The sequence below is a fragment of the Camarhynchus parvulus genome, chromosome 1A (genome assembly GCF_901933205.1).
Source record: "Camarhynchus parvulus chromosome 1A, STF_HiC, whole genome shotgun sequence".
Lineage (NCBI taxonomy): Eukaryota > Metazoa > Chordata > Aves > Passeriformes > Thraupidae > Camarhynchus > Camarhynchus parvulus.
The window spans coordinates 14,810,525-15,282,125 of record NC_044586.1 but is presented as its reverse complement, the minus strand read 5'-3'; the positions used below and the strand labels follow the sequence as shown (position 1 = coordinate 15,282,125).

The following is a 471,601-nucleotide window of genomic DNA, read 5'->3' as shown; positions in this document are numbered from 1 at the left end:
CTGACTGGAACTGGAACTGCCACGTCTTGTGATGCAACTCAGAACACCACACTTCAGTCACAGGGCACAGTCTGGCTCTGGTGCCACAGAATGGGGCTGAAGTGACAAGCTGTCCCTCTTGGTATCTCATGGATTGATGGTCAGTTGCAGGAGAGTCAAAACCTGTGGTTCCAGGGCCTGTAGATGAATGTATGGAGCCAATATGGCCAGTAAGAGGATGGATTACAAGGAAATGAGAGAACTCTCAGTGGGGCTGTGAAGAAGCACTTCTGGAACCATGAAAGGTTTGTGCAGAAAAGACTGGTGTGAGCTTAGACCATGAGCTTTGTGGTCATGCTCCATTGCTGACATGAATGATCCAGCTGTACCTTAGAGGAGCTGCATGGAAGTGAGGAGATTTTGGTGAGGGAAGAGATCAGAGCAATGGTCAGAGATAACCTGAGAAAACCACAGGTCCAAGGATCAAAGAGTCTCAAGAGCAGGGCTGCTGTTTCCATGGTGGAAGATGCAAGTGATCGCTGGAAAGAACTTGGAAGGTTTTTCTAACCCAAAGTTAAGCTAATCCAAGGTTAGGGAAGCGCTGCAAATCCTTTAGGGCTCAAAAAATCTTAATCAGCTCTCCCCTCCTAAACTTTCACAAAATTCACAGAACCATGAGTCTGGAAAAAAACCTAGTTGATGGTGATGAAATCCCAGGGTTTAGGCAAGTGCTTTAGTTACTTAATCTTTCCTGTCCTGTTCCCCCACTTCTCTCAATTTCAATGGAATAATTGAAAGCCTGAAAAACTCCATCCTAAGTACTCCCACAGATATGCAACCCCTTCTCTGCTGCATTCTTGATTTACACTTCCAGTCCTTTCACTCTCTGTCTTCCAGCTCCATTGCCTAGAGCCTTCCCTAAGCGCACTTAGCAGTACCTGACTGTTCCTACTACATTTCCCCAGCCACTGACAGCCTGGCAGAGGTTCTCCTCTGTTTCCAGGGTGTGTGAACATGTTCTTGTCATGCCTTTCATCACTGGTTCTTCTTACTGAACAGCATAGGGGATGTTCTCCATGTTGTTTGCTGTTTGTTAACAACAGAAGTCTGTTCTGGATTTTTAATGCTAATCTGATCTTCAGTGACAAAGTAGCAGAAAGGACATTTCTCCAACCTAGACAGCAAGCAGTAAACTTTGGTTCTGTTACACAAAGAGAGAAAGAAAACTTTTTGCAGAACTAGAGTTGTCAGGCTTGATGTCTGGGTATTTCTCACACATCAATGAAATGCAGGAAAAGTCTTCAGGGTTAAAAAAATGATAGCTCTCAGTTTGGCAAAGGTCAGCTCTGAAATCAGCTGGCTTTGCAAATTGGCTTAGCTACCTTTAGCACCTAATGTGAAGCAGGAGATTCTAGGCAAAACATTTCAAAACCAAAGTGTAATTCTCATTTGAAATGAGGGTTTAAGAGCCAGTTTTTCTATGTGTCACACAATCACTATGAAAATACACAAAATTAACCAATTTTTTAGGAGAAGATTAATTATTTTGCTGGTGAAGTCTTAATAAGCTATCAAGAATCAGTTCTCAGTTGACCAAAATATGATGGGATCCCTGTCCATTTATCTGTCCTAGTTACAAACACATCCACACACAGTCTGTAACTGAATCTGGCACATGTAGATGTGAGTGTACTGGCCTAGGCAGCAAAATCTCTGGCATTCTGAAGCTTTAATGTCAGTAAGGAATATGTACCCTCTCCCATTCATCCCAAAAGTGGCCCTCTGAAGGTTTCCAGATGAAGCACTAACTGCTCTGACAGCTTCCCAACAGCTCTGGCATTCCAGCAAGGGTTTTCAAAGGTTACTTAGGAGATGGACTGGTCAACCATTGCATCTGTAGGTCAAGCCCATGTGAAATTGAGACAATTACCCTGTGAAGACCAACCTGCTAAACGGGATGACATTTTGGAGGCTCACCTGTGTTGCAGGCAGAGTTTGCAGTGATACCAACATCTGCCCAACTTAGCCTAGAGATTTGTTCAGTTTTATGCCACTTTTCACAGTAGGAAAAAAAAAAGAAAAGTAAACATGCTGTAATTTCCTTTTTTCTCCTTTTCTTTGTGAAACTTACTTTTGTTGCCGTCCTTTTCCACTACCAAGGTAATTGCAAGCATAAATTCTGTAAGTAGCCTTTTCACTTTTAATATACCACAACTGCATCCTGGATTATAATGATCTAAGCACAGTCTCCATCTGCAGAAGAGAAGAAAGTGATTTCAAGCTAACAAAATAGCTACAAACTTAATGCAGCCTCACACTTGTTTAGACTACTAATGAGGGAGAGCAGGGAAAGGAAAACAATTCTGTTCCATTCCACTTATCCTGTGGGCTTGGATCTTTAAATGAAAATAATCCAATTAATTGTCACAGCATGAAGAAAATAGTTGGGTCTGCTAAAAACCAAGGCAGAACCTTAAAGAAAAAAAAAATGTATGTTCAAGGTCCTAATTTAAGCCAACAAAAGATCTGGTTCCCATGGACCGATTCCAGAGCTTTCTGTGCATTGTCCCTGAATGAGCCCAATGTCACAGAGGTGGAGCAGCCAGCTTGGGCTCGTTACACAGGACCAGCAGGACCAGTTGTGTAATGCTGGATCTCTCACTGTCCTGTTGGATGGAATTCTTGTGGAGCCTCGGGAGCACAGAGCTCTGCGCACCCATGGAAGCAGAGCAGGTAATTAAGCCTGCAGTGCTTGAGCCTGCTGTGGAGAAAGGCCACGGGGGTGGGGGGGCAGGGAAAAAAAGCTCTTTAAAACTGCATCAAACATCAAATCCCCAGAACGCTGTTCTTACCCTCCCAGTTCCCAGTCAAGGATCTGCCACGTTTTTCAGGAATTACTGGGATTCAGAAGCACAGACAATGAGCTGCCGGCAGGGTGGCAGTGGAGCTGGAGCTGCCAAAGCCGTTTCTGGGTCTCTCCAAAGGAACAGAATGTTAATGAATGTACTCATTTTTCTCCTTCCACTGTAATTAGCCATGCATGACCACAGCTTGACCACCTGAGTTAACTCAAAACTGTGGAAAAAAAAATCAATGTACTTGGAAGGATTACTGACCAAAGAGAGTAGCTATGGAAGGACAAGAAACAATCAAATATCTGGCCTGGTTTGGTGGGGGTCAAAGCAAACAGTCAAATGATAGGGAGTGCAGACAAAAAGGTGTAAGCATGGACAAAAACTCTCTCAGGTTTCTATGGTTTAACTAGTCTCCTGTCTCCCTGGGACAGCAGCACTCCTTAGTAAAAAACATAGCTCCAAGGCTATTTCCAAAGAGATTGCATATATTAGAGTTTTTCCACTAGCTGGAAATTTTTCATCAGCTGAACAAACTAGGAAACCCTGCTCTTTAATGAGGCTTCTGTCCTCCTTCCAGAGCAGCTGTGGCTGCCCCATCTCTGGCAGTGTCCAAGGCGAGGCTGGATGGGGCTCTGAGCAACCTGGGATAATGGAAGGTGTCCCTGCCCATGACAGGGGGTTGGAATGAAATGGTTTTTAAGGTCCCTTTCAACCCAAACCATTCTGTGATTCTTTTCCACATAGAGGAGGGGGACTGACCCACAGAGCAACTGCAAAATCACAACTGAAACCTTTATTTCTGCACCTTAAGTACTGGCTACTAAGAAAACATCATGGCAATGAATATGGAGAGGAAAAATGTGTTGAAAACAAACAGCAACCAAATTCTTCAGAGAAGCTGGAGAAATTTCTCATCAGAAGAAAATATTTCAGAAGTGAGCAACTGGTCAAATAGTTGAATGGACAAAAGAATATCTAAACTCTCTTTTCATAAACATTTGTTGAAATAATTAAGATCTGGAAGTGTACAACAACATGATAACATGAAAATGGCAGAAAAACCACCACATCATGTTTACCTCCTAGCATAAATGGAATTACTCTCTAAATTCCCTTCTAGATCTGTCTATGTCTGTGAACCTGGAGCACAGCAACACTGGCTGGCAGGGACTCTGCAAATCATTATGTCCAAACACCCACTTGAACTGGAACTGTCACCAACTCCTGGGTTGTCTTGTCTAGCAAGGTCCTGGAAACCTCCAAGGCTATCTATTGCAGTGTTTTTCTATCCTCCCATCAAAAACATATCCTAATGTTCAATCTGGACTACCCAGAACAGTTTGTGTCCTCCAGATCTTCATAGACTATCTTACAGTGCTTAGAATTTGGCTCTTCTTTGGCTTGACATTTTTGTAGCTCCTATCCAAGCAGTTTTGTTTTCTTTTTAATTCATGGTTTTTAAATGATTATGCTACTTTACAGGATGCCAAAAGTGCTATGTGATCCTCTTTGTAACTGGCAGTGGGGAATGGGTCTCTATACAAGGAATATTTGCTTATCCTGTGGCTGTTTGCAGGAGGAGCACAGCCAGTGAGGTCCAAGGGCATCAGTCAGAGAGAGGAGAGTAGGATAAGGAGACCCAGAGATATTTGTTTTTCTTTAGGATGAAATGTCTTATTTTCATTTTGAGGCATTTGTATTTTATATTACAAACTTATTAATCAACTGGTAAACATTTCAGCCTCATGGCTGGGACTGTGAGTTACTTCTTCAGCTGATAATCTTCAACCAGCAGTGGCCATCAAGAGGTATTGATGTTGTCTTCTTTACTATTTTTGTTGTCTTCTTTACTATTCCCTGAAAGGTGCATTGGCTGTAATCTCTAATAGCCCTGAGCATATCTGAAAACTCACTTTTCTATACATATGCCAATGGATATTGTAAGAACCACACTGCTCTCAGCTTCTGGGATCACCTGGAATCTTTGTGGAGAGCTCTAGGACTAGTGCAATGTATTCCTGTTGAACCATCTGGCTGTGAGATTTTTTTTCCCCTAGAAGTTGTACTGGAGCCCGAGTTTAGAGCTCTTGATGGCACACAGAATGTTGCATGGATTTAGTCAGGCCTTTTATTGCCTTTTATTGCCCATTAGAGGTTTTCTGGCAGTGCATGCTGGCACTGAACTGCTGTCAGTGTGTTTCTTAGGCTGCTCCTGAGGGTGGTTTTGCTCTCATCTAGTCTCATCTATTTTACTTTTTAGATGATTTTTTGTTAGACAACATCAGTTGCTGCCAAAACAGGCACAAAACATACAATGCAGTAAGCAGGTATTTAGGTGAAACATTTTGTGAAAGTGGACTTCACTGGACACTTCTGTACCCTGAGGTTTGGGGTGCTGTGGGCAAAATCCAAAGCTGTGGCTCTCCAAGCTAAGTTCAGGTGTAGTAATAGAAGTTTTATCACAAGAGATGCTGATCAGAGTGTTCTGCTTGTTCCTCCCTTCTCTTTAAGGACCTATTTTACTGAAATAATGTTAAAGTAATTCCTTACAGTCCTCTACAGAATATTGGTGAAGCTGAACACTGCAAGCACTCTACTTTCCCCTCGTTCAAGAAAAAATCTATTACAAGCAGGGTTTTTTATGCTTCTGCTCTTCTGGTTTGTCATACTGAGTCATACCATTAATTTTAGCTAAGTGATCACTACATTTGTGCTTTTTGGAGCTTGCTCTTTTATATCCATTCTTGATTTGATTTCAAGCTCACATGCTGTATTTTGCATGTAATTCATAGTCCACCAGCTACATGAACAGAGCTAATCCTGTCAAAGTACAAACTATCACTACAATTTAAGTAATTGTCTGCAGCCTGGTCCAGGATTTCTTTACTATTCTTGATTAGGTAAAAAGATGAAAAGCTACTTCTCTTGCCAGTAAAAATCACATTTCAGTAGATGGACTTTTAAAAAGATCATGATGTAGCACAACTAAACCCAAGAAGGCAGAGCTTATGCCATTGTGTTATTACCCTGTCCAATTGGGCCATTCACCTGTCCAAGAACTATTTTGAATTTAGTAGAATTGCAAAAAAAAGTCACTTAAGAATTCTTGAAAAATAGAACATTCACCAAGGAATAATTAATAAGTAACCTACTGATAAAGCTGTTTCATGCTTCAAGTGTTATCACATCTGGTCCAGCAATTTTGACTTATCTAATGGTAAAACTTCCTGGTTTTGTTTTAAATTGCTGCAATTTCTTCCCCTTATGTCTAAAGCACCAGGCAATCCCTTCTGTAAGCCAGAGCAAGTGTCCAAATGTCCCAGTTCTTTGTGGAGCAGTGGCAAGTCACTTCTAGTACAGTAACTCTGGAGCTGCCACATCTTCTCCAGGCACACACTCACCTCATGGAGCAGATAGATACAAGCACTGATAAAACAGGGCAAACAGCTGGAGATCTGCAAGATTAACCTGTTATTTGTAAAACTACATCAGCTGTAAGCAGGAGAGGTTCCCAGAGACTGGATGGCTGCAATGGCATGAAGCAGGTGACAGATTTCTGCTGCTCTTGCCTGTAATGCTGCTCTGAGGTGTGTAGTAACACCAATCAGGCATAAAAAACAACACATGCATCTCAATTAAAAGGTTCAGCCAAGACTACAACCCCTTTGCTTGTGAAAATTTCATCCCACCCTTCTTCAAGTGACACCTCTGAAGAAGTTTGGGGATCTGCCAGGAAAGGGAGTCCCCAGAGAGACAGCTCCCAAATGTGAGCGATTGACCAAAGTTCAAGCAATATTTAAATCAGGCACTGAAACTCTCAACCCAGTTTCTTAATCTCTCTTAAAAACACTGTCTTCAGCAAGACTCCTGATGAGTGCCAAAATAAGATATTTTCAGGTAAAGTGTTCAGAGAAGCAGGCACCATCCACATCACTGTCAATGACAGAACATGGCAGCACTTACCGAGTTCCAGTTCCCAGCTGAATTTCAGTCCTACACTGTTGAGCTCAGGGGATGCTGCTCTTCTCATCCATTGTCACCTCTGCCTTCTTATTCCTTCCTATTGCAGCAAGGTTGTCCCCTTGTGGCACCACTCGTGGGATGAAGCCTCCCTGACTTCTGTGCTCGTGTGAGGTTTTGGCTTTAGTGGCAGAGCTGAGGGCAGCAACCACATCACTCACACCTTGCCTCTTCTCTCTCATTAATGGCTTTTCTCACCACAGCATCTCTTCCTCCAGGTATTCTTCAGAGGGGAAAGGACCCTGTTAATTTCACCTGTCTTCTCCTGAATGCATTCTAATGATGAGATTTTAATTAAAAATACAGAGAAGGACTATATAGTAAGGAAAGTTGACTACTAGAATGACTAGAGAAGTAAGAGCAAGCCAAATTGCAGGTCCTGTTGAGTTAAGGTGCTTGAAATAAATGGGATTAGAAATGCAATAAGTTCTTGGTGATTTCTATAAATATCTATCTTGCCAACAGAAGGCAATTTATCTTATATTCAATGCCAATCCTATAAACACATAACAAAAGCAACTTTTTAAACTTTACCTGAGTGTGGGAAGAAACATGACCAGCATCAAGGAAATTAGAAAGAAATTAGTAGGAAATTTCTCAGGAGCTGTGCTAAGGGACAGCTTTTTAAAATGTCTGTGTGTGCGTGTGTGCGTGTTCATGTGTATTTGAAGGAATCAGGTTTACAAAAAAAGTATCTATCAAAATCCCAATGCTGGTGGAAGTTTGACTCACACTCCTTAAGAAGGGTAGAGTGTGTGGATTCAGACCTGGCCCTTTGCTTTATGTATTTCTCCATTTGGTTTTACTGCATGAGTCACAAAGTACCTAAAAATTCACAGATGGAAAAGGATGAGAAATAGCACATCTTTTTTTTATGATCAACTGGACCAATTTACCATCCCAGACAGGAAGGACAATAAAATGAAATTAAAAATCTAACCTTTTACTGAAACTATTTTATGTATTCCCTCATTCAGTTAGGAAATACGAACTGTTCTAGGAACCACCAACAAATATGAAGTCATTTGTAAAGAAACATTAAGTCATTTGTAGAAAGCTCAGATTATTACATCATCTGTCTGAACAGAGATTTATTGCTACTAAAATTCTGTGCTGCAGAAACACAGCATCAATAAATCATCATTTACCTTGCCAATAGCTTTAATAGGAGAGGGAACAGGCTGGAAATTTTTGTGAATGCAGTGATACTCCAAAAGAAGATCTGACACTGTAGTGTTATTGCCATTAGGAATAACAATATTTACTTGTTTCTCAAAGGGAAGGTCAGGATCACACCTGCATTAAAAAAAAAAAGAAAAAAAGGCAAAAAGGACTTGAGAATTCTGCTTTGTGTCATTCCTTGTGGATGTTGCCGCCCCTCTGGCTGCCAGAATTGCTCATGAGGGTACAGGTGAGTGTTCCTCACTCACACCAATGGAAGTGACTGATAACCTCCAACTTGTGTTAAAAAGCAGCAGACTGGGAGGATCATTTATGCCCAAATATTTGTGAGGCCTTTGCAACTGGAAGTACATTATAAATTCTGAATGCTGTTGGTTAAGCGTGCTGAGCTCTTTGCACAGTTGAGGAACAGCAGTTTACAATGTGTCCTGTCTTTATGGGGAGAGATTTTAAATGATTTGCTGTTCCCCAGCAAATCATTTGTTACTGTGTTTAAGGTAGTTACTGTGTAATTCTGCAAAACAATAAGACTGTAATTTTAAGGTTGGTAGGATGGGAGTTTGTAGGACCAAGTCATTACTAGCTCATCTATGGTCTCATATGTACTTTCCATTTCTTGCTTTTATACTATCCCTTGATATTTTGTCATCTTTTTGGGTATTTCCTTACTGATTGGGGATTTTGGTCCAGAAATGTATTCCTTTCTCTAATTTTAAAGAAGACTGGATAGGCATTAGGTTTTTTTCCCTATGTGATACTTCTGCTTTTCATTATACTCATTAGAAAGTACACCCTACGTTTAACTTTCCTTAAATTGTATTCCTAGGACTCTTAATTCTGCACTCCCTTCAATAGAGTTTACATTTCTGATATCTTTTAATTGTCTGAGTGTTTAACAACCACAGTCAAATACCCCTCAGTTTCCTCCCAAGAAGACTTAAAAAGAAGTAGAATTTGTTCCAAAAGAAATCTCCAGTAAGGAACTGAAAACAAGCCTTGCTATTCCTAATGTCAAACTATTTCACATCTGCTTTTACATCAGAAGAGAAACTAAAGTGAAGACACTCAGCATCTTTCCTGTTTGCAGGTTGTCTTTAGAAGGGAGCTCAAGGCTGGAATGGGTAGAGTGGCCCTGTATTTATTGATCTCACCTCAGTTGTCACCTGTCAGCTATAAAAGCTCTTAATGTATCAGAGGGAAATGCTTCAAATGCAACATGGGGATTTTACAGCAAGAAAATTGCTTTAACTGAACCTTGGGAATTGCATCATTAAGCAGCAGTCTCAATGCAGAGGTCACAGTAATAAACTCATAATTCCTTATATTTTTCACTGCATCAGAGCTGAAGGATGGAAGCTGCATGACTAAGGATTTATGAAACCAATCTTGTGGTGACTGCAGTCTTTAAGCTAGAGAAGGAGTTTATGCTGCCTGCTCATATTCACAGGCTCTCAGTTTCTCTATTACTGTTTCAGATGTTAGAAAAAGTGAAGCTGTGGACATGGGATTTGTAAAATTTTTCTGCCTGCTTTACAAATTGTGGGACAGTGACCCATAAATGCGTTTATGCGCTGCAGTACATGGACATTGGAAAATGAGATCCTGAGAAAGCAGCCAGTTAAGCAAGAAACTCCCCAAACCAGCCAGAAGGAAATGCAAAGAAGTATGCCCAAGGTGAGTGCCCATAGACAGTGCAGAGATTAAGTAGGTGATTCTCTGTGTGCTTCTCCCTCTGCATAAACTCCCTTGTTGAGTCTGGTGCCTAATCCAGGTGAGCTCCTGGCATGTTAAAGAAAAGGAAAAAGCCCAAACCCAAAGATAAATTGCATCCTATTTCAGCTGCATGTTAAGGCAATTGTTAAGGCAGACAGACACTTAAAAACCCACAAATTTAGTGGTTTGCAGTGGGGCTGTAAAAATAAGTCTCCTAATGCCAGTCTTGTTTGCGTTTTGGCCTGAGCCCCTATTGGTTTCCATTGTGGGGATTGCTTTCATTTGTATCCCTCATGAAAAGTATTGGGGCAAGGAACTGTCCTTTTCCTGAGGAAAGGGAGAACAGCAGGGCAAAAGGCACAGAAGGCTGCAACTTAGAATGTATGTTCCCCCCTGTGACAGGTTTTTTGTAACCAAATATTTATCAAAGGCAGGTAAAGCACATCTGTTTTCATCCTGTGTATGGTTCAGGGTTTGATTTAATTGTTTTCCTGGAACCAGAGCTGAACAAGCCAGAGCCAGTTTTGCCTTGCAGATGCCTCAGGGCTAAAGTGCAGATTGAGCACTCCTGTATTTCTTTACAGGTAAATACAGGTGTGCCAGGAATTCATGGGTGCAGAAGGAAGTACCCATAGCCCCTACAAGCAAGGGGGGGAAGCTCTCTTAGGAAACTTTGCTCTTGTCTGGGTTCTCTGTTCAAGGCATTTCATGGGAGGTGTTCCATGGTGAGCACTCACTCCAGTCTGATCCCAGCAGATCAGCAAATCCCACGTGGAGCAGTGCAAACCTATGGCATGTGATCGGTCCCAGGATAAAACCAGCTGTGTTTGAAACCTGCACTTTTCAGACTTGGAGGCTGAAGAGCATTTCCACCAAACACAAAATTCAAGTAGACAGAGGAGATCCTTCAGGGACCAGGAAGACCTCAGGAGGTAACAAAATTGGACTGGGCTAATCAGCCCCCCCAAAACATGGTGCTTCCACTGTTTGAAAGCTGATTCTTGACAAAAAAAGTCTGTATCGGGGAAAAACCAAAAGACTAGATGAACCTTATGGACCTTTATGAGTGTTATAAAAAATTTATATCTTCTTGTGGATTGCTGGCTCATGGTTTGGGATGAAATCTTTAAAGGGAGGATGCATGTTCATTAAGATACACTGACACTGGGAAGACAATGCTTTTTATGCAAGGCATGAACTCTCAGCCAAGCTTGCTCTTTACTTTGTTCTGGATTTTGGAGTGCTATGGTTTACTAGCACAGGACCTCCATGCACTTTATTCTTCTTGACAGGATTTTTGGGGTTACTGAGTATTCCACATGGGATCAGGCATTCCTATGACCTCAAAAAATCAGCTGAATCAACTGAAAATGTAGCCTTGAGCATGACAAGAAGCACTGGTGTATGATGAACTTGTGAGAGCTGAATCCATATGTGAGAGCTTGATCTCTTGGCAGTCTGTGTTGCCAGGGACCAGAAGAAAACACCCAGCCTAAGATGTGTGTGCAGAGCGTGATTAAACATCTCAGTAGCTCTCCACAGGTCCTCTATGCTTAGAGTTGAATCACACTCTTCCCCTATGTGCCTTATGAATGGGAGCAGTTTTTACAGCAGTAGAATGATGGAAAGAGGGGCACCTTGTGGGCTGTTTGAACCTCACCACTGGAGAGCAAGTCCAAGAAAAGCAGACAAAAGGCAAAGACTTCCCTGTGGTTGAAAGGTTCAGCTTTGTGAATGCTGATGCAGACCTATTTTGTTTACACACTTGCTAATTAATGGTGTTTGTCTAGTTGTCTCACTAGACTAATGGTTAATTTTACTCTGTAAATAAGACAATCTGTGGTTATGGCAGAACAGAATCCCTCACTGTGAGTTTGTCAAATAAATGCAGATTGCAAAATACAAATATCTACTCTGTCCTGCGAGCAAAAGTCTGCATTGTAATTGTGCAAAGAGTTGTCTGGTTGAGCAAGAAACCTCCTGTGAAACACACAGGGTCGAGAAAATACAGGTGGTGAATTTGAAATCCATGAGTAATTTCAGACTTGGTTACATCCAGTTGGTTTGTGTTGCTGAAAGCATCATTGCTTCCCCAGAGTTGGAAGGAAGGACAGAGTTTTGGGGTAGATCACCCAGCATTTTGTTGGGTGCACAGCCCTCAGAGCCTGCTGCAGACCAAGAGGTTTCATGGGATAGGGACCATAGGAAGCAAATATGGCTTTGCAGAGGGGATAAGGATGGTAATCCTGGAGTAAGAGTAAGGCAATACCATAAAATTGTGCTTGCTTATATGTTATGATGATGCTAATTTATATTTTATGATGACACACTGCCTCTTCTGACTGCTTAATCCTTAGGAGAACTTAGTACCTGCAAGCTCCTGTGGCTCTTGCAAGTGGTTGTGAGTAGATGTGAGCTGAGGACCTCTCCCCCATCACCTTGAAGGGCAGCTCACAGAATTAGTCCAGACACAGGGTGCTTTAGGTGAGAGAAATTCCATCTTCACGTGGCAGCAGCCAAAGATGCAGTGCAGAGGTGTAAAAGGGCTGATCACTTCCAGTGGCTGGGAGTTCAGAAGGTGCCTCAGAAAGCTCCTGAGCAGCTTTATGTTCACTCCAGGCTTTTCCTGCTCTGCTCCTCTGTGCTGGCTGTGTGGCACAGAGCAGAGCACTGCCCATATCTCTCTGCTGCCTGCTTCCCTGGCCTATCATACACAACATCCTTAATTAGCAGAAGCACGAGAATGAGACAACACATGAAATTGCTGATGTGGATGAATATTTCACAGACATTTCTCTTTTAGTCAGTGAGAAGAGCAAACTGAAGATGTGTCAGTGTATTCACCACAGCATCACTCAGGATGACCATGCACATGATTAAGCAAACTGCTTTCAGGGAAGCGACTCACTGCTTTGGGTTTGCTTTCTTATTTTTTTCTTGCATTATACATAATAAGCACATAAATGTGTTTTTGTTTATGGATGGCTCTGGGACAAAAATACACACTGTGTGCATCATCAGTTAAGTAATCCATGTCTGCCTTTATCCAAGGGTGCAGGCATCAGGAAACTGAAACAACTGAAAGATGACCATCATGTAATAATTATGTTTCAGTGTCTCCTCATGTTGACCCAGATCATTTTGATGGAGGAAAGTTTCTGGGAGATTGTTCTCCTTGAGCATCTCTTAGAAGTTGTAAGAGTCAGCATGTCTTGCCTTGTTGTGTTTATTCTGAAGTACTCAGATCTCTCTTGTCCTGTTGTTCTGGTTAATTTGTTAATGGATAATTGATTTCAAGGGAGAGGAAAGTTTCCTGTTCATAGTCAACTTTACAATCCTGCCTGCCTGGATATGTAGGATGGCAAGATAGTGGCTCCCAGATCCTATTTCTGATCTTCCACCTCCTCCCAGTAGGTATCTGATGTCCTGATTTACCATGTGCCCCAGCCAACAATTATGCCTGAGCAAGTCAATACTGAACAGGTGTCCCAGGGTGCAGCTTATCAGGTGCAGATTAACATCTCAATTCTGCTGGATTCAGGGACTTGTGTGCTCTTCAGAAACACACAGCCAGTCACTGTAGGAGAAGAAAGTTGTGTTAGTGGCTTTTTGTTTATTTCCCCCACTAACCAGGAATAGAGAGCTGCAAATTTAACATTGTGCTTTATGTAAAACTTCCCATGTGGTCTGCAACATGTCATTAGTTGAATTTGCTGTTGTCTGTAAAGAAATCGTGTTTCACTGCCATTTGTGCCCTTGAAAGTCAGCCTTCAGTTCACTGGGCCTCTGTAGCCATTTGCAAGTTGTTTCAATTTAGGACCATGGGACAAGTGTTAGAAATCCTCTCTGCTTAAGAATTCTCTGCTTAAGAACATTAAGAAGCATTTCAGTACTCATAAAAGTGAATGCTGAGCAAAGGTAATTTGAAAATTATTGCTGTGATTATCAAACTGCAGTACCAGTAAATAATGTGGTATCATAAATGTAGTAAATAATTTGCATCCAATTTCCACATTTTATTACAGCGTCTGTCTGGAATTCGAAGTGCTTCATCCCAGCCAGTTTCTGTAGCTCAGCCCTGGGGGAAGATCAGGGTTTGCTGGTTTTGTTAACTCTTGAAAGCAAAAATCAAATTGCACCAACTTCCTACAACCAGGGGTGGAGGAGGCTCCCCTCTCAATAGCTTCAGTGCCAAATTCAAATTCTCCTTTAACCCCAGAAGTTTAGCTCTGGTTTTATCGCTGATAACCCTGCTAAGACTTCAGAGAAAATGCTCTGTGCCGAAGAAAAGAGCCCAGGGCTGTATCCAGCTCTGGCAAGGCAGCTCAGACAAGCCAAGCTGGCAGGACCTTGCTGTGCCAAGTGCATCCTGCTGGTGACTCACCTGTGTGGCTGGGTCAGTGGCACCATGAACTATTTCCCTACTTACCTGAACTGCACATGCAAGTGGGATGTGTGTGCAGGTTTTGCTTTAGCTGGAGAGAAGTGTGGTGAGCGCTGCCATGGCCCCATGCTTGCATTATGCAGAGATGTTTATTGTGGGAATGCAGATGAATGGTTCTGTGCCTCAGCGCCCATATGGCTGACACTCGGCAAGGCCCGGCTCTCCAGCTGTCACACGCGGTGGCACAGCTGACAGCAGCGTGTGCCTCGCTCTCCCCTTGCCCCCACTCACCGTGTTTTGGGGCTGAACTGGATCTGTGTCACTACGTGCCATCAATTCACCACTTGGCTTGCCTAAAAAGCTGTCACAGCTGCTTGTGGCTGACATCTTCCAGTTCCCAATGTGAAACAGCCTCTGAGGGCCCACCACTGAGCTGGTGTCTGCCTCTGGCTGCTTTCATGGGAATGAGCAGATAAGATTGCTTTTTTCTCCCATTGTGCCCATTGTGGTTATTCCTCAAAAGGCTGGGGCTGCTCTTCTGGGTTTTTAAGAATGTGAGTGTAAGAGATGGCTCTGCAGGCCACCAGTGTGTGCTCCCTCAGTGTCATCTCACAGGACAGGTGGTTACACTGGAGCAGCGGGATTGCATTCGGATGCCTGTGCACCTCTGTTGTTCAGCATTTCCCCCTAATCATGAGTGACCCCCCTGCTTCACCATCTGATGCTGTTTCTGTCCCAGGTGGAAGAGGACATGCCCCTCCCCATCAGTGCCAGCATATCCAGTGCACTGTCACATGGTTTCTCTCTCAATCTCCTGCAGCTGATGAGGCTGCCATTGTAGGACAGCTGCGGCAGAAGAGCTGCATCCATTCCCACAACTTCCTTCTACTGGGTTCTGCTCACACAGTGCTTTTCAGAGTCACCTGTTCCAAGGGAATGTGTAACCAGCTGTTGTCAGGATGGACCCACATTATGGACCCACATTATGGACCCATACAGGTCCCATGTATGGCCAAACCAAGTTCAGGAGTAGCAGCTGATACACTGCACACACCTTCCAAACCATCACTACAGGTCAAATCTTCAGCATCCTTTAGTCTGGCCATCATAATGAGAATTCCCCTGGGAGGGCAGACACAGAGATGCTTCTGCTGATCAGAATTTCTTATAGATTAAATAATCTATAGACTCATAGAATGTCAGAATGGCCTGGGTTGGAAGGGACCTTAAAGATCATCTTGCTCCAACCCCCCTGCCAGACCAACCCTGCCTGGGTTGGTCATGGCCTGTGTTGGTCACCTTGAAAGATCATCTTGTTCCACTCCTCCTGCCATGGGCAGGGACAGCTTCCACTGCCCCAGCTTGCTCAGAGTCCCATCCAGCCTGGCTTTGGACACTGCCAGGGATCCAGGGGCAGCCACAGCTGCTCTGGGCAACCTGTGCCAGGGCCTCAGCACCCTCACAGGGAACAATATTTTCCTGATATCCAATCTAAACCTGCTCTCTGTCAATGTGAACCCATTGTCCCTTGTCCTGTCACTCCAGGCCCTTGTCAAGAGTCTCTCTCCATCTTTCCTGTGGGCTCCCTTCAGGCACTGCAAGGGCACAATGAGGTCACCCTGGAGCCTTCTCTTCTCCAGGCTGAACAATCCCAATTCCCTCAGCCTTTCCTCCCAGCTCAGAGTACAGTGCATTTGTGTCCTTAGGTGGTTCTCCTAAAAGGGGCCACTGAAGTTTTTGGTGAGTTGCTGGGTGTATCAGGAGAACACAAGGATCTGTTGGCTGACAGGCAGCCAATTCATCAGATCCATGGAGTAATGGTTTGCTCAGGGCAGCTTAGTGGATTTAACTGGCTGCCATAATGCACGGGCATGAGTCCTTTAGCCTGGATTCAGCCTCACAAAAGTTCAAAGGAGGCAGACCATATCCACACCATGGCTGCTTTGCTATGCTCTGGAGCTAATTTTGGGACCAGAACATAGTTGTAGCAGATAAGGAGCTGCATTTGTGACTTGATACCAGCAACATCACCTCACAGCGAGATGACTGCACCGTGAGTGTCCCAGAGCAGTGTCCTCAGCACAATGGCCCATTCCCAGCAGGTGTGGGTCAGTGGGGATGCCAGGGTGTGGGTGAGGAGTTTGTTTTCTCCTCACCAGCCTGTGGCTGCTCCTCCATGCTGAGCTGCACAGCCTCTCTGGGCACCCAGCAGATGCAGCCCTGTACAGCAGTGACATCTCCTTTTGCCTGTGTCCCTCACACTCAACACAGGGAGCCCCTATGGCTGCCCAGGCTGTTTTGGCTTTCCAAGTTCAGTTTAGACACAAACCTAGGCTGGGTCCAATTAGTTTTTTCAAAGGGATCTAGGTGAGCCTGAATCCCTCTTTTGTCAGTCTTGTACTCACAAACTTTATAAGATCCCAAACAGAAATTCATCTTTTCTAACACATTGCTTATGCTTTTCCTCATGTTTTCCTCTTCTAATCTGAAAATTCACATTTTCCTTTCTCTATGTGCTATTTTTTACCTTTCTTTACTTGGGTCTTGGGCATGCTATGCAGGCAGGCTCTTAATGCTGGCCTTGCTTCACCCATCGGCAGTGCTCAAGCAATCCTTCCATGCTGGGCAGCAAGATCTATTTCCAGGCCCCTTCTAGGATCTGGCCCCACCTTTTGTAACACTTTTTGCCCACAGAAAGATTCCATGCAGCCTGGGCAAGGATTTCATGCCTGAGAGCTGAAGTCTGTCAGCTCTTTGTTCCAGCTGTGGAGACAATCTCTTTCAGCATCAAATGTAGGTGTGTCTCATGCTCTGGTTTCCAGCTTCTAACAACAAAAGGACAAAACAAAAGGGCTTCTGTTCTCAGATGGTTTCAGAATAAGGTGAAACATTTCTTGCAGTCATATCATTTCAAGTGATTTTGCCCTTGAGGACAGCATTACCTCACACACAACAGGAGAATGTCTGTGTGCTGAAATGTCAGGCCTCATGAGACAAAGATTTCTCTTTCTAAGTGCTGTAGCTTTCCACAGTTCTTCCTCCTGGTTGATATTTTATGGGTTCTTGTACACAGCTGTGCACAAGCTTCCTTAACACAGTGGACAGTTTTTATTTGACACAAGGGAGGGATCAGTCACAGCAAGTGGAGCAGCCAGGTCAAACTGCTTTAACACCAGTGCTCTCCTGCACAGCAGCATGTTTGCAGAGCCCTGCTTCCCCCTTGCCACCTTCTTGTTTAACAAATATCTCAATCTCCATGTCTCTGCTTTAGCTCTGCCTTGTTTGTCTTGTCTTTCCCTGGTGCAAGTTCAGAAGGGCAGCTCCTGCCTTCCTGTTTGTACACCAGTGCCTTCACCTCAGCCAGGGGCTCCTGGCACTGTGAGCTGCAGAAGCAGCATCTCCTCAGGCCACTGCTGGAGAATGGGAACACAGCTGACATCTGATTCCCCAGTTAATCCATAGGCCCCATGCTAATTGCCTTTACACACTAGGCTGCACAGCCTAAGTGCAGGAAAACAGCTTGTGTCAATCCAGAGAACAGCTAATGAGAATAACCAGCCATTAACACATCAAATCAGATAATAAATGCTGGGAAGAACATCTGATGGCTCAGAGCCTCTCATAATTTGTGAGGGTTGTTGGTTTTTTACTTCCCAGTAAAAGAGCAGCCACTCCTACACAACCTGGCTTCATAGGAAGCGGCTTTTCTTAGGATTATAGATCAAATAAAAATGTGTGGTGAATTACAGCAGCTGGGGTCAAAATCCTAGACTTACCCATTACAACTGTAGTCCACCTAGGCCATGTTTCACTCTGCAGGTCAAGGGCTTCAGAGCCAGCTGGGGAGCCTGGAGCTCTGCCAGTCCAAACACTTTTACCAACAGGCTCAGGTGTGGGGACTGGGAGAGAAGGGGCAGAAACTCCCAGTGAAATGTGCCAGAATTCCCTCATGTGCTGCTTTACCCTGGCCTAGCTCACATAGGGTTTCTGTATGTGAAGATTGCTTAACATCAGTCCTTATTATAACCACAGAGAAACTAAGGAAACACATCTGGAAATAAACTAGCCGGAGCTAAAACTTTGGGAATAGCAATTGGAGGAGTTTTCTAAACATTGGTTAGATATTTTGCTTGCCAGTCTCAAAGCTCTCCCCAATCAATTAATGTATTTGTGTGGCACCTCTTCACAGTAGAAATTGGCAGTTGCTGGAAAGCCCTTCTCTTTGGTGTGGGACATAGCTGAAAATCAGTAGTCTGGAGAGTATAAATGCAGAAGATGAAGACTGCTGAGTGCTTTCTAAGCTGGACAGTGGTGAGAAGGGAACTTGTATAGGCAATGCCATCACTAGGTGGGATTTGCTGTTCCTCTTCCAGATGAAGCTGCTGTAGGATCTTTCATGACCTGCTCCCATCACTAGTAGTGTTACTGGAGTGGGTAAGAGCCTTTCAGCTTCTAACTTCATCCAAGGAAGGAGTCTTGCAGTGGCACAGAGCTGCTGAAAACATTTCTTAGGTATTTGCCCTAGCAGATGGACATTTGGAAGGGACTGGAGCTGGCTGCTGCCTCAAACAGCTGCTTTGCAGAGCACAGAGCTTTTTTGTCTTGCAAGTGTCTCCTGAACACAGCTGCTTCCCTCTGCACCACATTTTCCTCTGGTAAACCACTGAGACTCTGGCCTTTTTCCTGCCTCAGGGCTTTTTTAGGATGGATTTCTTCCCTCCTGGTACAGCACTGTGGAGTGAGACACTGCTCATTTTGTCGTGTTTTTTGTGTGCATCCACTATGGGATAGAAGACCACAGTTCCCACCTAGGAGCAGAGCACCATAGCAGAATCTGCAGCTGGAACATTTTCCATGCAAAGCCATCTTCTAAAGCATTATTCTTCTTTTCAATGTACTCATGCAGCTGTAGAGTTGGAAATAATTTTGGTATGGTTTGGTATTGAGGCAGATTAATTGTATTCCAGCCATGCATTGTGCCAGGATGCTCTTTCTGCCAGTTTTTAATGTCACTCAGAAGAAGCACATGCCCACAGCTCAATTTCCTCACCTGTCCCATGGGCATTACTAGTTTGGCATAATCAAGCAGTTGACAGCAGCTGCCTGGGTGAGTTTCACTGGCAGAAATATTTCCTCTTCCACCAGAGGACATATTTGAAATACTGGTGGATTTATAAAGCCTGCTTCATTGCATGGAAAGACAGGGAGGATCCTTTCTTGGAGAGCTATTGAGAGCTCCACAGATGAAAATCCTGCTGACAAGTTTCAGTTATCACTAAAGTGAAAATATATGATGTTTTCCAGTTATTTCTCTTTTTGCCAAGATCTGATCCCAAAATGAAAAATACTGGAGCAAAAGAGCTCTTTATGAAAATTACAGGAAAATTGTCCCATGAAATTTGAGACCTTCAATTAGTCCACATCAGGTCTTCAAGGGGCAGAGAGTATCAATGAACAAGGAGAACATTTCTATGTCTGTGGCTCTAACTTGTTTTCAAATTGCTTTGAGCCATTTCCAGCCAGCCTGAATTCCAGCTAAATGTCTGTGCCTGTAGTGGGCTTAGTGCCTCTGGAGAGCAATTCAGAAAGCCTGAGGGAGGTGCAGAGTGAGTGTTTTGAATCAGACAGCAGGAAACAGGAGGCAAAGATGACACTTTAAGCCATTAGCATTTAAGCCAGCTGAATATGCCCATTTTCTTCTGTTTGTTTTTTCTAATGGTGATACCAGCTGGTGTGTTTAAACATTTATTTCTGTCCTCTCTTTTTTAGGAGATGGGCTGTGTAGGTGGATGAGAGAATTCTTTTCTTCTAAGGGGCATAAGGTACAAACTCAGCCTCTGTCCAGTGGATGCTGTAGGATCTTCCAGAAGGAGGATCTTGTCCATGCTTCACACTGCATCTCACAAAGAAGTGAGACTTCTTCTGAGTGACTACGAGACCAGCAATCGAGAAACAATCATCCATTTGGGCTGCACAGGTTAAAAGGTAATAAATATTTGTACAGTAATTAGAATATCAAATAAAAGGATGTACGAAGTTCTAGTCAGGAGGGAAGCAGGTGGTGCTCTGTCAGAGTAACCCTTTCGGGGGCTGGATCCTCCTTTATGCAGTAGCAGGGGCTATAGGTGCTCTGGAACACTCCATGGTTTCCTGGATTTTCATAGGCATGATGCTGTTGACCACGGGGACATTATGCCTGTTGTCCTACCAGCTCTTCTCAGGAGGGAAATTGTGGAAATATGGGTGTGAGCCATATTCATTGTAGGACCAGTGCCAATCCTCCATCAAAAATATTTCATTTTAGACCATAAAAAATTTCTGTCAGAGTTGCTGTGTGGTTCTGGAGACCTAAGAGCCTTAGTATTTTAGGCAGGTCCTTTTTCAGTCATCAGACAGCAACAGCCACTTTCAGTTCTTCAGGGAATTCGAACCAAAACCCCAGTGATGTCAAACTATGACATCTCTGCTGTCTGGGGACTGCAGCCTTCCAGAACACTGCTGGGAATAGGGAAGGAAAGGCAGAAAAAAGTAAAGTAATTTGTGCAGTAGAATCCAGGCTGCCTTTTTCTAACCCCTGCTCCTGGAGTCTAACACCAGAGGCACTACTGGCATGTCCAGCTTGTGGCCCCAGGGTGCTCAGCTCCAGCCAGAGGTGTTGGACAAACCCATAAAACCCTCTTCTTCCACAGGGACAAGCATTTGGCTTCTGCTGAGGCTTTTGGGAGGATTTTGTCTTGCTCCCAGAACAGACCCAGCCTTCTCCTTTGTGAAAGGCACTGATTTGCTGTCATCTTTCAAACTGAGAACCCCTTAGTGCCCTGCAGGGAAGTGTGCCATGAGGATGGACAGGTCTCTGACATCCCATTTCCTTCTCCCTTGATTCCAGCCCCTGCACCCTCTCCACACTCATGGCTCTGGGAAGGCATTAAAACCTGTGGCTCGTTTCTTTCTATCTTTGCTACTTGCACGGCCCTTTACCCTGCAGTATTCAAATGCTTTTAATGTATTTATCTTCCCAGTAGCACACTAAAATAGGGAAGGACCATTATCCAGAATTTACAGATGAGTAATTAAGACATAGGAGCCTTAATTCCTAGATTCTGGGATGCATCAAAAGCAGTGTGGCCAGGACAAGGAAGAGATTCTGCCCCTCTACAGCTGATGTGCTGCATCCAGCTCTGTCCTCAGCACAGGAGAGACATGGAGCTGTTGGAGTGAGTCCAGAGGAGGGCCATGAATCAGAGGAATGGAGCAGCTCTCCTGTGAGGAAAAGCTGAGACAGCTGGGCTTTTTCAGCCTGGAGAAGAGAAGGCTCCAGGCAGACACCACTGTAGCCCTGCAGCACCTCAAAGGGGTTTATAAGAAATATGGGGACAAACATTTTGTGAGGGCCTGATGTGAAAGGGCAAGGAGTAATTGGCTTTAAATTGTAAGGGGGTTGATTCAGACTACATGTAAGGAAGAAATGGCTTTACAATGAGGGTGATGAAACACTGGCACATGTTGCCCAGAGATGTGGTGGATGCCCAGTTCCTGGAAACATTCAGGTTTCTGGGCCGTGAGTAATGTGATCTGGTGGAAGATGTCCTCGCCCACAGAAGTTCAAAGAGCAGGGTTTTCCCTGGTTTTATGATTACATGATTATGATTATAAACACGGCATGGATTATAAACACAACACTTACACAGAAAGACTATTACAACATATAATCATATAGAAGTGAAAAAAAGGATAAAGCTTTGCTACTTCACAGATTATTTGCTGTTGCTTTTATATTTCCCAGCCTTGTAAAGAGCCTTTGTGAATTTTCTCACCTAATGCTCCAGCTCTACTTTGAGCTTCTTATCTGTCAGCTAAAGCATTTTAGATAACACTTTTTCCATACACCCGACTTTTCAAGCACCCTGTGCATGCAAAGCTGTGAATGAAAGTGGCAACTACAATGTGTCTCACCTGCAGCCACCTGAGCACCTTTTTCATTCTGTTTTCTGTATGAATACAGGATCATTTCCACCTTGTGCACCCTCAGAAACTCGGGGGTAGGTAGAATGGTACTTCCAGTGTATTTTTGCCAATGAATCTTGATCTACACAACAGTCTTTGGCAGGATTAGAGATTCCAACAACTGGAATGCACCTACACAGATCCCTGCGAGAAAAAGAACCCTCTATCTTTTGAATGAGGCAAGAAAATCATCGCATCACAGAGTGGTTTGGTTGGAAGGGATTTTGAAAATCTGCCAGTTCCAAACCCCTGCCATGGGCAGGGACACGTTCCATTATACCAGGGGGCTCAGAGCCTGGCCTTGGACACTGCCAGGGATCCAGGGGCAGCCACAGCTGCTCTGGGCAACCTGTGCCAGGGCCTCAGCACCCTCACAGAGAAGAATTTCTTCCCAACATCCAATTAAAACTATCCTCCTTCAGCTTAAGGCCACTGAATATATGCATTTAATATCTGCCAAACATATGTTTTGGCTGAGCAGACCATGACTGGTTTGCAGGCAGAGAAATGCAGTTACTTGTGTGCTCTTGAGGCACATTTCAGAGCATGTCTCCTTCAGTCCCCACAGTCCAGTGCATCACAAGCTTTTTGCTTATTTTCTTCTGGAGCATCCAGCTGCAGTGCTTTGAGGTGAGGACACCAGTCAGTGATGTCTGTTTGGAGCAATGGGCACTTGGCTGAGGAAGACCTGAATCCCTGCTCAGATTCCAGAGGGGAATCTTGGAGTTTTGTAAAGCAGTGTCACCATCAAGAGTTCTGATTTTTATTCCTTCCATTTTAGTTCAAATTTAAAAACTAAAGCAGGGAATGTAGGGAACTCTTCACCTCATAAATGCATCTGTTAGGGACACATCTATTTTAAAAGGCTATTTTTTGGAGAAAGTACCTGCAGCATGACAGGTAGCTTCAGTAACTATCCCCTAACATTTATGTAGGGCATTGTAAATCAATGAAGCATAAACCAAGGTGGTTGTCCAGCGAGAAGGTCGATTTCCCTTTGCCCTTCACCAGTGTTTCAACTACAGACCTGTGAGGAGCATTTCTGGTTTGGAGATAAGGTTACCCAGGTGAACACCATCTGAAAGGGAAAAAGAAGGAGAGCAACTAGTCTGAGTTATTAAAACATGAGAGTAGCTTAATTTCATCCTCTGCTCTCTGCTGACTCACTTTGACCTTGAACAAGGCCTCTTTATGTTCTCCTGACTGTAAGAAAGAACTAATAATATTTTCTGCTTCCTGGAAAAGGATGTAAATATAGCTCACCATTTCTAATGTGCTCATATGGAATGCAGGGGGTGGGGGGACACAAAGTTCTTTTTCCATGTGGCACATGCAGGAAGACTTATAACCACAATATCCATAGCATTGCAGACTTCCATTCAGGTTGTGTTGTCCCACCCAGAACATTGCCTTTTTTACCCCTCTATAATTGCATATTTTTTCCCCCTCAAAGAGTCAATCAAAACAACTCTTCAATTCCAAGATTTGAGCTTGGAAAGAAAAAGCATAAACTTTTGGCCTCCTACAAATAGTTTGGTGATTTTTCTCAGAGAGATTCTGGCATCACGATCTGATTAGGGGCAGTGTCTACTGATTTGGGGTAAAATCCCTTTTAGACCTTCTGTCACAAAACATCTGGCAATGAGCACTCAGCAATGGAAAACCCTGGAAATGTCACTCCTGCCATGCTTGAGCCTCTGATGAGGTTATAGTTTGATGGTGGAAAAAGTTCTGAGCTAACAGTAGCAGCATTTCAGGTAGGAAAGGAGACCTGTATTCTGAAACTGGATTTTGGACACTCTGTGGACACGTGCGCAGCCTGTATTTTTATGCAAGAGAAGGTATTGCTTCTTTGGACCTGTCAGTGTGACTTTGATTCCTGAGGAGGTCCTGAAACAGCCACTAAAACATGACTTTGTAAGTACCTCAATGATAGAAACTGATAAAGGAAATAGCCAACAAGGATTGTTGAGAATGGACCATGCCAAGCCTGTGGAGTTTCTGCCTTTGGCTGCTTAAGTGGCCTAGTGGAGGAAAAAAGGAGGCTACAACTCATGTGGTATAATCTCAACCCCAGTGACATTTCTGCCACTTCTTAGTGACATTCCCAAGAGCAAACTAAGGAAATAGTGTTGGTGTGGTTGTGAGAAGAAAGGTGTGCCGTGGTTGGAAACTTGCTCCCAAAGAGTGCTAACAGCTCTTTAAAGATGCTCTGTTCTGGCCCTGCCTCTGTACAGCACTGCTCAGTTTGGAGGACAATGAGACAACGTGGTCATAGTCTTAGGGACTGGGAAAATAAATCCAGTTGCATGTACTGTGGACACAAGCATCAGAATTCAACACATGCTTGAAAATTTAGGGGGAATCTGAAATGAAAGCAGCTAAAATTCAGCAAAGACAAAGTCTTTCTCCTTTCAGATGAGAAATTCAGTAAACAAGCAGAAAAATGGAAGTTATCAGCTAGGAAGCATCACAGCAGATTTTTCTGACTGCACCCTACTGATTTAAGGTAGCGTTTTGTCTCTTAGCACCTGAATGTGAGGACAGTGAAGCACTGGAATAGATTGCCTATAATGACAACGAAATCTCCTGTTGGACATTTTTTTAAGAACAAGGGAGACAAACATCTTTTGAAGATTTCTAGGTATCATTCATTGGAGAGTCTCTTTTTATCCCCTCACATTGCTGGTGTTCTCTGATCCACACTACAGAGCTCCAGTCAGGTACATGTCAATAATCAGATACTGCTGAGGAAGAGAAGAGCTTTGTTCTGACAATAAAACTCTCTTTCTGTAGGCAGCAGTAACAATTGTTCCACTTTCTGAAGCAGCAGTGAACTGCCAGCTGGAGTCCTTTGTCTCAACTGGAAGCTGTAAGTAGAAACAGGCAAGGGAAAAGCACAGGAAAGTGATCAGCATAAGAGGGGTAGAAAAGAAAAGGTTGAGAAATGCTGCAGCAGCTTGGAAGGGATTGATGCAGGTGGGGCAACAACTTTGCATGTCCATTTCAGGATGAGCAAAAAAGAATCAGTTTCCCTTTTACTTAAAGGATTTCAGCAGGATATCAGGATATCTGTCTGAAATTGTGGCAAAGCATTACTACCCAGGGATATCGATTTCTTAAGGCGAAGATAAAAACGTCAGGGTGGTGTCCAGATACTTTTAGCCTGCCTCAGTGCAGGATGTTGGGCAAAATGATCTCCTGAGACTCCTCCCAGCCTGCCAGATTTGTGAATTTATCTCTGGCAAGCATTTCTTTTGGCATGGTGGGAAAGAACAGGGAAATGGAGCCAAATGAATGTATCCGGGAAAATCACTGACTCTGGTAATGAGCGTGAACCTTTCTGAAGGAAAGAAAACAACATCTCTGTTGCAACATCCCACTGCCAGGATGCTTTATAAATATCATTATTTTTATGTTGTTTTTGCAACTCAGACCCTTCCATACTCCTATTAAGGCCCAAAATTTCTTACAGGGGCCAGACCATCCTGTAATTTGTAGTGTTTGTGTCCTGCTCTCATTTATGCTCTGATAAGTCTCCTGAATTTTGGAGGATGTCTCTTGTGAAGATCTCCATGGGTCAAAATGTACTCTCAGAAACAGAACATGATGCACACAAGAGTTGCTTTTGGTCTGCCAATATGGTGAAAAGTCCATTGAAAGGTCATTCCATTGAGAGTTAAATACATTTCTGGAAATTCTCGTCCTGCACATTTATTTCCAATTTGCTAAAATCAACTGGTGAGGACTAGGACTGCTGCCAGGACATGCCTTAACATCAAAAGTCTTCTCATCTTCCATCAGCATCTGCTTAATTGAGGCTGTAGAAAAAAGCATCTGCTGCTTTCCCTCTGTTCAGTGGTGAAAAGAAACTGCCTTGGCATTTGACAAGCTGGAAAAAGTTGAAATATTTGACTGTTAGATGGAAAATCATCCAGTGAATGTGAACCCAAAAAATGACACTGTTTCATGTGTTTCAACATAGAAATCCAAGTGCAGATGATACATGCTGTGCTCTTTCAAAAGCCAAAGAAATTCTCTGCTTTTCCAGTTAGCTGGATTACTGCTCATTTTTGAGAGGCAAACCTTTTAGGGACTTCTCCTTTTACCTACAATAATTTTTCTGGAGGAAAAATGATTTCATGGTGTATTACTGAGCCTGTCAGCAGGAAGAAATAATGAGCCTCACTTTGCCATTCTTTAGCAGAGAATTTGTTGAGAAAACAGCCCTCACCGCTCTGCAGTTGCATTGTGTGAAAACAGCCGTAAGAACTCTGGGACGTGCATTATTGGTGCTGTTACCTGGGGACTTCAGCAGCAAAAAGATGAAAAACATAGTAACAAACACTTTAGCCAGAATATCTGCTTTTTGTAAGGTAAAGAAGAGAGCTTAGAGGCAGGAACTCTTCCATGAACTGGCATTAGAACTGTATATCTCCAAGTGGCCATCCAGCAGCTGCTAGATCAGTCTGCCCCCCTGCAGACACTGAAATGGTTCCTGTGCCACACATTTACCCCTGGCATGCCCCTCCATGTCCCTGGGCAAGGCTGTCCTGAGCTCTCCTGACCCAGCAAGCTGGAACAGCTGCCTCAGCCACATGGACAGCTCCTGAGCCATGTCCTGCTGCCTCCTGCCCACCTGGGGCTCACACACAGAATTTCCCATCCAGGTAGAGGAGCTGAAGCTGCTGGGGAGGAGCTCAGCAGCACTATGGTTGGATGGGCCAGAAATGTCAGGGAACTTCCACTCTTTGGGAAAAAAACTGTGTGCTCCCAGCCCCCCCGTGGGTCTGCCCTGCAAGAAGAGCAGGAGGGATTTGCAGTGTTAGTTGGTGCATGGTTTTATCTGAGAGCCTGGGATCATAGCACTAGATTTGCCCATCACTCAGACTTAAATGTATAGGGGATTAAGGCTTTGATTCAGGAAAACATTTCAACAAGAAGTAGTGTCTTTAGCAGAAGAACACTTCAAGGGCTGTGTTGAATCTGTAATAACTCCTTTTCTTTGATACTGTAAAATCTCTGTCAAGAAAGGCAGATTTCTCAATGTCTTTAACTGCACTAGATAACTTATGCAGTTACAACAATGGAATAAGAAAAAAATGCTCTTAGAAGTGAAATTAAAAGTATTTGGCACTTATCATAAATTTAAATCTATTTAAAATACATTTAAATATGGACAGCATTGCCATAAACCTGTATCAGTCACAACAAATCTGAAATTCCCATTAAATGCTGATGAACATTTTGCCTTAGTGAAGACTGCAGAACTCTTCCCTCCTGATGGCATGGTGTGATCCACAGTCACAGTGCTTTTACGCTAGACACTTCTAGAACAGCTTTACCAGTGGTTGTTTTTTCCCACTTCACTTTCTTCTGAAGCTTGGTCTGTAGTTCTGAAACTTTGGTTCTCCCCACTTTTATAGTCAAATCTCATTAGACACAACTATCTATGACTGAGGAATGAGCTCATCCTTCCCTTTGACAGAGGAAGGCAAAAACCAGACCAGGCTGGTACATAAGGTCAGGAAAAATAAAATACATGTCTTTTGAGTATCATTAGGCATTGGAACAGATTAATATGGAACACAACAAATTTTCTTCCAGAAGTTTTTAAATCAAGACTCGATCCTTTTCTCAAACCAGGCTTTGACCAAAAAATGCATTACTGAAGGAAATTGGATGAAGTTTAGTTGCTTCTGTTATGGAAAGGGTCAGATAAGATGATACTAATGGCCTTTTCCAGCTTTAGAATTTCTGAGTACTTCATTGAATGAGCAGGAGAGTGAATTTAAGTACTTTATTATTTTAAATTAAACCTCTCTTGCATAATATGGCACTATATTTTCTCCTGCATTACCTGATGAAATTTTTCCTTGCCGAAAATAAATAAGGAAGTATGTCAGCTTCCCATAGTCTCTCTAAAATGAATAATGTACCACTCAAAGAGATCTGTTTTCTGTTTATTTTTGGCCCAAAAATGATTAGGACCTCTTAAAGAATTTTTAGAAATATCCCATTTCTGCAAAGTAGGCATTATTTTCTGACAGCAGAATTTGAGGGCAGATAGTAATTTCTCTGAATGTGTGTCACTGACATTTTGAATGTCTGTCCCTTGCTATAGGAGATGAGATAAGCAGCATAATATTAATTTCATATTTCAGTGAGGAAGTAAACATTTAAAAGCCTGTGAAGGATGGATGACACCATCGCAGAGCTGTAACACAACTCAGAGGGTTGTTTCATATTTCCAGCTACTCCTCTGAAGCAACCTGAGGAGGTATTTCATGCAGGTTTGGGGGTGGGCAGACTCCAAGAGGGGCATTGAAATGTTACAGCATTCAACATGAAAAGTGCTGCAGGGCCCTGACTGCTGCCCAAGGAGGGAATCTTCACACTCCTCACTGTCCCTGTGGCTGGGCTCTCACCAGCATTATAAAAGGTTCAGGTTGGACACCAGGAAGAATTTTTTCATTGAAAAGGTGGTCAGGCATTGGAAGGAGCTGTCCAAGGAGGTGGTGGAGTCTCCATCCCTGGAGGTGTTCAAGAAATGACTGGATGTGGCACTCAGTGCTCTGGTTTAGTTGGCAGTTGGGGATGGGTCAGAGGTTGGACTCAGATCTCAGAGGTCTTTTCCAACATGAATGATTCTGTGATTCTATTAAAAAAAAAATCATCATTAGTTTGGATAATTTCTGTGCTTTGGTCTTCAAAGTCCTTCTTTTTGGTCACCTTTATTATATTTTTACATTTAATCTGTCAGAGGTTACGATCCTTTCTATTTCCTCCCTTTGCACATGCCTTCAGCTTCTTCCTTCTGCCCTTCCTTGCTGTGCTGCTGAACAAAGTTGGCTGTCTTCTGCCCTTTCCTCAAGCCTTTCTGCAAAGACACTAAACTACTGGCCTGGCACCCCTCAGCAACCTCCACCCAGCTTGCAGGAACTTAATTCTCAGAGTTGCCCCTTTTAAATCCTTTTAAAATGGTTTTTAATTCTTGTGTGGTTCCTCTTTCTGGAGCTGAGCACATCTGTAATGGATATTTGCCCTCTGCAAACACTGTACACTGCTCAGGTCTGAGCCAAGGGCTGGGTCTTCTCTTTTGAGCTCCTTGAAATGGAAGTATTTAAAAATTCATTCCCAGGAAGGGAATGTAACCAGTGTGCATTGAGTGAAAAGTACTGAGCCATTGCCTCTGAAATTGCAGATGACAAACCAGTCTGTTTGTCCTGGCACATGTGAGGTCACTTTTTGTGCGCGGCAGCTTGTCTTGTAATCACACTGAGATGTTCTAGGCTGGAAAAGCTTCCTTGAGGGGACAAGTTGGTTAAGTGGCTGATATTCTCCAGAAAATCAGGCACAAACTCTTCTCTCAAGCTGCAATTCACAGGCTGGCAGGAATAACACACATGTAAGGAAGTCAGTTCAGTGTGTTATCAGCCCAATAAAGTAAGAGGAAATAAATGACTTTTGTTGTATCCTCATAATTTCCCTGAAACACAGGAGTAGATTCTGGAATGATGGGAAAGGGTGGCTCTTATCAGAAAGAATGACTGTGCATTTATCAGTAAAATAAACATGTGGCCATGTTTATTATACTGATAATATACGCCAAACCCACATCTGTTCCTGCCTCCTTTACCTAAGGACAGAAGGAAGGCTGAGGATGCAGTTTTACCTTCAGACCCACACAGGAAAATATCATCCAATTTCAACATTCCCTCTAAAAATTCAGATCCTGAAGGATCAAGATCAAAAACCCAAGCGCTCAGAGTGCCTGTCATGAATGTGCCAAGTTTGTCTGGAAACATGCCAGGAGACCTTGTGTCAAACAAGTCTGGACCTTCTTTACATAAAATTCCTGTCTAATCCAGAAAAGCTTTTGTGTAGTGATGGCTTTGGGTGTGTTTGCATACATCCAGGGAAGGGAGCAAACCTTAAGTGAAGCCCAGTGTAGTGTTAACTTGGGCAAGGAAATTTTGAGGGCAACTGATCAGGTGGGGAAATGGTGCAAAAATAGAAACTGAAAGTACAGACAGCAGTTGCTTAAGGATCTGTTGCAGCAGCAAAACTGTCCCAGTTACTAACATTTCCAGGTCTGTGTGAGGGAATGTCAGCTTCAGTATTCTTACCTGGCCCTATGGGGCTGCCACTGCCAGGGGAATTGTCAGGTGCTCACTCCATAGGGGTGGTTGCACAGGGGTTCTTTCGCTCAGTAAATATGAAATCTCAATTTCATAGCTTCAAACAGAAGGAAAAACCATTCAAGTCAAGCTGAATGTTCCCTTTGACTTCTAAACATTCTTGGAAGCCTCATAAGTTTCCATGTTAAACTCAGAAGGATTCCTTGTGGTGATGGGAACAGATGCTCCAGGTTTTTTGGCTCCAATTTCAGATGAACAAATCTAGCAAAGAGTAAGCTAAAAGAGAAACTACCTGAACTGCAGCAAGCCAGAATTTGTTGTGGCAACATCTGGCTGAGGTAACTGCTGCCATTTAACTTATTCCTATGCACTATCTTCCTCCTCACTTGAAGAAGGAAGCTCTTTAATGACAAGATCCAGGCAGCTTCATCAGGAACTGGCAAAGGGGGAAAGCTGCACAGGGAAATTCCATCTGCTGAGCATTGTCCCACAGTCCTACAAAACCTACACAAAGTTACATTTACCTTTCTGATGCTGCTCTTCTGACTTTAACAGAGCTGCCTCAATAACAGCAGCTCTGTTAAATAATTGTTAAATAATTCTTTCCAAGGCTGGAATATGCAGAGCACCAAGAGAACCAGCTAAGGAAGACTCAGGGCTGGGTGGAAATGATTGGCTAATGGATGCTTGTTCAGGGTATATCAGTAACTCTTGTGACAGCCTGATACTGACTTTAAAAGCAAAGAATGAAAATGAATTTATAACTGGTAAGCAGAGAAAGGGTTGAAAAACCTGTCTGGGTTTTACCCACGTGGCTGCTCTTAGTCAAGGATTCCTAGGAGGAAAAGCATGAGGTCAAGTGGTGGCTGAACCCCACTTATCTCCAGGAGAGTGACAAATGAAGGGCTGGATGGAAAATCACTTGTGACATGTGCAGACTTTTCCACAGCTAGTCTGAAACTTTACATTTAACTGGTTTGGAGCATATGGAGTGAAGATGGAGCAGTGAATAATAATGTATGCTTCAGTGACTTTCCCATAACACTGCAATAACAAATAGGTAATAAAAATGTCACAGACACTGACAAAATACAGACTATCCTGTTCCATTGTTGTGTTTTTGTCCCTAAATATAACTCAATATTGTGGCCATGATCTTTGCTTAATGGTGACCTTCAAGCTTAAAAACAAATTGGCTTTGTGGCTATATAAACACACACAGAGAGACACACACAGACACACACAAAGGCACTCTGCTTTCTGACAGCAGAAATGAAAATCCATTTCCCCCATAGGCTTTCTTGCTCAGAAATAATAAGAATGAAGTATGAAATGTTTTGGCTTTCCTGAGACATTTATGGGAACTGTCAGAGACACTGTTTTCCTAGCTTCTTACTGAAGCAGCTAGGGAATCACATCTTTAGTATATCTTCAATCCTACACGTTTCCCCAAGTTGTTACATTGTTTATTCCCAGTTATTGCCTTTTTTTTTTTCCCAGTGTAAACCATAGTGTACAGCCTGAATTAGCCAGCCTTTTCTCTAGTCCTATTGTTTACCTCATTAACTTGTGGCAGACAGAATTAATAGAATTCAGGAATTTTTTGATCCTCAAAGTGCCCCATCTCTGTCTGGTCCTTTGGTCCTTTTAATTCTCTTTCCTGCCCCTTCTTTGTCTTTTCCAGCCTCCTTCTCTGGTATCTTAAAACTATTTCAGGATAAAAATCGATGTGTGTGTTGTGGAGGAAAAAAAATTCTTTAGTGCTTTGACTATGAATAATATTGAAGAGTTTTTTATTTCAAAGGCTCGAAACACAGCAAAAGCTAAGGCAAAGAAAAAATGTTTTTAGGTGGGAAAAAACAATCAGAGTTTGCCAATGGAGTGGCTCTCCTTCCTCCCACAGGAAAGGAAAAAAAATCCTGCAATGGTTTTTCCAAGATTTTTGGTTTTAGTATGATTTTATACCAGGAAAAGAACTAGTATGATTAATGTCTAAAAAAAGGAAGATAAAAAGATTGGTTAAGGAGCCTCCAAGGCAAACTGGTCATCACTGTAGGTCCCCGGCAAGATATTCTTGGGGAGGGCCGATGGGAAAGGCAATTTAGCCTTTGACTTCCTCAAGGCTGGGATTTAACCCCGAAGGGAAGGAAAAAGATGTGAAAATCTTCTACTGCGCTGCACTGCAAGTACTTCTTAGCTCTTCCTTTGGGCAGGAGCAGCCAAAGGTTAGAGCCAGCTCTGGCAGAGATTTCTGGGAGCCTGACAGTACTCCCAAAAAGCAGGTGCTGTCCTGAAGGCAAAGAACTCTGAGCTGCACCATTGAGCAAGTGAAGAGAGCAGGAAAAGGAGCATTGGCATGGGAGGCTCCATAAAGAGACTTTGCTCCTTTGACAGAAATCACTCCTGATGAGAGCAGCATTTTCAGGATTACTCTTAGGTGTCAGTGAACCCCCAGAAGGCTCCTTGGTATCTCTGCTGGAACTGGGATGTGACCTGTGGGCACGGCTTTTCTGTAGTTTTTTTTCCAGAAGGCTTAATTAACTCCAGCTGGATTTGCAGGAATCCTGAGGATTTTCTCTAGGAGCACAACCTCTTGGAGCACAAAAGCTCTGACAAACACCTGGAGCTTCTGACAGCTGTATCATTATCTCACCTTCTTTGTGAAGTCAGGAATAAAAGAGAAATCTTTTGTGCTGTATGTGTTACTTCCCTACACTGCACTTTTAAGCCACTCAGGCTGAAAATTTAAATTTCTTTTCTATGCTCTTATTCTGAAAATTGCAGGTATTGGTGTTCACCTCTGGCTTCAACTCTTATGGATACAGGTCTTCTGTGCATGGTTAATCACGTGTACTTCTGTGAAATAGATTTTGTAGTGCTGCTTCTTTCCCCCAGTGATACCAAGAGTGGGTATTTTCCAGAATTGTTGCGCCACCATTTCTCCATGATGCTGTCTAGATTAGTTTTGAAAACACAACCACAGGTGCTGCTACAGATTTCAGACTTTTATCATGTGCAGGGTCAGCCAAACGGGAGATTTCCATGTAATGAAACCCTCTTGAGAGGTTGTCTTTCCCAACTCTAGTTTGGAATCCAAATCCTAGAGATAAAAGAGTTTTTGAAGTCCCACCACAAGTACATGTAAGTACGAGGCAGCTTTTCCTCCAAACAACTCCTCTCTTGATCATCATCAGCCAGATTTCCAGGCTGCTCCCTGGGGATACAGCAGGACCATCAGGAAGCCCTTGCTGTTGTTTGGTGTAAGCTCCACAGCATATTTCAGGAGGGCTTCTGAGGCCGTGGTTCTGAGAGCTCTGTCCCTCCAGAGGAAGTGTGAGTAAATATTTAAAGATGCAGTCAGTCTGCTTGAAGGGCAGAGTTCACTCCAGATGGGCTCCTAGAGCAGAAGAAAGAGATTCAAGCACTTGAGAAGGTTTCTAACAAGCTCCAGCCATGGATGACTGCAACAATTCAGTTTGATCATATTTCTAGCTCTGATAAGACATGTTTTGTAAATACAAAACATCGTGCCCATTGAGCTCCAGCTTAATTTTAGAAAGTGACTGAACAATTTCCTGGACAAAGAGATATAGAACTGAAAAAATAAAACAAGCACTTGACAAAACCAAGAAGTGATGAAAAGCCCTCAAAGTAAATACAAGATTATGGCCCTTTTTCCATGAAGCATCATTTATATAACATTTATCACATCTATACAACAACAGTGTTTAAACTAGGACTGTTCATTCTGTATGACTACATGAAACAGCATTTCAGAGGTTTTTTTCCCCAGCAGATTCAAGCCATGAAATGCTAGGAACCTTTCAAGCTGGTTCTCTCAGAGCCTGTTCCCACTGCAGAGCAGGCATTCAGTGCTGGTGTGATCCCGCAGTGGGCACTGCAGGGATCTGAGCTCCCTGCTGCAGGAAGTGAGTAACTCACTTTGACTTCAGTGGTGCTTACTCATATCCTGTGAGAAGATGAGTGGGAAGGGGGGAAACACACTAGGACAGAAGAATCCAAGAAAAGAGAGAGACTGTGGTGGGAGGGAGATGCACTGACAAACAGTGAAGCCTCAGTCATTAGTGGTCCTCACTTTGTGGCACAACCGAGAGAAATTTCTCATAATGGGGGAAACACAAGTGGTAAGACACTAAGAGGATCCCTAACAATTATAATTTCCTAGTGTTTATTTTTACAGTTTATCTTTCAGTCACACATAGAAGAAAATGAAAATGTTAAATGCGGGTGCAAGTTTGTGTTCAAAGACAAACACTGTACGTGTGTGGGGTGGCTATGCACATATTTATATGCACAAGATATTGGACTGGGTTTGGATATTTGGAGTAAAGCTGGAAAACATGCTTAGGAGTTAAAGCCTTACTGCATGCACTACTCCAACTGTCAACCCTGATTTGCCTTTGCTTTATGGATCAGATCCAGGAATAATTGTGTGTAATACTTGACAGAAGAGCCCTTACTGTGTGCAGAGAGAACTTGACAGATAGATTCAGGCTTGCCCAGTGCCCAGTTCAGGTACAGAAATGCTGGATTATAGAAATGGCCACCAGCCTTGGACCAGTGGTGACAGGAGCACAGCAGCTGCCTTTGAGGGGGCAGGAACCATATGTGTTTCTATAACATTCATTCTCCCCTCCAGCACAGCCACAAAGAGGTGCAGCCAAAGCTGAGGGAAAGCTGGCTGCATAAAGGCAGGCTTGGATTCACTTTCCCCTGTCATTGGGAGATGCTAGGGTCTGGCATTTGGGTTCAAGCTGGTGTTTTACTGCACAGGCTGCCCAGGCCAATAAACAGAGCTGGCTACAGCCACCCCAGCTGACACTGGCATTCTCCAGTGTATATAGCTGGGATTGGATTGATTTAATCCCTTGCTTGGATCATTAATTTCTGCACTAAGTCTGAGGGCAGACAGGGAGCATGATGAGAAGCTGATCCATTGCTTCCCAGCAGAGGCAGCTCAGGATGTGCACTGCTCAGAGCGAGTGGTATAGTACCAACGGGCCAGGCTGTGCACACGTTAAGTGCTGAATCAGGCTCAGAAAGAAGGTCAAGTCTAATGCACTGTACTTAAAATGCTTCCTGAAAGATTTTGGAACCCTCCAACATCAGTGGAGATCGTGTTCCAAAGAAATGGGTTCAAAAGAGGTCAGGACAGGTTTATTTTTATATTGTGAAAAAGCCAGAGGCACTTAAAAAGGTTCAGCAAACTGCTTGTCTGCCATTAAGGAGACCTGCAGTGCCACTGGGAAATACTGTGCTTAAAATCACAGGGGGACAGAGCTTCCAAGGGGAACAGTGCTGCTGGTTTAAATCGCTGTGACCCCACAGCCCACTGCACACAGTATCCATCCTGGCTGGCAGGGAACTATAAGCTCACAGAAACATCGACCTTCACAAGTAAAAGTATTTATAAGGGAGAAGAAAAATTAGGAAGGATGGGAAGAAATGGGTGAAGACATAAGTTTCTCCTCTCCTCTCCTCTCCTCTCCTCTCCTCTCCTCTCCTCTCCTCTCCTCTCCTCTCCTCTCCTCTCCTCTCCTCTCCTCTCCTCTCCTCTCCTCTCCTCTCCTCTCCTCTCCTCTCCTCTCCTCTCCTCTCCTCTCTCCTCCTCTCCTCTCCTCTCCTCTCCTCTCCTCTCCTCTCCTCTCCTCTCCTCTCCTCTCCTCTCCTCTCTCCTCCTCTCCTCTCCTCTCCTCTCCTCTCCTCTCCTCTCCCCTCCCCCTTTGGCAAAGATTTCCCTTCTCCAGACCCTGACAACAGGCATGACAAAGCCCATGGCTAAGATGTTTCTGATCTCCTCTATTCCTGATAACAGCTTCTCTCTCCTGAGACAGCAGCTCAGTTTTTCTGGAGGAAGCACTGCTCCCACAGCAGCATGAAGGATTTTTGGGCAGCAGAGCCAGCTGTGAGGCTGCTGGGTTTTGGGAGGACAGCTGTGCCAGGTCCTTGAGGGCAGAGAGCCTTTGAGGGAGCCCAGGGAAGCGAATGGAGTGAGGTGCCACAGGAATTTGGCAGACACAGACAGCACCTGCCAGGCAAAAATGGGATGTGAGAAGCTTTGCAGAGTGGATATGGAAATGCTGGGTTGAGGGGCAGCATCCTTGGGATCAAGCTGGTGAATCCAGCTGCATTGGCTCCAGTTCAGTGTAAAGGCAGAACGGGTGATGGGTCAAGGAGACCAGATGCAGAAATAGTAGGTTAACAATTGTGTGATGCCTGCAGTATGTTATGTTTATCATCTATTAGTGAATTACTGTCCTCCCTCTTTCTGTCTCCCATTTTCTGACACTTGGAATAATTTTGCTGTACTGACATACCTCAGTTTGGAATAATCATCTGTATTTCTCATGAGTCTGGCCCCAGGGACAGTGGGACAAGCACATAACTCACTGGCCAGAAGCAGAGGTACCAAAGAATCCTCCATACTGACACCCACTCTGGTTCTCAGGTGGCACATGACCAGCCCTAGGGGAGGAGAAATAGTTGAAGTCTGATATGGTGACCTCAGTACTCAATAACAAAACATTGTGCCCATGTTCACCTTTTGCTTTCTGTTGCCTGTCCTATATTTATTTTAATTAGCCACTAAATCTGGCTAGCTGTGTCTGGGGGCTTCCTGGTTAAAGTCTGTTCCAAGAGTACGTAGGTCAAGCCAGCTTACCCTTAAGAGAGGCATGAATTGCATCCCTCTGAATGCTGTGCCTGTGGAGTGAATCTGAGAACTCCCTGAAGTCTCTCAAATGGGATTATTCTTCTCCCTGCTCAGCACCTGAAGCTGTTTTTAACATTGATATGCCAAAGCAGGTATCCCCAAACATGTGATAAGTAAACACAGCAGACTTGGGAATGAGGTACGTCTGCAAAACCCCTGTGCCACGGCCTCTCCAAAAGGACATCAAAGGAAATGTGATCAGTGAGAAATGTCTGGTCACCTTAACCATTAACACAGACTGAACTATTCAACCTTCTTTATAAAGGCAAACTTGTGGACAGCTCTGGTGGTATGACATTTTCCTTGAGTGACATCACTCTACAGTAATTTCTTAAAAATACTGTGATGAAACATGCAAGGAGAAAAGTATTCTGGCCTTTCCAGACACCTGTGAGTCATCCTAGACTGCTTTTTCTACCTCCAAATAGAGACAGTTAGAAAAGCTGTAGCATTGACAGAGGCATTAATACAAAGAGTAACTAAAGCACATTATTGATATATTCTGGATTTCTAAACCTTTCAGGCAATCAGGCTATTCCCCCCAACCCCCAACTTATACCCATTTCACAAAGTTTATTTATTGTAAATCCCCATCCTTTGCAATATTAAGGCATGCAAGCTTAAAACACCTGATTAAATGGTTTCCTGGGTTTGGAGCATTATTGTTCTCCAAAATGTGGCACCTCACTGGCTGTGTGGGGGAGAAAATCAGCCTCAGACAGGAAACCCTAGAAATACAGCTTTCATGTTGTAGTGTCATGTCCAGAGGACACTGTGGCTTTGGTCACTGTTGTGCATGTGGCCCTGGTGACAAAGGGAGACACCTCCCCTTTAAACTGCTGTTGAATTACAGCAGGCCCTAGTCCTTCCCTGGTCCTTTTATCCTGTCAGACTGCAGGCACAGCTGGAGTGTGGTGGGCACACAGATCTGTCTGCACTGGGGATCCTGACTGATTTGTCTTTTGAGTAACTTGCCCCATCCTTGCCCCTCACACACACATTTGCCGCCCTCCCAGGTAACAAAGGCCAGCTTTGTCCCCAGCTGATGCCACTTCATCTGGTGGCCAGCACGGAATGGAGCAGTTCTGTGGTTCTTTGGGTAGATCTCCTTAAAGCTGCTGCAATGAGGGACACAAAGGAAATCCTTTCCTACTGCTCCCAGGCAAAATGCTGGGTTTGGATGGACAAACAGTAACACCTGTCCCTCCAGATGGGGTATCACTGCAATTTATTACTGCAATAATAAAAACTTGTGCACAATGTTCACCTTTTGTTTTCTAATAACTCTTTGTTTGTTCCGTTTAATTAGCCACCAAATCTAGCTATTCTAGGGTCTCCCTGTCTCAAGTGTCTGTTCCAGGAGTATGTAGGTCAAGCCAGCCTTCCCTTAAGAGAGGCATGAATTGTATCCCTCTGAAACCTGTGTCCATGGAGTGAATCTGAGAACTCACTCAAGTCTCTCAAGTGGGATTTTTTTCATCTCCATGCTCATCACCTGAAACTATTCAACCTGGGGTTACATACTGTTCTGGAATGGTGAATCTTTGCATCCCTTTTCCAATTTTACTCTCTGTCTGTGTGCAAAGACTGGAGGCTGTGACCCCCCCCCCCCCCACCCCCCTCCCACTAGAACATGGACCACATCCACGCATTCTCAATCCATCTGTCTGGATAAGTGACAATGTGAGTGATTCCAGGCAAGGTGGAACAGTTTTGAGAGAAAAGCCTGGCATTTAATCTGGTGCTTGACAGAGTGGTGTGTGGGTATCCCTTGAAAACTGTGAGCAAACATGATCACAGACAGTTCAAACAGAGACTCTGTTCTCTACAACTGTGCTCTTCTAGATTGAAGATGTGCTCTCAAAGGATTGAGCTGAAGATTTTGAAAGAAAGGAATCCATCCAGCTGGTCACAAGGAAGAGTGCCTCCTTGTAACCAATTTTGGACACTTCTCTCCTCAGCACAAGGTTAAGGAGGGTTAAAACACCAGAACAATGCATTTCTGGCAAGTGCAGCAGCTGCCTTTATTGTGTCTGGTCGAGAGTTCCTGAGTACATCAGGATTATGAATCATAAGCAAAAAGAGAATTCAAAGTTGTGCAGTGCAATGTCTCCTCACAAGCATTCCAGTGCAGCCCTGCAGTCTCATTTCTGGGAAATTCCATCCCCTTTGACCTCAGTGGGGCAGAGTAATAAATCTCTGCTAACACCAGAGATCAGGTTTTGTGCGTACTCTGGTCAGAATTCACATAACAAGGGCTAAACACAGGATAAAAGAGGAAGGGGCTGCCAGAGGGGGCAAAACCAGTTGCACAGCACCACGTGGTGTTTAATTCCAAGAATCCAGTGACACAACCCAAACACAGTAACCACACCACCATGGCCCAGGAGCCACCAATACTGGAAAACCACAGGAAGTGAGCACAGATGATCAAGGGCACAGTTAAGGTGCCCATTCCCTGCAGGAGTACAATGAAGTGCTTGGATAATCTAAGAAATAATCCAATTCTACGCCATGAAGAGGTAACAAAGAATTTTAACAATCTCTAAGGCTGGGGCTGATGTCTTTTTGAAAAGCAGTGAGTCACAATGGCTTGGACTGAACACAGGTGACTGGAAAATGTACAGTTAATTGCCAAAGTTCTGCAGTCCCTCACTGTCAGATGGGACGGACAGAAAGGAACAACAAGTTCCCTTTAGGAGGGGAACAACAACTCCTTTGCACTTTAACTTTGTTATTTCAGGAGTTACATTGTTACAGCTTTATTCTGGCAACCACCAAGCATAAAGAGCTGTGCAGGACATAGGCACAATCTTGCTTATTGTGGTAAATATTATCACTTCATTACTCTAATGATGAGATTCATTTCTGACTCTACTCCATAGGATTCTTCCTGATAGATTTTCTCTGAAATGAATGGCTTTTTGCATTTTAGCCTACAATTTACTGTGTATTCCGCAGCCCATCAAAGTCAGGTCTTCAGATGAGGTTAATATCCACTGTTACAAAACAGACAATTAAATATGACTTAGTCATAAAGAACAAGTCACACAGTTCAGGATCACTGGCATCTACAGATGCTGAGACATTTTGTTAAGACATACAAGCTCATGACAACTTTTGTGAAGAGAAAATTGATCCCTCACTACCCAGCTACACCTGAGATTAATACCACTGCCTTTTATCATGCCCCACCTCCTGAATTCCTTCTCCTGTTAGACAGGTTGGCAGGGATTTATTAGTCAATTACTTTTAATTGGTCAATTAAGGACCAGGTGGAAGGAACCACTCAGGTGCAAGTGGATCCCAACTCATTCACCTGCAGCTGCTTCAAAATACCTGCAGAGGAAGCAGCCAAACACAATTGTTCTCTGCTGAAAAATACTAATGCCAGAGCAGAATTGTCCTTTGCACGCTTGAGCACACCAGAACAAGTCAGAGCTGCTCCTTCTGCCTCACTGGAGGATTTCACTCCCTCTCAGCACATAAGCTGGCCTGTTGGAACCACAGGAAGGATTTCTCTTGCTGTTGACCAACACCAGCAAGGGCAGATCCCACCCTGTGCTCCCCATGGATCTGTGCGGCACACTGAAAGCCTCGGGCCTTATAGAGTGCCTGGGAATGTGAGTTCTCCTTTGCTGAAGCACTCAGGTTGGGGTTCTTGGATGCCAAAAGCAAGCTAGAACACTCCACCCAGATCCACTTCAGGTACCTTTCCATAGCTGGCTTCCACAGCACAAATTAAAACCATGTAATTTGAACCAGTTCCACCATTGTATGTTCCAACTCAGTGCCTTTTGGGGAAGGAGGACGACATCATGCACCCTTTAGTAATCAAATTTAGGTGTGACTTGGCTTCTCCATTGCTGAGGGTGAATGCACATCCATGCTGCAGCCCTAGCCCTGACTGATGCTGTGAGGAGTGAGGAGGGACACCAGGACATCTGCTGAGAGTTGGCAGTAGACACTCACTCACTGCCCTTGAATCAATCTAAGATGTTTTTTCTTCTTCTCTGCAGTGTTTCCCTTCCACAATTTTACACTGTGCCTCTGTAAATCCCACAGGAGCTGCACAGAGAGGCACATGCTCTGCTTTGTGGTGCTGAGGACAGTCAGGATGCCTCCTTAGCTTCACACACACATACCTGGGACCAGGGAGATAGAGGATCTGCTTCCACTCCATCAATCACCATTTGACAACAGCTGGACGATTCTGGTGGCTTTTCTGATAGCTGGACAAATTACTGCACTCTCACTGCACTGCCACACAGGGAAAGCTTCCTGGCAGCAGCCTACTGCTGTTTTTAGACCACCACCAAGAGAAAACCTCCATTGCCAAAGCTATGCCTTCAATTCCAAGTCCAGTAAACACCCAGGGTGCTCACTGGCACATCTGAACACTGCCCAGTTTTCAGAATGAATCCTTGCTTATATTGTTTGCTGACATGAGCATTCAAAATAAAATGGCAGGCTGACTGTTAGGAGAACCCACACTTTTTCTGATACCTCTGGAGAGAAAACAGAGAGAGGGAACAAGATTTTTTTTTCTTTTCAGCAAGGTTTGTTAGATTGGGAACAATTGTATCCGGACTGCCCTGACATTCTTCCTTCTATATCAACCTTCTTCAGTGTTGAAATAAAATCTGCCTTCCCCTGTCTTTCCCAGTGGAAGTCACCAAGCACATATACTGTTACTTCTGCCTATTCATCATTCTGCAATACCTGGAGAAAGCACCAGAGAAACTCCTGCAGAAACTCTACCTCCACAATCTCAAGTGTAAGGGCCCTCTTCTTCTGAGCTCTTAGCTTCAAAGGTGTTGTGCTTTCTTTTAATGAATGCGGCTTCTCTCTCTTTCTCAGGTCATGGCTTGAGAAAACAATTGGGATTTTTTTGTAGCACTTGTGGAAAGTTAATGTGCATTTAATTGCTTTCCCACACAGCCATAGAACAGAGTACATTTTTTCCTGAAAGAAGGCTTTTATTCCAATCTTCTCTTTTTAAGTGGGCAGGGTGGAGGAAGGATGTCTCAGAGCAAAATTACACAGTCCCTACTCAGCTACAAATTTCTACTTCACAAAATTATTCATTTAGGCCATCAGTGAAGCGTGTAAGAGGCTAAACCCAGGACCCAAGAAATATTTACAATAAGCAAATATCAAGTTAAAATGGTCAGTGGAAAACCCTTTGCACTGTTGTGTTATGCTTTTTGAGTGTTAGGTACAAACAGAAAGTCAAAAGAAACATGGTTCTGGTGTAAACAGCTGTAAAATAGACAATCCTTTGTGCTCAGAGCATGAGGCGAATGTGTTCAGCTGCTTGTCCATGCCGAGTGAGTAAGCAGCAGCAGCAAGAATATAATATTCCTGGTCTAGCTACAGTGAACAAGCCTACAAGGCTTTCCAGGAAACAAAAACAAACATAAAACCTGCATCTAAGTGTACACAAACAGCATGCAGTCATTGTCAAGCTGCACTCCTTCAAAGCATGTTACACTAAAAACATTGAAACAGACAGAAGCTTCCTGAAGATCAGTTCCACTGTGGATGCCACTTAAGGCAAGCACCTAAAACTTGCTGACATACCTGAAATGTGAACATAAGCTGGCAAACTTTGTTTTCTGTGCTCTTTGTTGCTCAAACATGGGTTACAGGTAAAAAGTTACTGTCAGTCAATCAATAAAATGGTTTTAAGTCAATAAAAGTTATTCAGGCTTTCTTCCACAGATCTAAAAGAAAAAGCTAGAATAAAACTTTTTCTCTAGCCTCAGGTTTGATGCCTGAAAATTGCACTTTTGTTGTTTCTTATGTAAGACTATATAACAAATGATGTAAAACACAAATACAATTTTTTTCTGTAGAGGAGTCTGCCTTTGTCTAACAGTGAGTCAGCATCATCTGACAGATCAATTTTCTCTAAGTGTAGGATGTGGATTTTGCATATCACACTCTCCAAGGGCACCTGTTGGAAACTTGGGTCACTACAGCGTGGAATTTCACACCACACATAAGGTCAACTCAGTGGCCTCCCAGCACATCACAAAGTCTCATCAATAGGAATGAGGCTGATACGAGATACCTCAAGTTTTCTGCCCTCCAGATCTGCCTTTCTATAATGGGGACACAACATTCCTTAACACGTGGTTGGTTCTTTCTGAAGCTGTGTGTGTCTCACATCCACAGGATCAAGAGGAGGGACCTCAGGAGGAGTCTAATTCCACCTCCTGAGCAGAGGTCAGTCAGCTGTGAGGTCAGATGAGGCTGGCCAGAGCTTTAAGCAGCCAAGTCTTGAAAAACCTCCCAGGATTTTCAGCTTCTCTGGGCACTGTGTTGCAAAATTTATTTGTCCCAATGTGGAAAACGCTTTTCCTTGTGATCAGTCTGAACCTGTGTTGTTCCAATCTCTGTCTACCATCATCCTCCTTCTGCCAAGCACGACTGTGAACAGCCTGGTCCTGTCTTTTCCTAAGCCCCCATAGGTGTGGGCAGGCTGCTGTTAGGTGTCCCCAAAGCCATCCCACAGGCAGGCTGCTCTTAGGTGTCCCAAAGCCATTTCTGTTCCCAGCCTAGCTCCCTCAGCCTCTCCTCACAGGGGATGTGCTCCAGCCCATGCTGACCCTGGGGGCCCACACTGTTGGGAGTGTTCCAGGTGCACTCCAACATGTGCTGAACACAGGGAAGTGATCACTTTCCTTGATCTCCAGGCTGTGCTCCCCCTAACACAGCCCGGGATGCTGCTGGCCTGTTGTATTCCTGGGCTAGCTGCTGGGTCACGCTCAGCTGGCTGTGTACCAAGGTCTGAGCTCCATCTGAGCAGAGCAGCTCTCCAGTCTGCCAGTCTCTCGCCTGTATTGTTGAAAACTCCCAGAATCTTTTGGTATCAAGTCTGTGGAGATGGCCAAGACACTTTCCCCATGCCACACACAGCAGAAGCTCCCAGATCTTCCAAGATCATCTGCATTAGAAGCCAAGATTATACAGACATTAAGCTAAAATAATGTTAATGCACTTTCCCCAGTACCTTTAAAAACAAGTGTACAAATTCCTCTGTATTCTTGTCTCTGAAAAAGAGAACAGCTGCTGTGAGGTGTTCCTTTCCTCCAAGCATGGCTGTTTATAGTAAAGAATACTAGGCTTTGATCAGTAGCTTATGTTTACTAAATTGATTCCAACATCTTTGCCAGTGGGCTGTATGGATTCCCAGCGTGAGATGCTCCTGCTCATTTGAAGTGGCTGAGATTATTTTTCAATGGAATTTTCCATCATGCTCTGTACTATCTTTCTTCAAAGCACAATTTGTTCACTGGACAGTACTCCTTGTCCAACATAACGTGCAGAACCATTGCTCAACACTTTTGTTTTCTTCCCACATGCTCTACCTCCATCTATTCTCTTGTCTCAACCTAAGTTTCCTTTCACAACTCTCTTGCAGGTAATACATTTGTTACCAGCTGCTATGTCCGCCTTGTTTTGCCCCCCTTCGTCCCCCTCTCTCTGGTATTAAAATTTGGGAAGCAGTAAAGGCTTCTCAAGGAAGACACAATGTCACACAGGCTGGGGGTGAGCAGAGGGAGCAGCCCTGGCAGAAGGACCTGGGGGCTGTGGATGAGAGCTGACCCTGCCCCAATCCAGAGCCCCAGGGCAGCAGGGCAGGGGGGATTCTGCCCCTCTGCCCCTCTCTGCTGAGCCCCCCTGCAGGGCTGCATCCAGCCCTGGGCCCAGCACAGGAAGGACAGGGAGCTGCTGGAGCCAGGCCAGAGCAGGGACACCAAGGGGATCAGAGGGATGGAGCAGCTCTGCTGGGAGGAAAGGCTGAGGGAATTGGGATTGTTCAGCCTGGAGAAGAGAAGGCTCCAGGGTGACCTCATTGAGGCCTTACAGGGCCTGAAGGGAGCCCACAGGAAAGATGGAGACTCTTGACAAGGGCCTGGAGTGACAGAACAAGGGCTAATGGCTTCACACTGACAGAGAGCAGGTTTAGATTGGGTATTAGGAAGAAATTCTTCCCTATGAGGGTGCTGAAGCCTTGGCACAGGTTGCCCAGAGAAGCTGTGGCTGCCCCATCCCTGAAAGTGTCCAAGCCAAGGTTGAATGGTGCTCTGAGCAAGCTGGGACAGTGGAAGGTGTCCAGCAGGGGGTTGGAACAAGACAAGTTTTAAGGTCCCATTCCATTCTATAACTCTCTGACTCCCACACTTTTTCTAATGCACTAAAAGTAGGAGTGCTATAAATGACCCAGACCCTGTAGTCCTGCATGCCCTACAATTCTTGCCTGAGTACAAGCAGATCACTACCATCACACAGTGTGTTCTGAACAGAGATGTTCAAACCCCAATAGCAGCAGCTGGACAAATCAGCACATGATAAAGGGCAAAGGAATCCACATCTCCAGCCCCTATCTAATGCTATGTCCATTAAACAGCTGTAGCAAATCAATGTTTTCCCTATTTTCTTGTGTCAGACCCAACAGAAGATACACACTTTGCTGACCAAGCTGCAGACTGTGAAAGAGCAGGTGAAAATCTACAACAGCTCAAGTGTTGAAACACTGAACATACTTATGATAAAACTGATTTATACTCTGGTTAAGGTCTACTTCCAAGTGTGACCACTTATTTGGTGCTTAAACAGCAACTAGAAGCAAGAGCTACCACAGTTAGGCAGTATCAGGCTGCAGAAATGGAGCACATTTCAGAAATAAAAGAATAGAAGGCTACAAAATGGAAAGAACTGTGGTTCCTGAAGATGTACTGTCTCCCACAGCTTCCAAGTTAACAAGTGTGAGGTGATGCACATGTTAAGCTGTAAAAGGGAATCTACTATGAAGATCAAATCCCTTTTCCAGCAACGTATCTCAATTTAAGACATCTCAAAAAAAATCCACAAAGCCCAAACTTTTCCCTCTTTTCAAGTCCACTAATTCAAAAAGCAAGCAAACAACAAAAATTCACCCCACCCTAATCCAAACCATTTTGAGAAGCACTGGATGTAGTTTTTCCAGAAAAAACCAAAAACCAGGCCCCAGGACTGACTTGAAATGAAAATCTGGCCTCTCAAGCCTCCCCAGGACATGGGCAAAATAAATCAAGGACAAGCTACCGTAGGCCTAGGGCTGTACTGTAGTCTGTTCACCCTCCAATCTTTTTTTCCTTCTGCAGAATCTGATAGTACAAGAGTTCCAGAACAGCAGATTGAATTTATGACTACAGATATGCACATAAGCAATTAAATACTAGTCTCATTAAGCACTTACAGTTTTAGTATTTGTTGGAGGTATGAACACTTTTGTCATTTTTAATCCTCAAAACACTGTGCTGTGCTACACTTGTTGAATGCTAAAGGCATTTTTGAATTGCTCTGATTTGTCTGGGTGCATTAGCATTACGTGTAACTTTCAAGTCAATGACAGTGTAGTCAATATATAGAAACAGGTGATTTTGATGAGGAAACAAGCAGATGTTATGTGGCAACAAACAACATCCTGCAATAACAAGGCTAGTAACTCAAAACAACAGAAAATGAGCAAGTTTAAGCCCAAGTTCATGCTTTGAACCCTACATTAGCTGCTGGTTTGGTGTTGGGGTTTTATTTCAAATATCATAAGAGACACTAGTATTTCTCTAGTCCTACAACAAAGAGCAGAAACTGACTCTGTGATCGAGTGTGTGAAGATAAATACAACTCTGTAGAGCACCTTGGGGACAATGGGAATCTTGCTGCTTATGATCACAGCACTCATACAGCAGCCACTGCTTACACTGAAAAGCAGCTTTATGTAATAAGCTATTTTCAGTTTTCTCACTGCTGATTTTTATCCAGTCATCCAATGCTTCCTCATCACTGCCTGCTTTAGAGGCACTCATCAGTTGCCAAGAAAATACAGAATATCAGTAAAAGCAGAGAAATAGCACAAGCAAGAGCAAGTGTGTCAGCGGCAACAATGGACTCAAAGGCTCATTTGTGAATTACAAACAATAATAAATGTCAATATCAGACACCTGCAGGTTTATTTCATTGTAAATGCGATGCCAATGACAAGAACAATAAGTCTGTAAACATCAGAGTTCACTTATCCTTTCATATGCTCTGTAAAGGGTGGTAAAGCAGCCAATCAACATTACCAGTACTGGTAATTAAAACATGACCATCACTGCATTCACAGCACTGTCTCCAGGGAACTCTGGCCAATCCTAGGTGTCTAAGGCTTACAAAAAAAAACATACCACGACCATAGTGGGATCAACTTATACAAATACTTGTAATAGGTAACAGATTCGATTGAAGTCATATTTGCGAACAGAAAGCTCGTTTTAGGTCAAAGAAACATCCACGCCGCTCCGGAACAGAGCCCCTGTAGAAGCGTTTCTCACACAAAACCCGCAGCCGAGCGGTGCCCAAGCCGCCGCTCCCGACGCGGAGCAGAGCGGGGCAGCCCCGTGGGAGGGCCGGGCCAGCCCAGCCATTCCCGGCGTATCCAGAGGCGTTCCCGAGGCTCTCGGGCAGGGCCGCGCTGCCCCCTGGCGCTACGAGTCGGGCAGGGGCTGGCTGTGGGTGCCGCTCCGCGTCTTCAGCTGCGACTGGGCGATGTCGGCCAGGGCGCTCTGGATCTTCTCGAGCAGCACATCCCCGCGGTACACCACCTCCTCCAGCCGCGCCGCCGCCTCGTGGTTCTCCTCCTCCAGCCGGTGCAGGCTCGCAGCCTTCAAAGCAAAACCGGGATCATGCCCAAAGATTTTTGGCTGTTTATGTATTTTTCATATATTCGTGTCTCTGGATACTACTATCACATAGTCCTAGAATTCTTCCTACCGTTTCCCTTTAGAACAATAAGCTAAACCTTCTAATGTATACTTGGAACTCTGTTCAGTCTTATTCTTATGAAGAAGAAGCCTGACTGAGATGTTTTGTTTTCCAACCAGAATCGGAGAACTCACAAGAAATGGGGCAAAGAAGCACCTGGAACAATTCCAATGGGGTAGAATGCAAGGAAAACTACCAAACCAACTACTCTTCTAACTGGCAATATTTATTAGATGTGCTAATTTGTTAAACTTATAAAATTGTAGAAATCTGATGCCGGGTGTGCCCATGACCATTGGGACACCTGGAAGCTTCCAATAAAGGCCTGCTTTTTATTTTACTATTTTAACACTCTTGCAAGCGTTTCCTTTTTTGATATTAGGCAACAGGGAAAAGCAAGGATCTTCAACAGAACCCTGAAGTGACTTTGCTACTCAAGGATACTGAGGAAACAGCTGGTGCTCCCTAAAAAGAAAAAGATTCTCTTGTTTAATAGTTGACTGCAACTAATTCACAGATTAAAGCAGAATTTGTACTGTCAACTTCACCAAAAGGGAAGTCACAAGGGGCAGGTAAATTGTGCTAAGCATTCATCTAGCAGCTCCTTTTATCACTTAAGACAAGACTCAGATCTGAAACATACACCAAGACAACTTTAGTACAAACAACTTTTTTCTATTTTCTAATTAACCAAGTATTATCTACCACTTCTCAACTAAACCTATAGTGCATATTTGAGAATGTTTCAAGCATCTTCAAAACCATTTCTTTGAAGACTATCAGAATATTTAATACTGCACCAAATTAAGAAACAGAAAATAAAAATCAAAACTGGAATCCAAGTGATGGAATCCAAGCTAATTTATCTTAAAATCACACCAGACAGAAAGTATCAGAAATTTTTGTGACATGAAGTTCTTCATTAAGACAGTAAGAAACTGTTGAAGTATCACCTCTAAGGAAAGCATGTCCCTACTGGATCACCAGCTCCTCCTTCTGGAGCACCCTGCTCTGCCCACACCAGCTGCCACTTTGATCAGACCCTGCTCAGTCACGGAATAAACTGGAATCTGTCTGCAGCAGGCATTCTATCTTCAGCTATTAAAAATGCACTTAGAGGAAATTATGCTAGTGTTAACGAGGCCAATTAGGATGATCAGCAATTACTGTGAGTAGAAAAGTTCCCAAATTTAACCTCCTCTGTTTAAAACCAAACGTGATGCCACTGCCAAATCATTTCTCTTTGGCCCATTCGCTGTCAATCTGTAAAACACTTCTGAATGGTTACAGAGTATCAATGCAGGTTTAAAACTTCTAGGCGATCTTAAAGGAGCTCATCAGGTTTGTCAGGTTTGTATTCTACATCCTTTGTGCATTCCAAAAAGGAAATACTTTATGGAAAATCCAGCCATTAAGAGTCAAAAAAAAAAAAAGAAGATGGTTTTAATAGGTAAAATCTGTGAAACAATAGGAAAAAAAAATAAAAACCAAGTTTGACTGGTTCAAAGGAAGACTCCTTGTTATTAAAAAGTGATGGAATTATTTTGTGACGGAGCTGAAGAACTTAAAGGACACCCTGCAAACTCTTTAACCAGAAACAAAGTGGAAGAACAAAAGACTTCTGTAGTGCTGGTTTTGCAGCTACAAAATGAAATGTGAGAAAATAAGAATTATTACACAAAGGGAAAAAAAAAGAATAAAACAATGCACAAAGCATCAGTACAGTAGTTATATTTGTTCTGTTGTTCTGTTAATATCTGAAAAAGAAAAAAAGATGAGCAGTTTCCAGTATAGTGGTGGCATAATAAATTCACCTTTTTTTTTTACATTTTAACACAAAACCAAGCCAAAAATATTGTCACTGATTATAATCTTATTTGGAACTAGATGCAAGTTCAGTATTTCACACTAAGCCTACAAAGTACTCACTCATAAAAAATTCAGGTTTGTACTAAAATAATTTTTCAATGACGCCATGGCTTAGAGATGAAAAAATGTGTTTTAAAAAAAAGGAGGAAGTTTGCCTTCAGGAGCCTTCTGATACTGGAATTAGGAAAACTCCTACCTGCAAAGCTGCTGTGGATTCTTCACTGGGCAGGGAATCTATGAGAACATCGATATCCTTGGCAGTGCGAGCGATCAGAGCTGCGAACAGCTGGGCATACTCTGCACAAAACACAGCACAACTCAGGCAATCACTCAGGGAATTACGAGAAACAAGCACAACTCTGCTGTCACAATGCTATGCAGAAAAGTGCAGCCGGCATCCACTGACGACTTACCTCCACCACTCCACCAGGTAAGGGGGAATTATTTGCCGAGGCCGGATTTTGCATTCGCGAGCGCACTGCCCCGCAGCACGTTCGCGTGGAGGGGACGCAGGGAGCCAGACTCACCTTCCGTGGGGTTCACGGGCTGATCCTTGTTTATGGCCGTCTGGATGTTGCTGAAGGAGGCCGGCGGGCCGCACTGCTGCAGCACTCCGATGGCGTTACAGAACTGGTCCGCGAGCTGCCGGCACCAATTAACACGGCGTTAATCACTCTGCCCCACCGCTACAGCCACCCCCGGCTCCCGGCGCGCCCCCGCCCGCCCAGCATCCCGGCCGTGTGGAGGGTGCGCACCCACAGCCGCGGCCATTCCCCGGCCGGGGGGCTGCGGGCGGGGGATCGCATCACCACATCCCCGCACAGGCGGCGCAGCCCGTGCCGTGCCCCGCGGCCCCAGGCGAGCGGAGGCAGCGGCCGCCTCACCGAGTTGACGGCGTCCTGCAGCTGGGTCAGCCGGTCCGCCATGGCCTCGCCTCAGTCGTCGCCGCCGCCGCTGAGGCGCGGGCCCGCGGGGCGCGCACGCCCCCTGGCGGCCGGGAGGAACGGTTTGGGGGCAGCGGGGAGAACCCATCCGCAGCGGGGGTGGGCCGGCCTCGGCACGGCTGCCCGGGGCGGCGCTGCAGTCGCCGGCCCTCAGGGTGTTTAAGGGAAGGCTGAACTTGGCATTCAGTGCCATGGTCGGCTTGGCACGGCGGTGTTCGGTCACAGGTTGAACTTGATGATCTTAGACGTCTTTTCCAACCCAAGTGATTCTGTTACTGCCACGGCCTGGACAGCTTTTGCTGTGCAGCAGTCGCTCTGATCCCAGCTGAGGGCCGCAGCAGTGCTCAGGTGCTCCACTCCAGCCCCGACCTGAGCGGGGAAAAGCCAGAATGTAGTGTTCCCAACAAGCCAAATCAGAGATAGCATCTGGCCTCCGAGTCACTGGTTGCAGAATAAATGTCATTTGTGCCAGTCGGTTTGTGCCCATCTTTCTTATCTCTGACAGCTGGGTACAATGCCAGCCTTCTCCCAGGTGGACCTTAGAGATCATCTCTTTCCAAACTCCCGCCACTGGCAGGGACACTTTCCACTATCCTAGGTTGCTCAGAGCAACCATCCAACCTGGCCTTGGACACTTCCAGGGATGAGGCAGTCACAGCTTTCCTGTGCCAGGGCCTTGCCACCCTCACAGGGAAGAATTTCTTCTAATATCCAATCTAAACCTCAATTTGAAGCCATTTCTGTTATCCTGTCACAACACGCCTTTAGAAATAACCACTCTGAAGCCTTGTCACAGATGCGGGTGCAGCAATGATACAAATAATCCGACCAAAGTGTTTTCCCGACGGCGCGGTTGGGTGAGGATTTTGTCTGCTGGGAGGTGGGTTCTCTTCACGCTCCAAAGTTAAACCCCAAGTCCGAAACTACCGGTCCGAACCCCACCGTGCAATTTTAGGAGTTCGCAGCTGTTGCCGCGGCCAAGCGCTTCCCCTCCGCATTCCCACCGCCCTTCCCGGCAGGGCCGTCCCGCAGGTGCCGGAGGGGGCGGGAGCGGCTCCATCCAGCCGGGCGGGCGGGCCCCGCCTGCGGGCCGCCCCCAGCGCCCGCCCCGCCCCAGCTGTCCGGCCTTCCCCGGCCTCAGCGCCCCTGTCCCGCTCCCTCCGCGGCGCCATGTGGGTTTCGCCTCGCCCTGCGCTGCTCCTGCTGCTCATGGGGGTCCTGCGCCATGGCGGAGCCTCAGGTGAGGGCGGTGTGAGCCGGAGCGGGGGGCGCGTGGGGCTGTGGCCGCCATTAAGCGGCCGGAGGAGCCCGGCTCGTACCGGGAACCGCGGGGCTGTGCCTGGGGTTGTGTCCAGCGGCGGGGGCTTGCTGGCACTGTGGAGCCTTTTGGGGCTTGCTGGCACTGCGGAGCCTTTTGGGGTGTCCCCGGTGCTGGCCGCTCTCCGGAGGGCGACCTGCCGCTGTCCGGAGGGATGAGCAGGAATGCGGAGCAAAGCTGCCTGCGGCGCTGCAGAATCGATTCGTAGTTGTCTTAATCTTTCATGAAGACAAGGAGAACCACCCTTTTCCCCCCTTTCCCTCCCTATCCACTTTTTTTTTTTAATACCTTAATTGCTATGGAGGCCGTAATTTTAACTGTTTCATGGATAATTCGGAATCGTTTTAGGCGCGTCGTTGCGGGGCTGCGGTACAGCTGATGCGGCTGGTGTAGGGCTGGATTCCCCGAACAGAAACAAGGTGGTATTCGCTACCTATGATCATGAGCTTACATGACAAAGGGAACATGGCTAAAAGGAGGTTTGGTTGGTTTTCCCTCCCGCGACTGTGTTCAGGTGTGCATGGGTTCCCACCACCCTAGTGGATGGTGGGTTGAAAACCACTGTCGCTATAAAACTAGGCAAAGGAGCAAATCCTAGAATTTGCAGCTTGATTCCTAAACTTACTTACTTGATTCCTAAACTTACTTACTGTCCGTACTGATGTAATCTGACTCTATTTGGCACGGGCTTTTTTTTTTGTAATTTCCCTGTGCTCCTGCATGTGACTAAAATAGGAGTCCAGAGTTAAGTGTGCTGTAATAAGTATAGTTTGGGAAGATTTACAGTCACTTTTTTTTTCTGGTTAAATTCTTATCTGTTCAAATAAAGGAAAAAATAAACAGTTTCCTCTCAGAGATAACTCAGAGATAAGCAATCAGTCCTTTGTATCAGGGCTGATGTAAGCCTCCTCCTCTTAGTTTTGCTTTATTTTTATACTTGCTTCTAACCATAGACTCATAGAATGGTTTGGGACCTTAAAGCTCATCTCATTTCAATCCCCCTGCCATGGTCTAGTGGACACCTTCCACTAGGCCAGGTTGCTTAATGCCCCACCCAACCTGGCTTTGAATGAATGAAGCTTAATTGTCCCAAAGGAGACTCTTGGGATACTTTGAAGGGCTGCAGGACAGCATTTGGAACCAGTTCCAGGTGTAGAAGGCCTCTCTCTGCCCAGGTTTCATGCCCAAGATCCTAATGGAGAGCCAAGTATTCCCTGTTTCTTGCAGGACCTAAAAGCTGCTGGGCACCTGATGGTCACAAGCAGATGTGAGAATGAAAGCTCTGCCTTCTTAGACCTTGATGTCCTTAAGATAACTTAAAGGATGCTAACTAGCAGCTTGTCTCCTGGACTTGATGAAAATGGGTCATGTGTTGAGTAATTTTTTTACAACATGTAAAAAGGCAAAGCAACTATGAAACCAAGCAAACTGCTTTGTCTTGAAGGAACCTGTTGCTGTTTTTCCTTGCACGATTGAGGGTGGAGGGGAAAAGTGTTTGCCTCGTGAAAATCTAATAAGCTGTGTAATTTGTGTGCCAGAGTCTAGCTGATCATTAGGGCCTTTAAACAAGGCCACTTGCTTAATGGTTCACTGATTTGAAATTGTCTTGTGCTTATTCATTTGTGGACACCCACTTTGCAGGGATGGGCTCTGCTAACTCCTAATCTTTGAAGATCCTGCTTCATTTAAAAAGTGGTGATTAGTAAAATCTTTGCATGATGGCCTGTGATACCTCTCTGGGTTTCTGGTGGGCTGCAGCTCCTCAAGCTTGGTCTTTGTGCAGAAGTGCTTTATACATTGTGTTTGTTGCCTTCCAGGGAGTTCTGTCCTCCTGAGGAGGAGTTCAGCTGGCTGTGTTTGCTACATCCCAACCAGGCTGTTTAGTTTTGGAAAAACTAAAGTGAATTTATAGTGTAATCAGGACTGAGTGGTGCTTTTGTAAAGGGAGCTTATCTGGGTGAAACTTGTTTGTGCCAGCTGTTTAGTCTATGCAGAGATGATACTTTAGAAGTTGATACAAAACTCTTCCCTCACTTTTGAGGCTGTAAAGACCTCTAGCCCGGTGAGCAGAACAGTCCTCTAGAATGGGAATGGTGCAGATGGTGACAAGCCACATTCTGTGGTGTCATCTGCTTTAAGCATCAAGTTGTTCTAAGCATGAGTCTCAGTACACACACAGTCAAAGTTCAGAAGCTTTCAGAAGTGTTCCTGCTTCTTTTGGGAGCTGGGTAGGTGCTGTATTTTTAGGGGGTTCAGTAGTGTGGGAAGACAGACCCTGTAGCCAGACTCCCATGATCTGGGTCTGTATGGCCTTACAGGTCTGATAGGCTATGGCTCCAGGCTTTATTCTGTTAAGTAACTGTATGCTAATGTTTTTCTTGCTCAAACTGGTTGTTGGTCTGAGCTTGCACTTCATCTTCATTAAATGTTTTCATGTGACTACTTGTTGTTGTACTCCCTGCACTGGAAAGTTCTCCTTAGCTCCTGGAGTTTGCTTACATCAGGTTGTTTTGCATATCCACTGCAAGGTGCTCTGCACCCAGTAGAAATGTGTTTTCTCTGACTGCACAGAACCTCTCTGAGGGAAGCATAGTGTTTGAGCACGGCTCTGCAGGTGAAGACTGTTCTGTATAGGCAGCAGGGGCATTTCTTCAGTTGTTTCTTACCGGAAATTGGACTGCTAGGTGTCATCAAGACCCCTGTGTGGTTAACTGCTCCGTGGTGGTGGGGAGTGACACTTGGCTGTTGGAGCTGGAAATGTGGTTTATTCAAAGCATCAGAGCAGCCAAGAGCTTGGCACTGAATCAGCACAATGGAAACAGTTAAAACTGGGTGTAGCCTGTTGGGGAAACTGTGTGTCACAGGGAAGGGATAGCAAGTGCCGAGACTCTGGAATTGTTAGTCTTGTGGTTTAGTTAGGAATAAGGACTTTTGATCTCAGAAGGGTTCCAGGAGGTTCTATTTCTTTGCTGTCTTTACTGGCTGTGCCCTTCATATGAGAGAAGAGGTAGTGTGAGGTGACAGTGTGGGCTGTTTGCTCTGTTCGTCAGTGCTGTGTGCAGGACTATCTGTGCTCCAGTTCTGGTGCTCTTTATGCAGTAATACATGCTCAGTGCTCCATGCTCTGCTGCTGCACAGTTTCAGCAATGCTGACTTCCTTTCACCATCTGTGCAGTTGATAAGCTCTGTAATAGTTTGGGTTCCTCTCATGTATCTAACCCAAAATTACTCTGATGTGCAGTGACTGTTACAGTCCTTCCCACAGGGCAAGGAAGAGAGCATAGCCTGGCATCTTAGAGTGCTTCCAGACCTTCACTGTTGGAAGCAATAAAACAAGTTGGGATGCCTGGTTTTTGCTCCTGTCTCTGTTTCTGACTTGCTGGATCAGCTCTCTCACTTGTGAGGTGGTGTTAACTGTGCTGCTGGTCCTGTCTGGTGGGCCACCTCTGGGCAGATCAAGCTTGCCCAAAGGAGAAGGTTGTACGCTGTGACCAGCACTATGTGGTCATTGAGGTCTCTGTGTCCACTTTCAAAGGACGTTTGACAAGACTGAGCTCTCTGTGCTCAGGGAGTCTAATGCCTGTCTGGTATTAGAACCAGAGAACTGGTGATAGCAATAGGCCTGGTGAATTGTGAGTTGATTAATTTAAGCAATTAGTCTTGCTCACCACCTTCCCTTTCTGTCTCAGTGCACCAGTAGTGACAAATGACAGAGATGGAGAAGGCTGGAAGGATGCTGTGGTGTGTGGCTGTGGAACAATTCCTCTTCCAAAAACTCCTTAGAAGGGTCTGTTGCTCTGCAGTGTTCATCCTCTTTTAGGCCTGGCTGGAAGTGTGGTTCAAGGAGCCTGTGAACAGCAAGCTGAACAAGACTTGTCTGGTGGGTGTAGATGTTCTTCACCCTGAGTCTCTGCTCTTGTGCCCAGACTTTGGGATAATGTGTGTCACATGTGCTGTTCTCGGAGCAGTTATGCAAACAGAAAGCAATATAGAACACCATACCTTAATTCACCACACTAATTAAACTTGAGAGAGTGCCTCTGACATTTAGAGTCTCATGATCACGCTGAAGTAGTGGCTGTGTGTCCTGCTGACGAATCTGTCCTTATTTATGCAGAGGCCCCTGGGTATGGGTACAGAGTGGAGGTGAGAAACAAGGTGGAGCAATGCAGCTTTTTCCCCTTGATGTAGATCACACAGAGAATGTGTATGGTCTCAGCTTTTTTCTTAAAGAACAAAAGTGTGAATGTCTTGCGGTTCAGGAAGCTCTGCTAAAGTTTTTAAAGAGCAAAGAAAAATATTTTTCATGAATTGTAAGCATTCACTGTAAATTTCTGAATGTATAGTTTTATAGTCTGTGCCTTCTGAATGCTTTTTAGCATTCATACTGCTACTTGCATTCGTGGTAGAACTTGAGCTAGTGAGGAAGGATCAGAGGATATCTGAATGCTGCTCAAGGGACTCTGAAGAATCAGAAGCCGAAGGATGCACAAAGTTTTTTTTTGCAGCTTTAATTTTACATTACTGTGTGAAAATTTGGTGTAGAAGCTTCTACCTTAACACAAACTGCAGATGATGGAGCAGAAAAATAGAGTATCTTTCTTTCCTCACAAGTGGTTTATGAACGCCCATATTTTAGCTGAGGCTTTATTTGTGATGCAGTACCGGTATTAATTGAATTTTGGGAATGAGCATGTACGGGTTGAAGTTCCTTCCCTCACTGTGTATGGAGTGGAGGAGGCATAACAGCTTCCCTCTGTTAACATATCAGGAGGCAAAAAAACTGGCCAATGATGCCAGTTCTTGGCAGGAGAGAGAGAAAAATAACAAGAAAGCAGTCAGAGAGTACTGGGTATAGTTTCAGGTAAGTAAACTGTCCCCTCCCTTGTGAAAGGGAGCCCCTCAGTGTCATCAGCAAGTGTCCTTCGGATGGTGCTGCTGGTGACTCTGTGTTAAGGAACTCGGCAGTACCAACCCTTTCCACCAGAGGCAACTTCATTGAGGAAGTGTGTGTGTGTGTGTGTGTGTTCAGGCTTGATACGTTTTAGGTCTGTTTGGATACAGAGGCAGGCAGAAGAATTCAGGGAAAAGCCTGGAAGGCATTGTGCAGCCTGGCTGCAACCACCAACCAAAGAGCATCTTGTGGCTGCTTCACTTTCCTCCCTTGGCATCCCCTGTCCCTGCAGCACAGGGAGAAGCCAGGCTTGCTTGCAGGACTTGAATGACAAGCCAAAGCTGATTCTCAAAGATCTTGTATCCTAGCTCATGTGGTTCTCTTTCAATTAAAATGACAGTGGATCATGGGGTTATGCTCATTGTAAGAAGAAATGGTCTGAGTTGTGTCTAGGAAAAATTAGTCAGATTTTTAGGTCTAGAGATGGGGATGCAGCAATCCTAATGATTAAAAACCGTTTGGCAGCAAAAAAATGTGGACTAGCTGAAAGTGGGTAAATGTATGTATGCAAACTACTGTCTTCTGGAACTTGACTTCAATTCCCATGGTTTGTAGGAATTCACCTGCAAAGTCTGATGGATATCGTGCAAGTTGGCGGGCTGGTACAAACATACCTGCCTGTATTTGCCAAAGACCAGGCAGTCCTCAGTATCTTCTCTTACTGACTTTTTGGAGTGTAGCTGGCTGGTTGGGTAAGCTGTATCAAATCCTTACTCCTGGCAGGAAGCTCTGTCCCTGTGCTCAGGTGAGTGCCAGGCTGCAGAGCAGGTAGCCTGGCTGTACCTGTGTCTGCAGGTACAGCTCTGTGTGCAGCAGTCTCTGAAAGCTTGGTACAGCTCACAGGATGAGAGCAGCACAAAGCAACATCCTGCTCTGCTCCCAGCTGATTAATACTGAGCTACTGGAAACTTCCAGGCTTCTCTGGTAATTGCTTCCCTCTGGACCAAAAAAACCCTGTATCTTCCTTTTTTTTTTTTATAATGCAGGTCTTCTTGAGCTCTCCTTGGGAAAATTCAGAAATGTCCTACTTAACCAGACCAGTCCAGTGGAGGCTGTAATCAGGAACATCGCCAGCAATGTGACTGTGGTTATTTTTCAAGTGCATGCCCAGCAGAGTGATGTGGTGATATCCTTTGATAAGGTAAGAGTGTCACTTCTGTTAAGTGCTGCCTGTCTTTCAACAAAGACTTGGCTCTGGTACATGTAGGACTAATGGACTGAAGCTGTATAAATAAAGTGTCTTTTACCTGCTTGGCTTTTAGACAGTGTTACTGTAGCTTCGGAAATTCTTTCTTGTACTTATATGTCATAGCTGCTATTTTGAAAGACTGAATGCCAAAGGAATGTCAGAGCTGGCTTGAAAATGTTTCAAGGCTCTTTATTTGGTGGAAGTGGTGCTTTTTGTCATGTGGCTCTACTGACTGTTGTCCATCAGCTTGTCACATTAAAACCAGATCTGTGTGTTTGCCAGATGCTCCATGCATGATCACTTTGGGATGTTGGGTTGTCTGCTGTTTCCATGGCTTGTATTTAACCACTGTAGATAGAATGTGTTGTTATCCCAGCTCCTTGTCCTGAATCTAATCCTCCTTCGGTAACACATGGAGAAATTCCTCTACATACTCCAGTAAAAGCTGCTACTTCTAGACAGCAATAAAAACATTCCTGCTGCTGTACCTTACATCCCAATAATGATAGGACAAAATGAGGCTAATATAAATACTGATTTTTGTTGTGGTGCTGGGAGGCTCTCGCTGGTATTTGAACAGAACATGGACTAAGCTGAAGGTGGTAGATGGAGATCTGACAGCTGCAATCCAGTTCCCCTCTCTCTACCAGCATCTTTGAAATCAGAATATACTGCGTGCCAAGAAGTATCCTGGGAAGCTTAGGAGATGAATGACCTGTAACACAAGTCACCCAGCTCAGCCATCCTTGTACTGGTGAAACAGCCAGGATTACAGGCCTGAAACATTACTGTTACACCTGTTCAGTCTTTGCTTGCCATTGGCAGAATCCTCTGCTGCCAGTTCAGATCCTCTTTGCATTCATGGGCCTTACCAGGCCCAGGGCAGTGATGCATAAATGCAGCTGTACTGCTTTTAGGGCTGGCCTGCCTCTAGAAATACGGAATTGAGCCAGATCTTTGTCTGCCAGGTCCAATGTGCTTCCTTGCAGCATTGCCTTGGGTAACTGTGGCTGCCTTGGCCAAAGGCACTTTCCATGCTGGAAATGTGGCTGCAGATCAACTGGTTGTTCCAGCTGTGAGATTGTGATACTGTCATTGCTGCTTATCTTTCCCTAAGAGCTCTGGTTATGGAAGGGATGGTGGTGCTGGGGATTGGGTCAGTGGTTGGCCTGGCCCCAAAACCATCTGGCATTGCTAGTGTTAAGGCAGCTGTCATACAGTCATGGCCATTCTGGTGGAGATAGGAAGGTGCTTCTGTATGCTGTTGCCAGAACACTTCCTTGCTGCCATCTCACAACATTTTGTGAGGGATACTCCAGTCCTTTTACATTTTTACTAGTCAATCTATTGCCAGACCTACTAGCTGGATTTCGCTGCAACTTGCTTGTGATTATCAGCTCTGTAGTAGTCCCACACTTGTCATTTGGGTTTTTGAGCCTGAGCCAGGCAGTGTGTGGTGTCAGAGCTCCCTTTTTTCACCAGCTAGGGATGCCATCCAGAGGGACCTTGACAGGTTGAGAGGTGGGCAGACCTCATATAATTCAGCAAGGCCCTACATGTGGAGCTGGACAATTACAAGCACAAATACATTTTGGGCAGAGCCTGATCTGTTGTAACTGGCACTGATGTGTGTGCCTGGCAGGTTTGTGGCAGGAATAGCCTCCTGTGATATTATCAAAATACAGGAATGTTATCAAACTGTGATAGGAATCTTCTCAAGAAGAACTGTTTGTTTCTGTAACTTGTTTCTGTGCAGACCCCGTCAGTGAACAGCTCAGGAGTCGGGGTGGACAGAGGGCTGGTGTCCGTCCTTCGGCCGGAACAGACGGTGTGCACGTGGTACCTGCGCGCCCTGGCTGCTGGCCAGGTGCTCAGCACCGCCATCTCCATCCCCTGCATGGAGAGAGGTACGTGCTCAGGGCATGCCAGCTCTGCTCAGGCAAGTCATCTGGGGAATGAAGTGTTGGCCTTTCAGTCTTACATGGTGGAAGTCTGATGGAGATACCAGAAATTCTTTTGAAATGGGCTGAAAAGGTTTTTATTGTCACTGCTGAATTGTGAGTTGTGTATTGGAGGTACTCTATGGTCTTGCCATGACTTAAGCCTTAGAATAGAAAACTGCTGTGCATGTGATTAGGGAATCACACATCTGTTTGGATTGGAAGGGGACCATAAAGATCATCCAGTTCCACCTCCCTCTGCCATGGGCAGGGACACCTTCCACTATCCCAGGTTGCTCAGGACCCCATCCAGCCTGGCCTTGGACACTGCCAGGGATGGAGCGTCCACAGCTTCTCTGGACAACCTGTGCCAGGGGCTCACCACCCTCACAGGGAAGAGTTTCTTCCTCATATTGATGCCTTGAGAGGCTGAACCTGGAACAGAGACTAGACAGAGCTAAAGGAATAAAGTAGGTATTTATTGAAAGGCCTTAATAGATATATCTTGGGCAATACAAGAGCCTGGCCAGGGCTACAGCCAAAATGGACCCAAAATGGTCACAAAATGGATGACTGGTCATGAGGTCTCACTCTTTTATAAGTTTTAGTCCACTTGCATATTGGACTTAATTGTCCAATTATAGCTTCAGGTTATGAAGTCACATCCTTCTTGTTGCTCTTTTCAGTTCTCCATTGTTTATACTTTCTGGAAACTTCTAACGGCTGTCCTTGGTCTCAGGCTAGAAAGGGATTGTTTTGTCTACCTACCCTGCAAAGAGAATTTACTGACACCTAATATTAAACTTAGAGCTACTCACCTAGGCAGCAGAGAATCTGAAAAATATGAAATCTAAAACCCAAGCCATCAATATCCAATCTAAATCTACCCTCCTTCAGCTTAAAACCATTACTCCTTGTCCTGTCATCCCTAGGCCCTTGTAAAAATTCCCTCTCCAGCTTTCTTGTAGGGTCCCTTCAGGTATAGGAAGGCTGCTGGAAAGGTCTCCCCAAAGCCTTTTCCAGGCTGAGCAACCCCTACTCTGAACCTTGATCATAGGAGAGATGCTCCGTCCCTCTGGTCATCTTCATGGTCCTCCTTTGGACTAACTCCAGCAGGTCCACATCCTTCTTGTGTTGGGGTGGGGTCTTGCCAGAGCAGAGTAGAGGGGCAGGTCCCCCCTGGCCCTGCTGCCCACTCCTCTTTGCATGCAGGATATTGGTGTGTGTCTGGGCTGTGAGCACACATTGCTGGGTCATGTCAAGCTTCTCATCAGCCAACACTCCCAAGTGCTTCTCCTCAGGGCTGCCCTCAATCCCTTCCCCACCCAGCCTGTGTTTGTGCTTGGAATTGCCCTGAGCCATGTGCAGGACCTGGCAGGAGCTTGAATCCTTCCATTCCAACACTCCAGTCACTGGAGTCACCCATGTGTGGGCACCTGTTACAGGCTGCAGTGAAACCCATTTGCTGCCTGCAGGGCCAGAACCTGATGGTTTTCTGTGCTCAGCAAGTGGATTGTGCCTGCAAGTGTGTAACTGCAGTTATTTTCTCTGTGTTCTAGATCCTATTCCTGGGGGCTGCAATCTAGAATTTGACTTGGAAGTGGATCCAAATATTTACCTGGACTACACGTTGGTTGATATACACATCAAGTTTGCCCCTGCAAACTTGGGATATACCAGGTGTGTGGAGAATTTTAGTGCACTGAGCAAGACCTTCTGTCCAGTGTTTGGCCAAAAGGCTAAAGTAAGACCCTGCTGTAACAGCTGAACCATCCAGCTGCTGGCAGAAATCTTGTTCGCTGCAACAAATGTAAATAGGGAAAAGGAGGAGGGGAAGACGTACTGCATGAGGGAGATAAAGGTTGAGAGTTACATCTTGTGGGGGAGGTTATGCAACTTCAGAAATGTAAGCAGTCAGTAAATACTGGATATTTCCATTCCCTGTAACAGCTTAATTTGTTTGAGAAGCAATTGTATGTTACAGCCAGTTTTATTTCTTGCCTAGTACTAAAGCATGATAATGATCCAGAGTTTTGTTTAACTTGAGACTTCAAGTTAAAAGGTGTTATTTCCTGAATGGTGCCTGGTGTCACAAGTGATAGGCAGGGAATGGGGAAGACTCTTCAGAACTGTATGGAAAGACAAACAGTAATGCTGTGGTCTTTGGCTGTTGTGGCCTCCTGGAATTCTTGTTATGGCAATTCACAGGAAGCCTCTGTAAGTGTAAAGGCAGGTACCAGCACAGCCACCACCTGTGCCAAGGTGGTTCTGTGTGATGATGCTGTGCCCTGTGCTCACAAACACAGTCCAGCTTTGAGTTAGCTGTTGGTGTGCACCTCTGAAGAGTAGAGGCAAACCCTGTGGACAGGTAGGTAACTGCTGAAAACTGATGTTAAATCTGGGGCCTTGTGGCTGATGTGCTTTTCATTGCAGAGGAGCAAGCCCCCCACCCTGTGATTCAGGGACTGGCCAGAGCTCCCGCTGGCGGCTGCGCTACGATGTGTACCAGTACTTCCTGCCCGAGAATGACCTGTCTGAGATGGTGCTCATGAGCCACATACGGAAAATGTCCGGGGTGCAGAGTGTCAAAGCCAATGGCATTAAGGTGAGCCCCAAGCAGTGGGTGCCAGCTATGTGGCAGTTGGGGCTCTCTTGTTTTCTCCTCCCCTGTGCTTATCTTCCTGGAGGTGAGATGTGAGCAAGCTCCCTGGTCCTGCTGGGGAATGGAATGGCAGCCTTGCCTGCCTCAGAGGCCAGACCTGGGTCAGTAGGCTGGTGGGGAACCTGAACTGTGCCCTCAGGCAGGGAGGAGCAAAACAGGAGTGGGAGAATCTTCTCCCCTGTCAGAAAACACAGTAGTGCTGGAGGGAAGGGTTCCATCCTGTGAGCCTTTAACACAGATATTTACTTTTCCAGATGCTTACGCTGACAGCTGATGACAAGACCAATGTCTACTTCTCTTCACTTCCTGGGCAAGGTGTGATCTACAATGTCATAGTGTGGGATCCTCTTTGGAACACTTCTGCTGCATACATACCTGTGCATACATATGCCTGCAGTTTTACTGACCTGGTAGATAACTGCTCTTCCCTCAGTAAGTTGAGATTTGTATGTCCTTGCCAACTCCTCTGCAGCTTCTTGTGCTCCAACGTGCCAAATTTGCTTTAAGATTCTTTTTCCAATGTGTGCAGGAGATATTTGTTTTACACTGTGTATATTTTATTACTTTATTGTGAAGTCTACTTCTTGATTAGGGAGAAAGTCTAGAATGATGAAGTAAGACTAAGGAGAACCATTGGCAATTAAAGGTTTAACTTAATGGAGTTTTTTAATATGTGGCTTGCAAATGTAACTCTGAACTCTGTAGTGCCACCCCAGCTTTTTCCATTTCAACTGGATACCTAATTTAAAATAATTTGTAGGACTACAGATGCTGGATGTGAAGCTGAGCTAATAAAACACAGACTAGATTAGGCTCCAGCTAGATCTTTTTAACTGTGCTGATGCTAACAGGAATCCTGCAGGTATTTTGAAAGGAGGCAGTCCTCTAAAATAAGAGTGAAGATAATGTCAGCAATAGTGGAGTGACTACCAAGTCATGCTGCTTGGTACAAAACTATATAATGATGGAATTTGTGCAGACACAGCAAAGCTGCCACTCCCATTATGAATACAGAAGGGACACAAGTAATTGGTAGAATTTGGTTCATAAAGTAAGATTTGTTCTCATTATTTTCTTATATACTGTAACACAAGTGACTGTTGTCAAAATCAGTTGTCCTATGACAAGATGAGAAATTATCTAAGCCAAACTTCTCTAATTCAGAGCACATGGAAAATATAGTTTACTTCTGCAAATAGCTTAAATATAGGAAAGAAATTTAAGAGAAGATGGAGGTGAGCTATAATGGGATGCTGATGATCATTTTCGTTGCATGGCAAATGTATGAGAGAGAGACAAATGGTGAAGCCTGCAGTGATTAGGCCTATAGCTGCTACCTGGGTCACTAATCCCATAGTATTGATTTTTATAGATGACTGGATGTCCCTTTTTTAAACCTGAGCAGAGACTTTTCTGGCAAATTTATATCTGTATTATAAACAAGTTACAGAAACTTCTCTTGAATAAGGAGGAAGCTCTTGATTTCGTAATCAGTCTGGGACTATTTCAATGGTCTGTTGGAGATCTTACCAAGCCAACTGTTAGTTCAGGCATTGCAGATCTGAGAGAGTGGCAGCTCTCAAGTTGTCAGTAAAGTTTGTGACAGCAGCCTGACCATACCTTAATCTCTTTGTTGGGTGTACTAGGTGGAATGCTCTACTAAACCTACCTTTCTTCTTGTAGGTAAACTCTCTACCAAAGTATTCTTCACTGCTTTTGCTGTTCTTGGTCTTTTCACCTGCTTTTTTGGACACAGATTCTGGAAAACAGGTACTGAATATTTAATCTCATAAATCTGGTTGGAACTTCATAAATGTTACTCTGTGTAACTTAGAATGATGGTGTTATTAGCAAGATTCACTTGATAGTGATGCTGTGCCAGTTAGGTCCACTGCTTTGCTTTTATGGGCTCTGAGCCTTTAAGCTCAGAGCAGGAAGTTTTTGGGATGCAAAGAATAGAAACCTAGAGCCAGGGTGCATGCTGGGCAATACAGCTATAAATATGTAGTGTTGGACTATCTGTAGTGCTTGAGGATACCCCTGTCGAGAACAAAATGTTGTCTGGCTCTCCTTTTGTGAGCTGCTATATTCCTTCCTTGTTGTAATATGAAGATGTGTGAAGATCCACTGAAGTGAGCTTGGTATGAAGCTTGCTAAATATTTTTTCCTTCTTCTCTAGACTTATTCTTCATGGGCTTCATTGTTGCAGCATTTGTCTTCTTTGTGTTCATTACCAGGGTAACTGGCCTTAGCTATGATGGTGAGTAGATGTGTCAGGATATCATGTGATCTTCCCAAACTCTTGTTAGGAACCCTTCAGGTACAATCTCAAACCTTCAGGTTGTGCTGTTGGCCAGCCACAGGAAGGGTAGCAGGGTGATGCCTGATTGAGCTCTGATTGCCATAATAGCTGAAAATGCAATGGAGTAAGTGTTCATTCCAGCATCACAATGCTGCAGAATTAATAGCTGGATTTAATTTCAGTATCTATCCAAGGAAGTATAAGAGGTATTTGGAAACTATGGAAGTTTTCAACATACTTTCTTCCTACTTTCACAATGCATGGACCTCTGTTTCAGATCAAATGTAGGTTTCATCTGTAAAGTGGAAGTAGGTGGTCTGCACCCAGCTTGTCAGACCAGACAGATTTAGTTCTTTCTGTCTGTGCCACCTCATAGAGTTCCTTTTTTTGACACATGTGCAGTAGCTTGTAGCCACCTGAACTCCCTGGGAACTCAGGGAATTGATGTACATGGTGCCAAAGCCTCCATTCCAGCCCCCCTGCCACTCTTTCAGCAGCACATCCCCAGCTGCACGCTGACATCTAAGTGAAGTGCATGAAGCACATTCTGATACTTTTTTTACTTCATGCAAACCCACTGAAAAAAGCCAAACATGCATGTAAATAAAGCTGCTGAACATGTTACTGCAGGAACTGAAGTTTCCAGGGTGCTGGAATTTTCTCTTCTCTCTTTCAGTGCGTCTTATTTTGACGGCAGTGGCCGGAATCATTGGAGGCCTGCTCTTGGTTGTGAGCTGGTGGAGATTTGGCTCTGTCCTGCTCAGCATGCTTGTTATTGGACTTGTGTTGGGATTTCTCTTCTCATCAACACTCTTCTTTACTCCCCTAGGTAAGCACTGTAATCCTCTGCTTGGTGAGTGCTGTGTTCCTGCAGGGCTGCAGGCACACTGCAAGGCTCAAGAGTGAATGGCACTCTGGTTTATCTTACTGGGATGTTTAATGTTCCCTTTCCAGCGCTGGGAGGAATAGAGACATACCTGAAAGCTTCTTTCAGCTGTGCTGTAATTAAAAGTACCTGGGGAAAAGGGAACTGATTGTTTTGCCGAGAACTTGGTGACTCTTCCTACTGAAACTGTGTGCCATGTCTGTAGCACCAGCTCTGCTCCAGGCATGCACTTGCTATCTTGTTCTCTGTCCAGAACAAATGCCAGTAGAAAATCTACAGTCTAATTTGAAGGCTTCAGGCATAAAGGCCTTAGACAAATTGCTTAAAAGCCAGTAAGCCTGCTGAGCTGGAGCCCCTCTGGAACATCAGAGCATCAGCTATTGTAATTTTCAGTCTCAGAACTTCTCCTTTTGAGGTCCTTTGGTGGGACAGGTTTTTGTTCTCCAGTCATCTATCTATATTTGACTCAAGCCATGATTCTGTGGTAATCCATGCAGTCCCTGGTTGCCCTTCATTAAAGTGGAACAGTGACTGAGCTAGAGTTCAGCTTATCCCCTCTGGTGAATCCACAGGCCTTAGAAGGCAGGGAGAGCAAAGAAGGGTTTAAGTGATTTAATTTTCCTAAACCCCAGAAGAATTTGTTGCCTGGTGGTGTGGTGATGGCTACATTTGCACCATACTCTGGAGCCTGATGCAGATTTTTAGTTTGGAAACCCACAGAGGCAACAAAACAGCTTTTTATTGGGCATCAGTACTCTGGTGCTTTTAATTCTTACAAGGTGAGGAATGTGTATCTTGTTAAAAATTGTTCCGTGGACAAGATCTGCTGTTCCAGAAGGGTACAGGACCTGTGCTCAACTAGGACAGTTTTTCTGTTCTTGATTAACTGTTCCAATACATCTTAAACAGTCAGGATTTGAGCTCAAAAGCTGGGTTTTCAACAATATACTCCAGGTATTTTTGAATGTACAGAATTTTGGGGGGAAAAAGCTGACTCTCAAACACTTGTGGAAAAAGAAATGTTTCCCTCACTGCTGAATGTGGTGTCTTGGCAGGAGACTACAGGGTCTTCCGTGATGATGTGGTGTTCTGGGTGACCTTTACTTGTGTAGCCTTGATGATTCCAGTGCTTTTTGTTGGCTGCCCAAGAATTGTAAGTAACTCTGCTGTCACCTCAGAAGGAGGGAGGGAGAAGGGGGGATCAGATTTCTTAATGGAAAATGTTGTCCCATTGAATATGTACAGAAAACTTAGCACAGCTTTGTGAAGCTCTGCACAGGGCTGGTTGCAGGCAGTTCCTGTTTAGCCCCACTTGTGCTGAATGGTCCAGAAGCGAAGGTATTACTTATTTTGCACACAGCATCCACTAAAACCAGCATTAAATTGACTTGTGCTATCTTATCAGCTTGGCTGGATAACAGATATGTGCAGCTGATTTATCACAGAAGAACTGATAAAAATTACAAAATACTTGTCCAGAGAAGCTGTGGCTGCCCCATCCCATGCAGTGTCCAAGGCCAGGGTGGGCAGGGCTAGGAGCAGCCTGGGGCAGTGGAAGGTGTCCCTGCCCATGACAGGGGGTTGGAACTGGGTAGGCTTTATGTCCTTTTCAATCCAGGCCATTCCATGATTCTATAATTGTACTGTCTTAGGGAGGTGGGGAATAAAGAGTGTTCATCAGTCTCCTAAAGCTGTGGTTTTTCTCCCTGTCCAGCTGAACATCTTGGCTTCTGGAATAGTGGGCTCTTACACGGTGGTCCTGGCCATTGCTTGTTATGTCTACACAAGCCTTGCTTACATCACCTTAGACCTGCTCAGAAGGGTCCTCAACAATTACTTCAGCAGAGCTTACACCAATGTGCCTTTTCAAAGGAATGGTGAGTCCTCTGAGACTTTATTCTCCTTTTAAGGACGTATCACTGCCTCTTTGGTACTGTTGTAAACAGTAGAGTGAGGGCAGGAAGGGGATGGAAGGAGAACACAGTACAGTGTGAGATTTAACATCCACATGAGAAATTTTAGGCTTTCAAAAGCAGTACTGAATAGACTCATAGGCAGGAACCTTCCTGCAGGTGTTGTGACAAAGGACCTTGTGAAAGGTGGTGCTCAGACTTGTGCTGGCAGCTTGCTGAGGAGTGAGCAGTCCAAGGCCTAATACAGTGGAGAGACTCTTCCCAGCTCCTTGTGTGTTCTGGCCTCTGTGTGGAGTCACTCTGGGCATCTGAGGATGTGGGGATGGTACTTCATTCCTGTCTGTCACAAAACTAGTTCAGTGTTTGTGCTTGGGAAGGCAAGGAATATTCTGCTTTGCTACAGGAATCTGTTTCTGTTTTTCCAGACTTCATCATCCTGTCAGTGTGGGCAATGCTGGCCCTCAGCGGGGTCACTGTGCAGCTCCGCCGGGAGAGGAGTGAGGTGCCCTTCCCACCACATCCCTATCTCATCTGGAAGAGGGAAAGGGAACGTAGAAGCACCAATGTCTTAGACCCCAGCCATCATATCCCTCCCCTGAGAGAGAGGATCCACAACAAGCTGCTGCATATCAAAGAGTTCTTCCAGAAGGACCAGCCAGCCGGGGAGAGAACTCCATTGCTTCTGTAACTTGCCAAATAACTGATGGGAATGGAGAGGGAGAACTGGCAAAGGTGAGATGATTACCAGTAACCAGTCAGTGGTGCAGGATTTACCACTGCCAATTTGTCCTGCTGAATAAGAGATTGCTGCTTGGCCAGCTTGGCAGAGCAGTTCACTGTCCAGTACACTACATGCTGTTTGTGACTCTGTGTCACACTCTGCCTGCTGCAACCTGCTTGAGTCCAGCTGCAGAATCCTGTACTCGTTGCCAAGGACAGTCATTGATCCTGTGGAGTCTACTTTGCTGTTTGGGTATGTGGAATATCAAACAGGCCTTGGAAAGCAACCTGCTGATTGTTCCTTGCGTGTGGAAATGTCTGCTGAGGCGGTGCACAACTTGCTCCCAAGGGTGGGCAGCCTGTCCAGTTGTGAGGGGAGGGACAGGGACTGGACATACAGGGAGTTCTTCCAGCAGGAACTGAGCATCTCCTTCTAACAGGTACAAAACATGTGGCTGCAGACATGCTGGTTTCCAAGAAGTGTTACTGAACCTTGCAAGCTGAACTGAGTGACTTGAATTGAAACTGCACTGAGTTAACTGTTGTATGTGTGCACTGTAGGGCTCGGGAATGGGGACTGATCTGAGACAAGAAGACTTTTTCCTTTGCTTTTGGCTGGTTTTGTAGCAAGTCAGTCATCTGGTCTCTGTGCAGAGATGGCTGCTAGGAGAACACAAGAGGTTTGTCTCCCTGTTTGCTTTCTGAACAGCCTGTGTCTTGTTTCTGCTCTGGTATAGTATCTTTTTTGATGGTGCTGTCATAAAAGAAAAAAGGAAATAAGCTCCTTGTACCCAATTGCAATTTTTTCCCCCTGGAGTTGGCTGAAACACTAATTATTTATTTTCAATCATCTTTTAATTTTGCCTTTAAGGGGTGAAAACAGCATTCAGCTAGCAAGATACTGACCAGGAACCTTGCTGACTGAATGTGTTCCTTACCTATTTGAATTGCATCTGCCCAAAGCAGAATGTAGTATAAAAACAGATGAGGGACCAATCTCCTGTGGTGGCTTTATGCTCTTCCTCAAAAAAAAACCAAACAACCCAAGAGCCATTTTCAAAATGTCAGCTGGAGCAATGTGGTTTTGGCTCATCCCAAAGACACCTGGGCGTGTTTTACCTGTGCTTGTCCCTTGTGCCCTGTCCTGGTCTCCAGTGGGGGTCTGTCATGCACTGCAGGATGGCTCAAGTCTCACATGCTGTACTGTGACACAGGGTATGGTGACTCTTCCTCCTTCTCCCTGTGTCTGAACCTTCAGTGAGAGCAGCTGAGTGCACAGTCCTGCCTGTGTGAGGCGAGTGGCTGCTCAGGTGCCTGCATGGAGCCTCCATGAGGGAATTCCCCAGGGATGGAAGCTTAAGCTCTCAGCCACCCCTTTAAATTCTTGGTAGGAAATCTGTAAGAAACAGCTCTTTCTGAGGAAGCTGGCAAAATAACTCTTTCTGGGAACTTTGTTGGAAGTTAAAGCACCCTGGCATAGACAGGAATGAATGACTTTTAAATGGCTTTTCTTTAAGGAGTGAGAGCTCAAAGAGAGTGTCCGAGGTGACTGAATCCTTCTGATGTTTAGAGACAAACCCCATCCTTGCTTGGAGCTGGATCATCTGCCTCAAACAGCAAAGCAAGGCTGCAATCCTGTGGTTTGGCTCTGGTTTCCCTGTGCTGTTGTGTGGCACATGGGGTAAACAAGGAGCTCTTCCCTGGGTCTCTGCCCATCCTCCCAGTACTCATCCTGAGCATGTCTCTGCCATGTGCCATGGCAGGCAGCAAACCCTTCTGTGGTATAGAAATGCTCTTAAACATGTTTACCTTGGTGGGTTTTTATAACTGCTGTGATTAACATTGTGCAAGAAACAAGTTTAACTTTAATTTTCTATATCTTTTATAATAAAGATGTCTTTTCAAAGAATATTGAAACGAAAGGTGCCTCTTTGAATTCAATGATGCTTTTACAGTTTAGCCTCTGCCTTTGATCTTGTATGGAGAGTTTGCTTTGAAAAATTTTCTTCTGGCCAAGGGCTGAGGTGGGGGAGGTTGCTGGCATTGCAGTGACACCCAGAGGCTGAGAGTGTTCTCTGTGCAGCCACTGAGGGAAGCGCGTGGTCCAGAGAGGCTTTTTGTTTTGAGAGCATTGTCAGATGAGGCTCTGGAAAACAAAGAAATGGTTGTCATCCCCTTCTTCCCTGAAATCTCGTCTGCAAGATCACATAGGAATCTTCTAGCAGAATTGGGCTTTGAACTCTTTTTTTCTGAGATCCTGACTTGGAGATTGTATTTCCTTTTTTTGGTTCTGCCAAGAAATGGTTCAGGAATTTTCTTACATAGTCCGTCCCTAAGCCACAGTGATTAACAGTGGTCATGATCAAAATACATTAACTGATCCACTGCAGTGTTGAAGGGGTATTTTCAAGTCTTTTTTTGTGTAATCCTTGAAATCCAGGGTCTGTTTAAGGTCTCTTTAAGGTCCCATCCCATACCACAAATCCTTCTATGAGTCTGTGATTCCCTTCTGTCCTTGCCTAGAGCTGTCCTTGATCTGGAAAGGCTTCCAAAAAAGACGGAGCCCCTCTAGAGGAATCAGTAGGCTCCATCTCAAAATGTGCATGTTTCACTGAGCCTTGGAGCTTTTCATCTCTCTGCCTTCTGACCTGTCAGCAGCTGTAGGTCTGCAGTGATCTTGGCAGTGTTTTTTGGGGAGCTTTAGTGGAACTTTGGTTCCTGGTTGGTTTATCCAGTGAAGAGTCAGCATAAGAAACACTGAGCCTTTGGGTATGCAAGGTGAGTATTGTGTTAGGTTATTGTGTCCTTACTCAGAGGTAGGAATGCATTGATATATTGATATATCCAGATTTATTTGGATTTTGCCAATGTCCATCTGGTTGCCTTCCCCTCCCATATCCTGGATTAGTAGGCTCTGGTGTCCAAGTTTTCTCTGGAAACAACAGCTCCCATAACACTTGTGTGTTCAACAGATGCTTGTTGTTTATTGTATTTATTTTATTTCTCTCAGAGCCTGTCTGCTCCAGCCCCCAGCTCCAGGCAGCCAGCTGACTCCTGCTGAGCATGAAGGGCTTTGTGCTTCCTTGAACACTGGGAGAAGTCAACTTCAAACCAGAGCAATAAACAAGCTCACTTTGGGGGTGAGAGGGAGTGGCAGGAGAAGAGGGTTGTGTAAAACTTCCCTGCCTGCTTCAGAACTAGATCTTCACAAGGCTGCCTCATCAGAAAAAGCATCAGATATCTAATGTGCTCAAAATGAGCTGGATTAAATTTTTTTTTTATCCTGAATGCTGAGGGTGAAAGCCATATGCAGGAAGCAAAGAAGCACAGGTGGAGAATTGTAGGAGGCAGCTGCTGTTTGCTTAGCCAGGAATGTACTGAGTTGCAGATGATGAGTCATTTAAAAATGTGTTTGCCATGTTCCTGAATGTAGTATTGGAAAAGAGAAGGTGCTGATCACTCTGCATCCATTGGTGTGCTGTGCTGAGCTTCCAAGAACTGACTTCTCAAAACCAGCTCTACTGCTGCTCACTGCTGGAAGAGCCACCTCAGGTGTATGGATTGGGGGATTTCTGGTGCTGAGAACTCTGCAGAGAAGTCATTGTCTGCCATTCTTCAAAAAAGTAAACCTTCATCTTGGGAAATGGAGAGACTGCAGCTGGAGTTGGTGGGTTTCCCCTGTGCCTGTTCTCTGCTGGTGCCTGAGGAGTGCTGCCAACACGTGCTTCTTCCAAGACTGCAGTGACAAAGTGTTTCCCTCCTTGCTGAGCAGTTGGTTAAGGCAGTTGTCAGGTGAGTGTTTTCTGAACATGGGAAATAGATATTCCCTGATACAAGGGCCACACTGGCTCCCAATGTCTGGGGACAGGAAAGTGGTTGCAGGCAGCAGGAACTCAGTCTCTCCCATACAGTTCTGGTTCAGTCCCACTTATGCTAAATGGTCCAGAAGGAAAGGAATGACTTGATGTAGTTTTGCACACAGCATCTACTACAACCTTCATTTAGCTGACTTGTGCTCTCTTATCAGCTTGGCTGGATAACAGGTGTGTGCAGCTAATTTGTCACAGAAGAGCTGATAAAAATTACAAAATACTTGTCCAGAGCAGCTGTGGCTGCCCCATCCCAGGCAGTGTTCAAGGCCAGGTTGGACAGAGCTTGGAGCAGCCTGAGATAGTGGAAGGTGTCCCTGCCCATGACAGGAGATAGCACAGGAGGAGCTTTAAGGTCTCACCTTCCCTCTGCCCTCATGCTGTGAGCAGCACCACAGTGCTCTCCTGGCCAAAGTGAAGCCGGTCATGCCCCGGACACTCAATACTCCAGGCTCTCAAAAAAAACAAGTTCAAGTTTTACATTCCAACACAAGACTTGAAATTTCCTCTTTTAACCAGAAAAGGAGCTTAAGGAAACTCCCTAAGCCTTTGGGCATTTACACAGGGATTCCAGTACATGTAATTCTCCAGTGTCATTAGTTCTGTATTTTAACAATCTTCTAATCCCATGTGCTTGTTAAAAAGTCAAAGCTGTTCAAAGCTTTTAGTTGTACAAACCAGCCAAATTTAGTTTCAATCTGCCCTCAGCTGAACAGCTGCCCCATAGAACAGTTTTGGTTACTTTCTTATCTTGTGCTGCCAACGAGGCTCATCTCGGAGCCAGTACTTTGCTTCAGTCATGGAGACATCCATGTTTTCAGTCAACTTTATTGATAAAATAAGTTTACTGTACAGTACACAATTCTAGCCATAAATCCTTTCCAAGCCATCTGCATTACAAAAATAACAGGTATGCAATGAAAAATAGTCACTCCACACACTGTGAAGGCTCTTTAAAATCCTAAAGTGATCAGGGCAGGGGACTGAAAGGGGAGACGTATCAAATGTGAAGACTAAGAGTAGATAAATTAAGTCATTTTTTTCTTTTTAATTTACAAAAATAAACACTACTCAAGCATTATTTCCTAATAGAGCAACCTCAAAGTACTGCCACAGACCAACAACTCTCTTCTGTATTCGGAAGCCAAACCAGAAGTCAGCCATGAGGCTGAATTCAGCATCAAATGGATAAAAATGCCTCTTGACATCAGTGCATGGTTGAAAAGATGCTTCTAGAAACAAGAACTTCAACAACTGAACCCAAAATTCCTTCTAAGTTTGTAACAACAGAACACTCCAGTGAAAAAAGATGTTGCTTCTAGTAAATCAGCAGCTTGCAAGCCATGGCAGAAATGCAAAATCTAAATTAGAGAAGCACCGGCAAAGCTTTACAGATAATATAAAAGCAGACAAGAATATTTTGTGCATGAGCTAAAATATTGCCCCAGAATTTCCGCACGGCTGTTTCACAAGTCTGGAAATGGCCATAACTTTTTTCCATGCATGTGACTGTCCTCAGTGTGCTCCTAAGCCTAGCAAGAAGCCAAGGTGCTCTGCAGAGAAGCAGCAGCTTTTCCATTTCTAAAGCAGGCTGTGAGAATGTTGAGGCCTGATTTACCTGTCCTGTCAGCACATGTATTAGTTCACTGAAAACCAGCATTTACTGCCTGCTAATGCTCCTTTCTCACTTATTTCCTCTTGAAAGCACCACGGGAAGGAGCAGCAACAGAAAGAACAGAACAAAGGTACTGAGCTGCTCCTAAGTCAGTTCGGTGCCACGGAAAGCTCCCCCTTAGGCCTGTGAAACATTTAACTCGAGCTCAGGGAAGCTGTGCTGGGGCACAGGAAGCTGCATTGAAGCTGGCACGCTAGGAAGTGTTGGATGCTTAGTTCCTTCTGTGTTGCTGTGACTGAAAATCAAACTTGACTAAGTGGTGGTTGATTTCAGGATAGCTCAGCTCATGTTGCTTGGTGGGTTATTGAACAGCCAGAATGTGAAACTGTGGGTGGCAGCTGTAGCTCCACAGTTTTCTGTAGCTGACAGCTTTCACTCTGCTTAACTCACTTTAAAACCTTCTTGATGACTAGTTAGTGCTGGAGAAAGGAAAATTAAGACTATTAATTGCAGGCTGCCAACTCTGCCATGAAGCTGCTTCCTCCTTCCTCCACCCCCCATTTCTGCTGTCACTGCTTTTGTGCTTTCCAGTTGCCATTCCTCACTCAGGAAGTTTGGGCAGGCAACTGGAGAAGAAAGACATGGGACTCATGTGGCTTCTTACTGACAGAGAACTGAGCTGGATTTCCCTTCTGAAAGGTAAAAGCTGAGGCAGAATTGTATTGCTACCTGTGTTCCTGAGAACAACAAAGCGGGAACAGCTCTTTCCATATTCTCACAATACAATTCAGTGCACATATTTGAAAGAATCTTGTCTCATTTAAAAACTCCAAACTATTGATTGACAGCATTCCTGATGTTTAAAAACTGGCCTTGTATTTTAAAGCAATACCTCAAGGCTAAATGACAGAAATCCTGAAATTTTATGCTGCCTGTGTCCCCCTCCCGTCAAAGAGGTTTGTTGCAAAATGAGAAGTTATTAAAACCAAAACAAAAGGAAAAAATGCTATGTGGATCATGCACAGAGCATATTCATAAGTTACTACTTTCTAAGGCAGAGATCAGACTTGAAATCTTACCTTTATTATCTAAGAGTTGCACTGAACTTTGCATGAGCAATAATTTATATAAATTACTTGAAATCTCACCTTTTATCTGTAAAACAAGTTCATATAAAAAGAATTTGCAATTCAGCAAGTGCATTAATCCATTTCCTACTGAGGTTAGATCTATGGCAATTAATCTGTCACTGAGGGTATTGCAGAACACCAGCTGAATTTATGTTACACGGTATAAAAGCCACTGAGCTGGAGTTGGATGTATCCTCTTGCTGGTGCCCTATTCAATTACAAGTGCTTGACCAGTGCCCCCTGATGCTCCATTGGTTTAACTGTGCAACTGAAGCTTGCTGATTCCCAGAGTCCTTAGCTTTTCCTCAGGCTCAGATCACTGCTTGTCACTAATCCTGAGAGGGACGTGCTCTCTGATGCATCGTCTTTCTTGAGGTTCAGAAACGATTCTCTAGTGATTTGAAGAATTTCTCTCAAGCCTTTGTTTTCTTGCTAAAACCAGAGAGTGAAAAATACATTAATAGAACTCCAGAAAGAAATCAGGTAAAGCCTCCCCTCTACTCCAAACTAATGCATAAGGAGTAAAACATGACTTGAAATCAGTGCTGTGTCATCTTCTCCAAGGGAGCACATGAGGTTTCTGACCCTCCTGCTGTCTTGGATGGGCTTTAAGCACCCCCTCCTTGAGATTAAGCTGCAGTGGTGCTTCCCCTGCTCCAGCAAGGCAAGGGTAACACAACAGCAGTGAGTGACTGGGACAGTAACTCCATAAAACACCTGGAAGGATCTTTACTCCCTTTAATATCTGTGCCTCTGCAGCTTTCTCCTCACCTCGAGCTGGCTGATGCGCTCCTGCTCTTTGCAGCCGTGCCTTTCATCCACCTCAATGGCTTTTCTCATCACTGCTGCCATCTCTGTAATTTGGTCCACGTGCACTTGCAGCTCCTGAGATACAATATTTAGTAATACCTTAGTGATACATTTTCTGCATTATTAAAAAAGCAAAGCATTAAATGTGGTTTAGCTGCTGTGACATTTTTTATCACAGACCTCAATTTTGTAAAACAAATTCTCTCTAACTTTATAGTGTGGGCAGCCACAGTGGTCCTGTTTATTTAAATAAACCTGGTTTGCCTCACAGTGGAATCTGATAGAAGCTTAACCAGCTGTGATCCCTGGCCTCAAAACAGCTACAAGACAGTGCAGTGCTTGCCCTGACCAGGCCCTCCTGTGCAGCAGGAACTGATGTGTGTTATTTTGGATATGCAAAACAGCTCCTGTGAGAACAGCAGGGAAAGCCACATTCTTTCCAGGTGTTTGAAACTGGATCTCCAGTACCAGTCCATGGACAGGCATTTTTCTCTAAAAAAGAGCAGGTGCATAGCAAGGTGCATCCTTACTATGTCATATACTACAAAACTCAAACCTGTCCTCCACTCTCTATTTTAGATACTTTTGCTTGACTCCACCTCCAATTCCAGCTTATTTGGGCTCTGGACTTCAGAGGTTCAGGATAAGGGTCACTGCTGCCTTTCCCTGCAATGCTATGTGAGAAGCCTGTGCCCCTGTGGCATTCACTGCTCAGTTAAGCCAAACAGTTTAAAGGTATTTCCAACAGCTTTCCTTTTTTCAACTTGTCTTTTATTCCAACTCTGCTGTGATGCCAGTCTAGTTGTGCCTGACCTGGCCTTTGGACAAAATCCACAATATTTATTGGCCAGTATCAAGAAAAGCAGGACAGGAGGGCTGAAATGAAGGACAGTAGAGACTAAAGCTAAATCCCACCTTTAAATGATGAATTTGATGGGAGATCTATACAGCTGGCAGATGATCAGCTTGCCTTTAAACTACCACAAAGAACTGCCTCAGCTGGAATCATAATGAATCATCTGACCAAAACAAGTACCCTGAACTGAAATAAACATCAGCCCTTTCCCTTCTGCCATTCCAATTGCCCAAGCTATAATTTAGCAGTTGTTAAATGCCCACTCTCAATGTGAGGGGGCGGGGAAGAACTTGCTGTAAATCTTTATTTTCTTCTCAGTTTCTAGTACAGGTGATGACATGAAATACATTTTTTTAAGAACTCCCAAATTTAGCTTGACAGGAAGCTGTGGTCAGGCAAGGATGCACCCTTGAGAAGGACTGGGTAGGAGCTGTGGGTTTCAGATATACTGCTGTCCTCCCTGCTTCCTGCTTTCACAGCTCATGCGGGCTCTGGATCAATACAACTTCGGGCCTGTTCCAAGATCACTGATGTTAGGTCAGACCCTAACACCAAATTGGAAGGCTCTGCTCTGGAAGGCACGTGTGGAAAACTTAGATGGGTGAAAACCAAAGACTGCAGTGACAGTGAAAGCCTCTGTGTATCTCTCTTTTGTACACATGGGTTTTTTTCTCTCTAATGAGATAAAACCAAAAGGGGCCACACCCATTTTTAGGGCCTTGTTTCCGCTGAGCAAATTCAAACAGCACGCTTAGATCAGGGTCACTGCTACCAACACACACTTTTCTCTTGCATACAACACCAACAGAAGACACTGACATTCTATTTAAAGGAGGTGCTTCTTCATCTGCAGCAATCAATGCTCTTGTAATAATCTGTAAACAGGCACTAAAATAACAGCTGGCACTCGGGAAAATAGCATTACTGGGAAAAGGGAGCTTAACTCCTTGGGTATAATGGATTTTTTACTTAACAAGAGAGAGGTATTTAAAAAGGGTTTCAACATTGTTCAATCTTCTGAATATGAAGCTTGAGAATGAATAATGAAATTCCAGATATCCTACATGTCAGGGTAAGGGTGATAAATCTTTTTCATCAGGCATTCATGAAGGAAGAGGTTTAAGGAAAATGTTGAAGCCTAAATCTCCTGTTTCAATTACATTGTGAGATGTTCTTTTTTCCTTTTTGTTTCTTTTTCCTGCCTTTCCATTGAAGTGCTCCTAAATGAACTATCACAGTCCATTTCAGGATGGATTTCATTTTACCCTCTTGTGTTAGCTCTCTTGAAGCTGGAGCAGGTGCTATATCATATTCTCAGGTAACTTCTGTTGAAAACGATCTTTATCTGCCATTTTTCAAGATTATATGTTAAAGATACAGTTCTAATCCAGTAATATTTTTTCATACCAATGACAATAATTACACACATAGGATGCTGTAAGCAGGCAAGAAAGAATCAAATTCTTAAATTCTGTTTTCCCAGTAAGCGGACCCTAAGTTTGCTTTGCAAACTTAAATTAGATGAGGAGAAAGATTATTAAACACTTAGAACATGTTTGTCCACACAGCTGCATTGCTCTAATGATTATGTTACATTTTTAATGAAACGTAATATTTTGCTAAAAAGCTCCTGTTTAGATGTTAGTGACCCAGATTAATGAATTCCCCCAAAATTTAAAAGTCCTTTTGACTATTAAATAACTGAACATATACTTGTGTTTCCTGCTTCATCCAGTTAATCAATAGTCAAAAGGACTTTTAATTTTAAAAATTTATTTACAATATTTAGGGGGAAAAATTTAAATATTGAATTTAAAAAGCTTGTTCCTCCTACTCTCCCTAAGCAGAGGTTTATTAATGATTTGTTGGAGCCACAAGCATAAATTAAAGCTAGTCTAAAAGTCTGACTATTACTAACCTCTGGCAGTGTAACAGGCCAGTTGCCTTAAAGACTGAAGCGAAACAAAAGAAAATTAAGCAAATGCAGTAATGAAATGCTACCTGTTTAAAGTTTTAATAAATGAGAAGCTGGTAAGGTTGACACACTCAATTGATAGTTTCCTGATCGTGTTGCACGGGGTGGATTATAAAAATTAGGGCTCATTAGTAGTACAATAGCATAAAAACTGACATGAAGTGAGCTTTGAATTGATTCACTACAAACTAAGGTTAACTAAAAAACAAAGCAAAAACCCTCAATTAAGTTATTACCTTGGAATGTTGCTCTTTTAACTTCATTATTATACTTGGATCATCCTTTTTGCTTGCCATAAGCAACCTAAACATCTGTTCTCTGTACTTGCTCATGATGAGTTCCAGAGCTGACTGGTGCTCTTCCAGAGACGTGCGCAGTTCTGCCAACAGAATTCAAAATGCAGTTAAGAATTTAACACAGAGAACCAAATCAAAATGCACAAGGATTTCAGCTTGAGAAAACTGAAATGAGCCTGTAATTGAGTGTCCCCACTCCCTGCACCATGAAATCTACACAGGCTCTGCAAATAGCTTTGATGGTGATCAGCCTGGGCGAAATCCTGGTCAGTAACAAAGAGTCTTTTGTTAGTGTGACTTCATGTTTAGTCCCTGTGGCTGACAAAAGCCAGCTGGAGTGTGGCTGAGCAGCTTTACCCCAGCCACTACAACCTACACGGTACAAAAGGCACGAAGGAGTTCACAGATCTGTTTTAATCTGCAGCTTGGTAAAACCAGAGTTGAAAAATGCTTCTGTTCAAAATCTACTGAGTCAAAGGATAAATAACGCCCGAAATAAGGCAAGACTCATCTGAATTGAGATCACTGAATCCTTTGCTGAGTGGAACTGTTAGAATATCTAAGACTTTCTTGGAGGAACAGTGCATTCCTAGCGTACAGAATTCCAGAAGGAATTATACTTCTCTACTTACACTCTAACTTGTCCTGACTGTTCCTATTATTTTCAGCAGTTGTTAAACATTTCTCCAAACAGATCCCTATACTGCAGAATGAAGTTCTACTTATCTCCTTACTTGTGCTGAACATTAGGTAAGGACCAAAAAAAGTAACTTTTCCCAAATCTCTCTTCAGAAGTCCCAGAGGTTGAGACTTTAGGACTCTTGAATTGAATTTTCATCAGTTGAACCGACAAATTGAAATTAGAAGAAAAAATTTCTTCTACAGCTCTGTTTCAAAAAAAGATCAGTGGTAGAAGTCTCACTATTTCCAGTGATACAGGCTGGAGCTTGAAAAGGATAGAATATTCATAATTTACCTTTGTTTTCCTGTTGCAATTCCCTAATCTGTCTGTTTTCCTGCTGGATACCCATCACTAGAGTAGACCGAGGGCGATGTCTTGCCACTTCATTGAGCTCTTGGATTTCTTCCTGGTACTGGTTATTACAAAAACAAACCAACAAGGTACAGCATATTTGAATAACCAAAGGCAGGTATTACTCAGCAGGTCCCAAAGCACCAGTTCTACTGTCACTCACAGTCTGTAACCAGGAAGACAATGCTTGTTTTTAAATAATAATATCAAACACACACACCAGAAGGTGTTGCAGACATCCTGTCCCTTAGAGAGACAAAAGCATCACCTTAGATGTGTGTAGTGGATGCTATTTAACCATCAGTTAATGCAGGCCAAGTTCACCATCAGGCAATTTAAAACTCATAGAGATGTGGTAAAGACAAACCATGAGGTATTAACCTCCTGACATTTTCTGCGGCATCCCAAAACCTTAAACCACAAGGCTGTGTGGGTACAAGTCACTTGGGCCAGAGTCAATGGATCCTGACTCCTAACACATGGGGATATGTAATGCTCTTGATCTGAAGCCATGAGACCTCTGCATGCCTAGTTTTACAGCGCTGATTTGCATGCAGGGTGTTATAATTTTATAGGCCCATGAACATATCTTGGGTTCATTAAAGTGACAGGATGCACTCCCATATGGAAAATCCCAAGACACCTTTACGTTTTCCCGGGAGTTGTCTTGTGAAATTCACACTCAATCTAGCAACATGCCTTGAGCAGCTCAACGTCAGAACAGAAGTGAGCACAAAAAAGCCCAAGAGGCTATTTTGGAAACAAAAGGAGACAGTGCAAAGACAAAGTATTCTGTACAGAAGAAAACATGTCAGAGCCTCTGTATGATTAAATGGGCACGCTGAAATTAATAAAATTGTGTAGTATTGCATTGGAGAGCAAACCAAGAGACGCCACAGAGTGGTTTGTAAGATACCAAGCCCATTTCCACCAGCATTCTTCAAATAAATGCTTGTTTTCAATATTTAAACTGGAGTAACTGTGAAAATGTTTCCAGTCTCAAACTATATAAACAAGCTATTTTTAGATGAGAGCCACACCTCTACTGAAAACACCGAGCCTGCATCAGAGGATTAACCCAGCACCCCGCTCATTCCGTGCTGCACAGAAGCCCCCAGAGCTGGAAGTGCTGCACTGGCAGGATAGGCAGGGCTGGAGAGCAGACCTGTTTCATGGCTTCCACCCGCTTGTTGAGCGCCGTGGTCTGTTCGATGAGCGCCTCGGCCGCGCTGTCGTGCTCCCTCAGCCGCTCCACCAGCGCCTTCGCGTCCGCCAGCGCCTTCTCGATGGTGCAGCTCATTTCTGAACAGGACAAACGCAGCGCTGGCACTCAGCACAGCACAGCTGCCAGAGGCAGGGCACCCAGCACAGCAAAGCTGGGCAGTGCCCCTGCTTCTGGCAGAGCGATACAGAAAGTAAAAGAATGTTACATGAACTCATTCATTAGTGCTACTTTTTTTTTTTAACGTGCTCTCCCAACAGATATACTTCAGGGTAACTGAGGTACAAATCCAGCACAAAAGAGAATGCTGAAGGATTACAGTGGCCTGGAAGATTCTGATGACTGAAATCGGCAGAGAAGGAGCAACTCAAACTGATGGAGTAGAGAAAATTGCTCAGGGAAAGTTCAGAAGACAAAAGGCTCGTGTTTTGTTCATGTCTGTAACTGAACACAAACATCGCTGCAGGGAATGGAACTGTGACATTTTCAAAGCATAGAGAAAGACAGCAACTCAGCTAATGAAAAGAAGCAACTGCACCCTTAAAACATCGCCCTTCCACCTGCAGCACTTGTTCACAGGAATTGCAGATTGCCAGAACTGCCAAACTTGCAAAATGCTTGTGTCTATTGCAAACAGTACTGGCCTTTATGCTGCAATTTTCATATTCATGCTTGGCAGGTTAAGTTTCAAGACCAAGATTTTCAGTCTGTTTTTATTTTCTTTTAAGGAACCTTGGACTTAGTCTACTGAAAATGAAATCTAAACTCCTTGAACAGTCTTCAGCAATCAAGCAGCAGCAACAGAAGTTTATAAGATTTATGGGCCTTGTTGATATCAGGCTTAATATTTGCTTTAGGAAATGTTCTAAGGTACTGAAAGAATCTATTAAATCCATTTCTTAGCCAGGATATTTGCAAAAGGATTTTTGTACATTAAAGATTATTGAGTCTTTCCTCATCTACATGAGAAAAAAATCACTTCAGGTTGATTTTCTAACTTTCTCAGGCACCTTTACAAATCATGCCCAGGATCTTAAGCCAAACGTTAAGAAATCCTCAAATTTGCCTCAGCTGACCTTTTGCTCCTGTCCCAGGTAAGCAGCAGAAGGAAGGATATTTCAAACACTAGACATTTTATCTGTGTTTTCTGGGATTCATGTGCTATCAAAAGCATCAGCACTTTGGCATGTGCAGGTTTCCTGTTAATCAGATAACGCTGGCATTTAACTTTCCATAGGATGTATCTGAGACAGCCAGGCCCCCAGCAGAGTGCTGGGCTATCACAGGTGGTTAATTTATTCGCCCTGACTTAGCACTTGGAGCTCTTTCATATACGACATGGAAAGGAAGCACACTGCACTGTTTTTAGAGATCTGCTTTTCTTGCTCCTCCCTCCGATCAGATCTCCTACAGAAACATCCCAGACAAAAGATGACCTTCCCCACTAACTGGCTGAACTGCTGCAGAAATTGATTTAGTGAGATCCATGTTGCTGCTGAAGAGCAGCCTTTAATTCAGCTCACTCTCCAGGAATTCTCTGACCAGTATAAACAAAGCCTCTGAGGCCTCTACATGAGCTGGGAATACATTTGGCATTCAGACTACAATGCACTTAACACCTCTGATAATTTGTCTGCATCCACATAAATTTTTAAACATCATCTGTTTAATAGATGCACTTTCTTGTTTTTACCCCAGCCCAACCATGTCAGACAAAAGGAAGTTTGCTTGTGGCAAAGGCACTGAAGTTTCTTTTCACAGGGAATGTGCTGGGAAAGATGTGTAGAATACAGCCCCAAAAATTCTGCAGTCACTGTCCCCTGTCAGGCCAGGGCCCAGCTCCAGTTTTCAGGCAGCATTTGTACCTCAAAAAGCAGAATCACTGTTTGTATCATGGTGATTCACAGTGGCTCCAAATCATGGCTAGGACACCTTTCGGTATCCAAGACACTGGTCCTAATCCTTGAATCTCAAAATGTTCTCTGGCTGCCAGTGGAAAACAAAACCTTTGCCTGATCCTGAGACTGAGCTAAATCTGTGAGTTAGGCTGGACATTTAGGAGGTGGAAAAAACTCCAATTAATCATTAATATAATTGATTTAAGCAAATTCTTATCATGTATTATTTTTTATGAGCATGACTACGGAAGCTGAGGTTAATGATTCCTGAGCCCTGCCCTAGCAGAGCTGCCCAGTTGCACAGATGCTCCTTACTGCAACCTTGTCAACAGGGAGCAGAGCCCCAAGTCACCCCAGCAACACTCCTACTGCACACTGTCACTTCCTGCTATTTGCTAATGGCTTTCATCACCAAATTAAACACCAAAAAACAACACCAAAGAGTAAAGATCTCTGTGCGACCACCGCCTTCTCCTAACTTTCTGCCTCTTTCTTTTTTTATCCTTACTGGAAGCCACCTTTTCCCACAGCTTGCGGGTTCTGTTACCACGGAGACCAGTTTGGCAGCGCTAAGCCAGAAGGCAATTTCCAAAGAATTCCAAGGAATTTAGGCTGGTGCAAAGGTCCCGGCGTGACAGGAGCATCCCGGGGGTGTCACCGCCGCACTCCCGCCGTGACAGATCTCGGGGTGTCCCCTCCTGGTGTGACAGCGGCGTCCCGGGGGTGTCACCGCGGGGAGCGTCGCCTTCTGCTCCCAAAACGCGGCGCCACCGCGACGCTGAGGGGCGACACCGGCGCCTGTCGTGACACCGGCGCGAGCCGAGACACGTGAGGTGTCCCGGGCCGGCCCCGGCCCGCGGGTCTGAGGGGGTGCAAGGGGTGTCCTGCTCCTTCACGCCCCTCAGGGCGCCCCGGCCGTGCGGCGTCCTAATGCAAGTCTGCCCGCGCTACCGATCGCCCGGCGGCGGCCACAGCGGCAACCCCCCGCCGTGTCCCCGAACCCCTCCACGGAACTCACTCATGCCCGGGGCTCCGGCCGCGCCGGGGGTGCGCCCGGACCGGCCCCGACCGATGTCAAATGGCGGCGCGAGGGGAGGCCGGCGCGTCCCGTCCCCGCCAGGGGGCGCCGTGCGGCTGGGGCGGTACCGGCCGTGCGCCGCTCTCGCGAGAACACGCCCCTCCGCGGCCGCCGGCTCCAAATCTCGCGAGAGAACGCCCCGCCCTCCTCCAGGTGCCGGGTCCTGCTGGTGTGAGGAGGGTGCTGAGCCAAACCTCGGGGTCTGTGTTCATTTGTGCGTCAGCAGCTCTAGCGGCACACGCAGGATTAAGCAGTTGCACCGTGAATAGGTTTAGGTTGGACATTGGGAAGAAATTCTTCCCTGTGAGGGTACTGAGGCCCTGGCGCAGGGTCCCCAGAGAAGCTGTGGCTGCCCCATCCCTGACAATGTCCAAGGCCAGGCTGGATGGGGCTCTGACCAAGCTGGGATATTGGAAGATGTCCCTGCCATGGCAGGGGGAACGGACCCGGATAGGCTAATAGGGTCCCTCCCAGGCCAGGGCGTTGTATGATTCTATGATCGTATTCTTGTCCCATCTTTTAAGAAAAAAAGGAAGACTGTCCCCAAATGACTGGGCTGTGTGGCTGAGAGCCATCAAGAGTGAAGTCAGCATTAACTGGGGCAAAGTTAATGCCGGCGATCGCAACCACCGACCCCGTCCTAAAAACAGACCCCAGACTCAAATGGGGAGAACTTCGGCTGCGGACTGATGAGCGTGAGAAGCCAGAGACACACCCAGCAAACGGGTTTGAGTACTAATTAACAAACAAATTACGTAACTTGCTGCCCGTGATAGCTGATGCTTCTGTTTCTTAAAATGTATAGCTAGTGTGCAGTTTCGGTGTTCGGGGAGCCTTTTGCTGGCACGCTCCGACTCCCTCCACGCTGCAACACAGAATTCCCTCGGAAACTGGAACAGCTCACGGAGCTACCGCCCCTCGGTGCGCGCGCTGCGCCCGGAGATCTCGCGAGAACACGGCGGCCTCGGCGGGGCCCGCCCACAGGGCGTCCCCGTGCTCTCGCGAGATCGGGGGCTCCTCCCCCGAGCCGTGCGGGCAGCGCAGGGACGGGCGGGGCGTCCGCGCCCAGGCGGGATCGGGCTGGAGAACCGGAGCGGGAACGGGAGCGGGGCCGGCGTCGGCCTCGGCATGTCGGGCGAGTGATCCCGCCCGGGCGCTGTGGCCCGGGGAAGTGCGGACAGGGGCCGGGCGCTCCCCGGGGAGCCGCGGTGCCGGCGGCGCCCGTGGCCGCGCGGGGCCCCCGCGGGCTCAGGGGTGGGCGGAGCGGGGGGGCTCCGGCCGCCTCTCCCACCCCGCGGGCGCCGGGCGCGCAGGCCGGACCCGGGCCCCGCGCTCCCCGCCGAGCCGCCCGAGGGAGGGGGAGCAGAGCGCCGCGGGGACATGGAGGGCGCCCGGCCGGAGGCGCCCGCGCCTGGCCCCGTCTAGGGCGCCCCGCGGGCCTCGTCCCTCCTCCTCCTCGGAGCGGGGCCGCGGCCGCGGCCGGGCGCGGCGAGGAGCGGGACCGGGCCTGCTGCACCACAGGAGGAGCCGGCCCAGGTGAGGAACGCTCGCCGTCGCCGTAACGCTTCCAGCGGCGATGCCCCGGCCCCTCGGGCTCCCTGCCCCGCCCAGGGCGGGCTGCGAGCGCTCGGGCCGGGCAGGCAGCGGCCGGGCTCAGGCCAAGAGGCCGCGGTGAGCCCCGGCTGTGCAGCCGAGCGCGGGGCCCAAACCTGCCCCGCTGCCTCCCCCCGAGGAAGCCGCTGTTTCACTTCCGTGATCCTCCTTGCTTTGGGATTTTAGATTTTTTTTTTTAATGAGCTTATATGTATTTTTTGTTTTGCGTATTCTGTAATTCAGCAGAAATGCATAGAAAAAATAAATTCTTTCGCTAGAAATTGGCGGTTTCGGTGGTGCCCAGCGATAGGAGAGGAGCAGTGGCCATAAACGAAAACACAGGAAGTTCCACCTCAACATGAGGAAGAACTTCTGTACTAAAAGGTGGCAGAGCCCTGGAGCAGCTGCCTGGGAAGGGAGTCCCCCTCTGGAGACATTCCAAACCCAGTGAAGGCATTACCCGCTCTAGGTCACCCTGCCTTGGCAAGGACCCGATGATCTCTGGGGGTTCCTCCCTGCCCTACCTCTTCTGTGATTTTTATAATTTTGCATTTGGTATATTTGTCAGTGAGATGTTGAAGTACAGCTGCAACTATTTGTTTAAAAATAAGATGTATTTAGCAAAGCCAAGACTGAAAACTGGCTTAAAATTCTGATTATGTTACTTAAAGGTCTTTAAAGTTTAATAATAATTTTTTTCTTTTACGTGTTACTTATTCTAGGAAATAAGCTTTAAATAGGAAGCAGTTTGTGTACTTCTTTACAGTTGGTTTTAAATACAGAAGTGGGGAGAGTAATACTGTGCGTTTTTGTTGCCTTTTCAGCAATATAATTCCACTTTTCTCTATTTTTTCTCCTGAGAAAAAGTAATTTCTTCTGATAAAAAAATGTAGTCTACTAAATATGGACTCTAAAACTTGTATATTTCTAGGATGTATGTGTAATTTTCACAGTCAACTTAGGATGCAGTTTTTTTGGTTTTTTTTCACCGTGTACCGTTTCTTTCCACTTTCGATGTCTGTTTCTTTCAGGAAGAAAATGAAAATATTTTCTGAGTCTCACAAAACTGTTTTCGTTGTGGATCACTGCCCCTACATGGCAGAATCATGCAGGCAGCACGTGGAATTCGATATGTTAGTGAAGAACCGCACCCAGGGCATTATTCCTCTGGCACCCATCTCCAAGTCCCTGTGGACCTGCTCAGTGGAGTCATCCATGGAGTACTGTAGAATAATGTATGATATTTTCCCTTTCAAGAAACTGGTAGGTTCTGCCAGCCCATGCTGCATATCATGCTTGATACAATAAGGGATGTTTTCATCTTTTATTTAAGTCTTTTAATAGCTTTGTGTTATTTAGACTAAAATATCAAATTGTAATTTATAACTTAAAATTTGTTTTTGCTGTTTATCTACTTTATAGTCCTCAAATTGGTTTTAGTAGTATATAAATCTCATTGCATATTTAATTTTGGAATCTTTAATTGTCCTAATGTCATTTTACAAGCTGGTGCAAAACATGGAGAGGTGCTTTAGGGCAACTTAGAGCTTTATTATTGTGCTCTCCTGAACAATGACTTTACAAAAGCTTCAGTGAGGTATTGTAGTAAGTTGAATTTTGTTGCTGGATACATATGGTAGCTCTCTGTAAGAGTTTTGGTGTCAGCATTGAAGGAATTCTGGGCTTTAGGAAGAGAGTAGGATTGCCCTGGAGCTAACAGTTTGGAAAAGTGGGAGGAGAGCTTCCTGGCACACAGCTCCTTGTTTAGAAAACCATATTTTCTTTGTGATGTTTGTTAAATCTCGGTCGGTATTTGCACCATGATTACTGTGACAGACTTTGGAGAATGATGTGCAGTTTACAGTATTAGAATTGACTTTATTTTGTGGTTATCCTACTGAAAATATAATCTAATTCTTAAAATACTAATATTTTGAAAATCTTACTTGGTGTAGAGAATTATTTTCTGGTGTACAAATATAAGTAGAAGTTGTTAATCATATTACTAAGGGGAAGACTGAATATAGCAGGAGTGTGTTATTTTCGTGGGTTTGTTATTTTGGCTTTGGCTTGTCATTGCACATTATTTCCAGACAAAAGAAGTGCAATTCATGTTGGTTTAAGTTTGGGGAAGTAACAATATAATGGCTGTTACCTTAATGTGTTTTTTTGATCCTTGTAGGTGAATTTCATTGTGAGTGATTCTGGGGCTCATGTGTTGAATTCTTGGACTCAGGAAGATCAGAACCTGCAGGAGGTATGATTTGTAACTGTTCTTTTGTTTTGTAGTTCAGATTTCATTGTGAAATAAACATTGTGTTCAATATGAAGTAACTGGTTAATTACAGTATTGGTGGATCTAGTCTGAAATTGTTGTGTAACAGAATTTCAGATAGCTGCCTGTAAGCCTGGATTATTCTATAGACAAAATTTAAAAAGAATCCATATCGTTAAGTAGAGACTTAAATATTTAAACATTATGAATAAATTAGTTACATATTTCTTCTGTAATTTAATGCTACTTAAACTTACTTTGAACTTAAATTCTTTTAAAAAATATTCGCATGAGAGGCAAATAACTTGTATTAAATACATTATTGTTAATATCCTCTTTATGGTTGTGTTTCATCCTCTGGAAAATTTACTTTAACCAAATTCTCAGAAAATAAAAGCAGAACGCAACCAACAATATTAGAATGTCTTTCGGGTGTTGGATATAAGTTATTATTACAGTCAGGTATTTTTCTGTAATAAATGAGAATATTTCATCACAATTAATAAATTAAATTGCAAAGGATAATTTAGGGCCAAATGTTTTCCAGAAGGCTGCCAGTAGGGTTCGTTAGTGTTTCCGTTTGCCCTTCTCCGGCAATGTTACTCTGCATGTCAGATGTGTTAGGAAAGGCGGGCGGTGCCCCTGGGGGGTAACAGCTCTGTGTCCCGCCCAGCTGATGGCGGCGCTGGCGGCCGTGGGGCCGCCGAACCCGCGGGCAGACCCCGAGTGCTGCAGCATCCTGCACGGGCTGGTGGCCGCCGTGGAGGCGCTCTGCAAGATCACCGAGTACCAGCACGAGGCCCGCACCACGCTCATGGAGAACGCTGAGCGCGTCGGCAACCGGGGCAGGATCATCTGCATCACCAACGCCAAGAGGTGGGCACCGGGGGCCTCTGCTGGTTCCTGACATTCCCGCAAGGGCTGCAGGCGGCTCCTTTGCACAGATCCTTCTCAGAGCACTTCTCACCTTATCAAAGGTTTTGTTTGTGGGGTTCTGAGGGAGGATTGATGGTGCAGCCTTAATGCAATCCACCTTTCTTCGTAGTGACAGCCATGTCCGGATGCTGGAGGATTGTGTTCAGGAGACCATTCATGAGCACAACAAGCTTGCAGCTAACTCTGACCAGTGAGTATGCTTTTTACAGTTTCTTGTATCCTCTAGGAAATATGGATGTATTTCTGTCACAAAGCTCACTATAATGAACTATTTGAATGAATGTGAGGTAGAAGGTGGTAAATCATGATATTGTTAGCTAAGAGCTGGTGCATGATCATTTTCTTTCCAGTATCATCCTTCATAGAACAGGATTTCTTTAGCTTGTTACCTTCTACATATTCTCCAAAATGAGATACATAACTGTGCCTTGTTACACATTGTGTTTTTAATCACTGATTTATCTGGAGCAGTTTTTCTTGATAATACTGTGTTACTTTCATGTTCATCTTCCTTTGACTAAAACAGCTAACTTCTTTGAAACTAGTTTTAGTTTCTAAATGACTGTATTGCCTGGAACTTCCCTTGATATAAAGGAATCTTGAAATGCAGAGTGCATCTCCTCCGAGAAGTCTTTCTCCACGTATGTTTTGTCTAATGAAACTCTGAAGTGTTTGTCTACAGCACTGTGTTATCTTGTAAAGTTGTTGTGTGTTGAGATCCTATTCCTGGTTACTCCTCAGGCACTTCAAGAGCAGAAGCAGCACTCTCCTGATTTTTTCCTGCTGCAATTGCAGTTTCATGCATGTATAAAGGATCCTGCGCAAGGAATTAGGTGTTAAATCCATTGTAAAGACAGGGATGTCTCATTTCTGTAGGTAGAGATGTGGTACAATGTTTGTATCACTCCAAACTTCCAGCCACATCCGGATTAGCATATATGCCATTACATGTCCCATCTCTCTGTGTTGTTTGGGTAGTTGTTCTCATGTTCCCTGGAATCCCCTCATTCTTACCTACACTTGGAGGCACAAATCCTCTGTAGTGTCAATATTCATCTGAATAAAGCTGAACAGATTGCACCAGTTAAGCGCTTACTCCATTGATGTGTCCAAAAAAGAAGCACAGTGCTGTAGCATCTGAGGAGCAAGAAGTGTTAGGCTTTTGTTTTTATTTTGATCAGAACTTTTTTTGAAGTCTGTGCTTTTGAAATCCTTATCTGTAACCTAGTTCCTGCAGTGCACTTTCATAAACTGCATGTTACTAACATATGTTTTGATTCTGTGTTCTAGATGCCAGAATTAATTTAATTTTAGGAGATAATCTGCCACGCTGTAAGCTAAGCAAAATGATTTTTTTTTAAAGTCTAATGCAGATTCAGAAATGTGAACTGGTGTTAATCCACACATACCCAGTTGGTGAAGACAGCCTTGTCTCAGATCGTCCTAAAAAAGAGGTGAGGAGCTTAAAATGAGAAAGCTTATCCCAAATTGGGAAGCACGTCAGACTGAAAATAGTGCAAATTATTCTCAGTTGTTCAGTAGCAAAAGCATTTGTGGTGGTTGTTTGAAACCAAGTATAATAAAAAATCTGTAATATATTCTGCTGTTCAACAGTCTGCTCTGCATTAATGTGCTGTCTGTAAGAAAAGACCCCAGAAAAATTACTTTAACATGAAAAGCATGTAGTACTGTGTAGTGTTTAATATATGAAAAGGACTATCAGGGGCTACCTTCCTGTGATTAATTTCTGCAGAACTCTGCTGTAGTTATGCTAAAAATTGTGACTAGAAGATAGCAAATTGACTACTTCCCTCTCTAAGGCAGTCACTGGGTTTAGGTCTTGGGATTTTTTTTTTGGTTGTTGTTGTTTGGGGTTGTTGTTTTGGGGTTCTTGGGGATTGTTGTTGTAGTTTTTGTTGTGTGGTTTTTAAAATTTATTTTGTTATGGTTGTGAGCCCAACCCAGTGTTCTTTTTGGCTAAGGGAAAATCAAATACATCTTCTAGCTTGTGTTTATTTGCCTTGTGTATGTATGATGCACTTACAGGTAGACATCTAAAAATTACTTTGCTACTGTTACTCAGCAGGTAAAAGAATGTAAAACCAGGCCCAGAGCTGCTGTTAAGATTTATTCCCCATGTTGTGATGCTAATTTTTCCTATTAACAGTTAGTGACTCAAAATTTTTAGCACACTTCTAATTTTGTTTTTTTTGCCGTTTTTAAGAACCGCATCTATAGCGGTTGGCATGAGCTCAAGCTTCAGAATGAAAATAGTTTTTTGCTTCTTGCTCAGTAGTTTCCCCTGGTGTGGATTTTTGAGTGGTAGTTTTAGCAGTATAAATGCTTGTTTGAGAGTTGAACAAACTGTACTGTTGAATGATATCACAACCTAAACTATGAATTCCATGTCTCAATTTATTTCAGCTCTCCCCTGTTCTAACCAGTGAAGTGCACAGTGTCCGTGCAGGGAGGCACCTGGCTACCAAACTGAATCTTTTAGTACAGCAACACTTTGATCTGGCTTCAACCACAATAACTAACATCCCTATGAAGGTAATATTGTGTCTACAGGTCTGTGTTAACCAGGTGCCTCACTTCTAAATTTGTTTGAAAACTTTTGATGTTTATTTTAATTGAATTTTTACATTGTTTTTCTCTCCATATCATATTTTCTGTTTTGTTTTTTTTCTTTTATTAGCCCACATTCAATGTCTGTGATCAGGTTAGTAAAAATGAAGTAGGGGAAAAAAAGTAAAGAAGGATCACAGAACAAAATATTGTATTGCCAAATCTCAATTTTTGATGTAGCAATACAAGTGTTATTTCAGTTCTGTTTGTATTACTTTATATAAATACAGTCTTGTTTACCTCAGGTCAATTTGTCTGTGATTCTTTTGTCTTTTTCTAGTTGTGTTTAGATATTCTTGACCCTTGTGCATTATAGTGGCATAGTGAGTCTCTTTTTCCTCTGTTTCATTATCATGCCCACCCAACATAAAGGTGTTTGTAACTAAAAGCTGCTTTTTTACCAAGGGTTTTCCAGTGGGTTTTCTATTCTGAAAATCCATAAGCATGAAATGGGGACAGGATATACCTAGTTAAGAAAGATACTCAATTAGGCATCTTGTGGTAGAAGTTATGTCCATATTTTAAATTTTTTTGCTACTTGGAGGGAAATTAGTGCAGTTTAGAGTGTCAGGCATTAAATTGACAGTAATTTTCTGATCAGGCAGCAAGAGACAATTGAGATAGAAGTGTCAGTATTCAAACAGAAAAAGAGCCATAGGCTCTTTGATTTAAAAAATTAATTAACTTGTAACACAGTCAATCACTTGAAAACTAGCAATATTGTGTGGATTTTATAAATTAAAGCATGATATCAAAATAATTTTCAGTTTTTATGAGAGTTTGACATGGGTCATGACATAAATGTGACTTCAGTTTGCAAATACCTTGTCTGTAACTTTCTGACCTGTGTGCTGCTGATGTACCTCTCCCTTCTGCCTTTGTCCTTATAGTAATAGACTATGTTGGGTTCTCTGTGGTTTTTTCTTTTTTTTTTAAATTGTTTTTCTTTTTAAACTTGGAGTAAATTAGCAGAGTTGCTCTTCTGTTTTTGCTGATCCTCTGCAGCTGTTTGAAGATGCAGTGTCCTCTTTACAAAAATCAATTTTTTTAGTTATAAACTTGCAGTTGCAAGTGCACTTCTTCTCATAAGCTTAAGAAATAATAAGTTCAAAGTGTGGGGTTTTGTTTGGATTCTTTATTTTTGGTTTTGAAAAGTAATTGTCACTCTACCCTGCAGTGAGTCTTTGTTGCTGTTCAGTAAGTTGTAACTGCTGGTGGTTATGTAACATTTTGTAGGCTTCCTTAACTTCACTAATTTAGTGAAGTAGTCAAGCCTAGTTTTTACCTGTATGTGATGCTCTGCACCCTGACATGAGGCCTGTGTAAAGAGGATTAAGGTTTCAAAAAAGTAAATAAGAGGAAAAGCAGTTGGCTGCATCTTTAAACTGCTCAGAGAGCAAAGTTTCCTCAGCATTGCAGTCCTGTTGTTGTCTGAGGCACTTGGAGATTTTTTTGTTTTCTTCCAGATTGAAAGACAAATGTAGAATCATTCATTTATGAAAATGGTGGCCTCTAGCTAAAGTAATTCTATTTATGTCTACCTTTCTCTTTTGAAGGAGGAGCAACATGCTAACACATCTGCCAACTATGATGTGGAGCTGCTTCATCACAAAGAGGCACACGTGGATTTTTTAAAGAGTGGTAAGTAGTAATAGCCCTCTGAAGGTGGCTTTTGATCAACCTCTTTGGGAATATTCACAAAGAAAGATGGAGACCTTCATATCCATGCTCAAATAGTAAATATTTCAGTTATTCCTTGTAACTCAGGAAACTTAATTTGTAACATTGGCATTAGAGTTTTACTTGTTATTGACATATTTTAATACAGCAATGAGAAAACAGGCAAAATTCACATATGTTCAGGATATTGCTGTGAGATTTGAAGGGCATGTCAGTTCCTTACTGAAATACAAAAAGTAGGTGGGAGACCTGATATGCAGGGAGATTTTACAAAATGAAGTCCCTCTTGTGGATATTTGTGCAAAATTATGCCTTGCACAATTGAAGTGTGTTAAGTAATAATAATTAGCACCACTTATATCCCACAGGCCTGTTTATGACAATAATTGATTTGGAAAAAACAAGACTTGTTTGGCTGTTGAGCTTTTTTGTTGTATTTGAAATACCTACTATCTTTTTTTTTTTGTTAATTTGGAATTACTACCTAATATTCTTCTGAGGTGAATTTTTAATAGCTCAACCAAAGTTAGAAAAGCACAACACTCAGCCTTTTGCAGAATTATTTTGTTGAGGAAACTGCCTGATGTAAAACTTGGTTAAAAATGAGCTTATACCTTCTGTATTAGTAGAATTAAATGTCATGTGATCCATAAGTAGCCATTTTGGGGAGTTTGTGCTTTTTGTCCCATTACTTTGAGAAGAGGAGGTAAGTCCTTTATCATCTCCAAGTGCTGTGCTCTGAATTTTAGGGGAGTGGATGACTAAAGATTGATGAAAAGCATGGGGTGTCACAGTAATGACCTCAGCCTCACCTGAACTGTGTTATGATGTTGAAATCTTAAAGCTTTTATTGCCAGGGCTCAGAAGCAGTTTTGTAAGACCTGTAGGCTCAAGGAATTAGGTCTCCTAGGAAAATACAAAAGCGCTCTGACTGCATTTCCTCTTCACATTTTTCCCATCAGGACTTTGAGAGGAAAAAGTCTGTTCTTAGATCCTGTAAATTTTGGGTTCTTTCATTTGAAATATGTAAATACATATTTCAGCTGTAATAGCTCTGATGCTAGGAAAGTGGGAGTTTAGTTACACTGGTCTTATTTCTCTGAAATGTTGCCAAGAAATTTTCAGGTTAAATAAGTTTGGCCTTCAGATATTCTGAGAGATGATTTCTAAAATTGCTGCAGTTTATTTTAATAATAAAGTATTTCCAGTATTTTAATAGTAAAGTGTCTGTAGTCAGTAGAACACATTGAGAGAATTCAGGCTGAATCTGATAGCAATGAGTCCAAATATTTCTTTCCCCAAAAAATTAAACTTGTCAAATGTACCTTTAGATTGGTTTAATTGACTTTGGGAATACAATATGTATTGTATTAATGTATTGTATTAATACATAAATACAGTCAGCTCTAGTATTTAAGAGTTCTGATTTCTGTGTGGAAAATTTTAATAAAGATATTGTCTTAAAGTCCTGAGCATTTTAGCAGGAAAAAATTGCCTGCTACTGACGGAACTAAACTTACGTAGAACTTTCTGATTGTCAAATCAAAAGGTTAGGTATCTAAGTTTTAAATTTAGATTGCATTGTGTGTATGTTCATGTTACATTTTGTACCTTAAGTTTAGAGTTGTTTTTCTGTAAAAAACTCTGGTTGATCCCCCCTCTTTCTGCCTTTCTCTGCAGGTGATAACCATGTGGGTGGCAATAGCAGAGAAGGCACATTTAAAGAAACTGTGACACTGAAATGGTGCACTCCTCGAACCAACAGTGTGGGTAGGTGCCATGGAACCTTCCAGACCTTGTTGGTAACTTGTACAAATCAGAGTACAGGAGAGAAAGCCAGGGCAGATCTGAGGTGGCTGTGCAGCTCATGCACCCTGTTAACTATTAGCAATTTATGTTGACTCGTTGAGCCAGCAGGCCAGAAATACAGGTAAGAGAAATAAGAGCAGACTGACTGATCAGTGAAGTGATTCAGAAGATAAAGAACTGAGGTTTCTGCTGCAAACAGGGCTTGGGAATATATGAGATTCTCAGAGCTGTGGATTCTTGGGAATCCTCCCAGTGAGGACTTTCAGACTGAGAGGCATCTAGGCTTTTTAGTTCTGCTCATTGCAGACTAGCTTCCTCCTCGTCCATTCTTTTATTTTGTGGAATTTTTTTTTCTGTCTCTGGAATTACACTGCACTTTTCTACTCCTTTATTTTTCAGAACTGCACTATTGCACTGGAGCATACAGAATTTCACCAGTAGATGTAAATAGCAGACCTTCTTCATGCCTTACAAACTTTCTCCTTAATGGTAAATTTGTGTCCTTGACTAATTATTCAATGTTATAATTTTTAATTCTGTAAATGGAGCATGTAGCACATTTTGATTGGTATAGCAGTAATGTATATATACTGTAAAAATACTAAATTTATTTTAAAATGTCCTATAAATAAGAGAAGAAAGTTGTTAAATGTCCTCAAGGGCAAATGTATTTTGAATCTTAAAGATGGGAGGAAATATGTAAAGAAGCAACAAGTATTGAAATGGAGGTTTGTGTGTTTGCAAACAAAATGGCATTACAAACATCCTTTTAACAGAATGTTTCCTTCAGTCAAGTCATTTGATTGTCTAAACATGCAGTGGTTTTATTAAACATTATATCTTAGTGTATTTTTCTCTAGAGATTGTGTAGTGAAAATGTCCTTTGGTTAATAATAATAGTTAGAACCAAAATTAATAGCATATTTCAGATAAGCTCACTCTTCTGATTTTTGCTTCCTGACAAAAAGAAACTTATTTGGAGAATGCACCCTTTAATGCTTGGTGTATTTTACTGAAAATAAGACAAATGCAGTTTTATTTCTCTGTCTGAAGAACAGTATCCATTTTAAGCATTAGCAAGTGGTATCAGCTGATACCTTTATACTCAAGAGGTTATTTTATTACTTTTTGAAAGTTGCTTTTAATGAGAGTGGTTCTGCAGGAGGGCCGTTTGAATGCCTTAGGAATATGTATTTTTTCCTAAGAATAATATCCTAGAGAAAAAATGATTGGTTGGTCTAGGAGAGGCCTTTTGGCATTGCTTTGTAAAATTTCAAGGTGCATATACCCTTGTTCTGTGTCAAGAAATGAGGAGATGGCAGTTCCACCTTGGTGGGTTCAGATTCTTCTTGGCTGAGCACAAACCTGTATTTATGCAGCTCAAAATTTAAAATTGCAGCACCCAGGAATGAGTGAATGAAACTGATCTCCCTTCCACCAGGTCGTTCGGTGTTGTTGGAGCAGCCACGCAAGTCTGGCTCAAAAGTCATCAGCCACATGCTCAGCAGCCACGGGGGAGAGATTTTCTTGCACGTGTTGAGCAGCTCCCGCTCAATTCTGGAAGATCCGCCCTCAATTAGCGAGGGCTGCGGTGGGAGGGTCACTGACTACAGGATCACAGTAAGGGTCTTTCTGTCCTACACTGCTGCTTCTCTCACATGACAACAGATGCAGGGCAGTAGATGGGGGAAGGAAATGTTGGAGTGGATTGCATGGTCAAGCTTCCTTTATAATAAATACCTTGATAGATATTTAGTAGAAAATACAGCATTTGTTGATTGTTATGCCTGCTTTATAAAATACTTCGTGTGTCAAGGAATGCCTTCTTAATGCACTGGGAGTGTTCAGAGTTTGTTCTGGTTCTAGAGAAACATTTTTCTTGGCAAGTTTCTTCTGTGGGTTGGATACATATAGGACTATATCGTGCTTATTGACAAAGGATAGATTGCACATGAGTGTACAATAAATAAAAAATATGAAGTTGACAGCTTTGAACCCTGATATCAGACAATCAGCTGACATGCCTTTTGTTTATCCTTTATTTTTTTCAACACATCCTTGATATCTTTTGTAAATAAGCAGAAGTTCCTTCTGGAAAGATATAACTCTTCCCATACATGAAATACCTTGCAAATCTGGAAGTTCTTCTTGTCAAAACCTGTACATTGATTTTTACCCCATATTTCTGTGCCCCTGTTTTTGTGTTCCCCCTGGTTAATGCATGAGAGTTAGAGACAGGGCTGTGGTTGGTAGGGTCGGATGTGGCAGTGGGATGGTACAAAGTGATAAGCAAGGCTAAGCTGTTTAGCCCCTTCACTGAAAGTTACTGTGTTAGAGAAATGCCTAATTGTATCTTGTTTGGTTATCATTAGGATTTTGGTGAATTTATGAGGGAAAACCGATTAACTCCTTTTCTAGAGCCCAGATATAAGATGGATGGAAGTCTTGAAATTCCATTGGAACGTGCAAAAGATCAGTTAGAGAAACATACTCGTTACTGGCCTATGATTATTTCTCAGACCACCATCTTCAACATGCAAGCTGTAAGTAACCTGGGCTGTGTACATTTTTGTTCTGTTCCTAGATTAAGTTTCCCCTTGTCACTTGGTGAAATACCAACTCTATGGGGTGATAAATCCCTTGCTGTATAATCAGTTTATTTTCAGCTTTATTTTTCCTGAACTAATTCTGTATTTAATGCAGTAGATGATTGGAATGCTATTTAAATAGTGATTTGAATCTGACAGCTCTAGTTCTGCTGGGTAAAGAAAGCATCCACTTACATTTAGAATTAGTACTAAACTGAGGATAAGAGGGTGGGGTTTTGTTGTGTGTTGTTTCATTGCCTTTAATTTTTTAATCCCTGTTGCTCTCCTGTGACACACACACACACACACACATTTCCTTGTTGTTTATTTCTGTTTTGTCTCGCAGGTAGTGCCATTAGCCAGTGTGATTGTGAAGGAAACAATGACTGATGAGGATGTGCTGAATTGTCAAAAAACAATATACAATTTGGTGGACATGGAGAGGAAGAACGATCCACTGCCCATTTCAACAGTTGGTACCAGAGGAAAGGGGCCAAAAAGGTTACATGCATATCTCTCTTTGTTGATTCTGGACTATTTCTCAGAAATACTCTGTTGACAATGTTTTCATATCAAATTTTTAAAATATAGCTAAAAGTAATACATAGTGAACTAAAAACTGTATTGCACGCACCAAATGCTGTGAGTGCTTCACCTGTATCATTTAGGGGTTATAACAGTACTGATACTGCTGTATATTAGGGAAAAAACCTCTACCATTTTATTATCTAAGAATTAAAATATGTTAAAAAATATGAAATCAAAGATAATTATTTGCAAAGTTAAGACATTGATACAGTATGGACAGATAAAGTGGAATAAATTCAAATTAACAAAAAGGAAAACTTAAGTATATTATAAATGAACAGTGCATTAAAATTGGGATATATTAGAATCCTTATGGAACAGTTATGTAAAATATGGGATACATCTTTAAAATAAGCATGGAATATTCTGATCCCTCAATCACTAGGATGTGTTCCTTGTATTTCCAAGAATGGATTGAAAAGAAATTCAGCTCCTGATTTGCCTTCATGACTGGGATTTATTGACAACAGTGTGGTGCAATTCTTTCTTATTTTTTTAAACCCAAATAATGTAATAATTAATTTGCATGTCAATACATGAGTGGCCCTCTGACATTGCATTGTTAGCAAACACCTGAGAGGTTTCACAAGTGCCAACAATATGATTTCAATGGACATAATCTATTTCAATTTAAATTTTACTCTGGGCATTAACTGGGAAATATTAATGTGGTTCAAGCATGGAGTAATCCCAGGTGGAGAAACCTGCAGTACAGGAGGACAGATAATCTCTTGGGAGTTATTTTTGGTTTGGGGATTCTGTGTTGTTTTTTAAGGCCTGCATTCATCCAGTCAGTGGTGTAATGGTGGTGGTGATCCTCAATGTGGTGTGTTTTTCCTGGCCCTTCAGGGATGAGCAGTACCGCATCATGTGGAACGAGCTGGAGACCCTGGTGCGAACGCACATCAACAACTCTGACAAACACCAGCGCGTCCTCGAGTGCCTCATGGCCTGCAGGAGCAAACCCCCCGAGGAGGAGGAGCGCAAGAAACGGGGCAGAAAGAGAGAAGACAAAGAGGACAAGTCGGAGAAGTTGGGCAAAGACTATGAATCAGATAAGCCATGGCAGGAGTCAGAGAGGTACATTTTCTAAGGTGAAATCAAACTGTAGCATAACTGTTGTTCTTAGCTGACCTCTTAGCCAAGTGTTTTAGCTTGAGGAGTTCCTGCTGTTGGATTCTATCATAACTGCACCACCTATTCGATATTAAACTGCTTTATGGAAACCTAAAGCATGGCTGAAAATGTGGGACAGGCAGTTGTTTACTTTTACCAAGCTGTAGATAGTTCAGTCTTCAGGTTGATTAAACAACCCAGCTTGATTTGGCTCTTCCCCTCAGCTGAGCATCAGGATTATTGTCCATTTACCTCCTGTCTGTAATTCATGTTTTTATTGTAGCTTGTCTTAGCGGCAAGCACCTGTCAGTCTGTTATGTATTCCTTCTTTGAAACTACTTTCTACAGAGATCCAAAAACCTCATGGTAATAAGCTTAATTTGCATATGTTCTGTGCATGCAGGGGTCATTTAGGATGGGAGGGCCTTTTCATCTACCCTGCTGTCACCATGCTGATGGCATTCCATGCCTTCCTGTGAATGATGATTCCTACAACTTAGCTTTCACACGTGGAACAGAAATGGGGTCTGAGATAAAAGGAGTTTGGTGTGAATGGGTCTGAATTCACCTAGAAAAGAAAATAGGAAATTGTATCATATTTCTCTGTGTATTTGTTTTAATTTAGTCTTTCCTTCAAAATTCAGACATAATTGTCTCAGCAACTAAAGTGAAACTGTGTATTAAGAACCCTTTCTATATGTAATGCTTATGCAGAGGATTATTTGGCTACAATTCCCTATTGTTTGTCACCTACTCCAAGGGGTCAAAAAAAATGTTCTTATGGTACGGGTCCTGTATACTTTTGAGTAGTACAGAAAGCTGTCAAGACTTGTGTCCTGCTCAAGCATATTTTTCCTCACCCTTTTCCTTCTCTCTGAAAAAGGTTAAAAGGTCTTTTGGATCGGGAGAAAGAAGAACTGGCAGAAGCTGAAGTTATCAAAGACTCCCCTGATTCTCCTGAGCCCCCCAACAAAAAGCCTCTCATTACAATGGATGAAATGCCCACAGTTGAAAAGGCAAAAGGTAAACCAGAACAATTGCAACAGATTATTTCTTTTCAAGGTAGATGTTGTTGCATCAGTCTGTGTTTTCTAAAGTAATGAAGTGAATCATTTTGGAGTTAAAGCTAAGTCAGTGAAGATCATGTTTAATTGAATGCTAAATGTTGAGAAATTCTTGGAAAACATGTTAACCTCACCAGGTTTGTGAAAAAAGGGAGATACCAAGACACTGCGGGTCTGCTGATTGATTCTTGGGTTGACAGGGGGTTGGCCAAGTTCCTGCTGGTGCTGTTTGGCCTCCTGTATGTGAGAAATGCTGTTTGAGGGCAGGTACCAGAAATCACTGTCTCCTGCTAATAATCAATTTGCCTAAGCAGTGCAGTTGTCAGAATGGACAATTTTCACTCTTCCTTAGTGTTAATTATTTTCTGTCACACTGGCTGAGCTGATGCTGAGATTCTGCATTTAAAGCAGAGTTCATCTCATGTGCAGCAACTCCTCAGCCATTATCACTTTGCATATTTTCTATTTATTTAGCACCTGTTGTAAGTTTGTTTAATATTAGCTGTTTTAATGTGTTGTATTACCATAATCTGTAATCTCCTTTAAGGTGTTATAATGATGTAATGTTAATTCAAAATTTTCATCACTTAGACTCTTTTCTTACAATTTTAGGGCCAATGTCCTTGCTGTCTTTATGGAGCAACAGGATTAATACTGCCAACTCCAGGAAACATCAGGAATTTATTGGTCGGTTGAACTCTGTCAACAACAAAGCTGAACTCTATCAACATCTGAAAGAAGAAAATGGGTTCGTATCAGGAAATGCATCACTACCCATATCTTGGTAGCAGTCAGTGTGGAGTTTACAGCATTAGATACTCCTTTGATTAAAATATCTGAATACTTTCCTTTGCTTCTCAGCATTGATGGAGAACCACAGCAGTGTTTGATTTTCTGTTTGCATCTGTGCTGAGTGAGACTGACTGCTGAGAGCTTGGCTTCCCTGAGCCTCAGGGATTGCCCTTGCAGCAAAACTCTTACTAAACTGCAGGGGTTTAAACAGTAGCTGAGACTTGCTGCTTGCTTTAGCTTCCAAAGGAATGGCTGATACAGAAATATTGTTGGTAATAAAGTGGTTGACTCTTAGGCTGTGCTGTAATGAAGTAGTCCATGTTCTAGAAAAAATACTGGAAAACCAAACCAGCCTCCTCTGAAGGAAATCAGATGATGGTAGACAATGATCAGTGTAAGGGGTAAAGATGAAGTCCTTGGAAAAAATGGCCAAAGCTTGAGTTTTCAAAATGTATTCTCCAGTCACATGAATGTTCTCCAGTCACATGAATATTTTCTGTTTTGGTGAGGTTGATAGTGGATGGTTTTTCACATCTGAAATGTATCTCTGCAGAAACCTTTCCTTTTTGTACTGACTGCTGCTTAAAGAAGTATTAAGAGGACATAAGATTGCATATGTTGGGGTAGGGAGAGACAGGACAGTTAGTGAAGTAAAAAATATTTATGAAAGCATTTAAATCTGATTTTTTTTAAACTATCAATTGTTCTTCCAGTAACAAGCTTTACCACTTGTCTTGCCTTTCAGAATGGAAACAACAGAAAATGGAAAAGCAGGCCGGCAGTGAGGATTAATTCTGTTTCTTGGGACAAAACCTGGCCAAAATGCAAAAATATTTAATGCTGGAATTGCTCTTGGTACTGTTTCAACACAATTGTATAGCTGTGGTTTGATTGGTTTTTACATTTTTCTAGTCCTGTTTTTGCTATGAAGTATATGAAACCTGCATATCACGTTAAACCAGCTGTGTGCAAATAGGAGCTGTCCTGAAGCGTTTTCCAGTCATGCTTTAGGATGAAGAAAACCTCTGCTGCCATGGAGTAAATCAAGTAATGAAAAATGTCAGTCACCTTAAAGTCCTTGCCCAAATGTATTGGATAATATTTCAAAATCAGTGATGACTGTCTTAAAAAAAAAAATTGAAGTAATTTACAGTAAGCTGATAACATCCTTAATTTTGGTCCATGAACACCTTTTATTTATATGAGGATTCCTCAGGAGTTCAGAATTATGGAAAAGACCGCACACTGAGTACCCAGACACTGAGCTGAGAGAGTGCCAGTCTTGGTTTTCATCTGAGGGGTGGGAGGGTGAGGGGTTTTACAGATAGAAATTGTTGGTTTAAAGACTTTTAAGAAATGGAATGGAAATGGTCTTTGGAAAGCAAAGCCTTTCAAGTTGTTGTGTTGGAGTTAAGGCTTTGTAAGCAAAAGTACAATAAAATTTTTTTGCTAATAATTATATTAATTGATGAAGTGTGTTCTGTAAGATACTTGTGGTTGTATGTCTGAGAGACTGAGTTGGAATGGCTGTGAATGAAAGGGTAGGTGATCTGTCTTCAGTTTCTTTGAGTAGAGCCTCTTTAACTGGGGACTGGAATTCTCAGCTGGGAAAATTCAGTCAGTGTCTGTAGTCTGATCCCTTGCCAGGTTTTGGGTTGTCTTCCACATGGGCTAAGGAAAAATGAGTTCCTGAGCTCTCCAAGTGTGTCAGCCTTTCTTTGGTCTGCATCTGGCTCTGTAAGCAACTGAAGGGCTCACAGATTGGATATCTTATAGTTGGTTTGAGACACATCTTTGAGATTTTCTAAAACTAAATCAGTATTTTTATATTCACCTGCAGCTTTAAATACCATCGTTTGTGATGTATAGATCTGAACACAAATATTCTTCACTGAACATTTGTGACTGAATCCTTTTTTCAGCTTTGCTGAAGTACCATGAATAATTTCAAAGTGATTATTTAGCCACTCTGATGCAGATGTTTTCTGTTAAATGATTTTAGAACTGTTTTTACAGTGATTAAATAGTACTTGCATGATAATATTTTGTATCATATTGTAAAATATTTGTAGCTTTTACAGAAGCAACATGTAACTCTTGGAGATCCTAGTGTGAAGACTTTCTGCTTTTATTTTTATTACTTCATTGAAAACAGAATGTCCTGCATTACCACATCTCTTGATATCCTAGCTGAAATGTTCTGATGGAGAAAACTGCCACAGAATTATTGCTTCTCATAACTTTCTGGGTTATTTTAATGAGATTTTACTGCATATCACTCTGGATGTTTCTCTTGTTTCCTAGAGGAATGTTGAAGTCTGGAAGCTGGGGAGCATGTAAATGTCAGCTCTGCAATTTGCTAGGTTGGAGAGATAGAGCTGAAAAGCTCATCCTGTGCCTTGGGAATTGTGTGTTGCATCTCCTAATGTACCATTAATATTCAGCTGCACTCCTTGAATATATGCACAGGAATTAAATACTTCATTAGAGAAAGAGAAATGCGATAGCACCTCCTATTAAAATGTGTATTTGTTTAGCTTTTCTAACTCCATTCTCCACATTTGGAGCATCTGCCAGGTCAGACTGCTTGGTGATTAAATGAGCAGGGCTGGTGACTGTGGGTCTGTATTTCATGTACCTGAAGAGTCTCACAGGGACTCAAGAGATGGCAAGGGCTGATCTTTGCACTTCTGGAAAGGGCATTCCATACTCCTCTCCTGCCCTGCATAGTGGCACTGCTGCTGCTTTGCTCCTATTTCACTCACTTTCAGGTTTAGGGAAGGTTTTGTCAGTTCTAAAAAGAGTTTACAGATTAAAATTGGAAGTTACAGATTAAGTAGCTTGATCTCCAATTATGTGATTGCAAAATGCAGTTAATAATTAAATTATGGATTGCATTTTGTATATGATAATCTGTTAAACTGGAAGGATTTCAAAATGTTTAAAAAGTCCTTATAAATTCTTTTGCAGAACTTAAGGAGTTCTCTGCTAGAACTGTCCCAGGTCGAAGCAGACAAGAATCAGTTTTACTGTAAAGAAGGCAAGGCTGGAACTTTAAAATACATCTTTAAAGATACATTGCACCAAATTACCTAACAGGAGGCGTTCAGTAGCTACTATTGCCTTAGAAATGCTACATATGATGTATTTATAGAAGCACTTTTAAAAGTTTTGAAAGATTGAAAGGAGAGAGACAATGTCAGGCATTTTTTAAAACTCTAAAATTCCAAGATGGCTTAGACTCCAGGGCTGTAGCACCTCTGAATTTCAATGGAACCATAATGTTTTTTGGGGATCCTTCTGTGACAGTTCCGCCTCTTCTATATAAAATGTATATTTATGAGTCAGGGAGACATAATGGAGTGAGATTTGCCCAGCACTGACTGTGACCCCTCATTCCCACCAGCATCAGCTTGATGTGTATTTTCTTGTTCTGACTTTTGCAGGGTTGTAATTCTATCTCTTCATCAGGAGATCCCTTTGCCTGCTTCACTTGGGTTCTTCTTTTGCCACTGCCTCTTTGTCAGGTGTGGGTCAAATATATTCTATTCTAAATTGAAACATGGTGAAAATCACTAACTGCCTGTTGTTTTTTTCTAGGTGTTAAGGATAGCACCTTGTAATGCACTTTGTCCTTTTGTCGATTTGGTCTTAATGCCATTTAAAAGTTTTTAAAACTTAAGCCTCTGGATGTTGCCCTGGCCATGGCGGGTGATCAGAGCCTCTGGATAGTGAGGAGGGAGTTGGTATTTTGGTGGCTGGAAGGGTGGTGTGATGTGAGGGATGGGCCTGGGATGCTGCCTGTGGGAGGGAAGTGTTCCTGAAGGTGGGATCCACAACGGAGGTGGAAGTGAAGCACTGCACTCATGTACAGGGGCCTTGTGAGGTCTCAGGGTGTCCAGTTCCACATCAGTATGGCTTAGCTGGGAGTTTGTCTGACCCATCACAGGCTGTGCTCCAGGAATCCTCCTGGGACACCTGCAAAGCCAGCAGACCACTAATGCCAGCACCATGCCAGCAGTGGCACAAACACTGCTCAGCAGGGCATGGGGGCTCCTCACCGTGGAATCGTTCTTGGCATGGAGTGCCGGCCTGGTGCTGCAAGGCCCAGGGAACGGCTTGGTGCTGGCTGGGCAGTTCTCACTGTAGGAAATGCTGAAGGTCACATCGATTGTGTACTCTGGCAGCATTGCTTGAACAAACTGTGGGCTCACAGAGCCAGCTGGCACCCTCAGTTTCTCCAGTGCCTGCTGGATTTCGTCTTTCCCGCACCACCTGGAAGAGGTGGTGGTGCTTGCACACAGCAAGCTGTTGTACCAGGAGATGAGTGTGGAGCCGGGCTGGAGAGTTGTCAGCGCCATGTCTTTGGGGCTGCTGGAGTTCAGGAAGGAGGAGAGCTTCTCCAGAAACAAACCCACCCTTTTCCTCTCCCTCAGGAAAGAAGAGAAGCTGTTCTTGGTCCGCACGGTGAAATGGTGGCAGGGTGGCTGGGGGGGCTTCAGGAGCTCGATGGTGAAGGATTGCCAGGCTGTCAGAGCGCCAGAATCCGTGGCAGACAGCACAAACTCCTGTGGGGAATGCTGGAAGTCCATCTCTAGGGGATAGCCGTGCATGGCCTGCTGGGAGGTGTTAAACTGCAGCCAGCTCTCAGATCCCCATGGAGAGCCATCAGCTGGGAGGATCTGTAGCGATAACTGAGTGGAGTTGCCGTCTTCCTTGTCATGAAATGTGTTGGGAGGTATAGGGACAAAGAACAGGCAGCCGATGGTTGCTGTTAGGAATTTAATGGAATGAACAACCTTTGGAGACGTGTTTGCTTGTCCTTTAGAGAGGAGGGAGAAAAGGGAGGGAAAGAATTAGGAGGAAAGAACTATCTCTTGCTGAGTGATGGCAAAAAAAATCTTGTCAGCCTCAGAATTGTGGAGTGTGCTGAAACAGAAACTTTTAACAGTAAAGTCTTGTCCTTGATCACATCTTAACCTTATTTGTTAAGCATATTTAGATAACTGTTTATTTAAAGAGCCGTAAATATCCTCAACACTGTTTTGTCTAGTCCAAAGTATTAGTCAAGTCTTGTATAGTCCTTTCCCAAACAATTACATCTGATTCTGGTAACTTTTACACAAAAAATACCACAACATGGTATTGTTTTGTCTTCTATTTCCAACATTAATCATGGATTTTTTGGGGAGGATTTTTTGAGAGTAATGATTCCTGGGATGGGATTGCTATGAGTGCTTCACTCTTCAAAGTCTGCCTGCTTTGAAGAGTTCCAGAGAATTTGGGAGCAAACACCAGGTCAGCTGGAGGATGATAAAGTGTGGGGACAAATTTGAAAGGAAATCTCTCTGTGACTGTCAGGTGAAGTTTGCTACCAGGCTCAAAGAGTGAAGGATCACGACATGCAGTTCCTGCAGCTTGTGACAAAAATGGTTCTCTGTTCCTGCCATTTCTGGGTCGTGTGTACTTGTGCTTTCTACGCTTTATGGTGAGGACTAGTAAAGTCATGTCATTATTATCCTCTCCTTGTATATTACCTCATGTAAATATTAGGGAGGGCTGAATTCAAGACAGGAATATTTCTATTGTGATAGTCTAAGGACTGCATGGGTTCTAGTATAGGAAGCCAGAGACACCTTGCAGGGTGTATGAAAAGGTTGATGGCACCTGTGTTCAGAAGCAAGAACAGAAAAGTAAACTTGTTTTTACCTTGGGTAGCAGTCTGCAGCTCTTGTGAAGCAGAAAATGAAGGAAGAATCCATTCACTTTCCCTAAACTGTAGTCTGTCAGATGAGGGAAACAGCTGGGTGCTTGGCTCCAGGTGTGATGGCAGCAGTGTCTCACCCACCTCTGTGACAGTGAGATCATTACAGTTTAAGGTGAAAGACCATTTAGATCTATGTAAATAATCAATAATGTGTTACAGGGTTGGGAATAGTATTTGAATGCTTTTATGGCATGTGGTTGAACACCTTTGCCAGATTCTGTCAGCGCAGGAAGGACCATGGGAAGCAGGCTGGTTCAACCTTCCCTTTAAAAAATAAGGGAATGGAAGTGGCTTCTATTTCTGGAGAATAAAGTTGTTTGGGTTTTTTTAATATTTTTACATGGCATGTGCTTGGAAGAGTGCTAATAACAGAAATGTGCTAGGGCTATATTGTCCATCTGAGGGCTTTGACAGATCACAGAATGGCCTGGGTTGGAAGGGACCTCAAAGATCATCCAGGTCCAGCCCCCTACCATGGGCAGGGACACCTTCCACTAGGCCAGGTTGCTCAGAGCCCCATGCAGCCTGTGCCAGGGCCTCCCCACCTTTGCAGGGAAGAATTTCTTTGTAATATCCAATCTACACCTGCTCTCTGTCAGTGTGAAGCCATTCCCCCTTGTCTTGTCATACCCCACATGTTTTATCCCAATGATGCTTGCTGGGGCACCTGATTGCAAACCTAAATACCTCAGACTGCACTCTATGTACAGGCTTTGGGTACAGACTTAATGTAGGTCTAATAAAGTTTTACAAAGATAGCTCTGAAAGACATTAACAAGGCTCTGAATCCTGCACTTTGTAACAGTTTAAAATATACCATGTGTACATTTTTACAGATTTAATGTAAATTTACAAATTTACCCAACTAGCACTACAAACAAACCATCTCTATTGTTAGTATACACTTAAGCCTGAGTCACAGATTCAGGCAGTTGGAAGAGAAGGCAGACTAAAAAGTGTGTCTGGCCTAATTCTTTACTCCAAAGGATACTCAGCTACCTCTGTGTCACTTCTGATAAATATTTATTGTTCAGTTCTTAAAAACCCTCCACAATGTTCTTCAAGCATCTTTTCTAATGTTTTATTATCCTTACTGTGAGAAAGTTTATCTAATGTCTAACTTAAATCATAACTGCTTTTGAAGGTCATTAGTGCTGTGTTAGTTCCCAGGGGATTCTGAGAATGTATCTTTCATCTTTTAAGCAAAATATTATACAAACCCATGTATTTTCGGAGTCTTCTAGACTAATTATTTTAGTTTGACATGTTTTCTAGACCTCTGAGCACCTTTGTATTCTTTTGGAGCTTTTTTAAGGGTACACATCTTTCCTTAGATAGGATGGTCAAAGCTGGGCCTGATCATTCAGCTGAACCCTTATCTGTTCCCAGCTAAGCAAAAAAAAATTGCATTCCCTTATTGGGAAGACTGCTGCTGGCACATGCGTAATGCAGGGAACTTGTGCTTTTGCACAAGAAACTGCATAGAACTATTCTGGCAGGAAAGAGGACAAAAGGAAAGTCAAACTTTAAACATACCTGGTATACTGGTGCCCAGGTGAGAAGTGGCACTAAATAAAGTCACCAGAGGTGCTTCTACAGCATCTGGCTTGATGCCTGAAATGTTGTGTGACTCCAGAGTAGGCTCAGTGACACTTGGCAAAATCCCACTTGTTCCCACATCTTTGTGTGTAAGCAATTCCTCTGTGCCACTGGGTAAAATCCTCATGGGCTGTGGCTCTGTTCTGAGCATGCTGCTGCTGTAAGGAGGAGGGAATGTTGGTCTGGATAACCTGGACATGTGAAAGGCAGAAAAGTCTTCTGGTGCAGTAAGAACTGGAGTGGTGTCAGGGTGGGACAGAGTGATGAGACTTGGCTCGAGAGGTGCTTCAGCTTTACCAGGCACAGTGCTGGTTGATGTGTGAGGAAAGCTGGCTTCAGCACTGAAAATCAGTTTGGAACAGAGGGTCTGTGCTTCTCTCTGGGTCACAGAAGAAGCTGTGCTTTTCCCTCCAGCAAATGAAAGGCCACTGGGCTGTGGGATAGTCATAGAAAGTTTAGACTGAAGTTCACAGCCATTAGTGAACACTTGGCTCAGGATGCTGCTCGCTAGCACAGCTGGGAATGTGTCCTTGATGGGGGATGTGAAGCCAGACAAAGCTGTGGCCCTTACTGAAGCTTCTTGGACTACTGAAGGGAGTATGTCCAGTACTGATGCTTCTGGACAGAGGGATGCGTCAGAAAGCTTTTCAGGTTCTAGAAAGTGGCTTTTTACCTCATTGCTGTAATCTGGCACTTTGGATACTGACATTGCTCCAAGCAAAAATGAGTGTAATTCTGTCTTGGGAGAAAATGCCACTGCTGAGCTGTGAGGCCACTCCTGAGGAGTGTTTATCACCCATGGCCTGGAAAGCTGCTCTGTGCCTGAAGTGATGTCCTGTAGGAGATGGTATGTGGATATCTCTGATTTACTGGAATGGAAATAGGAGTCTGCCTCAGGCACGTGAGGCTCTGACAGCAAGGATGTACCAGAAACTCCAGCAGGCAGCACTCCCAGTTCAGAGAAGAGAAGCCTTGTTTCAGTCATCAGTGAAGGTGAAAGATCTGGGAAATGAGGGTCTGCAAACATAATGGATACTGTGGGCTTAGTTGGCATGTCCTGTGCTGAGTCCATTCCTAAGGTGACCAAGCTTTCTTGACTTTCAAGGTGGATATTATTCTGCATCTTGTAACTTGCCATGGTTATACTTTCTACACAGAAAGTTGACAAGCTCTGAGTAGCTCTGAGTAGCTCTGAGTGATAGCACAAGTGGTGTAACTGGCTTGGTATAGGAAAGAAGAAAGGCCTAGAAGCCTCTCCTGCAGCTGGTCTCTGGATAATTCTAGTTGGTTTTAATGCAGGTGTTGGAGTGATCATTAACTGCCTGCGGTGTAGTCTTGGAGACTTTCTTTCATACTCCCCTCTCCTGAGTATTCTCCAGCCTGCAATTTCATACCCCAGCAGCTGTGAGAGGTGATGTGAGTTCATGTTGCGCTGCAGGACCTGGCTGAACTCACGGGGCAGGGCAAAGGCTCCGCAGGTGAGGGGCCAGGAGAGCCCCAGGTAGCTGCTGGTGGCGGGGTGGATGCGCGCGGTGTGCTCCGCCAGGACGAGCGAGCCCCCGGCTGCCGGGCCGGGGTGCTCCAGCAGCGACTGCGCGGAGCTGTCCAGGCGCAGGTACTCGGCCATCCTCTGCACCACCGACAGGCGCTGCCGAGCTCCCAGCGCTGCTGCTCCAGCACAGAGAATGATTTCTGCACGAGTGATGGCAGCATCCTTCCCACACCTGATATTGAAAGGCCAGAATTAGAGTGGTTAACAGTAGTTCTTCTTACATTTTTGTAAGAATCTCTCCATTTTTGTGAAGATTCCTGTTTGAATTTAGTCAATAATTGCTCAAAAATTTAGCTCTTAATCCAAAACTTCCTTCTCCTTGAATATATGTGTTGCAGACGTCTTTTCATGAAAAATCCTTTCCTTAGGATTTTTCCTCCTGAGAAGCTGAGAGGCCTCAGGAACAAAATGTAAACAATGATTGTCTGCTGCTGTGGAATGCAACAGATGGGTCTGTGATTGGTCTCATGCAGTTGTTTCTAATTAATGGCCAATCACAGTGAACTAGCTCAGACAGAGGGTCCGAGCCACAAACCTTTGTTATCATTCTTTTTTTTTTTCTATTCTTAGCTAGCCTTCTGATAAAATCCTTTCTTCTATTATTTTAGTATAGTTTTAATATAATATAATATATATCATAAAATAATAAATCAGCCTTCTAAAACATGGAGTCAGATCCTCGTCTCTTCCCTCATCCTAAGATCCCTGTGAACACAGTCACATATATGAATGTTTCCCATCTCACTAACTTCACTGATTGCTAAGTTTGATCCTACTGCTTGTGCAGAACACAGCAGCACGGGCTGAATTTCCAAACACTGTCCTCATTATGGAAGTAATTCACTTCAGAGATATTCCCAGTCTCTTACACATCGAATGCAGATACTTACACTAAGAAAGTACCATCAGCAGTAACAGTGTCTTGTGGAGGAAATTTGGAACCTGCCTGTCTCCCTGCTCACAGAAGAGTTAGGAACTGGAGCAGGGAGGCTGGATGCCCCCTGCACAATGGAGAATCGTGTCCCTGTGCTGCTGGGCTTGCAGCCTTCATGCCTGTGTTTACTGTGCACTGTTGCTCTGGCACCACAAAGCCTCCTGCTTTGATATTCAACATGTGCTTGTTCAATATTTTGTGGGGTTTTGTTTTGGTTTTGGTTCCTTGATGTCACATTTCCACAGCAGGAAAAAGCCCACCCTGTGTCAATTAAGGAGCACCCATCTCTTTTTCTTAAAAGTTGTTTTTCCCTCCCCTCACTGACTAGAGCAGAAGCCACGGAGGCCAGCAGTACTCACTGGTAGCTGTTTGGCATTTGCTTCAAGTTCTGCATTTCCAAGGGTAAACTGCTGTCCTGCACGTGGATAGTGAAATTTCCAGCAGCCCTCAGTGTTTCCTGGGCAGGCAGCCCCCCAGAGGCAGCAAGGTTGAGCAGGTACACTCCTTCCTCCCCTGCCATTGGCAGCCCTTGCAGTGTCTTTGCTTCAGCGTTGAATTCCAACCACTTTGGCAAATCTGCACCACTAGCTAAAGAGACCTTCTCCATAAGAGGATGGCAGAGAAACAGAATTAGTGATAGGAAATGGTGTTACTACTCCAATTTTACATACTGTAAACTCTAGCTGGACAGAAGTTCAGAAACAGCAACAATTGATCCATTAAAAAAATCTTAGAAACCATAGTACCTTGGCTTTTCAAGTAGTGCTTGTTTGGGGTGTTTTTTAGCATAGTGGTAACATTTTTTGTCCATTTCCAAGACCCTGCATTCTTTAGACTACTGGTAGATAAACCACAGGTGTATGTAGGTTGTTTATTTGCTTAGTAGGGAACTGCTGCATTGGCAGAATCATGGTGAGATTTTTGCAACCAGTCCTACCTGTTTCTAATACCTCTGAGACACTTTCTGGAAGGAGATTTTTAGTGAGTTCATTTTAAACATAAAGTGAATGTCTTTGCTGCAGGATTGCACCAGGAAAGGTATTGAATAGCATTACCTTGTACTGAGTTATCATTCCCTGAAAGGCAAACGCTGGCACTGGATAATAGAATATTTTTCCCATGAGGGCAGTTGCATCTGGGATTATTCCTTGCAGGCTCTTTGTTTCTTCCCATCTGTGATTCAATCCCTTGGCATCCTCAGCAGGGGAGCTCACACAGACAGACAGAAGAGCAAAGAGAAGAGGGAGCAGGGGCAGGACCCTGAGCCATGGGAGCACAGGGGACGCTGAGGCAGGAGGGCTGTGCTGAGTCTGCCCTGGGTCCCTGCAGGCATCTTCCATCCTCCTCCAGCACTGCTGCCAGCCAGGTGCTGCTACTGGAGCTGTAGGGGAGAGAAAAACCCAAACCCACGGGCACATGCTCGTCAGAGCAGCCAGCTCCATCTCCCAGCAAGCAGAACACTGCCAAATGTCTGAGGCTTCTCATTGCATTGGTTAAAGCCCTGCAGGTCTCCTTGGGTCACAGCGACATTTGGGGAGGGCTCTGGGCTTTCGGAAGCCTTGGTACTCACCATTGCTTCTCTGTTCAGATGAAGGATTTCCACAGGCAAACAACAGGTAGCACAAAGCTGGCTCACGATGTTTTTGACACAGTTGCCTTCAGTCACACTGTTGCTCCCATCTCTGTTTCTGTTGTGATAAAAGCCCACTCAGAGGTGAAATGCTACACCAGGGCCTCATCAGGGGAGCCTCCAACATATGGCTTAGGGCAGAGGCAGGTGAGCAGCGCAGTAACCTGAGCTGCTGGGATTTTGTGGTGTAGTGGTACCAAAGGGAAAGGTGACTATGGCAAATGGGATTGATCATGGGGACAAAGGCAGGCTGAGACTCACTGTCCTTTCCTCTGTAGCATCAAGGGCTGGAATTCGATTTGCTACATTAGATGCTGCTTCATCAAGTGAGGATAAAAGCAGAAATAAGGGCTCTCATACACCTGTGAGTGGCTTCCAGCTTTTAGATGAGCAGTGCATACAATATGCTTGGTCTGTCCTGCTTAGGACAGCTTTATTTAAAAGTGTACAAGAAGAAAATAACATATACTAGATCAAATGATAGAACTGAGAAAGCATGGATGATTTGGAGCCAGATGACTGAAGCAGCAGAGCAGGGCAAGGAGTGCTCCTTTCTTGGTACAGCCCTGATGGCAGGATGGCTTGAAAACCACAGCTTGCTTTGCTTTGGCCCTACAAATTCAGTGGCTGTTTATCAAGGAACCAGGTTGTGCTCTACCGGTTTTTAACAAGTATTTTCTTCCTTCTGTTTGTGGATGTGTTTGCAGTAGTTGACAAGCTTTCTGTCATGCTCCATTGCACCGATATCTTCCATTTTAGCCACAAGTGGAGCATGCTTTGGATAGAGCAAGAAGTGGTGATGCAAATTTTATATAAAGACAGAAATTGTGTAATATCTGCCAAAAGACCATGGTTTGCTAGAGCCTGCAGTGTGTTCCTATACTCTGGAAAAACAGAAACCCACTTGTCCTGCTGCTAGGTGTGCAGTGCTTGATGTCATTGTATGCTTTTGGCCAGAGATGAACCTTTCTCCAGCAAGTCTGTTTCCCTTGCAATCATGATTGGCTGTGAATAAATCAAAAGTTTCTGCTCCTTTGATTATGCTCAGCTGTGCTGAGAAACAAGCTGCTACATTCACCTCTCCATTTTTCACCGTCAACGTCTCCCGCGTTCCTTTCTCCTGCAATCCATGAAAACAATGACAAGTCCTCATTCACCCCTTATTAAATAAGAGGGAATAGGTGGTGGGGCAGAAGTTCAAGTTGGAGATGAGGACTTTTATTTAGGGAATATCATTCTTATGCAAGGGAATGGGTGCTTGACAGCTGACTAATCCCTCCTAATGAATCTGCCTCCTGAGAGCTGAGTAAATATTGCCATGTAACCACGCATGAATCATCAGTGCGCTCTGAAATGACGGGAATACTTTGCGATCCCTTGGTTGCTCTGAGCTGACAGTAATCCAAACCACCTCTGGAAGGGCAACATCTGCCCAGTTCAAGGATCCAAAGCCTATGGACACACCTTTGCTTCAGGTGAGGGAATGTCTGTGAGTGTTTCAGCTGTTTGGGTCCTGTCCCACCTTAGTAACATTTGTCCATTTGCTTTGACAGCAGCAGACATTGTGTATTTACTCTGTAGTGTTGGGTGAGGCAGAATATTTTCACACTGCTTGCTGTTGTGATGTTCTGAGTATAAACTTACTGAAATCTCACATGAATGTGCAAGGGTTTAAAATAATTAGATTTTTAAAATTTCTCTGGAGTCTCCCTGTAATCCTCACTGTTGTATAATTACTGAGCTCATAATGAATTGTTCTTGCTAAATTGCAACAAGGGCATGTGGCAGTTTGTTGGGTAAATGCCTTTTGATAAAAACAAAAATGAGAGAGTGGGAGAGAGACTTCATAGAGGAGCACATAGTAACAGGACTGAGGGAATGGCTTCAAGCTTCAAAAGGGTGGGTTTAGACTGGATATGAGGAAGAAATTGCTCCCTGTGAGGGTGGTGAGGCCCTGGCACAGGTTGCCCAGACAAGCTGTGGCTGTCCAACCCTGGCAGTGTCCAAGGCCAGGCTGGATGGGGCTCTGAGCAACCTGGGGCAGTGGAAGCTGTCCCTGCTCATGGCAGGGGATTGGAACTGGGTGAACTTTAAGGTCCCTTCCAAGCCAGGCCATTTTATGATTCTCTGAAACTATCTCAAATGTCACTCTCTGACTAAACACAGGGAAACTTGGGAACAAATGTAGCTAATCTTTCCCACACAGAACCAAGAAATATCAAAAGTTTTATGTCATAACTTCATTCTCATGTGATTTCATTACCAGGGTGCATAGATAAAGGTGGGCAACTGAATCAAAGAGGATCTTTTTGGGGCACCTGTAAGTACTTGTAAAAACAAAAATAACTTGCTTATTTTGCTTCACTTCTAGCTTTAGACACTTTTTCCTACAAGTGTGTGCTGCATTTACACAAATAAGATTCTGAAACCAGGGGAAGAAACACCCCTTAATCCTTATCTGAAACACCAAAGGACACAGCTGAAGGATACCCTATCTTCTGCTTTCTTTTTGGGTGATCTTGTAAAATGGAAATTGTGACTGTCTTGTTTCCCTGTGCTGCCCTAAGGCACCCTTGTCACTCCTTCCTAGAGGAAAAGGGGAACAAATGTCCAATACTTCTCTGTCCATGTTTAGCAAGCCTGCTTGGCAGAATTTGGGGTCTCCTGCAACATCCCAAATAGCCTAGAATGGTTCTGCTTTACAGCCTGTAACACAAAAGGAATGTTTTTTGATGATGTAATTGCTTGGCAGTTTTAACTTCCTTTCAAGTGTCTTTGATATTCCAGACCCCTTGTCTGCTGCAAAGGAAGCCTAGATCCTCTCCCAGTAGCCCCAGCAAACTCAGCAAGCAGAAGGTGATTTCAGAGCAGTGTTTAGGTGGCCTGATTCATTACTTTTGCAATGCCTGAAGCTGGCAGTGCTGGCAGCCCTGGAAGCCATGCGTTGGTAACTTGCCAGGCAGTTTCAGAATGGCTTGTGTGGACATAACAGGAAGCCTGGTAGTAGCACATGTTCAGCTGAATTGTCCAGTATGAGTTTTTCACCTTTGACTTCCATTAAATTCCAGGAAAAGCCTCCTGTGTTGGAGCTGCCTAGAAACCTGTGGAGATATGCCTGCAAATTGGCTGTTGGTGCATTGAGTCTCGTGCAAAATGTGGGAGATGTTTTTGCTTGGGCTGTTGCAATTAACACATTGCCTGTTTCTGGAAGGCAGAATCCTGGAAACTGGGTATTGGGAAAGGCAGAAATTAGTATGGTGGGAGAATGGAGCCTGAATGTTACAACCTGTGTGTCACAACCATGGCACTCCTGTGTTTCCAAATGTGAATTAATTAGAAAGTCAGGGTTTTGGTATCTGGGATAAGTGTCAGAAAAAGCGTTGAGTTTTTCAAAATAATAATGCACCCCCTCCCCACCCCCAAATTTATTAATTTTAATCATGGTAGTGTTTTATCTTCAAGTGGCTGCCTCAGGTTTAATTTCTTTTTCTCTTATTTTAAAACAAATGGGAGAAAGAGTGGAAAAGACAAAGGAACAACATCTGAGGGAAAGCTGCTTCTTAAACCTTGTCTTTACTTGCTTCTATTTCTCATTCTGCTTAGCAGTGGGAAAGTATTTTCACTTCCCACTCCACTTGCCTCCCAAACCCTCATGTTTCCTCTGAGAAATTGTCTGTGTGGGAAAGTTTTAAACATGAAAGTCAAGGGATGATTTTATACCAAGGTTAAATTTTGTTTTAACTACCCATGTGAACACTCTTGTTTTGCTACAAGCTTTTTGCCGCCCCCCAAATGATGGTTTTTCTTTTCCTCTTTTAAGCTCAGTTTACAACACTGGAAACTGATTAAACTGAGCTGGAAAAGGTTGTACTTAAAGGAGTCAGGGACTTACAGAGTTACAGCTACATATCTAGCAGATAAAGCTTTCCTGCTCAGACAAGCCCTCACTATTTCATCTTAGCTGTTTGTTCGGTTTTTTCCCTGGGGAGGTCTAAAAAGTGAAAATAAATAATTTACTCCAATGATTTCACTTTCCAAAGCACCATCTTTTTGTCTTCCATTTCAGCTTCTTTGAAAATGAGGAAAATAGGTTAAATTCAAAACGTCCTTTTTCGCTTTCCTAATGAAAGATCATCTTTCCACAAACTTTGAAGTAATGTTAAATTTTGGCCTTTTCAAAGTTATTAGTTATTTAATCCCCTTAAAGGAAAGATCATTAGGTTGACCAGAATAAAGATGCTCTGTTGTAGGAAGGCTTTGTTTGTAACACTGTGCTCTGTGGGAAGGGAGATGGCAGAAGATGCTAGAGCTGCTCACAAAGCAGGACTTTTGCCTGTACATCTGTTAAATTCATTGTGAGACCTGCAAACCTTCAAAACCTCATTAAAACTGCATCTCTCTCCAGCTGTTAATACGAACATGGGCTGTCACTTCAAAAGGGATTCTAGAAATCCTGTCAGCTGATACCACTCTATGCTGTCCTTGATGGCAAAAAGAGCTAGTGGCTGAAGTTTTCTGGCAAAGTCGTCACTGTTGTTTTGGTTTTTTCTTTCCTTCTGCCATCTTCTTGGTCAAATGGAGAAGTCTGAGCAGGGCTGAGGTTTGCACAAACCCCAGGGCAGGACAGAGGCTGGTGTGCCAAGTTCCAGCCTGGTGTGATTTTTCCAAAGGGGGTGGGATATGTACCAAACAAGGATCACAAGGCTTATAATGGCCAGGTTGACTGACAGGACCTTATTTATGGAGCCTGCTGCTGCTCCCAGGCCCAGCCTTTGCATTCAGCCAGCCTTGCTGCCTTCCCACAGCAGGCTCTCAAACCAGTTGCTGTAATAACCCTAAAATGGTTTGAGTTTTACTCAATGGGCTTGGTTTCACCTGGCTGTCAGGTATGTGACACCTTGGGACAGAGATCTCTTCCCCTGGCACCAGCCCCAAATGTGGCTCACAGCTCTCAGCTAAACCCAGCTCTGTCCCTCCACTAACACAGATGCTGCTGCCATTGCTCTGTCTTTGTGTGAGATGGTTTCTGAATTCTCTGCTGGAAAGAAGGAAAAAAAATCACATTTCCATGTGATCAGCTGTGGATCTTCTCCTAAGGAAAGTGAACTCAGTCACGCCTAGAAGTGATGGGGAAGCTGCAGCATTGCCCAGCAGATGGGAGCTGGCTGGGTCCGGGTGTGCAGAGCAGCTCCTTCCCCCTTAGGCACCTCCAGAAGTGATGAAAACCGAGCAACTGAGCTGTTCTCCCTCCTTCACCTCTGCTTTTTTGTACAGCCAGTCCTAAAGCTCTCTCCAAAAAGCAAATAACAGCAGAACCCCGGTGCCTTTCTGTGTGGCAGAAGCCGAGAGGCTGTTGACTGATGGGGGAAGGAAGGAAATTTACAGCCAGAGCCCTCTCACCAATTTCTCCTCCCAGATGTTTTTCTCTTGATGTCTGTTTTACTTTGGCAATTGACTAAACAAATTGTTGTCTGAGTAGTGCAGCTGATGGAGTCTGGTTTCCTTCAGGTTTTTCTGCAGTTGCCCTTCTTCTGACTTAATGATGTCAGCTTCATTCTCTGCTATATTTTCCATGGGGAAGGGCAGCCAGGAGCTGAGCAGGGCTGCTTTTGGCTTTTCCCTCCCTCAGTGGGGGCATGGTTCTGAATTTCTGTCCTTTAGCCAACTTCTAGTTTTCAAAAAAATCTTAACATAATTTTCAAGGCATCCATAAGATCCCTCCCTCTGCAAATGCTCTAACCTGGCTAATAATGGTATCAGGCATTTCTGGCTGGGGAGAGGACCAGGTTCTTGGAGGGGACAGGCTGCAATTGCACAAGCTTTGTTTCCTCACGGCACCGAGGTGGAAGTCAGTCCCTGGAAGCCTGTTTTGTAAAAAGGCCCCTTGTTTTCTGCATCCCTTGGAGCTGTCTGGATGAGCTGCCCCTGCTATTGCTAAAAGCACTTGAGCAGAATAAAATTCCATATCCTCAGCAAAGCACTTGAGGCTGGGCTGCCTCAATTGCAAAGGAGTAACAAAAAGAGGGGAAGAAAGCATGGTATCACTTTAAAATAAAGGACTTTCTATGATAGCTAAAGTAGTGTTTATGTTCACTCTTGACAATGTTTACAGCTTCCTTTCCAATGGATTGCCCTGAATTATGAGTGGGATTCAGTTTCTGCCTCTATTTTTTTTCAGTTTCTGCCAATTGTCCTTTTGTAGGTGAAGTTAAGTGTTGCCCAGAAAATCACAGCTCAGGGCAAGTGTTGTCCTGTGTGTGAAAGCAACGACTGAGACCTCTACAGAGAGGCAGCTGCGACTGTGCTTTCATCTCTTTCAGGAATTATATGATTTATCAGTGATGAAGACAGATAGGGGATTGAAAGTAATCCCTAAATATTTAATATGTGAGCATTAAAGACAACCAATTTGTCAGATTTTAGAGTGGGTTGAGACTTGCTCCAAGGCCCTGGTAAATGTGTGCATGACTCATGTTGAGGTGCTCCAGGGTTTTTATGGAAGCTTATCAGTATAATAGGGAGAAAAAAAGAGGGGTGGAAAGGCAACTCCTGAGGTTTTGAGTGAGTTTAACAGAGGGAAAGTGCAGGAGCTATAAATTGTGTTGAACTTGGGGGATGGAGAAAACTAAACCCATTTAGTTTGTATAGATGCCCTGTGCCTGAAGTGAAATTATACATTAAACAATGCAAAAAGCTTTGAGCTGAGCTTTGTAGCTGCTCTTATAAAACACAGCAGAGGTTTTTGTGTTTTCACAGCCAGGTCTCAACAGCAGGTTTTGGTGCTGTAATAAGGCATTTGATAAACTAGCTAAGATTTTAGAAAAAGTTCAAGCTCCTTCCTTGCAGTCCTTCAGAGCTTCTGCAAACTAAAATATCTATTTAAAGTCCTAGCTCTGGATCTAGAAGCCTTACTTCAGTCACTTATTTCTGCAAATATTAGTCTGGCTATTTGGTGTTTTTTTCTTTTTTTTTTCCTTTTTCCAGGCTGTTGTGCCTGGATGCTTTTATTTGCATACATAATGCCTGTTCTTGCAACAGCCCCTGCTCTGGAAGTTGCCAGGGTAACACTTTGTCTGTTTCCCTTTGAAAGCAGGATGAGAGTGGCACCTCGACCTCCTGGCTGGGTGCTGGACTGGGAGCCAGCAGAGCTGGGCTCCATCCTGCCTTGGCTGCTGGCTCTGCCTTTGCCTGAGGTGCCCTGGGCAGGAACCAGCAAAGCCTTTCGGTGGTTTCATTTATTTATTTATTATTTGTTTGTTTGTGTGCCTGTTGTTGGGCAGCCACCCAGTCCCTGCCTAGCAACCTCTGGCATCCACAACATTTACTTAAAGGACTCTTCCCACATCCAAGGGCTTTCCTCACACCTCGCTGTCCACCCCTGACCCCAACTCCCCTTCCCACATCCCAGAGGGACCCCGGGCCTCCCTGCTTCCCCCAAACTCCTCTGTAGCTCCTGCCATTTGCCTCTTGGTGTCTCCATTTCCCTTCTGACCCCAGGTTTGCCCTGCTGACTTCAGGAGTGGCTGTCACTGTGGCTTCACTTCTGTTGATCTGTAATTGCCACCAAGCTGTTGGGCAAATGTTGACATTTTTCAGGACCAGCTGCTTGGAGAAAGGAATCTCAGGATGGTTCTTCTGTTACTGAAACTCACAAATGTTTTCTCTTTTTGTTTCTACCTACTTTCCTATTTCTCAAATATGCCTGTGCATGTCAAAGCAGCGATGATCAGCTTGCATGAAATAAATTAGCCTAATACTGCTTGACATCACTATCTTTAGCACATCCACCAAAAACACCTAAAGAGAAGGGCTGGTCTTGGTTTTGCTAGGATTTTCATTTTTCGTTGGTTTGTTTCTGGAGTTTTTGGTTGGGGTTTTTATTTGGTGGTTGGTTGATTATTTGTTGTTTTTTAGAGAAATGTTTTAAGCTCACCCTGCAGACCAGCGGCAGAGCAGGACTGTAGGCAGGTGTCCTGGGCTCCCTCTGATCTCACTCCTCAATGGATCTTTCACTGCTCTGGCTTTGGGTCTGAGAGAAGTTGAGGCTGTTTATCTACAAAAAAGAAGGTTGTGTGGAGACCTCACAGCATCTTCCAGGATCTGAAGGGACCCACAAGGAAGATGGAGAGGGACTCTGCATCAGGAGCTGGAATGACAGGACAAGGAGTGATGAGTTAAAATGGAAAGAGGGGGAATTTGGGCCAGATGTATGGAAGAAATTGTTCCCTGTGAGGGTGGTGAGGCTCTGGCACAGATTGCCCAGAGAAGCTTCCTATCCCTGGAAGTGTCCAAGGCCAGGTTGGACAGGGCTCTGAGCAAGCTGGGATAGTGGAAGGTGTCCCTGCCCATGACAGGGTGGGGTGGAATGAGATGATTTTTGAAGTCCCTTCCAACCCAGGCCATCCTGATGTCCTAAGCTGAGTCTGTGGGAGCAGGCCACTGAAAAAAGCCGTTTATCTCCCAGCTCCGTTTCTGTGTGTGTGCCAAGTGATAACTGGGGGGAAGAGGAGCCCAGCCCTCCCGATGCCCGTTTGGTCCATGACTGACAGATTTATGATAGGCTGCAGTTTCCTCCGTTTGTCCGGCAGCGAGTGGCAGGGCTGCGCGATTGCGAGCCGGCCTTCCCCACGGAGAGCGCTTCCAGCTGGATCCAGGGCACAGGAAATGATCTAGCCAAGGCCTTTTGGTGACAATTAACAGAATTCCTGCTGATAACTTATTTTTCTTTGTCCTCTCCCTCAGAACGTTTTTATAGCAAGCCCTAAGTGGCTGTGGAGAGGCACTGGAGGTGGGTGGTTACAAATATTTGATGAGTGTGTCATGGATAAGGTTTATTTCTGCTGAAAGTATGATTATTTTTTTAATTTACACCTCCTTAGTATTTTACTCGATGACCAAAGCAACCTAGAAATTTATTTTTCTTCTGAGATGGTCAAGTCCTAAAACCCAGCCCAGTTTGGCCTCAGGCAAGGAAGAGTTATTGTAAGTGCTTGTTTTGCCAAGAAGAGCAAGGGGCTCGAGTCCTGGGGTTACCAAGGTAGTATCAACTTGGGAGAAAATGCTTCAACCCCCTCCTCCCCCCAGTTTCTGTAATGCATTCCTGTGTGTGGCACCTCTCTTGAAAAGAGGGAAAATAAATATTTATTTGTGGTTGCATGGGATTATCTGTCAAAAGAATGAAAATACTGGTGTGAGGTATTCTCCCTCAGAAAGCTTTTAAGAGTTGCCTTAGATAGAATGTTTGAAACCAAATACCTTTCCTTAAAGCTTCATGGTCTTCAGATCTGAGGTTTTGTTTTTTACCATGGGTGAAAAAACAGAACCTGAAATCCTTGGTATTCGTTGTTCTTGTAGAAAAGGAGGAGAAAAATAATTTTTTTTGAAGAGTTGATACACATAGGGATTAACCAACTCTGTTTTCAGTAGATAAATTACAGCTCAGAAAATTAAAGTGAGATGAATATTTGTCTTTGGGAATTTGACACCTGTAAACAAAAAACCCTTTGTTTTGAGAGCTTAAGGTGCTGCTGTAGGATTTGTGCTGGATTTATGCTTGAAGACTTTTCTCCAGCAGCTTTTATTGCACTGGAGTCTCCAAATTGGGGTTTACTAGAGAAGGGTAAACGAGGGTGAAGCTGGTGTCTTAAAAGGGGTCAGGATTTTTTGCTGGGTTGTTCATGTTGTCAGGGGCTCTTGCAATGAAGTGCAATGTGGGAAAAGGGCCTTTCCTTGCCTGAGCAGCGAGCAGAGCACAGGCAAACTGCTTTTATCTGCTGTGCAGCTGGTTTGAATACTGACAGCTCGGACCTTTTGATCTGCCACAGCCTGGCTGCTGGTTTTGCCTGTGCAGGAGCAAGCCCAGGAGCGGAGAGTGGAGAAGGAAAACTGCAGTGGTCAGAGGATGGAAAACAGGCAAGTGATGAGACCATGGAAAATACAGTAAGAAAGTGTAGGAAAAATGGACAGTCTGGAAGAGTCAAACATTGCAGTGGTACAGGAGAGGCTGTGTCCTCATCTGTACTTTTGTGACTTCTGTCCAGAGGCAGCTTGGGCTTCAGCTAGAAAAGAGTGTTTTCTTTGTAAGTATGCAGAGATTTCAATAATATTGGGGAGCAAAACCCCTTCTAAGAGGAAGTTATTTTTTGAGCTTCAGAAATCATCTTGTAAGAATCCCCTCTGTGCTTTTGCAAAAGTTCCTGTGCTCCTGTTTCCCTCCCCCACCTGTGTACAGGCAGGTGAGGAAGGACTGGAGTCTTGCTTGTTTGGTTGACTGCATTTTTGGTTTTGAATCAAAGAGTCTACATAAACCTCTCTGTGTCTCCTTGATATGCATTAGTGTTGGCCCCACAGCAGGCAGGGTGAGCACAGCAGCCCTGCCTCACCAGCACACAACAGGCATGTGAAAAATCAAGAGGAAATCTCTACCTTGAACCCAGGCATTAAAGAAATTGTGCCCTGTGAGTGTGGTGAGGCCCTGGCACAGGGTGCCCAGAGCAGCTGGGGCTGCCCCTGGATCCCTGGCAGTGTCCAAGGCCAGGCTGAACAGGGCTCTGAGCAATCTGGGATAGCGGAAGGTGTCCCTGCCCATGGCAGGGGGATGGAACTGGATGATCTTTAAGATCCCTTCCCAACCTAAATTATTCTACAATTCTATGTAAATCCTAAATACTTCCACTAGACCCAGCTGCTGCAGGGCAGATACTGGGGACATGTAAACCCATGCTACCTCAAAACCAGGGGCTCTGTGATCCCCTGGGGATAACTGGAGATGGAGCAGGTCTGCAAATGACTGTGTGCAGCAAGGCTGGTCCAGGCACAGCCCACACAATGAAATGATGCTGAAAATGATGTGTCATCTCACAGCTTTGAAGAGAACCTGCTGGTGGGTGAGGGAAGGGCCACTCCTGACTCAAGTCAGAAACCCCAATTCCCTCAATCCCCCATTTGCAGCACTGGCTTTCAAGAGCTGTGCTAATTGAGGGGCTGCTCTGCGATGGGTTAACCACACTGTTTTTTATTTCATTGCCTCTTTTTTAAAGGAGGCTGACAATGTCTTGTCCTCACCCTTGGCTTGGTGGAAGAAGGAAGCTGAAAGAAGGAGGTGATCTGGCAAAGCCAACAGCTGCTTGAATGCTCCAGGCCTGTCTATGCACATCCTTGCTCCTGAATTCCTAGGGTTTCCAGAGCAGCTAGCCAGAACGCTGAAAAAGCTTTCTCTTTAATCTCTTGATCTCCACTGTGTTTTTGCCAGTGCAGGTAAAACAGAGGTGCACGCTCCACTACCGGTGTTTCCACCAGGGTAAACAGGAGAGTCTCAGTAATTACTGAGAACGATCTGAGCGAAACATCTTGTCTCTACAGCTGGTTCCTGGGACACAGGAGAGGGCAGGGCAGGCACACTTGACCTGCCAGGTATCACCAGTGCCTCTCTCTAGTCAAACAACAGAAAAGGAGATTCATTAATTCTCTTTGCTCCAGCTAAATTCCAACTCAAATGTGAGGAGAAGTTTTGTTTGACAGGTTCAGGTTTGAACCTGGGAGTTCAAACCCGCGGGACTGGTGGTGTGGGTCCCTGTGCTTTCACAGATCCATTTAGTACACACATCCTAAATTCATGAGGTGGTTCTCCCCAGGCTGCAGCTTTGCTTCAGGAGCTGGCAGGCCACAGCCCTTGGCATCACTTCAGCTCTCACTTGTGGTGTTACAGAAAATGGTGAGATGCTCCAGTGTTCGCTCAGGTCCAACCCTTGGAATAGGACACCACCTTTAATAACCCTCAGAGAAGGCTCTACTGTTTTATTTTTTCAATTTTAATTTTAAGTGAAGAGACAACCTAGCTGAAAACCAAGAGGATGACATGATATTAAGGAGTGGAATTTGGCATGCAGGTTACAAACCAGTCTGAATCCCACTGCATGAAAATGTTCAACAATACTGCAGAGCCTGACTGCTTCCTCTCAGGCTTCAGCTGGGGCTGAGGACAAATCCCAAGGAGAACTCTGTCCATTAGTAGCAACGAGACTCTCCCTCCATGTGTGTGTATATATATATACATATGAATATATATAATATGTATGTGTGTATATATATATATATATCTATATCTCCTCACTTTGCAAGCTCCATGCCAAACTTGTTGTAGCTTGCCTTATAAACTTAGACTTTCTAAACACGTCAAGTGGAACTAGCACCAGAAATACTAAAACCAGCTAAAGTTTAGCCATTTTTTTCAGTAGTGACAGGAATGCAAGAATGGGGACACCTGGTGATTCACCTGGCTCAGAATCCTCTCCCCCAGCAGTGGCCAGGGATGGGAGCCTGAGGAGAGACAAGAACCAGGTACGTGTGCAGTGACAAATCCTCCAGACAATTCAGGGAATCCACGAACTGGATAAGGTGTCTCTGCTCCCCCCATGACGTCTCTCCTTGGGAGAAGGAGCCATGTGGATGTGCTGCCTGTTGAGCCTTTGGTTGGTTCTCTGAGTGGTTCCTCTCTGTGGCTTCACTCTGCACCTCTGAGCTGCATTATCAGAGCTGTACAAGCATCAGTCCCTGGAGACCATCCACATGCCAATGCTGGTGTGGCAGACTGCTGGAGAACATCTGTGCACTTAATGTTGTGGGTTTTATTGTTTTGGAGGGGTTTTTTTGTTTGTTTGCTAGCTCTGTTTTTTAATAGAAGTTGGTTTTATCATGAGCTCTGGGCCAACTTTAGGTTCATGTAGTGGACTAGAGCCTGTCTCTGGTTTGCTCCTTATTTTTCTCCTGGCAGGAGAAAAGTGCTAACCTTTAACAACTCTTGCACCACTTTGTTGCTGAGCACTGGGACTATCCTGTTAGGCAGTCTGGAAAGGACATTCCCCCTCTTCCAAGGGTTTAGCTGGCTGCAGCCCAGGAGAGCTCCCCAGCAGGAGTGATTTGAGGAAAGGCTGGAAGAAACATCTGTCTCATCCGCCCAGGACAAACACGATTTGCAGCAGGTTCCTGTTTCTAGACACCTCAGCCAGTGTAATTTTGGGTTGGTCAGAGACAGAGCAGTTTTTGGGAGCTGGGAAGGAGGAGGGAGCTTCATTTTTAGACAGTCCTTGGATCTGCAAGAGGCTTCCTATGTATGTCTGTGTATGTAGGATTCTCATCTGTTGAGCAGGTAGTAAATAAGTGTAATTGAGCATGAGGAATGCAATTATTTGGACTTTGTCTACATTAGGAATATTCTCCAGCTGGGAGTCCAAGATTTCTTTCTCTCCATCTTCTCCCATGCTTGAGGCCAGGTGGTTTTGGATGGATGAGGCCGCAAATTTGAGGCAGAGGTTGGAAGCTGACTCCTCAAATGCAGTGCTCAAGGTGTTTGGTGAAGCAGGGGAGACTAAATTACCACAGAGCTTATTTACCATCTTAACTGGCCACATCTTAGAGGACGTGTTGCTGTTAGAAACAAATGTTTTTGAACCATCATCAATAAATGCCGTAAAGTAAGTGGCACAAGCCAAATTACTTTCCACTCCAAGTCATATTTGCTTCCCTTTTTTTCCTGTCTGTAATCCAAGCCATGACTAGTAATGCCTCCCTCTCCCAAACAGCTGTCACATAAGTGTAATGTTTAAGCTTGTTGCAGAGCAGTCTGAGCTTGCCTATCCTGCCTGCCATCACCTCCGTGCACGTTTGGAGCTATTGTCTTACCCTCAGGACTCCTGGGAGGAAGCACAGAAGTGGCTCCTTTGTGGATGTGGAATTTTCATGGTTCTGCAGGTCCAGAAGCAAGGACTTGTGCTGTGGAGCTGGTGGGCTGGAAAAGTGAGTGCCAGGAGTGTAATTGTCAGTTTGTTTGTGGGTTTGCTGCATCTCACTGTGAAGGTCAAGCAATGATGACTTGTGGGACATGACTCTGGTTCTGGCCTTGGTTTCATGCACACAGATTTGGGAGGGAAGAGAAAAAAGCCCTGCACAAAACACTTTCATATCAGTAAACACAAAATACTGCGCAAAAGTTGAACTTCTGTTTTGGAGACTGGGGGGATCTTCAGGCAGCACAGCACCCCTAGGGGGAGATTGTGTGTGATACTAAAAAATAAATTAAGAACCTCATGTTGGGGCAATCACTCTCCCCATCTTGGGGAAATTTTAGTTCAAGCCCTTTGCAGTGGTGTTACAAAGCATAATTATATGACTTGAGGTGCTGTTAGATAGATGCAAATCTTCTTGCTGTTAGATAGATGCAAATCTTCTATCTCTCCATTTAATCAGTTATTTGTTTGCCATTTGGGTACAGAAAGTACTTTGTTTAAAAATTAGCTGAATACAATTCCAGTAAGAGCATCAGTGGGAAATAATGAAAAGTAGCTGATTTACTACTAGTAAAGAGCATCCAAGAGCTCCCTGGTGCATCTCATTTACTCTGAGATTTATGCAATACACAGTCAGCTAATTCCACACAGAAGCAAGCCATGCATAGCTCCTTGTGTTCTCTGTTTATGCCTATTTATCTTTAAGTGTTCTCTGTTTATGCCTATTTATCTTTAACTTTGTTAGAAACACAAAAGCTGCCTCTTTTAATTGCTGGGTGTTCCCTTTCATTTGAATCCTACTTTTCATTTTTTGTGGATATCTCTTTGCTGTTAACATTGTTGTGTGTTGTGTGGTACACTGGTACTTTTCTGGAAATGGGTTGTAAAAATTTTGCAGCAAGTTCATAGATTTTGTTCAGGGAATACAGATCATCCTTGTTGTAGCAGTGAGCTGATGTGTGATGATATGGAGTTCATGAGCAGCAGAGGCCATGTGTGCACACACATGGGAGTCTGGGATAGAGCAGTGGGCACCACATCCAGGTGAGAAACTTGAATAAAAGCCCACTGAAAATGGGGAACGGTTTTCTGTGCTTCAGGGGCTGAACAATACAGGCACTGAGGTGCAACAATACAGCCCTCACCTGAGGTCACATGTAAAGGGGAAATTGCTGCCTGGTGTGTGCGGGATGTGCATCGTGCGGAGGTCTTAATGACTGGCAAGGGCTCTGAGGTAGAAGAATAAATATTAACTGTGAAAAACAAATGCCAATTATTTGCCATCTGAAAGAAAGTAACTCCTTTTTCTGCAGAGTAATGTGTGCCATCACTTTAGAGGGAGATGAGGGATGGTACCTGCCAATAAGCAGCAAACACTGCCCTTCCCAAAGTCCTGCACCTCCCACCTGAAGGAGATCACTCTCTGCCATGTGTGTGACACCCTTTCAGTAGGGGTTGTCACCTTGCAACATAAACCCTGTCAACTTAAGCATCAATAAAGGAATCATGCTTCCGTGCTAGCTGTGAAAATAGGAACAAAAACTTTAACACAAAATGAGTCACAGCAGTCCCTCCTGGGGTTCCTCACCACGTGCAGAACTTGCTGGAGGAGAATTCACCATGGAGGAATATCCTGTGCCTGACCTGCCATAGCCTGCTCCCTCTGGGCTTTCTGCCTCTGCTTCTGTGGAGTTTCTGAGCAGCTGCTTCGATGAACAGATACTGCAGCTGATGGGGATGATCTATGGTAAGAATCTGTTAATTCAAATTTGTCTGTAGAGGATAACATCAGTCACTCAAGCCTGCATCCTCTTTTTCAATGGGATGGGTTTAAAACAAATATTCTCTCCAAGCCCTGTTGTATCCCTGGGATTTAAGGTGTGGGATCCAGCAGATCCTAGTGCCAGGATTTCCCAGTGGTTTGAGCACTAACTTGGGACTTGGAGACACTACCACTGTGCCATTGGATTCATCATGTATGCCTCTTTCCAAAAACATTTGAGATTCAGAGAGGAGAGATTTTCAAAGGCAGATAGCCAAGCTACGAGCCAGTGTCTCACTGATCTCTGCAAGTGCTTCAGCTGGGTCACAAAATTAATAAATCTTCCTACATGCCTGCTTCTCAGTGGCTTAATTCATAAATATCTCCTCAGATCTCTCAGTTCTTCCATTCCTCACCTGTGCTGTACCCTACCTCAGGTGATTAACAGTTTGCTTTCTCACATGGGGTTTGTCAAGATATGTTCATTAATGCGGTTTCATTAATTATGTACGGTGGGAACGGGGGATAAACCAGTTTTTCAGATGAGATGGCCAAGAGAAAACTTTTATCTCTCAAAATACACTGAAAGATTCTTGGTGCTGGGTGGGGGCTGCTTTTCTCCATGGCTTCCAAAATCCCCTGTGCTTGTTGTTCATAGCTCACGTGCATTATCCAGGGGCTGGAAAGGAGGAATGAAAACATCAGGAAGCAGTAGCAGCCAGACATGACCTGTCCCTGCCAGGGAAGGATGGAGTGGCCTTGTGGCTGTTGCAAAGATTGAAAACAGGAGGTACAGGGGTGATGGGGAGGAAGAGCTGAGCGAGGAATAAATGAGAGCTTGGCAGCATGTTCTGGGAGCAGGAGTAGGCTCATCCCAGCATGAGAGTGCTGCAGGAATGGTGCCTTGCTGGTGCATTTCACTGTCACAGAAATGGCACCGAGGGCCAACCACATCCTCTACCCCTTCCCTGTCCTGGAGAGGGGTTCAGCAGTGTCCTCACAGAAGCATTTGCCTGTTCCCCTTTAACTCTACCAGCCAGCTGCCAGGGAGGCAGAGCAGGAGATTTCTACAGCCTCTGGTTGCCACGGGAAGTGTTTTTCTCCTAGACGTCAGAAACCAAATTGTACCACGAGGGGAAAATTGATAGAAATCAGCATTTTCCCCCTTTTTGTCTTTACACTCTTATTTTCACATTAACAATCTTTCTAATTAACTTGTGGGTGAGTGTCCATCCAGTCTACCCTGATGTGATCCACTCCTGTACCTCGTGTGCCTGTTCTTGGTGCTTGCAGCTGTTGAGTAATTACTGTGCACCAGGCAGGACATCTCCTGTTGGTGTTTTTATGTCCCTGCCACTGAAGAGGTGGCAGTTCCCATCCTGGTTGTGAAACAGAGGTGCTGATTGTGCTGATGTCAGAGGACAGGCATCACTTTTATGTTATCCATCTGTTTTCAACCAGCACCTTAACGTCTCTGCAGATCACCCAGGAGATAATGTCAAGTGTAGTGCTAAATGTATCCATGTGCATTTTAAATGTTGGGCTTTACTAGCTATCTCCAGCAGTTTCTTTGCCTGTGACATGGTAACAATATGCATTTCTTCTGTTCTTTTAAAGCAAAATCCAGTTTCACTGGTAAAATAATTGATCTGCTGCTAACTTTTCCTTTCTTGGGCGGACAAAATAGAAATGGTGGGTGATGGTTCAGCTTTTTTAATGTACTCATTTGTGGTTAGCTGTGGATTAGTTAAAATCTAATTTCCTAAACACATTCATATTCCTAACTTCCACTGCTGCAGAGATGCAAAACATCTTGCAAGAGCTGATGAGAAATAGGAGGTTATTTCAGTGACTTAGGTGAAGTCCACTGAAACAGGGATTTATTTCATCAAGCATCCACATCACGGATCTATTTAAATCCTGTGATGCCAGAGGATATGAAATTGCATGTCTCAGCTTTTCAGGATTCAGCTGTTCTGCTAGCTTTTGTTGTGCTTAAGGAAGACACCCAAATGAGGAACATATTTAAAAACTACCCACGAAATAAACGCAAACAAACTCCCTCCAGTTCTCAGGGACAAGGCACAAATATAAAGCAGTTGTTTTCTGACTCATGTCTTACACCTTTAATGCAATGTTAAATACTGGTAGGGGACAAATGCACAAGGCATTCCTAAATGAAAGAGCAAATCAGGTATTTCCATGTGATTAGTATGCAGGTTTCTATTTTTTTTTCTTAAGTTCTAGATAAATTTAGCAGTTCAGCATTCAACATACTTTTAGATAAGATTTTTGTTTCAACCCACTGCATTCTGGACTGGTAGGACGAGAGAGACTCCAGTCTGGGGAATCCAAACATGCTGTAATGTTTTGATGATGTTCATAATTCCATATTAATTTATAAAAAAACACCAAAATTGTTTCTCCTTTCTTATTCTTACTCGAGCTCTAATTTCCTGGTCACAGCTGGACTGATATGACAGAAATACTTTGAGAACATCTCCCATATAGGGCACTTCCTTCAACTAAGCACAAAATCAGTTTGAAATATTGGTGATGTGAACCTCAAATCTTGGTCCATATTTGCCATCAAAGACATTTTCTGTCTACTTGGAATCACAGCCCAGTCATTTGGCTGTGCTAATTAAATAATTCCATTGTGTCCTGGAAAGTAATCTGCATTTGGGAGAGGTAAAAGCAGAAATGAACTTAGAAAGAGCCAGAAACAATCAGAGATGAGGGCATGCAAAGCTGAGACAGGCAAAGGGGATTTCTTGGACCTCCCCATCCAAAAAATCTTGAGACACAGTGGCCAGTAGAATTCCTGATCTCTAATTTTCCCTTCCAAACAGATTTCTGAGAAACATCAATTCTTGGGGTGAGGGAGAGGAGTGATGGCTTTAAATGGGCTTTAATGACTACAGACCTCCCTAAATTACTCTTCTGGAAATGCAGTGGCAACTACCCAAAGCCTGTTGACTTGTGTTCCCCTCCCTAAAATGGTATTTTCAGTTTATTTTACCCATCTGAAAGCTAGAATGGGCCTGAGGTGAAGGTATGTGGCCCCTGCTCTCATGAGGGAAGACTGGTTCTCCTGAAAAAAACCTGGTTTTCCTGATGTTTCCTTGCCTGAACATGGACCAGAAAGAGAAATGCACTTCATCCCAAGGTTAGAAATGCTGGTGTGGCCTAGGAAGGATGGGCCTGGTGGCAGCTGCTTGACCAAAACTGATCACAATTCTCCCCACCCTGCCACTCTGGTAATATTTAATGTGCCCCAAAAAAGGAAAAAGTTGTCCACAGCCTTCTTTTTTCACTCTAAACATGGCTAGTATGCTGGTGAAAGGAGACAATTCTGGCAAAAAAATAGAGCTGTATTTATTTTGCAAAAGCTTTTCAGAAAGGAAAAAAAATTGTTGATCAGAAAAAACCATCAAAAGTACAAGCCTTTTTAAGCAGTCCTGAAGTGTAAAGCTTCCACGGGTTTGAAGCATCTTTTCTGAGGCTCTGCACAATAAAATTAGGAAAGGTAGTGAGGTATTCCTCAGGTATGCTTTCCAAGCTCCATGTCTGCAAATAAACTGCAGCCATACATAAATTACAGATATTTTTCACTTCTTTAGTTAGTTGCTAACAATTGCCACTTTATCCAGCTTGGAAATACAGCTGCATTATTTTAGACCTCTTACTAGAACTGTTGTTTTTCTTAGACTTTACTGTGGAAATTTTTGCAAAACATTCTCAATTTTGGAGTTGAAAAAAAAGAAGGCAACATTGAGTTCATGTGAAATATTGCTTGCATGGTTTAAGATATATTTATTTTAAATAACTGTTGCATATTGCTGATGCTACATCCACTCTGTAGCCACTGCTATTGTGTCAGCCAGTATTAATGAGAGCACTCAAAACACAATTGCCTTTTAATTACAGTCACTGTCCTCTACAGGAGGCTTTCCCCCCTGCCTTTTATGGTGATGATTCACTTTTTCCCCTGTGATTTCAGGGTTCTGAAGTCTCAGGACAGCTGGCAAAAGAGAAAATTCAAACAAGGTAAGTGCCCCTTTCTGTGTTTGGTAGGGAAAGGCTTAGTTTTGGAGCAGCCAAGCAGCACAAGAGCCCCAGGAGACAGTGGCTGATTAACAAGCCCATGGGGGCTGGCAGGGAGGGCTGCAAGGTTGGAAGCAAACCCGGTGTAGCCGCTGGCACTTGCTCCCTGCAGGAATAGTGAGTTCATTTTTGTGTGCTTCCTGATGCTCGCTCTGTGGTCGGGAGCTGATAGAAGGCAACGCTTCAACTTCCTGAGCCCTCTAAATAAAGCATCCTTTCTCTAGGGCTTGGTTTGCTTGGCTTGGTTGGTTTTTTTTTTCCCCAGAGAAAGGCACATTGTGCTTTCTGCTTTGGTTGGATTTTCGTGTTTGGCTCTTTGAATGGACAGCTTTGGTGGTGGAACAGTTGGAAACTGATTCTAGAGAGGCTCGAGTGTATGGCAAGGGGAAATATCTTCACTGGAATGGCTTGGAGCAGCTCTCAGGAGTTTATTTACATAGCTGCTGTGTCGTGCCACAGCTACAAGGGTGGCCAAGCTTCCTCTTTAATCTAAACTCCTTTTGCTTAAGGTATTAATTCACAAATAGCTTCAGTTTTCTTTATTTCTAGGTTTGTTTCTGTCAAGAGATTATTACGGCAAGGCAGTGATTATTTAAATACTTGAATTAATAGGTATATTAGCTCTTGCAAATTCAGATGTAGCAAAGAGCAAGTCAGACAGCCCCTGTCTGTTCCTTCACACCACAATGTGACCCAGTGTGCCTGGACAGTGAGGATGCAAAGCTCACACCCATTTCCTCATGAAAACCCCAAGAGGTCGTCTGCAAGAGGGTGTTCATTTTCTGATGTTAAGAAAAATGTGTTTCCCTCCAAGGGAAAGTCTTTTACAAGACAAGGTGTTAGGAATTGAGCTGGAATTTCCTGTTCCTACCTAAGCCAGGTTGAATGAAGTAGGTAAACCAGCACTAAATGCTCCATATTCTGGTTTTCTCATTATTCTCAACCAAGTAATGACGCTTACTTTGCATGACTCACTGCTTTATTACATTACTAAATCACATTTATCTCCGTCAGGCCTCTTTTTCCTGGGGTGCTCTGTCGGTGTAATTTTTTTTTTAACCAAATGTTAGATATTTTGTATGGCTCCAACACCAACATATTGTTTGAAACAACATCAGAAAGAGTTAACTCCCACAAGGAGAAAAAAGGGAAAATGAGTCCCCGCAGCTGGCTATCTCTCAAGAAATCAGCTCCTGCTCTGACGTTTGCTACAGGCAAAGTAAAACAAAGCTCTACCAGCAGTAAATCAATTCCTGTGTGCGGGTACTGTCAAAATGAGCTGTTCTGGAGCTCTCTGATCCAACCCATGGGCCAAGTCACGCTGATTTTATACATCCCAGTGTTTTGAAACGCCACTGTGCTCAGGGAAGAGCTTGGCTGGCTCAAATATGAATATCCACAAGGTAATGGGTGTCTTCAGCTGCTGTGGGAAACTTCATTGGGTGCCTTGAAAAACCAGGCCTTCCTCAAGTAAGCTGTTAATTGTGCATTGCTTGAGATAAGTTTATTAAATATACTCCAGCTGCAGATGGGCTTTAAAATCAGAGTTGGATTTTAAATATCAAAATGTCTGGAATGGTTTGTTCTCTATTTTTTTTTCTTTTCCTCTTGTCTATTAAAAGGTTAAGAAACAAACCCAAAGCTCTGAGTCCAAACTTTCATATAGCTTCATGCTAAAGCTCTGGGGTGCCTGCCTGTATTTTGGCCTGCTCCCATCTACATCTATTGTATAAAAACAGTTAAAGGCATTCTTCTCTTCCCCCTTTTCCCCTGCAGCTGGAAGGCACTATCCTCTGCTCTCGAGAAAACAAACATCAATGCTGCCTGTTGTGTAAGCCTCTGGTTGGTTCAGTTTGCTTCTCTGGAGTGGCCCACATATCTGTAACTTCATCCAACAGGGAGGCTGTGTAGGTGCGAGATTAAAACCTTTCCAATCAGACAATTTTCAAATGCACGAAAAGCTCAGCTTCTGCCAGGAGCCTCCCCTGTTTAGACAAGGTGAGCAGGAAATTCAGACATCTTCCTAAGATGTGAGGAGTGAAAAAGGAGCAGGAATAGGATGACATCGGCCTATTTAACTCAGTGAGTTTTTGGAGTCTGAGGACTCTCTAATATTGTGTATTTTCACACCTAAGGTGCATGCTCAGTGCTGCAATGAGGTGTTTGTGTTGAACTCTCTGTGGATAAGCTGCTTCTCCTCTGTGCCTCAGCACTGGAATGAACATCAAAATCTAGCACCTAGACATCAAGGTGAAATTTCCCTGCATTAAAATATAGTCAAATACTTCCATAAAGAGACTTAATGTCAGAGTACCACTGCAGGAATTGCTTGAATATGTTCTTCTCAGAAAATAAGTAATAGACCAGAAATGAGAGTTGAGAGAGGAAGACTTCCTCAGTTTTACAATGTACAGAGGAATATGTGCACAGGGCAGTCTGTCAGCACCAGCTGATGATTCCTGCATCTGGGTCCTGTTGCACAGCAAATCTGTATTCCCAGCTTTGGAACAAAAGATTACCAGAGATAACTGATGGAAAACATATCCCAGTTATTGACTAAGCAGCTCACCTTCACCCTGCAGCTAATTACAAGGTTAAAAACATAGTAAAAATATCCATATTTACCCAAATAACCCATTTGGTGTATTTCTGCTCCAGATAAATTAAGCAATATTCCATTATAATCTCTGGCCCTGTTTTATCTTTTTCTATGTAGACTTGTTATGACAAAATCTCTTTCATTTTAATTAAATTTTTCCAGATACCATCTTCATAAAACTAGCACTCAGAGAGGCATAATCATTATTTTTAATAGAAGAGTGTTAATACTTGTTAAAAATGCTGGAAGATTGTCACTACTTATGTTTCCTGTCTCCAAGGAGAAGAAAAGCAAGGGTTCCTCAGATCTGCTTTTCCAGGCTGATCTTTCTACCAGTTTAAGACCTCAAAAAATGGGTAAGTGCTGGCTCATTTTGAGCACACAAATCACCTGAGATTATCGGAATGTTTCAATGAATGAAGCCTGAATGAAGCCTAAATACTTGACTGCCTTCAGGATGTGACTTTTTCTGCAAAACTGCTGATTTCATAGGACTCAGTTAACAGCTTTCTCTGCTTGGATTGAGATTTCCAGTTCATTCCATGTTTACCACTGGAGAGCTACGAGGTGGCCACTGCATTCAGCTGCTGGCACCATCCTGCCTGAGCCAAGATGAACAAGCCCAGGAGAATGCAGCCTGTGCCTTGATTTCCTTGGAGGGGAAAAGAAGCAAAGAGGGACTGCAAGTATAGGACTCCTATCAGTTTCCAGCTTTGCCATGGCAAGCATATGCCAAATATTTTCTAAAGTGACCCAAATTAACCTTCTTGTTGTGGCAAAACCTGCGGGCCCCTTTCATCCCATGCAGGCAGAACTGTCAAGGACACAGCAGTCCTGCCTCGCTGCTGACAACCCAGAGGCATGTCTCAGGTGCCAAAGGACATTTCAAACAGCCCCAATAACCTGTGTTTAGGCAACAGAGCTGTCCTCTCCTGACAGAATGGTCCCAAATGGGGCTTTGCTCCCATGCACACCAAGGACACACAATCCTGCTGCTTGGCCAAGTTCTGAAGTTCATTCTCAGGAATACTCCTACTGATCTAAGGCATGCCAGGATTTCATTTACTGCTGGGAAATGTGAAACCGCTCTGGCTAAAGTGTCTTAATTAGGCCATTAGAGCCTGGTATAAAATGGCTGAGATAAACAGGGTCAGGAGGGCAAAGGATATTGTCAGTGCATTATAAAGCCCTTGGTGCTCAGCTCAAGCTGTCCAGAAGTACATTTCCATGAAATAAAACCCGGAGCTCTCTGTGTGGTGGCTCCTGGAGGGCCCTGGGTCAATGCTTTTCACCTAGTCAGCACATGGGCAGGGAGCCAGAGCTTCTCTGCCCTCTGGTGCCTTGTGCTGCTTGGACTTTCTGTTTCTAATTCAGCTGTGTTTTAACTTAGTCCAGCTCTGGGGTTTGCTGCGTGTTTGGGGAAGTTTGAAGGGCCTCATCTTTGGTTTTCCTGTCCAAGGGCTGGATCCTGAATGAGGGCTCTGGCACCTGTCCTCTTCATATGGCTTTTCCAGGAAGGATTTAACAACTGTGGTGGCTCCAGGAGACTGAGCTGGAAGAATCTGGGGACGTGTCAGATCTAGGGCCTATATTTGTGTGTACACAGAATCACAGGATGGATTGGGTTGGAAGGAACATCACAGCCCACCCAGTGCCACCCCCGGCCAGGGGCAGGGACACCTACCACTATCCCAGGTTGCTCAGAGACACATCCAGCGTGGGCTGGGATGCTTCCAGGGATGGAGCAGCCACAGCTTCTCTGGGCAACCTGTGCCAGGGCCTCACCACCCTCAGAGGGAAGAAATTATTCCTACTGTCCAATTTAAACCCATCCCTTTTCAGTTTAAAGCCATTCTCCCTTCTCCTATCACTCCATGCCCTTGTAAAAAGTCATTCTCCAGCTTTCTTGTAGTCCCCCTTTAGGTACTGGAAGGTGCTGTAAGGTTTCTCCAGAGCCTTCTTTTCCACAGGCTGAACAAATCCCACTCTCTCAGCCTGTCTCCATAGGAGGGGTCTTTGCTAGCATTTTCATGTCCCAGTGGGTACAAAAGAAAGTGGCAAATCCAATATATTCACCATAGAAGAGCAAAAGAGGGACCTCTAGAATGGTGTAACTTACATCTAGATGCTAAGACCCTTTTTTTTAAATTTGGAAACTCATAGTTTCTGATCTCAACAATTTATGCTCAGAAGTGCAATAAGGTTGGAAGTTGTAGATCTGAGAGACTAAATCTAAGTGTGAAACCCTCAGCTTGTTACTCACTACTAGCAGTCTGCACACTCCTGTAACTAGATTAATATTCTAATAATTCAAGAGTTAGTACTTGATCAGACCCGTTTTTATTTTTTATTCCAAACAATATTTTTTTCCAAATACAGTGGTTAACAAATACTATTACTGAGTTTGCTTGTAATTTGGAGAGCTGTCAGGTGAATTACACCTGAAAAATCATAAAAAGCATATAGTTTGATTCTTAGAATCGTGAAAATCACATTTCTGCTTAAAGAATGCACAGTATTTTTAAGAATATGAGTCTCCTGCTGGGGTTAGCCTTACCTTGGAACTGAACACTTTCACCCCATACTGAAGGTATGGTTTGGTGGGCTGGTCCTTGGTTTTGGGCAGTGAACTGAAGCACAGTGGGTTTGTGCAGCCCCCCTGAGCCCCTTTGGCCACCAAGGCATGGCCAGAAGCCTCTCTGGACACTGTGCCTTCCTCCAGCTGGGCGTGTTGGGGGAGCCCTGGCAGGGCCCAGGCTCTGGGCAGGCCCAGCAATGGCACCAGAGGAACGGGCAGGGATTGAGCCCAGGAGGTTCCACCTGGGCAGGAGGCAGAACTTCTGTCCTGGGCAGTGACTGAGGACTGAACAGATCGTCCAGAGAGCGCTTGGAGTCTCCTCAGTGGGGATATTCCAGACCCCTCTGGACACAATCCTGTACTCTGCGCTCTGGGATAGCTGTGCTGGCACACGGAGATGGCACCAGCTGACCGACCCACTGTGGCCCCTTCAGCCTGACCCATCCTGTGATTCTGCGAGCTCCTGCACAGCACTGCAGCATGCTCTGCTTCCCATTCAAAACAACAGCCACAGGAGCTGTGGTTCCTGAAGTTTGCAAGCTATCAAACAGAGGCTGACACTTTTGGCGACCACACCAAGCACACTCTCTCGGCTGTGAGGAAGGGTCGCCGTCCCCTCACGCTCCCCGCTGTGGGCTCCCTCAGCCGCTGCCCCCGCGGGTTCCCGCCCCGGGGAGCCGCCCGGGGGAATCACAGCCCGGGGGGCTCGGCAGCCCCTCTCCGGGCCGGCGGGTGTGCCGGGGCCGCCTGCCCGCAGGCTCGGTCCCCAGCCGAAGCCCGGTCCCCTGCCCGGAGCTCGGTCCCCGGCGGAGATTCGGTGCCCCGCCGAGGCTCGGTCCCCGGCCCGGAGGCCCGGTCTCCCGCCGAGGCTCGGTCTCCGGCCCGGGGCGGGGCAGGGGCGGGCGGGGGGCGGAGGCGCGGGGGCGGGCGGGGGCCGGGCCGTGCCGAGCCGCGCACCGCGCTCCTGTCAGCCCTCTCGGCACCTCCGGGGCCGCGCTCAGCCCCCTGCCCGCCCGCCTCAGCCCCTGGGTTCCCCAAGGATCGCTGCCATTTGCTTTGATTTTATTTTATTTTTTTATTTATTTTCTTTTTCACCTCGAAGGGGAGGAGCGCAGAACCCGGCTGGAAAATGAACCAGAATGTCTGAGAAAATGTCCAGCTTTCTGTACATCGGGGACATCGTGTCCCTGTACGCGGAGGGCTCCGTCAATGGGTTCATCAGCACGCTGGGGTGAGTGGGGCCGGGCGCGGAGCCGTGCGCGCTGCGCGGAGCCGGCCCGCGGGCAGCGGCACAGGAAGGGGCGGCAGCGCTGCTCGGCGGAGCGGGGAAAGTAGGAAGTGATGGGGAGCGGCAGGGGATGAGAGAAGTTCCCGAGCGGGGCCCGGGCGGCCGCGGTGCCGGCGGCGGTGCCGGGATCCCCGCTCGGCTCCTGCCCGGGCTGCGCCCCCGCGGCGGCCCCGAGCGCAGCACCGGAGCCCGCTCTGTGCCCTGCCCAAACGCCTTCCTACGTCTTTATCTATAGCTGACCTTTTAATTAATTAATTAAGTTTAATTGCCCGTCCGAGAATTTTTGACAAAGACGTGAAAGGCAAACCCTTTGCTTTCTTGCTCATCGTCCTAATAGGCTCCTTAATGTGTATCCCTTACTTCAGGTTTGTGTCCAGCACAATCTGGTTGTCAGTGATGAGGTATTTATAATCAGATGTTTAATTTCATTGGGATGCTTTTCCTGTGAGCTCTTTGCGAGGTGAAAAGATGTATTTTACTTCACTGAACCGCTGCTTGTTTCAGGTTTTTATTAATAGTGACTGCTGCAAATCACCATTTTGGAATTCAGGAGGGAAAGCCTCCGCGCAGAATGACAAATACACTGATACATTTCTTGACGTTGATACATTTTTTAAAACCATCCTGTAGTTCGGTTGCAGTGACCTGTCCGGAGGGCGCGGTGGTTCCCTGTGATGTTTGTAGGAGAGCTGCGGGAGCTTCAGTGACTTTTTCGCATGTCCTGAAACCTTTACCACTGGAAACAGCTCCTGTGCTGCTTGGTTGTAAGTGATGCGATCGGCAAGGCAGGTCAAACTCTAGTAAATATCTGCTTAAACATTAGTGGTACCCTCGGAGTAGCAGTGAAACTTGCTAGGGCAAGTTAATGTGTGCCTGGGTGTCGCTCCCGTGTTTGTGTTAGGCTCCCTGTGTTCTGAGATCCCTGCGATTGGGGGACTGTTGGTGTGAAAGTGAGAACTATGAATGTCTAGGTCAACTTGGTGTGTTGGTGTTGCTGGAAAAGAGCTTCGTGTTCAAGGTCTTTTATATTTTTTGATACCTTATTATTGCATCCAATCCTTGCTGTTCACTCTTTTGATCTGTTGACAAGTGTTTTTCCACGGTGTGTTCCTCTATTTGTTAATTTGGCGCCTCGTCTCTCCGTGACTCCCCATGTTGTCTCACATCTTTTGTTTTGCTGACTCTTACAACTTTAAATTCCGTCTGAAAATTTTTGTTTTCTGCAGATGTTAATTGCTGGATATTGTTTCTTATTCTTGTTCTCCCCAGCACTTCCTTTTTGCTGGCACGGTCTGTTGCTGGTTGGTGTTGTTGTGTCTCATCGCTGGGTTCTGTTATCCGGAGGAAGCTGCGTGTGCTGTGCTTTTGCTTTTCATTGTGTTCCTCCTTTCTGAGAACACCTGCTCATGGCATGCATGTTCCTGCTGTGACTGGTGCTTGGACAACTGTCTCTTGAATATGTGTTGGCATCGCCCTGACACTCTATTCAGACTGCTGATCCTCCCCTGATCCCTCGGAGTTAAGGCAGGACATTTGCTTCCAGTTTTACAGAGGAGAAGCCAAGATCCAGGCTTGCCTAGGGCACATGGATCTTTACTAGAAGAAATAAGTGAGCTTGAGCCAACATGTTCTATCCAGGCTCTCTTTTAGTCAGGAAACTCAGCTCAAAAAAACTACCTGGGATGAGACAGGAGTTCAAGAATGCTGGCTTTTCAGCACAGCCCTTTTGTGCCCTGCTCCCTGGCACAGTAAAGGCAGCTGCAGAACCAGGAGGCTGGAGTGGAGCAGCTCTGGGAAGCTTGAAGTCACCAGTGGAAAACTCCCATGGCTACTCGATGGGAATGCTGACCCCTCTGCTGGTGGTACAAGAGCTTGGACTGAAATTTAAAATTGTGATGCCAAGTGACATTATCTGCGCCAGCTATTGCACTTGCTGCCTTTGGACTGGCTGCAGCAACACAGGAGGCAGAAAAACCTCTTATGTTCAGGGAAAAAGCTTGGCCAGCTGCACTTCTGGTGTGCAACCATTGCTGAACTCCTGTACCTTCTGCATTCCTGTGGGTTCTCTGCAAATCTCTGGAAAGAGGAGGCCTCACCTTCCAAAGGTGCCTCTAGTTGGTGAGGACAAAGTGGGGTAGGATTGGGAATGATTGCTTGCTTCATTTGACTGATGGGAATCTTGGTTTGGTTACTCTTGCTTGGGCTGCTCAGGGTGCTGTTCTGAAAGGTTAGCTTGCCCAGCACCTCTTCTAGTCAGGAAACCCAGCTTGCCCAGCACCTTTCTTACACTACTGAGCCCACTGGGGAGTCTCGTGCTGTTGAACAACTTGAAATCCAGCTCAGGGCTAGTGACTGTTCAGCAGAGAGAAAGTCCTGTTTATTTTAAGCTGTCAAAGGCTAATTGTTTCTTAAACGAAGCATGAGCAAGGCCACTGTATAAATAAGGTAAAAAAGTGCACAGCACCTCTCCAAGCAGGGCAGGTCTGTCACATCAGTGGACATCACTCCTTGAATGGTTGATCCAGCTCAGCACGTGAGTTTTGAGGGAGATTTCAAAGCTGTTTCTTGAATTTTGGAGTATTTTTTCCTCACTTGCCAGTGCAGAAATTTTCACATGCTCAGTGTCCAGATTGTGTGTTAGGCCAGTTTGATATCTGCTGTAACCTGAGTGTGGAAATCTTGCTCTGGTGTAGTTCAGGAGGTATAAACCATCTCTTTATAGGAGGCAGAGAATCCTTGGCCCTGTGTCCAGGTGAGCATGCTGAGGGGTGCTAGGTGAGGGCAGGAGTGCCTTTCCACACCTCCCTCAACAAAGAGGGTTTGAGAATTGCTGGAGCTACGTTCTGTCAGTGGGTCCCAAAGGCTTGGAACACTTCTTGGAGCTGGAGGAAGCCTGTGTCCTTGCCCTTGCATTCTGTCATTGCAAGATAGGTTTGATACTGGATTATTGAACTGTGCTGATTCTGTAGGACTTTCCCTTATTTCTTTAGCTTTTAGTGTGTTTTGGCTTCTGCCCAGTTGGAGGCCTTATGTCCCACAGGATAGGTGTGGCAGGACCAGGCAATGAATCCAGTGATCTCACGTTGTCCTAGGCGGGTGTTGAGACCACCTGTCCCAGTATTTTGGCAGTGCGTGCTCTCAGATGATGCATGGTGGCAATTAAAACTGCATTAATCACCTATCAGCACAATGAGGGGAAAAAAATATTCTTCACTGGAGAGGTGGAAAAAAAAAAGTAAGTCATGACAATGGCCACGATCAGCTGTAGGAAAGTTTGACGATGGGCCTGTTAGTCACCATGGGGAGCTGCATTCCTGTCTCACCTCCATAAATGTGCAGTCAGAGATCTCCTGGAACATAATTAATGGAGCATGCAGCAGGACCTGCCTGCTCTGTGATAGATGGCCCTGGATGACGAGGGGTGCTGAGACTTACTTCTAAAAAGCAGCAAAAATTGTGTTGCAAAATATTTTGGACTCATTTACTTGAATGTAATGTTGATTTTTCTTGAACAACTTCTCTTAATTTGTGGGAGTGCTAGCTGGAACTTTCTTACTCAAAACATCTCAGATTTATTCAGGTTTCTTCACTGGCTTTTTGTGAATTAGTTGTCTTGTTGAATTTGGGCTTCACAGAGGGGTTGAGTCAGTCATACTCTCTGAAGAGACAAGATCAAGTAGAAAGTGCTTAAGAAGCAGCATAAATCAAAATGTTGCAAGTATAGCAAAGGCTGAAATATGTCATCTTGGTGGCTTCAGGAATGGTGCTAAGACAAAAGATGTAGTGACTGATGATGCTTCCAAGGCACCTATGTAGTGTTTTCATCAGTGCACTCATTTTTTCAACCTTTCTCTCCTGCTGTCTGTATGTGTAAGCTATGGTTAAGGAACAGAGTATCCATCCTTTAATTAATAGCAAACTTTTCTTTCATGTGCCAGCTGGAAAAAGGTAATTAGTCAGGAAAGAATAAAAAGCCTGAAGAAAGTGAGAGTAGCGTAACTAGAATTAATCATAATTTGATTCTAACACAGAGAGAAACAAATAATACCTAAAAGAGAGATGGGAGTATGAATTTCAGCTTTTCTGTGAGAAAAAGTACTTGTATGTTTTGTTTCCTAGGTACTTTATCCTCTAGACTGATAGAACCAATGAAATTTGACAGTTTTGATTGTGTGACGCTGATTTTTTTTTTAATGCTGTGTAGGATTGGCATTTTCAGGAATATGTTCTCTTGGTTGTCTTTCTAATGTAGCAGCCCTGGTGTGAATTCTGCAGCTGCTTTGAGTATATGGTGATGTACACTTTTCAGCTGCACAGTGTATTTCTTTTCTGTGATAACTAATAAGCTATGCATTATTAACTACTTTCATTGATCTTACAATAAATGCCATGTAAGTGGAGATGTAGGCATATAAATACACCTCTGCATCTCACATACCTTGCTATTCAATCCATATATCAAAGCTCATATCCTCTGTAATTATCCACTCTCACCAGCAATTAGGCACCGCTCCAGCTTTTCTAACAACCTTATTTTGATGCTTGTTTCAAATACTGTAACAGCAGTGCCATCTTTGAATAAACAATGAGACAAAGCTTTCCACAAAGCAGCCTCAGGGGAATGCAGCAGGCCATGAGCCCCAGGGGAAGTTGGTTTGTTTCAGAAGTTTTATTTGTTCACAGAGCACAGCCTCAGTGTGAGGGAACATAACATTAGACTTAATTATAGCAGTATGATTTATTAGGCTGCATGCTTAAATGTAATATCCTTGGTTCAAAGGGCTCATTCTCAAAAAGGGTTGGAGAGAAAATGGGGATTAGGGAAAGAACTGATTGATTGGTGTGGAAGTCAGCTTACCTGCTATGTGGTGGTAACTGGAAATAAGAGAGGACTTGGATTTTGAATTGAGACAGGTCTTACAACTTCAGTATTTCTCATATGGGCTGTGGGTGATGTGGGGAGTAGTCAGGAAGGAGAGAGGAGATTGTTTGACCTGAGTGACCTGAAGTCTTGTCTACCTTGCTTTTACATAATGAGGGGATTAAACTGGACCACCTGTGTGTGGTTCTTGGTGTCACTAGAAACCACAGTTACCCTGTATTTTAAAAGTACTGCAGAGGAAGAAGTCAGTCAATCTCTGACTTCCCTAGCCTGGAAGATTGTTTCCCAAGGGGCACACGGCCCTTGGCTGAGCCGGGTGTTTCACAGCACAGTGAGGTCTTTGGAACCCTCCTGTGCTGGTGCTGCTCGGCTGGAGCCTGAGCCTGTTTGTTGGGCAGCAGCTCAAAGCCGTGTCCTCTGCACCTGAAAGTCTGGTTTCTGCTTGCTTTGAAAGGTCTGCTACTTCTTGTAGCAGAAAAGGGATGTGGTGCAGCTCCATCACTTTGATACACTTGGTATCAAAATGGGGAAAAGAAAATGAACAGTAGTTCAAGGTTTACTTTTTACCTTGTCTGTGCTGTGCTTTGTCACTTGATCAGCGATGCATATTTTAAGTCTGTTAAGGACATAATCCCCCTTATGACTGATTCCTTTAAACCTTCAAATCCTATAAATTTGTTATTTGTAAATCTGATTCCATCTAATTACTTGAACCAGCAGTTCCACCACTATGTAGATGTGTAGGCACTTCCTGACACAGGTCCTGGTTTCAGCTGTTTATGGTGCTAAGCCTTGATGTTTGGGACCCAGGGTAGATGCCTGGAGCTGAATGTTTTGCTGTAGAAAGTTTCTAGTAAAATGGCCTTTCTGAGAACAGGATTAACCAAAAAATCCCCAAACAACCACCAAACCAAACCAAAAAAGCATGTTATCCCAATTTTTAAAAAAACCCAAGAGTCTTGTAGATATGTGTCAAGAGCCTTCCTGAGGGCAGGGCTCTCTCCAGCACCACTGCTCCAGCATGGAGGGCTCGTCTTTCTCTGCCCCTGTGGAGTTTTACCCAGGTTTAGCAGGTGTAAGCTGAGGAAGGATTTTACCCTAAGACTTCGTGGGCTGTTGTGATACCTGCCTCTTGCTGGGGTGCAGCAGTTTTACCTGGCAGGGGCAGCTTCCCTCTGCTGACGCTGGGCACCAAGAGCCCTCCCCCTGACCTGCATCTGTGTGGGAGGTGAATCCCAATTCCCAGGATTTCCAGGTTCCTTTCCTGGGAGGCTACAGGAGAGCTTCAGTTGTCCAGCTGCTTTGTGTTCCCTATCTCTGGAGAAGTAAAAATAATTTCTGGTTTTAGTGCCTCAGTTCACTCCAAATAAGAAACAAACTGAGAAATTACATTCTTGCAAGGTAAGGTATTGGAAACAGAGTTAAACAAGAAAACCACAGGGTTAAAATGTACTTATTCATGTCTGATATTAAGTACTGCTTAAGGTTTTCAGGGGCTGTTTTGGCTGTGGTAGCCAAAAGGTTGTGTCAGGAATGGTCTTGTTGCTGTTGCTGGTTTTGTGACTCTGTGCCTCAGTCTCTACCTACTTCTTATCCTCATTTGTTTGCATGTTTTGATTGCTGTTGAGTAGAAATAAAGTGTTGTCCAAAGTATGTGGTTTAAAAACAATTCTTATTCATTGCTTAGTAACAAAGGAAAGAGGACCCTGAAGAGTGGGCTATAGGTTGCAGAAAAGGATGTGAGGAAAACCGCTTCCCCTGTCCTTCCAGTGCTCCCTTGCTGGATGATGAAAAGGAGGAAGAGAGGTGTGTTGATGAACTCAGGATCAGAAACGAGCAGAGCAAGTGTTAGAATGGAAGTGGGGCTGAAGAGGAGCAGGAGCTGCAGTTACCAAGAGCAGCAGGGGCTGAGAGAAAATAGCTCTGAGAAGCTACTGAGAGAGAAAATAGCTCTGAAAGCTACTGACAAACTGTTCTTTTCCAAGGGAAGAAGTCAGCTTGCCTTTGCCACTGTTTACTTTCCTATTTCAAATGTTTGAGGCCTGTGCTAAGGCTGGTGAGGTTTCAAATACTTGAATATTTGGGTTTTTTTTTTGTTCTGAAGGTTTTTGACTTTGCCCAGGAAAATGTTTTATATCACCTTCTCCAAGAGAATGTCTGAGGTAAAATTCCAGTTCCTCAGAAAGAAATTGCAGTTTTAAGATTGCCTGTGATAGTTTTTGTAACAACAAAAGTTAGATATAACAAATTGTGGTACTTGGTAATCTTATATAATAAAGTTTGGAAAATTAATTTGAAATGTCCCTCTAGGTCATTGCTGCTGCATGAATGAAGGTACTGGATTGAAATTTATATGAAATTCTTGGCAGGAGGAGGCTGGAAGAGCATATCCAAATGTGGTGGTTATCACTGTGGGCCCCTTCCAACTCAGCTCGCTCTGTGGTTCTGTGATTTGACACCAAGTTAACCTTCCTCCAGCTCTTTTCTGTATGATATTAAAACAGTAGTCAAGTTTTTGTTCTTTGACCTCTGACAGATAAAAATCAATGTCATTTAAAAGGAATATCAACAAACAAACCCTGAAACGAGGCTCTTTATATGCAACTCAAAATACAGAAACTTCTTGTGATTCAATGCTTGGGCTTCTTATCTTGATTTTCTCTTGGAGGCTTGTTTGAATTTCAAACAGCTTTTTTATTCCCTGCACTTGACACACACAAGTTAATCAGTGCTGCAGGGGCAGTTCAAAGCACACAGAATTAGGGAAACAACTGCTTAAACTCTTAGTAAGCCCCAGATTTTTTATACCTGCTTTCCGAAGTTAAAAGACAGGAATCCAGTTCTGAAGAGTAGATTTTGGGTAGTTGTGTCACGTTGAGCACTGTGATGTGGAAAATTTAACTTCGCAGCTTTAGAGGGCAGCAAAGTTGGATGTGAGCAGTATAATTTTGTCCTGAATCTCGCAATACCTGACTTGATTTGTAAAATCCCAGCTCCTACAGCTCTCTTACTTGTGGATATCTTCAGCTTCTCCCTCATGTGCTTTGCTAAAATATTCGCAGTCACCTTTTCAGTCTGGCATATATTTTTTTAATGTTCAGAAACTATAAATAGAGGAAGCAAAGCCAATGTATTAGGAAAGACTGGATATCACTTTTGAAAACACTGAGAGCAGATCTTTGTTCAGTTGTGAATGCTGAAAAATGTTCAAATGCATCACTAAGCAAGTTTCATTCTTCTCATCAAAGAATAAAAGTTTAAAGCCTTCCTAGAAAGTTGGCGTTTTAAAAAAATCCTTTATTAATAAGAAAAGAAGGAAAACAAACCAAGAAACTGGGTGGACTGAAAAAAAATTAACTGCCTGTTAATAATGTTTTCTTTGATGTTTTGGACAATTTTTTTAGATTATCAGTTTTTGCTAAAGTGGTCTCAGTTTCAGCAGAATGCATTGTCCTTGCTTTGCTGCCTGGCACGGGTGAGGGTGCCAATCCATAAACTCCTGGTCCAAATCTGACAGTGCTCAGTGAGCTTGGCTCTTTACAGAGAGCAGAAAAGTCAGGGTTTAGTGGAGACTTTCGTGAAATTTCAGAGGAGTAAAATGAGGTTTTCCATCAGGCTTGCCGATATAAAAATCAGGCAGGGCAACATCTACACTGCTTCCCAGGTTGGAGACAGAACTTAGTAAGCCAAACTTCACTATCAAACAGGTTTCCTAAGTCCTGGACTGATGTATAAGTATTTTGGATTTTAATGTTGCTGTGAGAACTGTAAAGCTGATGACTTCACTAAATACAGGAAGTCCAAGTTTCAAATGAATTTTTCAGTTATCTCTGCAGATATCCTTCTGTACCATTGTAGCATGTTATTTATAAAGAATAACCTTGCCTTTGAATCATAAAAATACAAAATGACATACAGAAAAATTAATGATTTTTTTTATTTTGGTGGTGGGGAGGTAACTTATGTGTGACACGCTGGCCAAGCTGATTAAAGGGATGGAGCACCTCCCTTGTGAGGAAAGGCTTAGAGAACTCGGGTTGTTCAGCCTGAAAGGAGCTCACAGGAAAGATGGAGAGAGACTCTTGACAAGGGGACAAGGGCCAGCAGTGACAGGACAAAGGGCAATGGCTTCACAGTGACAGAGAGGAGGTTTAGATTGGATTTGAGGAAGAAATTCTTTCTGTGAGGGTGCTGAGGCCCTGGCACAGGGTGCCCAGAGAAGCTGGGGCTGCCCCATCCCTGCCAGTGTCCAAGGCCAGGTTGGATGGGGCTCTGAGCAACCTGGGATACTGGGAGGTGTCCCTGCCCCTGGCAGGGGGATGGAATGAGATGATTTTAAAGGATCCTTCCAGTCCGGGCCATTCTATGATATTATATATTATTTTCCTCAAAAAAAGTAACTCACAAAAATCATTGCAAAGCTTGATGACATTATTTCCTGTACAAGTGATTTAAGATGTAGGTCCTACACCTGCAGATTTGTGGACTTAAACTGAAAAGACGTCATGAGGCAATTTTTTAAAAGAACCTGTTGAATAGGATACAAATTCATATTTTTTACTTCCCTGGCTTGATTGTCATGAGTATTAAAAGGTAAATTAGGATTTGATCAAGAAACCCCCTCAGAGGCTGTTCAGAGAGGGCACTGCTGTGGCTCCTGGGCAGCTGCGGGTCTGCCTTAGAGGTTTGCTCAGTTTGTGTTAGCAGTGGCTTCTCTTGCAGAAACAAAACAAGGTCAGGACCTGGCAGGCAATTAAGTCTTGTCTGTATTAACTTTTGTAGTTGAACAGGTTTTTCTGTCACTGAAGGCAAGGACCAATGAATGTCCCACACCCCCTCCCCCTGTAATATCTGGGATACAGTAAAACCATGGAATGCAAAGTTTGGTTGTAGCAGCTCATTTGAGGCTGTGCTGTGCACGGGGCTGGTGGAGTCAAACTCTGGATTTCATCTGATCCATTTCCTTTCTGTGCTGGATTAAACTGTCCCTGTGATTAGGCTGCGTTTAATGGAACTGTTTTCCTTGAGCACAGCTGGAAGTGGGACAGTGCTGGTTTGAGTTTTCAAGCACGGATCTAAAGCATGTTTGAAGGGAAACTGGATTCAGGGGTGGGACACGAGCAGAGGAGCCATTTGTGCACGGTTGTTGACAAATTGTGGAATACAACCAAAGACTCCAAGTTCTGGGCCAGTGCTCTTTTATAAGCATTGATCTGGTGAGCTGTTCAATGCATAAATTCTTTTATATTGGTTTATCTCACAGTAACTGGGCTTATGCCAGTAGTGACAAAGCTAGTTAGTTCATTAAGGCTCCCACATGTCAAAAGGTGTGTTGTTTTATTTTAAGTCTGTGTCTAAATATGCAGAATTTATCACTTTGAGAAAACTGTGTGCTGAAGAGAGTCTTACACTTGCTGGCATTATTGTTATCCTCATCCATTGGGGGGAAACTCGTTGACTGATTAGTATAATTAATGTTCTTCATTTGTAATGGAGGTGAGGGTAATAGAAGTCACCACCCAAAGCACTTACACTCGATAAAGCTGCATAAAACCTGGGCTGTGTTATCCAAGAAACTTCTTAGAAAGAAATTCAGCATCATCAGGACAAGGTGTACAGGCCTGAATGAGTACAGAGAACACAAGAGAAAAACATCAGTCATAGACAAGAAAATCTGCTGCCCCAAAAGCAATAAAATGAGTGTGCCACTGAGCACTCTTCTCTCTGAAAATTGCTATCAAAGAAACTCCTGCTGTTTGATATGTCCTGGGTTCAGGAAAACAAGAATTCACAAGTTCCTGGACTCATTGGATTCAACGATCTTAGAGGCTTTTTCCAACCTAAATGATTCTATGATTATACAAAACTACTTCCAAATAACTGATGGAAAAAAATACCTGACATCATCTCAAACTTTTCTTTATGGCAGAAACAGCCCTTAAGTCTCCAGAATTGATACAATTGCCTCTGACTAACAATAATCTGGTATCATGGGATGGATCCAACTTCCAAAGTGCAAATTTGTGACTGCTATTTGTGTGGATCCTTGGTGCAAGAAGCAATCACAGAAAAGAAAAGAGACCAGAGAGAATTGATATTATTTCTAATACAAGAACTGGAAGCCTTGGGGGTACAATTAAAACAATCATAAAAATGCCATTTGGAAAAGAGCTGGGTGCATCAGTAGGAGTCAAAGCAGAGAGGTTTCCTAGTGACACTTTGATTTGCAGATGAAAGTGAAACATTTTGTGGGCAGCAATTAAAAACTGTTCAGGCAAGTTAGGGAAATGAATGCCAAATAAAGCCGCTCTCAAACAGCAGGGTGGGGTCACTGAGTTGGTCAAAAATATATTTGCTGTGGTTCTGATCTATTTTCCACAAAATATAGGTGAGGGGAGCTTTGGATTGCTTTGTGTTTGAGCCTCAGCAGAGACTTGACTTTAGGAATGACCTCGCAGATCAGTTACTCAGCCGTGGAAGCACAGGTGTGAGAAGGGAAGGGGCAGCTTAGAAGGTGACAAAGTAGGACAGAAATTTTTGACCTCTTTGGGGAGAACTCCTCTTGGTGCTTAAAATTTCAGATGCTTTCATTTTAGTTTATCTGAGGAAGAAGTACGTGGTCAGTACTGCGCTGAGGCATCTTGAGAACAGCTGGCACATTTTGCTGAAAGAATTAATAGGAATTAAATGTGCTTTCATGGGTCTGGGAGCAACGGGGTCACCTTGATGCCTCACCCAAATTAACTCTTTGCAGATATTGCCTTAGGCAGAAGATCAAGGAACTATTTCAAGAACGACTGCTGAAAAAGGCATTGCTTTTTCTTTCCTTCTCATAATTTGCAAAACCTTCTGAATAAGGTGCAAAACCTGCAGAATCACACACCTGATGAATGTATTGCTCCTGGAACAGATTGCAGATCAGCAAAAAGGTTTCACAGACCATTTGGGCTCTTCAATCATCTGAAAGCATAGCATGCCCTCAAAGTGGCAAGATCAAGGTCTTCTGATCTCATCAGGCAAATTTGGAATTTAGAAATGAGGTAGTACACAGGTGGTTATATTCATTCAGAAATTGTATCGTGGCTTTGAAACTGGGGGTGCTGGAAGAGTCATGGCTGATTTGCAAAATGTGTGATTTGGTGGCTTGTAAGCAGGAAGTGAGAAATGGGGCAGGAGATGTGACGTTGGCAAGACAGATAAAAGAGAGATCACAGTGTTGTATGGGGGCATCACTGGAGTGTGTGGCTGAGGACCTGAGGGGTTTTTCCTGCCAGAGAACTGGTAGTTATGACTGTCCACTGAGACAGTTGTGATTTTTTTCACAAAATCACCCTGTGCTTGTGAAGTCAGGCACCAAAGGGCTCTGCAAATAGGAGAAACTTGGCTGAATGACTTTTATAGATAGAGAAACAAGAGTAAACCATCTATGGCTCAAAGGAGAATTTGGAATTCCAAGTATTTTGCTAAGTCTTCGAGTCAGCAGGCTTTCAGAAAAGACACCCTATCTCAATGTGCTCACAGGATGATGGGTGTGGGTAGAAAGGATCATTATGGACTTCTACCTTCAACTCTTATCATTTTATAGATTCAAGGGAATGAGGGCACTGTGTCCCACTGCTTTTGAGGAATTTAAAACAGGAGTGGATGTGAATATGAATTATACTCCAGAAGTTATTTTATTTCAATATAAAGCAAATTCCTACATCATTAAGAACTTTTGGGGTGATGTGGACTGTGTAGAAGATCAAACACTAGGCTGGAAAATCTTGTTCCAGCCTGTTCTGTAACATGAACATCTCTTGGATGGATTTTTACTGGACAGCTTATGAAGTCCAGGGACTGACTGGATGTGAATGAGACATAATGAATCAAGGAGAATTCAGTCCCAATTGCCCTTTGTGACTCCTTTTCCTATGTAGTTGAAATATGTTTTAAAATAGTCAACCCTTGTAGTGACAAGTGCATAGACTAAGAAGACCAAATCCACATCCAGATCAAGAATAAAGATTTCCAACAAACTGAGGTGAAAGCATTTTTTTCAGTAGATGTTTTTCATCTATTATCTCAGTTTAGCAGAAGTCATAGAAGAACTAAAGGAATTTTATCCCTTTAGCCTGAAAGAACTGAAAATATCTTGTCAGCTCTTCTTTTCAATCACTTCAGTCCTCTGAGGATAATGAAGACATTGCATTCACAGGCTTGTCTGAGTGATGAAATGTCTTCAAGTATCTTCAAATCCAGTCAGAGTGGTCTCTACACCTTGGTTGTGGGTATCTGTTGTTGATGGATGATATTACCCATTGAAGGAGCTTCAGAATTTCTGTTTTTGCTGGGTTTTGGTTGTTTTTATGTACTGGTAGCTTGAGGGATCAAATCTGAGTACTTGTTTTCTAAGGATTGTTGAAGGCACTTATTGTTTGTGTTAAAAAACTGGTGCAGGTTTTTTTCTCCCTGATTTTTGCAGCCAAAAGAAATATGGATCTGTTTTGTAGGGTGGACCTTAAATACCCTCTGTGAGTTCTCAGTCCTTCTCCATATAAAATGGTACTGAATTGTTGTGAATGCAATGAGGTGTAGGTTATTTAATCTAGTTGAAGAGAAGAGGGAGGAGGATTTTCCTGTGCATTGTGAATATTGGTAGCTCTTTCCATGTGGTGTGGTCCTAGTCTGGGGGTAGGGGATTTTCTCTTTGGAGGCTGCTGTTTCCACCTTAAACAGGCACCCAGGTGTCCAGATGAAATAGTGCGTGTCTGGATTTCTGATTCATATCAGCCCTAATATGGCAGCAGATGCTTTCAAATGGCTCTTGCTTAGAGGGGATTACAGGGAGTGCTGTGAAGTCTCATTTTACTTCCTCCACCTTGGCTACAGTGTGCTGAGAGGAAGGGAAGTTGGATATTTGGGCCATCCCTAGTAGAGACAGAACTGAGCACTTGCTGGTCAGCTGTTTTCTGGGCACTTTGTTGCCAGAGTAAGTCAGCAGAATATCTGATTTAAATGCCATTGAAAGTCTGTTCCACAGCTATGACAGGATCTCTTCAAAGTTAGTTGGCAGGAACTTAGCAGAACATTGGTGAGGTAAGTGCTGTGATACTTTTTTTCTAATTTCAGGATGACACGTTAGAGACAAGCTTTTCTGTTGTGTAAACACAAAGCTTTAAACACAAACAAATAGTTATTTTTGGTGCTCTTTTCCTACGACAAAAATTAAACTTGAAAGGTAAAAATAAAAACATGTTCTAAAACATTTTCAGATTAAAGGTTAGAAAAAAGAACGAACAAAGGCTCAAGCTCACTTCCAACTCACACAATTGCTGATACAAAGCTGCAGTCCAGCCAGATGAACAGCACATTGTGAGGTACAGGAATAATTTGTAGTCCTTTTAAGTAACCAGAGTAGCAAGCAGCATATATATGCAGTGCAATAAAGCCTTGTCTCTGTTTCAGTTTTTCTAGGAAATATGATAATATTTAGGTTTAACCAATATCTGTTTCTATCTTGATGGATCACAAGAGAGCAGTTAACTTCTGATGTCTTATTTAGGGTGCTGTATTGATGGAAGAATTTATATGTGAGTGAACTGTGGTGTCAGAGATGATTGTGTCTTTTGCCTTGGTGAACAGTTTTTCAAACCACCAAGGCTGTGGATGTACACATACTCTGCAAGCTGTTTTTTATCAGTGGTTTCACGTTACTGCTCCCCATCAAAACAGTTTATGTGAGTGTTCTCAGCCCTCTCTAAGCAATATGAGCTCATATACTTAAGCAATTTAGTAGATGATTTGTGCTAACGGGGTTGACTGTTGCTTAGAGACCCTCAGGCTCTGAATGAAGGTTGTAATGTGAAATGAATGACCCAGATTACTGTTTACTTTTGCCCTTGCCTGCATTTGGGTCAACTTAGTTCTGTTATTGAATGTTGTGATCTGTGGGTCTTGTAACTCAGAGGAGTGTCAGGTTGTGGGCACACAGTTTGTGGTGACTGGGAGTGGGGCTGTGGCCCAGCCTCATCCCCAGTGGCTACAGCTGTGCAGGGCAGGGGAACAGCATTGAAGACAGTGAGCCATGGAGTGCTCAGGTGTGCTGACCAATCACCAAAGGGAGCAGAGGGCACACAGGTGCAATGCATGAATGTGAGGGGTATGAAAGGTTGGGCTGAAGAAGAAGAAGGGTGGCTGCTTGCAGCCTTCTGAAGTGACATGATGTTATTCTGTATGGGTTGAAGCCGTCTGAAATTATGTGATAACTGTCTGTGTATTGTGGCCGTCTCAACTGTGACATATGATGCAGCATCAGCTATGCTGTTTTATTTCCATCTGTCAAATCAGAAAATAGTGGAGAATTCTGCTCCAGAGAGGTGCTTGGGACAAGGCTGGGATTTCTAGTCAGGGAGGAAGCTTGGGAAAAGCATGTCTGTTTTAGCAGGAGGCCAGTCCTTCTTCTACTTAGGCTGAAGCGTCTCAATGTCCTCTTAAACGGAAGTGTTAATCAAAATATAGCAGACTAATTGTTTATGTGAGTGGATGAGATTACCCCAGACAATGTGGTGCTGTTTGACTTGGAGAAGGAACTGTGTAGCTGTATGCAAAGCTGCAGCACACTGATAGATGATTGGCTTTTTGATTAGGTTGTAAAATCTGGGGAGGTGATAAAAATGGAGCTGATTTTTGGGTGGGGTGCTTTGCTATCTTTTCAGATCAGCTTATAGCTGTGGAGTATTATTTACTATGCACAAGTGAATAGGGACTAGTAGCTGAGGCAGTGGGCAGTTTTTTAATCTTAATGTGCCAGGCAGCAGGTTTAGCTCTTGTGATAATGTGTCCGAGAGCTTTGTGGAGTGATAAGGAAAAGGTTAGAATAGTTTTACTGTGCTAAATATTATTGCACCATGTGAGATTAGAACTCTTTAAATGGGGGTTGTTTGTACCAATTAGTTTAACTTGAAAGTAGATGTGAGCTTTGGTGTGCTTGTTTTTGTGTCCAGGTTCCCTTTGCAGGGAGAGTATGCAGTAGTGGTTGCTCCTACAAAATCTCTATGGGAACAGGGGTGTAATGAAAATAAACTTCAGGATCTCAGGCTTGCCTGTAGTTGCATTTATGACCTTGCACTGTCACAAAGAGATGGAATACACAAAACACCCTGAAAAGCACAATGCCTTCTTCCTGAGAAGAGTTGCTGAAATGTATCCCATTTACTTTGTCTGCTCTGGCCAGAGAGAGCTGACATCTCTAAAAAGGGAATCAGGTGGCTTTCAATTGCATTTCTGCATGGTCCTCACCATCCTGCTTGAGAGCTGGTCAGGCAGGGGTAAGGAAGAGTGGCTACTTAGTCCATCACCCATCACATTCTGATCTTGCTCCAGTTCCTTGTGGGAGCTGCATGGCTCTCTTCAAACCAGGTAATTTATTTTCTCCTGTCATCCTTCATATTGTTTCTGTCCCCCTCACTTGTGCCTTAGAGCCCTGTGCCATCTCATTGCCAGCCTTTCCCACACCCCCTGTTGCTTGAGGGCACCAAGAACTCCTTGCAGGACAAGCTAAAGCCCCATATGCTCAGCCAGGGCTCTGCTCTGCGTGCAGAGGAGCTGATCCCAAGGCTATCCCTCTGCCATGCCTCCTGCCCAGCCCGCCAAGCAGCTGCTTGCCCAGTGCTCTGACAGGTCCTGCTGGTGAGTGGAGAAGGGGAAATGTTATTTTTTCCCATGTATACAATGAAAGGAAGCGCTGTAATAAATGGAGTAAGGTAAAAAGGCTTTCCCGGCACATTACCTTCTAACACTTCTTCATCCTGTTTCTCTGCTCCAGGTCCCACTCTGCTGTGGGGAGCAGGACTGAATTCCCCACAGCTGGCTCCTGCCAGCCCCCAAGGCCTGGCTTCCTCAGGCAGGGAAAGCCCTGCTTTGTCCTGTCAAGGGCATGAAGGATGTCTCTCCCTTGGAGCTGGGTCCCTTGCACCTCGGTGCGCTGGAGCTGGTGTAGGGAAGTGCTATTTCATTGCTAATATAGCAAAAGGAATAACAAAGTCTCCAGAAATTATGTAAAAGACAAGAGGGGTGGGTGGGAGGGTGGAGAGAGGAAACACTTGGAGATGTCTGCAGTGCTTCCTGTTTGCTTCTGAAAATTATGAGTCAGATCCCCCAGAAACAAAAGAGAGGGGTTTGAAAAATGGTGAGATTTAAAAAAAGTAATCATGCGTGCATCTGTTCTCTTGGTCTTCTGGTTTTTGAGCTCTCAGAGCTGGAGGCCATTTTTCACATTTTTCAGGGCACTGGTGACAGCAAGGAACACACATTCTTTTCCAGTGAAAGTAGAGGGATTTTTAATATCTCTCAATGCAGCATCAAGAAGGAGACCAATAGAAAAGATACCAAAGATCGCATGGTTTGGAATAAAATTTGTGATAGCATCACAGTTCTTCTAGAGTTGATTGCTTTGGCTTGAAGAGGTGTAACCCTGGTTTGGCTTTGGCTCGGTTAGATGTAACCCTGGAGCTGGTTTGCCTTTGCTTTCTGAGGTATATACTTTGGCACAGAAGGGAGAAAGTGCATTGTGTGTGCCCAGATTGTGTTTGATACCGATCCAGAGGGAAGAACCATGCTCCTTTTTCCCAGGTCAGACACAGTCTGCATCTTTAAAACCCATGGATTCTGTGGGATTTGTAGCATGAGTGCTGATAAGTGTATGTGTGTACAGCAGGATTGCACTTAAAAAGGAAAAATGAAGTGGATATCATTGTTCCACTTATCGTATCACCAAGTGCAGGCTTTTCTATAAAACCTGATTTCTTTGTTTCTCTGCCAGTTAATTCCCAGTAAATATATGTAAGTGATAAAAGACTCCAGTTTTCCCAGCAGAAAGTGATTATGTGCAGGTGTTTTTCCTCTGTTAAGGTGTCAGGATATGTTGTGTGAGGAGACCTGGAAGCATTTCCTTCAGCTGAAAAGAATGCTGCTGAACTGGAGGGCCTGAAGGTAGAAGGCCAAACTCATTTTTTTGTAACAGAGCTTGTTGTTAAGACACACCTTAGAAGGTGATCTGACTGACAGGTGACAGCACAGCCAGAGAGAGCTCCTTGGTGCTCAGCAGAGTCATTACTGAGAGCACAGGGGGACCAAAAAAAAAAATCTGTATTAATAAATAAACACTTGCTCTTGTGTGCTCTGGGTGCTGGATGCAATAGCCTGTACTGCTGTATAAGTGTTTTCTGGAGTGATTTTTGCCACTTATGCTGTCCTCAGACCCTGTGCAGGAATGGGCCTGGAGGGGTCCTGGAAACTCCTCCTGGGGTGCGCAGCCCCCCTGGTTAGAATGCTGAGCTCTGCTGAGCAGATGCGGGGCTTTTTGTGTCTCAGAGCCTGGGAGAGTCCTTGGGCATGTGAGATTGGCTGTTGTGAGTGTAGCCTCCAGCTGGGAGATGCCAGCCTGCCTGGTGGTTGGTTTGAGAAAGGTCTGAAAAAGTTTTGAGATGTGAACTTGCTTGTGATGCCATTTTCCTGCTTTAAAATGATGGTTATGAAAAGTTCCCACAAGTAGAGCAGGCTCACGCCTGTCCCCTTGCACAGAAGTGACTGTTTTGCCACCCTGCTTGTGGCTGCTGTTCTGTGACTCTCCTACTTCCCAGCTCCTTCCACTGTGGCCAGAGCATTCCCAAGCATTTCCTCTCCAGGGTTCTGCTCTGTGCTGTACGTGGGACTCCTCAAGCGAGTGTGTGCAGGTCGGGTAGGTGTGGCAAAGGGCTCCCAGAGCAGCTCCCAGCAACTGGGAAAGCAGTTCTGAGACAATCTGGAACAGCTCCCAAAATTATCTCTCCCCGTAGGAAACTGGCTCTTCTCAGTTTTAAAACAAGTAAATAAAGTCACTGTGATTTCTCAGTTGTTTTTTTTTTTGAAGGTTTTTTTAAGTTGCTGCTGAAGAAAAAGAGCAAAGAAAATGCAAAAATACCTGGGCAAGCTGCAAAAATTTGTAAACATTTATTGTAGCAAAGTGAAAATAAAAATCATACAATCCTTTGTTGAGAGAGTTGGAGCACATGTTGATGTGGAGGTATTTCCTGTGCACAATTCTCATTGCCACTGGTGAGAGCTGGACACATCAAAGGGTGAGCAGACCTCGTTCAGGGAATTCCTGCCAGCCAAAGTCATTGTCCCCAGGGGCAGAAGTAAAGGCTGAGACCAGCAGCAGGATTTTGGGAGCTGGATTGCGTGCTGGCTACAAGCTTGTTGGTGGTTATGCTGTTCAACCTGAGAGCTGTCTGCTTTTATCTGAGGGCAAAACCAGGCAGCACTGTAATTCCAGAGCAAGGAGGTGGTCAGGAAAGGTTCATGTTCCCAGTGTAAAGCCCAGGTTTGCACCCAGTGCCAGGATATGGCACATCTCATGGAAAGGGGCTGTGGCTGGGGGAACTCAGGATGTGTTGTATGAGTGTGCTTGGACAGTTTCTGTGGCTGCTGAAGGAAAGTGCACTAAAGGAGGGGTATAAAAAGCACTGGGTCAGGCACTGAGTTGCTGCAGAAAAGGGCTGTCTGCCTAGTTTCGGTGGAATGATATGTGTTCACACTAGCCTGGGACTTGTCCCCATTGTTCACCTCTGAAATGAGGTGAGCCCTTTCTTTGTTTGGTACCCTGACATATAAAAGTGTTTGTAACATGGAGGGTTTTGTCATCTGTATTGTCTGAAAAATAGTTTTTTTTTAATTAAGCAAAAAATAAGGCATGTAAAATTTGCCTCTCCTGTGTAAAATAAGCACCGCAGAATGTGTAAAATGTCAGCACTTTTGTTGAGCAATGTTTTCCACTCACATTTTTACATAGTGTGACATGGGTTGGTCTGCTGGATTATTGTTGTTTGTGTTGCAAAATGGAGAAAGAACTTGGATCGTTTTCCAGGATTTACATTCCAACCTGTGTTTGCTGGATTGATAGTTTTTTCATGTATATATTTTTGTATGCATTTGTTTGCCCACATATATGTTGTCATTCTAGATGCTGAGGTTCATTATAGGCCTTACAGTAGCATCTGAGGCTGGTTTGTCTGCTTAAACAACGATATTTTTCCATTGTGCCATTTCAGCGAAGTTTCCTAATTTTCTTCCTTTGCTTATGCTTCCTTTCTACAGTAAGTGTTGCCATTTTGATGAGTAGGTATGACTGCCTTCATTATGGGGATGAAGTCACTTTTTGATCACTGGACAGATATTGGCATTTCTCAACAGTGTTTTTCTGGATAAATCTCTCCATTTTCATTAAGTGCTGTTAGCAGTGAACAATCCAGCCAGACTCCATTTATTAGCACATAGTTCTTCAAAGCAATCCTTTCAAGTGGCCATTCACAAATATGTGCAAAGGTGAGAAAAAACCCTCAAATTCTTCTGTTGTAAACTAGATGCAGAATTTCTTTTGATTTGGATTATTTTCCCTATGCTGCTGGCTTAGCTTTGTTGTCTGTGGCTGAATAGGTAACTCTGCAATGAGTTCTGCTTGGTTTTGGGAGCAGTGATGCTGTTACTAGGATCTCTTTTCTGAAGTCACTGTGTACCACAGAAATTTAAACTGCTCAGTCTGATAGGGACCAGTTAGCTACATGCCTAAAAATTCACATAAAGATGCAGGGTTGCTTCTGACACCCTCATTTTTAGTTTATAGTGGTCCCAGTGTCAGTGTTTCTAATGTGTGTTAGGTTGATATACCTGGTAATTCTACTTCATCTGTGCTTTCTTACATTGAGACAGCTGAGTTGCAGATCTGTTATGGGTGGTTATAAGGAGTGAACAAGCAGAGTTAAAGACATGTGTGTAATCTTGATTTGCATCTAAGTTTGGGCCAAATCCTGGGCTTGTTACAGTGTTTGCATGCCATATGCAGTTAGCTGGATTAAGTGGAAATACTGCAGAGGTTAGATTGCAATTAAATCTTTGATGAGTGACCCTCTGTGTGAGGTGCTGACACTGCTGCCTCTTTAAACTTCATCCCTCAGTGCAGTTCTGGGAAGCTGGGATGATGGGGGTGAAATCCTGGCCTCAGAGACATCAGTGGAAATTTTGTCAATTCAAAGACAGCCAAGATTTCACCTAAAAGGAAAATGTTAGTAGTGGAAAAATTGTCCAGTCCTCCAGGTGATGTGTATTATTATTGGGTCTGTGATCTGCAAGCCACTAAAGAAAGCCTTAAGAAAGCTTTCCTAATACTCATTTTATAATTTCAGTTTTTTTAGCTTTAATACAAATTTCACCCAAAAGAGGGTTTGCCTGTGGAAGGGTTTTCCAATTAAATGCCTTTAGGCTGTCGTAACATCCTTGTATGATAGACTCTTACTTTTCATATTAAAAAAAAATAGAAAAGAAACAAAGGAAGAAATCAACAATTTCCTTGGGTTTATGGGAATGTAATTTGTTTATCAAAGGCACTGAGGCAGACTGAAGCCAAAACCTGCCTGGGAGCAGAGCACCAGTGTTGTAGAGAAGTACAGCAGGACTGGGTGTGCCTGGGCAGGGAGCTGGGTGGGATAGGCTGGCACACCTCCTCCCATTGCCAGTTCCCCATGGAATCACAGAATATCCTGAGCTGGAAGGACCCACAAAGATCATTGAGTCCAACTCCTGGCCTTACACAGCCTCAAGAATCACACCCTGTGCCTGAGAACATTGTCCAAACACTTTTTGAGCTCTCTCAGCCTTGTGACTGTGACCAATTCCCAGTCCCCTTTTGACAGCAGAATAGAGGTGTGCTTGGCACCACTGAGAATGACTTGATGTATGTTGTATTGATGTGAGCATCTTGAAATACTGTGCAAATGCTCATTTGCTTGGCAAAAATCAGTATGTCCAAGTGTAGCTCTGTACCATTTTTTTGGTGCATTACTGGCTTACCTATTATACAGGCCAAGAAAATTGCAAAACTGAGACTAAAATCCAAGAACCACGCTTTCTCCTTTCCTCTGCAACTTCCAAATAACATTTTATTCCTTTGTAATAATTTATTTTAGCTCTGTTCTTATAATTTAATGGAAATTGCACAATGTTTTAAATGTAAATATAGCTATAAAAAGGGATAAACAAGTTCTACCGAACAGAATCTTTTGCAGTCTAAAAGCATGATTGGATAAAACACAATACAATAGAACAACAAAATGACATTTGGGATTTATAGCTGGATTACTTAATTGAGCAGAAAAACTTCTGCTTTTACTCCCTCCCCCTTAACAAGCCTGCAGGTACAGTTACAAGAATATATGAATGCACTATTAGATAAAGGAAAAACTTTAGGGATAATTATTGGTGCAGTTACTAGTACAAATGTGGAGCTCCCTGCTTCTATGGTGGTGTTTTTGTTTCCGACTATGTGCTTGGGATTGTGCTTTCTGCCCTTGTGTCTCCACACCATTTGCTAATACAAAGTGATCCACAGAAGCGTTTTTGGGATGGTGGGAATGGCTGAGTGTTCCTGCTCTGTGTAGCTCGGATAAAATGCATCCACACCTTGGTTTCATGCTGAAGGTTGTTCATGGTGAAATTTGTCTGCTGTTTTAGACACCTTCAGGAGTTTGGAATGTTTTAGATGGATAGAATTTTGCTTTGACAGCATAAGGGTATTTATTAAACAGCTCCTTTCAACCTGTTCTATGCTTTGTGTTTGTGGCAATTAAAATTTGTTCAGGAAGGAAACTATAAAGCTCTGAAGGTTTGAGGCAGGCAGGAGCCAGTCTTTCTTGTCTCTGTGCTGTTGTACCTTACTGGTATGAAGTTCTTACAAAAGGGCTTTTTAGCACGGAATCTTCCTAAGTTGTACAGAGGTTTAATAGCCCTTCTATAAGTACAAGGAAGAGCCTTTTCATTTTCTGCTTGAGCTGGGATTAATGTGAGGGGGGACCTAAAAAATGTGAAAAGATGATGGTGAAAAATTTGGCATTGGAAAGAGACAGGAAAAAGACACATTTCATACAGGGTTGCTAGTCATAGAGCTGTAAATGATTTGAAGCAGGACTGGTAGTCAGAAAGGAGTATGAACTCACATTTTGGGAAGGGTGAGGTAGGATGACTGTAGATTTTTGGCAGGAGACCACTTGAAGCACACAAGAAGTGGGCTGACCTAGATGCCTGATAAGAGGCTTAATGAAATGAAAAGTGGGTGGACTTGGAGAAGAACTGTGTGGATCTGATTGTTTTGGCACTTGGATATTTGATGTTTGATTTCCAGGGCAGCAAAATTGTAATCACCTATTGTTCGTTATTGGTTGGTTTCTTGGTGGTATGACTCTCATCTCTCTTCCCGAGTGGTTGCTGGGATGTGTGGAGCACAGGAGAGACTTTGTGCTGCGGTTTGGGAGGAAAGAAGTGTCCTGGGTGGCAGGTGCTCTGGAGGAACATTTTTGTGGAGGAGGTTGTGTGAAGGGAAATCTGAGGAACAAAGCATGGGAGGTTTTGTGGGCTGCTCCTTTGTTCACAAGGGGTTGTTGAGGTTATGTGGTTTTGGGATGGAACCTCAGCATTCTTTGTGAACAAATATGTTGCTGGGTTCCACTGGCAGTTAAAATGTCCGGCTTCTCTTGCTGATACCTGTTACCAACTTTGCCCCTCTTCCTGCTGCTGTCCAGGCCTTGTACTGCTCAAAAAGGCAGTGAAATTATGATACCATTAAGAGAATAAAAGCTGAACAACGTGTCTTGCATTGAAGACATTGCCTCTAGCTTAGTTTATTCAGCTTTTTGAGGAGTAAAATACTCCATAGATTTATAAATAGTACCAAATGTATAATAGACATCAGCAGCTGGGTCTTGTATTTTTAAACAAGTTATGCACATACGTGCAGTTCCACCTATGGGAGAGTCTGTGCTCATGTGTTTATTCAGGTATTGTTGTACTTAATAATATTGGCTATGATTACTGGGTGGAAATCTCTGTTGGTAGGAAGAGACAAAATACATTTCAGGATGGTACTTTTGAAACTCAAGGTATAAAGCTAAGATAAATAATGTGTGACTGTTTTCCTTGACAATCTAAAATCATATTATGAAAGAGACCTAAAATCCATGAAACTCACCATAATTCCTTTCCTATTGTTTTCTTACATTGGTGTTTGTTCTTTGAGAATTTAACTGTATCTCAGTAGTAAATCTAAAATAACTCATCCCTGGGAATAGTCCTTCTAGGATTACAGCTGTACAACTATTCCTTGACTCTTGCACTACATCTTCAAGTTCCTAGAAACCTTTTGTGTATTTACCTTTAGCCTGTGTTAGGTAATTGGGGGAGCTTGCAGGACACAAAGAGTTATGGAGCATATATGATTCCTATCTATGAACCCAGGCACCATTAGACTTTTCTGCCAACATATTTTGCTTATCAGTTATACTTCTGTTGCTCAGTCCTGCTCCTCCTCTGTGTCCTTCCTCCCATTTCAGCAGAGAAGAAGCAGCTTCAACTCCACCAGAAGAGGGGAGGAGAGGAGGTGCAGAACTCTACAGGGTCATGCTCTGACCACTTGATGCGAGGCAGAGCTTTTTTCCTGTGCGGTGAGCAAGCACTGAACAGATTGTCCAGAGAGGGTGTGGAGTGTCCTCACTGGAGATCTTCCAGAGCTGCCTGGGCACAATCCTGGGCTCTGGGGTGGCCCTGCTGGAGCAGGGAGGTGGCACCAGCTGCCCCACTGTGGCTGCTTTCACCCTGATTCATCCTGGGTGATTCTGTGATGATAGTGGAGAGTTGAAACTGCCTTTACCTTCCCCCCTGCCTCTGTGGAGAGGCACACCTTATCTCCTAGGCATTGCTTCAGGTAGCTCCAATTCTTGTTTAATGAGCCTTTGTACACTGTAGCTGTGTACACTTCTGTACATGTGAGGCCTTAATGGCTTAAACACCTGCTGGTCTGTGAGGTTGGCTGCCTGTGGCACAATGATGAGGAACTGCCCTTGCTTGCCCTGCAGTGAGTGGAAAAACTTCCACTCGCTTCAGTGGGAGAATGCCTAGGCATCTGTGACAAGCAATCCCATGAGCATTGTTGCTTTCAGCCCCTAATTCTGCAATTACTGAATACAACGGGCCATGCGTAAAGTCCAGGGCTGTAATTACTGTTTTGACTTTCCTGATGATTTATCTTAGGCACTACCAAGGAACTGTACAGCTTAATTACAGCAGTTACTTGGAGGGATTGTGCAAACCCCAGGTATTTATTGTGTTCAGGGGAGAACTAGCTTAGCTAGAGATCATTTCATACATGTGTAGGGATCTCCTTTGTCATTTATGTGCTGCCAGTGTATGGAAAACTGAAATGCAGTTGTGTTGTATGTGTCAGGTGCTGAATGATAGCAGAGAGCACAAAGCAGTATTGTCTGTAGTCCAGCTGAGGAATTAAACCCCTTGAAATTTGTTAAAGCTTCTCTGATAGTACCATGGTTAAGTGGCTTGAATATTTGCACCATAATTTGGATCAGTGTTTATATAGCTTGCACATTTTATGGTATAATACAATAAATACAATACAATAAATTCTACCTTTATCTGAAAAGCCTGGTCTGGTGCACTTTGGCCTCCTATTCAAACCTACAAGCAGGTGATCTTAAAACCTGCTGTGATGTGGTCTGACAGTCCCTGCATGTGCCCAGGACCTTTTGCAGCCAAGCCTGTTGTTTGGTTTCACTCATCTCAAATGGATTTGTTAGCAGGTTGCAAAGGTTTTGAGTTGCTGCTTGTTTAACGCAGCCACCTCACAGGTGTCAGTAACAAACCAGCAGCTGCTTTTGGCTCGCTATAAAAGTGGGATTTGAATATTTTAAATTGTGTGTCAGAGGAAGTGGTCTGTGTTTGAAGAGCCTCTTGTGTTCCCCTCCACGGAGCGGGCTGAAGTCTTGCATCATGTGGAATGTGCAGCTCAGCTCTCCCTACGGTACTGTAACAAGCACCTCCAGAGTAACCAAGGAGCTGTTAGCCTCCCTGAAGGTCATGCAGCTGGAATACAGGATGGATGGCATTATGGGGCAATGCTGGGGATTAAATTGTTAATTTAGTAACTGCTAAATAAACAAAGCAATACTGTCCTCAGATTTTTGTTCTGTGTTATAAGAAACAAAGATGTGAGAAGCTGGGGTGCTGAGCAAGGGTTTAGGAGGTGATGTTCCTGCTCTGTCATACCACTGCCCTGGCACATGTCAATCAACTTTTCTGTGCTCTGATTTTGTGTCCATAAGATGGGAGTGGCACCAGCTCCTTTATCCTTTGTCTTCTCTGATGTCTTTGGTTCCTGAATGCTGCCAAACTCATTTATGGTCCTTATCTTTGTGCCTTTAGAGAATGGTGAACAGCAAGTGATTGGCATTAATTGTTGGATGTCTGTTCTCTGCAAGGCCAGTGTGTTTGAGCACTGCAGCTGGCTGGCTCAGAGAGTGTGCAGGATCTCATTTGTTTTGCTCGGCACCAACGCCTTGTTTTATATCTGGCTTTTGCTACAGTGACATGCCATGGTGAAAGTTTTGCATTTCACCCACAATTGTGGTTGTCATGAGAGTGTACAAGTTGTCACCCAGGAACACAGGAGATTCCTTGTGAGTTATGGTTGACTTTTCAATATGCCTGCATCCTGACAGTGCTGAAGGTCAAATCTTATGGGTTCCTCCTTAAAAACCTTCCAGGGATTTTGTTGAGAGTGAGAAGTACTCCTTGGCATAAAAACCCTTTGGCAAAGCTCCTGTTTCAGGTAATCCTTTCCAGTCAGCTCTCAGTGACTCCAGGTTTTAGGTGCTGTTTTTAGGAAGATTTGGCCCATTAGAACATGGACAGAATGCAGGATGCTGGCAAGACTCTTCCTGAGTCCTGCTTTCCAAACCTCACTCTGTTTTTGTTAAGCCTGGCCTAACCTAGACTGTGAAGAACACAACTCCCCAAGGCCCCCTGCTCGGTCCTGAAGCTGTTTCTTCAATTCCCCTTCCTCACTGACACCACATGTTTGCATCTAAGTCTGTTATGAGATTGGAACTGCTGACTTCCAAAATTCTTTGTCATTTTTGCTTCTGGGAGCTGCAGCTACAGTGGAGACTTTGTCATCTTGCTAGAGGTAGAAAACCTCTCATGGGTGTGCTGGGGGATTGGCCTCGCTGTGCTTGTGGCTGGAGGCAAAGCTTTTACCAACTTGAGTCAAAGCTGAATGCATCTATTGTGTAACTTGGCTGAAGCCAATTTGTGCTTTTTATTTCAATTTCCAACAAAAATGCTGCTAAGAATGTTGCTGTGAAGTGGCAGGGCAGTAGTGTGTCCTTAAACATGATTTTCCTGAATAATTGTTTGAAATGGGCAAATTATTTACAGGATGCTTCCTGAAAGGAAGCTGAATTTATGTCTAGGAAGTTCTGAGATAAGTTTAACAATTCATTTTTAAAATTTTATTGTTTATTTAACTTCTAAAATATTACAAGAAATATATTAGATTTATAATCTAGATTTTCTGCTGTGAACTAAAGAAATGCTTATTCATTTTAGCACAGGAAAATGTGGTCTTGGGAGTTTTGATCTGAAGAGCTGAACCTTAATTCCACATGCCTCCTCAAAGGAGAAAAATGGGAAATGGTGAAGAAGAAAATCTGACAGCTGCAGAGAAAAAAACTCTTTCTGGTTGAGGGTTAATGGCTCAGATGAAGGAAAACATAAATTTTACATGGAACATCAATGTATTTGGTGTGACAAAAAGGGATTTTAACTGGATTTAAATGAAGTGGGATCTGAAACACAGACCGTAATTTAGTGCTGTAGAAGAAATCCCTGTCTGGAAGGAAAATGTAGGTTTTCTTGGTTATGCTTAGTAACTGAATAACAGAGTTTCTAAGGTATTTTTTCTGTTACACTGGAGAAATGTGGAAGCTTTTGGATCTGTGGTGTGGCAGGCGTGTCTGTGCATTTATAAACATTGATGGCATGTTTTAGTGAGTGTGATAACTTTTGTTTTTCTAGGTTGGTGGATGACCGGTGTGTGGTCCAGCCAGAGGCCGGTGACCTTGCCAATCCTCCAAAGAAGTTCCGAGGTCAGTAACTGGGGGATCATTTCTCTTTCTTGACCAACTGGTGCTGTTCTACCTCCTTGGGCACTTTTACCATGGGACTTCCCAGAGGGTTTGTGGACACAGGGACTGAATTTCAAATTGGAACATGAATGGCAGATTTTGAGAATGAATTACAAAATTTGCAAAAGCACAAGAGGCGGGTGGAAAATATGGGGGAAGGGGCTGAATTTTCCTGTAGTCCAAGAGTTGCTTGCTTTGTTCTGCACATTGAACACTGATCCCTTGCTCTGTGACAAACTCTTTGCTCCAGCCCTGCTCTCACTGTAAATGGGAAAGAAACTTGTGAGGTCCAAAGCTACTTGAGCTGATGAATTGTTTATTTTCTTTTCAAGATAAGATACCATTTTAAGGAGTACCCCCAAATATTTTGTCAGCCTTTTGTTTTGCTTTTGCTTAAAACTGTATGATTTTTTCAACTTGACCTTGTAGATTTGGATAATTCTGCTGTTTTGCTTATTGGAAAAAAATAACAGTGTGCTAACAACTTGTAGTTTTTACTTCTTGACTGCTAAAAAAGTACTCATAGCTGCGCCAGAGCAGAGCCTGATCCAGTCTCTTTTGACTTTAAAGGGCTTGGATTCACACTGGTTCTGAGATAGAGTATGACTTGCCTGATTTAGAGCAAGGGAAATTGTTTCATGGCTGCTTGTATCTATTTTCAATGATCTTTAAGGTTCCTTTCAACCCAAACCATTCTATGATTGTCAGGGCTTCCACTGACATACTTAACTGTAGCATTTTATTTGCAGTGTTTATGTATATGCTACTGTTGCAAAAAATAAAGCTTTTAAAACGTCAGGAGAGTGAAGTTCTACTTTCCCAGAGAGCTCAAGACTTTTTTCCATTATATATTCAGGAAACATCAGCAGTTGGTTCCAGTTCCAGCTGTGAGTGTTCAGCACACTGGCTGAAAGTGAGGATGCATACTTAGAAACTAACAAACAGTAATAAATTTCAGTTGCTGGTGTGACTGAATAACTTTAAAGCAGAGCTGAGGGTAGCATCCAGTGTGGCTTTCAGGCTGCATAACTGTGATTTCACCCCCACACTGCCTGCAAGTGACTCACAGTTTCCAGGTTGCACAAAATATCAGGTGGGGATTCTTTGGACGATATTTCTGTCTCTGGACTACCCTGATGTGTTTCTAAAGTTGAGCATATCCAGGTTTCTAGATGAGATCAAGGTCACTGGGAAAGATTTGGGGTAGGATAATTGAATACACCCAAATGCCTACAACTAAGATCTCAACAGAGCTTTAAAAAAACCCCATAATTTCTTCACTGTCTAGTGTTTGAGGGCTTGATTTTATAACTTCAGTACATTAGAGTTCTTTTCTTGCAGCTCTGTGTGGTTCATTTCTAACTTCAAAAGGCAAAGAAAGAAAAAGTTGATAGGTTTCTGTGTTGATGATTTGGGCACTTTGATGCAGGGTGGAAGCTGATTGAGCTCCCAGCACTAATGATTTGCCATCAGTAGTGGCAGCACATGTGGAGCAGATGTCAGAGGGGGATGGAACACTAACAAATGTACAGCTGTTTTCTGCTGCTGAGAGAACCAAGGTTCTTTCTCTTGAGTTACATCCCAGCTTCTGTAGGGGAGTGTTTTCCATTAGTTGTGGACAGTTTTGGCTCTGTCCCTTATTGTAACCTCTGTTTGTTTCTTGCATAACACATCCCTTTATCTCCAGTTGCCTCTGCTCCCTCTTCTCCACAGCATCAAACCTTTCATTTCCTCTAACTCAGATCCTCCTCTTTTTGGGGATTCCCTCTTCTCTTTCTCCCTCCCTGCCCCAAAACTTTTTAGTAACTCTTCTCCTCCTCTCTGCTGCTGCTTAGCTCCTGTTGCAGTCTTTCTTCCAGTCACTCATTAGCTCTCTCTTCTTTATAGTGCTCCATAGCCTAATTTTGGAACTGCTGGCATGGTGGTAGCATGCAAATTTGGATGAGCTGCAACACAGAATGATTTGGATTGGAAGGGACCTTAAAGCCCATCTCATTCCAACCTCCTGCCATGAGCAGGAGCACCTTGCACTATCCCAGGTTGTTCAGAGCCCCATCCAGCCTGGCCTTGGGCACTTCCAGGGATGGGGCAGCCTCAGCTTCTCTGGGCAGCCTGTGCCAGGGTCTCATCACCCTCACAGGGCACAATTTCTTCCTTTTATCCAATCTGAATCTACCCTTTTTCAGTTTGACACCATTCCCCCTTGTCCTGTCACTCCAGGTCCTTTTAAAAAGTCATTCTCCATCCTGCTTTCTTGTAAGCCCCCTGAAGGTACTGATAGGTGCTATAAGGTCTCTAACACCTGTAGGAAGGAGAAACTAAATTAGTGAAAATATAATTGTTGCATTAATTTATGCAACCCACCTTTCTATAAAAGCATGGCTATAGTGTTAGGGGCGTTGAATATCATACCATATCATACCAGCTTCAAGTATCCATAAGCAATATGTGTTCAGGAGAATGGCTGCAGGAAAGATAAACCTATCATTTGGATGTTTTCTCCTTCATCCTTTAAGTCAAATTATAAGTGTGAGAATAGCAGGAGCTTTGCTGAGAGCCCAGCATGAACTTGCTGTCTAATTGAGCTTTAGTGCCTTGGACCACAGAGGTGTCTCTATCGTGAGAGCAACCCAAAGCACATCTCTGCAATGCTTTGCTAAATTTCTTAGCTCTGCTCAGAGCCCTGAGGCAAAAGAGTTTCTAAATATTGTTCTTATAATCAAGAATCTAAGCAAAATCCATATTTTTCTCCCCAAGAATCTTCTGGGAAATAGCTTTCAATTAAAGCAGCAAAGTTAACAAACCAAACAAAAACTGCTTTAAGTAGGTTCTTAACATGAAAGGAAGACTTAGGCATGAATGATTAATTGTATGATTAGACATAAGCAGCTGAAAATAACATCTAAGAGCAGGATGAGTAGGGCCTCTTCACTAATAGGAACTGCTGTCTGCATGGTTTACAATGTTTTTATCACTGATAGCTGAACTGGCGTTGATTTGAGGTTAGAGCATGACCTGGGAGTCAAAGAAGTATGAGAAAAACATGTTTCTAACAAGATGTTTAGATTTCAAGGACTGACTCTGAAAATTAATATCAGAGAGGACTGTGTTTGCTCTTTTTTGGTAATATTTTATCAACCCTTTCCCCAGTGGGAGGGACAAAAAAGAAAGATTGTGGTTTTGACTTGTATCTCCCCTACAGGGTTCACTCACAGATCAAATCAAGGTACCAAGCTGTTGGCCTGAACTGAAAGCCTATGTAAAGAGATGTCCCAAAATAGCAGTTTCATTTTTGCCATGTGTTTACTTTCTTTTTTTTTTTTTGAGTGGGTGGTTGCTATTCTGGTTGTTTCAGAACATCCTGCAGCGTGGAGCGTTGTTAAGCTAAGGAAAGTTGTGGTTGCTTTTCATTTTGCATCCGTATGATGTGCTCTCCATTCCTCCCCCAGTCACACTGGGATGAACCTGGAGTGGCTCTGTGGTCACCAGGGTGCACATCCAGATTTGCATCAGTGTAAAGGAGGGTGGAATTTGGTCCCACACGTTCCTGAAGCCTGGTGAAAAAAACCCCACAGAACATTCACTGTGTTGCGTTGAAGGGACTGATCAAACCAGGTGCTTCGTGTCTTAATTCCAGCTGAAGCTGGTGGGATCCAAAGCACTGAGTGTGGGGATGGAAACACACACTGTGCTGCAGGGCTGGGTTCACAGAGATTGGCAAGAACAGTGTGTGCCAGGAGTTGTGTACTTCTGCAGAAAAGCCACACCATGAGCCACACAGCTGCAGGTTTCATTAGGCTGGGACCCCAAACACTCCAGCTTGATGCTCCTATCTCCAGTGGGAAACACTTTCAGCTTCCAGGGTGTAAAATAGCACAGATGAGACTTGCTTGTTGATCAAGGAAAAGGAGCATGAGTCTCATTCCTATATTAAATGTAAAATGATTTAAGTTTTTAAACTGGTCTAAACTTTCTTACTTGTAACTTGTATTACTTTGATTTCTTGAGGCTTCTGCAGTGAAAGTGATGCTGGTTCCTAAATACTTTCCTTTGCCTTTCAGGTTTTAGTCTGATCTAAGGTTTTCCTGACATTGTTCTTTTTTCTTCTCTCCCTTCCATTACCTTTCTCTGCGCTCTCTCCTTTTCTCTTCCAACTGCCATTTTTCTTTTTACTTTCCCTCTACATAATTTTAGTTTATTCTTTTATTTTCTTCTTCTTTCTTCCAGTTCCATAATTGCTTTAACTTCCTTCTCTTTCTTGTTGTCCTGCCTAGGAAACTTCGTTGCCCCACTCCTTGCTCCTCCACGTTTTTCCCCTTTTCATTTTCACACTAGTTCTTTTTTACCTTTTTGTCTATTTTTTTTTTCCCCAAAGCAAGTAGATTTGTACACACTGTGATTTGATAGCCCTGTCACTTCACTTACCCCTTTCTCTGGTTTTGGTAAAGCCATGTGATAATTTCTCTAGTTCTGCAAACCAAACAAATCTTCCATGATGGGCAAGAGTTGAATTTCTAACGCTTAAAAAAAAACCCAAGAGAAGGCAGAGAGAGAAAGCATCTGACAAATATTGTTCTAAACCATCTTTATCCAATATCCAGAAATATTTAAAGGGCATAATAGGAGTTATTTTCCTTTTCAGACTTCCTGAGTGAAGGTGCTATTTGCTTACCTTTGATATTCCGTCCTTAAATGTTTTTCTTCCTGAGGACTAATTATGTAAAACTCCATAAAGAAATGGATTGAGAACTAGCACTACCTGGGAATGTCTGGAGAAGTCAGAAGAGACATTCTGTCTCATGAGTGGGTTGCTAGACTGACCTCCAGGAGGGAATGGCTTTTTGATCTGCTGTGTGGTGGAAAGTTGCTTTATAATCTTATGCCTCAGTTTCTCTTTTTTTTTTCCTGTTTATTTGAACTGTAGCATCTCTAGGGCAGGCACTGTTCCACCTCCGTACTATGTTTAGGATCATGAAGCTTGTATTTACATACTTCTGTTACTCTAATAAAAAAAGGGGGGAAAAAACCCCCAGAGAAAAATAATGGTCTGGTTTCAATGCATCTGGAATCCTAAAAAGTAAAATAAAATAGGAAAAAAAGCTTGTCTGGGAGCAAATAATATTATTTTTTTGATTATAAATTGAGGGAAATACTGATTTGGAACAGGTCCTCTACAGAGTGGTAGCACCATGCTCCGAGGCTCTGCAGGAGGATGGGAAGCACTGTGTTTACTCCAAGTAGCAGGATGTGTGGGGAGTAACTGAGAAATGAAGACTGGCGCTATTAAAAGAAGGTATTGTTACTGCAGAGAAATAAATGTTTCATGAAGCCTTCTGAGAAGGCATGTTAATTATAGATTGTGACAGAAAATAATAGCAGACTTTTGTCTTATGAGCTGAAATCCTGATACTTCAGGTAAAATATCCTACAATATACAGTACAATTTAATGGCACACAACACTTTGGGTTTTTTTTCACCTTCTTTGTTTCCAGAATATTGTAAAAGTTACCTGGGAGTTCTGTACTTTAAGTTGTGTGATATCATTCCCATTATAAATGTTAAATGAGAGCAAGCACCTTTGCAGAGTGGCTGGCTTTGCTTTGATAAGGATCTGTGGGACTTTTTCCTTGGAACAGCAACTCAGGGCTGTGAGGGGGGGTAAATCCATGAGCACTTTGGGTCAGTGCCAAGAAGGTTCTGCCACTGGGGGCAATTTTGTATGGACAAACTTTCTGCTTGAATAGGGGCTGGGTCAGTCCTCATCCAGTGCTTGGCCATCTGTGCCAGTGAAATATGGAGGGCTCATAGTTGGGGTCAGACCTTCCTTTGACATCCACAGACTGCAGCCCATGTCAGGGAAGAGTTTCACCCAACAACACCCAGTCCTGAGTGTTCTTGCTACTCCCACAGCAGTACTCTTCCCTCTTCTTGCCTGTTATTAAATGTGCGTGTGAGAGGACAATTACCAGCATTTGCCATGTGAAATGTCTGTCAAATCTTGCTGCTTTTAGAGCAGCTGATGATTGTGACTGTGCAAGACTAGATGTTGTTTATCATTCTAAAAGTAATTGGCTTTAGATGAATCATGAGCCTCTATTTCCAGTTTAGACTGCCACTGGACAAAACTCCTTGAGTCAGGGTATTTTACAAAATTCAGTTTCTTGCCAATTAACATTAACTTTCAATTATTGATTATGGTTCTGGGAAATGAAGATGAACAACTGAACGAGCATTTAGGGAAGAACCCCTTGGCTTCCTTCCAGACATCTCTCCCCTTCTTTGATATGCAGCCCCATCACTACACATGAGGAGGTGGTGGGGATGGGATGAGGGTTGGTGTATTGATATTCTCTTTCCTTTGCTGCTCATTTCTTATTTGGCATCTCAGCATTGGCAGCAGTCTCCTCATTCTTCTCCTTCTTCTCATCCTTTTCTCTCATTTGCACCACCCTGCTCAGGTGGCTTCTCTCTCCTCACCTGCTTTTTTTCTGGTCTGTTGGACAGTGGTGATATTCAGCTTGTGTCACTTGGATTAAAAAACCCTGACAGTAAAAACAACTCAGTGAAGGCACAGAGACCCAAACTCTGTGTGGACCTGCTTGGTGGCTGGCTGCTGAATGCCACTGCCACCCTTGGATTCAGCAGTGCCAGGAGGAGCTGAGCAAGCCAGGTGTGTGGCATACAGACAGCAGGACCACCCTTCCAAGGTTTCACGTGCCTTCAAACACTGCATCTGTGATGCTGGGGTGCTAATAAAGCAGCAGGCACATATGGCAGGATCACAGCCTGGGGCTCTTACAGAGATTGCACAAAGTGGGAACCTGTGAGGCTTTAAGGGCTTTAGGTTCAACTCTAATGTTGTGCCACCCTGTTTCTGGTATCATTGCCACCAAGCTGACTTGGTGGCTGTGTTTAAACACTGGTATCTGGACATTTCTGGACAAAAAATCCCAAACCAACACATACTTACAAATGAAGGAAATGTCTTTCAACATGACTCAGGAGTATTTCTTTCAATCTTTCCCCAGACTGCCTTTTCAAGGTGTGTCCTATGAACAGATATTCAGCCCAGAAGCAGTACTGGAAAGCCAAGCAAGCCAAACAAGGAAACCATACTGAAGCAGCACTGCTGAAGAAACTTCAAGTAAGAGACATCTGTATTTGTAATCTTATCTCAATCTGCAGGCTGTAGAATTACAATAGCACCAGAAGAATAATAACAAGTGCCTTGGGAACCACTGTGATGGGTATTATTATGCCACCATAGCAACTCTATATTCTCCTTAGCTCTCCTACCTCCTGACTGGCATTTATGGCCCCTGACCTGGTGTTTATCTTACTTTGGGCTGGGTATTTTGCCTTTGCTGTAAGCAAAGTAGTGCTTTCAGAAATTTTATAATGTAAAAAGGGAGTTTTAAAAATCAGGATGGAGCCCTGGTTTAAATAATACTGGAAATCCTTACCAGAATTAGGCAAAGAGTGGACAAAGAGATGTCCTCAATGCTTTAGCCAGGGAATTCCTCAAAATTGTGTTTGTCTTTGCCTTCAGTCTAAGTGATTCTTTTGTGAACCTTTTTGCAGTCTTTGTTTTGTCTCAAATACAGTGTGGATGGAGCAACTCATCTGTATCTGAAAAATAGCTGGCCTGATGTTGTAACTGAATGCATGAGATTAAGTGAAAACAAGGTCCTGTCAAACCTTATTGACAGGACCTGGATGACAGTTTTGTGGGCACTGGGGAGGTCATACGTGGTGTGTGGCCAGAGTTACACAGCAATCAGTGCTGGGAGTGGAGGGTTTGCTCCGTGGCTGTGCTTGACCCAGTCTATTGTGTTTAATTTTAATGTTGCCTATTGTGAGCTAATGTTTTTGTTTTGTTGTAAAGTCTATGTGTTTATGTACAATTAAACACCAACAAGTAAAAGCAGTGGTGACAGGGAGAAGCTAATCATAGGCACCTTTTTATCCTCTGTAGGATGAAATAAAGCCCTTGGAATTACTTTTTGGGCTTGAAAAATTTTAAAATAGCATGCATCTCAGGTGTGACCAATAATTTGTGACAGAGTTCCTATTTTGGGTAATTAAAAAGTCAGAATCAGCATCAGGATTTGGGTGCTAATATTTCCAGAGCAGTAATGCTTGTAGGCTGCAGGATTTAAATATGGTGCCATTTCCATTCTGCACTGTGTGTTTCAGGTACTTTTTTGTAGAGTCTAAAGAAATAGTCATTCTCTTGCAGCATGCAGCAGAACTGGAACAAAAGCAGAATGAAAGCGAGAACAGAAAGCTGTTGGGTGAAATTGTAAAATACAGCAACGTCATCCAGGTAAACCTATTGAAATCCATCTGCCTTCTCAGTGGTGCAAAGGAAACAGTTGTTTCATTTCAAGGTTACAGTGAAAATTAACTATCTGCCCATTGTTATCTGCATTGTCAAGGGTCAGGTAAACAGAACTTGGTGAGGTTTACAATATTGTGCTTTTCTGCCTGTTTCAAAGCCTACCAGAAGTGCTGCATATTCCTGTTTAAATAATATGTCATAATAAAAATTCTATGTGTATTTCTTGGTGCTACAGTTTAGAATCTGAATGTAAATATGTGTCTTTTATTTTCAAGAGTTATTTCAAAATCATGCTATAGAGGTGCCGTGCAGCTCCTTTAAATCATTAAGGAATCTGTATCTCATGACATATAAATGAGACAGGAGCTAAGTTCTTAAGTGCAGTACAACTTTTCTGTAATGGATGTAATTCCTGAAGGGAGCACTGCAATGGACACTTGCCCTGCTGTAAAATTGATCCCTGACACATTTCTCACAATCTGAGATAGATCATCTGTTTTCCTGAACTGTAGCATACTTTGATAACTGCCTTCTAGTTATATTTTATATCTATATTGATATTTGAAATTTTCTGCAGTGTGAAAGCCTGTGCCTCCTCTTTTGACTGGAGGGAGAAAAAGCAACTAAAAGGTGTGCTTTTTTTTTAAATTTATTTTTTGTTCCCAGCTACTGCACATAAAAAGCAACAAATACCTCACAGTCAACAAGAGATTGCCAGCTCTGCTAGAGAAGAATGCTATGCGGGTGTCCCTGGATGCTGCAGGGAATGAGGGCTCCTGGTTTTATATCCAGCCCTTCTGGAAACTGAGGAGTGAAGGTGACAATGTAAGTGGAAATACTAAATGTGTTAAGAAAGAGAAGGGAGAAGAATTCCAGGAGGTATAACTTCTTCACTGCTGGTTTGTTTCATAATGGATTCAGTTCAGGAAAGAAGAAATTAGAAGAGTAATTGGGACTTTTACCTTTCATGTGTAACTGGAAAGTGTTACTTAATTATATGGTCTGGAATCTCTTGTGTTGCCACATTCAAGTCTCTCTGTTGGGGCATCTTTGCTAAGTCTACCGGTTGAGTGCAGATTTACAAAGCTGACAAGAAATCATAGTTTATGCTAGAGTCTTTTTTTTTTTTTGAGTTTTTTTTTAAATTTTGTGGCAACAATTTTTTTCAAGCGGTCAATAGAGAATGTCTCTAGGAAATACATCAGCTTTATTTAAATCTGTATTCCCATCTGATGTGAAAATGGTATCTATGATTGGAGCTGGGTAGAATAGTCTGGAAAGCCTTTTCTGGGTAGGTTTCAGCTGGAGTCTTGCATATTGATGAGAGGAAGAATGCACAGGAGAGCTCTTTGCTGCAGATCTGAGAGCTGTGCCGTGAGATCAAAACTCCCTTCTTCATTCTGTGGCTTGGTTAAGTGCCCGATGTGGAGAATTCAGATCTGCCTCTGGGAAGGCCACACGATGATGAACTTGTGTGGTTTTCTATTGGAGACCTGGCTGGGAATGTTTGGCTGCTTTCCCCTGTGCATAATCAGTGAAAGCCTTCTTAGGATTGTAGAAGGGAATGCCTCTTTTTTGTGTATTTTCTCTCATTAATTTTGTGGTTACCCAGCCCTTGAGATGCTCTCCAGGATGATGAGTGTGGTTGCTTGCAACTCCTTTTGCAATCTGTTGTGGAGAGGAGAAGGATTGCATTCCCAGCTTCTGGTCAAATATCCCTAGAGTCGGAGTGTTTCCCTGCTCCATGTAGTGATCAAAAGGGTATTTGAAAATCCTCCTTTTTCCCAAAGCCCGTTGCAGAGAAATAGAGCAAATATACCCCTCAGGGGGGCCTCTGCATGGCTTTTCAGCTGAGGAAAACAAATGTGGCTCAAACATTAGCCTGGTGTTTCTTTTCCTTCATTGGAGAGAAAAAAAGGTGACTTCTTGTTTTGGCTTAATTTCTTGGAATAACATCAGTTCAGCATCTTTTTAAATTTCTCATGCCTGGAAAATAAGTATGTGTGTCATGCTCTCCAGAGGGAGGACCTGGCATTTCCACCTGTCATCTGCAAAGCCACGGTGAGCCCTTACAGCTGAGAGCAGCAGAACCATCCTTGGCCTTCAAAGTCATCCTCACTACAACAGAGATTTTGGTTCCATTTTCCACTGTTGTGCACACATGAAGTTTTGGAAGCAGACTTGACGATCTACAAAGATTGCAGATCAGTGCAGTGATGGCAGTGCCATCCCATGCCACAGATCCCTTTCCCAGTCCCTTCCTGTGGGGATTTGTCTGACAGGCTCTGAGCCGTGAGGGCTGTGTGGCAAACTGGCTTATTCCTAACTCAATTCCTTTGGACTCAGTTCCTTTGGAATGGCCTGCTGCTCATTTTCTGTTCCCAGGTTGCCTTTCAGAGCTGGCAACTTGCCATTGTAATTTACAGAGGGAATTTACAAAGGGAAGTTGTTTCTTGTTTCTACTAGGCCCAAAATGATTTGACAATTTTCTTTGCAAATTTCCAGTGATAAACATTAGTGCTCTGGTAGCTCTCTCTGCTTTTGTACATTTCTACCTCTTCAACAGACACACAAACCAGGCAGCTGTTTCACAGAGGATCGGAGTAGCCAGTGATGGGGAAGTCCTCATTTTTCTCTCCCAGATGGAGGGAGGCTTCAGCCTTGTACCCACTGCTTCCTTTTCACTTACTCCCAGACTTGGAAAGCTTTCAATTCATGGAATTAGCTTGGTATATCAGGCCCCATCTCTGTTTAGAAACTTTGGGATTTTTAAAATTCTATTTCTGTGCTATAATGAGGAAATTCCCTAGAAAACGTGTTTTGGAAAGTCTTTTAAGCAAAAGAAGTGAGTATTGTATTACTGCTTGGATGACTGCTACTGTGCCAGGTAATGCAGGCAAGGTATGCCATATATCCTAAAAGAAAAGGAATCTGATACAGGAAGTCATGTGTGTGATCAGAGCTTTTTAGCCTTATGAAATATTTTAGAACTTTGTTTTCTGAAAGAAGGCTAGCTTAGTTTCACTAGAAACTGATTAATTTTGCAAGTCAATTGAAGTAATTAAAGAATATGACTGAAAATTTACAGTAATTGACATAACTACAGCATTTTCTGCTGACTTTTATTATGTCTTCATCATTTTTGAAGCTGCTCTTCAATGGAAGATAGGACTGATTAAGGCTAGAGCTGGTTCCAGATGGACTGAACAGCAGAATATGCTCAGATAGCAGGATTGGTGCTGTGTGGATTATTGCACTGCAGTTATTTGCCATTTTAGTGGTTTTTTTTATTTTTATTTTTAAATAAGATGGTTAATGATGTGCTCTCTTACTGATTTTGTTGTGATAGTCCTGGTGTACATGCAACAATTTTGAAGTCCTGATTCCACTTTGCAGGATGCAAACCTGGTGGTATTTTGGTTAATGAATTGTCTGGTCATAACTTCTAAAAACAGGCTGTAAGTAATGTCTGTGTGAAGCATGGCATGCAGGAATGTATTGCATAAGAAATGTGTCCTATAGTCATTATTTTGATTCTCTTAGTGAACTTGTTCCCATGCCCTGGATCAAGTAGGATTTCTGTGTGTGATCTGAGCATGTTGACGCTGTCTTATGCTACTGTTTATTTTGGCTGTGTTGGTAAAGAACAGGCAAACCTTCTTTTTCACCTCTGCGATGAGGGGGCCAAATTCACCTGCATTGAAGTTGCACAAGGCTGAAACTGGGCTCAGCTTTTTCATAGGAAATGTGCTGATCAATGCAGAAAGTGGTTTTATTTATTTGTCTTCCAAGAGAAAGCATGGCTTGTGCAGCATTTCATGTGGTAAAAATCACATGTACCCACTTGTCTTCATGTCTGTGTGTGCTCAGAATTGCTGTGAACAACATAAGCAAATCAGGACCCAGTGCCAACCAATCTATGGGGATTGATATTTTTTTATTATTTATTTCTTCCCCCTTCCAGGCATGAACTGAATTCTCCGTGTGCATGTCTCAAGCAGCTTTTAGGTTAAAGAAATTTTTGTATATTGATTTGTATATTGTAAAGAATTGCAAGGGCATGGGAATTTGCTTGCAGGGAGCCAGCCAGGAATTCCTCTTGTAGAGAGAAGGTCTCTCAGTTGTTGTACCTGCTGCCTGTGCAGAGCTCAAACATCATTTAGGGAACAACAGCAGAGGGGATGCAGTGTGTTCACCTCTTTTTGAATTTCCAGTGATTTCTGTGCCTTTCTAGGTTGCAGTCAAGCAGTCTGAATCAGAGAGCTACTGAGCCTGTCAGGACATTTGCCAGCAGATGGTTCACAGAGCTGGGGGCTCAAGATTGCTTTCTAAGCTTTCTCTGGAACTTAGTGTAACTTTTGGATTAATTGAGCTGCTCCTGGAGTTTGTAGATTCATATCTATTTCATGTTCTGGAATTTCTGCTGAACCAGGGGACATGCTTATTGGGAATGCAAGGGTTGATTAGTTGGAAATCTTGAACCCAAGTGATTGCAGATCATGGGGGAACAGACCTGCTGTGTGAATTGTCTGCAAATAAATTCACCGAGTGCCACTCCTAGAGCATGCATTTGAGTAATTTTCTAAATATGCTACATTACTTCATTTTATTGGATAACTACTTAGGTCTAAATTGCATTTTATTTCTGACTTCCAGGTTGTGGTGGGAGATAAAGTTGTTCTCATGCCAGTCAATGCAGGACAGCCTCTGCATGCCAGCAACATTGAGCTTCTAGACAACCCTGGCTGCAAAGAGGTGAGTTCAGGAGGGCAAGAGGGGTAGCTGCTGATGTGAGATGGTTATAGAAAGGCTGAGGGAATTGGGATTGGTCAGCCTGGAGGAGAGAAGGCTTTGGAGTCACCTCACTGTGGCCTTGAGAGCCCACAGGAGAGATTGAGAGAGATTCTTGACAAGGGCCTGGAGTGACAGGGAAATGGGGAATGGCTTCACACTGACAGAGAGAAGGTTTAGGTTGGGTATGAGGATGAAACTGTGGCTTGTGAGGGTGGTGAGGCCCTGGCACAGTGTTGTAGACACACAGTTTGTGGTGATTGGGAGTGGGGCTGTGGCCAAGCCTCATCTCCAATGGGCTACAGGGACAGGGGTACGCTATTGAAGGTAACGAACCATGGAGTGCCCAGGTGTGCTGACCAATCACCTAAGGGAACAGAGGGCACACAGGTGCAGTGCATGTAAGGTAAAGAGTGTGAAAGGTAGAACATTAAAGGGCTGGGGATGCTCGAAGCCGCCTTTGGTGTCCCTCGTGCCTCCACCGTCCTCTCGACAGCACAGGTTGTCCAGAGAAGCTGTGGCTGCCCCTGGATCCCTGGCAGTGTCCAAGGCCAGGCTGGATGTGGCTCTGAGCAAGCTGGGATAGTGGCAGGTGTCCCTGTCCATGGCAGTGGCTTGGAATGGGATGATCTTTACATCCCTTCCTACCCAGGCCATTCTGTGATATGTTGTGCTTTCCTGGTAACCAGAACCCACCATGAGCCCACAATGGACTCAAAGCCAGCCTTAAAAACTGGTTCCAGCTTAGCCTCAAAAATCCAAAATGAAATATTTGCTGCAGTGATAACTCTGAGGTTTCCTTGAGTATCTCAAACCCTGACTGAGGTAAGAGTAAATCCTCACTCAGTATCTCTTTGGGGTGTTCTTGGAAGGCTGTCAGCAAACAGAGCAGCATTTCCCCACTCAGTCTTCTCCAACATTACAATCATTAACACTTGAGAGCTTCAGGACCAGTGTTAAGAACTGTACAGATATGTAGCTAAGCCATGTCCCCTGCAATCCTAGATGTGGTGTGGTCTTTCAGCAGAATGGAATGTCTCAAAAAAAAACCCATCTCCATATACTGTAATTAGATTTTTTTTTTCTCTAAAGGTAAATGCTGTCAACTGTAACACAAGCTGGAAAATAACTTTGTTCATGAAATTCAGTAGTTACCGAGATGATGTACTGAAAGGAGTAAGTATGATTTTAAAATTGTTTTTTGAATCAAAAAGGTATTTTACTTTATCTTAGTATCTTACTGTATTAGAAAGACTTATAAATCTTACTGTGTAGAGAAATATTACCTGGTGAATAAAAGAAGAAATAAGGACTTTATGGAGATGTTCCAAGTAACTGTAACAATAACTGTAATAAGACAATGTAGCTTTACATGCTGAGGTATTGCACAGTTTCATGCCTGTAGATTAATCTCTGAGATAATTTACATTTTCATTTTAGAGATAAGCTTAATTTGTCCTCACATGTACCTTAATAAATCATTATCAATGGCTATTTTTTCAATAGGTGTCAAGGTACCAGCAGTTTTTGAGGAAGAATTTGAAACGGAAAACGGTATCTTTGTGTAGACCCATTTAAGGATAGTGTTTCAAGTCTTGGGGAGAGGCAGGAGGAAACAAAAATGATTCCAGCAGAAGAAATAGAGAGGGGGTGTTGGTGTTGATTACAGAGTAGAAGCGATAAGATAATGCAATGTTAGAAAAATCACTTCCCCTAAATAGTAAGAGAGATTAGAAACAAAAAAATCAATTTAGTAAAGTTAACTAGAATTAAAAAACACCTTTAGGTTAATTTTTGCCCACTGTTCATTGTGGTGCTTTCCCAAAAGGCCATGAGTCTCCTGCAGGACTGAATTTTCCATCTGATTTCCAGACTTGGTGCTAAGATTGAATACTCTTCACTTGGTACCTGCTTGCAGCAATAGGAAGCTCAGGAGTATTTTCTTCCTGTCAGCTCTGCTGGCATCACTGGAGCTGTTACAAATAGAAAATTACTCTGGAGGCTTTGCCTATTGCTTAACAGTTCTTCTTTTTCCTGTTTCTTTAGGGAGATGTTGTGAGGCTGTTTCATGCAGAGCAAGAGAAGTTTCTGACCTGTGATGAATATGAGAAGAAACAACACATTTTCCTCCGCACCACGTTACGTCAGTCAGCCACGTCTGCAACAAGTTCTAAAGCACTGTGGGAAATAGAGGTATTTTTTATTTCTCTTTATAAATATTTTAGGACCTGAAGGCCAGAGCTCAGTAAAAAAACTTCAGCACAACATGAGTCATTCATAGGCTCCTGATATCATCACACACCTCCCTGTAACTATTATTATTTCATGAAGCGGTTTGAGTAGGATGAGCCCTGACGAGCTGCTTTATTGCTGTGTGTCTGGAGACAGGCGGCTTTCTTACTATATTTGCCTGCACTGAAATGAGGGAGAGTCAAATTTCAAGTTCAGATTGACGTAAATGGTGTGATTTTACCAAAGCCAATCAAAGGACACTCATCTCTCCTGAATTTTGAGTGTTTACGTTTAGCTTCATGTGCAGTATAAAAAATGGACGTCCATGGCTGACAGGAAATCTTCCAAACATCACACAAAACATCAACATTTGTTTAAAGTAAACCTGAATAAAGGTGGTCTTGTGAATGGGAGTGATTTCGAGAAGGGAACTAGCAAATATTTTTGTTCAACTAAGAAACATTGGAAATTGGTATGTCTCAAATCCTTGCTGTTACAATAACGTGATTCCTATATACCCAAAAGTTCTTGTGTGATGGACAAACTTCGTGTATTTAGAAGAGAGTCTTCAGAAAAATGGTTGATTTTTGTCTGGGTAAGGATTGTCTGGACTAGAGTGTATTGCACCTGTACTTATTGGAGATTCCTCCTTAAAGGAGACAGACACTGCTAGATTTGAAGAAAGCAAATTACCTACAGCTCAAGGGATAAAAGAAATAACCTGTGATAAGATGATATCAGGATATATCACTTGAATGAAAATTTTTCAGAAGCCCCTAGTATTGACAAAAACACAGCTGGTATAATTGGTGAAATAATGTAAGATGATTTGAATTTTGCTTTTAAGTAGTGCCTAGTAGTATAGAACAGCTCTCCTTACTTTCTTGAGCTGCAGATTCACAGCATGTCACTAAAAAGCAAAATTTGGCTCATCATGTTTGCAGGGAATAAATTAATGAAAGCATGGAAAGTAATAGAAGGAGTATTTCCTGGCACTTGGCAAAAAGTAAATGTAAGTAGTTGTTATCTATGGTGAGCTTCATGTAAGCACAGAATTCCTTTCTTTGGCAGGCTGTAATGGTGTTGTTTGCATATTTTTATTAGGAGTGAGCTGCAGGAAATGTCAGTGACCTGAAGTATGATCTTGAGGAGCAGGATTAAAATCTAAATTCTTCTTTTAGGTTGTCCACCATGACCCTTGCCGGGGAGGGGCAGGACAGTGGAATAGCTTGTTTAGATTTAAGCATTTGGCAACTGGAAACTACTTGGCTGCAGAGGTAAGAATGCCAGTTAAACAAATGTTTGTGTGCTGCCTAACCAAGTCCTGCTGGCTCAGAACTGCTGTAGCAGGTGGGTCTGCAGTGTAGATCTTCAGAAAGACCCCACACTGGGTCCCTGCTGGGTCATACTGTACTGCTGCACCCAGGGGTTGCAGGGCAAACACCACTGTTAAATATCCACCATGTTTGTACTGAAAACCCTTGGGCTCATTTATCTCTCTGCTCCTGTTTGCCCTTGATTTTTGAAGTGGTGTTGTGACTGTGGATTGGTGTCATTCAAGTTCATTGTGATTATATAGGTTCTGCTATTGCACTCTTGCCTTTTGACTAAAATTTGAATTAAAAAAGTTCTGAGGAAGTCTCTGCCCCTTTTGTTGGAATGGAAGGTCCCAGAGGAGAAAGAAGATATTGCAACTTGTCTGGTTACTTTCTGGTACTTTGTATTAAGGCAGAAGAGTATTGTGGCTCCCCAAAAGAGCAGCTTAATATGTTTTAAGACTCCTTAAAAATAAAATATTGTTCTTGACAAGCTGGAATACAGCAGATAATACCAAGTGTAAGAAATGGTATAGTCTTGGATATTTTAATGGTTGCAAGAAGCTGTGAACTTTTTGAGTCGTATCTAATCCATATTAACACAGGTCTGTGTACAAGTTTTATCAATGGAGTTAAAGGTAGGGGTTTTTTCCATTGATTTAGTTAGGATTGCTTATTTTAACTTATGCTTTGAAGTATGAGTGCAAAAATTTACTGCAAGAAGAAAGTTATAAATCACTATATGTTAGGGAACCCCTGAAAAAGACTTGCTCTGGCTGGCTTGAGTTAGATTTACAGCAGTGCAACTTCTGTATGCAGACAACTCTTTAGTATTCCCAGGGTGCTGCTTTTGTGTTCCAGCTCCTGTAACAGCCTGCACTGAATTCAGAGGAAGAACAAACAGGAGCTATCAAACTTTCATTTATTTATAATTATGTCAAGGCCACTATCAAAACATAAACAGTGGACTGCTAATAATAGCTAATAATAGCTAATTTTCAAGAGGCAACCAGTACTCCCACCTGAGAATGGGAGTATTTTCCTTTCTGTTTATAGTGAGGGATGCTCCCAGTAGGAAGATTTTACTAGCTGAGCTGATGGAGAGTCAGGAAAGGTATTGAGCATACTGATGGGCTTCCTTCTCCCACCAGGGGATCTGTCTGGGGGATTTTCAGGTGAAAAATCTTCAGGTGAAGAGGTGCCATGCTGCACTGAATGTCAGACCTGAGCTCAGGTCCTTTCTACCTCTGGAAAGGAAGTCCCCATCAGGCAGACTTGTAATATGGAGAATATAATTGGCAACAGTGGAGTGAGAGCTGGAAGAGCTTTTGGGTTGAACAGAAGTGATCTGCTGGGACTGGAGAGCTGCATTAGTGACTGGAGAGCTGCATTGGTGACTGTGTCTGTGAGGTGTAAAATACCTCTGGAGGAGATATTAAAGGTACTGCTGTAATAAAACCCTGTAAACTGTATTTTGCACAGTTCATATGTCAGGCACAACACGCCAGCCAGACATGTCAAAGATTTATGAACAGGCAGGCAGACACCTCGTGTGCGTGACCTAACTTTAAATCAATTGGGCAAAGCCTACTGAGCACTTATCTGTGCTCTGGCAGCATAGGGAGATTACTCATGGTATGGATTATCAACAGTGTCACACATTGCCATGACCTGATTTTATTTAAGTCTCCTTGATAAAGGTATCTAGAGTGGAATAAAAAGTACAAACACAAGAAAATTCACAAATCTTTTAAGCGTTCTGTTGTTGGCTAATGATGCAATTTCTGTCAGTTTGAGCTGTTGTAAATCAGGATCCATCACTGTTTATAACTGTCTTTTTTCTTACTTCATCCTCCCTTAAATCAGCTTGATGTGTGCCATGGAGGCTTCTGCAGGGCAGTCTTGCATGGGTCAACTCTCAGACAAGGAGCAGAAGTGTTCTTCACCTAGGTTGCCTCCCTTTTCTCTTCTCATACCTTGTGTGAGCAGCCTGTGCCTTCTTTTTTCCTTGGAGTCATCCTGTGCCAGATGTAACTGGTCAGTCTAGTCTGGGATTGGTGGGTCACTACTGAGCCTCCTTGTGAAGGGGTGCCCCTGCAGCTTGTTAAGGTCAGGGGATAATCTGGGAACTAAGAAAAGTGAAGATGCTTGCCTCAGAGAACTAAGGAATTTAAAGCTGATAAAGGTGTTTCAATACTACAGTAAAAAAATTAATAAAAAAAAGTGAGCCAATACTATTGTTCAGTAAAAAAACCTAGGTGAGTACTTGTAAATCTAATTGTTATAAACTTGAGAGGATGAAGTCAGGATGTGTAAATCCTAAATTCCATGTTCCTTAGAAGTACAAGAAGTCATCCAACTTTTGTTGCCTTTCAAAGACCTCTGATATCTCTGACTTCTGACACAATCTCAAGTAGTAGTATTTCTTTTAATCCTCTTTCCACTTGGCATTATTTAGCCTAATTTTAATTACTGTGCTTTGAAGTTCTTTAAGACCTACTAATACCTTAAAGCAACCTAGATCCTCCTCCCAGACTTTGGGCTGAAGGTGAGCCACCCTGAAAGGCCCACTGCTGAAGGAGTCACGGTGGGAGACTCTTGGTGATTCCACACACCTGCATTGCCTTTCCTGTGCTGCTCTGAACACCCTGGGTCGCTCACAGTATCTGTGTGCTCTCACACAAGTACTTAAGACAGGAGAAACATACTGAAGAAAGGGTTTGATGTTTGGTGATAAGATTTGGGACATTGGAAATCTGGGATACTTGGTAATGATGTCTGACATTAGGAAAACTTAAGCCGCAGGCTTAAGCATTCCCAAAGGAGTGGAACCAAATACTCAGCTGAAAAATTGGAAAGAGAAATTGTCTTCTTTAGAGACAGCAGGAGTTCTGCTGTTAGTGTCATAAGGGCTTGTTTTCACCCAAAAGAGCTGAGCCAGATCTTCAGCAGGAGATTTAGGCACTAAGCCACCAGCTAAGATCCAGGCTGCTGAGTTTCATTCTCAGAACAGAGTTTTATTCTCATCTTCACAGAGTCAGCAGTCTTTTAGAGAAAGTTCTGCTGAAGATCCTTTTTATAGCCCTGGTTACAGGAAAATGACCCACGTTATTTTGAAGCTTTACATTTATAAAAAGAGGCTGTAAGGTTAGGTGAAAATTGGATGTTTCAAAGTAACAAAGATTTTCCCAAAAGTCTTTTCAGTGCATGTAGCCCATGTAGAAGGCACCCAAAGCCGTCTGTGTGTGTGTGGGAGTGAGCTGCAGTTTGCTTGAATAGCTTTGCAGATGCTGCAGGTTGGGACCACACAGCTGGGCCTTTCTCATGAACACACATAACCTTTTAAATATTTTAAATTGCCAAGATAAAAGTCTCTTTGAACTGAATTTCAGCTTATCAATTGTGCTGAACCAAAACATGCACTTTTAATATTGTTCTCCACATTTGGAGCAGCTCCGGTTCTGTGATTTCTAAACTGGGCAATTCATACTGAAACCATTAACACTTGTTTTGTGAGGCTGTTAAACTGATACGTGTGCCCACACACAAGAAATGCAGGATAAGTCTGTCATTTCATATTCAACTTCTCAGGTGTGGCTAAAATAATTACAAAATATATCTGCATCTATCAAATCACGTGCTTATCTCAGATATTGCAGTAGACCATAGATAAGCCACAGTATGTTCCTTATGAAACCTCGTGAACATGTACATAATCACTGTGCAGAATTTGTAAGAAAAAAATCTGTGATAATTCTGTTTTACCTAGCTGAATAGATTAGTTACTAGATACCTTGGCCAAAATATGGCAGTAAATCTAGTGAGGTCTTTAACACCAAATTACCTCAGCTAAACTCAATGAATTAAGATAAGGCAGGTAAAATGGCAGCCTGAATGTTCACATTCCGTGCTTCTCCAGAACTGTGGCCATAAACAATTACTGCTGTGGAAAACTTCTCTGGCTTTCTTAGAGAGTTCTCCTTCCTCTCTCTGTAAGAGTGAAAGGGCAGGGTTTAAGCTGTAATCAATTACAGTAATTAAGTTGGATCAACTCTGATCAGAGTTTTGTTCTAAACTCTGTTCTTAAAATCCTGCATGAAACACCCTTCCAGCTTTAGGATTATTTTAGCACTAAATACTCTTTTGGAGGTGGGAATGATTGAATTTAGTTGGGCTGAGCAGCACAGGGTTACACACACATGAGATGAAATGACAATTAGATGAATATTAATTAAACAGGAAGTCCAGTCCAACTTGCAAGGCTGTAGTTCAGTGGTGGAGCACTGCAGCAGCAATACGGGCTTCAGAAATGTCCTTTTTCCTCAGCTATTGGATTGTGGAGACACAAGGTGCTGTCCCTGAGGTGGTGTAGGCATGGGGAAGAGGGAATAGTCTGTGCTGGAGCAGGGTCACTAAGCTAAGGCACCAGAGCAGGAGTGTTTTGGGTGGGACTGCTGAAGCTTTGCAGGACTGTCAGCTGATTTTCACCACACTGTGGTGTAAACCACTTGCTGAGAACTCTTGGATCAATGGCCAGTAGAAGATACTCATATTTCTCTTGTCTTTCTGAATAATTTCTTTCCGTATTCCCTGTCTCTACTTTTTGGTCAAAATTGCCCCAAGCTGCCCCTTTCTTTTCAGAGAAGCTTATGTACATCATTCACTTTAGATTGAGAATTGCTGTTAAATTTTGCTTTTACAGTCCATGGCGGGGGGTTGGCACTAGAGGATTTTTAAGGTCCCTTCCAACCCAAATAATTCTATGATTCTGTGATTAAAAATACTAGCCTTCCATGTTATAGATATTGTTATGGTATGCCTTTATGCAGATGGACAGGACCATGCCCTTCATAGTTAATTTAAGCCTGTTGTAATAATCACTTGATTGGGATCATGGTGGAGATAGCTGAGTACATACTCAAGCTAATATTGAGAGAAAATAATCCTCTCCTGCCTTCTGAATAGTAAAGATTGTCACAAGAATCCCACAAGAATGGAAAACAAAGCATTTAATGAGATTTTAAGAAAGATTACATAATTGTATGGGTAATAGTATACTCAGCATTAGCTAAGATAAAAGAAATGTAAAAGGCAAATCAGTTCTTAAACTTGAACCTATAAACCAGGATTAAACTCCTGGTGCCCTGAAAAAACTGTCTCTGTAGTTTTATGGACTTTTCTTCCACTTCCTTAAACTGTTGGAAAATGGAGTCCTGCACTGGATGTTTTATTAAGGCATTTGAGATTGATTATTTGAAGTTCATATCTTAGCCTTTTGTTATCCACTTGTTGGAAATTGGACTACTGATAGAGATATTTTTTTATTTAGGAAGCAACAACAGAACCACAGCTTGCCAGTGTAATTTTATTTTCTTTTTTTTTTTTTTGACATGGAAACAAACCTTTGCAGAAGGATTTGTTTGTGCCCTGGTCATGCAGAGAAGGTGAACACAGTGTTAAGTGCTCTGTGATTCCTTCTGCCTTCAGAAGAGTGAGGCAAGTAACAAATAAAATGAAATAAAAATGGCCTCATTTAACTGAGACATGAGCTACCTTTTGCTCAGGAGCAGTTTGTAAGCCAGAGAAAATGCCAGGAGATGGCAGCATCTACCAAGGCCTTCACACATCTCACATCTCCTCACAGATTTTATTCCTTGGTACTATGGGACCTCCTCACCTGGAGATTGCTTCAAAATTTTCCTTTGGGGCTGTTTTTTCCCAGTGTCTCGTCATTAAATTTTAGCACAGCACTCTGATTATTTTCTGTCTGTTTGGCTCTGTGATTAAAGGTTCTCATAAGAAAAAGGGTTTGCCAAGGTGACAGGGTGAACTCAGCACTGGAAGCCTTATTTCAGTTTTTCTGTCTTATAGGAGTGTGGGTTTGTTTTAAAGCTCTATAAGGAGGGAAGGATATTTTACAGCTATGCATGAAGAGATGGAAGAGATCCAGAGGCGGAGGATGGATTACTGATTTACAGAGCCAGCCTGACCTGTTCTGCAGACTTGGATATGGCTTTTTAAAGTGACAGACCTAGATGTCTATTTAGCAAAGCCCAGAACCAGATTTCTTCAAGGTTTTTAGGAATATTGAGGATATGGCTAAATTTCTTGACCTGACTTGTATTGACTTTGGCGGAATCTGTCAGTGTGCAAATATCTTCATAAATCTGGATCTCAGAGGAAGGTCTTCTCCCCCAACCAGCTCATTTGCAATTGTGATCTGTGAGAGTGTTCAGCTTTTTCAGTCCTGCCTGAAGCTGACTGCATTGGGGCCATGTTTGTACACATACAAGCTTAAGGAGTGAGGAAGTAACAAAGATATTAATGCAGCATTTATTGTCATTTAGTCATTACAAGGCCTAATTATGTTATTAAAAATATATCTTGCATTTTCATGTCTTCCAAAACAGCAAATGTAGACATGTGGTCTGTCCTTAAGTGCATTATTATTGTTTGTTTTTTCAAGATCACTTGAGAAGCTTTTATTCAATTGTATTTGTGCCTCTTTGTGATGCTTGGTGGATGTTTCCAAGACTTCCCGCCTTTGTTTTTTATTGTTTTTGGGGTTTTGTGTGCCTGTGTTTTTTGGTTTTTGTGTTTTTTTTTAACAGTAGAAACATCAGTCATGCCTAATTCGATCATCCCTAGTTACTCCTGTGAGGACCACTGAAAGACATAATTAATTAATTAATATTTAGAACATCACTCTTGAAGAGATGAGGATGCTTTCTTTTATATAACACAGGTTGACATGGAGCTGCTGAAGCACAGACAAAGATTATGGCTCAGCATCCAAGCTGCACTTAAGGGTCTCTTAGACATTTTTCTTTCTTTTGACTTCCTCTGCAGAATGGGATATGGCTGAGCGGGGCTGAGCACTGGTTTCAGGTTCTCTGCCCTTGATCCCTGTAGAAGAAATGAAATTTCCCAGTTACCACTCATAACATGGAGCTACTCCAGCTTATGCTGCTTCTGTGAGACCTTTAAATCTGTGCTGATTTAGGCATGGCAAAATGCTGGCCTGCCATTTTTTACACAGCAACTGGAAATGCCATCAAGATGATCTTTCTTCTGGTAATGAGGGTGAAAAATCAGGACTGGAAGGTGTTGGGGCTGCTTCTCATTCCTGTTTTTGACTGCAGGAGGGCCTGAAGCAAACAAAAAGGTTCAGCTTTCCCAGTGCTCCCTGGAAACTTGCCTGATCTGCTAAGACATGGCTCATGAGGAAAAGACAACCCTGAAAGAAAAGGCCTTTTAAGATTTTTAAACTTTCCTCGCATGATGATTATCAGGAGCTCTGTACTGATGCTGAGGAGGGGTTGAATGGAGTTTATCGAGGTAGAGCTGTAGCCAGGCTTTGTCTGGCAACTTAATAAGATGGCAAAAGTCCTTTGAATGCCACTGAAAGTCTTTGAAATTGTGCAAAAGTCCTTTGGATTTATCGAAAGCTAATCAGTATGACATTAACAAAGAACAAAGCAAGCCTAATGAAGATGAAAGATTTGAAAAGTGGATTATTTTTCTTTTGTCCTAGCTTTTCTTCCCTGAAACACTTGCCCTTGTTGGCTGGGTAACAGGCTGTGTGTTAACAGGCTGGTTATCAAATGAAATGGGGACTGTTTGAGTGTGTTGAATTAGATCCTTTTATGCTTTGTCTGTCAGGGTTTCCTTCATAAATGCAGGTTTTAACCAAGTCATTAAAATGCTCATTTAGCTGAAATTTGGCAATCTAATTCTTCCCCTGACAAGATGCTTTAAATATCCTTTACCTAGTCAACAAAATTTGATTAAAATCAGCATGAGTGTTTCTTTCCCCAAACTCCTCTCTCTCCTTCTTAATTGAGTGTCCAAAAATAGCCTGTTTGGGTACTTTCCATGCATTCCTCCAAGAAAGCAACGTTTAGTAGAAATGTGGAGTTTCAAACTTCTTGGATTGTAAAGGATATCTAACTATGTGAAGATGCAAAAGTAAAATTAAAGGCAGGAATAACCTGTGAGATTATCTGAACAATGATAGAACCCCAGGAAATGATGCACTGTAGACTTGTGGGGTTTGAAAACATTAAGGTACAACTTTGAGTAGCTTTAATCAGTGGAGATGACGGAGCCTGGAACTTCTGTTGCTCAATCTAGCGGAATCCCTCTCAGGATTAGCAGGTCACTGGCATTCTCTGAGCACCAACTACCAGAAGTAGCACACAAACACACAGAGATCAAAGTTGCCTTCCTGCAATGCAGACTTTACAGATTTTGTAAAGTCACTAAGTGAAAATTCAGCAATGAGATTTCTTGCCTGTCCACGTGGTTTTAACTAGAAATAAAGACTTTGTCTATACCTCAGTTTTCCATGTTTAAAAGCTGACTTGCATTATGAGTTTGTCATAGATACTTTCTCCTGGGGACCTTCTGCTGCTCCCACAGGGTGAGGATGCTGATATATGTATGCATTCAGACATCTAATCTTTTCACATAGCACTGTGTACCAAGGCTGAGCCTGAAATCTGTCCAAGAGACACCAATTTTTATACTCAGGAGGACCACCTGCAGCACTGGCTCCTGAGCCTGAGCACCTTCAGGCTCTCTCAGATATTCTGTGTGGATCACAATTTGGGAATTTGGCTTCTTGCAGAGGGGTGCAACTAAATTCTATTTAAATGTAGATTTAAAAGAGGGTATTGCCTTCTCTGTGGCTGCAAATTTGTCTCTAAACTCCAGAATGAGAAATGTAAATGAGAAACTCTTTTTGTGGTACCTATTTTTTTCCCATTCATGGAAGGGTAAAAAATAACTGTGCCTGAGTTTGTTGAAAAACAAGCAGCAGAGGATTAGGATTTCTGGATTATCCTTTACTGGAAAAGATGATGAAGATATACTAAAGAAAAATAAAAAACCCAAACCCAAAGCAACATATAATGAAACTATTACAATAATAATTTATACAATTACACTTGCTTAAGCTCTGCAGTTTGCAATTCTTCTTGTTCTTGGTGAATGTTGGTTGCATGCACTTTCCAGTGGCATTTTGCAGGAATATTCACTGGTGTATTTCAGGTACAATTCAGTAAGTTGAAATTTCAAGACATCCAATGACACAAAAAAGCTTGGAAACGTTGAGCTTTATTGAGGCCTATTTTAGCATAGCTGTCTTACTTTCTAAACACCTGCAGAAAATTTTACTTGATTTCATTAGCAGCAAGATAAAAATATTAATGTTGTTCTTTTCAAGGCTTCTTTTGTTTTGGCAATTTGTTGAAGAATGTGGAAGTGATCTTACATAAATCAGAAAAAGTAATGGGTTTTGGAGTGCTGAGACTGTCATTGTGTCCTTAGGTCATTCTGGGCTGGGATATTGAAAGGGACTCAGAACAGGTGTAATATGACACACAACACTAGATTCTATCTATCTCCTTCTATCTGGAGAATGTAGCATGGGATAATAGCTGCTGGTCTGTTTTTTAGAAACCCTCAGCACCAACAATCTCAGTTGAAATGAAAATGAAAGTGGCAGCTGCTGACCAGAGCTGAAAATGGGGCCACGGGTGTCAGCCTGAAAACTGAGTTCCATTATGTTTATGGTTTAATGTCAGCATCTCAAAACTTTCTCTAAAAAAATTCTTGGTTTTATTATTTCTGTAACAGCAGGGCAAGAAAAAGCATCATCAAGGATGTACTTGATTTCTCACCTGAGCCTTCTGTCTCCATCACCCTCAGTCCACAAATGACCTGTTGTGGAAATTTGAGGGCAGTCAGTTCAGTCATTTTTTGAGAAGGCAGGAAGTGTCAAGGGAGGGAGATTCTCCTAATTCCTCCTGTTACTGTTATAAATATCTATGTATATTTTAATCACCATTATGTTGAAAGCAAACAGCTGAAGGATATCAGAATTCAGTTCATACTGGGTAGGCAACTCTATTCACTTGAGTCCTTCAATGAAAACCTGTAGGATCAAGTCCTCAGTGCCAAGTTCTCTGTGCTGGCTCTAGTGACAAACCTGACATGACCCAGACTTTTTCTTGCTTGCTTGCAACCACCAATATCTGAAGGTAGCTTAGAAATTCAGCTTTCCTGTACCTTCTCTGCGCCTTTGCTGGAAGGCCACGGTTTGTGGCTGGGACTGAGGGGCACTGCCTGCTAATTTTGTCTCTTCTTGATGGGGGACCAAAGGCAGAGAGCTCAGCTTGGCTGCTAAAATTGGGACACCGGGATTATTTTAAGGTGTCAGGTGAACAAATGTCATGCTGAAAGAAATGTGGAAACTTAAGAAGGAACCAAAACTTTGTGAAGATAGTTACATATGTGTATAAGTTCTAGTTTTTTGGTGTTCATCTGTCATTCCTGTTGCTGTATATTAGTAGCAAGAGGCACTTGGAGTTGGGAGACTGTGACAATGTCAGGGAGGAGCAAAATGGACTGTTTGAGACAGGCTTCAGCACAGGGAAGAAAGCAGGGTCTCTAAATCAAGTTTGTAAGGGTAACACAGTGGCTAATGCAAAAAACGAAATGGAGACAGAATAAACCCTTGGTCATTTCTGTGTTAGCGCATCAAGTTGTGACACGTAGGGAAGGTATTTTCAGCCATTTGACAAAGATTTGAAAGTTTTCCTCCTTTTTTCAGGCTTCTGTTGTGGAGAGGATTGGTAATTTTGAGGGGTTAAAGAGATACAAATTATTATTTTTTAATAAAAGTGTTATCAATGTAACAGAATCTCTTCACAACAGTTGTGTGTGTAATGTTAGATGTATGATAATGTGATATTGGAAAGTTCCACTGGAACTCATGCATTATGCCCTGTGCAATTCTCTTCTGACTCTTCCCCACTGGAAATTCAAGCCAAAAAAATGACAGTACTCATCTGTAAGATGATGTATACACACTGTAATTGCCTAAGAACAAAATTGTCTTTTATAACTTATAATCTTACTTCAGCATTTTCAGCATATCCTCTGTCAGGGAATATTGGTAAATATTGACACAAAATTGTTTCTTCGTGTAAATCAAATCTTGAAAGGTTTCATGTGCAGCTAGTGAGTGGGTGTGTGTGTTTTTGTTTATTTGTGAATATGTCTGCCTACATAATCCCTCATCCTATAGGCTACATATTTCTCTTGTCAAAAGTATGATATTTAATAGCTTTTAAATAGTTATACTTTAAATTTATTATTGTATAGCATTTTTCATCCAAGCTTCTCATAGTACTTTAGTATTAATTAATGCTTGATAATCCTGATAGGACATAGAAAATATTATCTCCATTAATAACGACTAAACAGAACTACAGTGTAATGAAATAATTTTCTCTAGTGGTGTTGTCACTCCTGTTTCAAAGATGAGTTAGTTCTGAGTTCACTGTCTTCTCCTGTAAAATCTCAGTAGACATAGAGACTTATTTTTTATCTCAGTCTGTCTGCCCAGGGTCAGTCCTGGAACTGATTGCGTGTGCATGTGTGTGGGTGACTGTAACTGGCTGCATTTAGAATAGTAACTGTGCTTTCTTCATCATCCTTTTTGGGTTTGGTTATTTGAGATTCCTCTTGAGTTAACAAGCTTGATTGCAAGATGCTCTTTCTAGAGGTGAGGACATAGCCAGCTAAGTCAGCCAGAAATTGAAGCAGTAAGTCTTTTACTCTCACACTGCTTCTAAAACTCCACTCTCCTTTTGCAGGGTGGAAACATAACAGAGAACTGAACCAAACCCTCTCCCCAGTTATGAAATGTCTGAAAGCTATCGAGATAGTATTTGACTTCTTTTCTTTTCCAGCTTAACCCACACTACCCAGAAGGTAATAATGAAGGAAAAGCTTTGGTAAGTGGAATTTATATGTTGCATATAATCTGGGCAATGCTGTATGCTTAACCCAGCACATCCTGACATATGGATGCTCTTCATAGCTTTCCTTTTCCTTATGTGTTCCAGCTGCTGGGATTGTTTTCCATATCCTGTGTAAGGTAGGATGCATCTCAGAACTGGCAATTCAGAAAGTTTTCCCTCACTCTGAGGCAAATGATAAGAAACTGATTCAAATTCTGCATCCAAGTGGCATTATTTGAAGCTGTTGTGCTTGTTGTCTGACTGCAGATATGAAATCTATTGGTTCTTAGCTCAGACGTGTTACTTCCTGGCAACAGCCTTTGCCTGGTACAGCTTGAACAGTATTTTATCTAATTCTGACTAATGAGGCCAGACATGGAGATCATAGTGTGTGAAGGAAGTGGAGTTGGGGAAAGTCTCCTTGGGGGAGTCTTATTGTTACTAAGTCAACAAATATTCCCAAAAAGAATAATTCCTCCATCAAATTCATGAGATTGCCTTGGAAAAGCTGAGATCTTCTTCAAAAAAATTCAATTTAATTTCTTTCTGCTTGCCTTCCGGCTTTTGTTCTTTAAGAGGACACATTTTCAAGTTTTTCTCTGCACAGAGAAGAAATTTTTGATTTTTCATGACAAGAAACCCAAGATTCTTACATAATTACATGCCTTGAGGACTTCAATTTTAATAAAAATTAAGCCTTTCATAGGAGTTGGCTACATTGGTTTTCCATCTTCCCTGATATTTGGCATTAGTGGTGATATTGCAATAACAGCTAAGCTGTCTAGAGAAATGAGAATTCTCTCCTATGAAAGTACAGAAGTTCCACCAGTTGTTTCTCTTTTGTGCTGGAATGAAACTTGAGGCCTTTGAAGCTTAGGAATGGAAATCAAGATCAGTTCTAGAATTCCCCAGTGAGTAGGTGTTAGGCCCTTGTCACTAAGGAGCCAATCCTATTGTACCACACCATACTTATTTATGGTGTAAGTTTTCCCTCTGTAGCCATTCCAGTTCAAATAAATAGTTAAATATTCCCTGGACTGGATAATGACAAAGGCACAAATGTAATCTAAGCATGAATGTTAAAGGTGGCTTCACTACCAGTTTGACTTATTCCTCTTGGGTATTGGTTTCAGCTAAAGTCCCAGACCAGATAAATCACATTAGAGAAATACTTCCAATAAAAAAGTAATCAAAACTGATTGATGATTAAAGCTGATATTACTGTGGAAATTTTAATTTATGCAGTCAGCACTTTCCTATGAAAGATGTTTTATGGAAGAATTTCTAGCAGTTTTTGGTGACACCTCCATGTAAATCCAAGCCTACAGGCTCTATTAGTATGGTAAAAATCCTTTTGCATCATTCACCCCTTTATAATCTTGTTGGAAATGCCATGAGTCAGCAATGGCTATTTAAGCCTTCATTCTGCCCTGGAGCAACCCAGTATAGAAACTTCACATCCCTGTGCAGAAATTTCTTTTATGTTGCAATGATGCAGTGCATTGAATTGTCCCTCAAAAGTAAAAGAATCTTGTAATATTTGCAGATCTTGGAGGGTCAGCTATGTCAGTCTTGTGTCCAATAGCACATAAGCTGGAGCACACAGGCTTTCCTTGCTCTGGTTATCATCTAGTGTTTCCTCTGCCTAGTCTCTGCCTAACTGGCTCACAGCAAAGGCATCTTCTTTTCCATCCTTTGAAGCAATTAATTTTGAAATATTGCCCATGAAGTAAATCTGGAGTGGGGAGGTTGAAGTGGACCTACCCCAGCAAAATTTGAAGTCTGAGTAGCCGGGAAATGAGAGATGAATAAACGAATCCTTGTGGCTGAAGGGCTGAACCTGTAGCCTGTGCCCTTGAGGCCAAGAAGGCAAATGGTGTCCAAGGGTTCACTGAGAAGAGCATTGCCAGCAGCTCAGGGAGCGATCCTGCCCCTCTGCCCAGCCCTGGGAGGCACATCTGCAGTGCTGTGTCCAGTCCTGGGCTCCTCAGGACAGCAGGGACAGGGAGCTCCTGGATTGGGAGTGGAGGCTGCAGAGATGATTTAGGGCCTGGAGCATCTCTGGCAAGGAAAGGCTGAGGGAGCTGGGGCTGTCCAGCCTGGAGAGGAGCCCCAGCTGAGAGGGGCCTCAGCCCTGGGTGTCCCTGTGTGCAGGGAGGGTCAGAGCAGGGCCCAGGCTCTGGGCAGGCCCAGCAATGGCACCAGAGGAACGGGCAGGGACTGAGCCCAGGAGGTTCCACCTGGGCAGGAGGCAGAACTTCTGTCCCGGGCAGTGACTGAGCTCTGAACAGATTGTTCAGAGGGTGTGCGGAGTCTCCTCACTGGGGATATTCCAGACCGCTCTGGACACAATCCTGTGCCCTGTGCTCTGGGGTGGCCCTGCTGGAGCAGGGAGGTGGCACTGACCCACTGTGGCCCCTTCAGCCTGACCCATCCTGGGACTCTCTGTTCTCTGCTGGGCTGTTGGATGAAAGGGGAGCAGCTCCTTCTCTGTTTTCTGTGTTTTAAAGGCAGCACAGCCATCTGTGCATTCTGTGCCAGTCCTGAACCCCTCAGCATGTGCTGGGGCTGCCTGTGCCTGTTCATGGCCTGGTTTACAAGGCCTGATCCCAGTTGCTCAGGCAACTGAATTTTGGGAAGCAGCAATGGAGAATGGTTTTCCATGATGCAGCAGTGGGCACAGACACCAAGGTTCTCCCTAAGCACATCTTTTCTGCCTTGCCTTAAGTGACTCCAGAGTCACTTAAGGGTTGAAAGGGTTTTGGCTCTAGAGAGCATAAATCTTACTGGAAGTCACCGGGACTTCTGTTCCCAAGCATTAAAGGTATGTTTGGACTGAGGTTCATTGCTTGTTTATGAGCTGCTTCTTGACAATCCAGCCAAATTGTCTTGTGAAGCACTGCTTTTAATTCTGGTAAAATTTGGCCTTGCAATGAGTTACTAATATTCCCACATCTAAGTTCCAGAATACTTTTTTTTTAAGTGGGAAGACCTTTTTGAGATTTAAGGGTCTTATCAAAAGAGGGCTTCTTCATCTCTTAAAGTCTAGGAGATTGTAGTGTATCATGTATCAAAATGCAGTGCTCTGTGTTACAGCTCCCACTAAACCCAAAATTGGTGGTTTTTATGCTGCAAATTACTATGCTTGTTCTAAGGAGAGAAACGTACAGCACCAAGAAGAATGCTACAAACATCAGGGAAATGTCAGGAGCAACTGGGAACCTGGCATTTATTAGTGCCTTTGTGTTAAAGGCTGACTTTGGATGGGTACCTTATCTCCATTTGTCTGCATTTTCATGAGAGGGCTAATTCTAACCAGTTCCCATCTGTCTCTTATTGTTGAGATTTTTGTTAGGGTGGAGACTTGTATGTACTTACTTATCTTGTAAAGAAGCTGGGCAGTTCTACTGTGGGCTGCCAGACACAATTTGATGTATCTCCTTTGACTTCTGTTTATATATCTTTATGAATTCCCAACATTCTGCAATTCTAACTTTTCCTTCTTGCTGCCAACCCAGGAGATTTTTTTTTCCTGATAAAAACTGTAAATTATTTTGTTTTTATTAAAAAGTATTTTATTTTACCTTCCAGGAATGACCTATATTGAATTATATATTTTATATAGGTGACACTGTTTAAAAAGTAGAATAGACAATCTGAAAAACACTGAAAAGAAAAGAGAAAAGAAAAATAGTCAGCTTAAAAATGGCAGCTTATATAAAGCCAGAAGTCAGACCACTGGGGAGGCTGGGGGAGAAGGGGAGACACGGATGCTGGCACATTATTAATATTCTGCTGTTGCACACGGGTCTGAATCAGCTCTGGAAATGCATACATTGTTTCTTACAGAATGTCTCTGGCTCCTAACAACAGGATTGCAACGTGATGTCTCTGCTAAAAACGAGATGACTCACAAATGAGTCAACAGTGAAGGTGTTACAGGAGGCTAACTGCTGTGCTGTCTGCCAGGGCTCCTAGTAGGCAGGAGCAAGGCTGGCCATTCATTTACTCCATTTTCTTCTCATAAAGAATTTTAAAAATAATCTAACCTATGAAGTTCTGCTCACGTTACTGCTCTGTGAAAATGCTGGTTTTGTAAGAGCCTCCTAAACTGGGTTAACGTATTGAGATACCACATTGCTCTGGATTTAACAGGCATTTTCAGAACTCTAGCTGCTATTAAATTTAATTTCTGCTGAAATCTGTAGTGCAGCTTAATGTATTCATTCAGGAGCAGGGCATTATTCTTGTCTGTCTCTATGCCACAAGAGGTGTCTTCACCGATTGGAATTGTAGATTGGATTTCTAAAAGAAAAGGTATTTTAGGTCTGTCGTGTTTTTGGATTGCTTTTTGCAGTTGAAATGAAGGCCCTTTGGTAAGCAAAACTCCATGTAGATCTCTTGAATTTTAGGTATGATGCCCAGTTGACTTAAATAAGGAAGTTTTGGGATAGTAGCAATTAGTAGCAAATTCTGTTAAGAGTTGTGAAAAGGGTTATCTGCTGAGCTGTAAGTCTCAAGGAGGACAAATCTCATTGGACCTGATTATTTTGTCACTGATTCCAGCATGGGATTTATCTCTCCTTACATTTGCCTTCCACATGGCAAGCAGTATGTTTGTGCTTTTTTTCTCTTTAAGCTTCTTTTTAAGTCATGGTGCAGTGTAAATCAGTGGTGGTAGCCCAGGAGTTAAAGACTTTGCTGTGGATCTGGGTCAGTATTTCCCCTTCTCACCAAAATGGTGTTTTTTCTCACTACCCAGGACTCTTTTTTTGAATGTTCAGCCTTTGCTTTCCTAAGTGGGTCCCACCCTGGCTGTGTCATGGGGGTTTATTCAGTTCCCCTTCCTGGATGTGATTGTTGAGCTTTGCTGCTGCAGAATAAGGATGGGGGCTCACAGTTCTCTGTGCCAGTGCACACTGAGGTTTTCTCAGGCTGAAGGAGCTGACTCTGCTCTTTGTACCTCTGATACTTAACGCTGGGTTGTTTGGAAGGGGTGGGTCCAACTCCTGCCGGGGAGAAGCAGAACTCAATGTGTGATCTCCTTGATCCTTGTGAGTGATTTAACTAGTGCACAAGAATGAAATGATTGCACCTTCCTTGCCTTGGGTATGTGTCTGATGTGACTTGTGACAGCCTGTTGCTAGTTTGTGTGATGGTGTTCACAGGGGTCTTAGGTTGAGAGAAGAGATGAGGATCTGACTCCATGTTTCAGAAGGCTTGATTTATTATTTTATTATATATATTACATTAAAACTATACTAAAAGAATAGAAGAAAAGATTTCTTCAGAAGGCTGGCTAAGAATAGAATAGGAAAGAATGATAACAAAGGTTTGTGGCTCGGACTGTCTGTCCGAGCCAACTGGGCTGTGATTGGCCATTAATTAGAAACAACCAACATGGGCCAATCAAAGATCCACCTGTTGCATTCCACAGCAGCAGATAACTATTGTTTACATTTTGTTCTTGAGGCCTCTCAGCTGCTCAGGAGGAAAAATCGTAAGGAAAGGATTTTTCATAAAAGATGTCTGCGACATGTGTGTTGTTGTTTGGGACAATCAAAACTATATACATTTTCCTTCCAGGAATGTACTATTTGGTAAGATTGTTTTACCCACAGTTCTCTATACTCCTGGCATGTAATTCACCTGGTTTTGTTTGTTTTTTATTAAGTCCTGGAAGTGCTTTCCTTGGCTGTCACTGACCACATTGCCAACGTCTCTGAAACTGTTCCATTGGCTTTCTCTTCACACTGCTTTAAGTTGAATTTTCTTCTCTCTGCATTTGAGTTCCTTTGCAGTTCTTTTCTTCTTTTCTCTTAATTGAATCCAGTTTTGCTGGCTGCATCTGCTCATATGCCAGTTTCTACATGAGCAAATGTCATCTTGTTTTCATCTGCTTAGGAATGCAATGCTTCTCCTAAGCTATTGTCTAATTAATTTGAACTAGCCTAGTACTTTCACTTCTTTCCACATCCTCACATGGACTCACCTGCTGATTCAATAATGGCTGGGTTAAGTGCAGATTCTGACAGCTGCTTACTAAATTTAATTTATCATGAGAGGCTTTCTGTATTCAAGTGTCTGTGCATTCTCTCTCTCCCACACAGGCAAGTGCACGTGCACTGGGACATAAAATGAGGCACAAATACACATCCATGTTTGGTCCTATGTAATGACAGCATTGCTGTCTCTCGTGTGCCCCTTGTATAAAACTTCTTTCCAGAGCTGTCAGGTTGGGGGTCACTTCTTGTTAGATTTTTTTTTCCACAAGTAGTGCTTAACTCCTATAACCCAGGTTAAGTTGTGAGATTCAGATTCTAAAATAATGCTGTAAGGAGAGTTCTGAGGTTTGTGGGGGAGTTCAGCCTGGAACTGCTGTACAGCTCTTGTGCAGGTCTGATTTTGCTCAGCTAATCTCAGCATTGCAGTTAGCTGTGTTGCAGGCACTGTCTTGCCCTCTGTTGAGGTGGAATTTCTTTTTAGGCTAAAAACCAGATCTTGTACCTATGTCTGCCAACTGCTAAGCCTGGTTGGTGGCATTTAGGGCTGGTGAACTCATTGCTTAACTGGATCTATACAACTTCTGGGATCATCAGGGAATGAGCAGGGTTAGCCCCAAACTGCTGGGGGAACTTGTCCACAGAGCTTAATGGTTGTGAACTCCTAAAGCATAGGAGACCTGCCTTTGACTCTGCCTCCTGCCAGCTCACCCACTTTACACTGGTCATGGTGTTCTGTGGTGAGGAATATCCCTTTGCCCAGTCTGGGTCAGGTGTCCTGTCCATGTTCCCTCCCAGTATGGTTTCATATTTTGGTCTGTATTTTACTCAGAGCCCCAGGATAAAAAGAAAACCATACAATTATGAAGTGTCCTGCCTTTTTGTATACCAGTCATTTCAGTTTGGAAATTATAGTGAAATGGGTAGTTTCTGGGAAACCCTAATTAGATTTCAATGTAAGTTGTGGAAAATATAAAAAAGTTTGGATGCTGTTCTAAACTATCCCACACTACTCACTCCTTTACAGACCTCTTGAATTTTAAACTGGATTTCTAGTTTTCTGTTTTGTTGTGAAGTGTAGGAAGTAGTTTTTCATTTAATATTAGACTCTGACTCACATCTGTTAAGCTCTCAGAAGGATTTTTTTATTGTTTCTATGCCTTTTCAGTTTGTGTCTCATCACAAGTACATAGAACAAAATATGTATGAAAATCACAAAAGCAATTTGCTATTTTCTCAATGCTTGCATATAGGTTAATTTTTTTGTGCATTTTTCAGTAGTATTTTTGGGCATAAGATACAAGAGGATGTGGGAACTGTCAGACGAGTTTACTCTTGTGCAAGTCACGGGAGATGGTTGCTCTTTGTCTTAGCAAGCCTTCCTCTCAAACACTTGTGGCAGTACCCTAATGACTAGAGGAGCCTAGGAAAAATGTCTTTCTGTATTTTTTTTCTGCTCTCTCCATCCTTGATAGAAGTCATGGGATCGAAAGCTGGCATTTTGTAAGCTTGATAATGAAATAATTGATGTTTTGGAAGGATTCAAAAAGTGCCTTGAAATATGTTGATAACTAACCCTTTTTTCCATAATTTCACCCATCCTTGATTTTGTTGTTTAATTTCAGTTGGCAATATGGATAATCAAAGCTTTGCCCTTGATTGTCCCTTACAGTTTGGTTTTAATCAAGCCACTAATGCAAACCAAGTAGAGCCTGGCCTTTTACGTTGTACAGCTCTTCCTTAGTGGTGTATTGTAAATCATTATAATGGCATTTCATGCTTCCAGGGTTGGATTTTTTCTCTTTTGGCTTTCCTCATTCCTCTTCTCCTCTCCCTCTGTGATGCATTTTGTGTACATGAATGGCCCTGGGCTGCCAGTCTCTTAATTGGTTATCAGTCTTTTGTAAGATACGTAACTCTGCACCCCAGAGGAGCAGCTTTTACTCACACCAGTAATTCTCTTGGTTGCTGTGCGGATATGGGCACAGACTCTGAATGACTCCATCAAGCCAAGAAATGTTCTCAGGGAAGGTGGCATTTGGAGTCTGTAGGCAAAGCTGTGGAGGTGACTAAAGATATGAGGATGGTGCTGTGGGGTTGCAAAATTCCCTTGGGCTCTCAGCAGGTCGTGGGAGGCAGATCCCACTGTAGCTCAAGGCCTTGGTTGAGTAACTCTGTCCCTCGAAGGGAACAACCCTTGCCCTTGCAGAGGGTAAAATCAGACCTGTGTTGGACCCAGCCTCGGTGTGTTATCAGCCTGTGCTGAGATTTGTAATACAATCCGGCTGGGGCTTTGCCTGCCCTCTTTGCAGTCTGGTCCGGATGGAGCAGATGTTCTGCCTCCTGCTCTTTGGAGAGTGTCCGCAGGATAAGAGTAAAGGGCCTCAAGCTGCTCCAGGGGAGGTTCGGGTTGGGCATCAGGAATAATTTCTTCTTGGAAAGGTCTGACAAGCATTGGAAGGGGTTGCCCAGGGAGGTGATGGAGTCCCCATCCCTAGAGGTATTCAGGAAACAACTGGACATCCCTCGAGTTTAGTTGACAAGGTGGTGAGTTTAGTGACAAGGTGGTCAAAGGGTGGACTTGATGATCTTAGAGATCTTTTCCAACCTAAATGATTCTGTGATTCTCTGTAAGCTGATTCTGCAATCTGAGAGGAAAAAGCCATCAAACTTACATAAAACAACAATAGATTGAAACATGCTTACTTTTTAAATCCCCTCCTTGTCTAAAATAAAAATCTACTTGTCAAAATAAAAATCTAATTTTCATTCATTCTCTTCTTTCAAACGTGGCCCTTTCCAAATCAGCACTGCGTAGTTGCATCAGGTGGGAATGAGGGGTCTGCAACTACACTGCAGGTTTTTGAGGTTGTAGGTGTCAAATAAAGCATATCCAGTGCTGCAATGCCTCTATAGCTTGTGGCCTGCTGTTGTTCTAATGACTGCCTGAGACCCCATGAAGCAAAGTGCATCCTTTGTGTTACTCCTAAGCCAGTCGTGGTAGATTCTTGCTCAAAAGTAAAAAAAAAAAATTCAGATGTATTACTTGTCTGCAAGGTAATTGAAGAATTTCTAATGGGCCCTGATGTAAGCAAATAACCCTTGTGCCTAATCAGCAGAGAGAAGGCGACCTTCCTGCTTCAAAGAAGAAACGCCAGGCAGGGGAGAAGATTATGTATACTTTGGTCTCTGTGCCACATGGAAATGACATCGCATCTCTCTTTGAACTGGATGCCACCACACTTCAGAGAGCTGATTGCCTGGTTCCAAGGTAAAATAAAAAAAAAAGGAAATTAAAAAAGGGCAGAAAATAGTTCTGTATTGACAGGGTTTCTTCCTGGCATTATGCTGGTGAGTAAAGCAGAAAAAAAGCAAACATGAGCAAGTATTATCCTTCTGTTAAAATTTGAGGAGTGTTCATGGATAAATAAGGTATGTATAAAACATGATACTGCTGCTGTGACTGGGTAAAATAATTACAAGGATAAAACAAGTGACACTTAGAGAGAGTCTGTGAAGAGAAAAATAATGGTCTAAATATTGCACAGATCTGTGTGAGGATAGAATTGAGCTCTGTGCACTGTTTGAAAAAAAAAAAAAAGGTACTTTTAATAGATTTAACTGAATTGTTCCCAACAAAATAATGTGTGGGGTGAGCTGGGCTTCTGTTTCCCTGACAGATCATGATGCCACTGAGCACATTTGTTATTCAAATGTATTCAGCAAGTGGCTTCTGGGTTTTAATTGTCAATATTTGAAATTTTAGCTGTGTAACATAGCTGAGATTGGTTAGATAAGTCACATGGTGTTGGTTGTGACTGAATGGGTTTGCAGACACTTGGGGCTGGTTGTTATGAGGGTGGATTTTAAAGCTGGGTACCCACAAATACTGATGTATGTGACTTTGAAGTTTGTTTGCTATGCTAAGTTCTGCCAGATAATTTGCTTACTTGAATACTCAAAAGCCCATCAGTGTGAAAGGGAGAGCGTGAATGGAGACCACAGTGAATATATTTCAAAAGTAAAATTCAGAGTTAAAATTGTAATTGATTTCTCAGCTCTGCTTTTTGATAATACCACAGATTATCATATGGAAAGAATTTAGAAGGATCTCATAGCTGCTCTTTGTTCACTTGATTTTCAGTTGAGAACTGGTACTGTAAATGCTTGCTCTGGAACAAGGGTTTGCAGATCATAATGATGAAGCTGTGAAACCACGGTCAGCTTTACTTTCTGGCTTTTGTGCTGTGACAGCTTAAAAGCATTTGTTATTCTGCAGGCAAAAAAATAATAAAAGAATTGGGTTTATTCATGAAATGTATTTCTGCTCAGATGGGATTTTATAACATCTTCCTTTTAGTTTTTTTCCTTTAAAGAATATTTTACTCCTAGACTTACATAAATACTTAAACCCAGCATTCTGCATAATGCCAAGATGATGGCTGTTCTTGTTGCAGCTCTGCTCTGGGCGAGAAAGAAGGAGTCAAGGGAGAGGGTACTGCAGTGTCTTTTAGGTACACCTCCCCTTTTTATTGCAGTGGCTGGCGTGGCTCCTGCTCTCCAGCCTCATGCCACAGGCAGGTGTTGCAGGGCATCCCACTTGCCCACGTGGGCTCAGGACTGGTCCATCTCAGGTGCTGTTTGCTCTGTCCCCTTTAGGAACTCCTACGTCCGACTGAGGCACTTGTGCACCAACACTTGGGTCACCAGCACCAGCATCCCAATAGACACTGAGGAAGAGAGGCCTGTGATGTTAAAGGTAAACAAAATCCCAAACTCATTCCTGAAGCTGGCTCACTTCTAACCTATGAAATGTGCATAATAATTAGGTTAAAGGTAAGAGGATTTCTCACCCACTTTAAACCAAAAATTATTGCAGATTGGGACGTGCCAAACCAAAGAGGACAAGGAAGCTTTTGCCATTGTATCGGTTCCTCTGTCCGAGGTCAGAGACTTGGACTTCGCCAATGATGCCAACAAGGTTTTAGCATCAACTGTTAAAAAGCTGGAGAATGGAACAATAACCCAGAATGAAAGGAGGTCAGTGAGTTTTATTTTTTCCCCTGCTAAATTGGTGTTTGGTTACTCATGATAACACAGTCATAGGTAGGTGATATCCACATGGACAGAGGCAACTGGGAGAGGACACTTCAGTTCTGAGAGTGCCAGCCTGGAGCTAGATGCTACCTCTGTTGGAGCATCCTTGCTGTTCCTCAGGCTAGTCTGTGTATCTCCTATGTAAAAGAGGGGTAAACAGCACTTCCACCAGCTCACTGGCCACATAAATAAATGGGTAGCTCCCTGGGCAAATGTCTTTGTCTGGATTTCTTTTGATAATCTGCTTCTGAGCTGTAATGTGAGGGTGCATTACATCTAATTCTCATGTACATGAAAGCAGCACTGCAGAGCTCTGGACTTGTGTGAAGTTCACCACACTGCAAATCTGCAAAAGCCTTGGTAGGGGGGTCTCAGTGTGACTGAGAAGCTGCTCCATTTGCTTTCTCATCCCTATTTTCCCCTGTTCTCTTTTTCTATTTCACATCAATTTGGTGTTTACCCCTTGTGTTCATCCTCATTTTTCCTGTGGCACTATTGGAATGTCTGCTCCTCACACCGTCCCCTGAATCAAGGGATTTTGTAGTGCATTTGTTGTACATTGTAGCCAGATATATTCCTCTGCCAGTGATGTAGTTCACTATTTGTCTTCAGCTGCCTGTGGTTAAACTGAGTATAAGACAGCATCTCTGACAGTGTGAATTCATAACTGTAATACATCATATACAGCTATTTTTTTTTTCTGAAATGTTGATTTTTGGTGATGAAACTGAATTTTTGCTGTCAGTTTCCAGTAGAAATTAGACCAGATGATTTAATGTCCTAACATGCAGATTTTTAATGCCTGGGTGTTGGGACTCAGCCTTGAAAAGCTGTGGGGGCCATTTCATGATTGAGTTGACTCAGAGAGGGATACGACAGTGTCCAGGTGGGACATCTCTATATGAACCTGTCACTGTCAGTATTGTCAGGTCTTGATGTTGACAGATTGGTACAACAAACATGTAAAACAATACAGAGCTGTTTCACAACAGTGCCATTATTTGTTAGTTCTTGTGATTTCCTTTGGAAAAACCCCCAAACCATCTTTTTCCTGTCTTTTCACCTTCTAGCATAGAGAAATAGGAGTCCCAACAGTTTATTCCTTATTGCTTCATCCTACAGCTGCCTTTTCTACTTTATTTTGTGAGGGTGACACACCCCTTCACTCAGAGAGTTTAGGTGAGCAGCCCAGCTCACTTGTGGATAATGGGAACTTTGTGTCTGGCTCCCACAGGTGACTGAAAATCTCTTGGGAATTTTCCTGCCTCTTTCATAGCTGGCAGATTTGTTAGATATAGACTAACAAATAACATTGACCAAACTGAGATGATGCTGAGTTTTTCATGTAAAAGATTGCTGGTGCTGTGAAGGGATATTCTTTGAAATCTGTGGACATCTGTGTTTCTCACTGCATGTCTGGCAAGGTGTTAGTAACAAGGAGGCAGCAATGACTTTGTTTTCTTTTTTTTTTCCATTTAAATTCTGTCTTTTTGCATTTTCTGAAGGTGGGAGAGAAGGAATTACTACTGCCTCTGTTGTTTTTAGCACCTGCTTCTGACAAATCTTTTGTTTAGCGAAGAGTGAAACAAATTCAGTTTCTTGGGTCAGTATAGATAGGAAAACAGTTATATATGAATATATTTATGAAAAAATGTATATATGAAAGAGTTTCATGGGTCAGTAGGGAAATTAGCTAGTGGCAGAATGTTTTTTATTCCTCTGGTGAGTCCATTATCTTGTTTCATGGACCCATGATAAAGCATAAAAATCCTTGCTAGGCTGTGTAAGTTTCTTTTTACTGCTCCCTGGGCCTTGAGGCCACCAGGTATAGATTTTGGGTCTCTGAATACTGTGTATCAATCCAGCAGCCTGTATTTTTCTCTTGTTTTCCCTCTGGTTGTTGTTTAATGCCTTGGTAAACAGCCCTGTGATTGATTTAAGCTTCTGCTGAACCAAGGCTTGGAATCCTTAATGTACATGTCAAACTTAACTTTACAGTGGTGGAAGTTCCATTGTGCCAGGTAAAGCTTAGCATAAATGTGATTTTCATTCTTAATGAATCCTAGCAAGTGTTGAGTAACTGTTTATAGTAATGATTTGTCTATTCATTCTAGGTTTGTAACCAAGCTACTGGAAGATCTCATTTTCTTTGTTGCTGATGTGCCCAATAATGGGCAAGAAGTTTTGGATGTGATCGTTACCAAGCCAAACCGGGAACGACAGAAATTAATGAGGGAGCAAAATATATTGGCTCAGGTATGTCCTACTGTGCTAATAACTTAACTGTATTTGCAAACAGATTGCAGGAGAGAGTGGTGGGAGAAAAAGTTATTTTTGGGTAAGTTGGCTTATGCCAGGTCGGGTTTGTGTCTTGTTGGATTGGGTAGAAATGGCACTACTTGGTCAAAGCTCATCTCTTGGTCCCTAAATCAGAGTCAAGCACAAGGGGCTGTAGGGGGCTCTTAATTTCATGTGATTCTGATAAGATTTAAGATCATGTTTGAGAGCAAATTCTTCACAAAATTTGAAACAAACATGGAACATGGTCCCAATCCTTCAAGTGCTCCCCACATAGTGCCCCTGTGGAACTCTGACTTTGTTTGCATGAGGGCAAACTTGCAAGTAAATATAATTAATGTTCTTTTTGAGAAGCCAACTGAAAGAAACTTCTAAAAAGGGAAAAAGGATGAGACTGGACAGAAGCCAGTGTTGTCCTCCTTTTTCGTCATTAAATTATCCAAAGTTAAGACATGTAACTAAAAGTGTTTAAATTTGGGGATAGTAAAGAAAAATCAATATCAGTCAAGTTGGTGGGAAATGTAAAGCTAACCCCAAATGCATAAGGCTGTGATGTCTCAGATTGTGTCCCCTCTTGTATTTAGTCAAGGCTGTTGTGCTGATCCTGTCAGAGGACATTTCCATTATCTTTGATTTCTGCTGAACTTCCATTATGCCAGTTCAGCAGAAATCTGGGTCTGGTTTTCACTTTTAGTGATTTTGATTTTGAACAGATATTTGGCATCCTCAAAGCTCCTTTTAAGGACAAAGGTGAAGGATCAATGCTGAGACTTGAAGACCTGGGTGACCAGAGATATGCTCCCTACAAATACATGTTAAGATTATGTTACAGGGTTCTAAGACACTCCCAACAGGACTACAGGAAGAACCAGGTCAGTGGTATTAAAGATAATTTTCCTCCTGATTTCTATAATTATATGTCCTGGGTTTGACATGGTGCTCTGCACTTACAAGTGGGATTCTGTGTAATGGGGAAAGGCCTTTTTTTGTGTGTGTATAGCTTACTAGTATGTGAATTGAAAGTTCAACAATGAATATCACAAGTTCACTTTGTACTTTTGCAGACTGAGACTGGGGCTCACTGCTTCATTCATGAGCTTTCTGTTATTAAAAATATGTTCTTGGAGCCTGGATTGCAAAGTGGGAAATCTGCAAAGCTGTCTGTTTCTGGTTCTCTTGCTTAAATATTTGTAGAGGGATGGCAGTGAGTCAGAGCAGAGGTTGTTATATCAGGTAGCCTGATTTCCCGCTGCTGGAGACTCCCTGTGAGCAAGAGGTATTTCAGAACATGGACTAAAGGAACTGGAGATAAAAGCCTGAACTGCTGTGTGGCTTCTTTGTTTTCTTTCCAGTGTTTTACAGAAATATTTCTGTCCTGAAGGGAGAGAAAAGGAGGAGGGAAGACTCAGGAAAAAAGCTTCTTAAACACTATAAAAACCTTTCAGTTTTCCCTTTTTTTTAAAAAAAAAAAAGAGGTTGCCATTTCTTGAATTTTATATGTATTTTCATGGATTCATTCCTTTGGTTTATGAAAGAATAATAAGAGTTAGTCATCCCTAATATGGAATCTTTTTCTCAGGGTACATATTTAAGGTATTTGGAAGTTCTTTTGTTCAGGCCAGTTCAGAGAGGAAAGTTTTGAGTGTTATTTTGATTGCTAACTAACTTGGATACCTCTGGTTCTAAAACAGAAAGCATGGCTGCTCAGCAGGTCATCATGGGAATTCTTCCTTTTTTCAGGAGTACATTGCTAAGAACTTCTGCATCATGCAGTCCCAGATTGGTTATGATATTCTGGCAGAAGACACCATCACAGCTTTGTTGCACAACAACAGAAAACTGCTAGAGAAACACATCACGGCTAAAGAAATAGAGACGTTTGTGAATTTACTCAGGAGAAATCGAGAGCCAAGGTTTGAAGTGGTCCATGTAGCATTTGTGCAGTAGCTGTGAATTGCATACTATTCATTGCTTTGATGTCTCTTTCTCCCTGCTTTGACCTGGCAAATAAAAACCCCACTTGTACAGAAAATATTAGAACTACCTGTAATTCTTGGAATTTAACCATATCCACATTTGAAAACTAGAGGTTACTCAAAAGAGGGCTTATACTTTACAGGACAACCTTGAAAATTTGGTCTCAGTTCTGACTGGGGCAAAGAGAAATTAAGAAAAAGTCTAATTTCTCCCAGCTCTGCAGTTCCTCTGTGAAACTGCCACTTTTGTTGGTTCCCCTGCTAATAATCCTAGTGTAAATTATATACACTTGTCAATTTTTCTAAGCTTTTATTAATATCAGTTTTCCTGCAGGTTCTGATTCCAGGTCAGACCTGAAAAGGGCCTAGGACAATGAAGATTCCATAAACTTGTGTCCTAGACCGGATTTTATTCCAAATTAAAATTTCTGGCCTTGAACTTCACTCAGCTGATTTTTTTTTTAATAAGCTTCAGGTCAGAATATAAAAGAATTGGATTTCTTTATTTTTAAATGGAAAAATCTCTTTATGATTGGATTTTTAGTTATAAAATGAGCAAAGTAATACAAGTATAAGAAATGAATGTACTGAAGGCCAAATATTGTCCTCTGTAATTGTGAATACCATTTTCCAGGTAGCCTTTAAGGATATTGCTCAAGGCCTTGGTGCTTCACTGCCTCAATTATTTTCTATATGCCTCTTTGGCCTCACTCTGTAATCTCATTGCCTCTCCCCTGCTCAGCTGTGTTTGGTTTGGTCAAAATGAAGAGGAAATCACAGGATCAGCTCTGTCTCTGAAGGGTCTGTGTTTATTGAAAATCTCACATTGCATTTTCTTGTGATGGAGGATGTAATGGAATTTCTGCCAGAACCACATCATGCAACTGCTGTGTATCCACTCTGAGGAGTTCAGGAGCAATAAATGTTTCAAAATTGCCCCTTTTCAGAATGGTGTAATCTGAACAGTAAAGACTTGATCTTGATACTGATTTTTATGGAGAGTCTTGTAGATTTTTGCAGCACTGTTGGGGTGAGTGAGAATTGTGGCATTCTGCTCTAAAACACATGAGCTACAAAATAAAAAACCTTCCTGAGTTTTAGCCCCAACCAGGTGACTTCCCCAGAATTCCATGTAATTATGTGCTGTTTGCTTAATTTTATCTTTGTGATTGCTATGCACTTTTAATTACTAGTTGCCACAAAGCTTCATTTCAGTTATGTGGGTGGATTTTTTCCTAAGTCTGCCCTAAAAATGCCGTCTGTACTCACCCAGTACAGTTCCCAGACTTGAGTGGGGACTGTGGTCTGTGCTTAGAGGTTCAAACTGTTGGATCCTTGGATGGCTGATAGGAGATGGTCAGAGTTTGTACCTAGATTTCTAAGGAAGTGGAATACATGATCTGTGTGTGCCTGTTCACATCTGCTCCCCTACCAGCTCTTGAAGACCTTGCTCAGTTTTAGCCACATTTGCTAGAGGAGTGGTGGGTTCAGAGATACTTAATTCCTATAATGGAAAGTGGAAACTACATAGAAGGAAGAGGCTCTTTTTATACTGCAGTGTGTCAAAGGCTGAAAAATGGATTACTGTTACTGCACACAGAGAAATCCCTGAAAAGAGACAAACCCACGTACCTAATGAATGTCCCAGCTGTGAGGAAAGCCTCAGCCTGAGCCTTGTTAAACATCAGAAGACCTAAATTTGAGAGACAAATTAATAGGAAGATGATTTCCCTGCAAAGCTTTGTTCTTTCTGCTTTACATGGAATGACCTCTTTGAATGCAAAGTCCTATCTGCAGGTCCTGACAGATCTGCACTCTTCTCTGGTTGCCCAGCATTCCCTGGCAGTGTTCAAGGCCAGGTTGGATGGGGCTTGGAGTAACCTGATCTAGTGGAAGGTGTTGTGAGCTGCAAGAGTATGAACTGGCAAAGATAATATGTTGATAAATATCATGATACAGAGTCCCTGTAGTCTACCCATCCTCTAGTGCTGTGTGGTAGAGATTTCTACTGCAGTTCTCCAGTAGTAGTTTAAGTCTCATATTCTGCTGCATCTGTGGTTTTCTGCAGATTCTTGGATTACCTGTCAGACCTGTGTGTATCTAACACCACAGCAATACCAGTAACTCAGGAACTCATCTGCAAGTTTATGCTGAGCCCAGGGAATGCTGACATTCTCATCCAGACCAAGTGAGTATCTGTAATCGGAACATGCCACCTTTTTGTTGTCTGCTCTCTTAAATTCTCAGCACTTTGCTTGTGGCTCCATTGTGAGTGGTTTGTGTTTGCAGGCTGGTTTCAACCCAAATGGACAATCCCCTGGAATGCCCAGTCATCTCAGATGACATTGATGAAGAGGAAGTGTGGCTTTACTGGATCGACAGCAACAAGGAGCCTCATGGCAAAGCCATCAGGCATCTGGCTCAGGAGGCAAAGGAGGGCACAAAAGCTGATTTAGAAGTTCTTACCTACTACAGGTAAAATTGCTTGTTCAAAGGGAAGAAAATATAAACTCTCTGAAGACACCCAGTGCTGTTCCTATCCAGTTCATTTGGCAATATCAAAAAAGGAAACCAGAATTGTGAAAGAAAAAAAACATTAAATCAGTTCCATGCCAGAAACTGAGACTAAGAGTTCATTTCAAGTTTTTCTTGTGGGAGTTATCGCAGTCTCTGCTGCCTATTCCAGGCCAATCTTGGGTTTCCTTTGCTCATCACATCTCTTTGTGTGTCTTTTATTTTGCCTCTAACCTTTTTTTTATTGAGCTTTTAGGTTGTGCTGCCCTGGAAGCAAGGCATGATCTGAGAAGCGAGTGTCCTGAGTGTCTGGAGGATTAGAGAAGAAATGGGATCGTGGAATAATGTTTTACAAAATTGAAGCAACAATTTAACAAATAATTTTAATGTCAAGTTGCTCCCTTACTTAACAAAATCACTCTTGCTGTTTTTTAGGATTTATATCAGAAAGGCTCACAACAGGCTTCTGACATGTGATTCTGAGTCTTCTTTCATTTCCAACCCATTTCCTTGTTATTACCTTTTTAAGGTACCAACTGAACCTCTTTGCAAGAATGTGCCTGGACCGCCAGTATCTTGCCATCAACCAGATTTCTGCCCAGCTGTCAGTAGACTTGATCCTCAGGTGTATGTCTGATGAGAGCCTCCCCTATGACCTGCGGGCTTCCTTTTGCCGCCTGATGCTGCACATGCATGTGGACAGAGATCCCCAGGAGTCTGTGGTGCCTGTCAAGTATGCCAGATTGTGGACTGAAATTCCTACCAAGATCACCATTCATGAGTGAGTTGAAAGCGCTTCAAAAGTACAAAAGCTCTTTGTAGGGTTAGTCTCAGAATAAAATGGTTGTAGATGTCCAGTGTCCACAAAACATGTATGAAAAAGCATTTTTTTGCAGAGCATGAACTATTAATTATTGTTACTCTTGGAAACTTCAATGGGCAGCTTTCAATGATTAAATATTTAAATTTTATTTTTCACTATGTTCTTTTATTGGACAAGCTGGGGAAGATGGAATGGCCTTTCCTCAGACCAGCTGCACTCCAAGTAAACCCATTGTGTCTCACATGACAGGTTTGCTAGGCTGGAACTCGGTTTTATACCTCAAGTTCAACAGAAAGCCACAGCTGGGAACCCAGAATTAAGACACAGCCTCTGTCCACAAACAACTAACAGAGGCTTTGGCCTTCACTTAGTGAAGTACTTAAGCATGTGTTAAATTTAATTTTAGAGAAAGGACCATTGATTTCAGTGGAAACCCTGTCTGGCTCCACTGATTTGATGGAGCAGTAGCACTGAGATGCTCCCAGACAGGAAATATCTGGCTGGAGAGACAGAGGAAGAAGCACAGCAGTGCAGCAGGCAGTGTTGTTTCTGTTAATGACCTCGTTGAATTGCCACAGCAAGATTTAAGAGTTCTATCTGCCACAAGAGTGGTATTATCCTGTCTGTATTCTTCCCATTCCTGGTACTGTTGAAGGGAAGGTTTGGGCATCCGCTTTCCGTATCTCCAGAGAGCTGAACTAAGTAATCTCAGAGGGTCATGACTGGTTTGTTTTTTCTTTAGTGACAGCTGATCCTGATATAGAGATATTCTTTCTGTACCTTGTATTGTAGGTATGATTCCTTCACTGACTCTTCAAGGAATGAAATGAAGACAAAGTTTGCACTAACAATGGAATTTGTAGAAGAGTACTTGAAAGAAGTTGTGAATCAGCCCTTTCCCTTTGGAGACAAAGAAAAAAACAAACTTACATTTGAGGTACCTCTCAGCTATCTGCATCCTACATATAGTATTTCTCATTTCAGATAAGATGATGTTGCTGCTTTCAAAATAAAGCCATTTGCAGAATAAATGTTGGTGTAAAATAGCCTAAAGAAGCACCTGTTCCTAATTCCATTGTTCTTGGTGCTGACTGGTACTGCAGAAAATAATATTCTTGTCTCCTGTATTTTTCCAACCTCGCTTTCCTTCTCCTGGGGTGGTTGCATTTCAGTGGAGGGAGAGAGAATTTCTGGGGAGTGAATGGTGAATATTCCTGCTCTTTCTTTATTGGTGAAATAACTTACAAGGATTCTTCAGTATAAGTAAGAGCTGTTTTATGTATAGGGTATTACACTCAATGAAACACTCTGGATAACCTAATCCTGTGGTTTAAACATTGTTTGAAATTCCTGACAGAAACTTTAGATAGGCCTAGATTTTCTAGGTTCAAATAGCAGAGAATAAAGGGGAAATGCTTACAGCTTTTATAGTTCTTCCTCCAGCCTACTTCTCTGTTGCTTTTGCCTCTGGTCACCTGAAATCACCTCTGTGCAAACCTATCATCTTACTCTTCTGCTGACTTCTATCTTCCCCAAAGCTGCTGCCTTTTAAAATAATTTCCCAGAGTCTTTCTTCTTGATCTTATATCTTTTCAGAGATGTAATTTTATCCTCCCAAGCTTTCCTAAATCTCACCTTGGTTTTGCTGTCTGCAGTAACCTGACTGATTAATTGGTTTGTCTAATCCTGACAAACATTTAATGTCACTGGCCTTAGTCCAAAAATCAGTGGCAAGACTTGTGCTAGTTTGAATGCACTCAAGATCTGAAGTTCTGTGGAAGCTGCTGTGTGCAATGCAATTGAAAATCACAAAATCTGTCAGTACTTCCTTCATTTTTATTTTATTTTTCTCCTAGGTGGTACACCTGGCTCGAAACCTCATATACTTTGGCTTTTATAGTTTTAGTGAGCTTCTCAGGCTGACCCGGACGCTGCTGGCAATTCTGGATATTGTTCAAGTTCCCATCTCGTCGTACTTCGAAAGGCTGAGCAAGTTTCAGGATGGAGGTGAGATGAGCAGCACAGACTGTTATTCCAGTGGGTAATTAGCTTTTTAAGTTGGAAATAATTTATGGAACATCTCATTACTCTTTCAAGGTTCTGTATTCCCACATCAGCCCAGCTACAGGAATGCATTGCAGGGGGCATTAAGATGATCAGCTAAAAAAGAACCTTTTTGAACAGACCTGCATCCTTCATGACTTGTGGGTACTGCGTTGGTGTTGTGGTGGCTCATGTGTGGCACGGCTGATTGTTAATCTTAGCACTTCAGTGAAAGGGAGAATGAGATGGTTCTGGTCCCACAATGGCAGAAGTACCCAAAGGAAGTCCAGAGGAGGCCATCCTCTGCCTGTGTTTGTCAGCTTAGAATGTGCTTCTTTGAACCCAGACCACAATGCCTCTCTGACAACTCTAGGACTATTCTGTATGTCCCACTGCTTTTGCTCCCATGGTTTAAAACTGGGTTTTAATGAGCATGCCAGGAAGGTGCTGAAACGTAGCATTTAGTTTTCCTGTGTGAGTGGAAGAGAGGCGTGACTGTGGTGTGGGCTGAGGGTCCAGAAGACTGACTGATGGAAAATTCTCTTTTAATATGTAGCTGGTGTTGCCAGCCAGCTGGCTCACAGCACCAAAATGGATGAGCTGTCTTGTTGCAAACAATTATTTTGTGTTTTCTCTGGGAGGCCTTTTCCCAGCCTTGAGATTTTCTAATAATCATTTTGCTCAGTCACTCCCACAGATGCCCTGCAGGAGTGTGCTGTTCTTCACAACTCTTTTCTTCTTTGAGACTCACACACTCTGGAGAGGTGTAGACTGTCATTGTCATCTCTGAACCAAGAAGTCATATGCTTGGTTCTCTTGATCTTCTCTCCATCACTGCCAGCAGACTTTAGTGACACCCTCTGGAAGTCTTTCCTGCAATGCAGTGCACACCAAGTCATGCTGTAGCTGGCTGCAGTCCCTCCTCAGCACTAGAGAAAAGACTGTATGCCCAGACACTTGGAATTATGTTTTCCTTTTTTGTCCCTGAAAGACTGCATTGCAGACTCTCTTCTTAAATGGCTCTGGACACAGTTTGACTCCAGACACAATCTTGGCATATTTACAACATGGGACATGCAGATGTGGTTCTTCTGCTTAGTTCTCACTCTGCCCAAGCCTTTAATCCTCATTATACATCTTGTTTAGTGTTTTTTTAACTCACATTTATTACCCATAAAATCATGTTTTGTCCTTAAGTCCCTTTTATTTCTGCAGAAGTGTTTCCTTTCAAGCTATGTAAGAGAGGAAAGAAACGCCCATTAAGTGCAAACAGACCTGCTCTCAGTTATGTGAATTTCCTTGGCAATTCCATGCAAATCAATGAATTTGCTTTGAAATAAATGAGTGAAGGAATGTTGCAAATGGCACCACCCTGCAAATGGAAGCTCAGTAGCCTTTTTAGTAATACTCAACCATGTACTGGAGCCTTGTTGGGAGCTTTTTGTCAGAAATCTTGTTTTGTCTCATGTTCTTTCAGCAAAAAAGGCACAGAACAAAAGTGTGATTTTTAAAATTACCTTCAACCTTTGTACAGATTATTTAAATTTCTTTCCTGCTGTAGCTGTCTCCATGGATGTTTACCTTTCAAACACTGACCAGTTCAGGTCAGGATGTGACAATTCATGGATGTTCTCTTGTTAATTGCCTGTGGGTTGGTTTGGTTTGTTTGGTTGGGGTTTTTCCCCTTTTTCTACTAACTCTATGTCTAGAAAGCTTTGGAGAGGTTTTTTTGCTGGTGCAGACTATTGTCAGTCCTGTCTGCAATCTTACAGGAGCCTGGAGATATTGGCTGTGCTGTCTAAACTTAAAAACAGGCATTGAAACTTTGCTGTGGTGAGACAATGTGTTTTTATGTAGAAATAGCTGTAAGACTTTCTGGAGAGGCCTTCTACAGTCTTTGTAAAAGAAAAGGATGCCTTTGGGTGGTCAGATCTTTTCTTCAACCTCCCTTTTCTTTTCTGATTGAGAAACTATAAACTACATAAGGTATGCATTCGCTTTGCACCTGAGACAGCATGATCCTGAATATTTAACTGCTGTGTCCAAGCATCTTGCCTTTCCTCCTGCTTTCTCTGGAGGTGCAAACTTACCTGCCCGTGAGCTATAAAGATGCATGTGTCACAAGGATGAAGTTGAAGCAGTTTAATAACTCCTATTCACTATCTTTGAGCACCCAGCTCATAGTGCTTCATGTTCAAAGAACATATTTCATGTCTGAAAATCACAACTTGAGCAAAACAGGGGAGTGCTTTTCATTAAGGAGAACTGCTCAAGAATCAACCAGCCTCACTTTAGGGGCACATTGCACCACTGAGGGGTGGTGCTGGGCTGGAACTTCTGGGCCTCTCTGCTTGTGTTGGACTGCAGATGATCCCCAGGGTAAGTCCAGAAACACAGGTGTTCCCTGGGTCCTGTGGAGTCTGGATCTGTCTTGTCCAGGATGCACTAGGGATCCTGAGGAATGAACAGGCAAGCACAGAAATTGGTCTTGGGAATTTTTTCTAGATCTCCCCTCACTCTGAGAGTAAGGACTGTTCACCATGCAAAGCTGCAGGTATACACTGAGTTTCCATTTTATAGTAATTATGAGATTGTACACGCAAGGGTTCCCTTCCCTTCTTACACAGATATCCTCTCTTATAAAACTGTGTTGCTCAGAACATGTTAGTTGTTTTATTAGTTACCTGTCCTGGCTTTTTATTGTCTCTTTTAATTTATGATACTGGTTTCTTAGGTTATTAAAAAGGGTGAAAGTAGGAATTACCTCAGTCAGTTTTTTTAGATTTTGGAAAATGTGATGGCAGTTTCTAAAATCAGAATGGTCTGTTGATTTTTTCCAGCAAGTGTTTTCTTATTCATAATTTTCATAAAACACAGACAGATGGATTGTTCCCTGCCCTCTTTCAGGGTGGTGGGACCTCTCTCTTCAGTCAGGGGGGTGTGAGGGTGAGTTCTTGCCTTTAGAGGAGGTCAGATTCCATTCTCCCACATCTCTCCAGACTGCAGCATCCTCTCTGGCAGGTCCAATACTTATAACATTCATACCAAACCTTTGCAGAATATTGCAGGTAGGTGTCCCTCCAACACATTATTACTCTAGGGATGTGCAGGTTAACCTAGCTCCTTTCTAAAGAAAAAATAGCTTCCCTGAGTTGCAAAAATCATAACACTGATGGTCTTTAAATAAACAAACAAACAGGTATGATTGTTTTTGTTGTGATTTTTGTGTCTATATTATGAATTTATGGAAGTTTAAATGTTGGAGTTTATATAAACTGTGGGGCTTTGTTTGGGTTTTTATGTTTGTTTATTGGTTAAGTGGTTTTTTTAAAGCTTCCAGTCAGGGATCACAAATGTCTAGGCAGAAGCTTTAATTCAGTAAGAACATGTATTTCATTCCTTGAGCTTAGGGCTTTGAAGTGTAGCTCGTAACTCCAGTTTTGACAAACACTGAAAGCTAGTCATGATGCCTGAGACTGACAGTTTATTGGTATAAACAAATATGTTTAAGTTTTATCAAGCATTAGGGGCATGATCCTGTAAATCGTTTGTAGAAAAAGTGCTACTGAATACCAGTTTAGGTTCTGTATATTTTAATTTTCATCACTATTTAAGTGTAAATTTGCATAGATTGATAGTGAATCTATATTTAACAAGACTTTGTCAATAGTTATGCCAATTCAGAATCACAGTTATTTTCAGGTTCTAAGAAAAATGACTTGAAAAGGGGTTTGCCCAAATGGATAAGTCATGTAATTTCTATTCTACAGCTGTAGTAGATGGAAGGTGGCATCTCTGTAGAAGTTGAGAATTTTTGTCAGGGTGTATATATTTTACATGATAGGTTTTGTATTTTAGTTTTCTTAAAATGTATTGATTTCTATGGGAAATCAGTGCTGAATAAATCTGGGGACAGGTAGGTTATGCTGTCTTTCCATTTACTTTTTCCAGGTCAGTAGCAACAAAAGTTTCCAACATCTGGTAATGCGAAGTTGTTGGGAACTGGTGAGCTGGATTCCTGACTGGTTTGACCAGTCCACATTGTGAAAATTGGAGTCAGGATTTTGGGAAATATATTAATGATGGGTGGGAGAATGTGGTGAGTCTTGGCTGTGGAAAGCTTTCCTGGAGGTGTGCACCTCAGAACTGAAAGAGCCAAATTTTCAACCAGCAGACTTGAGTCTTCTTCCCTGTTTAATATTTATTTCTTAAGTACACCCACTTACTTCAGTAAAACTACTTGTTAAGTGAGGAATTATATATGACAAGTGTTGAACTGTTGAGGCAAATCTGCAAAATGGAATGTATTTTTAGGCTTAGTGGAAGTTACATGAAGACTTAATTAACCTTTTACATTAAGAAGTCCTTTTCCCTCCTTTGCTTAAATTTGGAGCCACTTTGGTGGCTGAGGTATTCCTTGATGTTTTCTTGGGTTTCTCTGTCTTGGTTTGGCAAAGATTCTAAAACCACAGAATCATAGCATGGCTTGATTGGAAGGGATCTTGATGGTCATCTCATTTAAACTCTACTATTCACCTTCCACTATCCCAGGTTGCTCAGAGCCCCATCCAGCCTGGCCTTGGACACTGCCAGGGATGGGGCAGCCACAGCTTGTCTGGGCAACCTGTGCCAGGGCCTCACCACCCCCACAAGGCGCAATTTCTTCTGGATATCCAACGTAAACCTACTCTTGTCAGTGTGAAGCCATTCCCCCTTGTCCTGTTGATCCTTACATTATTGTAAATTTTTGTTACTTCCTTTAGAAAGCTTAATTTTAATGCCACTGTCAGTTACTTGAACCAGAATTAAATTTAATGTACATGTAGTTTCATGGGTGACCTTATTTGATGAAGACAGATTGAAGAAAGCTGGCTAAGAAACATTTATGAGACAAGATCCTGTAAAAAGTAAGGATGTATATTTTTGGAAATGCTTCTTATCTAGATTGCACCCTAAAAATGAACTGACTTGAAAATCTTGCAACCATCTTCTTTTTTTGTTTCAGTCAGTGTGTCTTTAAATTATTTTGGTGCATATTTGAAGCTGTTTTCTGTTTCTTTTTTTTTTCCCCTTTTAGATTGAAAAAAAAATATGGGGTGTACAAAATATACTACCTCTATCCTAAAGAGATATCTTTTTAAGGAGAAAATGAGGATTTCATTTAGTACTGCTGTCATTTTGGCACCTTTCAAGAACATTATAATCTCTTGCAGTTTTAATTAAAAGGTAAAGTCATTGCTTTCCTAGTAAGTGCACCCTGCTGTATCATTCCAGAGTAAGGAGCCAATCTGTCTTGTCCAATACTGCTAATTTATTCTCTGTGAATTAAAATGCACATCTTTCTCTAGGTGCTATTTGCTCTTTCAAATAGCTGATTTTAGTCAAACCATGCAACTACAGCATATGTTAGGTCTGAAAGAGGAAGCAACATGGTAGTAGCAGCAGGTAAGCCACACATTTGCCATGCAGCTCAGTGCTGTTTAATTACTGTTGTTTGGGAATGAGAATAATGACATGCCAGGGAATACATCCCTGAATTTGAGCTGCATATGTCTTGGGATGCAGTTCACAGTCCTGGGCACCAGCTGAAAAAGCCCTCAGTGGTACAAAACTGGGTTATCTGCAGAGTGTATCTGTCCCTCAGGAGCTCTACAATTTTTCTGAGCCAACGTCCATTGATATCAGTGGGAGTCTTTTGGTTTACTTTGCTCAGTCTTTTTGAAAAAATAAATTTTACAAAGTGCCTGTAATAAGCTTAAATTGTTCCCACCTCTGTGATTCTCATGTTAAATGTGTTACCCACAACTGCCTAAGGATGATGCCTCTTTTTACTTGTTCAAACTGGTGGTCAGATATCCCAGCTGCTTCATGTTGTGCCTGGGTCTGTGTCTTGGTGGTGTGTTCCTCCTGCAGCTGGAAGGGACACAAGATTCCATCCTGCCAGGGGGAGGACAGGGAGGGCCTTGCCTTCTCCTCGAGTGCTGGTGAGATCTGCTGCCTCTCTCTGCAGAGGAATGCTTGTGATTCTGTGTGTCAGGGGACTCTTGTCCAGACTTCTGTTGCTGTTACACTGCCCAGGAGCCTCCTCAGCTCCAGCTCCAGTTAGGTCACATTTTCTTCCAGCCCTTTTGGCTGCAAGTAGAGGTGCACAGTGACTGGAAGCACCAGTGAGGTCACTGAGGGTTGACAACAAGGCTGCACCTGCCTTTTCTGTGGTCCCTCTGGGTCCTCTGTGCCCAAGGACCAGATTTCATCCAAGACTATTCAAAATTACTCTACTGTTTCCCAGCCCTGCATCTGCATCTGTTACCTGCACTTTTGTCTAGTTAACAATTTGCAGTATCTTCTTTGAGGCATACTTTGATTAGCAGGGCTAATGAGGCAGTGGCTGCCTGGCAGGCTGGAGCAATAATTTATACCAGCAGTTTACAAGAAAAGAAAGGTTCTAAGAAGAGAAAGGAGAGTTAACTGTGTTAGTCACAGATAGCTACAGAGAAGAAACTGCTGTTCAGTGCAGAGTATTGCCAGACCAAAGGGGAGGTCAGACTGAGATCTTAATTCTGTGGCATGAACCATTTCTCTTTCCTCCTTACTCTTTCCCTCATTATAAGACCCGTGCATTAATGGGATTCCAGAGACCATTGCTCTTCTAGGAATTAATATCTGTCTTACAGATGTAACTCAGCTAGGAGGCTTGCTTCCCATGGTGCTTTTTACCCTCAAGGCCAGCATGCTGATGTATGTATTTTTTTCCTTTGGACTAATGTCCGTGGCATGAAAGCCATGCTTGACAGAGCTCTGTGGTTTTGGGGATAGGAAGAAAGCCCAGAACCTGCAGAATGTCAGGAGGAGGTGAAGTTTGATGGAGTTTCACCATGGCTGGGCAGCTGAGAGTTTGTATGTAAAAAAGGAAGGTTTATGGCTATGTTGTGGTGGAGGCTGGAGTGGCCAGATTCACTCAGGGGCTGGGAAGCAAATGTACATCCATGGCACATTGTAAGTTTTTTCCTTTGTTTTGCCTCATTACTTCTGAGGACTATAAAATATGGAAGTGATACCTCACCATGTGTCCTTAATGCCAGGCATTAGGTTTTCTGTAAACCTTACCTGAGGTCAGCTAGTTATTGAGCAATGAAAAATGGTTTAATGAAGACATAAAGTGTGATTCTTGGCCTGTTTATGGTAGGTTCTGAAGTCTTTATGGACAAATTCTGTAGAAAACCTGTAAAAATTAATATCTCTTTCACAAGCAGAGCTGTAAGGCTTTAATGCTTCTGGCAAATAATATACAGCTCTAAAGAGTTTGAAATAAAATGTGTTCCTTTAGGTAGGGATGTTATTATTTACTTATTATTATATGTCCTTAAAATGGCTGTAACTTTTCATGCAGAAAAATTAAATTGCATGGAGGAATGCAGCCAAATCAGCAAAGAAATGTACAGCTAAAGCTGCCATTGGATTCTCAGTCTTGCCCTTGGTATTTAGACATTGCTGCACATGTGGTTCCCTCACGTAGGATCCCCAAGGACTGGAGGTGTTATGTGCTTTAAGATGGCACCAGAGCTTTCTCTGGGAAGCTTTTGGTGGAGCAATAGTGTAAATCTCACTGAAATCCCCAAAACCAAGGATATTTGGAGTTTTGCTGTTGTGAATACTGTCTTAAAACCTGGTTGAACACACCTGCACTGCCACATGGGTTGAGACAAGGTCCTGTGTGCTGGTTTTGACTGAAGTGTCAGTGTCCTAATCAAAAGCATGCTTGGGTTTGATGACATCAGAGAGTTGTTTCTGTTACTTAATTACTGCATAGACCATGTGAGAATTGTCATATTTTTGTAAAGCCTTCGATTTCTTCTTCCTCCCTCCTCTTTTTTTTCCTGTAAGCAAGATTGAATAATATATTTGATTTATGGACAGGTTAATGAAGGTTGTTGGGGTAGTGGATGTTCATTAACAGATCTCTTGAAGATCTGATCAGACCTTTCAGTACCTGAAGGGAACCTACAAGAAAGATAGAGAGGGACTATTTACTCCAAGGTCATGAAGAGACAGGACAAGGACAATGGCTTCACACTGACAGAGAGGAGGTTTAGATTAGATATGAAGAAGAAATTGTTCCCTGTGAGAGTGGTGAGGCCCTGGCACAGGTTGCCCAGAGAAGCTGTGGCTGCCCCATCCCTGGAATTTTCCAAGGCCAGGCTGGATGGGGCTCTGAGAAACCTGGTGGCAGGTGTCCCTGCCCATGGCAAAGGGGTTGGAACTGGGTGGTCTTTAAGGTCCCTTCCAACCCAAACCAGTCTATGATTCCATGTGGCAGCTCCCTTTTAGGTACTTAGTTTCCAGAAGCTTTGAGCATCCAACTGGTCCCTAATGAAAGCTGCTGGGTGTTAAAATCCTTTTGAAAATATGGGCACTTTTAAGATTTCTGTGTAGGGAGATGAGCATAGTGGGAAACTGTTCAAGCTAAAAATAGCTGAGCAGTTTTCAAAACTGAGTCCTAGGAATCCATCTTTAATTTTTCTTTCTTCTGAGGAAGACTGAACAGCAATGATAGTAAGAGCAGGCTGCTTCCCCCCATGGCAACTAGGGACCAGATCAGGTACCTATAGGTAATTTTTAAATAAACAAGGCTGCATTTTGGTTCCCTGGCATCTTGGAGATTTCTGTGGAGCACAGGACTCTGGGCACTCAGAGGACTCTGGCTCTAAGGGGGTCTGTCAGCGTTTGAGGCTTCCACTGACTGTTCACCCTCAGGTTCTGCACAGCTCTCTGCACTGTGTGTGGAATATCCAAAATTCTGTGGATCCTGGAGAGCAAACTGAGGATGCTCCATAGCAATGGGCTGGGAACAATTGGAAGAAAAGGCACGAATTGCCAGCTGCCTCCAGCAGTTGTTTTTCTTACTGAATATGGTATTTTGTCATTTATCATCCATACTGTATTGCATAGCAGATTGTTGTTCACTTTTATATCCTGCTTTTAGAATTTTTGCAACCAGTAAATGACTTATCAAGAAAATATGTTTATGTAGAAAATGAAGTGTCAAATTATCCACTGTTTCGATTACTTGGGTGGTTGTTATTTTTTTCCCATAATTGACTCCTTTGAAAAGCCTTTCTTCTCAGAGAGGCCGCTGTGTTGTCAATCGTGCCAAATTGTATGAGATTATGTGCTACAGTTTTGTGACAGAAACTGATACTCATTAGGAAGTTGTGATCACTGTAATAAAAAGTAATGAAAAGGAGATGCACAGTTGTCTATTCGAAACATGACAAGCATTCTTTTCTTTCCTCTTCCTTCAGTGTCTGTCAATCTGCAGCTCCTTTAAATTACCACTTGTGCATAGTGAATTCACTCTTCCATCGACTAATCTTGTTGAGACTGTACGTTAAATAGGAGACATTTCTAACGGGTCCACTGCTTATGGAAGGCTTTTGGCATCTGACTTGTTAGGCAGAGGGGGGAACAGAGAAGAAGGGAAAATTGGAAAAAGATTCAAGAAAATTTCCTTGTGTTCTTTTCCTCCATTGGTCAGCCACGTCTCTGAGTGCTTGTGCCGCAGTTTGCTGCTGAGAGAAGTGGTTGGTTGCACACATTAGCACCTCACAACATTGCAAGGACTGTTCTCTCCCTGCCACGCTTCACAGCCATATATAAATGTTAGTACCTTGACCTCAAAGAAAACAGCCAAAGATGAGGTCAGCAGGTTAAGGGTGGCAATACCATATGGAGGCACAGCTCAGCTTCTCTTCACTTATCTCTAGCAAAGCGCACATAAGAGTAATCAGGGTTCACATCTACTTGCTCTCTCTCCTGATTTATCTCAGTTAACTAGCTGAGGCAGTAAGTTAATTTTTCCTTGGTCATTGGTATTCAGGAAGCACTTTGGAGATGTGACTAAGATCAGAGCTCCCTTATTTTAGTCATTGTGTGCACATGTACTAAGAACTTAAATCTCTTTTATTGAGCCAATGTATTTTGTCTTGCATTGTTGCAGGCTTAGCTGACAGAGAGCCAGTCCCTTTTTAAGCTGCAGTAACCTTCCTGCATGCCTTACCTCAGGGAAGCACACCCTTCCCTGCTGGGATAACCACCTTCAAGCAAGACTGCTGCTGGCCCCTTGTGCTTATGACTGACAGATTTAATCCATGCTTAACATGGCCCAGGCTCCCAAGGCTGGACCGACAACACTGAGTATTACCAGTGATGATTACTGGGGGATCTGTTGGAAGAGAAGCTGCTCCCCACTCCTTATGTACATGGAAGATCTCCCTGGCTTCTTTCACGAAGCAGAGCAGCTCCTCTCAGTTGAGACACATCAGCTGCTTCTCTGCCATCCATGAATGTGCTGCTTGACTGCTGTCTGCTCCTTGGAGAGGGTTGCATTTCATCAGCACCCTGCAAAACATAGTTGTTGTGATACCTTTCCTGAAAAGAAATGCTGAATTGCTCCAGTTGCTGCAGCATTTTAACTCTGGGAATGTTCTCTTCAACCTGCTCTGAATTAACTGAAAATTATAGTCAGCATCAGGCAGTTGGTTAAAAAGTTTTCCAAGATGACACCTTGTCTCCCTGCTGTTATTGACAGAAATAATGCAGTATTGAATCACTACCCATTTCAGCTGTAAATACTGGACTGGATTAAGTAGACTTTTCTCTTACTAAATTCCTTTCCTATGCATTAATGAAATACTGTTTGAAATGGCAGGGATAATAAATACCACCTTAATCCTCATTCACTTTCCCACCTCTGTCTTTTGAAATCACTTGCATTAAGGCCAATAGTGAAGGAATGCTGTGGACAGAGGGTTTATCCTTGTTACTGATGCCATTGGGAAGCAGCTTCATAGCTGCCTCTCACTGCTTTGTGCCACCTTTGAGCACTGGTGTTCTGTGGGTAACAGGAAAGGACAGCAATCAACTAATTTATTTTTATTTCCTAGATGCTTTTCTGGGCTCCAGTATCACATTAACTGAGTGTCTCAGAGTCTTTGCTATTGCAGGCCTCTCACTGTCCTTCCTAGAGGTGGAAAAAGTGATCTACGCATTTATGGAGGTCGTCCTGAAATGCAGAGACAGTGACCAATTCCTTTTTCACAGAAGGAGTTGAATCCCATTCCCTGCCATGCCTGTGCAGCACCCCAGTAATAGCTGAGAAATTAGCAAGATATGGTCTGGGCAAAATCCCAGCTTTCTTTCTCCAGGAACTGAGGTCCACCCAAGATGTTGTCTGATGTCTTGTCCAAAAGACACTAACTTTTTTGTTAGCTTTACACCCAGTATATTTCAGTCTTGAAGGGTGAGCAGGAACTTTTCAAGATGATGTGGAATTTTTCTTCCTTATTTTGGGCAAATTACAGTTGTGTCTTGTTTTGAGAAGAATATCTTCTGGACTTAGACCTAAGTGATTTCCTCATCATTATCCTCATTGACTGAAGTTTGTTTTTAAAGAATTCCTGAGCTTTCCAAATGCCCTCTATTTATATTTCCCTCTGCCCAGCTGGGCAAAAGAGATTTTGAATTGATATTTTGAGAGATGATAATTTCTTAACCGAGGTGTATGCCAGGGGTGTTGCAGGCCATGATGCAGCTGCCCAAGCTACAGGTCTTGTTGTGGGCTTATCTGTCAACATTAAGGACAGAATGAAATGGATTTCATTTATTTAATGGTTTGAAGATGAAGAAGACACAAAATGTTGGTTCAACTGAAGGTACTTTAAGGGTTGAAGGTCCTTCATGTAGTACTGTAGCTTTGCACAGGTGGTGGTCAATACAAATATTTGTTTAGCACACTGGGAGAAAGGAGCTGGGGAGTGGAAGAGACATATCCATCCCATGTTATTCCCACACTGTTTTACTTGATTGGAAAGGAAAACACACCATTTTCATTTTATGTCATGGAGACTATTTATGATGAATTTATTTGCTTTATGCCTGATTAAGCAGTTAGAACTTTCTGTGCCTGCCTAATGTGAAGATCCAGCCTGTAGTTTGACTTCTAGGGTTTATTTCCCTAACAACATGCAAAATCAGAAGTACATTCTCGCCACCCCTTCTGTAGGGACTTGAAGTATTATTTATAAAAGACTGATTCAGAGTGATTGCACACCAAACCAGATGCTGAATGGGACCTCAAACTTGACACAAATCTGCCTCATTCACTTTGAAAAAGCACCTTCTTTTTGTGTTTCCCTTTTAAAGTCAGGGCTAAAAGCATTCTCTTTCCATACACATTGTAGTTGTATATAGATTGAAGAAAGAAGGGAATAAGAGGAGGATTTTGCCAACAAAATAAAATCCAGCCTTGATTTCTACAGCAGATTATCTGGGAAGAGGGTTTCTTCAATGTGAGTAGATCTTGGCTGTGGCATGATGATTAAAGTGTACTAAAGGACAGACAAGAACTATTCAGGCTTCTCTCAGCAAAGCTACATTTCCTTCAGTCTTTTCTTTGCCTTTAGTGTAGCCTAGGTCCTGGCATTCTTCCTGTGAAGAGATGCTGTCATTCCCTTCCTTTCTTCCATTCCTTCCTATCTGTGTTTTGCAAGAAAGGAAACTGATTCGTGCAGGTAGGTAGCATGATATTCTCACACTTTCTTGTCCCATCTTTGCAAGGAAGCCACTGATTCACTGAGATGCTTTTCCCATCAAAATTCACTATAAAGACCAGTATAATCTGTGGGAGCAGATGGTATTTCTTGGTAGATTTTGCAGTGTACCTGTGCAACCTGGATAAAGGTTTTTACCACATAAGTGTAAAATATTTTTTTCCCTCATGAGTAACTTACAAAAGGCACTGTGATTACAGATACCAGCTTGACCTTCAGGACAGCCTTCAAGCCTGGCATTCTCCTGGGCCTTTTTTTTAAAGGGGAATGGTTGGCTGGTTGTGTCAGTTGGGTTTGCGTTCTGCCCTGTCATTTAAACCACACAAAGAGATTGATCAGACTGGCACAACCTCATCTCTTTACTCTCCTTCAATGTGACATCTAAAACTCTTCCCATGTGTCTCCAAATTGCAGCAATAGATGGTATTAATAAAATACCAATAAAAGTTTTCTAATGATAAGCATAGTCAGGTACTGGAATTGCTTGCCTAGGGATGTTCTATAATACTGGATATGCAGCACTCAGTTTGCAGATATTCTTAAAAACAAGTTAAACCTCTTTAAGAAATTATCTTGAATGTGGATAATACACCTTCAGTCAAAGGAATGGGTGAGATTTCTTTAGTTCTACTTTTTGTCATTTGTTGAGCATGTTAACAGAACTCTGGAAATATTTTGGCATATTTACCATCTGTTGACCTGTAAGAAATGATATCTTGGAAAATCAGCAAAGAAAATTTTTGCCTAATTGTGTAATTTGAATGAGCTCAGGAGCTAAGGGCTTCTTTTTCAATATGCCTTTTGAGACTGGAAAGGGGTTTGACAGCATGGATGTATGTGTGATATACAGCACTGTAAATGTGCTTTAGTCCTAGGAAATGTGTCTGGTTTTGTTTAATGCACAGGGAACAACGTCATGAGGACCATCCATGGGGTAGGAGAGATGATGACCCAAATGGTGCTGAGCAGAGGGTCTGTGTTTCCCATCAGTACCCCTGACATACAGCCAAGCATTCACCCAAGCAAGCAAGCCAGCACTGCAGACAGTGAAGATGTGATCGTAATGGACACCAAACTGAAAATCATTGAGATTTTGCAGGTAATAATGAGGGGTGGTATATTACACAGCAGCCATTTCACAGTTCTTTACTCACACAGTGGCCAGCTCTGTTTCCCACATTCTGACTATTCACTGGGTTGCTTATTGTAGAAATAACTCCTTGATATGAGGAAGGATGGTCCTCTGTGTGAATAATTGCAGAGTTGTGGTCCTCACCCTGTTGTACCAGCTTCACTTTTGAAGGAACAGGATGCTGCAGAAACTTTCTCACTGTAACTGTGCGAAGACAACTTGTCCTCTAATCTGCCTCACTAATGTTTCCTGAACACAGTGTGTCTGTTTCCAGTTTCTTTCACACACTTAACACTGGGGTGGTTGCTTGGTTTAAGCATTTGACCCCTCTGTTGCAGTAGTTGGATAAAGGGCAGAATTGGCCCTGGCCCCACTGAAGTTGTGGGAGGCTGCACACTTCTGGTGCAATGAATGCATTTCAGATTTCCACTGTTGGGCTGAGAACAGTCTGTGGGCTGCTGTGATTTTCTCCCAGCTGATGTGACAATCTGGGTGACACCAGCCTGCCTCCTGAGAGGCAGTTTTCACTTGGTGCTGTTAATAAGTGAAGTGGCACATCCTTGCTCTGTGTATCAAATCCTACTTTCTGCAGTGCTTGGACCCTGAAGGAATGTTTCAGTGTTTTCTATAAATTCTCTGGATTTGTTGGTACCAATGTCACTTTTGAAGGATTCCATTTGTTCTGACTGCTCATAAATTATTTAGATGACTCTAATTACTTGTCATCTGAAAGGCTATCAATTGTTAGAATATACTCAGTACTGCATTCTTTGGTTCTAGTCCTCCTTTACTTTAAAACTTACAGTGAAAGACAGAGTGTTACAAAATTATATGACCTAAATAACACAAATCACGTCTATTGCTTTTCATTTTCCTCGTTTGTATGACTGAATTTCTCTCCATACTGTCCTGCTTTACTGGTCAATGCCTAGGAGGATGATTCCAGGACCTTGTCCTGTGCATTCCCTGAGGGAATCACATGTTGTCTCATCCTTTCATTTTTCATAGCACATTCATTGCAAGAGCACTCAGGATTGAAGAGTACTTAATCCTAATTTTTTACTTAATCTGTGGTTTGGTAGTTAAGGATTGGTCATATAGTCAAATTACTTCAGATAAGTGAGTTGTCATATGCTGGATGAATCCCAGTAAATGTGCATATATATGATCCTAGTCCACAAGAAATACAAAATAATTCAGTTTCATTTAAAATGCAATGAGGAAGGATTAATTTCAATCATGTTACCTTTCATTACTGTGTCATTAGCCTCAATGGCAAGTAAGAATATTTTAGATTTATTGTACTAACATGCAAAGCAAGTACAATGGTGATTAAAGCTGTTCTATTCTCAGAAATATTTCAGTTTATAGTAATATAATTCTCAACATATCTTCCTGTTGCTTTAAGTAAAGATGTTTAACTTATGATTTCTAACCTGCCCTTAGCCAGAATTAAACAGATGGTCTGATAGACTTAGTTGACTATGCATGGACTTGGGAAATTTTTATTTTTAAAAATCTTGCCTGTACAATTCTGGGGCAACTTAATAATGGAACCAAAATAGAGAAATCCTATTACAGTGGGTCTGGGAAGCATATTTGACTTTAGCTGTAGATCAGAGAATCAGGTTGCCACCATTTGCTAACTCAGCTTTCAAATCACCCGTCACCTCAGCCTTGGAAACTCAGCATATGTCTTTCATCCTCACTGATGGTAAAATATGTTAAATAATCTTAAAGGTGTTTGATTACATTCTTGCATTTCCTGTGGGTAAAAAGCATCCATGTGTATAAGTGTCAGCCCTTAATTTGATAATAATGCTTCCAGCCTAGTTATTTTCCTCACTATTCCAATATTAAAGCAGCATTTCCAAGTCTGAATTAGGATTTTTCCTGTATGAGTTTCCAGTTTCACAGCTGAGAAACAAAAAGGAATTTTTCAGGTATCTGAGAGAGTGAGCCTTGAGCCTGTTGAGCTTGCTCTCTATTCCATTCTGTGGGGCATTGGAAGTCCAGCTGAAATATGAAATAATTGATGTCAGTGTGGGTTTGAAGGTTCTGATCTGGCTTGCAGGCAGGGAGGACAAGGCAGCATGTTGGAGCCCCTGCACACACCCAGTGGTACTCAAGCAATCCACAGGGCAGAGTTCAACATGTCTCTGGATGGGCAGGGGGAAGAAAGGAATCACAGAAAACTGGTGAATGTATTGGATTGTTTTTTTCATAGTAAGCTTAAATTAATTTGCTTCACTTTTTTTTTTTTTTTTTTTGTAGTTTATTCTCAGTGTTAGACTGGACTACAGGATATCCTACATGCTGTCTATCTATAAGAGAGAGTTTGGGGAAAACACTGAAAATGTTGACTGCTCTACATCATCCCCATCTGACACACCAGGGACTGCTTCAGGTAAACCTTGCAGTTTTCTTTCAATGCAAAGTAATTCTGGGTGGGCAACTTCAAACACTGAGCTCAACTGCAGCAGAAAGACACAGGCTACTGCAAGTTGAAAAGCTTGTGAAAAATTAAAAATTTTAAGGAATTTCACAATTTGTTTTTGCTGGACTCTCCTCCTCCTCTAACAAAAAAGTGATTCCTTTTCCCTCACTATGATATTTTGTTCTTTTATCTCTGCTCTTCCCAAAACACTCCATGGTGGTAAGTGGATAGTGTTTGGGGATGGATGAGGACAGGTTTAAGTCAGGTGAACATGATACAGGGATTATTTGGCTTTCGAGGGAGCCTTCCCATGCACACACAAGTGCTCAGAAACTTTGTGTGAATACCTGCAAGTAGGGGAGAATTGCTCTAGTTCGAGGTGGGCATATGTATAATACAGGTCTTAAGTAATAAGTTATATTAAAGCCATTCTAAAGCAAAATGATGGTGTGGCAAATAACTGGATTTATGGTAAATATTCTAAAGTTCATGTGTATGCTTTGCTGGGGTTGGCTCAAGAAAAAAGAAGAAAATGTAAGCAAAAATGTAAAAGTTTGACAGTCTACATCACTTGTGGGTCACTGCTGGTGGCTAGTACAGCTCCTAGCACCCTGTGGCTTTGGTTCATCACTACAATTCTCTTCCTCAGGAACAGTAATACACAATTTAAATATGCCCCATATCCTGTTTGTTCTCTGCTACTCTTGCAGAAAGCAAATTTGGCGTAGTTGGGGAATGACTAGTTAGACCTTTACTTGATACCATCTGCTTTAAAGAGGAACAGAATTCCATATTGCTGTGCAGATTAAATGATGATCATTGGCTTTCTTTCGTTTTTTTTTTCTCTTCTTTCTTTTTTTATTCTTCAATTTTTTTCTTCTGATTTTTTCCCAGCAGTTGTTCCCGACATAGATGAAATTGCAGCTCAGGCTGAAACCATGTTTGCTGGCAGGTATATTCTGAAGTTTTACCTCTATGTATATTTATATATCTTTCTGTTCATGTCAATATTTCTCATGGCCAATCTGTGTTTATTCTGTGCTTATTTTTATAGCCCTTTCTCTTCTCTTGCCTGCTTGTTAATTGCATAAGCCATAGTTGAACAGAAACGTGCCAGGAAAGACCTGGATTCAATCAAGCAAACAGCCCAGCTGGCCTGGATGGCTGTGGGATTGGCTATGAGCACCCTCTTAGCTGTAAGAGAGTTGGTAGAAAGTTTTTGTTGTGTTCCCAAAGGCAGCTGGGGAATGGTGTACAGGTGTATTGGGCTGAACCACACTGATTTTCTATTTATCTTATAATGCCTCACATGGGTGCTGAAAAGCCACTCTTTTTTTGGTGTGTCTTATGGCTACAAATTTCCTGGATCAGCAGCTTGCTGTTGGCCCTCAGGATTTCTCCTAGATTGCATGAGCTGTTGTCATTGCACTTGGTGTTCAAACTCCTTGGGAACATTGTGCCAGCAGTAATCCCTTCTGTGCTTCCTCAGATCAGGAGCGGACCACTTGCCATGATCTCCTGGTCCACCAGAGGCCTGTAGATCACAATTTATGCTTGCAGAGTTTTGAACAGAAAAAAGTAATCCATGGAAAACAGTCACACTGGAGAGTTACTACCATTATCACTATATTGGTTTAATTTTACAGGTATAATTATAATTATACCAGTAAAAATTAATTCCATTTAGACAAGACCATAGACTTTAAAGGTTTTCTTGGAGCTAAGGAGAAGGATCTGCAATGTGGGCACTGTGATCTTTCCTCTCTCAGTCCCTCATGCATTCTGAATCTTTACCAGCACAAGCAATGCCTCCAGGCCTCTCCTGCACTCCCATAATGTAAAACAACACACAGCCCTTGGCATCTGCATCTTTAAAGTGAACAGAGAGACCGAGTGGTTTCTTGGAAACATTATTTCTGCTTTGATATGTTAAGTGTAAATCTGCTTTCTGCTGTTCCACATTATGAATATGATTCCAGAAATACGATGCTTTTGGCAATTCTTGCTATTTTTGATCTTATTTTTTCTTAAATGAAACTTTAATAGCAGCTGAAAAGGGAAAGAGTGAAAAGGAAAGGGTCAAATTAATCTCTGAGGAAATGCAGTTTACTTCATTTAATTTGCAATAGGGATCAATCTGGCTCAACTTATCCATGACATAAATGAATGCTTTTGCAATATAGATTTTAATCACAATGTTTGACACATTTCATAGATAGTTACTTCTGCTCCATGGTGTCCATTATGCTATAAGATTGCTGCAATAACTGTAGGAGAGAAGTTCTTGTAAAATATGTTTAAGTCATATTTATAATTTCCTTCCTGCAGCATATTTAATTTGATTTTAAGAGCTGTGTTGAGTGAAGATTATGTATAGAGGCATATTTATCTCAAGAGCTTTTATTTTTTCTTATTTACTTTACTTTATTTGATCCTTTCTCCCCATTTCTGTTGCAGAAAGGAGAAGAATGCAGTTCAGCTTGATGATGAAGGGGGCAGAACTTTTTTACGGGTCCTCATTCACCTGATCATGCACGACTACCCTCCGTTGCTCTCAGGGGCTCTGCACCTGCTCTTCAAGCACTTCAGCCAGAGAGCAGAAGTTCTGCAAGCATTCAAACAGGTATGGGTGGGCTGAGTGTTATCCCAGGAAACTGAATGCAGGGAGCCTTGCCAAAGGCTGCTCTGCTACTTAAATTGCTGGTTGTTGCGTGGCAGTGTTACTTCCTCAGAGGTCAGGTATCAGCAGACTTCTTTAGCCATATGTGCTGGTATATGTTATAGTTCTGTGCCCCCCAGAAATTGTTATTTCTGGCGCTGCATCCATTAGGGAAAGCGTAGATCCCTGGTGAGCCTCTCACAGGGATCCCTCAGGGACAGAGCCAGTGCCTTATGTTTGGCAAGCAGCGTCCCTGTGTCAGCAGTGAGACTTCTTTGTCTTCAGGGCCACTTAGGCTGGGCATTGTTATTTTGTTATTCACCTGGTGCTTCTAATTCCAATTCAGGTGTCTTTGCACGGGGCTCCCCTGCCTGATACAGCCATGCCCAAATAGCAGGAAGGCAGGGACAGAGCCAAGCCTGTTTTCAGCTTTTATTCTGTCCCTCTGGTAGCAGTGCATGTGCAGGCTCCCTGTGTCTGTGGATTAGGACAGGGAGATCTGATGTCATGGGGCTGCAGGACAGAGATGCCTCTGTTACATAACCCTTTATAACATATGTTGATAAGAACATCTGATGCTTATTGCAGGAGCTGGGTAGCGTGTTGTCTCATCCTTATGTAAGGTAGGGAGGTTCCTCTCCTGTGCAAACAGATGAATGATAAAGACCTGAAAAGCTTTTGTTTAATGTTTTTGTTGTGCAGCATAATGGCCTCCCACCAGGTATTTAAAGCTAGGCTGTGCTGGTTAGTTGCATAAATAGCTGTTATTCCCAGGTAAGCAACGACTGAGTTGCTTAATGTGTTTTTGTGAAAGATAGAAAAGGCTAATGGAGAAATAAACAAAAAAGACTGTAGAGCACGTGGAATAAGAATGCCTGCAATTGAGCAGCATTCATAAATTCTGTAAAATAGCAAGGTTTTGCCAAGCCAAGAGAGATTATTATGACAAAAACTTTATATTACAAAATAGTGAATATTTGCCAGGATGTAATGTGGTTTTAAAAACAACATCAGTGTTGTCAGTGACCCTAATCTTTTACATGAGTATGATTTCTTAAGTGTGTTTATTAATTTACTGCAAAAAATTGCTGATAGTTTTTTGGCATATTATCTTCATTAATAATCTTGGGAGAACAGAGAGCATTACAAAGAAAGAAAATGCGTAGGTCATGCTAAATCAAGAACTACAGATAGCAGTGAAAAATCCAGATAATTTGAGCAGTACAGGAAAAGGAAAAATGAGATTAATCTTAATAAGTGGCAACCACTTAGATGGTGAGAAATTCCATGAACCTGAAAGTCTGTTTGTCAGCTATATTCAGAGAAGTTTTTGTAAGCTGGCCTACCAGTGTGAAAGTCTATTATTTTTCAATATTTGATTATGGTGGTGTAGGAGATCATTAAAATTGCTGGCCATTCTGACTTTTCTTTGGATGCCCTGATCCTTTGTCATACCATCCTTTTTTTTTCCTTCTGAAGTACAGTGCTGAAGCAGTAGGTATTTCTAACTATTGCTTTAATAGTGTGTAACTGTATTTTATAATGCCATGAGGATCATGATCAGTGCATCAGAGCTCACTCTGCACAGAACTCAAGAGCCTGTAAATCTGCCTGTGCAGAAAATGTTTTGCAGTGTATTCAAGAAGGTGAGAGGATGTTGTCAATGTTTTAACTATCCTATTTTGGGCAACTACAGCCTCTGGCTCTGCTAAAGGGTTTTGATAAATGGGGACTAAAAGCCTGCATGTGCCATGTTTGAATTGCACAGGGAAGGTTGCACAAGGCACCTTGAAAGAGGCTTAGAATGGGAACTGTCAAGCAAATTACTCAGCCATAAGTGCTGGTGCTACTGCTCTAACAGCTTCACAATTTTCTCCATTTCCAGGTTCAGTTGCTGGTGTCCAATCAAGATGTGGATAACTACAAGCAAATCAAGGCTGATCTTGACCAGCTACGTCTGACTGTAGAAAAGTCTGAATTGTGGGTTGAGAAGAGCAGCAATTATGAGAGTGGAGAGGTGGGCGACAGTCAAACCAAGGGGGGAGAAGAGCCAATGGAGGTGGGTTTAAAGCCTTTGCTGCCAGAATTGTTTCAATACTGATAGGTAGTTTCATGAACAACTGCAAAATTGTGGTCTGGTTAAGCAAAGTGGCAAAGTGAGAATGTGAAGTATTCTGGTTGAGCTTTAGGAACTGACAGAAAAGGAAATAACACTTCTCTTATCAATGTATTCAATATTCTCTCCTAATGCTTTCAGGAACTGCATTCTTAGGTCACAGAGCTGCCTTCCTTTCTGGGTGCAAGCCACAGTGTACAGCAGCACCCTGAAAATAATCTGGGAATTGTGTGCTGGCAGTTGGGTTGACTTGCTGGAAGAACAGAGGAGTAGACAGTGTCCTCCAGCTAAGGGAGAGGAGCACAGTCAAACCCATGTTTGCAAACATCACAAGTAATTCCACTCTTCACCACACAAGACTGACCTAAGAATGTTGAGATTTTGTAGGTGATCTAATGTTTTAGTTTCTTTGGCCCTTGTCATACCATTTTCTCAGGATATACTCTGATTAGATGTAGAACTTGAATCTAGGACTGTGAAGACCTCTTTTTTTAAAGATTTCATCATTGGGATTTTTTAAATTTTGTTTTTCAGTGCAAACTGAGGTCACCATTTAATCATCTATCTCCAGCATGAGCTTTTAAGAAAACACAAAGTGTTGCTGTGATTGAGGTTTGTGCCATAAGAGTAGATAGAGCAGGCTTTTCCACCAATATTTATTCCCACTTTTCCCTTTTCATCAGAGGAGGTGGGGAGAGATGAAGAGCTGTGATTTCTGATGCAGCATTTTCCTTGTTCTCTTTCCTGGTGCCAAGAAAGATGGGTAAGGAAGCTCCCAGGGAAATAGAAAGCCAAGTAGAGGTTATGGAGGCCATGGAAATAGAAAGCCAAGTACAGCTGTAGAGGCCACACATTAGGAAAAAAAGCTGAAGCCATGGAGAAGAGAGAGGATGCTTGCAAATATCTGTGCACACATGTGGCCTTTTAGATGGGGAAGCAGATTTTTGGTGACTTCATGCAGTGGCAAATCCAACACCTCAAGGAAGAATCCCAAATTCTTGCAACTGGTCTGTCTTAGCTGATGTTCTGATACCACATCTTTAGTGGTGTCAAAATTAGGGAGGAATCTGGAGTTGAAGCTTATGTGATATTTCCTTCTTTCTTTCCTCAAGCACATCTCTAGTAGAAAAGAAAATGTTCCTTTATGTATTTAATGAATTGCAAAGGTAATGGGGAAACAGAAAATAGAATTGTGTCAGGATTACAAAGTTTTTTAGCTATACTACATTTTAAAAGTGTAATTTATTCCTTTGGGTAGCCTTGATAGCAAGGAAACTCCAGGAAAAGGGGGCAAAACAATGTGTTTGAAACAGAGGCACCTCTCAATGGGATATTTTGAATGTTTTTTTCCCATGAGGCACCTGTGGGTCTGTATGGATTAGCAGTGCTTCAGTAGATGCACAATATTATCTCTGGCAGATCAAAGAGATTATTGTATCAGAGCAGTAATATGTAATCTGCTGGTTAGATCATCTGCTGGTAATTCCCTGAGAGCTGTGCCAGGTTACAATAGCTCAGAATCTTGTCCATCTTTTTTTTTCCCCTGTTAAATTCTTCTTTAACAGTGAAGAGGTGTTTTTACCTGGCAAAAAAAAGTAACATCAGGTTGTCAGTACTCTCTTTGAGGTCTTAAATCAGATGTAGGAGGTGTGATGTTGGGCATAATCTGCAATGTGTGAAGCAGGTGGCTAGCTTTAAGCAGACAAAAATCCCATGAGATCCATGCTTCCTTGGAATGGATACTGGGTATTCAGAGCTGGATGAACCTCTGGGTCTTTAGGGAATATGCCTCATTTGCCTGTATTGAATTTTTCCCGAACAACATTAAAGTGTGCACAAGGACTTAAATCACTTTCCAGAACACTGTTCTGTTAAACCCAAGTTTCTGTTGTCACATGAAGCCTGTTGAAAGGTGTACATAAGAGTAAAAATATCAAATTTTTTATGCCTGAGTCTTCCTAGGATTGTTTTTCACCTTACCATCATAACCTGTGAGCCTTTTTTTCTTATTTTTTAAAGCCATATGACTCCAGAAATAGGATTTGTAGAAAAAAGGCCTTGCTTTTATAAAAGTACCCAGATTTCTCCACATGAAAAATGGCAAATCTTACATCCATGCAGGACTGTCTGGATAGGGACTGGAGATCAGAGTTGGATAGAGTGCTTGGAGTTATGTCAGACATAAATGAGACACCAGTAGGGTTAGGAAGAAATGCTGAAAATGAGCTCATATAAGAGCCCTGCTTGAAAAGAGGAAATGAGATAAAGCCTGTTCACTTGGTTCTCTCTAGGAAGGGTGTTCTGGGTCTGTGTAGATACCACAGACCATGGAAAGTGTGATTTTTACTGTCTTGTCCCTGGAGGATGTTTGGTGGTGTGGCACCAGAAATGCAGCTCTGAGGAAGAGAAACAGGCTCAGTGAAAGGACTTTAAGGTGAAGCTGGAATAGAGTGCAGTGGCATTATGGAGTTCCTCATCTTTTCCATCTGCTGAGAAAGTTCAGTGAGGTTTCAAGTGGTCTAAACTCAGCACCTGTAAGCACCTAGTGTTCCCTTACTTCCTTTCTTTCCTGGTCTGTGACACCTTGCTTTGGCTCTGGGAATGTTTGAACAAACATCACATAAAGGATGAGGTTGTGAACTGAGAATTCTGTGTGTGTCCCTCATTCCCCTGGTGGAGCCTGTGGAGGGCAGAGCTGTGCCATGGGGACACTGACACGTGCCTTGTACTGCTGGGATAAGGGAGACTGCCCAGACTGAATGCTGGAATCTGAGTCTCCACTGGCAGCTAGCAAGAAAGGATCTAAGACTGATGCAGTGTTATTCTGGGAATTTTATGGGTAGAGGGAGTAGTCTCTTCCAGAAAATACAATTTCCTTAAGGTGGGGTACTCAGGTGAGAACCTTTCTCCCTGAGATCTCTATGCCTGCCTGTCCCCTGCGGAAAAGTGTGACAGGGAATGTCTGTCATGGGGCTTAATGAGGGCAGATCTGCAACTGAGTGTCTTTCGTATCCCAGTGGTGTGATTATCTCTTGGTAACTACATCCCTGGCATATTCTTATGGGTTCAATAAACAATTGTTTATTTTGTAAGGAGAAAGGATAGATTCAGCAGTTTAATGCTGATCAGTACTTCCAGATAAGACATACAGGTCACATGGATTATAAAACTACTTTGATGAAGGAAGAATGCTGATATAACTAACAGGTAAATTAATCTTGGTTAACCCACAATCCCAGAATGGAGGAGGGTAGTTAATTATAGCAAAAAGCCTGAAACATCTCCCAAAGTATTGATTCAAACAGCTAGAGAGATGGCAGCCTGCATACTAACAAACCTAACCAAATAAAATACACTGTTGTTACATAGATCAGCACTGAACAGCAGTGCTGACACTCTTATAAACAGCTTCCATGGCCAAGTGGTGCAGCTGTTCTTACCTCACTGGAAATTAGCACCAGATGGGATTTATAGAACTCCTGAACTTCACCATCAGCTAAGAAAATTCAGAGAGAGGTTTCAGGACATATAAACATTCAGCTTGGCATGCATATATTTGTTTTAGTGCATTTCTCTTTTCTAAAACAGTAGGAACTTTGAGGACACAATGAAACTCAGAAGTGCACCTGTTTCTTATTTTTTTTTTTAATGCTGTTATACTGGTTTACATCCTTGTGGTCATTCTGTGAGTCAGTCTCAAGATCTGCTAGATTTTTTTCTTCATGCTTTATAGCATCAGCATCTGAAGTCCAATATTTCAATTTATTTTTATTTCCTGTTAAGAAAGGCTTACCACAGCTGACAGCAGAAAAACCCCCAACACTGCCAGTATTCTTAGTGGCAGTATTTGTGTACATGTTCTCCCATGTTTTGGTTGAGAGATATGTATGGGAAGGTGCGTGGGTGTTGGCAGTTCCTTGATTTCTCTTATTTATCATACCCAGCTGGGGCTTTCCAGGAGCCAGGGCCCAGAGCATACAGCATCATGACTTGAAGGTGCAGTTTAACATATGGTTCCTATTTGTTTTTAAATCTTTCGCCTGCATCATCCAAAGATACATCCTCTTTGTGGGAGGAACATCTCTGATTTCCACATGCTGCTTGTTCCTGTTAAGAACTCCAACCTGCTTAACAGCAGAGGTTGTTTTAAGCTCTTTCTCCAGACTTTCTGGTGTTCACATACACAGATTTTGTAATCTTTCCAGCTGTAAATACAGATTTTTGGAACGTTTGGTCACTACTGAAATACACTTTTGGTACATCTCCTTGCAGTATTTTAAATTCCTTGGTGTGCATAGTCTCTGATTTAGGGACATACTCCTCCAGAATGATCAGAAGCATGAAGACATAGAGTAATTGCCTCAAATTACATTGGAAATTTGAATCAAAGGAAGGGCTTGAATGTAAATCTTGTCACTCACTGGATAAAGAATAAATGAGTCTTTCTTTATTATCTGTGTTATATCAATCCCTTATGAGCTGCTGTAATACTTTGTTACTTGCTGCTATTAAATACAATTAATTCATGTTGAGGAAATTGCAATAAATTTCCACTTGTCATGTGTTCTTTATTACAGGAATCAAACATTTTGAGCCCAATACAGGATGGGACCAAAAAACCCCAGATAGACAGCATTAAAAGCAATAACTACAATATTGTTAAAGAGGTTAGTATATCTGCCAAGAAACTTGCTTGATATACCTGTTTGAATAGTAGATTTAGTCATTATTTTGAAATAAAAGTGTCTTTGGTTTTGTGGGACATGACTGGTTTCTTTTCTTGGTTTCATGCTTATTTATTTGTTTGGTTTGTTGTTTTTTAACTTATAGATTTTGATTCGACTCAGCAAACTTTGCGTTCAGAATAAAAAATGTCGGAATCAACAGCAGCGTTTACTGAAAAATATGGGCGCCCACTTGGTGGTCTTGGACCTTCTGCAGATCCCCTATGAAAAGGTTATTTTCCTAATTTTAGTGGTAGAGAACACAAACTCAAGAAAGGGAAAGGCCACAACAGGCCCAAGAATCAATGGAAATATTTTTTAAAATCTGAATTGTCAGCTGTGGTACAAACATGAAATGATGATGTCATTTTCTACCTTCAGAATAGTGAGTTTGGACTCAGTTTAAATACAGCTGCCTGCACAGTTTTATTTAAAATTTCACATTTACTGCCCTGGGTACCTAGATATCACAGTGGTGTCATTCCTGTACCCATTCCTGGAGCAGGCAAACCTTAGGACCAAAAGCTTTCATAGATCAAATCTCAAATAACTTCCTTTTATGGTGGACATCTCTAACCTAATTCCATGTGCCATTTTTTTTTCACAAGATACTGTTATTTGATACTGATTTGGTGGAATTAAGCATACAAATTAATGAACTAGATAGGCTTTGAAAGAGCACATCTTTCTAGATCTTCTAGGAATCACTGAGAGGAGGTAAAACCTTTGCTGGGCTGTGTTTTCCTGCATGTTATATTACAGACACTGGTTCAGCTGTCAGTAAAACAGTGCTTGTCCATACTGGTGGTTCATCAAATCATACTTAGGATACTACATGAAAGGAATATAAAATGAGGATGAAACTAGAGATATATTTGTGTAGGAGTATGTGTATGAACACATGCACACATACATCTGTTTCTGTATGTAGCTATAGAAAAACCAAATGTTTGCCAATACTTAAAACTAATGCAGAGCGACATTTTTGGTTTGTTTTCCTTTTTTTTAAATCAAGCACATTAGCACTTTTTAAAACTAGGAAATTATAGCCACACAAGAAGAAATATTACTTTGATTTTATGCTCCTACCTATGATTCCCTATGGTTTGATTCAGAGTAAGGTACAGCTGCTAATGGACTCTGAAGGAAGCTGCTTTAGTTACTTTTGCCAGAGGGAGAATTCCTGCCCTATAAAGACTCAGGAGAATTTTTTTATTCCTGGATGAATTGATGTTGTGTAGTTTTAACAAGTATGTTTAGGTATAACCAGCTGATTTTGTTTGTCCTTACTTCCGGCAGAGTGATGAAAAGATGAATGAAGTTATGAATCTAGCCCACACTTTTCTTCAGAATTTCTGCCGAGGAAATCCTCAGAATCAAGTTCTCCTCCACAAAAATCTCAACTTGTTCTTAACTCCAGGGGTAAGTATTTAATTTGAAATAGAATATGATAATTGGAATTAAATTTGGGTTTGCTGAAACATCCCAGTGCTAAATAAATAATTTCACTAAATTATGCCTCCCCTCCCCTCTCCTCTCTCATTTCCCTTCGTGTTGCTTTTTATGCCATTTGCTTTAATCTTGCCATTTTAAAAGTGGAAAACAAAAGCCAAGGAAACCTGAGGGGTTTACTGGAAGGATCTATGAATATGTGTCACATCCTTGTCTTGAACTTGACTCTGATTTTATTTATATCCTGACTCACTCACTGATGGACTGTAAAGTCAAGGTGGAAGATCTGTGACTGCTGTCATAAACCTTGTATAACAACAGAATCAGACTCATATATTCTTGTTGATGATACTCCCATTTGATTCAACTAATCTAAAGTCTGACCTTCTATTAAATCATTGTCTTTGCAATACACTTTTTTATTACAGTCCCTTTGTATATATTTGTGTGTGTTACAGACATATTCATATAGAATGACACTTGCTCAGTGGATCTACTTAGCAAAACATGCTTTTATTAGAAGGAATTGTGAGTATGAGGGTTGCAGACCCTGGCCTGTGCACTTTAGGAACATTTGTTCCATTGGTTTTTATTTATGCTCTTTTGTGACATTAGTGAGCCGCTCTGAGCTGACCCCAGTGGGAACCAGAGCCTGGATTCCATCACATCCAATGCTGACACTTAACTTGGGTGCAACGTGTGGAGCCAGCTTGCACTTGTATTTCTGTTCTTTTGAAGCTGATTTCCTGATCATCCATCCCAGTTATTGTGGTTTTGTGCACACTGTGGAGCAAACTTCACATGGATTCCTATCAGATGACACTAAACAGACACGTATACTTTAGGAGCACACCTGACCCTCAGGAGCCTTTAGTGCAAGGGACCAACCTAGAACAAAAGCCCCAAGAATGCACAAAGTCTGGGTGCTGTGTCCTCAGCAGAATCCCTTCTTGCTCCAGATCTGTTCCTCTTGTTCCATGCTGCTCATGGATACACAGCCCTAGGCTTCTTTCGGAGTTAGTGTGGAAAGAGACATTCTCTTTGAGACCATCAGGCTGCTTGGGCAGGGATTTGCCTGCTGGGAATGCCTCCTCTGTGGCCCCAGAGAGAGCCAGAGCAGCCCTTCATCTCATCTGGTGGGCTCATTGCAAAGTTTGATGGTGGGTGGGGCCAGGGTGGTCTCAGGTGTCTCATATTCCAAAGCCCCTGCAGAGTGCTCTAGCAGTGTAGTGTGCATGAGTGTGTTCACCTTCCACATGGACACAGGTTTGGTTTATGCCCATTTTAGGATTGTTTGTACTCATAGGGAAGTGTGGGGAAATCCCCTCAAAACTGAAAGCTGGACCCTGATATCACTGAAAAGGGTTTCTCCAGTTTCCCTTTAGCAGTGAGCCTTCCTCTACTCGAGAATCCCGTGCCTCTCTCATCTCCAAGCAGATCTGCCGTGCTCATGAGGCTGTTTTTGATCTGTTCAGCTCCTGGAAGCTGAGACCATGAGGCACATCTTCATGAATAATTACCTCCTGTGCAACGAGATCAGCGAGAGGGTGGTGCAGCACTTTGTGCACTGCATCGAGACCCACGGCCGGCACGTGGAGTACCTGCGATTCCTGCAGACCATCGTGAAAGCAGATGGCAAATACGTGAAAAAGTGCCAGGACATGGTAATGACAGAGGTAAGCAAAGGCTTCACATGTTAATCACTTGAATATTTTGAGGTTGTTTTTCCTGCTCTTGATACCAATGAGATATAATGGCATCCTCGCTTTAGAATTTTAAGCGGCGTCCCAAATAATGAATATTTTAGCAGACGTTTTCGGGAGTTTGATCTAATTTTGTAAGGCCATCTGTATAACTACTAGAAAGAAAACATGAGTGTTAGCATGGTGATACAGAGATGTCTATTTGTAGATGATTTAGCATGGAAATCTGAGAGTTACATAAACCTTCATTTTCCTGTAATGTAATTTAGGATCACTTTTACCCACTCTTGTGGCATGGGTTTACCATACAAGAGGCTCTTACCTCTATGGATTTGTCTAAATAGTGTTGTAGACCTTTTTTTTAAACAGGTAGCAATTCTAAATCCTAGTTTCTGCCTTTTTTTTTTTTGTTTTGTTTTATTTCAGAGCATTTCTGTGAGGGTCAGTAGAGCTGCTTTAGCTTTAACTAGCTGGATCCAGTAAATTCAACCTAGTGGTTTGTGGAAAAATCTTTATGCCAATAAATTTCCTAGGAAAATACGTAATAGACTTTCTCTGCAATTAGGATTTGATATATTGTGAGCATGATAAATGAAGTCTTCAACTTGCAGACACTTGTGCATTTAACTGTAATTATGTTAACAGTTCCTTGGTTTGTTTTTTACAAGGTGTCTTCACAAAGAAATCAGAGATAAGTTTTATTTTTTTTTTGGTATGAACAAAACGAAATCCCACTGAAATTTTATTCCACAGCAACAAGAGGAAAAACTTCTAATTAAGAAAATAAAACTCCTGCCTACATGGATAACCTTTAATGAAATTCACCTCAACCTTTTCAATTTGACTGAAGTATTTTAACATGCAATATCAATTACAAGCCTTTGATTTACATAATTCAAACGCTTCTTGTGCCTTTGTGGTTTTAGATTTTTCGCTTCCACTGAAGGCTCTTGTAGAGGTTTTTTTAATCATCAAACAAAAATTTCAGAATTTTCTCAATTTCAATATATTTTGCTATTGACCTGTAGCAGCACAAAGATAAACTGTCATATTACATTTCCAAGCTAACTCCATGACAAAAGTAGAAATGAACTTGGATACAGCATTCACATCATGAGTCCTGCAGGAATTTCCTGGGGGGAGGGAGCAACCCTGTTTTGATGAAATAGTTTTTCAAAAAGTAGGAAATTACAGGTAAGTAATTATGATTTCTTAGAAAAGGATGCTAATTGTGACACTTGAATGGCGCTTGAGTGGCAATCTACTCTAAAGGGAACAAATGATTGGAACTTGCCACTGAGTTGGGACAGTTTCTCTGTAGACAACTGAGATGTTCTTTGTGACCTTAAACAAGTGCTGTAGCTTTTCCTGTGCCTCCAGATGGGGCACATAAACAATTTACCACAAGACAAGATAGAATATGACTGTACAGCTTGCCTCAGCTCCTCCTGTGTTTTCTTTCACCCAGAGGAAGCACATTGTAGCTTATTTCCATTTACTGCAGTGAGGGATAATCCTCATATTTACATATTCTAGAAAGTGCATGCAGATGAAGGAGCACCATGGCAAGAAAATACTGTCATAAAATCCATTGGACATCCCCAATCTGGCTGATCCCTTGTTCTCATCTCCTTGGTTTCCCTGTCTGCAATGATGTTTACCAACGTGAAAGGTTCCTTAGGGCACTTTTTCTCATTACAGGCAGACTTTGAGGTTCCTGGAAGAACCCTGCCTGTCAGTGCAAACACTATTACAGAAGAGAAAACAACAGAATTTACTTTGGGCCAGATCAATGTGGCAGCAGAGTTTTCTATTACCTGTAGTATTCTGGAGTAATATTTTGCACGGTATCAACAGCTGCTCCAATACTGGACAGCCTTCATTATATTACCATACAATTCTAAACTTGCTGAAAATATACTTGAATAGCAGAAAATGTTGCTGGGTTGTCTTGTCCTTAGCTCTCATCCCTTTAAATTATTTTTTTTTGTACTATGGATTGTCTAGAAAATGTCTGAAAAATTGTGGGTATAGAAGTACTGTAGAAACACAAAGATAAATGAGAAATAGGAATTGCAGGAGAGACTGTATTCACAATTCACTCCACCAAATGTCAAAGTAAAAATAAGCAAGAAACAGGGAAAGCACAAACAGAAATGCTGTGAATTCAAAATTTGAAGTGTTGAAGCCCTGGAAAGTGTAATAAAATGTTTCTTGACTTTTCATTCTGGGAGACTAATTTTAATTCCTGTTCTTGCTGCTTTTCCATTTCTCAGCAGCTCCAGCAACCTTTATGACTACCCTTGAATTGAATAAGCTGGGATTTCATGTCACACGTGGACTGGAATAGGTCAAGTGCCTAACTCACAAAAAAAGTGTGATTTTTGAGCAGCCAGGGTGTGTTCTGTACTAGGAGGGGTATGTGGGAGCTTATTTCACCCACGCTGAGAGTGGATTGTGCTTCAAAGGACAGTGATGGAGACAGGATTCCAAACAGGGTTAGAGCAAAGATCTTCAGTGAGATGTGCTGAGATGGGGCTGCCTGCATTCAGTGCCGCTCTGGATCCTCCTGAGATGAGCAGTGCACTTGTAGTAGAATCAAACATTTATCACATGTGTATGTGTTTTCTGCTAAATGAAAGTACTGACATGACACTGACAAAGTCATGACCCGCCTGCCAAATTTGCACAGGGTGGGAAGAATCTCCCTTTGCTTCCAATACTGAGCAAGGGTGGGGAAAAGTTGGGTTCAATTCCAGGTGAGCCACAGGCTTTTTGTGTGAGGCAGCGTGGAAGATTTAATCTCACTGCACTTCAAGTGCTCATCTATGAAACAGGGATAATAATGCATCCTGGCCTCCTAGCAGGAGGTGAGGATAATTAATTAACTTCACACAAACATTGACATGGTAGGAATAATAAGGATGGCATGCTGTCTTAGGTAAAGACAGAGCGACACAGAAGTCAAACATCAAATTCACCTTGCATTAGTGCATTCCTTGGCGAGTTATTCCAGGTTTGCACTTATGTTGATAAGAGCAGAAGTTTGCCTTGGATATTGTTTTGACATGTTCATTTGGCAAACTGCATCAGAGTAAATTTTATTTTGTTGTTTGTGTTTTCGCTAGAGAATCTTTGCCTACTTAGAGATAAAATAAGAAATTAAGAAAATCATAGAATCATTTAGATTGGAAAAGACCTTTAAAATCATTGAGTCCAAAATGATTGCAGTGCAGGGTGCTCAGAAGCTTGTGCTCTCTTTCTCAGCTGATAAATGGCGGTGAAGATGTGCTGATATTCTACAATGACAGAGCATCCTTCCCAGTGCTGCTCCAGATGATGTGTTCAGAGCGAGACCGAGCTGACGAGAGCGGCCCCTTGGCCTATCACATCACTCTGGTGGAGCTGCTGGCCGCCTGCACCGAGGGCAAGAATGTGTACACAGAGATCAAGTGCAATTCACTGCTGCCCCTGGATGATATTGTCAGGGTAGTGACCCATGATGACTGCATTCCTGAGGTAAGATCCCTCATGGCAGGAGCAAGCAGACTTAGCATTTTTAGGAAGCAGACAATGTTTTGTTGTTATCATGCACTGACAAGTTGAATATTTGCACAGGGAATGGGCTGGGAATGGGTGGTGCTTCTTAAGGTGAATAAGTGAGAAAGGATAGACAGTATTTATTCCACAGAACATTCCTTGTCCTTAATGCATTGTTTGTCAGCTTTTCAGACACCTTCTTTTGGGTTTGTCCAGCCACTTGCCAGAGTTTAATGCACTCGTAACCTCTGACTGAAACTGTGAAGACCCAGCTGAATGTTGTGTTAAGCCAATGTTTTGCCATTGCCTGAATTTCTTGGAAATGATAGATAAAATTCTGTCCATGCTGAAGTCAGTGGGAATTTGGGTGAAGTCTCATTTTATTAAACTCAATTGCAGTCCGGCGAATATTTTTATTCACTGCAGATGAAGGCACAATTCTGTATGTGTCCTGCTAAAGTAGGACTGTGATATTATCTGGTGGGAAAATGGGGCTCAAGCAACAGAACTAGGGCTTGCAGGAGTTAAAACTCCCTCTGTGCCATGAAAATTGCCCTTGTGATCAAATGATCTTATTGCTAAAAAGAAATATGTTTGCTTTGCCCAAAAGTTCCCCTTAATATTAATTTCAACAGATGCTAATTAGAAAAAAAATCCCAAACAAAAGAAACCTAAAGGTCTGATCTGAGATTTGTCTTTACTGCATTAAACATATGGAACTATCTCATCTCCCTTGACCGTGCTAAGAAATTTTCAGTGCATTTGCATATGTTTATATTTAATCTATATACATTTTTGGGCACTGAGCATCCATTTTTATGCTGTGCACATGCAGACTTGTCATGCCAGAGAGGAGTCCTGGCATGTCCTCCTCCTAAGTCTTGTGCTGCCATTGCTGCAGTCCCAGTGCACCACAACCTTTCTCTGCCATTTAGATCCCAGATGCAAGTGCTGCATTAGGATTGTGGAAATACAGGGAGTTCAGTCCCAGCTCTGCCAAAGACTTTTTATTTTATATTTGGCAAGCCTGTCATAAGGCTTCAACCTACCATAGTCAACTGGCAAGTGCAGAGTGTCCTGCATTCTGACAACCTCTGGCTTTGGAGCCAGGCCTTGCTAGTCTTAATATCAGTTAAATACCAGAATCATTACTGGTTTGTCTTGTGGGGGTTTTGTCATTAGAATAAGGATGTTTGCAAAACCTTTCCATTTTTCTTCCTGTGGTCTTTCAGTAAACACATTAAGGCATGTGTTGCCCAGCTTCTCCCTAAATCTTCAGAACCAAACATGTGCATTATTATGGTTATGAATGTTTGTTAGTACTGGAAGGTTCATCTTTATTATTCAGTATTTTTGCAGATAGAAAACATTGCATTAATTGTTTTTACTGTTCCATTTCAGAGTGATTTTGTTTTTGCTGTTCCTGCAGGTGAAAATTGCTTATGTTAATTTTGTTAACCACTGTTACGTGGACACTGAAGTGGAAATGAAAGAAATCTATGCCAGTAACCATATCTGGAAACTTTTTGAGAACTTCCTTGTTGATATGGCAAGGGTAAGCTTCACCACGTGTTAAATATTACAGATTGGTCATGGGTGACAACTGAACTGGCAGTAACGGGGTTTTTTTGTGAACTTTTATTTTGTTAAGTATTTTTATTCGAAGTTGCCAATAGGATAAGTGTGGTTAGTTGGTTTGTTTGTTTAACAAACAGTCATTTCTATGATTTTATCATAATTTAACCTGCTAATTACTAGTAGCCTTCTCTTTCTAAAAGGGCATCTTGGAACCCGTGCCTTTCTCTTTTCTTTCTTTCTTTCTTGGGGGTGTGTACATGGTTGAGAGCCTGTATACATCTTTTGGGAAGGTGCATTAAATGTCATTATGGTGGTGACTAAAAAACCCTCCATCTGTAATCTCTTCCTTTATTCTGTTGTTATAGTGAGGATCAGGGATCAAAATCTTCTCTGGCTTATGTTCCTTCTTTAGTCTCTATTTTTGTCTTTCATTCTCCTGTCACTGCATTCCCATTGCTGATGTGAAAGGCAGGTGTAGAGCTGTGGTCCCTCAGAATACTAATTCAAATATAAATTACAGCTGCAAGGGGACAGGGCACAGTCATTACCACAGGCCTGCCCTTCCTGTGGTCCTCACTGAGCCTCATGGTGTCAGTACTTCTTGAATTAAAAATTTAAATTGCAAGTTGAATTAAGCTTCATTCCCAGGGATTTTGAAGGCAGAAAACAAGAACAATCTTATGACTTCCACAGGGATTAAATACAGTAGTAGAGCCATAAGGGGAAGCCAGTGTGATGTAATGATTATAGCCTGCACTACACATCCTTTTCTAGGAGGTTAATGCTTCTTGCCATTATAAATAATTACAATATTAATGACAAACAATGGTGTTGCTCTCTCTGCTCAAGAAGTAGAACCATGGATTTTGGGTTTTTCCCAGTCCATGGTCCATTACATTTTATAATACTTAAGTTCTCACTCCTTGCATTCTTCATTTCATTGAAATGAAGAGAAAAGATAAAGAATCTCAGTTCGGTCTTGCAGCAGACAATGATCCCAAAGTAATAGTGTGCCACAAAATAATTCCTGTGAGACCTATTAGGAGAAAATACAATGATTTTTGACTGAAAGAAGAAGGAGTACAAAGACTTACGCTGTGCAACAGTTATTGGGACCTGTTCATTTTTTTCAGTGAAACAGAAACCTTATCTATGGTTTATATGGTTGGAGTTTTTCTTTTGTGTTTTTTTTCTTTCCTTTTTTTTTGGTGTGTGTGTGTGTCTTTTGTTTTGGTTTTATTTTGGTGTATTTTTTTTAACCTTTTTATTTTACTGTTGGAGCAGGTTGAGGCAGGGATGTTTGTGCTCTCGTTTTTTTGGTGGGAGCCATTTTCAGCAGTAATTAGTCCTCTACAAACCCTCTTTTGTTGCTGCTTTGTCTCTGTGGTTGTGTTGCATAGTGAAAGCCCTCCTGGACAAGACCTGGGTTGAAAATTAAGATGAGAAACATCCTTGGAGGAGCATTCTGACTTTTAACCTTACTGGTTTTATCTCAAGAAGTATTTTCTTCTTTTTAATTCCCTTTCTGGGTTGCCCTTTCCTGACGTGTCCTGACCCTGACTTTCCAAACACACTATCCCTCCTCCCTAGCCCTTGAACATGGCCAATTTTCTGTGTCCCTGGGCTAGAAGCAGACAAGTAGAAAGAGGGCTCTGTCCAGGTTTCCTCTCATGAGCCTGGAGACAAGCTGCTCTGTGCTAAATGCTGGGGGCTTGTCCTGATGCTGGTGACCACTGAGCTTGTTTTCACACACCTCTCTCCTGAGAGAAATTAGACCCCAGGTCTTCAGAGGTGAAGAGGAGAAGTGCTGCATTTTGTGCGTGGGTGCTGTTGGCAAAATGCAGGTTTATTCTCCTCTCCTGCGAGTGTGTCAGAAGTGCTCTGGCCTGTCCTGCTCTTCAGCCATGGATAGCTGTATTTTCCAGGTTATGGAGTGTATTTGTTCAGATTTGGTGCTCTGGGGCCCCAACAGAGCCCAAGTGTTATAAATACATCAGCGTTCTGTAGCTATCAGGACAGTTAGAATGCTGTCAGCCTCATGAAAGATGCTACAGTAGCTTTCAAAGCATTTAGAAAAAGAGCCCTTTGATCCTCTGTGTTCCAGTGAGCTAAAAGGGATGCTTTTGCATGGGGGAAGGGGAAATGCTTTTCTTTTAGCTGCTACAAATGCCTGTCAGTGGGTGAGGTTGTGAGCTTTGAGCCTGTTATTGGAGAGCACCAAGGTGAAAGATGGAGAGTGTTATCCTCAGGTTGGATTCTTTCTGTTTTAGATATATATATTAAAAAAAAAAGTTACTGATTTTTAAAATCTGTTTCTGGATTGAGGAAGGAAATATTTAGTCCACAGCTGTCATTTTCCTTTCAACAACATGATACATTGCAAAGCAGCCACGAGGCGGATCCGTATAAACTGGGTTTGCCAAAAGCTGTCGTGCTTTCAAAGGCACCCTGCTTCCACAGCTTCTGCCAACCTACTTTCTGCTGGGTGTGACTTACAGCCTTACAGCTGAGCAAAGTGGGTGCTGCTCAAGGAAAGGCTTCCCTTTCCTGTGTGTGGCCCAGCTTGTGTAAGTCAGCAGCTGTAGTCTGAGCAGGATTAAAGACAAGAGCTGAGGATCTGACAGCTGTAAAGTCATCCTGGCTTTCTCCGCAGAATTTTTGAAGTATTATTCATGTGAGTTTTGGTCCCAAAGCCTCTTAAGGGGTTTTTAAACACTGCTTTCTCAATCCTCATCTCCATTTCATGCATTTCAGGTTTTTGGTTTTTTTCTTCCACGGAGGAAGATCTGTCAGTCCCCAAAGGGCAGAGGGATAAGAACAAATGAGAGGATTTCCAAATTCCTTCTGTGCTGGGAATTTTTCAGACCGGTGTTTGAGCAGAGGGGCATTCCCACATATGGCTCTGCCTTTCAGGCAGCTGAAGGGGAAAGCTTAAAAGTGTTCTGGAATTTAGTTTTGGTGATTTCTGCATTCATTGTGCTAGCACTGCACAGCTCCCTGTCTTCCTATTGGGACTGCAAGTGCTGAGCTCAGAGCCACTGGTTCCAGCCAAAATTGGCATGCAGATGAATTAAAAGCAAAAGAACTTCCAGAGATTTTTAGTTCTATGATCTCTTAAAAAACAAAAAACCAACAAGTTTTGATTATTAACTGAATCATTTACCTTCAGAAGGACTGCGGGTGTTGGTGGTGTCACACTTTTCCCAAAACAGAAGGGCTGATAAGTTTGCTGTTTCATTTTAGCCACTGTTGCTTCTCTGACCAAAATCTTTCCTGGGGTGATAAAAAAATGCACTCTGTGGAAGCATGGCTGATTTATCTGACACATTTTAGATAAGTAGACAAGCAAACTCCTCAAGATGCCTCATTTGTCTAGGTCTGAAGTTATCTTTGGTTATTCCTCTGCCTCTACATGACAATGTTTGTGTGCTAGACCCAAGGTGCTTCTGTGTTCCCCTGAGCTCTAGCATACCCTGAACACAGGTGCTTTTGGATGTCATGTCAGTAGAGCTTCTTAAAACATTCCTGGTGAAATTGCTGTCTTGTAGTGACAGTGGCAGTGTGTAATTAGAGAGAATCTTTGCCCTGTGTGAGATTCAGGTGCTGTGGCTTATCTCTCTGCTTCTGTCACCAACTTTTCCCTGTGACCTTAAGCAATTCAATCAGCTTCTCTGGACTCCCTATCCCTGAAGAGATGTAATGGTAAGTGTGTGCCACGCAGGTTTGGGGTTATGTATTAAATGCACAGATGGCAATGACTCCTATCCCTGGAATTTTTGTATACAAAATAAATTCTGCTTTTGCATAGATTCCCTAGAACATCATAGTCATCTCTGGCTTGTATAGATGAAGAGAAAACAACTCTGCATTCATTTCTTGTTAAACATGACTACAGCTGCTTATTTAAAGGCTGTTGAAGAGGTAGTATGACTACAGTCTGTACTATTTATTCGTTCAGTCTTGCCTTTCTCACTTTTTGGCTCTCTGTAGACTCCTTTCAGTACTGTGTACACTGACACATGCAAAGTCAACATGACTCTGTATAGATGTTCAAAAGTGTTGAAGAGAAATAAAGGAAATACTGAAGGATGTAATCCACACCAGTAATTTTTCCCTTTCTTTAAGTGTGACATCTTTATACAGCAACAAACTTTAAGTGTTGTACCAAAGGGAGTCTTCAGGAACCTTTTGTACAAATCTTCCCACTTCCTCCCACCATTCAATCATCCTTCTGTGCTCCAGAGCTGTCCTGGTATCATCCATTCCCTTCTTTCATTGTTTTAGCTTGGCTTCTGTATTTTTCCCATGTGGCTTCCCAAAGAAATGCTGCCTCTCTTCCAGTACCATCCTAAAGCCTGTTGGTATTGAGTGTGCTGTCTCCCTTCCTTCCCTCCTTAAACATTTTTCTTGCAAATGAGCTTCACGTTTTCCACCCAGTTGTGGTGATTAATTGTTGAGAGAAGCTAAATGTTGTATGAAATCTTTCTAACCTGAGTTATTTATGTCTCATCTGTCTCTGAAGCATCTTCCAACCAGCCCTGCAATGGGAGGAAAGGTCCATTTTCTTCTTGAATCTGTCTAAATGTGTAAGTGGCATGCAGTGTGCTGATTTAGGGGGATCTTTTCTTCATGGTGTGGGAAAGAAAAGGCAGGCAGCCAGAAAGAACTAGTTCAGAAGAGAAGGGTGGACCTCCAAGAAGAAAAATAAGCTATAATAAATCCAATTTCAACTCTAACATAGTTCTCTCTGATAGATACTATATAAAAATCCTTTGTTTTTACTTTAAGAAGAAATATCAGATGTGTTGTAATAAATACAAATAATGAAGCTTGCTTATTGGGGAGAACTAAATCTCATTGTTTCCTCCTCCTTCCCTGCAGGTTTGTAACACAACCACGGATCGTAAACACGCAGACACGTCTCTGGAGAAATATGTCACTGAGCCTGTCATGAGCATTGTGAGTGGCTTCTTCAATTCACCATTTTCAGACAACAGCACCAGCCTCCAGGTAAGGAGAAGAGACAGACAAATCAGCTATTCAGACCATGAATGAGATACCTTCTGCTACCTGCATAGGAATGCTGTCTCTTTTCATCCTCTTTTAATTTCTCTGTCCCCTTTCACGCCACTGACTTCCAGATTAATCCCTCTTTAAAACATTTAATTCTTCATTTTAGTCACTTGCATCTCCAGCCAGTAGACAGCTCAATGTGGTCAGAGTTAGTTCTGCCTCTTGTGAATCCATTGGAGGGGATATCCTTGTAGAAAAATCTTTGTGTGAGGGAGATGCTGTGTCCTGTAACAGAAGGGACACACACCTGAGAATGGGAAAAACTCCTCTGTCTTTATGCTGTGTACTGTGTTTGCTTGATATTGGTAGCAATCTAAGGAAACATTGCAGGATTTGGCCTTTTTAGAGGTGCAGCATTGATTTCTGCTCCTGCCAGACCTAAAGATCAAAGAGAATTTAATGGAGCCATAACATGAGTCTACAAGCTAAAACCCCCTTGGTTTACGTTGTGTCAAACCCTAGGGCAGCTGTGAGGAGATCCTTAAGGGTAAAATCATGTGCTTGTTTTTGTTTCCAGACACACCAGCCTGTTTTTATTCAGCTGCTGCAGTCTGCTTTCAGAATTTACAATTGTACCTGGCCAAACCCAACACAGAAAGCCTCAGTGGAGTCCTGTATCAAGACTTTGGCTGAAGTGGGTAGGTGCCAGGTTTTACTTTGATTATTACTCTTTGTGTTTAAAGATCAGACTTGAAGTTTAACAAATTTTAATTTGACTCTACCATCCTGAAGTTGTGTCAGTAGTGATTTCAGAAATCCCACTTTCTGAGGCTAAATACTTCCTTCTTTTATAACCTGTTCAAACCTGCCCCATCAAATAGGGTTGTTAGGGTGAAACTGGTAGGGCAGAGGGATGAGTTTGCTATCGAGTGCTGATTGAGCTTTCAGCCATCAATTTTAATTTGATGGTTGAAACTCTTGAAGATTTTAACTTTTTAATATCAAACAAGTTATGATATTAAATCACAACATAAGCAAAGGCATCCCTGTTAAAATACATTTTTAAAAACTTCTTATCCTACATTTAAAAAAAAAATTCTTCACCAGAACATAGCTAAGACTGGCAAAAGTTAATTAAGTTAAATTTCTATAAATATGATTTTAAAGTCTTCTGCCATTCTATTCTGACAGAATAAAGGATTATTCAATGTAGTTTCCAATTGATTGCTTGTAGAATAAGTTTCTGCTCACTGGGAATGAAAGCTGAGTAGAGGCAGAGATACACAGAAACTGGCTAAATTCTATTGTTGATAGATTTATTAAAAAGTATTAATAAATAATGATGAAACAATATGAGAGGGTACTAGAGCCACCTGCAGCACTGTAACAATCAACTGTAAATTTAGATTTTTGGAACAGCCTTACAGAAGTATCATTTAACATTTTAGCCAAAACATCTCATTAACTTTCTGTGTGAATGTGAATAAGCAGTTACCTAAAAATTTAGCAACCTTCAATTGTTTTATTTGCTGTGCAAATGATTTAATTAGGGATCCATCTGGCAAACAAACTTTGGAAGTTGAAGACATTTTATTTCCTTAATGCTATAGCTACTACAGTCTCACATAAAGCTCCATCTCTACAAATTCTTGTTTGTGTGTTTAACACTTATCCCCTTGCTCTTCTCTGGCATTTCTGGAAACAGTCGTCAATAAATTACTTCCTTTGGGAGTCTGGGGAAAGGGGGAGAAATAGGGCAGGTGAGAGTAGGTTTGAGACCAACCATGCTCTCTGTGTGCTTGTAGGCAGCTCAATGTCTTCATTTCTGTAGAGCTGCATCTGAAATAAAATTCCAGCTCAGAGAGGTTGTTGTGTTATCTCATCAAGATGAGGCTGTTTGGAGGCATCTGAGCATGGGTTTATTTTCCATTTGGCTACGTGCCCGCAGCACACAGCTGATTCTAGCCTGAAAAATTCCCAGCAAATTCCAGCGATGCAGAGCTCTGCTGATTGCTGGATGAGTCAGGCCAGGGTCTCACTGGGCTTTCTTTTCTCCCAAGGAGCATGTGCTAGGACAAGAACAAAAGTTCTCAGGTTGCACCAGGGGAGGTTTAGGTTGGGTGTTAGGAAAAATTTCTTCACGGAAAGGGTTGTCAAGCACCGGAACAGGCTGCCCTGGAAAGTGGTTGAGTCATCATGCCCTGGAGGTACTTAAAAGACCATGTAGATGTGGCACTTAGAGACTTGGTGCAGTGGTGGACATGGCACTGTTAGGTTAGTGCTTGGACTCTATCTTGAAGGTCTTTTCCAACCTAAATTATTCTATGATTCTGCCCGGTTGAGACAGACAAGCTGAACTTGTCCCCACAGCAGCCTGAGAGGAAACCACAGGTCACCCTAAGGGGATGGCAGATCCAGCTTCATGTCAGGTGTGCCAACACGTGAAAGGGCTGGTGGGCTTTGCTGGGCAGTCCTCTGTGTGCCTCTTGTTTCTGGGGGCTCCAGGAATGGCTGAAGTCTGGAGTTTGCTTCAGATATGTGACTTTGTATCCTATTTGTGGAACTCAGTTTCTACCTCCACTACAGTCCTTTCTTTCATTCTGTTTTCTTTTTTCTGGAGATGGTTTAGAGTTGGTTTGGTTCTTTTTAAGTAAGCTCTTGTGCTATCCTATGGGTCCAGGCTCCTTCTTGCTCCTCTGGCTTCCCACCCATGGGCCCCCAGCCATGCCTTGGGTACTCTCAGGTGTAGCAGAGCTGAGCTGCCACTGAAGGGCATCACTCTGTGTCCTGCTCTGGGGCTTCCCTGCAGCAGGAACTGCCAGGCTGGGAACCCCTGGGGTGCCATGGGCTGGCAGCCTCAGAGCAGCTCTGCTGATTTCCTTGCCCATATCCTAACAACTGTTCAGGGATTCATCACTAATAGCAATATCCAGCATGGTAAAGTTACATTGTGTCAGACAATTGCCACGTTTTTATTGAGTGGTTTATTTTGACAGTGCAGAAGGGAAGAGGTGAGGGGGATTTCCCCAAAGAGCAAGGTAGCTGGAGAAGAAGTGGAGGCAGAGTTTTTGCCAAACACGCCTGTGCAAAACTTGCCTGGCCAGCAGAGATTTTAACAGCGGGTGATACTCAGTGTTCTTAGGCACGGTGACAGACATGTCTTGCCTGGGCTAATGGAGTAGGCCTGTTCTTCTCTGTGCAAATATTTGGAAAAAATGCCCCAGCTAGGGATACCAGAGGCTTTTACAGCCAAGGCCCTTCTGTGATTGCAGTGTGTGCTTGGTGCCTTTCTCTGTCGAGTGTTCCTCTGCCCAAAATGATGCCTCACTTTGAGAAGCCAGAGGCATCTTCCATAATACAATACAAACATAGCAACCTTCTGTGCCTCTTCTGTTGGTTGCATATGTGGACACTTTTTTCCCCTTTTCTGACTTGAGAATCTTACAGCTTTAATGTTAGGGCCTTTGTGTTTCACAGCAAGGCTTTAAAAAACCTCCAAAAAGATTTTGCCTGTATCAGAGAGATTGAGTATTGGACAGATTTACAGCAGGGACCAAAGATTTCTGAGGGAAAATAAATGGAGTATAGACCTGAAAGAACAAACATGATTTTTTTTTTTTTTTTGGTGTCATTGCCCTGGATTTACAAATGAATCTTAGGGGAAGAAAGAAAGATCATACACAGATCTCCCATGATATCAAAGATCCATATAATGACACACTTTCAAAATGACACACTTGAGAGCAAGTTTAAGCAACATACACTCTGCTCAGAGCTTCCTGGTTTGTTGCTGGCAGGTGGATGCAAGCACTGCCTCAAGAGCTTCAGATCATTACATCTACTTTCTGATGAGCACTGTAAGGATGTGTGTTACCTTCCAGGTCAACAAAAGGATATCTCACAGAAGCTTATTTTTTTATAACCCTGGTACTTCAACTCCACTTTACCACCAGGGAAAAACTGCATAAGCTTTTCAAGCCTCACTTGCTGCTTTGTCTCCAGGCACTTTTCTGCCTCCAGTTCAGCAGGAAGCGTAGAGGCTTGCTCCTCTTCTTCAGCAGATCCCTCTCTGAATCCAGGAGGTTTGGAACACAGAAATCAATGTGCACCAGGTTTCTATTGCCCAGGAAACTTTTGGCTACTTGGCCTGAGTAGAAACACTTGTGAAATTACATTTTTTATATGTGTATATATATACACACACACACACGCATACAGATATATATATGTATGTGTGTGTGTGTCTATGTGTGTGTGTGATTTGTTCGCATGGATTTCTGAAGCAGGTTACCACACTGGTGAGAATGAACACATACATATATCACTTTTGGCCTTTTCTCTTTTATTACCTAAGACTGAGCTTTTACTTGAAAATACAGTCCAAAAAGTGAATAATTAAAACAGCTCCTATCTCCCTGGTAAAATAGCAACAACTGAAAAATACCTAGACCTTTTTGAAAACAGAGGAAATAAGACATCCAACAATTTAATTTATTTCAAATGAATTCATTATCAAAGTACTTTTAGTTCATGCATTTTATGATCTTTGCAAGGTTAAGAAGGATGGAGGCCAGTCTCAAAGTCTGCATTTTAAACCAGCTACTGTCATTCTCTAAAGATTGGAGAATATCACCTCTCCTCAGAACCAAAGATTGTATATCTTAAATTACATATCCTAGATGGTATTGAAGCAGGGTCTTTCCTGACCAATCCTTCACGACCCATGCAAAGAACAATCTTTGCTTCTTAATTAAGGCAGCAATTCTTGTATCTTCACTCTGAGCATCAGTTTTCTGTTACAGGGGTAAATTCAGTTGTTTTACACTCTTGTCTCTCTAGCATCCATTCGTTTTCTCCATTATGTTTTAAAAAATTGAATCTTTCCTCTGGTACTGTGTCTATCCCAAGGATATGGTCTGTCTGTGACTGTGCTGTGGCCACCAATAATGAAATAATTGGAATTTCCCAGATGAGTAAACAGTGCCAGCTTGGAACCTGCATTTTGTTACACTATGTCTCTTGGCAGACCCTTTAAAAAAAAATCTGTTAGCAAGCCAAATTGCATTAGTCACTATCAGATTATGTTCTAGGATGCTGTGGAGGAGAAGCAAGAGGAGAATTCTTGTTTCCATCCTACCCAATTTGAGGTGAGCCCTGTAAGATTGCTATTTCCTAAGTTCCAAGCTGGAACAGGTACAGAGGAAGCACTGCTGGGGTGGTCAGGGGAAAGGAGGACTCTGTTACAGGAAGGGAATTCAGAACCCCCACATGTTTTGCTTAGCAAAACACAGACCTGTGTTGTTGCTCTTTAAATGTACTTAAGAAGATAAATAGTCACAGAGACGTTTAAGCTGAAGGACAGTGCTGACCCCAAACCAACTGGACATAAATTACGCTAGGTTGTAAATAACCTAAATAAATTTAGATTGTAAATCAGAGGATTAGAACCCACTTTGGAAGGATGTCCTTGGTCAGTGGGCTGAGAGAAGGCAGAGGGAGGAGGAATGGCAGATAAGCTGCCATCATTTTAAATGGGGCTCAATAAATTTTTCTAGAGTTATTAAAGAGCATGGGTTGTCTGTAACAGAGAGCAGATGGTCTGAAGGTGTACTGAAGTCCTTTCTAGTTGAGTATTTATTCCCTACTTTAAAGTCACCCATACCTCCTTGTACAGAATAAAAAAAAAACCTCTCCTCTGGTTCTTCTTTGGCCATGCTTTTATGCCCTCTAAAGCCCTTTACTTTTCCCTGACAAATTACAAATAGGAAATATTAAACATAAAATCTGGGTCACATTTTGTTGCTTCTTTGAAATTATTATGTGTATTTCAATGTTCATATAGATGAATTTTCATATAACAATTTCTTTCAGTCCTGAAAGTATGTTTATTTCACTTCCCATTTGAATTTTAAAATCTTTCTTCCATTTTATAAAAAGCTAGACCTTCATTTTCAATTTTTAGTTCAAATAAAATAATTATCCTGTTGTTACTTTTTTGACAGCAAGAAGAATACATTTCAGATGAAGCACATATTTTATTCTATTTTAACTGTTTGTGTTTCCCTAATTGCAAGAAAAATTCAATGATGATCTTTTTACAGGCTGATAAATATTTTAGCGTAGATTTTCTGTTGGAAAAAAACATCCAACTGAAGGGTACAAGATTGGCAGGTTTGTGCCTTGTCTACACAAAGCTTTTATTTCCCTTAAAAAGTCTTGCTGTTGCTAGCATTAGTGTCTCTCCATCCGAATGCATTTGTTAAGCAGTCAGTAAATGATTAAGGAGCTGGAGGGACTGATTTATGGAACAAAATTAATTGAACTAAATATGCATCACTCTGTTACGTGACAACTGGGAAGTGTGGGAGAACATGATAGAGCTGTCTGCGACTACCAGGGGGTGTAAACTGGGAGCAGAGCCGAGGATTCACAGCCAGGTACAGCTGGGGCTTTTTCCTGACCCAGACTGCCTGGCACACTCCTCCTAGAGGGGCTCTGAGGGACCAAATGCCTGTGTGTCCCCCTGAAAACCCACACCAGGGATGCTTCAGGGTTAATTAGCTGTGAAGCCACCACACTCTGGTGTGTTCTGTATATACTGCAAAAGCTAATGGAGTGACATTTAAAATGAGGGAGCAGTAGGTGGAAATAGCGAGAACAGCGGGATTCCTTATGGCAAGATAGATTATTCTGCAGAATGGGCAACCAAGGAAAATTACAGGCAAGGGCCACTTCCTGGAAATCCTTAGGACTGAACTGCTCCTCAGACACAGGCAGCAGCACAGTGAAAGGATGGTACTTCAGGAGGCATGCCTGAAATAGGTCCAATTGCTGTGCTCCTGTGAAGAGAACTACATGCAGGTAATTTAACAAAATAACACCTGGGCCCATTTCAGCCTCTCTGGGAGCAGCTGGACTGTGCTCCTGGGACTTGGCTGGAGCTTGCTTGTCAAAGTGCCTTGATTTTTACCTCCTTGATTCTTGGCATTCCTGGTGCCCTTTTCTTTTGAGTCTTTGAGTACTACTTCATTGTTTAAGCAGTAAGGGGGAGGAAAGCTGCTGATCACTGGATGCCCACAGACCCATCCAGCACAGGGCAGGGCATTTTGCTGGGAGCTGGCTGAATTTGCAGTGCTGTGTTTCTTACCACTGCCATGGGTTGTGTTTGCTCTCTTGTCTTGGCTCCTCTTGGCTCTCTTGCTGAGAGATAATTGGGAGCAGCAGATTGAGAGTTAGTAGTTTTAAAGGATTTCCCAGAAATTCCATCTCCTCTGACACTGGCAAAATGGTGCTGTATATTCAGGATGTAATTAGCCCTGTGCACAGTGCCCTAGGTGGGAAATGGGCACTGTATAAGCCTGGGACATGCCCTCCACTGCAGGGCAGAATTTACCTGTGCTGAAGACATCACAGAATCACACAATATTCTGAGCTGGAAGGGACCCACAAGGATCATTGAGTCTATCCTGGTAAGTATCCTGCTGGATACTTTTGTACAGACAGCCACATAGCTTTTTCCCAAATTAATCAGATGAAAGACAGAATTTTACCCTGTCTTGGCTCCTTTGTCTACCAGCTCTAACCATACTTTGCAAGTTTGAGTGCTGTCCAAAAGTATTTCTAAGTGGAACAAAAATAAACATGCTTTTAAATATTTGATGTTGATACTTTAAGGGAGATTGACACATTTTGAAGAGGAAAGCAGCCTACAACACCTAAATTAAAAATAAATATTTATGTTCACATTTGTTCATCAGCTTTCCAAAATGTAAAAAATATGTTTCATGTAGTTTTAAATAATGAAATGTGAAACAAATGAAAGATAAACTTTCTACAAGCTGAAAAGAAATAAGAAGACAAAGGCTTTGTTTATAGCTTAGACTTCAACAGTGCCCTTTGACAACCAATACAAATCTTAATTACAAATGGAATTATACATGTAAGAACTGCTCAAAACAAAGGAGTATTTTTTTTCTCTCTCTGGTTTTCTTTGTGATAGTTTTAATTAGCTCCAACTCTTTGAGCAATCATAGTCCTTGACTGCTCCTCAGACACTGATGGAAGTTGTTAACTTCAAATGGCATCTCTAGGACAGCAGAAGTCTGGGTTTTCCTCTGAACAGTATGCTCCCCATTGCTAAATTTATTCTTCGATATATCAGGATTCTGCATACATTCCACTTAATTGAGAAGTGAGCATTGTCCAATAGCATTCCAGTGATTGACATTAGGACACAATAAATTGGATTAATAGGCTGCAGCACCCTACCCACCCTGGCAGAACCTTATTGGACTTCTGTAGTAAAGCAGGCAGCAACAGGGCAAATGTGTTTTGAAAAACAGCCCAGCTGAATTACATGGAAAAACAATCATTAGAAATAATGGCCAGCCATACATGGCATTTTCCACGTGTTAATCAGGAACTTGCCTTCAAAACAAATGGAGAGTGGAAAGGAGAAGTCAATTTGTGTCTTCCCAGCTTAACCTATTTTTTTTTCAATTCCCTGTGGCCAACCATTTAAAAGAAAGTGCCTACCAGAAACAAATCTAGAGATTCTCTTCCACCCAGTGGAACAGCCTGATCCATGGGGGAAGCCCCAGTCCTGCATCACGATCCAACCTTGCAGTGGGAAGAGAGGAAGGTGCCCTGAACCTGTGGGATCCATTAAAGGGAAGAGAGGCCCATGACAGAACGCCCTTGCCACAGTCTCTGAGGCTGGGGGTTGAGGTGTCACAGCCAGATTTAGGTTTATAATAAAAGCTGTCGTTTCAATCTAGTCCTGAGGGAAGAGAAAGTTTGTGCCTGGGATCTGTGACTCACTGTGCTTGGCAGCACTGCAGCCTTCATTCATCAGAGCTGTGTGGTGCCTCTGCCTGCACGTCCTCCCTGGGGCTGGAGGCATGGGCTGCTTGGGACAGAAGGGCACCTGCTGACTTCACAGGTTCAGGACATAAAGCTGGATGAATTTTAGAGCTGGGAGGAAGAGGTGGAGTATTTTTGATGCCTTCCTCCACTGTGGAAAGCGTGTTAGTGAGGAATAGTGGGGAAATGCCTCAGAGAAACATTGTGCAGAACTGCAATTTGGGCTCATTGCTTTTAGAATTTCAGCTTGTTTCAATAAGGAAAACTGAAAAATTACTTATTATTGGTCATTATTACAAATGGATTAGAACTGTTCCATTCTATTTTTAAGTTTTTTTCAAACATAAGCTGTGCCACAGAAATTAAGTGAAATGACATGGAATACAGAGTGTAATCACTGGAACATAACCTGATCTTTCAGAGATATTGATCATAGGCTCACAGAAGGGTTTGGGTTGAAAAGGACTTTAAACAGCATCCAGCTCCATCCCCTACCATGGGCAGGGACACCTTCCACTATCCCAGCTTGCTCAGAGCCCCATCCAGCCTGGCCTGAAACGTTTCCAGGGATGGGGCAAACTTTTGTTTATTGGTTGAATTTCAGACTGCTCATGCTGAGCCAGAGAACAATGTCAGTCTGATCTCCAGTGGAATGGAAAGGAGCAGCTAACACAGAGAATTTACTGGGGGAGAGGGCAGATAGCTTCTAACGCTGCCTTTCAACCTTCCTTTTCAAACAACAGTTTAGGATGCCATAGTAGTTTAATAGTGGATGCCCTGCAAGAATTCCTCCAAGTCTATTTTCAGTTTTTTATTCTGATACTCTCTCTATTGTCATTTCCTGCCTCTAAAGTCTAAAAAGAAAAAAAAACCAAACAATTTTGAGCTATTGATTAATTTTTTTAACTATTAGTTAGGCCATCAGGTGTTTATTAACTACTGGATATATTGCAGTGGCATCCAGGCACCGTCCAGGAATCCAGGGTTTAGCAGTATAGGAAACTCAGAGAGAAGGAGACAGTCTTTTCCAAATTTAATTTGTATGCACTTGGTTCCTCAAGGTCTTCACAAGAGGAATATACAGTAAAGCAACAGAGAGTACTTGGGATAAATTGGATAAATGTGCATATGTCCACTAGAAAGAAAAATTTCAGAATTTGCTTCTGAATAGAGTAAAACTAACTGTTGAAATAACACATGCTCCTTTTGTTACTCTTATTAATATCTCTGGATTTTTTTTCAAGTTAGTAGAAAAATTATTCTGTTTAAAAAAAAATCTGTGTCTGTGAAAATATATACTAGAAATGATTCTCATCTCATTTAAAATAGTACACCTTGCTTTCTTTAATTAGATTATGGCTGATTTCTACCATTTAGGTACCCTTATTTTTAAGGGTTCTTATTTTTAGGATCCTTATTTTTAAAACCTGTTGAAGCAATATCACCCTGCCCCTTAACTTCAACGAGATCAGGCTGTTGCATGCCACGATCTCTATAAGAATTTCAAATTTTGCCACTGTAAATGTCTTGTGTTTTTCCTTCCTATTAAAGCAAAGAACCGTGGGATTGCGATTCCAGTGGATTTGGACAGCCAGGTGAACACCTTGTTCATGAAGAGTCACTCCAACATGGTGCAGAGGGCGGCCATGGGCTGGAGGATGTCAGCCCGCACTGGACCTCGCTTCAAGGAAGCTCTTGGTGGGCCAGCCTGGGATTACAGGAACATCATTGAGAAACTGCAGGTACAGAAATAGCAAATGGCTTGGGCAGCAGTGGCACTGCAGGTATTTCACGTGTGCCAGGTGTGGAAAACACCAGAGACAGGCCCAGTGCATTTTTAGTGCTGGATGAGAGGAGCCACTGCACTTCTGTGTGGGGATGCCTGCAAAGGCTCAGCTCTTCAAGATCAGTATTTGGTGCTGCAGAAGTCAGAGAGGGGTAGGAGGTATCACAGAATGAGCTGAGCTGGAGGGGTCCCATGAGGATCATTGAGTCCAACCTCTGACCCTGCACAGGACACCCCAACAATCCCACCCTGTGCATCCCTGAGAGCGCTGTCCAAACGCTCCTGGAGCTCTGGCAGCCTTGGGGCCGTGACCATTCCCTGGGGAGCCTGTTCAGTGCCCCAGCACCCTCTGGGGGAAGAACCTTTCCCTGATACCCACCCTGACCCTGCCCTGACACAGCTCCAGCCGTTCCTGGGTCCTGTCCCTGGTCACAGAGAGCAGGGCCTGCCCCTCCTCTTCCTCTCCTGAGGAAGCTGCAGAACTGCTGTGAGCTCTGACCTCAGTCTGCTCTTCTCCAGCTGAATAGACCAAGTGCCCTCAGCTGCTCCGTGTGTGGCTTCACCTCCAGGCCCTTCACCATCTCCAAATCTCTCCTTTGGACACTTAGATTGTGATGCCCAAAACTGCACACAATATTTAAGTTGTGTTCTCCTTGAAGTTCTCCACAGAGCAGCATCTCCTTTCTGCCTTTTGATGGCCATGTGTCCTGTTCTCGCTGCAGAGGAGATACTGGGGGTTCTAGATCATGTTTGTGTCACTGGAGATTGCCATGAGATGGAGATCACCTTGTTCATGTAGAGCCTAAACAGCAGCAGGGGTTTATGACCTGAGAAAACAGCAGGACCCAGACAAATGCAGGGACCCTAAACACCAAGGACACACCTGAGGTGACACATTAACTGTGTGTGGTGAGCATTGTTTATCCAGCACACCATCATCTTAACTGTTGCCGCAGGTTTTGTGAGCGCTACAGCAGAGGAGAAATTTGAAAGAGAGTAACAATGGGCACCTTCTCTCCCTTGCCCTGTGTGAGGAATGGTGTGAAGAAAGGCTTGAGGAGGCTTTACAGCCACTCTGGGCTGCCCAGGGCTCTTGCAGCTGGGCATCCCACAGGGCAAAGCAGTGCATCATAGCAAACTGTGCGACTCCACAGCACGTTGCTGTAGTTCTCCTGCAGTTATGGATGTCCTCCTGTGTCCCCCAGGACGTGGTGTCCTCCTTGGAGCAGCAGTTCACGCCCATGATGCAAGCCGAGTTCTCAGTGCTGGTTGATGTGCTGCACAGCCCAGAGCTCCTGTTCCCCGAGGGCAGCGATGCCAGAATAAGATGTGGCGCTTTCATGTCCAAGTAAGTGGCGTGCAGAGGGGCCTGGTTGCTTCTTTGGGAAAAAAGATGGCAGGGTTTTAACTTTTTCAACAGCATTTACCTCTGGTTTACAGCAGAGACTTAACCATGCAGGTGACCAAGTTTACTGTTGAAAGCTTAAAGTGAGGTCTTTCGATCCATATTTTATATTTCTCAACAGTTTTGTTGTCTGGAGAGCATAGAGCGAGAAGGGTTTCTTGCCTTACCTGCTAGAAATGGGATTTTAGTGGCTTGTTAAAATTGTGGCAGGCTCAGCCTACTTCTGTTTTCTCAATGGGCTACTTTTGCTATTACATTTTACCAAATCTACAACAGAAACTTAGATTTTCCATAGCAGAATTTTCAAGAATTCATAATGAAGCAGTGGGCTGCTCAAGGCTCGTGGGTTTTTTGTTAAATTTTTTTTGGTACAGCAAATTGATATTTTTATTTTAAACTACCAACAGCTCTTGGAAAATACATTTCACTGGGACCCCTATCTGGTCTTGAATTACTAGATGTTTTATTTGCAGTCTGTGCATTGGAATAGAGTCTTGCAAATTTTTTATTAGTCCTGAAGTGAGATGCCCTCCCTGCCCTTGAGAAACTATAATTTAAACAGAGATAACTTGGGGGAAATGAATGCATTTGGCAGCTCTCCTGATTCCTTGGGTATTTGCATATTCTGCAGAAGTTGCATTATAACAATATGCTTTATATGTTTGGAAAAATTAAAAAAATAAAAATTCAATTTTGATATTATCTCATCCCATGTCCTCTGTCCAAACTCCTGTTTGAAGCCAGCATCAAAATGCAAAAAAAAAAAAAAAATCCCAAAACCTGTCCAAGGTCTTCAGATTTCCTCCCTTCCTATTTTCACAAACATTTCTCCAGCAATGTGTGAACCAGTGCAAGGACCTGTGCACAGATCTGTTCTGCACAAAGACAGAAAGGCTGCTTCTGGTATCGGCTTCAGCTGACTCAAATCCAAACTCCTGTCACAGTCATAGCTAGAGACAGAAATGGACCTTGTTTTCTGGCTTGTCAAGTGGTTGTGTGAATGTAAACAACAATTATGTTTCATCCAAATGTCTGTATTTCTGAAGGTTTCCATGTAAGGTTTTTTGGAAATCCTTTTGGCTGAATACCATTTGCTAATTACATCATAAATATATTATAACCATCATAGAAATTGGAAGGTGTGAAGGTTGTAGCCTTTAAAGTTTGCAAGATGCATGGTGAACACTGGTTACCTTTAAATAATGGTTAAAATAAGTTACCTTTAAATAAAGGATGAAATAGCAAGTCTGGATCTTAAACTGTAAACCCTCAAAAAAAGTGGATGTAGAATTCTGTCTTCTGTATGGGCAGTAAGATATGCAAATTGACACCAAAATCTCCCAACACCTTGAAAGTCCCATTTCCTTTTTAATTATGGTTTCTCTTGACCACTTTTATTTCCTTTCCTTGAGGAAAAATATAGTGATGGGCAATTTTTGCATAAAGAAATTGCAGCATGGCTTAGCAACAATGTGTAATGCTCTTTAAGTTTTAATATTTTACTTTCAGGTTGATTAATCACACAAAGAAGCTAATGGAGAAAGAAGAAAAGCTCTGCATTAAAATCCTTCAAACTTTACGAGAAATGCTTGACAAGAAAACCAACTTTGCAGAAGAGGTACTGCTTCCACTTTAGTATTAAATGTAGAACTAACAGCATGGTATTAATAACAGAATCTGACATGGTTTCAGTCTTGTGCATGTTTTAGAGATAACCTGCTGTCTTAGGAACAGTGTGGTAAGGTAGCAAGTTGGTTTGGAACAAAAGAAACTCTCTGCCTTACATAGTTCTGTGTGAGGGACTTGGTAAGAGTCAAGGCAAGCAAGATGAAATGAATTAGCAGTGGCAAGTATTACTATGTGTAATTATTATATATTGGATATTCTCTATTTCTGGAGATTAGTCTTAATTTGTGACACCCGACTTTACCATAAAATCAATGGAAATAAAGGGATTTTTAATTGCAATTGTACAGTTTTTCCCTGCTGCCTGTGGTGCCAGACTTTTGTACTCCACATGCTTTTTAATGCTCCCAAATGTGTGAAAGGAAATCTGCAATGTTTAAGCAGAGCTGCCAGTTTTGGGAAGAAGTGACATAGTCTGTACTCTGTGAGTGTCTAATTATTTCTTGCATTCCTCTCTCCCCTCATTGCCCAGTTTTCTCTTGCAAAACCAAGTCTTTCAAATGCCTCTTTCATTTTGCCTGTTCCTTTGGCTATCAGTAGGCAGATTCAGATGTAGATGTCAGCTGTCCCTGTTCTTTCTGAGCCTGATCCCAGTGCCTTTTGTGTTATTTCCTCTTATCCCTATTTCTGGGTATTCCCCAAACCCTTTCAGCATTTTTCACTCTTAAATATGAGTCATGGAGTTATCATCTAATTTCTCAGTGCTGACATCAAACCTGCCCTGTGCAAAAATAACCAGTGTAAGCAGAGGAAACCAACCCCATCTTCACCTCCTCCTCACAGAAAACTGTGGTTAGGCTTGGGCAGACAAATTCTTTTTTAATGTCATAAAGAAAATTTCACAGGGGAATTTTTTTGATTATGATTATTATTAAAATAATGAATGATAATATTATAATGATTATTAGTCAATCATTAAAATGATTATGATTCTTTATTATTATTCATATTTATTCTAATAACATTCTGGGTGCATAACACCACTGCATCACATGGGAAAAATAATTTGCTTTTGTAACTGACCTTTGCCAAACCTCTCTAAAAGAATTACACAGACCCACCACAAGTTAACCTCATCTCAGGACTACAGGGGAGGAAAAAAGGCACGACTTTTAATGTAGGACTTGAAACAAGCAAGAAGATTTGCTTGTTTTAGTTGCTCCTTGTACCCTGCTTTGGCTGCTGATAAAGGGAGACAGAATTAAGGGAGGGAATTCCCATCAGAGGGAATGTGCTCCCTAGGTCTTTAAGGGCTCTGCTTTTCAGGAGTGGGTAAAGGAGGTGTATTCCCAAATCCCTCATGTGACCTCCACCATCTTGGGGGTGCATGGTGGGTGGAAAAGCTTTTTCTGAACAGAATTTCTCCCCCGTGCTTCCTCTGGAGTCCCATTGGTTTTACACTGAGGAATGTGATGAATCAGTGCAAACAAATATGTGAATAAACAAGCTTGGATATGCTTTGCAAGTGCTCCTCTGGCTTGCTATTCTTATGAGTCATTGTTCAATGCCATGGACTTCAGAACAGTAAAAATAGCACAATGAATGGCCTCATGTGCGTGTTTCCCATCTTTTTTTGGGCTGTGATCTCACTGCCTGCAAAGTTATTCAACTATGGCATGCAGATATTTAAAAAAAATAAAAATAGTAGTAAATACATAATGGTCATAACCAGAACGAAGTTACAGGGGGACGTGGGACATTTTGACAGGAAGCCTGAGTTTGCTAATCACCCATCAAATTGTATCTTCTGTGATAAACCTGACAGAAATAGTCAACCTCCAGCAGACTTTCCTACAGTGAGAAAGAAGGATGAAATAATGAAATAAAATTTCCTCCTCTCTCTTTGCATTAATTCCCACCACTGAGCACCTTCTACTGTCTTTGTCCTTCATTTGACCACTGGAAGGTAGCCTATGTCATTTGCTGAAGGGACAGGAGGCAAAATAGGAGTAGGGGCTTATTTCACTGATTTTATACCTATTCCTGCATACATTATGTCAATTCTATTGTTGCACTTCCCCTTGGTGGTGAGTTTCAGGTCTCTGGTGCTCTCCTGGCTCCATATCCCTGGATTTCCTTGCAGTCAGCCTCTGAGGCAGCACTCACTTGTGCCTTGTCTTAGCACCACGGCATCTAATCGTGCTGGGAATCAAAGTTTAATTTCAGAAGTTTGATTTAAGGTATATAAATGAGACATAAAACCTCCTGGCCATTGATTGGCTTTCATAAGTAATTGTGGGTGATTATTGCAATCTCCTGGGAGTTCTGCATTGAGTCCTAGCCCTGTTTGTATTGATTAGGTCACCAACTGGAGTGAAACCTGATCTACAGCCCCTCTCTTCCAGAACAGCATTAAAACACTTGGGGAAAGCAGGGTGTGGGGAGCTCACATTGCTTCTGTTCAGAGATAGCTACTGCAGTATGTAAATGTGTTTATCTAAAACTTGTTTCGGACTGACTATTTGAGAAGAAAAGCAGAAGGGACAGAAAGGACTGTGCTTGCACTAGATGTGCCCCGTCTATATTTGGGTTTAGAATCACTGGCAGTTTTTATATGCATTTTGCAAAACCAGAAGGATCTTGGACTGGGATTTTTGAATTTATTTGGGCATATCTTTTTATGTTTCACCGTAGTGCTTGATATCAGTTTAATTTCTGAGTGAATGTTGCCTCTAGACCTATTTATACAGTTTGAATCTGAGTAACATTTCCAAAAGCACCTGAGACATGTAGACTGATGTGTACTCACTTTGCAAATGATTGGAGCAGTTTAAAAGCTTAGCATTACCTTGCTGCCCAGCTTAAAGTGCCTGTCCATACAACAGAGCTGCTGGGCCAAGATGGGTAGTCCAGCATCTTCAGAGAGGGTTCAGAAGGTAAATTAAACCCTCCCCAGTGAATGGGATGAAGTTGTTGAACTCTTGATCTAATGGTGCTCATATGGACTTCTTGCCTGACTCCAGCTGCTGGCATGGCAATGCCTTGGGTAGGGACAACCTGCTGATCTCCCAGCTGTTCATAAATCAGGTCAGCACCTCTGGGGGAAAAATATCCTCTCTGTTACCATGTGTATATGACATCTGATCAGATGTGCTAATGGATGGGAGGGTGTTACAGAATGTGGCAGAATCCAGGCCTGTGTGCCCCTCCCTAAGGCAGCTCCTTTGAGAACACTACTGTAAATGAATGGAACCCTTCAGGAAGGGGTGCCTGTGCTGCAGAGCTCACACTTTATACTTCTTCTTCCTCTTGTAGGTGTTGAACTTCAGTATAAATAATTGAAAACTGCATTTTAAAGTGTCAGTAGAACAAAGACTCTGTAAGCTGCTTAGTTGTCAGAAATAAGTAGTTGTGCTTTTTGCCTTTTTTGGAAAAACTCATGAAAAATGTTGGGTTTTCTCTTAGACATTTGTACTAGTTCATGATTTAAAATCATAGAAGTAGCTCTGTGGCCTTTTGTTTTGCAGGGTTAATGTTTCTGCATTCAACTTTAGATATGAAATGTGAGCTGTCCTCTCCCCTTTGTTTGCAGGAACACCGCCAAATATACATGTGAAAGAAATGGTACAGCTTTGGTGGAAATAAAAATTCCTGTATTTTATTCCTGTAAGATGTGGTCCCAGATATGGCCACTGCTGGCTCTTGGTCATTTTGTGCCAGAAGAACTGAATCTTTTCATGTGAAGCTGTTGACAAAACTCCAGTGAGTTTATCAAAAGCAGTCATGCCAGTTTATTATTGTATTGATCTACCAGGCAAGCTGAAGCCAGTGGGAGCTGCAGCTCTTTTTCTGCTGGGGTAAATGACCCCAGTGGGTTTTAGAAGCCAGGAGATTTTGGGAGCCACTACAGTGTCCCAGCATTGCAGCTCATTGAATCATAGACATTCTCAACTTAAACTGCATTCTATTCTATAGCCTCATCTTTTCAAGATGATTTGACTTATTTGCATTTGCAAATTAGGCAGCCCTCAGATAAACAGCATTTGTAGGTGAAAAAAAAAAAAAGAGGAGGAAAAAGAGAATAATTCTGAAAATGTGTTGCTTGCTGAATGTATCATACCTCAAAAGAATGCTTCTTTTAAATGGGAGAGTTGGATCCAAATTCCTTTATTTGTGTTACTACTCACATTTTGGGTTAGTGGCACTGCAGGCATTTTGAAGAATTACATTTAATTTTTCCCTGTTTCTGCTGTCAGTTTTATTTGTGGTGATGTATAAAAATACCTGTGCACTGGCCTGTTTTTCCCTGTTGTCAACAGGGAAAACTCAGTGTGCCTGCAAGGTGAGAGGGGGTCAGAAACACCACAGGAGAACATGCATGCTCAGTACTGTTTGTACTAATTTTTTAAAAAATCACTTATCTATTTTAGCTGGTAAAGGACACTTTTGCAGGGTCCTGCATTAAAAACTCAGTCCTTAGGAAACCAGCCCACAGGGAGGGACTGGAGGTGCAGGGAGGAAGAATATTTGGTTATCTCCAGCAGTGCCAGCCTGGTTGTGGACCAGCACTTCTGGTATGGGCAAGAAACTGCTGTTGTGACTTTGTCATGGGAGTTAAATGATGAGTGAAAACTCAAACACAATGGGACAAACCCCTCGGTCTTGGAGATGCTTTGTGTGAAGGTGGTGATCAGCTGCAGAACCAAAGCCTCCAGGAATTCATTGCAGCACAGGATTCAAGCTTTGCTGTTGCCCTGAATCATCTGAGCCAGTAATTGCAGTGGCAGGAGTACCAGAGCTTTCAGATATGCAAGACTAAACACTGGACGTGGTCAGAACCTGAAAGTGTGGTAATTTCTCATTAGACCCACGCACTGACATTTTACAAAAGAGAAAATCTACAGGAAAACAAATGAGCACAGTTTCACTTTTCCCCCCTCTAGGCTTCAAGCTGGGATAATTAAGCAGAGGGACACCAGGAGGCATGTGATGGTGATGGTGTTGTTTGTTCTAGCCAGGTGTTGTCAGCCACAGTGCTCAGAGCCTCAGGCCATCACTGTTGTGTTGTTATTGCTGCACATTTCTGGGGCTGTGACAGGCAGCATCAACCAGAACATTCTGAATTAGCGTCTCTCATCTTTGGGGTACCCCTTTTCCCTCCTGTGATGTGCATTGTTCTGGACTGAAAGGACAATGCTGCTGGACAGCCCCCAGATATTCCGCTGGATTTTTGATCATGTCCGTTTGTTGCCGATAGAAAAACCTGGGAGAACTGGGTATATGAAATTTGTGACTTATTTTTAAAGGTTTGGTTTTTTTTTCCTGAAAGTAACAGGCCCTAGAGATTTGCTCCAGCTTTGGACTGTCACCTGCTTGTGTCACCCTCAGAAGCCTGTTGAGAGCCACTGTGCTTGGGCCAGTTGTGAGGCACCTACAGGGATCTGTGCCAGGGGTGGTTTCAGGCAGAATGCATTGCCCTTGTTGAGCTGGACAAGAACTTGAAACTCAAAGTCGTGTATCAAGGACAGGTAATTCAGGAGACAGCCCTCCTGACACCCTACAAAGTGCAGGTCTTGATCTAGTGAAAGGCAGGAGCAGTTTAATCTGCTGCAGGGGCAGTGAGCACAGGCCTAACTACATTGCAGTCATGACTTTGCCCTCTCTTTAATATGCATAACTGTTAACTCACCATGATGCAAATAAAGGATCTCCAGAGACCTAAAGATGCTTCTGTCTCAGGTGATAGTTCCGTGAGCAGTGGTGCTCACTACTCTCTGGTACTTACTCTTTTTTGTTTCAAAACCTTGGTTATTTTTCCTTTGTTTGTTTGTTCTTCATCACAAACAAATCTAATGGCAGGATGCCCAGGGTGTAAAAACACATGGTTAACACATTTCATCCAAAAGATTGTAGTCTCTCAGCAGCTCATATTTATCAAATTTTAAGATTACAGTATGTTGTTATCCAGTTTTCTTTCAGAAATATTAAGCCCCAAATCCTGATTGATAAATTATTTTGGAACTTATATCATCTGCCCTTCTCACACACATCATCTCTCCTCTAAAGGAGCATCTGATGCTGTAAAATATTTTTTGTAGCTACTGATTTAAACAGCAGCAACCAAACCAATAAAACTGGAGTAGCTTGTTCCTTAATCTGAACTTCAAATGACCAATTTCTGCTCTGGAATTTGCCCTTTACACAGTGTATGGGACACAGGGGGTTTGTCCTTCTTATTTCACATTAACACCTTCCTATGGATGTGATCTTAAAGAGCAAACCAGCATGAAAATCTTAACTGCCTGCAAACTGTTTGACATCATTCTCTATTGATATTGCCATTCATTAAAAACAAATAAAAACGAGTGTAAGACAAGAGATCTGTTTAATAAATGAAACTGTTAGAGCTCTGAGGATGATTCATCTCACCTTACTCAGGTACAATATTCATGGAACTGATCAGGATCCTTTTTGTAAACAACAGCAACTGATTTTCTAGTTGTTTTGAATACAGGTGAAATGAATTTCACTAAAGACTTCAGTACATCTGGAAGTTAAATTCCATGCTCACTATAGCTTTTTGAATCAAATTCTACATCATGAAGATAGCAGGATCAAAGTTTTCTCCCTGATTTGTTTTATTTCTTTCTTTTGAATTATGAATAAAGCAGATTTTTAGGGATTTAGTGGAAGGTTCTAGCAGATCTTAGAATGGCAAGGACTAGGTAAATAACCAAAGATATGTTGTAAGTTAATATGTAAAATGACTCAACACTTTTATCATGTGGTTCATGTCTCCAGGTGTGTGGAGTTTTGTGTGAGCATAGATTCATAAATATAAATATTAATTTTAGGTTATTTATTCCTATTCCTCTCTCTTTTACCTCCGTGGTGGAGTTATATTAGAAGATAAATATTCGAATGTTAACTTGGTGTCTTAGCATATTGTTTTGGTTTTAATGGAGTAGATGGTCTTGTTTATAATGATATGTGTTAATGCTCTCAGAGTTACTTAACAGGAATAAAAACATAATTCCCATGGCCAACCTAATTTTAGTGATTGGTGGTTGCTCAGAGTGCCTGGTTGACATCCCAAGGAGCCTTTGTGCTTATTTGCAGAGCAGGAGCAACTGACATGGGTGCAGCAGGAGCAGCTACACTGAGGTGGGAAGGGAGCACAGAGGAACATGTGAGAGAAACATCAGCAGGCACCCTGATGTTCGGGATGGTTGCAAGGTTTTTTGGGAGTTAGGAGAATAAAACTGCATAAACCTTTTTCCTGACTATGATTCTGGAAGATGTTTCTCCCCACACGCTTCCCACTCCCTTCTCAGAATTAATTCCTCTGTGAAAAAGCCACATTTATGAGCAGTTTCAGTAGCACTGCCAGGTAATGGTTATAATTCTCGCTGGGAAGCACAGAGAGTGCTGCAGTATCGCAGAGACCACAGTGTGGCAACTGTGGACTTCTCAGAAACATCTCCTGTCTGTGGGAGCAGGGCTGCTGCTGCTGCTGCTGCTGCACGGCTCAATTCCCACAGCAGGCAAATGTCTGCAGTAGTCCTGGAGGGGGCAAGAGAAAATGTCTCCTTTGGTTTTGAATTTCCTTGGAAGGGGAAAAGGGTTTTTTTTTTGTTTTCTGGGTGGTTTGGGGTTTTTTGCTTTTGGTTTTTTTTTTTTTTTCTTTGTTTTTGGGTTTTTTGGTTTTGGTTTATTTTGGTTTTTTGGGGGATTTTTTTTGGTTGTTGTTTTTTTCCCTGTTGTTGTTGATGTTGTTGTCTATCACAAATTTGCTGCTGCTTTATTTAATATGTTTGAGCAACAATCCTGTTTGTACTTTGCAGTCGCACCAGAGATAGCAGTGAGCAGAATTCAATGCCTTGTATTAAGGATGGCCAATGAATATTTATGATAGACCTAGGGAGCCAGTAATAAAAATGAAATCGGCATGATGCCACTAGATCCAAATCTTTGATCTCTGTTTTAAGAGAAAAAACAATAAAGCAGGGGATAATGGACTCATTATAATGGAATGGTTAGTTATGGTTACTTAGGGCAGCGTGAATAGGTGGCATTACATAAACTGCTCTAGTCCAAGATTTACGATCCAGAAATGTGTTTCAGGCACTGAGTTTCTACAGAAAACATCAGTTTATGATATTGTTCTGGTTTGGTTGGTCCAAGCACAAAGAATTAATGATACATCCCTTTCAGATCCAGGATGGGGCATGGTCTTGCCTTACCAGGGACAGCAAAAGCACTAAGAACCAGCAAGGCCCTTCTCCTCGACCTCCTTCTGTGCTTCTGCTCCTCATCCATCACCCTGTGAGCAGGCAGAGGGAGGGCTGGGCATTGCACAGGGGTGGAAATTAGATTCCACTCCCTGCCCAGGCTGTCTTACCAGATAGCAGATGTGAGGGGACACTTGGGGTCGCCAGGAGAGAGGGGACAGCTGCCGGTTTGGCATCCCCAGGAGCACGCAGGGGTGGTGGCTGGAGACGTGTGCCACAACTGTGTGCACCCACCTCCACCAGGAGCAGGGAGAATCTCCTGCAGAGTGCTGAGACAGCTCCTGGGAAGCCTAATGAAGGAGCTGCTATTTGACAGGGATGGGGAGCAGGAGCAAGTGAGCTATTTTTCTTTTTAATGGTTGCAATTACTTGCTTAACACCCCTGCCACACCAAGCAAGACACAGAGGAGGGCTGATTCCAGGCTGTGGATGAAAGCTGATCCCAAGGTCTCTGTCTAGCCAGGCAGGAGGAGGAAATGGAAACTCACTGTTTTCTGATTCGTTTCAAACTGATGTAATTTCTAAGGGACTTCATCACTAATGACATCTGGCAAGGGATTAGTCTGTAATGTGGCCCATCTCCCCCTTTTCAAGAAAAAGAAAATATATGCTATATTGAACTTTGGAAAACAGCTATTAAGCAACCACAGTAACTGCTTCTGATAGGATTTTTTTTTTTTTTGGTCTGATGAGGATTTTACCCAGCATGTTTGGCCTTGGAGGAGTGCCTGGATGGTATTGCCAGCTGGAATTGTCAGAGCTGCTTTGTCTTCTGTCCCAGGAAAACAGAAGCCTGGCAGGCAGTCACTCTCGCTCTTATTTCATATCCCTGCTTAGTCAGAGTTGCCAGCCCCAAGCACTGAAAACCCTGAGTCAGGCCACAAACAAATCACGAGATTTGGCTTGAAAATCATGAGATTTTTTAATTACAAATAGTTTATTTGGGATTTCTCTGAGTCTTTGGAGTGTCTGTTCTTCCAATTCTACTGTACAAATCCCAGAGCTTGAAGTATGCTTTGCTGAATTATACATGTGTTTATTTACTGAAATAAAAGCCAGGTTCATTTATGGTTACCTGACCTCTGCAGTTTGTGGGGAAAAGAGCAGAATACTCAGAGCTCACATTAGGGGATGCTTTCTACTGCCAGGGGTGCCAGCAAGAGGCAGTGCTGGCCCTCAGCTGGGGCACAGGGAAATGTGCTCATCAGGGTGGGACTGGTGTTGGTAACTCCAGGTACAGAGCTGTCACTGGGGGTTGGGAACAGGGCCTTGTCACTCTGAAAATTCCTTTTGGCAGACTTGTCCAAAACATTTTGTCCCCAGTTACTGAGCAGTTACACCAGCAAAGTCTCCTTATATTCCTTTTTCCTTCAAGCTTTTTACCCTTCCCCCTGACTTATTTTTTACTACTTTTCTCCTCCTTCTTGCAAAAACTTGATTTTTTTGACTCCTTAGCTGTCTACAGTAGCATTTGTGTCCTATTAACCCTCCATCCAGTAGGGCTGGATACCAGTCTGCCTGTCTCTGCTGCAAAAGAAATTTAGATAACCTTAACTCTCAGGTCTTTCAGTTTTAAGACTCCTTACTGCTTCCAGAGGAACAACAAGCTTCCCTTGAACCAGGTGTTTTCTCAGCTGTGACCAGTTAGAGGTTCCCAGCTCTAAGGTTCCTCCCAGGCTGCTCTACTGGGCGCAGTTCAGCATTTTAAGAAACCAAACTCTTCTAAATATACAAATATTTGACTGTGGCTCTCTAAAAATGAAAACCTTTGCATTTAAACAAATGCTGGAAGCCCTGCACATGGTTGGGAAATTCTGCTTTTGCAGTTTTTTCGAAGGGGCTAAAAAATGTTCCTGGAGAACAGACTGTGCAGCCTGAGTATTCTTAATTTTGCAAGGAGACCCACATTAGGTTGCTTTTGTGAGGCAGAGGATGTTAACAGTGGTAATTCACTGCTAGCAATAAAGGGTGGGCTGGTCAGTAAATTCACCCAGGATGGCACAGAGAATTGTTCTGGTTATATGTCACAGTCTTTATTAAATTTGCCCTGGTTGTTGCTTGCACTTTGGTGTAGTCATGATAATTCTCACAATAAAATCAACCATGAGGGCTTAGAAAGGGCTGTTTGAAAAATGGAAGCTGAACCATTTCTTCTTTTCCTTCATAGTTAAGTATTCTTACAGCAAATAACATCATGCCTGGGAAAACCTCAGATTTTATTGTTTGAGTTTGGATTTTTGTTCTGTGTGGGGAAATGTTTTCATGAAGAAAAAAAACCCAAACCACCCAAACCGTCAGTCAGAGCAGCAAGTTTAGGAGATTACTTGGGGTTGGGGTGTGCTTAGACAGAAATGAGTAATTTGTACTGCAGAAATCTGGGCAAAGTGGTACCTATTTGTGCCTGTGCAGGGCATCAGGTGAGAGCAGTGCTGGCTGTGTGTGGGCACAGGGCTGGGAGGTGGCAGCTGAGCTGGCTCCTCCTGGAGTCCCACCTGATGCTCAGCCAGGCTGCTGAGAAGGGTTTGCTGTCCCCAGTGTGGTCTGCAGGGAGCCACTTGACTTAGATGAAGCTGTTTATATAAAGATATTATTTCCATATATGCAATACTGAAAGAGCTTGCTTTAACTCAGTAGCAAATTCTAGCACACTGGGTACTCTAAATGCAGGTTTTTACTTCCCTTTTTAAAGGAAAAAAAAAAAGTAAAAAACCCCCAAGAAGTCAACTATTTGATACATGCTTTAATTCATCATGTATTTTACCTATTTTTAAACTATAAACAATTTGAAACTAAAGAAACAATTCCTTTGTCTCTTTAAACTATCTCTTTCCTATTTTTGCACATGCTTTTTTCCTTTATTTTTTCCCCTGATTTTTAGATGAAGAAAGACTTTATTTGGGAGCAGGAAAAGAAATGTTGCTGGAATAATGTTTTCTTTTGATCTGCCCCACAGTTTATGGCTTCTGTGTTTTAAGTTCAGTACTTTGATCACTATCTGCCTGTTTTGCTGCTAAGCCCTATGCAGTGTGATGTTACTGTTGAGCCAGCTGGGGCTCTGCCCCCTGCAAGAGCCAGGAGGTAGTAAAATCAGAGTAAATTAAAAGAGTTTTCTCAAGCGTCTTCTGCACGATTCTCAACTCTTCATTGCACAGCTGAAAAGTGGCTGCTTTCTTGCCCCTGCCACTGCCGTGCCCGTCCAGCTCCATCTTCCAGCAGGGGCCTCCAGAGCCACGGGAGGTGGCAAAGCAGCACCAGGCAGCTGCAGCCCTGCACAAAGGGGCTCTTTCACACACGTTCCTGCTAGGAGAGCACATGTGCAGCTAAAACAAGTTCCACTGCCCATCTGACTTGAGCAACAGCCACCCTGGGGAAGCTGTCTTTTTTTTTGTTTTTCCTGAGATTGGTCAACAGATATATTGCCCTAATGCTTGTTTCTGAGTCGGTGAGCGCTGTGCTTAGGCCCAGAGCTTTGGTAATTCTAGATTATTTTGTGGTGAGGAGGGTTGCTGAAGGACAAGGGAAGGGAACTGAGGTTCCCCCGCCAGGCTACTCGGGCACAGCTCTGCCTCTTGCCCTGAGCTTGCTGCACAGGGAGGTGCCACCACCCTGGGCACGTGTCAGTGCAGCACAGGGTACTTTGTAAGTAGCACAAGCTCACTCCCGTTTTGGGCTCCTCTCCAGGGGACTGAGTGACTCACCTTGAGAGAAGGTCTCTCTGAAAGTGGAAGCAGGACTTTGTGTATGACAGTGCAGAACCTCGCAGGTTGGCAGGGCGCCCGTCTTCTCCTCCTAAATCAAGGAATGTGCTCCTGGGCTTTGTGAATGAAAGATTTGTTGGGGGGAAAAATTGGATGAAGTCTTAAAAAAATTAATTTATTAAGCTCGGCTTACTGTGTAAACTCTTGTTATGAAGTTGGCTTCTATTGGAAAAAACCATGCTTTTAGAAATTTGCTGCAATGTTGGCACACACGAAAGGAGCTGCTTCTTGAGTTGTACAGACTCCAGAGACTCTTCCTGCTGTGTTGGCCAACTTGATTTGCAGGGCCTGTTCTCCTGAAGGTAGATTTCTGGGTCAAGGTGGCTCCAAAAATCTGCAACCCAAGGGGGTGATCCAACAAAAGACAAAGCTTCTATGGAGCACCCTCCCTTACCAACCTGCCTGTGGCACACAGGCACTGCTGCCCAGGGTGGCTAGGATGGCTACCAGCTTCTGAGGCAGCCAGATGGATGCTGGTTAGGAGATCTGGGACACGTGTCGACCTCACACTCCTGTGATCCATGGCTGTCATACGTGTGGAAATGTTTATATCCATCACACCGTGGGGATGCAAACCTGCAGACGGTGACACGGGGAGGGACCCCCTTGCCTGGAGGGCATGTGGCTTTGGTACGGGGAAGAGCACGTTTTATCCCCAGCAGCCACTACATATCCATTCTCAAATACCACCTGCCTTGTTAGCAGAAAATCCCTCCGGATGACACTGGAGGCATTTCAAAGCCCACCTGGACGCGTTCCTTTGTCACCAAGGCGGGGGGGGTTGGACTGGACGAGTTCCAGAGGTCCCTTCCAGCCCTAACAATCCTGGGATTGTGTGAGTGATCAGCCTGGTGGTGACAGGAGAGGCCGGTGCCCAGCCCTCCGCCCAGGTGCCAGGAGGCTGATGCGGGTGAGAGCCGCGGCAGCAGGAGGGGGCAGAGCGATGCCCCAGCGGTGCCCGGGGGTGCCCCAGCGGGGCAGGCGCTGTGCTGGGGCATGCGGGCGAGAGCAAGGCGCCGACTCCCACCTTTCTTTCCAAGCGGCCCCCGCGCTGTAATCGCCTTTGCCCGGGCAGCGATTTAATGAGCTGTTTGTGCATGTGACCGCGGCGCATGTGAGCGGGGCCGCCGGGGGAGGCGCGGGCGCTGTTATGTAATGGGCGCAGTGTCCGCTCCGTGCGGCGGCCCCGAGCCCGCGGGGAGCGCGGGAATGGCTCCCGAGCCGCCTGCGGGGCTGCACTGGCACGGAGCGCGCGTCCCCGGAGCCGCCAGCCGCGCCTTATGTAACGCGGCGGGGGACGAACGGAGCCCCCGCTCCTTCCCCTCGGCCACAAGAGCACGGAACGCGGTTTTATTTATTAACCTGCTCCTCTCCCGCTTTGCCACCACCTGGAGAAAGGGTTCCGCAGGCAGCAGAGGTGCCTCCCCGGTTTGGGGTATGCGGGATTTGGCAGAGGATGCTGGAGTGCAGGCACTGAGGTTTGGGTGTGCAGGTGGCCTGCGAGGAGTTCCCATAAATTATTTTGTGTGTGACTCCCCGGTGGCATTGCACGGGGGTGCCTGTGTGAAGCTGCAGATGTTCTTGCCATCAACCCCTCACCTTTTATCTAGTTTTCTGAAGAAAAAAAAAACAACTCCAAAATAACAAGGTCCTGTGCCAAAGCAAGCAAACAAACAAACAAACAAAAAAAACCAAACAAAAAACCGCCAACAAAAAACAACACGAAATGTGGAGCATTTCTGGGGCAGCTTTAAATTTCAGTAACAATTTTTATTGATAGCCAGCTGAGGAGCAAATTGACGTAACAGATCTGACAGATAGAAAAGTGCTTCCCCCATCCCCACCCTGCAGCATTCACCCTTTCTCCAAAGTACCATTTGAAATCCCATCCTTCCTCCTCCGATGGAAGCTAATGTTCATTGTCTTGCCCTTGAAAAGAACAATAGTGCTGCCCAGGAGCTGTGAAGAGACCAAACCCTCTGAAATGTTGAGCTGTATTAAATCTCCCCTACTTTCTAGGGGCCGGAATATACTGCTTACAGGCAGTCTGATTGCATGGCAGTCAAAACATTTTCCTCTTAAACATTTCCCCTGCCACCACTACAGTAAGAAAATAGCTGTTTATAAAGCTGTGCTTGCAACAAACTCCAGTGCTGTTTCATAAGATCAGGTGTACTGGTTGTGCATCTGGGGAATATTCAACAAATAATACCACTTTATATGATACAGATTCCATTATCTTGTATTTATTGTATTTCCAAGAGGAAGTTATTGTTGGAGTTGTTTTTGTATTAATAAGCATCACAAAAGGATGTTTTGTTTCGGTGGGTATAAGGTTTTTGTCTTCCCTTCTGTTGCTTTTCCTCTATTCTTTCACTTCACCTCTCTATATACAGCAGACTCAAGTTTAAATAGACATTGTTATGTATAGTTACATAACTCTGTCTTGCAAGTGCTGAAAAATGATCCCTGGCTTTATCTTCTATTTTTTAAAATTAACAGGTTTTGTGTATAATCTAGCACAGTCAAAAGATAGAGGGAGGCATGCTGCTACTACATAAGGATAGTTTCCCATAAATCAGAACAAAAATAATAGGAATTATACCCCAACAAATATCATATGCTGTGCTTTTGCTAGCCAGTGAGTCTTAAAACCAAAGAGTATAAATGTGTTTGCTAACGAGTGGATACTGAGTTGATTTAATGAGTTGGTGATGCAGTTGGTGACTGCTCATTATCATCAGAGAATTTAACTTGCTGCAGCAACTAAGAAAATAAATGAGTACAGCTCAGACTGGACTGTGTTGTGAGCAAAATGAGAACTTCTCCTCTCTGCAGCTTTAGCAGTCTTTGGTTTTTCCTGCTTCGTATCAGTCATGCTGAGCTGTGCTTCAGGTTCTTTAACCATCCATTGCTGATCTTTCCAAGGATGGCTATGGAAGTGGTGCCAGACTCTGCCTCTCATGAGCAGAGGGAGTGCCCAGATAGGTAAACAGAGGTCTTGACAGCTGGAGATTAACAACAAGCCTTCTCTCAGAATAAAGGGCCATTCTTCTCCCAAGGGGTGGAGAGGGAATATTAGGACTCTGGTTATCATCTAACAGACATTACAGGAGATAAAGGAGCTCCAAAGGTGTGGAAAGCTCTGACTACAGCTTGAGCAGGTCAGGTTGTTTATGAACAAAAGCATGCCAGGAGTCCTGCTGGACTCTGCCAGTGCTGAAAGTGTTTGGTTGAATGGAATCACCTTATTCAGGTACTATTTATGGGAAGAAAACAGCAAAACTCTTCCCATTCTGTAGCCTACATTTTATGGGGCTTCATTCCTTAAATACCAATGTGCCCTCAGAGCTGTGGGTTATTAGATACTGCAGCACAGCACATAAATAATGACATTTGTTTTATTTTGGAGTTGTTAGGAAATCGGTGTCCCTGTAGGGTATAAATACAGTAGAAGAGGGTTTGTGTGTTTGTGCTTCAAGACAAAAGTTCTTTATTCTTAAAATATACAGTTGCAGAGAAAACTGTATATTTAAAAAAAACTGATTATTTTTTCCCTCCTTCGTGCAGAGTTTTAGAATCTGGTTCTGATTGCTTGGGCTTTGCTGTTATTGCCTGGTTTTTGCATGGTGCTGAAACTCAGAGATGTATGCAGTGAAACTTTAAAACTGTGTTGAGTTTTGGAAATGTTCACCTGTTTAAAAAAAAAGAAAGAAAGAAAGCCAGCCTACAGAGAGTTTTAAAAATAGCCCAAGTCCTCCTGGAATTCAATTACAGATGCCTACCAGCTGCTTCCCCTGCCCAGGACCTGCATTTCTAGTTTCTCTGTTCCTCTGGATGTTCCTTGCAGGGGAACAGCCCGTGTGACATGACTGATGAACAGAGAGATTGGAGAGAGAGGTGCTGGGGTATGGCCCCCTGCCATCCTTGCATCCCACCTGCTGCTTGGGCTGTCCTTTCATAGTCACGATTGGAGCTGTGCGATTGTTGTACAATGTGGATGCCGGCTGTGCGGCCACTGCTGCGACTGGCACTTTATTCTCATGCTATGTGCAATGACTTTTTCAAAAGCTTTTTATTTAGCCCCTGTAGCACTGTGTCTTACAAAAAAAAAAAACATTATAAGAATCCTGTCTTCTTGGATCTGTATTCTGTCTGAGTTCACAGGCACACATTATGTCCCCCATTTGCTAAAACACCGAAGTGCAGACCCTGAGCTAAACTGCAGGCTTCATTTCCCCTGGAAATATATGCAGATTGTAATAGATTTGCCCATAAGTGCCCATGCTGGATTCTCCCATAATATGGACCTTGCCCTTAAGGAATTGTTTCCCAACTTGCGGTGTAGGATCAAAATAAAAAATAATAATAATAAAAAAAGGCAAAACACAAAAACTCTGCTCACTTATTAAATTACATGGACTGTCTTTTGTTGAGTATCATCTTTTTTTTGGTCTGGTTGCAGATGATTCAGCTGTCCAGTTGCAGGAGAACATTTTCCAGCAACGTAGTTTGGATGTAATCCTCTTTCTGGTATTGTCCTGTTTTCCCCCCATAGGCTTTCTGTGTGTGCCCATCTGTGTGTGGCAGTGACAGGAGCTTTCCACCCAGTCTGGCTGTCTGCAGGATCTCACTGGTTCTGTGCTGCCTTGCTCTCTTGGGTATGGTTTGACTCTTTGATTGGGAAGAATATGGTTTGAGGGTTTGTGGCAGAAATTCATTTACTAATTCATAGGGGAGGGAAGTGGGGGAGGAGAGGAGAGGAGAGGGAAGGGAAATAATTCTTTGGTACAGAACAACAATCCTCCAAGGACATAGTTACAGTATTTCTTGTTAAAGTACAACGTGTTTGTTTTCAAATCCTGTTGAAAATGCAGTGATTCTGTGGCTTAGGCTGTTGCCTGCTTAGCGCACAGCTATGCTGCAGATACAGCTGTTCTGAGCTGAGCAGTCCCTGCTTGATGTCTGGTCCCGCTGATTTCACGAGACAATTCTTATTCACAGGTCTTCACATAATATGACATGGCTGCCTGAGAGCTGGAGACATGAATGCCTTGTTTGATTTGAGATTTCTCACTGATTTTTAATTTTGGTGCAGAGATCCCAGCAGAACTGATTTTAATTAAGAACCTGATCTATAGCTCTTAGATGTAATGATGGGATGTACCTGCTTACAGTGTGCAGTGCTGCCCTGCCTTGGGGATCTCTAGGCTAGCTCCAAATTAACCCATTTAATAAATTAGTTTCACAAGCAGAATTTTGCAGCTTCCCTTTCTGGTGCTGTCTTGTTTTGTTTTCTGAGGTTCCTCTCCATAGTGATGCATGGATGCACCCACAGCCTCTTATGAGCTGAGGTCAGATTTGGTGTTAAAATCAAGCAGTTCTTTACTGTTTGATATGTAGATTTATTTTTTCATCCTAAGATTTTAAGTTAGGATAAAGGTCAATGCTTCCAACTTTTATTTTTAAAGGAGGCTGATACCTGTGTGATATAAGTGATGAAGCTGATGTCTGAGAAGCAGAAGTGCACACAGCAAGTCACTGGAGCTGACAGATTTCAAAGGGGTGTAGCTGGTTGTGTAAGCCACTAGCTTGGATGGTTTGATGTAATGCTGTTTCCAGACACTGTGGGGATTACATGTGCCAGTGCTGGGTGTTGCCAGACAGTAACCACAGCAATTCACCCTCAGCATAATTACCACCTACAGCAAGGCTAGCAGCTTTTAAATGAGGAGGAGTGGGATTCTTTATCTAGGAAAACACCAAGGACTTTATGTCTTTCTGTAAATCCACTTAATTTCTTCATTAGAAGGGAAAGGAATAGTGACAAACCTCAGCCAACACTGTGCATAATGAAGTATTTCTTTAAATACTCCCTTTGATATTAAACTGTAGCACAGCAGAATCCAGAAAAATCAGGTGGCTTTTCTTGCAGCTCATGCAGCATTAGCAGTGGTTTTGGATATGCAGCACAGCACTGTTACATGGGAGGCTTTAATGTGCATTTTGAGCACTTAGTTTCCTTCTCTCTGGATACTAAAATTAATAATATTGTAAGTATAGCTCTAGCCACTTACAGGCCTCTTTTGGATGGTTGATTGCTTAAAATATGCAGCAACATTGTTAGAGGGGAAAATGCCAAGTTAAAAATTCATATTTAATTCTTTGCTTCCTTTTCTTACCTACTTTACTAATTCATCTCATTAGTAGATTAAGAAACAAGTTGTCTTGCAGCTGCAGAGCTTGTTTTTGTGTGGATGTGGGGGGATTGTATCCTTCATGGAGTGCAGACATGCAAAAAAAGATGCTTGGGATTTGGTTGTTTTGCTGTGCTGGTAGGAGTAACAGATCAGGGGAATGTAAGGTGGCTTCCTTGGCACCTGATCCAAATCCCATTAAAGCCAGTAAAAAGATTTCTAATGTTATTAGAGCCATGATGGGATCACTCCAGCTGCACTTTCCTCATGCCTTTGCTGCTAGCATTGCCTGCTCAGAGTTCCCAGTGGGATCAGTCATAACAAGCAGGAACTTTTGTACCCTTGCTCTCTGGGAAACTGGTGTTTACTGGTTTAAAGGTTTCCCAGTCATTGCACCTGCTCCTGACCATTACAAAATTAGTGTAGCTCTAGTAAAAAATGCTGAAGAAGCTGCAGGGGGACCTGAGCAACCACAGTGCTCTCAAACGAGCCAAGTGGGCCCTTGGTGCTATTATTTAAAATCTGCCTACCTGGTTTGCAGATAGAATCGATTACTTTGCCATTTATGTGATCTGCATTATTCCTTCTTGTAACTATGGGCACAAAGGCTGACATTGAAAACGTGGTCTCTTGTGGCACAGGTCTAGGGTTTCAGTCATTTGGACGAGCCCCTTTTGATTTGTTCCATGAAGGCTGAAAAATGGTTCTGTGCTGCCAAAAATATTTGACAGAGCATGAAAGAAGTCCAGTTTGCTCTGCTAGGTATGTCTGCAAAGTGCTGGAGGAGTACTTGCTGTTTGCTTATGAAACATTGCAGGTATGCACAGCTGTGCTCAGCTGAGACTCAGGAGCTGAATGCCCTTCTCTGCATCCCGCATCAGCACCAACTTCTTGATTGCTCCTCAGCCTCTAACTTGCAGCTCTCCCAGCAAAGCATTCTGCTGTCCTGCCTCATGGAAGGGTTTGGCCATCACAGCTTTGCAATAAATACATCTATAATCTTGTTGTTGAAGCATCTTAATTAATGTCGTAAGAGCTGGCTTTCGAGCACTGCTTTTGAGCCGTGTGAGCTCCTGGCTGTGGAATACTTGAAATGATCATAAATCTCCTTGAGATGGATTTTTCATCCCCTGAAACATAACCCCAGCCCCACTTGCACCTGAACTTCTTTTGTGTGTAGTTTAATACCAGCAGCAGGAGAAAGCATCTCAAGTGATTTCCTGTGAACCTTTGCTCGAGGTGAAGGAGGAGACAGATGCATTCACTGCCTGAAAAATGGTTGGCTGTTGGATCAATAGATCAGATAGTTTGGTGTGAGGGACTGAATCTCTTTTGCCACTATTAGAATGGTATGAAGCAGATTTTCTTTTCTCATCATTCACACTGTCTGTGTGGTAGGTGCAGTGGTAGTTAGGCCAAGAGATGGGCTTGCATTTGTAAAGCTAAAAAATCTCCGGCCTCTCTTGAGGCTGAGGGCATTCAGTAGGCACACAGCTCGCTGCCCAGCAGGCACAGTCAGCATCTCACCACAAAGACCCCATGCTCTTGGAAGGATGTGGGAATAATACATCTCATGTGAAAGCTCTGTCCTTCAATGCAATCAGTGTGGGTGATGCCATAAACCCTGTGGTAGTATTTACAGAGTAACTTGTGCTGTTAAAGGGAAAATTTAAAATAATTGTGGGATTTTTGACTCTGACTGCATTTCCCTCTGCCTGTGCTGTTGGCTCAAGTTTGGAGTCCTAATTTAGGTAGAACTTTAGGCAGGAGGAGAATATTCTGAGGCACACTGCCTACTTGCAGGTAGTGCACACTCCCATTATCATCAGTGCTATGGAAAGAACACAGCATCTTTCTGGAGCAGACTGTAAATTAAGGCCTGCAAGATCTGGCCATGTCCCCTCAATCCTACTTTTGTCTTTTGCCTTTGGATAGAAGATTTATATTTGCATGTCACAAAGCAGATCAGAATGGTTATCTCAGAGCTCATTGTTATTTTGCAGTGTTTTTATGAGGCTGGCAGCCTAATGCTGCAAAGTTGTTTGTAATGTTAAGCTTCTACACCTAAAGCAGTGAGGTATCCATGGTAACTGTCTTGCCTGTACACAGTCCCTCGGCAGCCTTTTCACACAGGTCAGAGCACGCACATTCCCAGAAACTGACTCAATTTAGTCTGCCTTAAACATCAGGTAATTTTAAAAAGGCACTGGCTCTGATATATTTTTTTTCTTTTTTGGTAATAGAATTTGGTTTTAATTAGCCATTCGAGCATTCTGCTAGTGAAAACAAAATAAAACACCTTTGCCACTGTAAATATATCTGTTGCTCAGACCTATTCAAATTAAACCTGAGTCTTGTGCTAAAAATGTTAAGGGCTTTGCAGCAAGCAAATTCCAAATTAAAGTTTCTACTTAACACTGCAGAAACATCCTGCTGTGAGGTTTGCAATAGCGTTTTTTTCATCTAGGTCCTCTGTCAGTACTTGGTATACTCAGTTTCCTTTGACTTCTCTCATAGTTGAGTTCAAGATTAGACTCCAAAAATTACCCTACTTCCTTCCCCATCTCCTTGTTGATTTGCAGAATACACGTTCATTAAGATGAGTTTCTGTTCTTGTCTATAATGATTTTTTTGCAGTTGTCTGAGGTACTTGTCTGCATATACCAAAGCCTGAGGAAAATTCTCTGCAGAACCAGCTGCCATGCTTGGAACTTTTTCATCTGCCAGCTTGCTTCCATCTTAAAGTTTTCCTGTCTAATTTTTTTGGACATCATTTTGCTTCATCTTGGTTTGTTCTGTCAGTTCCAATGCTTTTGCTAAAGTGAATCATCAGGTGTGTTTCTGCTGGGAGTTTGGCTTGGTGACTCAAGTGTGGAGGAGAAGAAAAAGGCTCAACTTTTAACCAGATGCTTTCTTCCCAAGTGCTCACTTGCCCTTTCCCAGTGTCCTCCAGAGCTGCTTTGTTAACCACAGGATTGGCAGCGTAACTGAGGGGCAAAAGCTACAAATCAAGTGTCACATGGATTATAATGTGTCCTTGGAACAGCCAGGGGATAGGGAGGAAAAAGGCAGATTCAGAGGGGACAAGGAGGAAGAAAAAAGATGGAGGACAGCAAAGAAGGAGAGACAAAATCCAGATCCTCTCCTGGTCTCCTGCATCATCCCTTCTGCACTATATAAATCTGTCAGGCTTTTGGCTGAGTCTCAGCAGCTCGTGGTGCCACAGTTAGAATACTAATGCTTGCTTCTACTTATGAGGAGTTTTAGGCCAGAGAGGGACATTAAGTATGTAGGTGGAGGCATCAAGTGACACTCAGTCCTTTGCAGTAAAAAAAGCCATTTCATCATCAAGTGGACCCATAGGGAGACAGAAAGGCACTAATATGTATAGGAAACCAATTTATGAAACAAAGCCTTTGCAAAGTGCTAATTAATTAAAGGAACTAAATAATGGTGACGTTCTGGTCAGTGTTACTTAGGGCTAAATGAGGGATCTGATGTTCGCAGGTTGTCATCAGAGCTGAGAAGGCTGATGCTGTGGCTGTCTCTGCCATGCAGAGACATTCTTTGGTGCCTCAGAGGATAAGGTACTTTGGATTTTGTTAGTACCAACCAGAAGAGCTCTCTGTGGGAGTGAGAAGGAGAATTTGGAGTCACCTGGCTGAGCAAGTGAGTGTGTGTCCCCAGGTCCACACCAGCAGAATGTCTCACTGGGGAAGGGAGCCTGGAGCTTCTCTCTAAGAAGCTGCCTTTTGTTCAAAAGCTGAAGTGTTTCTACCATTGTTGGTTTTTTTTTTTATAAACCAGTAGTATTTTGCTAAGGATATTTATCAGATAGGCAAAATGCAGATCTTTTTCATGTTAGGATTTTGGTAACGTGTTTTCTTGCTATGGGAGTTGTGTGTTTAGCCTGTTGGAGTCAGGGTTCCAGCTGATATTGTGCATCACTGTAGTGCTCTCCATGTCTCCTCGTCAGAGATTTCATAAAAGCTGTTTGCCTCTTGAATTTATGTTGGGTTGCACTGGATTTTGGATCCAATACAAATAGATTTGGTACACTTCATATTCCCTTTTAAACACATGTGGATTGCTAAAGAGGGTCAAACCAGAGGATTAAGAGTGTTTCTTGCTGTGTGGCCATCACCAGATGCTTCAGAAGGTCTAAGAACCCCCACTGCAGGCAGACTTCAAGTTTTCTATTCTTCCTGAAATATTTGGATAATCCTTAACAGTAGATCATAAATCTGTGGGCCCTAAAGCAAGAGATTTTGTCCTCTTTCCCATAGTTGTTTTTTTAACATTTGCTATTGTAACTGGTTTTACTTGTTGTCTATAGAAATGCCTGAATCCTTTTCTGAGTCTTGCTGAATTCTTGGCCTTGGTGACTTCCCATGGCTATCTAATTATGTGTGGGCTAACAATTCCTTCTTTATCACTTTTTCATTGATCCTCTTCACATTTCATTGGGGGCTGCTTTTTTAGTGGGAGAAGAGACAGGAATTCCCAACCTCCCATCCCCACCCCATTGAAGCTTTGCTGTGCTTTTGCCCTGTGTTTTTCGAGGTGAGCAATCTCAATCTGTAATACCAGAGTTTTTCCATACCTTTGTGTGCTCCCAGCACTTCTCTGACCCTTCTAGGAAATGGCAACTTGTTGAAAACACAGCTCTTAGATGAAACTGTGTCACTGATTCAATTTAGAGCACTAATTTTGTCTGTATAATTTCTCACTCTACTCCATGTTTTCGCAAGATTTTTTGCTGCATTCAGAGCAGAGGATTTTACCAATAATCGGAATTGCCTGAGCAGTCAGTTCTCTAGCCTCTAAAACTGTTGGTGGGTTTTGTTTTGTGTTCATTAAAAGCACTGATTTGGTGCCATGCCTGTGCAGTTTAATTCCAGTTACTGGAACTGTAAAATTCTTGTTGGTTTTCATAATGCTGTTGAGCCCTGATGTTGGGATGTTGTGTGGCATTTATCAAAGAGATGTCAGGAGTGGAAATATCAGCACCCTTGAAACACAGGAGAAAAAAATTGCTGTTCGAGGACTTCCAGAGCAGGTTTCCTGCTGGCTCCCAGTCAATCTGTGCTGTCCTTAACACCTCTAAAGAAGCCCATGACATTGTATTTCCATAGCTACATGCTGTGCATATAGGGACATTCAGTGATAATATAGTTCTCCTTGGAAGCAATAGACATTTAGGCATTATAATGGCAATAGCTTCATAATAAATATATGCTAAAATCTGGTATGATGAAACAGCTAATGCACATGTGCTGCAGTCTTATGTGGGATATAAATAACTCCACAATTTTAGCAAATATTAAATATAAAGGGGCAATTTAATATTATGGGTGAACAGCTTGCATATTAAATTTTATATAAACATGAATCTGTCTATTAGTAGTGGGAATTTGAAAAGCTGAGACAGGCTCATGAAAATGTGACTTCATCTCCCCTTTGTCTGTACCTTTGAACAGCTTATTTAATTTCAAGCAAATTTTGGTCGTTTTTTCAATCAGTTGTGGAGTGGCTTCAATGTTTTAGGTTTTTTTCTGTTTAACATAGAAGATAACTTTTTCCTGATCTTGGGAAATCTGACATTTAGAAATTGTTGTTGCTCCTGAAATAAGATGACACCTAAAAAACTATTGGGCTCTGGTGTGACAGCCAATATATCTCTGACAGTTATTAAAAACAAAATGCTACTCTCTTAATACGACGTCTCAGTTTCATGCAGCAACTTTGGCTAATAGAAGTAGTTTGTGGACCTTCTGCTGCAATGCTGCACAAAGTCAGAATTATTTCCATGGCAGTCTTCAAAGGATGTTATTGGATTTATTTGTTTGAACTGATGAAATTTTAGACTCCAAGAGTGAAAAGCTAATATTGGCCTCTAATTTAAAAGGGAAGATTTTGAACTGCTTTGGAAAAGAGAGGTTTTTCCTAGCAAAGGTTGCCTTCAAAAATCAGAATGTCTGTCTGTTGTTTGGAAGAGAAGCTCTGTTATAAAAAGTTCAGATATGTCAGGAAAGACCAGCTTCATCACCAAGTCACTGTAGGTTTGGGAATCAGTGAGTAAAGTCCAGGATGATCCCTGAATGAGCCTGGAGAGGTGCTTATCCTGCTCACTTAAGAATGACATTAATGGGAGGTGAGGTAGCCTGGCCTAGCCCAAGGTCTGAGCCAGGAGCTGGTTCCTCATTGCTGGGGAATAAACCTCCCAAAGGCTTTTTCCCAGCCTCCTGAGGAGCTCAGCACCAGGGATGTGGTAGAGCTCAGCTGTTCTCTGTGGCAGCCCAGCCTTTGCCAGGGCAGGAACAAGAGCTCAGGTGGGGAATGACGTTGTATTAGTCACAAGATGATCCAGTTCTCACACTTGATCAAGGGGTCCTTTCCTTCTGGTGTGGCTTTACCTCCTAATCCTGCATTGCTATTATTTCTTACATACTTGGGAATGGATTTTCTGTTTGAGAAAGAGGAGGTGTGGCTCCTTGTGGTGACAGCCAAGTGTTAGCAGCGATGTCCGTGCTGAGAGTCAGCAGCAAGGATCTGACAAAAATCAACAAATCTACCAGAGGAGTTGCTTAATATTTATTTGATATTTGTCATCTCTGGCAATCAAAGTCCATCCACATATTTTAAGGTTTTTTTCCTTTTCTTTCTTTTTTTTTTTTCCTGGTTCTCTGGTTCTGGCCACACAGGTTTCACATTTCCAAGTACTACTCCTAGGACCAGGAGCAGTAGAAATTAGCATAGTGGTGGGGTCATTGGTTTTGTTCTGGACTTCTTATTTAATGTAGACTGGAATTCTCATACAAGCACAGAATTTTAGGTGCTGGACTTCAGGTGCCAGTTTGTTGGTGAGGATGGAACAGGGAAGCTTTATAAATATAATTGCTTGGTGAAAGATTCTGACAATATAGAAACTACAGACGAGATTGGAATGAAAGCAACTTTTGAGTTCTCTTAGTTACTGAACACTGGGAAAACAATGGTATGGCTGAGAAGGTAATCTCCTTCTTGATGAAACAATACCCTCTCCTTGCAGGCAGGTCCAAGGGTCAGAAGCAGACCCTGCCTGCTTAGCAGGAGGGGTCCAAAGAGTAGTTTTTAGGGTTTAAAGTGTAACACAGTATGGTAATGTAGTAGTTCTTATAGGCTGTATGTAAATGCTATAGGATTTGTATCTTGTACTAGATTAGTGACTGAGAATCAGAATATTCAACACAGAAGATGATTTAATGTATTGTAGCAGGAACTTCAGTCTCTTTTTCGCTCTCTCTTTGCTCTCTCTCTCTTCTTCTCTCGGCCCTGCTCCAAGCTGCGGCTGGCAGCTCCCAGCAGGGCTCTGCACCCACGCCCTGGCAATAGAACTGCATGTCCACGACCTAGCCACAGAGATCTCTTGTCTCCGTCCATCCCGACTGTGCTGGGGACCCTCTGCCGCTCCTACACCAGTTATTATCCTGATATCATCCTGAAAAGGATTATACAGTTGGGAGAGTTGACGTGAATAAAAAAATTCCTGATCAAATTTACTGGAAATTTATTCAAGCTTACTACTACTACTACTTACTACTTTTTTTTTTTTTTTTTTAACTGGGGAACATGAATTATAAATATTTTCAAATTATCCCTGTCAAAATGGATAGCTAATAAAGTGCTAGACTTGTAGTGTTTTCTAACTTTGCTCTACTTTTCTGTTTGTTTGAAATGCCACCTAATTTCACAGATGTAGTGAAAGCAGTGCAGGAGCTGGCTTTGTTCCAGGTGGGAATTGTTCTCCTCTGCTTAGAAAAGGAGGGGGGTGCTTTGTTTTCCCTGCTGTGCTGTGCAGCACAGAGCAAAGGGACAATCTGCCCATCACTGCAGTCACCACTTAAGGCATCTCCTGCTGTATCCTTACCACACCCACATTATTTTTTGGAGCAGATTTGTTCTGGTTTTCCAGCAAGGTGGATGCTAAGACAATGTTTCCACACACCACTGATAATGGTTTAAATATTTCTGCTGCCCTGAACCCCTGCAAGGTTGGTTCCCTTCTGCTGTTCCTGTTTTGCTGCATCGATGGAAGCTGCTGGAATATGTTTTGACCAGCTGTTTTCCTTTGCACTAGCCACAAGTATATTTGGAGGCTGGCACAAGCACATAAACACACCTGGTTTTTTTTCCCCTTTAATGCCTGAAATCCAAGAAATCAGCAACAATTTGGTATCTGTTTCCATCTAAGAATGCAAGAGGCGTTTCCCAGAAGTGTCAGGTGTGTTGATCATTTTGTCAGGCTGGCTCTCAGGGCACTCTGGATACAGGGTTGCTGATCATTGTCCAAAGCACATCTTTAAATCATGGAAAGACAGAATCTGGCAGTTCTGTGTGTTGAATATAGTGGTGTTCTGAGGTGAGTGGCACTGAAGGAAAAAATGGTCAGTTTTGACTCAGTCTTGGGATTGTTTTGAGACAATTCAGAAGCCCCTTGATTATTTTGCAAGAATGCTGAAAATTAGTTTCTTTTATAATCACTTAAAAAATAATATAGACATATAGAACACTTCTAACTGAATAATTCATATTACTGTGAACATTTCTGTTGGTTGAAGAAAGTGACAAAGGACATGGTTTATTGTTATGTACACAGTAAAACTAGAAACTGTTAAGAACTAATGAGAAGTACTCATTTAGTATAATATTAGTACAACCCAAAAATCATGTCAAATACAAAGAAAAATTTTGAAAAGCCTATACCTTGGGTTGCAAAATAATTCTGATAACCTGCTTTAGAAAGTGCCATAGGTTCCTTCGAAGCTAAGCAGTGACAGAAGTACAAATTCTGAATTTCTGCAGTGTCATCAACATTCTTCAGGGTGACCTCATTGTGGCCTTCCAGTGCCTGAAGGAAGGATAGAGAGAGACTCTTTACAGGGGCCTGGAGTGACAGGACAGGGGGCAATGGCTTCACACTGACAGAGAGCAGGTTTAGATTGGAAATGAGGAAGAAATTGTTCCCTGTGAGGGCGGTGAGGCCCTGGCACAGGTTGCCCAGAGCAGCTGTGGCTGCCCCTGAGTCCCTGGCAGTGTCCAAGGCCAGGTTGGAGGGGGCTCTGAGCAACCGGGGATAGTAGAAGCTGTCCCTGCCCATGGCAAGGGGTGGGACTGAAGGACCTTTAAGGTCCCTTTCAAACCAAGCCAGGCTATCATTCTATGATTTTGTGATCTTTATTAGTAGTCAAGGAAGAAGTCAATAAGTCAGTGGAACTGGTGGCAGGTAAAAATTAGCAGAAAACTGAAATACAGAAGTGCCTCCTGAGCTAACTTGAAAGCTCTGAGCCAATAGGTGAAGATTCTGCTGTATCTGATCCAAACCAGGGCAGGCACTGCATCTACAGAGCATCCCTTAGCTAGTAAATCAGGTGTCTGTAATACTCTGGCTTTGAAGTTCAACATAGTAGCAATATGGCAAAAGAGAATTATGTCATGAAATTGGTGTTTGGCCACTTCTCTTATTTTCCATTGCTGCCTGTCACAAATTGCTCATAAAACGTCAGAGCATGGTAGTGCTCATAAGTATGCATCTGGAAATTAAGTGTCTGTTTTGGTAAATATTCACATTAGGGCACTTAGGGGTAATTTTTTTTTTCTTGTGGAGTATGAGGAGTTCCACAGAGAAATCCTGTTAAAAATAATGGGATTTGTGTGCATAACTCCCTGTGCATCACTTTGAAAGTTTACCCCCTGCAGCATAAGAGTTAGATAATTTTAGTCTTTGAAAATTGTGCTTCTCAGATCTGGTCTTTTCCTACAGTCTGTTATTGATTGTGCACTCATAAATGTTTCTGAATAATTGTGATCAAATCTTACATTGTTTTTCCTTCTGTGGTGGAGAACTTGAGTTATTGTGTATCTCAGTGCTTTGTCTTGTACTGGAGGAAGTCTGAAAGGAAAAATTACAGAGGTGCAAACATGACCTGGTTTGTAAGTGCACAGTTTATATGCACAAGTAACAGATATAAACAATAATATTTGCCCACAGCAAAGACTTGTTCTCTCTATATATATAAATACATATATACATATCTAGAGATCTGATATTTGAGCAAAAAAAAAAAAAAACATTCAGCAGCTACTAATACTTTATGGCCTAATAGAAAATTATATAATTACAAAATCAAACTGTGTTTTTCAAAGTGTTTTCTTCTCAGTCTAAGTATAAACATCCCAATGCTGTGGTTTTCACTAACCCAAACAATTTTTCTCTCTTGCTGTATTCCTAGTGGAGCCACTTTTTAGAGTTACTGCCAAAAAAATCTTTCTCTTAATATGATGCTTTCCTGAGTTTCTTCAGGGTGCAAAAATTGGACGGTTATCAGGCAAAATCTGTGGGTTTTCTTGTGACATATCCAGTATTCTTTTCCCTATCCATATTGAAAATGGACTGGCAATAGCAGTTATTTTGCAATAGTTTGGCGCTTAAGCTTCCAGCTTTCTATGGAACCTGGAACTGCAAAGGAAAGAAAAATTAAAAGACTGCTTGAAAAATGAACTCCTTTTTAGACCAACTATAGTTTGGTTTTAAAGCAGGTCATGCTTGGGGTTTTTTTAATCTGAACCTGTTAATGCATCTCTGCATTAGTTACAGTCTCAAGTTTATCAGTTACTATTTGTGATGCAGGAAATTTGTATTGAGAGAAGTGGGATTCCTCCCAGTTTTGTGTAGGATTGAACAATGGCACATTTTAAATGCGGGGTGTCTCTGCTTAATGAGAGACAGCTGAGAGGTGTGGGTGGCCAGCTCTGTTCTCCTAAGAGAACTGTGTCATGAAGTCTGGTGCATATTTTGGGTTGTTTTTTTTCTTTTTAGACTTGGATAAAACACTTTTGCCTGGCAAAGTGCATGTCTGCTCCTTCTCCTACTTAAGTTGCTGGCAAATCTCCCGTTGATTTTAGTGGAAGCAGTACTGGACACCAGCTGGACCCAACTTCATATTTGAAAGTGCTTTTTTCCCTGGTGTGAATAAACGCCCCAGTGTGCAAATAACTGCACTGTTGGGTGTCATATTTTATTGGTGAAAATATATCACTTTCAACTATCAGTTGGCTATGAAAACATCTTGTTGCAAAAAGATCAAAACCAAGAAAAAGCTCACTCTGTGTAAAAACAAACAAACAACTCCCCAAAACAAACAACTTCTCCCAATTTGTGAGCCCCCTGGAAGTTGCTGGCATCCCGAAAACAGAAATTTTCCACTTTGTGGACATAATAGGAGTCAAGACTTCGGGGCTCTCTTCCAAGCCCGGGCTTGTGCAACACCATGCGTGTGGTAGCCATGGCCTCAGCTGATCCCTTTTGGAGACAGGGAGATTTCTGTGTCATCTTGCATTTCAAGAGCAGGTTGTATCATAATTTAAAGAATTTTAAAACCAGTTGTGGTATCTCCACAGAAACCACTTGCACAAAACTCCTTCTCCCACCATATTTTGTCTCCAAGAGAAATAAGAGAACAAAATGGGTGAAAAGCTACAACAACAAAAGCAACGACCAAAAAAATCGTCCTGAAGCGGGCACTCAGACTAAGTAGACTAGAAATTTCATTTATAAATAATGACTAGAAACATGTAGAAGTAGGTGTCTTTTAAACAGCCTTCATAGAAAGCCTCATCTATATTTACTACAGGAAAAGGTAGCATGATGTCTTCATAGATTATGTGAGATGACATATTTTTTTCACCCAGCTTGTTCTCCTAATGTAGACCACAAGATCTTCAAATAGTTTCTGTCTGAGAAGCCACCTAGTCGTGGTTTAGTAACTGCCAGCAGTACAGACTATCACACCTCTTCTTAAGCTGTTCCAATAGCTGAATGCCACTACTGTTATATAAAACAAAAATAAAATTCATAACCCACAAACTGAATAACCCAGCTGCCTCTACCTCTTTTCTAGCTGAATTTCTCCGTTTTCAGCTTCTCACCAGTATGTCTTGCACCTTTTATCTTTAGACTGAAGTCATCCATTATATCAGATTTCTTATGTAGATAGTCAGAAACAGTTCATGCTTGGACTGATAAACTCAGTAGATTGAATACCTTGAATTTCTGATGAAAAGACTTGTTTTATTCTCTAATCACTCTCATGGAGCTTCTCCAAACCTGATCCAATTTGTCAGCATCCTTGAACTGTGGACACCAACTTGTGATGTGGTGTTATTGCTACAGTAATGTGCTCCTGCATGTGAATAAGTGAGAGAGTCTCACAAATCCCACATAACAGCTCTTGTTACCCTTTGCAGAACTGTGGGATTTGGGGAGTTGTCATTGCACTGATTTTTCTCCCAGGCTTTTCATTCTTACCCAAAGTCATGACCTCCTAGAACAGAATCCTCAATTTTTTTTGTGTGTTCTGTATTTTATTGTTAATAAGACATACAGAGGCTTGGACATAATGACACTCATATTGTTTACTTCTAGTCATTTTAATAAATGATGCCTAAATTGTTAGTAGTGACTTGACCTTATCCCCTCTTTTTGTGTGTCCTTTCCAAACACAATTAATAATTATTTTCTGTATTTAATTTCATTAAGAAAAGCCCCAAATGAGGCAGACAATACATGCTTCATGAGTTTGCCCATTAGAAGCCCATATATTTGTGTATGATTTCTTGCTTTAAATTGCACATTGAATTCTATCAGTCACTGAGTTGTTAAGCTATTTGATAACTATCCTTCTGGGCTTACTTAATCAAAAATTTTGCCTTACAGCATTTTGTCACACTGCACAGTTTATCTAACTTTACCAGAATGATATTTTTATTTTTAGCAAAAGCAGAAGATAATCTTCAGAAGTTTCAGAAGGTCTGTTTTGGCAAACCTGTATTGAGGCAATTATTACAACAGGATGCCAACATTAAAACTGCCATCACTATATAGTAACTTCCTTTAATTTTGTGTTAATGGAATGCAAAATCAGCCATTCCTTTGCCTCTCCCAGAACTGACATCAAACTCATGGCAGGGAGCTGGATATCATTAAAAAGTGTAAGTACTCCCTGGTACTTTTGGAAAAGTATCATTGCATGTGAGACATCTCAGAGTTCTCTGGGATTTTGTGTCTCTTCCAAACTTTCTGAAAATCTGTATTAGTAGACCAGAGATCCCCAATAGCTCCTCTTTTATACTTGGCTGCAAGTTATTAAAATATGAAGATTTAATATGCCTAGTTTTCATACCTCTTCCTGGATTAATGCTGAAATATGCTCGCAACATCATCCACTGTATCACTGGTTGGATGTAGCTGCCTTTTCTGTGTAATCACTGATAATCTGAGCATTTCTACTTCATTAATTTAATACAGATTAAGACCCAGAAGAGATCACCAGACCCTCTAGTTTAGCCTCCAGAACGTTATATGTACAATTCCAACTCCTTAAGCAGTGTGCAGAGTTATATAAGGCAGGATAGATAAGTTTTGGTGGTGTAATAGGGAGAGCTGGTGCTGATGCAGGTATCCATGATAAGCCTTAGACTCCTCTCTCAGCCTTTGCTTCCTGGCACATCCTCATGTGGAACCAGCCTTTTGCAGGCTCAGAGAGGGCAAGTGAATAAACCATTGTATTAAGGCATTTAAATCAAGTTTAAAGACTAATGAGTATAATGAAATACGGACTGAGAAAATGGAATTTGTTTGTGTCTACATGTTCCTACTAGAATAATTATTCCCTATTGGAAACTTTTGCCTGTCAATCCCCAGCTATTTAAAACTGCAACAACAATATCCAGTTGTTGCTTTCTTGTGTCCTCAGTCTTTATCCTAGCTTTTGTTAGGGACAATGCAGTGGTATTCATCAGCAACAATAAGACTGTTATGTTTCATTGTGTTTTTTCCAAAGCTATACAATGTTCTATCCATTATGGAAGGGTTGCAGTCAGCTGAGTGATGTTTACATGTCACTTCCATACCCTAATAAGAGGTATGAAAGAAAGTGTATTGTAGCCAGCAGGGGAGAGTTTCAGTATGGAAGGCCAGGACTTCTGCCTCATAAAGAAACGTAATCAGAGAAGATAGCACTGCGCTGCTTAGTGTGCTTTTATTTTTGGCCTCTGCTTTAGTGCCACAAGTGTCAGTAGTAGCTGCAGCAAACTGCTTATTCATGCTGCTGCTGTGATCGTTTACTTTTGGGCAGTATTAATTTTGTGGCTGTGCTAAGTTAGGAACCCATTCCCAGGGACATCAGTGGCGTGGCTGTCTGGCTTGTGCTGGCAGCGGCCGGACAAGCTGGTCCGTGTGATGGGGCTGTTCTTGACTGTGTTTGCTGGCATTCCCATAAAAGCATTCCCACACACCTCTGCCAGCAGGATCAGCACTTTTTCTGGAAGCTGGGTCTTTCCAGCTTTTTCTAGGATGGTGCCTCACAGTCACATGCTGGAGGTGATGGGTGTTTCTGATACATTCCTTGGGCGTTTCTCTGTGCATTTCTCAGCCCCGGTTCGTGTGGCTGGGCCCTTCTGCTCTTTGTAGTGGCAGCTCATTTCACAAGACTCATGGAAGTCATATGGCTGCCTGAGGTCATCACAGAGGAGATGAGGATCCCGAGTTTGCAAATATGTGGGTTGAGCCTGGGGGGTGCGTTTCTGACACAGCTGTCAGGCAAAGCAGAGGTTCCACCACATTTCTGCTTTTCAAACACGGCATCTTTGACTCTTGACACTTCAGCTTCTGGGAACTATAACTATTGTCTGGATTCATGGGAGGTTGAGAGAGAGCAGGAATCCTAATAATTAAGACTTCTTGGAAGAAGAAATTAAATCTGCTCCTTAGTTTGGATATGGGTGGAGCAGGATTCCTTCCCCCTTCTGTAGCCAGCTGGAGAAACATCTTCATATCCCCTGGTGTCTTTGAAGGTAACAAGGCAGGAGGAAGATCTGAGATGTGCTGGTAGTTACTTGCTTTGAGGTATTCAGACCCCAGTGCTAAATCACTCAGTTTATTAGTCAAAAGCTGTTTTATGGTTTTAAACATTCTTCTTGATAAAATAAGGGCTGTTTTGGTTGAACAATAAAGCTCGTGACCACAGGTAGTATTCTTAACTATCTATAGATGGCTTTTGGTGTTTCTTCCCATGACTGCTCTGTGACTGTTTATATAATTTACCATTAGTCATCAACAGACTGCAGAGGTTGCTGGTTGAGGAGGTTGACTCAAACTGAGTGGTTAGTCAAGTGCTGTGGCAAATTCCAGCCTTTCTGTTGAAAAGATCATGTCTCAAGACAGTGCCCATTCTGGATTGGGTCCTAGTTGGGAGTTAGGAAGGGTTTCTGCTCTGTGATCCCATTTGTGTGACAGTTTTATGATTCTGTGATATATATGCCTGCGAAAGCTTGAAAAGGAGCTTTAGCCTTCTTCTCAGTCCATGTTTATCAGTTCTGGTGGGAATGCTTTTCCCATCACTAATATATCTTTCTTCTTCAGGAGATGAAGAAAATGAGGTTCACTTTGCTGGGAGACACTGGATTTTGGTCCCAGCTAAAGACAGGATGTTGAGCAGGAGGAGCTGGTGCTCTTACCCATTCTAAAATTGCTTATGAGCTTGGTTACTGTACTTGTCCATTACTGTCCCACTCCAGGTTAAACCCCATCACAACCAGACTGGGAAGGAATCTGTCTCTGTGTGAGGTCCTCAGAGACTTCTGGTTCTTTGCCTTGCTCTGTAGTGTGCAGAGCACACTGGATTAATCTCACCTGGAAAATCCACCCAGTAAACTCCCTGTAGGTGATGCTTCTTATTTTTCTTGCAGCTATTGTATTTATAGCTTTTGATATTTTACTGTAGGCCTTGTACTTTCCTTGGCTGTATGAGGGAATTCTGTACAGACTATTATCAAATGAAAGCATCAAAATGGGAGAACTAAGAAAGGATGACTGGTTGGTATTGTCAGGCAGGACACAAAGTCCTGCATTTTGTCCACTTTTTTCAGGTGGACAAGACTATTGTCTTCAAGGCCCATGAAGCAGTGAAGCCCCTCTGTGTTGTGTGGTTGTCACTACAAATATTGCCAAGTTAACAGGGAAGTGGGAGTGAGAGTGTCTGGGACTTGCTTCCCTGCTGCCTGCTGTCTGTGGGGGCCACAGAGAGGTTTTGATTGAAAACTTGACTGCTGCACTGATGTGCAGGCACTGGCAAGCTGCTGAATGCTGAGAATGCTTCTAGTGCACATATTTTTCAGACTTTTTTTTCATTAAAACCAGTTTAGTAAAAGTAGGGAGAAAATATTCAATTTTAATACCAAACACTTGAAGTGACCATTTCCCTTCTTCTGTGTTGAGCATTGGAGACCTTACTTATTCCTCTTTATGAAATCTGAGGTTGCACCTACGCCTACAATTGTTGTGCCACCTTCTGCCTCTGTAAAGCTGAGTGTTGACTGCAGGTGTTCTGTGGAGACTGAAGGCAAAATAAAAATGCCAAGTAATTGGTACCCCTGACTCTCAATCCAGCGTGTCTAGTGTTGCAGAACACAAGTAAAATGAAAGGGAAGATCTTCAGAGAGCTGCATGCAAATTTTGACTGGTTGTGGTTTTGGAAGTCAAGGAACAAGGCGATACAGAGAGTGCTTTTTAAGCTGTTCTATCAAATGTCATATCTCTGTTTTAATATTTTATGTGATGTGGCTTCTTTCAGATGATCAGCTGGATTATCTGAGATCAGAGAAAAGGGAGTGGTACCACTCAGCTGCAGAAAATAGGAAGAAAGTGCTGCCATGGCAGGGTAGGGCACAGACACACTGACTGCAGAGCACTGGCTATTTGTGGAGCTTGTTTCAATATACACATCTCACAAATAGCCAGTCAGAATTACTGAAGTGGAGGTGTTTTATTTGTAATCAATAAGTTTAAAACAAACTTAAAAAAAGTTTATACAACACTATTTTAGAATTTTCCCCCTGGGATTTGTTAGATAAGACTGTTAGATACTTGTTTTCTGGACAACTTTCCTGTTTGTGTGCTTACTAATTATAATGGAAAGACCTACTAAATTATGTATCTGTGTTAAACAGCTTGCTTTTCAAACAAAGGAAATTGGCCACAACTCTCATTTCTTCTATTTTTATCTTTCTCTTAAAGGGCAACACTTTAAGGAAAATCCTCCTGTATCGGTACTTTAAAGGGGAATATGGAAGTGGTATGAATGGGCCCCTGTCTGCCAGCTACAGCAAAACTGCACAAGTGGGAGGTAAATCAACACACATCATTTCAAGAGAGCAAAATTAGCAGCACCATTTTTTCTAATAGGCACATTGGACATGCTCCAGACATTCAGTTGGTAAATAAATCAAACATGTTCTGTAACCACTTAGAAGAGAGGTAGTATCAGACTCTTCTATTTTTAAGTTTCTCACACTTGTCTCAGATGGTGCATTTGGAGGTACCAAAGCAGGTACCAGGAAATCCCCATCCAGAAATTCAGCAAAGCAGGAAACTTTTGAAGAGAGATGGTGTTGTTTCTGGAAATTAAAGAATTTTTTGACATTCCAGATCCTTTATTGATATATGAAAAAGATCTAAGGAAAAACTTTTCACAAAAATACTGGTTAGACAACGGAACAGATTTTCCTGAGAGGTTGGAGAATGTGTCAGTTCTTGTTACAACTTTGCTGGACAAGCCTCTGATGAACCTCTCCCATCTTCCTGTGGGCAAGAAGTTTCAGCAGATGATTTCTGTAGGTCCATTATAAGCTAATTTTTTGTATCATTCTGCTGTAGAAGCCATAGGAAGTTACTGCAGGGTGGTTTCTAGGAAAACGCATAATGGATGTCATAGGAAATGAGGCTGGAGCTAGGTATAGAGCCAGGTCAGAACTGCATTTTGCATTTCAGTGCACACTGAAAGCATGCCCAGATTTGTCAACTTTTGCAGATGTTACCCAGCTGTTCCTCCTTTACTATTTCAATACAGACTCTGAAAATCTTTGCTGTCTTAACGTTCCGTATGCCAAATTTTGCTCTCTAACAAATAAGAGACTGAAGTTTTACTATTTTTTTAGTTCTCTCTAAAAAGTGTGTGTGTGTATGGCATCATCACAAAGTCTGAAGCATTTTAATCAGTTTAATCAAAGTAGTACTGGCTGATTAAAGCAGTACTGTATTTTTACTAATGAAGTAGGCACAGTTACATCTTTAGAGAAGTATAGCAGGAAAGATGATCATCTTTGATAATAAAAGGTGGTTGATTTAATGAGCTAATACAATTTAGCAAAATTTCGTCAACCCACACCTTTAATTTGGATTAACTTGAGTCTGCGTTCTTAAAAAAAGCGTCATGATGATGGTAATGATGATGACGATGATCTAGGAGTTGGCAAAAGCATTTGGCTGGAAGGTCAGACCCATAACCAGGGTGGATTTACCAGGACACAATTTTAGTGCAGATTAGGCCTGAGATTGAAGAGCAGATTTAAAAAGGATCTCAGAGCACTGACCCTACTCACAGTTTAGTGTATGCAGCAGTGGAATTAAAAAAGGGTTCAGTGAACAAATCAATGTCCTTTCCATCTTATTTATTGTCTGAATATCCTGACAGAACAATGGCTTGGGGATTTGTTTTATTTCTTATTCTTAGAGCCCAGCATTGCAGTTTCATGCAAAAATCTTGTTTTTATCAAAGGGAACTTTGCCTGACAGAATTTCAAAATTAAATTTATTACGTTGCTATTGTGTGCTTTATCACTACTAATAGGTTCATTTTCATGTATGTGTGTGAAGCAAACACGAATGCTATCTGTGTATTTGTCTAATTTGCAGGTGGATTTTCAGGACAAGATGCAGATAAGTCTGGGGTGACCATGTTTGATATCCAGTGCCTCCTGGACAAAGAAGGTGCCTCAGAACTGGTCATAGATGTGATAGTGAACACCAGAAATGACAGGATTTTCTCCGAGGGCATTCTGCTGGGTATTGCACTGCTTGAAGGTGGAAATACGCAAACACAGGTACTTGTTTAATCTGCTTATTCACATATTGATTCTCAGGTGCATGTGGGCTGGAGACAAATAAAGAGAACCTTTTTGCTGTGAGTTCTCTGAGAAGTTTGTCACTAGAATATGTACCACTGTAATGCAAATGTAAATATGCCCTATTACTATGCAGTAGCTCTTTGGGAGAAGGAAAGGTTTTTCAGCTCTCCCTCTCTGTGTAGCACTGTGCTGCTTTTAATCTGGTCACTGCCATGTGAGCATTATCCTCAGTTCTTTTATGTCAGTCTTCGTAAAATTAAAAATTATATAGAAAAATTGTAATACTTCTAAGTTTATAAAAGCACATTATTTTCTGGAAACCTTCAGAGACATTTATCAAAATCTCCAAAGAGAAAAAAACTAGTCATTTGAGAAGACCGGTATCCCAGTTGATAGAAAATATTTGCTCTAAACTATGGTTTCTAGGTGTTTTTCTAGATATCTGCTTTAAACTATGGTTTCTAGGTGTTCTCAGCCAGATTTAGCCAAATCAGATGTTTGAGGGAAGAGAGAGAATTGAGGATATGAGGAGGGAAGGCTGGGAGAATTGGGATTGTTTGCAAACTGTTGCAAATGGTCCTCAGCCTGCTTGACATTATACTAAGGGACTGGAATTAATAACCTAAAATAATATTTAATAATAAATTCTGTCTGTAGCACAAAAAATTAATATAATCCAAGCTATAATATTATATATTTGATGTTCCATGCTTTCTCTTGTTGTTACATAATAAGTCACTTTTCACTGTTATTTGTAGATGGAATATAATGACTAACAAGTCTGGAGAAATGGAGAGTGTCACAAAGTAATTTAACTTCAAGTACAATATTATGACATTTAAAAGACTGCAAATAGCACAGTTCACCATTTTACCCAAATTTTAAAATATTATCATCAGTCTTTGTTACCAGCCTTGTATATCACTTTGTGAAAGAACTGGTCAGGCAGTGGCCAACATTTGTTCTGTGTAAGTGAAATAATTATTCATCATTTGTTTCAGAAAAAAAAAATAGTGTGTTTTTGTATTTCTTCTTCTTTAGAAGATTGATATCTAAAGAATTTTTTTTGCAGTATTCGACTTACCAGCAACTAAAGGAGCAGAAGAAGTCAGAAAGGTTCTTTAAAGTGCTGTATGATCGCATGAAAGCTGCTCAGCAGGAGATCAGATCCACAGTGACAGTGAACACTATTGATTTGGGGAGCAAAAAGAAGGAGGATGACAGTGACCTCACCATATCTCTTCCCAAAAAGAGAGGTAAGGAGGCACCCCTGGGAAAGAGGGGAGCAGGGCTTTATATTGACACTGCATGTGCTGCACCACTGATGCTCTGCTGAGTTGATCAATAAGCTTTAATATTAATCATTGCCAATTTGCATATTTTGCCTGTTTTTCTCTGAATTACAGTCCATCTCAAGTTGGCCACAAGGAATTAGCTTTAATGAAATCAGTGAAGCTCTGCCAGTTTGCATCAATAAAAGATATTGAGCTGTATTTTTAGAGGAGCAAAAGCAGAGGCTGCTGCTATTGGGGATATTTCACAAGAGCAGGCTCAGGAACTGATTTCCCACCCTGTGGTCTTCCCATTGTTCTCATCATTTATTGTATATGGGAGAGAAATAGTAGGGCTTTTTGTACTAATGTTCTGTTTCACTCTGGTTTGTGGTTTATTTGGAACGTGCTATCCCTGCATGAATGTTGCTTTGATATTCTTTGTGAGTTGCCTAGAGGTCTTTGAAGAGTTAGACACCAACAAAGAAAAAGTTGCATTCATTATTACTGTTTTCTTATTGTTTAATCAAATGGGGAGAAAGACTTTCAAAAATGAAGGAAAATTATCTTCTTTTCAGTTAAGGATTCAACTCTGCATCTGAAGGAGGGAATGAAAGGACAGCTAACAGAAGCATCCTCTGCAACCTCCAAGGCTTACTCTGTGTACAGAAGAGAAATGGACCCAGAAATAGATCTGATGGGCTCAGGAGCAGATGCTGCAAATGTAGAAGAGAAGTCTGCAGAAGAAGCAGTCATGAGCCCTGCCATTGCAATCATGCAGCCAATACTGAGATTTCTTCAGCTGCTGTGTGAGAATCACAACCGAGAGCTCCAGGTAAAGTGTTTTGAGCTGAGCTTTTATAGGGGTGATGTTAGAGGGGCTGCACCTTCATAAGGGGAGAAAAACACACCTGTGCCTGGCCCCTGTTACAGAATAGGGCTCTCTGAAATGTTGGGTCCAAGGGATAAAAGAACCCTTTTCAAGAACCATTTGGGTTCTGTGTTGGAGTTCAGAATTGCTTGGGGGTCTCAGCACAGCCACATGGAACTGAGCAGGGTCTAAATGTCCCTGTTAGTAAGGTTCCTGTGCACAGCTGGTAGATCACTTACCACAAACTTGAAGAGCACAGGACGTTTCTGGGTACTGCCCCTTTCCCAAAGTATCACAACAGAAGGCTTTAGGATGCTCTGTGTGTCCCTGCTGTCAGTTCTTTTGGTAGAAATTACTGTCCCCATAGCAACCTCTGCAAAATGTATTTTCTGCAAAAATACATCAGTGCCGTGGCCAGGAGTGGTTCCTCCCCTTCCAGCTGTGGTTGGGGTGGTTTGAGCTGAGCTCCACAATGTGCCACCAGACCTGCTTAGCTGTGGGGCAACAGCTTCCAAGAGAAGGGCTGTGATGGGTGACTGGGAGCAGGTCTGCAGGACATATAAAAGACATTTAAGACCAGTGCAGATGTTTGCCAAGTTCACTTTCCTAAGCCTTTACTGGTCTATGATTTAATCAGATAATAGTTCTCAATTGCTGCATTAAGGCCTAATAAATTTTCTATAGTAGTGCAGTGTGCTTCAGTACCTGAGACACAGTAGTCATATGGTTATAAATTGTATCCTTCAACATTTTCATGAAAAAAGATTAAAAGACTTTGCCTTGACTCTTCCTTTTTTTTTTTTTGTTTTGTTTTGTGTTCCTTTCCTCCACCCACCAGAATTTCTTAAGACATCAAAACAACAAAACAAATTACAACCTCGTTTGTGAGACCCTTCAGTTTTTGGACTGCATCTGTGGGAGCACCACAGGTGGGCTGGGCTTGCTGGGGCTTTACATCAATGAGAGGAACGTGGCTCTTGTCAACCAGACCCTGGAAAGCTTGACAGAATACTGCCAGGGCCCGTGCCATGAAAACCAGGTAGGCTCAAGAACTTCTGGATACAGAAGGCTGTACCTGAATGTTGCTGTCTGGGTGCTTGTCACAAACCTTTGAGTATTCCTGATAACATAAATTCACTTGGAACTGCTATCTCAAGGCTTAACATGCTTCAAGCTTTCATGAGGCCTGAGCAACCCTTTTAAGTCAGAGCTCAGAGCTCCTGTAGTACCTCTTCTTTCTCTGAGGGTTTGCAGACCCTTTGGAGAGAGTTTCGTGTTTTATGTTGCTGTGTCCATGGCTTAACCCTCACTTTGTGAGACTGGATTTAGAGTCACAGTTTTAGAAGTGCATTGCAAACAGAGACTGTTTGTGTTTCAGTGTGTTTCATTTTCACACATTTTGCCTTTGCTGGTGTTTATACATCTTGCTAACACTTACTTTCCTTATTTCACATAACTGCCACAAAGTTTAGCTTACCCTCCTGCCGCACCACCTAGCAGCATCTTTAATTATGGTGTCAGTAGTGAAGTGGATGACACTAAAGACCATGCTTCTGATCTTCTGTGCCTTCCTCACTGCAGCCTTTGGAAGTCACACAGCTGTGACTTTTGGTAAAAGTCTCTTTAGTGCCATGCTGAAGAAGTGTAGAAAGGTAAAGGATGTGGTTACATGCTGCCATATTTGATCTGAAGAGAATTAAAGTTGCAATAAAGTTGTCATAGTGGATGAAACTGCAGAATTTTTGCTATAGATTAGCAGTGGGAAAATTGTGGTGAGCAAATGACAGAAGCAATCTGTTCTCTATGCTAGAAATAGCTGAAGAAATGCATACAATATTAATGCTTCTTCATTAATGTGCTCCAATGAAATGTAAAGTGCTATTACTGCCATTGCTGGTAATCAGCTGCCTTTACTTAATATTTTAAAAACAAACAGAGGTCCTTTAGTGGACTAAATTTTGAACAGTAATATTTAAACCGCTTATGGATGGGAAAAACAACTGTAAAAATATAGCTACAGGACTGGAGATTAAAAAAATGTTACAAGTTAACATGTTCTCCAACCAAGTTATGTGATAAGCACTGGAGGAACACTGATATGGAAGGGAATGATGAATTAAACTTTATTACTTTGACCTATCTGCTGGGAAGTAACTCAGGATTTGAGTTGCACTTGTTTACACCAACTGCTAGTCTAATTCAATATATTTCAGGGGCAGATGCTCCACACTCTCTCATTTTCATTTTTCCCCCTCTCTCTGTCTTCCTGGAAAGCTTTTCCTTTCCTGTTGTCCCATAAACCTGCCAGAGGACAAAGTGCCATAGGCTCTTGTATAACTGGCTGTTATGCACAAGGCCTAGAAGGTCCAGAACTCCAGCTGCAAAGGCATTTGGGAAGTACCACTGGTCACAAATATAGTTTTAAATTCCATATCCAGAAACAACCTTCTTTGCAGGACATGTCCAGGTTCATGGAAAAAACTTTGATTTTCATGAACATTTTGTACTGTAACAGCAATATTAATGCTGGCTGCTGAGGGCAAATGAAGAATCTGAGCGTGCAAATTTGGTTGTGCTTGCAGTCAAGCTTCTCTTTCATGTCTGAGGCTGGCATGTGCTCAGCTGAATCTGGCAGTGCTCCTGAGGGCTGCTGTCTGCAACTTGTGCTGCATGGTGCCAAGCCCTGCGGGATTCTCTGGGAGCAGATTTTAGCTGGCACCACCTTTTTTCCAGTTGGGTATTTCACTACTGGCAGTGTTTGGGTTAGTTCTGTACACACAAGTCTCCCCCAGCACTTCTTGTGGTGTGTTTTCAGGCTGTTCTGCTTTGGCTGAAGGTTTCATTGCTCTTGCAAGGTGTTTTAAGTTCTGGGTCCTTCTTTTGGAAATTTGCTGATGTGCATATTCTCTTCCTCCCTCTGGCTGTATCATCTCCCTCTTTTTCCCACTCCTCCCCTCCCTTCTGCCCCTGCCCTATTCCCTTCTCTTCTCTTGTTTTGCAGACATGCATAGCCACCCATGAGTCTAATGGGATTGATATTATAATTGCTCTCATCCTGAATGACATAAACCCTCTTGGCAAATACTGCATGGACTTGGTGCTTCAGCTCAAGGTACAGTATATGGAAATTTGTTTATTTGAATTTGGGCAGCAACAGAAGACTTACCTATGGGAGAGCTCGAGGCAGCCTGACATTTACTTAATCTTACCATAGCACAGTATCCTCAGAAGCCTTTGAAAAAAAAAAAATCTTGCAAATGAGTTCATCTCAGCTTCTGAATCCTTACCAAGCCCTCTGCCACAGGCCTTTTGACCCACTGCTATGTTTGGGACTATGTCTCAACTTTAAAAAAAAAAATCCTCTCAATCAGGCATGACACAGCTAGCATGAGAAGTCTGTATTGTGGATGTAAAATCTCTCAAGATTGATAAACAGCCACACTGTACAGGCATGCAGCAAGTCAGCCATGCTCTCTAAATACCAAACTCCTAAAAATTATTTGAGAAGGAAATGCTGTGCAAAAGAACAATACATCAGGTGACCTGCAATGTCAAATAAAGTTGAAAACAAGGTTCAAGTAAATTGTACCTTATTTCCCTTCTCAGTGTCCTCTGAGGGGAAACACAAAGTGTAGAGTGTGAGGGCAAAGTCTAGAGAGGGAGGGCTTGTACTGTAATTTTGTTCTGTATTCTGGGGAGGGTTGGACAGGCTGGCAGATAAGTTTCTCCTGTCTGTGTGCCAGTGCATGCAGAGGGGAGCTCTGCAGCTGCGCTGTCTGCCAAGCAGGGTAGAATCTGTCCAGGAGGAGCCCTGGGTTATTGCCTTTTCTTGCCTCCCAAATTAAGTATTTCCATTGCAGATGGTCTGTTTCCTCCCCAAACCAGCAAATACTTTGTGGTAGCTGCATTGCATCATATTGGCAATGTTATACATGTCTAATAAAATAATTAATATAGCTATATATCATGTACAATGAAACATTGAATCAGCAGTGCCTTACATATGATTTTAATAACTGTAATTACTTTTTTGAATGGCAATGTAATTCAGGCCCCCTTCTAGCAAAACACTTAGGCAGACATTTAACTTTGAACATGCAGACAGTTCTTTTGAAGTCCAAACTTCAGTCTCTGTAAAGATGTATCTGCATTCACTCCAGTGCCATTTTGATTTGCCATTGCCATGAGGCTAGCACATGCTTGTAGAACATCTGTTCTGTGTAGTGAGCAAACACAGAGCTTAGAGACACCTCTGCAAGGACCAGTGTGATCCTGCTCACAGGAGGCTGGCTGTGCTCAGACTCACTCAATTAGCAAAAATTGCGGTGAATATAGCAGAGGTTCAGACTGTGGAAATGATTCAGATTTTGCAGAATCACAGCGTCATTTGCTTTAGTAGGGATGTCTTGAGGTCATCTTGTCCAAGCCCTCTGCTCAAGCAGGATCAGCTAGAGGTATCTCAGGATCACGTGCAGCTGCATATCTCCACAGCTGGAGATCCACAACCATTTTGGGCAGCCTATCCCACTGTCTGATCCCTCTCACAATATGAAAGTGTTTTCTGGTGCTTAGAAAGAATTTCATGGGTGTTTTATTTTGTCTCTTGCTCTCTCACTGGACACTTCTGAGAGGGGTCTGGCAGCCTTTTCTGCATGTCCTCCCACCAAGTATTTATACACATCGATAAGATCCATCTAAGCCATCTGTACTCCAGACTGAGCAGTGACAACTTTCAGTGGCTTCTTATATGAAAAATGCTCCACTCCCTTCATGATTTTTTGGCTTTTTGCTAGACCCGTTCCATTATGTCCATATCACTCTTGTACTGGATCTGGATACGTTGCAAGATGTGATCTCAGGAATTGGATCCAAATTGAGAAGCTGCTGTTTTTGATTTTGAGTGGCAACACATTGAAGTAATAAAGCAATGAGTTTACCAAGTAATGTTTAACTGTCAGTGTTCATAGGCGACTTTGAAGTTGCAAATACATAAATTTTGCACTGAAAATAAAGAATTCAAAGTATGCAGGCCTATACATTTACACTTACTAACAAACTCAGACACTGTTTTCAGGGAGCATTATATGTTGAACTTATACCCTCCAACCACAGGAAAGGCAGTGCAGAGTTCTATTATCCCATGCCATCTTAGTTTAGCTTGCTTTGCACTTACTTTTGATGCGGCATTTAATTACATCTTCATGGATTATATTTTCCAGTGGACTCCTGAATCATTTAGTGAGCAGAACAGACAGTGTTTACTGAGTGCAGAGATGGCCAGTGTTCAATTCTACTTCATTTTATTTCAAGTGTGACCCCCTGGCCTTCCTTACTGACCAGTGTGTAAGCCCTGGCACAAAGTAAGAGCTCAATATCTGCCACAGATATTGAGTGACAGGATGAAGAGACATTGTCAGTCTAAGAGTACAGAGAGTCTAAGACAAGTGTCTTCTTTTTTTCCCTTCATAGCTGTATCTAGTTGCTTCACTCATTAATTTGTTTTTCCAAAATTTTTATCAGAATATGAGATGGGAGCCCAGGTAGAGGTGAAATGAAGAGTAGAAGTGCTTTGAGCTGCACTGTTTTTTAGCACCTGGAAACTGATTTTTCACTGTATTTATGTGTTATGAACTTTGTGCTGTGTTTTCCAAGTCATGGATGTCTTTTCCTCCTTGATGTTTGGGATTAGATCCTAGGCTCTCCAAATATGCAGAAAGTGAGGAATAAGTAGCCAAATAACCATCACAAATGCCTGCTGCAATTCTATGCCATGGCAAGGCACTTCTGCTGAGTCAGTAGCAAGAAGCTGGCTGTTGATGACACAAAGTCCTACCTATCCTCTATCTTTCCCAGCCTCCTGGAAGCTGCAGCAGGCTTCTGTCTATCCCCAGGGTTGTCTGCACTGGCAAAGAGCTTCAAAGTCCTCCTCAGCCATGAGTGAGTGGACTGATGCCTTCCTCCTGTTTCCTCCCTTTCCTTACCAAGCTACCTGGGAACCTGGCATGGCCCCTTTCCCTCCTCCTCAGTTCGAGATCCTACCAGTGCTACCACTACTGCCTTGGCCACCACTGTAAGGGAAATCTGCAGCAGAAGAGGAAGCATCCTGCTTTTCAGAGCAGCATCCTGTCAGGAATCCTCAGCAAAATACTGTCCTCTCCCTTCCCCTGTTCTCATTCACTGTGCACATTCAACTTCTGCAGTGTTGGTCACAAGGTAAAGAGTCTGATTAGACCTTTCCCATGGATGCTCCTGATTTGATTTATGAGCAAAAGGAAAGGGACATGGCAAAACTCATATGGAGTGCTATTCTCCTTGAGCCAGTCCCAGTTAGGTCTTTTCTTTCCATCTCTTTTTCTTTGTCCTTATCTCAGTTCTGTGTTGGCAAGCCCAAGCTCCTGTCTCCTGGCTTCTATCTCACTCCCAGTCTCTTCTCACAGAAGTTTTTAATTCCCCAGTTACATACAACTCTTCTAATCTACTCTCCTTCCATTTACCTTCAGTCCTCCAGTCAGAGGTGTTTAATCCTCAGCCTAACACAGCCCTGAGCAAGCTGCTTTAAGCAGGGGCTGGACTGCTGGAATCTTAGTCCAGAGGACAGCTTTTAGTGTATGGTTTTATGATCCACCCTGCACAGTTTTGTGATTCTGTGCTCACCAAGCCGGTGGGCTTTTAGCTGTGAAATGAGTGTGTTTGTGCTCTATAGTACTCAGATTTTAATTGACTAAATGCTTCTGAGTTGGACAAATTTGACTAGGAGACTACAACTTGTGTGATTGTTCTATTGGCCTCTAGTGCTCCATATTTTTAGGCCTATTATCAAAACTTGGGGATACAGAGGCTGCTTAAAACACAAGTTGCTTAAACATATAGGGAATAACATCTTTCTTTTTGCCCCAGTCCCAAAAGCAGCTGAACCGTTTTCCTCTGAAACTGCCCATGCCAATTGTCTGAGGCATACCCTCACTGGAGAAGTTTCAGCTGTAATTGTTGATAATGGCAATAAGCAGCTGAGAATGAGGCTGTAGGGTGGGTTGGCAATTTTCCTGGCCCCTACCTCTTCCCTGGGACTGTCTCCTGCTTCCAAGTGTTCCAACAGCTCAGTCTGAAACAGAGAATGATGGGGATGCTGTGACAGGTCAGCCAAGGCAATCCTGCTCTGCCAGAAAGCAGCGAAAGCTCCAGAACCATTCTTGCTCTCCACTTCACCACAGCTGATTTAACTGGGAGACAGGCAGGTCTCTGAGGCACCACTGGGCTACTGCAGCTAAAGCTCATGCTGTGTAATTCTGAGTCTTGGGGAAAAGCAGCTAGCTGACAAAGCAAAGGTTGTCTTTATATATTCCCCCAGGAATATTTAGTAGTGAAACAAAATCTCAGGAGTGCATGAAAACAGGTTATTTTGCAGCCTTTCAAATAATAACCAGTTGGACTTCATAAAAACGAAAGGGGAAGGAAACCTGCCTGAATGATAAAACCTTCTGTGTAATATGTTTTGTAATTACCTCTGTTGAGTCTTGTTTTAACAGAAAGCCAAGGCAAAAATTGCTAGGTGGGAAATAAGGAAAGGAAATGGAATTTAATTTTGTATGCACAGTCTGCAGCAACACTCTGTATTTAAGTAAAATATTTTTCAGTGTTTAAAATTTTCCTTCCAATATAGCGTGCAGAGTTAGTGTTTCAGTATGCTGACACTAAAAAAAACCTATTAAATATGTCAGTAAAATAAAAGATGCAAGTGGTTGAAAATCTTATCCACTAAAAAGTGGTCCTCATAATCTCAATTAAAACAAATGCAAGGGTCATTAATCCATGAAAGAGATTTAAAATTTGCATTAATTTGGTTTTGTATCTCCAGAATAATGCCTCCAAGCTTTTGCTGGCTATTATGGAAAGCAGGCAAGACAGTGAGAATGCGGAAAGAATCCTTTTCAACATGAGACCAAGAGAACTGGTGAGAAAACTTGTGAATATTCATAAATCTTTTGGCTGAAAAAAAAATCTGTCATTAAAACATTTTAAAAATGATCTGTATCTAAGCTGAGAAGTGTTGGCAGCGTATGGTGGCACAGTGTATCAGGATAGTACTAATTCACAAAATTACTTTAAAAGGATCAAGCATGCATGATTTCAGTCTTTACGACTTCATTATTTTTATCCATTCCAAGCACTTTTCTTTAATTGTTTCCTAACTAAATTATCATATTCTGGTAGACTGTCTTCAAGTGCAGTTTGTCAGGGGCTGGCAAATTAAGCTTGTACAGCTTGTGAAGCAGTGCTAACAGAAATGTGTGTGTGGACATATATTAATATACATGTATGTTATTTATTCATGTCTCATGAACAAAGAGAGTTCCAAGCAGTTGTTGCTGTGTTTTGGAACAATACTGATGTTTATGGAGGTCTCCAGGAACTTTAAATGAGTTGGAAATCTGGGGGAGTAATTTCCAATACCATTTGACTGTGTAACAACAGAGACTGAGAGATCTGGGAGTTCTCGAGGGATTCTGGGGAAGAATCTGGGGACATTGTCCCTGCCCCTTAGGCAGAGCCCAGTGCCTGCTGGTTTCAGGGAATCACCACTGAGGTGGCATCTCAGCAGGATGAGGCCATCCCTAGGGTACAACTGCAGCATCAGGCCTTGTGTGGAGAACTTTATGGTGGTCCTCTAAGAGGCTTTTGAATATTTGAAATTTCCCCAGCAGATCCCTGCCCAGATCTTCCTTTCCTTTTTGGTTTAGGTGTGGTTTTTCCTGTGAAATTGTGTTGCTGCCTGCTCTGGCCAGAAGATCATGGCTGCACTCCTAAGTGCTACACAACAGTGCCTGCCATATCTAGACAAGCATTTGTGAAAATACCTGCTCACAAAAGCTCATCATTCCTCTTCTTTTCTCATGATTGCTGATGAAAAATATAGTGGTTTGGAGCTTCATAAATCCTTCAAGCTTTGTCTTTATTCAGAAAGTGCTTCTCAGTCAAGTGAGTGAGTGCTGCTCACTCTTTTTGCAGAGCTGCAGGCACCCATGCAGGCTGGAGCTGAGCAAAGTGGCTGTGTTCAAACACAGTGTATTTATTTCCCCAAGAACCACATTTATGTTATCTCTCCCTGGCTGGGTTTGTGTTGCAGGTGGATGTGATGAAGAATGCCTACAACCAAGGTCTAGAATGTGACCACGAGGACGAGAATGGAGATGATGGCATCTCCCCAAAAGATGTTGGCCATAATATCTATATTTTGGCACATCAGGTACGTCTTATTTGTTTTGTGACAGCTTCTAGAAAAGCATTACATGGTTAGACTCCACATTGTCACAGGTGGAGTCATGCACCTCAGGGGTAGGAGAGAAGTAACAATGTGTGTATTGATAAAAGCCAAAGGTGTGGCCGTGGGTTAACCAGGTTCAATGGCAAGGCACACTTGATTGTTTGCTGCATACAGGACAGGCTCAGCCCACACTGTCAGGGAGACCCTCCTGTTGAGTCATGATATTAAGGAAGGATCCCCTTGGATTCTAAACTCCTCAGATGGGAGTTTAGGTGCAGCTGGATCCATTCTTAGTCCCAGCTTTTCCCAGCAGTTTGGCTGAAGGTTTATCTGCACATGATCAATCCATTATGTCATTTAGCCATCAAGAATTCAGAGTTTAGCATGCTCTTAACCACTTACCAAGAGTCTCTTGTAGTAAGGAATCCCTCAGTCTTGAGAAGCAACCTTGAGAGCCATTAACAGATCATTTATATCAATCAAACATTAACAGATCATTTATATCAATCAAATCATAAATTGTGTTACCATTACTGGTGTATTTTAAATAGTGCCTTCAGCTGTGATAGCAACTAAACTTGATTTCAGAAGATTCCTATTATTTTAGAAATATTACTTTACCAATAATTGGGCCTTTTCACTGCTTTCTCCTTTCAAATTATGCTGTAGTGCCCTCAGGCTTTTTCTGATCACTTTTACTTCTCTACTGGTAAAGGTAGAATGTACACTGGAGGTTGTTATTTAATGGGCTGTTTATTCTTCAGAGTAGCTGGTGTCAAAAATATTTTATCTTTCAATTATGTTCAGAGTATTGAAAAGTTTTTTGTAATTGAAAGAATAAGGACCATGAACTTCTTGGTTATATCATAAATTACAGCATTTGGTATTTCATATAAGTGCCAAATTTAAAAAAATGTTTTTCCCTAAGAAGAAATAAACAGATGGGGATAGGGAGTGCTCCTCATTCCTTATGTTTATTAAGTGTTGTAGGAATTGAATACTTGGTGGAAAAAAAAGAAAAGAAAACAATCTATAGTTACAGTAGTGTTATGCAATGTTTCTTTCAAGCAAGAAATGCAGAAAAACAGTTCCTGAGTTATGCTGTTGTGCTCACATATAATTTAAATAAGTAAGTATTGTTATTATATTGGTTGGTGGTGCGGTTGACCATGTTCTACTCTTGTGCTCTGTGTGGGGCTGTACTTAAGATACCCATCAGAGATGACAGTATTTTTAGGATGCATCTGCAGTTCCTTACCTTATCTGAATTTACTCCTTGTCTGAATGCTTATAAAGAAAATTTAAATGCCTGCCAAATTGAAATGTTGGTATTTTCTGTCTTCTGCCTACAGTTTGTGTTAAATTACTTAACAGGGTCTGTGACATGGAAAATATGGTTTGGGGGGAGGGGAATATGGGCCTAAAGCTATATATGAAGTGACTCCTGGGGTCATTTTACACAAGAGGTCACTGCCAGGGGGACACCAGCTGGCTGAGGTGTAGGTTAAGCTCTGTCCCTGGGCTCATATCTGCAGTGCTGGAGAGGTCCATGGTGCCACTCCACAGCTATTCCTGATCCATAGCTGGCATTTTGGTTGCATAAGGGTGGATATTTTTACAGCAGCTTACTGAGCTCCTTCCTGTTCTGTAAAATTAAATGTCATGATTGGCTGTGTATGCTGTAAAAATATCCATCTTTTTTACAAAAAAAAAAAAAATGACTGTTTTCTTTTTCTTGCATTTCTGTAACATAGTACGTGTGTTTACAATAGATTTGCACCCATGTCAAGCCCCATATCAAAACAAAGCAGTGCAAGGACAGGCAATTTGGAGCCTTTCTGTGTCCTCTGCTAATGAAATGCTACAATTCTTGGCACAGAGCTGCTAATCTGTGACCCCAAACTCTTTCCATGTGTGCTCTTTTTGCTTGCCCTGGGATGGGCAGGATATGAGCATGGACCCTCCTCAGTAAGGCCATTGTTGCTGGGTTCCTTTGCTGGCTTCAGTCTCCAAACACCCTCTGCTTTGTTGTCAGAGTGGCTTTTTGGTGCCTGGGCCTTCTGCTTGGCTTAGCTGACCTGATTTACATAATATTTCTTTGCTGTGGCACTTCATCGGACTTACCTTTTTCCTACAACCACTGTGGCTCTTCAGTCACTTTCCTTACACTTCCTGGTGACCACTTGCTCCAGTTGCAGCTTTTGGGTCCCTCTGTAATAGCAGAATCAAGACTCAGAGTTCCCCTTTTTGCTGTTCCAGCCCTCAAACACAGACAGTTTATTTTGGGGAGCTCTGACTTTCAGTTTTTGTCGTTGCACTCTTCAGGGCAAAGCTGGGTTCTGCATTTTGCCACCACTACATCCTTCCTTGCCCTTCCTGTGGTTGATTTTACCAGAAGCAAGAGGCATGCTGGTAAATGTTTGACCCACAGAGCACAGAAAGTTGTATGTGTCACAAGCAAGGCTGAGATTTCTGTCAGTAAATCTTCCTTACAGCCTCCCAGCCCCTGCCCTAAATGTGTCCCTGCACATGGTGCCCACACAGAGGTGTGTGGGTACAGCAGTTGTGTCATGCCAGCGATCACACATCCTCCACATGGTTCTTTGTCCTCTCTTTCCCTTATTTCTTCATCTTCCTCTGGTGTGCAACGTGCCATGGCTCTGCTGCTTCCCCTGCACTGCCCCCAGGCTGTCTGGGCACTGCTGCTCCTCTCTTTTCCTGCTCCTCCTTGAGCAGAGGGGACAAGGGAGGGCCACGGGGAGAAAGCAGAACTGAGCTGTCCATGAGGAGCTGCCCTGAGCTGCAGCCTGGTTTTGGGGCTCCTTCCAGACCTAGCTCCTTTACAGCTGCTTGTGGAGCAGTGACATGAGCTGGTGCTTTAGGTCACATCCTGGAAAAATAAGCCTGCTATTGGTAGGTAGAAAGGGCTGACAATTGTCTTGGCAATCCATGGAGGAGATTCTGTTTTCTTTCTCTGGTTCAAATGTCATGCTCAGAGCCAAGCCTTGACCTTGCTATTTCCTTGCAGTAGTCTCAGGTGAGTGCCAGAGGTGTGTTATGGACAGGACCATCACCTCTTGTACCACTTCTCTTCCAGCCTCAGTCAATAGGAATGGTATTTCTCCTGCTGTTCTCTTAAGAGATTGTGTTAGAGCTGGTCACACCTTATTTTGCAAAGTTAGTAAGGCTGTCCTCGAAGAGACTTCATCGTGATGTGGTGTCCCCGTAGGAAATTACCAAAGCTTTTGACACAGAAGCACAAAAAAAAGTTTCATTCTTGTCCTTATCTGTAGGAGCATTAGTGTAGGAGAATCAAGTTTTTAAATGGTTACACAAAGAAAAAATTTAGAAAAAGCTAAAGAAATCCTCTGGCTTTTCAGATGACTGCTTGAGCTGGCTGCCTGTTAGTCATAACAAAGTACTTCAGAAGTTTGTAAACTAAAATCCAGTACTTCACTGGCAGTGTTTCCATGAGGTTCATGATCCCTTTGATATGCTGTGAGGCAAGATAAGGCAGTGCTTATAACTAGAGGCTCCTGTAGTCTGCATGCATATATACATATATATATACACATGTCTATATATATACATGTGTGTGTGTGTGTACACTTCTGCTAACAGAAAATACTTTGGAGTATTTGTGTTTTTCAGCTCATGCAAACTGTCTAAATCAGGCATTGAGCCCAAGCTAATCCACTGTACCTTTCAGCAGGTCACATGAGGGTCACAAGAATAAGTTGAGAATAAGTGAAATAAGTTGACATAGCTTCTTGTTAGCTTGCAGTATGGCAAGAGTGCACTTTCATCTGCCTGCAGAGCTGTGGAGAGATGTCCTTGATCTGGGAGGATGTGAGTGGGGAGGGAGTAAGGGAGCAAACTGTAACAAAACTTTCAGATTTCCAATGCCTTATAAACTCCTCTGCCTGGTTCCCAAGGCTGTGGCAGGAGTGGGGGGCTCCTGACACAGCCTGTCACCCCTTTCCTGATGCACGTTCTGTGCTCTTAGGCTAGAAGAATTTTCTCAAATTTAAGTTTCTGCTTAAATGCCCTGTTGGAGAGGGAGCACAAGACTTGGAACTCCACGATACCTCGGTCACTTCCAGGTAAATAGAAGGTTATTTGTTTGGTTGGTTGGTTGTTTTTTTCAATGAGATTAAGCTACAATATTCTTTAAATCCCAACCAAGTAAACTACTCATATTTATACAATTATCTGGTGCCACCAAGACTTAATGAAAAATATTTCCTCACCCCATAAGGTTAGAATTATCACTGTCTGATATCAGTGCAGTGAAGACAAATGTGAACCAGGTTATCTTCTGATAGACTAACACAGTTTGAAGTGTCTTTCCATTTATAAGTTCTTAAAACAAACCAAGAAAAATCTGATGTGAAGTGTAAGCTTCTCACTGCAGGTACTGCTAAGGACACACATCTTCCTCTCTGGTGCTAATTTTAAGTGGGCTGAGCAAAATAAATCACTCAGCCTTATATATTTGTTAGTATATTAATAACAGAATCAAGATTTTTTTCATCAAACTTGGCAAGCATTATCAAACTAATGTCTTACTGCCATGTTTACTTCATTGCTTAATAGTGTAGACAGATGAAGGATATTTGCTAACTGGGCAATTAAAATGGCAATAATTGATGGTATGGATTTATAGTTTGGGAGTAGGCATACACTACCAGCTATTTTTTAAAAGTTGCTATTTTTAACATTTGAAATAGGAGAGGTTTGATAATGAGACTCGGATATGATACATTCATTAAGGATAAAATAAAGACAGTTTAAAAAAATTAGCTATCCAAATAGGAAAAATTCTAAGAAGCACAAAGCTTTTTGTTTCTGTGGCTTTCTCTGTAGTCTGTGTTTCTGTAGCTTTCATCAGACCTGAGTACACCCAGGACTGGGACCACCTTTACTTTCCACATCAGTACTGTGCCTGCAGCTGCATGGTTGTGGGACTCTTCACATGCTCCAGCAGAACAAAGAAATGACAATAATAATTGTTTCAGAAATTTTTAAAGAATTAATCTTACTTTTTACAAGATTTTGGAGCAGTAAAAAGCTCTCATTAATTTTATTTGCCCCTTTTTAAGTAGGAGGTGCTACCTGGTGTTACAGATAAAGGCACCAAGGCAGAAGCAGGCACAGACAGCCAGTCAGAGCTGTCATGGGAAGGAAGTCTGGTGGTTTGATCCCCAGTGCTTTGCTCTGACTGCCACGTTGGCTTCCCTCCTAAGCTCACTCTCTCCCAGCCACTTTGCTAACGTGGAAAGTTGGCATTTATTGGGTAGTGCGTAATCACTGAGCACATTAGTACTTCAGAAGTTTTTTAGAGACATGCTAACGTGTGTTTTTCAAATAAACTTTTCCATGCTGCTACTATTATGGATTGCTGAGGCAAGAAGAGCTTTTATAACGTAATGGGTGCAAATATACTTGTGTGTGTGAGGGAGGTATTGCAGGGCTTAAGGATTTTTTTGTGAGTGATTATTTTTGGTGTTGTACTTTGGAGCAGTTCCTGGATTTCCTCCACCTTGCTGTATTTTAACTTTTAGACAGATTCACTTAGACCTTCATCCTTCTTTTTCCCTTGAGTATGTGTGTGCATGTATAAAATAAAAGACAATTATTAAAACTTACACTAAAAGGTAGATGTGGATTCTTGTACTCATTCTTTTGTCTTGACCTGAATATAATTCAAGCCAGGTGAAGGGATTCCATGCCAAGACCTTGCTTATAATGGGTGCAGATCTTCCATGGTTTAATGTGTGAGAAAACAAGAAGTAACACTGTAAATGTGGGCCTTTAAATGTGGAATAGGATCACTGCATGTGACTCCTCCAAAGCTTTCTGAACCAAACACTGTCCTGCATGAAATGTGATTGTGGTCAGGCGTAAATTCAGGGTAAAATTTGACTTTTTAAAAAGAAATGTTAATGAGGAAGGCAGGAATTAGGTGCTCAGTAATGTGCATTGACAAGCACCTTCTCTAAGACACAGCAAAGCACCTGAAATGCTTTTAGGATAGGGAACTGGTGGGACCTGTTACAGCCCAGTAGTCTGCAGTGGGCATGAACTGGCTGAAATTGTGACATCATGATTATTCCATGGAAAGAAGATGAACAGAAGACAAGTGGAAAAGTCTTGCAAGAACACCTTCACCCTTGATAGTGGTGTTGCCATTACTGGGCCATAACATTTGCCTAAAAGAAAGACTCCCTGTCCCTGTGGGAGCTGTGAGTTCCCAGAGCATTTTGCTTTAAAAGATAAGCTCATCCAATTGGGAAGCAGCTTTGAGCTCAGGCAAGGATCCTCCAGATAAGCTGAGGTTTGGGGACCACACTGGTTCAGTAAATTTTTTAAGCTTGTGGAGTTCTTTCTGCTCATCCTCTGCCTCAGGTTGTTGCATGTCTGTCTTTACAAAACATTAGCTTGTGCCTAGGTTCTGATGACAAAAGATTTTCAGTTGCTTCTGTTTTGTGAAGGAAATGTCTTGGTTCATTTGAGTTTTTCCACATCTCTAACTGGTACACTCTCAAAAAAAAAAAAAAGTTTTCACGTATGAGACTAGGACTTTGGAGAAAAGACTGCTGGTTATACTGAGTGCAAATGTAGAAGGCTCACATTTTGTGTAGCAATGACCATTGTCAAATTTTGAGGCTGATGTGGACAAGAAGCAGTTGGCAGGTGTTGTTGGAGATTGTCCTCCCAAGTACCAGATGACAAATGGAGAAAAACTTTGTACACAATTAAATAAATAGGACTGCCTTTTGAGGCCAGAAGATGATGGACTCTATACTGTAGGCTAAACCTGTCCTTCAGGATGAATAGGTGTGAGTTTGTGCAATGAGGATGCTCTCTTTCTGCAGGGCAGGTAAAATTTTTCAAGCTAAAGGATGTCATTTTTTGCAAGGCTACGCTGAGCTTTGCAGATTTTTGGTGGTTTTTTGTTTCTCTGTCCTTAACAGAGAAGCTCTCGCTGATAGCAGTGCCAAAATAAAGAGCTAATGGGAACCAGTCCCAGGAACCGTGACTGTCAGGGGACTCGTAAGCTTGGCTGCCAGACCTGAAACTTTTCATGGAACTTTTATGCTCCACATGTTGTTTTCGTAGTTATCATCCTGATGAGACAGGCTATGGCATCAAAATGACACCAGCTAATTAAATGTCAGGAGAATCAGAAGATGTTGCAAGGCTTTTGCACTGAGATTGCCAAGATTGAAACAGAAGCCAGTGACGCACATCACCCTCCTTGTGGCTCATTAGGATGGGATGTAACTCCACGTTCAGCCAGCTGCAGGATGGAGAGACAGCATGGAGGCTGCCACGAGGGCTTGACACTAATGAGCACCTGAAAGGTTAAATGAACCTCTCTGGCTGATGTTAGGTCTCAGGTTATAACCTTGGCAACTTGTCCTTTGATGGTTTTTTTTTTCCCCTTCTCCTTGGAAGCATTCACCTCAGAATCCTGTCCTGGCTTTGATAGGGATCTACATGGGAACCTCTGTTTTCCATCTGGTGTTGTGTTGACTTAGGCTGCTAAGAGCTGCTAGGATTCAAGCTAGAGCTTTTTACCATAGACTGGCCACAAAAGATTTAGCTTATTTTAATTTTTCTGCTTCCACTTCTCTAGAATAAGATGAAGTGTCTATTCTACATATGTGTGTGATTTATTGTATGTACTGTTAATGAGGGATATATCCTGTTTGACTGTGGCAACTGTGCATTTCACTAGTGCACAGGTGGCCTTAATATTTCTGCTTTGTGGGTTTCTTCTTCTATCTTTAACTTCTGTAATCCTTGTGTTTTGTGGTTTACAAGATTTTTTGTCATTGGGAAATATGTTGAATTGGTGTCGGGGCCCAAACGTTACACCAGAAGAAATATCCTTTCTTTGTCAAATGTCTGCATTGTGAAATCTTCACATTAGTCTGTGGTTTTACTCTGAAAATTGGCTGTGGGACAATGAAATACTGTTCAAGACATTCTCTGCTCTCAGGCTCTGTTTGCAGTCCTGTCCTAGCAATAACCACGCTACCTTTTTATTGCTGTCTGAAGCGGCATGGGGTGGACAGAGGGACTTCAGTCCTCCTTTGGTTCTCTGTCGCCCGTGAGGCAGTTCCTTCTCTTCCCACTTGTAGAATGGCTCTTCATTTAGCTGTGTCCACAGCTGGTCTACATGGGAATGCCTCCACTCAAAGGAGGCAAGCAATTCTGATTTATACTGGTAGAGAACTTGCCCTTTTGCCCTCAAACCATACTCTTACCCTGGAGCTGCCTGCTCATGTTTGTCATGCTTTAAGATGATGATATAGGGGTCACAAGGAGGTTGACTTTAAACTTTTAGATTGAAATTGCTTGGAGAAGCATTATGTAGAATTAAGCATAATTTTCCTTGGAAACGGAGTAAACTCAATCCAGAAGCTGTTGAGAGGCAATAAATGTGGGACCACAAAGTGCCATCTTTCCAAAGCCACCCTTCAAAGCACACTGCAGACTCAGCCAGCCCTGAGTGCTGTGTGCACATTTCACTGGCTCAGAAATGTATGTAATGTAGCTATTTTGTTCAAATTGCTGCAAACTCCCCTCATCAAGGAAGTTGATTTACACAAAGTATTGAGTTCTTGCACTGGAGACAGAGCTGGAGCTTTTCCATTAGAGGTAACCTTCAAGTGAACCAAGGTGCACCTTTTTCTTCTAAGTACAGCCCAACTAAAACATTTTACCCTAAGCTGGGGTTTGGTTTGAGGGGAAGTGAGGTAACCTTGGAAATAGCATGGGAGTGAAATCTGGTCTCACTTAATAGTATCAGAGCAGTTCTAATCGGCCTCAGATATCTGCATTGTGAAATCCTACACATTAATTAAAATCAAGGGGGGGCATCTTCTCTAACAAAGACATACTTTTTTATGTTCAGTAGTCATTGAAGTAATTACAGGTTAACAAAAATAAAGAGCATTAAACAGAATGTCAAAATATGTCTGTTCCTCACAGTTGCTCCGTTTTAACTCTCATCTCCTCTGATGTCACAATTTAATTAGCTATCTCAGTCACTATAGAGTTTTTCAGACAAGATCTGAATTTGTAATCTACAAATCAGCAGAGCTCAGTTGCCATCCTCTGTATTTCATTCGTTTAACACAGTGCAGAAAAGTGAAAATGAGGTTCACCTTGCACTTTCTCTGAGGCAGCTTTATGAGATACTGAATAAAAGTGTCCAGCTGTGAAATTTAGTTTTAACAGCTGATTGTGCTTTTCTACACCAAAAGTGAGGTGATCAGTTACTTATGATCACCTTCAGACTTGCACACAGATAAGCATCTAATCAACCTGGGGTTAAAGAAGCTTTTTCTCTGCCTTTTTCTATGGGCAAGGATTTTCAGAGTTTGTTTCACAAATGATGGTCTGTGGTAACCTTAAATGAACTTCATTTGAAAAATCTTTCCAGCTTTTTCTGTCTTTGGGTCTGCAGAACACCATTTAAGTTGGTTGGGTAAAACAGCATTATTTGTGAATATCTGATAAGGAGAGAGATTAAATTTTTACTCCTACCAAGAACTCCTATTTCATAGGTGCCAGGTGAAAGTGCTCTCCTGAGGACAATAGCCATAATACAGACTTGGAATGAATAACTCATCATTTTGCATTCTCTTCTTGCTAGTCTATGCTCCTAGTTTTATTTTTTAGGGATGTTTTGCTCTGCTGATTGGAGGGGGAGGCAGAGATTCAACAGCATGGTTGAAAATGTTGGAAAATCTCACCATTATAATTGTTTGAGAGGAGTCATCTCTCAGTTCCTGTCCATCTCCACACTTGTACACTGCCCTGTTTTGTACCCTACAATACACAATCAGGCCCAGCAGATAGTAGGAAATCCATGTCTGCTGGGAATTCAACAGGTTTCAGCTTCAGCTGTTTGCTTGCTGCTTCAGTCTGTTTGACTGAACGAGCATGTTTTTGACTCTGAATGAGCAAGTTATGCTTTTCTGAGTGTTGTGGAACTGTGTGTTGAGAAGGTGGGATGTGAACAGGCCTGGCTAAGAGCAGGGTTTTTGGTTTGACATCTATGTAACTTGAATCACAGAGTCTGAGCCAGGATTCCAGGCTGCAGCTGAGGAGTTAAGCCCCTTCAATGTGCCTCATTGAAGACAGAGAGATGGTTTATCCCGGCCTTTGCAAGGGCTGTTTTCCAAACCACACCTACCTATGGCAGAGCTGATGATGATGTCAGGTTGGGCTGGTGAATTGCATCCAGCTGAAGGGGTCACAGAGTGCCAAAGAAACCATGGCACTATCCTGAAAATGTAAGAGAGAAGACAAGAGTGGGTAGATCCTGAAGAAGAGGATGAGTCCATTCTGGAAGGATCAGCCCACGAGGAGCTTTCTGCTCATGGTGCCAGAGGAAGGGATGTTGAGTGCCAGTCAACATCTCCTGGTCTTATGGCTCACAGAAGGAAGTCTGTCCATTCTTAAGAACGTGAAGCTGTGGTTCCCCTCACCACATTGCCCCCAAAGTAAGAGTCAGCAGCAATTCCTCCTTTTGTTTGTGCTAGCCTGCCTTTTCTAGAGAAGCCACATAGTAGACAGAAGAAGACAGCCGGCAGAGTCCCATTCTGCAGGGAAGAGAAACATTAGAAAATGAAGGACTTGGGAGCAAAAGGATTTTAAGAGTTCCTGAAAAGAATGTGCCTTTCCCAGCTCTCTTATCTCAGGTGTATTTATGTATTTTGGATGTATATAAAGTGTTGGTGGCTTTTAGAGGTGACCGGTTCTCTTGCTGTGCAGATTTGGGATCTATATACTGCTGGTTTGGGCCTTTCCCAGACTGTGTCTATACAACATTGGTGCCAGTGGTTTTGTCTGCCTTTTATGGAGTAGCATGTGGCTGGGATCTTCTTTGCTCTGAAGAAGACTGAATGCAGAAACTCTGCTCTCCTTTTCATTCTTTTCCACTGAACTTTCTCATTACCTCTCTAAATCATGTCTGACACTTCCATCATCAGATTTCCTTCTATCCTGTATTTGCAAATTTGCAAAATTTTGCTTACAGTAAACACGAGAGGCAATCTCTGAATGTAGTTGTGTCCTCCTGTTGTAATATTCTGGATTGGATACTGCTGTCCACATCCTATGTCCACTGCTGTCTGGTATGGCCAGAGTACACCAAAATCCACGTGTATGCATTGGGGTGGTTTGACTCAATCAGGCACAGCTGCCTGTGACAGTTTCCACGTAGCCTGTGGAGATGTTTCACATCCACCCACCTCAAATTAATTTTGTTTGGTTGCAGAGCATTTTGGCTGACCTGAACTTCCCCACACATGTGTGCACTTCATGTTTTTGGAACTCAGCTTTGCCTGCAAAAGAAATTAAAAAGGAGGCAAGTGGAAGTAAAGTTCATTGAAATATTAACAACTCGTTTTGTCTTCTGCTGGTTTTCATCAGGGTAAAAAAGAACAGCAAAACCACCACAAAAATAGCAATGAAATTACTATGGGGGGCTGCAAACATAATAGTGATAGAGTTCACTTAGCTGTGGTGGTTTCTTTTATGTGATAATATTGAGGTGTTTTATTTCTCCTCTGTGAGGTAGATCACTATTAGCCACAATTTGTAGTGTGCCCCATGTGGAGGCTGGGGAGGAGAGTTGGTGCCTCAAAGGTTACATGAGGCCGTGGAAGACCCAGCAACAGAATCCAAAGCGTCTGGACCACCCAGGGACCTGCTCATGTACCACAAGCCATCAGGGAAAGATTAACTCTAAACCCTTTTGGTTGCTCTGCACGGTATAATTGTCTAAATGAAATCAATGAATACTTGATTTGAGAGTCTCCCATAGCTCCATCCCTGCTGTTCCGAATGTTTGTTAACAGATTGCTTTGTGGCAGAGTGCAAAGGTGCCGCTCTATAAAACTGTAATGACTTCTGGAAAGGAAGTTGCCCTGTGTATTGCAGAAAGCACCATTCAGTTTTGATTGGAACATGGGGAGCTGAGGAGTTGTTATTGCTTTTAGTACAGCTACTTGGAATAAAAACTTCTGCTCAGTTATGGTTAAGATGACATTTCCTTTTTCCCTGCTTTTTTCTCTCCTTGTTTACTGGTGGAGTTGGAATGTTCTCCTTTGCCCTGGCCAGGGAGCTGGCACGTGGTGAGGTCCTGGCGCACCAAGGAAGAAGAGCTCCCTTTCTGTCTCCTATGCTCCTCTGTCTGTCACCCATCCTGTTTGCTACTCCCTTGACTTTCTCTTGGCTGTTTTTTCTCAGTCCTTGGGGGTTTTCTTGTCAGTCCCCAGCCAGCTTTTTTATCCTTTCTTGCTCTCTAAACAGAAAATGAAGTATTTGGTGAGCTGACTGGGATATCCCTGGTGAGGGGGTTTGGGAGTGCCAGATCTCACACTGCCTGGCTCAGGGAGCCAAGGGGACTAAAGAGGAAGAGATTGAGGAAGAGGAAGAGGTCTGTAAATGAGCCCTAGTTGCACAAGCCTGTTGGCACAGCAAGGTGAGACTCATCTGAGCATTATTTTGCTGTTGCTGCAAGTTACATTTTGTCACCATTTCCCCTGGTGAAAGACCACTGGCCTTTGGGCTGGCAACCCACACTGCAGGTGTGTGGTTACTGACAGGGTAGGGGTGAAGATAATTTACAACACATCTCCCAGATGTCACACCTTGGACATCAGGCACAAACACTCTCACCTCACTTCCCCCAAGTGCTGTTGTCCATTCACTTCCAGGCCTGTGGAGTGGCCTCCCTGCCCTGACAGGCTCGAGGGGGCTGGCTGGCACCCCAGAGGGTGAGTGAGGCAAGGGCAGAGAGGGCTCTGTGCAGTGTGACAGGCGTGTCCATACCCAGCTCCCTCCCAAAAACAAGCCCCAGTCCCCAGCACAGTCCTGATGCTGCCTGACCCAGTGCCCTCTCCCTGCCAGGAGTGCCCCTGTGCCCCATCACATGCCAGCCTCACTGCTGCCTTGCAGCTGGGAGAAGAACTGAGAGAATTGCAACAAGCATAATAATTATTTCAAGAATTTTGTTTCTATTTTTTTTTAGATGTTTGTAACACTTAGAAGTAATACTATAAATGTAAATTGTATCAAGGCACAGGAGCTATTTGTGCTCTTTTTGTCTTTATTTCTGCTTCTCAGCCAGTTATCCAGTGCTTTTTGTACTATTCCATCAACCTTTCCTAGGAAATCATGTGTTTGACATTTAGCCTGTGAACTGACTCTTCCTTGAAAAGCCTGATTGCTCACAGGACAGTAAACCTTACTCCCTTAGATCTCTTTATAAAATTCTAGTCACCTTTACCACCACCCCCCCACCATGTTTGGCAGTTTTCAAATGCTGGGGAGTGAAATAAATCTCTCAGAATTTGGGGGTCTCCAACCTGGTATCTCTAGCTTGTATTTCTTGTACTTTTTTCTTGTATTTCTTGTCCTTTTGGGGGCTTCAGCAAAGCGTGATGTAATCAGCAGGAATTTTGACAACCATCTCAGCTGTGTACTGGGTAAGATCTCATGCCTTCGATGAGAACTTGAGAGGCCCCTGCAGTTTACAAGTTACAACCAGGGACTGACACATCCTTATTGGATGGAGGGGCTCTGTGTTTTACAGAAATATTGAAAAGTGGAGAGGAACTTTCTCTTTCCAAGCAATTTTTCCACATGCACACATATATTCACACACTGGTACTTTGGCAAACCAATCTACTATACCACGTCAGTGAGTTAATGACAGGCTGGTGAAATGAGTGTTCACAGCTTTAAATCAGTCTTTTCTTTAGCAGCATTTAAATAACTTCATTTTTGTTCAAGGTAATCTTGACTATAAAACCATAGGCCCGCAGGAAACCCATATATTAATTGCAAAAGCTGGGTCTGCTGTGGTTTTCCACATTGCTGATCATATATGGCATCCCAGATGAGTAGCAGATCTGATTTTATAGTCATGTTGTGTCAGGAGTTTAGACTGAGTATTACTTGTAATTCTGTCATTTATCTCTACTGTTTCTTTATTAATGTCTTCAGCGTTCTTGGTCTGTCCTCAATCTTTCACATTTTGTACTGATGCTTTATTACAGTGTTTTCCAAATTTTTTAAGTAAAAATCTTTCAAGATGAACAGCAGTCCTTCCTTGGGAGCTGACTGAAAGCCAAATGATCTTTATTCATATAGCTATTGCCTTGCACATCCCCTCTTTGGAAATCACTGTTCCATTATGTGCTATTGCTTCTTGTCCCTACATGCCTTGATGAGCAGTAAAATACAGTGTTGACATTTAAAATATTGTCACTGGCATGGCTGATGTGTGAGTGAGTGAGTGAGGGAGTTTTCTCTACAATGGTGATTTTTCTGGGGCTCTTTGCAAATTCAGGCTCTAGTGATGGTTTTTGTTTTTTTTTTGTATCAGTTACACTTGCAGTGTATTTTTGAGGTGCATTTTTGAGCTTTGCTTTGCAAACATAAATGGAACTGTTCTTCTCATTGTAGTTGCTCTCAGCTATGTCCATCCCGTGCCATGTCCTCCAGGTGCCTCAAAAGATTTGTGCACACACTGGATATAACACTTTACTGCATCATAGCAGTTAAATATGAAAAAAAAAATCACTCAGAGGTTGCACGGCCTTTACCCACCATGCACAAACTGTCACCTAGGGTGTACTATAAACTTGGATAAGCTGTCTGTATTTTAGGTTCACAGTTTGTCACTGCATTGTTATTTTCATTGCTGTGTCTTTGATCTCACAAAAGCTCTGCCCTGGTCAAGGCATCTGTTGACACAGTCCCCCTGGCCCACGTGGGCTTCTGAGCTCGTTAAGGGGTGAAAGAAGGTTCACAAGAGCAGAGCTTCAGAAAACACCATGGTTGCCAAATAACAGCATTCCTAAAGCTGTTCTGTGTCATACTGTGGGCCCCTGCTTTGGATCTGAGCTCTCTCAGATTGCTGTCCCCAATGTTCTTTCATCAGTGTGGCTGTGGCAATACAGAAATATTAGCAGTAGTTATTGTTGTGTCGACGTAGAGGAATCCATCCTGTGTAGAAACTGAGATATGAACAAAAAATTGATGGGCCCTTTGCCCTGAGCTTACTGTCTGAATGTCTGGAGTACACAGAAGGTAAGTGGATATTGAGAGATTTGGAAGCTGAGAGAAATGAAGTTATGAGTGAAGAAGATTCAGCTTTACCAGCTGAAGATTCCTGGTGCCTTTAGGTAGGTTCCCCATCTGAAATGTGCTGCAGCTCCTCCAGTTTGGTCAGAAATCCCTCATTGTTTCTGATGTGTCTTTTCTGGCAGTGGAGGGTCTGGCACAGAAAATCCTGGCTTGTTCTTCAGGTCACTTTGTCCAGTGGCTGTGCTGGAAAGCCCCAGCTGTGCAGTGCTAGGTGCTGCTCACCCATCAGCACGGGACAGTCACAGCCTCAGAAAGCACAGTGCAGATCACCTAATACACACTGTTTTAAAGAGCATGGCTGCTCTTCATGTGAAACCTGATAGCAAAATATGCTCAATCTCAAATCCCCAGCAGGCTCTGAACACTCTGTTCTAGCCAGTCCCATTAGAGCATGAGAGGTTGACATTGTTTTCCCTTCTACTCCATGTAATAAGGGAATTTCTGTTACTGATACTTATCAAGAGAGACTTCTACAGTAAAAGTTATGGACAGTTCAAAGCATATCAGGAAGCAATATCTAGAATTTTTATATGGTTTACAAATGGCATTTCCAATTCTGAATCTATAGCAGGTCCCTTACTCCAAACTGGCATAGTTTTAATAAGAACTCTCTGTATGTCCTTGACTTGTCATTTGTTAGAAAACTGAAAATCTTAATGGTTCACATTGGAGAAATAAAGGTCAAGATACAGGCAAAGTTCCTCTGTATTACAGAAGATAATAAAAGGGGAATATATTTGCTCCTGGTTATGCTAATTCATCACTCCAAGCACGGTGTGATTGCATTCTGTCTAGTCAGTGCTCTTCTTCATATCTTAAAGAAGAGATATAGCCAAAGTAAAGGGCACTTGGAGATAGGCAGGGAAAATAATTGAGTCACAGAGAATCTTCTGTTTGAGGAGGGATGGGAAGGATAGGGATTGTTTTAATTTAAAGAAGAGACAAATAAAAGAGAACGTGACAGTAGTGTACAGAATGATGAATGATACAGAGAAGGTGAACTGGGCACTCTTGCTTGCCCTTTTGTAAGTACAGAAGCAGAGGGACATCCAATAAAGCAGAAAGGCAAAAAGTAATAACACTGTTGAAAGGGCATTTTTAAACAGTAACTATCTTGTTTCTAATGGCTCATCTTCTTTCTCCATGATTCTAGAGCATGTCTTGAGGGGCATGCACGGACCTCTAGGAGATGAATTCAAGTTGTCTTGCTAAGCAGTTGTTGTGTTCATGCTGCAAAAGCTGCTGGTTGCATCAGATTATTTGGCTTGTGTGAGGGGGTAGAACTTGTCAAATAAAGAACCTTTTTAGTCTCAAAAATAAATAGAAGTTTAGGTAAAGACATTGATGTGTGTAATGATACTATCCAGGCATTTGCTAGATAGAGTAAAAAAGTAACTATTCAGGACAGAAATCTACTACTGATGGAAGGAATATTCCTCTGCAGTTAACCCCCATGTCATTTCTTTGCTGGTCTCCCTGAATATCTGCTCATGACACTTTTATAAAATGCTGATGTTGTGCCACATTGGTTCGGGCTGTGCTGTCAGGACCAAACAGACTTCTGTCCCCAAGGAAGTTGCTGGAAGCACATTTATTCTTCCTGAATATCTCTTTCTGATATTCTCTTACTTTTGCACATTCCATTTTTTATTCATCTTTATTTAATAAGTTTGTATTGAGATCCAGAAGAAAATTTATTTTGATCAGTAGATTCTAGGGAACTTCAATAAATGGACTAAATTGTATATGTACCTCTTCCCTGGCTTTTTGTTAAAAAAAGAAGGAGATAATGAGACATGCAAATTCCAGATGAGAGAGATCGTGTGCTGGTTAGATTATTACAGTATCTGTTTGGATCCATTGTTACTTTTAGACTTAATTCCTGTCAGGCTTTTTGTAGCTGTGCAATTATTTTATAATTCCTCACCAGGCTGTGCTATTTCATGTAGCAAAATCCCAGCCCACCTGTGGTGATCATCACTTCAAAGCCTCGGTTCCTGTGGTCATTTTGAGTGTGTGCCTGCCTCATTTCTAATGGTCTGTTGTGGTAATGTCAGCTGTGATGCTTCAGCCCTGGATCACATCTGTGAGGTGGCTTTTCTTCTCTTTCCTGCTACAGTTTTTCCCATCTTGAAACAGGTGAAATGCCTCAGCTATTCTGTATGGAAACCACTTGCTATGATGTAGGGAAAATTGAATTTTTAGTAATTTCCTTATGCCTTATAATTAGGTCTTTGTTTCTCACTCATCTACAGGACATCATGAATGCATTTGCCAATACCTTTCTTTTTAAACTTTGTACAGCAATGGAACATTTAAAACATCTACTACTCAACATATTGCAGATGTATTTTATCAATCATGTGAAGTGTATAATTTGTAAAAGTTCACAGAAGATACCTATTTGTGTGTATGTATGTATGTATCTATTTGCTGTGCATATAAACTCTACAGTTAAGGATGTATTTGCCTGGCACTACAGTCCAGCTCCCTCAGAAATAGTTACAGCCCTGGAATACCAACCTACAACCTGGTTTAGCCATTTGAATTCACTGAGAAAAATTAATTGTAAATGTAATTTAGTATTCAGAGGTATGCAAATTTTATGTCTAAACTCAAGTGAAAAGAACCATTCAGTCTAATTTTTTGGCATTTGTCAAAAGCCTTCCAAAAACCATCCAGGCTGCAGACTAAGCTGCCTTTCATAAATCTCAACTGAGGACTTTCTGCTGACTTCTTAAGACTAAATTATTTCTATTGTTCTCGAGTAATTACATTTTTGTTGTTATCTGTGGAAAGAGCCCCACTGAGTTGAGCATGTAAGTATATGGGAATGGGGGGAAGGAGGATTTGTGTTAGTTAAGTGGAGATGATAAAGCTGAAAACACAGCAGGACATAAATCAGATTTTTTCTTCTTTTTCTAGTTGGCTTGTCACAATAAAACATTGCAACAGATGCTGAAGCCAGGGTCAGATCCAGAGGAAGGAGATGAAGCCTTGAGGTTTTACGCCAAACATACGGCACAGATAGAGGTAAAGGATTGCTCTCCAGAAGATGGACTGTGAGACAAGTCTGCATCTTGTGTGGGGTGTATCTCCTCCTCTTAGGCTTCCAAATGGTGTGGGTTATTTTTGAGGAGAAGGTTGAATAATATGCTTTTGGCTGTGGAAGATGAAGGAATACACCTGTATTAGAAGTGGCTCCAAGCCATCATTTCACAGTAGCTTTCCTGTGTGTTACCAAACATGTTTTGTTAGGGAAATAATGACTGTGGACAGGAGCTGTGTCATGAAGTCAAGAATTGTCCTGTATGGTACATCACTCAAATAATTGTGAGTTTCAAAGCCACTGATTCTGGCTGGTCAGATTAAAACTCTGGCTGGCGTACAAAGAGGTTTTGAAGTGGTGTAGACATTCAATATGGCTTTTGTTTAAAATACCAAGGCTTGGCCTGCTTCAGCAGTTCTGTTCTCTATTTTAAACTTTACACCTGCCATGGGCTGGACTTAGATGGAGGTCCACAGAGGTATCCCACCACAGGATGCGTGGAAGATTCACAGCCTTGGTTGTCCAGAGGGCAGCTCAGTGCTTCTCTTAACGTATTTTAATACTTTGGCTGCTGCTGAGATCTCTCTTAGCAATTATCAGCCATTTTATCTGGGTAGCTTGTAAATTTAGGCATTAAACAAGCACTGTGGTCAACTTTTATGTGGCCAATAACTTCTAGAAAAGTGAAACTCAACCCAGCATTGCTGCTATACAAAATAGATGACTGCTTGTCTTGGAAAGCAGTCTTAGACCTGTTTGGTGTTTCAGATATTATCTCCCCTATATTAATGTATCTCATTTGTTTGTTTTGAAATTCAAATAGTGGTGTTTTGTTTTTTTCACCAGTGGCTGCAAAGAGGCATGGTTGTAGGAGTCTAAAAGGGTTTTCTACCCATTTCTGAATTTTTAGTAATGCAGAGTCAACGATCAGAATCGGGAAGCAATTTTGATGGCAGTGTGGTGAGATGAAATAAAATCTACCTTGCTCACCAGTAGCTTGGTAGGTGCTGAAATGCAAACAATTCAAAACCTTGGGTTTTGTCAAGTAAAAAGATAAAGACTCACAAGATATGGGTGCTTGCCTGAGTGATATTTTTGCATGTTCACTTTTACAATTTATCCCATCATAGAAATAGATTCAAGATGAGAAAAGCATTTTGTAATCAGAGCAGAAAGCCTCTGAACTTCTCCACTTTTTACTGGGTCACATTTGTTTCAATTTGCTGACAAATTGAAGCATTCTGAATTACAACATTTTTTATATTTGGCAAAGTCTGAACCTAGGTTTTTCTTGAGACTTATATTTGCCACCTTATTCAGGCAGGCTTTTGAAAATAAAAGCAGCTTTACTCTGTGTTGGGATTGATTGGTCTAACTTTATTGTAATGTTCAAATAATTAATGCATTCATTTGTAAATAAAAGGGGAGCTGTGAACAAGAAAAGATATGACAAAATGATTGGATAGTCACTGACTGTGGCAAAAATGTGCATTTCATTTATAGATTGTTCGCCACGATAGAACAATGGAAAAGATTGTCTTTCCTGTCCCCAATATTTGTGAGTTCCTCACTCGGGAATCCAAAAGTCGGGTGTTCAATACAACAGAGAGAGATGAACAAGGGAGCAAAGTCAATGACTTTTTCCAGCAGACTGAGGATCTCTACAACGAGATGAAATGGCAAAAGAAAATTAGAAGTAAGTACTGTAATTTGAAAAAAAATAGCTTCATTATACTAAAACCTTGCTTTTAAACCTTTAAATATTTGCATTTTAATGATACACTTTTCTCTGTTCACTCTGACACTACAACAGGCAAAATTGTTCTGGGCTTGAGAGTGTAGGTCTGCTGAGACACTTGCATGCCACCATAAAAAAAGTGTAATCTGGAGCAGTTATTGATGTGTTCAAGATGATGTTTTGGACTCCAAAACTCTGGGTGTAGTTCTACTAGTCTTGATAGTGTTGCACCTAATTAAACCAAGGCCCCTAATATTTAACAAAAACATGTGTAGCTGCATATTTGAGGTTTGCAGATTCCTGAAAGGCCATTAAAAGACTCATAAATGTCAGTCACTTAAAAATATCTCTCACCAGAACCTCAGCTGCTTTAAATCTGCCCAGCTCCCATGGAGTCAGTCCCCCTCTGCCAGTCCACATCAGCCTGGCATGACTGGGCTGCAGGGGGTCCCAGTTTGCCCATACTGGTGCAGGGCCCATGGTACTGGGGAGGCGCCTCTGTGGCTTTGAGCTGCATGGTCAAGATCATGGGGGAGAGGTTAAAGTAGGGCCACCAAGAGGAGGGGCAGGGAAGCCCCACCAGGTACCCTGAATGTCTTTAGCTCCCTGGTGGGCAGAACAGCTGCTGGCCCTTGCCAGGAATGGGGCTATTGCCAGTGTGCCTGGACCAGGAGGCTCCTGCCAGCTCAGCCACTGTCAACTCTGCCCTTGGCTTTTGGAGCAGAAAGTTGTATTTTATATATCATAGAATCACAGAATGGTTTGGGTTGGGAGGGACCTTAAAGATCACACAGTTCCACCTCCCCTGCCATGGACAGGGACATCTCCCACTATCCCAGGTTGCTCAGAGCCCCATCCAGCCTGGCCTTGAACACTGCCAGGGATGGGGCAGCCACAGCTTCTCTGGGAAACCTGTGCCAGTGTTGCCTCAGCACCCTCACAGGGAACAATTTCTTACTAATATCTAATCTAAACCTACCCTTAGTTTGAAGCCATTCCCCCTTGTCCTGTCACTCCAGGCCCTTCAAAAGAGTCTCTCTCCATCTTCCCTGAAGGCTCCCTTCAGGCACTGGAATGCTGCAATGAGGTCACCCCAAAGCCTTCTCTTTTCCAGGCTGAACATATATAAAAATGGCTTAAAGTGATCCCTTCATTCACTGCTAAAATGCAGATGCTCTTGGAGTGTCACACATCATCTGCTCACAGCAACTGATCAGGAAGGAAGGAAGGAATAGGGTCTAGAGCAGAGGATAGTCAGAGCAATATGGGAGCATCCTGAATGTGATGGAAACATGGATGTTATTGGAATTTCTTATATGTCAATTCTCAGACTTTAATTTTCAGCAGCAGCAAGTCTTCAGTGTAAACCCCATCAACCCAAATCTGCTTTTCTTGGTTGCACCCTAAAAACTTAGTAGTGACAAACTGACCAGAATAGAAGTTGAAAAATACATGATTCCAGAATCTGCAGAATATTTGGGAATAAAAGTCATTGTATTGTAGAAAAATTACTTCAGTAAAAAAAATCTTATCTGGGGGTTTTGCATTAGAAACACAAATAAAAGAGCTAACCCAACAATTAGATAGACCAGACCTGCCTAATGCTATGAACAAATAAAATGGATTTATTTTTATTCAGAGCAGAAATGTCTCAATTCCCTTCATCAGTGGAATAGCCCACAAGTCTCCATGTTGGGGTTTTTTATTATTTGAAAAGATAATTGAGGTTGAAGCTGGGTTCATTCTTTAACCACGTGTCTGTAAGCATGAAGTCTGTGCTGCTTAAATTGACAGGAGCCATTTTTGCAGTGGCTCCAAATGCTTAAATCTCAGCAGTCAGCAGGACAAGGTTATCACAGTGAAATCTGAATATTTACCTAATTGCTATTAAAGACTCTTTGGCCTAAAGCCTGAGGCAGTCATATACAGTTGAAGGAATCTGCTGTTTATAAAATCTTCACTGGGTGCTCTGCATACTTGCAGGAAGTTTTCAGTACTTTAAAATCTAGTTAATAGGGATGTATCAGGTGTGCAACCTCTCTGACCAGAGATGTTTCTACACTATTGTACATAGGATCTTGTTTCAAATGTTCATTTAAACGTATTTTAGTGCATTAATATATATTAAGTGCTTTCCTGAGTTTTAGCACACTCTGATCTTGTTTCTGACCTTCTTGCTGAACCATGTATGTGACTCTGGATAAAAAATCAACCCTGTTTTTCCCCTTTTTAGTCTTTTCTAGCTAGGCTGTAGGTTCTTTGGGATATGGACTATTTCTCTGTGTTTGTACAACAGTTCACATATGGCGATCATGGCTTGTTTGAGTCCTTTTAAGTAGGAGTACAGAGCTGTTTGTCAGCAGGTGACCATAGCTTCGGAGCATCACACAGGAAATAGTCAGCTTTTCCAGAAACAAAACCCAGGCAGACCAAATTTTGCCTGCTTCCCAAGCAGATCAGAATGTTTTTAGTTTGACAGAGGTAGGGAAAACACTGCAGTTCTGAAACCATGCCTATTCTATGGTTCTTTGCCTATGTCATTGGTGTACTTGATCCAAATAGGTCATCTGGATGATACATTCTGGGTGTTCTGGTTGACTGGCATTCAGAGTGCTAAAATGTATTTGTTTCCTTGGTTTTATGTCCCCGTGCACAGAAGCTGCAGACTCAGATGCAGCTGAAAAGAATCCCTTGCAAAATATCCAGGCCTAAAATCTTACCAGAGGCAAAACTCCAGCATATAAGAAACTGTATCGTGATCTTTGGATTAAAAGCTATGCTTGAAACTTTGTTTTATGGCAAACCTCTGTTTAATATTTGTCTATTTCAGTTTATTTTAAAGATCTGCATATTTTTACATTAATCTGTATTTAATTCCCTTGGGGCCATTGGTGATTGAGTTTCTGCTTGCTTTCAGCTTATTGATAGCTGCTTTTCTCTCTTTCTAGATAATCCAGCCCTCTTTTGGTTCTCCAGACACATCTCTCTCTGGGGAAGCATTTCCTTCAACCTTGCTGTATTCATCAATTTAGCAGTTGCTCTGTTCTACCCTTTTGGAGATGATGGAGATGAAGGCAAGTAGAGTTTGGTTTTATTTTTTGTTTTAATTGTAGATGCTTTCATTTCTAAGGTAACAAATAAAGCTGCATTTTCAGGTGCAGTCATATCTGGAAGCATCCTAAGTAGGTGCCAGATGCTGTCTGAAATGTGGTGGTTGATCTGTGTGTCACGTGGCCCACACAATGCAGAGCAGAATGGACAGAGCATAAGCTGGAGATTATCTAGATGATCTCAGCTAATTTTTTTATATTGCCATATTGCAGTGTCCTACTGCACACATTTAGCTGCAGCTTCTGAACTGAAGGAGGATTCCTGGCAGCAGAGGGACAGAGATTCCTTAAGGCTGACCAAATTGAATGACTTGCAGTCCTGAAAACATATGGAAGAGAATTATTTGAAAACTATCTTGTTGGCTTTTGACTGTATTGTTTATTGGGATAAAAGGGCATAACTTTTGCAGAGGAGAAATGCATTATGTAAAAATACTCTTAAAACTTATGATTCTCTCTCTGCTTCATCCCATGTCACAGGAAATATTTAATGAAGTTTTTTATTTGCTATAAATGCAGCAGACTAGCAGGAGGCCTCTTTGAAGCCCAAACAAGCTTAATTGGGATAAAGGACACTAAATAGTTTAGAATACTGGTAATGGGAGCAGAGCCATTCACCTCTGGGCCTTTGGTTCGTGGCCAGTCAGTAATGTGACTGAAAGTCACCTCTGTCTGATGGCATGTGAACTGGGCTGGTGGAAGCAGTCCAGCTTCTAGTAGATACATGTGCTTTTCACAAACACCACAGCTGGCACCAGCAAACATTCCTGCTGGCTGGTGGAACAGAAAGGCAGCAGATTAAAATATATTGGCATGGGGACCACGCTGCCCTGGCAGCCCACGGGGTGGTCTCTGCAGGTCACAGCTCAGGCAGCTCCACAGCCTTGTGGAGTGAGGCAGAGTTTGCAGGGCTGTGCCCTGGAGAAGGGAAGCATCTTGTGCTTTGTAAACTGGGGAGTCACTCAGAGCACGTTAGAGCCCTCGGAGGATGAGAGAAGAAACAAAGGGTTAAAAATAAACCTTTTAAGCTACTAAATTTTAGCTAATCTATACTTGTGGAAATCCTCTAGTCTGCAATCAGTAGGTATTAATACTTATTCTGAACTGCAGATTTATATGGCATTAGTTTAAGTGGCCCCAGTAATCCAGTGACAGCTCATTTCAGGATTCCAGCTCCTGGTGCCTGTAAAGCCAAAGTGACTCCTGAGCAATAAGGAATAGGTGTGGCCAAACCAGATTAGCAGGTCATGACGCAGCTCCTTACTTCAGCCTCCCGCTCCACCAAAGCCTGACCCAACAGCTGGAGTTTGTCTCCCATTTTTCCCCTTCACCCTGTGCAAATCCACCTCTGTTCACCTGTCTGAGGTGCCTGGGCTGATCTAATAATCCCAAAATGCTGCCTTTTAGTAGGTACTTGCAGTTCTTATGTAATAGGACATAGGTAAATCTGCTCCAGCTGAAGGCCATTCCTGAAGGAGCCTAAAAGAAAGAAAGGAGACCAGAGCACGTGGTGACAGGACAAGGGGGAATGACTTCAAGCTGACAGAGAGTAGGTTCAGATTGGATATTAGGAAAAAACTATTCCCTATGAGAGTGGGGAGGCCCTGGCACAGGTTGCCCAGAGAAGCTGTGGCTGTGCCATCCCTGGAAGTGTCCAAGCCCAGGTTGGATGGGGCTCTGAGCAAGCTGGGATAGTGGAGGGTGTCCCTGTCCATGGCAGGGAGAATGGAAATTGATGATCTTTGAAGTCCCTTCCAACCCAAACCATGATTCTGTGAAGACTCCTTCCCTCCAGGGTGCCTATCTGCACATGGTGCTGGTGTGGGTCCTGCAGTGTGAAATTGCTGGACCTGCACTAGGGAAAAAGGAAAACTGGTTTGTGAAAGAACCACAAAGAACTTTGGCCTTGTCTTTCAGATGGGATTGAAAGTAATTTTTTTTAGGATCCATTAAAAGATTCCAAATCTTGTTGGCAAAGAAGTTCTCTGATAGAGCTGACCTTGAACCTCCCACCAGGGACAGAACACTCCTGAACTTTGGAAAAGTTCGGATGCCATCTGAATGTTGAGGCTAGGGCCTCGTCTCATTGTTTTCTAATCCCAGTGATGCTGCTCAGCTGTGTATCTGTTGCCAAAGAGATTCCTATTGTGAGTCTAGCTAAATTTTCTATTCCCTTCTCCCCCGTCACTGACCTCTCAGTTCATCCCATAACAATAGAAGTCAGTGTACAAGTGTGACAGTGCCCTGAGATCTGAATGTGCTTTTTATATCCCAGCAGCATGGTGTGTTTCCAGAGCTTTAAGCAGAGGGGAGAGGGAAAACAGGGGCATCGCTCAAAGCTCGGGGAGCGCCTGGAGCCAGCATCTTGCAGAGCAGCAGAGACTGGCAGTGCAGGCGGCGGGAGCCGGGCCCCGCTGCGTGCCCTGGAGCCGAGCGCGGCCGCTGAGAGCGGCGGGCCCTGCCCGGGCTGATCCCGCTGTGCCCAGCGCTGCCCGGGCCGATCCCGCTGTGCCCAGCTCCCCGCTCCCTGCCCGGGCTGATCCCGCTGTGCCCAGCTCCCCGCTCCCTGCCCGGGCCGATCCCGCTGTGCCCGATCGCTTTCCCCGCTCCCTGCCCGGGCCGATCCCGCTGTGCCCAGCTCCCCGCTCCCTGCCCGGGCCGATCCCGCTGTGCCCAGCTCCCCGCTCCCTGCCCGGGCCGATCCCGCTGTGCCCAGCTCCCCGCTCCCTGCCCGGGCCGATCCCGCTGTGCCCAGCGCTGCCCGGGCCGATCCCGCTGTGCCCAGCGCTCCGCTGCCCTGCAGAGGCGGAGGCTCCCGCGGAGCAGCCGCGGCCCTTCGGGACGTTGCTGCTTTTTCGGGAGCCGCGGCTGGAAACGTGGCGCTGCAGCGCGCTGCCACTTGCTGTGCCGCCCTCAGGACCGGCTATTTCTGTAGCCGAGCAATCATGGAATCAGACCGGAGGGGCCCTAATGATCCCTGCAGAAGGCAGCTGATTAGTGGCTTGCTCCAGGAGAAGGGTAAACTGTTCCATCTCTGAGCACTCCCTGGATTTTAATGGAAATTTCATTAGCTGCTCGTATTATTACCTGTGCGAAAAGCAACAATACTCTGAGAATAATAGCTCCTGCTGCAATTAGGACAAGCCGTGGTCAGCAGTTGTGATGCATGAATCACGCTTTTGTTAGCTCTGCTGGCAAAGGAATTGATCTTTTGGATACGTTTCTTGGTGAAAAATGGAGTCTCCAAAGATGCCTTTCTCAAATCTCCCTTTCTCCTCTGCACAGGCACGCTCTCGCCGTTGTTTTCCGTGCTCCTCTGGATAGCAGTGGCATTTTGCACAGCAATGCTGTTTTTCATCTCCAAGCCTGTTGGCATTCGACCCTTTTTGGTGTCTGTAATTCTCAGGTCTATATATACTATAGGGCTCGGTCCTACCTTGATACTCCTTGGTGCTGCTAATGTAAGTACTTCAAAAGCTACCAGAATTTCCCTTTCAGCAGAAGGAATGATATTAAGGGTCTCCTATTAAAAAACTCGTTTGATTAGAGCTGTGCAAAACCTTCTTTTTCTGGTTCATTGTTTAAGCCAAAAAAAAGCCAAACAATTCCAGTCATCCTGAAACAGCAATGTCAGCAAAGTGGGAAACTAAGAAAAAAGTTGGTTTAGTTTTGTGCATATGCAAATATTTTAAAAACAAAAACATGAAATTTTAAAAAAAACATTGCTGCATAAGGGCAATAAAATCTACAGTTTCTCATGTTAAAAGAATAGTTTTCTCTACCAATACTCTCAGCACTATTGACACAAATTTGTGAAATGTTTCTGAGACCTTAAATATATTTTCAGGAAGAAAAGAGTTTTCAAAATTAAAAATTCTCTCAGCCCTTTGCCAGATCTCTTAACTTAGCCATGAATAAGTCTGCATGCTTACTGAGCGTGGTAAGATACACAGTCGTGCTCACAAGTCATCTATTTAAATTTCTGCCTGACTGCTACAGCTCTAATTCACCCCAGCACGAAGTATTGGGCTGTTTGCCACCAGTTCTGTATGTGAGAATTTCACATACTGAAAAATACCCAGACATATAGTCAAAGGTAAAGGCAAGTAAGCAGCACTTGCCCATGTCAAATTTGAGAGCAAAGCAGTTGTGTTGAGTCCTTATTCCTTGTCCTGGACTGCTAGGGTGATGAGGTGAGACCCTTTCCTGTTCACTGCTGCTCGTGTGCAGTCAAAGCTCAGGAGCCATGGAGAATCTGATGCTGTTGTTTAAATGCTATACTTTCAAAGTGTCTCAGTTCTGAGGGGTTTTTTTAGGGATTTTAAATTGAAGAACATGATCTGAAGGAAATAGATCTCACACACACCCCACACACACACTTTCTGTTGTGTTACTATTGTTCATCTGTAGTAGCATACCTAGCTGCTCTTACAGAGTCTCAGGTCCAAACTCAGAATTGTTGGGAATTCACTCCCCAGCTGGATTTTAATGCTTTGTGACATTAACCCTGCCCACCTATTCACTAATGTTATAGGAATAAATCACAGTGCAGTGTTGGAGAGGTGATGTAGTTCCACTCACCCTCACGGGCTCATTCCCAGCGCGCTGTCAGAGCTGGATTTCCCTCACCTCACTCCAGCTATCTAAAGGTTGCATTTAGTCAAACCAACCTATCTAGACATCAACCCAAATAATAAATACCAGGATTTTTCTGAGGCATAAACCTAGCTTTTGTTCCCCCCCACAGCTCTGTAACAAAATCGTGTTCCTGGTGAGCTTTGTTGGCAACCGTGGGACCTTCACCCGTGGCTACAGAGCAGTCATCATGGACATGGCTTTTCTCTACCACGTGGCTTATGTCCTGGTCTGCATGCTGGGCCTCTGTGTGCACGAGTTCTTCTACAGCTTCCTGGTAAGTACGTGCTGCTGTGGAGGGGAAAACTTTGCAAAAATAGAAAATACCGTTACCCTGCAGCTGTCTTCAATTTCTTCCTGACAATCAAGCCAAATCATGTGTATTTTTAGCATGCCGTTGTGTTGCTGCCCCTTAGGAGCTGCTGTTTTTATTAGAACCTGTTTCTGTTAGGACTTATTTTATCTGTTTTAGAGCTGAAAGTTTGCTCCTTTCTTCTCACACAATCATCACCCGGCCCACTCCTTTTTCCCAGCTTTCTCCATATTCTGTGTCCACCATTCCTGTGTCTTCTGTCAGTCCTAACATTTCGGGGGCACTTGTCCAGGGGTGTGTGCATCATACCTGTACCAAAGGATCCCATTCCTCATCCCCAATACATTTTTAACAAATTACTTGGGAATGGGGATGGCATGCCTTCGGTGTAGCAGGAAGATTCATCACTTGAAATGTATCCCACTTCATTTTCTTTTGTTGCCATTTTTCAGATGGAATGCCTTTTAATAATATGGTACAGGTGCAGTGAAAATGAATCACACGAAATTATGCTAAACTAACTGCTCCCTTCATGCTGAGGAGCAGTAAAAGGTGTTTCACTGCTCTTCTTTGCTAATCCTTTTGCTCTATAATGGAACATGTGAAACTTGTAGGGACACTGACTAAATTGTGGTCATTACCTTTCCTGTTGTATTTTTTCTCAGCTTCCTGAATAGTAGTGAGCTTCCAGCATTTCAAAGATGTGTTAAGCACACTAAGATTTTCAGGAGTTCAGTGCTAACTCAGATAGAGCTCCTGTTGAAGTCAGACTTTCCAGATTTCGACTAAAGTCTGCTTCAAAGTTTGGGCAGATTTCTAAGGAGCCAAGATTGTGGCCGTAGTTGCAGGACCCTCTTGAAATGGATATAACTGTCCAGCTTAAAAAATGCTGGAGCAAATTATTTGCTGTTCTTTCAATGAGTTAGGTGATCTCTGTCTTAAAATATTTTGTGAAGTGTCAAGCTGCTTAAACATTTTATGCACTTACTTTTTTTCAGTGAATGCTATTGACCAATGTCCATGATTCATGGATTTTATCCATGTACCCAGGTTGCTTCCAGGTGTTCACTAAATAGTGGATGTAGTCTAAACTCTCATATTTGTTCATAACTGTCTCCCCTCTTTCTTTATTATCAATCCTTTCACAAGGTTTTTGATTTCAGATCTTATAAATTGTGTCTAATACCTTCTTCTGTGGAGCATTTTGATAAATCGTAGTGTGTCTCTTTATGTCTGTAATCTGAGTGTTTTGAAGTAGAAATACCTACATTATAGATAAGGTCCAAAGCACTATAGAATATCAAGAAAATTGTAGGAGAAAAAAAAGTTAAAGGTTCTTGTAAAGCTCCTGTCACATTTAATTATGGTTTAGGCTTTTGACATTTAAAACAATATTATCTTAATATATAGTTTTCTTTAAAGTTAAATACCAGGAAACCTTATAGTGCAGAGTAGAGAAGAACAGAAGTTTCTAGTCATACACAAACAGTGACATGAATTTAACTTTGTCCTAAAAAAGGTGGCCCCAATCCTTGTCCATATGATATTTACATGATGCCATGAGCTCAAAGAAAGTTTACAAATATGTAATCACTTACATGTATGAGTGTATTTTTGAGTTGCAGCCTGTGCATGTTTATCAGATGAGAGATAACATGAAAAATTACTTTGTAGATATAGATCCATAGTGTGAAGACACTGTTTAAATTTTAATCTAGCCTGATTTTAAACATAGGGAAACGACAGATCTTGATGGTAGGTGTTGTCCATCTCTGAATCAGGCTCAAATATATTTTGTGGATTTTGCTATAATTAATTTTAAAATGTAAAGTTCTGTGCTAGATTTCCTCCTCCATAAGCATGACTAGGTCCCACTGAGATCAATGTGAGTTTATGAAGCTGAGAATGTAGAACATGGCTCGATGCATGTTTCAATAGTTCAGATTGTTTTCCTATGTAGCATCTATATATTGCCTCATTTGTATTCATTTTTCCTCTACTCTCTGCCTTCCCCAGCTGTTTGATCTGGTGTACAGGGAGGAGACATTGCTAAATGTGATAAAAAGTGTTACCAAGAATGGCCGTTCAATTATCCTCACTGCAGTGCTTGCTCTCATCCTGGTTTATCTCTTCTCCATCGTTGGCTTCCTCTTCCTGAAGGATGACTTTATCATGGAGGTTGACAGGTTGAAAATCAGGACCCCCGCTGCAGGTATTGTTTTTTATATTAAAATTTGCTTCCAATGTATCCCTTTTTCTGTCTGCCTAACCAAACTTTTCATCTAAGGGCATCAAATTTCTTTATTTGTGCCTGCAGGAGAGCAGAACTGATTCCATATACCTTAGAACTCAATTAAGTCTCTGTAAAATTTAATGTGTATAGGGTTGTTTTAGTCTGGGCTTATTTGTTGAAATGCTAAAATCTAACACATTTGATTTATTATGCTTGCTTCACAAACTCATAATAACAATTTAAAAAAAATCTGTATTTCCTAAATATCTTCCTAAGTGAAAAGCAGCTCCAAGTAGATTTTATTGGTTCTCATCCCACCTTAAAAGCAGCTCATTGTAATTTCTGTGTACTGTATGAGGCATGTGATCTTAACATGTTCATTAGCTGTATTAATTTCATTGCTTTTTGAGCTTCATCCAGCAGAAATTTATTACAGAATTCACATTTCTACTGATAGGAGCATCTTTTAAATTCAGTGTGTATTTCATGATCGTCATCGTTAGCGTATAATCCTGGCTTCAGTAAAGTCATTGGGAGGTTTGGAACCAGTTTTAAAAAGGCCAGGATTTCATCCTTCTGGAATGAGAGAGTTTAGCAAAGTGAACAGAGAGTTACAAACTTGCTTTGCTAGAAAAGAGCCAGGTCTGGTCTGTTGAGGGCTTTGTGTGTGCTGCCAGCCAGCCTGCTGGGAGCATGGGCAGGGGAGTAACAACTGGCTGCAGAGGAATACTTGAGAATAGCTGCTGATTAAATTCCTCGAGGCATGATTTTCCCAAATGCTGAGCTCTTCAGACCTGTACACAAGCACAGAACTGGTGGAACCCAGCTGGGGCTGTGTGCGCTCAGTGTTTGCCAGTCTTTCCCTGAAGTTGTTTTTTCAGGATTTAAAGCTCACAAACAAGGCAAAGGTCATTCAAGACTCTTGGGCCTGGCGTACTTCTGCAGCTGGTTCAAAACCATATGAAAAAAAGGGAACCTGACAGATTTCTTTAACATACTGTGATTTTTTTTTCTGCCACTGCTCATCCATTAGGTGCTAAATTGGCTTATATTTGACTTACCATTTATTTTTGGGACAGAACTTAGGGTGTGAAGTTTCACTTTGAAAGGTACTTGTGACCATCTTAATAAAACAGGCTACACACAGCTCTGGTCTGATCCAGGACAGCAGCTCCTGTGTGTTTGTGTTGCTTCTGTTGAGTTCTTGGCAGATTTTTGTGGTGTGGGTATGTTCTTGCTGGCTTTATACATTGCCATTTCTGATCAAAAACTCATCAAGAAAATATGCTGACTGCATGTTGATGGAACATTATGCTTCCCAGGACAAGTGCTTTAAATTTTTTCTTTATAAAGTAGCAGAAAGAGTAAGTCAGAGTGCATGTTTTCTGCATTACACATACTGTCTTAGGCTGTTATTTTGTTGTATAGTTTTGCCTTCATTTTTTTCTCCTTAAACCTTTTTGTATCTCTAATTTGAAATGCAGAAAATTGTTGAAGGTGCACAAGAGAAAATTGGTTTGATAAAATCAAGCTGATGTACACATTTACCACTTTGGGAATGTTAAATTAGTGTTTTACACAAACCCATACATATTTACAAATGAGTACCAAACTGTGTTATAATCCTTGAAAACCCTTAAATATTCTACATTCAGGATAACTGAATGTCAGCTCGGTGTCCTTCTTGTCAGCTTTTGTGAATAATTTATCTAATGGTTTTTAAAACTGACATTATTTTCATATCTGACAGTTGTTTCTGGCTTTGAATATATTTTGTGCTCACCAGAAGCAGCCGCATTTGATGTAGATTCATTAATTTCAGGAGATGAAATGGGAATAGCTGTGATATACAGTAAATATAAAACTGTGTTTTTGTTCATTGTGATTGCTTTGAGCTGTTGAGGCAGAATCTTTCAAGGAGGGAGGAGCTGCTGGTGTAATTTGTTCTGTTTTTCCTTCTTAACTCTCCAACCCGGTGCTTCGCTCCTAGGAAATAATGATTTAAAACTTAACAGCAATGTAGTGCCTGTCTTTTTGTCAACATCCTGCTTTTTCTACAGATATTGGTGAAGTTCCCACTACAACCCTGACATCAATGATGGGAGCCTGTGCAAAGGAGAACTGTTCCACGAGCATCCCAGCTCTTAACCCAGGTCAGTGCAGAGCTTCCCTCAGACCGATGATCACTTAGAGCTGAGGGATCCCTGGAAATGTTCAACGCCAGGCTGGATGGGGCTTGGAGCAGCCTGGTCTAGTGGAAGGTGCCCCTACCCATGGCAGAGGGTTGGAATGAGATGATCTTTGAGGTCTTTTCCAACCCAGACCTCTGGTTCTGTGATTCTCTGATCTGTGTGTTGCTATTGCAGGGACTTCTGCTGATGTGAGAAGTGACAATGACTCTTGTGAGTCAGAAGTGCTCAACTTCTGCAATCCTTGGAGCTTAGTTGGCAGCTTTGCTGTTAATGGGAGTGCTTCCCACACCTGATTTCCAAATGCACTGACATTAATTTTGTTATTAAAAGAGCTTGCTGAATCATTATGCTTGAATGTGCAGGTTGCTTCTTGCCAAGTGACTTAGCAGGGAGAAGCAGCTTGCTACTTGTCTGCAGCATCCTCACCTCCACACACTGAGCACTGGTAGATCCAGTTAGGGCCAGAAATTCATTTTCATGGCATAGCATATCTATCAGCAAGCTTCTGTGTATTTTTTCTATATGCATCTGGGCCAAGGCTGTATTGCAGCCAGAAGACCTGAGAACCCAGCTCCAGGCCCACATGTCTGTCTGTCTCCCTCTTTCCGTGGGGCACGGTCTGATTGAGGTGGCTGGTGTTTCAGTGCAGGTCTTGTTTGGTTTGATGTGTTGTGGCCTTTGCAGTGGAGGTGTGTGCACAGTGGATGGTCTGCAGGCTTAAAGTATTTACTGCCACAGTTGCCTGTGGCTGCTGGGGGCTGAAAGTGAGGACATAAACTGTCCCTTCCTGCATGCCAGTATAATGTTGTTTCATAAGCTTTATTCTTCCACTAATTTTTGAGTTTTTAGGATCAAAGCCTTCAGGGAGAGGGCTGTAAAAGCAGGCTTTTTCTCCCCAGCTGGTGTGTAAACAGGCCTCATAAACAACATGGGAAGCTGTCTGGCTAGATAGAGAAAACAGTCTAAGAGCTATTGGCAAAGCTGCTGCATTCAAATAGTAATCAATCAGTCAAAAAGATGCAGTATGGCTTTTGCCAAGCTCTTTAAATGATAGATATCTCACATTTCTCATTGTTTGGGTACTGCTCCTTTAAAATCAAACCATAATGAAACAGGGCTGACAAAACATCTAAGTGCACTCTTACTTAATCTTGAAGAGATTTTATTTATCCCATACTATTAAAACCCACCAACATTCAGCAAGAGCGCTTTTGCTCACCTTAGCCACCTGATCAAAAGAATTGTTCTACTTTCTGTCTTTTCCTGGGACAGATTTCCTCTCTGGCAAAAGTGTGAGTGTGGTGGAATGCAAAGGCGTGAGATCACCATCCCTGGAAGTGTTAAAAAGCTGTGGGGATGGGGAACTTGGGATGTGGTTTAGTGGAGGACATGGCATGGTTGGGTGAGTGGTTGGACTCGGTCTCAGAGGTCTCTTCCAGCTTTAATGGTGCTATGATTCTGTGAGATTTGGGGAGTTTCACTTTGCAGCACCAGAGAAGTCCACAGCTGTGTGTGGGAGAGAGAAAATGTTCTCAGTGGCATCTCAGTCCCGAGTGAGACAGGAATTACATTGCTTTTCAGATCAGATCACTGCTGATCATTTCTTCTGATGGCACTCTGCTTCTTCCTTGGGTTTCACTGGTGGAGCCTTGCCCAGTCATTGCTCTTACTGGTGCGGCAGCTGCCTGGGGAGGCAGTGTGCTGTGCTCCCCTCTCTGCAGCCTGCTGCTCACTGTGCTCTGGGCTGTCAGCATGAAAATACTTCATCTCATTTGCCTTGGAGTGTCCCTCTCTCCACTCCAAAAACATTTCCACAGCACTTCAGTCTGTGCCTGGTGAAGTCCCTGATCACTTAAAGGAGCTTCACATCCTACAGTACATACCTCCTCATCCTCTGTAGCCCATAAAGACCTTGCTAGAAAGGTGCACAGATACCTGTTTGTAAAATGGGACATTTCCAAAGAGCCATGCCACTGCCAGGACTGGTCCTGCTCTGTGCAAGTTCTGCTGGATCCACGTGGGCACAGGTGTGTCTCACCTGATGTGCTTATGTGGCCCAGGGAGCTGTGGGGCGTCAGATGAAGATTTTTGAAGTAAATCTCCCTGTTACCATGTGATTAACATTGTGGGGTGGTCTTAGCCCTTAACCTGTTTTGCCTGTGAATTAAATTTAATGAGAAGACAGCCTGCCTAATGCTGTCCAGACTCTCACAAGCCACTTTCCAGGGTGGAACTGCTTACAAATAATCCCCCTGAACCTCAATTAACATCAATATTGGGTCCTTAACAGCAGTGCACTCTAGAGATCCACTCCTTTCTTTCAAGTCTGGGCATTGCTGGTGCCTAGAGGGGCTGAGCCTGCACTGTGAATTCTGTTGAGCATTGAGAACAGACAGCTGAGGCAGAACATGTGCCTGTAGGGTAGCCTGGCTCCCAGCTTGAAGGCAGCTCCACATCTGGGAGTGGAATAGAACAGCAAAAATGATGTCTGTACACTCTCCACAGCCTACATTGCTGCACTAGAGATTTCTGCCAACTTTGGGCTGTCTGGTTCTCTGGCTTGCAACCTGAGCTTGCTTTTCTGGGAGCTTTTCTGGCTGGGATGCTGATGTTCTGTGTTGCAAGATGTGCGAGGTGATGTATCTTTTCCTCTGAAGCCTGGCTTGCTCTGAATTAGCATCTCAGTGGACAGAGAGAGTTGGGTGTTAGGGCTGCTGGTAGATAATTCCCTCTTCAATTCTCAGCCCCGATTATCCTCTCTGTTCACCAGAATCTGATCATCTGCTGCTTCCAGCACCTGAGTCTGGTCTTGTGAACAGAGAAAATATTGTAGTTGCCTAAAACAAATAGAAGCTGTGGCTTTTTTGAAGGCTTTTTATTTATTTTGTGGACGGTCTCCTTCTCAAGCAAAAAAAAAAAAAAAAGATGGAGTATTGTTTGAAAGGAGGGAATAATAGCAGGATACAACAGGAAAGATTAGCTGATATGAATAACATCACTGTACTAGTAAAAAAATCTAGGTATGACAGGATAAAAAAGGTTTCTTGTTTCAATCCTTTCAGTTTCAATATTTAAGCAGTTATTTTTAAATCCAGGATTATTTGTGGGAGTAGTGTCTGTAATGACCATATACTTTAACAGGGAAGTCTGTCCTGATGTCTGGTTTTGCTTTTCTTTTTGCTCAAAGCTCCTTCAGTAGGGAGTTGTTTCTCATTTAATTTGCCTGTGGAGCAGAAGCAGTGGTGGCAAAAGCAGCAGACACCAGCACTGTCCTGCCCATCCCAGCCAGGATACATGCACCACAGTCTGGGAGCCCAAATCCAAAATTAAATTTAAATCCAAATTACTTGTCTGCAATGTGAGTGCTTGCAGTCAATTCAATTTATCAGAGTCTATCTCAGTGGCCCAGATGTGGTGGTTTGGGGCTGTTAAATATGTGTATCAGTCAGCTCTCCCAGCAGGGTGTTGTTGTTTATTAAACTCTGTTACAATGAGTGCACGGAGCACAGCGAGTGTGAATCGCTGCCCTCCCCCCGAAGCGAGCGTGTCCCTGAAGAGGAAGGAAGGCAGGAGGAATGGCAGTCACAGCCCTGGCCCTTCAGCCCAAGGCAGCAGCACACAGGGAACAGCTCAAGCAGGGCTCTTCAAAGGGAAGCTGTGGAAGCAGTGAGTATGTGGTGGGAGGGACTCTGGCCAAGGTGGACCGAGTGCCCCTGGGGTTTGGTGTTCCAGCCCAGCTCCTCTGCACGTTCAAATATCTCCTGTACAATAGTACCCTCTGTGGCTGGGCCAAAACCACACAGCAGCTCTGCAGCACAGATAAGAACAGCATCCAAGTTTTCAGGCTGAGGCCAGGGAGAGCCTTTCATTTAATGTCTGTCAGACTTGTGCTTGGGCACGTGTGCTGGTGGAAAGATCATGGACAGATGAACAAAAGCCAGGCCCTCCTTCATGGTTTGAAATGCTAACATGACTTGGCTTCCACATGAGTAGGTAGAGGAATGATTTCACAGGAAGACAATCCTTTTACAAATGTGCTTCTAATTCTCTGTTTATATTGCTTCTTGTCTATGCTGCATTTTTAGGGGGCCCACTGGAGAAGCAGTGGGAGGACTGCAAGGAGAAGGGGTGCTCCCATGAGCAGAGATGGTGGCTCTGGGTCATTAACAGCTCTGGTGGGAGCCCTGCTTGTGATTTTCTCCATCTCTCTTCAGGCTAAGTGTGCCTGATGTGCCTAAGTATGTCACCAGCAGGGATATGCACGTGGGTGGGGATGATCAGTGAGGTTCTGCATGAGAAATATGAGAGAGAGATGTGTCCTGCATTTGCTTTCTCTAACAGAATTGTGGCTTTGCTTGATGAGTGATTGTTTGATGCCGTGGTTCCTGTTTGCAGGTGAAGAAGAGGAGGATGGAATAGAAAGGACCTGTGACACCCTGCTCATGTGCATTGTGACTGTGTTGAACCAAGGCCTGCGCAATGGTGGTGGTGTGGGAGACGTGCTCAGAAAGCCTTCCAAAGATGTGAGTGTTTTGGCTCTGGAAATGCATTACTCCCTGTGCATCTCATCAATGCCAAAGTCAATTTTTGGAGGTTATAGACAGTGTTTGTATCTAGTCTGATCTCATGTCACACAGCTGATTAATCCATGTGACTTTTAGATCCCAGATGGGATATTTAATGGGAAGAGCTAGGCTTAATGTGATGATGATGCTTGAAGAAAGATTTCTAGGTAGTTGTTTACCACTTCTGGAAAAATGCAGAATATCATAACCTTCAAAGAACTGCTAAGAAGTCAGCCCTGGGAGGCACATCTGGAGTGCTGTGTCCAGTCCTGGGCTCCTCAGCATGGGAGGGACATGGAGCTCCTGGATTGGGGCCAGTGGAGGCTGCAGAGATGATTTAGGGCCTGGAGCATCTCTGGCAGGGAAAGGCTGAGGGAGCTGGGGCTGTCCAGCCTGGAGAGGAGCCCCAGCTGAGAGAGGCCTCAGCCCTGGGTGTCCCTGTGTGCAGGGAGGGTCAGAGCAGGGCCCAGGCTCTGCTCCAGGGGCCCAGCAATGGCACCAGAGGAACGGGCAGGGACTGAGCCCAGGAGGGTCCACCTGGGCATTTTAGTTTATATTCAGCATGGCACCTGCCCTGGAATAGGTCCTGTTGTTTATTTGTACTCAACCAGCATGAAGATCAAACCAGAATTTAATCTGTTGTGGCATATTTTCTCCTCCAGAAGTTTCCTCAAAAATGTGGTTCATTTAAGGACCTCCGTTAATATTTTGGTGGTTTCATGCATTTTTATTTAGGTTCAAAAAGAACATCACAAATAAAGGCAATCTAGCAGCACTTTGCTTGATGAGCCATACCATACATGTTATTAATAAATTCAGGATAAAGGATCTCAGCAGGGCTTGCAAGAGTCCAGAGACAGCTCAGATCTGCATGGAAGAGCTCCCTGTGCTGGTTGTAGGAGTCTATATCCTGTCTCACAGACTGGGAGGTTCTGCAGGAGCCAAAATTGATTCCCAGGGGAGTCTGTAAGCGCTTACAGACTTTGAAAGTGACCCTTTGAAATTGACCCTTGCCACTTAGCAGCTCTTTAATGCTAATTATATTGACGCACTCCACAAAGGGTAGTGCTGTTATTCCCGTGAATGTGTGGGAAATGGAGCAATTGGGTGACTTCGGGTTTCTATCAGGGTGAAGAAAAGGACTTGGGTAGTCCCTCCCTAGTCCTGTGAGTAAGGCTAGCAGAATTTGGCATATGAAAAGAAAGAACTGTAGCTTTGCTTGAGCTAATGTGAAAATGTTTAATATTTTAGATTTGTGCTATTTTTATACCTTATTGCAACCTTGCTATTGCAGGAGCCCTTGTTTGCTGCACGAGTTGTTTATGATCTTCTGTTTTACTTCATTGTCATAATTATTGTCCTCAACCTGATCTTTGGAGTCATCATTGATACATTTGCTGATCTCAGGAGTGAAAAGCAGAAAAAGGAGGAGATACTAAAGACCACCTGTTTTATCTGTGGTAGGTGTTACCGATCTCTTGAGATATTTGAGGGTGAAAGGAGTGAAAATGAACTATTCCTCGATAAATAAAGCTTGGACCCCAGGCGTGGTTATCTTCTACAAGGAAAAGTGTAAAATTTCCAGAGGCTGATTCCAAATTTATTCCCTCTAAGTAGGAGACAGATTTGGTTTATGAATCAAAAGCTAGCTTTGCTGAGAGGTGGCTTCACAGTCTCCACCCAGAATCCGAGGCAGAAGAGCTGTGTCTCACACTTGCAGCATCACCACTAATGGAGATGGGGCAGCTGCTGACTCTGTTTCTCAGAACTTGCTGCAGATGAAAGTGCAGCTTCTATTTCACAGCACAGGGCATTCCAGAGGGGGAGCATCAGCAAGAGCTGCCCATTTCAGAAGGTGATAAGAAGCAGGGAACAAAAGAGTTTGGTGGAAATCATCCCCACAGAGCCCACGGAAAATCACACTTATTTTGAAGTGCACTCACAAAGAGGGACAGACCTTCACTCCCTGGGGGACTTCACAGATACCTGCTTTTTTGTAGGCTGGGTGCTGTTTCCATGGTGGTTGTACAGACAGGGATGAATGCTGTGCAGAGCACTACTTGTCTTTAGTGTCAGGACAGGAAATCCAGGGAGACAAACATTAGTGATTTCTCTCCTTCCTCACTTCTGGTATTCTTCAGAGATCTGAACCATTACAGGGAAAAATAAAAAATAATTCTTATGACTACAGCTCTGTAAAGACTGTGTGACAACCGAGCTGCAGGGACTCACCCTCTCTGCCAGGTTTAAGCCCACAAACAATCTCACTGAAGCTTAAGTGGAACTCTTTATATGTTTGATGCTAAAAGTGTGCATAAATCTTTGGAAGATCAGGGCCTGGACTGCACACTATGTGCTTCCCAGTATACATTTAGAAAGAGCCAGAGCCAACACTTGTAAAACACTTTATGGCCCTCAGCATAGAAGGCTCTGTAAAACTGTAACATATTTATTATATTGTTATTGTTATTAAGAGGAAATATCACAAAAGAGAATAAATGCTGCGTTGAAAGACTTCTGTCAGGAATGCCTTCTGGCCTGGTATTTCTTGCCTGGCAGTTATGGCTTTTAAATTAAGATCTTTCAAATTTATGATCCTTTAAATTAAGTTAGGTTCCCTTCTCTAACATATTTAACAGATTTGCGTATTTTTATGTTGAAGTTTATTTTTTGGTTTTATGTTCTTCTCTTTTTGCAGGACTGGAGAGAGACAAATTTGATAACAAGACCGTTTCGTTTGAGGAGCATATAAAGGCAGAACACAACATGTGGCATTATTTGTACTTTATAGTTCTTGTCAAAGTTAAAGATCCAACTGAATACACTGGCCCAGAGAGCTACGTGGCACAGATGATTGTGGTAAGTCAATTTGGGCAAGTGCTTTATGCAACTGAGAGATGCTCCTTGCAGCTAGGGCAGAGAATATCTTTCTTTTTCTCTCTCTCTGAACAATAGGAGGCATCGATCTGTATTTTTAAAGATCTTTTCACATGTCTTAGTCTGCAACAAAACCCGGCCTTAAACATAATGAAAAAGATGAAGGTGCAGGCCTCAGTCTCCAGTTTGGTGTCGGTGCTCTCATGCTCTGTGGGTTCTGCTGCCTCATTAGGCAGAGCTGGGGCAGGAGAGCATGCATCATAACATCTGCTGCTGCTCCAGCTTTGTCTAGTGTCTCTGGGCTGCTGTCCAGAAAAATAACATCTCCTGCTGCACACTGAAACGTGGGGTCAGTGCCCAGGGCTGGTGATTTTCTCCTATGGCTGCTCTGAACAAGCTAGTGAAAAAACCGAACAGAGCAGCCGCAGGGATTTGAAAAGCCACAGAAACTGCCTTGTGAAGCAGGGAGAGTACTTGGATTCAGAGAGAGAAATGTGATGATGCTGGGCCAGAGAGGTGTTCGATTACAGTTTGTTTCCAGCCTGCTGCCGAAGAGGGTTTGTTCTGCTCAGCGACAAGAGTGGATTATCAAGGCTGCCTGGCTTGGGGCTTCATTTTTGAGGAATTCTGCCTGCCTGCTGGGCTATTCTGGTGCAGCATTTTCTTCCTGTGGACTTGCTGGCAGGTATTGCAGTGCTCAGGGCCTGTGCCAGGCTCTGTGGTTGCAGAGCTGGCATATGTCTGAATCCCGGAGGAGTCTGTAACCAACGCGCATCAGGCTTCACTGTTTCTGCACTTCTGGAGCCACGTTTCTTATCAAGACTATCTCCCTGCTATCCCTCATCAAGCCTTTGGCTGGACATACTACCCAGCCTCATTACTGAGGTGCTGGGCGGCCTTTTACTCCCCAGTTTAGCCAAAGGGAAGATTCTTCTCCTTTCACTTCAGCTGTCGTCAGGTCAGGCGCCACGTTTCAATCGATCCCAGCTCCTTTCTGCCTTGACAGTGCAAAAAGCTGGGTTATTTATTCTGCCTTCAGATGGGTGTCCAGGATAGCTGGGATGACTCACCTTTCTCACTCTATTGAGAGCCCAAATGGTTAGTTTAGAGAAGATGCCTAATTGGGAGCAGGCTAAAATTAGAGCTGACTGCCATGCACTGTGCAGGCTTATGCAGAGCTTACCTTGAAGAACTCACATTAGTGGAAATGGTGGTGTTTAGACAGGAGTGTATGCTTGATTGCTGCAGTTAAATTGAGCTTTTGTAAGTGCTATTGCCACTAGAAGGGAAGGTGCTGTGGCAGGTGAGGGAAATCAGTGCTCAGGTGCAGAGGAACAGCCTATTTCCTTCAATTTTGAGCCATCAGTCTCATTGCCCAACTCAAAGTGTTTATGCTGTAGGCAGTGATGGATCTACACTTCTGCAGTTTGGTGGGTGAGTTAGAAAACCTAAAACAAATCCTTGTAGACTCTGTTGCATTATGAGAAACTATTCATAGTGGCAAGTTGTCCTGTTAACCATGGAAATATTTTAGTTTACGTCAGAAATACATTTTAATTTCTGGAACCAGACTCTGGTGCCTGTCTCATTTGTTCATTCCTCCTCTTCCTCTCCTTGCAATGTTTGTAGGATTTTAAAAGTCTGTGGTATGTATGTTAAGTATTAATGTTTAATTCCAAGAGATGCATTAATATTCATAGTAAGTATATTCATCCTGTGGCAGCAGTGGTTTGACTTTTCTGATGTGTAATTCACTAATGTATTTTACTTCTGCATTAATGGCTGGAACTCCTTTTTTAATATCTAAGAGAGAAAAGCACCAAAAACTCACGTGACCCCAAGCACTGAACTGATTTCTCAAAGCCCCTGTTCTTCTGGTAGTTTAAGTGGTTAGCAGTAATCCAGATTTTGGGATTATTAAACTCTCTTTTTCCAGTTAAAGGTTATTTTGGATGCTGGAGAGGTACATATGGATCAAGAAATACAAAGCTTACATGGGATGAAAGTATAAAGGGTAGAGTGGGAGAAAAAAGAGAAATAAATGGTAGTACAAACTACAAGTGTCTGGTATGGGATTAGTAGTTGTGTCTTTGTGTAGTTTAAATTCCTAGTATGAAATCCAGGGAAGATGTGCTGCATAGCAAAAGCAATTGGAACTTCTTAAGTGAACAAAAAAGGACGCTTTCTCTTGGAGCCAGGGAATTTACAGTATGCCACATGATTCAAGGAATACTAAGAAATTAAAGAAAATAATCTGACTGCAGGAATGGAGTATATCTGACTGGAAGAAGAGATTTAGAGATACAGCTTTGCTTAGGACCAAAAGAAGAGTCAAAAGGAAAACTCTCAGAGGCAGTTTTGAAGCTGCCAGACATATGAGCTGCTGTAGCAAATGTGTTTGGTGTGTCCCAAACACAGCCTGAAAATAATGAATTACACCACAGGCACGCGAGATGTGCTGCATTCCATGCACTAATTAAGCCTGAGCATGGCTTTTGTCATGAGGACAGATAAGCTGATTCAGACTCTGTGACAGCCTGAAAGCTGTGTGACCATCCTTGTGATGCTGGGAGAGGTGACCAAGTCCCAGGTAGGACAGCACATCCTGGTTAGGATCTGGCAGAAAAGAGACTTGAAATTAACCTTTCACAAGGGACTTGCCAATGGAATTGACTCATTGCTGAAAAAGGCTTGCTGGGGGTGTATGGGATTGAGGAAATACTTATAAATATGGGTGGTTGAGATAGCAGGGCAGTCTCAGGACCTCTTTGAAAAGGACAAGGTGGAATGAGATTTTATATTTCATACTATACAGAATATGGCTGAAAAAACTCTGTGAATCATACTCCTGGAAGAACTCTCTTTATTCTAATTGGTTTTGTTATGATCAGGAATACCTTCTGTGGTTGCTTCTGTAGCTCTAATGAGTTCTGTGAAATTTAATGGAATTGTGTGTTTTCACAGCCAAATCACTTAAGGAGAACTTCTACCCAAATTGAGTCTTCAAGTCCTTCAATACACAAAATTTTGGAGTATGCTGCAGTAACTTTAATAGAAAGTAGAGTTGAGCTCCAAGTATCATCCTCACTGTCCCTACAACAGCAGTAAGGAACCAATTATTATTTGCATTTGCCTACTCCTGTCTTACAAAATATTGCAAAAAGTAACATTGGAGTAACGATCAGTATTAAATAAGCACCAGGAAAAGCAACTACAATTTCTGATAGTCCTTCTCTCTATTGCCCACCCTTGTCAGAGCCCAAAAATATGACTGTCTACTTTGTGACTCTTAGTCTTCTCTATGTGTCATTTGTCCAGCAAACAGTGCAGCATCTGGTTGGAAGGTTTGCTGATAGCACAACAGATAAAAAAACAGGAATACTGTGGTTTCCTTGTTTTAGAATGTTATTTGAAAGGCTGGATACTGAAATGATGGGAATTATTTACACATCATTGTTCACCTCTCCAGTTTTTCAGCCAAGAAGGGGAAAGAAACATGTGAGTGATATACACACCCCTCACTCAAATGCAAGATTCTTTCAGACTCCTAAGTTCACTTGTATTTCTGTTCCAGGGCTGGTTTGCTCCAAGGCATTCCCATTATCTTGCATGTCTCTGGCCTCAGATGACCTTGGGGTAGAGCACTTCTTTTGCTTTCTTGCTCTGGACTGTGGACATTGTCTGCAAACTCGCGGTGTTCCCTGTGATTTTGGTTTTCCCAGAAGCTCTGTGTTTGCTTCAGTGCTTAGCATACTGCTCTGAGCAGTGATTGAAGTAGTCAGGACCTATGCAGCCTTCATAAAGAAAGGTATTAATTTTTCTGGGTTTTTTTTCTTTTTAGAAAAAAGCATCAAGCATAAAATTATTCTAAAGCAAAACACAGTTTATACACCTCGAGCTTTATGGAGATGTTGGTGGGAATAAAGCACTTCAGCTCTTCCATTGCTGCCCTTTCTTCTTGCACACTATCTTTTATCAGTTTTTGGGTGAAATATTAATGAATATTAAAGCAGGGCAGTAGGTTTTATTATCTGTTTGCTCTCCAGGCCTCTTTTATGAAGTCAGACAGGTATTATACAATATCTGAAGAGACAGAAACTTTGAAAAGCTGGCTGCATGCCTTGTGTTTGCACTGAGAACCTGCATGAATGATTCCCCTACTGAATTTTCATTCCTGTAGAAAAACCCTGTTTATCTGACCCATTTGACCAGAAACACCATCCCTAGCAAACCCAGAGATGCACATAACTTGTATTACATTGATATAGCAATCTTTGAATGTTCCTTATGTCCATTTGTCAGAGGAGACAGTTTATTGTGATAACTGGAACAATGAAGGTTAATGTCTAAACTTTTATACTTCTCTTTTCAGAGGTGTAATTTGTACACACATATTTCACCCAAGCCTTGGTAGCTGTAAATAGATATGTGGAGATTAAAAAAAAAGGACATGATTAGTTACTGAATTTTTTGCAGCTCAACAGAGATAGGAATTAGCCTATGATTTGTACCTCCATTCATTTCCTAAAGTAAAAGGCTATTGGCTTAGCAATTAGATTAGTTATTTTTCCCTTTGAAAGAATGAAAAACTTCAGCAAATGAAGCCCTGAAACTTTCATTCTCATGTGCTCTGTCCACAGTTCTTAGCAAGTTTTGTAATGGCTTTTATCAGCATTAGTGCTACCTGTCATAACTACATAATTACAGCACCTAATTATATTATTACTTATTTACCCTAGTTATGTAATTGGATGTAATTGTGCAATTATGTAACTCCTCAGTCAGCTGAAAAATGCTCTAAAACCAGCCTATGCTCCTAAGAGTAAAGGATACTGTGGTGAATTGGACATCTCTCTAAAGCAAGGCAATCTTTGCTGGGAAATTACAGGTTCTTTTCTCCATTATGGTCATTGGGACCATGAACCTTTTATTCCCATCAATGTGGCAGGGAGAAAGCAGTACAGATAGGTTGAGCAACACCAGCCTGAAATTCTGAACAATTGTCTTCTGATTCAGTTCTTTTAAAAGCACTTATGGCACACAGCAATGACCTGGCATTGACCATGTGACAAAATATTTTAACTGTTTTATTTTAAATATTTTGAAGGTGTCAGCTTTTTTTCATTATTATTTTTCTTTTTAAGTGTTGAATAAAAGAAGTATTTAGGCATGTCATGAGGAAAAATGCATTCCCCTTTTGAAACATTCTGATTGTTCTGTTTGCTGTTTTTAAATACTGAAGTTTTGAAAATTCAGCTGAATGTAGTGCTTCTTTGAGCTGGTGTTGTTGTTTCTTTTCTTCCTATCTCCAGCGTCATGGTTTTGCCTCCTTTTTCTATTAGATACCCAGAAGTGGGTGTTAGATTGAAAAGCAGTGCTGGGAATAATGCCAAATGAGCCATTGAGAAGCCTCACAATAGTTGTCATTCTGCCCATGCTGTGTGCTGGGCAGCGCCAGCCCTTTTCCCTGGGCACCCTCCTCTCTCCTGACTTTTGCCGTGTTCCCACCTCAGGGGGGGAGGTGTGATGTGAGCCATGGCAGCTCCTGGCTGCTCCCAGGGGTCAGTCACGGCCAGAGCTGCTCCATGAGGCTGTGACCCCCCCGGTACAGGAGCAGGGAGAGGGGACAGGCTCCCTCCTGGAGCCAGAGCTGCTGGCGTACAGCCCCTGGCACACCTTGCAAAGGGGATTTTTTTCATCTTAGCCAACGCCAGCAGACGTAGCTGAGTGTCAAAACAGCCAAGGTGTGAGCCAAGGGCACCTACAGAGCCCAACAGCTGTGGGTCAGGAGGCTGCCTGCCCATTCCTTCACACCTTGGGGGAGGTTGCTCCAGGGTTACTCAGCGAGCAAAAGGCATTTCACCAATGTCAGACCCTGGTGTGCTCCCCTGGTGTCTGACAGAGTCAGTGGCCATTCCCGAGCAGGCCACGTGGAGTTTCTAGGGGAGGCAGCTCCAAGGGAAATTCAGGCAGGAGAGGTGGAGACAGTGAAAAAGCACTGTACAGAAAGGGGAAGGCATGCTGACAGCATGGGGGTTTGTGGAACAAGCTGTTCTTTACTGCTGTCGATTTTTGTCAAAGAATGTAGTAAAATTATATGTACTAAGAGGGCTGTTGACCTCTGCTCTTAAAATAAAGCTTCTTTGCAGAAGGAAGAAAAAAAAGTTCTTACATCCAAAATTCTTCTATTGTGTTATCCATCACGCTTTTGAATTTTGGAGGTAAAAGTTTTTTCTGCTAGTTCTGTAGATATTCTTATTACATCCAAGGATCACGAAACACTGTATGGGTAGAGAGAATGACCTAAAGCAGAGAAATGTCAACCCAAGGTAGCATGAATGCTGCAGAAGGGGCACTTGGGATCTCAGGAAGACACTCTGTGTGCTTTTCACATGCACTTTGGTGATTCATCCCAGACAATTCCAGGAGTTTCCTCCCCCAGATGTCCACCAGACCCTTCTGCTGCAGTGAGAGCAGAGGGGGGAGGACCAGGGACGCGTTTGTTCACTCCTGAGCTGCTGCAGTTCACAGCCCAGAGTATTAATGTGAAAATTGATGGCCACTGAAGTCACGCTAGTCTGAACTGCACTGGTTGAGGAGAGGACACGACTCTGGTTCTGCTGCCTCTGGAATAGGTGGGATAATATCAGCAGGGAGAAAGGGCACCAGCTGTTTGGAGTGACCCCTTCAGCTGCTGCAGCTGAATCTGCCAGGGACAGTGAGCTGCTGCTCCTAAACTGCTTCACTATAAATAAACTGTATTTTTGAGGCTTCTTCTTTATCATTAATTCCAGTTCAGCATGAACTTTCTGATCTGGCAACTCACAGGCTTGAAAATCCTTACAGGACTTGAGCACACAAATGTTATGCTGGAGTGGGGCATGGAGTTTATAGCTTTTGGGAAGTTAATAATGCTTCCATTGTTAGGGCTGGGTTATTTTACTTTTTAAGACTGGCTTTGCTCCAAAAACTAGCAGATGTTATCGAAGGCAAGCTTGCAAGGATGAGATGTATGTGCATATCATTAAGCAATGCAACTTTTTCTTAATTACTTTTAAAAGGCTGATACTGTGCATGTCACGTTATGAGTAATTACTTACCATGGCAGTGACACCAAGAGCACAAAAGCTGTCTGCTAAATAAGACCTGAGGTCTCTGAGAAGGGCTCATTTCCTAGGAAATGCAGTGCTGGTTTTGTCTGCAGTTGGGTTTTCATAAAAGTAAGCAATTAAAGAAATACACCTAAATAGATGATTTACTGCTCCCATTTCTCTGTTGTGCTCAAAATAGGAGAGTGAGTGAGAGTGCAGCTCTCTGAGTCCTTCCACATGGGCATGGGCCATGTGAGGAGTCCAGGGCTTTGGATTAGGTATACCAGGTCCCAGAGAAAGTCCTTCTTCTGCATCAAGGCCTGCCCCAAATCCACAGAGGAGCTCGGAGTTGATCACTATTGAGTGATACAGTCACTAAAGTAGAGCCACCCTCAGACATCCGAGTGTTAGCCAGGTTTTACATGGACAAAATAAATTGAGGCACTGTTCTTTCTGCTTCTAGATATTGAGTTATTTTTCTATTGTTGCTTTTCTCATTCCTCAAAAATAATTCTCATTTCTGTGGGAAGACCACTGCTATTTCTGCTTCTCTGTACAATTTTGCCTCTATGCTATTATCTCATTAAAGTGCTGAACACCTCACCCTCCACTTCATAAAATAAGCAATCACAGTAACATGCCTAATTAGCTGCTTTCTTGCTCATTTGTGTTTCTCAAAGCATGAAAAGTTAAGATCACGTGAGGACTTTGCATCTTTGCACAAAGCTCCTATTCTTCAAGAGAGCTGAGCATCTTCTTTTCTACTTGAAGGGTTCTGCATCTTCCAGCAATGGGCTCTTAGTTGGCCTGCTTGGCTCAGTGATGCATGAGACTTGGGTAAATAAAGGGAAAGGTGGGCTTCATTTGGTACCTCCTTGCAAAAGCTTGAGGTTTCAGTGGGTTTAGGTTTATACACCTCCTTTTCAGACAGGCAGAATTAATTATCCTGCTGCTGCTTGAACAGGAAGCCATGGATCTGATCCTGCCTCCTTAGAAATGATGTCATTAGCTGGAGCAGGAGAGAGCTTGGTATCCAGGGCAGGTGCTGCAGCACAGGCAGGTTTGCTGTGTGCAGTGAGGGGATGGTGATAACCTTTGTCCCCCAGCTGACTCAGGGAGGGAATGGCCATGGCACGGAACCCTTGTCTCTGCTCAGCCCCTCACATGCTTGTTAACTTCTAAAGCACCAGCGCAATCCTGTCCATTTCCTTCTTTCCTTTAAAATCACTTCTGTGTACACAGCTGTGATGTAATTTCAAGTTACAGAGCAGAGCATAAATCTCCTCAAAAGTATATTCATTGATATTTGGGCTTTTTTCCCCCCTGAGATCCAGAATCAGCAGTTTGATGCTACCCAGACCTAGTCTTTTTGGCCCCTGTGATATTGTGGCTCACTTGTAAGCTTAGCTTGATTTCCTCTGTATTTTCAAGATTTGGCCACCTGTCTGTTTAGGCTTCAAAGATTTTGCTACAAAGATGGGTTCTGCCTTGATAATACAGTGTAGTCACAGCCTCCTTGTCCTCCTTCCAACTTCTACTTGTTCAATTTGCAAATTAAAATAAATGAGCTGAGTTGAGTTCCTGTTTGTTTGCTTGCTGCTGGCCTTAAAAACCCGAGGAGGGGTCTGGACCCGAGGCTGTGTTCCTTGAAGCTTGCACATCCCAGGAGCAGGGAGGGAGGGGTTCCAGCTGGAATGCACCGAGCAGCGCTGCTGGCAGGACACGGGCTGCAGCTCCCTGCTGGAATCTGCTCCTGCCTCCACCTGCCAGACACTGGAGCTGTTAACTTTCCAGGCAGCCTGCAAAAGCCATCTTTTATCCCTTTTTTAAAGAAGCCTGTGGCTTGAGATGGATCTGTGTGTGGGCAGACCTTTATTCTGTGATTCCAAGTGATGGAATGGCTCTCCAAGGCACTGCATGGGCACCTACTGTTGCACTTAAAATCCTGGCAGTGCCAGAGCCCTGATTCTCCTGGGACTGGCTGCACAAGGCTTTGCCAGTGAAAGCTGGACCTTAACTGGGATCACTGCTAGTGATAAGAAGTTGAACCCCAGAGGAATAGTGTGATGAGCAGATCCTGAAACGTGTCAACTGAATTAATTTGATTTTGCTCGATGGGAGAAGCAACAGACACAAAACGCTTCAGTGCTGTTTGAGAATATTATTGCAACATTTGAAAACAATTATTGCTCTTTGTATTACAGTGGTACTAAGCCTCTGGCTGCTAGAATGGGAAAGAGACTGAAAAATTGTCTACAACCAAGACAGATAACTGCAGATGCTGAGGAAGGGAAGGATAGCGGGGTTCCCCAAAGACATGAAGGCAGTCAGTAAAAGAACAGAGAGATGAATTTATTGCCTTACCAGGAACTACCTTTAAAAGTAAATAGGTCTGAAGTTGTTGGGACTCAAAACATAGCAGTGAGATTCTGCAAGATGCAAACCAGGGAAAGGCTACCAAAAAAATGCAGTTCTGCTTCTGACCTCTTACAATGCAGAGGCAGCAAGATTTGGGGGGATTTAGTGCAACACTGGTGTGAGCTTGATTTACAAGGTGCTACAGATATGATGAAGTTACTTGTTTGCTGAATCTATCATGGAAGGAAAAATCCACTGGCCCATATTACTCTGCATGGATAAGTTTCTGAATTTGTGTAACTTTGGTCTCATTGTGCCATTTATCTTTTGGGATCAGCTTTATGAGATTTGGTCAGGCTTTTCTATTTGGTTGCAAGGCTGCTTTGCAGAATCTTCCCTCTTGTTTGTGTGGTGGATGTGTGTATGATAAAAAGCTAAGATTGCATCATCTTTAATAAAAGCAAAGATGTATAGCCTAAAGAAATCAGATTAGTTGTAGAGAAAGAAATCAATCAGGCTGGCAAATTGCATCTGTGGGACAAAGTGCAAAATGTTTGTTTCATACAGTATTTATTGAACAAATTTGTTGAAAAGATGGTTAAAAATGCTCTACAAGAAAAAAAATAGGAACCATTTTGTTCAATTTAAATGGCATTGATGTATTTTTTACATCATGAATTCTTGCAATATTACCAACAACAGCCCCTGATAAAGTACTTTGCACAATTGCCTCACAGGGCATTTTGAGATAAAAGTATATATCGGAGATTGTAAAGTGGCTGCATCCAATTTATATATAATGGAACCCACTGCAGCCATCCTCCAAAATTCAATAGATCGGGAATCACATTACACTTCTGTGAGTTTGGGGTAGTAGGAGCTCTAAAGAGCCTCCAAAACAAACAGGCCACTTTAAATCATGTTTAATGAACCCTGTGTGTTTTATACACATGTGATTAAAATGTTTTGTTTCTGTTTTTCATTTTGCGGGGTGATGCAGAAGGAAAATCCCAAGTTCAGGCCTGTGAAATGGATCATCTGCTTGTTCTCAAGCGAAAATTCAGTTTAACTGAACACAGCAAACCATTTAAAATTCTGGACTGAAAAAAAAATCCAAAAAAGAAAAAGCAGATCTGTACAGAGGATCCATAATATTTCCTAGCAAAAGCAGTAAATGAAAATGCCGTATAGGCAGATAAAGGGTCATGGTGTTTTTTTCTTTTATTCATCTGTGCCTGCAGCCTTGAAAACAACCTACAGCAGACACAAACCTGAACAAGTAGAGGGCACAGTTTTGCTGTTTCCCACCTATTTCCTGAAGAGAATAAAAGTGCAAGTGGATAGGTGGCACCTTGTGTGCTGCAGCCGGACCTGCCATGGGGCCAGTCCTTGGCCGTCGTGCCTGCATGGGCAAGGAGCTGTTCTTGCTGTGCAGAGGAAGCCACAGGCAAGCATTTGAGCAGAGCAAGGGGTCAGAGGGCAGGTTGATAGTGTTCAAGCCCATAGGGCTGGAAGGTGGCCGTTGCTTGGGGTTGTTTTGTCCAGAGATGCTTCATAGGGGAACTTAGATCTTAATCTTCTCCTTTGACTGGTGCTCAATATGTGCATTTATGGTCTTCCAGGTCTCTTCCAACCTTAATGATTCCATGATTTTGGGCATGTGTAAGGTGTGTGCATGATTGTATCATTGCCTAAAAATCTGTTCTGTGTGGTCATAGTCAATAATTCTTATTAATTTTCAAAGAAAGTGTTATTCTTTCAATTGTCCTTTCATACTGCCCCATGTGCAGTACGTATCAGAGTGCAAATGGGCCTGAAGCAGGAACATTCAGATCAGGACTCAAAATGCCTCTGCTCTGGCAGCATCCTAAACCAGAACAATTGCACTGCCATCAGCAGAGCTCTGCCTGTGTAAAGCTGAGAACAAGGTCAAGTCCTGAGCCTCTGAAAAACGAGTCTCCAGCTGAGTCTTTGTATTTCCCAAAGATTCTGTTACACCAAATTGAAGCTAAAGCCAGGAAATGGACAGTGCTTGCAAAATACAAGGTGACAGGACCAGAGAATTAAGCTAAATGTGAAAAAATTCCCAAAACACAAATTTCAACAAATACACTCCTGAATCCTGTGCTTCAAAAGCTAGGAAGCAGAGGTCATGGCTTAGAGTTTACCATGGAGTTAGACCCTGATCCATTGGATCAAACCAGCAGGCACATTGACAAAAGCAGGTCCAAATTTGTGGTGTCCTCACCAGCTGGTTGGTACATATGTGTCTGAGGAGGAGACATCATCTGTGGTCTGGTACTGCAGGGGATGTTTACATTGCAGTGGGATTCATGCCACTGCCTTTTGTCTGGAGTTCAGCGTCTGGAGTGTGCTGCTGGCGTGTTTTGTGAAGGAAAATCAATATTAAAAGAGGAATGGGAGAAGGGGGGGCTCCAGCTTGCTGGTGCAAGCAGTGTGGGAGTGGGAGGGCAAGGGGCTGGAGAGGCATCGGAATTCTGGTCACTCCAAGCAAAGCCAACGGGAAGCAGCGACGCTGCTGCCGGGCTCGGCAGGGTCCTGGCCCACAAACCAAGCATGAACTCACTGAAATGCTGTGGGGAGCAGCAGGGGAAGCAGAGGAGGCAGGAACAGGTCAGAGTTGGAGGCATTTTGGTGGCAGAGCTGGGGCTGCATGGGCAGCTCGACCCCTCTGCTGTGCCAGGACTGCCCCGGTGGCGCTGGGGGAGCTGAGCCTGTGGGGTTCCAGAGCAGCACCCCGGGCACACCCAGCTGGGAGGGCACAGACAGACCTGCCACGTTCCCTGCACACAGGCTGCCCTGGCACTGTGCTGAGCTTCCCACACCGAGACAGCTGGAACTGAAGCAGAGCCTCCCAGGCTGCCTTTACAAGGTCCTTTCTTTAAGGACATGTGTGCTTAATGTCAGAATATTGAAACCATACCCACGTGAACAAAGTTAGTAAGCCAGTGATTCATTGCTGTTTCAAACCTCTATCTAGCCACAGTAAATTCCTGCTCAGTAGTGACAGTCTGTGTCCACATGCAGGCTATGATTTACAGCTCTGTGTTTTGTATCAACAACATCTGTTTACCAAAAGAAGGGAAAAAAAAGCCAAGAACATTTATTTTCTAACCTCTGTACCAGATGTTTCATTATGCTCAAGATCCAGGAATTATATCAGAAATAATTTAATTATTTTAAATGAATGATCTGAAGTGTTTTTCCTAAAGTATGTCTCGTAACCACTAACAACATGAAAACATAGGAATGTGGAAAAATAAACTCATGTTTTACACAAATTTATAATTTTATCTATTTTAAGGGCACAAATGTTATGGACCAAATCCTAGCTTTTGATGGTAGTGTTGGGATTCTTGAATATTTGCACAGGACAATATCAATTATCAGGGTTATGAGAAAGATAAGGTGGCAGAGAGCAACTGACACAGCAGAAAAAAGCAAGAGCTCAGAAACGTGCTGTGGGGAAGGGACGACACCAGGAGCAAAGGTGTCTTCCAGGAGAGCAGTGCTGGGTGGGACACCAGCTGAGGCTCTCCAAGCACACAGGAGCTGTGCCCTGGCTGTCCCATGAGTCCCCTGAGGTCCCTGCACACCTGCAGATCCCTGGGTCTCACCTGGACAGAGGCTGGAATGTCCCATCTCAGAGACAAAGCTGCTTAGTTTGGTTTCTGCTTGTCACCTTCCAGAGCAGAGCTGCTGGAGTGGGATCTCTCCCCTTGTGGCTGCTGCAGCCCAGGTCAGGGTGGCCTTTTCCTCTCTAGGGACATGCTGTGACTCACAGACCTGCTGTTGGCACGTGGCTTGCCCACAACTGCAGTGTGAGAGCAGATTCAAACTTATGGAAAAAATTACTTTCATTATTATTTCCATCTTTTGGAGGTAAATGCAAAGTCCCTTAGGTGTGTTTGATAAGCAGAAAGATTGTGGTGCTTGTCCTTTACAGAGCTTCAATTTGAGTGTCTGAACTGCCCCATAGAGCATCAGAGAAAATTCTTTGCAATTTGGGGTTTATTATCATTCCTCACCATAATTTTTGCAGGGGTATCATAAGTGGGAATGCTGATACAGAAACACTGAGACATTTATAACTGCCTGGCCTGGATATCAGTCTTGAAGAACTCGCAATTACTCAGAATTACGGTGATAGATTCTGTTGCAGCCTTCCAAAACATTCAGCCAAGTTAAAATGAAAGTAAATGCATCAATGACACTGCTCAAGCAGACTGTGGGTCTGTGTTTGTTGTGGTTTCAACCTTCTTTCAGGGGGTAACAGGTTTTTCTGTTTTTCTGTGAGCTGTGGGAGCTGTAGCACATATCAATCCAGTGCAGACCCAGCCAAACCTATTAGTTCTCTTGTTGCATAAAGATTTATCTGTAATTGCCAAGGTTTATTTTTATTTTCTTTGAATTACTGTTCTGGATGCATATAGATGCATAACAATTCCTAATTTCCCTCCCTATATTCTTGTACAGCACAGATTGCTTATCAAATACAGTCTTAACATTAAAGCGTCAAACAGGATTTGCAGAAAGCTATTTAGGTTTGTAGTTTAGGATGAACATTTATCAAATTGTGGATTAGCTGAATCATGCACTGAACCAAATTATTATTGTCTGTGATTAAATCACAAAGTGGTTATTGCCCTGTGTCATCTAAAGCACACGATAGCTTAAATCTTGAAAATCCCTTTTTAAGGTGGCTATAGGAGCTACATAACACCAGACTTTTAGGACCAGACTCTGTCCCTAGACAAAAAAATAATAGCTTTTGAAAGGTCATTTGGACTGATCCCTCTCTGCTTCTATGGGCAGCACACTGGGAAGAGAATGGATGGGTTATTTGCATTTCAGACATACAGAATAGTTCTCAGTAAATAGATCTCTTTGTACCCAGCACTGAAGTATTTATTCAAGGTGCTGGCCCAGAAAAGGGGAGTGAACTGTTCCTTCTCGTGCCTGAAAGGACAGGGGCTGCCTGCTGGAGAGCAGTGATGCCCAGTTTGTTTGCCCTCATGCTGAGGGCACAGAGGGCTGGCAGTGCCACTCCTCAGCCCTGGAGGCCATGGGAGCACCAGCAGGGTCTCTCCTCAGCACCAGTGCAGCAGAATTTTGCCAATCCAAAGGGGCACTTGAGGGGCTACAGTCTTTCTAAAGACGCTCAGTCTTCCCAAAGTTGTAGGAGGTTTTTTTGGGGGCTGCTGCTGTGGCTGCTGCCTGCCCACAAAGATGTGTTCCGGGACAGCCCAGCTCAGCACATGAAGATGCCGGTAGCAAGCCTTCCTGGTGATTGATGTCCACGCTCCTCTAGTGCACCTTTCAGCAACCATCTAGCTGAGGAGCAAGAGGGCTTCCAGCACCCCTATTTTCTCAGCCTTGCAGTAGGGCACAGCCCTCCTGATGACAGCCTGGCTGAGTCACGAAGGAGAGAAGGATCCTCACAGACCTGTGGGCTGGGAGACACAGTGGCTGCTCCCCTCCCCTGGTGCATGCCCAGGAGGAGTCATGAGCAGTAATCACCACTTTTCCTGGTGAACAGATAGGAGGGAAGTCCTGAAAGGGCTTGTTTTCATGTTGCAACAAGGGGTCACGGGGTGGAAAGGGCTGAGAGTCACTGCATTAGAGCGTGCTGGAGAAATGAGTCTGGCACAGCTGACGGCGGCGTGGCCCTCGCAGCCCGTGGCAGTAGCACCGGCTGAAAGTCTGCATTAGGCTGCCTTTGCTCCTCTACTTCATCCCCCTTGTCCTATTCTTTGACCTATTTTCTCTCACTGTTATCTAGTAATCTATTTTTTAAAGGCTCAGCCCAGTCTTTCCTGCTGGTTGCAGCTGATCCATCTCGCTGCTAGCCTGTGAAACCAGCACCTCCTAAAGAAACATCCCTCTGCCAATTACTCCGAAGGCATGGATTCAGCTCAGTGTGAGAGCTTGATTGAAGCCAGTTGGCTGTGCCAACAGGACAGGGATGGCTCAAGAGAGGCTTCGTACAGAGTATAGAAACTCTAAACAGATTTCTTCAGTCTTCCCTCCATCCATGTTCAAACAGAGCCAGCAAAGTCAGAAAAATGGCAATATTTTACCAAAGAGGGGACTTACCCACAGCTCTGCCATCCCCCTGGAAAGCCCACAGAAGGGAATGAGAGAGTTGCACAGAAAACTGCAGGAGGCAGACGCAGACTTCTGCTCTGAGCCTGCCTCTCTGAGACGGAGGGTTTGAGGTTTTCCAGCGAGCTCAAGGAGCAAATCCTCTGAGCCCTGTGATTTCTCAGGCATGTGCCCTCGCCGTGGGCACCTCGAGTACGTGCACCCAGAGCCCTGCACAGAGGTCTGGCCCTGAGGGAGCTGTGCCTGTGGCTGGAGCCCTGCCAGCCGAGGGGAGGACGGAGGGGGTAAGCATGCTGGATCGCCACACCAATATCTGCTCTGCTCTGCTCGTGTGCAGCCTCTCTGGCCCGCAGCCTTTTGGCTCGCCCCACCTGCCTTTCTTCCCTTTTTTTTCCCTTTCCGCCAGCTGAACTGGCGGAGAGGAGGTTGCAGCTCCTTTCTGTCCCTGCAGCTTTCCTGTCTGGCTGACGCTGTGCCCTGGACACAGATGTCTGCTTCAATATGGATCCTGCGAGGCACAAGTTACGCTTGCAGGAAGAGCGTGGAGAGGGAAGATGCTGTGATCCCTAGGTGGGCTGTGAATTGCTGCCGTCCTGTGCAAGAATGAAATAACAATAACAACTAACAACATACTGCCTTAAACAGTGGTTGTTTAGAAAGAAGATGTCGGTACATTTTCACAATTAATTATTTATCCAGGCAGCTACTTGGTTTGAAAGCATCCCGTCCACATAGCTCACCCTCTGTGAGCTCATTAATGCTCGAGCTGTGTCACCTCGGGCTAACCTGGTGGCTGTTGATTGAGTCCCGTGACAGCTGTTTGCAGAGGTTTGCCCTGCTCCCTGCCAGCAGCCTGCCTTCCTCCTCCAAATTACCTCTCCGTTCCAGACAGGGTTCAAATTTCTGAGTGAACGCTATCCTGGGCAAAATGGTTGGATTTCTGAGAGTAATAGGTAAGGCATGACAGATAACATCCTGCACACCCCCAGGAGTGCTCCTGCATGTTACAGCTTGAAGGTGTTGGTCAAGGTGAACCCTGCACCGAGCCCATAAACATTTAAGTCCCAGAACAAGTGTTCGGGGGTGTACAAACATGTTAATGACCTCCAGTTAATTGGCAAGCAATTACCTTGAAGTAAAAATAGCTTTCCTCTTGCTGAGCAGTCACAAGAGTGCATGTCCCCCTATGAACACTGAAATTTTTGGCCAAGGAGCCTTGTCCAACTTGCCTTCTGAATCCTGGCAGGTCTGTGATCAAAAGTTTGTTGTCCCCAGCACCAACTGCTGCTTGTTTGTGGTAGAGACTCAGCAAACAGAGCTGTCTGCCAAAGCTAATTTTCACGCTGCCCTTTAATAAAGTTCTGCAGTTCATAATGCAATGAAAAAGTAAGATCATACTGACTGGCAAAAGCGTGTGGTTCAGCAAGGGAAAGTACCTGCTGTGTGCTCTATAAAGGAACTATCAGTGAAAGCTAGGTAAGTATTTTTAACCTAAAGACAGCTTGGCAGGCTATAATGTGTCTCCTACCGAATTTTGAATCTTTCTGATCCTTTGCATGACAAAAATACACAGCTGGACTGATTCCATCAGATGTGTATTGCAGCTGAGAACCAAGAGGCCTGCACCTAAGACAGCTCTTGGCACTCCAGTTGGGACCCATGGGCAGATGTTTGAATTCTTGCCTCTCTGCCACCTGCAAAAGTCAGCAGCATCTTTTCAGGAGGTCTCCAGTCCATGCAAACCATCAGCTTCTCTCAGAACTTGGATCAAGTCCTTGCTTGATCCTCCACAATACTTTGGGGAAAAAAAGGTCCAGATTTTCCTGATATGTAACCAAACCACACCTGGGTTTCATTCCTGGAAGAGATTGTCACAGCATTTCTAAGAAGGCAATAACTGGGCACACGTGAGTCTGTTGCTGAAGTCCCATGACTCTGGGGCTTGTGGTGGCCGAGATGAGCTGGCACGTGGTGCAGGGTGGTTCCAGCTGCAGAGCCACATCTGCTCCCTGTGCTCCACAGCAGTGGGTGAGGTGCTTGCTGCCTGTGCCATCCCTGTCTCCAGCTGCTCCTGGCCATCTCTCTCTGCAGGCAGTGTAATGTCATGCTGAGGAGGAGAGAAGCAGGTGACACTGGGAGCCTCAGGACAGCCAGGGTGTCTGGCACAGATTCCTCTGGATGCTGCAGTGGGCTGCAGGGTCAGTCCACAAAAATCTTTCCAAAGCAGCCAGAGGTCTCTGCTTTGTGTCCTGGAGGAGTGAGGGAGTGGCAGATGGAAAAAACAAAACTAGCAAAATGCATTTCACAATCCTGGCAGCAGTACTCGGCAAACAGAGGAGCTACAATGATGGAGTCTCAGATTGCTCTCCCTGTGCAGCCTGGCTTTAGGGACTTTGGCGTTGTTGTGAAGCTTGAAAGGGCTCCTGTTCCCTCCGCTTGCCTTGCATTTGGTATCCTCAGGTGTTTCAAGCAGGAGAAGCTGTAATGAGTACAGATACCAGAGCTTTCCAGGAAACATTCAGGTACAAGTGCAGCTCTGTTCACTGCAGCTGCCTTGAATTAAAGTTCTGTGCCTGTAGTGGCAGACAAATTTGCTGGCAAACATTTTGAAAAAAAAAAAAAAAAAACGAAAAAGGCATCAATCCAGAAAGGCACTGTGCACAAACTAAGCTTAGTATAAATGAGTACACCTGTGCTTGACACCAGGCACGTGATGAATGCTCTGCTACATCCTAGCCAAAATAAATTTAAAATGAATATCGGCGTGTACTGGTGTGAGATGAATGCTGGTCTTGTAAGCAGGACCGCATGTGGCAGAAACAGGATCCTCCCACCCGGCGTGTCAGCTGGGGATATCCACAGGGAGGGTCACGTGCGCTCCTCTCCAGCTCACCAGCAGGGCTGGTGAAAACAGGTTTTGATTTGAATGAGTTATGACCCATTGAAAATGGCATCATGTGTGACCACAGTAAATTGTCATAATGAGATCACGAGGCTGGAGAAGTGAGCGGCGAGCAGAGGCCGCGTTCCACCGGCGCCCGCGGCTGCCAGCCCGGGGCTGCAGAATGCAACCCGGGGACACGCTCCTGCTCCCTGGGCATCTTTGGTGATTTAGGGACAGGACCAGGGCTCGCACAGCCAGGCAAAAACCCACTGGCAGTTTTGAGTTAAAAAGAAGGAAAAAAGCTAACATTCATACAGCTTTGCATTTAGTCTTATCCAGAGTAACAGAGGGGACTGGGCTAACACAAAGAGTGGACAAACACAAGTACTGTTAGTGCTGCCATGCTCACTCAGGCTTAGCCTAGCTGTTTCTAAATCATGCTGCTGTAGGAAGGGAGGGTTTGGTGATCAGGACAGAGCACTACAGAGGTGAAAGGAAATCCTCCCAGGTTCACAGGTCTGCCACACCAGCCCTCCTGCACCCTGCTCAGGCATGGCTGCCCTGGGCTGCCCAGCTGTAAATTCTGCAGAATCATCACTGCCTTCTCTATTTTCATGGGAAAAATAGAGGCAAAGTCTAAGACTATGATCAGTTTGACGGACTTAAAACTTTACCAAATACCTGGACAACATAAGTAGCAGAGCTCCTGCCTTCCAGGTGTCTTGTAGGTAGACTTTTGGCAAGAGCTCCTTTCTATTCCTCCTGACACAGTGCTGTTTGTGTGGGGCCATTCACAGCTTAGGGGACTGGAAGAAAGACACTCATTCTGCTTCTCTTCTCAAGTTATCAAGTGCACGTGGCCCAGCCACATCCTGCCGCTGCCCACGAGGCACAGGGCAGAGGTGCGTGCGTGCTGCCCGCTGCAGGACCTGCTCTGCTCCCTTGGTCTCAGGGCAAACCAGGCTGCTTTCCACGTGGCTGCCGCTCCTCTAGTCTTGCACCCTTCTGTCTCCTCCGTCTGTTAAGCTCTGCACACAAATATCTGTGCCCCTGAGCCATGGAGCCATTCGGGCTCGTGTGGATACGCAGCACCTTCCTGACTCATATCGTCTGTTTACAGAGGTTTGGTCATGGCTGAATTCATAGCCTGAGTCCATGGATAAAGAAACACCCAGCTCAGTGCTGTTCCATGCAGTGCAGGTTAGCCCTTGGCCCTGGGGTTGCATTTATCCAAGATGCACAGTCTGAGCAGCACATTGAATCCTAAGCCGTTCCCAGGACCCCACATCTCCTGTTGTGGGCAGCTGGCTCCAGGTCCTTCTGCTCTTCCAGTAGAGGTGCTTGAGGCTGATCTGGAAGGCTCTTGTCTTGTTTTCCTGGTGTTGCCTTGCTGACATTGCTGCAAGGACAGCCAAAATAGAAGGAGACCAGCCAAGCTGAAGAGACACAGGGGAAATGTGTCCCTGCATACACTTAAGAGCAAAGCACGGGGAGCACTGAGGGTTTCCTGGTGTACCAGAGGAGTCTTCCCAGTGGGGGCACTTCTGCCTGCCAGAGCCCCAGGTGAATGTGCCAACACTGCCCACACTGCAGTGCAGGTGCAGCTGTGGGGAACCCAGATTTTCCAGTTGGCACCTTCTCTGCAGCTGATGAGAACCAAGAATAAAACTGCTCGTTTGAAATACTTTCTGAATTTACTGCTTAAGCTCACTTGCTGTGTGTCATCCACTGAGCAGAAGTACTTCTGAGCTTTCATTCTCTAGTCTCAGCTTAGTAGCCCTGCATAAACCCCTACTGACATGCCTTATTTTTCTAATACCCGTGTAGGAGAAGAATCTGGACTGGTTCCCTCGGATGAGAGCCATGTCTCTGGTTAGCAATGAAGGCGACAGTGAGCAAAATGAAATCAGGAACCTGCAGGAGAGGCTGGAGTCAACCATGAGCCTTGTGAAACAGCTTTCCAGTCAGCTGGCTGAGCTCAAGGAACAGGTAAGTGCCCTGTGTGGGTAGCAAAGTGAGCACGTGTGGGTGAAGGCGCTGCCTTCCATCATGTCGCAGTCAGGACAGTGTTACAAAAGAGACTTTTGTCTCAGGAAGGTTTTATCTTTCCCTCCAGCAAGCTTTCTGGGTAGATACACTGATAAGGGTTTGGAGTGAAATTGTGCTCTGTTAGCAACAGCAGAGATCAGGTAAGGAGAAAACTCTGGAGGGGAATTAGTCATGAAATGCTCTTGGTGAGTGTGCAAGGACAGAGGGGAAACTGCAGAAGGGATGAGGGGCTGCATAACCCGGCAGTGAAAGCAATGTAGTGTCAGGAATAGCTGCGTACTGATGGGAGCCTGGAGGGAAAAAAGCCTTCTGTGTCCAGCCCTCGGGTTTTTCCCCCACTGAGAACATCAACAGTGCCCTTGTGAAAACAATTTGCAGAGCCTGTTGCTTTGCTTGTGTCACCCTTGTGCTGGTGCCCCTCCTGCGGCTCCCTCTGCTCTCCCGTATGGAGCACAAGCTGCTGGCCTCCCTTAAAGCCTCCCTTAAAGCCCTGCTCCTGCCCACATCGCCTGCCTGCTGTGTTTGCTCTCCCTTCAGGATCAAAAGGCCAGCTCCTTTTTTGCTACAGGTGCTGGTCACCTCTGCTTTGCTCATTACAGCTTCAGAAAAGCATCTGTGTGTTTTCTTTATGGGAAGCCCTTCAGTGGCATCAACAGAGTTATCTAATTATTCCCCTTCAAATCCCTCCTTAAAACTTCTCCCTGTGAAAAACCCAACAAAGGTTTAGGCTGGATGTGCTGAGACCATTGCTCATTGTGCTTACCCACAACATCCTGGTGGGATTTTTTTCATCCCCCTCTGGCTGAATCTGTTCTCTCCTGGCTTAAATTTAAACCCTGTGTGGCCGGGGCCATCTTTTCCTTCTGTGATTCTGCAGCACCAAGTGCAAACGTTGACCCTCTGCAGGGCTACACAACACAATAGCAGCACAAATAATACTCTGTAAGACCTGCCGGGGGATAAGAATAATGTATAAACGAGAATAAAATGGCCATACTTTGCAGGAAACAGATCTCCCACTTCAAAGACATCCCTTACTTGTAATTTTCTATGCTGAAGAAAAGAATTCCACTCCCTGTTGTTTTGCTTATATGTATCTTGCTCTGTGACTGCTAAATAATAGTAAAAAGGAAAAAAAAATCTCAACTCGTCTCTCTCTGCCTTTCCACCTTAGATGACAGAACAAAGGAAGAATAAGCAGAGGCTGGGCTTTCTTGGATCAAACACACCCCATGTGAATCATCACATGCCACCACCCTGATACCACGGGGAGAAGCCGTGACTAGCCTTTCATCAGTATTCCTGCTTTATTATAGAATAAAAAACTGAGATTGAGAGGAGTGAACAGTGCCTATTGTTACAAAGTTAAAAACAACCAAGTGCCAAGATGTTAAGTGGTTTAGCTCTGGGAACAATTTGTAGCTGTTTTTCATGGTTGAGAGGGACCACAACCTAGAATGTGAGCGATACAAGGCAGCTCGTTTGTATTCCCTGCCTGGCTCTGGCTCCAGGGCTGCCTGGGACACAGGCTGGGACACAGGCTGGGACACAGGCTGGGACACAGGCTGGGACAGACTTGGCCACATCCTGGGAGCCCCTTTCTCCCCGGAGCACCGGGAGAAGCAAGCTGAGCAGAAGAAGGAGAGGTGTTTATTGAGGCAAGCACGACAGCCTGGCTCAGAATCAATAGGTCGTCTCTGGTGCACTTGCCAAATAGCAACATTAGTCATATTTGCTTGGCATTTACTATTTTTTAATTACCAAAAATATGTCAGTCCGTAAGCAGTGATGTTGCTTCAAGTAACTTCTACTAGGAGGGAAAGGGGAGAAACCTCAAAAGACTGGAGGAAGAAAAAAAAAAAAAGGAAAAAATAGAAAAAGTTGCAAAGAGAAACATTAACGCTTTTGAATTTTAGCTGTCACCATGCAATTTCTTATTTATAACATGGAGCACAATGGATCTACAGCTGTGGGAATGTTATGCACATAATACTGACAACATAACTGGAAGTGATTTCTTTCTCCTGGCTTCAGATGTTCTCGATTAATGTGGCCGTGAGGTTTCACATACTGAGGAGTTAAACTGTGTTTTAAATTCAAATTCCAATGGAGGATTCAGGGGGGGAAATTATACCTGTAGTTTGGAGTGTGTATGGGATTTTATTTAAAAAAAAAAGCTTAGAAATTTCTTTTTGTACAGAAATGTAATGGTGTCATTACCTTCCATAAAGTCATCTTCAGCAAGAGTTGATTTGAGTAAATAAACACCAAATTCTGCCAGCTTTCCTCTGAGCTACAGATCATGGGTTGATGGTTTTGCCTGTCCTTCCTGCTTCCAGGGGTTTGCAGGGAAGCGTGGTGGGGAACAGGGGGACAACATCAGGGAGGCTCCTTCCAGCTCTGAGCCCTACAAAAGGCAGCAGCTAAGTCACTAGTGCAGGTTTCTGCTCTATCCTGTAGTTCTTGGGATGGCTTGAAAGAAAAGTTACCGGGTTTCCACAGAGCCCTAGGGGACTCTTTTGTCTTTTAGGAAAAAAATGAGGGGCACAAATGGGAGTTGTGTCCTCGGTTCGCTTTCATTTTCAGTGGGTTTTGGTTACCAGATTGTCTCACATTTGAAAATGCACCTCTTGTTACATGGAGTCACTTTTTAAACCAAAATATTTTAACAATGATTTGCCCCTGTAAAATTTTCATTTTGTTATAAAAGCCATTTTGATCAAAGGAAAAAATATTGTTGGTGTAAATATTTTCCAGTTTCTTCCTAGAGAAATGCTGTTGTCCTGGTTAAGGCACTACTCAAACCAACAGCCTAGAGTAAAGGGAAGGAAGGGGTATTTCACTCTCTTTATCCCAAATTCAAACCAGTTCTTGAAGCTACTTTTTTTTCTTATTTTTTGTGGCAGCGATGTGGCTGAGATAAAAGTAATATATTGTAGCAATATATTTATACCTTCTACCACTAAAACATCTCCCATTGGCTTCAACTGTGTCCTTCAAAAAATAGTGTAGAAATCAGAGGTTTGTGTATTTTACTGGAAGCAAATCTCTTTCTGTTGGCCTTAGTCCAGAGAGCGCCCTGGTAGTGAGAGGTGATGGCCAAAGGAGCTGCCCACAAAGTCAGCAGTAAGGTGGTAGGGACTCAGACCCTGTAGCTGGATTAATTCAAATTAGTTCATACAGTTAATCAGATCTACTCACAGCTTCTGTTGCAACAGCAATTTCCTTTTCTCACAAGTGTGGTTCTAAAACGCAAAGCACAGTTCAATTAAAAGTTAAACTCTCATTATTTATTGGGGGGTGTGTGGCTGGCTAATACTGGAATGGGTTGGCACTTTTCTTGTTTACACTCAGAAAAAGCAGCTGCACATCAAGGGAGGCTTCTGCTGCTGGAGCTGGAAGAACTTGAGGCTGGATGGGTTTGTGCCCTGAGCTCAGGGCTGCAGGTGGGTGCTGCTGGTGCTCCCTCTGGCTCACACCCAGCCCACATCCCCCGGGGCTCAGGAGCCCGGCTCCTGCTCTTCAGAAGGGACAGTTACAGCATCAAAATCAGAGAACAGATGCTGGCTGGCCTTGGCCACGGTGCCTTTTTGCTGTTCACAGCTTCCCAGAGAGACCTCCATAATCAGTAACAGTGGGTGATGCTACTTGCACAGACTGTAAATATATTTCACTGAGAATTTTGACGTCTTTGCTGTTTCTGTCAAAACTTAGGCCCTGCCCTGCTCTCATCCATGTGAGCAATCTGTACACTCACACGTGGTAAGGCAAACAGGAGGCTCTTTGCATGGATAATGGTTGCAGGGCCAGGCCCCAAGACTTAAAGATTGTGAAATATCCCCATGAATGAGTTTATAACAAAAATCATTGTTTTATACATATATTTATGTGTATATCTTTGTTTAATGCAGCTGGGGTAATCTCTTCCTAGGCAAGTATCATTTACCTTACCTATTTATATGAAATGATTGCAATGAAGTTAAAATATCTAAGAGCTTTTAATGCCTTAGAGAGATTTATAATTATAAGCTCCTTGACAGTTAAAATCTACTTAAGTAAATGTGTCCATTGCTGCTGAATGTAACTTTTAATAAAATGTGTCATTTTATAGATGTCTGTCTCATTCTTGGTGCTAAGGCTGGGGGGAGATGTGTGTTCTGGTTTGGGAAGACCAGGCTGGGTGGGAGGCCAGGCTGTGGGTGTGCACCCATTCCTTCAGCCCTGAATGGATGGAGGCTGAATGCAGCAAGGAAAGCAAGAATTTGTTTTATTTCAGGTGCAGATTGCTCCATCGAGGATGGTGGATCCAGGCATGCTGCTTTTCCCAGAGGCTGGATGGCAGCTGGGTGTAGGATTTGCTGGGTGCTCTTTGTTGAGGCCAGGGGAGCCCTGGGTGCAGGTGGGCAGAGGCAGGGATGGCTCAGGTGTTACCAGGTGGGGATGAGCAGGCTCAAGGCAAACAGCCTCAAGGGTTCTGCTGCTGCCTGATCTTTTCCAACCTTTATGATTCCACAAGACTATCATGCAGGCTTTTCTGTGTGAGATAATTTTGCACATTTTTGTCCTCTCTTTTTTTTTTTTAATGTTTTTAGTGTAACTCTTTCAGGTAGCACAATGAGAGAGACCAAGGGCTCTCCCCACTCCTCTGGGTGAAAGAATTGAGAAAGACAAATTGTGTCTCTCAACTTGGGCTAAGGAAAGCTTAGATGTGAAAAATGCCAATCACTTGTTTTTAAAATTTTAAAAGTTTAATAGTAATAAAATGGTTATAAAAATAGTAATACAATTAGAGGAATAATAATTTGGACAAATTGAATTAGGACAATATGAGACAATAGAAACAAAGAGTTACGGACGTCTGGTACCTTTTTCTGTGCAGCAGGAGCCCGAAAAAGGACACAGGTTAACAAAGGATTAACCCTTAAAAACAACAGCCTGTTGCATATTCATACACCTCATACATGATGCATAAATTCCATTCAAACGCAGGATTCTGTCTGGTCAGTGTCAGCTTCTTCCTTCTAATCCTAAAAGCGCCTTTGAGGTGGGAAGAAGTTCGTTTCTTCTGATAAGAAGGCAATAAATTCTTTTTCTCTGAAAGATTTAGGTGTCCTGGGGCTGCTACCTGGTGCGAGTGCCTCATTCCTTTCTTAAAAAAATCCCACTAACACAGTTCTTATTTTAACTACAAAAGTTACCTTTTAATTACAAGACTACGTTTATCATATTATTAAAATGTTAATACAGCACTACTAATCAGTACATCAAAATACATATGGTAAATATCTGCGTAGAGCCATATAATATGCACTTTCCACATTAGGTCTTGTGATAAATGGAAGAGCCCTCCCTACAAACCTTTGGTCAATAAACTACACCATATAAGTCCTTTCTTTTCCTTTTTCCCAGCTGTTTTTTTTTACAAATAGTCAGTATTAATGAGGAAAAAAATAAGGCCTCTTCTTAGCAAGAAAAAACCTGCTAATTAATTGGTAAGAAAAATCCTATTAAATGGAGCATGCTGTTTCTCCTGTGCACTTGGTCCACCAACTTGCTGAGACTTTGAGTAGAATTAACTTTCTTTTCTATTCTCTGGTATGATTTTAAGGCTAAATAGAAAGGAGCCTGTTTACTACTAGATCTGTTAGATGGTTTTGCAAAAAGGATATCCTAAGAGAAAACAGGGTTTCATGCAGCAAGCTTTCAACCTAAGATTACAGTCATACTTAAAAAGCCCCCAAACCAGCATTCAGCTTCTAAGCCCAAAGGGGAGCAGTTTCACATGCAGGACTGAGAACCTAATGCCAAGGCTTTTCTTTTTCCAAATGTTTGCCCCCAAGGCACATTTTAATTCAAGAGGTGTTTCAGGGAGCAAACCTCTCCCTCGGCACTGGCTCACTCTGCTCTGGCCTGCAAGGGAATTCTGCTCCTCCCTTTCCACCATTGCTGCTGCTGCTGCTGTGACTAAAGCCTCTGCAGGCAGGGATGTTTTCTTTGGAAAGCACGTGCTTATCTTCTGGGGAAGGCTGCCAAGTTCATTTTTGAGGGGAGAAGGCTGAGATTTAAGGCTGCTAACCTCTCTGTTGCCCTGGGATGCCCACAGGAGCACAACTCCTGCCTGCAGGTGTCCGTGCTGAACATCCTGAGCTTGAACAGAATCATTCAAAACACCTCAAAAGGAACTCAAGCTGTGTGGTTTTGAAATGTGCAGTGGTGTATTGCTGCCATAAACTCACATTTGCCCACTCTATTTATATGCTGCACTGTTTCAGGCCAGAGCAGGAAGCTGCAAGGCAGAAGACAAGCAGCCTTTCTAAATTTGCTATTTCCACATTTTTCTCTCCCTGCAAACAGCCAAGAGTTAACTTTCTTTTTGTACTGGAAGTTTCTTTCTCCATGTTTCCACCTTTGTCTGCTGCCACTCAGGTAAGGTGAGACCTGGGCATGTCCTGGACCATGGGGTTTACTGATTAACCAAAGCAATAAGCTAAAATGTGTAGGAGTATGGTGTTCTTATGACTTAATAATTATGCTTAAATGTTGTAGATCATCAAGATCCAATATCTGACTCAATGTAAGCAGGAGGTTTTCCTAGCAGCCCTTCTTGTGGTAAATCATTGCAGAGTCTCCATCCCCTGATGGAGCAGCCATGTGGCCTTTGCCAAGGCAGCCCACACCCGTGTGCAAGGCTGTGGGGTCAGCCCAGCCACTGCTTTGGGGGGGCTCTGTCACCATTCAGATTTCATCCAGATGGCAGGAGCAGTGGGGGGACCCAGTTACAGCCCAAAGGCCCAAATTCCCTTTATAAGTTATTCCCTTCTGGCCCCCAAAATCTGCAACATTTATAGGTTTTGTTCCCAATAACACTGAGCTGCCACTAAAACTGTGGATTTTGGGTATATCCTCAGTGTTTCCTGTAATGACCTGCAACTGGGATATGTCAATCTGAATTTCACAATCCTCTCCTAGGAGCACTTGCTCCCTTACCAAAGATATATGGATATTTTTCCTTGCTTCTTCTTCCCTGCCCTGCCAGTATTACAGGATGAAACACCCGGGACCTGTGTTAACTCAGTCCCTGCTGTAGAGACCCACAGTTGTGTCTAGCACAGCACAGGACAACCCAGAAACAGGGTTTAAAAAGTCCATTTTCAGTCGTGAGCTGGTGTTGGATGACAAAAGTTGGCTCAGAGTTTATATTATTTTTTTTCAAGTCAACTTTTGCTGGCTTTGAGGTTGGTTCTGGCCCATTTGCAGCCCTCTGGGGAGCTGCAGTGGCAGCTTTGTCTGGCACAAAAGCTCCCACCCCAATTTGATAAAGCCAGCAGAATTCCTGGTGCTCCCAAAACCCCTCCCAGCCCTTCATCTTTCTGTTCTGGGAGCTGAGGTGTTTGTGCTGTGTGTGACTGTGTGTGGTTTGTACACACACAGCCGGGTCTGAGGGTATTTGGGAACACTGGAACAGGAACGGGACGGGTTGGCTGCAGCCCTAAACAAGCAAAGCTGGTGTGAGAGCTGCCCTCCTGTGAGAAATGCAAATCCTGCTGCCTGTGGAGGAGTCAGGAGAGCAGATTTTGGTCCCTGGAGCTGTCATGGCTCTTCCTAGGCAGGTGTAAACATCTGTCCAGGTTCCTGGTTGGCAGCTGGGATGTGGGAAGATGCTAGCAGGGTATTGTGCACTTGGCCCCAGACTGTGAGAGTTGTGAACGTGATGTGTTACAGTGCAGGGAAAGAAAGAGGATGAAGAAAGTTCAAGGGAAGGTCTCAAGGGTACAAGAAAATGTTGTCAGGGATGGTGATTTTACTGGTGGGATTTACTAAAAGTTTGCTTTTTGAGTTACTGTGAAGAATTAGTGTTACCAGAAGCTGGCTGTCCATGTCTTTGTCAATCTTGAGTGCCTTTTCAGAAGAGAGGACTCACTGGTCCACTGAAATCTCTGTTGCTCGGGGTCCTCGTTCTATGAACTCTGGGGTTTTTTTGCAAGTTTGTCCACAGCACCTCACTTGGGATGAGTGCTGTCTTACATGAGCTCTAAATAAATACAGAAATATAAACCAAGCTGGAAATTTACTGAGTACAAGCTGTCTTGCAAAATTGCCTGTGTTTCCTGGCTCTGGATGGGATGGAAATACCACAAGACTCCCTTCTCTCAGAGTAACGTGATACTTCTGCTTCCGGGCTCAGCGCAAAGCGGGAGGTGGAAGCGTGCTCAAGAGAGGAAAAAGAAAAGCAAAAGCAAATTATAATCATGCTTGCTTTTAACATGGTAAAATCAAACTTCTAATTAGAATGCTTGAAGTGGCCACTGTGATCATCTACTCAAACGTCTTGTGCAGCGCAGGGTGTAGAGTTTTATCCATCTGCTCCTCTGTGGCACAGGGCTGGAAATGGGAGCTAACCTGGCCTGCAAGTCTCCATGGGCAGAAGACACGGGCTGTATCTGCCAGCTGGTTCTCATCTGACTCCTCTTCAGCCCAAGTGCTGCATCCTGGCCAAGCAAACCTGGTTCCCCAGGGGCCATGCTGGTTTCCATTTCTCCAGGAGAGGGAAATCCAGACTAATGCAATCTTGGGATGCAAATCTTGTTCTGCAGCACCGCATTGTAATAACAGCCCACATGTCTCAGCACATGGCCTTGGGTGGTGCCTGGGGCATCACTGAACCTGTGGAGGAAGAGCTGTGCCCACCCCAGTTGAGGTCATCACCTCCAAGGCAAGGAGCACAAATGTAAAGTTGTTTTGTGGGCTGAATGTGGTTCTTCTGCACTCACACAAAATCTAGGCAGGTATGGTGCTGCCAGATCACCTCTTTTTTTCCTGCAGATGCCTTTTATCTTGCCTTGTTTTAGTGGCAAGGGCTCCCTTCACAATGGCCTTCCCTCAGCCAGACATTCACAGACAGTTTCTCCAGGCAAGTGACAAGTTATCTTCTGGGGTCCCTGTAATTTTCCCCATCTGGTCAAATATTTGGAGGCAGAAGTTATGTGAGCTGAGGTGTCAGGGAAGGAAACAAAGCTGTGCCACTGCTGGGACAGTGTGCTGTGGCTGTCATATTGCTGTGGCAGAGAATGCCCGTGGTGTGAGCAGCTACATCCTAAGGAGAAGATGGCTGGGAATTTAGGGCACTGCACAGCTCCTCTCCCCCGATCCAGCCTCCAGCACAGCACCTTCCTCAGGGTGGAACAGGAACATTGATCCAGCCTGCCTTTGTCACTGGTCCCCCCTCAAAAGAGAGGAGTGAAGTGTCCTCAGCACTGCCCACGAGGGGTGTCCCCTCCTGCCTTTGCCAGAAAATGTCCTAATAACAGCATCTCCTGAGAACTGACGGAGACCACACATGTCCTTTCAGCCAGGCCAGCAAATAACCTTCAGCTGAGTCTGCCCAGGGCTGTTTTGGATCTGGCGATCTGCATTTAGAAATAGTCTCGGTATTTTTAAATGTTGCCTGAAGCCATCTGCTCCCCTCTTCATTTTATGTTTTAATTGTCATTTATAACATATTATATGAGCTATTCAAAATCCAGACAGGCACTGGAGGGGAGTGAGTGAGTCCCAAGCTGCAACACACAGAAATCTCTGCAAGTCTTCCCTCGGCTTTCAAAGGGCTTGGGGCTGGCACCCCTGTCAAGGCAGCAGCTCTGTGGGATCCTGGATCTGGGACACGCCCTGTGCATTCCACAATTGCTGCCAGGGCCAGGGACTTGCTCCTGGCTGGAGCCAGGCAAGACAATCCCTGACATCTGAAGGGCTCCCGGTGGCAGCTCTCACAGCCCGGGCACAAGGAGGTCAACTGATTTTCTCAGGTCACCAGTGCGTGAGCAAATGATTCATCCAGATTTTCCTGGCTCCTAAACCTTTGCTCAGACCACAAGGCTGCTTAGTGACTTAGCAGGGCTCTGGGGAAGTCAGCTATAAATTGCAAACACGCTATGGCCAAGTGACCGGCTGCGGCGTTATCCACGTGCCATTGGTGAGTCCAGAGGGGCTGACTGGTAGCTGGGAATTACTGCCAGGGTGAGGAATGCCAGGTGTTTGATGAAGCAATGGCTTCAGACAAAAAAAGTTGTTTGCCTTGCCTCCTACTTTGTGGCAAAATCTTTCCACCTCTGTCTTTTCAGCCTGACTCTGTGCAGGGCCCTGTGCCGTGACCCTGCAGGGAGTTGCTGCTTGGAACTGGGACTGGTTTGTATGGCCTGAGCTCAAAGTGATGCCTAGAGAGGCTAACCTGGAGCAGAGGCTAGACAGAGTTAAAGGAATAAAGCAGGTATTTATTAAAAGGACTTCAAAGGATACACTCTGAGAGGATGGGCATGGATTTACCCACTCAGCCCTGTGGGATGGCTTAAACTCCAGCTAAGATCCTCAGCTTTTGGGAATGATGGCTAAATGAGCTAACCTGTGCTGGGAAATGTGCAGCTGCTCTTTGGTGACATCTCAGCTTGCTCTGGTGGCACCATGGTGCTGGTGACCATCTGAAACCCAGAAATATTTCCTTTTAGGAGATGCATCTTGATTTCCTCTTGCTAGTTGTGCTAGACTCAGAGGGCAGCCAAGGACCAGTAAATGCAGATGGGTGAGAGGGCTGCAAATGCCCCAGGCCAGGCTGCTCTGGCTTCTGAGCATCCTCACAGTATGGGGAGTTATTACCACATTGCTCTATTTTAATAATAATCTATTACACTTCAAGCATATGAAATAAAACAGGGCACTGAACATCAAGCTGCCTGAATAAGGATTTTATGTTTGTTGGGTTTTTTTTAGGAAACCCCTGGACATCAATGAGCAAACTGGGGGAGTCAGACACTACAAAGAGAAGACAAGAGAGGGGGCTCAGCTCCAGGCCCCCTCTCAGCTCTGCAAGGAGCAGCTGAGGACAGCTGGCACTAATTGGCACTTTCCTTGGCAGCAGATGAAGTGTGGAGGAGACAATGGGGCCTGGGCTGGCTCCCCGTGCCCAGAGGTGATCCCCAGGGCTGGGAGCAAAGCTCGCTGAGAGCACAGCCAGGAGAGGCTCCAGCGCCTGCCCCGCTCCCAGGGGAACAGCCCGGGTTTGGATGTCAGGGCAGGTGCACAGGATGGGTGCCCAGCAAAGGGCACAGGTGGCAATCCTATGGGCACGGGATGTGTGCCCACCACAGGGCATTGGTGGCAATCCCACGGGCACAGGAGCTGTGCCCACCACAGGGCACTGGTGGCAATCCCACAGTGAGGGGACAGCAGGGCTGGAGCATGCCATGCTCATGCTGCTGGAGCACCAGCACTGTGGCAAAGCCCCTGGTCACGTTGGCTGGCCCTGAGCTGCTGGTCAAGCCCAGGAGTGCCAGTGAGACACTCAGCATCAGGCTTCCTGCAGGGTCCCATGCTGGGAGCTCACAGCAGGAGGGGAAAGGGCTTAAGAAAAGCTCCGTGCAGTGGTGGTGTTGCTTCATGCAGAGCTGGGAAGAAATGTAAAGCTGTGACACCTGGAACACAAACAGGCAGCTAGAAAGGACAGGCAAGAGCAGGAAACTTCTTCATAACAGGACACCACTTGGCAAGGAGGGATAAAGGAAACATAACTTTTTTGAATAAATGAAATGATCATGAACTTCTGAATTGTGTTATAGTGAGGATTTTTGTGTGTAGAAGCAGTTAATTCCATCAGCACTGTGTGTATTCATTATTTTAGACATCTATTGGCAGCTCAGAGGCACCGTTTCCTTTTGAACTTTGTGAACAAATTCAAATGGGGAGGGGGAGAAAAGCCATCCCCACTTTCCAAAAAGTTCTCCATGGTCAAAAGGCCCTGAGCTTAAGCTGCACTGAGGCTCTGAGCCAGTTGCAGCAGCATCCCAGCAGTGACATCTGAACCCCTGTGTTTAGGATTACCACCCAGGTTCTCCAAAGCTAATGACACTTTTGAAATTATTTCATGAAATGCAAGCCAAGTAACCTCGATGATGCTCTCCTTGTTTGTCCCCTGGAGTGGGAACACACAGTTTAGGCTTTGGTGCTTCCCTGGTCCCTCAGCACAAACAGGAGAAGCAGCTGAAGGACTTGGAAGCTGCAGGGATGAAGTGGAGCTCTCGGGCAGTAACCAGAGCTGAGCTGAGGGAAAACAGCTGCGAGCTGGACACCAGCAGTGTCCAGTTCTGTCCTCAGGGAGGGATGGGAGGGGTGGTCCCTCACCTCGGGAGGTCCTCAGCCCTGCCGGTGCCGCGATTCGTCCCCATCCAGCCCTGCCGGTGCGGCCGAGGCTGCAGCTGGAGGAGACAGCGGGTGAGGAAGAGGAGCTGGGGAAGGAGAGGAGCCCAGCGGGATAACGAGCTCGCAGGATGCAGATGCACGTTTGAGCTGCAGCCACAGCCGCCTGGCAGCGTCCGGCCGCACATGCGGAGTCACATCCAGCGAATAATTCGGGGTGGGAGGCAGCTTTAAAGGTCACCCAGCCCACCCTCCCTGCGACGAGCAGGGACATCTTCAACCGGATCAGGTTGCTCAGAGCCCCATCCAACCTGACCTTGAATGTTTCTGAGGGTGGGGCACGCCCCGCCTCCTCGGGCAGCCTATTCCCATGTAAAACACCCTCGCTATGAAATACTTCTTCCTTATATCGAATCTAAATTGACCCTTTTACCTTAAAATCATAACCCCTTGTCCTATTGCAGCAGGCCCTGCTAAAACTCTGTCCCTATCTTTCTTATTAAGCCCCCTATAAATGCTGAAAAACTCAGCGATGAGGTTTCCCCAAAACCTTCTCCAGGCTGAACAATCCCAATTCCCTCAGCCTTTCCTCCCAGCAGAGCTGCTCCATCCCTCTGATCCCCTTGGTGTCCCTGCTCTGGCCTGGCTCCAGCAGCTCCCTGTCCTTCCTGTGCTGGGCCCAGGGCTGGATGCAGCCCTGCAGGGGGGCTCAGCAGAGAGGGGCAGAGGGGCAGAATCCCCCCTGCCCTGCTGCCCTGGGGCTCTGGGTGCAGCCCAGCACAGGGGGGGGCTTGGGGCCAGTGCTGACCCATCCAGTCCCAGAAGCTGATGTCCAGCGTGCACTGATTTTCTCAGGGCTAGCTCCTGCTTTCACACATCTTCTCACCTCCCTTTGCAGGCTGCAGAAAGGATTTTTGGCAATTCCATGACTGATGTGTGCCTCCACAGGCACACAGCTCAGCAGCAGGATCTGGCCTGGGCTACACTCAGCTTTACATTGAACACTCATTTCCTCCCCTCTGTACAAATCCTGGCATCTCTGGGGATTCTCCTGTAACAACCCTGTCTATGCCATTGACTTAGACAATAGTAATTGAGCTTCAAACTTAATTACAGTATGAGAACAAGCTGTCACTTGATTGAAGACACTTCTTGATTATTTATTGAAATAAATAATCTTACCTGATTCTGCAACTTGACATGAAGGGACTAGACATTGGGGTATCTTTTATGGCTGTGTTTATATCCTTCCTGTCAGGTGCAGCACTTTAATAAAATACCAAGCCCTGGCTTCCAAAATGCTCCCAGAGACTCTCCTTTCCCTAAACTTCCATGATTGGTAGTTTAGAGAAAGAAGAGGCCAGAGAGGGATTCTCTCTGATCCCTCACCTAAGTCCTTCCCAGCTCCCACCCAGCTGATCCTGCTGCCAGGCTGCCCTCTGGCACTGAGACCAGGGGATGCTGGGCAGGCAGGATCTGCTGTGGCTGCAGAGTCATGCCCTGGGCAAGAAATGTCCCAAATTAAAGGACTGATAGGATGAGGCAAGGGGGTCCAACCATTGCTCTTACAGGGATATTTGGGCCTTCCAAACAGGCATTGTGTCCACAAGCTCATTCAGGGAAGCCAAAGTGGCTGAAGATGCTCTGAGGCTCAGCCTGTAGTTAAGGGAACTCATTTGCTTCTCCAACAAGTAGGAGCAGCATCATTTACTCCAGAGCTGTTTGCCTGGAATTCCTCTGTGGGACCATATCACCCCTAAGAAGCCACTAATTCCCTCCAGCCTTTACAGTTACCCTCTGTAATGATCAATGCCTTGGGCACTTGGTCTTAGAACAACAGTTTTTAGAGAGCAGTTCTTCCCTGCTGTGACTTGATGTCTGCCTCTGTGACTTCACAATCTGAAATAAATCCTTTGCCAGCTGTTCCAAGGCCAAAAAAAATGCATCTGGACCCACAGAAAGTTGAGCTCCAGGTTCAAAACACAAACCTGGTTCTCACCTGCCAGGAGGCTGAGCTACCTGAGACCACCTCAGACTTCAGAAAAACTTGAACTTCTGCTAAAATTAATAATCAATGCCCATTTATATTTTGCTGGAGTTGTTTCCTACCAGAAATCTTGGCTTTATGAACAGAGATATAAATGTTAAAGGTGTTGCTTATTTTATAATCCCAACCTGGTGATTTTTTTTGTACCCACTTAGTTATGGGTGAATCACACACCTCTGCTGATGCACTCACAGCACTTTCCTCACAGATGTATCAGCTGTGGGTGTGTCAGAGAGAGAAAACCTTCTCTTGCTGATACCTGAGCCTGAAGCACACTGTGTTTCAGTTCTCCTGCTTATGTTTCAGTGAATTCCACTCTCAAAATGGAAACGTGGGAGTCCTGGTTCCTGACTGCCACCTTACAACATGCAGAAGAGTTGCAAGAGTGGGATGCACACCCCGGGAGTGCCTCAGTGACCCTCATCCTGCTCCTGTCCACCAAGGCAGGGCGTGTGTGAGCAAAGCTGCATCCAGCCAGGCTTCTGCCATCTCCTCTTCCTACAGACTCAAACATGACCTCAGATCCCAGCTTTCCTCCTGCTGTCCTCTTTGTTATTCCCTTTTGGGTCTGGGGGAGTGTTCAAACAACATCCTCTCTTGTCCTTCCAAGGGGCCAAACATTCTTAAGCTTTAGGCAGGCAAAGTTTTCCTGTCACATTCATGAACTGAGGCAAACAGACTAGCCTTAAGAAGAAGGACCAGGATAGTTTCTGTCCCATTAAGGGAATTTATGAGAAACTCAGTACAGCTTTAGAAAAAAAAGGAAGTGTTTGCTTGGATGATGGACGTCTGTTGAATATTAATCTTTTCTGGGTATATCGCTTCTTAAAGAAAGCCTAAATTATTCAGGAGTATTTGCATGCTGAGATATGGCAAATTTACAGGCAGTACAAATCAGACTTTTGCATCTTAATATGAAAGGAAAGCAAGTCCCAAATTTGGCTTCTTAATACTTTATTGGCCATCTCCTGCTAAGTAAAATAATTAAGCTGCTCATTAAGACACAACATATATCATGCTGGAACAATGGCCACGTTAATCCTTACACACAGCATCAGCAAAATAACTGTGAGATGCCACAAATCCATGGTTTAGGTTATTCTTTTTATCCATTTGCTGCTTTACAGGATGGCAGTGACAGGAACGTCACCAGTGACAAACAGCAGGCACACAGCAGCCTCTGCCCCGGGGAGGTGACAATCTGTGAGGGCTGGGGAGCTTAGTGCTGGCCAGGGCTGCCCTGGGGGGTGTCCCCCACTTTGTCCCCCTCTGTCCAGGACAGTGATGTCATCCCCCGGGCTGTGCTGGCCTCTGTCCCCTCTGCCCCGGCGGCACTCGCAGGGAAGCGCCAGCCTTATTTATGTAACAGCTGCTGTTTTTAGGTGCTGTCACTCACGCATTCGCTGCAAAACATGGTACTTGAAGAGCTGCTACACTAGTACAGCATATGCCGGAGGCAAAACTATATATATATTAAAAAAAAAAATCCTTGTAAAAAAAGAATTAGAGCAGGATTATCACAGCGTGTCAGCCTCCCATCCGCAGCTCAGCTGGAGCAGCGCCTCACCAGGGCCACATTTTGGAAATGCTGTGCTGCCTGGGTTTAAAGCCTTTGTGGATGGGGTGGATTTTATTTTATTTCTCTGGTCAGGATCACAGGGGAGCCTCTTAGGTGATCCAGTTCCTGCAATTGTCAGCAGCTCTAGGCTGGTGCCGGTGATCTCGTGTGGAGGAAGGAGCTGGGACTCAGCAGTCAGGCAAAAGCAGCCCCTGTCAGGCTGGGGCTGAGGGCACCCTGCCTTCCTCTGCTGCCCTCCACCAACCTCAGGGTCACAGGTTTCTCCCCTGGTTCAGTGCAGGGAAAAAATACTCTCAGATGTGCATGCACAGGTTTTAAATGCATGTGATGCATTCTGACTGAAATCCAGCAGTGCCAGTTCTCAATGGAGATATCCACAACGATTTCCATCAAAAGTCCTGCTCATGCATTCAGAAACTGTGATGCAAAAACCGAACTGCTGCTGGAAAATATCCCCTCAGAGCAGGGCACTGCGTGCCCTCCGTGCATCTGAAGTCTTTCAGTGATGATGGCTTATCATCAGAGCTTATCCTTCGGATTCCCATTGCTCGTTCTCAAAAGCAGATCTTTGCTGCAATTTAGGGTTGTTTTAAAGCAGCTACATCGATTTTCCTCTGTCCCTCAATTTGTAGAGGTGACCGTGTATAGGCACCCTGTGCTTCCTGGATGACTGGAAACCTCCCTGCTGGCTCCAGGGGACTTTGGCTTTGGCTCTCCCAGTAAACTGCCCTCCATGTCCTAACCAGCATCTCTTGTTCCCCACCATTTCTCTTCCATCACACACACATTTGATACTACACCCATGAGCAGCTGAGTGTGAAAGAAGGGAGAAACCTGAAAGAAATTAAGGAAAGCAACTGAATAGAGTAGAATAGAACAGAATATTTCACTTTGAAGGGACCTATGATGATCATCCAGTCCAACAGCCTGAGCACTTCAGGGCTGACCAGAGGTTGAGGCACATTGTAAAGGGCATTGTCCAAATGCCTCTCAAGCACACCCGGGGCATTGACCACCCCTTTAGGAAGTCTGCTCTAGTTTCCCCACCTTCTTGGTACAGAAATGCTTCCTAATATCCAGTCTAAACCTCTCCTACACAGCTTTGGACCTTTCCCATGCATCCCATCCCTGGATACCAGGAAGAAGAAATAATCAAGCCCTCTTGCAGGGGAGAAGATGACAGATGGATGCCTGGTGGTCTCCTGTGTACCTGTATCTTCTCTCACTTTGCCAGCTGCAGGTCTCTGTACACAGATGTGAGAGGAGGAGAGAAAGGGTGCGATGGGTGGTACAAAATCTCAAGGATCTGCCATGTGTCCTGCTTCCTGCCTGGACCAGGAAGTCTGCTCCAGTTTCCCCACCTTTTTGGTACAGAAATGCTTCCTAATAGCCAGTCTAAACCTCTTCTACACAGCTTTGAACCTTTCCCATGCATCCTATCCCTGGATACCAGGCAGAAGAAATAATCAAGCCCTCTTGCACGGGAGAAGACGACAGATGGATGCCCAGTGGTCTCCTGTGTACCTGGGTGATGGCCACATCTCTCACTTTGCCAGCTACAGGTCTCTGAACACAGATGTGAGAGGAGGAGGGAAAGGGTGAGATGGATGGTACAAAAGCTCAAGGATCTGCCATGTGTCCTGCTTCCTGCCTGGACCAGAGGAGCCAGGAGGGAATCCACCTAATGAAACATTTCAGCTACTGCATGGAGCAACCAAGAAGCCATCACCTTGGCCCCATACCTCTCCTGTATGCTTCAGGCCCTCCTCAATGCATCTGGCCAGGCTGGTGTACATCAGAACGTCTCCCCCAAAGCAGGGCAGTGACCTGCAGCAGCTGTGAATTTGACGCGGCGCGCCAGCTTCAGCTCACCCAGCTGTGTTTGATTTACATCTGGAGCCACTTGGAAATTCACGTCAGAGGAAGGAAGGGGCAGAAGCGGCGCAGGAGGGACGGCTCGAAAAATGCCCTCTGCTGGAAGGAGCCAAGCCCCACGGAAGGCAAACGGCTGGGAGAGGAGTCAGGCACAGATTTTCTCCCTCTTCCCCTTGCCCTGACGATGCCAGGCTTCCTGCAAGTACTGATTATGATGATTACAGTGTTTCTGGTGTGTGTATGTGTTTGTGCACACGTGTGCAGCGGTTTCTCGCTAAACCTCACTCGGTTGGACGCTGCCAGATGGTACAAAAGCTTACCGGAATTTCATTTTCAAATAAACCACAGACTTGGATGAGCTAATGTTGTTCCACAGAGAAAGCCACAAAATTCAACAAAGTGATGTTGTTTCAAGACGAGGACATGTCAAGTGAGGGAACCATCCGGTCGGCTCTGAAAGAGCTACATACTCCCCCTCCTGATTTTGGAGGCTGTTTATGTACCAATGCCGGGCATGTGGCACTGCAGCTCGGGTTAAACCTCTCCCCACAGCTGATGCCTGTGGAGCAGAGCCTTGGCAGCAGTGGTGCAGCAACCACATCTGCTCATAAGCCTTCCTGTTTTGTTTGAGCCGCTCCTGGAAGGCTGGTGGCCCCTGAGGATCTCCTTCTCCACAAGGACAGGTACACAGCACTGCTGGGGCATGCAGCTCCACGTGGATACCCTCGCTGTTGCCAGGTGACCTCCTGTGATACTCAGCTCCTCCAAGCCCAGAGCCTTGGGGGTGTCCTGGGAACCACCCTGGGACCAGTTGTCCATTTGATATGTAACTCTGTGCTGTCACAGCTCTGCCAGGAGTGTGGCTCTGAGTGGGGCGAGGACAAGCCACTTGGACACCGAGGGATAAAGCAGCAAAAGGCCTTCAGCACTGCAGCGGTTCCTCCATCCAAAAGCACATCTCCAGAGGCCTTCTCTCCCTCCTGTACCTCCAGGGTGAGAGTCACAAATCTGGCAGCAACAGAGGCTGAGCAGGGCAAGGATTCAAGTCAGCCACAGGAAGAGAGCCCTGCTCAAAGGCCCAGCTCTCCCTGCATCCCTGCCCCAAGCTGTCTGGCAGAACGCAGGTATGCAGTTACTGTGCATTTAGTCCCAGACAGCCTAATGCTGGCATGAATAGTGCTGTGATTTAATAACAAATTGGCAAAAGCCTTCCCTCCCCAGCGAGAGCCACCTCCAGCCTGTGGCCAGCAAATTAGGTCTTGGCCTGGCTTGAGGATGTGTGGCTGGGGAAAGTGAGCCTGGTGCTGGAGGCCAGCAGCCACAGCACAGCCTCCCACGGGATTCTGGCACAGGGCAAGCGTGCAAAAGGGTTTCAGTGTTGTGACAGTGAGAGTCTGCAGCTCCCAGGCTGCAGGACGCACAAGCACAGGGCTAAGAGAGGCCAGGTCTCCAGGAGAGGCAAATGGAGTCACCACCACTGCCCTGAGGAGACTCAGCAGTGGTGGTGGCATTTTTCCATGTCCCAGCTCTGCAAGAAGCACCTACAGCCACATTTGCCACAGTCAAGATTTAGTTTCCATTTTAAAATGCATTTACTATTGATGTCCTGCTGTGGAGGGTTGAGCAAGCACCGGCTCAGCCTGATGGATGCTGCACTGCTCTGCCTTGGGCTGAGGGTCTCTCTCTGGCTGCTTTTCATGCCTATTTTCAGCTGTTGCCATGCTGCCTGTTTACTTCAGCCTGTTGTTTCCAGGGATGTGGCCTTCCCGCTCCTGAGGAAGCATCCAAACCTCAGCAGAGAGAGCAAAGACATACAGTAAAGGCATTTTTTCCTTCTTAAACTCAGACCTGCAGGATGGATTTTGTTTCAATTGCATCTTTATAAATAAATCTCTATTTCACACTCACCTGTTCATTTTCTGTCCTAGTTAGGATCAATATCACTGGTAATTGTCTGCCAGAGCATTTATGCATCACTGGAAGGTGACTAACAAGGGAAAGTCTTTATCTATATTTTTTCAGACCAGTTTCAGTGAATTAACCAACAAGATTGATGTAGACTAGGTCCTAATTTTTACCCACAGATAAATGCATTCTCAGAAGGAGAAGCAAACAGAGCCTTCCTGGTAGTTCTGACAGCCCCAGCAGGAGGGTCATCCTGTGGAGATGTGACCTCTGTTCCTGAACCATCCTGCCTGATGGACATCTGTGTTGCAAAACAGGAGGACTCCTGCTTGTGCCTCACCCCACCAGCCCTGCTCCCAGCAAATTCCCTCCCCAAGGATGTTCTTCTTCCCTCCTCATCCTCCACCCAGCATGAGTATTTTCATGGCTGAACTTCCTATTTGACCCCTCATCTACGTTTGGAAAGTTTTCCTAATCAGTCAAAGCGACTTTGGCTGGACCTGCTGCTAAAAGGATGAATGAATACCTTGGGTCACAATGTGCCTCTTACTGGTAAGCTGTCCTGTATCTCCTTTTATTTCTTCCACCTTCCTGTTGCAATGGTGAAAAACAACCTTGTGAGCTCCTTCTTAGGCAGAAGCAGCCAATTTATTCCTCATTTGTACAGCACCAAGTGTTCTGAGACACTATCCACTGTGGCACATTGTTTCTTACAGCACATGAGCTGCAGACACCTCAAATATTAACACAATGTCCTGGGGTGACTTTATGATGCTTGTATCCCCATTCATGTGTTTAGCCCAGAAATAAGTTTTGCACTTTTACACACACACAAACCCCTGAATAAATCCTTTTGCTGAAGCTTCTCCAAGCAGCTCCATGGGATTGCCCAAGGGAGAGAATGAGCCAAGATGCCCAGCTTGCTTTGGAGGCTGAAGAGCAGCAGCAAATGTTCAGCACCACACAGCAGCCCTGCCCTGCTCACCTGGAGGGCAGAGCAGCGCTGGGAGCCCGTGGGGCCTCTCCCTGATGCTCAGGAAAAGCCTTTTGCCCATCCCCATCCTGCTGGTGCCAGACTGCCGGGACCCTGGAGCAGGAGGTTGGCCTCCATTTGCTCCATGCCTGGTTCTCTGCATGGCCCTGGTGACAGATGGTGGTGACAAACGAGCTGCAGGTCACTCGTGTCCTCTGTCATTCTTCGTGGGGAGCTCAGCCTTGCACAAGGCAAGTGGTTGCAAATAAATCATAAGGAATTCATCCATGAGGAATTTCTCCCACTCCCTTCTTTGCAGAGTTACCGGGACCCTGTCCAACAGAATAACAACATTTTTGAAAGCAGAGGCAGTAATTTACAGCGGTGTAAATCAGAAAAGCTGCCCCAAGCCCAGTGGGTTTGCCCCACATGATTCACACGCTTGTTTGCAAACATGAAATCCACGGTCCCCGGCCAAAAGGTTTGCAGTGGGGAGGGAAAAGGCTGGGGGCAGGAGCACAGAGATGCTGTGGCTCTCTGGGACTGTGCTGGAGGTCAGCAGCAGAGCTGGGTTTATGTTTCTCAGATTTGTGCTCTGCTGTTAGCACACATGGAATTGTGCTGCCAGCTTCCAAATGACCCAAAGAACAGCTGGTGGTACCAAGCTGTGACAGCCTGCTCGGGGTCTGGATCCCAGCAGGGGCATTTGTCAAGTCTGAGAGCTTGGTCCATGATGGGCAAATCATTACCCCCCTTTCCTCTCCTCTCCTCTCTCCAAGTGTTTTGGGGCTGGCTTTCCCACGAGAGCTTTGCCTCCTGTGGTGCTCAGAGCCACACAGGCCATTTACTCTGCGTGTGGAAGGGAATAATCACCATGGAAATGAGTAGCTATCAGCAGTGAATCTTCTAATCCCACAGGATGAACTTCAGGCTCAGTCCCAGAGAAGGTGGTCCTCCCATCAGCATCTGGTGGCACTGCTGAGTGCCAGCCTCTCTGACCACAGTGCTGCTTGTGAGCATACAGCAAGGGCATTTTGGATGGAGGCTGCAGGGTATCTTAGAGGAGAGGAGGAAGAACAACGTTTCGACTCTTTTTCCCCTTTTCTTGTAGATATTTTTCTTTTTTACTTGCCCTAGTTTGCTACAATTATCACAACACACGTGGCCCACCAAATAGGGAAAAAGCCCACCAGTTTCAAGCAGGAAGGCTGGAAGATTAGGGCCATCCTGCTCCTTGCAGATGGCACAAACACACTCAGGCTTTCACTGGAGCAGAAGGTGGGTTTGGGTGGTGCCTGTAGAGGCAGGGAGTGACATTTGGAGGAGGGCTGGATTCCATATGCTGGAGTGTGAGTCTTGGGGCTGTGCTACCACAGCTTGCTCAGAGGAGCCTGTGGGATGCTGCTGCCAGAGCCAGTGTGCCCAGAAACCACACATTCCCACTGCTTGCACGATGTCTTGGGGGAGGTTTGCTTGGGTTCCTCAGCCCCCAGGGTGCTGCTTTGCACAAGCACTCACACCCTTGTCCTTGAGGGAGGTGCCCCCAGCCCCGTGGTGCCCCAGGGATGAGGAATGGCCACTCCCAAGTACCACACACACACAGAGTTCACTCCGGTCACCCGGAGGCTGATCCCATGATTTAAGGCAGGAGGGGCTGATTCATTTCTCTCAGCACCCAGCACAGTGTGGGTGGCTTGGTTTGTTTCTTAACTCCCCTTTGGGACACTGACAGGGAGGGCATCCCCAGAAGGCATCCCCATCAGGTGCAGCTGATGGTGACAGGGCTTGCAGGAGGATGACAGCTCCTGGGAAGGTGAGCAGAGGCTCTCCAGCCAGCCAGGATGTCAGAGGGCCGACAGCCAGCCAGGATGCCCAGGTGCACAGGGAACCGCTGGGATGCAGCCCTGGCATGGTGCAGAGGGAAAACCTCTGCCAGCTGTCCCTATCACCTTCCACAGCCTTTGGCTGTCCCTGATAAAAATAGCCACTCTCCTCTGTGCTGTGCCTGCAGCAGGCAGCTGGGCACTGGGACTTTCTTTTTCAGCTGATTGCGTGGCATCTATTTTAGCAAGTAGCTGCTCTCAAGAGGTTTTGCCGATTGAAACACCTGCCCACTGCTGTGCTTGCCCCAGCCAGCCCCTGGGCTCTGCAGGTGGCTGGTGCTCCCCCTGTGTCTCTGTCCCGCAGGGCTTCTGCCTCCCCACGAAGCCCATGGCCCTCAGCTGGTCACTGAATTCATCATGCCTCAAAGCTGGGTCTCCTTGCATCACTGCAGGGGATCAGCTGGGCCCTCTGCCTTCTTGGTGAGCATTTCAACCAAAACTTGTAAAAGCAGGTTTGGGAAAAGGGACTCACATTCTCCCAATGCCCCATGAAATGAACAGGTTCAAATTTAAGTCCCAGGGCAAGCTTATGCCTCACTTCAGCTGTGTTGGAGCATTTTAAATGGAGGTCCAGGAACTCCACAAAGGGGAGGTGTGTTGTGGAGAGACATAACAATACACCCTCTCAGCCCACTTCTTGTCTTTGGAAGCAGCAAAGGTGCTGGGGGCAAACTGGTTCTGGCTTGGGAACAGCTCATGTCCAGCCTCCTTTCTCCACTGTGCCTTTGAGCTCCAGCCTGTGGCTCCACACAGCATTGCTTTTTCCAGGAACAAGGGCTGACCATGGGAATGATGGAGCAGACACCTCAGTGGGGGTTCTGTGCTGCACCACACAAGCCAAGCTCCTGATGAGCCCTCAGCACAGGCAGGGAAGGAGATATGGGAGTAAAAGGTCTCTGGTGCTTTTATTTTCAGAGGCAATGAGCAATTCTGGCTGCCTTCATTGTGGGTTCATTCAGGGCAGCTTCATCTGAGCTGGCTTGCAGGGGCTGTAGCTACCTCCTATTCTAGAAGTCAAGGCCTTTGGAGTCCTTTCAGGTGGGAAGAAAGGCTTGCTCTGCCTTTGCTGAAAAATGCAGCCCAGGAAGGCAGCCATGCATGGTCCCCAGAGGCTCCCCAGGCTGTCTCATCCTGCCACTGCTGCCTCAGCAGCGTCCCCCGAAACCGAGGGCTGCCCAGCCCCACGAGCGGTGATGGGACACAGTTCTTGCATTGCAGCTCTCCCCGTGTCCCCTGTGGGATGCATTCAGGGTTGGGATGGGCTGGAATGGGTGGCTGTGGGATGGAACCCGGTGTGGGAGGGCAGGGAAGGAGCTGAACAGCTGCTGCCTCCTTTTCCTCCTGCCGTGGGCTGGAGGAAGCACCCTGAGAGGAATCAGGTTCCTCCTGCTCCCACTCCCTTCAGGCCTGGAGTCTGTTTGGTGGAAAGAGTGAAAGGGGACAGCGGATGAATGCCTGTGGTATGTGCCATGGTCAGTAATTTTCTCACCCTTCTTCCACAAGCTCCCCCAAACCCTCTCTTACAGGATCTCCAGACATCAGCCATCCCTTTCACGGAGCCTGCAGCCTCCCTGCGGACGCAGGTCCTGCCTCTCATGTAACTGCATGAGCACTGCTCTCTCCCTGGCAGCCTGCCTGGGCACTGCCACAGCTCAGGGGTGGCCCTGACTCCCAAGGGCCTCAGCAGCAGAGACCCACTGCACCCTCGGGTTTTCGGCATTCTCTTGCAACCCTGTGCCACCCACCCAGTGCCAGCCAACGTGCCCCTCACCCGAGACAAGCCTGCCATAGCTGGTCTGTGCCCTTTTGCCTCTGAGAACAGAGCAGTAGGTGATGCTGCAGAGCAGTGAGGCAGAGGGAAGGGGTGCAGGACTCGCCTCTCACCGTGTGTCCCGCTGGCCAGGAGAGCTGTTTGCTTGTGCTGCTGCAGCCAGCCCTGGGATGGTGCAAACCAGCGGCTGCCAATTGACGTCAGAGGAGCGCCGGTGGTTTGTGTGAGCTGAGGGACTGCTTCTGCTCAAGGTGGGTTTCCAACACCACACAGAAATGCTTAAATCCCCCCCTTCCCCTCCCTCTGCTCTGGGAAACAAGTGCCTTATTTCATTCATTGGCTGGTTTGGTTATGGCGTGAATCCTGCCCATATTTTGGCTACTCAGTTGTTTGCTGAGGACCGAGCAGCCCAGTTAATACTAGCAAACAGCAGGGGAGTGAAAAAAGAGGGGAGAAATAGGGCAAAGCCAAGTTTAATCTCCTCTGCCTCAGTCTGTGCCACATGTTCCCAGACAGGACTAAAGCCATGTATTTTTTTCTTCTCGCATCGCCTGCCATGTTTTTGAGGCTTGTGAAAAAGCAGGATGCTGAGCTCCTGCCATCCTTCTTCTCTTCCTCTTCAAATCACTGCATGTTCTGTGCAATGTGTCTGGGCCAAGGCAGTTTGTTTGAACTTGCTGCATTTTCCCTTGACTGCTCAAGTTTTCCTTCAGCCACTTTATTTTCATTCTGTGTTGCACTTATTAGCTGTTTTTCACTTGTCTCTGGCTGGATTTGACAGTGACAGTGACAGTGTCAGTACATTTTCCCTAAGCCCAGACCAATGTCTTTAACTGCAACATATCTTTCCAAACCCAGCGTGATTCCTACAGGGAGTGCTTGGAGGAGTCACTGCCTTGACTTCCATGGACTTTGGATCAGGTCTGTGCTCTCGGATCACTCCATATGTGTTGCTGCCAATCCATGGGGCCGGACCCTTTAAGACTGTCCAAAACAAACACTCTCCGGGTGAGATCAGTGCACAGACCATCACGTGAAAAGCTCTGTGATAACAACTGACTGCGTGTTTGCTTTCATATGGCATTGATCCTTATTTCCCTGACTATTTTTAGTCTTCAAGGTTGTCCCTTAATCAACCTGCTTTCTTTAATAGCTGGTGTTGCCCCTGCTGTGCTGCAGCAGAGCTAATGATGCTTTTTATTAGGTGTGGGAAATATGAATTCGTTTCTCATCCATTTCAGTGGCACAGGAAATATGAGTTAGTTGTTCGTTCATTTCAGTGCCTTGAATCAGATCCTCATACAGGCAATGAAAGAAAAATCCATCAGACTCCATACCAGTCCCAATCAACATGTTCCTGTTAGTGGGGAAGACCTTACAGTAAGATGTGCCATGCTCAGACAAAGACAAATCAAACAAATCTTTATTCCTCTTCTGCTCTACCTGCTTCTTCCCTCCAGGGCTGAGGATTTGTCACCCCAAAGCTATCTGGGGATGAGGAGTGGAGCAAGCCTGGCACTGAGCCCCATCTGGAGTGAACCTTTCAAATGGGGCCAGCTTCCCTCACAGATGAGGATGAGCCTTCATACCCCGTGATCCCACATGCCCTGTAAGCCTCTCTTACTCAGCCCAACCCCACAGCACAGAGGGGTCCCTGGTTGTTGTCTCCAGGTCCGAATTTTTCCCTTTCAGGTGTAATTTGGTGGCGTTAAGACCAGGGCCTGCTGTTCCCACCACTCAGTAGCCACACTTGCCGCTTAGGCTAATGAAATGCCCTTGTTGTCATTAGCAGGCAATTATCCTGTGGGATTTTCAAGCACTGGATCTCTGTCATTTTTTGATAATTTGCTGTAAGTAACAGCATAATCAGTGGCTGGAGAACTCAGGAGAAGTCTCAGGAGCCAGTTTGCAGATTGTGCCTCCCCTGCCTTGGCTAAGCAGGGGCGACTCACACGAGCCCACAGACCCAGTGCCTTTTGTGGGGTCAGGGGAGGATGTGCCAGGAAAGTCCTGCCTCACTGGAAAATGGAGAAACAAGAGAAGCACTGAAACCAGGGTGGGGTGACAGAAAAATTCTATTAGAAATAAAGTGGAGATGCAACTCCCGTTGATTCAGAATCACAGAATTTTGCCAGCTGAGATCCTACGATTTCCTTTTGTACACAAGAAAAAAAAAAAAAAGCTGAATCTATGTAAAAAGTAGCCTTACCAGAATATATATATATAGATATATGAGTACATCCTATAAAACTCCCTTTTCCCATCCCTCCCCTCTCCCAGTCAGGTTTCAAAATTTTCTTCCTTTGGTGACAGCAAAGAAGCCTGGCTGCCTGGGTCCTAACCTGAGGCAGTCTGGAAGAATTGGACAAGCCATAAAAATAAGCCCAAAGTGCCTGATTTCTGGGGGTTTATTTTCTGCACGTTTTCACTGTTTCTCAGTGCACTGGCAGGTTTGGGCAGCAAAACGGGGTGGGAGGATTTTGTATTTCCTCTTGGGTCCCTTCACGTGCGTGCTGCTCTCCTGCCTGGATTCACAAGGTGGAAGGGAAAGTGTAAATGTCTATTTTCTTCCCTTTTCAGTGTGATTGTTCCCTAAACTGTCCCACCAAATCCCTAGTGACCAGTAGTGTCAGTATGAATGGGGATCACTGCAGGGCTTGGTTGACTCAGGCACATTATGGATCTGGGACACCAGCTTCCCCTGCCCTCCCTGTGTCAGCTCTGGAAGCTGTCGAACTGGAAGAAAATGTCCCAAAAAAGAAATGAGGGTGGTTTCCACACCATGCATGCAGGTGTGGCTCCAGCAGTGATGCTCCATGGTAGCCTCATGGAGGACAAATCAGGGAAAGGATTCCTCTCATCATCATTTCAGTGAAAGAGAAATCCTACACTGAAGTGAGGAGAAATCCCTCTTCAGTTAGCTTTGGGCTAATTAAAAATTGTTCTCCTTATACAGCTATGAGAGTGAAATGGGGTTAAAACCCTGTCTAGCTCAAATTTCTCATTTCCAGGACAATCATGGCTTGGAAAGCCGAGGGCTGCCTTAATCGGTGTCACTCTCTATATCTCCTGTAACTTGAGGTCAGCCCAGCACTCATCAGTCATAATCCATCTGACTTAAGGAGAGGCAGGTACTCAAATCACCCTCTGCAGGTTATTCTCTCAGACCAGGCTGGTGCTCATATTTGGTGGCTGAGATTCAGATGTCTGTGGCAGGCAGGGATACCTGGGTGCACTCAGGTGAAGACGGGGGTCACTGGTGACTCTGAGTGGCCTCAGCTCCATGCTGAGGAGCTCCATGCTCCTGCCTCTGCAGCCAGTCACTGTAAGCCAGCCTTGGGGCCTGCTGCATCTTTTACTCCAATGTTAAGATGGCTTTGTGGAGTATTGAGGTAACAAATTAAATAGGTATTGCCCATATCTTCTTTAAAAAGAAAGGAAAAAGAAATCACCAGCTTCCCCTCAACAAGTTTGAAGTTTAGGTGAGGCTTGCAACCATTTGCTCAGACAAAGGCATGGAGACTAGGTACCAAAACCAGAAGAAAAACGTACCCCAGTCTTCGTAGACACAATCACTGTTTATGATATTTGGCTACAGAGGCAATTTAGCAGAGGATAAATGCTACTGAGTAGTGATTACAAGAGACAGCCACTTAGCAGAAAGTAAAAACCCCTGAGGAGGAGGAACTGCAGAGACGAGCTACCCCCAAAATTCACCTTCTTGGAGTTTTTGCTACAGGTGCAGCAGTCTGTGCATGGCCACTCAAAAATGACCTGGCCAAGACGTGGCTGTCTGAGGGTCCAGCACTGCCTGATGTGACACAGGACAGGGCTTCCCTACGCCTCAGAACAACTCGCCCGTGCCTTGGGATTTGTGTTACAGACCTGAAGGAGCAGCGATCCTGCCCTGCAGCCACGGGAGCAGGGGGTGCCCAGTGCCGGCCGTGCCTTGGGATTTGTGTTAGAGACCCGAAGGAGCAGCGATCCCGCCCTGCAGCCACAGGAGCAGGGGGTGCCCAGTGCCGGCCGTGCCCGCTGCCTTAAGGAGGCCTCGAGCTTCGTGGCCGGGCCTGAGCTGCTGTTGTTGCTCTGCACCTCCCTCGAATCCCCCTAAGCCAACACCCTTTGCTAAGACCGAAAAACATTTTCCAGACGCAAGCATGTGTACGTGTGTGGGTGGGTGGGGTGCAGGGGACTATGAAAATTTCAAGGCGAGGTATGACATCCTGGCTTTCTAAATATAGAGGACCTGAGCTGCGGCTTCTCTCACACGCTAGCAGCGTGCTTTCTCTTTCGAAAGGGCCCCAGAGCAAATATTGCACTGGCTGGGAGCGTGAAAAAAGGAAAAAAAAAAATTAGAAAAAAATTAGCCCTGCGAGTTGATTGCAGCTCCCGGCGTTGTTGCGCAGAGTTGTTGTTTAGGCAGAGCTCCAAGCGGTGCCCACGCAGCGGCGGCCGGGCCAGCGAGGCGCAGATGGCCGTCACATGAGGGCTGGTGGCAGCCCCAGCGTGGGGCCGGGCCTGGCCGTGCTTCCCCTGCGCCCACAGCCCCTGGCCCTGCCGTGGCAGCAGGGCAGGGACGGAGCACAGGCCCTGGCAGCGCTGAGAATGTGACATTTTGGCTCCCCGGGAGGCGCCGCGTCTCGGTTCCCTTTTCGCTGCCGTTGTTGTTGCTTCGGTATTTGCATAGCACGACATCGAAATGCCTCGGAGCCTGAGGAAAGTGGTGGCTGCTGCTGCTGCTTCTTCTTCTTCTTTTAAAATCCCGAACAGTTATCCATGCCACACCATCACTCTGTGTGTGTTCGAGGTGGCGGAGCAGGCATGACAGCAGTGGGTTATGGCCTTTGGAAAAGTTCTGCAGAACTGAATTTAATCGAGACTGATGATCTCTAAGCCAAGCTATAAAATCCAGCGGAGAGTTATATCCCAGTAATAGACCCTATTAGAGGGTCTAGCACAGTCTATAGAAAGGATCTCCTCTCTATTAAATTCTCTAGGGCTTGAGTTCTCATTTACACAAAGGGCCCTTTTAGCTGTGTAAAATGGCCATGAAGTAGGTGTAAAGATGATTGATGCCGTCTTTACAACCCCTTTACACTGGGAAAACAGTGTAAAGTGGCCGGGGTGCAAATGAGAATCACACCTGGGTTTGTGAGAGTAAATTACATCGAGCTCTCTGCAAATTCTGTGTGTCCATAGAGGTTTAATCCTACCCCTTTCTGTGGAATTCACCTACAAGATAAATTTCCCAGGCTTATAAAAAATTGTTTTCTTCTTCAACACATCTGTCCTTTCCAAGCCTTTTAGTCCCAGTCTTTATCCTGGTGCAGTCCGTGTGGAGTCTGACACTGGGAAAAGGCTGGGAGGTGTCTGGTTATGCTGTTGTAGGTGAAAATCCTTTAATTAGTACCTTCCAAAATTCTCAATCCAAGCAAAATACACATTGTAAAACCATACCCGGGGGGAACCAGTTCCTAAACCTTCTGTGTCTGTTTCTCCACCTCTCCTGTCTTGATTTTATGCTCTTGAGATACATGAAAAGGAAATAAAGAAGTTCATCTTTGCTAGATCGAAATGCCCCATATTTATTCTTTAAGCATATAAACCACCAACAGAATACATGATGAGTATTGCTTTCTTCCAGAGCAAAGGGTTAAGCTGCATTGTGCTGATTAGCAAACCGAATTCGTGGCTGGAAGCAGAGGGTGAGCTGATATGGAGGTGCGCAGCTTGTTAAGTGGAGCAGGCTCTGTTATCCAGACCTCCCTTCTCCTCCCTGCCCACACGCCGAAGGCATTCACAGCAGCTCTGCGCTCATCCCCGCTGTGTCTGCCGTGCCCCGGAGTAGCCCAAGCCAATCTCAGCCCAGGGGTGAGCAGGCAGAGGCCAGGCACCACAGCCCAGCCCCATCCGCAGCACCTGCGAGGTGATGGGAGACCGCGGTGAGAACGCCTGCATGAGGCGCAGGTCAGAGGATCAAGGAGACAAAGGGCACCTCTGGTGGAAATGCTGCTGGGCCAGGGGGGAGTGCTGCACGCCAAGCTATCCCCTGAGCAAAGGGACTTTTGGGATGGGTGGAGGGGAAGCATGCCCTGCTCTGCAGCACAGCCTTCCTCTTGCTGTGCCAGCCATCGTGCAGTGGTGAGGCTGGGGGGAGGCCCCAAAGCTCAGCTGTCATTCAGACTCCCTTTGATCCCTTTCCTGCTCCTTGTTATCTTCTGTGTGGAGAGAGGATCCCACATTTTTGGCTGGAGGGAGGGGCAGGAGCACCAAGGGCCGTGTAGGTAGGAGGAAGGTACATCCTCTGCCCTGAGCTTCCACAGAGAGCACAGCCAGAGGCATGTGTGGGATGGGGGACAAACCTGAGCACACCACAAGGTGAGAGGCACCCCTGTGTACCCATCTTCAGGCAGGATGGCCCTGCCACAGGTCTGTGAGCACTGCTGGCAGCATGTTCCACCAGAGCCATGGGAGATGGGCTGTTTCCTGCCAGATCTGCATGGATGGCCCCAAGGATGAGTCTGATACCACCAGCCTGCCATCCCAGTCCTCTCCTGTCTCAGCTTGCCCCAGCAGTGCCTGGGAGGCAGACTGAGGTCTTTGGATGGAGCACCCTTGCAAATGTGCCCTGCAGCCAGGCTTAGGAGTGGTTGTTACTTTTAGGTGCAATAAAAAAGGTCATTTGGAAGCAGATCTCAAAACCCCTCGTGTCCTGCAGCTCCTTGCTTTGTGGCTTGGCAGAGAGCACCTTGGTGATGCTATGTCTGCTCCAGAGGCACTTTCCATGACTAAAACTACAGCCCCTACACCCAGCAGTACTCTAGGTGGGCCACAGGAGACTTCACTACGCTGTGATCTTCTGACCCTGGAGGCTTAATGGTTTAGCCCCTGGATGATGTGTGATCACTGTATGGAAGACAGTTTTTTTTGGTAGGATTAGAGCTCCTTGGACAACTAGGTTTGTGCCAGTCTGGGTTTTTGACTTTTTGATGACTATTTTTCCTGCAGAAAGTTGGCTGTTTTTTTTTTTTTCTTCTTTAAAGCCTTATATAAATTTCGTTTGCTTCCTCCTAGCCAGTGATTATGGCACAATTTTTCTGGCATGTGATTGCTCCACCCCACCTCCGAGACATCCTTGTTCTGGCTGGGATCGGGAAATCCCTCATCATGGCAGGGTGTGAGCACCAGCTGGCTTGCCCTTGCACAGATATGGATCAGGAGGCAGTGCCAAATGCTGCCAATTAGGAATTGCTCCTAAATTTAGCTGTCCATGCTGTGCAAGTGGAAATGGCAGTTCAAGGGACAAACCAACATAGCTGTCTCGGTATAAGGCTAATGTGATGGAAAGCACTTCTAGAGCTGCACTTTCAGGGTGAAAAAGCACTGCTTAAATACACTTTGTTTTTCCATCCTCATTAAGAAATTATTATTCTGTTGCCCTCATCATTATCAGAGATGTCTTCGGGAGACTGGCAGTCTCTTCTTGCTTCCCTCCCTCCACCCCATTTTACAAACATTCATTGTTGGAGGGATATATATTTCAGGGCTGTTGGCCCAACTCCACTGCTGGTGTGTAAGGCTGATTGTCTTCAGAGGAGTTACACCAAAAATGCATTTGGCCTTTTGTGCTTGAAGTATAATTGGTGGAACTGGCTAAAATCCGGGTTTGTCAGCCTGCAATTAGAGCATTATGGACATAGTTTTCAACATGACTACTGATTTAGGGTCCCTCTACTTTAGGAGTGCAACTCAAGGTTCCTTAAACTGATCTTTTCTCCCAAACATCAGAAATCTGCCTGGGATTTCAAGCAGGGCCCACCAAAGAACCTTCAGTGAACTCATTCATATTTGTTGTGTATTAGTAATTGGGGTAGGTAGCCTTTATCATTATTGACTCTGAGAAGTTATATGTATATTTTATATGGCTGCCATCAATATATTCACTTTGGTGTTGCTCTCAACCTGCATTGGAAGAGGTCTTGACCTCCCTCATCCCTGCCTGAATGTTAAATTCCCATCAGGTTATTGTGGATTGCACCCAGAGCACCAAGATATGATATATTCCCAAAGCATGTTCCCACTGATATAATTAAGCAGTTTGGATCAGATCCTTATCTGGTAGAAACTGGCATAGCTTCTCTGAAGGCAAGAGGGAAATGGACCCTATTTTGTAATGGCTGTAGCCCTGCAGATGAGTTCCCAAAGATTTTATCCATGGCTATAAAAGATCCTCTGTGGGGAGCATTTGTACAGTGGCATCTTTAGGACTCTGTGACCTCTAGCTAATCTCACAAGAGGCCTTTTCACAAGAGCAGCCGTACTAAATGCTCCCAAAGGGATTGAAAAATAAATTCATTAAAGCCGTGTGAGCGTTTTTCCTCATCAAACACCTTCCAAGGGCCCATCCCTCTGTGGTGCCTGTGGTGGCAGTTCCCATCCCTGGCCACAAGCCCCTGCCAGCCCAGCCCAGCCCAGCCCCTACACTTGCTGCCCATGGCCCTCGGCGGCCGTGAGAGGCTGGAAGCGGACGCCCACGTAGAAGACCTGGTAGCGGTGCTTCCACACCACGAAGCACATCAGCAGGCACACCAGGGCTGCCACCAGGTTGAGAGCCATCTGCAGGAGGAGGTACAGGCTGAGCATGCTGCTCAGGCTGCCACAGTCGGTGTCCTGGTACACGAAGGTGCGGCCCAGGGGGTCGGCAGTGTCCAGTTTGCACTGGCAGGAATCCTGGATGGTGTCACAGGTGAACTTGGTCAGCTGCAAGTAGTGGTGTGCAGCAAAAGCCACTGCCAAAACACAGGCAACCAGAGCCAGGGCACTCAGGAGAAAATACAACAGCTGAAAGAAAGGGGAAAAAAAAGAGATAAACCCCCTTTTTCCAGCTTCATAGAGATTGAGGAACTCACAGGAATGCAGCACATGTACTTTGCAGGGAACACACGCCCTCAATGTACTGTCTGGAGATTGGGTGCTTCAACAACTGCAAGGCTCCTTGTGATGAGAAGTTCAGCAGGTCATCTCAAGAACTTGCCTTGCATGTTTTATATGAGCATTGCCTTGCAATTTGAAGTCCTGGGGAGAGCACCAAGGGGACTGGTGTGTCTATACATAAAGAAGCTTTCTAGAGAGGGAGGGAGCATTTTCCTCTCCAGTCATACCTGCATTGACAGGAGCCACAGTCATCAGCTGAGACAAATTAGTGCCTGGAAGCAGAGCTGAGCAGATGAGCCTTGGGCTGCCATCTTACCCCAGGCTGTGCTGAGCTCTAGGTGTTTTTGAGACTTTGCTCATGCTTTCTTCTCGGTTTGCATGTCTAAACAAATCTGATTTATACTTGCAAATCAGGCAGTGAGGTGGCTATCTCTCACTTTAGGCCCTGTGGATGCAGCCAGCCTTTTGCTTCCCAGGTCCCACTGTGGAATGGGAATGCAGATCTGCACCAAAAAAGTGTGTGCTGTGCTCAGTCCTTTTCCAAAACCTGTCGCATAAACATGGAGAAGTCTTTCACAGGCATGAAAGGGCAGCAAGCACCTTTCTTTTCCCAATGCTACAGTGTGAGAAGGACAAGGGTCTGCTCGTCACCTCCACTGCTCCTCAGAACAGTGGCAGCTTAAAAATAGCGTGGCTTTTATCAAGGGTAGCTCTGCAGAGTCCACCCCCACAAACACATGGAAACTGGCAGCAAGTCAGAGCCTTTGACACTCTGGGATTCACCTGAGAGCTTTGGATACCAGCACATATGGGCTTCCCTTTGCTTTTGATAGCTGGAATTGGCAGTTGCTGCACTGCGTACAAAATATATGTGAATGTATATTAAAATCATGTTCTGTGTTTAGCCAAAATTGCAGTTTTTGGTTCTGTTCAGCACTGTAAAAACATTTCTTTTCCTTGGCGTCTTATCTGTCAGACACATGGCATGGTTGGGAATCTGTTATTTTAGACAGCAGCTTCTCTCTCTCTTTCTCTCTCTTAACCTCAATACTGCAAGCAAAATACCAATTTAAAAGCTTTTTTTTTGACCTTGAAACTCCAACTATGTATGTCTTGATAAAATTCACACTCCTGGTGTATTTATCTTAGAACTACACTGTGAATCAATTTTCTGTTTGGTTGCCAGCTTGAAAAAAATATTTGGGATTATTGCAGGTCCTGAAGCACTATGTACATTTTCCCCCTCATATCACCAAATTCTTACTGAAAGATCTTAGTTTCTAAGACCTGGCTGCTATTAAATTTAATTACTTCCCCTGTGGCCTTAAACCAAGGGCAGCTTCAAAATGAGGGTGGCTCTTATTAAACGCTATTACTTTGCCCCCGCAGCTTTCAAGGGAAAGGTCCGTGGGAAAGGTGAAGCTGGAAAATGGGGCCACCTCCTCATGTGAAGCATACAGAAGATGGAGTGCTGCTGACTGATGGACCCCCTCCAAACCAAGATGTGGTAATTCACAAGCCAATGGCATTGTTTTCAAAGATGGTGCAAATGTGTTCGATAGGCAAAACAGAAAATGGACAAATGTTGGTTGTTCTGTGAAATAAAAAGTCCTGCTGGAAGTCCCTGGATTCAGCTCAGCAGAAGACAGAATCAGGCCTCCCTAATAGATGGGATACTAAGCCAAGACTGCACCATGTGCCTGATTGTCCCTTGGCAGGCATTTTATTTAGCTAACAACTTCTATCCAAAGTCAGGACACAACAGCCTAATCTATGCTCCAGGTACAGTAAGGGAGAATTTGTCTGTTGTGTTCCTAAAGGGAAGGAAATCTCAGAATCTGAATACACAGGCAGCTCTTATGATAATCCTTGGAGGCAAAGGGAGATGCATGGGGGACACAGGGCAATTTCCAAAAAGCTTATTATTCTCACAAGATGTTTGCAGAGGAATCTCTCTGTGAGCTGCTGAAAATGAACACGTTCCTAAATATCAAAGGTGAGCCAAATGCAAGCACTGCCTCTGAGGGAGCACAAGACAGTGAGTGCTGAGATTCCATCAGCAGATTAATCACATGCCAGACCTGGAGGCAACTGTAGCATCACAAATACTACTGTGTGGTGGGCTCTGCCCAGGAACCAGGACTTGCCACTGGAAAACTGGATTTTAACAGCTTCAGAGAGACAGGCACTGCAATTGCTGCTTAAATAGAAGGAGAAAAGGGAAGTGGGGAGAGACAGTGTACAATGACCTCAGAGCATGGCAGCTCATCCTCCTTTGTGCTCCTCATATGAGGAAGAGACATTTTAGCAATATTTACTGGAAATAGTTGTCCTCCGTGACTAAATTGAAATAAATAACAGGAAGATGGATTAAGTTCCTCATGGAAAAGGCTGCTCGTAATTATCAGAGGTGAAAGCAGAGGGGTTTGCAGAGGTGGATCAGGAGGCCCCTTCTGAGGGTGGTGGTGGCTCAGGCATGAGCCCCTGCAGGGAACAGGAACCGTGGGGTGGGCATGTGGGAGCAGAGGGTGTCACTACCCCAGGCTGCAGGGAGTGGTCTGTCAAATGTCAGCCCAGGAACTCCACAGGATGGCTCAAGATTTTCCTGTGTGGCACTCGCTGGCTGTTGCTGTCCCCCTGAAGGGCAGAGCCACCCTCTCTTTGGGTGGCCTCCCTTTCTCAGGGACACATGGCGTGCTGCGGGTACCCACAGCAGTCTCGGGAAGGGACTTCTGCTGAAAGCAGTTGTCACACCTCCTTCTTTAACAGGATGCAGGGCTCATGCAAGTGTGAAATGAAAGAAGCAGCTGCTGAGAGGGAGGGAGGCAGAGAGGACTGCAGAGGTCTCCTCCTGTTTTCCACCCCGAGGGAATCGCTTGCAGTGGTCAGAGGGTCACCTTGGGGAATGACCCAAATCCCCCAGGCCTCTGTGTGTGTGTGTGTGTGTGTGTGTGTGTGGTCCTCCTCTCACAGTGATCCTTGGGTTGTGCAAGGGAACTTGGGGTGCTTAATGCACTCCAGGGAAGGTCAGCCTAGATTTTCCTGCTGGATGATGCTTGGCTGATGGGAACCAGCTATCAGTGTGAGGGCAGGATCTGGGCCACACCTGGTAAGGATGGTCGGAGCGGATTGGGTTGAACCCAACTGCAGGGCTTGATGAAGCTTCAGGCCCTCAAGGAGAAAAGAATAACCCTCTGAACAATCTGTCTCATGACTGCAGTCTTGCATCCTCAGCCTTGTCATAATTAATGCTTGTTTTTAGTTCAGAGACAGCCTTTAACTGAAATTCAAAGATTTGAGAAGTGATACTGGAGATGTAGATGAGTCCTATGTGATTGAAGTCCTGGAGAAGAGTTTTAGCTCCTACTTTGTCAAAATAGGTATGAGCCCTTCAGACAGAAGCCTTTTTTTTTGTTTTTGTCCTGTTATCCCAAACTATGGTATAACAGCTCCCAGCAGGCATGTGGGACAGGAGAGGTGAATAGCCTGGGAATGGTGAAGTTCTGTGGCATCCTGCAATAGGAAATGCTGGGAAGGGGGATTTTGGGGAGGAGGGGGCCTTGGGTAAGCAACAGTCCATGGGCTTGACTGAACCAGGGAGATTTAAGCTCTAATTCTGCCAGGTGATGAGGAATGGCCCATTTTACATCACCTCGGGAGCGATTCCAAAATGTCTGTTTTCCTACGGGGAACGATGGCTCACATTCCTTACCGTCAGGGTGGGTGGCAGAGACATCTGAGCTGCCCAGCCCGACATGCCCTTCCCAACACGAGGGATGACTCCCTTCCTGCCTGGCCTGGATGCCAAATTCAATTTACTGCTGCGGGGCAGGCAGTAAAAAGCCTGGCATGGCAGCCCCCGCCCAGCCCAGTAACCTTCCTTGGGGGCAGAAAGGTGACAAGGGACAATGTGGAGGCAGCCACAGGGCAGGCACAATTGTTCTTCTCCCTTTTTTTCTTTAAGTACGGGAGAAGCTGGCGAAAGACACAAAAGACACACCGGGGTCTAATTTCTAAGGGAGGATGGATGCCAGGGTTTGAAAAGCTGTTCCTTGCATTTTGTTTCCTTCTGCCTTTTCCCAGTTAATAATCACTGTTATTTTGTGCTGCTTGTGTCGGTATTTTTCTCGGTTATTATGTGTCTGCAAAATATTAAGAGCCCTGAAAATTACAATAATAAGGAAAAATAGCCCAGGAAAAATGGTGTTAAAAACAAGCATTCTCAGCCTTGCTCTTCTAGTTGCTCACCAGTGTCAGCAAAGCAGTTTTGGAGACAAAGGTGGGGTATGGTGCAGTTCCTGCAATGCTCAGATGGGAATTTGCTTTGTGGGAGAATGCATGTCCCTGTGCTTTCCTGGTACTTTCCCATTAAATATTAAACCTTGGTTTAAGTGGACTCATTTTATGCCACCTTACTTCTTACCCTGCTCACTATCTCTAATTAATCTACTCAAACTCTCTGAACACTTCCCAAATTATTCCAGCTTTGTCTATATCTCTAAAACATGGTGGATAAAATGGTATCTTGTTCTGATTTGAAATGTTATTAGAGTTTCCCCTTTATAGGATATAGTTTCTTCCTTGGCCGCCTGGAAATTAACAGAAAACCATTCCTGCATTTCAGGTGCATTTTCACTTCTTTTCCTGTAGTCTTAAAAATATCCCCTGTATCAACTTTTAAAATTATATTTAATGATATGAGAAGAAAAAAAAAGCTTAAAAAATATTCAGGTACCTTCACTGTGAACTGTGCACACGTCTTCTCATCAGGTTGGTACGAGATACAAAGCAGAACAAATCCCACTAAGGCCACCACACAGACCTGCAAGGGAAGAGATGTAAAATGTGTCAAGGTTAAAAAAACTCTACAAAACACAATTTTTTTTCCCCCCCAAGCCAAGACACCTTTCTGTATTTGCAGGACCATAATTCAAGAAGCAGTGTGGAAGCAAAGTCATCAAAGACACAGCACAGCAACAGCCCCTAGGATGCATGTTGAGTTTTTGCCCACACAGCCATCAAAAAAGAGCAGAAGGATTCTGAAGCTGGGCTTGGAAGCCCAAAGAGCACCATCCTATGTAGCTCTGAGTGCTGACAGGGTTTTTATGTCACCCATGCAAGTTTTAAATCATTAAACCATGGCTGCCACTGGGTAAGAAGCAGCAGAGTTTATTGCAGAGGCTTTCACCCTCTTTTGGAGTGGACACCTTACTACAGAATATATCCATCTCCCCTGCAATCTGAAACTGTGTTTTAGCCCTGTGGCAGTAATTGCTGAAGGTTAAAAGTAATGGAAAAGTATTTGCACACTTGTTTATTCATTTAGCCATATTTATTATTAATTCTGGATTTATCTGCAGGAGCAGGTACTCACAGGTTGGCATTTTCCAGATAAGAAGGGAAGATCCTCCTCTGAGCAACTAGCCCAATTAATGTGATTTGCTTTTTTGTGTTTAGAAAACACAGTGTGTCCCCACACTGTGCTAAGTACTCCAGTCAAGTGCCCTCCTCTCCCACTTTTTGAAAGATCAGTGAGCAAACCTGACAGGAGGACTTAGGAGCAGCAGACTGCTGTATTTTGGCAGTTCATCCCCTGGATGGAGGAGTTGGGTACCAGGCACCAGGTGAGGGTTCCCTGTGGGGCTGGATCTGGGCATGAGAGAGACTGTTGGCAGCTGGAGCTGTGTTTGGAGGAATCTGTGCATGTTTGAACTGCCTTGGAAAAACAGGTCAGTTGATGGCATGCACGTGTTTTTAAATGACCCTTCAAATCACACCTTTAAAAGCCATTTTAGGTGTGATGAGCCTTAGTGGGGACTTTGGATGAGATCAGACACTGTCCTTTCAGAGGTCCTCTCTACATGCAGGGCCAAGAGCAAGTCTGTGCCTCCCTGCTAGGAGCATCTTTGTTATAAATGACAGCTGTTAAATTCTCAGTGACTGCAGCAAAATTCTATATTTTTTTTACCCTCTCCATTTTACTTCTGGAGTTTGGAAGAGTTGTCATTAATTTGAGGCTTTCTGCTTTTCCAGAGCAGTAGGATTTGCCCTGTTTGGCCACAGCCACATGTGAACTGCCTTTGCCAAGGTGGGGCCATGCCATGGAGATGCCTGCAGGAGTGTGGGGCTCCATCACAGCCCCATCCCCACCTGCATGCCCTGGCTGCTCACATCCAGATTTCCATCTCCACAGGGAGCTTGACCTGCAGTGAAAAATGGCCAGCTGTCCTTTTGGACAGTAATGGATAAACACGTTCCTTTTATCATCTGTTGCAGAAAGTATCAAACTTTTTGCATCTGCATTGCTGGTGCAAGGCCTGAGGCAGCAGCCCTGCAAAGGAGAAGTACCTCCCAACACACACAGAGCCATGTCCCTCAAGAACCTGGACAATTAGTAACACTTTTCCCCATGAAGTTTTATTTCATGTCATTTCAGTGGGACACTAATAGGAAGTGTTGCCCGAGAACATTTCTAAAGAATGCGTCAGTATTATTTACTCCTTTCCATGTCATGTGTATTTATATTCTGGTCCTGTGACTTACACACGGCCTCCAATTTATTTGTTTCTTTCTTTTTATTGTTGACAGCCATAGCTGACAGGGTTGTCTGGGGAAAAAACAACCTTTCTTGTCAAAGGTCCTTCAGTGCTGGGGTTTTTTTGCCCTGTAGTGCTTCTGTGTGACTGAACCATGTTTTATTTCTCAGGATTAATTGCCTATGTCCTTGGTCCCTTGCACCATATATTAATCTTTTAATTCAATTAACATGCCCATAAAACTTAAATCATAAGAAATCCTATTGCTGATAATATCCAAATGATAAATTCCCCCAGTGCCAGTAATGGCTGAAGGAGAGAACCTGCAGCAAGAACTAAAAAAAAAAAAAAAAAGCTTAAACACACTGTCTTTAACATCATATCCCCAAAATTCATGACAAATCATAGGTGCTCTTCACATCAAAGCTGGACCTAAGTATTTCAGGATCTGGTGCTGAAGGATCTTGTTATGAGCAATAAATCAAATTTGCTTTGCTTCAGCTACACTAGTGGGCATTTACACTTGCATGGACCGAGAGCCAGATTTGCCTCCAGGTGACTGCCATGAGACATCATGGGACTGTTCCCACTCCTCCTTCCCCTTCCATTTAACGACAGAGGGCTGACAGGGCTGCATTCATTTCCGAGGGCAGAGACCAGTGCTGGAATTTTCTCTCTGCCATCAAGTGCCCTGGACAACTTTTGCAAAACTCCTGCTGGCTTCACATGTGGCAGGATCAGACCTCCCTCTTCAGAAAGCTTCCCATACAAAGGGCTATCACTTAAAAGCAGCTCCATTCCTGCACATGCTTTCTAAAGGTCCTCTGGGATTTAAATAATATACTCAGGGACACTTGAAGAGGCACATTTGTAGAGAGGTATTTATAAAGGATTACACTGGGTCAGGATTCTGGCAAGTCTTGGCCAGGATATTTCGGAAAGCTTAAGCATTTCTTTTATAAGAACACAGTAACATTTTTAATTTTCTTTTTAAACCAGAGATGTGTGTTTTTCTAAGTGGCAGTAAAAAATAACGTGGCTGAGAATTATGACCCACATATGTTTAACATTTCAGCTCTTTAAAGGTAAATTCACTCCTTGGAGGAAACCAAAGTGTGGAACGTTTATATAGGAAACAGCTCTATGCTGCTATTTTATACATTATTAATAGATCAGCTTTGAATTATACCTGTGAAGTGTAACAGAATAACTATAAAAATCCACTGCTAAGTATTTTTTAGGAGCCTCTAAGTAACTATAACAGCTGCAGGCGTGTTACAGGTGCTGTTGATGCTGATTGCTAAGCAGCATTAGGTAATCCCACATCCTGCTGCTGCAACAGCCACTGCCACATCCCAGTGTGAAGCACACATTTCCCATGCCTTATTGACTGAGCACACAACATAAAATGCAATTGAACCCACTTCAGCACGTGCTTGCCACCAATCGATGTGCATTTGTTACACAAATAAAACAGATTCTCTGAGACCTGCAGGATGGCACTTAATTAGATCAGCTCTGGTCAACTGTTACCCAGAAATCCAGGAATTTGCATTTCTGTGCATGTTTCAACTCCAGTTTATTTCAAGATCCTACTTCAAAATTTCCATATGGACTAACACACCCCTTACTGAATAGGTAGTGACGTGAAAGGTTATCCAAGGGAAGAATTTAATTTTGGAAAGCACTGCCTAGAAAAAGACCCAAATGTGATACAAAAGTATTTAGGAAAGGTAGAGATTTCATTTTGCTTAAGGCACACCCTGTGAAATCCCCCCAGTTCATAACCCAGGAGAACAGCTATTTACTAACACTGGCTGAAGAATTTAAATATTTAGGCTGTACAAAATTTTAAATAATATTTCTTTTTGGGGAGAAGCAGTAGACATTCGTCCCATTGGGCAGGAACACTTCAGGGCTGAAAAGTGACTTAAGAATTGTTGGTTTTTTAAGCCAAAATCAAAATAGGAGAAGTTTTCTAGCTTGCTCCCGCTCCAAAGAGGGCAGGAACCTGTTGTCATGCTATCCCATCTGCTCCTGCAAGGATTCAGCACAAGGTGTACGAGGAGCACAAGGACACCACGTGGCAGGGCTGAGGAAGGTTGGCTGCAATTAGGGGAAATATGAACACGTAGGGCACAAATTTCCGCTGCGGTTTGCACTCATTATCTTTGCACGCTGACATATTCATGTGGTTTGCTTTATTCCGACAGATTTCAAAACCACAGATTGCTCTAATCTGTCTCCATCTCTCCCCTGTACGCTTGTGAAACTGGTTTTCCTTTTGTTATTGCTACAATTTTAGCCCAAATGTAGAATAGGTGGTTTTCTCTAGCGAACTACCTCCTACCCAGAACATCTTGAAAACCTTGGCTGGTAAAGCAGGAGGGTTGGGAACATCCACCAAGAAATGAAGGCAGGAGACAAAAACCTGGCTCTAAGGAGCATCCTGGGTCTGTGCCATATCACAAGGCAAATGCTGCAAACACTCCCAAAGGCACAGTATAGCTCTGTGTATGGGGGCTTCGTTAGCGAGAACCTCCTGACACAATTTTTAGGGGCAGAAACCAAACACACTGCAGGACAAAACCTCTCCCAGGTATACCCTGCAATGCCACACAGCACTGCTGAGACCCACAGCAGGACTCTTCCTACTTAATGGGAATGTAAACTCAAACTTCAGGAGGAAAATTACTCTTAATAGAATTAGGAGGACAGCTCCATTATGGGCAAGTTATTTTGTAGTTGCTCACTTGGAGACACTGGGGATCTCTCTGTTTTTAGGGACACAGGTAAATAATGATCTCTTGCAGCTGTCTCAGGACTTTCTGGCTCTCCCTCACCAGTGATACTTGGCTGATGGTTCTCCCACCTTATCAGATACAGCAAGGCTTAGGTCCTGTCTACAGCTTTGGAGAAGCTGCTTTATCCACCAAATCTAGCACTCCCACTGGACACAGATTTTGATGCAGGAAAGAACCTGTCCCTGTTGGCTTTGCCATTATAAACCTGGATCACCTCTGGTGCCAGACATCTCTACAGGCTGCTGCAGACAGCAGCACTGAAGTTCATTGGCTTTATGAGGTTTGAGGAAGCTGTGATGAAAGTGGGTGCTGCAGGCAGCTTTCACTGTCTGCTTTCATCAGCCACAGGTCAACCTGGGTCTCACTGTCACGTGTGAAAGAAGGCAGTCTGCAGCACAGAGGTACTGTGCCCTAATTTTTTTTTACCCCTTACAGACTTCTTGTCAAATTTAAGGACAATTTAGTTGCATATAAGTTACTTCCAGAAATAATGGCAATAATAATAATAACAACAAAAACATGTATATTGTGGTTGCAGGCAAAAGCCATCATCATCATCATCTAGGAAATCATTCTTTTAACAGCCATAAACCCCACAATAACTGCCTATCCCTGCCCCACCTACAGAATGAAATAATGATGTCTTTACTACAGGTCCCTTCAGGCCATGCAATAACACCCCCTGGCAGATCCACAAAAACTTTCTCTTAAATCCTGTAAAGTCATCAAAACCCTGCAAGAGCATCCACAATCAAATGAAATGCTATTTTTTTCCATAATAATTTTTGCTGTTTAGGTCAGTTGCTTGTCACCTGTGCTAAGGTAAGATTTCATTCCCCCAAAGGCTACAATTGCTTACACAGCCAGGACTTGCAGCAGCAGTCCATTGCTGCTGTTAAACCAGAAATACAGTCCTGGCTGAACAAACACCTGAGGGATCAAAAAAATAAAATAAAATACAGAATTCACAGAGCCAGCAGTGATTTTCAGCCTGAGGAGTGCAGCATGGCTGAGAGTACTTGTGAACACCACTCGTGGTTTGGGGTGTGTCTGTGACTGTGAGAGCCACCATCTCCATAGTCATAAGGCTACTTGGGCTGGGGAAACCTGCTTGATATCCCTCTCCAGATTTTACCTAGGCTTTTTGCACAAATTCCAGCCAGGAATTCTGCAGTCAAACTGTGGGCCAAGCCACAAATGGGTCCAGACTAGACCAGCCCTGGCCAGGTATCAGAAGTGCACACCTCAGGTGTGCAGTTAACTTCTCAAACCATTCCTGCAGAGTGTTGAACATTTCTCCCCATCAAAGTTTTCCAGTCCACACCTGAGCAAAACCAAAGTGTGAATTTCAGTTAATCAATGCACGGTTACTCTTGGAAGAGGATGAGATTTAAGGGCAGAGGGCTCTGAAGAGTCCTGCTCTGGTGCTACACATGGCTCTAAACAAGCACTGGCCTCTTCTTCAAGGCAGTCTTCCCTTAAACCTTTTGAGGCTTGCCCATGGCTAACTGAAGCTAGGCTGTACCAAAAAAATATGGATGCCTGCATGACTTTTTGATGGCACCAGGTTTCAAGAGTCACCTTCTATTAGAAATTGAAAATGGCTTCCCTAAAAACAAGCAAAAGTTATAGAGACATAAACATTATAGACATCAAACAGTTACAGAGACATTTCTGATTCCAGCTAAATGAAGGTTGATTAAGCTGCTTTTTCAGTTAGAAGTCTGCCTGCCTGTTGCACCACACAGCCCCACATCAGCCTCACCTCCAGCAGGGCAGAGAAGCCAGTGCTTGAGCACTGATGCCAAAAAGCCACAAGCCATGGAAACCCTTGACTAAAGCTCAGGGACTCTCTGGCCTGGGGAGCACCTGGGGAGATGGAGAAGGGCTGGAGCAGGGAGAAGTGTCAGAGCTTCTGGGCTGGAGGCTCAGCCCATGGCAGATCTTTTGGGATGCTTTTTGCAATAAAATCAGTGACAGCTGGAGTCACGGTTGCTGCCTTGAGCTGCTCATGAATTAGATTTTTTAAAATGTTTTTAAAAGTCCTAATTTTATGAACATCTATACATATACATTTAAAATAACTTCCTGACAGAACTAATAAACACCCTGGATAATCATTTCTGATGAGCACTTCTGTAACTTTCTTAACTCCCTGAGTCTGCAAAACAGGGCTGAAAAGGGAGCTTGTCCATGAAAACTCTGATACTCTCCACTTTTGATTGCAGTGGAAATAATCTAAAGTAGGTTTTTCAAGGAGAAATACATCGTTACTTCTTCTGAGTGTCAAAAGGCCACAAGCTAATGAAAAAGAATGAAAAGGATACCATTAATATCCACTGTCTCTGCAATACTTTTCATCCCAGGATCTCAAAGCAAGGGGTGAAGGATGGCCACTATTAACCCCACTTTGCAGGGGAAATAACAAAGTCTTAGCAAGGTTAAGTAACTTGCCCAAAGCTATGCACCAAGCCAGTGGCAAGACACAGGAAAAAACAAAGCCCTGCACCCATGAGTGGGTTTGTGAAGAGTTTGTCGAAGCTCCTGCAAAGCAGCAAGAAGGAAGAGACTGCCAGTCTGCAGTCTGGGGAGCTCAGGACAGCTCATGGGCACCTCCACTGTAGCTGGTTCCAGGCAAGTGAAACAAATGCTGCCCTCACTGCTTTTATTGCATTTATCTGCCTGTCCTTAGCAATGGGGGAGAGGCTTTTACAGGGAATAGGTTGCTGAAGCCAAAGCAGAAGTGGTAAATCCTGAAGGCTTTGTAGTTTCTGTCCATAAAACATTCCTTTGGTTTCTGACTCATGCCCACACATTTTTGGACTAAATGCATTTTGGTTTTAAGTGGGTTTTAGCTGCTTTTCATGGTGAAATGCTCTGGGTGCAATGCAAGTTGCACAGTTTCCTTCTGCAGGGGCTCAGGAGGGAAGGGCTGATGCTCTGGGGATGGAGCCCTGCAGGCTTGGAGCCTTCCTCCACTCCCTGTCAGAGGATCACTGGCCACATTTATTCCCCAGGATGGTGAACCCAATCCCTGGCCTGCTCCAGCCTCACAAACTTACAGAGTCAGGTTTTGAACCCATTTAATTCTGAATTCTGAAATGGGAATTCTGAATTCCCATTTAATTCAGACTGCCTTGCCTGGTTTTCCTCACCAGCATTTTCCACTGGCTGCTCCTCTAAAAACAGTTCCTTTCCATTCATGGTAATACACTGAAGCACTTGATTTTCAGCAAGGAATGGTGTCACCATTTTGCTGCTAATAAAGAAGAAGAAAAAACCAGCTTTCAATCAATCAGGGTGTATTTAACACATTAGCAATTTTCCTTCATTTTTCTGTCATCCTGCATTAACAGCCATGGGGTCAAATCCAGCCTGGTGTAATTCCAAAGGAGTAACACCAGGAATGAGCTTCACCCATTATATCTAATGTTGCTAAAAAGGTCTCGATAATAGATTTTTAAAGTTCTTGATTCAGAATACTAATCAAGTCCTTTAAAAAGAGCACTTGAGTGGGATGCTACTAAAACAAATATGCTCTGGTATTTTACACCACATCTTTCTGTCCTGTTGCTCATTTCTGTGTGAATATATGAGTTTTGGGAAGCCGCTTTCTGCCATGAGGTTTATTCTCGAGCAGCACATGGGTCATCCATCCCCTATCTAACCCCTTCCATGCAGCCCAAAAACCGGCCCACAGGACACCCAGCCACATGCAGCTCCTAGCCAAGGGTTCTCCTTCATGGACCAGTTTTCTCCAGCTCTCCAGAGGCCAGTGCTCAGCACAGTCCCCACCACAGCTCACCAGCAGCACCCTGTGACTGCACACCTGGAATCTCCAGCTCAGCAGCTTCTGGCTATCTCCATCTGATGTCCCAGTGGGCACCAAGTCCCTCCATGGAGCAGATGCAGCACGGTGTGGCACCTGCTGCATTCTGCCCCTCAGATGTGCTTTGCACTGCTCCCGTGGTACCACAGCCAGTGCTCCACACAGGCTCTGGGGCTGCCCCACCTCCTCATCCTCTCCTTCTAGCACCACTTTCCCTTTCACTTCCCTCTGACCTGTTGCCAGATCCCTCCTTCCCTTCTGCTTTGGGCTGAGGGTACAGGAGAGCAGCGTGCCTGCCCAGGAGCCTGCCTGGCCATGTGCCCCCAGCTGACAGTCCCTGTCATCACCCGAGGGTAAACAGAGGGGCACCAAAAGCCAGTTTGAGCCTTGGATGAATCAAACCACGCTGGAGTGTGCTGGTGACTCAACATCTCACCAAAGTCCCCAGGTGAGAGTCACCATCTGACTCAGAGCCTAGGTGCAGTCACCCTTCCCCATGGGGCTGCCCACGGCCCGCACTGCTCCTCCCTAGAGCCAGGGCACCCTGCAGCATCAACCACAACTCCCACAGCCCCAGGAAGTGTTTCCCCAGGAAGTGTTTCCCCAGGGATTCCCCTGGCTGGCGAGTGCAGAACATGGCCACCAACCACAGCTGAGAGCTGAGTCTTGCTCCAAATCAGGAATTAGCTCAAGAACACACATGGAGAATTATTCCTGATTTTCAGGGGGGAGCTCTGAAAGTGACTGAGCTTGGCCTTGTGTGGGTATCTAAATGTCACTACTGCTGGCAGCTGCTGCTAAAAACAACAGGGGTTAGAGCTCTGTTTTCAGAAAGCAGCAACCTTGGTGGGGTTTCAGGCCTCCCCAGGGGAGGCCAGCCACTTGTGGATGTCTCAGATGAATGCTGCTGCGGCACTCATGACATTCACACGGGCCAGGGGCTGCTTCATGGCTTTTCTCTTATCCCTGGCTGTACATTAGTTCAGTCCAGCTCACTCTTTCCCCACCAATTTCCAGTGAAAAAGCTATTTCAAACCTGTGATAGGAACAGTGCTGTCTGGAAAAGACATAATCTGACCTCCAGAATCCTCAAAGTAAACAGGAGGAGTGAACATGCCACATATTGCTATTTTATAATCTGTATTCCCCTCTGGTTTATAACAGTCAAAACTTCCCAGGAGGAAATTCCTCTTCCGAGCAAGGGCAGGCTCTTGCTCCACAAAACACCACTAAACTCTTGGAAACCTCTTCAGTCAGAAGAGAAACATGAAGAGATGAGTCAGAGGAACTCTTCCTCTGGGAGCTCAGGCCCTGCTCCTTCCACCCACTGAAGGGATGCCCAGCAGGATTAACACAGCAAACCCCAATCAGTTCAGATGCTCGGACAATCTTCTAACAACAAATAACATTTACAGAAGATGTTCCCATAGCTCTTCAGTGCTTCCAGAAAGCTTTTCTCCAAGTACCTAAACACAAATTTTTTTGCTGGGAATTCTTACAATCTGACAACACCCAGGACTGTGCTAACACATCAGGGCATATTTTCAGGACATATTTTCCTGAAACCTGTTGCCTAGGGAAGAAAACCTGCATGCTTAATTATATCCATGGGCTATCCCGGGCTGATAATCACTGACCCTGTCCCTCCAGAGGCAAACCTCACGTCCCCAAGCCCACAGCCAGCAGAGTCACACCACAGGTGGCACCACACACCCTGTCCCCAGCCCTGCAGGGGTGGCTGCTGCTGGGAACCACCCAGGCTTCCCCAGCAGGGATGCCCCTGATTTACACCCAGCAGCACGCTGCCCTCTGCCCAGTCCCCCCAGCCCACGCGGTGAGGCTGGTGTGTCACTCCAAGCTTGACTTGGCAGGAGCCCCCAGCAGGCCCTGGGAAGGGCTCCCTGTCCCTGCCACATCCACCAGTGCCATCCCCTTCCCCACGGCCACGTGCAGTCAGAGCAGCAGCAGGAAGAGGGTTAAATCCCAGTGGTTCTCCAGCACAGCACAGCGAGGAAGCTCCAGAGCAGACATTGCTCTCCTCACCCAGCTAAAAGTTGAGAGTTATAGAGTTATGCTCTCACTTCCAAAACCTGATGGCTATGGTTTGGTGGGCAAAGAGGGTAGGCAGCATAAGAAATTAACATTTTTTTTCAGCATCACCAGGCAGGAGTTCACTGCAAAGCACAAGCTAATACATACATCCAGTGAACAGCAACCCTGTATTTTATTTCAGGTCTGTTGGGTACTGCAGGGAAGAAGAATACGAAAGGCTGTGTTATTCTGCAGGAGCAGTTTTCCTTGGGAAAGTATAGCCAGACACTTAATCCCAGGAATATTTATAGTTAGCATAACTCAAATGGTGTTGTGCATGCAGTTGGTTAGTCTAAGGTGGAGCGTCATGCAGCTTGCATTAATGCTGGCAAAGGCACTTTATGGAGAAACAGACTTTATGCTTACAATTATCCCAGCCCAATATGGAGTGTCTCTGACTAGCAGAGAGGAACTGATGCCTGCCATAAGGAAGCCCAGCACTGTTACAGAGGTGCCTAACGCCAGCTGCAGCAACGCAAACAGCAGCGGGAAACGGCAGCCACAACAAGTGTGGGATTCCTCCTCCTGGCCAGTTTTGGGATCCCCCTTGGCTTTCTTCTGCTTCTTCTTCTTCTTCATCGCAGACTCCTGCGTCGAGCCGGTGCTTTTCTCCCCTTCGGCTGCTTTCCCTGTCTGGCTCTGGGTATTCGGGGCCGTGCCGTGCCGGGCTTTCTTCTCCTCCTTTGCCATGCCGGCGGGCTTTGTGTTCTCACGCGTGTGTGTGTGCGCCGCCGATGGGGGTGTGAGCTTTCTGCCCCCCAAAGCTCCGCTTTGTGCCGGCCGAGTTCTTCCTGGTATTTGAATCAAGGAGGCTGAACAAATATGGAAAACATTTGGAAGCAGATTGTCAGAGCTTCGAAATGCCACATATAGCCCGGAGAAGGGGGGGATGCAAGGGGGGTAGCGCACTGCCAACGCGCGGGCGCCGGAACACCCGTGCGCGCAGCGGGCCGCGCTGGCTCTGCCCCGCCGGTGTGAGCGCACCTCGGGGGCAAACAGCAGGGCAGGAATTCCGCACCGCCGGCTGCCGAACAGCAGGGAAACGTGCCTCGCCAGGAGCCGGGAACGCTGCAGTGCCTGTGCAGGGAGCAGGCGGGAAGGAGCTCATGGCACCGTGGCTCCCCCGGGGGTAGCGCAGGCAGAGCGTGGCTGGGGGCACCCACCAGCACCGCGGTGCCCATTCCACACGCCCGCTGAGCCGCTCTGAACAGGGGCGTCCCCGCGGGAGGGAGCTGATCGCGTGTATGGAAAGCACGAAGTACAAATGAAAACACAAGTTAATGTCCTGGGGAGCCAAAAGGGATCCTGTCTCTTCCCAAAAGCTGCAAAAGCTAGGCATGTTGTATGATGAAGCAGACAGGGACCAGCAGTGAGGACTGGTGCTTCTGGGCAGGCAGTGGTAGGGCATGGAGCAAACATCTGCTGAGCGTGTTTCCAGTTATCCATACCAGAAAGATTATGTTACCTAAAAGTCAGAGGGATGTCTTATTGTGGGCATGTGGTCGCTGCACTTTGTCCATATGTGGGCTCAGGCTGGTGCTTGGAGACAGCACAGCAACAGAAGTGGTGGAATTTCTCCTGAAATACTCAAAAATTTCTCTGTGGCTCAATCCAGCGCTGGGAGCCCTGGCAGAGCCTCTCAGGCACTGGAGGGTCTCACCCATGGAGGTGCCAGCAGGACTGGGGTCTGCAGAGACTCAATTCTGGCTCTGTGGAGAGGAGGGAGCAAGAAGAGGTGGGTGCTGAGTGGTGCCGTGCCAGGGCTGTGCCGGCAGCCCTGAGTTCAGCCAGGCCACGGTGCACAATCCTGCAAGGGAAGACCAAGGGAAGCAGAGAGGCTGTGGGAAGCTTGTGCTTAGCTCAGGCCAGAGGAATTACTCAAAAGCTTAGGGGTAAACAGGTGCTTAAATGCTTTGCTGGCCCGGGGCCGAGTGTGTGCAGCCTGATGTACGGCACTGCTCCTCCGTGCAGGCAGCTCCGTGTCCCTCGCTGGCACAGGGACACCCTGAGGACACGTGGGCTCCTGCTGCTGCCCCACAGACACCCATGAGAGAACTGTAAATGGCCCAGCCAGCCCTGTCACACCATGGGGCTGGTGCAGTTTTTTCCTTTTCCATAGAAGCAGACAGCAGGAGCAAAGCGTTGGGAGGAGTGGGCAGGTGGAAAGAAGAGATCTGAGACTGGAAAAATCCCCACCAAAATTGCCTTTGGATGTGGCAGAGCAGCTCAGCTGGGATTGGCCAAAATGGTGAGGTACTCAGAGAGGATCTTGCACATGCTGGTATAGCATTGAGGAAATATTTCCTCTGACACACTGGCACTGCCTTCTGAGAAACTGCTCCATTTCCAGCTCTTTATGGCATTTAAACAGCAATCAACTGTGTCTTCTGTATTAATAAAATATGATGTCACTTTGTTTTATGGATTAAGCAATACCCTCTTTGGTTATTTATAACACCAAACGGATGAAAGAAAACCAGAAACAAAGTGGTTTCAGATGCTTTCTGCACACATAACTCTCGTGCTACATCCATAGAGAGAGATTAAGATACATTGTACAAAAAAGGAAGATGAAAATAAACAAGAGGTGAAAAAAATCCTCCTCCTCTAGTCATGATGCGTAGAGTACCATGTTTTCACAGTTTCTCATTAAGATGTTTTGTCACTATCATTCTCTTTTTAAAATATCCTTACAATAACTTGTACTCACGGGTGTATCTTGCCTCTCAAAGCCACGCACAACTATATTTAACCACAGCTTTGAGAAGGACAGGGTGTTCAAGGACCATCACCAAGGTCAGACCAGGAAGCAGTGGCAAAGCTGAGGGCATGTTTAAATGATGCCCAGTTGAACATCCATCCTAGTAATAATTAGAGTGAAGTTAAAATTTTTCCTTTATGCCCATCTATTTCTCTGGTTCTATGCCAATGATCTTTACTGTGGACTTTCCCCCAGGAAAATCCCTGGTTTAGCACCTGGATTTGTGCTGGCAGCTGGATTTATGATTGCTGTTTTCTCAAAGGGGCCAAAATCCAGCTGCTTTATTCATGCCGACTTTCATATTGGTTTCAGTGGGAGCGATTGCCTGAGGAGGATGAGCAGGATTTAACCCAAGGTTAACAAGAACTTACCCTGTGGCCAATAACAACCCTTGTTTATCTCTGGGCTGGAGAATCTCTGGTAAAACAGGTGCCTAAATATCCTTACTGTACAGCAAGTAACTAATAAATGAGGCCATGCCCAAGGGCAGCAGCTGGAATATCTCCTACAGGGCATACGTGGGATGTCCCCTTGGGTCCCTGCGCCCCTTTTGAAAATTCCAGCTGGTGCCCAGATGCCTTGGGGCAGGAGAAGTCTAGGCCAGCTCAGGGGACATCTGTGCAGTGACAGAAAGGTTTGGGTATGAAACCACGAAAAATGGCCAACATAGAGCAGAGCTGCCTTCTCCCAGCTGTTTGGTCTAGAGTAGTTGTGCCATGTGGTTTTTCCAAGGACAACAAAGACATTAGTTGCCATCTACCCTGGTCACACTGAGACAGGGAGCTTCTCCTTGGCTCTTTGCACACTTAAAGGCATGTCCATCTTAGAATCCCACCATTTCTAATCTCTGCAGCAATACATGGCTATTTAGAGAGAAAATTGAAGGGTCAAATCCACTGAAAAAACTCCAGGCAGGGGTAGTGCTGATTTTAAATTATTAAACTGTGTGTACCAGAGGTTCTTTTGCTGTGGCTAGTTGTCCCTGCAAAGTCAAATTCAGATATCTTACATGCTGGGAAGTTTAATGGGGACAGAGAAAAGAGACAGATGCAGGATTGATCTTCCATACTTATTATCTGAACCAGATTGTGTTTGCTGATTCCACTTGGCGTTAACAATCGAGGGTAAAACAGCTGTGAAGGAACTCATAGCAATGACAAATTAAAAGAATTACATTTTTGGAAATTGAAAGATTAAACGAGGACACTGAAATAACGCTAAATTTTCTCAAGTAATACATCTTCCGGATGTCACTTGGATTTTCCCAGCAACACAAGAATAATCATTACCCTTTTATGCCCAAAGGCCCTGATTAAGTATGTTCTTAAATTAAGCACATGCTTGAATACCCTTCCTGCATGAGGATGCTTTTTGATTCGAGCCCGGCTAGCATCTCTCATGTGGCATGCAGTTGTAATTTCATGTCCTTTACACAAAATGAGTCATGTTGCACAGCTTTTCCATGGCCAGACACCATCCCCTGTCAAACATTGCCTGCTCTTGTTCCTCTCCTTGCCAGAAAGCAGCGCAGCCCGGGTGACGGTGACAACAAGTCAAAGAGCACACAGAACGCCAGGCGCGGAAGAGGCGAGGTCTGGGCTGCAGCTTTGTGGTGACACAGTCTTTCCTACTGCTTCTCCCAGGGCTGGGGACGCACAGCGCTGCATGGGACTCCAGAAAGCTGGGAATTTTTCCCCACTGCCATCTTTGCCCTGGAAATAGAGCAGGATTGGCATGGTTGGGCTGCCAGAGACACCCAGGCGCTCACTCCCACATAATCACATTTATGCTGATATTTCTCCCAGGCATCAGTGCCCCGGCCAAGTGCCAGAGGCAGGGTTGCAGCACACAAATCCAGAGCAGCAGAATTATCAAGGAACAAAGGCTTGAACAGGGCTGTCCTCATTGCCCCAAGTACTGTGGGACATTCGGCTCCCTTTGCCCAAGGAGCAACTCCACAAAGAGCTGCTGATCCAGGGGTCCCCTCGGAGATAACACCCCCAGTGTGACAGCTGGAGTTGGGAGTGAGCCAAATGTGCCACAGCCAGCCAAAGCATCACTACTCTCCAAGCCAGTCTGGGCTCAGGAGAAGCTAAGGCTCTGCCTAACCCTTGCTTCTTGTTCCCCGGATCCCCTCACCCCGCAGCAAGCCATGGACTGCAGAGCTGGGCCAAGCACAGCCAAGTAGCCAAAGCTCAGCACAAAGGCTGGGCCAAACTGGGGCGGGGGGTCCTCATTAAAGCAAATGATGAAAGGTTAAAACCAGGCTGTGATTTCCAAAACCTCATGCCCGTTGACAACAGATAATAACAACATGTCGCTCTTGAAAGCACATTTGCATAAAAGACAAGGCCAATTAGAAATGGGTCCAACACATGCAATCCATGCTGGTTTCTGCCACAGCCACTTTTAAAGTTCGGGTCATCTGGAGGTGAGGCTTGTTTTCAACAGGCTCTTCTGAGGCCAGTTCATGTTGTTTTGAGTGTCTGTGGGCTCTGCTGTAAGAGCTGGGTTGTGCCAGGTGACCTCCAGAGGAACCATCCATCCCACAGTACTCTTTGTGCTCCATGTGCCCTTTTGGCATCACTGGGGTAAGACCAAGGTACAGAGCATTTCAGTTTATCTGGCTGGAGTGACAGATGTGGAAAGAAGTAGAGAGCAGCAGTTGTTTTATGTCACGGTACTCCAGCCCTGGAGGCCACCTATTTAACAATGTGCCTTACTCCCTTCATTGCCTCTGACCATTAAGTAAATTTGTGCATATTTTAAAAATCAGCTTGGGAAGAAATGGTGTCTTGCAGTCTCCAAAATGATTATCCTACACCAGTTCAAATTCCTAGACCTCTGCTTTTGCTAAAGCTCCCTTAGATTCTTCCTGTCTGAGGCTCCTCACCTCCAGCTGTGGTTCCCTGGATCCAGTGGCTCAGGCATTTTTGGGGATCTTAACAGTGCTTAAGCTGTCCATAATGATCTGACTGTTTCTGCCTCATCTTCTACTCTTAGGGCAGGTTCTTTGGGGTGGAAGGCACATATTATCACATTTCTGCATGAGGCCTGGAGAGGGTCCTTAGGGGCTACAAGTGATAGTCCCTCAAAACTGGGCTGGAGAAGTAAGAAGCAAGAAGCTGAGATGCTGCTCAAAAGCAAAGCTGAGTGCTGCAGCTTGCTCTACACATCACCACGCTCTGGTGAGAATTTTATACCAGCCCAGAGACCTTTGCATCTCCCTGAGCAGGGTTAAGGAGTGTGAAACCAGGGATGACCAGCTTACAAACGCTCTGTGCCCTTTCCAAAGCCAGTCCTCTCTCTCTCCCATGCATATTTGAAGAGGTTATCGTCTGTCAAAGTACGTTAATGAGATATTATGGCTGTTAGATCTTCTCACCAGGTGTTAATCACTACCTGGTTAAACAGAGGCAAATCCTCTCAGCCATGCTCTTGCTGAGGATAACAATCAGGTCTGTTCCATGTCTGTGCTCACAGGAATGCATTCACACCCCCCCAAGCACATGCAGGGCTCAGGATGCTGTTTTAAACCATATGCAGAACTTCCAGGAAATCTGCCTGTGGCTGTACACCAGGACATTGTGGGCAGCAGAGGGAAGGGCAAGGGCTCCTGCTCTCACTTTTCATCAGTGAGAGGGATAAAACAAAGAAGCTTCATAGCAATGGGTGCCAAATGTGCTCAGCTTGTCCCATGCAAGTGGATGTTTTGTAATAAAGTTAGAAAGGCCTTATTTTTAAGAGACACATGAAAAAAACCTGTTTCTGAGCCAGTGTAATGCTACCAGCAGCTGTAATAAGGTGTTCTCTCCAAAGATCCAGGACAAACTTTGTGGAGCATACTCACACGTATCTCATTCCTTGCGCTTTCTGGAAGGCAAAGACACTCAGGGCTTTGTTTCTGCAGCTGGCTTGAAGTCTCACACTTGGGCAGTCTCACTGTGTTACTCACTGCTCCAGCAGTACTTCCAGGCCTGATGTACTCACAGGCGCTGCAGTTGCCTGAAATACAGTTTTGGGTCCTCTGGAAGGCACCAGCTGGAATTTTCTGAGAAGTCAGTCTTTCAAAAGCAAGTGGTTGTGACTTTCCTCTGACCAGGTCCACCATGAGTGGTGGCTTTTCTCAAAGTCATCTCTGGAGCCCTGAAGTGCCTCAGCACCAGAGCTGATTTCTTCAGCCCAATTGAAGCTGGCTGCTGACCTTGCTATGGCCAAGCTTTGCCTTTACCTCTTGACTGGTTCAAAGGTGGACCCCATGATCTTCCTGGAGACAGAAGACCAGAGTATACTGGGGTTCATCTTTTCCAGTCTCCTCCTGAGCTTGCCTTAGGAACTACAGGGCCCAGTAGATGCTGGACTATAATCTTCTGCCTCACAAAGAGTTGATTACTCACAAAAATCAGTATCTCTTTGCTTCCTGCATTGATGTAAACCATCTATAAATCATCTCCACAAATGACCAAGCTGTCTGGTCGTCACCTGAGGTGAAACAGAGGCCTGGGGTCTAGGCTAGAGCTCTGTGACAGATTTGGCACCCTTGACCTCTGCCCACCTCTTCCCTGGAACAGCCCCCTGGCCCTTGTCTCTGCCCTCCACCTGGGCTCGGTTTCCCTCTGAGCAGCAATACCAACATGTTGTAATGTAAGAGGGTTCTTGAGGACACAGAGCTCTCTGTGCTGCCAGAATTACTGCATGTGCTCCACCAGATGTTGAAGAATTTTCCTTTCCATCCCAAGTTACCCCGGGTATTATATTTCCCTGGCTTGACATTGTTATGAAATGTCAGAGCTTTGCAACTTGTCTGACTCTCTTTTGCAATGTCCCCAAGGGAGCACAACCACTTCCAAAGCATTGGTTGGGTCCGGGAAGCCCTATGGACTTGCACCATCTTCCCTCCAGAAGAACCTCAACCATCTCTGCAGATAGGTGAGGCATAGTGGGGTAGGAGGTGAAAGCAAGATGAGCTGAAAGCAGGTCTGGAAGATAGTTGCTGGTGGATTTGTCTGATGGCTGCCTGGGGCCTGCTTTTAGTCCATATTTTTCTGTCACACAAAAGAGGGAGGAGTGCGTGGTGATATTTCCTGATGACACAGACATGCAAGCGTTTGTCAATACAGAGAGGCCCCAGCCTATCAAACAGGAAGAACTGCGTGACCTCGAGGGTGGGAACAATGGGAATGGGACGAAATTCAATTGTGCCAAATGTAAAGTTTGGCACGTAAGGCTGAAGGGCCAGAGTTTCTCTGGGAAAATAAAACGTCTCACACGCCTTGGCTGGTCACAGGATTGCCTTGAAATGGCAGCACAGCACGGCCATAGAGAAAGGTAAATGTGAGAGAGGATGAACCAAGTATTCCCCACAGGGGGCTGAAAAGTATTGGTGATGGAGAACAAGTACTGGTGGGCCCTGTGAGGAGGCTGCACTCAGCTTTATTCATCTCTGTTAGAGAAAGATGATCTGTGACAGGACCAAGTGTAACTGAGGCTCTCAGTGGGGGCTGCAGACCCTGTGTAACATAGGAAATGCAAAGGGATTGCCTGGTTCTGCCCAACAACATTAGTGGTTAGAGAGGACACGATTGATCTATAAATATCCTGTGTTAAACTTAAAACAATGTTGGCACAAGGACAAATGGATACAAATGGCCATGAGTGCGTTGAGCCTGGGAACCATTCTGGCCACTGAGCAGTGAGGGGGAGGAACAGCAAGGAGCAGCTTGTTGTAAGGCACCACAGCATCAATTTTTGAGTTGTACCATTTGACATGGGGCTTGAGATGATTCAGTGATGCACAAAGGGCCTTCCCTTCCAAATTCCCATTATGGGTACACTTTTGGAGCCTTCTGGCTCATATGGGTGCCTTAACTCAGCCACAGGAGAAGGCAAGGCTGCCAGTCCCCTGACTAGCTGTATTAGGGCTTGACATAATCAAACTCCTAATTTGTTAGTGGCAATTATTTTGATTTCATGCATTTCTTACAGGATAAACTGGAGGCTTACATCAGTAACCAGTTTAGTTTCTTTTTTTTTTTTTTTCTTGTAGTTAATACTTTGTACTTATATAGCATCTTTCATCTTTCAAAGTGCTTTACATACATTAATTATTTAATTCTCCCCGTACCCCCTTTGATCTAGGCAAGTATTATGATGCTCAGTTTACAAGTGGAGAAAGCAAACACAGAACAAATCCGTGCTGCCAGGCTCATCCCACCAGGACTGATGCAGCTTTGTGGCTCGAAAAGGCAAGGAAAGGTTCCATGATGTGCACAGGGTCCACAAACAATCCAGTGGAGGAGGCAGGCTGATAACTCTCCTGGATATCCCCTTGTTCCAAACAGGGAGAAGACAGGGAGGCTGCCAGCGAGGGCTGTGAGCAGGGCCACTCATAGGGTGCTGTGTGAATGATACAGGACTAGGAAATTGTGTGCCATGTGCTCCAGAGAAAGACCCAGAATTCATTTTCATCAGAGCATGCAGAACAAAGCCATCACAGTGGCTAGGTGACCAAGGCCCAAGGAATAAATGCACACAGTTAGAAGTAGCTGATGAATAAGAGCTGACATTGATCTGTGTAGACATGCATTCAGTGGAATGATGTGAGTCTTCCCTCTTAGTTAAAAAAAATAAAATCTGATGTATTTTTGATGGTTCTTGTATTGAATGTTTATGTCGTTTTTCAGAGTGATTGCCAAAGTCTGATTTGGAGATTCCATTGCTAATTAACGGAGCCATTTTTCTTGGAAATTCACAGAGTGATGTTGTTTGTGTGTTTGGGTTGCTGTGACCATGTCAGGACACTGCAAATGCACTCTTCCTGGTTCTAAAGAGAAGTTTCACATTCCCCCTCTCTTTTTCACCCTTTTTAAAGGACATTTCTATCTCACAGGGGCAAGCAGTGTAGTTTGTGAGGCAGAACGGGAACCTGGGAACGACACACTTGAGGCCCAGTGCTCATTCTGATGCTGGTTTGGTGTCTGACATTGCTGCATCTCAGTGGCCAGTGCCCAGAGTGGGAGTTAAAATGCCAGGGTACTGATTTTGACAGGTACTGACTCATTTTGAGGCCAAGAGAATGTCATTTAGCACTAACTCACTGTCCAGCCTTATGGGACAAGGAATTGTGGCCCTGTGCATCCTCTTCCTGGCACAGCAATCACAGCTTGTGCCCAGAGCAGCTCCTGTGCACCTCTGGGTCAGTCAGCACTATAATATAATGCCCTTTTGTGGGGAAAAAAAGTGAAAAGAACCTGAATTTAGTCACATTTTTCCTGCAGCAAAACTCTTTATTCTTCCTGCTAGCATTAATTCCTAGAGAAGTAAAAATGGCTAAGGTTTTTTAATTTCATGGCCATTTTCATATGCTAAATGGTGCCAAGAGAGTAAGTGCAAAATTAACAGAGTTCAAATCCCCATGGAACATGGAAAATGTAGTTAAAATAGTGCTGCTAAAGATTCTGTAATTAGCAGAAATTATTTTAAAGTGTAGCACTTTTAATTAGCTGCGAATGCCGCTCACTCCGCATCAGTATTACCCACAAAATTGGCTACACCTGAGACAGTTAAGCTCCTCACCTGCACAAATCCCTCAGGAGCCCACAGGTTAAAACTGAGATCCATGGAGCTGTGCACTAACTGCAAGGGAAACTGTGATAATGGGGCAATGCTGAAAGCACAGTCTTCTAACAAGCACAGTACAGCCAAAGACGCCGTTGTGATGGTCTTGTTGTATCGCTCCCTCCTGCCAGAGATCCTCTGTGTTTCTTAATCTCTTATTATCCATTCCGTAGAACCTGTGTTGAAGCAGGGTTCTCCTCTACCTCATTCTAGCTCATCCCAGCTCACTGCACCTGTGGGCTTCCTCAATATTTGGTAATGGTCCTTAATTCCAGAAAACCTCCTTCTGCAGCTGTGGACTCATCCTTCTCTCCAGGCCCTTTCTCTTTCTTTGGGAAGTGTCACAGTGTGAGAAGAGCAAAGCAGCCACCTCAGTGCCCAGCCTGGCAAGGTGTGCAGGGAACTGGCAATGTAGGAGGGGACAGAGGCTGCCCAGATGATGGGAGAAAGGCTCTCTTGAGGATCCTCAGTGCAGCAGGTCCACAGGGTGCTCAGGTTGCCTCCAGGTAATGCCAATGGGATGTGCATCCCCAAATGTGCCTGGTGAGGCCCGTCTGAGGTCAGACAGGCAGCCTGTGACAGGGATGGGAGCTGTCCTCCTGCCATCTGAGCCCAGGTAAGTGCCTTTACAACAAGGTCACTCATGCCTTTAATTCCTCTGCTGCAGAGGAGTTATTAGCTGTATTTTAGAAACACTGTGCCCAGGGAAATTTCAACTTCAGTTGCCTGCTCATGTGGCACTGTTATGGTGACATTTATAAAAATCAGTTCACATACAACAATGAGACAACAGAGAGAGACAATTACAATGGGCTGTCCATGTGGCTGAAAACCCACTGACCATCCTGTGGTTCAGGACCATCATTCACAGAGCTGTGCGCCATCAGTGCTCGCCTGGGGGCTCTCAGGTATCCAGACAAAAATTGGTGGTTGATGGCAAAGGGTGGGGCTTTCTCCTAAACATCTCTTCCATGTCACTGCTGCACAAGAGGCAAGGAAGAGTATTTCTTTTAGGATGCACAGCAACATTCATGAAATCTCAACTGGTTCCAAATTTGGAACTTCCAGTTCAAGCTATGTTGAAAAAAGCACCAAGAGGCTGGAGGCTATTAACACGTTGTAACTAAAACTACAGGAAACTTCAGATGGAAAGGTCAGCTGTGTGGGATGAAGAAAGCAGCAACAGATATCTCCTTCAAACCAGCTTTGGGCAGTGAATTGAATTTGCACAGGTCAGTTCAATCTTGACACTTCTAAACCTCTCAATAATTCACTGTGCAGCTGTAATAATTTATAACACAACTTTCTGAATGTAGCTTTGCAAATCACAGAAGGACAGAAATCCCATGGTCTCGTGCCACTCTGGCAGTCCCATGGCTCATTAGCAGGGCTGTAAAACTAGGAGGTACCAGATGAGACACCTCAGACAATCCAGGGACTGGCAGCAGCAGGGTGGTGGTGCAGGGTGGGAGGCAGTGGAAAGACCCACGGCAAACCCCTGACATGACACTGAGCCTTGTGCCAAATTTCAAACCCCTGCTCTGAAGCAAGGCTATGCTCAAGCCACTCAGCAAAAAGGTCACCAGAAGCACTTCAAGTGGTGCAAAACAGCTTCTTCTGCCCTCTCCTCTTGTGCTCGATGCCAGGTGTTGGCCCAGCCCATTTGGCTGGATCTTCCCCTCAAATGGATGTCAGAGGCAGCCATACAGCATGGAAAATATCACCTCAAAATGCTTGGCAAAGCTTTAGTTGACTGAAAAGGGGGTTGTATAATGGGATGTCTTGAGTAACTTGAAAAGCAAACATCCTGACCAGAGCTGCCTATGGTGCAGTTGCCTGTACAAGGTGTGCAAATGCCTTTTTTTTCATGTTTTTCCAGCTGCAGTGTGTTCACCCAGCCTTAAAATTATGTCAGTGGTATCTGTGACTCTCATCTGCCTCCTGCCAGCACAAGCCACTTTATATGGGTGCAGTCATGGGGAATTGTGCCCTTGGACATCCCCTGCTCTGGGAGCGTCCAACCTTGAGCTCAAGCTCCAAGGCAAAAGCAAAACCAGCCTTTTGTCTCAGGCATCCATGAGCAGCTTAAACTGGCAAGCAGAGGGCCTCCTCTGCAGTGACAGCAGTGTTTTCTGGCAGCTCCCTGCTGGCTTTGCCTGCTCTCCAGAGCCCAGGAGCTCTCCTCTGGGCAGCCGCAGCTGAATTGGGAGCACTTGAAGGATCTGTTTTGCTCTCACGGGCACAATCAAAGGGATGCTGGCAATCAAACCCTCACTCCAATGGCTCTCCATGTGCCATGTGAGTACCTTGTCTGTGCTAGATTTTTTGTCTCTCTGATGGCTGCAATAGCTCTTATAATCCCTCTCCTCATTTTTTTACACCTGTTTCATCCACCAGCATGGCTGAGAGCAGACTGCTCACTGCCAGCACTGTGGATCCCAACCAGGGATTATGAACATACATTTTTCTACACAAAATTAAGTCTGTAGTGCAAGTGAGACCTTGTGCAGCTGTGTAAGGAGTCCTGGCACAGGCAGGTCAATGGCCTCAGTGACACAGGGAAGGTGAAGGTGGAGGTCTGGCTTGCCAGGGTGAAATTATACTTGCAGGAAGGAGTTACCAGGCCCTGGCTGATGTCCCTGCTGTAGGTATTGGCCCAGAGCAGGGTAACAAAAGCAAATCTTTTTAGTACCTTGGCTGAGACAGCTCCTGATTTCAGCACAGTTTTATCTATAGTGTGAGTCCCTCTGCCCAGACCTCAAAATAATCCATACCACATCTGCAGTCCTGGTGAGGAGCAGTAAAGGAGGGAGAGGGATGCACTGGAGGGCAGGCAATTCTGTGCCTCAAGGGCCAAAGAAATTCCTGCTCAAGAGGACTGGAAAGCTTTTGTGCAAAGGTGGATCATGGGGTGGAAGGGAATATTAATAAAGGTGGTGCTGACTGATGGATACAGAGAACGGAGAGCAAAGCCCAAGGGAGGCTGGGGCAAGAAAGTCCAGGGAATGGGAATGGGAATGCTTGATTTGATTTAAAAATAAGCAGTGAATGGCAGGAGGAATAGGGATGTGCTCAGCAGAGCATTGCAAGATTGGGATTCACTGCCACCGGAGATTGCCGAGACACAGAGCTCAGGAGGTCTGAAAATAATGCATGGGCATTTATAAAGGTTGTGGATATCTCCAGGGTTACCTCATTGGAGATAATCAAGCAGAAGGGATATAAACCAGAGCTCTTCAGGGGGCATGCCAAGTGATATATGCCTAGGGTTAGGAAAATATTTTCCTATAAGCAAGTTAGGATCAGCCATTCTGGTGTTCCTCGTTCTGGGTTTACAGGACCTGGCAACTGGGCACCTTCAGAGAGAAGAGAGCAGAGTAGATGAGCTGTGAGCCCAGTCCAGGCCTCAATCCCTCTGGTCCTGTGTCCTACTGCGTGAGAAAGCATGTGAGGAATTATAATTCCCTTTGGACATGTGACCCAGATTGCAGCAGGAATTTGCATTCCTGGTGCCTGCTTCCATTTCATGTCTGCCCCCCGCTGCACAATAACACCTGCAGGAGGGTTTGTTACCGTCTCTGAGAGCACAAGCTCAACAGTCTTTTCAGAGACAATAAGAAGAGTATCTACAAAGGAAACTGAATGGAAAAGAGGAGTCAAAAATATGTCAATGCTGTGTAAAAGCTTATCCATACAAAACAAACTTGCTCAAAGAAAAATCAGCTGTCACTTTAAAATCTGACATTAAGGTTTTCAAATCACAGACCTTAATCAGGAGTAATACTTGAAGAGGAACAAAGAGAATTTATGATGAAAAATCAGGACAGTTGAGTGCTAGGCTCAGTGGGACTAACTGCATGACAATATGGATAAGAATTATAATTGCATTAGCTTAGCCTGAAATCACTGGCCAGAGCTGGTTTTTTTTGGTCAGCTGAATTTCTGAAATGGCTTCATTTACTTTTTAAGCAAATTTGGAAGGAGAATTACAAATCGATTATGACATGTCCATCCACTGTCTTAGGGGAACGGAGCATTTCAGAAAAGCATCCTAACATTGGCTTAGAGCTTTTTGAAATGGGTTAAACCAAGTGCTCTTTATGGGTCCTTCTAAAATAACATAAGAAGGTAACTTCTACTGGCGAAAATTAGAGGATCCAAACCCATGATGCTCTCACTTCATTCCACACATTGTACTTTGACCCCAAGCGCCAGTCAGACCCTCCTCATGGTGACATTCTCACTTAATCCAATTTTAACATCTTATTTACCCTTTTAAAAATTGGGATGACTTCAAACAGGCACTAAACCTCTGCCTGTTAAAAATGACAAGATACCTCTACCTGAGTCTGCATTTTCTGCAGTAAGAAACTGTGGGTTTATCTCCCAGCTCTACAGTGAAATTCTGGTTCAAATTCCACGCCAGTAATCCCAGTCCCAGTTCCAGCTGCCAGCTCCACGTTGCTGAGACCTGGTGGGAATAGTTGGGGGTTCCCAACGCAATGTTCTCCCAAACCAGAGCACTGTGAGATCGCAGACAGGGGAAGCAGCAGCCGGTGCAGGTGGGAGAGAGGAGCAGACATTCCCCCACAGCCCATACCTGGACCACTGCTCTCACTGGGAAGCATTGCTCGGATGGAACATGAATTTGCCCTTAGCAAAACTTGGAGCCCAAACAGGGGAGAATGAATGAGGCAAAGGAGAACTGCGACAAAAATTGGCTATCATGGCAAATCTGCTGCTGTCATTGCAGCATCAAATAAGTGGCAGTGCTGCATCTCTTGGTGCTGCACAGAGGGACAGAAGCTCTGTAGGACTGGCCTGTCCCTGTGCTCAGGCCAGGAGGCAGCGAGCCCTGTGGCACAGGTAGCACTAGCAGGGACCAGGCATCTGGGACTGATGCCTCTCTGCAAAAGGGAACAAGTTACTTTAACTTGTTCTGCACAAAATAACCAAAACATCTGTGCCTCTAATTCCTCCTTCAGCAGCAGCAGCTCCAGCGCCCTGATCCGGTGGCGCTGCCTGGCAGGCAGCACAGCTCTCCTGCAGCCAGCCAAAGCACCAGCTGCTGCTGGATGTGCTCAGGACGCCTTCTCTGAGCAGCCTGGCTGCTGTGCAAGCCGCTGCTGGCTCTGTGGGGCCCAGGAGTGGCCGGACAGGCGGTGTCCACTGTCCCACAGGCCGCCTCCGCCGCGACCCGGCCAGCACACGCAGCTCCGATTGCAACACCGCCCGCCTCGCTCACTGGCTGCTTTTATTCGTCTTCCTCAAAGGCTTAAATAAACAAGAAACAGGTTAAAAACAAAATCTTGGCCCTGGCCCCTTCCTGAGCTGGCTGTTCCATGATGGCTTCCGGCCCTGTGCACGAGCTTCCCCCTGCAGAGGGAAGCGGCGCCGTCCTGCAGCTGCCTCGAGTGGCAAATGAGGCCACGTACCTGCCTTTGATATCGGTGCCAGGCACTGGAGCAGCGCTCTCCACACCATCCTGGTGCTTTCCACATCGAGTGGGAACTCGAGTGTGCCGGTGGGAGCTGGAAGAGGTTTGCCTTCCCAGGGCCATGGCACAAGGACACGGGGACGGTCCCTGCCAGCGAGGTGCCAGCTCCATGTAAGGGGGCATTTCCAGAAGACAAACCTTGCACACCTCTCCAAAGCCTTTTTTGAAGGGAAGAGGAATTTTATTCCACTTGCAATCTGTCATGAACATAATCTTGGAGGAGCCCATCAAACCAAGAGCTTTTGCCCTCAGGACCTGCAGTGCAAATTGCACTGGAGCAAAGCTCCTCCAGCCATTTTGCTGAAGGGACATTGGGAGCTCATGGCGATGACCTGTGCCTGAGGTCACTCTGTGACAGCTGGGCAAGGCTCCCAGGGCTTTCGAAACATTTCACGTGCATAAAATTGCCTCACAGCACCTTTGCTATGGATGTTTTCTATTCTTGCCATTCAGAACTTCCAGAAACAGATAAAAAAGTGCCAAGGTACACGATGGGACTCCGTGCCAGTTACTGTGCATTTCTTCCAGCCCCAAGTTCCCTATTTTCTTGACAAGGCCCAAATGATTTTCCTCATAGAGCATTTGAGGTCTGGTTTTCTGTGTGTATTAAAGAGCTTTATGTCCATCATATTGCTGCTAAAACATGCCACTATCTAGCGCTGGCAATATGTTCCTTACTAGGGCTTTAGAGTGTTATAGATAAGTTATGTGGCATTTTCCATTTAAATTAAAATAGATCAAGCTAAACTCAAGGGAAGCTGATAGCTGCACTTTCATTTTATTTCATTCTATTTCCTCTTTATGACCCATGTTACGCTAATAATCAAAACTTTGATTATAGGTCCCTAAGGCACCATGTTGCACACAGGCTGGAAACTGCCTCCAGCTCTCCTATTGCCAGGGTTCCAGCTGCCAGCCAGTGGCAAGAGCAGGGTGAGTGATATCAGTGTGGCATCTTGGGGTCTTTTTCCTCCCTCTGTGGAGAAAGTCTCTGCTTCTTGTCTCATCTGGCCTGAATTCTCCAGGCATGAAGATACAGATCTGAAATTTGCCTGATTCTGGCATCCGTTGCTGGTGCCAGTGGAGATCTTGAACTGCCAGCGTGGACTTTCCACACTGAGCTGCATACAAGGGACTTTGTCACACTGAGCTGCATACAAGTGCTTTGAGGGGACTCTTGCAGTGGTCAACCCCAGAAAGGAGGCTAAAAAACCCCAGCTGTTGAGGGTAGTGCTCCTGGGAGAGGATGGACTGGCCTCACAGGAGATGGAGACATAAAGGAGACACACTGTCCTGCTGCAGGCACTTGCCAGCACCCAGCTGCTGTCCCTCTTCTGTAGAGCTTCAAGAAACTCCTCTAAATGGTTTTGGCTACACCAAAAAAAAGGTGTTTATAGTGAAAAATATAACAGGAATGATAACGCTAGTCTGCAAAATGGGAAGGTAATAAAAAACTCTAAGCTTTCTTGTCTCCCTCAGGTTTGTGGGGCTGAGGAATAACAGAATCATAGAATGGCCTGGGTTGGAAGGGACCTTAAAAATCATCTACTGCCAATCTCCTTGCCATAGATGGGTATGAAGGGGGATGTGGTCGTGGTCCTGCTTGCTTGACTCTGCCCAGCTGAGCTCCCTTACGGCGCTCAGCTCCAAGGGCAGGTGCAGGTGTTTGTACCTCACTGTGCCTCTGATCTTCAGGAAAAAACTGTTCTGGTCCAGGTCTTATTGCCTTGCTAAAGACTTCACACACTGGGGGTTTTAAAGAGTGGTTTGTACCATACAGGAAATCCCACAAGTGAGACCTCCTTCCTTGCAAAGGCCTGGACACTGTGCCAAGATCCACGGGCTGAATTTTGGCCACAGCTGTTTTAGAAAAGTCACAGAGTAAAGTTCAAATAAAATATTGAAATGGCTGCACGGCTTCTCTTAGCAGCAGAGCAGATTTGTGGGGACCTGCTGCCTGCCCTGCTCTGAGTGGGAGGGTGGGGTGAGCATCACCCACTGCTTTGCCTGGCATGGCTGTCACACCTCACCTGCTCACTTCCATGAGTCCCACACCCCTCCAGCCTGTGGCTTCCTCCTCACACCTTGGAAGGACAGCAAAGGGCAATAAAACAGAACACTGACCTTTGCACAACACAGACCTTTTCTAACTTTGACATAAATTCATGAGCTTTAATGGGCACATGCTGAAGCCTTGGGTTTGGTGATTTAATGCCTTTCTCTTTGCCAAGGCCACCAGCAGGCATGGCAGGTTTGTGCTTGGGGTCTGGGATGCAAAGGTGATTTGGACCCCCACGGCTGTGGGGTGTGTGGGGATGAAGGGACAGCAACCTCAGCGATGCCTGGCTGTGGACAGGGGTCCCTGGTGGTCCTGCAGGGGTGCACAGGCTGCACACCACCTTCTGCCCTGGGCCCAACACTAAAGCCAAGCTATGGAGGCAGCGGGTGCCAGCACATCCCCCACGTGGGCCGTGTGGGTGGCACTGTCCCCATGCTGTGGTGCACCCCGGGCTCTTTTCCCAGCACCCTGCATCCCTCCCCACCAGGGTGAGTGTCCCTGCTGCTCCTGAGATGAAAGCACTACGCCTGAGGAAGACCCAGGGTGACTGCCACCCTCGCTGTTGCTGCCATCAACGTGGGAGATCGGGACCCAGCGTGGCCTGGGTGGGCAGGGGCTCATTGTCAGGATGTGCCTCGGGCAGGCGCCTCTGCCCAGCCCGGCTTTCTGACCGCACAAAGAAAACATTTGCCCAGACACAGCCCGGCCCCTTGCCACGTTGAAAGCCTGGCTGCCGGCAGCTGGAAGGGGTCATGCAATGCCTCCCCAGCAGGACACAGAGCACAGGACTGGAGACGAGCTAAACGAGCCTGGGTTTCAGAGCCTTCCTGAAATCTGCCCTCATAAAAGGCAGCTGTCTGGAAACCTGCTCACTGGGGGAGGAGAGTCTCCCTGTGAAGAAGGGAGGCTTGCCAGGCCTGCCACCACCGCTGCTCGCACGCAGGCGGTGCTCCCGCCCCAGCTGCAGCAGCTTGGTAAAACACCGGGGAGGTGAATAACACCGCTTGAAATGACCCTGCAAGCAGGATTTCCAGGAGCTTCAGAGCCCCACGTACCATGGGGTAGCTCCCTGTGGCACTGCACACCCCAGGGAGCACTGCCAGCACAGGGGACCATGCTGCCATCTGCTCTGGGAGCAAAGGGCGCGCTGGAGAGAGCAGGGAATTCAGGCACAATGGCTGAGGGGGTATTTCCCAGCTGGTACAAGGTCCAGAGGTACCCTGGATACGTCCTGATAAGCTAGGATGGGTCTAAGGGCTGACTTATCCTTCCCACTGGGACAGAGGGTTTTAGTGATCATCACACATGTCTGTCGCTTCTCCTGAGTGTCTGTGCTGAGCTCTGTGCTGTCCTGCTCGTGCTCTGGGGCTGGACTGCACTTGGTGCCTATGCCTATGGAATACTTTGGCTTTCCAGTCCAGTGCTGCTTATATAATGTAGAGGACTTCTCCTTGCTTGCACATTCCAGGTACATCTGGGGTGGTGGCTGAAGCAGACAGGCACCAACAGATCCCCTGATTTCTCCTGCTGTCCTTCTAGCTAAAAGCTCAGCCCTTCCCAAGCAGAACCCAGGAGAACTCATACAACAGCAGTTGGGCTCTTTGCTCCGAGCCAGCTGGCTCCAACTAGCATCTGTACCCAAAAACACACACTGGGCTTCTCCTCTGACTTATCTCACATCTTCTTAGCACTCAGCTGTCTGCAGCCAAGTGTCTGGAATGGGGTGGTTTCTGTTTCATAGAGGAAGGAGACTGTCCCACCTGTCCTGCACACTTGGGTTTAGAAGGACTTGGCTTCCCTGCCACATCTGACCTCTCAGCCTCCTCCTTTATTCTGAAGGAGCTCAAAATGACAAGGCTCTAATAAACCCACCATCCAGTGAATGAGGGAAAATAATTTAAGAAGTGATGAATGACACATTCTTATTTACTGTAATTACACAGTGTGCTTCAGGAAGGTACTTTCCTGTCACTAATCCAAAACATTTATACTCCCCTTTCTTGCAGTTTTCTGCTCCTTGATTTCCTTCTAGGCAGCCACTCTCAGGTGCCCTGAAGTGTTCTAGCAAATCTCTGCCCCTCTGGAGCTAGCAGGGAGGAAGGGCACCTGTGCTTCAACTTCTCCAGCCTCAACTTTCCACAGCTACATTTGCAGTGAAGGAAGGACAGAAGAAGAGTGAAATCCTGAAGTTTTTTTTGCCCAGTGGATTACTTTCCTACTACATTTTCTAATGGGCCTTGTGACAGCCTGGGACCCCACTGTAGTGTGTAACCACCATAAATATCCAGGTCAGTACCATATGGCCTTATACAGCAAGTTCAATAGTGTTGCTCTAGGTTTATCCTTTTAAAGACTTTCACACTAAGATGGTAAAATATCCCAGATTTCCACTTGATTAAAAAAAATTAAAAAAATTAAAAAGGAACATGTGCTTCTATGCATGACCCAAAACTCTTTCTTCTTCTCCCAGAAGTCCATAGAAAGGCATGCAGAAGGCCTTAGGTTTTCATCAAAATGGTGAGGAAGTGCTTTGCTTCTCCTGGAGCCTCCCAAAGGACTGGAATATGCTGGGTGTTACTTCAGGCAGTTCTGAGGAGCAAGCCACTTGACTGGAAGAGTCTACAAAAAAAAATATCACACCAACCCTTTAGGCTGTGGTCACATGGAACTGTTTTAGGGATCCCAACCACCCCACAGATCTGCTGAAAAGTTCTGGCTTTGGAGTTTCTCCCTCGAGCTTTGTGCAATCCTCCCGTACCTCCTAGGACTTGGAGGGAGAGGACATCTTTCACTTGGACATCTGGCACTGGAGTCCTAACAGACAAGCTCCAGGGCATTTTGTGAAATAGTCTGCAGCCTTTAGAATCTGCTCCAGACAGAAACCCAAGGACACCAGGCAATGCAGCCCATTAATGGAATGAGTCTGTCAGATACTGTTTCATGGGGTGTCTCTGTGTTTCTGTGGGACTGTTATTTGCAATAGAGGCATTCATCTCCTGCATGCATTTTCTATATCCTTCCTGATTCTTAACCAATGTAGGACTTTTTCCCTTAGCTTAGCTAAGGCTTGTTGGAAACACAGTGCAGCTTAAAACATTTTCCATCTTCTAAAATAATAATCTCAGAACATCCTGCTCCAGACACCACCTAACAATGTGCTCTATAGGTTGTTTTCATGCACTAGAACTTTTATGCCTTGTTTGACCTTTCACTCCAGACTTTTCCATCATGATCAGAATGCTTTTCCCTTGGTATCCATCACTCCATTGTGCTCCAAAAGTATGTAACTGTGCTCTAGGACAGTGGAGTTTCCCAGCTCATTTTCTAGTTCTATCCTACTAGGATTCTTTCTGTGATGAACCTTCAGGAGCCCACATTTCTCCTCTGGCATTTCCCTTCCTTGGTTTTCCTGAGTGAACTGGAAGTATTTGCACATCCACAAGTGGTTTGAGAGGAAACAAGCATCTCCCCTTCTGCATTCATCCCTCTGAAGGATCAACTCTTTGTGACACTGTTGCACTGCATCCCAAAGGTTCTGCCTGGATCCCCCATCCCTGCTACTCCACTTATGACCAGAGGTGTAGTAAATTGTGCAGTTGCAAAATTGCTATTTTCCTAAAGACTTGGGCAAATTGCATTTGGGAATCCCACAGAATGAGCTAGTGCAGGGATTTATGGCCTACACCCCTGCGCAGATCAGTACACCGATTACACTGTTCCTCCTGTGCAAATACCAGCAGAACTCATCAGTAAATTTAACCACTGGCAAGAATTGCACAGGTGGAAACTGCTAAATCTCATTCCGCTGGCCACTGAAATGCTCTCCCTCTGTCACTGTGCCCAAGCAAGGTTTTGCAATGTTAGCACATCCACAAACAGCACATCTCCTTCTGTAACAGGAGCAGAGTCCTGTGGACCTGCAGCTCTGGGGAGCGGGCCAGCTCCGGGCAGTCCCACTTTTGCTTTTTTTAGTGGAAATTCCCCATCACCAGTTGGTGCAGCAGGCTGAAGTCACCTGCTCTTGGAACAACTCCCTTTCCTTTGGGACCAGTTAGAGAGGGTCAGCCTTGAACTTATCACAGGCCACGTTGTCCATGCACCTACCACTTGTTCAAAGGTCTCGGCATGTACCCATAAATAGCCTAAGCACAACAGACCTCTTGGAAGGTTGAAGCCATCCAAGGCCTCCTGTTGGCATGGTGTGCCCTACCTTCCTCTCCAGTGCAGCTGGGGCTTTACATAAGCCCCCAGCCATCACTAAACTGCCAGGCTGGGCTTTGCTGAGAAAGCAATTTTCTCTTCTTTCTTTGTCTTTTCTGCCTGTTGATATACACATTTCAGATCTCTTGTGACTGACCAAACTGAACCCATCATCCAAGCAGTCTTCATGCTCCAACACAGCTTCTTTCCAGGGACTTCAGAGGGGGAACTTAGGGGGAAGGTTGTCTTACTTGTTCCTGGTTGATGTTCCTGGAAGGCATCCAGCAGACAGATGGAGATCCTTTCTGTAACACACACCCAAGGTCTGACTGACCCGTTGGGGAAGAGTCTCTGAAGGTCCCAGGACTCCAGGCAGGCTTCAGACTCTCCCATCAGTCAGGGCTGGCAGTGACCTCAGAGTGCAGCCCCCTTTATTTTTTACCGTCCCCGAAGGAAGGACAGGTTCTCAGCTACCTGCAAACAAGGAGCTTCACTGGAAACACACCTTTAAAGGGAATTTCCAAACTGATGGGATAAGGCACAGTTCCTGGTGTTTATCAGGACATCACAATGCCTTACTTATTGCTCCAGTGCCTTGTTTCTGATTTCCTCAGGTTTGGGAAGCGTCTACACTCTCCTGTCACCACTATCCACTACAAGCTGATGAGCTTGGTCACCGTTAGCCCACGGGCTGGTTTGGGAGACTGGCCCATCTCTGATATCACTCATTTCACATGGCCTAAGATAGGCCAAAGTATACCAGACTGTGACCAGTGTCCTCCTGGTAAGGTTTTTGCACCAATGCTCCACAAAAATGTGGTTCTGACTCTGTCCCCCAGCTGGATCTCTCCCCATTTCCTCATTTTACAACTCTGCAAAGGGCTCACTGCATGTTGTGTCTTGTCTTGGCCCACCACCTTCCCACACTCAGGTTATTTTATTTCTGCTTCTGAGCTCAGCTCTGTTTTTGCATGGCCCCTGTCCCTCTTGTTTACATATGCTGGGTGTGTGTGGTACTCTCTGAGGTGGAAGTTCTCTTTTCTTGTCCCCTCGTGAGCCACAGTGCTGTGCTGACAGGACTGACCACCTCCTCATCACTGCCTGCTAACTGGCCCACTGCTCGGCTGCAGCCCATCATTTAAAAACTTGGCACATTCCTCAGCCTCTTAGGGCATCTTTGGCTTCCCATTAAACACAGAGATATCATTCCTGGCTCAGGAAATCTCTGCCCTGCAGGCCACCAGGACCTGGGAGACTGGCTTAGGAAGCTTGCATTGTGTCCATGCTGTTTGTCTGCTCCTCCCAAAGCATCTCCTCCTGGACTCCAGGACTTCAGGACCTTTTGTCTGACCCAGCTCAGATTTTTATGTGCTTACCTTTCCCTTTTTCCCTGATCTGGTCATCCCCTTACTGAAAAATCTATTATTAGGTCAATGTCCAATTTCCCCTGGTTGAATACCTTGTTATTCAACCAAAATAATCCTTCAGCTGAATTCTCTTTGTCCCCCACTTTGTGGCACACAGCTGACGAGCTTTGTCTAATTTGATGGTTGATTCTAGTCATACAGCCAGACTAGATAATTTAATCTCTTTTCCTGAAGGCAAGTGCTCACTGACATAAGAGCTGACCCCATCAAATGGGCTCCTAGGCCTCCCATTTCAGAGCCATTCTCTCATGCCGTGGTTATGGATGGAGCTGAACAAGGTGCATTTTCCTCTCCCAGGTGCATTTTCCTCAAACACCGTGGCTTTTGCACTGATTCAGCTGGGACAAATAGTCTGATTCCTTTCTCCTGGAGACTGGAAATGCTGGTGAATGATGGTGGTAGGCTGTGTGCTGGCCAGCTTGTGTGCAGCAGGAGGCTGTTTTTTTTCCTGCAGCAACCTGCAAGCCTTTTATAGCCTTTTCTCACCAATTTTCTCAATTTCTTAACTCTTTGCTATAGTTCATCTTGGCTTATAAATTGGCCAAAGCTTTTGTTGTGCCTCTTATTTTCTGGAAAACATTATTTTGCATGATACTTATGCTGCTGCTCACCTCTTTGATCCATCCTGCCTTTTTAAACTGGGAATCTTCCAGAAGAATTTAACAGTCTCTCTGGACACTGATGTCTTTTATCCTTGTCTCCAGGTGACCTCTTATAAAACTCTTAGAAGTTTCCAGATGTTGCTGAACTCCTTTTGCAAAGTCTCCAGCTGTCTCAGCTCATGTTTTGAGTCTTTGGTAATTTTCAATTTCCGTTCCCACTTGGTTCCAGAGGAATCCCAGAATTAGGACTTCTCCTAGAAGCTGAGTCTCACCCTCGACATTCTTTCCATAATTTGAAGATCTGCAGGTTGTTCCAGAGAGGATGAAGCTGGCAAAGAAATGCTCCAGAAATGTTCCAGGTGTTCCACAAGGAGGTTGCTCCAGAAATGCTCACTGCCCCCCTCCCTCCCCCTGCTCCCCACCCTGTGTGTTAGTTACAGAAACCATGCAAAGCCCTGCTTTCCTGCCCATGGGAGCAATCACCTGCAGGGAACTGTCTTTTCTTTCAGAGTTCAAGCTCCTTTTTAGTCAGCACTCCCCCAAAAGGTGTCCAGTTCAGGGTGCTTTAGTTCAGGGTTAAGCTCCTTTTACTTGGGCTGTTTTCTTGATACTTTTTCAAGGACCAGTCCAGTGACGAGGAGGGATATTTCATGCTGAAGCTGCCTGTTTCTCTCCACTGACTAACAAGAGAGCTTGCAGCTCTCCTTAGATGTCCAGCATGGATGACTGACATGGGGCAACCAATACGTCCTTGATGAGCAAGTTTCCCTTGCAGTCTGTGGTCCTCCTTCCCGAGGGAACTGCTCTGCAGTCCAGGCTTACCCAAGGTAATGTCCCAGGGGAGATTTATGTTGGATATTAGCAAAAAGTTCTTCCTCCTGATGGTGATTGAGCACGGCAGAAGGTTCTCCAGGGAAGTGACCACAGCTTCAAGACTCACAGAGCTCAAGAAGTATTTGGACAATGCTTTCAGGCACTTGGTAGGATTGTCGGATTGTCCTGTGCAGAGTCTGGAGCAGGACTCCAGGATCCTTGTGGGTCCCTTCCAACTCAGAATATTTTATGACTCTGCGAACATTTGTGTAATATTCTGTGACATCTGTGTAACAATTTGCTTTCCGCAGCAGATTCTCCCACCCACCTCTGTAGCAGTTCACGAGCCTCCCCTTCTGACCCCCCACTCCTATAACCTATATGCACGTGACACAAATGTATGGGTTTTTTTTTGTCCCCGGTTTAGCTTCGGACAGTGTGGAAATGCCATCAAGTTAACAGGGAGAGAGCTGAACAAGCCCGCAGTGCCGCTTGCTGCTTGCCAAGCAGGAGCCTCAAACACCTCATCAGAGCCTTCGCTGCTCCTAAAACTCATTCGCACTTTACAGACGGGCAGTGCGGTTCGGCAGCCCCCCTCCTCCCCCCACAAAAATCACAAGTTACCCTTCTGGCCACAATACCTGTAAAGCACGGTCGTTAGACAGGAATGATGTGACGTTCCCGTCTCTATTTTGGCAGGGGGCGTGTTTGGTATTTATTGGGGTAATTCCCCCGCCTCCCCCAGCAGCACGGATTCTGTGGGAGCCCGGGTTTGGAGGTCACGCACGTCCAGGAGCCGGAGCCCGCGGAAGGGAGGGAGCAGAACTAAACCAAGTGAAAAGCAAGCGGTCAGCGCTGGCGGCGGGGATAAACACATCGCTATGGATCCCCTCAGCTGACACTTCCCGCCTGCGGTTCCCGCCGGGAATACCGGAGAGAAACCCGCCAGCCCGGCGCTGAGAGGGGGTGGTGGTGTCGGGGGTGTCCGCTCCCCCGCCCACACGTGGGGCCGGGGCCGCTGCGCTCCCCGCACACGCCGCACACCCCGCACGTTGCAGGGCACACATGCCGCGCCGGCGTGCAGGCACGGCGCACACGCGGGGACACGCGGGGACACGCAGGCCGGGGCACGCACACGCGGGGACACACACGCACGCACAGACAGCGCCTTGGCCGGGGCACGGGAAAGGAGAGCACCCCCTTCCCTGGGCGCCCCGTCCTTCCGCTGGCAGGAGGGTCCTGGCGGGCTGCCCGGCGAGGGGCGAGGGGCGGGGGCCGCGGGGCTGCCCGGGGCCGGAGGGGCACGGCCCGCGGTAGCCCGTGCCGGGGGTGCCCGGTGCCGCCGCCTGCTAGCGGGGGCCGGCGGGGCAGGGCCGCCCGGTGCAGCCCGGCGGCAGTGATGTGGCAGCAGGTCGGGTCACGTTGCCGGCCCTGTGCTCGTACCAGTGTGAGACGGGATTAGGAAGGCGGCTGTCGGTGCCGCCGCCGCCAGTGGGGAGCGAGGGCTGCGCGGGCGCGCCCGGCGCGCAGGGACGCGGGCGGGGGGGGGGGATGTTCCCGCTCCGCCCCGTCCCGGGGCTGCTGCGGCCGGTCACGCCTGCACCGGTGCAAATCCTCTGCCAATGTCACCCCCTGCGCCCTGCGGGGATGCGGACTGCCCGAGGGCAGCGTCAACAGCTGATGTGTTTACATTAGAGATAGACATATTTTTATATGTATGTGCCTCTATACGTGAGTCCGTCTGTATAGAAGGAGCGCTTCTGCCGCGCTCTGGCGTTGCAGGCAGATCCGGCTCCCGTCCAAAGGTCGGGAGGGAGAGCTACCGGCAGCAGCGGCGGCCGGGCGGGAGCCCCGGGGGACGAGAGCTGCGGCACGGCGGCGCCGGGCCAGGGAGGGCTCCGCTCAGTAACACGCGTGTGCGTGCGCCCGTTCGTGCCCACGCATCCTATAGAAATCTATAGAAAACGTGACCCCCTAATCGCACCCCCCAAGAGAGGGGCTCGATTATTACCCCCTTCATCCCGTGGGCACGTTTTCCACCGGCGGGTCTCCTCCCCGGATGCAAAAAAAAAAAATTAAAAATACAATAATAAAAGTAAAATAATTTCATAAGTATTCAAATTAGAAAAATCATAAAAATAATAAAACCACAGTGAGAGTGGCAATCATCGCGGCGGTAACGCTGACGATGACAGCGGCGGCAGCAGTAACACGGGGGGAAGCCGCTGTCTCGCAGGGCGGCCCCGGGCGGGCGGCGGGACCCCCCCCGTCCCCTCCCCGGTCCCGCCCCCGCCCGCGCCGCACGTGAGCCGGGTGCGGGGCTGGCTGTCGGCGCGCGTGCCCCGCGGGTGCGCGGCGGCGGCGGCGGGAGCTGCGGGCGTGTGCGCGGGGAGCGCAGCGAAGGCGGGCGGGGGGGGAGCGGCAGCGGCGGCGGAGGCACTTGGGGGGGGGGACGAACCGCCGCACACTTTTGGCCACTGCACGGGAGAGGGGGGACGGAGGCTGCATGTGCGCAGCGTCGCTCGCGGATCTCCCGAGACTGATCTCAGCATCCCGCAGGCTCAGTCAAAAGCAGCGACGAAACATCAGCCGCTGCCAGACATGGATGAAGGAATCTCCCGCTTGCCGGAGAGGCAGCTACTGGAGCATAGGGATTTTATAGGGTAAGGCGCCGGGGCACTGTCTCCGTCTCGTATCTCTACGTTCCGTCTTCTTGAGAAAGTGCTGCGAAGCGCTGGGAGCGGCGCCGGCTCCCCGGCGGGGCGCGGGGCTCGCCGCCTCCCTCCGCTGGCGGACCCGGGCGAGCCCTTGCCCGGCCCTTCGGGCAGAGCGCTCGGCGCCCGTGTGCCCACTCGAGGAGGTGCTAGGCAAGCTATCGCTGCACTTGCAGATGCTGGATCTTTGTATTTTTCTCCAGGCTGGACTACCCTGCCCTGTATATGTGCAAACCCAAAAGAGGCGTGAAGAGGGACGACAGCAAGGTAAGGATAAGTTTCTAGGGCTCTCTTCTCGCTTAACCGCTTAATTTGGGCTCGCTGAATTTTGCAGAGTAGCTTCGCTCCGAAGAGCATCCCCGGGGGGCTGCGCATACAGTTTGCCCCCCGAATCACAAGTGGGTTTACGAGCGAGCTGGCACGGCGGGGAGAGCGGTGCCTTGACGATAATTTGCGCGGCATGTGGTCCGCATGACATTTGTTTTGGTTTTGATCGGCGTTCCGAGAGACTCTGCCTAACACTTGGCTTTTCTGGGTTTTGCTAATTAGGAAACGTACAAACTGCCACATAGACTGATAGAAAAGAAGAGGCGAGACAGGATTAACGAATGCATTGCCCAGCTGAAGGATTTACTACCCGAGCATCTGAAACTAACGGTAAGGTGCCCAGGAGCGTATATGCCCGTGCGGATGCAGGCGCCGGCAGCCTGCCCGCTGCGCATCCCCGGGACGCCGGGCTGCCTGACTGCTGCCCGCCCGCCGTCCTGGCCCTAATGCCTCGGGGCCGGTCTCACCGAAGTTAACGGAGGCCGCATTTGGCGGTAGCCAAAACGTGCCGGGAGGTAGCCAAGCCGCCCCCTACCCTTGCCTTTGCAGACGCTGGGACACCTGGAGAAAGCGGTGGTGCTGGAACTGACTTTGAAGCACTTGAAAGCACTAACAGCCTTAACAGAGCAGCAGCACCAGAAGATAATTGCTTTGCAGAATGGTAAGCGGGGTCCGGGGAGCAGCGCCGCTGGGGCGCACCGGGGGCGGGCCGGGGCAGGCGCGGAGCGGGGCGCTCCATGCCGGAGCCGCGGGTAAACGCTGTCCCCGCTCGGTCTCCCCCGCAGGGGAGCGGTCCATGAAGTCTCCGGTGCAGGCCGACCTGGACGCCTTCCACTCGGGCTTTCAGACGTGCGCGAAGGAAGTGCTGCAGTACCTCTCCCGCTTCGAGAGCTGGACCCCCCGCGAGCAGCGATGCGCGCAGCTCCTCGGCCACCTGCACTCCATCTCGTCGCAGTTCCTCCCCGGCCCTCAGCTCCTCTCCCCGCCGCCGGGCCCCCTCAGCAAGGGATCCTCCTCCTCTTCCTCCCCGCCCGCCCCCCCCTGCGCGCCGGGCCACAAGCCGGAGGGCCAGGCTAACTGCGTGCCCGTCATCCAGCGGACTCACGCCGCCGAGCTCAGCGCCGAGACCGACACGGACACGGACAGCGGCTACGGCGGGGAGGGCGAGGCGCGCCCCGAGCGCGGCCCCGCGGCGGCGGCCGGCGGAGCGCTGCCCGCCCTGGCCATCAAGCAGGAGCCGTCGGGGGACGAGGTGCCCCCCGCGCCCAAGCGGCTGAAGCTGGACCGCGGCGGGAGCCCCATGCCCGGCCCGCCGGGGCTGGCGGCGCGGGGAGCCGAGGCGGCGGCGGCGGCGGCGGCGGCCGCCGCACTGGTCAGACCCGACGCCGCCCTGCTGGGCTCGCTGATGGCCCTGGGAGCGGGCGGCGGCGGGGCCCCTTCGGACAGCCGGCGGCGGCCCCTTTCTGCCTGCCCTTCTACTTCATCTCCCCCTCGGCCGCCGCCGCCTACATGCAGCCCTTCCTGGATAAAAGCAGCCTGGAGAAGTATCTCTACCCCGCCGCCCCCATCCCGCTCCTCTACCCGGGCATCCCGGCCCAGGCGGCCGCCGCCGCGGCAGCCGCCGCCGCCTCCTTTCCCTGCCTCTCCTCCGTGCTCGGCCCCGAGAAGGCGGCGGCGGCCGCCACCGGGCTGCCCCCCGACGCCCCACCTCCCGCACCCCTTCGCTGCCGCCGCCGAGCCCGGCGCGGAGCCCGAGCCCGCAGCCGCCGAGGAGCCCGGCGCCGAGGGCCCGTGAGACGCCCCGGGGGCTCCCCGCCGCCGCTGCCCTCCCCTCGGACTGAGGGGCCGTCGGGCCCGCACTTGCGCCCCCGGGTTCCTACGGAGGGCAGGGGTCGCCGGGGCCGGTGATCGCCGGGAGCTGGCGGCCGCGGGGTGCCGGGCCCGGCCCGGGGGAGTCCCGCTGCCGGGGCGGCAGGTCCCGGAGCGGCCCCGCAGAGGACCGTCGAGGATAAAATTTGCTACTCAGTATTTTTTTAATGTTTGGCTTTATAAATGCATAAATAAGGAAAACAAAACAAAAAAAAAAAGAAGAAGAAGGAAGAAAACATAGTAAGGATACATTTTTTTTCTCTCTCTGTGTAGAGTAATTAAATGTGGCACCTTATTTGGAATGGGTTTATACATTGTGTCCCTAAGTCCCACTTGGGAACTTGCACTTGTTGTCCGGGAGACCTGGATGGGTTCAGGGTGAGGGCGGGGAACGAGGCGAGGGAGGAAGGGCAGAGCCCAGCACCTGTGCTAGCACTTTATGGAGAACCGGAGTGTGGAGGATGCACCCTGAGCCCAAACCTGCAGTGCCTTGAGCACCCGGGGATGCCGCTGGCTCCAGCAAGTTTTGGGTGTGCAAGGAAAGGAGGGTCAGACCCATTACATAACCTTGTGTTTATTTTTTTTTTTTTTTTTTTGGCTAAGGTATACAGGTGTGGCAAGTGCATTTGTTCTCACCCCATCTTTATTTAATTCAGTATGTTCCCGAGAGATTTTTTTTCCCCCCAAACCTTGCTGTATAAAATGAATGTTACTGCACTGAACTACAGAAAGAAACCCCCTTCCCTTCCCCAAGAAAACACAGAGCAGCTTGTCAGCCTGAACTCATTTTATCCTAAATTCCAAGTGACACAAACTGGAGGCCGTAGGTAAACACCTCGCTGTGCAACCAGAAATGATTAACCCAGTTGGGGTAAGTTTCCCATATGGGTTTTTCCCTCATCCCATGCTCAAATACTGCGTTTTCCCTTTCTGGAGACAAACCAGACGCCAGATAATCACACAGATAAAGCTTTTATAATAAGGCTTAAACCAAGACCTTGCCTAGATATTTTTAGTTTGTTGCCAAGGTAGCACTGTGAGAAATCTCACTTGAATGTTATGTAAGAGGTGAGACACCACAGCCTGGCGAGGAGTGTGTGCGTGTCCGGGGTCCGTCAGTCCGTTTGGTGCATCTGCTGCTGCTGTTGCTACTGTTTGCCTCAAACGCTGTGTTTAAACAACGTTACAAAAAAAAAAATCTTACTAGCCTACAGAGTGGCTGTATGTAAATAGTTGTTAATACATCCAATTAATGACGTCTGACATGCTATTTTTGTAGGGAGAAAAATATGTGTTAATGATATTTTGAGTTAAATATCTTTTGGGAGGATTTGCTGAAAAAGTTGCACTTTTGTTACAATGCTTATGCTTGATACAAGCTTATGCTGTCTTAAATTATTAAAAAAAATAAATCCTGTCTGCAAGAAACCAGCTGTTTTAGAACAGTTTAGTATGTGATATATTAGAAACCAATCTTTATATTCAGTATTTTCCAGCACTCCATGAATTCTATTATCTAAATATTTCCACACTATTTTGTGATTTAAAAAATTCTTAATAAGGAATAAAAACTTTAATACACAAAATGGGGCTGTCTACTAATTAAAAATGCAATGATAATACATAATAATTGGTGCATTGAGCTTCAAACTGTATGATTGTGTGGTTGATGATGATTTAATTCACATTTTTAATCTGGGTTTGAATTTACTGGGTTTCCTTTAACTCTCTCTGGCAAACTCTGGTTTAATATGTGCACATTTCACCAAGCAAAGTGTGGAACACACAGGTTTCTTCCTGACATCTACTTTTTTCCCCCTTCTTTTTGCAAAATACTAATCTTTAAAATTAACACTTGTCAGCCCTGGTGCTGCATGGGAGCTCTCTTTGCTCACAAGGAACAAACTTTATGATTTGCCTGACAATCTAATGACGTATCACAATCTCTGCAGGAATGAATGATGGGTGTCCCAGCTTGGAAATACTCTACAAAAACCAAATATTTTGTGCTGAGGGTGAGAGGGAGAGGAGGAATAGAGTGGTGGAAGCAGGCAGATCATTCCTAGCATGGAAATGCAGCACTCTAAAGGCTTCAACAGATTGAATAGCAGAGCTGTAGATCACCTTTCCTTCCAAAAATTCTTGCAGGGAAATAAAATTAAAGGAACGCCTCAAACAGTAGCCAGTGTTTACGTAAGAGAGAGATGAAGGGAACGTTCCGTGCTCCCTCTGCTGGTTCTCCAGTACCGGTGACTACAATGACAAGGAATGAAGTTGGAATGGAATAAAAAGTTCCTAAGACTCGTGTTAATTCCACCAATCCCTTAAAACACAGGAGGAATTATAAACTGGATGAAAAAGAAGCATTTCTTTTAAATTACTCGAGTAGGACTGCTAAGAAATAGGAGTTTTCACATGAAAGCTGTGGTAAATTTAATTCCAATTAGATATACGGGTGGGCTATCTACAAATACCAATGGACACATAGACGTGGTTCTTTCCGTGAATAATGGACCAAAGGCTGCCACGGTGCACCACTCTTCCTGCTGAAGTAAATTGCTAGGTAGGGAAATGGGAAAAAATCTGTGTCTGCCTCCATCTGTCTTTGGATCTGGTTCTGCTCCGTGTTTTCACAGGAATGAAAGTGAGCTGGGCTCAACCCTTCCCCTTGGTAACTTTGACCTGCATACTTGAACAGCTTACCACTTGTTAGGCCAGCATTTAGGCTGGGATGAAGGTGCTCATGAGTCCTCCTGCCAGCTGGGCAATCGGCCTGACTGAGCACAAAGCCCTTCCTGCCAGATCACTGCCCCAACACAAAGGGTGGAGCCACGAGCACTTCATAAAAACCTGTGCCCCTCGTGAGGAGTGCAGCTTAAACCTGAGCATCAGCAAGGCTTTAGGTCTCCTTCAAATTTTCTTCCTTTGGGAATATGAATCCATTTAGGTTTCACTGGGCTATAAATGCAGTTCCTTAGAGGGCTTTATCAATTTCAGTATTTACCATGTACAGTAACAGGAAGCCTTGTTTTTATTAGCCCGTGAATCAAATGTGCCAAATGACTTCACACCAAGTTGCAGCATCAGTGAAATCTATTATATCTTATGACATAAAACATAAAGACAAACTATGTATTTTCCAATAATCCCAATGCCTAACAAAAGCAAACATGGGGGTAAAAGGTTTGTAATTGAGGCTGATAACCCACTGCTGCTGGAGGCAAAAGGCAAATGACAGGAGGGACCCTAGTGTCAGCCTTAATTATTAAATTCCAGGCTTCCTCAGATCCCTTTGGAGTCTGAGTCAATTTGTGTGTCTTGAACCTTCTTGAGTTTAAAAACAATCACAGAAACACTGGACAAGATCTTCCCATCTTTAAATACACATTCCCTTATGGAAGCGCTGAGAGTGCAGGACTGGGTGCTACATTTACTGTTTACACTTGAATCCATATTCTGTTGTCCCATAAACTACAAGATAAGTGATGCAAGCTTGATTTCTTAAGCAATAAACGTTGAAAACAGATTTTATAACCCAGTATATCATAGTGGCATGACAGGCTCCATTAGAATGTGTCAAATCAGGATGGTTGGGATTGTTAAGCCAATGGAAGGCAATATAATGTACCTCCAACTGAAGGACAAGGAATTTTTACATTTGGAAGTGTTACAGTTACAGATCTTGACATTAGAATGTGTCAAATCAGGATGGTTGGGATTGTTAAGCCAATGGAAGGCAATATAATGTACCTCCAACTGAAGGACAAGGAATTTTTACATTTGGAAGTGTTACAGTTACAGATCTTGACCCTGTTTGAGGAGGGCCTGACCTACCATTTAAGATATGTGCTTCCTTTTCTGGAGCACAATAGGCCTTGGAGTAGGTCCCGAGTTTGTGGTTTGGGCCTTGTTTGTTTAATATTCACTTTAGTCGGGGCAGACTGAATGTCTGACATCCAGCAAGTCTGGGGACTGTGTGCAAGGTGTGTTTCAGCACCTCTAAATTCCTGGCCTGCCCTGTAACCTGGGTCTTGCAAATGGATTTCTTTTCCCTTCAAAATTCAGCTCCTGGAATCATGTGATCCCAGCCTTCTTTGAGAAGTTTTGTGCCTTCTAGTTGTAGAAATTAACATGAAAGGACAACCTCAGACAAGAAAGCAACAAAAATGCTGAATTTTCTCTGTGAAAAAAGCCTTGGCTTTTTTAAAGCCAGTTTCACTGAGGAAAGTCTGAATGGCTGTTGAGTGTCTGGTTCTCCTGCAGGCTCAGAGCAGCTCGCTGGGAAGCAGCAGAGAGGAGCCGGTGCCTCACCTGCCGCCAGCAGCAGCTGCGTGAGCCACGGCCACGTGTGGGCTGGATGTGAGCAGGGCCGAGCTGCTCCGCTCAACGCATCCTTCCCGCCGCTCCAGCCTTCCAGCCCGCAGGGCTGTCAGTCTGTCACAAGCACTAAATTCAGGGCAGCCTCGATGCTGCAGGAGCTGTCCTGCCGGGGCCGGGCTGTTCTGCCTCGCTGGGCTCACGGGGCACCCGGGGGCAGCGCACCTGCTGCTGCTGCTGCTGCTGCTGCTGCAAACATTCCCCGCCCTGCGTGCACCTCCCGCGCCCCAGAGGATGCAGCCGATGCCTGTGGCAGGCCAGAAGAGATTCCCTGATGTTTCAGCAAGCAGGGACTTTGATCCCAGGCAGCTCTGCTGGGTCATAGGGACCAAGGAGAGTTGTTTCTCCTGCCTCCATAAAGCCTTGTTGGTTGTTCGTTTGGGTTTTTTACTTTGCTTTTTGCTAGGTGTTTTATAAGCATGAGACCAAGGCACTCTCACAACTCTGTAATTTTTAGGGAATAACCTCAGGAAAAGAGCCATATAGGTATGGTACTTTCTTCCTCAGCAGAAAATTGTCTCTCCAAGTGTGTTTGGATTAATACCTGCAGCACAGAGCCAGATGAGCTGACAGACACTGAAGTGGATTCTATTCCCACTGTAGAAGGTTGCCAAGGCTCCAGCTGTCCTGTGAGTGGCAGGCAGGCCCACAACCTTCCTTACGTACAATGTTGTTTGCAAAAGAGCCCATCCAGATGGGAGCAGTGGCCCCTCTGCATGGCCTAATACTTATAGATGTGGTTGGAATGCAGTGCATTGGCTTCAGGTTTGGAGCCTGTGAGCAGCGACCCAGATCAGCATTTCTGTGGTATGGATATTGCAGCTTCCAGCAAAGCTTGTGAGGCTGGGCCCTGGGCTCCAGCTGCAAGACCTGGAATATGAGTATCCATCAAAACCAGTCATAAGCCACCAAGAGCAGACTCTGCAGCAATAAGGCAGCCTGAAATGTGGGGGAAAAAAAGCTTCTCTTCACAGAATCCCAGAATGGGTCAGGCTGGAAGGGACCACAGTGGGTTATTTGGTCCCACCTCCTGCTCAGGCAGGACCATCCCAGAGCACATGGCACAGGATTGCATCCAGATGGTTCTGGAATCTCTTCAGTCAGGGAGATTCCACATCATCTCTTGGCAGCAAGATTTCCAGAAGGTGTTTGCAGGACTACCAGTAGGAGAAACTGAGTGTCTCCTTTTAACATGTGAGTTGAACTCTCTTGTTCTGCACGGGACTGAGAGGCTGGAAAAGAACTAAAGCTGGAAAATCTTTTTATACTTTGCTTGAAATGAGAGGGCATCAGTCTTAAGCTGCACAGGGGGAGGATTAGGTTGGACATGAGGGAAAATTTTTTCACTGAATGGGTGATCAGACATTGGAACTGCCTGCCCAGGGAGATGGAGTCACTGTCCCTGTAGGTTTTTAAGGAAAGTCTGGATGTGGCACTCAGTGCCATGGTCTGCTTGACACGATGGTCTTTGGTCATAGGTAGGACTCGACGATCTCAGAGGACTTTTCCAGCCTAAACGTTTCTGGAGATGCTGTGAAAGAGAAGGTCTGTCCCACGCTGGGTTTGTCTGGAGGGCAGGAGCGCTCGGGCGGCACCTGCGCACGCACCGGGCGCGTCAGTGCGGGCCAGCACTCCTGGGAGGCACCGCAGGGGACCATGGGGCTGCTTCGCGGCGACTGTGCCAGAGAATCCCCGGCCGCCCGGCCGGTTCCCGGGCGATCCCGCCCCGCTCCGTGCCGCTGTCCTTCCCCGGCTCCCGCCCCGGGCCCAAGCGCGTGCCCGCCCCTCAGGCCGCCGCCGCCGTCACGCGCGCCCCCGCGTGACCGCCGCGCACGCTGCCCGGCACGTGCGCGCGGGGCCGCGCCCGCTGCAGGGAGGGCGGGAGGGGGAGTGGGCGGGGCCAGAGGCGGAGGCAGCTGCCATTGGCCGGCGCGAGGCTCGCGCTCCGCCTCCCCCCACGCGGCCCCACCTCCCCTCAGGAGTGGCCGCTCCGGGGCGGGCGGGGCCGGCGCTGCTGTGACACAATCACGGGCGCAGTCAGGCCGGGAGAGTCCCGTCAACTCCAACCTGTGACCGAACACCACCGCGTCAGCCGGACCATGGCACCCAGTGCCACGTCCCGCCTTTCCTAAAACACCTCCAGGGACGGTGATTTCACTGCCTCCCTGGGCAGCCCATTCCGATCTATGATCGCCCTTTCTGTGAACAAATTCTTCCTACTCTGCACTGTTGCGGTGTCATCTTGATGATTGTGTGTAGTTTTGGTCACTGCAACCTAGGAAAGAGATTAAGTTGCAAGAGAGTGTCCTGAGCAGGGACGTGGAAATGGTGAGGGACCTGGAGGGGAAGCCACACAAGGAGCGGCTGAGGGCACTTGGTCTGTTCAGCTGGAGAAGAGCAGACTGAGGTCAGAGCTCACAGCAGTTCTGCAGCTTCCTCATGAGGGGAAGAGGAGGGGCAGGCTCTGATCTCTGCTCTGTGTGACCAGGAACAGGACCCAGGAACGGCTGGAGCTGTGTCAGGGCAGGGTCAGGGTGGATATCAGGGAAAGGTTCTTCCCCCAGAGGCACTGAGCAGGCTCCCCAGGGATGGTCACAGTCCCAAGCCTGACAGCTCCAGGAGCTTTTGGACAACTCTTGGGCACATGGTGTGACTCTTGGGGGAGTGTGTGTGCAGGCACAGGAGTTGGACTTGATGATCCTTGTGGGTCCCTTCCACAAGGATCATCAGCTCATTCTGTGATTCTGTAATGTCCAACCTAAACCTCCCCTGTCCTCTCAGAAAGGGCTGTGAGGGCTCCAGAGTCAGCATTCAAGAGTTTTGCCCAATGCACATTGCGGTAAACTGAATGCAAAATTATACACATATGGGCCAATTCTGTACAGAAATTAATAATTACAGCCCTTCAGGGCATCAGCTGGAGGGTTAATAAATCAGGGGAAACCTTAGTAGAGGCTGTTTTTAAACTTAGATTCCTCTAAAATAACAATGTTGTTACTGTGATATGGAATGATAGAATGGCCTGGGTTACAAGGGACTTTAAACACCATCCAGTTACTCTCTTGCCGCGGGTAGGGACACCTGCCACTATCCCAGGTTGCTCAGAGCCCCATCCAACCTGACCTTGGATACTGCCAGGGATCCAGGGGCAGCCCCAGCTGCTCTGGGCACCCTGTGCCAGGGCCTCACGATCCTTGCAGGGAAGAATTTCTTCCCAATATCCCGTCTAAACTCTCTCTCTGTCAGTGTGAAGCCATTCCCCCTTGTCCTGTCATTCCAGCCCCTGTAAATGGTCTCCCTCCATCTTTCCAGTAGCCTCTTGTAGTCCCTTTGTTTCAAAACAGTTGGTGGTGGCAGCACTGACACAGTGGCACCTGTTGGACAGAACAGCAAGATCAAAAGATAACACAGCCACCTGAGAGGAGAAACTGAGGGTCCAGCCCTGATATGCAGTGTGTTTATGCATTTTATGTTGTAAACTCACTGGAATAAAATCAGATCTTCACGGGAGCAGGGGTAGGAGCTGGCATGGTGGTTTTCTCTTCCCCAAGTGCAGATTCTAATCAAACAGGCTAAAGCTGTTTCTCAATAAGTAACTGCTTAATCGTTCTGTGCAAAGCAGGGCAAGATCTACCAGAGGAACAGTGCACACGTCTCTGAGAGCAGCTTTTGGCACAGGGAGCAGGAGAGGCAGAGGTGAACCTCCTGGGAGGAAGAATATTCAATCCCAATCACCGACTGAGAGATAAATACTCTAGGTCCTGAACTGACTCAAAGGCAGGGTTGTTCCTCCTCCAGCGTTTTGTGTGAGGAGTGGTGCCCTCTGTTGTTCCAGGGAGAAGCTGCTGGGAGTTAGGGAATTGAAATCACGAATGTGAGGTGGGTTTGTTTACTCTAGTGCTGCAGACTCTTACAGATGCTCTGGTTTGGACACAGGGTCTGTCACACAGAATGCACTGCCATCAGCACTTCATTTTCCAGAGTAAAGTCAGAAATGAAATGTGTAGAGACAAATGGACCAACATGACTAGGAAAAAATGCCTAAACATTAGAAAAGCTTGTAGAATAAGCAAGAATTCCTTTATAGCTGCTACAAAGGTAATTGAAGGGTATGGGAATGTGTGTGGACAAGGTCAGAGTTGAGGCTGTTTTCCCTTTGACATCTGTTCCCTGAGAGAGAAGGAGCTACCTTTGCTTGCCAAGCTGCCATCATCAGATAATGCTCCTTGGCACTCCTAGTCCATCTGCAAAGGCAAATGTGTTTGTGTGAACCTGGGCTGCACGAGTTCCTGCTCCCTGGCACAGCAGAGGAGTTGTGTTTGGAGTGCAGTCTGCTCTGCAGAGTGCAGAAATGAGAACATAAAGATACATCTACGTTTGCAAAATGTGAAGTGGCTTAGAAAAATGCCTGACTGGTCACGGGGCTAATTCTGGTGTTGTAAATGACGAGGTAAGTACAGTTATTTAAGATGACCTTTGAGAGCAATCTGTGTGCCATACCCCAGGAGCCAGCTGTGGGAAGCACGCTCCCATCAGTGTCCTGCCAGGCCCAGAAGGCATTTCCAGGACTCCAACTGTTTGCTATGATTGCTGAACATGCACAGTCTGCAATACCTGCTTTTAAAAATACACAGTAATGTCACAGGCTTGCTTGAGGTTAGTAACCCTAGGGTAGTGAATTCCAAGGAGTAGAGGGCAATTCAGCTGCCTGGCAGAGCCAGTGGGAAGGTACTGCATGTCCCTGACTTTTGTTTGCCACAGAGATCACTACCTGTGTGTACCTTCAGGAACAAAGCTGCCTGAACTGGGGCAGCACAGTGGTAGTTTAGGGCTAACCTAGCACTTTCCCTAGGTGTACAGTCACATCATAGAGCAGAGTCACAGAATGGCCTGGAATAGAAAGGACCCTAAAGATCATCCAGTTCCACCCTCTGCCATGGGCAGGGATCCCTATCCCAGGTTGCTCAGAGCCCCATCCAGCCTGGCCTTGGACACTGCCAGGGATCCAGAGGCAGCCACAGCTTCTTTGGCAACCTGTGCCAGGGCCTCACCACCCTCACAGGGAACAATTTCTTCCCGATATCCAACCTAAACTCTCTCTCTGTCAGTGTGAAGCCATTCTCCCTTGTAACTCCAGGCCCTTGTTAAGAGTCTCTCTCCATCTTTCCTGTGGGCTCCCTTCATTTACTGGAAGGGCACAATGAGATCAAACCATCCTTATCTGTACAAGTCTATGAAGAGGGATCTCCTCCTTTCCCCAGATGTTCCTGATGCACCCACACAGCAGTGCCTTTGGGATGCAAGCCTGATCCTCTACTGAAGGCACCTCCACAGTGCAGGAATCTTGTGAGCTTCTGGCTGACAAGAGAAGCAATAATATAATAATATAATAATATAATTATATAATAACTAGGCAGAGTTACCTGAAGAAGAAATCAGAACAGACCCAATCATGCAAGGAGCTGAACTCCTGCATATGCTGAAACCCGCATGCTAAAATCAAGAGTAAATGAAGGTACTGATTTTGGAAAGTTTTAAGTTTGAAACAGATGAATCAATTAGATCTCAAATGTAAAATCTTTATTGGTTGAACCTGGCGCAACACTTGCTAAAGGAGAGAATAAGTCTCACCTCCTTTGAAGTGCTCTCATTATTCAGTTTAGAAGGGACATAAATCCTCTGCTATCAGGAAGAGGTTTAACCTCTGACTGAAGGGTTAGGGAAAGCTTCCTCTGCAAGTAGGTTATTTTGGCAACAGCACACCAAGGGTAGTTTACTGCTGAGCCCAGTCAGCTCTTCCTATAGAGCTCGAGGCAGAATGTTAGGCCAGGTGCCCCCCAGCCTGACTGAACCATTGCAGGACAACTCTGTGTTGCTCAGAACAGACTTTTCAGCAAAAGGCAGTAAATGGAGATGAAGGGCTTGTACCCCTTCTGGGAAAGCCCTGCACTTCCCTGGGCTTTAGTTTCCCAAGTTGACAAAAGGGATAATAACATCTAATAAGCTGTCTATATACACATATATGTGTGTGCATACACATAAATGGTATGATTTGGATCATTGTTAGTCATAGTAACATAAGAAAATAGCTTTCCTTGGGAATTTTAGGCTGTATTCTGCCACTCAACAAAGACATTAAGGTATTCACACTGCCCAGGTTCCTGCTTTTGCAGTTGCTCACAACACCTGAATTACATACTTGTCCCATGTGACTGCACCCTGGGGGCAGTCTGTTCTTCCTACCAAAGGAGGAAGATGTTCCTAGAAGTAGGTGCCTCCTGCTGTAAAGTTCCTTGGATAATGTACAAAGGTAGCAGCAAGAAGAACTTCATTGAGCAGAACATGAGATAAGGTACTGCAGCAATGATTATTTATTGTCCTGTCAGATGCCAGCAGCTGCACTAATTGTTACTGAAATGCATTCAGATGGCCAACATCTTTAAATGATCTTTGAGCTCAGAACTGAGCAGCAGGGACTCTCTGTGCTCAGACATGCTGAGGGGTGCTCATTCTCGGCAAGACTTTGATGTAAGTGCAGCTGAGGAGTTTGTTAGTTAATTAAATTTATTTGGAGCATGTAGAAAACACTTTGGAATTGGAAAATTATGAAAAAAGGCACTTTCCTACAATTCTAACTCTTGTGTGCTTTGTCTCTTCAGCCACGAATACCAAAGGGCACTTGGGTATCAATGGAAAATTGTGAGATGGCAGCCTGTCATGGTGCATTACTGGTTACATGCACATTGCCAGAACACCCTAAGACTTCCAGAAACACTGGAACATTTAGGACCACCAAGCAAATCTCAGCCTATTCAGTCAAAATTGTTTCTATTGATTAGGTACAACATACTCCCAAGCAGCACTTGCAAAAAGATTTAGGCTGCCTTTGGCAATAGCAGCACTTTTCAAGAAGAGTGTTGAGCAAAAGTTGAAATGAGGTTTTATTCCTTTACTTGCTTTTCCTTTTTACCCCTTTAGAAAAACAAATCTACTTAAGCTGAACAAGAATTCACCTTCAGAAAGCCCCAGCTTCCCTCAGCACACCTGCATCTTGCTCTCACTGCAAGGTAAAGCTAACTCTGAGTGACTTCTTGTCACCCTCTGGGTAGGATATAAAAATACACTTCATGCTGCAGTATCTGGATGGCACAACCACATTGTGCTCAGTACTATTTGCCAAACAAATAGGAATCGAGACGCTGTTCCCTTCGGGGCCTGCCGTATATAGAGACAAAGTCAAAGGGGATGAGGCAGTATTATCTCAGGCTTACAGCTGGGGGACTCCAATCCACAGGGATTATAGTAGTTTGCCCAAGGTCACACACAGGAAATCTGTGGCAGAGCTGGGAAATGAAACAAGAGCTTCCCAGGCACGGGCAAATACACCAGTCACAGGACAGTATCTAAAACGAAATGCTTCAACCCACATCTGTACAGGTTTCAGAAAGCTTCCAGGCCTGCTCAGAAACTGCAGGAATGGCATCATTTGTGCATCAGTTACACTGACACTGTGAATAAGACATGTCTCTTTTAAAGTATTACTGTGTCCTTTCTGAAAGAACACCTTTAAAATTGGAACGTTGGGTGCCTTGCCCAATTCCCTACCACGTGCTGTGTGTTCCTAGAAAACCTGCTTCCCATCGCAGCGCGTGGCTGCTGCGTGTACTGCTGCCCTCTCGTGTGGGCCTGCTGGGAACTGCAGCGTTGGCACAGTCGAGGAGACCCGACTATGTGGTGCCTGCCCCTGGCATAACCTTTCACCCCAGCCCTACAGCTAATGGACATTGTTGCCTTTCTCATTTGCTCTGTCATTGTCTCCTCCATGCTTGTTTTGTGTGTGACACAAGCAACATGACAGTGCAGAATCCAGGTCATCATTCTGGCAGCCACGCTGCAGATCTGCCAGGTCAAGGAAACGCTTAAGACAACGTTGTAGCAACAAAATGTTGTCAAAGGTCAGCTGGCACTGTGGGGTTTCCCTTCAATGTGCCAGGAGGGCCAGTTCCACCTCATCAATCAAAGTTCACCTCAGACTGATTGGGACTGCTAAAGCCAAATCATCTGTTCTGGGCACATAACATTTCACGAACAGCAGTTTGATACACACCATAAAAGTTGTGGCAGGTAGTAATTTAGGAGAAGCTCCACAGGCAACCACAAAGAAATTCCAGTTATTTCACACTTAAAGGCTGGCCTGAATTTCATTCTAGCAATAGCTCCTGATGGTACTTCTGTGATACCATGTCACTGGCTCCAAAGCTGCATGATTCACTCTCCATTACACTGGCACTGGAAAAGACTTCAGGGCAAATAGAAAGCAGGTTAAAGATGTTTTACTTGGTCTGCATTTCACTCCCTTCCTTCCATCAACCTCTCTTTTTTTGTTGTTTTGTGTTTCTGTTTTAACCAGAAGCCCTCATTTTAAAAATACCTAGGCAGGTAATTATTGGCACTCATTTGTTAGGTGGGTTATTTAAGCACACTTTCCACAAGCCCAGTTGGAGCTCTTCTGAATACCTTTTCTTCAAACTTTTGCTCATTAAAAATAAATAATAGAAAACTTTTCTTCCCTATAACTTGACCCAGGATTGAATATTAGATCTTTTATGCTGCATTTTCCTACTAAGTTTTCCAATTACCAACAATCTTCCTCCTTTTGCAGAGGGGTAGAACAAGACAAAGCATGTGGCTGAAACAATAAGCACAGTCTGGTGTAGTGGTATTTCCCTTCCATCACCCTCCAGATGTCTGAACAGAAGTGTGATGACAGTCTCTCACCCTTCCAGAGATCCCTGTAGCCTTTCCACAGCCATGGATTCAGATCCAAAAAGCCTCTATAATCAAACTTCAGATGGCATGGGGGAGAGGCTCCAGGGCTGCCTGTGTGGCAGCAAGGAAGGAGGCACACACACAAAGCCACCAGAAGTGGCATGAGGACACTGGCAGTGCCTGAGTTGCTCAGACAAGCGGTGAGGTTGCTCAGGGAAGTTTATCAGCTCTGATTGAATCAGTTCCTTGTTGCCAAAGAGGCTCCTTTCCAGTCAGCTCTGGACAGTACACAGAACTTATAGCAAAGGATGGGGAAAAAAAGTACACAGCATACCCACCTGGAAAAAGGGAACAAATAAGACTAACTGAGATCGTCTCCATCCAGTATTTCGGGAGAAAGTTAATGATGAAGCAGTGGCTGACCCAGAAAATACTCATTAACACTAGCTACAATATCAAAGGTAGCAAATATATCATTTTCAAGTAAGGCAATAATGGGCACCATTGCTCATTGTGCCCTACTTCAGACACCAGACATCTTAGCTGAAACAATCATTAAAAATTTGAGTTATAAACGAATAATACCTAGCTGACACAGACATAACAGGCAGAAAAATTCAGTATAGCTTCTGAACAAAATGGATCATTGATCTGGCCTGGTTTTGCAACTCATTAGTGGTCCAGTTACACTGAGCTAGTTAGTGCTGCAGCAACCACATACAAATACACCACTTTGTTCTTTAAAGGCAAAGCAAAAGATCAGAAACATGAGCTGTAGCCCTGGCTCTGCTGAGCACGCTGGGAAGCCTTAGTTACCACAAAAGCCACCCAGCTGACTGGCACAGGAGCAGGAAAGGGCACCTTTCAGGGCACAGGGCCTCCACAACTTCCACAGTCCTGACAACAACAGTGCCACGTGCTAGGGCTTCAGTGGAGTTCGTGGCAGTGTGCTATTGCCAGTCCTATAACAGTGCCACTGCTGTTAGCTCACTTCTCCTCCCATCTAATGAGACTAGGCTCCAGTTAGCTTAGGAAAATCCATTTGTTGGGATATTAGACTAAGGACTGCATTTGGATTGCTTAAATCACAAGTGTCCAGCTGCATCAAGTTCCCAGCCTTGATTAGCTCAAACGATCTCAAGCAAGCCTCACGCCCTCTCTGGTCTCAGCAGAATCTACACCTGAATCTGGCCTAAAAGGCCTTCTGCTCCTTGTTTAAAGATTAATTTCTTCCTGCTCCCTGAAGCATCAGGGCATCCTGCATTTGTTGTGGGAAGAATCTGTACATTCTGTTCACCCCCAAGTGAGCCTCTGCCTCTTTGCTTTAAGTTACACCTCCTGAGTCAGTGACCAATTCTGTCATTTCAGGGTTATTGTTAATTTTAGTAACAGTTCCTCAGCTGAAAACAAGCTCCTCTTCCCTCTTGCAGTGCCTGGGCTTTATCTGATTGAGATCACAGCACACTTACAGTAAAGGAGCCTCGGCCCTGCCTTCAGGCCCGGTGTTTTCTGACAGAGTCCCAGCAGCTCTGTTGTGAGATGTGCACAACATGAACAATGCAATCCCAGCAAACCATGAACTATAAAGACCCAAAGTTTCAGAGGGGAATTTATTGTATGGGAGCATATCCAATACTTTTTGTCAACCATTCATGAGAATAATAAAAAATAGAAGCTTCTTAAATGACAAAATATATAGTTACATATAATACAGATTTTCATCTTGCATTGAAGCGGAGCAGTAATAAAATGCTCACTCGTGTTTTCACAGTTTGTGTTGCTTCTCTAGGTTAAAGCATCAGCTACTCAAATGTTCCAGTCAGAACCCCTAGTTAGCAGTTTCATGGGACAATGGTGAGGGTGAATGCTCTCAGCATTCTGACACACTTCAAAAGTACAGCAGGCACACTTGATTATTTCAGAACTACTAAAATATTCAAAGGTACCAGCTACACTTGAGGCATCCTTGCTGCAACTGAAAGGGTTTTGTATCAGAACATGTGTTTTAGGCCCCAGTCAGACACACAACTGTGGAACACTCAAAAATGTCCTTAAATCCAGTCTGGGTCAAAGGGCTCCAAGTTGATCCTTTGAGACCCCTTTGTTCTACCCTCACACACACCACACATGAGCACAAAGCTCTAAGCAGTACTTGGTCACATGTGTAAAGTGCTTGCAAGACCACAAAGGATTTAACATTCTTCAGCACTCCACTTAGAAACCTAAAGGCATTCACTGCATGCATACATTGGTATTTACTACACACACTGACACCCAGCCCCCAATATTATTGCCATAATTCTTTGCTGGTACACCAAGCTCATACACCAAAAGTGTCA

At 44.0% G+C, this 471,601-nt stretch overlaps 7 protein-coding genes across 11 annotated transcripts; 4 read left to right on the top strand and 3 right to left on the bottom strand.

Moving 5' to 3' along the window:
- Window positions 1-45,910: 45,910 nt before the first annotated feature.
- On the bottom strand, window positions 45,911-50,676 carry MED21 (mediator complex subunit 21). The gene is made up of 4 exons (XM_030960896.1): window positions 50,562-50,676; window positions 50,205-50,319; window positions 49,874-49,974; window positions 45,911-47,708 (listed from the first exon to the last, which is right to left on the bottom strand). The coding sequence occupies exons 1-4, from the start codon at window positions 50,601-50,603 to the stop codon at window positions 47,532-47,534; spliced, it is 435 nt and encodes a 144-aa protein (XP_030816756.1). The 5' UTR covers window positions 50,604-50,676; the 3' UTR covers window positions 45,911-47,531.
- Window positions 50,677-51,719: 1,043 nt separating this feature from the next.
- Window positions 51,720-70,332, top strand: TM7SF3 (transmembrane 7 superfamily member 3). Its single transcript, XM_030960061.1, has 12 exons — window positions 51,720-51,861; window positions 57,880-58,034; window positions 59,839-59,989; window positions 61,582-61,702; window positions 62,456-62,627; window positions 62,939-63,116; window positions 64,368-64,454; window positions 64,864-64,944; window positions 65,663-65,815; window positions 66,928-67,025; window positions 67,587-67,749; window positions 68,211-70,332. Exons 1-12 carry the CDS (start codon window positions 51,792-51,794, stop codon window positions 68,471-68,473), a joined length of 1,692 nt encoding a protein of 563 aa, XP_030815921.1. The 5' UTR covers window positions 51,720-51,791; the 3' UTR covers window positions 68,474-70,332.
- Window positions 70,333-73,186: 2,854 nt separating this feature from the next.
- Window positions 73,187-84,338, bottom strand: FGFR1OP2 (FGFR1 oncogene partner 2). The gene is made up of 6 exons (XM_030960767.1): window positions 84,228-84,338; window positions 81,255-81,391; window positions 80,033-80,150; window positions 78,997-79,139; window positions 75,891-76,004; window positions 73,187-75,551 (listed from the first exon to the last, which is right to left on the bottom strand). The coding sequence occupies exons 1-6, from the start codon at window positions 84,229-84,231 to the stop codon at window positions 75,414-75,416; spliced, it is 654 nt and encodes a 217-aa protein (XP_030816627.1). The 5' UTR covers window positions 84,232-84,338; the 3' UTR covers window positions 73,187-75,413.
- Window positions 84,339-85,301: 963 nt separating this feature from the next.
- On the top strand, window positions 85,302-102,141 carry INTS13 (integrator complex subunit 13). Its single transcript, XM_030960301.1, has 17 exons — window positions 85,302-85,823; window positions 86,912-87,143; window positions 88,063-88,137; window positions 88,829-89,031; window positions 89,201-89,281; window positions 90,455-90,545; window positions 91,516-91,644; window positions 93,276-93,360; window positions 95,080-95,169; window positions 95,608-95,697; window positions 96,650-96,828; window positions 97,581-97,751; window positions 98,143-98,297; window positions 99,234-99,464; window positions 100,384-100,523; window positions 101,177-101,312; window positions 102,102-102,141. The coding sequence occupies exons 2-17, from the start codon at window positions 86,919-86,921 to the stop codon at window positions 102,139-102,141; spliced, it is 2,121 nt and encodes a 706-aa protein (XP_030816161.1). The 5' UTR covers window positions 85,302-85,823; window positions 86,912-86,918.
- A 36,474-nt stretch (window positions 102,142-138,615) lies between these two features.
- On the top strand, window positions 138,616-380,494 carry ITPR2 (inositol 1,4,5-trisphosphate receptor type 2). 5 transcript variants are annotated; one of them, XM_030959744.1, is made up of 57 exons: window positions 138,616-138,899; window positions 166,771-166,841; window positions 173,910-174,025; window positions 175,121-175,207; window positions 175,889-176,047; window positions 179,879-179,977; window positions 181,106-181,189; window positions 182,060-182,206; window positions 183,427-183,522; window positions 195,321-195,365; window positions 204,490-204,644; window positions 206,033-206,132; window positions 206,253-206,413; window positions 208,585-208,726; window positions 209,482-209,640; window positions 210,509-210,681; window positions 212,813-212,932; window positions 213,034-213,219; window positions 213,788-214,039; window positions 214,874-215,018; window positions 215,938-216,088; window positions 229,638-229,831; window positions 232,139-232,271; window positions 233,199-233,253; window positions 234,759-234,924; window positions 236,846-237,019; window positions 241,654-241,743; window positions 241,907-242,032; window positions 243,100-243,222; window positions 244,728-244,928; window positions 248,223-248,474; window positions 249,925-250,050; window positions 254,955-255,083; window positions 255,664-255,784; window positions 265,500-265,690; window positions 266,940-267,082; window positions 268,649-268,757; window positions 304,125-304,233; window positions 305,802-305,989; window positions 307,086-307,269; window positions 307,863-308,119; window positions 308,994-309,194; window positions 311,157-311,267; window positions 316,011-316,106; window positions 317,280-317,399; window positions 335,523-335,630; window positions 337,150-337,342; window positions 340,333-340,458; window positions 343,780-343,955; window positions 345,242-345,406; window positions 347,459-347,654; window positions 349,736-349,828; window positions 354,263-354,390; window positions 355,727-355,892; window positions 357,131-357,291; window positions 377,596-377,757; window positions 378,992-380,494. In XM_030959744.1, the coding sequence occupies exons 1-57, from the start codon at window positions 138,808-138,810 to the stop codon at window positions 379,076-379,078; spliced, it is 8,100 nt and encodes a 2,699-aa protein (XP_030815604.1). In that variant the 5' UTR covers window positions 138,616-138,807; the 3' UTR covers window positions 379,079-380,494. The 5 variants fall into 5 exon arrangements, with proteins under 5 accessions (XP_030815604.1, XP_030815603.1, XP_030815601.1 ...); XM_030959743.1 differs by having other exon boundaries at window positions 233,196-233,253; XM_030959742.1 differs by lacking the exons at window positions 138,616-138,899; window positions 343,780-343,955; window positions 345,242-345,406; ... (5 more) ...; window positions 377,596-377,757; window positions 378,992-380,494 and adding an exon at window positions 157,540-157,558 and having other exon boundaries at window positions 233,196-233,253; window positions 340,333-340,568.
- A 27,170-nt stretch (window positions 380,495-407,664) lies between these two features.
- SSPN (sarcospan) lies at window positions 407,665-427,015 on the bottom strand. The gene is made up of 3 exons (XM_030960158.1): window positions 426,597-427,015; window positions 415,706-415,792; window positions 407,665-410,877 (listed from the first exon to the last, which is right to left on the bottom strand). Exons 1-3 carry the CDS (start codon window positions 426,918-426,920, stop codon window positions 410,515-410,517), a joined length of 774 nt encoding a protein of 257 aa, XP_030816018.1. The 5' UTR covers window positions 426,921-427,015; the 3' UTR covers window positions 407,665-410,514.
- Window positions 427,016-453,673: 26,658 nt separating this feature from the next.
- Window positions 453,674-456,042, top strand: BHLHE41 (basic helix-loop-helix family member e41). The gene is given in 7 exon segments (XM_030960430.1): window positions 453,674-453,869; window positions 454,124-454,187; window positions 454,470-454,577; window positions 454,797-454,908; window positions 455,033-455,677; window positions 455,680-455,939; window positions 455,941-456,042. Coding segments are annotated over 7 exon segments (1,353 nt in total). The 5' UTR covers window positions 453,674-453,807.
- Window positions 456,043-471,601: the final 15,559 nt, after the last annotated feature.

What these genes read in the sequence shown, in the direction of transcription:
- MED21 (XM_030960896.1), bottom strand. Translation starts at nt 50,603, where the DNA reads ATGGCGGACCGGCTGACCCAGCTGCAGGACGCCGTCAACTCG. An exon ending in GCCCGTGAACCCCACGGAAG is followed by an intron (nt 49,975 to 50,204) that starts GTGAGTCTGGCT and finishes TGTTTTGTGCAG; the next exon opens with AGTATGCCCAGCTGTTCGCA. An exon ending in AATCCACAGCAGCTTTGCAG is followed by an intron (nt 47,709 to 49,873) that starts GTAGGAGTTTTC and finishes TTTGCTTTGAAG; the next exon opens with GCTGCGAGCCTGCACCGGCT.
- TM7SF3 (XM_030960061.1), top strand. Translation starts at nt 51,792, where the DNA reads ATGTGGGTTTCGCCTCGCCCTGCGCTGCTCCTGCTGCTCATGGGGGTC. An exon ending in AGATAACTGCTCTTCCCTCA is followed by an intron (nt 63,117 to 64,367) that starts GTAAGTTGAGAT and finishes TTCTTCTTGTAG; the next exon opens with GTAAACTCTCTACCAAAGTA. An exon ending in ACACAGATTCTGGAAAACAG is followed by an intron (nt 64,455 to 64,863) that starts GTACTGAATATT and finishes CTTCTTCTCTAG; the next exon opens with ACTTATTCTTCATGGGCTTC.
- FGFR1OP2 (XM_030960767.1), bottom strand. An exon ending in GGGTGGAAGCCATGAAACAG is followed by an intron (nt 80,151 to 81,254) that starts GTCTGCTCTCCA and finishes TGTAATAACCAG; the next exon opens with TACCAGGAAGAAATCCAAGA. An exon ending in AGCGCATCAGCCAGCTCGAG is followed by an intron (nt 75,552 to 75,890) that starts GTGAGGAGAAAG and finishes CTCTGGTTTTAG; the next exon opens with CAAGAAAACAAAGGCTTGAG.
- INTS13 (XM_030960301.1), top strand. Translation starts at nt 86,919, where the DNA reads ATGAAAATATTTTCTGAGTCTCACAAAACTGTTTTCGTTGTGGATCAC. An exon ending in TTTTCCCTTTCAAGAAACTG is followed by an intron (nt 87,144 to 88,062) that starts GTAGGTTCTGCC and finishes TGATCCTTGTAG; the next exon opens with GTGAATTTCATTGTGAGTGA. An exon ending in CACAGTTGAAAAGGCAAAAG is followed by an intron (nt 100,524 to 101,176) that starts GTAAACCAGAAC and finishes TTACAATTTTAG; the next exon opens with GGCCAATGTCCTTGCTGTCT.
- ITPR2 (XM_030959743.1), top strand. Translation starts at nt 138,808, where the DNA reads ATGTCTGAGAAAATGTCCAGCTTTCTGTACATCGGGGACATCGTGTCC. An exon ending in TGAGGAGTGAAGGTGACAAT is followed by an intron (nt 176,048 to 179,878) that starts GTAAGTGGAAAT and finishes TCTGACTTCCAG; the next exon opens with GTTGTGGTGGGAGATAAAGT. An exon ending in GTGGAAATACGCAAACACAG is followed by an intron (nt 305,990 to 307,085) that starts GTACTTGTTTAA and finishes TTTTTTTTGCAG; the next exon opens with TATTCGACTTACCAGCAACT.
- SSPN (XM_030960158.1), bottom strand. Translation starts at nt 426,920, where the DNA reads ATGGCAAAGGAGGAGAAGAAAGCCCGGCACGGCACGGCCCCGAATACC. An exon ending in CATATTGGGCTGGGATAATT is followed by an intron (nt 415,793 to 426,596) that starts GTAAGCATAAAG and finishes CTTCCCTTGCAG; the next exon opens with GTCTGTGTGGTGGCCTTAGT. An exon ending in GTGCACAGTTCACAGTGAAG is followed by an intron (nt 410,878 to 415,705) that starts GTACCTGAATAT and finishes CCTTTCTTTCAG; the next exon opens with CTGTTGTATTTTCTCCTGAG.